Source organism: Bos indicus, chromosome X (assembly GCF_029378745.1).
Source record: "Bos indicus isolate NIAB-ARS_2022 breed Sahiwal x Tharparkar chromosome X, NIAB-ARS_B.indTharparkar_mat_pri_1.0, whole genome shotgun sequence".
NCBI lineage: Eukaryota > Metazoa > Chordata > Mammalia > Artiodactyla > Bovidae > Bos > Bos indicus.
The window spans coordinates 14,543,763-15,115,281 of NC_091789.1; the positions used below are offsets into that span (position 1 = coordinate 14,543,763).

General features: G+C 40.6%; 1 protein-coding gene, 1 long non-coding RNA gene and 3 other non-coding genes across 19 annotated transcripts; 4 read left to right on the top strand and 1 right to left on the bottom strand.

The window, feature by feature from the left end:
• Window positions 1–104,326: 104,326 nt before the first annotated feature.
• ENOX2 (ecto-NOX disulfide-thiol exchanger 2) lies at window positions 104,327–392,301 on the bottom strand. Of its 14 annotated transcripts, XM_070783663.1 has the most exons (16): window positions 390,729–392,031; window positions 390,488–390,547; window positions 278,119–278,262; window positions 188,312–188,446; window positions 175,214–175,369; window positions 162,056–162,262; window positions 155,056–155,289; window positions 152,460–152,672; window positions 150,600–150,706; window positions 143,254–143,368; window positions 117,925–118,106; window positions 115,495–115,602; window positions 111,310–111,418; window positions 108,572–108,657; window positions 107,960–108,028; window positions 105,690–105,825 (listed from the first exon to the last, which is right to left on the bottom strand). In XM_070783663.1, exons 1-15 carry the CDS (start codon window positions 390,868–390,870, stop codon window positions 107,987–107,989), a joined length of 2,040 nt encoding a protein of 679 aa, XP_070639764.1. In that variant the 5' UTR covers window positions 390,871–392,031; the 3' UTR covers window positions 105,690–105,825; window positions 107,960–107,986. The 14 variants fall into 14 exon arrangements, 13 of the variants coding, with proteins under 13 accessions (XP_070639774.1, XP_070639769.1, XP_070639763.1 ...); XM_070783673.1 differs by lacking the exons at window positions 107,960–108,028; window positions 390,729–392,031 and adding an exon at window positions 392,144–392,301 and having other exon boundaries at window positions 104,327–105,825; XM_070783668.1 differs by lacking the exons at window positions 107,960–108,028; window positions 390,729–392,031 and adding an exon at window positions 392,144–392,231 and having other exon boundaries at window positions 104,327–105,825; window positions 390,499–390,547.
• TRNAC-GCA (transfer RNA cysteine (anticodon GCA)) lies at window positions 123,163–123,234 on the top strand. The gene has a single exon. It is a non-coding gene; the product is annotated as a tRNA-Cys (tRNA).
• TRNAS-GGA (transfer RNA serine (anticodon GGA)) lies at window positions 345,823–345,904 on the top strand. The gene has a single exon. It is a non-coding gene; the product is annotated as a tRNA-Ser (tRNA).
• Window positions 392,282–402,743, top strand: LOC139181007 (uncharacterized). Of its 2 annotated transcripts, XR_011565164.1 has the most exons (4): window positions 392,282–392,417; window positions 396,274–396,681; window positions 400,472–400,725; window positions 402,380–402,743. It is a non-coding gene; the product is annotated as an uncharacterized lncRNA (long non-coding RNA). The 2 variants fall into 2 exon arrangements; XR_011565165.1 differs by lacking the exon at window positions 402,380–402,743 and having other exon boundaries at window positions 400,472–401,382.
• Window positions 402,744–438,522: 35,779 nt separating this feature from the next.
• Window positions 438,523–438,604, top strand: TRNAS-GGA (transfer RNA serine (anticodon GGA)). The gene has a single exon. It is a non-coding gene; the product is annotated as a tRNA-Ser (tRNA).
• Window positions 438,605–571,519: the final 132,915 nt, after the last annotated feature.

The following is a 571,519-nucleotide window of genomic DNA, read 5'->3' on the forward strand; positions in this document are numbered from 1 at the left end:
TGGTCTCTGGGTACTGACCCCCACCCTCTGATCTCTGGACAGTGATGTCGTACTCAGAACTCTGAGTAGTGACCCCACCCTCTAATCTCTGTGCGGTGACCCCGCCCTCTCAGACCTGGACAGTGGCCTTACCCTCCGGTGTTTTAACAGTGATCCAGAGAGTGTAACACACTCTCCGGACAAGACAGTGACCCAACCCTCTGATCTCTGGACAGTGACCCCACCCTCTCAGGCCTGGACAGTGACCCCACCATCTCAGGCTTGGACAATAATCCCAGGAGTGACCTCACCCTTTGTCTCTGGTTAGTGACCACTCCTCTCTGGCTTGGAGAGTGGCCACACCCTCTGATCTTTGGGAAGTGACCTCACCCTCTCATATCAAGGCACTGACCTTACCCTGTGGTCTCTGGGCAGTGACTCCACCCTCTGATCTCTGGGCAGCAACCCCACCCTCTCATGGCTGGACGTAACTTGACCCCTGATCTCTGGTCAGTAACCTCAGTCTCTCAAGTCTGGCAATGACCCCACCCTCTGATCTCTAGGCATAGATCCTGCCCTCTGTTCTCTGGATAGTTACCCTACCCTCTAAGCCTGGATAGTGACCCCATCCTCTGATCTTTGGGCAGAGACTGATCTCTGGGTAGTGACCCCTCCCTATAGACCCAGACTGTGACCCCACCCTCTGATCTCTGGACGTGACCCCACCACAGGCCTGTGCAGTGACCACACCCTCTGGTTTCTGGGCAGTAATCCAACCCTCTAGTCTCTGGACAGTGACCCTACCCTCTGATCTGTGAACAGTGACTTCACCTAATCTCTGGAGAGTGACTCTGCCCTCTGATCTCTGGGGAGATCCCACCTCTGATCTCTGGGCATGAACCCATGCTCTGATCTCTGGGTACTGACATCACTCTCTGAACTCTGGGCAGTGACTCCACCCTCTGAACTGTGGGCAATGACCTCAGCCTCTGATCTCTGAGCATTGACCACTCCCTCTGATATAAGGATAGTGACATCACCCTCTGATATCTGGACAGTGACCTCATCCCCTGATCTCTGGGCAGTTACCTCACCCTCTCAAGGCTGGACATGACTTCACCCTGTGATCTCTGGGCACTGACCTCAGTCTCTCAGTCCTGGAAGTGACCCCACCCCCTCAGGCCTGTGTAGTGACCTCACGATCTGATCTATGTGCATAGATGCCACCCTCTGATCTCTGGCAGTGAGCCTACAATCTGAACTCTGGGCAGTGACCCCACTTTCTGATCTCTGTACACTGACCCTACCCTCTGATTTCTGGGCAGATCCCACCTCTGTACTCTGGAGAGTGAACCCATGCTCTGATCTCTGGATACTGACATTACCCTGTGATCTCTGGGCAGTGACCTCACCCTACAATTTCTAGACAGTGACCCCACCCTCTGGTCTCTGGGCACTGACCCCCACTCTCTCATCTCTGGAGGTGACCTCATACTCAGAACTCTGAGTAGTGACCCCACCCTCTGATCTCTGTGCAGTGACCCTGCCCTCTCAGACCTGGACAGTGGCCTTTACCTCCGATGTTTTAACAGTCATCCATACTCTCGGGATAAGACAGTGACCCAACCCTCTGATCCCTGGATAGTGACATCACACTCTGATCTCTGTGCAGTGACCACGCCCTCTCAGACATGGACAGTGACCCCAGCCTCTGATCTCTGAGCATTGACCCCACCCTCTGATCTAAGGGTAGTGACCTCACCCTGTGATCTCTGGATAGTATATCACCCTCTAATCTCTTGATATTGACCCAACCGTCTGATCTCTGGGCAATGACCTCAACCTCTGATCTCTGGGCAATTACCACACCCTCTCAAGGCTGGACATGACTTCACCCTGTGATCTCTGGGCACTGACCTCAGTCTCTCAGTCATGGAATTGACGCCACCCTCTCAGGCCTGTGCAGTGACCTCACCCTCTGATTTCTGAGCAGTAATCCCACACTCTGGTCTCTGGGCAGTGACCCTACCCTCTGATCTCTGGGCACTGACCCTACCCTCTGATTTAAGGATAGTGACTTCACCCTCTAATCTCTGGACAATGACCTCATACTCTGATCTCTGGGAAGTTACCTCACCCTCTCAAGGCTGGCCATGACCTCACCCTGTGATCTCTGGGCACTGACCTCAGTCTCTCAGTCCTGGAAGTGACCCCACTGCCTCAGACCTGTGGGTTGACCTCACCTTCTGATCTGTGTGCAGAGAACCCACCCTCTGATCTCTGGACAGTGACCCTGCCATCCCAGATCTGGACACTGACCCCACCTTCTGATCTCTGGGCAGAGATCCCACCCTCTGATCTCTGGACAATGACCCCAAACTCTCAGACCTGGACAGTGACCTCATACTCTGATATCTGGATAGTGACCCTCCCTCTGATCTCTGGGTAGTAACCCCACCCTCTCAAGTCTGTGCAGTGACCTCACCCTGTGACTTTGGTTAGCAACGCCCCCCACACTGACCACACCCTCTAATATCAAGGCACTGACCTTACCCTCTGATCTCTTTGCAGTGACCCCACTCTCTGATCTCTGGGCAATGACCTCACCCTCTGATCTCTGTGCACTGACTCCTCTCTGATCTCTGGGCAGAGATCCCACCCTCTGATCTCTGGATATTGACATCACCGTCTGATCTCCGGGTAGTGACTCCACCATCTCAGGCCTGGACAATGACCCCACCTACTCAGGCCAGGGCAGTGACCCCATCTCTGATCTCTCATTAGTGACCGCACCCTCTCAGGACTGGAGAGTGACCATACCCTCTGATCACTGGACAGTGACCCCACCTTCTGATCTCTGGGCAGTGACCCTACCCTCTGATTTCTGGTCAGTGATCCTACCCTCTGATCTCTAGACAGTGACCCCACCCTCTCAGGCCTGGATAGTGTCCTCACCCTCTGATGTTTTAGCAGTGATTCCCATAATCTCAGGACTAGACAGTCACCCCACCCTTTGATCTCTGGGCAGAGACTGATCTCTGGGCAGTGACCCCTCCCTCTAGACCTGCAGAGTGACCCCATGCTCTTTTCTCTGGACAGTGACTGCACCCTCTCAGGCCTGTGCAGTGACCACACCCTCTGACTTCTGGGTAGGAATCCCACCCTCTGGTCTCTGGACAGTGACCCTACACTCTGATCTCTGGTCAATGACCCTACTCTGTTATCTCTGGGCAGTGACCCTACCCGCTGATCTCTGAGCACTGATCCTACCCTCTGATCTGTGAACAGTGCCATCACCTTCTGATCTCTGGACAGATCCCACCTCTGATCTTTCGGCAGTGAACCCATGCTCTGATCTCTGGGTTCTGACATCACCCTCTGATCTCTGGGCAGTGACCTCATCCTATGATTTCTGGGCAGTGACCTCACCCTCTGATCTATGATAGTGACATCACCCTCTGATCTCTGGACAGTGACCTCATTGTCAGATCCCTGGGCAGTTACCTCACCCTCTCATGGCTGGATGTGACTTGACCCTCTGATATATGGTCAGTGACCTCAGTCTCTGAGGTCTGGCAATGACCCCACCCTCTGATCTCTGGGCAGTTACCTACCCTCTCAAGGCTGGACATGACTTCATCCTGTGATCTCTGGGCACTGACCTCAGTCTCTCCGTCCTGGAAGTGACCTCCCCCCTCAGGCCTGTGCAGTGACCTCACCCTCTGATCTCTGGGGAAAGATCCCCACCCTCTGATCTCTGGACAGTGACCGCATCCTCTCAGGCCTGGACTATGCTCCCAAACTCTGGTCTTTTGGAAGTCACCCTGAACTCTCAGGCTTCAACCATGACCCCACCCTCTGATATCTGGGCAGGTATCTCACCCTCTGATCTCCAGACAGTGACATCATTCTGTGATCTGGGCTCTGACCTCACCCTCTCAGGCCTGGAGAGTGACCTCACTCTCTGATCTCTGGGCAGTAACCCCACCCTCTGATCTCTGGGAAGTGAACCCACCCTCTCAGGCTTGGGCAGTGACCCCACCCTCTGATCTCTGGGTAGAGATCCCACGCTCTCAGGCCTGGGAAGTAACCCTGTTCTGAATCCCTGGTGCCTGCCCCAGTCTCAGGGACTCTGGAAGTGGCCCCATCCACTAGCCCTGACTAGCAGCCCCATACCCTCCTTCACTAACTTCGAGCCCACCTGCTCATGCCTGGTCAGTGGCACTGCCCACTAAAACCACATCTTTGGCTCTGGTGTCTGCATCCATGGCTCTTTCAGTTATTCTTCCTTCATGTGTTCCTCTCTATTCCTTCGAGGCCAGATTGAGTTGTAAAATTCTCAAAAACTCTGTCAGCCTCCCTGCAATTCACAGAAGTCCATGCCATTGGTAAAGAGGTTTATCCACAGAGCTCAACTGGCTAACTACATCTCTATTCCTAGCTTCTGCTGGTGTGGTTGATTGGATCCTAAAGTCATACTCATAAGCTCTTATTAAAGATTGTCCAGCCACACCTTTGTTGTTCTCTTCAGAGTGACCTTTCTCATTTTTTGCAATGTGGTTAGGCTGAGAATATTTCAAATCTTCAAATTCTGATTCCTTCCTGCTTAACAGTTTGTTCCTTAATTTATCTCTTTCCTCTCTCTTCTTCTTATAAGCATTAAGGAGAAACTACACTACAACCTTCTACACCTTGTGAGGAAATTTTCTTAGCTAACTACATTTCATCACTTACAAATTCTACTTACCAACAGCATAAGATAATTCAGCCAAGTACTTTGCTATGTTTTAATAAGGATCACCTTTCTTGTGGTTCCAATAACTTGTTTCTCGTTTCCATCTGTTAGTCACTTTAGTCGGAGAAGGCAATGGCACCCCATTCCAGTACTCTTGCCTGGAAAATCCCATGGATGGAGGAGCCTGGTAGGCTGCAGTCCATGGGGTCACTAAGAGTCAGACATGACTGAGCGACTTCCCTTTCACTTTTCACTTTCATGCGTTGGAGAAGGAAATGGCAACCCATTCCAGTGTTTTTGCCTGGAGAATCCCAGGGATGGGGGAGCCTGGTGGGCTTCCGTCTATGGAGTCACACAGAGTCGGACATGACTGAAGCGACTTAGCAGCAGCAGCAGCAGTCACTTTAGTCAAGTCTAACTCTTGGTGACACTGTGGACTGTAGCCCACAAGTCTCCTTTGTCCATGGGATTCTCCAGGAAAGAATACTGCAGTGGGTTGCCATCCCCTTCTGCAGGGGATCTTCCTGATCCAGGGATTGAACTTGAGTATCTTATATTGCAGGCAGATTGTTTACCATCTGAGTCACCAGGGAAGAACCTCTCGAAAAGCACCTTTAATATTAATATTTCAAGCAAAATTCTCTTTGAGGCAATCTAGGCTTCTTCTATCACGAACCTCAAAATTTTCTAGCATCTACCCATTTGTGTTTGTGGTCAGTCGCTAAGTCATGTCTAACTCTTTGTGACCCCACGAATTGCAGTCCACCAGGCTCCTCTGTCCGTAGAGTTTTCCAGGCAATAATACTGGATAAGTTTGTGCCATTTCCTCTTCCAGGGGATAAAGGAATGTCAAACCACTTCAGTATTCTTGCCTTGAGAACCCCACGAACAGTATGAAAAGGCAAAAAGATAGGACACTGAAAGATGAACTCCCCAGGTCGGTAGGTGCCTAATATGTTATAGGACATCAGTGGAGAAAGAACTCCAGAAAGAATGAAGAGATGGAGCCAAAGCAAAAACAACAGCCAGCCGTGGATGTGACTGGTGATGGAAGTAAAGTCCGACGCTGTAAAGAGCAATATTGCATAGGAACCTGGAATGTTAGGTCCACGAACCAAGGAAAATTGGAAGTGATCAAATAGGAGATGGCAAGAGTGAACATTGACATTTTCAGTTCAGTTCAGTTCAGTTCAGTCGCTCAGTCGTGTCTGACTCTTCGAGACCCCATGAATCGCAGCACTACAGGCCTCCCTGTTCATCACCAACTCCCTGAGTTCACTCAGACTCACGTCCATCGAGTCAGTGATGCCATCCAGCCATCTCATCCTCTGTCGTCCCCTTCTCCTCTTGCCCCCAATCCCTCCCAGCATCAGAGTCTTTTCCAATGAGTCAACTCTTCGCATGAGGTGGCCAAAGTACTGGAGTTTCAGCTTTAGCATCATTCCTTCCAAAGAAATCCCAGGGCTGATCTCCTTCTGAATGGACTAGTTGGATCTCCTTGCAGTCCAAGGGACTCTCAAGAGTCTTCTCCAACACCACAGTTCAAAAGCATCAATTCTTCGGTGCTCAGCTTTCTTCACAGTCCAACTCTCACATACATACATGACCACTGGAAAAACCATAGCCTTGACTAGATGGACCTTTTTGGGCAAAGTGTCTCTGCTTTTGAATATGCTATCTAGGTTGGTCATAACTTTCCTTCCAGGGAGTAAGCGTCTTTTCATTTCATGGCTGCAGTCACCATCTGCAGTGATTTTTGGAGCCCCCAAAAATAAAGTCTGACACTGTTTCCACTGTTTCCCCATCTATTTCTCATGAACTGATGGGACCAGATGCCATGATCTTCATTTTCTGAATGTTGAGCTTTAAGCCAACTTTTTCGCTCTCCTCTTTCACTTTCATCAAGAGGCTTTTTAGTTCCTCTTCACTTTCTGCAATAAGAGTGGTGTCATCTGCATATCTGAGGTTATTGATATTTCTCCTGGCAATCTTGATTCCAGCTTGTGTTTCTTCCAGTCCAGCGTTTCTCATGATGTACTCTGCATATAAGTTAAATAAGCAGGGTGACAATATTCAGCCTTGATGTACTCCTTTTCCTCTTTGGAACCAGTCTGTTGTTCCATGTCCAGTTCTAACTGATGCTTCCTGACCTGCATATAGGTTTCTCAAGAGCCAGGTCAGGTGGTCTGGTATTCCCGTTTCTTTCAGAATTTTCCACAGTTTATTGTGATCCACACAGTTAAAGGCTTTGGCATAGTCAATAAAGCAGAAATAGATGTTTTTCTGGAACTCTCTTGCTTTTTTGATGATCCAGCGGATGTTGGCAATTTGATCTCTGGTTCCTCTGCCTTTTCTAAAACCAGCTTGACCATCTGGAAGTTCACAGTTCACATATTGCTGAAGGTTGGCTTGGAGAATTTTGAGCATTACTTTACTAGCATGTGAGATGAGTGCAATTGTGCGGTAGTTCGAGCATTCTTTGGCATTGCCTTTCTTAGGGATTGGAATGAAAACTGACCTTTTCCAGTCCTGAGGCCACTGCTGAGTTTTCCAAATTTGCTGGCATATTGAGTGCAGCACTTTCACAGCATCATCTTTCAGGATTTGAAATAGCTCAACTGGAATTCCATCACCTCCACTAGCTTTGTTCGTAGTGATGCTTTCTAAGGCCCACCTGACTTCACATTCCAGGATGTCTGGCTCTAGGTGAGTGATCACACCATCATGATTATCTCGAGCGGGGCCGAGCGGGGCCGACCAGCAAACTAAAATGTACTGGAATGGGTGAATTTAACTCAGATGACTTTTATATCTACTACTGTGGGCAAGAATACCTCAGAAGAAATGGAGTAGCCATCATGGTCAACAAAAGAGTCTGAAATGCAGTACTTGGATGCAATCTCATAAACGACAGAATGATCTCTGTTCATTTCCAAGGCAAACCATTCAGTATCACAGTAATCCAAGTCTATGACCCCACCAGAAATGCTGAAGATGTTGAAGTTGAATGATTCTATGAAGATCTATAAGAACTTCCAGAACTAACACCCAAAAAAGATGTCCATTTAATTATAGGGGACTGGAATGCAAAAGTAGGAAGTCAAGAAATACCTGGATTAACAGGCCAATTTGGCCTTGGAGTACGGAATGAAGCAGGGCAAAGGCTAATAGAGTTTTGTCAAGAGAACGCACTGGTCATAGCAAACACCCTCTTCCAACAACACAAGAGAAGACTCTACACATGGCATCACCAGATGGTCAACACCAAAATCAGACTGATTATTTTCTTTGCGGCCAAAGATGAAGAAGCTCTATACAGTCAGCAAAAACAAGACCGGGAACTGACTGTGGCTCAGATGATGAACTCCTTGTTGCCGAATTCAGACTTAAATTGAAGAAAGTAGGGAAAACCACTAGACCATTCAGGTATGACCTAAATCAAATCCCTTATGATTATACAGTGGAAGTGACAAATAGATTCAAGGGATTAGGTCTGATAGATAGTGCCTGAAGAACTATGGATGGAGGTTCATGACACTGTACAGGAGGCAGTGATCAAGACCATCCCCAAGAAAAAGAAATGCAAAAAGGAAAAATGGTTGTCTGAGGAGGCCTTACAAGTAGCTGTGAAAAGACGAGACGTGAAAGACAAAGGAGAAAAGGAAAGATACACTCATTTGAATGCGGAGTTCTAAAGAATAGCAAGGAGAGATAAGAAAGTCTTCAGTGATCAATGCAAAGAAATAGAGGAAAACAACAGAATGGGAAAGTCTAGAGATCTCTCAAGAAAATTAGAGATACCAAGGGGACATTTCATGAAAAGATGGGCACAATAAAGGACAGATATGGTATGGACCTAATAGAAGCAGAAGATACTAAGAAGACATGGCAAGAATACATGGAAGAAGTATACAAAAAAATCTTATGACCCAGATAACCGTGATGGTATGTGATCAGTCCCCTAGAGCCAGACATCCTGGAATGTGAAGTCAAGTCGGCCTTAGAAAGCTCACTATGAGCAAAGCTAGTGGAGGTGATGGAATTCCAGTTGAGCTATTTCAAATCCTGAAAGATGATGCTGTGAAAGTGCTGCACTCAATATGTCAGCAAATTTGGAAAACTCAGCAGTGCCCACAGGACTGGAAAAGATCAGTTTTCATTCCAATCCCAAAGAAAGGCAATGACAAAGAATTCTCAAACTACCACACAATTGAAACTCATCTCACACGCTAGCAAAGTAATGTTCAAAATTCTCCAAGCCGGGTTTCAGCAGTACATGAACCATGAACTTCCAGATGTTCAAGCCTGATTTTAAAAAGGCAGAGGAACCAGAGATCAAAGTGTCAACATCTGTTGGATCATTGAAAAAGCAAGAGAGTTCCAGAAAAACTTCTACTTCTGCTTTATTGACTATGCCAAAGCTGTTGACTGTGTGGATCACAACAAACTGTGGAAAATTCTGAAAGAGATGGGAATACCAGACCACCTGACCTGCCTCCTGAGAAATCTGTATGCAGGTCAAGAAGCAACAATTAGAACTGAACATGGAACAACAGACTGGTTCCAAATCGGGAAAGGAATATGTCAAGGGTGTATATTGTCACCCTACTTTTTTAACTTAATTGCAGAGTACATCATGAGAAACGTTGGGCTGGATGAAGCACAAGCTAGAATCAAGATTGCCAGGAGACATATCAATAACCTCAGATATGCAGATGACATCACCCTTATTGCAGAAAGTGAAGAAGAACTAAAGAGCCTCTTGATGAAAGTGAAAGAAAAGAGTGAAAAAGTTGGCTTAAAAGTTAACATTCAGAAAACTAAGATCATGGCATCTGGTCCCATCACTTCATGAGAAATAGATGGGGAAACAGTGGAAACAGTGTCAGACTTTATTTTTTGGGGGCTCCAAAATCACTGCAGATGGTGATTGCAGCCATGAAATTAAAAGACGCTTACTCCTTGGAAGGAAAGTTATGACCAACCTAGATAGCATATTAAAAAACAGAGACATTACTTTGCCAGCAAAGGTCCATCTAGTCAAAGCTTTGGTCTTTCCAGTTGTCATGTATGGATGTGAGAGTTGAACTATAAAGAAGGCTGAGCACTGAAGAATTGATGCTTTTGAACTGTGATGTTGGAGAAGACTCTTGAGAGTCACTTGAACAGCAAGGAGATCTAACCAGTCTATGCTAAAGGAAATAAGCCCTGAATATTCATTGAAAAGACTGATGTTGAAGCTGAAACTCCAATATTTTGGCCACCTGATGCAGAGAACTGACTCATTTGAAAAGACTCTGATGCTGAGAATGATTGAAGGTGGGAGAAGAAGGGGTTGACTAAGGATGGGATGGTTGGATGGCATCACTGACTCGATGGACATGAGTTTGAGTAAGCTCTGAGAGTTGGTGATGGACAGGGAAGCCTGGTGTGCTGCAGTCCATGGGGTCACAAAGAGTTGGACATGACTGAGTGACTCAACTGAACTGAACTGAACTTCCATGGGATCTTCCTACCCATGCATTGGCAGGTGGATTCTTTGCCACTGAGCTACCTGGGAAGCCCTCATCCACCCACTGAAAGTGAATGTGAAGTCGTGTCCGACTCTTCACGACACCACGGACTGCAGCCTACCAGGCTTTTCCGCCCATGGGATTTTCCAGGCAAGAGTACTGGAGTGGCTTGCCATTTCCTTCTCCAGGGGATCTTCTCAACTCAGGGATCAAACCCAAGTTTCCCACATTGTAGGTAGACCCTTTACCATCTGAGCCACCAGGGAAGTCCTCAAATCTACCCACTACTCGGTTTCAGTTTTTAAGACATTTAAAATTTAGGGTGAAATTCCACATTTTAAGGTATTTGTTATAGCCATACAGTATCCCACTTGCCGATACCAAAGTTGGTGTTAGTGTTCTAGAACTTCCTTAACAGAGTACTGAAAAGCGGGTGGCTTAAAGCAACAGAAATGTATTGTCTCAGTCCTGGAGACTGGAAGTCTGAAATTAAGGCATCAGTAGGGCCATGCCCCCTCTGGGTCTGCAGCAGGCTCCTTCTCTGCCTTTTCTTGGCTTCTGGGGATTTTCCAGCAGTCTTTGGTATCCCTTGGCTTTCAAGTGCATAACTCTAATCTCTGCCTTCATCACCGCCTGACATTCTCCCTGTACATGTGTCTCTTCACACAAACTATTGTAGTATAGCTGATTTGCAATGTTATGTTAGTTTGAGGTGTACAACACAGTGATTCAACCTTATTGGATGTCTTCTTTTTTTATTTAAAATAATTTATTTATTTTAATTGGAGGCTAATAACTTTACAATATTGTAGTGGTTTTCCCCAAACATCAACATGAACCAGCCACAGGCGCACATGTGTTCCCCATCCAAAACCCACCTCCCACCTCCCTCCCCATCCCATCCCTCAGGGTCATCCCACTGCACCAGACCCGAGCACCCTGTCTTATGCATCGAACCTGGACCGGCGATCTACTTCACATATGATAGTATACACGTTTATATTATATTGAGAAGGTATATTATAATATACCTTCTCAAATCATCCCACCTTCGCCTTCTCCCACAGAGCCCAAAAGACTGTTCTTCTCTTTTGCTGTCTCACATATAGGGTCATCAGCACCATCTTTCTAAATTCCATATATATGCGTTAGTATACTGTATTGGTGTTTTTCTTTCTGACTTACTTCACTCTGTATAATAGGCTCCAGTTTCATCCATCTCATTAGAACTGATTCAAATGCATTATTTTTAATGGCTGAGTAATATTCCATTGTGTATATGTACCACAGCTTTCTTATCCATTCATCTGCTGATGGACATCTAGGTTGCTTCCATGTCCTGGCTATTATAAACAGTGCTACAATGAACATTGGGGTACACGTGTCTCTTTCAATTCTGGTTTCCTCGGTGTGTATGCCCAGCAGTGGGATTGCTGGGTCGTATGGCAGTTCTATTTCCAGTTTTTTAGGGAATCTCCGCACTGTTCTCCATAGTGGCTATACTAGTTTGCATTCCCACCAACAGTGTAAGAGGGTTTCTTTTTCTCCACACCTTCTCCAGCATTTATTGCTTGTAGACTTTTTGATAGCAGCCATTCTGATTGGCATGAGATGGTACCTCATTGTGGTTTTGATTTGCGTTTCTCTGATAATGAGTGATGTTGAGCATCTTTTCATGTGTTTGTTAGCCATCTGTATGTCTTCTTTGGAGAAATGTCTGTTGAGTTCTTTGGCCCATTTTTTGATTGAGTCATTTATTTTTCTGGAATTGAGCTGCAGGAGTTGCTTGTATATTTTTGAGATTAGTTCTTTGTCAGTTGCCTCTTTTGCTATTATTTTCTCCCATTCTGAAGGCTGTCTTTTCACCGTGCTTATAGTTTCCTTTGTTGTGCAAAAGCTTTTAAGTTTCATTAGGTCCCATTTGTTTATTTTTGCTTTTATTTCTATTACTCTGGGAGGTATGTCATAGAGGATCCTGCTCTGATTTATGTCAGAGAGTGTTTTACCTATGTCTTCCTCTAGAAGTTTAATAGTTTCTGGCCTTACATTTAGATCTTTAATCCATTTTGAGTTTATTTTTGTGTACAGTGTTAGAAAGTGTTCTAGTTTCATTGTTTTACATGTGGTTGACCAGTTTTCCCAGAATCACTTGTTAAAGATATTGTCTTTTCTCCATTGTATTGGGTGTCTTCTTCTAAGGGCATCTGTTATGTTGGATTAGAAACCCACCAACCCAGGTAGCACTAGTGGTAAAGAACCCACCAACCAATGCAGGAGACATAAGAGACATGGGTTCAATCCCTGGATTGGGAAGATCCCCTGGAGAAGGAAATGGCAACCCACTCCAGTATTCTTGCCTGGAGAATCCCATGGACAGAGGAGCCTGGCAGACTATAGTCCCTGGGGTCACAAAGAGCTGGACACGACAAAGTGACTAACATTTCCACTACTCCAATATGGCTTCATCTTAGCTAATCACATCTGCAGTGCTCTGAGGAACTACGGGCTAGGACTTAATTGTATCTTTTTTTGGAGGGGGACACAACTTAAGCCATAACAGAGCCTAAACAAGGTGAGGAAGGTCTCCTTGTGTGTGGGTGGCCTGCCACAGAGAGTCAGAGCTGGAGCAAGGTGAGGAAGTGTCCACACATGTAGGTGGCATGGTGTGGGTGTTGGATTTTGAGCAGTGTGAGTGGGGCATCTACGTCATGAAAAGTCTATGAGAGGTGTGTTGGGTTTCTGAGCCTGAACGGGGTAAACAAGGCTGTACTCTAGGTGGGGGTGTGTGGGGAGGAGTCTAATAGGGATTGTCAGAACATGATGGAGTCATCATGCAGGAAAGTCATCCATGCAGGAGGGATGAACTAGCTTGGAGTGCTGGAGCCCAAGCAAGGTGAGGAAGGTGTCGGATATGACTGAGCGACTCAGCACAGCACAGCACATTCTGCTTATGTAGGGAAATATGTTTGCTTATATTAAATAGTAAAGAATTGGGGGCATCAAGTCAGCAACTAAAAAAAATCTCTTTGGGAATTCCCTGTTAGTCCAGTGGTTAGGACTCAGTGGTCTCACTGCCAGGGCCCTAGGTTCAATCCCTGGTCCAGGAACTAAGATTCCACAAGCCATGAGGCCAGAAAAAAAGCTCTTCTAACTATGCTTGTAACTTTTCTGTAAGTTTTAAAATAGAAAATAATTTAAAACTCTGAAGTACATATGGCAGCATGTTATAATTCTAGACATCTCGGTGGTGTATATCATATATGTTATGGTATATTACTATGATATCTCTAGTTTTCTAGCTGATAATAATACTTCAAAGTAAAAATATTCAAAAATGAAAGGTGATACATGCTTAGTACAGAAAACAAGAAAGGAAATCATTCATGAGCTCATTGCCCAAAGACAGTGTTAACACTGTGTATATTTCCTTTATGTTGAAAAAAGACAATCATAAAAGTAACCTGAACTTGGTGATATAAGTGTTTGAAGGTCAGGTGATTTTTTAAGGTTAAAATCAGATCAATTTTTTTTCTCACTTTTAGAGGAAAATTGGAAATTCCTCAACTTAATGTGGGAATGTGTGCTAGTCTCTCAGTCTCGTCTGACTCTTTGCGACCCCATGGTGTCCTCCAGGGCCCTTCTGACCATGGGATCCTCCAGGCAAGAATACTGGAGTGGGTTGCCATTTCCTTCTCGATAATATGGAAGCCTTAGGAATCAGCAAACTAAAATGGACTGGAATGGGTGAATTTAACTCAGATGACCATTATATCTACTACTGCGGGCAGGAATCCCTTAGAAGAAATGGAGTAGCCATCATGGGCAACAAGAGTCTGAAATGCAGTACTTGGTAGCAATCTCAAAAACGACAGAATGATCTCTGTTTGTTTCCAAGGCAAACCATTCAATATCACAGTAATCCAAGTCTATGCTCCAACCAGTAATGCTGAAGAAGCTGAAGTTGAATGGTTCTATGAAGACCTACAAGACCTTTTAGAACTAACACCCAAAAAAGATGCCCTTTTCATTCTAGGGGACTGGAATGCAAAAGTAGGAAGTCAAGAAACACCTGGAGCAACAGGCAAATTTGGCCTTGGAGTACGGAATGAAGCAGGGCAAAGGCTAATAGAGTTTTGCCAAGAGAATGCACTGGTCATAGCAAACACCCTCTTCCAACAACACAAGAGAAGACTCTACACATGGACATCACCACATGGTCAACACTGAAATCAGATTGATTATATTCTTTGCAGCCAAAGATGGAGAAGCTCTATACAGTCAGCAAAAACAAGACCAGGAGCTGACTGTGGCTCAGATCATGAACTCCTTATTGCTGAATTCAGACTTAAATTGAAGAAAGTAGGGAAAACCACTAGACCATTCAGGTATGACCTAAATCAAATCCCTTATGATTATACAGTGGAAGTGAGAAATAGATTCAAGGGACTAGATCTGATAGATAGAGTGCCTGAAGAACTATGGATGGAGGTTCGTGACACTGTACAGGAGACAGTGATCAAGACCATCCCCATGGAAAAGAAATGCAAAAAAGCAAAATGGCTGTCTGAGGAGGCCTTACAAATAGCTGTGAAAAAAAGAGAAGCAAAAAGCAAAGGAGAAAAGGAAAGATATAAGCATCTGAATGCAGAGTTCCAAAGAATAGCAAGGAGAGATAAGAAAGCCTTCCTCAGTGATCAATGCAAAGAAATAGAGGAAAACAACAGAATGGGAAAGACTAGAGATCTCTTCAAGAAAATTAGGGATACCAAGGGAACATTTCATGCAAAGATAGGCACAATAAAGGACAGAAATTGTATGGACCTAACAGAAGCGGAAGATATTAAGAGAGATGGCAAGAATACACAGAAGAACTGTACAAAAAAGATCTTCATGACCAAGATAATCACGATGGTGTGATCACTCACCTAGAGCCAGGCATCCTGGAATGTGAAGTCAAGTGGGCCTTAGAAAGCATCACTACGAACAAAGCTAGTGAAGGTGATGGAATTCCAGTTGAGCTATTTCAAATCCTGAAAGATGATGCTGTGAAAGTGCTGCACTCAATATGCCAGCAAATTTGGAAAACTCAGCAGTGGCCTCAGGACTGGAAAAGGTCAGTTTTCATTCTAATCCCAAAGAAAGGCAATGCCAAAGAATGCTCGAACTACCGCACAATTGCACTCATCTCACATGCTAGTAAAGTAATGCTCAAAATTCTCCAAGACAGGCTTCAGCAATACGTGAACTGTGAACTTCCAGATGGTCAAGCTGGTTTTAGAAAAGGCAGAGGAACCAGAGATCAAATTGCCAACATCTGCTGGATCATCAAAAAAGCAAGAGAGTTCCAGAAAAACATCTATTTCTGCTTTATTGACTATGCCAAAGCCTTTGACTGTGTGGATCACAATAAACTGTGGAAAATTCTGAAAGAGATGGGAATACCAGACCACCTGACCTGCCTCTTGAGAAACCTATATGCAGGTCAGGAAGCAACAGTTAGAACTGGACATGGAACAACAGACTGGTTCCAAATAGGAAAAGGAGTACGTCAAGGCTGTATATTGTCACCCTGCTTATTAACTTATATGCAGAGTACATCATGAGAAACTCTAGGCTGGAAGAAGCACAAGTTGGAATCAAGATTGCTGGGAGAAATATCAATAACCTCAGATACGCAGATGACACCACCCTTATGGCAGAAAGTGAAGAGGAACTAAAAAGCCTCTTGATGAAAGTGAAAGAGGAGAGTGAAAAAGTTGGCTTAAAGCTCAACATTCAGAAAACTAAGATCATGGCATCTGGTCCCAACACTTCATGGGAAATAGATAGGGAAACAGTGGAGACAGTGTCAGACTTTATTTTTTGGGGCTCCAAAATCACTGCAGATGGTGATTGCAGCCTTGAAATTAAAAGACACTTACTCATTGGAAGTAAAGTTACGACCAACCTAGATAGCATATTGAAAAGCAGAGACATTACTTTGCCAACAAAGGTCTGTCTAGTCAAGGCTATGGTTTTTCCTGTGGTCATGTATGTATGTGAGAGTTGGACTGTAAAGAAAGCTGAGTGCTGAAGAATTGATGCTTTTGAACTGTGGTGTTGGAGAAGACTCTTGAGAGTCCCTTGGACTGCAAGGAGATCCAACCAGTCCATTCAGAAGGAGATCAGCCCTGGGATTTCTTTGGAAGGAATGATGCTAAAGCTGAAACTCCAGTACTTTGGCCACCTCATGCGAAGAGTTGACTCATTGGAAAAGACTGATGCTGGGAGGGGATTGGCAGCATCCAATTGGAGAAGGGGACGACAGAGGATGAGATGGTTGGATGGCATCACCGACTCGATGGACGTGAGTCTGAGTGAACTCCGGGAGTTGGTGATGGACAGGGAGGCCTGGCGTGCTGCGATTCATGGGGTCGCAAAGAGTGGGACACAACTGAGCGACTGAACTGAACTGAGGTGAACTAGGTGCCTATTCACTTGCAAGTCATTGCTATAGTCACTAGAGGGCGCACTCCTACCAAAGACCACACAAAGTTCTGAAAACAATATTGTCACATTTTCTGAAATCTTAAAAAAAAGTCAAATATATTTTCATCCATTTTTAAACACAAGCATGATATCCTGGTATCCTTTTCATTTATCTTATGTCTGCTTACTTTACTTTTAGAATTAGAAGATGTCTCTGTCATGACTGTCAAGATAATGGCTTTTCTATTTAAGACTAATTCTGCCTCTTTGCCCTAGGTAGTAGTGTGAACCCTCTGAGGGTCTGTTGTTTCTCACTACAGTTTTCTCACACTTCCACCGAGGTGAGATTGTCACAGCTACCTTGTCAGTGGTCCTGCCATGCTCTCTTTGGAGTTTTGAGACCAGTTTTTGTTTTTATAGATTAAAAATTTTGTGAGTTTGATGGCTTTGAGAGAAAAGCAAAGGATTTTTTTTTTCCTTGTTTGAAGGCCAAATAAATCCTGATATTGGAGTGTTTGGGGAGCAGGAACTGGGTTTATTTGAGGAGGCGTTTGGAGGTGGCAGTACTTGCTAGGGGAACTTTTCTCATGAAGCAAGCCCATTGCCAAACTCAAGACTGTGTCAGTTCACTGTTGCTGTGAGGCATACAACACTGAGACGCAGAGAGTGTCAGTGTGAGAGAGACCTAAACAAACAGCGTCATTTCCTGACTGTATTTGGTGAAATCCTAGGGCTGTAGAAATGTTTGATGTGAAGTTTGTTAAGAAGTTTTAAAGCCCAAATTTGTACTAAAGGAAAGTTTGTCCACTCAAATACCAGGCTACCTTCTTCTGGGTTATACCTCAAAATAATTACTCTTGGAATCTCAGTACTTAAACTTCTTTTACATTTCATTGATTAATAATAATAATGTCTGATATTTACTAAATGCTTGCTATGTAGCAAGCACCTTGCATGCATCATATGATTTAGTAATGTGGTTGATATGGTTATTTTCAGCCTGGGCAGGGGATGAAGAGTGATTTTTTAAAATCAGATTGGTCATTTTTCTTTCTTTACCTTTAAGTGATTCGATCACTTAACTTAGGTCTGTCGAACTCTAATAAGTCTTATTCACTTAACCATAAATTATATGGCCTTCCCATATAGGTAGTATGTGACACTATGCTTCCCTCCCCCTCTTTTTTCTATATAAACAGTTTGTATGCATCTGTTTGTATAAAGTGGTATAAACAAGTAAACCAAAAGGCACATATGAGCCACCCTCAGCGTAAAGCCATGGAAGCTTTTGGGAACTTGCACTGGGTGTGAGCTCTCAATGCAACAGAGAACACTGAGTGAAGAGACCTGATGGAGGCCTGTATGGAAGTTTGAGTGGCAGCAAAGTAGGGCCCATGTGGCTTAAGTGAGTGTATGAGAGGGAGAGTAATGGAAGGGACCAGATTAGTAGAAGGGGGCCAGATTTTAAAGGAACTTGCAGACCTTTTACTTACGGGCTTTTACCCTGAATTAAAAGTGCAGCCATTGCAGAGTTCTGAAAACATGAGAGACATAATCTGACTCCCAGGTTTAGCAAGACTGTTATTGCTGCCAGGTTGAAACTGGACAGCTGCTAGCTTTATGCTAAGTGTGGCCCATATGTGTCTCTGTTTTTTTTTTTTTTTTTGCAGAGATTTTATTTTATTTTATTGGTTTTGCCATATATCAAAATGAATCCACCACAGGTATACATGTGTTCTCCATCCTGAACCCTCCTCCCTCCTCCCTCCTCCCTCCCCATACCATCCCTCTGGATCATCCCAGTGCACCAGCCCCAAGCATCCAGTATTGTGCATCGAACCTGGACTGGTGACTCGTTTCATATATGATATTATACATGTGTGCCTCTGTTTTTAATATAAATTTATTTATTTTAATTGGAGGCTAATTACTTTACAATATTGTAGTGGTTTTGTCATACATTGACATGAATCCACCACGGGCGTCCTTGTGTTCCCCATCGTGAACCCCGCTCCCACCTCTCTCCCCATCCCATCCCTCAGGGTCATCCCAGTACACCAGCCCTGAGCACCTTGTCTCATGCATCAAACCTGGACTGGCGATTCATTTCACATATGATAATATACATGTTTCAATGCCATTCTTTCAAATCATCCCACCCTCACCCTCTCCTACAGAGTCCAAAAGACTGTTCTATACATCTGTGTCTCTTTTGCTGTCTTGCATATAGGGTCATTATTACCATCTTTCTAAATTCCATATATATGTGTTAATATACTTCATTGGTGTTTTTTTTTTTTCCTGGCTTACTTCACTCTGTATAATAGGCTCCAGTCTCATCCACCTCATTAGAACTGATTCAAATGTATTCTTTTTAATGGCTGAGTAATATTCCATTGTGTATATGTACCACAGCTTTCTTATCCATTTGCCTGCTGATGGACATCTAGGTTGCTTCCATGTCCTGGCTATTATAAACAGTGTTGCGATGAACGCTGGGGTACATGTGTCTCTTTCAATTCTGGTTTCCTCAGTGTGTATGCCCAGCAGTGGGATTACTGGGTCATAAGGAAGTTCTATTTCCAGTTTTTCAAGGAATCTCCACACTGTTCTCCATAGTGGCTGTACTAGTTTGCATTCCCACCAACAGTGTAAGAGGGTTCCCTTTTCTCCACACCCTCTCCAGCATTTATTATTTGTAGACTTTTGGATCACAGCCCTTCTGACTGGCATGAAATGGTATCTCATTGTGGTTTTGGTTTGCATTTCTCTGATAATGAGTGATGTTGAGCATCTTTTCATGTGTTTGTTAGCCATCTGTATGTCTTCTTTGGAGAAATGTCTGTTGAGTTCTTTGGCCCATTTTTTGATTGGGTCATTTATTTTTCTGGAATTGAGCTGTAGGAGTTGCTTGTGTATTTTTGAGATTAGTTCTTTGTCAGTTGCCTCTTTTGCTATTATTTTCTCCCATTCTGAAGGCTGTCTTTTCACCTTGCTTATAGTTTCCTTCATTGTGCAAAAGCTTTTATGTTTCATTAGGTCCCATTTGTTTTTTTTTTTTTTGTTGTTGTTGTTGTTGTTGTTTGTTTTAATTTTATTTTATTTTTAAACTTTACATAATTGTATTAGTTTTGCCAAATATCAAAATGAATCCATCACAGGTATACATGTGTTCCCGATCCTGAACCCTCCTCCCTTCTCCCTCCCCATACCATCCCTCTGGGTCGTCCCCGTGCACTAGCCCCAAGCATCCAGTATCGTGCATTGAACCTGGACTGGCATCTCGTTTCATACATGATATTTTACATGTTTCAATGCCATTCTCCCAAATCTTCCCACCCTCTCCCTCTCCCATAGAGTCCATAAGATTGTTCCATACATCAATGTCTCTTTTGCTGTCTCGTACACAGGGTTATTGTTATCATCTTTCTAAATTCCATATATATGCGTTAGTATACTGTATTGGTGTTTTTCCTTCTGGCTTACTTCACTCTGTATAATAGGCTCCAGTTTCATCCACCTCATTAGAACTGATTCAAATGTATTCTTTTTAATGGCTGAGTAATACTCCATTGTGTATATGTACCACTGCTTTCTTATCCATTCATCTGCTGAAGGACATCTAGGTTGCTTCCATGTCCTGGCTATTATAAACAGTGCTGTGATGAACATTGGGGTACACATGTCTCTTTCCCTTCTGGTTTCCTCAGTGTGTATGCCCAGCAGTGGGATTGCTGGATCATAAGGCAGTTCTATTTCCAGTTTTTTAAGGAATCTCCACACTGTTCTCCATAGTGGCTGTACTAGTTTGCATTCCCACCAACAGTGTAAGAGGGTTCCCTTTTCTCCACACCCTCTCCAACATTTATTATTTGTAGACTTTTGGATCGCAGCCATTCTGACTGGCATGAAATGGTACCTCATAGTGGTCTTGATTTGCATTTCTCTGATAATGAGTGATGTTGAGCATCTTTTCATGTGTTTGTTAGCCATCTGTATGTCTTCTTTGGAGAAATGTCTGTTGAGTTCTTTGGCCCATTTTTTGATTGGGTCATTTATTTTTCTGGAATTGAGCTGTAGGAGTTGCTTGTGTATTTTTGAGATTAGTTCTTTGTCAGTTGCCTCTTTTGCTATTATTTTCTCCCATTCTGAAGGCTGTCTTTTCACCTTGCTTATAGTTTCCTTCATTGTGCAAAAGCTTTTAAGTTTCATTAGGTCCCATTTGTTTATTTTTGCTTTTATTTCTATTACTCTGAGAGGTGGGTCATAGAGGATCCTGCTGTGATTTATGTCAGAGAGTGTTTTGCCTATGTTTTCCTCTAGGAGTTTTATAGTTTCTGGTCTTACATTTAGATCTTTAATCTATTTTGAGTTTATTTTTGTGTACAGTGTTAGAAAGTGTTCTAGTTTCATTCGTTTACATGTGGTTGACCAGTTTTCCCAGAACCACTTGTTAAAGAGATTGTCTTTTCTCCATTGTATATTCTTGCTTCCTTTGTCAAAGATAAGGTGTCCATAGGTGCGTGGATTTATCTTTGGGATTTCTATTTTGTTCCATGGATCTATATTTCTGTCTTTGTGCCAGTATCATACTGTCTTGATGACTGTGGCTTTGTAGTAGAGCCTGAAGTCAGGCAGGTTGATTCTTCCAGGTCCATTTTTCTTTCTCAAGATTGTTTTGGCTATTTGAGTTTTTTTGTATTTCCACAGAAATTGTGAAGTTATTTGTTCTAGTTCTGTGAAAAATACTGTTGGTAGCTTGATAGGGATTGCCTTGAATCTATAGGTTGCTTTGGGTAGTATACTCATTTTCACCATATTGATTCTTTTAATCCATGAACATGGTATATTTCTCCATCTATTAGTGTCCTCTTTGATTTCTTTCACCAGTGTTTTACAGTTAAGGCCTTTTGTTTCTTTAGGTAGATATATTCCTAAGTATTTTATTCTTTTCATTGCTATGGTGAATGGAATTGTTTCCTTAACTTCTCTTTCTGTTTTCTCATTGTTAGTGTATAGGAATGCAAGAGATTTCTATGTGTTAATTTTATATCCTGCAACTTTACTATATTCAGTGATTAGCTCTAGTAATTTTCTGTTTTCTCATTGTTAGTGTATAGGAATGCAAGGTATTTCTGTGTGTTAATTTTATATCCAGCAACTTGACTATATTCATTGATTAGCTCTAGTAATTTTCTGGTGGAGTCTTTAGGGTTTTCTATGTAGAGGATCATGTCATCTGCAAACAGTGAGAGTTTTACTTCTTCTTTTCCAATCTGGATTCCTTTTATTTCTTTTTCTGCTCTGACTGCTGTGGCTAAAACTTCCAAAACTATGTTGAATAGTAGTGGTGAGAGTGGGCACCCTTGTCTTGTTCCTAACTTAAGAGGAAATTCTTTCAATTTTTCACCATTCAGGATAATGCTTGCTATGGGTTTGTCATATATGGCTTTTATTACGTTGAGGTATGTTCCTTCTATTCCTGCTTTCTGGAGGATTTTTATAATAAATGGATGTTGAATTTTGCCGAAGGCTTTCTTTGTATCTATTGAGATAATCATATGGTTTTTAATCTTTCAATTTGTTAATGTGGTGTATTACATTGATTGATTTGTGGATATTGAAGAATCCTTGCATCCCTGGGATAAACCCCACTTGGTCATGATGTATGATCTTTTGAATGTGTTGTTGGATTCTGTTTGCTAGAATTTTGTTAAGGATATTTGCATCTATGTTCATCAGTGACATTGGCCTGTAGTTTTCTTTTTTTGTGGCATCTTTTTCAGGTTTTGGTATTAGGGTGATGGTGGCCTCATAGAATGAGTTTGGAAGTTTACCTTCCTCTGCAATTTTCTGGAAGATTTTGAGTAGGATAGGTGTTGGCTCTTCTCTACATTTTTGGTAGAATTCAGCTGTGAAGCTGTCTGGTCCTGGGTTTTTGTTTGCTGGAAGATTTCTGACTACAGTTTCAATTTCTGTGTTTGTGATGGGTCTGTTAAGATTTTCTATTTCTTCCTGGTTCAGTTTTGGAAAGTTGTACTTTTCTAAGAATTTGTCCATTTCTTCCAAGTTGTCCATTTTATTGGCATATAATTGCTGATAGTAGTCTCTTATGATCCTTTGTATTTCTGTGTTGTCTCTTGTGAGCTTTCTATTTTCATTTCTAATTTTGTTGATTTGATTCTTCTCCCTTTGTTTCTTGATGAGTCTGGCTAATGGTTTGTCAATTTTATTTATCTTCTCAAAGAACCAGCTTTTGGCTTTGTTGATTTTTGCTATGGTCTCTTTTGTTTCTTTTGCATTTATTTCTGCCGTCATTTTTAAGATTTCTTTCCTTCTACTAACCCTGGGGTTCTTCAGTTCTTCTTTTTCTAGTTGTTTTAGGTGTAGAGTTAGGTTATTTATTTGACCTTTTTCTTATTTCTTGAGGTATGCCTGTATTGCTATGAACCTTCCCCTTAGCACTGCTTTTACAGTGTCCCACAGGTTTTGGGTTGTTGTGTTTTCATTTTCATTCATTTCTATGCATATTTTGATTTATTTTTTGATTTCTTCTGTGATTTGTTGGTTATTCAGCAGCGTGTTGTTCAGCCTCCATATGTTGGGATTTTTAACACTTTTTCTCCTGTGATTGACATCTAATCTTACTGCATTGTGGTCAGAAAAGATGCATGGAATGATTTCAGTTTTTTGAATTTACCAAGGCTAGATTTATGGCCTCCATTATTCTACTGTTGGTTCCCTCCAGAGTGTTTTTTTATCTCATTTATTGCATTATTCATTATATATTGACTCATTTTTATTTCTTCTAGGTCCTTGTTAAACCTTCTTGCATCTTCTCAATCCTTGTCTCCAGGCTATTTATCTGTAACTCCATTTTGTTTTCAAGATTTTGGATCATTTTCACTATCATTATTCAGAATTCTTTATCAGGTAGATTCCCTATCTCTTCCTCTTTTGTTTGGTTTGGTGGGCATTTATCCTGTTCCTTTACCTGCTGAGTATTTCTCTGCCTTTTGATCTTGTTTATATTGCTGTGTTTGGGGTGGCCTTTCCGTATCCTGGCAGTTTGTGGTTCCTCTTTATTGTGGAGGTTCCTCACTGTGGGTGGGGTTGTATGGGGGGCTTGTCAAGGTTTCCTGGTTAGGGAAGCTTGTGTCCATGTTCTGGTGGGTGGAGCTGGATTTCTTCTCTCTGGAGTGCAATAAAGTGTCCAGTAGTGAGTTTTGAGATGTCAGTGGGTTTGGTATGACTTTGGGCAGTCTGTATGTTGAAGCTCAGGGCTATGTTCCTGTGTTGCTAGAGAATCTGTGTGGTATGTCTTGCTCTGGAACTTGTTGGCCCTTGGGTGGTGCTTGGTTTCAGTGTAAGTATGGAGGCGTTTGATGAGCTCCTATCAATTAATGTTCCCTGGAGTCAGGAGTTCTCTGGTGTTCTCAGGTTTTAGACTTAAGCCTCCTGCCTCTGGTTTTCAGTCTTATTCTTACAGTAGCCTCAAGACTTCTCCATCTATACAGCACCAATGATAAAACATCTAGGTTAATGATGAAAAGTTTCTCCACAGTGAGGGACTCCTGGAGAGGTTCACAGAGTTACATGGTGAAGAGAAGAGGGAGGAGGGAGATAGAGGTGATCAGGAGGAGAAGAGGGGGAATCGAAAGGGGAGAGAGCAAGCTAGCCACCAATCACTTCCCTATGTGCTTTCCACGGTCTGTACCCCTCAGAGATGTTCACAGAGTTACACAGAGAAGAGAAGAGGGAGGAAGGAGACAGAGGTGGCCAGGAGGATAAAAGGGGGAATCAAAAGGAGAGAGACAGATCCAGCCAGCAATCAGTTCCCTAAGTGTACTCCACAGCCCAGAACACACAAAGAGGCTATTTTCCAACACTTCAGGGATAGAAGTTAGAACTAATAAAAATGCAAGAACTTCCCTGATTAAGACTGGTTAAGACTTTGCCTTCTAATGCAGGGGGTGCAGGTTCGATCCCTGGTCAGAGAGTTAAGATCCCACATACTTTGTGTCCCCAAACCCAAAAACATAAAACAGAAGCAATGTTGTAATAAATTCAATTTTTAAAAAACCTCTAAAAAATAATAATAGTGCAAATGTTTCCAGTCTGTAAATATGCAAATGACTTCTGAATGTGGCAAAAATGAATAGATTCTGTTAGATGGGGTATATAAACCTGTAAGTTAAAGCCTCCATTGTAAGAAATGTAGCATCTTACTGGTTCCCTCATTAATTAAGAAGTTAAATAAAATCTCTGCCAAGTGTAAAAAAAAAAAAAATCACAGAGTTGGGTAGAGAAGAGAAGGGGGAGGGAGGAGATAGAGGTGACCTGGTGGGGAAAAAAGAGAGTCAAAAGGGGGAGAGGGCAATCAAGCCAGTTATCTCACTCCCAAGTAAAACTTGGTACTGAAGACTGGGTTCTTTAAGGTACAACATTGATAACAAATACCAAAAAGCAAAGATTAAAAATCTAGAGTAGAGGCTAGATTCTCAAAAACACAATATTAAACAAACAAAACAAAGTCACAAAAATTATAAAATATATGAAGTTTGCTTTAAAAGTATGGTCTTTTTTTGGCAAGGTAATAGTAGGTTATAAAAATGAAAATTAAAGGAGTGATAAATGACTTAAAAATTTTTTTTAAATTTAAAAAATAAAAAAATTATAATAGTAAAAATATATCTAGGGCTTTCTCTGAAGCTGATGCAGACAGTGTGGGGTCAGTTCATTTTCAGGTAATTCCTTGATTAGGCTTATACTTCTCAAGATCTATAGGCCCTTTCCTATGTGGTGGGTGCTAACCACAGGGTTTTAATCTGTTGCACCTGTCACTCCCAAAGTGGTTCCCTCTGTTTAGCTTTTTCTGTTTGCTGGTCTCTTCAGTGTCTAATTTCCACCCTGACACAAGGGGGCGATGGTGGTCACTTTTTTAGGCTCACTTGTTCACTCGTGCTGTGGGGAGGGAGGAACACTGCAAACAAATATCACTGGTGTGTGTGGGGAGTGCTCTCAGTGTTTCAGCCGCACTGAGTTTGCCCCCGCTCACAGTGTGTGTGCTTTCCCTGTCTACACTGCTCAGGCTCTAGGTTGCTCTGCTGGGAACTGTCTGATGTGGGCCCTTGGTTGCGTGCACTTCCCAGGTCTAAGCCACTCAAGTTCAGGTTCTCAGGTACTCCACAAAGGTGCAGACTCGGTTGGGCCTGCGCTTTGTGCCCTTTCCAGGTCCAAGCAGCTCAGGTGACCAGGTACTTGTTGAGCGCAGTCATGCCTAGTTGGAGGCTGCGTCTTATTGCCTCCCCCATCCCAGTCACTCGGTTTTCTGGGTATACAATGGGCGCGCCTTCTCAGGTGTGCCATGTGTCTCTTCTGAGGAACTGATCTCTGGCTGCAACATCTGGCAGATGTCAACTGTCCAGAATCTCAAGAAGTCTTGGTTAGCAATGAAGCTTGCTTGCAGTTTGGTAGAGGATGCCTCTCTGGGGCCATGATTGCCCCCTTCTGGTTTTGGCTGCCCCTGCCTGCCTGTCTCCAGTGGGGGATGTGCTGGTCCGCAGCCAGCTAGCTCTGCTCAGTACTTTGTTCTGTGAGCGGGCCTGGTGGTGTCTTAGGTTAGGGCTTTTCATGGGATAGTTCTCTCTCTCTCTCTCCCTGGCTATCCCACAGTCTGGGTTGCTATCTCAAGTTAGTTCCCTCAGATTGCCCTCAGGGCATTCAGGCCTGGTCCTTACCCTAAGCAATGCAGCCCATGCCTGCCTGTCCAGCCCTTGCTTGCTAGTGGTGAATGCAAGGGTTTGGGCTGCTTCTCCGCTGGGAGTTGCCCTTAGGCAGGTAATCTGTGGGTTTTAATTATTTATTTATTTATTTTTCCTCCCGGTTCTGTTGCCCGCTGAGATCCCAAGACTTGCCACAGACCCGCCGGGGAGAGTGTTTCCTGGTGTTTGGAAATTCTCTCTTTTTTAAGACTCCATTCCCAGAACGGATCTCCATCCCTACCTCTTTTGTCTCTCTTTTTATCTTTTATATTTTTTCCTACCTCCTTTTGAAGACAATGGGCTGTCTTTCTGGGTGTCTGTGTCCTCTGCCAGCATTCAGAAGTTGTTTTGTGGAATTTGCTCAGCATTCAAATGTTCTTTCAATGAATTTGTGGGGGAGAAAGTGGTCTCCCTGTCCTATTCCTCTGCCATCTTAGGAGCGCCCCCCCCCCATATGTGCTTTTTGGCTTACTTGTTTATACCACTTTATACAAACAGATGCATACAGGTTGTTTATATAAAACAAAAGAAGGGGAGGGAAGCATAGTGTTGCATACTACCTATATGGGAAGGCCATGCAATTTATCGTTAAGTGTATAAAACTTATTAGAGTCTGACGGACCTAAGTTAAGTGATCTCTTAACTAAAAGAGGAGAGTGGGCATGGGTGGCTGGCTGACCTGCCAATATAGGAGACATAAGAGATGCAGGTTCAATCCCTGGGTCAGGAAGATCCCCTGGAGAAGGAAATGGCAACCCACTCCATATTCTTGCCTGGGAAATCCCGTGGACAGAGGAGCCTGGTAGGCTACAGTCCATAGCATTACAAAGAGTTGGATATGACTGAAGCAACTTAGCACACGTCGGTGGCTGGGACTGGCAAGAGGACAAGATCTTTGAGCAGAAGTCAAGCAAGTAAGGGGCCAGAGTATTACATGGATTATTTATAATGTAGAAAATATATGCATATAGACTCCACATAGATATTGAAATCTCCAAGAATGATGACATGAGTGGTTGTCAGAAAGACAGTGAATCATGAGCTAAAATCAATAAAAAATAAGGCGACTTGAATGGGAGGAGGGTCAGTTGAGTTCAGTTCTGTTGCTCAGTCGTATCTGACTCTTTGTGACTCCACGGACTGCAGCACACCAGGCTTCCCTGTCCATCACCAACTCCCGGAGCTTACTCATACTCATGTCCATAGAGTTGGTGATGCCATCCACCCATCTCTTCCTCTGTCGTTCCCCTCTCCTCCTGCCTTAAATCTTTCCCAGCATCAGGATCTTTTCAAATGAGTCAGCTTTTCACATCAGGTGTTTCAGCTTCAGCATCAGTCTTTCCAATGAATATTCAGGACTGATCTCATCTTGGATGGACTGGTTGGATCTCCTTGCAATCCAAGGAGAGTCCAAGACTCTCAAGAGTCTTCTCCAACACCACGGTTCAAAAGCATCAGTTTTTCAGCACTCAGCTTTCTTTATAGTCCAACTCTCACATCCATACATGACTATGGGAAAAACCATAGCTTTGACTAGATGGACCTCTGTTGACAAAGTAACGTCTCTTCTTTTTAATATGCTCTCTGGGTTGGTCATAGTTTTTCTTCCAAGGAGCAAGTGTCTTTTAATTTCATGGCTGCAGTCACCATCTGCAGTGATTTTAGAGCCCCCCAAAATAAAGCCTGTCACTGTTTCCATTGCTTCCCCATCTATTTGCCATGAAGTGATGGGACTGGATGCCATGATCTTAGTTTTCTGAATGTGGAGTTTTAAGCCAACTTTTTCACTCTCCTCTTTCATTTTCATCAAGAGGCTCTTTAGCTCTTTTTCATTTTCTGCCATAAGGGTGTTGCCATCTGCATATCTGAGGTTATTGATATTTCCCCCAGCAATCTTGATTCCAGCTTCTGCTTCTTCCAGCCCGGCATTTCACATGATGTACTCTGCATATAAGTTAAATAAGCAGGGTGACAATATACATCCTTGATGTATTCCTTTCCCGATTTGGAACCAGTCTGTTGTTCCATGTCCAGTTCTAACTGCTGCTTCCTGACCTTCATATAGGTTTCTCAGGAGGCAGGTCAGGTGGTCTGGGATTCCCATCTCTTTAAGAATGTTCCACAGTTTGTTGTGATCCACACAGTCAAAGGCTTTGGCATAGTCAATAAAGCAGAAGTAGATGTTTTTCTGGAACTCTCTCACTTTTTCGATGATCCAGCAGATGTTGGCAATTTGATCTCTGGTTCCTCTGCCTTTTCTAAAACCAGCTTAATCATCTGGAAGTTTGCGGGTGAAGCCTGACTTGGAGAATTTTGAGCATTCCTTTGCTAGCATGTGAGATGAATGCAATTGTGCGGTAGTTTGAGTATTCTTTGGCATTGCCTTTCTTTGGGATTGGAGTGAAAACTGACCTTTTCCAGTCCTGAGGCCACTGCTGAGTTTTCCAAATTTTCTGGCAGATAACTGCAATAAGGAGGTGTGGTAGGCGATATAGTCTGATAGCAAAGTGCTTGAAAGGAGCTATGCCAGGGGGTTTAGGGGGGAACCCACAGACAGAAAGTTCCAAGGTAGAGCAAGGATACATACCCCACCTCTGTGTTCAGTAGTCTGTTGGACATGAGAAAAAATGGCCACCACTTGAGAAGCCTTTACAGGAAGCAAGATCCACAGAGGGGAGCCAAGTTTTTGATACAGCAAAAAGTTCAAGTGAGGTTTTGGAGAAGTTGAAGGTTTTGGGGATTTTTCAAAGAGCAGGAGAAAAGGGTTTGGGAATGTGGGGAGGGGTGGTAGATGGAGCCAGATTAGGAAGTGTAGGGATTCATTTCCATGTGAGAAAGAATGTTAGCTATCAGGTATAGTGAACAGACTTGTGGTTGCCAAGGGGGAAGGGGGTGGGGGAGGGATGGATTGGGAGTTGGGATTAGCAGATGCAAAGTATTATATATAGGATGGATAAACCACAAGGTCCTATTGTATAACACAGGGCACTACATTCAATATTGTGTGCTAAGCCATAACAGAGAAGAATATATATATATATATATATACATACACATATACACCCACATTCTTTTTCATATTACATTATATTATATATACACACACTTTGCTGTACAGCAGAAACTATCACAATCTTGTAAATCAACTATACTTCAATAAAGCAAATTTTAAAATATTTTAAAAAGAATCTGAGTAATAATGGATGATCTAGGTGGTTGGAACTTTTTGTGATGATTGGTGTGAATAGGCATTTAGAGCATGATGAGTCCCTCTGAGCTCTTGTCTGGGAACAAATGGGCAGTTATTAAATGTAGCCTCTTCTTGAGAATGGTCTTATGTAGTGCATAGTGGTTGATAATGGAGAGGATAGGGGGAGGTGGAGTGGTGGTCTCACCAGGAGCATGTAGAACACTGGGCCCTTTGATCTTTTCCAGACAGGTGCCAAGTCTGGAGGAGGCTTGTTCTTACCATGAGGGATTGTAACCGTCGGGGTCTCCCTTTTTATCCTGTTGGCTAATTGCAATGCTTCATTTATTTATTTATTTATTTTGTTTTCATAGGCTGCTCATCACTTTAAAATAGCACAGTGATGCTTGTTTTTATATAAACTATACATGATTATTATAAAATGTTCAAGTAATTGAGGAAAGTGAAGCAAAAAATTCTCCATAAGTAACCATCATTAACACTAGGTGTATATCATCTCAGACAACTGTATGAATTATTACATTTGTAATTATTTTACATCTTCTTGGATTTCTTTTAAATAATGTGGGCCCATTGTTATAAACAATTTGAATACTATAAATTGACCCTAATCCTCTTGCTTTACAAATGAGGACTTTGAGTCCTAGAGAGAGGAAAAGACCGGTCCAAAGTCAATTAGATCTAATTGTCAATTAGATCCAGCTCTCTTAACTCCCCAGTTCAATTTTTTTCCCTTTTAAACCATGTTCGTCTTTTCTTCTTTTACCATCTACATGGCATATCCCCTGCTCTTTCACCATATAGATCTCTGAAGGGCTCCCTGTGTCTTTTGATTCAAACATTTATTCATCTAGTCATTCAACAAATATTCATTGAATACCTATTATAGGCCAGGCAAAAGTGATAGCTGTTGGGGATGTGGTGGTGAACAAATCAGACAAGGTCTTTGACCTTGTGATGGTTATATTTTACAAAATGTACAGAAAGTTTATGCTTCCCTTCTCAATTTTCTCCAATCAAACCGAGACCTATAATTATGATTTATTTATATCCCCAGATCCTTCGATGATGATGGGAAAACAAAATGGAAGTTAGTATGATATAAAGAGTGAAAGCTCCTCAATTGTCACCTTTTTTCCAGTCTTAGTGGGTAACCATTAACATATTAATGTACATTTGGTGTGAATAATTTCAGATCTTTTTCTATGCACTTAGAAACAAATGTGTGTATACATATGTGTATGTGCACACAAACACACACATGCAAATAAGAAGGACCCTTTAAGTTTTTTATTTTAAGCCAGCAGTGGTTCTTAAAGTTCACTAGTTGAGAGTGCATTCCTGTGTTTTCATTTTCTACAAGTAGAACAATGCAGCCGTATGCCAGTCCGTCTCTGGATTTAGTACTTGATGCTTGGAATTTGAGCAGATGCTGAAAGCTATTAATGAAGCCCGTGAAGGGAAGCCCATTCGTGTATGTTGTAGACATAGGCCAAAGTTGAATGTAGTAGCCAACTGAGCAGCTGGCAAGGGGGTAGAAAAATGAATAACATGCCAACATTGGTTGCAATTTGATGGGCCATGGGAGCCACATCATCTGGTCAGTGTCCCATAATTCCTATAATTTTGGAAATGGAAGCAGTACTTAGAGTCTCATGGTCTTTTAACCTCGATTGTTAAATGAGTGAGTGTTTTGCAAAACAAACAAAAAATACCCTGATACGGTCTGAATAAGACTAATATGTATCATGCCTAAAATTGAAAAATTCTTTAAGATTTTCAGCTTTTAAACTCCTTAGATGTAAAGAAGAAGCCTCAGTAATGTATGTTTGATTAATACCAGCCAGCTCTCTAAATCATTTACTGTTAACTCACTACTCTTCTTTGCCAAACACCACATGTGCTCTTCTTTCAGTTTAGGCATACTGACCCAGCTGCAGAAGACACAGAGGTGGTCTCTGTCATGCCAACCATCAGATATTTGCCTTCTAATCAGATTTCACAAGAAGCCTCAATGAAGTCATTATAACCAGACATGAACTAATTAACCTTTTCTACTTTAAAAAGCCTAACAGGGAATGGTCTCTGTGACAGGTGTAAAATTCCATTCCTTCCAGAAAATTACTTGTCCAACAGATGTTCCTTCTGACTGAAAAAGAAATTTCATTTTAAGAAAAGTTTCACCATTTATTGTGAATATTCCACAGGCACAATGTATGACGGCAGGTTTTTCATGTAGCAGTTCATGACCTTGGTATTCTGATGACTAATATGCTTTGTTCACATACTGATTAGAAATATCCACTTGTTTCCATGCTCTATCAGTGCTCTTGAATCCTAGTGCTTAGAATCTCTGGAAGGCTTATCATGTATGATAGTTATCACTTTCTCAGAGAGAAGTAAGGTAGGTTAGTGCATCAAAGACTTGAATTGAAAATAGAGATTGTCTGGGAAAAATAATTCTATTTCTGCTGTCACAGAGAAGAGTTAAGAACAAAGAGAAACTGTGTTTACACCATAGTGCAAATATAAGAAACCACTGACCCATCACGTGGGTGTGACCCTGGGCTTTATTTTTTAACACAACCTGAAGTAATTTTCTGAGTTCTTACCTTTCTCCTCCTACACTGACCCATACACACATACAGACAACTTCTTCAAGTCGAGTTCAACATGAATGTTGCATGAATTCAAAAGAGACCTCGGGGGAGTTGAAAGGCCGGCCTCAGGGCCGTGAGATAGCCTTTGAGAGGGAGAGATGCTTTGTGCAGACACCTAATCTCCAGGAGGAGGAGTTGGGGGGATGAGAGCAATGGGAGAAGGGATGGCGTCTATACCACCTTTGAATTGATTGAGATTAAGTTTGAGAGGAAGTTAGTGAAGCAAGTAGCTGATCTTCATATGTCTGGCTTGCTGAGTGCTAACTGGAGATGACGGGAAGGTGGCAAAGCTGGAAAGGGTATAGTGGTAAAGGCTTCTGAAAACAGCAGCTGAGAAATGGTCAGGCAGAGCATGGTGGCTATTCTTTTCATTTGTTTCTCTTTCTTCTCAGTTTCTCTCCTCTCTCTGGCTTGATTTTGTTCTTTCTCCCTCTTCTTCCCAAGGTAAGAGTGCCAAGGATGGGCTTCGGAGAGGCTATGAGCTCAAAGAAATTTTGCTGAAGGAAAGGATGGATAGGGCTCTACAGGGCTCTGCATCTGTAGAACCCTCTTCTTGAAAGTTCCTATTTCCTTGAGTCTACTTTCCCTTAGTTCTTCTATCATTTGTGCTGACACAAAATGCTAGCAAAGTTTTGTTTATTCACTTTTATTTGTTGAACAGAGTTTTACCTTTTATTGTAAAAGCAAGTCAATTGGATTTCTTTTATTTCTTTCCCATAAAACCTCACCTATTTAGTGGGGCTTCCTTGGTGGCTCAGTAGTAAAGAATCCACCTGCAATGCTGAGACATAAGAGATGCCAGTTCTATCCCTGGGTCAGGAAGATCCCATGGAGAAGGGAATGGCAATCCACTCCAATATTCTTGCCTGGAGAATCACCATCAACAGAGGAGCCTCGTGGGCTACAGTCCATGAGGTCACACAGAGTTGGACACGACTGAAGGGACTGAGCATGCATGCATGCATTGGGACAGTTACTCTTAATATAAACAAGATTGCCCATCCCTTCTGTGAGTGCTTTGCATTCTGCAGACCTACTGAGAAGTAATATTCAGAGTAAGAACCAGCAGTTATTGAGCTTACTCTGTGCCAGGGACTTAACATTCATTATCTTATTGAATAATAGTACCCACAGCACAGAGTCATTATAAAGATGAAATAAGCGCATGCATATGAAGTGTTTAGTGCAATGCCTGGTGCATAGCAAGCCATCAATAAAAGTGAGCTATTATTACTGTTATTGTCACTACTACTACTACTACTACTATAGAGTTACTAGGATAAGACACAACCAGTGGCCTTGAAAAAGCAAAGTTCAGGGTCTACTAACCAAAATTCTTGCTAGATTCATCAAAACAGCTGGGAATAGAATAGTTTTCTTGAGAGATATGGCAGAGGAAAAATGGTCTGGAAGCAAAGGATAGGCTGAGAACTGCCCCAATTCCCATCCCTGGGGATGGGTGTGCCAACTTTTGGAGATGGTTTCTAGCAAGGCTGACTGTTGTAGTGAGTAAGATAACATCCTGATTTGAGTTTCAGTCCTAGCTGTGTCATCCATTAGCGGTATGATCTTGGATAAATCAGTTAACCATTCAGAGCCCCACTTTCCTCATCTGCAAATTGGGGGAGCTAGTAGCACTTAGTTGAGAGGGTTGTGTGATAACACGGGTGAGATAATAATGAATGTGAAGTAAGCTTATAGTGCCTGCCTCCTAGTAAATGCTGTTTTATTATCATTTGCCTTCAAAGTGAGTGAAGTGAAGTGAAGTCGCTCAGTCGTGTCTGACTCTTTGTGACTCCGTGGACTGTAGCCCACCAGGCTCCTCTGTCCATAGGATTCTCCAGGCAAGAATACTGGAGTAGGTTGCCATTTCCTTCTCCAGGAGAATCTTCCCGACCCAGGGATTGAACCCAGGTCTCCCACATTGCAGGCAGACGCTTTACCCTCTGAGCCACACCACCCTGCTAATTAGGTATGATGACCCCTGTTTCACAATTGAGAAGACTGAGACTCACAGGACTTAAATAGCTTGTCCAAGGTACAGTTAATAAGCACAAGGCTAGAATTTGAACTGAGATTGATCTGCCCCAAAGCCTGTGAGCTTGCTACCACTCCATGATGTTTCCCAGAAACATTGTTCCCATTCCAGAAATGAGAGGCACAGGGTCAGCTATCACCTTTAAATAATAACAGTAACAAAGCCCAAACATGCTCCTTTGCCCTTGATGTACCCTGGCTACTCATTTCGCTCCCTTTCAACTCTAGGGAAAAGGAGCTGTTTGTTATCTATGTTTTGGTGGAGCAATTTTTTTTTTCTTCTCTAAATCCTGCTTCCCCTTTTCATTAAATTAGTGTTATTTCCATGAAACAAAGGTGTTTCTGATGTTTCAGCCTTCTCATCTCCTGCTAAACAGCCACTTACTGGCAGGTTTTTATTTTTCAGGTAGATTACTGCTGCCCCAAATACAAGGGCCTCAGATCTAAGGATTTTTCTAGATCTTCAGTATATTTGTGAGGATGATGTTAGTGCCGGGCTTCTACATAGGGGATTCTAGGTACATTTTCAGAAGATCTACATGCTTTCCTCATCCCCTAAACCATGTTGCACTTGCACCTTTGCCTTCAGTGTTTGGCATATGGCATTGCTGGCATCTGATCATCTCTGCAGCTTTGGTGTTGGTACTTTTTTTTTTTTTTTTTTAAATAACATGCCCTTTTAAGGTATCACTCACATATGTCCTGTTTAGTATTGCTAGTATATAGCGTTTCTAATGCCTCACTATTCTTACCCCGTAGAGGGGTGAATAGGAGCACATTTGTCTTGCTGAATCTGGGGAGAGCAAGGATTCAGTAGGATTAATGTCTCAGAGAAATTATTGGAATTGTGAGTGGGAATCGTTATTAATTGCATGGTCTGAATTTATGTGACAGAAAATTATTGAAAGTGTATTCTGAAGATGTATTGTGCTGAGATACTGCAGGATTACAAAGACATGGTCTCCATCCTTATAGAGCATATGAGTTAACTGTGGGTTAAAACAATCTTTCAGGTCTTTGTAGAGTGTGAATTTCCACAAGGAAAACACAGAAAAGGAAAACAAAATTCTGTGGGGATTCACTGTCTGTAGGACCAGATAAAACTTCACAAAGGAAGTGATGTCTGATCCAGCTCTGGCACAAAACAGGCGCTCAAGAAACATTTATATGAGAAAAGGGCATTATAAATGGAGAGGATTGTATGAGCAATGTTGTGCAGTCAAAAATAGTCAGTGTCAGGATGACTATTATAGAAAAAAAAAAAAAAAAAAACACCAAAAGGCACAACCAGTGTTGGTGAGAATGTGCAGAAAACGGACCACTCGTACCCTGTTGGTGGGAATGCGAAATGGGACAGCCATTGTGGAAAACAGTATGGAGATTCCTCAGAAAGTTAAAAATAGAACTGCCATATGATCCAGCAAGCTCACCTCTGTGTGTTGATCTAAAAGAATGGAAATCAAGACCTCAAAGAGATATTTGCACCCACATGTTCATTGCAGCATTAGTTACCATAGCCAAGAAACTGAAACAACTTAAATGTCTATCAACAGATGAAGAAAATGTGATACATACATGAATGAAATACTATTCATTCTTTGAAAAGAAAATTTCACAATGTGACAACATGGATGAACCTTAAAGACATTACGCTAAGTGTAATAAGCCAGTCACAGAAGACAAATACTGCATGATGAGGTGTCTAAAGCAGTCAGTCAGAGAATCAAAGAATGGAAGGGTGGTTGTCAGGGCTGGGGGGAAGGGGAATGGAAAGATGATGGTTAAAGGGTACAAACATTTTTATGGAAGATAAATAAGTCCTGGAGATCTGTACAAGATTGCACCTAGAGTCAAAAACGCTATGTACGCTGTGTGCTAAGTCGCTTCAGTCATGAATACAACTATTGTGACCCTACAGAGTGTAGCCTGCCAGGCTCCTCTGTCCATAGGATTCTCCGGGATATTGGAGTGGGTTGCCATGCCCTCCTCCAAAAACACTGTATACACACTTAAAACTTGTTAAGAGGGTAGATCTCATGTTAAGTGTTCTTACCAAAATAAAATAGGATGGTCACAATGTGTCCTGGAAACAGGAAGTGGTTTAGGCTAGAGTAAAAGATATATGCCAGGGAGGAGTGGGGAGTGAGGAATGGGAAAGAAGATTATGGGCTGAAATGCCAGACTAAGGAATTTGCTTTTTATTCAGTAGGCATTATGGAGACACTGAAGATTGAGATGCACCAGAATAATGACATAGATTTATTTCCTTAAATAGCTCTGATGATTAAATTGGTAGCCAATTTTTTTTTGTCTCCTCCACTCTCTTTTTTAAAATTTATTTTTTAATTTAAGGATAACTGCTTTACAATGTTGTGTTAGTTTCTGCTGTTTGACAACATGAATTAGCTATATGTATACATATATTCCCTCCCTCTTGAGCCCTTCTCCCATTCCCCTTTCCACCCCTCTAAGTCATCAGCCCCAAGCTGAGCTCCCTGTGCTATAAAGCTGCTTCCCACTAGCTATCTATTTTACACATGGCAGTGTATATATGTCAGTGGGTGGCCAATTCTTTTAAACAACAATTGGAGAAAGGTCAAGTGAATAAGCATGAAGAAAATGTCCACTATATTGTTGATTTCGATGCATTCAATACCTCCCTACATAATACTTTTGGTAAAATGGTGGGAGCAAAAGGTGGATCTCAAAGATACACAAGGATGAGTGTAGCAATGGAGGGGAGATGAATGAGCCTCGGCAACTAGAGGGCCCAGGGGCCTGAAGGGTGGATTATGGAGGCAGCATCTTTGAAGCCAGAGAGGAAGGGGCCTGTGGAGAGGGAAACTCTGGAAATGTGGGAAAGATTGGCTAACTCATACAAAGAATTCATAGAGGAGGAGGGCTGTGATGGGAATTGGTGGAAGAGTTTTCCTTGGAAAGGAGCATTTTCTTTTTCAGATGTGGGACGAAAGGAAGAGGGCTTGAAAGGAAATATTTTGAGGAAGAGAATGAGCCATGAGAAAAGGAAAGAGTAACAGAAGTTTGTTCAGGCCTGCATACAGAGCCTACTCTCATGGCAGAATCCTCAGAACACATTTCTCAAAGCCTGTCCATCACCCAGGCTTCTTTCAAAAGATTTATGGCCTGACTGATTCTCTTCAGCTTCAGTCAGAGACAACCTGGCAGCAGCGGTCAGCTCAGCCCTTCTTGTGGTGCGTTGATACCATTTCTGGTGGGCTTCAAAGACAATATAAATCACTTTCCCCTGAGAGCAGGCTACACTGGGTGCCTAGGCAGCCTCATCACACAGCCAATTAAACCGCCATCACTTGAAAGGAATGGATGGCAGTTCAAAGTCTGCTTGAGTAGACTTTGCATTTCCACGTTCACACGTTATTGCAATCTTACAGTCGAGGCGCCCCCAACCACTGCAAGGGGAAGATGTAAACATGACCTTAGAAACAGTAGATTCTCTCACTTTCTCTCTAAGGGGAAAGATCTTACTCATTACCTGGTAAGCAAGATCCTTTTAATCTTTCTGAAGAGGAAGGAGTCCAGGCTGTTCTTTTTTAAAAAAAAATTTTTTATTATTATTATTTTTTTTACTTTAGAATATTGTATTGGTTTTGCCATACATCAGCATGCATCCGCCACAGGTGTACACGTGTTCTGCATCCTGAACGCCCCTCCCACCTCCCTCCCCATACCATCCCTCTGGGTCATCCCAGTGCACCAGCCCCAAGCTTTCTGTATCCTGCTTTGAACCTGGACTGGCGATTCATTTCTTATATGATATTATACAAACAATAAATGCTGGAAAGGATGTGGAGAAAAGGGAACCCTCTTACACTGTTGGTAGGAATGCAAACTAGTATAGCCACTATGGAGAACACTGTGGAGATTCCCTAAAAAACTGGAAATAGAACTACCATACGACCCAGCAATCCCACTGCTGGGCATACACACCGAGGAAACCAGAATTGAAAGAGACACGTGTACCCCAATGTTCATTGTAGCACTGTTTATAATAGCCAGGACATGGAAGCAACCTAGATGTCCATCAGCAGATGAATGAATAAGAAAGCTGTGGTACAGATACACAATGGACTATTACTCAGCCATTAAAAAGAATACATTTGAATCAGTTCTAATGAGGTGGATGAAACTGGAGCCTATTTTACAGAGTGAAGTAAGCCAGAAAGAAAAACACCAATACAGTATACTAACGTATATATATGGAATTTAGAAAGATGGTAATGACAACCCTATATGAGAGACAGGCTGTTCTTTACACTGTGGGAAGCTCATGCTGTTTGCTCTGCTGCACCACCTGGTGGACACAGGTGTGTCCGTTCTCAGCCTCTGGCCATCCTGGGGATTCTTAAGTGAGGTCCTTGGGTGTTGAGCTCAGTAAGCCAAAGTCTGGGTTTTCCCCATAGAAAGGCTGCTGCTGCTACTGCTAAGTCGCTTCAGTCATGTCCGTCTCTGTGAGACCCCATAGACGGCAGCCCACCAGGCTTCCCCGTCCCTGGGATTCTCCAGGCAAGAACACTGGAGTGGGTTGCCATTTCCTTCTCCAATGCATGAAAGTGAAAAGTGAAAGTGAAAGTGAAGTTGTGTCTGACTCTAGTGACTGCAGCCTACCAGGCTCCTCCGTCCATGGGATTTTCTAGGCAAAAGGACTGGAGAGGGGGGCCATTGCCTTCTCCGATAGAAAGGCTACCACCCTCTTGAAAATTCATCTTTCAGAAACCAGTTTAGCTGGTTCCATTGAGATGAATGGGGAAACGACCCAATGGAAGGACTGAAGTGGGGGCAGAGGGATGTGTGACAGTTATATTACTGCATCAGGAGCGGCTACACTGGACTTTTTGCTTTTCGAAGGAGAATGTTGACTTACTGAATGCAACACACTTTCCCATCTACTTAACTGTGTTATTTAAATAAATTGCTTTGCTCTTGAGGGACCTTGTACTCTTTGGCTCAGTGATAAGCTGGTAGATTGGAGCCAGAAGGAGCTGTCAATGTGGAATCTAATAGAGTTTCAGTGTGGGAATATTAGGGGTCAGGCACAAGCTCAGATTAGTTATCACATCTTGTCATTAGATGACATGGATATGACTATAAAGAGTAAATCTGTGCGGAGCATGAAGATGAAAGCGATAAATTGGCTAGAAGTAGGAGCTTTCAATATGAAAGCAAGTACTTCTATTCAAGATGTGAACACCAAACCACTCTGCAGACTGCTCAGACTCCCAGCCTTGCTCTGATCTCATATCACTTTTTTACTCTTTGAGATCCTGTTAAGTTTGGAGTATTCATTGGTTCTTTTAAAACAAGGTCAGGTCTTCTTCTGTAGTGGCCCCAGCAGACATGAGTTCAGCACCAGCAGAGTCGTTTTAATGCCGACCTAAACAAACTTAATTAGGGAGGCTGTTCTGCTGCCAAAAACCATTAACTGCCTTCCAAAGCCAAACCTAAAGGGCTTGGAGAGTTTTTGTTGTTTTGCATCATTTGTAATACTGCTTTCCTTCTTTCTTGCAGGGCCAGGCATACAGGAGCTTGTTACTATCGTGGCTCCCCCACTGACTGGCTGTGTGACCTTGGTTGAATTATTCCTCTGAACCCTAAGTGTCTCCTGTGTAAGATGGAGATGATCATGGGACTTCTGAGAACTGTTGAGAGTGTTCAGTGAGGTCATGCATTTGGAGTCGTTGACACAGTGCCTAACACACAGTACGCACTAAGTAGGTTATAGTCTAATAAAAGCAGTAACAGTCATTTAAAGCAAATATGCAATGAATTGGATGTGTGTGTGCTTTGGGGGATGATTCATGTCATTTGATCAGATTAAAGGTGTTTTGAAAAGGACAAAAAATTGTGAAGACAGATGAATAAGTAATATATACTCATGTGTCTGTTTTCTTTGTATCTGAGGTTTTCATAATTAAGATTTTAAACTAAGTTAAGTGAGAAAGTGAAAGTTAATCAGTTGTGTCCGACTCTTTGCGACCCCATAGACTGTAGCCCACCACGCTCTTCTATCCATGGGATTCTCCAGGCAAGAATACTGGAGTGGATTGCCATGCCCCCCTCCAGGGGATCTTCCCCACCCAGGGATTGAAACCAGGTCCCCTGTATTGCAGGCAGACTCTTTACCATCTGAGCCACCAGGGAAGGTGCCAGGGAAGCCACCAGGGAATTTGCCCTTGCTAGAATTTGCAAAACTCAAGAGACGTCTGCAAAACACTTCTGTGTTTTGTCACCCATAACTTATAATATCACTATAACTATTGGTAACAATATATATGTTTTTAAAATATATCAAGTGATGGGACCTAGGGGTCCATATTTTGTATTAGCTGAGCTATGCAACATCTCATTGCTCTTTGACCCATCATTTTTTTAGTGGGCACATGAGAAGAATTGGCACTTGCACATCCTGTCCAAATTCAGTCTCTTGGGCCTCCATCCTTAGAGGTTGAGGCTCAGAAGGATTGGAATGGGGCCCAGGAATCAGAAGCACCACAGGTGGTTGAGATGCCAGGGTCCAGAAGTCAGACTTTGGAAACCATGGGCAAGTGGGTTCTCTTCTTTCCCTACCTCCCATGGCACCCCTGGCCATTCCATGCTGCCATCTGAGATCCTTTTGTATTCTTTAATTGGCATGACTTTAGAATCCCAGTTCACCACTCTGGTCTCCTGTAGAGTAGACTTGAGTCCTTGAGCGAGGTTTGCCCTCTTCTCCTGATATGAGCTCCCTCCTCCACCCCACATCATTACCATAATCGTCTCCCGACTTCTGATTAGGTATAAACATGACACTAGCAATCATGTTTCATCTTCAACTTGTAATTGGATGCAATATGGTGATTATGCATCCTGATCGAAGGTCATTTCCATAGGATAATAAGTGCTCACAATAACAGTCTCCTTGGGATGTTTTTGCTTTTGCCTTATAGCTGCATGTCCTATTTCAACTTCCCTTCCCACAAAGGGAGAGCATGACTTCAGCATCTGCTGCTGATTTTGTCTTGATTTTCCCATCTCACTCTCTCTCTCTCTCTCTCTCTCTCTCATACACACACATACACAATCTCATTTGATGCATCTGTTGTTAATTGGCAGCTTCTCATGGCTAGTTCTCCTTCTTAGGCCCACTCATTCCTCCTATAATCCCTCTAATCCTCGTGGTCACTTAGAATAGGATTGATAAAAATGATCTGTGAATCACTTCAGTAGAAGATGGGTTTGTTTTCCTGCGTTAGTACATAGCATCTCTGTCTCTTCTAGAGAGTACATTGTCTCTTCTAGAGAGAAGAATTAACAGAATCGGGTCTGTGATGTTTCTCTCTCTCTTTCTCTCTCCCTCTCACCCCATCTCTCCTCATCTGTAAATGGGGAACTAGCATGGTACAGTTACAAGGAGCCTAGGCTTAGATGTCACATAGTCCAGTTCTGCCATTTACTGTGTGAAGCTGAGCAAATCATCTCACTTCTCTGAACCTAAAGTTCTTTGTCTATAAGAAGAGAATTGTTGCACTTACAGCATTTTGTACTTTGCAGTACTATTTGCAGGAATAAATAATGCATATGAAAGTATGCTCAGATGAGCTCATGATAAATGCTGGACATTGTTTTAATACTTACCACACAGGGTTTTTAAAAAATGAGATAATGTGTATAAACAGCTTAGAACAGAGAGCCTAGGTAGTTGTAAAACAATTAACTGCTCCCTTGCCAGTTGCTTTTTTGGAAAATAGGATCCAGAATGGAGAGGAAGAAGAAATGTCATTGGATCCCAAACCAAAGATTTAAGGATTCTTCATAGTCAGGGCATGTTGTACTAATGTGATCAAATGGTCAAATGTTTCCACTGTTACCTGACCTAACAAGTGCAATAGACCTCATTTCCCCTTACTTCTTAGAATGCTCTGTGTCTTCCTCACCGTGTGGCATAGGCCTTCTTCTGGAAACCCTTATATTGTATTCTGCATCACCATCTGTGTGGGCAGATACAAAGGTTATCTTTAGAAATCATTTAAAAATGTATTTATTGAGGTATAGTTGATTTGCAATGTTACATTATTTTCAGATGTACAACATAGTGATTAAAAATTTTTATAGATTATACTCCAAAGTTATAAAATATTGGCTCTATTCCCTGTGCCAAACAATATATTCTTGTAGCTTACTTATTTCACACATAGTAGTCTGTGCCTCTTAATCCCCTATTCCTATCTTGCCTCTTCCTGCTTCCCTCTTCTCACTGGCAATCAGCAGTTTGTGCTCTATATCTGTGAGTCCATTTATTTTTAAATTATATTACCTGGTTTTTTATATGTTAAAATTCCACATATAAGTGATAACATACAGTATTTATCTTTCTCTGACATTTCACTAAGCATAATCCTTTTCAAATCCATCAGTGTTGCTGCAAGTGCCAAAATTTCTTTCCTTTTTAATGGCTGAGTAGTATTCCATTGTATGGATATACCACTTCTTTAACCATTCATCTGTTGATGGACTCTTAGGTTGCTTCCATATCTTGGCTGTTATAAATAATTCTAACTTTTAATACTCTTGATGGTGTTTTCCCAAGGCTGTGTTTGTAGTGCTGTGGAGACTTAGATGGTTACTAGTGTTCTGTGAAGACTGTATTGAGGTCAAGGAGAAGAAAGAGGGGTTATCTATACTTGACTAAAATAATCAATGATGAGAATTCCTATAACTGTACAGAGGGCATTAATAATGGAGTACTCTGAGGCAGAATGATAACAGCAAGGACTTTGGCATCACCCAGTCTTGGGTTTGAATTCTGCGTGATTTTGAAAATATGACCTAAATTTACTGAGCCTCAGATTTCAAAAAAGTACGAAAAACTCAAAACATAAAACATTCCAAAGGTAAAAAAGAATAAAATAGCAAATTTAATGCACTCATCACCAAGTTTTAATATATAGAATAATTATATTTACAGATATAATTGTAGACTCATATATATCATTCCCCAAGCACATTTCCCTCCCTGCTCTCCAACCCTGCCACTCTCCAGAGTCCCACCACACACACACACTAAAAGAAATTAATACTAAAAAACTCAAAAAGACTCTGACATATAGAAAGGAAAATTACTTCTGAAATGGCAGAGGTTGGTAGAGATTCTCTTATTGAAGAATTAATTAATATATCAAGCAAAAAATTAGCAAAAGGGTTTTCATAGGGAGGTTATGGATAGCATTTCTACTTTAAAAATGTTAATTGGACTCTGTCAGGGAAATATTAGATTTCTAATAGGCAGCATAGTTTTCTGAACATGAGCAGATTAGTTAGTCCCTATAATGAGTTCTCAAATATATGAGTTACCAAATACACATTGGCTCTATGTGGGTAATGGATAAGTTTCTACATCAGCTTGATTGGGTCACAATGCCAAGATACTTGGTCAAGCATTCTGGATGTTTCTATGAAGGTGTTTTTGGATGAGGTTAGCATTTAAATTGGTGGACTTTGAGTAAAGCAGATTACTCTCCATAATGTGGGTGGGCCTCATCTGATCAGTTGAAGGCCTTATGAAAACAAAGGTTTGGCTCCCCTGAGAAAGAAGAAAGTTTGCCTTCAGCTACCTTTATACTAGAGCTACAACATCAACTCTTTCTGGATCTCCAGCTTTCTAGTTTACCCTGCAGATTTTGGACTTAAACCAAACTTCTGGAATCACTTAAGCCAATTCCTTATAATCGCTCTCTTTCTCTCCCTACACACACACACACACACACACACACACACACACACACACACACTGTTGATTCTGTTTCTCTGGAGAATCCTGAGTAATACAGTTGGTTAGGCAGCCCATCTTTTGTTTCCCAAAGGGTAAAATCGTGGGTGCTTTCTAATCATCCTATTTATTGGTTCCTATGTTTCAAATATATATACACAGCTGTACATGTATTACATATCATGTCACTCCTTAGTGCAAAAACTCTCCATGACTACTACCTCTGTTTACCTGGTTAAGTAAAAAACACCTCAGCTTAGCACCCCAAGATGTCCACAGTTTCCTTGTTCACTATATCTTTATGCTCCTATACTCCAAAGAAACTGTGTCAAATACTTATGTTATGTGACTCTTGATAAACTTGGGTAATATTCATTCTATACTCTGCATATCTTAAACCCAACTTCAAACATATCCTACCATGTTTCAGATTTTCTTTTAGAAGCTGACAATTTGTGGAAATAAGATATATTTGATCCCTTTTCTCATGGAGTTGGAAAGAGGCAGAGAAGGTATCCTGGAAAAAGTGACATTGGGGTTGAGAGGAGTTAGACAAAAAAAATGGGTGTGCACAAGGAGAGAACATTCTAGGCAGAAGGAGTGGTTTGTATGAACATTCAGAGGCCAAAAAGGGGAGATAGGGCAAGAGTTTTTGGGAAATGCAAAGAGCTCATTAAATTGAAAGTTAAATATAAGCGTGGAAAGATAAATGATGAAACTGGAGAATTAAGTCAGGTCAGATCATAAAGGACTTTGTAAGTTCTACTACTAAGGTTGTAGTGATGAGATGGGCTTTATTATCATTATCTTCCTTCCACATGTAAGGAGATTGAGTCTCAGAGGAGGTAAATGATTTGCTCACTAATATTGCTGGTGTTTTTCCTTCTGCACACAGAGGAGAATTATACTATTCTCCTCTCTTGAAGTTAGATGTGGCCATATGAGCTATGTCACTTGTAAGTAGAAGCATTTAATTGTTGGTTCTCAACTCTCCAGTGCTCTATTCCTCTGCACTGTCAAACAGCGAAGCACCCATTGATAACAGAAATGCAATACTGAGCCATCAAGTAGAGGACAGCTACCCTAAAAAGTCACCCAGACCAGCAGTGAACTGTTTAGGAGAGAAGGAAACTCATGCTGTTTTAACCTACTGAGATGTTAAATCGTTTACTATTGCAGCATAACATGACTTACCTTGATTTATATGCCCCAGAAAGTAAAATCAAAGTGTCCCTTAATTTAATACCTAGTAGTGTCTTTGAGGACACAGTGTGAAAAGTGAAGATAAAGTTAATGTGACTGATTTTTAACAACTTGCCAGAATTTACAGTCCTCCAAATTAATGTTCTTGCCTTCAAAGTAGTCACTGTGGGATTATATAATAACTTAAATGATGTTAAAAACAGTTATGAAATTACTTTTACAACTCAGCCTCAAAATTGATTAATTTAGTCATTTACTATGTGCTGGGCACTGGGGAGACAAAGATGAAAAGACACGTTCTTTCCCCTTCAGGAGCTCATAGTGTTGTAGCAGGAAATATGTTCTAAACTGTTGCAATGCATGGTGGGGCCATAGATGAAGAAATGATCAGTTATACCAGAGAAATGCAGGGAAGGCTTCATAAATTAGAGATGAATAGGTTTTCATTAGATGGGTACATTGGGGTGGGGACAAGGCTATTTCAGGAAGAGGGACAATGGGAGAAAAGGCACAAAGGTTTGAAGTAACTCAGCACATTTTGGTAAGTACAAATGCTTCTGTATATCTGGAGTCTAGTGCAAGAAAGGGATGCTGGAAGGCATGAATCTGGAGAACAGATAGGGGGCAGATATGGGGGGCCATCCATTGTGCTAGCAAGGATTGTAGCACAGACAGAGCAGTTCTGGAGCCAGTGGTTCAAAATTCTCTTCTGCAGAAACAAAGAGAATGGCACCAGTGCTGGTTTAGCAGAATATTGATGATGGCTTCCAAATGTATCCAAGTTTCTGAAAAGCATTACCTTGATATTTGTCTCCTTAGGTTTCTGATAAGTAAGTACAAGTCTCACTACTTCCTTAATGGCCTCTGTTCTGCTTTCATGTTTTAGTCCCCCCCTTTTTTTTGCATTATGTTTAATCTTAAAACCCATTTCAAATTCTTCGAAAAGTAGGTATAAATCCCAAATCAGGATATCATAGAAACATAGACGTCTAGAGGTACACGAGGCCTTTGCATTTAACTGAGGGCAAAGTGTATGGACATCAGTAGAGCCCACTTGTACAGATGGGACTTTGTCTTCAGGTTCTCCTGAATATTCTCTCATGCTTAATTTCCCCATGCTTAATGGATGTGAGAAGATGAGGTAAGGGAAGCCTTGGAAGTAGAATGGGTGAGTAAAAATTTTGCAATGTCTGTTGCTGGTACATGCTGTTTATAAATCAATGTCTAAAAGTTCAAGAGTCATGTGGTGGGAAAAAGACAATACCCTATTAAATGCCTCTATGTGGTCCAGTGGTTAAGACTCCACATTCCCAACGCATGGGGCCTGGGTTCAATCCCTGGTCAGGGAACTAGATCTTGCATGCTGCAACTAAGATCCCACAGGCGGCAACAAAGACTTGGCCCAGCTAAATAAATTAAAAAGAAAACCTCATTGCAAAGATGAAATGTTAAAAGTAAATTCTTAAGAATTAGAATTGGATTAACAAATAAACTATAAAACTTTAAATAAGGAATATACTGTTCTCAGTGATGTCAGTGCTGTTCTCAGTGATATTCTTTATAATTAAAAAAAATTGGAATGAAGCTAAATGACACACCATAGGAGATTTAGGTAATGCCTAGTGTAATGATAGAATGAAATATCATATAGCTATGGTTGGGATCTTTGGGAGGTGATTAGGTCATGAATGGAATTAGTGCCCTTATAAAAGGAACTGCAGAGAGCTCTCTCACTCCTGCTATGTGGGAACACAGAAAGAAGACAGTCATCTGAACAGGAGGTGGATCTTCACCAGACACAGAATTTGCCAGCACTTTGATCTTAGACTGCTCAGCCTCCAGACCTGTGAGAAATGGATGTTCATTATTGAGGCCTACAGTATTTTTGTTATAGCAGCCTGAATGGACTAAGACAGAAGTTGATACTGAGAAGTGAGGTGCTGCTATAATAAATACCTAAAAATGTGGAAGCAGTTTTGGAATCAGGTAATAGGTAGAGGCTGAAAGGATTTGAGATGCATGTGAGGGAAAAGCCTAGAATTCTGTGAACAGAATTTTAAAGGCAATTCTGGTGAGAGTTTAGCACTCATATCTGATTTAGGTTGTACTTAGATGAGACCTTGAACTTAGACTTTAGAGTTAACTCTGGATCCAGTTAAGACTTCTGGAGCTGTTGGGATGAAATGAATGTATTTTGCATTAGAGAAGGACATGAAGTTTCAGGGGCCAAAATGTTATTAACGGAATGTTTGTGTCCCCTACCAAATTCATATGTTGAAATCTTAACCCCAATGTGATGTTATGAGGAGATGGGGCCTTTGGAAGGTGATGAGGTCATGAGAGTGGAGCCCTCATGAATGGGATTAGCGTGCTTATAAAAGCGACCCCAGAGAGCTCTCTATCCCCTTCCACTGTGTAAGGAGACAGTGAGAAGAAAAGTGTATGAACCAGGAAGCAGGTTCTCTCCAGACACCAAATCTGCCAGCACCTTGATCTTGGACTTTCCAGCGTCCTGACTGTGAGAAATAAATATTTGTATTCTAAGACACCCAAGATATGGTATTTTTTTTTTACATTAGTCTGATTGGGCTAATATAGTCACTTTATGTGGAGAAGGCAATGGCACCCCACTCCAGTACTCTTGCCTGGAAAATCCCATGGACAGAAGAGCCTGGTAGGCTGCAGTCCATGGGGTCAAGAAGAGTCAGACACAACTGAGCGACTTCACTTTCACTTTTCACTTTCATGCATTGGAGAAGGAAATGGCAACCCACTCCAGTGTTCTTGCCTGGAGAATCCCAGGGACGGGGGAGCCTGGTGGGCTGCCATCTATGGGGTCGCACAGAGTTGGACACAACTGAAGCAACTTAGCGGCAGTGGTCACTTTATGTGATCTAATATGAAGTACACAATACTACCAGTGAAGTTTTCTTGCCCAAAACATTTAAGCTGAATTTACTCAAGCTTCTACCAATGTTGTCCAAAAGAGATATGATGCAAGCCACAAGTGTCATATTAAATTTCTAGTAACCACATTAAAAGTACAAATAGATGATACTAATATTAATAATATATTTCACTTAACCAAATATAGCCAAAGTATTATTTCAGCATGGAATCAATATAAAATTATTAATAAGATAGTTTACATTCTTTTTAAACAATGTCTTCAAATTCTATTGTATATCATATACTTATAGTGCATTTCATTTTAGTCTAACCACGTTGCAAACATATGGCTAGTTACTAACGTATTGGACAGCATAGCTCTATCTCTAACTGTGAGTTTATAAGAAATTTAGGGGATAGAGGGATAAGTTAAAGCCACCAGAAGAAAACAATCAGTTAAATCCAGAATGTGGGACATTCTGTAAGAAAATGGGCCTGGATTCCACCAAACGCAAATGTTATGGAGAAAAAGGTAAAGGATGTGTTCTTGATTAAAAGAAACTAAAGAGGTACAAACTACTATGTATAAAATAAATAATCTACAAGGATATATTGCACAACGCAGGGAATGTAGCCAATATTTTATAATAACTATAAATGGAATACAACTTTTAAAGTTGTGATTGCTATGTTGTTCACCTGAAACTTACCTAATATTGTACCTCAACTATACTCAACAAAAAAGAAAGAGACAAAAGAGACATCAAAACCAAATGTATGGAATTTCCCTGGCACTCCAGTGGTTCAGACTCTGTGCTTCCAATGCAGCGGCATGAGAGCAATCCCTAATCTGAGAACTAAGATCCCACATGCCATGTGGCCAAAAAACAAAATTCATTTCACAGACTTTGATTGTACTCTTTTTATAAAAACTATAGATATTTTGGGGACACGGGGAAATTTTTGTATGAATCAAATTTTAGATGTTACTAGGGAATTATTGTTAACTGTCTTGGGTATGATAATATTGTGGTTCTGCACAATGTCTTTATTCTTAGGGGATGCATGCTAAAAAATTTAGGGGTGAACTCTCATGACCCCTGCAATTTTCAAATGGTTCAGCAAAAAATAAAAGGTGTTCATCTACTATTTATCTACATAAATCAAATAAGGCAAAATACTTTAAAAAATAGATAGAGGGTATATAGCTATACAGTTTACAATTCTGTCAACCTTTTGGTTTGAGTTCTTTTTAACTGTGGAAAAATTGTTCTACAGAAAAACTTCTAGATTAGATGGCTCCACCAGGTTTCTACCACATATTCAAAGAACCTAATTATGTATGCAGAGTAAATCATCTTCCAAGTAACCTTTGAACATAGTATTTTGTAAATATTCAGTGAGACATATTCTGAGAAAAAATAACTTGAGACATCTTAGTTTTCTTCATTAGGTTCATTGTTAATACTACTTGAATTCTGAAACAATTGAATGTGTATCACAAGATAAAGCAAATAAGTATGCTAATGTTATTAGGAGCTGAGATTTTCACTGTGAAGGAGTCAGAAATATGTTACATTGATGGGAGCTACCCAGTGGTTCTTGAGATTCACAGAGATTTCTAGATGAGCTCTTATCACCTGCATTGGTGCTGCAGGCTGAAAACTCTGTCAGCACCTTCCCTGACCTTTGTTCTCCAAGCCTTTCCAACAGATATGTAAGTCTCTGTTTCCTTGTATTAAAAATCTTACACAACTTTGTAAATCAACAGTACTACTGTAGAAATCTTAAAAAAAAAACTCCTCGTACTTGGTACACAGGGTGACTTCTGTTTTCCTGACCGAGTCTTGATTGATATAGGGGAGCTATTTTTATTTACTTATTCATTTTTACTTAGCATCTTTTCCCTCTTTTATTTTTTAAACTTTTTATTTTATATTGCAGTATAGTGGAGTAACAGTGCTGTGATGGTTTTGAGTGAACAGCTAAGAGACACAGCCATACATATACATGTATTCTTCCGAGGGGAGCTGTTTTAGTTGTGGTTTGTCCGTACCCTGACTTAGAGCCCTTTAGAGTATCAGCTTCACGTGTGTCGGCTCTCCTTTAAGACTCCTTATCTTACTTAGGTCTGATAGACAGAGTGCCTAATGAATTACGGACGGAGGTTCGTGACATTGTACAGGAGACAGGTATCAAGACCATCCCCAAGAAAAAGAAATGCAGAAAAGCAAAATGGCTGTCTGGGGAGGCCTTACAAATAGCTGTGAAAAGAAGAGGAGTGAAAAGCAAAGGAGAAAAGGAAAGATGCACCCATATGAAAGCAGAGTTCCAAAGAATAGCGAGGAGAGATAAGAAAGCCTTCCTCAGTGATCAGTGCAAAGAAACAGAAGAAAACAATAGAATGGGAAAGACTAGAGATCTCTTCAAGAAAATCAGAGATACTAAGGGAACATTTCATGCAAAGATGGGCTCAATAAAGGACAAAAATGGTATGGACCTAACAGAAGCAGAAGACATTAAGAAGAGATTGCAAGAATACACAGAAGAACTGTACAAAAATGATCTTCATGACCCAGATAATCACGATGGTGTGATCACTCACCTAGAGCCAGACATCCTGCAATGTGAAGTCAAGTGGGCCTCAGGAAGCATCACTATGAACAAAGCTAGTGGAGGTGATGGAATTCCAGTTGAGCTATTTCAAATCCTGAAAGATGATGCTGTGAAAGTGCTGCACTCAACATGTCAGCAAATTTGGAAAACTCAGCAGTGGCCTCAGGACTGGAAAAGGTCAGTTTTCATTCCAATCCCAAAGAAAGGCAATGCCAAAGAATGTTCAAACTACCACACAATTGCACTCATCTCACATGCTAGTAAAGTAATGCTCAAAATTCTCCAAGCCAGGCTTCAGCAATACGGGAACCGTGAACTTCCAGATGGTCAAGCTGGTTTTAGAAAAGGCAGAGGAACCAGAGATCAAATTGCCAACATCCACTGGATCATGGAAAAAGCAAGAGAGTTCCAGAAAAACATCAATTTCTGCTTTATTGACTATGCCAAAGCCTTTGACTGTGTGGATCACAATAAACTGTGGAAAATTCTGAAAGAGATGGGAATACCAGACCACTTGACCTGGCTCTTGAGAAACCTATATGCAGGTCAGGAAGCAACAGTTAAACTGGACAAGGAACAACAGACTGGTTCCAAATAGGAAAAGGAGTATGTCAAGGCTGTATATTATCACCCTGCTTATTTAACTTATATGCAGAGTACATCATGAGAAACACTGGACTGGAAGAAGCATAAGCTGGAATCAAGATTGCCGGGAGAAATATCAATAACCTCAGATATGCAGATGACACCACCCTATGGCAGAAGTGAATAAGAACTAAAGAGCCTCTTGATGAAAGTGAAAGAGGAGAGTGAAAATGTTGGCTTAAAACTCAACATTCAGAAAACGAAGATCATGGCATCTGGTCCAATCACTTCATGGGAAATAGATGGGGAAACAGTGGAAACAGGGGCTCAGTTTATTTTCTTGGGCTCCAAAATCACTGCAGATGTTGACTGTAGCCATGAAATTAAAAGATGCTTGCTCCCTGGAAGGAAAGTTATGACCAACCTGGACAGCATATTAAAAAGCAGAGATATTACTTTGCCAACAAAGGTCTGTCTAGTCAAGGCTATGGTTTTTCCAGTGGTCATGTATGGATATGAGAGTTGGACTGTGAAGAAAGCTGAATGCCAAGGGATTGGTGCTTTTGAACTGTGGTGTTGGAGAAGACTCTTGAGAGTTCCTTGGAGTGCAAGGAGATCCAACCAGTCCATCCTAAAAGAGATCAGTCCTGGGTGTTCATTGGAAGGACTGATGCTGAAGCTGAAACTCCAATACTTTGGCCACCTGATGTGAAGAGCTGACTCATTTGAAAAGACCCTGATGCTGGGAAAGATTGAAGGTGGGAGAAGAAGGGGATGACAGAGGATGAGATGGTTGGATGGCATCACAGACTCAATGGACATGAGTTTGAGTGAATTCCGGGAGTTGGTGATGGACAGGGAGGTCTGGCATGCTGCAGTCCATGGGGTCACAAAGAGTCAGACATGACTGAGCGACTGAACTGAACTGAACTGAACCTTACTTAGTTCGACCCTGGGCCCTGCCATCTCTGTACTTAGCCCCTTGAGACAGTGGAACCGATGCTCAAAGTGTTTATATCAGCAAATGCTCTCTCAGGGTAAAGTGGTTTTGATGTGTTCTGATACCCAGTTTACTTCTCAGGGATCAGGCTTTCTTCTGAAAACATGACCTGACAGTTCTCACACTATCTTTTAATCATGGAAATATTTTTAAGGGAATGCTTTTGTATATTATACAGCATTTCTCTTGTTCTTGGCAAGAGGAAACTAAAGTCTCTAAAAGCTTTTGAACGTCATCAAAGGAGATCCATACAGGGCTATGTTGATGGAAAGAATTTTGGGCATCCTGGTAAACCAATGGAAAGGATGTATTTAAGGCAAATGGCCATTCAGTCTCACCACTTAAACCATTTATTCAATCCAGGTTGCTGGTCCTCCTCATTAGGCCTTTAAAAATCCAGTAAAGTTTCAGTTTTTTGTACTTAAAAACTGTATCAATGGTAGATGTAAAATCACATCTTTGAGAGAAGTGTCTGCCTTTGGGTCATGGTGTCTTTTGGAAATCTGGGGAAAGCACAAACACACAAAACTGAGCATACAGTTTTAGTGGTTTCATGGAATTCCTGAGGCCCACCAGGAGGTCCTGGGTCAAAAGTCATTACATAGGAAGTATCTAGGCCACTCAACTCTGGAAACCATCCAGCCTATAGAAAGGGGACTGAAAGAAACCAGCTTTGGTGTTTTATAAACCTGTTAGGCCACTAGGGGCATTGAAGCACAGTGCCACTCAAGTTCCTGCAGTGTTGGATTGAAAATAGGGGCCTCTCCCTGCTGCGTCAACACTTGAAGAACACCAAGTAAATTGATGTGCTGCTGCTGCTGCTAAGTTGCTTCAGTCGTGTCTGACTCAGTGCAACCCCATAGACAGCAGCCCACCAGGCTCCTCTGTCCACAGGATTCTCTGGGCAAGAATACTGGAGCCTAAAAGAACTGTTTCCTGTTGAATTTGTTTTCTTGGATATTGAAGATGAGAGGAACAGAGTGTGAAATTGAGCTTGTTCACATGAACAGTTCCTGAAATTCCAAGCGGGTTGGGAGTTAATTCTCCAGGTGGAGAATTCTCTCTTTGTATCCTTCCTATTTCTTTTAACAAGGTGATGAGTACATTATGAGAAACGCTGGGCTGGAAGAAGCACAAGCTGGAATCAAGATTGCCGGGAAAAATATCAATAACCTCAGATATGCAGATGACACCACCCTTATGGCAGAAAGTGAAGAGGAACTAAAAAGCCTCTTGATGAAAGTGAAAGAGGAGAGTGAAAAAGTTGGCTTAAAGCTCAACATTCAGAAAATGAAGATCGTGGCATCTGGTCCCATCACTTCATGAGAAATAGATGGGGAAACAGTGGAAACAGTGTCAGACCTTAGTTTTTTGGGCTCCAAAATCACTGCAATCACTGATTGCAGCCATGAAATTAAAATATGCTTACTCCTTGGAAGGAAAGTTATGACCAACCTAGATAGCATGTTGAAAAGCAGAGATATTACTTTGCCAACAAAGGTCTGTCTAGTCAAGGCTATGGTTTTTCCTGTGGTCATGTATGAATGTGAGAGTTGGACTGTGAAGAAAGCTGAGTGCCGAAGAATTGATGCTTTTGAACTGTGGTGTTGGAGAAGACTCTTGAGAGTCTCTTGGACTGCAAGGAGATCAGCCCTGGGTGTTCATTGGAAAGACTGGTGCTGAAGTTGAAACACCAATACTTTGGCCACCTCATGCGAAGAGTTGACTCATTGGAAAAGACCCTGATGCTGGGAGGGATTGGGGGCAGGAGGAGAAGGGGACGACAGAGGATGAGATGGCTGGATGGCATCACCGACTCTATGGATATGAGTTTCAGTGAACTCTGGGAGTTGGTGATGGACAGAGAAGCCTGACGTGCAAAGGGGTCGCAAAGAGTCAGACACGACTGAGCGGCTGAACTGAGCTGAACTGATCCTTCCTATTTCTGTTAACAAGGGGATGAGTTGAAATTTTATTTCTGAATATGATGAATGAAGGCTCCCCCTTTAAATTTCCTCTCTTCTGCATTTTAGGCTTATAAATTATAATCTTTGAGAAATGGGGGCTTCAAATCCAACCTGGTGTTCCTCTCTCTAAAATTGTATCAGAAAGAGTTTGGGAGAGACAATACAAATATTTTATTGCTGGGAATTCACATGAATCTCTTCAAAAGATGATTTTGGTGAAGATCTGAAAAAAATGGGATGAGATGGTTCTTCTAGGCTGAAGGAATACTATTTTAAAAGTCACTCTCTCATCTATCTAAATTCCACCATTTAGTCTTTTCACACAAAATATGCTCAATGTAGAAAATTTAGAAAATATTAGTAAGTGAAAAGAAAGAGAGGGACACATGTAGTTAATAGCAATTACTATTTATTGTGTCCTTATACACTGTCTCATTTAATCCTCAAAACAACCTGAGATTATATAAGGCAATAATTATGATATTGTACTGCTGGGCTTAAAATATACAGAGATGTAATACATATGACAATAATAGCACAAAGGTGGGAGAAATAAATTGAATTATATTGGAGCAAAGTTTATTTTATTAGAATTTAGTATTAATTTGAAATATATTGTGATAAATTAGTAGATTGTGAAAAATATTGTAATCCCTGGAGTACCCAGTTATAAAACATCAAAAACTGTGGTAACAAAAATTAGTAGAGAGATTAAATGGTACACTGAAAATATTTAACACAAAAGAAGGAAGTAAATGAAATAGCAAAGATAGGAGTCATATAGAAAACAAATTGATAATGGCAAATGAAATTAAACTATAATAAGAATTAAATCTGAATAGTTTAAATACCCTAAACAAACGGTAGAGATCAATCCGACAGGAGTAAAAAAAATATGCTATATATAAAAACACAAATATGTTGAAAATGGCATCCGGTCCCACCACTTCATGGGAAATCGATGGGGAAACAGTGGAAACAGTGTCAGACTTTATTTTTCTGGGCTCCAAAATCACTACAGATGGTGACTGCAGCCATGAAATTAAAAGACGCTTACTCCTTGGAAGGAAAGTTATGACCAACCTAGATTCAAAAGCAGAGACATTACTTTGCCAAAAAGGTCCATCTAGTCAAGGCTATGGTTTTTCCTGTGGTCATGTATGCATGTGAGAGTTGGAATGTGAAGAAGGCTGAGCACCGAAGAATTGATGCTTTTGAACTGTGGTGTTGGAGAAGACTCTTGAGAGTCCCTTGGACTGCAAGGAGATCCAACCAGTCCATTCTGGAGGAGATCAGCCCTGGGATTTCTTTGGAAGGAATGATGCTAAAGCTGAAACTCCAGTACTTTGGCCACCTCATGCGAAGAGTTGATTCATTGGAAAAGACCCTGATGCTGGGAGGGATTGGGGGCAGGAGGAGAAGGGGACGACAGAGGATGAGATGGCTGGATGGCATCATTGACTCGATGGACGTGAGTCTGAGTGAACTCCGGGAGTTGGTGATGGACAGGGAGGCCTGGCGTGCTGCGATTCATGAGGTCGCAAAGAGTTGGATGCGACTGAGCGACTGAACTGAACTGAACTGAATATTATTGTACATGGAGGGTTTTATGAACAACTTTTGTGTCAATGAATTGAAAAACTTATATCAAATGAACAAACTTTTAGGATGAGACAAATTAATGAAACTGATCCAGGAAGAAATAGAAAATCTGAACTGAGCTATAACAAGTAAAGAAAATGAAATAATAAGAATTTTAAAAGTCCATGCTCAGAGTGTTACCTGATTCCAAAGTTAGATCCAAATATCCCAGTGAAAGACAAATACAAACCAATATCCCTCATGAACATAGATGCAAATGCCCTTAAGAAAATATTAGTGTGATAGAATTCAGTCTTGTGAGAAACTGAGCAGATAACTCAGTCATGACACGCTAGACCTCTGACCTACAAGACTGTGAGCTAATAACTGGGTATTCTTTTAAGCTGCTGAGTTTGTGATCATTTGTTATACAATAAAGAAAACTAATAAAATTAGCAAATTGAATTCAGCAACATATAAAAAGGATTATACACCATGACACAAATGAGATTTAGTCTAGTAATGCTAAATTGGTTTAATATCTGAAAATCAATTAATGTAATATATCAATATTATATTAATAGAATAAAGGGAGAAAAAAACATGATCATCTCAAGAGAAACACAAACAGAATGTGACAAAAGCTAGCAGTCATGATGCAACAAACCAGAAATAAAAGAGAATTTCCTCAACCTAATAAACAGTGCTTACCAAAAAAATCCACAATTAACATCATACTTTTGATGAAATCTGTATACTTTCCATAAGTTCAGGAATGGGGCAAGGATTTCTGCTTTCACCACTTCTTTCAGCACTGCACTGAAATATCTAACTAGCGTAATAAGGCAAAAACAAATATAAATAAATGATGAATAAATGAATAAATATAATATGCATCAAGTTTGGAATGAAAGATTTAAAACTGCTATTATTCGCAGATTGCATGATGTAGAAGAATCCACAAAACACTTACTAGAACTAATGAATGACTTTAGTAAGGTTGCATGATACAAGATCAATGTACAAAATTCAATTGTATTGTTTCATACTAGCAATAAACCATCAGATATTGATATTAATAAAACAGTTCCATTCATAATAGCATCAAAAAGAATAAAGTGTTAGGAATACATTTACCAAAATATGTAAAAGATTTGTATAATAACAACTACAAACATTGTTGAGAGAAATTAAAGAAGATCTAAATAAATGGAAAGACATTTCATTTTCATGGATTGGGGTATTCAATATTGTAAAGATGGCCATTTTCACAAAATTGATCTATAAATCACTGCAATCCCTATTAAAATCTTAGCATCTTTTTCTTGGTAGAAACTGATAAATAGATCCTCAATGTATATGGACATGCAAAAACCTAGAAGAACCAAAAATTTTTGAAAAAGACAAAATTTGAGGCAATATGTTACTAAATTTCAAAATTTACTATAAAGCCACAGTTAACAAGCCAGTATAGTGATGGGACAAGGATAGACATATAGATCAATAGAACAGAATTGGGGGTCCAGAAATAAGTCTTCAAGCTTATGATCAACTGATTTTCCACAAAGGTGTCAGAGAAATTCAATTACAAGATAGTCTTTTTAACAAATGATGCCGGGATGATTGGATATCTACTTGCAAAATGAATGAATTTGGGGATATATATATATATATAAATCCACTCAAAATAGGTAATCAAGCTAAATGTAAGAGCTACAACTGTAAAACTGATAGAAGAAAATATCAGAGAAAATCTTCATGACCCTGGGAACTCATGACCTTGAGTTCTTACATACAGCATCAAAAGTACAATCCATGCTGATAAGTGGACTTAAAATTAAAAGCACTTGTATTTCATAGGACATTCTTAAGAAATTGCACTCTTGGTCATTTTCCCCAAAGAAATAAAAATTTATGTTCATACAAAAACCTACACACAAATGTTCATAGCAGCTTTATTTTTAATTGCCATAAAATGTAACAACCCAGATATTCAATAGGTGGGTGGTTAAACAAACGTACATGCATCCACATCATGGAATACTACTCGGGAATGAAAAGTAATGAACTATTATTTTATGCATCTATATGGATGAGTCTGCAAGGAATTACATTGAGTGAAAAAACTCAGTACAAGAAGATTCCAGACCAAGATGGTAACATAAGAGGATCCTGAATTTCCCTCCTTTCATGGACACACTCAATGTACAGCTACACATGGAGCAATTTCCTCTGAGAGAAATCTAGAAACTAGCTGAGTGACTCTTAAACATCAAGTGACTGAGGAAATACTATCATTGGAACAGATAGGAAAGACTGAGACACTAGCCATAAACTCCACCCCTAGCATAGTACCATACAAATAGGAATGAACTTCAAACTCCTAGCTTCTCCCTGAGGAAGAAAAGATTTGGACCACACATCTACTGCCCCAATTTTTAAGACTCTCACCTGAGAGATGGGCCCCCAAAACACCTAGCTCTGAAAGCCAATGGGGCTTGCATTCCCGAGTCCCACAGGACTATGGCAAACAAAGAACCAGCTCAGTAACGGGCATGCAAGCACTTAACTGTGGCTGGCTTCCGGGGCTCAGTGCAGAGGGAACACACAAAAATGCTCATCTCCCAATCTTTCCCATAAAAGAGTTTGACTGCATATTTTACAACTGCTGCCTGAGGGCCAAGGTTTTAATTAGCATGCAGCTGATTACTGCGTTCCTTCCTGGAGCCTCCAAATCTGGTGGGCACTTTCCTCAATTTCCCCCTTTTATTCTCTCCAACAATAAAACCAATTTGCCAGTATTTCCCTTGAAGGAGCTTGTCCACATATCTAGTGCCAATCAGGCTCCCAAATCACCTAGCTCTGGAAGCCAACATAGCTAGCATTCATGAGTTCCATAGGACTAAAGCAAACAATGACACAGTCTTTAAACAAGCACAGGATCACTCTTCATGCAGCGGGAGCAGGCAAAAACCATGCATCTCCCAGTTTCTCCCTGGTAGGAGTTTGACTACTTCCCAGCTGCTGCTAGAGGGTCCAGGTTCTAAACAGCCTGTATTACTCTGATACCAAAGCCAGTCAAGGACAGTGCAAGGAAAGAAAATTACAGGCCAATATCCCTGATGAATACAGACTCAAAAATTCTCAACAAACTGAGTTCAGCAATACATTAAAAGGATCATACACCATGATCAAATGGGATTTATTCCTGGGATACAAGGACTGTTCAGTATATGCAAATCAATCAGTGTGATAGTCCACATTAACAAAATAAAAAATAAAAATCATATATCATTTCAATAGATGCAAAAAAATCATTTTATAAATTTCAACATCCATTCATGATAAAATCTGTCAACAAATTAAGTATAGAAGGAATGTACACCTACATAAAAAAGCCATATATGAGAAGCCCACAGCTAACATCATACTTAATAATGGGGAAAAAAAAAAACTTTTCTTCTAAAATCAGGAAGAAGATAAGAATGCCCATTCTCACTACTTTTATTTGATACTACTCTAAGTTGAGCCAGAGCAATCAGACAAAAAACAGAAATAAAAGGCATCCAAGTTGGAAAGGAAGAAGTAAAATTGTCCATTTTCAGATGACATTGTATTATATTGATATTTAGAAAACTCTAAAAAAATCTACCAAATAACTTTTAGAACTAGTAAATTGAATAAAGTTGCATGCTTCAAAATCAGTTGTGTTTCTATACACCAACAATGAACTATCAGAAAGAGAAAGTTAAAAAAAATGCCATGTACAATAACTTTGAAATAATAAAATACTTAGGAATAAATTTAACCAAGGAGGTAAAAGACCTGTACACTGAAAACTATAAGACATCAATAAAAGAAATTGAAGATGACACAAGCAAACAGAAATATTTGCCACACTCATGGATTGGAAGAATATTGTTAAAATGTCCTTACTATCCAAAGAATTCTGCAGATTTAATGTAATCCCTATCAAACTTTCAAAGGCATTTTCACAGAAATAGAAAAAACAATTCTAAAATTCATATGTAACCATGAAAGACCTTGGATCGGTAAGCAATCTTGAGAAAGAACAACAAAGTTGGAGGCATCACACTTCCTCATCTCAAACTATATTGTAAAACTATATATAGTCATCAAGCTATATGGTATTGACATGAAAACTGACACATATAGCAATGAAACATAATCGACAGCCCAGAAATAAACCCATACATAAAAAGGCCAATTAATTTTTGACAAACTAGCTAAGAATATGCAATGAGGAAAGAATAATTTCTCAAAAAAATAGTCCTGGGAAAACTAGATATCCACATGGAAAAAAGTGAAACTAGACCTCTATCTTACACAAACACAAAATAACCTCAAAATGAAATAAAGACTTGCAATCGAGATCTGCTAAAAACAAAACAAAACATACAGGTTATGCTCCTTGGCATTGGCCTTGGCAATTTTTTTTTTTTTTAATTTACACCAAAACCAAATGCAACAAAACAAAATATAAACAAATGAGACTATTTCAAATTAAAAAGATTATGCACAGTAAAGGAAACCATAAACAAAATGAAGAAGAGACAACATATGGAATGGGAGAAAATATTTGCAAACCACGTATCTGACAAGAGGTTAATATCTAACATACACAAAGAACCACACATCTCCAAAGTAAAAAATGGGCAATTCAAAGATGGACAAAGGACATGAACAGACATCTTGTAAGAAGATACACAAATTGCCAATGGGTACATGAAAAGGTGTTCAACATTGCTAATCATCAGAGAAATGCAAATCAAAACCACAGGGAGATGTCACCTAACACCTGGTAAGATGTCTATTATCAAAAAAAAAAAAAAAAAGAAATAAATGCTGGTGAGGTTGCAGAGAACAGAGAATCCTTGTACACTGTTGGCAAGAATGTAATCTGGTGTAGCCACTATGAAAAACAGTATGAAGATTCCAAAATAATTTGAAAATAGAAATACCATAGTGTGATACAAAATAACTATCTTGAAGAGACAGCTGTTGGAGAAGGAAATGGCAGCCCACTTCAGTACTCTTGCCTGGAAAATCCCATGGATAGAGGAGCCTGGTGGGCTGTGGTCCATGGGGTTGCTAAGAGTCAGACACGACTGAGCGACTTCACTTTCACTTTTCACTTTCATGCATTGGAGAAGGAAATGGCAACCCACTCCAGTGTTTTTGCCTGGAGAACCCCAGGGACGGGGGAGCCTTGTGGGCTGCCATCTATGGGGTGGCATGGAGTTGGACATGACTGAAGCAACTTAGCAGCAGCAGCAGAGATAGCTATACTGCTATATTTTCATGTAGCGTTATTCACAACAGCCAAGGTATGAAAACAACCTAAGTATCCGCTGACAGATGAATGGATAAGAATAATGTGCTATATACACACAAAGGAATATTATTTAGCCTTTAAAAGGAAGGAAATACTGCTATTTTCAACATGTATGAATCTGGAGAGTATTATACTAAATAAAGTAAACCAACAGAGGAAAACAAATACAGCATGGTATCACTTATATGTGGAACTTTAAAAAGAATTAAACTCATAGAAATGGTATTGTACATTGAATACAGAATGGTATTGGCCAGAACTGGGGTGTAGGGAAATAGAGTAATAGGGTACAAACCTTCAGTTATAAGATGAAAAAGACCTGAGGATCTAATGTATAACATGGTGACTATAGTAGATCCCCTGGAGAAGGGAAATGCTACCCACTCCAGTATTCTGGAGTAGAGAATTCCATGACTGTATAGTCCATGGGGTCACAAAGAGATGGACACGACTGAGCGACTTTAACACACACACACACTTGAAAATTTGTATTGGATAATGGACATTTGCCAAGAGAATAGAACTTAAGTGTTCTCACCAAAAAAAAAAAACCCAAAAAACAAAAAACAAAAAAAGAGGTAAATATGCGAGTGATGTGTTAATTAACTTGATGATAGTAATCCTTTCACAATGTATATGTAGAACAAATCATCACATTGTGCCCTTTAAATATATTACAATTTTAATTTGTTAACTACTAATATACCCCCAATAAAGTTGAGAAAAAGAAAACAATCTGCCCCAAGAGACTATACTGTATCACTCAACTTATATAACATTCTTAAAGGGAAGAACTTGAAATGGAGAACAGATTAGCATTTGCCAGAGTTAAGGATGCGGGAGGGGATTGGGAGGGAGTTGGGTGTAGTTACAAAAGGGCAACATGAGGGATCCCTGTGGAGATAGAACTGTTCTGTATCTTGACCATATCAAGGTCAATACCCCAGTTATGATACTGTATAGTTTTGCAAGGTGCTACCAGTGGAAGAAAGTGGTTAAAGGGTACATAGTATCTCTGTATTCTTCCTTACAACGTCATGTGAGTGTACATTTATCTCAAAATTAAAAGTTTAATTTAAAAAGATACCAATAAGTAAGTGAAAAATATAAGCCATAGACTGGGAGATTTTTGCAAATAATATATTTGATAAAGAGTTCATATTAAAAAATTTAAAGAACTCTTACAACTCAATAAGAGACAAGTAACTCAAATTTTTAAAATTGTCAAGTTTCTTAAGACACATTGCTCTAAAGAAGATATATGAATGGATAATAAGCACATAAAAATATACTGAACATCATTAATCATTAGGGAAATGCAAATTAAAACTTCGGTGAGATGCCACTGCAACACCCACTAGATTGGCTATAATAAAAAAGGCAGACACTGCTACATAGAGAAACTGGAGCTGGTGGGAATATAAAATAGTATAGCTACTGAGAATTTCTTAAAAAGTTGAATACAAATACTAAATGACTCAGCAGTCCCATGTCTAGGTATTTACCCAAAAGAAATGCAAACATTTGTTCATATATGTAAACAGGCACTTACATATATGAATGCCCATAACGTTAATCACAATAGTGAAAAACAGAATCCAAATGCATATTAACCAGAAAATGGAGATAAAAAGTTCTTCCATACAATGAAATACCATTAAGCCATTAAAGGGGACAAATTGTAGATACATGTTATGCCATGAATGAATCTCAACATTTTATACTAAATGAAAGGAGACAGACACACAAAAAAACTGTATATTGGGTCCATTTATATGAAATGTCCAGATAAGGCAAGTTTACAGAGACAGAATGAAACAAACCTTTTTTAGCATTGGATGTCTCTAACTCTTTATTACCTCCATAGATATTCTTTACTTTTCATCCAAGCTTCTCCAGAGTACTGCCTACATTCACCATATTCATTTTCTTACTTCCCACTTCCTCTTTAATCCACAATCACCAAGCTTCTTCTTTCCTGACCCTCACTCCTCTGAGTTAAGGTCATGCGTGTGTGCGGGATCTGTCGCTTCAGTCATGTCTGACTCTTTGTGACCCTACGGACTGTAGCCCGCCACAACTCTGTAAATGTTTACAATATTTACCACTATGATTTTAGAACATTTTCATTACCTATTCACAAACGGAAACATCTTAGCCAATACTCCCCAGCCATCACTATTACCACCACTTGATGTTGTTCAGTTGCTCAGTAGTGTCTGACTCTTGTGACTCCATGGACTGCAGCACGCCAGTCTTCCCTGTCCTTCACCATCTCCCGGAGCTTTCTCAAACTCATGTCCATTGAGTCAGTGATGACATCCAACCATCTCATCTTCTGTCGTCCCCTTTGCCTCTTGCCTTCAACGTTTCTCAGCATCAGGGTTTTTTCTAATGAGTCGGCTCTTCACATCAGGTGGCCGAAGTATTGGAGTTTCAGCTTCAACATCAGTCCTTCCAATGAATATTGAGGACTGATTTCCTTTAGGATTAACTTGTTTGATCTCCTTGCAGTCAAAGGGACTCTCAAGAGTCTTCTCCAGCACCACAGGTCGAAGGCATCAATTCTTCGGCAGTCTTTTTTATTGTCCAACTCTCACATCCATACATGACTACTGGAAAAAACGCAGCTTTGACTATATCACCACCATCTAGGCAACCACAAATCTGTCTGGGGATTTGTCTACTCTGGACATCCCATATGAGTGAAATCATATGAATGGGATGTGACTTTTTGTATCTGTCTTCTTTCACCAGCTCCATCCATGTTGTACCATATATCAATACTTTGTTTTTTTATTGTTAAATAATACTCCAATGTATGCATATGACAGATTTATTTACCCATTCATCATTTTATGGACATGTGGGTTGTTTTCACCTTTTATTATTACAAATAATGCTGATATGAATGTTTGTGTGAACATATGCTTTCAACTGTCTTGGGTATACACCTAGGAATGGAATTGCTGAGTCCTATGGTAGCTCTTTTCATACTGTTCATGGGGTTCTCAAGGCAAGAATACTGAAGTGGTTTGCCATTCCCTTCTCCAGTGGACCACATTCTGTCAGACCTCTCCACCATAACCCGTCCGTCTTGGGTGGCCCCACAGGGCATGGATTAGTTTCATTGAGTTAGACAAGGCTGTGGTCTGTGTGATCAGATTGGCTAGTTTTCTGTAATTATGGTTTCAATGTGTCTGCCCTCTGATGCCCTATTGCAATACCTACCCTCTTACTTGGGTTTCTCTTACCTTGGTCGTGGGGTATCTCTTCACGGCTGCTCCAGCAAAGAGCAGTCGCTGCTTCTCAACTTGGAGGAGGGGTATCTCCCCAGGGCCGCCCCTCCTGACCTTGAACATGGAGTAGCTCCTCTCAGCCCTCCTGCACCCGTGAAGCTGCTGCACCTTGGACGTGGGGTTGCTCCTCTCAGCGGCCGCCCCTGATCTCTGGCGTGGGGTAGTTCCTCTCGGCCGCCGCCCCTGACCTCGGGTATGGGGTAGCTCCTCCCGAACACTGACCCTGGCCTCAGATGTGGGGTAGCTCCTCTCCGCTGCTCTTGCACCATCGCAGCCTGGCACTCTCAGTTGCCGCCCCTGACCTTGGGCGAGGGGTAGCTCCTATCCACCATGCTTCTGCATAGTCCATCGCAGCCGGCGTGCTTCTGCGCGATCCGAAGAGGTGGCAAGAATACACAGAACTGTATAAAAAAGATCTTCATGACCCAGATAATCACAATGGTGTGATCACTCACCTAGAGCCAGACATCCTGGAATGTGAAGTCAAGTGGGCCTTAGGAAGCATCACTACGAACAAAACTAGTGGAGGTGATGGAATTCCAGTTGAACTATTCCAAATCCTGAAAGATGATGCTGTGAAAGTGCTGCACTCAATATGCCAGCAAATTTGGAAAACTCAGCAGTGGCCTCAGGACTGGAAAAGGTCAGTTTTCATTCCAATCCCTAAGAAAGGCAATGCCAAAGAATGCTCAAACTACCACACATTTGCACTCATCTCACACGCTAGTAAAGTAATGCTCAAAATTCTCCAAGCCAGGCTTCAGCAATATGGGAACCGTGAACTTCCAGATGTTCAAGCTGGTTTTAGAAAAGGCAGAGGAACCAGAGATCAAATTGCCAACATCCTCTGGATCATGGAAAAAGCAAGAGAGTTCCAGAAAAACATCTATTTCTGCTTTATTGATTATGCCAAAGCCTTTGACTGTGTGGACCACAATAAACTGTGGAAAATTCTGAAAGAGATGGGAATACCAGACCACGTGACCTGCCTCTTGAGAAACCTATATGCAGGTCAGGAAGCAACAGTTAGAACTGGACATGGAACAACAGACTGGTTCCAAATAGGAAAAGGAGTACGTCAAGGCTGTATATTGTCACCCTGCTTATTTAACTTCTATGCAGAGTACATCATGAGAAACGCTGGGCTGAAAGAAGCACAAACTAGAATCAAGATTGCCAGGAGAAATATCAATAACCTCAGATATGCAGGTGATACCACCCTTATGGTAGAAAGTGAAGAGGAACTAAAAAGCCTCTTGATGAAAGTGAAAGAGGAGAGTGAAAAAGTTGGCTTAAAGCTCAACATTCAGAAGACTAAGATCATGGCATCTGGTCCCATCACTTCATGGCAAATAGATGGGGAAACAGTGGAAACAGTGTCAGACTTTATTTTTCTGGGCTCCAAAATCACTACAGATGGTGACTGCAGCCATGAAATTAAAAGACGCTTACTCCTTGGAAGGAAAGTTATGACCAACCTAGATAGCATATTCAAAGGCAGAGACATTACTTTGCCAACAAAGGTTTGTCTAGTCAAGGCTATGGCTTTTCCTGTGGTCATGTATGGATGTGAGAGTTGGACTGTGAAGAAGGCTGAGCACTGAAGAATTGATGCTTTTTAACTGTGGTGTTGGAGAAGACTCTTGAGAGTCCCATGGACTGCAAGGAGATCCAACCAGTCCATTCTAAAGGAGATCAGTCCTGGGATTTCTTTGGAAGGACTGATGCTAAAGCTGAAACTCCAATTCTTTGGCCACCTCATGGGAAGAGTTGACTCATTGGAAAAGACCCTGATGCTGGGAGGGATTGGGGGCAGGAGGAGAATGGGACGACAGAGGATGAGATGGCTGGATGGCATCACCAACTCGATGGACATGAGTTTGGGTAAACTCCGGGAGTTGGTGATGGACAGGGAGGCCTGGCATGCTGCGCTTCATGGGGTCGCAAAGAGTCGGACATGACTGAGCGACTGAACTGATGGTAGCTCTGTTCCACTTTTAAAGAAACTACCAGACTGTTTTCCAAAGTGCCTATACCATGTTATATTCCTATAAGCAGTGTATGAAGGCTCATCAATACTTGTTATTATTTGTCTTTTTGATTCTAGCCATCGTAGTGGATGTGAAGTGGTGTTTCATCAGCATTTTTCTGATGACTAATGATGTTGAGGATTTTTCATGGGTTTATTGGCCATTTGTATATCTTCTTTGGAGAAATCTCTGTTCAAATCCTTTAAAAATTCAGTTATTTGTCTTTTTAGTTATTGAGTAGCAATTTCTTCTTTTTTGGGGAAAAGATTTTTTTATTGGCTGTGGTGGGTCTTCATTGCTGCGTGTGGACTTTCTCTAGTTGTGCCGAGCAGGGGCTACTCTTCGTTGCAGTGTGCAGACTTCTCATTGTGGTGGCTTGTCTTGTTGGGGAGACAGGCTCTTGGTGCTCAGACTTCAGTAGTTGCAGTGCTTGGACTCACTAGTTGCAGTTCCTGGATCTAGAGGACAGGCTCAGCAGCACACAGGCTTAGTTGTTCTGCAGCATGTGGGATATTCACAGACCAGGGATTGAATCTGTGTCCCTTGCATTGGCAGGCAGAGTCTTAACCACAGGACCACCCAGAAATTTCTTATTCTTCACTCATGTGGCAGTTAACATTTACTGTCAAGTGTTAGTAGTAATTTTTGGAGGGGGGAATAATTTATTTGCTTAACTAGACAGGGAACTCTGATGGAAGGGGCTGTGTCTCATACCTACTGTTTCCCCTGCACTATGACTAGAGGTTAAAATGCCACTACTACTTAGATCTACCATTTATTAAATGCTTGATATGTGCTCTGTGCTGTGCCAAGCACTTTACATGTATTATCTGCTCAATACAACAACTTATGGGATTGTTAAGATCTCCATTCTATAGATGAAGAAATTGAGTCAGAGAGAGGCTGAGTCATCTGTTAAAGATCATACAGTCAGTGACTGGCAGAGAGGGAACTCAAAGCTAAGTCTAAGTCCTTAACATGTTCTTTTAACCATTAAAGCTCACAATAAATATTTCTGAGTCATTAGCCTATATATATGGGTAAATCCTGCTTTTTCGAATAAAACATTCCCTGTGGGAATTCTTGAAAAATCCCCAGTGTGTGATATTTTTGTAACCTTTGCTTAAGGGTTGTGCGAATGAGTGAACATGAAGGTGGGAATGCTGACATCCTCACGTCGACAGTCTCATAACGCTATTTCCAAGTACCATATGGAAAGATTTTAATCTTTCTTAAAGAGTACACTTTTCTTGGAACAATAAATTCTGGAGTTGAAGAGTTCTAGAGAAGTTAACCTCAATGTTGACTGTTATGCTACCTTGATGAAAAGAGCTTAAGATTCTTCTACAAGTTATTGGTGGCTTTTCCCCCACTTGTAAAACTTCTATCAACAATATCCCTCTCATCTCCACTTCCCTACCTTTCCCCAAGTGCAGCTCAGCCTACCTGACATCTAACCATGCTCATAGCCTTTCAGTTGCTATGGGGTTCTTTGGAATAAGTCAAGCTGTTGGAAGATTTCTCTGGGCAAGGTGTGTAGCTGACATCTAAAGGAACTAATCCCTGAGGCTGGGCACTCATCCCAACAGAAAAAGAGGAGCTGCCAAGCCTGGATGCTGTGCTCAGCGACATGTTTTCATAGCTTGTTGAATTTCGAATAGAAAATGTGACTATGTGCACAAAAAAAGGTGATTTAGTATTTTGATTACTTCTCCCCCTCCCCTAATGCCATCTGCAACAAAAATGCAGTAGACCTCCCCCTTTCTATTAAAAAGAAGATTACTGTCTCACTCTGGAGCCTCATGTTTGATCCCAGGATGCTGTGTGTTCCCCACCCAAGGCAAGTGCAGGGAAAGAGTAGAAGCAAGGTACAAAATGCTTAGCAAGCACGTTTATATTCAGGAAAATGTGTAGAGACAGAAGAGAGCTGTAAGTGAATCTGCTAGGGGTAGATAAGAGCTGCACATCACCAGCACCACATGTGACCTGCTTGTGATATAAGCCTTGTGCCTTCTGCCATAATTCTTGTTTAACAAGGCAGTAAAGTGGGGGTGGGGTAGGGGTAGACAAAAAAGTCCTTCTCAGTGAGAGTGTATTTTGGTCACGTCTTCTGCCCTTTTGTCTTCATAAATCTGGCACGACTGGTTTAGTTGACTGGAAGTTTTGTGCATTGTTTGACTTATGTATGCACAGGGCCCAGGCTCTGTTCATGCTCATGTTAGCACAAATTACTGCATGTGAAGTTCTGTCTCACAGAGAGGGACAAAGTAAAGAGAATATGTCACAGGGAAGGGAAAATGAAGCTAAGTGTCTACACCTTTTTCCCACCTCATGAAATAGTATAAACCTTGATGAAAAATTGTCTTCCATTAAAACATTTAAAAAAGACTTTTCTTGTGTATAAGCCTCTGGAGTCAGATAATCTTAAATTCATGTTTCAGCTCTGCCACTTACCACCTGTGTGACCTTGGGCAAGTTACTTAACCTCTCTGAGCATTGGTTTCTTCTGTAAAATGTTAGTCTGACTCCTAAACCTACACTAAATATTGACAATATAGTATTGGATTTTGTGGTTAGCATTAAATTTAAAATGTATGAAAAACAGCAAAGTGCTTGGCACATTCTAAGTATTTTTTAAAAAGCTTTGGTTGTTGTTCCTGTGGATACCAATACCTTGAGAGAGTATATGGACTGTGTTAGGGGGTAATTTCGGAGAAGGCAATGGCACCCCACTCCAGTACTTTTGCCTGGAAAATCCCATGGATGGAGGAGCCTGGTAGGCTGCAGTCCATGGGATCGCTAGAGTCGGACACGACTGTGCAACTTCACTTTCACTTTCATGCATTGGAGAAGGAAATGGCAATCCACTCCAGTGTTCTTGCCTGGAGAATCCCAGGGATGGCGGAGCCTGGTGGGCTGCCGTCTGTGGGGTCGCACAGAGTCGGACACGACTGAAACGACTTAGAAGAAGAAGAAGGGGGTAATTTGGTGGATAGGGAAGGGGACTACAGTCGAGAGGTAAATACCATTAGTTTTGATACCTTCATCTCTTACTAGCTGTGTGATTTTGGGTAGTCACAACCTCAGTTTTGAGCCTCTATTTTCTCATCAATAAAATGGAGCTAAAATAATACCAATTTCACAGTGTTGTCATGAGGACTAAATGACATATAAAATTTAAAAACCCACTGCATACAGTGCTTAACATAGAGCAAATCCCTGGTAAATACTAGCTGCTGTTTTTTAGAAATTATTTCTCCTTTTGAAATTTGATGTTCTAAGTAGAAGACAACGACTAGCTGAATGGCAGGGTATTGAGTTGTAGAATATAGTATCTACCTTGTTCTGTTAGGGCTCTGCAGATTTTGATGAGCTTGGAGAGGAAGGGGCCTAACTGAGATTCATCGGCCCCAGCTCATCAGTGCCTACATTCAACATGTTTTGTAGGACATCAAAATAACTTTTGATGACTGTGGGACCTATGATCTATGCATGCCATATTGGATAGCATTTGGCAGGTCTGAGCCTATTTACAACCACTGTTTATTCATAAAATCCAGCCATTTGGAAAGCCTCTCGAATCACAGAAAATCAAACCCAAGGCCTTTGTAAAACAGGCAGAGGCTTAATCATTTTTCTTGATTTACCAGGCCAACCATTTTGCTAAGAGTTCTAAATATGTTGGGCCATGGGCTGATGAAAGCCATGGGCCTTCCTCTCAAAACAATGTGCATGAGCTCTAATCTTCCACACCCACATACACAAATTTAGTATACAATTTTGGGGAGTGCAAAGTCTTTCGGAAACCTGCTATGAACCTTGTAGGGGTTCATATAGAGCCCAGGATAGGAATCCCTGGAACAGGACTTTTTATTTAAAGGCAATATTTATTGTTTCTATCCTTGATTACAGAAGCAATATATTTATTGCAGAAAATTTAGAAAAGCATATAGAAAAATCAGTTATAATCTCTCCATGCAGACAATGATTATTGTTAATACTTTATGTTAATATGAACATAAACAAGACCCTTGGAGGAGGGCACAGCAACCCACTCCACATGGACAGAGGAGTCTGACAGGCTATAGTCCGTAGGGTTGCAAAGAGTTGGACACAGCTGAAGCGACTTAGCACACACAGACTTGATTTAGCTAACAAGATCTTGGTCTTCAAACCTGAACTTGATGTCAAAATGGACTGAGATTTCTGGAGGCCTTGGGAAGCAGTGGATATATTTTGTATGAATGAGAAATTTAAATAATTTATGGTTAGAGGGAGAAATGTGGCAGGTTTCAAATGGCTGCAAATTAACTGTCACCTCTCCCATTCAATCTGAGCAGTCTTTAGGGACTTGCTTGACTGATGGAATACAATGTGACATTCTAAGAGTCTACTAACAAGATCAGAAGAAACCTTGATCTGCCTGAGACTTTTTGAAATTCATCTACCATGCTGTGAGAAAATCTGAGCAGCCACATGGAGAGTAACATGTAGAGAAGAACTGAGGTCCCCAGCCAACAGTGCTGTCTGAGTGCCCACCTGACAACCCAACACCAATTTGCCAAGAATGAGAAGGATCTATTTTGCAAGTGGATGCTCCAGGTTCAGTAGAGCCATTCAGGTGATACTGTGTGGAGTATAGATGAGCCATTCCCACCCAAATTGCAGATTCACAAAGCAAAAGTACACGAGAGTTACTGTTTTAAACCACTAACTTTTAAGGTGATTTGTTATGTAGCATAAATAACCAAACATTCTTCAGCAATTCCACATCTCTGTGTCTACACTGATAAACTCTTGTGTGTGTTAGTCACTCAGTCATGCCCAACTCTTTGAGATCTTGTGGACTGTAGCCCACCAGGCTTCTCTGTCCATGAAATTCTCCAAGCAAGAACAGTGGAGTGAGTTGCCATTTCCTTCTCCAGGTGATCTTCTCCACCCAGGGATTGAACCCAGGTATCTTGCATTGCAGGCAGATTCTTTACTGTCTGAGCCACCAGGGAGGCCCATGTACATAAACTCTTGTACATGTGAGTAAAAAACACATATTAGGATGTTTATTGAGTTACTCTACATAAAAGTGGAAAAGTTGAAATAATGTACCATTTCTCAGTTGGAGAACCACTAAACAAACTATGCCTTTTTTCACACATTGGTTAAAATAAATGAACTAAATCTATCTGTATCCATGTGCATAATCTAAAAAATAATGTTGAAGATGGCAGAGGACAAGGGCGGGGAGACCACTTTCTCCCCCACAAATTTATTAAAAGAACATTTGAATGCTGAGCAAATTCCACAAAACAACTTCTGAATGCTGGCAGAGGACATCAGGCACCCAGAAAGGCAGCCCATTGTCTTTGAAAGGAGGTAGGACAAAATATAAAAGATAGAAAGAGAGAAAACAGGTAGGGATGGAGATCCGTCCAGGGAAGGGAGTCTTAAAAAAGAATTTTCCAAACACCAGGAAACACTCTCACCAGCGGGTCTGTAGTGAGCCTTGGAATCTCAGAGGGCAACATAACCAGGAAGAAAATTAATTAATTAATTAAAACCCACAGATTACCTGCCTAAAGGCAACTCCCAGTGGAGAAGCATCCCAGACCCTCGCATCCGCCACTAGCAAGCAGGGGCTGGACAGGGAGGCACGGGCTGCATTGCTTAGGGTAAGGACCAGGCCTGAATGCCCTGAGGGCAATCTGGGGGAGCTAACTTGAGATAGCAAACCAGACTGTGGGATAGCTATCCCACAAAAAGCCCTAACCTAAGACATCACCAGGCCCGCTCACAGAACAAAGGACAAAGCAGAGCTAGCCGGCTGCGGACCGGCATATCCCCCGCCAGAGACAGGCAGGCGAGGGCAGCCAGAGCCAGAAGGGGGCAATTGTGGCCCCAGAGAAGCACCCTCTACCAAACTGCAAGCAGGGTTCATTGCTAACCAAGACTTTTTGGGATTCTGGATGGTAGACATCTGCCTGGAGGGTTGCAGCCAGAGATCAGTTCCCCAGAAGAGACACAAGGCACCCCTGAGAAGGTGTGTCCCATTGTACACCCAGAAAACCTAGCAGCTGGGACAGGGGAGGTGATAAGATGCAACCTCCAACTGGGGTGACTGTGCTCACCAAGCACCTGGTCACCTGAGGTGCTTGGACCTGGGAAGGGCACAAAACGCAGGCCCAACCAAGTCTGTGCCTTTATGGAGTACCCAAGAACCTGAACCTGAGCGGCTTAGACCTGGGAAGTGCACGCAACCCAGGGTCTGCCTCAGACAGTTCCCAGCAGAGCAACCTAGAGCCTGAACAGTGTAGACTGGGAAATCACACATGCCATGAGTGGGGACAAACCCAATGTGGCTGAGACACTGTGAGCACTCCCCACACATGCCAGTGATATTTGTTTGCAGTGTTCCTCCCTCCCCACAGAACGACTGAACAAGGGAGCCTAAATAAGTGACCACCTTTGCCCCCTTGTGTCAGGGCGGAAATTAAACACTGAAGAGACCAGCAAACAGAAGAAGCTAAAATAAACAGAGGGAACTGCTTTGGAAGTGACAGGTGCAACAGATTAAAACCCTGAAGTTAGCACCGACTACATAGAAAGGGCAGAGAAGGCAATGGCCCCCCACTCCAGTACTCTTGCCTGGAGAATCCAAGGGATGGGGGAAGCCTGGTGGGCTGCCGTCTATGGGGTCGCACAGAGTCGGACACAACTGAAGTGACTTAGCAGCAACAGCAGCACATAGGAAGGGGCCTGTAGATCTTGAGAAGTATAAGCTGGATCAAGGAACTATCTGAAAATGAATTGACCCCACACTGCCCAAAACAGCTTCAGAGAAAGTCCTAGATATATTTTTACTATTATCATTTTTTAAATTAAAATTTTTTAATTTTTAAGTCCTTTATTACTCCTTTAATTTTCATTTTTATAACCTACTATTACCTTGCAAAAAAAAAAGACTGTATTTTTAAAAGCAAACTTTATATATATATATTTTTTATAATGTTTGTGACTTTGTTTTGTTTTTTTAATACTGTGTTTTTGAGAATCTAACCTCTACTCTAGATTTTTAATCTTTGCTTTTTGGTATTTGTTATCAATTTTGTACTGAGCCATGCCCATGGGGCAACCCAAGATGGGCGGGTCATGGTGGAGAGATCTGACAGAATGTGGTCCACTGGAGAAGGGAATGGCAAACCACTTCAGTATGCTTGCCTTGAGAACCCCATGAACAGTATGAAAAGGCAAAATGATAGAATACTGAAAGAGAAACTCTCCAGGTCAGTAGGTGCCCAATATGCTACTGGAGATCAGAGGAGAAATAACTCCAGAAAGAATGAAGGGATGGAGCCAAAGCAAAAACAATACCCAGCTGTGGATGTGACTGGTGATAGAAGCAAGGTCCGATGCTGTAAAGAGCAATATTGCATAGGAACCTGGAATGTCAGGTCCATGAATCAAGGCAAATTGGAAGTGGTCAAACAAAGAGATGGCAAGAGTGAATGTCGACATTCTAGGAATCAGCGAACTGAAATTAACTGGAATGGGTGAATTTAACTCAGATGACCATTATATCTACTACTGTGGGCAGGAATCCCTCAGAAGAAATGCAGTGGCCATCATGGTCAACAAAAGAGTCCAAAATGCAGTACTTGGATGCAATCTCAAAAACGACAGAATGATCTCTGTTCTTTTCCAAGGCAAACCATTCAATATCACAGTAATCCAAGTCTATGCCCCAACCAGTAATGCTGAAGAAGCTGATGTTGAACGGTTCTATGAAGACCTACAAGACCTTTGAGAACTAACACCCAAAAAAGATGTCCTTTTCATTATAGGGGACTGGAATGCAAATGTAGGAAGTCAAGAAACACCTGGAGTAACAGGCAAATTTGGCCTTGGAATATGGAATGAAGCAGGGCAAATACTAATAGAGTTTTGCCAAGAGAATGCACTGGTCATAACAAACACCCTCTTCCAACAACACAAGAGAAGACTCTATACATGGACATCACCAGATGGTCAACACCAAAATCAGATTGATTATATTCTTTGCAGCCAAAGATGGAGAAGCTCTATACAGTCAGCAAAAACAAGACCGGGAGCTGACTGTGGCTGAGATCATGAACTCCTTATTGCCAAATTCAGACTGAAATTGAAGAAAGTAGGGAAAACCACTAGACCATTCAGGTATGACCTAAATCAAATCCCTTATGATTATACAGTGGAAGTGAGAAATAGATTTAAGGGCCTAGATCTGATAGATAGAGTGCCTGATGAACTATGGAATGAGGTTCATGACATTGTACAGGAGACAGGGATCAAGACCATCCCCATGGAAAAGAAATGCAAAAAAGCAAAATGGCTGTCTGAGGAGGCCTTACAATAGCTGTGAAAAGAAGAGGAGTGAAAAGCAAAGGAGAAAAGGAAAGATATAAACATCTGAATGCAGAGTTCCAAAGAATAGCAAGAAGAGATAAGAAAGCCTTCCTCAGCGATCAATGCAAAGAAATAGAGGAAAACAACAGAATGGGAAAGACTAGAGATCTCTTCAAGAAAATTAGAGACACCAAGGGAACATTTCATGCAAAGATGGGCTTGATAAAGGACAGAAATTGTGTGGACCTAACAGAAGCAGAAGATATTAAGAAGAGATGGCAAGAATACACAGAAGAATTGTACAAAAAAGATCTTGACGACCCAGATCATCACGATGGTGTGATCACTGACCTAGAGCCAGACATCCTGGAATGTGAAGTCAAGTGGGCCTTAGAAAGCATCACTACGAACAAAACTAGTGGAGGTGATAGAATTCCAGTTGAGCTATTCCAAATCCTGAAAGATGATGCTGTGAAAGTGCTGCACTCAATATGCCAGCAAATTTGGAAAACTCAGCAGTGGCCTCAGGACTGGAAAAGGTCAGTTTTCATTCCAATCCCAAAGAAAGGCAATGCCAAAGAATGTTCAAACTACCACACATTTGCACTCATCTCACACGCTAGTAAAGTAATGCTCAAAATTCTCCAAGCAGGCTTCAGCAATATGTGAACCGTGAACTTCCTGATGTTCAAGCTGGTTTTAGAAAAGGCAGAGGAACCAGAGATCAAATTGCCAACATCCTCTGGATCATGGAAAAAGCAAGAGAGTTCCAGAAAAACATCTATTTCTGCTTTATTGATTATGCCAAAGCCTTTGACTGTGTGGATCACAATGAAGTGTGGAAAATTCTGAAAGAGATGGGAATACCAGACCACTTGACCTGCCTCTTGAGAAACCTATATGCAGGTCAGGAAGCAACAGTTAGAACTGGACATGGAACAACAGACTGGTTCCAAATAGGAAAAGGAGTACGTCAAGGCTGTATATTGTCACCCTGTTTATTTAACTTATATGCAGAGTACATTATGAGAAATGCTGGACTGGATGAAGCATAAGCTGGAATCAAGATTGCCGGGAGAAATATCAATAACCTCAGATATGCAGATGACACCACCATTGTGGCAGAAAATGAAGAGGACCTAAAAAGCCTCTTGATGAAAGTGAAAGAGGAGAGTGAAAAAGTTGGCTTAAAGCTCAACATTCAGAAAACTAAGTTCATGGCATCTGGTCCCACCACTTCATGGGAAATTGATGGGGAAACAGTGTCAGACTTAATTTTTCTGGGCTCCAAAATCACTACAGAAGGTGGCTGCAGCCATGAAATTAAAAGACGCTTACTCCTTGGAAGTAAAGTTATGACCAACCTAGATAGCATATTCAAAGGCAGAGACATTACTTTGCCAACAAAGGTCCGTCTAGTCAAGGCTATGGTTTTTCCTGTGGTCATGTATGGATGTGAGAGTTAGACTGTGAAGAAGGCTGAGCGCTGAAGAATTGATGCTTTTGAACTGCGGTGTTGGAGAAGACTCTTGAGAGTCCCTTGGACTGCAAGGAGATCCAACCATCAATTTTGAAGGAGATCAGCCCTGGGATTTCTTTGGAAGGAATGATGCTAAAGCTGAAACTCCAGTACTTTGGCCACCTCATGTGAAGAGTTGACTCATTGGAAAAGACTCTGATGCTGGGAGGGATTGGGGGCAAGAGGAGAAGGGAACAACAGAGGATGAGATGGCTGGATGGCATCACTGACTCGATGGACGTGAGTCTCAGTGAACTCCAGGAGTTGGTGATGGACAGGGAGGCCTGGCGTGCTGCGATTCATGGGGTCGCAAAGAGTTGGACACGACTGAGCGACTGATCTGATCTGATCTGAAGAACCCAATCTTCAGTACCCAGTTTTACTCGGGAGTGAGATTACTGGCTTGATTGCTCTCTCCCCCTTTTGACTCTCCCTTTTCTCCACCAGGTCGCCTCTATCCTCCCTCTCCCTTCTCTTCTCTACCCAACTCTGTGAATCTCTCTGTGTGTTCCAGGCTGTGGAGAACACTTTGGGAACAGATTACTGGCTGGATCTGTCTCTCTCCATTTGATTCCCCCTTTTATCCTGCTGGCCACCTCTGTCTCCTTCCTCCCTCTTCTCTTCTCTGTGTAACTCCCTGAACATCTCTGAGGGATCCAGACTGTGGAAAGCACAAAGGGAAGTGATTAATGGCTAGCTTGCTGTCTCCCCTTTTGATTCCCCCTCTTCTCCTGATCACCTCTATCTCCCTCCTCCCTCTTCACTTCTCCATGTAACTCTGTTTACCTCTCCAGGTATCCCTCACTGTGGAGAAACTTTTCATTAACCTAGATGTTTTATCATTGGTGCTGTATAGATGGAGAAGTCTTGAGATTACTGTAAGAATAAGACTGAAAACCAGAGGCAGGAGGCTTAAGTCCAAATTCTGAGAACACCAGAGAACTTCTGACTCCAGGGAACATTAATTGATAGGAGCTCATCAAAAGCCTCCATACCTACACTGAAACCAAGGACCATCCAAGGGCCAACAAGTTCAAAAGCAAGACATACTGCGCTAATTCTCCAGCAACACAGGAACATAGCCCTGAGCTTCAACATACAGGTTGCCCAAAGTCACACCAAACCCATTGACATCTCAAAACTCACTACAGGACATTTCATTGCACTCCAGAGAGAAGAAATCCAGCTCCACCCACCAGAACACTGACACAAGCTTCGCTTACCAGGAAACCTTGACAAGCCACCCGTCCGACCCCACCCACAGTGAGGAACCTCCACAATAAAGAGGAACCACAAACTGCCAGGATACCGAAAGGCCACCCCAAACACAGCAATATAAACAAGATGAAAAGGCAGGGAAATACTCAGCAGATAAAGGAACGGGATAAATGCCCACCAAACCAAACAAAAGAGGAAGAGATAGGGAATCTACCTGATAAAGAATTCCAAATAATGATAGTGAAAATGATCCAAAATCTTGTAAACAAAATGGAGTTACAGATAAATAGCCTGGAGACAAGGCTTGAGAAGATGCAAGAAAGGTTTAACAAGGACCTAGAAGAAATAAAAAGAGTCAATATATAATGAATAATGCAATAAATGAGATAAAAAAACACTCTGGAGGGAACCAACAGTAGAATGATTGAGGCAGAAGATAGGATAAGTGAGGTAGAAGATAGAATGGTAGCAATAAATTAAGCAGAGAGGAAAAAAGAATTAAAAGAAATGAGGACAACCGCAGAGACCTCTGGGACAATGTTAAATGCCCCAACATTCGAATTATAGGAGTCCCAGAAGAAGAAGACAAAAAGGAAGACCATGAGAAAATACTTGAGGAGATAATAGTTGAAAACTTCCCTAAAATGGGGAAGGAAATAGTCTTCCAAGTCTAAGAAACCAAGAAAGCCCCAAACAAGATAAACCTGGGGAAACACCCCAAGACACATATTAATCAAGTTAACAAAGATCAAACACAAAGAACACATATTAAAAGCAGCAAGGGAAAAACAACAAATAATACACAAGGGGATTCCCATAAGGATAATAGCTGATCTCTCAATAGAAACTCTTCAGGCCAGAAGGGAATGGCAGGACATACTTAAAGTGATGAAAGAGAAAAACCTACAGCCCAGATTACTGTACCCAGCAAGGATCTCATTCAAATATGAAGGAGAAATCAAAAGCTTTACAGACAAGCAAAAGCTGAGAGAATTCAGCACCACCAAACCAGCTCTCCAACAAATGCTAAAGGATCTTCTCTAGACAGGAAACACAAAAAGGGTGTATAAAGTTGAACCCAAAACAACAAAGTAAATGGCAACGGAACCATACTTTTCAATAATTACATTAAATGTAAATGGGTTGAATGCCCCAACCAAAAGACAAAGATTGGCTGAATGGATACAAAAACAAGACCCCATATATGTTGTCTACAAGAGACCCACCTCAAAAACAAAGGACACATACAGACTGAAAGTGAAGGGCTGGAAAAAGATATTCCACGCAAATAGAGACCAAAAGAAATCAGGAGTAGCAATACTCATATCAGATAAAATAGACTTTAAAATAAAGGCTGTGTAAAGAGACAAAGAAGGATGCTACCTAATGATCAAAGGATCAATCCAAGAAGAAGATATAATAATTATAAATATATATGCACCCAACAGGAGAAGGCAATGGCACCCCACTCCAGTACTCTTGCCTGGAAAATCCTATGGACGGAGGAGCCTGGTATGCTGCAGTCCATGGGGTCGCTGAGGGTCAGACACGACTGAGTGACTTCACTTTCACTTTTCACTTTCATGCATTGGAGAAGGAAATGGCAACCCACTCCAGTGTTCTTGCCTGGAGAATCCCAGGGACGGGGGAGCCTGGTGGGCTGCCGTCCATGGGGTCTCACAAAGTCAGACATGACTGAGGTGACTTAGCAGCAGCATGCACCCAACATAGGAGCACCACAACATGTAAGACAAATGCTAACAACTATGAAAGGGGAAATTAACAATAACACAACAATAGTGGGAGACTTTAATACCCCACTCACACCTATGGATAGATCAACTAAACAGAAAATTAACAAGGAAACACAAACTTTAAATGACACACTAGACCAGTTAGACCTACTTGATATCTAGAGGACATTTCACCCCAAAACAATGAATTCCACCTTTTTCTCAAGTGCACATGGAACCTTCTCTAGGATAGAGCACATCCTGGGCCATAAATCTAGCCTTGGTAAATTCAAAAAAATTGAAATCATTCCAAGCATCTTTTCTGACCACAATGCAGTAACATTAGATGTCAATTACAGGAGAAAAAGTATTAAAAATCCAAACATATGGAGGCTGAACAACATGCTGCTGAATAACCAACAAATCACAGAAGAAATCAAAAAATAAATCAAAATATGCATAGAAACGAATGAAAATGAAAACACAACGACACAAAACCTATGAGACACTGTAAAAGCAGTGCTAAGGGGAAGGTTCATAGCAATACAGGCATACCTCAAGAAATAAGAAAAAAGTCAAATAAATAACCTAACTCTACACCTAAAGCAACTAGAAAAGGAAGAACTGAAGAACCCCAGGGTTAGTAGAAGGAAAGAAATCTTAAAAATGACAGCAGAAATAAATGCAAAAGAAACAAAAGAGACCATAGCAAAAATCAACAAAGCCAAAAGCTGGTTCTTTGAGAAGATAAATAAAATTGACAAACCATTAGCCAGACTCATCAAGAAACAAAGGGAGAAGAATCAAATCAACAAAATTAGAAATGAAAATGGAGAGATCACAACAGACAACACAGAAATACAAAGGATCATAAGAGACTACTATCAGCAACTATATGCCAATAAAATGGACAACTTGGAAGAAACGGACAAATTCTTAGAAAAGTACAACTTTCCAAAACTGAACCAGGAAGAAATAGAAAATCTTAACAGACCCATCGCAAGCACAGAAATTGAAACTAATCAGAAATCTTCCAGCAAATGAAAACCCAGGACCAGACGGCTTCACAGCTGACTTCTACCAAAAATTTAGAGAAGAGTGAACAGCTGCTGCTGCTGCTAAGTCATTTCAGTCGTGTCTGACTCTGTGCGACCCCATAGACGGCAGCCCACCAGGCTCCCCCATCCCTGGGACTCTCCAGGCAAGAACACTGGAGTGGGGAGCCATTGCTTTCTCTGGTGCTAACATCTATCCTACTCAAACTCTTCCAGAAAATTGCAAAGGAAGGTAAACTTCCAAACTCATTTATGAGGGCACCATCACCCTAATACCAAAACCAGACAAAGATGCCACACACACAAAAAAGAAAACTACAGGCTAATATCACTGATGAACATAGATGCAAATATCCTTAACAGAATTCTAGCAAACAGAATCCAACAACATATTCAAAAGATCATACATCATGACCAAGTGGGCTTTCTTCCAGGGATGCATGGATTCTTCAATATCCACAAATCAATCAATGTAATACACCACATTAACAAATTGAAAGATAAAAACCATATGATTATCTCAATAGATACAGAGAAAGCCTTTGGCAAAATTCAACATCCATTTATGATAAAACCCTCCAGAAAGCAGGAATAGAAGGAACATACCTCAACGGCAACCCACAGCAAACATTATCCTCAATGGTGAAAAATTGAAAGCATTTCCCTTAAAGTCAGGAACAAGACAAGGGTACCCACTCTCACCACTACTATTCAACATAGTTTTGGAGGTTTTGGCCACAGCAATAAGAGCAGAAAAAGAAATAAAGGAATCAAGATTGGAAAGAAGCAGTAAAACTCTCACTGTTTGCAGATGACATGATCCTCTACATAGAAAACCCTAAAGACTCCACCAGAAAATTACTAGAGCCAATCAATGAATATAGTAAAGTTTCAGGATGTAAAATTAACACACATAAATCCCTTGCATTCCTATATACTAACAATGAGAAAACGGAAAGAGAAATTAAGGAAACAATTCCATTCACCACTGCAACAAAAAGAATAAAATACTTAGGAATATATCTACCTAAAGAAACAAAAGACCTATATATAGAAAACTATAAAACATTGGTGAAAGAAATCAAAGAGGACACAAATAGATGGAGAAATATACCATGTTCATGGATCAGAAGAATTAATATAATGAAAATGAATATATTACCCAAAGCAATCTATAGATTCAATGCAATCCCTATCAAGCTACCAACGGTATTTTCCACAGAACTAGAACAAATAACTTCACAGTTTGTATGGAAGTACAAAAAACCTCAAATAGTCAAAGCAATCTTGAGAAAGAAGAATGGACCTGGAAGAATCAACCTGTTTGACTTCAGGCTCTACTACAAAGCCACAGTCACCAAGACAGTATGGTACTGGCACAAAGACAGAAATATAGATCCATGGAACAAAATAGAAAGCCCAAAGATAAATCCATGCACCTATGGACACCTTATCTTTGACAAAGGAAGCAAGAATATACAATAGAGAAAAGACAATCTCTTTAACAAGTGGTGCTGAGAAAACTGGTCAACCACTTGTAAACGAATGAAACTGGAACACTTTCTAACACCATACAGAAAAATAAACTCAAAATGGATTACAGATCTAAAAGTAAGACCAGAAACTATGAAACTCCTAGAGGAAAACATAACCAAAACACTCTCTGACATAAATCACAGCAGGATCCTCTATGACCCACCTCCCAGAGTATTGGAAATAAAAGCAAAAATAAATAGGACCTGATTAAACTTAAAAGCTTCTGCACAGCAAAGGAAACTATAAGCAAGGTGAGAAGTCAGCCTTCCGAATGGGAGAAAATAATAGCAAACGAAGCAACTGACAAAGAATTAATCTCAAAAATATACAAACAACTCCTGCAGCTCAATTCCAGAAAAATAAACGACCCAATCAAAAAATGGGCCAAAGAACTAAACAGACATTTCTCCAAAGAAGACATACAGATGGCTAACAAACACATGAAAAAATGCTCAACATCACTCATTATCAGAGAAATGCAAATCAAAACCACAATGAGATACCATTTCACGCCAGTCAGAACAGCTGCTATCCAAAAGTCTACAAACAATAAATGCTGGAGAGGGTGTGGAGAAAAGGGAACCCTCTTTCACTGTTGGTGGGAATGCAAACTAGTAGTCCAGCCACTATGGAGAACAGTGTGGAAATTCCTTAAAAAACTGGAAATAGAACTGCCATATGACCCAGCAATCCCACTGCTGGGCATACACACTGAGGAAACCAGAATTGAAAGAGACACGTGTACCCCAGTGTTCATCGCAGCACTGTTTATAATAGCCAGGACATGGAAGCAACCTAGATGTGCATCAGCAGATGAATGGATAAGAAAGCTGTGGTACATATACACAATGGAATATTACTCAGCCATTAAAAAGAATACATTTGAATCAGTTCTAATGAGGTGGATGAAACTGGAGCCTATTATACAGAGTGAAGTAAGCCAGAAAGAAAAATACCAATACAGTATACTAACACATATATATGGAATTTAGAAAGATGGTAATGATAACCCTGTATGCGAAACAGCCAAAGAGACACAGATGTATAGAACAGTCTTTTGGACTCTATGGGAGAGGGCGAGGGTGGGATGATTTGGGAGAAAGCATTAAAACATGTATATCATCATATGTGAAATGAATCACCAGTCCAGGTTCATTGCATGATACAGGGTGCTTGGGGCTGGTGCACTGGGATGACCCAGAAGGATGGCAAAGGGAGGGAGGTGGGAGGTGGGTTCACGATGGGGAACACATGTACAGCAGTAGAGGATTCATGTCAATATATGGCAAAACCACTACAATATTGTAAAGTAATTAGCCTCCAATTAAGATAAATAAATTTATATTAAAAATTAATAAAATAAAAAAATAATGTTAAATGATAACAGTTATTTACAAGAAGATACATGGAGTAGATTCCATTTATATATATATATATATATATTCAAAAATATATAAAACAATACTATGCATTATTTATGGACATATATTTGATACTAAATGTGCAAAACCAAGCAGCTGATTAGTAAACATTAACTTTAGGAAAGTGGCTCACTCTGGGGAAGGGTGAGGGAGGGGGAAATGTTGAAAGTGGGTCTTTATCTGTGATAGTTATGTTTGTTCTCTTGTTCTTTCTTTTTTAGAACTCCATAAGACAAACTATTTACATCTTTTTTTTTATCTTAGTGGCAGGCATAAAGGTGTCTGTTACATTATTTTCTGTAATTTGTAGGCTTGAATTTGTTCATATTTTATAATTTTTTAAAAAGAAGGGAGGAAAGCATTAGATATGTGTTCATTATCACTATGCCATACTACATCCACACGGGGGAGCATTATCAACAATACAGATTTAAACGTTTTTACAAAGAATAAAATGCACCCTTTCAAACTGTACAATTTTCACACAAGCATGCACATACACACACCTATGACACCATCACCACAAACAAAATGTAGAACATGTCTGTCAGTTCAAAAGATCTGTCATGTACCTTTGAGGTCAATCCCACCATCTCTGGCCCCAGGCAACTACTGATCTGCTTTATGATCTATGGATTAGTTTTACCTTTTATAGCAATTGATATAAGTGAAATCATATACTAGGTTTGCTTTTGTGGCTTCTTCGGTTTGGCATGAGGATTTTGAGATTCATACATGTATTAACAGTATCAATAGTATGTCCCTTTATATTGCTGACTAGTATTTTATTGTATGAATACACACTGTTGATTTGTTCTTCTGATCAACATTTAAACTGTTTCCTGCTTCTGGCCATTATAAATAAAGCTACTATGAACATTCATGTGTAAATCTCTTTGTGAACATAGGTTTCCATTTATCTTGGGTAAATAGCCGTGAGTGGGACTTCTGAGACATATGGTAAGTGTATGTTTAACTTTACAAGATGCTAACAAACTGTTTTTCAAAGTGCCTGTACCATTTTTTTAAGCTAGAGATGATTTTATTCCCAGCAGCAACGTATGAGAGTTTCAGTTGATTTACATCCTCACGAACACTTGGTATTATGGATCTTTTAAAATTTAGCCATTCAAATGGGTGAGTAGTGGTATCTCATTGAGGTCTAGTTTGCATTTTGCTGATGAGTAAAGTTATTGAGCATCTTTTACATGCCTATCGACCATTCTTACAGATTATTTGTGTGAAATATTTGTTTAAATCCACTGTCCATTTATAAATTATATTTTTTGCTTTCTTATTATTGCATTTCAAGAGTTCTTTATTTCTGTATAGAAGTCCTATGTCGGGTACTTGGGTTGTAGATATCATTTTGAGTTACTTTTTTTGTGTATGGCATGAAGTATGGGTTGAGGTTCACTTTATATCATTGATAGCCAGTTGTTCCAGAACTTGATTGGACTGTGCTTGGAATCTGCTCTACTTCTGGACTTCCTATTATGTGAAGTAATAAATAATCAACATCATTAATTTAAGCCAAAAAAAGTATCTATGTATTAATTCCTTTGACCACCTCCTGTTTTTCCTCTAACATTTACACTCGGAATAGCAGAAGGCATAGGGGAGATTACCTAAGTGTGTAACATACACACACAGAAGAGAGAGAGAGAGAGGCCTTCCTGTTTACCGCAGAACAATGACATACAGCATCATCATAGTTACACAACATCAGTGACAAAATTAGCTCAAATTGAAATTGTTTAGTTCTCCCTTCTTCTTTTGGCTTCCCAGGTGGTGCTAATTATAAGGAAACTGCCTGCCAATGCAGGAGACACACGTGATGTGGGTTTGATCCCTGGGTGGGGAAGATTCTCTGGAGAAGGGAATGGCAACCCACTCCAGTATTCTTGTCTGGAGAATCCCATGGAAAGAGGAGCCTGGTGGGCTACAGTCCATGGGGTCACAAAGAGTCAGACATGACTGAAGCGACTTAGCATGCACAACCTTCTTCTTTTAGCTCTGGCCCATTTGACCCTGCTAACTCCAGATCTCTTTCCAGTTCTGTAACCTAAGTCCTCATTATCTTCTGCTGGGTACTCTATAACCACCTCCTTTCTGGCTGTTTCTCTACTGAGTCCATCCTACCTGACTACCTTTTTTTTTGTAGTGCTGCTTTCCCTAAATGGTTCCTAAAGTCAGACCTTCACAGTGCCCTGTTCTCTTAGCTTCATCAGGCCCAGACTCTTCTGTCTGTCTCTCAAGGCCCAACCTCTTCTGCATAACTTTCTTCCTAATAAACTGGTGTCCTTGCCTTTGCGTGGACAGCCTCTATTAACCCCCTACTTGACTTTTTGTTCCCGCAGTTCTCTTTATCTTTCCTCATGTGCTACCTCTTCTACAAAGACTTCATTGATGTCTCTACCCCAATCACTTCTTTATATTGTGAATTCCTATCATGACACACTCCACTCAGCCTCTGTATTTTCTTATATTGTTTCTATTACTGAATGTGTGTCTTGTCTCCTTGGCTGGAATAGTGGCTGTGTGAGTATGAATACTATCTCCTTCTGCCCTCACCATGCAAAGCACACAGATGATTCCTTCCCTTATTTTACCATTTTTCACTCATTAGAGTGTCAATTTAAAGTTACAAAGATAATTTTTACTTGTAGAATTGCCTTTTTTCTGTTGCATTTGTTCTCCTGGGCAGAGGAAGGACTTCTATGGAAAGACTGCTATGGCAACTCTACCCAAATTTTTGATTCTCTCCAGACTGGAGGCTAATAGGAAGCCAGTATTCTCTAATTCCAGGCCAAAAGTGATCCAAAAAGTAAGAGTCAGGGAAAGGCAAGAAACGAGCCCGCTAATCCTGGGTTATCCTGACAAAGACAAAGACCGCTTTCTTCAAATGATTTTCTCCTGGTTTCAGTGGCTGCTGTTTCCTAACTTTAACAAAGTGAGGAGAGAAACTTACTTGGGAAAACAGTTTTTAAAATTATTATTCTTAAAGTACATGTAGAGAATACATGAGGGAAAAGGTATGCAAGGACGCGCACTACTGCTTCACTTTTTCTATCTCCATCGTCAACGCAAGAGGCTGTCAGTGCTCCCTCAGCTCCCATTGGAGCTATTAGCAATCGCACACTTCAGGGGCCCCACACCTCCCTGTGGAACTGGTGAAAAAGTGGTATTTAGTTCCACACACTTGGCCCCCATACACACGCACGCAGAATCAATATTCTTAGCCCTGTCTTTCCCTGTCCTTGTTCATACAAATTCCTATCTGATGTCATCAGTGATTAATTTGCTTAGTTCATCTCAGAGGACTGACCCTTGGGTTCCAGCCTTGCTGGTGAGGTATTTTAGTTGTTTACTGGCATAACAGGTGTGCTGGAGGGACCACAAATCACCTGTGATTTTCCACACTCATTACACCAAACTTTCAATGCATTAAATACAGTTTTTACATAGGTGGAGTCTCTCCCTGTGAAGAAAAAAAAAAGGCTGTAAATACAATGCTTTCAAGCGAAAGTAGTGATTAGTATTTGACTGTCATCCACTTTGTTTTGCTGCCTGGATTACTTCAGCTAGAATTTCTGGTACTGTAGAAAACCAGTTGAGAAAATAACAATCCTTTATGAGCAATTTTCGGTTTTCTAACCTTTTTGCAATCTTCTGCTTTAATTTGTTTTCCATTAGTATACGCTCAAATGTAGTGAAAAGAAAGAGTACTGAGCTGTGAGTGGGAGACGGAGATTATTCCAGTTCTGGATTCTCTCACATTGAGATCACGGTCAGGCCGTTTTCCCTCTGTGCGCCTCAGTTTCCTCATTTGTCAAAAGAGGGACTTGGACGAGATAGTCTTTAAGGGTCCCTCCCGCTTTGATATGTTGCAATTCCAATCAAATATGGTATTTTCATGGATTTTTTTTTTTTAGACTCAAAACCAAATTTCTAGCAATGGCACTAGCAGGTTTTTTTATCTTTTTTTTTTTTCCTCAATAATAAGCCTCAGAGGTGGGATTTCAAAATTAGAATTTCCCATGGATTGCAGCCATAATGACAGAACCATCACAGGAATAGTATTAGACTTAATATTCTTATCTGTAGATATCTGGAGAAGCAAATAATGTTTGGAGATCTTTTTGCTCTTTCTTTGTGTGTTCTTATCCAGATGTGACTGTATAATGAGTGGATCTTAGTGCTAAGAAAAGTGGCAATGTAATGAGCAAAGGAAAATAAAGCCCCCTCCTTTGATCTTTGCCCCAACCTGTCTTTGTGATTGTGTTTTCAGTGAAATCACTGGTTTTGCTGCTTGGGGAGATCAGGTATGTTCCACACTCATTCACTGCTAATAGGGGCTGCTAATAGTGTTCCCGTCTCCTGTCAGGGCTGTCACGGTTGATTTTTTTTACATTTCTGTGAGTTCCATCAAGTTTAACAGCTGAAAATCAAGCTCATTAAGAAACTCCCTAAGTATTTCAGAGTGAGCTGATTTTCCAAGGCTAGACTTGGGCACAGAATCTGGTGAAAAGGAATCTAGGTATGAATCCAATAAGAACCAGGGACTTTATTCTCAGAACTTTGGGGGGAAAGAGGGAGTTGATGCCCCTCAACGGGATGCTCCAAATGATGGCTTTTGGGTTTAATTTGGCAAAATTGCCCAATGACCTCGAGTATTCCAGTAACGTCCATGTAGCTAGTGAATATATTTGCATGTGCATGAAAGCAGTTCTATCACTTGGTGCATTTGTGTCCTAGGGGCCCTGTCATGAATCAGCACAAACAGTGGCTTACAGCAGCACTAACTTATGGTCACGAGGCTGTAAGCCAGAAGGCTGAAATGGAGGTATCAACAGGGGTGATCCCTTTTGGAGGCTCCAAGGTAGAATCCATTCCTTGCTTCCAGTGACTGTGGATGCTGTGTGGTATCCTTGGCTTGTGGCTTGCAGGACTTGAATACCTGTCTCTGTCTTTTTTTTTTGTTTGTTTTTAAATTATTTATTTTGGGGGTTATTTATGTGTCCATTTTATTGGGCCACAGAGTGCCCAGATATTTGGTTAAACATTAATTCTGGGTGTGTCTGTGAGAGTGTTTCTGAATGAGATTAACATTTGAATTAGCAGACTGAGTAAAGCAGATTACCCTCCCTAACATGAGTGGGGCCCATATAATCAGTTAAAGGTTTGAATAGAAAAAAAGGCTGACTCTCCTGCAAGTAAGAGACAATTCATCCTGCCTGACTGCCTTTGAACTGGGACATTGGATTTTTCCTCCTGTCTTTGGATTCAAATGGAAACATTAGCTCTTTCTGGGTCTCAAGCCTGTTAGTTTTCAGACTGGAACTACACTACTGGCTCCCTTGGCTCTCCAGATTGCTGACCACAGACTGTGGGACTTCTCAGCCTCCATGGTTGCTGCTGCTGCTGCTAAGTCGCTTCAGTTGTGTCTGACTCTGTGCGACCCCATAGACAGACAGCAGCCCACCAGGCTCCCCCGTCCCTGGGATTCTCCAGGCAAGAACACTGGAGTGGATTGCCGTTTCCTTCTCCAATGCATGAAAGTGAAAAGTGAAAGTGAAGTCACTCAGTCGTGTCCGACTCCTAGCGACCCCATGGACTGCAGCCCACTAGGCTCCCCCATCCATGGGATTTTCCAGGCAAGAGTACTGGAGTGGGGTGCCATGAATTCCTAATAATAAATCTCTCTCTCTATATATATATATCTTCTCTTGGTTCTGCTTCTCTGGAGACCCCTGAATAATATTTTGTATGTATTCTTATAATGACTGTGCAATCCCTCATTCTCCCTACCTTTCTCAACATTCTTTCATAACCAATGGGACAAGATATGGAAGAAATTATCAAGTGTGAGAGGCTAGGTATGCAATTCTTGGTAATTTTCAAAGTATATATTTTCATTCTTGTTTACTTGAGACTAATGACACAACAACCAATGTTAAACTTTGTTTAAATCTATATTATCTAGTATTTCTCCTTTCTTTCAGCTCTCATGAACTTTAGATTAGTAATCACCTTCTCATTTTTGAAACATTCTCTTGCACTTTTCTTTTAGTACACTAAGTTATACTGAAAAGCATAACTAAGTTATACTTCTAAGACCAGTTTTTCATTTACTTTTTTTGTGGAATATCTCTCAAATCTTTCTCCTTTTCTCAGTCTTGTTTCTATAACTCTATTCCAAGCCCTGATCTCCTTATGCCTGGCAAACTTTAATAGCCTTCTGCTTGACTCCATGGCTCCCAGCTGGTCTTTCTCTGTGATTCTGTGATGCATTGGCATTGTAATGATCTTGCATCTTGGCAAGACTGTGATTTTAGAATTTTGGGGGCTCAAGCAAGTAACAGAGACTGCCTAAGTTAGGGAGGTCAGGAAAGGAGTGCAGAACACACATCAGCTTCAGTTGGGTGGAAATAGCCATCAGTCCTCAGGTGGATTGTCTGGCTGAAATGCAGTGGCTTAGGGTAGGAGTGGGGGTCCAGTACCCAGGCTGTAACTTATCAAGGATATAACTAGCATGCAGGCCTCCTAGAAACTCCCTATAATGGGAGGTTCATTGCTCCTAACACCCAGGTTGCAGTTTTTATCAGAGAACCCTCTGCTAATTAGCAGAATCTCCATAGGGAATCCTCATATGTTCCCTGTGCTCACCTTTCTTTGATGGTAGCACTACGAAGAAATTTGGGGAGAGAAGGGTATGGCAATTATTGTTCTAACTGACTAGCACTTTCCTTTTCCATATTCTCCAGTTTCTGTCCCTTTACCAGCTCTCCAGCCACCTTCAATTCTCTTTGGCACCAAGCAAGATTCTAATCCATTTTCATGGTTCCCTGAGGAGTGTCCATTTTATTACATGACACTAGTCCCATGGCTGCCTGGTCTGGGCACTTGAATCAAGTTGACCATTGAGTCCTTTCTACAGAGTTTCTGTATTTAAGATCAGAGAGTTAGTTCGGTTATCCCTCTTCTGGGTAGCTGGCTTTGTTAAAATGTGATGCTCTGGAGTCACTGGTGATAGTAGTGAGAGGAAAGAATGAAGTCATGCTGCAGATAGGAGTAGAGACAGGGGGCATGCAGATGAAAGGCTAATCCTATGGCTCAAGTTCAGTTGTTTCTTAGGCCCAGGGGGATTCCTGGCCTTTATTCCCTGAGAGAGTGATGATGATAGCTCACATGTACATCATGCTCCAAGCACTAGAAGTAATTTATTTGAGCCTTATAAAAACCCTATGAGGAAGATGATGTTACCATCCCCATTTTACAGATGAAGAAATTAAGGCATGGGGAGATTGGATAGCTTTTTAAACTTTTTTATTGGAGTATGGTTGCTTTGCAATGCTGTGTTAGTTTCTGCTGTACAGCAGTGAATCAGCTATACGTATAACTATGCATATCGTTTTCAGATTTCCTTCCCATTCACATCACCACAGAGCATTAAGTAGAGTTCCCTGAGCTACATAGTAGTTTTTCACTAGTTATCTATTTTGCATATATTATCAATAATGTATATATGTCCGTCTCAGTCTCCCAATTCATCCCATCCTCCCTTCCCTCCCTTGGTGTCCATACGTTTGTTCTCTATGTCTATTTCTGCTTTGCAAATAAAATCATCTATACCGTTTTTCTAGATTCCACATATACGTGTTAATATATGATATTTGTTTTTAGGAGATTCAATAGCTTGCCCAAGGTCACAAAGTTAGGACTTGTACCCTTGAAGTCAGATTCCATGCTCTTGATATTATAACATAAATCCTTGTAGCATTTCTCTAAATCTCCTTTGCCTAAGCCAGTTCAAGTGCCCTACAGTCACCCCCAAGCAAGATAAAGAGGCTGATGGACATGATTACCTTTTTCTACAACCAACTTTAAAAGTTTAAGTCTCTCTGGCTCTCACTTTTGCTGCCTCCCTTCTCCCTCTCTTTTTATTTCTTCCTTCCTTCTCTCTAGTTCACTTTGTACCTTTTGCAAGCTCATTTGTTGACCATTTCCCCTATTTTCTTGATTATTCTCAGCAGAAGCAGGCAATAATATTGTCATTTTTCTATCTTTAAAAATCCTCTCTTGACTTGATTTTCCCCTTCAGCTTCGGCCCCATCTTTTCATTCTTTCCTAAACCCCCTTCAGTCAGGCTTTTGTACCCATGCCTACTGAAACTGCAAGGTCACCGGTGCCCTTCACATTGCTAGATCCAGTGGTTAGTTCTCATATTACTTGACTCCTCAGCAGTGTTTTGAAGCATTTACTCTTTCTTCTTTCATATGCTTTCTTCACTTGGCTTCTAAGGTGCTACACTCTCTTGGTTTTCAGTGCTCCTTTTCAGTATCACTTGCTCACTTTTTTTTTTTTTTTTTTATATTCCTGAGCTTTTAACCTTAGCGTTCTCTTGGGCTCTGTCATTCCATTGGCGATCTCATTTAATTTCAAGACTTTAAATGCCATCTAAAAGCTAGTGACAATTTCGATTGTATATCCTCATCTTGGACTTCTTCTGACCTTCAGGTTCCTTTGTCCAGCTGCCTTCTTGAGATTTCTACCTTAAGAGAGAAAGGCATCTCAAAGTTAACACATCCGAATCTGATCTTCCTTCTCAAATCTACTTCTCCACAATCTCCCCCATTGCAGTAAATTCCAGTTGCTTACCCCAAGAAACTTAATTCCTTATTCCTCTCTTTCCGTCATGTCCTATACTCATTTATTTTATATCTTCAAAATATACCTGGAGTCTTTCCATTTCACATTACTTCCAGTTCTACTACATGGTTCAAAACTACCTTTGTTTGTTTCTCACCGGGATAACTGCAATAGCCTCCCCCTGGTCTCCCTATTTCCTCCCTTACCACTTACACTCTACTTTCCACTTAGCGTCCAGAGTGAGCCTTTGAAAATGTTAGTTATGTTTCTCCTCTGCTCAAAATCCTGTGATGGTTCCATTTTTCACTCAGAATGAACTCCGAAGTCCTTATAGTAGCCTAGATTGGCCCACAGGATCTGGGCCCTGTTATCTTTCTCAGCTCATCTTTCCTCTCACCTTCACTCCTGGTATACTGTGTGCTCCTTGCTGCTCCTTGACAACTTCAGGTAAGCTCTTGCCTCAGGATCCTTGCACTTGCATAAAAAAGTTATCAGATTATACATAGCACAAGTTCTAAGTCTAAATTGTAGGGTTTCCATCATCAACCTAGTAGCAGTCATCCACATAACTCATTTCCTTATCTTTAAAAAAAGTCTTTGCTTGAATGATGTTTTCTCAAGTGTTCATTCTATTTAAAGTTTAATACCCCCACCATATTCCCTATTCTCTTTCCCTTCTTTACCTTCCCCCCTAGCACTTAGTACCTTATCGTATACTATATAATTTACTGACTTCCTGCTATGGGCTGAATTGTATCCCTGAAAATTTACATGCTGAAGCCCAAACCCCCACGTGATAGTATTTGGCGATGAGGACTTTGGGAAGTAATTAGGTTTAGCTGAGGTCATGAGGGTGGGGTCCTCATGATGGATTAGTCTCTTTACAAGAATAGACACCAAACAGTCTGATTCTCCCCACCTCCTCTCCTGTTCTCCCGTGTGGGGACACAGTCAGATGGTTGATATCTGCAAGCCAGGAAGAAACTCCTCACTGGGGAAATGAATCAATCAGCACCTTGATCTTGCACTTTCCAACCTTCAGAACTGTGAGAAATAAATTTCTATTGATTAAGCCACCCAGTCTATGGTATCTTATCAATAGTATGGCAACCTGACCTGACCAACCTGGGCTTCCCTGATAGCTCAGTTGGTAAAGAATCTGCTTGCAATGCAGGAGACGCCAGTTCAATTCCTGGGTTGGGAAGATCCACTGGAAAAGGGATAGGCTACCCACTCCAGTATTCTTGGGCTTCCCTTGTGGCTCAGCTGGTAAAGAATCCACCTGCACAGCGGGAGACCTGGGTTTGATCCCTGGGTTGGGAAGATCCCCTGGAGAAGGGAAAGGCTACCCACTCCAGTATTCTGGCCTGGAAAATTCCATGGACTGTATAGTCCATGAGGTCGCAAAGAGTCAGACACAACTGAATGACTTTCACTCACGATCTGACTAAGAGAAACCCCCTCACTAAAAAAGCAAACTCAATAAGGTCAAGGAATATTCTCTGATTGTTTGCTGTTGCATCATCCATGCCTGGAATAGTTGTGAGCATGTAGTAGATGCTCCATAAATATTTGCTGAGTGAATGAGTGAATGAATCAGGTGTGGTCTGCATACAGAGGATGACAGGTACATGGTCATACTACAAGGTAGACAGTGCTTAAGTCTTACTTTGGAGCTGAAGATAAAGGGTTATTGGGAGCTCAAAGAAGGGAGAAGTCATTCACCTATGGGAAGGGAGTGAGAGCAATCCAGGAGGGCTTAATGGAGGAAATAGCATTTGAGCCAGGACTTGAAGAATAGGTAGTATTTGGGTTTATGGATGTAGAAGGAAGCACATGGAGTTCAGTTAGGCTTACGTAGGGTGTGTGAAGTGTGGTGGAAGTGAGAAAGATTAGAAATGAGGTCTTTGGCTAAAATATGAAGATCTCTGAATGCCAGGTTAAAGTTTTTGCCTTTTTTTTTTTTTTTTAGGTATGACATGAAATTGAGTGGATATGAAGGTTACAGAACCGGGTGTAAAAATTTGAGTCATAAATCAGTGATTTTCTCTAATTTAACTTTCAGGTCTTTACTCAATTGCTTCTTATTTTAAGTTGTTTATAGGCTTAATGATATGGTTCCTAACCTACCACAGATAAGAAGAAAACAGGAAAAAGAGGGAGGAGACGTTTAATCCGAAAACAGGTACACCCAGGGAGAGAAGGGCTGGTTGCTACAAGGCTGAAGATGGAAACCCTACAATTTAGACTTAGAACCTCTGTTATACTGTACAATCTGATAACTTTTTTTGCTTCCACATTTAAATATTCTTTTAATAGCTTCTTTCTGATTACAGAAGTAATGCATATTCAACATAAGACATTTGGAAAACAGAACACCACAGAAAAATTCCCTCTGTGTCTACCATCTGGAAACAGCCATTGCTAACAGTGTGGCATCAGTCCTTTCTTTGCATGTGTCCACAGATGTATATATATATTAACATATTTTAAACAAAACTACAGCATGCTGTACAGATATGAAGCAGACTACTTTCCTCACTTACTAAACATATCATGAATACTTCCCATATTCATGTAGGTTTTCATTGCTATATGGTATTCTCTTAGCCCTAATTTTGCCCATCTGGATTGTTTCTAATTATTTGTTATTAAATATCCATGTGACATTCATCTCAGCACTTTTCTTTCCTATTTTTCAGGGATAGATTTCTAGAAGTGAAATTGTTAGAGTAACATATGATTGCCTTCTGAAAGGTTTTACTGTTCACACTCACACCAGAAGAGAGGATGTGCCTGTTTCCTTATGCTCAGGATAGCATGAAGATTTTTTTTTTAATGAGACCTTCTTCTATTTAAGTAAGAGGTTCATATCTAAGTCCTCAACTCTTGTATTTCCTACATTGTATTTATAGACATACTGGGTGAAATATAGTTGCATTTAGATTATTTAATTCTAAATATACGTTAAGATATTTTATATAATTATTATCACAACACACAGTAGTAGTGTAGCGTTAGTCATTCAGTCTTGTCTGACTCTTTGCAACCCCACAGACTGTAACCCACCAGGCTCCTCTGCCTTGGGATTCTCCAGGCAAGAATACTGGAGTGGGTTGCCATTCCCTTCTCCAGAGGATCTCCCTGAGCCAGGGATCAAACCCAGATCTCCTGCTTTGCAGGCAGTTTCTTTTACCGTATGAGCTACAGGGAAGACACAACTCTAACCTTAAGGTGGTCAAACATCTCATTTTGCCTGGAAAGTCCAAGTCCAAGCCTTGTGTCTCATCAGAGGTAACAGTGGCAACATTGCCACCCTTCAAACTCTCTTAGTTTTGAGTGCTATATTTTATGGCCTCCATTAAAAATTTTTATTTTCATATAATTTATATAATGGAAAGGTTACTCTCCATTTACAGTTATTGCAAAATAATGGCTATATTCTCCATGTTGTACAATACATCATTGAGCCTTTCTTATATCCAACAGTTTGTACCTCCCACTCCACCACCCCTATACTTCTCCCCTCACTCCCTACTGGTAACCACTATTTTGTTCTCTGTAATTCCACTTCTTTTTGGTTATATTAACTAGTTTGTTGTATTTTCTAGATTCCACATATAAGTGATATCATATAATATTTGTCTTTGTCTGACATTTCATTTAGCGTAATACTGTCTATCTATGTTGCTGTGAATGGCAAATTTTCACTCCTTTTCATGGCTGAGTAGTATTTCATTGTGTGTATATGTATGTGTGTGTGTGTGTCTTTTAGTCATTCATGTGTTGATAGATGCTTAGGTTATCTCCATGTCTTGGCAATTGTAACTAAGGCTGCTACGAACACTGGGGGATACCATAAACTTTTTGTTTTGGCTGCATAGCATGTGGGACCTTAGTTCCCTGACCAGGGATTAAACCTGTGCTCTTTGCAGTGGAAGCATGGAGTCTTAACCACTGCACAGCCAAAGAAGTCTAGTAGCATAAATTTTTGTATTCATTTTCATTTTTGCTTAGCTTTTCCCTTTTAGGGGGAGTTTTAAAGGAACTTTCAGAACCAGGGGACTCAGGCAATCGCATCTGCTCTGAGGTTCCTGGTTGAGACCTTGGCATTATCTTGTCTGCTGAGCAGAGTGGTACCTTGAGGATGACTTTGCTTGACAATAGCAAATGCTGAAGCCCTAGGGACAGTGAGAAGTACAACATGATTGCCCTGTGCCAATATGCCAGGTGATCCCCGAGAACCATGAGCCAGCTGCCTGCATCTAACTAAAATTAGTTGAGTCTCAGCCCTGGGGTGAGCAAGGCACAACCTCTGCAGTGCTGCTTCCTGGCCAGGGAAGGAAGGTTCTTAGGGCTAAGAAGGGCAAGAGCCCACGGGACAGGCTGTTAAAGCTGACATATGTACTAGTCAGTCAGCAACAAACTGGATAGGTAAAAGATGGGAGCAGTACTTAGAAGGCATTTGTATTTCTTGGGATCGGTAGTATGTACATTCAGGGTAACATCTATTAGGAACCAATATGCATGTTGATGCCACATAAGCCGGTCCTGATATTTCACAGAGAAATGAAGAACCAGAGGGGCCACTCCATCCTACTCCAAGTGTCCACTTCTGGACCATAGCCTTTATGTGAGTGAGACATACCTGCTTCCCTGTGAACGTGAGCTGGGATGCTTCCATTCCAGCCCACTGTCGCTACACTGAGTTGCATGAGAATAGCCTGCTTTGGGAGTCGCACAGACTCAACAGGCTTCCTTTACTCCACTGCAGAGGACAGCCTGAGGCATGAGAACCAGCTGAAGCAGCTGCTGCTAGAGCTCTGACTGCCTTGCTGGACGCAGCAGAGTTATGCTCAGGTGACCATAGAAAGTCTGATTCTAGACTGGCCTTGGGGCTTGGTGTCTGCAGTAGGTATGATTTTATTCTGTCCCTGTGCCTTTATGAGTGAAGGAGGAGGGAATCATGGGCTAACTGGAGGCAGAAAGGAGTAAATACAGTCTCCGGAGCGTTCACATGGGAGAGGATGGCAGCGAAATATCTCTACCTGTGCCTCCCGCCACCTTTGTCCCTCAGGACTCTCATGTGCTATGAGCCCTGCGCTGACACTGGCTTGCCAAGTTGAGAACAGTGTAGATTCACTTTCTGAACACTGGCCAGAGCACATGCTCATCAACCTGGGCCTCTACAGGCTGAGGGACTCTGTCATGGCCCTACTCGGTTCTATTAGTTGAGCGAGAAAGAAAAGCTTAGCCAGCAATGCAAGCATCATCTCTCCCATCCTCTCATGGGACCCAGAGACTGAGTGACTTGTCTAAGGGCTTGGGGCCAGGGACAGAACCAAGGAGTCCAATTTGCTTCAGTTAGCTGTCTCATAAACCAAATTGCCATTTCATGGTAGTATTTCTCACTAGCATATTTGGGCAGAGGTTGGTGAATCTGGCTGATTCCTCTGATATACATCCTTCCTCATTAAGTGGCTAAAAGCAGCCTCCAGCAGCACTACCTACCTATGCTAATGCAGGCTCATCATTCTAGAAATGCCGGGGCTAAGAGCTGCCCGTGGGACCACTAGATACAGATTACTCAGAAACTCAACTGTCTGAAGGGCTAAAAGTGCCTGCCCCCCTCTGCAGCATTTCTAGAATATTCTTTTCTCAGCAGTTTTCTCATAACTAACGTTTTTAGTTAATAGTTATTATGATGATTCAATATGGTGCCATCACAGCAAGGTCAGGACAGGTCCAGCATTCTCTAACCGTATGGGAATGGATATAAAACATCCTAGAAATGTTTTCATTTAAAATGATTTTTTAAATAACAATTGACATTGGAAGGATGTTTCATGTTTCAGTTATCCTGTAAACTCAAATACTTCAGTGTCTTCTGTTGCTGAATAAATAAAGCATGATTGTAATACTGGTGGTGCCAAGTGCTGCACACACGTGTGTCTGTATGTGTGTGTGTGAAAGACAGAGGTGGAGGGAGAGGGAGCAGGAGAGGGGAGGGTAAAGGAACTTATGTGAAAAATACTGAATTCAGTATTCCAGGTTTTTCTCTTGGTCTATATGGTTCTGGTCCACACAATAGAACATATTTTGTTATTGAAACCCAGCAGTCTTCATTCTTGGAACTCCTCTTCAAACTCAAGGATAGGTACCCTGTCATATTCATCCTTGCATTCCCTACTGGCTGGCGAAGCGTCTCGGACAAAATGACTTGAGCAACATTTGAACTGAAATGTTGAATTTCATGTCTGGAGGCCCAGCCACATGGAGACACACTGTTGTACTGATGTGGGTATGAAACTTTTTTTAAAAAATGAGAATAAGATGATGTCTTATATTTTGTTCCTATTTTTTAACATGTTTAGAATTTGTTGTCTTTTTATGATTCCAACCACACATTGGACAGATGTCCTCAGGGCCTTCTCTCCAACAGCTCTCAGTTCCCTTTCCTGTGCTGCAGCTGACGGTTTGGAGACTAACATCTTGTGAATAGCATTTGGCTCGCTGTTTCCTAAATGCCTCACTTAGTGTTTGCTCACACTGAAGCTCATCTGTCATTTCTTCACCCAGAAATACAGGCTGGGGGACCCTTCTGCCAGCTTTGCATTGACTTGGAATTTCACCATTTCAAAAAAAATCAGTATTTCTACCATTTATAAAATTTACTGGTGCTATGTGATGGGCACTAATGTATTTAAGGAAATTAATCCTGGTCCCACTTTGGGGGCTCTCAGTTTACATTTCATCAACCTCCTCTATGAGGAGCTTTTTTTTTTAACTTAGAGACTGTGGAAAGAACTTAGGAAGCATGTGAATTTGGATGGAAAAAATATGTTTAGATTTCCACTGACCTCTAACTGAGACTTGGCATTTTCTTCCATTATAAATGCAGGCAAACAAAATGCAGAGGTGTTAGCAGTACCTGTGATTTTTCCACAAGTATGATATTATCATATCACAAGTTATTGCACATTTTTGGAAATATTTATGTTCATGTACTTCAAAATTATAATGGTTATTAGAGCTGTCATTACTCATTGTTATTTAATATGTTACAGGAGCACATATGTTACTATGTCACACATGTGTTTTGATAGTGGTATTATTTCAATACCTTTTTATTCCATGTATTTAAAAGTATTTAATAGAAAAAAGTATTTCATGTATTTAAAAGTATTTAATAGAAAAACATCTATTTCTGATTTATTGACTATGCCAAAGCCTTTGACTGTGTGGATCACAATAAACTCTGGAAAATTCTGAAAGAGATGGGCATACCAGACCACCTGACCTGCCTCTTGAGAAACCTATATGCAGGTCAGGAAGCAACAGTTAGAACTGGACATGGAACAACAGACTGGTTCCAAATAGGAAAAGGAGTACATCAAGGCTGTATATTGTCACCCTGCTTATTTAACTTATATGCAGAGTACATCATGAGAAACGCTGGGCTGGAGGAAGCACAAGCTGGAATCAAGATTGCTGGGAGAAATATTAATAACCTCAGATATGCAGATGACACCACCCTTATGGCAGAAAGTGAAGAGGAACTAAAAAGCCTCTTGATGAAGGTGAAAGTGGAGAGTGAAAAAGTTGGCTTAAAGCTCAATATTCAGAAAACTAAGATCATGGCATCTGGTCCCATCACTTCATGGGAAATAGATGGGGAAACAGTGGAAACAGTATCAGACTTTATTTTTTTGGGGCTCCAAAATCACTGCAGATGGTGACTGCAGCCATGAAACTGCAAGACGCTTACTCCTTGGAAGGAAAGTTATGACCAACCTAGATAGCATATTCAAAAGCAGAGACATTACTTTGCCAACAAAGGTCCATCTAGTCAAGGCTATGGTTTTTCCAGTAGTCATGTATGGATGTGAGAGTTGGACTGTGAAGAAAGCTAAGCGTTGAAGAATTGATGCTTTTGAACTGTGGTATTGGAGAAGACTCTTGAGAGTCCCTTGGACTGCAAGGAGATCCAACCAGTCCATTCTGAAGGTAATCAGTCCTGGGTGTTCTTTGGAAGGAATGATGCTAAAGCTGAAACTCCAGTACTTTGGCCACCTCATGTGAAGAGTTGACTCATTGGAAAAGACTGATGCTGGGAGGGGACTGGCAGCAGGAGGAGAAGGGGACATCAGAGGATGAGATGGCTGGATGGCATCACTGACTCGATGGACGTGAGTTTGAGTGAACTCTGGGAGTTTGTGATGGACAGGGAGGCCTGGCGTGCTGCAATTTAGGGGGTCGCAGAGTGGGACACGACTGAGCGACTGAACTGAACTTAACTGAAAAGTGCTATTTTGATAGAGGGTTCATAGGCTTCACCAGATTTCCCAAGGGATACATGGCACCAAAACTTAAGAACCTCTCCTTTACATTTTCTCAGCCATACTAGGCAGAGGCTGGAGCTGAAGGGAGTGGACATTGGGAGGGCTCAGGAGTCCTGCATTCTCAACCCAGCTCCACCATCCATGTAGCCGTGTGACCTAGGGCATGGCTCTTCTTCCAAGACTTGTTTTCCTTCATGGCAATAATGGGAAGGGAACCATTTGCCCCTGAGAGTGTTGTGAAGATCAGATAACACAGTGTCTACATACAGAAATTGCTTTGAAAACACTTTGAAGCACAGTATTAGGTATTCGTTGGGGAATATTAATCAGTTAAGGTGGCAGAGGTCCAAAGGACTATTAATTTTATGGCAATCTAATATTCAAACAAGACATAGAGTGAACGCAGGTAGAGAGCAGTCTTTCTGATGCCCTACATCCCATTTTCCACCCAAATCTGAGATCATCTCCAGAAGGTCCTACAGCCTTGAGTGCTCATGTATGCATGCGTGCCAAGTTGCTTCAGTCACATCTGACTCTTTGCGAGAATAAACGGAACCAGGCAGATTTGGGTTCAAATCCTGGACTTTGCCACTGACTAGCTATGTATCTTGGGCAAATAATTGAACCTTTCTGAGCCTGTTTTTTGCTGTTACCATACTTCACGCTTCCAGGCATTTGTGAAGCCTTCCTCGATGTCCTTTCTTGTACATAATTGTGTCCTTTAGCATCCCCACCAGAGTGTCCACTTTTGAAGGAAGAGATTGTATTTTGTTCCCATTTGAATTTCCAGGACCAAGGCTTGTACGTGTCACCTTCTCTATAAGGGCATGTGAATGTATGTACAATGTAGGGTTTATCACTACTTCTTACCAATTAGATTGATATGAAGGTTAAATAAGATATTGGGTCAATAGAAAGTTTTGAGTTTTTATTTAGACAGACCAAGATTCAAATCTCATCTCTGCCTTTTAGGAACTTTTCATCTCAGAGTCTTAGTTGAAACAGTGAAGCCCTATCTACATGTCACAGTTTTACCAAGGATGAAGGATTTAAGCTCAGTGTGTTAAAGCCTACCTTTCTAGCTCCCTGAGGGCAAGGGCCATGCAAAAGGGTATTTGCATACCGCAGTGTCTGGCAGAGTGCCCGGGACTGAGTCAATGTTCTGAACGTGTTTAAACAGCTGAGTTTCCTTTCTCAAGGCTCAGTAACGTGATGTAGCCCCACAGTTCTAGGTGTGAACCCAAACACATTTTCCTCAAATGAGAGCAAGGTCATGACTCGCAATTACTTTTGACTGAACCATAATCATAAAGTCATAAGTCTGTTGGGAACACACTCTGGGCTAGGCACTGGCTGAGCATTCACGGACACTATCTTATTGAATCTTTACCACATCTCTCTAGGGAGGTACTGTTTCTCCTTAATTTTAAAAATGGAAGCTTCCATCGTGTCCATGTAACTGGCCTGAAGACACACAGTGACTACGCAGCCTAACAGATGCTCAGTAGGTGGTAGTAGTTGTGGTGAAAAGTGAATCTGGGTCTTTTTGATAGACTGTCCAAGACACCTAAGAATCCCCAGGGCTCACCCAGTCCTACCAGGTGAGTCAAAAGGTCTTGCACATCTATGCTGTCTTTTCAAGTAACACAGTTTATTCTGCATTATATGAAAAGCATACATTTGGGGGAACAATTAAATATGAAACACTGTATAACTTGAATATAGATACGTGTCCAGTTTTCTCTGAAAACTAACTTTTCCATTTGCACGAGAGACATTTAAAAAGCCACTTGGTAATATTAAAAAAAAACAGAACTGGCAATGTCACAGGACTAGGAAGAGAGATGAAACAGCCATTTGCAAAATAAAAGAATGCTTCTATTCATTTTTATCTGGAAAAATCTAACTCCTGTATCTCCTCAATATAACAAAACAGTAAAATTTCAAAATTCAGGAGGAACAACAGAACAATAAATAGCACTGGGCAGTTGTAAGGAAAAAAGTAGCTTCTTTAATAGATTTCTATGATGAATGAAAAAGATTGTGAGACATGGTATGTGCTGCAATTTGATTACATACTATAATACAAACATACTCTATTTTTACACGTTTTAACAACTCTGGACTGCTGCATTGCTGCTGCTGCTAAGTCACTTCAGTCGTGTCTGACTCTGTGCGACCCCATAGACGGCAGCCCACCAGGCTCCACCGTCCCTGGCATTCTCCAGGCAAGAACATTGGAGTGGGTTGCCATTTCCTTCTCCAATGCAGGAAAGTGAAAAGTGAAAGTGAAGGTGCTCAGTCGTTTCCGACCCTCAGCGACCCCATGGACTGCAGCCTTCCAGGCTCCTCCGTCCATGGGATTTTCCAGGCAAGCGTACTGGAGTGGGGTGCCATTGCCTTCTCCGGCACTGCTGCATTAGGATTCTCCAAAAAACGGAACCAATCAGATGTATATATACATATATATGTAAGTGTATACACATACGTTGGAGAAGGAAATGGCAACCCACTCCAGTGTTATTGCCTGGAGAATCCCAGGGACAGCAGAGCCTGGTGGGCTGCCATCTCTGGGGTCGAACAGAGTCGGACATGATTGAAGTGACTTAGCAGCAGCAGCAGTGACAATATACGGAGAAGGCAATGGCACCCCACTCCAGTACTCTTGCCTGTAAAATTACATGGATAGAGGAGCCTGGTGGGCTGCAATCCATGGAGTCGCTAAGAGTCAGACACGACTTCACTTTCACTTTTCACTTTCACGCATTGGAGAAGGAAATGGCAACCCACTCCGTTGTTCTTGCTTGGAGAATCCCAGGGATGGGGGAGCCTGGTGGGCTGCTGTCTATGGGGTCGCACAGAGTTGGACACAACTGAAGCGACTTAGCAGTAGCAGCAGCAGCATACACATATGTATATATGTGTGTGTGTATATATATTTATATATATGTATATATATTAAATAGGAATTGGCTGATGCGATTGTGGGTGTTGGCAAGTTTGATATTTTGTAGGACTGGCTGACAGTCTAGAAATTCTGGCTGCTGTTAATGCTGCAGTTTTGAGTCCAAAGAAATCTGGAGACACAATTCTTTTCTCCTTGGAGGTTTTCAGTCTTTCACAACTCATTGGATGAGGCTCACCCACATTATGGAGGGTAAGATATGTTACTCAAAGTCTACTGGTTTAAATGTTAATCACATCTCAGAAATACCTTAACAGCAACATTTAGACTGGTGTTGGACCGAGCAACTGGGCACTACGGTATAGCAAACTTGAGACACAAAATTCACCATTGCAAGTAGTATATTCAAGCAGGTTGGGAGCAGTACACCTGGACTAAACTGGCAGGAATAATAGGAAAAGAGCATTTACACTACAAGTGGGTCAAGGGAAAGAGAACAAGCGGCCCGGGTGTTGCTTTAAATGCATTTTATTTAACTTATTTAAGTAAGAAATAATTGATAAGTGGCAAATTTCCCCTGATTTCATAGATGTTATTAAAACAAGGCATTCCAGGACCCCTGAGACTGATGAATCAAAGCTTTCTGTAGTGTTGATGACAGAGATGCTTCAGTGAGGAAGCTAGTGTAAAAATAACCTTCGCTTCCTGCTGGTGCCACAGCTGGGTACTTAGGGGGAAGCCAGCTTTCAGCATGAATGGGCTGCTGTGGAATCCTATTTCTAGCTGTCAAAGCAGAAGGTTTAGCATCTTCTTCCAATATTCTGGTAACTCAAAGGAGGAAATCGAGATGATTTACTAAAGGATTACTTAGCAAAAAATTCAAAACAGGACACCAAACTGAGGTATAAAAAGGAATATTTATCTTTTAAAAATACAACTTTGAACACTACTGACATCTGATTTACAAAGTATTTTCCTGAAATACTCTTCATTGGCTTTGCTTACTTAGTACATTCTCTTCTTTTCAATCAAGACTCAAGGGAGGGCATGCTGATGTTATTATAAGCACCACCACCACCACAGAAGAAAAGACCACCTCTGCCTCAGGATGTAAGCCCCCAGTCCTCATCTTTTCCCTTTCTTTCCCATCAAGCAGGACTTCTGACTGGTCCACGCACAACTGGACTTGTCCTCAGCACTCAGCACTCCAGGTGGAGCTGACCTATTTGCACAAAGCTTCACACACCCTAGCTCATTATTTATTCGTTCTCAAGAATTCTCTATTAATACTCCTATCAACCGTTTGCAAACACTCAGCATGAAGTAAACATAGTATTTACAGCAGTACATGGTTTGCAATTCAACACACTGACAGCAAAAGAAAGGGACCACCAGACTTTGTCAGAAGGCCGGAGGAGAAAGCATATTAAACTCCTTCTGCCAATGTGTGTGCGTGTGTGTGTGTGTGTGTGAAAGTGAGCACACAGGTGTATTTTAATACATAGAAAACATGCCCTCCTTTAAAAGCAAACTATTTACAAGGTGATTCTGAATACCACATACACATGCCAGTTATACTGGACACTTGCTTTCCATGAATACATTGTTTTAAATTTTGAAATAAACCTGTTATCTGATACATTAGAGAAAATAACTCTGAAACATTTGTCAACTTTTGGTTCACAGTAATTTTGCAAAAAGCCACAAACCATGCTTTGTCTTTTAAAAGGTGAACCTGGTCAAGCACCTTCTAGAAGACACTGATGCGTTATTCACTCACTGGCCTACTGGGGATTGGAAAGACAATGTCAGTTATGGAGTCGTAGTGCTCCTGTCATTCCTCTCACCAGTAGCAACATTAATGGAAAGAGAAGTTCTGAAACACAAATCACGTACAAATCATCAAAACATTTCAGTTAACAGTGTTTAAAAAATACCAAAGTCTACAACAGTAGTACAGACACTGAAAACACCCTAAATACGCATTAGCCTCAGGCCTTTTTAATACTAATAATAAAAAAAGACAACCAATTGACAGAAAGAGAGGAAGTTACAGCACTTGAGGTTTAAGTCGACTTCTTTATAGGGCCTGTAGCTCGAAGTGCTGTTCCAGGATCCTTATTTTAACTCAAAAGATATTCCAGGAATGAACTGACAAATTTAAAGCAATTTCCACTTGAAAAGCATTGAAAATACAAACCACTTTCTAAAAGCTTGTCCAACACACATGTATTTTCAGGATCCCAGGTTGTAAAGCAAAGGGATTCAGGTCAGTTTCAAGCCCTCAAAGCCACAGAATTTCCATCTCTTCTCCAGACTGGCTCCCACTCCAGTCATTTCCTGCTTGAAGGTGTGCTGGAGTCGGCTCATGAGACATTCCACATCACTGGTACAGATCTGTGGGAGAGAGAGGACATCTCCATTCAAAACCAGCCCCACCTTCCTAACCTGGCTTTCCCCCTAGTACGGCTTTAGAAAGCTGATGTGCACATGTGTGTGCTGGGTGTGGGGTTGACCTTCCCCTCCCTGTGCATGTGTGGTTGGTTGAACGGATTCCAGATGGAAGCCTTCTTCTGCTATGATCACCTGAGTCCGCTGAGCTTTCTTTTTGTTTCTGTATTTCATAACTGCTTTATTTAGGTATAATTTATATACAGTGAATTCACCTACTTTATATGTACACATTGATGAATCTTAGTAAAGTTATACAATTATGCAACTGTCACCACAATTCAGTTTTAGAACATTCCACCAAAGTCCCTCTGTGTCCCTTTGTGTTCCTTTGTGTCCTTACTGCCCGACCCAGACTCAGGTTTTTTCACTGTGGTTTTACATTCTGGGGGGAAATTTCATACATGTGCAATCGTACAATCTATAGTCTTTTGTGACTAGTTTCTTTCACTTAGAAGGATGTTTTTGAGATTGATCGCCACCGAGCTTTCTCTGGGAAAGAGCTGGTGTCAGTCGTGTGGAGAGCCTTGAGTCCGCAGCCAGCTGAATGATGGCTTATCAGTGCTGGTGATGTTATGTTCAGGTCCACTGAAGCTGCAAACCCTTTAGGGAGGGGAGGGAGGCAGAAATGACTGCCACCAAAGCAGAAGTCTTCACACATGTCTTAGTTTTCAAAGAAAAAGTGACAGGAATAAATAGCTCTGTGTTCCCACTTCTCTCTCTCTCACACACACACACACACACGTACCAATACAAAAACAAATCTGTGGACCCTTAGGGCTTGCTTCACGTGGTCATCTTTATGTTAGTAGCAACTTTCCTAACTGTGAACTTGGGCACTAGGACCTGACTGAAGAGCACGAGGGGATCCATAAAGAAACCCCAAGTTGCTGCCACCCTGAACATTTCTAAAGTTGGTAGGAGGGACCCCCAGATTCCATTGGTACCATTGGAGACTCGCTTTGGGAGGCCCTGGCACTACCCTGGCAGGAAGCTGCTCAGGAGGAACTGGCACTAGACTGGGAGTCAGGTCATGCTTTGTCCCCAGTGCTAGTGGTGGGCTGTATCCAGTCAAGTGAAAGAAGCACACTGCAGAGTATCATGTAGAGTTGAATCCTCTCTGCAAAAAACATAAATCTATACTGTTTATAGAAATATACATACAATATAGGTACAGCTGCTGCTGCTGCGTCGCTTCAGTCGTGTCCGACTCTGTGTGACCCCATAGACGGCAGCCCACCAGGCTCCCCCGTCCCCGGGAGTCTCCAGGCAAGAACACTGGAGTGGGTTGCCATTTCCTTCTCCAATGCATGAAAGTGAAAAGTCAAAGTGAAGTTGCTCAGTCGTGTCCGACTCTTAGCGACCCCATGGACTGCAGCCCACCAGGCTCCTCTGTCCATGGGATTCTCCAGGCAAGAGTACTGGAGTGGGGTGCCGTAGGTACAGCAGATGTATACAAAAGAGTTTGAATAAGATATGCCAAACCACCAATGATGGTTATCCTTGAGAGGTGGCATTGCGGGGAACTGTCCATTTGCCTTTACTCTAGTTCTATATTGCTTACCTTTAAAAGATAATATGTTTGCATTATTTTTGCAATTAAAAAAAGATTGTTTTTATTGACACAGAGTTCAATTTCAAATCACTTCAACAGATCCCTTGTTCCTGGTGCTCACATTCCATCCCTCCTTTCACTGTCAAATGGGCGAGCCACTTAATTGCAGAATAGCATCTCTTCCCAGAGATAAATGACCGGGGAGTACTAGCTAGAACTAAAACAAATGCCACGAGGAGGACGAATCACCCACGATTTCCATATGGGCCAGTGCCTCTGTTAAGAGGACATATTCTTAAATGGCTTAACACTTTGGACAGCTGACTATCAGGAATCTGTATTCCAATGGCACTTGTCAAAAGGCCCAGAACCTGTCAAATAGTGAGTACAATCCATGAGCAGCTTTAACTTAATTCTGCTTCTGAAAAAAAATCTATCAGGACTTTATTTATTCTGAGGAGTCACACGCCCCCTCATTCCTATATGAGGCATGGATCCTTGATTTTCTAGGTAACTGGCACTTACCCTTGCTCCCGAGGCTTTGTGAGTTCCCTACAGGTGGCATCCAGGGAAGAAACTGGTCCATGAGATCAGCTGTGAGCAAACATTCAGTCTGTATTACAGACTCATTGTTCCAACTTCTTGTGTCCCTGCCTGGATTGTGTCATTTTAGATAACAGCAGTGGTGATATCAACAGTCCGGGAGGTGGTTGGAGTAAGACTTCCAATTGAAAATTTACATTTGCTAATGTCTAAAGGCCCAGGGCAGAAGTTTGATTGGTGAGAAATAATGCTTAATTAGCATCTGATATGTAAATTAAGAGAAAGAAAGAAAATTCTTCTAAGATGTATCTTGGAAGTAGGGTGGCCAATTCATTCAGATTGGCCCAGGACTTCCCCGGTATCAGCACTGGGAGTCCCAAGTCCCAGGAAACCCCTCAGCCCCAGGCAAACAGCGACAGATGGCTGCCCTACTTGCAAGAGAGAAACTTGATGCTGAATCACAGTGAGAGAATAGGTAAAGGAATTTTCCTTACAGTGATTACTAGTGACTTTTTTGTGCTTGAGAAGAGTGAGGCCACCTGTTCACAAAGAACCCTCCATCGCATTGCATGCCCATCTCAGGACCCCACATACCTTATTATCAAGACGGTGCAAGTAGGAGCAGATATATTCAATGCTTGCTCCAAATGGGTGGACATGAAGGAATGTGGAGATAATTCCTATAAACACAATAGCATGGAGGTTACACTTGAGCATTGTATTTGCTGAGATGCCATATGATAGTGTCTGGCAAGAGTCAGCTCATATGTACACCATATTACATATCAGGTACTCTTCTAAGTTTATATATATATATACACACACAGACATACACTCATCACACACACACACACACACTCATTTAATCTTCACAACAACCCTGTGAGGTAGGTGTTACCATTCCCCTTTCACAGATGAGGAGACATTGAGGCACAGAATGTTTAACGCCCTAAGTCACACAGCTGGTAAGTGGCAGGTATTTGAACCCAAACAGTTGCTCTCAACCACTCTGTGGACTGCCTCTCACTACCCTATACCACCTGGAGAAAAACTGGCATTTGAGGAGTCACTCCCATCATTCCTGATGGCTAAACGCCATTTGAGTTCTACATTTTACAATGAATTTAAAATTTTACAATGAATTTCGATTGTGCTGGGTTTTTTGCAGTTCTTCTGCACTGTCTTACATTGGGTTTTAGCCTCTTATGCATTTAATCATGTCTTGCTGTTATGGCAAAAGTACAAATCATGTACTTTGCCTGATTAAACTTGTGCTTCTCACAAGAGAATCTGTTGATTGTATTTGGGTTTTATTCTGTGAGTAGCTCTGTAAAGAAAAGACAAACATTTCATTCACTCAGGTGATGACTAGCATTCTGTTTGTCCTCAGAGCTCTGAATCTCTTCCAGTATCAGAATTCTTATAGCAATTTACAGCCTCCAGGAATGTGCATGACTGCTACTCAGCATAACTCTGGGGTCATTGGCAGCTACATAGATTGTCTTGATTATTTTGGCCATCAGGTTAATTGTGCCAATACTACTTTCTCTGGCAACAGGTAGAATATAAATTGTTCAAAAGTCTACTATTTTTTTCCTTAAAAAAAATTCATCTCCTTTCATAAAATCTTAGGTATATCACATGGATTCAGAATTAAGCTTACTGAAAACTGGCAAGAAATAAAAGCTAACTTTGGGTTGGTTTATAAAACTACAACTTGTCTATCCCTTTAAGCAATTGACAAAGCATATTACAAGTTTAAATGGTAGGTTGAAGTGCAAATAAGTTCTTTGCAAAAATCCTCCAAATATTAGATGGCAAGTGGGTGGGTTGGAGGATCCAGGAAGAATTGATGGTAGGATTCGAAACTCTACTCAAAATGGATAGTATTGCTTATATCACTACTTTCCTCTTAAATGACTTGGTAAATTGAATTTCCAAACACTGACTCAAGCTGAGAAACTTAAATTCTGAAGAATACAGTCCATGCTCAAAGGAATTCTAGATGCTATGACCAAGAAAGGCTGTCAAACGCCAAGAAATAACTCCAGAGGTTTCAAAACATGAAGTAGTTTTTGTGGGTTCACACCCAAATAACCAATTTTTAAAAAGTAGATCTTCCTTTCGGTCAGCTCAAGACTTCTTTATTTAAAAATACAAAGCAAAACATGAAACACTTATCTTAAGAATCTTTGTTTCTAGAACTATCCATTTTCAGAGGCTTCCTCCTAACCATGGCTCTCCTCTGACAGGTCTCCCTGTTGCCATGCCAATTTGTTAAAGAACTTTGAGTTGGAAAACGGAAATAAGTTGTCACTCTTCTTGAAGACTCACTGGCAGATCCCCTGTGCATCTTTATTATCATATCAAAGTGTTAGATCTGAATATAATATCCATTACCGAAGGAGGCAGATATATCTTCAAAATATGCAGAAGCTAATTAGTGTGGAGAACTTTCGAGATTGGGGTGGGACTACTGTGCGGCTCAGATTCCTAGAAGGCAGCTGGGATTATCTGCTGAGGTCCAATATCAGCCCTTTTAAAATGACTGAATATTTTCAGACCTCCATCTGCCACTGTTTTCCAAACAGAATGTAAAGTCAACAAGCATTTGTGAATAGTGCCATTAAGTGCAAAATGGTTCTCATTCATTGAGGGCTTGCTATGGGCTGGACACTGTGTTAAGTGATTTAGATGAATTGTTGTATTTGATACCTACAGCTGCTTTGAGATAGCTAATATTATTCCCATTTTGAAGATGGAGGAACTGAAGCTCAATGATGGAAATGGAGGGATCAAGACAGGAAGCCAGTTCTGTCTGATTCCTTAACCACTTATGCTATCTTGCCTCTATCAATCAATTTCTATGTAGTGAGAGCAATTCTAGCATTTATCTCATCAGAGCCTATCAGTGTTCAAACACCCTACAGACAGCCTCCTGGGTTGCCTGCCAGGAACCTGGGAAGATTTAAGAGGCTCGTCTGGGGAAGCTGTCTGACAAACAATGTTTGCACTGTCCCTTGAGAGGGAGTGAGAGGGCTCACCTAACTTTTAAAAATCTACCATGTGTTTCTCTAGCAGACCCCCTCTTAGCATAGTGTTTATACTGACACACTTGATGTGGCAGTGGCCACCAGGAGCTTGAAGAGGGCTGGGAGATGCTGTTACCATTTTGACTGAAATCTGTACTTGTCCTTATCCTGTCATCTTCAGGACTCTGGGTTCTTGCACTGGCATGCCTCATGAACGCTTGGCATGTGCTCACTCATCCTAGGTTACTTCTTTCCCCCACTCGACTGCACTTTATACATTGAATGTGTTCACTTCCTTACCCACTAGCAGGGCTTCGCGTTCAGATTTGACAGGACAGCTGTTCAGAGTCTTCTCCAGAGGGTAATCACTATCCTGGCTCGATGCACACAGTCTAGAGGCACAGCTTTCCTGTGGGAATAATATGTCTCCTAGGTCAGTGCACCTTATATGGTAACAGTGCATGCGTGTGTGCTAAGTCGCTTCAGTTGTGTCCAACTCTTTGCAACCCTATGGACTGTAGCCTGCCAGGCTCCTCTGTCCATGGGATTCTCCAGGCAAGAATACTGGAGTGGGTTGCCATCTCCTCCTCCAGGGGATCTTCTCAACCCAGGGATCGAACCCATGTCTCTTGCATCTCCTGCATTGGCAGGCAGATTCTTTACCACTGAGCCACCTGGGAAGCCCTCCAATTATGTTGTTGTTGTGCTCAGTTGCATCCGACTCTGTGAGACCCCATGGACTATAGCCTCACAAGCTCCTCTGTCCCTGGGCTTCTCCAGGCAAAAGAATACTGGAGTGGGTTGCCATTTCCTACTCCAGGGGACCTTCCCAACCCAGGGATTGAACCCAGGTCTCCTGCATTGACAGGTGGATTCTTTACCACTGAGCCACCAGGAAAGTCCCATATGGTAACTTGGTTCCAATTATACAACAGGGAACTTCTTAACAGCACCTCAAAAGCAACACTGTGCAATTTTGATTATTAAATGGAAGAGAAAATAGCGTAAACTATAAAAGCATCACTGATAATCCAAAGCTTGTTTATAAGGCTTCAAAACACACACACATATTTAGACATACATCTTCACTAGTTTTTTTCCCTTCTGCCTTCATCATTCTTGACTTGGGAACCAGACCAAGTCTGGTAATCTTGGGAACCCTACCCAGCATTAATTGTCTGTGAGATGCCAGGAACTGGCAGGTAAGTTTTATCTCCATTCTACAGGTGAGGAAAGTGAGGCTCAGATAAATTAGGTAACTTGCCTAAGATAGCATTGCTAGAAAATGATAGAGCCAGGATTTCATCCCAGGCCACCCAATGTGAAAAGGACCATTCTTTTTTATTTTCGGTTCCACACTCTGCTAAAGGTCAGTCCCATATTTGAATGGATAATCTACAACATAGCTGATCCACTCATGGGTAATCAACTGTTGGCTCTTGAACTGAAAATTAGAGCCTTTATTTATTGACTATCAGCTCTCTTTCTCTCTCTCTTCTCTCTGATAAGGGCATCATCAGTTAGGATATTTATGACTTTAAACCAAGAAATGACTGCTGCCAAAACTATCAGTAACCAGTGGCCTTCCTTGTTGAAAGTTTTCTCTTTCTGAGCACAGTGGATATATTTCACAAGAGGGCTCAGGTGAAATCCATGACCAACAACCAAACTGAAAAACGCCTTCAGACCTCTCTTGGATCTTTCTTTCTCTCTTTGGGTACTGAGAACATCTTTTCTGTATTATGACTGTGAAGGAAGAGTCTTCAGAAGAAGGAATGAAAGAAATCCCTGCTTCAGTATCACTGCTATTGTAAAAGAGAGCGCCGGGGAAATGGCCCGCAAGGGGAGCAAATCATGGTTGACTCAAATGTTTTGTCACTTCTTTCCTTCCACAAGCTCTCAGCAGGGACAGGCTTCCTTCTTTTTTTCTTTTAAAGATGCCTTCAAAGCTTCCAGGATGCTGTCTCTGAATGAAACTAATGATCTTTGCTGCAAGACATGTTGTTTTGTGGATTTACAGGCTTCCAGGCTGTAGTCAGAAGGGAAATCTTTCTTGATGACCTACTCAATCTTTGGCCTTTAGAATCCAATCCAGTCAGTAACCATCATGCCAAGTTTGATTTAAACTGCTGGCTCACTTCTAAGCCACAGGCTGTACATCTGCTTCTAACCCCCTTAAAACATTACATGATCCAGTAAGACATTTCTTAAGTGTGAGAGTTTAACAGATTGGGGTTGATTTAAGATATGAAGACATTCTGAGAAGTTTTAGATATCTTGAATCAAAATACAGCCTGACTGAAACCTGACTTCAATTTTATTACAGCTGGCATTTGAAAAATTAGAAGGTATATTGAAGGGCTGCTTATCACCTTGCATTTTACTAGTAGATTCAAAGAGCTAGTTCTTTCTGCAGGAAGACAGACATAAGTCACATTGTTATATTGCAAAACACTGACGATAACTCACTCTGCGGTTTACTGTCAAGAAACACAAACAAAAAGAAAAAAGATCCCTCCTCACCAAAACTTATTGCTTTCCTTTCAACCTGAAATTATTTTTCCAGTCTAATGTGATGGTACTTTGCTTTCTAACCTAATTGTGTCAGTTTGAAATATGTGGTCACAAATCAGCTTCCCAGAGAAGATCAGTTTATAATGAACTCTCATGACTTTCTCTGAAGGAAGCCTCCCTTAAAATAACAGGACAAAAACATATTCTGACTCACATGTTTCTCATTATCAGTTGCATCTCTCCTGTCCTCTTCAGCTGCCACTCCATGCCACTCCATGGTGGCTCAGAGGTTAAAGCATCTACCTGCAATGTGGGAGACCCAGGTTTGATCCCTGGGTCAGGAAGATCCCCTGGAGAAGGAAATGGCAACCCACTCCAGTATTCTTACCTGGAGAATCCCATGGACAGAGGAACCTGGTGGGCTACAGTCCACAGGGTTGCAAAGAGTCAGACACGACTGAGCAACTTCACTTTCTTTCATGGTATATGCAGTTTCAAAACGGGAAACATTTAGACTTAGTTCTAAAACTGCAAGATTCTTCTGTACCATTTGACCCTTCGCTTCTTTAAATGAAATACTTTACAAAACAGAGGGCTGATTACACTTGATGTCCTCAAGTCAATTAGTGATGTCAATCCTGAAGAGTGATTTTAAGCTTAATGTCATTAGTATAACCCCCTGTTTATCTATAGCCTTCTGGCTACACAACACATTCCATTTTATGCAAGAAGTGAAACAGAGCTAAGTAGAAGCTCTGGGACATTTTAGAAGCTCTGCTTGTATGAGGCAAGTCCTGCTAAATAGAGCAGCTTTGGCACTTTTCAATTAAATGCTTGATAAATGAATTTGTCTGGAATTATGCTGGTCTCTTTAATAGCACCCAGAAAACTGGAAAGTGAGTTGGTTTTATGAAGTGGAAGAATTAAAAGCATATTGCAAATGGCCTCTGGAAAACACTTTCCATCATTTGTTTCAACTACACCAAGGTTGCCAGTTCTTAATGGCACTCTAGGGGAGTCAGTAGGCTCACAAACACACCCAGGGCCTGTATGCATTGCATCTTTCTGAGCTGAGCACAGAAGAGAAAGGGCACAAGCTCTTGTGGAACCGCAGAACTGTGGAAATGATTTCTGGTTCTTGGTCTAAGCTTCTAATCTTCTCTTCCTTCTGAGACATTAAAGTCAGGCAGCTCTGGTCAATGGGCCTTTCTTTTCAGAGAATAACTTCACTTGGTTCAGGCATAAAGGAGGTTAGAGAGGTGTGACATGGAGACACCACCAGTTGACTTTATAAACACCTTAAATAGACTGGACACCCGATGCATGGTTGCGATACATTAATTCATCCAGAAATTTAGTAGGCTTTCTCTGAGGTTCTCGTTGGCGGTTCTTATGGCTGCAGACTCTCATTAGGCAGAATCCCATTTTGTCTTCCCTGTTACTATTATCTAGCTTTAGCATAATGTGTCTCCTTGTTTCTTTCCAAGTCCTCCCCCAACCCCACCCCACTTTTGGTTTTGGCCATTTCAACCTACAGCAGCTCATTATTATACTAGATGGAGTGTCTGCAAAGAAATGTCAATGTTCAATATTCTAGTTGTACTTGAGTTTCTTCATTTAATGAAATGCTTAATTAAAAGTATTTTGTGTCACATAGACTTTGACTGAAGGAAGCAGTGGTGAGGTATATACTCTGATCGTTTCCAAGAAGGAAGACTGAGGAATATTATGGATGGATGGACATTTTATTCATTGAAAAGTACACTTTCCTGAACCTTCAGAATTGCCAAGGACTCATATCTAAATGCTGAGCTCTTGATTCAAGAATTAGCCTGGATAGGAGGCTTTTAATCTCCATTCAACCAAAGATTTCGCATTTGACACCTTTTGGTAGGAACTTGCAGGGCATTTTCATTGTCACTGAAAAGCAGTTAAGGAACAAGGGAAAAGGAACACTTAGGATTCATGTACCTTTTCTTTGAGATTTTCCAGCATTTTTTCCACCTGTAACTTGTCATCTTTGATTTTTTCCAGTTCAGCTTCTTTCCTTTTGTATTCCTCTTGGACTTTCAGTAGATGCTACAAGAAAGACCAAAGATAATCAAGTCCTAAGAAGCCACACTTCACTCAAAAACCCTGGCTGAAGTTAGATATTAGGCAGGCCTGCCTCACTTTCCCCCAGCACACACACTCATTTCTCCATGCAAAGATACTAAAGGGAAAATCAAGACACTTTTCATTTGAAATTATTTTATCTGGCTCTTATAAGTCTTTTGGATTTGTTCATATTTTAGAAACACTCTGAGAAACTAATTGGTCTAATCACTTAATTTTCCTATTCCAGCCAGATGTAAGGGTGTTGTTGTTCAGTTGTTAAGTCATGTCCGACTCTGTGACCCCATGGACTATAGCCCTCCAGGCTCCTCTGTCCATATTTCCCAGGCAAGAATACTGGAGTGGTTTGCCATTTCCTTCTCCTGGGGATTTTCCTGACTGAGGGACTAAACCTGGGTCTCCTGCATTGGCATGGGGATTCTTTATCCCTGAGCTACCAAGGAAGTGATGTAAGTGTAGGGTGCAGTTAATACTATGTGGACAATATCTTGATTTTGGCATAGAACTGAGCTTAATGTTGTAAAGCATTCTTGCAAATAGCCATTTTCCTAGCCAAGCTCAATTTCTGTGAGGAAAGTAGTAAAGAATCCAATTTCACAAATGTTAGTTCCCTTATCAGTAGGCAAGGAACTGGATTCATCATTAATGATTATTACAAATTCTATGTATTTAGTATCTAACATGTGCCAAGTATTATGCAAAGGGTTTCACATGCATGATCTCATTTAAGCCTCACAATAATCCTATGATATATAAGCCTGAAGATTAGAGAGGTTTAGTGGTTTGCCTAAGGCTAATCAGATAGTCAGTGCCAGAGCTGGAATTTCAGTTCAGGGTGAGTCAATCCCACAGCCAGTGTTCCTAACCAACATATTAGACTATACATCTATTGGGGATAAGATGGCAGAAATTTTACCATGGTTTACATGGCTACTTTCCAATAAAAGGTAATCAAAATAAGTAGAATTAATTTTTCAGGAGGTAGAGACTTAATTGTCTCACTGAGGTTTTTGAAGTGATGGGATGAAAACAAAAAAGTTCATTAGTTTTCAACTGAACCACTCCATTCTTAGGTGGACTGGTTTCAAAATCAAGGAAAGAGGGGAAAACCACGACAGGAAAATGTTTTGCTTTTCACAGGCTTGCAAAAGACCACTGAGAAGGATAAAAGACACAGTACAATGTACATTGTCAAAATTCTTTGATGTCTAGCTGAGGAGATGTATTTTTTTGGTGGAAAGATCTCTGATGTAACTTACATGTTCTAATTAAACTCCATGGTGACAATAAAAGGAAGGTACCCATTACTTCACACATTTTGTTAATAGGAAAGGTGAAATATTAATGTGATCTTGCTTGTCACATAGGAAGACAACGATAGCAGAAGTAATAGGAACACGGGGCTCTTAGTGCCAGAAGAGACTCCATGTTCACAATTTGTGACTTCTAACCATCAACAAGCTTCGCCCTAGATAATTCCGAGGCACACAACTAAAAAATTATTGCATAATTTAAGCTGTAAGGAAAATGGCTGGTAGTCTGGCAATACAGAAGAGGATAGTACCCTTACTGAGAAGTAGTACTCCTTTGCTATAATGGGAACAGATGCTGTATCTTTTAAATAGTAGGCTTGTTGGGGTGATAACCACGTAAAACTTCTAGGCATCTATTACACAGTGTTGTTTTTGAATGCAATTACAGTTGGATGCACTTATTTACTTTACTTTTTACACTTGAGATAATGTGCAGGTAAACTCATTCACACAAACGACTGTGAAAACAAAACAAAAGCAAATTGGTATTATGTACCCAAAAGCACTGATACTTAAAAGCCCATAACATCCCTCCTTCCACCCAAATCAAAGGTAGGATTCTGGTCATTTCTTCTAACAGACTGTATTATTTAGCATTGTATCAACTAGATACTTATTCACCAGCACTTTTGCTTATCTAAGTAATTAAGGTTCTTCATAATGACCTTGAGACTCTGTTCAAATCCTAAAGTATATTTGGTAGCATAAAGAAAAGATTAGGTTATGCTCAGTGTAGTTTTATTGCTAAGTATGTTTTACTGAATGCATAATCTTTGGAAACTGGTGATCCATTGTTTTCCCTGTATTAACCAAAGATTTCATGAACTACAATATGTAATCCCTTCCTCAGCCATGCCAGAAAACAGAATATCAAGAAGAGGTTTACTATCCTATTTGCTTCTGGGGGCCCTTTTACAGGTGAGGAGCTGATTACTAGCCTTCCAAAAAGCTCAGAAAACCAAAATGCCTTTACCTGTTGCATTCCTTGCAGGGCTTGCTGCAGGAGTTTCAGCTGCTGTTCTTTGTTTGGGTCATCTTCTCTGTGGGCTTTGCCTTGTTCTTGCTTGAGCAGTTCCACCTCATTCCGGTAGGCATCTAGCTGCCAACGGAGGCTGTCATTTTCTTCTTTCAGAGCTTCTGCCTGTGATACTAAAGCTAAACAATCAATATAAAGTAGTAAAAACCATATATCCAGGTTCTGTTGTGGTTCACCTTAGCCCCATGAAGACTTGGCGTTTTAAACTGACATGTATGAAAAGTCTCTCAATGAGAAACTCTAGGTCTGAGTTGGCTATGGTAGCAAGAGATGGACACAAAAGCACAAAGACTCATTTTTGTAAATGAACACAGAATTCCAACACACAGAAGTCCCCATCATGTTTCAATTCCTCTCTCTAAACATCACTACAATATTTCTAGGTAACATCAGTTACTTTTACTTGAAATGCAGCAAACGGTGAGTCTGTAATAATAAAATAGAAGGCTAATTGTCTTGAACTGATGACTGTCCACTCAATAATTTTGCTTACAGTTGTTTTTTAAAAATGCAGCTTTTTAATGAAGCTTCCTCTGGTCCTATAGAGGAAAATGAAATGAAGTTGCTCAGTCATATCCAACTCTTTGCTACCCCATGGACTGTAGCCTACCAGGCTCCATCCATGGGATTTTCTAGGCAAGAACACTGGAGTGGGTTGCCATTTCCTATAGAGGAAAGGTAAATGTAAAACTTAAGACACAAGACTTCCTGGGGAATTCCCTGGTTGTCCAATGGTTAGGACTCTGTGCTTTCATTGCTGAGGGCCCAGATTTGATCCCTTGTTAAGGAACTGAGATCCTACAAGCCATGTGGCGAGGCATTAAAAAAAAAAAAAAAAGACTTCCAGTTTATGGTCTAGCATGTAAGGAGCTTAGAAGTCACTATTCCATCCTAACAACAAGTAAAAAGCTGAACTAACTGAAAAAAATCAACAACTCTTCTTTGATACAACAGAGAAATGAAGCAACAATGCAAACTCATACACCTCCAATTGGAGAGACAACAGGGGAATACAGAGGATCACAACTTACCAGACCAGAAAGCCATCAGCAGATATCACCACAGGAAACAGTGACAAGGTAGGAAAACCTAAACTATACTTGTCAATTTGCTGGAGGCTCAGTGTAGACAAGTCTGAGAGTTAAAAAGTCCAGGGAGACCCAGTCATAGCTTGGTTCCTATGCTTTTGTGAATCTTATGTACAGAAGCTCCACCTGGTCCTCAGAGTGAACACTGGAGAAAAATTCCTATGTAGTTCCAGCAGGGGAGGGGAGAAAGAAACCCTTTTGAAATATGCCAGAGCTTCATGTTCTTCTGTAAAAGAATTGCCTTCAGGAGAAATTATTTTACCAGACCCTAACCTACTGGAGTAGTACTAGAGCCTAACCAACCCGGGGAACCAACCAGCTCCAGCCCCCTCTAGCCATTCTGTCCCACCTAAGTGGGGAGAAAAAACTGAGGACCACTTATGAAGTTCAGAGGTACAGACTCACTAAAAGACTGAGACCTAATCATAGGACTATAAAATGATTCTCTTCCCACCACATCTTAGCACCATACCAAAAAAGTCCTGTTTAACAGAGCTCCTTTCACCTAGTACATCATGTCCAGATTTCAGCAAAATTTACAAAGCTTACTAAAAAGTAAAAAACATAGTTTGCAGAAACTGAGCAAGGATCAGAACCAGTCAGATATGGAAGAAATGTTGGAGTTATCAGACGAGGGATTTAAAACAACTATTACTTGTAATTTCTTGATGGTCTAGTGATTAGAACTCCATGCTTTCAATGAATTCTCTCAATTGAGTCTGCAAGGGCCCAGCTTCAATCCCTAGTTGGAGAACTAAGATCCTACAAGCCACAAGGTATGGCCAAAAAAGAAAATGAAACAACTATTATTAACATGCTACAGGTTTTAATAGAAGAAGTAGACAACATGGAAGAATAGATGGATATTGTATGCAGAGAGATGGAAATTGAAAGAATCAAATAGAAATACTAGAGATTAAATACATGAACAGAAATGAAAAGTCCCCTTAACGGACTTACTAGTAGATTGAGCATGACTGAGGAAAGAATTTCTGAGTTGGAAGAGCTGACAATAGAAACATCCTAAACTGAAACAAACAAACAAAAAAAAAATCAACCCCCACAAAGAAAAGAAAATGTAAGAATTGTAAGACAACTACAAAAGATGTAATGTATACATAATGAGAATGTCAGGAGAAAAAAGAGAAGCAGAAGCAATATGTAAAAGAATAATGACTGAGCATATGTCTAAATTAATGCTGGATACAAAACCACAGATCCAGGAAGTTCAGAGAGCATCAAGTAGGATAAATGCCAAAACACATAACATTTACATTTCAGAAAATTAAAGAGAAAAAACAATCTTGAAAGAAACCAGAGGGAAAAAACCACCTTACCTATAGAGAAGCAAAGATAAGAATTATATCCTACTATTCCTCAGAAACCACGTTAGGCAAGACTAGAATGAAGAGAATACTCAAAATGCTAAGAGAAAAATAATCTACCAACTTAGAATTCTGTACCTTGTGAAATTATTCTTCAAAGGTAAAGGAGAAATACCTTCTTAGATGAAGAAAAATTGAGGGAATTTGTTGTTATTAGGCCTGCCTTGCAAGAAATGTTAAAAGAAGTTCTTAAGACAGAGGAAAATGACGTAAGTCAGACACTTGGATCTACATTAAGAAAGGAAGAGCATCAAAGAAGTAATAAGTGAAGGTAAAATAAAAACTTTAATTTTTCTTATTCTTACTTGATCTAACAAATAATAGTTTGCTTGAAATAATAGTGACAATGCATTCAATTATGTATGCTTGTATGTGTGTGTGCTTATGTATAAGTGAAATTAATGACAGCAATGATACAAGGAATAGGAGGAAGGAACTGGGATTATATTATGATAACATATTTGCACTAGCCACAAATTGGTATAGGGTTATTTGAAAGTGGACTTATTAGTTGTAAATGTAAATTGCAAACTCTAGGGCAACTACTAAAAAAGTAAAAAAAAAAGAAGTATAACCAGTATGCTAAGAAAGAAGAAAAAAGAAATCATATAAAATGCTCAGTTAAAACCACAAGGAGCTAGAAATGTGTAGAAGGCAAAAAGAACAAAGAACAAGAGCAATAAATAAAAAATAGTAACAAATATGGTGGACGTTAATCCAACTACATCAATAATTATTGTAAACATCAATTGTCTAAATACAACCATTAAAATCCAGATATTGTCAGAGTAATAAAAAAATAAGAAACAACTATAATGGTATACTTAAGAAACATTTAAAATATAGAAATACATATAGATTAAAAATAAAAGAATGTTAAATAATACACATGCTAACACTAGTTAAAAAAAAAAAGTAAGAGTAGCTATACTAATTTCAGGCAGAGTTGACTTCAGACCAAGGAAAATTATCAGGGCTAAAGAAGGGCATTACATAGGAATAAAGGCATTAGTACTACAAGAAGACATAACAAGCAATGTGTGTGAGCCTAATACTAGAGTATCAAAATAAGTGAAACAAAATCTGATAGAACTGCAACAAAAAAATAAATGAATCCACTATTATAGAGACTTTATACCCCTCTATCAAAAATGGAATGATCGAGTAGGCAGAATATGAGTAATGACACAGCTGAACCCACAGCACCATCAATTAACTGGATATAATTGACATGTATAGACTATTTCATTTAACAGCAGATTATACATTTTTCTCAAGCACACATGCAACATTCACCAAGACAGATTACATTCTTCATCATAAAACACATCTAAGACACATTAAAAGAATGTAAGTCACAATGGGTATGCTGTCCAACCACGATGAAATTAAACTAGAAATCAATAACAGAAAGATAGATGGAAAATTCCAAAATACTTGGAGATCAAACAACACACTTCTAAAAAACACATGAGTCAAAGAAGAAATCTCAAAAGAAATTTAAAAATATTTGAACTAAATGGAAATAAAAATCACAACTTCTCAAAATTTGTGAGATGCAGCTAAAGCCATGCTTAGAGGGAAATTTGTAGCATTGAATACATATATTAGAAGGGAAGAAAGATCTAAAATCGATCATCTGAGCTTCCACCTTAGGAAACTAGAAAAAGAAGAGCAAATTAAATCTAAAGTTAGCAGAAGAAAACATATAGTAAAAATAGATCAGAAATCAATTAAATAGAAAACAGGAACTCAATAGAAAAAAATCTGTGAAAACAAAAGCTGGTTCTTTGTAAAGATCAATCAAGTTGAGAAAACTCTAGCCAGGCTAACTGAGAAAAAAATAGAGAAAATACAAATTACTAATGTCCAAAATTAAAGAGAGGATGTCACTATAGATCCTATGGACATTAAAAGGATAATAAAGGAATATTATGGACATGAGTTTGAGCAAGCTTTGGGAGTTCGTGATGGACAGGAAAGCCTGGCGTGCTATAGTCCATGGGGTTGCAAAGAGTTGGACATGACTGAGCAACTGAACTGAACTAGTCCATAGTTCAGTCCATAGTACATAGTCCACGCATTTGATAACCTAGATGAAATGGGCCAACTCCTTGAAATCTGTTGAAATGCACACACAAGAAGTAGACAGTCTGAGTAGGCCTCTATCACTTAAAAAAATTGGATCAATAATTAATAACTCTCTAAAGTAGAAACTACTAGGCCCACATAAATTTACTGTTGAATTATTTAGGGAAGAAAATAATACAAAATTTCTACAATCTCTTCCAGAAGATAGAAACAGAGAACATTTCCTAACTCATTATATGAAGTTGGCATTTTCCTAATACCAAAAACCATATGAAGACATACAAGAAAATAAAGTACAGACTGCTATCTCTCACGAACACAGACGTAAAAATTCTCAACAAAATACTAGTAAACCAAGTGCAAGAATGTATAGGAAGAAATATACCACAATCAAGTGGAATTCATCTTGGGTATGCAAGGCTGGTTCAACATTTGAAAAATCAATTAATGTAATTCATTATGTTAACAAGTTAAAGAGGTTAAAGTTGCATGATAATACAATAGATGCAGAAAAGGTATTTGACAAAATCCAACACCCATCCATGATTTTAAAATCTCAGTAAACTAGGAATAGAGAACTTCCTCAATATGATAATAAACATCTACAGGCTTCCCTGGTGGCTCAGAGGATAAAGCATCTGCCTGCAATGCAGGAGACCCAGGTTCGATCCCTGGGTTGGGAAGATCCCCTGGAGAAGGAAATGGCAACCCACTCCAGTATTCTTGCCTGGAGAATCCCATGGACAGAGGAGTCTGGTGGGCTATAGTCCACGGGGTCGCAAAGAGTCGGACACGACTGAGCGACTTCACACACACACCACCATACATCATAGAGAGAAACTTGAATCACTCCCATTAAGAACGAGGCAAGGATGCCACCACTTATCACTGCTTTTTTCAACTTTGTACTGGAAGTCCTAGATAATTCAATCAGACAAGAAAAGGAGATAATTTTCCAGTATAGATTATTTTTAAAATATGTGTTATTTTTATAGTCTAATGCCCTTGATCATTTTAAAATGAAAATATATAATGGCAACCCACTCCAGTATTCTTCCCTGGAGAATCCCATGGACAGGGGACCCTGGTGGGCTACAATCTGTGGGGTTGCAAAGAATCAGACACGACTGAGCAACTAACACACTATTTACATTTGCACATTAAAAATGAAATATTTAAGTAGAGATGTAACAAAATACATACCAGATCTATACAAAGAACACTACAAAACTCAGGTTGAAAATGAGTGGAAATCATTCAATTCACATTGAATTCAAGTGAAAAAATGAATGAAATAAAAAAAACTAAATAAATGGAGAAATTTTATGTTTATGGATAGGATGGCAATATCATAAAGATATCAGTTGTTTCCAACTTGATCTGTGGATTCAATGCAATCCCAATCAAAATCCAAGCAAGTTATTTTGTGGATAATGACAAACTGAGTCTGAAGTTTATAAAGAGAGGCAAAAGACCCAAAATGTCCAACTCAACATTGAAAGAGTAGAATAGAGTTGGAAGACTGATGCTACCTGGTTTCAAGGCTTAACAGAAAGTTAATAGTAGCTAAGACAGTGTGGTGTTGGTGAAAGAAAAGACAAATAGATCCATTAAATAGATTAGAGAGTCCAGAAAGAGACCCCCATAGAGTCAACTGATTTTTGCCAAAGGAGCAAAGGCAATACAATGGAGCAAAAATAGACTCTTTAACAAACATGCTGGAACAACTGGACATCACAAAGATTAAGTCAAAATGGATTATAGACCTAAATGAGAAATCCTAAACTATAAACCTCCTAGAAGATAACATAAGAGAAAAATGTAGCTGACCTTGAGTATGGTGATGAGTTTTTAAACACAACACCAAATGCATGATCCATGAAGGAAATAACTGATAACCTGGACTTAATTAAAATAGAAACTTCTCTGTTAAAGACAATATCAAGAAGAAAAGCCATAGACTGAGGAGAAAATATTTGCAAAGGACACAGTTGATAAAGGACTGTTATCCAAAATATACAATGAACTCTCCAAACTCAACAATAAGAAAACAAACAACCCATTTGGGCTACAAATCTGAACAGACACCTTGCCAAAGATATACTAATGACGAGTAAGCATATGAAATGATTTCAACATCATATGTCATTAGTGAATTGCAAATTAAAACAGGAGTGTGATATTACTAGAAACATATCAGAATTGCCAAAATCCAAAACAATGACAGCACCAAGGACTGGTGAGGATGTAGTGTAAATAAGAACTCTGCTTCATTGCTGGTGAGAATGCAAAATGGTATAGTCACTTTGGGAGACAGTTTGGCAGTTTCTTACAAACTAAACAGACTTTAATGATATGATCCAGCAATCATGTTCCTTGGTATTTACCCAAATGAGCTAAAAACTATGTCCACACAAAAACCTGCACATACATATTTACAACAGCTTTATTCATAATTGCCAAAACTTGGAAGCAACCACAATGTTCTTTAGTAGTTATCTAACCACTAATACACTATAATACATCTGGAAAATTGAATAATAAATGGCACTAAAAAGAAATGAGATACAAAGCCACGAAAAGACATGCAGGAAATGTAAATGCATATTACTATGTGAAAGTAGTCAATTTGAAAAGACTGCATACTAAATGTTCCCAACTATATGCCAGTCTGGAAAGGGAAAAACTATAGAGTCAGTTACAAAATCAGTGGTTACCAGGTATTTGGGTGGAGGGAAGAATGAATAGGTTTAGCACAGAAGATTTTAAGGTCCCTGAAACTATTCTGTATGATACTACAATTGTGGACACACATACATTTTGTATATTTCTCCAACACCATAAAATGGGTACCAAGAGTGAATTCTAATGCAAACTATGAACTTTGGGTGATGAGGATGTATTCAGCTACTGTAACACATGTACCTCTGGGGTGCAGGATGTAGATAGTGGGAGATTGTATGTATATGGGGACTGGCAGTATTTGGGAACTCTGTACTTCCTGCTCAATTTTGCTATGGACCTAAAACTGATCTAAAAATTAAAGTTTATTAATTGAAAAATAAGACACATGGAGAAACCTAGATTAAACTTATTTATGGCTATGGCATATTTTTCAAGATCAAAAATCATAAAAGCTACTTTGAAATATTTAATAAGATTTTCATTCATTCAACAAACATTTATTGAATTCCTTCCAAGTTCCAGGCTTATGACTATGGTAAAAAATGAGATTCCACTCATCTCTATTGTTTACACTCCAAATTAATGGATATATTTGTAGTTTATTCCCTTTTTGATTCCTAACAGAATATAGAGTTCAGAAAACAGGTATCATCAAAACGGGTCAAAATTACAAATCTGTACATTAAATGTATAAGAATGTTAAAAGATAAGTTGGGACTTCCTTGGTGGTGCAGTGGATAAGAATCCAGCTACTAATTCAGGGGACATGGGTTTGATCCCTGGTCCTGGAAGATTCCAGATGCTGTAGACCAACTAAGCCCATGCATCACAACTACTGAGCTTGCGTGCCACAACTACTGAGCCTGTGTGCTGCAACTACTGATGCCTGCGTGCCCTAGAACCTGTGCTCCACAACAGGGGAAGCCACTGCAACGGGAAGCCCGAGCACTACAACAAACAGTAGCCCTTGCTCGCTGAAACTAGAGAAAGCCTGTGCACAGCAATGAAGATCCAGTGCGGCCAAAAAAGAAATGAAATAAATTAATTAATTAAATGAATACATAAATACATAAAAAATGTTATACAATTTGACAAAGGTGTGAATTTTTTCAGCTACCTATGGGAAGTAACTTTTGGTAGAAGGTAGTAAAAAAAGTAATTGAAATCAAATCTCTGAGATTATTAGCTATAAATGGTGGAAGAATAGTTTTCTAAGGGGTTTGCAGAGACAAGATTCACCCTGTACATAATGAACAAAAAGAAGTTGTGCTTTATAAAGATGAAGTATATAGAATAAAACTATATTTCAAGGGTGAAGACATTTCCTATTCCTGAAAAAAAAGCTGCCTATAGGGTAGTGCTGGGTTTAATTCAATGCCTTGAATCTGAGGGTTATCCTAAAATAATTAGGTACTGATGAAGGCTGATGTGATCAGATGAAGCGGGTAACAGAGCGATGAGATGGCTGGATGGCATCATGTCCAAACTCAATGGACATGAGTTTGGGCAAACTCCAGGAGATAGTGAAGGACAGGGAAGCCTGGCATGCTACAGTCCATGGGGTTGCAGAGAGTGGGACATGACTTAGCTACTGAACAACAACAACAATCCAAAGAAGAGAGTGACAATGTAATAGGTAGGATCTGGTGAGAAATGCCTTCTCACTAGAGTAGTGTTGAGACATGTTCTCAGTGTCCATGTTGGTTTTCTATGAATGGCCATGTAATTATCTTGATATAGCAGTTTCAAACCTCGCATTTTTGCTTAAAAATTTACAAGAGACCTTCAGCACAATATATTCATTTTATGTTTGGTTTTATTACTGATTTTAGTTGTTGCCATAATCACACAGATTTTGTGTCTTTGATGTGAAAGTTGGATTCACAGCACACCAAATAATATCTATCCTTGCCATCTTCCCAGTGGCTGGGATAGTTGGTCTCAGACAGGCAGTATTCTTAACAGTCACAACACCAAAGTGTCAGTCACTCAGTCATGTCCGACTCTTGGCGACCCCATGGACTGTAGCCTGCTAGCCTCCTCTATCCATGGAATTCTCCAGGCAAGAATACTGAACCATTCCCTTAGAAGATGCTAAAGATGAAGATGACTATATATTTGGAACTGGATGGAAAAAGAGACATTGACTATCTGCCAAACAGGGGAAGAAATATTTGACTTGTTTTGCTGGGTCAGTACCAGTGATAGCATCTTGATGGAGTAAGGCTGAACAGCACAGAGGTTACTCTGCAAATCCAGTGGCTGCTTCAGATGGACAGTGAGGTATTTCTGCTTCAGTATGCATGTCTGTCCACTGGCAAGGCACACAGCTCAATACAAAATAGTGATATTTCATCTTTCTCTTTTTGTTTCTTCTTGTACTGCAGGCCAGTAATTACACTCATGTCCTACAAGTCATGTAGAGAAACATGGCAGAGAAAAGGACAGAGGTCTAGGAGAATGGTTAGAGGCATCTTCTCCAGTTGAAATGTGAAAATATTTTCCCTCTGAGAAAATGAGGAGGCAAGACTGCTTTCCCCCCCTGGGAGAAAGGGCGTCCTGATGAGCAGAGATGGACTGTTGTAGCTAAGCAGGAGCAGATAGTAATCTCCTCAGTTTGGACCTGTCACTAAGCAAAAGAAAATGGGGGCCTTACTTACAAAATATATTTCCCACTCTTTAAAGTGAAGGTTTTTGTCATTTTAATGAGGATACCAAGTCTTTACTTTCACAGACTTAATATTAATTGGGCCTATTTCTGAAGTTGGAGTTCTTTGTACATTGCCAGAACATTGAAAAGTTCAATATTCCCTTTTAATAATATGTTTGAGTAGGTGAATTCATCAGTCCTGATACTAAAGAGTATAGTACAGTGAATTTATTCTTTTCCTGCCATCATTAGTTCCCAGCTTCTCCTTTTTGACGATTTCCTATATAGGAAAAAGTTTCTCTTTATGGGGATTGCTCTTCAGATCTGAAGGCTGCCAATTCATCATGGCAGATATGAAAGTATGAAGGCAGCTGTGAATGCCTCCTTTTAAAGGAGCCACTTGGAGCAAAATCTCAGACATGTTTTTCTACAACAAAAGATCTAAAAGGACTTTGTGCTTTTAGGTATGAAAAAAAATATACCTAGGTTTCTTCAATGGTACAAAGAGCACAAACAAACAAAAATTAATGGAAGTAAATTTAGAGAGTCAGCCATTCTTAAAAAGCTGCATTACAAGTGATGACCTGGAAGGGTAAGATGGGGGTGGGGGTTGGAGGGAAGCTTGAAGCTCAAGAGGGAGGGGATATATGTATATGTATAACTGATTCACTTTGTTGTACAGCAGAAACTAACACAACATTGTAAAGCAACTATACTCTAATAAAAAATCATAAAAAAGGAGATGCTAAAAATGTTACCACATTTTAGAAGAAAGATGCTAAAAAGTGTTACCAAATTATAGAAGGAAAAATGAGCAACACTCCTCTCAAGGTTCAAAAAAAGAAGCTAGAGCTGGAGTGATTCACAAAGAGAAAAAACAAAAACAAAGAGTGGGAAGAAAAAGTGAGAGATATGAGCATGACCCATGAAGGCCAGTTCAGACAAAAATCTCAAGTGAGTCCCCTGACTTCAAAAAGCCTTGCTTCTGAGGCAGTCCTAAGATGGCGGAGGAATAGGATGGGGAGACCACTTTCTCCCCCCAAAATTCATCAAAAGAACATTTAAACACTGAGTAAATTCCACAAAACAACTTCTGAATGCTGGCAGAGGACATCAGGCACCCAGAAAAGCAGCCCATTGTCTTCGAAAAGAAGTAGGAAAAAATATAAAAGACAAAAAAAGAGACAAAAGAGGTAGGGATGGAGCCCTGTCCCTGGAAGGGAGTCTTAAAAAGAGAGGTTTCCAAACATCAGGAAACACTCTCACTGCCGAGTCTGTGGTAAGCCTTGGAAGCATAGAGGGCAACATAACCGGGATGAAAAATAAATAAATAATTAAAACCCACAGATTACGAGCCCAATGGTAACTCCCCCAGTGGAGAAGCAGTGCAGACGCCTGCATCCGCCACTAGCAAGCGGGGTCTGGGCAGGGAGATGAGGGCTGCATTGCTTAGAGTCAGGATCGGGCCTGAATGCCCTGAGGGTAATCAGAATGAACTAACTTGAGCTAGCAAACCAGACTGTGGGATAGCTACCGTGCGAAAAGCCCTAAGACACTGCCAGGACCATGCACAGAACAAAGGACTGAACAGAATTAGCCGGCTGCAGACCATCCCCCTCTGGTGATAGGCAGCCAGAGCCGGAAGGGGGCAATCGCAGCCCCAGAGAGACATTATCTACCAAACTGCAAGCAGGCTTCTTTGCTAACTAAAACTTCTTGGGGTTCTGGACAGTCATCATCCACCTGAGAAAGTGTGCTGGTTGTACACCCAGAAAACCAAGCAGCAGGGACAGGAGAGGTGATAAGTTGCAGTGACCACGCTTGCCAAACACCTCATCACCTGAGCTGCTCGGACCTGGGAAGGGCACAAAACACAGGCCCAATGGAGTCTGCGCCTCTGAGGACTACCAGAGTGCCTGAACCTGAGCGGCTTAGACCTGGGAGGTGCATGCAGCCCAGGGCTGGCCTTGGACGGTTCCCGGCAGAGCAACCTACAGCGTGAGCTGTGTGGGCAGGGAGGGCACACGCTCCATGAACAAGGGCAGGCTCAGTGTGGCTGAGACACTGCGAGCACACGCTAGTGTTATTTGTTTGCAGCGTCCCTCCCTCCCCACAGTGCGACTGAACAAGTGAGCCTAAAAAAAGTGTCCACCACCAGCCCTCCTTGTGTCAGGGCGGAAATCAGACACTGAAGAGACCAGCAAACAGAAGAAGCTAAAACAGAGGGATGTGCCTTGGAAGTGACAGGTGCAATAGATTAAAACCCTGTTGTTAGTACCGACTGGATAGGAAGGGGCCTATAGATCTTGAGAAATATAAGCCGGACCAAGGAACTATCCGAAAATGAACTGACCCCACACTGCCCACAACACCACCAGAGAAAGTCCTAGATATATTTTTACCATTTTTATGATCATTATTTTTTTTAACTTTTTAAAAATTTTAAGTCCTCTATTACTCCTTTAATTTTCATTTTTATAACCTACTATTACTTTTCAAAAAAAAGACCCTATTTTTTAAAGCAAACTTCATATATATATATATATATATATTAATAATTTTTGTGACTTTTTTTTTCCTTCTTCTTTTCTTTAATATTGTATTTTTGAAAATCCAACCTCTATTCTAGATTTTTAATCTTTGCTTTTTGGTATTTGTTATCAATTTTGTACCTTTAAAAACCCAATCTTCAGTACCCATTTTTACTTGGGAGTGAGATTACTGGCTTGACTGCTCTCTCCTCCTTTGGACTCTCCTTTTTCTCCACCAGGTCGCCTCTGTATCCTTCCTCCCCCTTCTCTTCTCTACGCAACTCTGTGAATCTCTGTGTGTTCCAGATGGTGGAGAACACATAGGGAACTGATTACTGGCTGGATCTGTCTCTCTCCTTTTCATTCCCCCCCTTTATCCTCCTGGACACCTCTGTCTCCTTCCTCCCTCTTCTCTTCTCTGTATAACTCTGTGAACATCTCTGAGCGGTCCAGAATGTGGAGCACACATAAGGAAGTGATTACTGGTTAGCTTGCTCTCTCCTCTTTTGATTCCACCTCATCTCATTCGGGTCACCTCTAACTCCCTCCTCCCTCTTCTCTTCTCCATGTAACTCTGTGAACCTCTCTGGGTGTCCCTCATTGAGGAGAAACTTTTCATCTTTAACCTAGATGTATTATCAACGGTGCTGTATAGAAGGAGAAGTCTTGAGGCTACTGTAAAAATAAGACTGAAAACCAGAAGCAGGAGGCTTAAGTCCAAATCCTGAGAACATCAGAGAACTCCTGACTCCAGGGAACATTAATCGATAGGAGCTCATCAAATGCCTCCATACCTACACTGAAACCAAGCACCATCCAAGGGCCAGCAAGTTAAAGAGCAAGACATACCATGCAAATTCTCCAGCAACACAGGAACACAGACCTGAGTTTCAATATACAGGCTGCCCAAAGTTACTCCAAAACCATTGACATTTCATAACTCATTACTGGACACTTCATTGCACTCCAGAGAGAAGAAATCCAGCTCCACCCACCAGAACACTGACACAGGCTTCCCTAACCAGGAAACCTTGACAAGCCACCCATACAACCCCACCCAAAGCGAGGAAACTCCACAATAAAGAGAACTCCACAAACTGCGAGAATATAGAAAGGCCACCCCAAATGCAGTAATATAAACAAGATGAAGAGGCAGAGGAATACCCAGCAGGTAAAGGAACAGGATAAATGCCCACCAAACCAAACAAAAGAGGAAGAGATAGGGAATCTACCTGATAAAGATTTTCGAATAATGATAGGGAAAAGGATCCAAAATCTCGAAATAAAAACGGAATCACAGATAAATAGCCTGGAGACAAGGACTGAGAAGATGCAAGATAGGTTTAACAAGGACCTAGAAGAAATAAAAAAGAGTCAATATATAATGAATAATGCAATATATGAGATCAAAAACACTCTGGAGGCAATAAATAGTAGAATAACGGAGGCAGAAGACAGGATTAGCGAAGTAGAAGATAGAATGGTAGAAGTAAATGAATCAGAGAGGAAAAAAGAAATGCGAATTAAAAGAAATGAGGACAATTTCAGAGACCTCCAGGACAATATTAAACGCTCCAACATTCGAATCATAGGAGTCCCAGAAGAAGAAGACAAAAAGAAAGACCATGAGAAAATACTTGAGGAGATAATAGTTGAAAACTTCCCTAAAATGGGGAAGGAAATAATCACCCAAGTCCAAGAAACCCAGAGAGTCCCAAACAGGATAAACCCAAGGCGAAACACCCAAAGACACATATTAATAAAATTAACAAAGATCAAACACAAACAACAAATATTAAAAGCAACAAGGGAAAACAACAAATAATACACAAGGGGATTCCCATAAGGATAACAGCTGATGTCTCAATAGAAACTCTTCAAGCCAGGAGGGAATGGCAAGACATACTTAATGTGATGAAAGAAAATAACCTACAGCCCAGATTACTGTACCCAGCAAGGATCTCATTAAATATGAAGGAGAAATCAAAAGCTTTACAGACAAACAAAAGCTGAGAGAATTCAGCACCAGCAAACCAGCTCTCCAACAAATGCTAAAGGATCTTCTCTAGACAGGAAACACAAAAAGGGTGTATAAACTCGAACCCAAAACAATAAAGTAAATGGCAACAGGATCATATTTATCAATAGTTACCTTAAACGTAAATGGGTTGAATGCCCCAACCAAAAGACAAAGACTGGCTGAATAGATACAAAAACAAGACCCCTATGTATGTTGTTTACAAGAGACCCACCTCAAAACAAGGGACACATACAGACTGAAAGTGAAGGGCTGGAAAAAGATATTCTATGCAAATAGAGACCAAAAGAAATCAGGAGTAGCAATACTCATATCAGATAAAATAGACTTTAAAACAAAGGCTGTGAAAAGAGACAAAGAAGGACACTACATAATGATCAAAGGATCAATCCAAGAAGATATAACAATTATAAATATATATGCACCCAACATAGGAGCACCACAATATGTAAGACAAATGCTAACAGGTATGAAAGGGGAAATTAACAGTAACACAGTAGTAGTGGGAGACTTTAATACCCCACTCACACCTATGGATAGATCAACTAAACAGAAAATTAACAAGGAAACACAAACTTTAAATGACACACTAGACCAGTTAGACCTACTTGATATCTAGAGGACATTTCACCCCAAAACAATGAATTTCACCTTTTCCTCAAGTGCACACGGAAACTTCTCCAGGATAGATCACATCCTGGGCCATAAATCTAGCCTTGGTAAGTTCAAAAAAATTGAAATCATTCCAAGCATCTTTTCTGACCACAATGCAGTAAGATTAGATCTCAATTACAGGAGAAAAACTATTAAAAATTCCAACATATGGAGGCTGAACAACATGCTGCTGAATAACCAATAAATCACAGAAGAAATCAAAATATGCATAGAAACGAATGAAAATGAAAACACAACAACACAAAACCTGTGGGACACTGTAAAAGCAGTACTAAGGGGGAGAGTTCATAGCAATACAGGCATACCTCAAGAAACAAGAAAAAAGTCAAATAAATAACCTAACTCCACACCTAAAGCAACTAGAAAAGGAAGAAATTAAGAACCCCTGGGTTAGTAGAAGGAAAGAAATCTTAAAAATTAGGGCAGAAATAAATGCAAAAGAAACAAAAGAGACCGTAGCAAAAATCAACAAAGACAAAAACTGGTTCTTTGAAAGGATACATAAAATTGACAAACCATTAGCCAGACTCATCAAGAAACAAAGGGAGAAAAATGAAATCAATAAAATTAGAAATGAAAATGGAGAGATCACAACAGACAACACAGAAATACAAAGGCTCATAAGAGACTACTATCAGCAACTATATCTCAATAAAATGGATAGCATGGAAGAACTGGACAAATTCTTAGAAAAGTACAACTTTCCAAAACTGAACCAGGAAGAAATAGAAAATCTTAACAGACCCATCACAAGCACGGAAATTGAAACTGTAATCAGAAATCTTCCAGCAAACAAAAGCCCAGGTCCAGACGGCTTCACAGCTGATTCTACCAAAAATTTAGAGAAGAGCTAACACCTATCCTACTCAAACTCTTCCAGAAAATTGCAGAGGAAGGTAAACTTCCAAACTCATTTATGAGGCCACCATCACCCTAATACCAAAACCTGAAAAAGATGCCACAAAAAAAAAGAAAACTACAGGCCAATATCACTGATGAACATAGATGCAAAAATCCTTAACAAAATTCTAGCAATCAGAATCCAACAACACATTAAAAAGATCATACACCATGACCAAGTGGGCTTTATCCCAGGGATGCAAGGATTCTTCAATATCTGCAAATCAATCAGTGTAATACACCACATTAACAAATTGAAAAATAAAAGCCATATGATTATCTCAATAGATGCAGAGAAAGCTTTTGACAAAATTCAACATCCATTTATGATAAAAACTCTCCAGAAAGCAAGAATAGAAGGAACATACCTCAACATAATAAAAGCTATATATGACAAACCCACAGCAAACATTATCCTCAATGGTGAAAAATTGAAAGCATTTCCCCTAAAGTCAGGAACAAGACAAGGGTGCCCACTTTCACCACTACTATTCAACATAGTTCTGGAAGTTTTGGCCATAGCAATCAGAGCAGAAAAAGAAATAAAAGGAATCCAAACTGGAAAAGAAGAAGTAAAACTCTCACTGTTTCCAGATGATATGATCCTCTACATTGAAAATCCTAAAGACTCCACCAGAAAATTACTAGAGCTAATCAATGACTATAGTAAAGTTGCAGGATATAAAATCAACACACAGAAATCCCTTGCATTCCTATACACTAATAATGAGAAAATAGAGAAATTAAGGAAACAATTCGATTCACCATTGCAACGGAAAGAATAAAATACTTAGGAATATATCTACCTAAAGAAACTAAAGACCTATATATAGAAAACTATAAAACACTGGTGAAGGAAATGAAAGAGGACACTAATAGATGGAGAAATATACCATGTTCATGGATCAGAAGAATCAATATAGTGAAAATGAGTATACTACCCAAAGCAATCTATAGATTCAGTGCAATCCCTATCAAAATACCAACGGTATTTTTCACAGAGCTAGAACAAAAAATTTCACAATTTGTATGGAAATACAAAAAACCACGAATAGCCAAAGCAATCTTGAGAAAGAAGAATGGAACTGGAGGAATCAACCTGCCTGACTTCAGGCTCTACTACAAAGCTACAGTCATCAAGACAGTACGGTAGTGGCACAAAGACAGAAATATAGACCCATGGAACTAAATAGAAAGCCCAGAGATAAGTCCACGCACCTATGGACACCTTATCTTTGACAAAGGAGGCAAGAATATACAATGGAGAAAAGACAATCTCTTTAACAAGTGGTGCTGGGAAAACTGGTCAACCACGTGTAAAAGAGTGAACCTAGAATACTTTTTAACACCATACACAAAAATAAACTCAAAACGGATTAAAGATCTAAATGTAAGACCAGAAACTATAAAACTCTTAGAGGAGAACATAGGCAAAACACTCTCTGACATAAATCACAGCAGGATCCTCTGTGACCCACCTCCCAGAATATTGGAATAAAAGCAAAAATAAACAAATGGGACCTAATTAAACTTAAAAGATTCTGCACAACAAAAGAAACTATAAGCAAGGTGAAAAGACAGCCTTCAGAATGGGAGAAAATAATAGCAAATGAAGCAACTGACAAACAACAAATCTCAGAAATATACAAACAACTCCTGCAGCTCAATTCCAGAAAAATAAATGACTCAATCAAAAAATGGGCCAAAGAACTAAATAGACATTTCTCCAAAGAAGACATACAGACAGCTAACAAACACATGAAAAGATGCTCAACATCAGTCATTATCAGAGAAATGCAAATCAAAACCACTATGAGGTACCATTTCATGCCAGTCAGAATGGCTGTGATCCAAAAGTCTACAAGCAATAAATGCTGGAAAGGGTGTGGAGAAAAGGGAACCCTCTTACACTGTTGGTGGGAATGCAAACTAGTACAGCCACTATGGAGAACAGTGTGGAGATTCCTTAAAAAACTGGAAATAGAACTGCCTTCTGACCCAGCAATCCCACTGTTGGGCATACACACCAAGGAAACCAGAGTTGAAAGAGACATGTGTACCCCAATGTTCATTGCAGCACTGTTTATAATAGGCAGGACATGGAAGCAAACCTAGATGTCCATCAGCAGATGAATGGATAAGAAAGCTGTGGTACATATACACAATGGAATATTACTCAGCCATTAAAAAGAATACATTTGAATCAGTTCTAATGAGGTGGATGAAACTGGAGCCGATTATACAGAGTGAAGTAAGCCAGAAGGAAAAACACCAATGCAGTATACTAACGCATATATATGGAATTTAGAAAGATGGCAACGATAACCCTGTATGTGAGACAGCAAAACAGACACAGATATATATAATAGTCTTTTGGACTCTGTGGGAGAGGGAGAGGGTGGGATGATTTAGGAGAATGGCATTGAAACATGTATAATATCATATAAGAAATGAATCACCAGTCCAGGTTCAATGCAGGATACAGGATGCTTGGAGCTGGTGCACTGGGATGACCCAGAGGGATGGTATGGGGAGGGAGGTGGGAGGGGGGTTCAGGATTGGGAGCATGTGTACACCTGTGGCGGATTCATGCTGATGTATGGCAAAACCAATACAATATTGTAAAGTAATTAGCCTCCAATTAAAAAAAAAAAAAGCCTTGCTTTTCTTTTCTCTGCAGGTCAGTACTTCAATCAGACTTTTGCCAGCATGGACACACTTGGGATTTCATTGTTTCTCCTCTGAGATCTCTACACTCCCCTCTTAAACACAGTGTGTTCATCTATCAGTTATGTCATGGTCCCTCATCACTCTGAGACTCTGATCTTTTTCCTTGCTGGGATCTTTATGTCCTGGAGTGGCCAACTTCACCCAGTCTACTATTTGCTTTCTGGCTAAACAGATTCTGCCGCATACTCCTCAGTAATTCTTATTCCTTCACTTACCTGAAAACCTTTGATCAGGTTTACCATGTCAATTCCTAACTCCTGGTCACTTAACTCAACTTGCTCTGCTAGTTATCCTGTGCTGCAGAGGACTTTTATGGGAAGTTGCAGAGCTGGGCAGTTCTAGTCGATAGAGACTCCTGCTGGCCCTTGCTGATGGATCGCTCACCTCTCACTGATTTCTTCCTTCCATACTGCCCAGAGTACTTATTACAGATCTGCTCCTCTCTCCTCATGGTCTCTGTTCCAAGTCATTTCTCTTATCCATAGATGACCAATCTCTTGCTATATGGGCTGCATATATACTTTTAGCTTCATTTATCTTATCTCAGAGGAAGAGGGTTCTCCCCTCTCTAAAGCAAACTTCATTTGAAATCAGATCACTTCACATTACTCTTCTCTAGGATTTCACTTCCATAATTATCCATAAGTACTCTTTCATTCACAAGCATTTTCAACTTCACACTCTCCATGGCCTCCTTCTCTTCTACTGAATGATAAACAACAACTTAACTTTAACTTTGTCATCACTTATAGTCCCCATTTAAAAAGCCTGTATTTACTTTTGCTCAATACCCAACTTCGTGGGCTTTCCTGGTAACAGTCGGTAAAGAATCTGCCTGCAAAGCAGGAGACCTGGATTCAATCTCTGGGTCAGGAAGATCCCCTGGAGGAGGGCATGGCAACCCACTCCAATATTCTTACCTTCAGAATCTCATGGACAGAGGTGCCTGGTGGGCTATGGTCCACAGGGTTGCAAGAGTCGGACATAACTTAATGACTACACCACCACCATTACCAGCTTTGGGACCTGTGGTCTTTGCCCACTTTCTCTCCTTATTGTCATATGTTCTGGCCCCTACCTCTATCACTCTACTAAAATAGCTCTTGCTCAACAGTGTTACCCTTTCTTCTTCATAATATCTGCTAATGTTATTTATTCCTTACTTCTATAAATTCTTCTTGTGGCTTCTATAATCCAAAGCTTTTCTAGTTTTCTTCCAGCTTCTCAGACTGTTCTCTTTCTAAGTCTTCTGCAAATTCCTCTTCCTTTACTTCTTCCTTACTGTGGGTAGTCCTCAAAGTTCTGTATTCAGTCCTTTGCTCTTCTTTCCACTTGTCTTTCACATTCATTTATTTATATCCTCCAGACTTCAGCCAACACCTTTGTACTATCAATACTATCTTCTATTCCTTCTACTTTTTTCAACCCTGATTTGTATACAAATCATTTATGTTTATTTTCTAACTACCTACTGGGCTTCCCTGGTGGCTCAGACAGTAAAGAATCTGCCTGAAATGCAGGAAACTCGGGTTCAATCCCTGGGTCGGGAAGAACCTCTGGAGAAGGGAATGGCAACCCACTCCTGTCTTCTTGCCTGGAGAATTCCATAGACAGAGGAACCTGGCAGGCTGAAGTCCATGGGGAACTGATGCTGATGCTCTAGTACTTTGGCCACCTGATGGAAAGAACTGACTCACTTGAAAAGACCCTGATGCTGGGAAAGATTGAAGGCGGGAGGAGAAGGGGGTGACAGAGGATGAGATGGTTGGATGGAATCACCAACTCAATGGACATGAGTTTGAGCAAACTCTGGGAGATGGTGAAGGACAGGGAAGCCAGCTGTGCTGCAGTCCATGGGGTTGCAAAGAGTTAGATACTACTTAGTGACTGAACAATGACTATGTACTGGCTCAGCAGTAAAGAATCCACCTGCAATGCAGGAGACATAAGAGACGTGAGTTAGATCCCTGGGTTGGGAAGATCCCCTGGAAATCCACTTCAGTATTCTTGCCTGAAAAATCCCTCAGACAGAGGAGCTTGGTGGACTACAGTCTGTGGGGTCACAAAAGGATTGGACAAGACTTAGCGACTGAGAACAGCATGGCAACAACCTACTATCTGAAGCTGATCTCATTATATTCTGCAAAGAAGTCCCATCCATCAGTCCATTTCTATCGGTTCTGCTGTTATGCATTGAATCTCTTCTCCTAAAAAAGATATGTTGCAGCCCTCAGAATGTGACCTTATTTGGAAACAGGATCTTTACAGAAGTAATCAAGTTAAAATGAGGTCATTAGGTCAGGCTTATAGATTTATATGACTGGTGTCTTTATGGAAAGAGGAAATTCAGGCACAGAGACAGACATACACAGGGGAAATACCATGTGAACAGGAAGAGATTGAGCTGATGCATCTTCAAGCCAAGGAATACTGAAGATGGCCAGCAAACCATCAGAAGCTGGAGAAGTATGAAACAGATTTTTCTCAGAGGTCTCAGAAGAAACCAACCCTGCCAGAGCCTTTATCTCAGATTTATAGGCTCCAGAAATGTGAGACAATAAATTTCTGTTGTTTACGCCACTTGGTTTGTGGTACTTGTTATAGCAGCTCTAGCGAACTAATACAGTCACCAACCTTCTATTCTCCCAGGTTAGAAAACCTAGGCTCATTCTGAGTTCTTTCCTTTCTTCATCATCTACATCCAATCTGGCATCCAAGATTTTAGTTTATTTCCCCCCAAATGACTCTTGGCATCTTCAATCTCATACTCTCTGTTTTTTCCTTCTACCATTTTCTCAGTTCCTGTTACCTTCACTAGTCCCAATCTTTATCATTTTATATCTCAATTCCTATAAAAGTCTCTGGCTTATCTTTCTCAATCCAAAATTATCTCCTAAAATATGTAATTCATGTTGGTTTTATCATACAAATGCCATGATTGAGAGACATGCTTATAGTGACATTGCCTACTATACTAAGCTTGGCATTCATGGTCCCCCATGGTTTAGACCCATCTTGCCCACTCAATCGTTTATACCCTTATTACATATCATCTTTATTTCCCTCTTTAAGCTCTACTCCTTTGCCTTTTCCCTCTCTGCATCAAGATGCGTTTTTACTTTTTTTGCCTTTCATCCAAACTTGTTCACTTTCAAGGCCTTAATCAATTTTCACTGATGGCGACTACTCTGGCCCACACTAATATCTCTTGCCCTTGCTGCATTCTAATCAGTATCTTCCAGGTCAGCACCAAGTGGTATTTCTTACATTTTATGTGTATTTACATATATTACATCTTTATACCTATCAGCTTTTATGACATAATGCTTGTTAATTAAATGATCAACTCCTAAAGTGAGAATAATGGGATGGATGGAGGAGCCTGGTAGGCTGCAGTCCACAGGGTTGCTAAGAGTTGGACAAGACTGAGCGACTTCACTTTCACTTTTCACTTTCATGCATTGGAGAAGGAAATGGCAACCCACTCCAGTGTTCTTGCCTGGAGAATCCCAGGGACAGAGGAGCCTGGTAGGAGGCTGTCTGTGGGGTCGCATAGAGTTGGACATGACTGAAGCAACTTAGCAGCAGCAGCAGCAGGAGGAGGAGAAAAGGAAGGAGATTGGATGCCAACTGAAGAGAAAACTTTGGCTAGAACAATGGAGAATTAGTCTAAGTCAATGTTTTCTGAATGAACTTCCTGGACCATGATCATAGAAATCATTCAGGATGCTTGATAAAATTTAGATTCCCCAAACTCTATTACAGACCTATTGAATCAGACTCTGCAGCCCAGAAGTCTGAATTTTAAAAGGTTGCCCAATGATTTATATATGTATGTGTGGGTGTGTATATATATATATACATATATATACACACCCACACACACACACCCCAAATCTGAAAACCAGCAGTTTAAGTGAAGAAAGCAGAAGATACATTCTGAAAGGGAATAGCTATTATGTTTACTGAGTACATGTACTTTCCATCATGGCTAACAATAGAATGAAATAGTTTCACACTATTATGATTTGCTTTGATGTGATTCTCCCTCTTCAACACATTGCTCTGAGCACAGCAGTCCTTTCTTCCATGGCAAGAATATTTCCAGTTCTGAATCACAAATAGAGGTTAGCTAGCATAGAGAATCTCACAGAATAGAAATTTCATGGCACTTCAAGCAAAGGTAACAGACTGCTAGCTTTGACTCATACTTTCATTGGGAAATAAATATAACTAAAAGCGTGCTATAGGCTCCTGAAATTCAAGTTTGGTAGCATGGAGAGGGAGGAAAAAAGCCTTTGAGATCTAGTTGTTTAAGCTTTTAATTGGAGCCAAGCAATAACTAAAACATGCAGCTGATTGAGATAAAAATGGAGGCCCTGCTCATTGGCTCTTACTGAGCAGGATTTCTGCAGTTGAGTACTATAGACATGTGATAACAAAATTAGATACGATCGAGGGGAAGAAAAATGCACAAAAGTCCTTGAATTAAAATGAATTGAAACCTTCTGGGAGAAAAGCTATTTGGTAAGCTCCATTAAGTCTATTGTAGATAGCTTTATTTGACAAAGCAGCATCCTGGCATGTGGAACAGGAAGGAAAATAGCTATAAGATGATCTGTCAGGGAGTTTCCAGTCTCTAAACGAATAAGATTCTGTGCAGTAGCCAATACAGCTTTTAACTCAAAAGAGATATAGAGCAAAATGCAATTATATAACCCTAGTAAGTACATTCAATCTGAATCTCCCATATACCCCTCTCTTCCCCAAATAACTCCTCAAACTCAGCAATTTATCAATTGGATGCTCAAACTTATGGCTGCATTCATTTCAGGGTAACAGTGGATTAACACTGTATACAATACTACACACATTGAGGTAGAGGCAATCCTACAAGTCAAAGATTAATCAGCTATAAAATATCTCAGTTAAACACTTAGATCATTTGAATAGTTCAATTATTATTACATTTTTCAGTTTATTCTGGCTATAAGTTTATAGTATGTGTTTGCAGTTATTAGTTCCCTGTTCTGAAAATGTTACTTATCCACTGATTGTGAAGGGTTTATTTAATATACATGGACACTCATATGTTTAGGGATCTAACATATGGCAAAAATAAAGGAGATTCAGATGTAACAGCTAATGAATGCTTTAAAAACAGTCTGAATGTTGATTTTTTTTTCCTAACAAGTGAAGATTCTGGGATCGCGCAAGTGGCTAAAGCTGCTCACTTCAATATGCAAACACCAATAAATTCTAATTTGCATTGTAATCTATCTGTTTTCTGTCTCTCACACAGACACACAGACATACACATAGTAGGGGCGGTATACTACCATATCTCCAATGTCTAGCACAGTTCTTGGAATGTAATGGCTAATAAAGGAATGAAGGAATTCACTTAACCATTACAAAATCTATATTAAGATGTTTTTTATAATGTATTTCTTATAAACATGGAAGCTGAGGCTCACTGAGGAAGAAGTCCTTCCTAGGTCAAGATAGGCAGAGCTGGGATTAGAACTCCCTGTGCTCTAACTTTAGTCCAGTGTCCTGTCTACTGTTTCTACAGAGTGCTAAGATTATCTAGAATGGTCTACCTGAAGACACTGGTCTTTTAGCTGAGATTTTAGTTTCTCCCATAGCAATCCCCCCTCCAAGACGGTTTGTTATGAAATTGAAGGGTGCTCTTGCTATACTGTTCACCGGGTTTGCCATTTGAGTTCCTCTGGGGACTTATACCATGGCCATCACCTTGCAGTGAGGGCCTGACTAGATTAGGTAAAAGCAAAAACCTTTACCCAGACAGCTGTTTGTAGACCCTTGTTTGGTTTCTGATAAGCCTCCAAGTAACCACAATGGAAAGCAGTGGATAGGCAGACTCATACATTATAGATATTTCTGTTTAGTTTGCAGATTGTTTCTTTAACTCTGTGAGTTTTAAACAGAAATATTTAATTTTATGCAGATACATTTATCAAAAATATCTTTTATGATTTCTATCTTTGGAGATCTTCAACCCAAATTATATAACCAACTCCTACATTTTCCAAAGTTTCTTTTGCTACATATAGATTTTGTCATTTGAATCTTCAATCCATTTGTTATTAATTTTGGTGTAAAGTATAAGTGATGTAGATATCTAATTATTTTTCCTAAAAGTTCGGCTATTTATATGTAAACCATCTTATGGTTTCTACTGTAGAACATATAAATCCAGGTCAAATATAGAACAAAGATGCCTAAATACCCAGTGCTCCTAGGATAAAAAGTTTACTTTTAATGCTGGAAAATTGGGGTAAATTAAGACTACAAAAAGTCCTGTAGCCACATAGTTGACATTCAGCCAGTGTGTACTTATATGGCCTCACAGATTGTTTTTAGCTGGTTCCAGTCTGATGGGTTTGTGCCCATACCTTACCAGTTGTTTTAAAGCATCATCCCTTTCAGTAGGTGTTAGTTAAATAAAGCAAAGCAGAATTTTCTTTACCTGATTCTTCAGTTTCTTTTGTTTCTGTTGTTTCTTCTATTTCATCATCAGACATCTCCATTTCTTCTTCTCGCCTGATTCCCATTAATTCATCATTATGTATGTTGCGAATTTCCTAAGGTTAAAAGGCATGCTTTTTAGGTGGGAAAGCCTTGAAAATGTTGAGGAAATAAACAGAATTAAGGACAAGGGAAAGTGGGGTCTTTTTAAATGGGTAACAACACTTCAGAGTGGTCTTAAGGCAGAGGCAAAGGGGCATGTTGAGGCTGAGGACAGTCTCAATAGACAAAGCAAACTTTGTGCACTCTGCCCTGCATAGGCTCTCCTTCTATAACCAGAGCTCTAGCAGCAGACGATTCTTGTATCCCTCCCATTTTAGACAGTACTGTTGACCGCAAAACACCTTCCATCTCTTACTCACATGGATTTCTGGACTTTCCCTAAAGGTTCTGCCATGTTCACCTTCCCATGTCAAATCCTTTGATTTCACTGCCTTCCATCCTCTTTCCTCTCCCCTTATACTCTTACTCAACACAACTTTTAATCAAACATTTGCAGGTTTAGTAGTTTAGAGTGACAAATGAGCTGTTAGGACTGAACTCCTACCAGATCAACCCTTCCCTGGATAATAACAACAACAAAAAACCAAACCAATTCCCTAACTACTTGATGGCACTAGAGGATGAACAAAAGCAGGTACATTCTGAAGAAGAGTTGACTCTTGGAAGAAGGATGTGGGTCTTCCAGTTTTAAAGGGACTTGTACTTTGAGAGCAGACTACAGCTAGAACCTCACAGGGTGGCTAACTTTTAAACAGAAAATCCACAGGCTTTATATCCTAAAATAGAGAGAGTTCAGGGCACTACTCGACAGCCACTGCAAAGTAAGGATGGGATCCCAGAAAGTAGTCAGCCAAAGAGAGAGGAATCCGAATTCTGTGTATAAAAACTGTTCAAATTCTTCATGATCCCTGAACCATGAAAGCACACAGCAGATTCCAAACTACACAGCTAAGGCGAAAAACTCAGCTGAGATTTGAGTTGCCATCAAAGACAGACAATTTCTAGTTTATATTCAATGAAGTAAATTGACCACTAAAACAAAAGAAAATAAAATCAACAATCTTTAAAAGAATATAAGAGAATCCAAAGACTTAAAAGCAAAATATTCACAATCAGCAGGTAAAACCCTTAATTAATGGACATACCTGCAAGAACTTTCTTTCAGAAACAGTAAAAGCCAGAAGTTAGGGAAACAAGTCTTAAAAGTGCAAAGTGCAAGAAGAAATAAAAAATATCTATTTATTCAGAATTCTACATTCAGAGAAAGATTTTTTAAAGACTAGAGATGACATTTAATATATTTTCAGACAAATGTAAATGTATTTGTCACTCAAAGACTTGCACTAGAAGAAAAGTTGAAGAAAGTTCTTCAGGCTGAAGGGACGTGCTACCGGATGTAAACAGATCCGGTATGAATAACAATGGATGATTGAGATAATATTGGAAAAGTCACTTTTTCAAAAAATTCATGTGTGAGAACTCTATTTTTGAACAGCTTGCAATCATTTAGAGGCCACTTGATGCCTGTCAGGGGCTCCTCTACACTAAGCTGAGAAATCTTTGCCTAGGTTAGCCCCAGTTGGGCCATAATACAGGAAATGTCCAAAGCTGTCTGGTGAAAATTGCCTCCATTTAGGGAGATTATAAATATTTCAAATGGATTTCTTAATAATTAATGCTACAGTTAATCACTACTTCAACTAATATTCTCCTTTCTCCCTTTTCATTCCTTTTATCAGGAAAACATTTCTATATCAAGGTAAGTTTACACTAAATATAAATAAAAGGACCTATTAAAAAGTGAGCTATTCAGTATTATCACTAATAGCTAAGAAGTAATGGGAAAAAAAAAACAGAAAAAAATAGAAATATTAACACAGGATCTTCCATGTGCTGCAGGGGCATTACTTAAAATAGAAGAAAATAATGACTTGCTTGAGAAAAAATGAACTTTAGAGGATTGTGTCAAGAGAGAGATTTACTATGTCTTATTCAAACTCATTGCACAGAGAACAGTAACGGAATTGCTCATTTCTAAGAATTCATTCTATCTCAGGAGGCTGGATTTCAGTTATCAAAGAGCTGTTACTGGAAAGGTGATCACAATGAGGTTTGACACTGGCAAATTCGAATATTGTACAACTTACTTCATCAGGAAAAGTCATGGCTCTCCTAGGTGCCTAACAAAAATGTAGACTGTCAGAGGGTATAAGCAGAGATTAACTTTCAATTCACAGACAAGTTGTCTAACTCTGGGGAAGTTATTGTGCTTCTCTGAAGACTAAATTGTACTCTTTCTAGGGCAATGTCCCAGGGCTGGAAGACCTAACTGATAGCTAAAACATGCCCTGCAGCTGCTCAGCATCTGCAAAGCATCTTTTCTGCTTACAGCTGGGCAAGAAAGTGTAATCTCTTCTTAGAAGTATAAACTGTTCAATAACTAAGTGATACAGCTTATCTAGAGATCTTTCCCAACTTCAAAAAATCCCTAGAAAAATAATGGACCTAAGGGCAAATTTTACCTCAATGCCTCAAAATACTTCAAAAACAAGAATTACCAGTTCCTTAAGCTGATAATGAAAGGGGAAGAAAAACTAAGGAGAAGCTTGCTCTCAGATAGATATTCAGCCAGACAGGCAAAGTGGTGAAGCGTACCACCCTCTAACCACTAGCCAATCCTTCTTAGCTACACAGAAACTAAGGCCCATATCATTACTTTTCTATAAATATAAATAAGCAAAGAGAACAATAGCAGTTATAGGGCACCAGACGACAGTAAACATAGGGACAGCATTCAGTAAATGACACCACCTGTAAGTAAAGTAAATGAGATTTTAATACTTTGAAAACCTTACCATTAAAGCACTTGATATCTAAGATGCCTATTTTCTATATTCTCTGATAGATCAAAAAAGCTCTACTTTTGGAATCAAGCCCTAACGAATACCTTCAGAGTGAAGAACTGAAGGGTGGCATTTACCTAAGGAAGGCACTCTACCTAGTGTGGACACAGGAGCAGGCAGCAGGAGGACTTTGAGTCACTGAAGTGTAGGCAGCAAGAGAAATAGCTGTCTCTTAGATTTGCCCCTTTTCCCATCCTGACTGTTGGATCACTGAAGCCAAATGAGTGGCCAATCCAAGGAATTTACACTTCTTCTAGTGAGTGAAAGTTGCTCAGTCATGCCCGACTCTTTGAGACACCATGGATTGTAGCCCACCAGGCTCCTCTGTCCATGGAATTCTCCAGGCAAGAATACTGGAGTGGTTCACCATTCCCTTCTCCAGGGGATCTTCCCTACCCAGGGTATCAAATCCAGGTTTCCTGCATTGCAGGCAGATTCTTTACCATCTGAGCCACCAGGGAAGCACAAATGAGTGGCAATGGCATGCAAAAACATTTTCCAGAAATTTTCATTTGTAAATGAAATTTACAAAATTTGTAAATGAAATCGACTGGGTCACATCACTGATAGAGTACATCAAAAAAGGTAAGACAGCCCTCCTAAAGTTTTTACACCACTTTGTTGCCCATAGTACACCTGCGATATTTTTATTTAAACAGTGAACTGTTAGTGACTTTTCAAAATGCATTATGATGCTTTTGAGTCTATTCTGTGCTCAGTCGCTCAACTGTGGCCAACTCTTTGTGACCCCATGGACTGTAGCCCACCAGGCTCCTCTGTCCATGGAATTTTCCAGGTAAGAATCCTGGAGTGGGTTGCCATTTCCTTCTCCATGTGGCAACTTTTTGTGGAGCTTAGATATTCACATACTGCTCCACAACGGAGGACAAAGCATTTTCAACATAGAATAAAACAAAAACCCTAGACAGAGGAAAATGCATGAAAAGAATCATCTTGGTACCAACTGACATTTTTGATTTATCATAAAGTAGGCAAATCATAAATCAGTGAACATTAATTATCTAACTATATAGTTTCTAAGAAATTTATGTGGACTTAAATTCATCTTACTCATGTTTTTTGACAGGAATGTAACTATAAGAAAAGCAAAGTTCCTTATGAATTGCATTACAAAATTGTACTTACCCAGACTTTGAACATTAATAGTAGTGGCAAAAGGGCAGATGAGAGGGAGATAACTCCTATGCATATGTAGAAATTTGATTCTGAGATATCGTTCAAGCCAATCAACCAAAGCACAAACACAGGCTCTTAATCAATGTCTATTGTATGCTACATAATGGAAATACAAATTTGGTTGATCCAAATTTTGTTGGTATGTGGTTTGATAGCTGAAAGCAAAAGCTAGTGTTAGTGCAAATGGGTCCTAAAACGAGGGTATGCAGATGACTTGAACATTTATCTGCAACCAGGTCTTCAGAGTTTGGAATGATTTTAGCAATCACAGTATTTCACTTCACGAGGATGCTATTAATAGTATGTAATCACCATGTCCCTTTTCTCTGGTCCAGTGATATAAAATCTCACATCAGGGAGAATGCAAGGGAGTATCTTCCAGTGCCTACCACTATGGCTCTAGCTTCTTATATATTAATACCACCCAACTTGTAATGTAGGCCAAGATCTCAGTAAGAGAAATACACAGGTTTTCAATGATTTCATAGAAAAAGGGTTCCCACAACACTCAGAACTGTCAGTAAAGTCACTGAAGATGCTAACTTTTATTAAGGGGAGGGACTTCAGCCTTCTCTTATTTTATTACCTTTTCAAATTATATCAGCAGAAGCCTCACACACATAAATCAGGAAAGTAAACCAATGAAAAAGACTCATTATCAAACTAGTCTGCCTGGTAGATGCTGCCAGAGTGAGTGCCTTAGCTCCCTGAAAGTGGGGACTTTTTCTTCTTACTCTGTACCTTCTCTCACTAGAGTGAGACAGTGTTGGCTGCTGGAAGGAGGATGACAATGAGACAAAGAACAGGCACTCTGTGACATGAGGAGGTCACCCGCTGGTTTATTCCCCAAGGCAACTGGTAGAAAAGGTTCAGACTCTTCTACCTTGATGAAACCCCTAGCTTAGGAGTTGTAGCTTTGATGCCTACATCAAGAAAAAGCCAGTTTAGTTGATTAAGTCACTGAGATGCTCTGATTCTCTGTGGGGTTCTAAGAGGCAGCCCTGATTTAAGAGGACAGTTCTGTCACTTTCTACAGGATACTGCCTTCTAGTCCTCAGCATTGCCTGTCATCAAGTGAAAGTACACAGAGGTGAAAACAAATGTAATGCCATGATTTAAAAAGGCACCAATATAAAGCAGAAGAAATCTTTTAGGTTTAGGGAATACAATGCTAGAGCAAGGCCATGAGCTATGTTCCACTGTCAGTAGTTTTACTTATAAAGATTGCAGTATTCAAGGTAGACCTTAATTTAGTCCAATCCAACAGGCAGGAAGCATTTTTCTAGGTTTTTACAAAGTCTACAAGGCACGTCACCAAACATGTAGTAAGTCATGCTGGCCGTGTCCTTATCACTGTGTTAAGCAAGCTCTGCTGCAATACTAGGTGACAGGGTGTGTAACTCTCAGCTCTCCACAGCCCCAGAGAAGTGGCCAGCTCACTAGCATAGCTCAGTTTATTGAAGAGGTAACTAAACTCAAGCATATGGCCACCAGGGGCTTCCCAGGTGGTTCAGTGGTAAAGATTCTGCCTGTCAATGCAGGAAACATAAGAGATGAGGGTTCAATCCCTTAGTCAGGAAGATCCCCTGGAGAAGGAAATGGCAACCCACTCCAATATTCTTATCTGGAAAATTCCATGGACAGAGGAGCCTGGCGGGCTATGGTTCATGGGGTCACAAAGAGTCAGACATGACTGAGAGACTGCACATGCATGCATGCATATAGCCACCAGATATGTGGGCTTGCTATAACTACAGAGAGCCTTGATGAATAGTATTAATGGAGACCATTTTTGCAAATTTGTTTACGAAAGGGTTGTGGGCTAGGTGAGTCAGTGCTCCAACAAGAGGCGCCACTCCTATGAAAAAGGAAATAGTGTATAGGGTAGGGTTTTCTGTAATGGGCGGGGCACTTCAGACAGCCTGTTCCAACCCCTAAAAAGGATACGCAGGTATGTGTTCCGAAGGGAAGGTAGAGACTAGTATGGCTTTTCTGCAACGGGAAGACATACTGAGCATTTTTCTCTCAATTTTTATTTTTATGAATTATTTCAACCAAAGATTTTGGCTACTTGAAATTTAGGTGCTAAACTCCAACCCTCCCCTTGGTCACTTTTTAAAAACTTTTTAGCTCACTGAGGACAAAGACCACCTTATTCTGCATTGCCTGTCATACTACCTGAGACAGAGAATGTGTTCAGTACACATTTGAATTGAAATGTTGAATTTTGTTTGTTGGGCTCCACAACATGAGGTAGCTCTAGCATTCTAAAACCATTTTGTGCTACAGTAAGACAATCACTTCCTTTTTTGACCCTAATTATCATTTTTTATACAATTACAAACTTTCTGGATTTGTATGACTCTAGCCCTGGGTGTTCTTTGGAAGGAATGATGCTAAAGCTGAAACTCCAGTACTTTGGACACCTCACGGGAAGAGTTGACTCATTGGAAAAGACTCTGATGCTGGGAGGGATTGGGGGCAGGAGGAGAAGGGGACGACAGAGGATGAGATGGCTGGATGGCATCACCAACTCGATGGACGTGAGTTTGAGCGAACTCCAGGAGATGGTGATGGACAGGGAGGCCTGCCGTGCTGCGATTCATGGGGTCACAAAGAGTTGGACACGACTGAGCACAAGTCGTGTCATTTGAGCACAAGCAGAGAGGTGTGTGTCCATCTTAATTTGAAATCAGAGTCCTCTGTTACCTTTAAAGCTGCCACCTATAATGATGGCTGAGCAGGTTTGATAAAAGAAGCTCAGAAATTTCAGTGCTCCAATGTACCACCAGGCAGCTTTTAGCTTTAATTGTCAAGATGCTCTAATAAATGTAAGACAGCCCTAATATCACTACCACTAGACACACAGGTCAGTAATTATTGTTGTACCCAAGACTAGCTAGCTTAGAGAAGTAAACTTTTAATTATTGCAGCTACATTTTCACTACTAAGGTTTCCATCCAGAAGAATGCATTCAAGACAACACGTGCACATTTATTACCTTTTGGCAGCAGGCGGTCAGGACACAGCGACAGGCTACAGAACTTGTCTCGGTATTTCATTAGGGGCTTGTTGTGGCCAGGGGAGCTTGGCACTATTTAATTCTAGCTAAACTCCAAATCAATAACTTGTTAAAGAAAGAAACTGTCCCCCTGAGGGGCTACCAGAGTAAAAAGTTACTAACCTCAGCTTGTTTGCACCAAACGCTGATGTTTTTACGCTGGGCTTTTGTGAAGTGGTCCCAAGCCTTTTGTTTGGAGGCGGAATGGTAGACGGCTACTATCTGCTCAACTGCAGCGTCAGATCAACAGTTGAATCAGCCAGAGTATCACCCAGGGATGGCAAAAGCGAGGAGAAAAGAAATAAGAGAAGCATCAGCTTGGTGTGTCTCCTACGACACTACTTGACTAGAGTTGTGCTTAAGAAAAAAAAAAAAAAAGGCTACGTGTGTTGGGGTACCATGAGTTTAAAGAGGACTCAAAGGCAAAGATATCAGTATACATCAGTAGAACTCTAGAAGATTTGGGGTGAAAGGGTGAATAAAGCTTTAATACAGGCAGTGTGTATTCATTCAGGCAGGAGTCATGGTGAATGTGGTTTAGCGCTACTGACCCAGTACAGCATGAGAGCAAGCAGTGAACTATACCAACTCCTTGTGACCATTGGTTTCTTTCATAAACTAGCCCTTCAGAATGAGCCTGAATGCTGCATTTCAATGGACTCTATCCTCTTACTATTCTGAGGTATGTCTAACCAGAAGCAACAAATCAAAACCTAAAGTGGATGGGACCTATTTTAAGTCTACTTAGATAGGCTTGTTGGCTGGAGAAATACAAGTATTATGTAAGAATACTGTGTAAGTGCAGTCCTACAAAATATTTTTCAGGGTCACTTAAAATGTCAAATGAGGAAATGTGTACAAATATTCCAGGGCTTTATTGCAATTGGTTCAAGAGAGGGAAAACAGTCATGACTATTTTTCTGGGAAAAGAGAAGGACAAGATCCTCTGCCTGGCTGGGTGTTCACAGTAAGAAAATTCAGAGGTATTATTTCTTTCTTTGCAGCCCTATTGTTAGCTTGTTTACTAATGATTTAAGGACTTACATTCCCATGAGGCTTGCTACTCTCTTTTCCCATTTATTCTGAAGTCTAAAAAACATATGCTTTCTCCTCCCAGATTCTATGACCATAGGACTTTCAGAATAAAAATGGAAAATGAAACAACTCCTCCTTAATCCTGTTTATGTGTAAGTCAAGTATGGGAAGTCAAATATGAGAAGACTAGGCCATGATTGTTTAAAACCAAAGTCATAAAACCGTACCCTCATTCCTAATGTGAATACAGCTTCTCAGTCAAAAGAGAAGAGTGCATAGTTTTATAATATGGGGAACTAAAACCATTATTTGAGAGTTTTTCTGCCCTGTCTCATTTAAGAGACCTTAGATGGGTTTGGTGTGGTACTAATTTTTGAAAATGGCTATTTCAGTGGCTTCCCAGGATGTCCTGACATCAGTAAAGGAAATGTCAAAGGAAACTAAAGATAAAAGGTAGAAGTAGCAAATTTGGCTTTTATTCAATTACCTCAGAAAGTATAATTACAATTTATCCCTAAAATGGAGTACCTGAAAAGCATATTACACAATAATAATGAGGCAAATCTGAAGCTAAGAAGCTTACAAATCCTGATGCTACATCCTAACTTCAGCAGTGAAATTCTGAGTTTTCCACTGGAGCCTGAGGCTGCTTGTAACTTACTTTGAGAACCAGGGAAAGTAAAAGCACAAGCCTATTGTCTAAGTATCAGTGTTTCTAAGGAGCTGAAGTAGATACTCCAGAGAAAATGAACATGGGAAGTGTACATATGATTCCTGTGAAACTGGAGCTTGGGCATTTGGCAATATAAGGAGAGCACAAGGCAGTGATGAAGAGGGCAGGGCTTCTTGACACAGGATGGCTCTCAAGGCCTGGTTCCTGTCTAGAGAGAGCAGTGCCTAAGAGAAGTGCCCTCTCATCCTTCCAGTAGAACTATGACTTCCACTCACATTGAATGAGAATCCCAGAAAGGGCCTGCTTGAACTTCTCCTTTGCTTCCTCCATGTCTTTCTCATGGGCAGCTTTCTCGTTCACCAGGCGACGGACGTGGCTGTTGGCCGACTGGATCATGGAGTAGAAGTTATTGGCACTGCGACGGTTTACCTCTCCTCGCTCAATCCAGGTGAGCAAGGTCTGCACAGCTTCTGAGAATTTGGAATCATCTGGAAAAAGAGGATTGATTTTTAGAGACATCGAATGTAACCAAATCTCCATCTATTTTCCCAACACACTGGCAAGGAGGCCACCATGGCTTTTTGGTGACAGATGTAAAATGAGTCGCTGAGGGCAAGGAGCCATGCATACACGTGCGTGAACACACAGGCAGCCAGCAGGCGGATATACTGACAGAATGAAAGATTCCAAAACTAGTAAGATTGGTTGTAGTTAGTCTATGAAGAGTTTTCAGAACAAGAGTGTCTCTTCTTTCCTTAAACAAAGATTTCTTCATTGATATAGTTTTCACATATTGCAGTTTTTAATGCCTCTGTATGCATGTGTGTACTGTATAAATTAGTGGTGAGAGAACTTCAGAATTCCAACAATCTTATTTTTTAAGAAGCAATAAGAAAACTTGAGTCTTGAGTTTAACTTGAATTTGATGGTAACTTTATCCTGGATCCATGGAATCCATTGGATGGAGGCTTAAGAAAGAGTTAAATGGCTATTCTTTAGGTATAAACACTTATGTCTGACCTTTTTTAACATCACTCCTGCATCCAATCCTCAGCCCCAGGCCTTCCACTCAGTCCCAGTCACAATCTATTTTGATGTAATTTGTTCTATTTCAACATTTCTCCATATCCTGTTTCTCTTGCCTGAGGATACGTCCAAGTGGATTTCTACAGCTAGTTAAGAGTCACTCTCTGATGTTAAAATAGTAGCACTGCTCTTCCAAAGCCTCTGATTCAGCTTTCTGACATACCACTTACACATTCTGCTGTTAAAGGCTCCCGATAAGGAGAGTCCATTAGCATCCCATTGAAAGCCCACTGTAGGACTCTACATAGCTCCTGTCCAGGAACCCTTACATCCAGAGGAACCATCTCTTACCATAATGTGAACTTCTTGCCACTTGCATTTTTTAGTGCAGATATGTAATGGGAAGTCAGCCTTACCATTAGAGCAGCTTTTCATTTCCTTACTTATGTACTGGTCTTTATGTTGATGCTCAGTTTTTAAAAAATAATTGGCATATACTTGATGCATCAATGCTCACTTTTTGCATGAGGTCCATACAACGAGCAAATTCATTTTGTTAAGAAAAGTTCAAAGTGAGCTGTTTGGTCTTATGGAAGTAGGTAAATCTTGGACCTGGTGTCTGCTTTCAGCCTTTCCAGCTTTTCTAACCAACCCATTACTTCTGTGCCTCTACTTTTGACTCTGTTTTCTGCTTTTCTCTTACAGGAAGACAAATCAATCCAAACAAAGGATTTCTGTAATGTGTGGAGCCCTTAGGCTAAATGGTGCAAACAAATTTTGTGAATGAGACCTATTTGCAAAGTGGAATTAACAGCATCTTGCTAAGCCTAGAGCACAAGAATCAGGGAAAATTTATACTGTTAGAGCAGTGCTGGTGTCATCAGTAAGATCGATGGGACACTAGCGCTCATCCAATAAAATCAACCATATGAAAAAACTGGATTTGAGCTAACACAAGAGACTAGGCAGGGCAATTAAGATTAAATTAGCGAAATGGCTCTGAGAGTCAAGCAAAGGGAACAGGAATCAAAACTAAAGGGAAAGCAGTTTGATTTACCAATGTCTAAAAGTCTCTATAGTTACTGTGTGAAATAAATTGACCATTTTGTGATTCAAGAAATTCTTTTATTTGGTGGTAGCTAAAGTGAAAGTAAAAGTGAAGTCGCTCAGTTGTGTCCGACTCTTTGCGACCCACAAACTGTAGTCTACCAAGCTCCTCCGTCCATGGGATTCTCCAAGCAAGAATACTGGAGTGGGTTGTTATTTCCTTTTCCAGGGGATCTTCCCGACCCAGAGATTGAACCCAGGTCTCCCACATTGCAAGCAGACACTTTAACCTCTGTGCCACCAGGGTAATCTAAGGACATACACTGTCCTTAGATGCATGGCCCTCCAATTTTCATCTATAAAATGGAATTTTACCAGAGTTTCCTGAGGTCACGACAAGTTCTACCATCTTGATTTATTCTGATTTAGAATTCAAAGCTAACTTGCTATCCACAAGGAAAGGGGGTGGGGGTGCTTACAGGTCTCCAGTCATGGATCACAGCTAAAATTCTCTGATGTGGAAAAGTGGGAAAAACCTGTTTCTTCCTAATCACCTGATGTATGGAGAGAAAAAGTAACATCACTTGAAACAGTGAAGGATCAGAGACACAAGTGGGAGGGACAGATTCTTTGGCTCTTGAATTACTGGGTACACCTCTCTATCTGCAAGGCTTCAACACAAGAAATGCCTAGAATCTGTCAGTGGGAAATTCGAGGATAACTGCCAACAATACAAAGACATTTATTAAATTTCTCCAAAGAAGAGAGCTAATCACCAAGCTCAAATGTTTCACTTACCTTTTAGTTTTTCAGCAACAATGCTGCATTCATGGTCAGAATAGTGGACCACTGGAGGTGGGGATGGTGGGCGCAACCTTTCCTCTTCCATCCTTCTGCGGTGGCGTTCCTCTCTTGCTAGCATCCGTTGTTTGCATTCCCACTCATACAGATCATCTCGAGCCTGTGCAAAATCAACGTGAAGCCGGCCTGTGTCTTTTTTGTCAGTGCTAGAGCCCAGGCGAATGCGGTAACCTAAGTGCACAAGAGGGAGAGAGAGGAGCACAAGAGCAGCCCAGTGAGTGAGTGGCTTTCCAAGTTGCGTCCTTCAAATGCAATCGCAGTGGTTTCAGTTGGCCACATAACTCCAAATTCTCTCCCCAGTACTACAAGGGGAACACTACCCGCTTGGATTATACTCTCTGTCTCTGATAAAAGTTTATTATTTCATAGTTGGCGTCTGTGCTCAGTCATGTCTCTTTGCGAGTCTATTGACTGTAACCCGCCAGGTTCCTCTGTCCATGAGATTTCCCAGGCAAGAATACTGGAGTGGGTTGCCATACTCACCTCCAGGCTCTTCCCAACCCAGGGATCGAACCCGGGTCTCCTGCATTGCAGGCAGATTCTTTACCCACTGAGCCACCTGGGAAGCCACATAAAATATAATATAGTCCAAGATTGCTCCATCTGCCACTTTACTTGTGACAGAGGGAGGCTCTGTGGGTAACAGTATCAAGAATAAGCCTTATATGGCACCATGGGCTGGGAAGAATGAAAAAGCTGGCTTCAAACTCTACTGTCTTTGGATAACTTCAACAGTGTCAGTCATACCACCAAAAAAACTTGATAAAATTTCAATGTATCAGGTTGACATTTCAATCCCCCATATTGTTTCCTAGACATAGTTGGTGATTCATAACCATTTGAGGGAGTGGGGTGGGAGGGTGCAGAATAGAAATGATGGAAAGTGGTATATTATCCAGCCGACATATAATTTGGAATCCTTACCCAAAAAAAGAGGTAGTGTGTTTATACTGGGCTTCCCTGGTGGCTCAGCAGTAAAGAATCTGCCTGCAATGCAGGAGACCGGGGTTCGATCCCTGGGTCAGGAAGACCCTCTGGAGGAGAAAATGGCAACCCACTCTAGTATTCTTGCCTGGGAAATCCCATGGACAGACAACCCTGGAGAGCTACAGACCATAGGGTCACAAAGAGTCAGACACGACTGAAGCAACTTAGCACGTGCATGCTTATAGTATACTGGTATGGGACTGGGATTCATAAAACCAGGATTCAAGTCCCCACCTCCATTTTTGGTCGCAGCTTTAGCACCCAAGTTAAATCTCTCAACAAAAAAAACTTTTTTAAATTACTGTTTTTATTAGCCTTTTAAGTTTCAAAAGCTTAGCTAGGTGCTTCCACACACATTTATCTCATTTCATTCTCAGCACAAGCTTGCAGAGTAACTCCTGCCTTAAACCACTAAAAATATGGACAAAATATATGAAACAATGGTTTTTAAGACTCTGGACATTAGGTATTGAAGACAGAGATCACTAAGAGACAAGAACCAAATGAAGTGATTACTGCGATTTCCCCAGCGTATTGCCTGGAGACAGAGGGGAACGCTCCAGCCCCTTTTCTAAGGGATTTTTGTTTGTTTAAATTTCTTTCTTTTACGATGTGGGAGAACAGCCATCCAATTCAGGCATTTTCTAGCACTTTTAAACTTTCAAGGAGCAGGTTCAAATTTAAAGGGAAAAATTAGTTGTTTTCACATCGGTGATTGCAATCTTCTTTCCTTTGGCAGCCATCAGAATGTTTCCAGGTGGCTGTTACCAGAGAGCTGATTTCAGTGTTTAGATGGATGCCTCCTGAGCAGCATGTCGTCTTTTATGTACAACTGTTCAGGGCTTTTCAAGACCTTTAAGTTCTTATTAAAATAGTCTATTGTGGAATGCTCTGTTATCATTGCTAAGTGCTGTTAAATCTCCAGGAGTTGGATTTTACAGCACTTAGCAAATGTAAAAAGAGCATTCTACATCTGCCTCCTCACTTCTCCTGTGTTACCAGCCTACTTTTTCCAACACTCATTACTTTTTCTTTGGCCTATTGCAATAGGTCGGAGAAGGCAATGGCACCCTACTCCAGTACTCTTGCCTGGAAAATCCCATGGACGGAGGAGCCTGGTATGCTGCAGTCCATGGGGTCACACAGAGTTGGACACGACTGAAGCAACTTAGCAGGAGCAGTTAGATACTAACTGGTGCTCAATGATTCTTTGATAAATGAATGTAAGACTTCACGCTAACCTTAGATTCATTAAGGGGAAGAACTAGGTTTTACCTGTTTTCTATCCTGCACAACATTTAGCACAATAGCTTACACAAAGAGACGTCCAACAAGTGCCTGTTACATGAATGAAGATTCTGTAGCACTTGGACCCAATTCTTCCAAACTGTTAACCCTTAGGCAAGGAAGTAGTTAATGGTTCTATGCCCTTTCCAATTACTTCATCTTCTGCCTTCAGTTTTATCTGTCCACTGCCCCATAATGAATAATAATTCAAGTTAAGTAAAAGATTGACCATGAAACTTTATCTTGAAACCACCCTAAAAAGCAAAGGGCTTCATTTTATAATATTTAAGAGTTGTTGTTCAGTTGCTCAGTTATGTCCAACTCTTTGCCACCCCATGGACTACAGCCCACCAGGCTACCCTGTCCTTCACTATCTCCTAGAGTTTGCTCAGATTCATGTCCACTGAGTCGGTGATGCTATCCAGCCATCTTATCCTCTGTCACACCCTTCTCTTCTTGCCTTCAATCTTTGCTAGCATCAGGATCTTTTCCAATGAGTTGGCTCTTCACATCAGGTGACCAAAGTATTGGAGCTTCCAGTTCCAATCACCTCAGTCTCCTCACCAGAAACAAGTGACTTTATGCAGACTAGTTCTTACTATCTCCACTCCAACTACCACAGTATATAAGCCACTATCAGTTCTGGATTAGACTGATACTATAGTTAGCTACCTAACCACCAGTCACCAGCATTCTCCATACCCTTCAGTCCATCCTTTACATCAATCTATCACTTTAGAAGTGATATTTCTAAAATGTATACCGGATCATGTCACTCTATCCTTAAAAATCCCTCAATGGCTTCCTGTTGTACCCAGAATAATAAACTTTACTACAGGCATACCTTGGAGATATTTTAGATTCAGTTCCAGGCTACCACCATGAAGTGAACATCACAATAAAGTGAGTGATACATAATTTTTGATTTCCCAGTGCCTATAGAAGTTATGCTTACACTGCACTATAGTCTAAGAAGTGTGCAATAGTATTATGCCTAAAAATGTAAATAACCTAATTACAATACTTTATTGCTAAAAAATGCCAGCCATCATCTGAGCCTTCTGTGAGTTGTAATTTTTTTGCTGGTGGAGGGTCTCGCCTTGACGTTGATGGCTGCTGACTGACCAAGGTGGTGGTTTCTGAAGGTTGACGTGGCTGTGGCAGTTTCTTAAAATTTAAAACAATAATGACGTTTGCTTCATCCATTCTCAGTAGCATGCAGTGCTGTCTGATAGAATTTTACTCACAGTAGAACTTCTTTCAAAGTTGGAGCCAATCCTCTCAAACCCTGCCGCTGGTTTAAACAACTAAGTTTGTGTAATATTCTAAATCTTCTGTTGTCATTTCAACAGTCTCCATAGCATCTTTACCAGGAGTAGATTCTATGTCATGAAACCACTTTCTGTGCACATCTCTAAGAAGCAACTCCTCACGCATTACAGTTTTATCATTAAGATTAGAGTAATTCAGTCACATCTTCAGGCTCCAGTTCTAATTCTAGTTCTCTTGCTATTTCCACCACATCTGCAGTTACTTCTTCCACCAAGGTCTTGAGCCCCTTAGAGTCATCCTTGAGGGTTAGAATCAACTTCTTCCCAACTCCTGGGAATGTTGGTATTTGACCTCTTCCCATCACAAATGTTCTTAATGGCATCTAGAATGGTGAGTCTTTTCTAGAAGGTTTTCAATTGACTGTTCCCAGATCCATCAGAGGAATCACTATCTATGGTAGCTATAACCTTATTCATTGTATTTCTTAAATAATAACACTGGAAAACTGAAATGACTCTGATCCATGGGCTACAGAGAATGGCTGCTGTGTTAGCAGGCATGAAAACATTAACAGCCATCAGAGCTCTTGCATGACCAGATGCACTGTCAATGAGCAGTAACATTTTGAAAGGAATCTTTTCTTTTTCTCTGACCAGTCAGTCTGAGTAGTGGGCTTAAACTATTCAGTAAACCATGTTGCTAAACAGACGTGCTGTCATCTAGGCTTTGTTGTTCCATTTATAGAGCACAGGAAGAGTAGAATTAGCATAATTCTTAAGGGACCTAGGAGTTTCAGAATGGTAAATGAGAATTTGCTTCACTTGAAAGTTGCCAGCTGCATTAGCCCATAACAAGAGAGCCAGTCTGTCCTCTGAAGCTTTGAACACAGGCATTGAGCTCTCCTCTCTAGCTGTGAAATTCCTACATGTCATCTTCTTCCAATAGATGGCTGTTTCATCTCCATTGAAAATCTGTCGCTTACTGTAGTCACCTTCATTAATGATTTTTGCTCGATCTTCTGGATAACTTGCTGTAGCTTGTACATCAGCCCTTGCTGCTTCTCTGTGCAGTTTTATGTGATGGAGATGGCTCCTTTCTTTAAACCTTATGAATCAACTTCTGCTGGCTTCAAGTTTTTCTTCTACAGCTTCCTCACTTCTCTCAGCCTCCACAGGATTGAAGAGAATTAGGACCTTGCTCTGGGCTAGGCGTTGGCTTAAGGGAATGTCACGGCTGGTCTGATCTATCCAGACAAAACTCTTCATATCAGCAACAAATCTGTTTCACTTTCTTATCACTTGTGTGTTCACTGACGTAGTACTTTCAATTTCCTTTAAGAACTTTACCTTTCATACACAACTTGGCTAACTGTTTGGGATGAGAAGTTTAGCTTTTCACCTATCCGAGTTTTCAACATGCGTTCCTCACTAAGCTTAATCACTTCTAACTTTTGATTTAAAGTGAGAGACTCTTCCTTTCACTTGAACACATAGAGGCCATTGTAGGGTTATTAACTGGTCTAATTTCAATATTGTTGTATCTCAGGAAATAGGGAGGCCCAAGGAGAGGGAGAGAGATTGGCGAACAACCAGTCAGAACACACACATTTATCAGTTAGGATCGCCATCTTACTGGGGTACATCTTATATGTGGCACCCAAAAACAATGACAATAATAATATCAAAGATCACAGATTATCAAAACAAATAATGAAAAAGTTTTAAATTTTCCAAGAATTACAAAAATGTAACACAGAGACACGAAATGACCAAATGCTGTTGGGAAAATGGCTTTGACAGACTTGCTCAATGCAGGGTTACCACAAAACTTCAATTTGTAAAAAACACAGTATCTCCAAAGCACAATAATACAAAGTGTGATAAAATGAGGTATGCTGGTAAAGATTAAAGGCCCAACACAGTTTTCTTGTGTTTACCTCTCAGACTTCATTTCCTGTCGCTGCTTCTCCTTCATTTAATGGGCTCCAATCATGCTTACCTTCTCTCCTCTGCTTATACACACCAAGTCCATTTTCATCTCAGGGTCTTTGACTTGCTCTTCCTTATTTTGGAACGCTCTTCCCACAGGTGTTTGCATGGCAATCTCCTTCATATTGTTCAAATCTCAATTCAAATGTCAGAGAATGCTTGTTTTCCTAGCAACCCCAGGTGTGTTAGCTGTTTTTATCTTCTTCTTAGCATTTATTGGTACCTGATATGTTTTGTTTATATGTATCATATTTTGCCATCTTCAGAGTGTAATATTCTTGATGGCAAGATGTGCCTCGGTCTTTGCCATCTCCTCGGCCATCTAGCATTCTATCAGCCAATTAATATTTGATAACTAGCTGACTTCCATAGTTACTGTTGAACATCTACTTTGGTACCAGGGTTATGTGCTAGATGCTGGGGTTTTAAAGTTATGGAAGACATAGTCTTTCCCCTAAGGAGTTCATGCTTTGTTGCAGGAGACAGAAGTGGAGAGAGAAAGTTCTCATGTGGTATTACAGGTGTCTGTCAGGAGGAAGAACCAGGTGTGGGGGAAGCTCTGAGGAAGGGGTGCCCAAACCAGCCTGGTGCAGAGTGGGGAGAGAGGTCAGGGAAGGCTTTCCAGAAGAGGTTGTGATTGAGCTGGAGCTCTAGACTATGAAGATGTATGTATGGTGGGTGGGGTGGGAAATGTAATTCTAGTCAGAGGAAAAGGCAAAAAACACCATTCTGGGAACTAGAATTAGTTTAGTGTGTGGTTAGGACATAGTATGGAAAGGAAGGATTAGGAGTTAATGGTGACAGGAAAAACAGATAATCAAGGCCTTTAATGTTACAAGTAAGGAGTTTTGGAGTTATCCCATGGCAACTGGGGCTTCTCCAGTGGCTCAGTGATAAAGAATCTACCTGCAATGCAGGAGACACAGGAGATGGGGATTCAATCCCCAGGTTGGGAAGATCCCCTGGAGGATGGCATGGTTACCCACTCCAGTATTCTTGCCTGGAGAAATCCCATGGACAGAGGAGTCTGGTGGGCTATAGTCCATGGGGTCCTAAAAAGTTGGACCTGACTGAAGTGACTGAACATGGCAACTGGCACTACATGGGAACTTTAAAGGAACATACTGGGCTGTAACATACATTTTTCATCTATGAAGGTAGGGGTTGCCATTAAGCCCAATCACCTGGGTTCGATCCCTGAGTTGGGAAGATCCCCTGGAGAAGCAAAAGGCTACCCACTCCAGTATTCTGGCCTGGATAGTCCATGGAGTCGCAAAGAGCTGGGCACGACTGAGCAACTGTCACTTGCACTTTTTCACTTTAGCTGCCACAGATGCAAACACACTGATCCCCAGTCTCTGTGTCATACCTGGTGGGCACAGTCCTCATGACTAAACACCTACCAGAAAGATAAAGGGCTTTATCCACCATGTACTCCTCAGCAAAGCGAATGTGACAGAAATTTTTTTTGCTCTTCCGAATAGCAATGATCTCTCCACACTGCTCAAATACCTCCACGATGATCTGCTCTGTCCCATTTTCAGGCAGGCCGCCCACAAATACTGTTTTGCATCCTGGTGGTCGTTCTCGGGTTGCAGGAGGTGGAAGATCTAAGTGTAAGTGCAAAAGCATTTGAAATTAAAATGTTTGCTTGGGACAGACCTCTTAGAAACTTAACAAGTCCCAGAGATAACCCTACTGTCCCCATCACACTTTTGCTTTCGAGTCCCAGAAGCATGTGGCCTCTAAGATGCTCATCTCGGTTTCATAGCAAATTGGTTGCATGAACCTGAGATTTATGTTATTCAATGATTTGGTGACTATGATATATATATATATATATATATATATATATATATATATATATATATAGGATAAAGACTCAGCCCCATCAGCCCCGTCATATGTTCTTTGATTTTGTTCTTTACTTTTGTTGTGACAACCCAGTCCAATTTTCAGTCATTTTCCTAAAGAAGACAGTTAGTGGAAAGACATCCCACTGGGTTTAAACTCTTATTTTAGGGAATTCTTAGAACCTGGGTCCTTGAGACAAGGATTTGTTTGTAAAGTTTGTGGTCATTGTATTCTGTTCATGTTTACTGAAAGAACTGTTTTGGGGTGAATTTGACAGTAAAGAGGTGAACAGTTACAAAAATATTTCAAGCCATTGGAATAATTGGCTTGACAGAGTCAGCCAGTGTACAGACCATCCTTTTCAGGTTTTTTGTTTTCTGATTCCAGTAAACTCTTCCTCTGATTCTTTGCTGGAGAGGTGAAGTCCAATCATGAAGCATTTAGAGGAAAAGTAAGCTTGTCTGGGAAATCATTAAATAAAATTAGATAAATTTGGCTGTAGAGAGTTATTAAAAATCTACTTAATTAGACGATTCTCCGTCTGCTTTAAAAATGTGCTTTCTACTCACTTATCTTATACATAAAGCCTTTTGTATCCGCCAGCTCCGTGTTGCTATTTATATCTATCAAAGCATTTTCCAAGCAAAACTCTACAGTTTATAGCCCAACAAAACAAAGCATGATGGTCAACGGTTTTCTAGTGTTGGTTTTGTATCTGCAAGGATTTATTTTGTGTTATCCATTCTTCCCATTCAGCTCTTAAAAATAATTCTCCCAGCTCAAGATTTGGAGAGCTCAACAACAAGTGATTACAGTTCACATGCAAAAATAAATGAGTCTCACTTGCAGACTAGGCCAAGGCCCCCACCTGACTCTTATCCAAGTTGGCAAGCAGATGATTTGAGAGCTGCCTCAGTTATTAGCATCTTAAACTTCCTCATTTTGCTACCACTGTCTGTCCTCTTAGTATGGGTCAGAATAATCAAATTCTCATGGTGCCCTTTCCCCTTCTATTTAGTCAATAAAAGGGGTGGAGGTATTCTGGGAAACTGCAAAATTTCTCTTAAAATTTTAAATGTCTGTAATTTCAAGAACCCACTCCTTTTTTTTTGTTCCATAGGAGAAGTATAAAGGGAAAAAGAAGATAATTTAGTGAAAAGGAATCTGAAATGTCTTAGTCATCTACGCTGGAGAGGTTAGTTTTAGTCAAAAAGGAAAATGTCCAGAATCTCTTGAGACTTTAACTTCTGAGTTTTTAGTAATTGGAAAAGATTCTAGACATCACTGTCAGTGATTCTCAACTCTGGCAGCACATTGGAATCAACTTGGGAGTCAAACAAACAATGCCTAGGTTTCACTCAGATGAGTCTGATTTAGTGAATCTGGGGTGCAGCCTGTGCATTATTTTTTTTTTTACACCTCCTCAGGCAACTCTGATGTACAGCTCTAGTTGAAAACCACTGACTTGGCCTAAGCTTCTAATATTACAGGGAAAAAACCTTAGCTGACTGAGGTTGGGTGACTTACTCAAGGTCACCACGTCAGACAGAAAGAGAAGGAACATGAATTTGGAGCAATGAAACCTGGATTTAAACCTAAATTATGATTAAGATTTATCAAACTACTGTATAATCTTGGGAAAATTATATAACCTCTGATAACTTTGTTTTTTCATCTTAAAATAGAGATACTGTCCCCTACCTTACAAGGGATATTGTAGGATAATCAATAATCTACTACCTCTACTACAATGTGGTACAATGCCTAGTACTAGATAGACTCCCAATAAATTGTAGTTATTACAGGGTTATCGTTATTTGCTACTATAGAACCCAGGTTTCCTAATTACCAATCTGTGGCTTTCTAAAGTCCTACCACAAGTCTTGAACGTGGAGTAGCTCCTCTCGGCCCTCCTGGGCCCGCGCAGCCGCAGCTCCTTGGACGTGGGATTGCTCCTCCTGGCCACCGCCCCTGAGCTCAGGCGTCGGGTAGCTCGTCTCGGCTGCTGCCCCTGACCTCGGATGTGGGGCAGCTCCTCTCGGCTGCTCCTGCGCCGTCGAAGCCTGGTGCTCTCGGTTGCTGCCCCTGACCTTGGGCGAGGGGTGGGTCCTCATGGCCAGGCTTCTGCGCAGTGCGTGGCAGCCGGTGTGCTTCTGTGCAGTGTGTCCCAGCCGTTCAAGGTCAGGAGGGGTGGCCCTGAGGAGATACCCCTCGTCCAAGGTAAGGAGCAGTGGCTGCGCTTTGCTGGAGCAGCCGTGAAGAGATACCCCACGACCAAGGTAAGAGAAACCCAAGTAAGAGGGTAGGTATTGCGAGACGGCATCAGAGGGCAGACACACTGAAACCATAATTACAGAAAACTAGCCAATCTGATCACACTGACCACAGCCTTGTCTAACTCAATGAAACTAAGCCATGCCCGTGGGGCAACCCAAGATGGGCGGGTCATGGTGGAGAGATCTGACAGAATGTGGTCCACTGGAGAAGGGAATGGCAAACCACCTCAGTATTCTTGAGAACCCCATGAACAGTATAAAAAGGCAAAATGATAGGATACTGAATGAGGAACTCCCCAGGTCGGTAAGGGCCCAATATGCTACTGGATATCAGTGGAGAAATAACTCCAAAAGAATGAAGGGATGGAGCCAAAGCAAAAACAATACCCAGTTGTGGATGTGACTGGTAATAGAAACAAGGTCCGATGCTGTAAAGAGCAATATTGCATAGGAACCTGGAATGTTAGGTCCATGAACCAAGGCAAATTGGAAGTGTTCAAACAGGAGATGGCAAGAGTGAACGTTGACAGTCTAGGAATCGGAGAACTAAAATGGACTGGAATGGGTGAATTTAACTCAGATGACCATTATATCTACTACTGTGGGCAGGAATCCCTTAGAAGAAATGGAGTAGCCATCATGGTCAACAAAAGAGTCCAAAATGCAGCACTTGGATGCAATCTCAAAAACAACAGAATGATCTCTGTTCATTTCCAAGGCAAACCATTCAATATCACGGTAATCTAAGCCTATGCCCCAACCAGTAACGCTGAAGAAGCTGAAGTTGAACAGTTCTATGAAGACCTACAAGACCTTTTAGAACTCACACCCAAAAAAGATGTCCTTTTCATTCTAGGGGACTGGAATGCAAAAGTAGGAAGTCAAGAAACACCTGGAGTAACAGGCAAATTTGGAGTACGGAATGAAGCAAGGCAAAGACTAATCGAGTTTTGCCAAGAGAATGCATTGGTCATAGCAAACACCCACTTCCAACAACACAAGAGAAGACTCTACACATGGACATCACCAGATGGTCAACACCGAAATCAGATTGATTATATTCTTTGCAGCCAAAGATGGAGAAGCTCTATACAGTCAGCAAAAACAAGACCGGGACTGACTGTGGCTCAGATCATGAACTCCTTATTGCCAAATTCAGACTTAAATTGAAGAAAGTAGGGAAAACCACTGGACCATTCAGGTATGACCTAAATCAAATCCCTTATGATTATACAGTGGAAGTGAGAAATAGATTTAAGGGACTAGATCTGATAAACAGAGAGCCTGATGAATTATGGACGGAGGTTTGTGACATTGTACAGGAGACAGGGATCAAGTCCATCCCCATGGAAAATAAATGAAAAAAGCAAAATGGCTGTCTGGGGAGGCCTTACAAATAGCTGTGAAAAGAAGAGAAGTGAAAAGCAAAGGAGAAAAGGAAAGATATAAGCATCTGAATGCAGAGTTCTAAAGAATAGCAAGGAGAGCTATGAAAGCCTTCCTCAGCGATCAATGCAAAGAAATAGAGGAAAACAATAGAATGGGAAAGACTAGAGATCTCTTCAAGAAAATTAGAGATACCAAGGGAACATTTCATGCAAGGATGGGCTCGATAAAGGACAGAAAATGTATGGACCTAACAGAAGCAGAAGATATTAAGAAGAGATGGCAAGAATACACAGAAGAACTATACAAAAAAGATCTTCATGACCCAGATAATCACGATGGTGTGATTACTCACCTACAGCCAGACATCCTAGAATGTGAAGTCAAGTGGGCCTTAGAAAGCATCACTATGAACAAAGCTAGTGGAGGTGATGGAATTCCAGTTGAGCTATTTCAAACCTTGAAATATGCTGCTGTGAAAGTGCTGCATTAAATATGCCAGCAAATCTGAAAAACTCAGCAGTGGCCATGTGACTGGAAAAGGTCAGTTTTCATTCCAATCCTAAAGAAAGGCAATGCCAAAGAATGCTCAAACTACCACACAATGGCATTCCTCTCACACACTAATAAAGTAATGCTCAAAATTATCCAAGCCAGGCTTCAGCAATACGGGAACTGTGAACTTCCAGATGTTCAAGCTGGTTTTAGAAAAGGCAGAGGAACCAAAGATCAAATTGCCAATATCCACTGGATCACTGAAAAAGCATGAGAGTTCCAGAAAAAACATCCATTTCTGCTTTATTGATTATGCTAAAGGCTTTGACTGTGTGGATCACAATAAACTGTGGAGAATTCTGAAAAGGATGGGAATACCAGACCACCTGACCTGCCTCTTGAGAAACCTGTATGCAGGTCAGGAAGCAACAGTTCGAACTGGACATGGAACAACAGACTGGTTCCAAATAGGAAAAGGAGTACATCAAGGCTGAATATTGTCACCCTGCTTCTTTAACTTCTACACAGAGTACATCATGAGAAACGCTGGGCTGGAAGAAGCACAAGCTGGAATCAAGATTGCTGGGAGAAATATCAATAACCTCAGATATGCAGATGACACCACCCTTATGACAGAAAGTGAAGAGGAACTAAAGGGCATCTTGATGAAAGTGAAAGAGGAGAGTGAAAAAGTTGGCTTAAAGCTCAACATTCAGAAAACTAAGATCATGGCAACTGGTCCCATCACTTCATGGGAAATAGATGGGGACACAGTGGAAACAGTGTCAGACTTTATTTTTTGGGGGCTCCAAAATCACTGCAGATGGTGACTGCAGCCATGAAATTAAAAGATGCTTACTCCTTGGAAGGAAAGTTATGACCAACCTAGACAGCATATTCAAAAGCAGAGACATTACTTTGCCAACAAAGGTCCATCTAGTCAAGGCTATGGTTTTTCCAGTGGTCATGTATGGATGTGAGAGTTGGACTGTGAAGAAAGCTGAGCACTGAAGAATTGATGCTTTTGAACTGTGGTGTTGGAGAAGACTCTTGAGAGTCCCTTGGACTGCAAGGAGATCCAACCAGTCTATTCTAAAGGAGATCAGTCCTGGGTGTTTATTGGAAGGACTGATGCTAAAGCTGTAACTCCAATACTTTTGCCACCTCATACGAAGAGTTGACTCATTGGAAAAGACCCTGATGCTGGGAGGGATTGGTGGCAGGAGGAGAAGGGGACAACAGAGGATGAGATGGCTGGATGGCATCACCACCTCGATGGACATGAGTTTGAGTAAACTCCAGGAGTTGGTGATGGACAGGGAGGCCTGGCATGCTGCGATTCATGGGGTCGCAAAGAGTCGGAGAGGACTGAGCGACTGAACTGAACTGAACCAAACCGAACCAGAAGTCTGGAATGGAGTGAGAACTAAGACCTGGACTTCTAAACTCTCAGTTCCTTGCTTTATTCAGATCTTTAGATAAGGCTGGGTGTGGGAAGGAAGCATTCTTAGTGCTAGAGAAACCATTACTGACCTGAACTTGGGTCTGCTCCTCTACCTCCCACCGGCTCCAGCAGTAAAGCCAATCTACCAGAACCCAGGGTGTGCTGAAGGAAAGTGAATGTGAGAGTGTTAGTCGCTCAGTCGTGTCTGACCCTGCGACCGCATGGAGTCTTGCCTATCAGGCTCTCCTGTCCATGGAATTCTCCAGGCAAGAATACTGGAGTGGGTTGCCATTTCCTTCTCCAGGGTATCTTCCCGACTCAGGGATCGAACCATGGTCTCACCCATTGCAGGCGCATTCTTTACCGTCTGAGCCACCAAGGAAGTACAGCAATTATTGAAGTGACGGAGCAAGGGATGCTCAAAAGAGCTGAACTCCCCAATGGCTTTCATGGAAGGGTTTTTAAAGGCCACATTTGAGGTGAGGGCTGCCGGGAGCATGACTTTCTTCTGACTGGTTGGTGGGGAGGAAACAGAGTGGTGTTTGGGGAGTCTTAATCATCAACCTTCTGGTTCCAACCAGCCTGGGGTCTACATGTGGTGAGCAAGTAGTCACCATCTTCCACCTGGGATGGGGGAGGGTCAGAGAGAAGGGGGTGTCAGCTTTTGCATAACAACTCAAAGATCTGTGTCAGATTGTTATGCAAATCCCTTGAGGAGGAATTAGCACTCTGCTTTATTGCTTAATTGTTATTGTTCAAGCTATCTTTCTTAACTGCTTTTCCTTTCTTTCTGTATGCTATCACTTCTCCAATTATAATTATAACTGCTAGTACCTGCTCTTTGGCATTCACGGAAGGCCTAGGAGACCAAAACCTTTTCCTGCAAACAAGAAATAGGGGACATGGAGGGCCTTTTGTAGCCTGTAGGGCCCCGAAGGGTTCTGCTCAGTCTAGAAAACATCTAGAGTCATGTTTTCAAATCTAAGGATTTCGAATAGAATCCTGTTGTTGAATCCTTATGAAGTTTACTATTAAATGATTTCAATGGTAAATACTATTCTTGTGAAGCAAATAATCACCTTTTTATACAATGTGAGTTAAACCTAGTTAGGTCTACCTTTAAGTCCATTGAGAGACTCTAAAGAGTATAGTTACATGGATTACCAACAATACAAAGGCTCCTTCCCTTGACTACTTCTATGGGATTGAAAAATTCTGTGATGAAATCACCACCCTGTTTAGATGCTGTGATTATTCTGTGGTCATTGTCTGCTGAGTAAAGGAGCATAAAAGCCACTAAGAGTCATGTCAAGAATGCCGGGGATTTATTTATTTTCCTTGGGTAAACGTAGCATTTGCTGAGATTTAGGTGTATTGCCACCAGCAAGGCAATGGGCTGTACTACCTTCCTTAATGGATAGTACTTGTTCTTTAATTAGCAGCTCAAAGCACTTTGCTGTCTGGGCCTGATTTTCCAATCCCACAGAAATTCAGTGATCTGGGCACAGCAATGGTAACTCCATAGGAGAGCAAATTCAAAGTCCACCTATTAATCAGGTAATGTGCTAAGCTCCTGTAACACCCCAATCACCACTCCTGGATGGAGAAGAAGAAACTTCTGCGTTAAAAGATTTAAGATAACTGGGAGTAAAAAGCACTCTAATCTCTGGTAATGGAAAAGGAGGAGCTTTTGGTAATTCTAATTACAACTAAGCAGCCGCTCTGGGGAGCTGTGTTGGGACAATCAGCATTCAGATCAAAGTCACTGCTGATCTTGGAGAAGTGAGGCAGGGAGCAGCACATCAAATAAACCACTTCCACCAATAAACCACTTGCACCCTGTTTTTCAAAGGGGCATCACAGACCACTCAACTGGTTTGCCAGAATTTGCATACTGCAAAATTGTTGAGTTGATTTCATCAGACAGCCCAAGATTGAAGGTCCCCTAGACAATCAGCAGGGGTCGGGTATATTTTAATGTAATCCCAACTGATTGGAAGTAATCAGAAGGCCAGTGAATCTATTAATTTATCCACTTTCTCTAATTTTCTTTATAGAGCCCAGCCCTAAGAGCCAAAATAAGTTCAGTGGGTTTTGAGATGGTAAAATGAAATGATTGCTCTTTTTCTGGCTCCTGGGTGCTTCCCCACATGCCTGCACACAAATATCAGATGATATTCCACCAGTTACTTCACGGTCACTGTTATTTCACAGTAGATGAAAAATGTAACCTCTCCACACAGAAGGTCTATTAGCCGAAGTGAAAAATCTTCACAGAATTGACTTCTCTGGAGAGAGGGTGTTGTTTCTCTTCTTATACCAACTGAGGACTGTTAATTGGGAATGCAGTAAATCTCTGATAGCCACCTTGTGAAAAAAAAGTACCTGTGTTCCAGAGAGCTTTCTTTTGCCATATCTCTGACTCCTAGGCTTCCCTGGTGGCTCAGATGGTAAAGAAACCGCCTGCAATGCAGGAGACACAGGTTCGATCCCTGGGTCAAGAAGATTCTCCAGAAGGAGGGTATGGCAACCTACTCCAGTATTCTTGCCTGGAAAATTCCATGGACAGAGGAGCCTGGTGGGCTACAGTTCATGGGGTCACAAAGAGTCAGTCATGACTGAGCGACTAACACTTTCACTGACTCCTAGGAGTGCACAGTCAGCGCCAGTCTAGTTTCATCCATTGGATTTTTAGACCAGAATTGATTTTGCTGGGTCTAGATCAGAGAGGTTAAGCTATTTACCCCGGATTTCATGGCTATTTAGAGATCTGGGATATGACACCAGTCCTATGTTGCTTTGGGGTTCTTAATTATTATACCCATACTGCCTGTTTCATTAAAGGCACAAAACTCTACTCATTTGCTTTTGCTTTGCCTAATATACATTTTGAGGGACTTTTGCCTAGGTGAACAATTATTCTGGTAGCTCCATTTTTAATGTCAAGAATCATGTTTTTAGAAATGGATGAAACCTTGTAAGTATCTAGGCTAACCTAACCCGATAGCCTCACTTACAGACAAGGAAACAGACCCAGGGAGGTCATGTGACTAGCCCAAGATTCCCTCAGGTGATAGAGCTGGGGTAAAACACAGTTCCCTCGATTTTAATCTGGTAGTTTGCTCACTATTAATACTTCAATACTGTTGTTGCACATTTGATGTAGATCCACCTAGAAAAGTCTAGTGGTCAGTAGGCTATATGTGTCTGAAGCTCAGAAGAGAGCCATGGAGTGAAAAAATAGATTAGGAAGTGATCAGCATGTGGTGTAATTACCTCATGTTCTCTTGACTTCTAGACCTCTGACTTCTCCTTCCGTATTCATCCATCCATCCCTCTACCATTCATAAATATTTATTGAACATGTACTATATGTCAGATACTTTTCTCAGTGCTGGGGATATATTAGTGAACCAAACTGACAAAAATTCCTCCTTTTGTGGAGTTTGTGTGCACGCATGCATGTGTGTTCAGTCGTGTCCGATTCTTTGAGACTCCACGGACTGTAGCCCACCAGGCTCCTCTGTCCATGGGATTCTCCAGGCAAGAATACTGGAGTGAGTTGCTGTTTCCTACTCCAGGGGATCTTCCTGACCCAGGGATCAGACCTGGGTCTCTTAGGTCTCCTGCACTGGCAGGCAGGTTTTTTACCACCAGCACCACCTGGGAAGCCCCTTTGTGGTGTTTACATTCTATAAATTGCTTGTTAAAAGGTAGTAAGTATTAAGTGAAAAATAGAGAGGTAAATAGAACTGTGAATGTGGCAGGGAGGACTGAACTTTTAAATAGGTTGTCAGGGTTACTGAGGAAGAGACATTTGAGCAAAGACTTGAAGGAGGCAGGTGAGTTAGCCAGGCAAATATTTAGGGGAAGAGTATTTCAGGCAGAGGAAAGAACCAATACAAAGGCCTGTGATGGAAGAGTGCCTAGAATGTTCATGGAACTGCATGGAGGCCCATATAACTGGAACAATGGGTGTTGCAAAGGAGAGTTGTAAGAGACAAAGTCAAAGAGACAGTATGAGAAAGGGAGGCCCTTCTGTGCCTTTAAACAGACTTTGGCCTTTATTTTGAGTAAAACAGGGAGTCATTAATGGCTTTTAAGTAGAGGAGGGACATGATCTGACTTAGGTTTTAAAAAGGATCACTCCTGTCTGCTCTCTTAAGAACTTATAGGGGGTAAGGGTGAAAGAGGAAGCACAATTAGAAGAATATTGCAATAGTTCAGAAAATGTATTATTGTGGGTATAAACTGGGCCACGGCAGTAATTATCATGAAAATGGTAGAATTCTAGTTATATATTTTAAGGTAGACTTGACACAGTTTTGTAACAGATTAAATATGGTGTGTGAGGGAAAGAGAGTAGATTAAGGATTACCCTTAAGTTTTGGCTGATTAGTTGAAAGGATGCAGTTGCCATTATCTGAGATGGAGAAGGATATTAGTGGAGCAGGTTTGGGGGCAAATATTACGGGTTTTGTTTTGAACATATTAAATATGAGATGTCTATTCAATATCTAAGTAGAGATATCAAATAAGCAGTAGGATATGAGTTCAGGGTTCAGAGACAGGCTCTGAGCTAAAAATGTAATTTAGAGTATCAATGGCATGGGGCTTCCCAGGTGGCTCAGTGGTAAAGAATCCACCTGCCAATTCAGGAGATGTCGGTCCGATCCCTGGGTTGGTGAGATCCCCTGGAGAAGGAAATGGCAACTCACTCCAGTATTCTTGCCTGGAAAGTCCCATGGACACAGGAGCCTGGCAGGTTATAGTTCATGAGGTTACAAAAGAGTCAGACACAACTTAGTGAGTGACTAAAACAACAGCAAACAACAATCATTGGCATACTTTTTTTCAGTATAAGTACAGACAGAGAAGAGGTCCAAGGACTGAGTCACATGACTCTCCAATAATAAGTCAGTGAGAACAGAAGGTTATCAGCAAAGCAGATTGACAAGGAACAACCAGTGTGGGGAGCAAAACCAATAAATAGTGTAGTGTCCTGGAAGTCAAGTGAAGAAAGTATATCAATGAGTAAGGAATAGTCAACTGTGTCATTCAGAGCTATTAGGTCAATCAGGAAAAGACTTGAGGCTTGACCATTGGATTTAGTATTGTGAAATCATTAGTGTCCTTTTTTTTAAAGGTATGAAAAAAGTTTATAGCAACTAGTGCCATAAAATCAATACATATTATAATGTAGTGTCATTGTTATCTATTAATTTATCAAATATTTTAAAAGTATATTATATAAATGCCACTGTCATGGTCCTTATAAATGACTGGTTTCCAGGCATGAATGAGAATGCTTGTCTAACTTTATGAGTGCTGAATACATTAGTGTTATTAATCAAGGGACATTGTGATAGAGGGGTGGGGCAAAAGCCCAAATGAAGAAGATTTAGGAGAGAAGAAGAGGAAGACTGGAAATGGTAAAGATGAAGTCTTTTGAGGACTTTTGCTGCTAAGGAGTGTACAGAAACTTTTCTGTCTTAACTCTTGAAACATTAGAATTCCTTAGGGTGTCCTGCTTGGTTATCCTCCTCTTGATCTATACAAATCTCTCTGGTGGTCATTCTAGCAGCTTCAAATGACCTAATGTTTCAAGAAGGATGAAGGTTTCAAGAAGCAAATATAGTAGAGAAATAAAGTAATATAAGGGCTAAAAAGTATCCATTGGATTTAGCCCCCAATATTTTAGTGAAAATGTATTAGAATGATAAATGATTAACTACTGTTTTAATTTTAGTACCTTTCTCATGGAAGTGTTTGGGAGATGGTAGGCTTAGAGGTAGGTTGGAGAAGGGAGTGAGATTAAATAAGAGTTGAATTTGACTGAATTGTGGGCAAGCAGAAATGATATGTTGAAGATGGTCACATGATGCTGTGGAGACAGGAAAATTAGGGTCACTAAGACAAAGTGTGTTGATCACCACCCAGTTCTACAGGGGTTAAGTCACAACCCACTGCATTTGCTGACCAACAATGTATCCTGAGAGGAATTCAGGATGAAAAGCAGGATGAGGCATTCTGTGATTTGGACAGGCAGGCCCTAAGGCTAGTTCAGTGTATATTTCAAGAAGAATTTTAATGACCCTGCATTCTTGAAGCCTCCCATCCATAGCAAAGCACTAAAGTCATTCACTTGAGATATCTGTTCTTGGTGATTAGCAGTAATCATTTATGAAGACATATGCTTGACTGTATAGATTTCCTAGCCAAAAATCATAGATAAGCTGAGCTCTCTCCTACCTGTTTGGAGTAGTTTTACTCAGAGCAAACTGAGTTGCTGTCTGCTGGGCTGTAGTCTTCACCAAGACCCTGAATAAAATTTAAACTCACAACTCTTATGTTGCGGGTCTTTCTTTAAGTTGGCAAAGCAGACCAGTGAAAGGCTTTTGAAGTCCAGAATTTGGACTTTGAATCTTTGGGCAATGGGAACCCCGGGACTTTTAGGGTTCTATATATGTGACAAGGACCTGGATGAAATGTTAGATGAGAGAGAGGGGAAGGAATCAACGGTAGAGATACTCTCTAATGAAGAAATAAGAGAGAAGCAGATCAGACTGGTGCATCAGGAGACTGTGAGAGTCCCTAAATCACCTGACCTTATTGCTGAGAGGGTGTAAGAGACAGGCAGGAATAACTACTGGGGTTATCAGACTTAATCAGATCAAGGCTTATCAGACATGGTTGGTGGGCTCTGGAGAAGATAAGTCACTCATACCAGATTCCTACTCTTCCCATTGCACCTGCTCTTTCCATTCACCTTTAAAAATCTTGGGGCTGTTAACAAAAACGGTACTTTTGCCATACTCTCAGCAGAGAACTAAGGGAGGCTTCTCTATTCGTGTTTTCTCCACTCAAATAACCTGAGCCCCCTTTCAACAACATTCAATCCTAAAAAGGAACTAGAATGCCAGTTCACTTTAAGCTGTGTTAAGAGTGTTAAATTTTGAATTCAATTCCAAAGCTAGGTTCCCCCCCAGAAGCTACCACTTTATAGGCACTAATTGCCTTGTCAGGACTCTTAATACCAAAACGAATAATAAAGGATTGATACACCAAAACATTTTGACTTGTGTGGAGAAAAAGCAGAGTATTACTTGGATTTGGAGGGAAGAGTGTGCAGCTTTTACAGTGAATGATCTCTTTTACTACTGGCATATCTGGTGGAATTGGAGGAGGTACTATTCCTAGGCCAGGCATCATCGGAGTTATTGGTGGAATTCCAGTCATCATTCCAAGAGCAGGATCAAAATCTAAAAAAAGGAGAGGAAATAGAGAATAATCAATTATACCAGGCAAGATCAAGTAGAGGTAGACTGTTACCTTATAAGCTTCAAACCAAAGGTCTTTCTGAGACAGAGGCAAAATATTTAGGAAAACACATTATTAGCATTACCGGACCTTAAATATTATAATTGTGCATTTTTCTTTAGGGCTGTTTCTGTTTGGCCAGTGATTATTTGTGTCTATATCTCATTTTGACATCCAAGGCCTTTTGTATTGAATAATATGACTGTGTCTTGTGCATTGATCTTGCCTTCCACTAGTTCCCAACACACACTCTCTGCTCCATTCAGACCAGGCTTCACATTGTCCCTTGTAACACTTCCTGTCTTTTTTTATTTTTAAATTTACAATATTGTATTGGTTTTGCCATATATCAACATGAATCCGCCACAGGTATACACGTGTTCTCCATCCTGAACCCTCCTCCCTCCTCTCTCCCCGTACCATCCCTCTGGGCCGTCCCAGTGCACCAGCTCCAAGCATCCAGTATTTTTGCACTATAGCATGGTGTTAAAAGCATACAGTTTTCGGGTTTAGGCAGACCTGGGTCCTAGTTCTACTATTTGATTAGGAGATGAATCTTTTGTACCTCCATTCCATCATTGCAAAATGGGGTTAATTCCACCTACTTTTATAGGAATTTGTGAGGAATAAACAAGATGATGAATGCATAGCACAAACATGCTCAGTAAATAACTACTCTCTGTGCCTTTGTTCCTGTTGTTCTCCCTGCCTGCCTGGAATCATTCAAGCCTCCCCAGATTCTCCCCCATGGTTCAAGGCCTAGCTCAAAGTCCCACACTCCCTGAAAAACACTTTCCAGATAATTCTAGTTGATTTTTATTTCTGTGTCAAAAACTGTTCTATACCTGTTGCCACTGAATTTTATTTTGCATCATCTTTTATTAATATTTCTTTCAGGTTTGCTTCTAGGGTGTGTGGGAGCCCCCAGACAAATATGTTTATGGGGTTTGTCTAGATATATAATTTGACTCACCCCAAATCAGCACCAACGCTATTCTGGTAGCCCATGTGATACCATGAAAGAAATACCATACCAGCCAGCTGGAGTGATTTACTTGCCAGGATACTCTCCTGGAACCAAGACCCTGGGAGGACTCTACAGGCATGAGTTCAGAAGCTTCTTGGGGCATCCAGTTGAATCCACATGTGGCATAAAGGACTGCAGAGTGCAAAGGGGAAAAATGGGGACTGGGGTCCGCACAGGTTCAATTTGAGATTGGGGCCCCTTGCTTAGATGATACTGCAAGCCTTGGTCAATGCCAGACACTGGAGAAAAACCTAGAAAATTTTGAGAAAGGTGCTTCTTGGCATCAAGACCCACATAGGACCTGCTCTGGACTGGGGCACCTATCCTGATGGTACCACCTACCGGCCAGTCCTTGGCTCTGGAAAGGGACTTACAAAATACTGAGACAGTCATTCCAAAGCACGAGGTCCCCTGACGTGAGGGCCCGTGGCAGGGGCCCCACTTGCCTGGGTCTAAAGGCAGTACTGATTTCATTGTTTAAAATTTGTCTCTATAACAAGATGCACGTTTTTGAGAGAAGGGAGTGCATTGTACTTCATTTCCTCACCTCTCATTCTTGTCCTCTGTTAAGGCAGGCACAGTGTACTGCAAACGAAGGAAGTGTTGCATAAGGAGTACTGATCATTGTGGTAGGCCCTAGCCCCCAAAACTTTACCCTGCTTACCACTCAGGCCCAAGGGACAGTGCCTTAGTGTCTCCTTAAGGTGGCTCTGAGCCTCCCTGGTTGGCTCTCTAAGATGTTGAAGGAAGTGTATCTAAGCAGTGGGAAGAATTTGTGGTTCACACAGAAGCAAAACTCCGGGTACAGTTAAGCCCAGAAGGAGGGAGTCTTGTGACTGGGCAGATAAGCAGGTGGGTGGCACACAAGCAATACCCACTGCAAGCCAGCCTAAGAGAGCTAGGACATTCCCCATCCTCTCATGTGCCTGTCATGCAGAGATGCCAAGACCCTGAACATGTTTGGGAAGAAAATATTTTCTTCTAAGAGGAAATTTTATTTTTCTGAAAACAAATTTACTTTTAACCCTCATATGTTATCTCACCCAACACACAAGTATCCACTTGTACCTGAATGTGTGTGCTCACACACATGCACTCACATACATGCATACTCCTTTCTTTCCTCCCTGCGATTCTCATCTCTACTCTCCTCCATATGCTAGTTGTATGACCATGGGGGATATTTCTTAATATCTGTGTGCCTCCATCTCCTTTTTGGTAAAAGTAGGGATAAACAATGACATTTAGCTCAAGGAATGAAAGGACAGAACAGATATAAAAGGCTCTGGCCTGATCGATGGTGGTCCTGATAGGTGAATTTCCTTTCTTCCATTCCAGACATGTGTCCACACACTAGTAAATTCATTTGTTCAGGCACTCACTTCCACATCCCACGAACATTTGTGATAGCCTCCTATCTGTCAGGCTCTAGACAGCGGGGCAGGGAGTCCAGGACTTTTTTCCCATCTTGGAGATCTTAGGGCTCCTGACACTCTGTGTTCCTATGCTGTAGAATAAGAACGCTGTGGCTAAAAATGCTATTATGTCTTTGGAACATTTGATCTCTTGTGTATAAGATTTTGGAAAAATTGTTAACATTATTTCCCCCACTTACAAACTGTTAATTTTCAGTAGGAGAAGATCAGAATAGATTGTGTGCCAACTAAACAATCCCATCTATTTCTCCCTCCTACTGAAATGTTTGTCTTCCTTTTATTGTTCTGCCTGCCTCCTCATTGTTATTCATATAGTTCTATCACTCACAACTCCACCTTACCACAGATTACAGAAACATCAGTTCATTAAACAAGTTTTGCCACTTCAGCTGAGAAAGAAATGCCTGTCTCCATGTACTGTCTACTAATAAATGGAGACAAACAAAAAACAAATACACAGGATAAATATAACTCTTGACTGATGTACTCACCCCTGCGCTTTTCAGTATGATTACATTAATATTTTATGAAATTCATTTAAAAGCAAGTATATTCATGACATATGGCTAAAGCCAGAGTAGATAAACTCCCTTTCTTCTTTGCATTCAATATGCCAAGAGTTCCATAGGCTACACTGCCTAGCAGGGCTTGCTGGAGGGCAGGTTGTACATTGCACATGACATTTCAAGGGCTCCTATCACATTGATTATTTCTTTTGTTTATCTTCAACCATGAAGACCAAAGTAGACTTGAATTTCTAATACCAACATAGAAAAATAACTGTTTGAAATCATGGGTCTTACAGAAGTATTGCGGAACCTGAAAAAAATCAAAGAAGTCCAATAATTTAAAATACATTGGGAACAGAATACCAGAAAAGTTCTCTTCCTTTTCCAGATCCTATTCTGACTGGAGGAATACAGCCAATATGTAGATAGTATTAGCACTTTACGTTAGGAATTTGAAATTATTTTATAAAAGGGTTGTGGAATAGGCCAAGGTATCCCCCCAAAGTACTTTCACAATAAATGTTCTGTTTTGCTTTTACCATATCTTCTTCTAAAACCTTTTCCCTACTGCCTTCTTGATTCTTGACATAGCCGTTGGTGGAATTGTCATAAGATGTTGGTTTGTATTCCCTCTTCTGATTTATGTATTTTCCAAACTTTAGTTTAATGGAAATGCTGCAAATGTTGTTTTGTAGTTGGGCCAGCTTGTTCCTCTGAGTTGCAGCTCTATTACATCTCCATTACATGATTTTTAAGTAATGTTTCAGTGTAGCCTTAAGTTTTCCTGATGCCTAGCAACTTGCACTTAACTCAACCTAGAGTAGTTATCAAGCAATATTACTGTCCCCTGCTCTCTGTGTCTATCCGAGCCAGGGAGCTGCAACGGAGGCAAATGTCATTTCTCTGCTGCCGTCCAATCTTCCCCATGTCTATCTACTTGTATGTCCTTAAATATTTCGATGCCAGCCCCTCTGCAGGTGTTGAGGTTGAAGGAATGAGTAGGACAAAATCATCAACCTCATAGTTTAGTTTGGGAAAAGCCATGCAAAGAGTTACAATGCTTTATCATCAATTATTATTATCATCACTATAATTGCTTATTGGGTGCTTCCATTGTGCTAGGGACTGTGCTAATATAATCTCATTCCAAATGACCTGTGGGCTAGGTACTATTATTATCTTTCCTTTTATAGATAAAGAAACTGGGGCTCAGAGGGTTTAGTCACTTGCCCAATGTTACACAGCCAGTAACTGAGACAAGACCTAGGATTCAAATCCAGATCGGTTTAACTCTAATGCTCTTAACCGCTGCACCACCTCTCAGTGTAGTATGGCAACTGTTTTCATGAATTAGTTTAATTACAGGTATAAGGTGAAACAGGTATGCTGAAAAACATGGTAGATGAATAACAAAATGTTTCTGTATAATTCTTTTTTCCAAGTGTGGTGGATTGAAGGTAGATACAAAATTCTTTGATTCCCCTTCTGTAAAGAGGTGAGGTCTATGTCCCATCCTCTTGAGGATCTGGATGGGTTCTAGAACTGCTTTGACCAACAGAATATGGCAGAAGGGATGTGGTGCACGTTTTCAGGGCCAGGCCTCAAGAGACAGAAAATGTTTACTTGTCTCTGGGAATACTTGCTTATGCGAGCTTCAGTCACAATGTAACAAGTCTGACTACCATGCTGGAGAGACCATGTGGAGAGGGTCCTAGTATAAATGGGAAGGAAGGATCCACCCGAGTCTAGTGTTTTATCTGTCCCCGCCAAGGTGCCATGCTTCTCAGGTGGCTCAGCAGTAAAGAATCCACTGGCTAATGTAGGACACGCTAGAGAAGTGACCTTGATCTCTGGGTTGGGAAGATCCCCTGGAGGAGGAAATGGCAACCCACAGTATTCTCATCTGGAAAATTCCATGGACAGAGGAGCCTGGCAGGTTACCATCCATGGGGTCACAAAGAGTTGGACAAACATTAGTCTACTCTGCTTTTCACAAAGTCCATGGGTCCGCAGGAAGAAAACAATACTTTTTGTGAGAATAAACTCTGTTTTCTACCTATCCAACCTGCAGAGTCCTTCAAATGTTCCTGTCCAAAAGGCTTTCTTAAAGTTGCTTATCTCCACAGCCAAAATTTCCTGTTGACATATTCAATATATGTATTGTCACAGTGTGAGATGATTTAGAGGCCTTTGTTCTACATCCAAAGTCTCAACTGACTTTCACTGAGGTAATGATTTGGGGAAAGAAAGTAGCATTTTTGAGAGTTGTATTTCAAACACAATGCTGGATGGTTTCTGAAACAGAATTATCTCATTTAATCCCCACAATTTAGAGGGATAAACGGGAGGTCAGAGAGAGGTGACTGGCCCAAGGTGGCATCCTTAGAGGGCTCAAGGGAAGGGTTCAGCCCTGGGTCTGGCCCATTCTTTCTCCAAGCACCATCCTGTATGCTCTATAACCAGAGAGATTCGAGATGGACTGGAGGGGGCTATCTTACAGCAACAAAGCTAATTAAGGCCAGACAACACAACTTTGTGGTTACAGAAGTTGGGATTATCTTAAGAGAAGAATACTGAAGGAACCAATAAAAATAAATAAATAAATCCAAAGTCTCAACTTTGACTTACAGGTGAAGTTGGAATTGTAGCAATGTATGAACTAGAGATAGGCAGATATAGGAGCTGGGGTTTTTACTACCCTGCTTGCTTTTTCAGAACTGGACCCTGGTTCTGGCTGGCTGGAGGCCCCGCTCTGCCCTCAGAAAGATGACTTCTCCCCAACCAAGTCCCCCTGGATCCATTAAAGGCATTTCTAATCTTTTAGGTATTCCAGAGACCCTTGATCACAAGGAGGTAATCTGTATGCACAATAAAACCACTGAAATGCAACTACGGATTAGTCTAAAATAAGTGTTCCAAATAGGATCTAATTATATATGCATAATTAAGCTATTTTATAGAAAATTATGATTCCAATTCAGGTATACATTTATGGTACATTATTGCTATCTCTTTAGACTTCCTACAAAATTCATTAGAAAATGAATTACACCTGGATACTGAGAAATTTTAACTCACTACAGTCCTGACTGCCTCCTCTCTACACAGATCCTTGAAAAAACTTTACAGGCAGACAACCTGAAGAGGGAACACAGATTTCTAAGGACAGCTTGGCTAAGTTGTGAGAAGATCTTGACCTTACAACGAGCCATCTTGGAAATTTCTAAGTTTTTGCACAGGGACTCTCAAATTCTACCAAAAATCTGTCCTGCTTCTCCAGAAGATCATCAAAACCCCTGCTTCAGGCTAGTTGGAAAGCTGAGACAGGGCCTGGTTCATGTTGTACATGAACAATGTACAATGACAAACGAGGCAGTAAGCTGGGCTTGGGTGGGTTTTGTGGTATAATTTCATCTCATAAAGACTCTCCTTAATAAATATCAACTTTGATCCCAAATTTCAACCAATGAAGCTTTATTTCTTTAGTATAAGTTTTTGCAATTATCTATCTTTATAGCCCACCTTCCCCCTATTCCTTCCTATTTTGTTCTTTGTGTTCTTGTTAGAACATTTGGCAGATTCAGGGACGCTGTGAACACCTTTGGGAAGGCATTAGGGAGGACATTTCACACCTCATCTTTGGTTCCTAGATTTCTGGATTTTAGAGATGAATAAGATAAAAGCATATACATCTATATATTTAAGGTTGCCAACCTCTTAATTTGCCAAGAAAAGACATGGAAAAAAATAACAAAAACTAACCATGTACCATTTTGCAATTCATAAAAGACAGAACATTTAAAAACCAAAAATATAGGAAATCTATAATCTCTGAATAAAAAATAGTCCTTTCAATTGAGCAAATACAGCTTCATGAAAAATACACTATATTCTTAGCTTCTACACTCTGCATCAGACTAAGGAATGCAGAATCAACTGGTCCTGGATTACATCCCAGTGTGTGGGCTTTGGAGCCACATGGCTAGTGACCCCATGGACTGCAGCCCACCAGGCTCCTCCGTCCGTGGGACTTTCCAGGCAAAAGTACTGGAGTGAGATGCCATTGCCTTTGTTTTGGCTACCTGGTCACAAGTGCAGCTCCCCTTTAGAAACTGAGTGGGATTCTATGACCTATACATCTGAATTCTAATTAACCTCCCTACATGGCCTTCACCTTCTATTCTCATTTATATTTTCCCAGATGATGGTTTATTTTACTTGTAATTTTTCTCTTTAATTGTAATCTTTTTAAAAACTGCCTCAAATGTTTCATGGAATGGGGTGATGGAAATCACTTCAGGATTTAACAATTGTTCCCATACTGTATAATCTTGCATACCTTCCAGTCATTGGTGTCCCATTTCCTCTGCCTGGACTGTTGTTAGTTCCTTGTCTTTTTCACCTGACATTTAACTATATATCCCTGAACACTGAGCTCAAATGTTGTCCCTTCTATGAAACTTCCCTGATCACCACTACCCACCTAACACTTCCTCCATTCCACCCTGGATGAAACAAAACTTTTCCATATGTATCTACTATGACACTTGCTTCATTGTAGTGCAGTGATACAGACTTTGCTGCCTCTGCCACTGGATTCTGAGCTCAAAGGCAATGACTGAAGAATTGATGCTTTTGAACTGTGGTGTTGGAGAAGACTCTTGAGAGTCCCTTGGACTGTAAGGAGATCCAACAAGTCCATCCTAAAGGAAATCAGTCCTGAATATTCATTGGAAGGACTGATGCTGAAGCTGAAACTCCGATACTTTGGCCACCTGATACAAAGAACTGACTCATTTGAAAAGACCCTGATGCTGGGAAAGATTGAAGGCAAGAGTAGAAGGGGACAACAGAGAATGAGGTGGTTGGATGGTATCACTGACTCAATGGACATGAGTTTGAGTAAACTCTGGGAGTTGGTGATGGACAAAGAGGCCTGGCGTGCTGCAGTTCATGGGGTCACAAAGAGTTGGACACGACTGAGCGACTGAACTGAACTGAACTGAACTGAGGGCTTCTCACATACAGCAGGCCTCAATAAATATTTCTTGTATAAATGAATACATAAACCACCACACTTTACTGGATTCTTCATAATAGTTTCCTTGGGAAATCTTGAGAGTGCCATCACTTGGTAGGATTCAAGCTTGTTTCTGAGAGACATTGGTTCTATTTGGTACATTGGTTTATATATCGTTGGCTCTTGGTGAAGTGTCCACCATGATGATGAATAGTGCTCTCCTTTCTCGGAATCTCAACCTTATCTGCCACTGAAGGCACATTCTAATTTGTGGAAAATATTAAAATAATAGAAACCCAAGTCCGGGCCTCCTTGAGGAGCTTGAAGCACAGTGATCTATCATGTGTCACACATCTTCATTCTTTCTTTCTGTTCTCATCAGAGTTTGTCTGCTATGTCCAGTGAGAACCTCTTTCTTACAATGACAGTTTTCATAGATGGGCTGGGTCTTGCTCTGGGAATAAGGTCCATAGTCCACATTTTCCAACATCTCTCATTATGGAGGAGGCATAGTCAATACAGTGGAGACACCATAATGAGGGACACTTCTTCTTTGGGACTTCACAGGCTCCATTTGGTTGCTAAGGATATTTTAATTTAGGCAAAAATAAAGGAAGCAACACACAGTATTCAGCGAGTACCCTTTAAATGGTCCATTCTTGGATTCATCCGGGATGACAGGCAGAACAATGTTCCTTAAGGAGGCAGCTCGACTCTTTTTGGTGCCTCCCTTCATGTGAAAACTAACATTAATCTTATTTGACCAGCTTGGAAAAGCAAATGCTCTTGCAGGAAAGATAGGCACTGGCCAGAGGGGACCTTCTAATCTGGCATCATTGTGGATTAATTTTATCGAACAGCAGTTGTCCAAAAAAACACCATGTTAGATGAAAGGGAGCTCCACACCAAACCCCAGAGATGGCCTGTCTCTGTTCCCCATCCAATGAATGTAATAAGCTAGACATTGCCCTGATGACAGATATGTGTCCAAGAGACTCAGCATCCATGACAATGTGGATTTGGACTCTCTGGGGGACGTCAAGAAAGCTTATGTATCATTTGTTTTTCATCATTGACAAAGCCTTTTCTATTGTCAGAGATAGGCCAGATGAGACAGTTCTGTATGGCTCATTTGCTGCCTTTTCCATTGTAAGGAATTTGGGGCAGTAGGAAGACGAGTAGGGGGATGTTTTATCCCATTCAGTTAAAATATGATATAAAACTATGGCAGCCCCCCTATTTCCCAGACTCTAGCAAGAAGATGGGTAGGCAGCATTGGAGTGTAGTGCCCACTTTCTACTTCTCTGGACACCCCTACCAGATGTATAGGGAGCAGTCATCACCACTGTCAGACACATACTGTTCTCTTTACCTGTCACTGTCCAGTGCTTCTCCAGGGACAAATGTGCCCCTGCATTCATTATACTTCGTTGTTGTTAAGAACAAAAATAAGTCATAATTCAACTTTTTTGTGTGAGTCATCTATCAGATGTGAACTTGAAATAATAAATAATTTTTATTTATTTATTATGAAATCAAGCTGACTTCATTGAGGAATTACTGTGAGTCAGGCATCATTCTAAGACTTTACATTACATGTATTAACTCAGTAATCCTCATGACAATGCTGAGTCATAGATGCTATTATTATTCTGTTTGACAAATGGAGAAACTGACTCAGAGAGAGGTTAGGTAAATTGTCGAAGGTTACACAGTTACTTAATGGCAGAGCAGGGATTTATCTGAACCTAGGCAGTCTATATCCAGGGCCCACATTCTAATCTCAATGATTAAACCGCTTTCCTAGAATAATACAGAAAGGAGAAAAAAATCACTTTACATACAATTGAAGTGATTTTACACATAGTTTTACAAAGTATGTCTCAGTTTAGCACTATTGCCCCATATACATTTAAGAGAGGGGCACTGCTGCTGCTGCTGCTGCTGCTGCTAAGTCACTTCAGTTGTGTCCGACTCTGTGCAACCCCATAGACAGCAGCCCACCAGGCTCCCCTGTCCCTGGGATTCTCCAGGCAAGAACACTGGAGTGGGTTGCCATTTCCTTCTCCAATGCATGAAAGTGAAAAGTGAAAGTGAAGTCGCTCAGTCGTTTCCAACTCTTAGCGACCCCATGGACTGCAGCCTACCAGGCTCCTCCATCCATGGGATTTTCCAGGCAAGAGTACTGGAGTGGGGTGCCATTGCCTTCTCCAAAAATAATACAGAAAGGAGAAAAAAATCACTTCAAATATAATTGAAGTGATTTTACACATAGCTTTACCAAGTGTATCTCAGTTTAGCACTATTGCCGCATATACATTTAAGAGAGGGGCACTGCTGAACTAAATATCAGTATTTCTAAGACAGTTTTCCAAAACTTTCCTTGGAGCATAGCGAAATGATCACTGAATCACAAGGTTAAAGGGGACCCTAAGAGGCCATTTCTTCATAGTCCTTAAGAAAACAAGAGGAGGGCAAAGGAGCTTGAAGTAGAAATTAAAATCACTCTTGAGGTTACAAATGTCTAGTTGGGGTGGATGTGAGGAACACTCAGTAGAGCCAACATTGGCTCCCTAGCAGCCAAGTACTTTTCAATGAAAGTGGCAGCTTAGTAGCCATTTGAAGGAAGTATATTAGTATTTCCTTTATCTTAAATAACATGTAAAATGACTAATAGCAATAATAATGACACTAGTTAAACCTTACCAAGCATTGCGCTAAGTATATTATTTAGCCTTCACAGCAATCCTATGAGGTACATACTATAACCATCTCCATTTTACAGATGAGAAAGCTGAGATACAAATAGGTCAAATACTTTGCTCAAGGTCATGTAGCTAGAAAGTGGCAAAGCCAGGATTTAACACAAGCTGTTGGTCCTTGCAACCTGTGTTATTAAATACTAAGAAGGTACTGTTTCTGCAGAAATAGCCATCTGAGCTACTGTTAGGAAAACAATCCCAATTTTCTAGGCTTAACATTGACCCAAGCACAAGCATTGGGCCTGTAACAATGGTTTGGATGACCTTTTTACTCTCAAAGCTAGGCCTTTTTTGTTGTTCCACATTGTAGATGGCTGGCTAAGCACTGAAGATTACTTTGTGAGCACAGATTTATGTTTAGATGTGGTAATTTACAAATAATCTGATATAAGCTAATGTTTAGTTACCTTGATATCAGAGCAGATCTGGCCTCAAGATATTTTTGACGATATATACCCATACATCTCAGACTTCCATGAACTGGTAATATTTAAGCCAAATCAGATAATCTAGTTGCTCTAGACTATGAGATTGTGATTCAGGACCACTGTATATAAAGCTATAATACATGAAATTTTAGTTTAAATTCTATTATAATGAAATAAGAAAGAAAAATGAAACAAAAAACCCACTACTCCTTTAGGAAATGTTTATGAGAAGTATATTAATTTTGATTTTTAAATGGCCAACATTTTGGAGCACTTAGTGTGTGTCAGGCATTGTCGAAGTATGATTTAATTCTCACAACAACCCTACGTGCATCATTCTAGATTTGTTTCTCAACTTTAATGAGCTTATGAATCACGTGGGGATCATGGGAAAATTCAGGTTTGATTCAGTAGGTTTAGGCTGTGGCCTAAGATTCTGAAATTCTTAACAGCTTCCAGGTTATGTGGACCACACTTTGAGTAGCAAGTAGTGTAGTGCGAGGAGCGAGCTCCGCCCCTGGCAAAAAAGTGCGGGTCTTGTTCACCGAAACTTGGTCTCACCATGTCGTTCTTTCTCTTACCTTCTGGCTGAATTATTCAGTCTCTTTTCTCCACTGAATTTCCTCACTGAGCTATCCTTATTTCAGCCTCTTTTCTCCACTGAATTTCCTCACTGAGCTATCCTCATTCTATTACTCTTTATATCCTTAATTAACATTTAATTAAGCAATTGTTTCCTGATCCTCGCCGACGCCGTCCCCGCTTCGAATTCCCTGGATCCACCGGGGCTGGACCCCGGCAGTGTAGATTGGCCTTAAGTGAATTTGGAAGATTAATGTTTAGGATGTTTTAAAAGTAGTCCAGGATTCGTGATATGGTGATTCTCTAATGTCTTCACAAACCCATTTTAAAAATCAAATTTATATTTCATATATCATTTATAATCATTCAAGAATTTACATTTGCATATTTGCCTACTTGCTAACATTTCTTTGTGACCCTCCAAATCAATACTCGCAGTACTTTCATGGTCATTTAAGGTCATATGCAGAGGCAATACAAGATTTGAGTTGCCCAAGGCACATTAACAAACCCATTTTAATAGTTAATTGCTCTGACATTCCAGGAAGTTTTTTGTGTCTAAACGAAACCCTTCAGATGATATGGCATTTTTATTCTGATTTTTATCTTTAGTGGAAATGGAGTTAGTACACAGTGCTCATTCTCTTACAGGTTACTTTGTTTTAAATATTCGAACAGTTATTCAATGTTAACAATAGTCTTTGGGTTATTTCTCAGCATCTCCTGTCTTTTCCTTTAGGAACCTAAGATTGTGGGGATGTCTAAGTTCTCATTCTAGCTCCACGTTTATTTGTTTCACTTAAGAAATGTATAAAATTAGACAAACTATAATTCCTTGCTGAATTCTCTTGTACTTTTATTTCAATGAACTACTTAAATGTTCAGTGACCATATCCTGCATCTGATATAGCCCTAGCTTGACCATAGTGCAATAGGGAGTATACTAGTAACTACAGGCCACCCTGTAATTCATGAGCTATCAAGCTCATATTACAAAAATGCACACTCTAGGCAGAATCTAGTAAATGTCAACTTCAAAATAAGTTGTGTCATACTGTTATATTTATGTTCACATGGTCAATAAAAAGAAACACTTGTGAGGTGATTAAAAATAGCATACCAGGTAAAATTGGTTGTCCAGCAATTCCCAGTGGTGCCATTCCAAGATTATTCATTGCTGTGGCCCATGCAGTTGGATCAGACATAGGTAGAGTCATTGCAGTTGAATCCACATTCAGAGTTCTACTATTATCAGCTAGAAAGAAATGACAAGCAAAATAATTTGTTGTTTTTAGGTTTCAGTATCTGGTTCACTTATCATTGTGAATCTGGCAAACTCTTTACAGAAATGGACTGATGGACAAGTGCTGGATACAGCCTTAATTTCAGCTCTTTACAAGGGTTAAAACAATACAGCTTGAACTGGCAGGAAGTCATAGAATTTGAACACACAATTTATCAGACAGCATTTTAGTGTTTCTTTCTCTCTTTCTCTCTCTCCCTTTACTCTCCCCTCCTTCCTTCCCTCACTCCTTCCTACCTGTTTTAAAGTAAAAGAAAACTTTTTTTTTTTACAGCAATGTTAGGTTCACAGTGAAAGTGAGGGAAAAGTACAGAGATTACACATATACCTCCACCCCCACACATGCACTGCCTCTCCCATTATCAATATCCCTCACGAGAGTGGTTCATTTGTTACAACTGGTGAATGTATATTGATACATCATAATCACTCAACAGCCATAGTTTACATTAGGCTTCAGTTTGGTGTTTTACATTCTACAGGTTTTGAAAAATTTATAACATATAGCCATATCACACAGGGTAATTTCACTGCCCTAAAATTCCTTTGTGCTCTGCTATTCATCCTTGTCCCCTCCCCCAACCCCAGCAATCACTGATCTTTTACCATCTCAACAGTTTTGCTTTTTCTAGAATGTCATATACTTGGAATCATACAGTATGTAGCCTTTTCAAATTGGCTTTTTTCACTTAGTCTTATGTATTTAAGTTTACTCCAAGTCTTTTCATGGCTCCATAGCTCATTTATCTTTAGTGCTGAATAATATTTCTTTGTCTGGATATACCAGCGTTTATCTTTTTACCTACTGAAGGACATTGTGGTTACTTCAAAGTTTTGGCAATTATGAATAAAACGGCTATAAATATTTGTGTACACATTTTGTGTGAACATAAGTTTTCAACTCCTTTGGGTAAACACCAAAGGAATGCAATCACTGGACCCTATGGTAAGAACATACGTGGTTTTATAAGAAGTCGTCAGTGCACGTGTACCCCAGTGTTCATCACAGCACTGTTTACAATAGCTAGGACATGGAAGCAACCTAGATGTCCATTGGCAGATGAATGGATAAGAAAGCTGTGGTACATATACACAATGGAGTATTACTCAGCTATTAAAAAGAACACGTTTGAGTCAGTTCTAATGAGGTGGATGAGACTGGAGCCTAATATACAGAATGAAGTAAGTCAGAAAGAAAAACACCAATACCGTATATTAATGCATATATATGGAATTTAGAAAGATGGTAACGACAACCTTATACGTGAGACAGCAAAAGAGACACAGATATAAAGAACAGACTTTTGGACTCTGTGGGAGAAGGCAAGGGTGGGATTATCTGAGAGAATAGCATTGAAACATGTATATTACCATATGTGAAAGAGATGACCAGTCCAAGTTCAATGCATGAAACAGGGCACTCAAAGCCGGTGCACTGGGACAACCCAGAGGGATGGGATGGGGAGGGAGGTGGGAGCGGGGTTTGGGATGGGGGGACACATATACACCTGTGGCTGATTCATGTCAATATATGGCAAAACCCACCAAAATATTGTAATTACCTTCCGATTAAAATTAATTAATTTTTAAAAAACGAAGTCATCAATGCTTCTTCCAAAGTACTTGTACCATTTTGCATCCCCACCTCCAGTAAATGAAAGTTCCTATTGATCCACATCATCATCAGTATTCAGTGTTATCAGTATTCTGGATTTTGGCCATTCTAACAGGTTTGTAGTGGTATTTTGTTGTTGTTTTAATTTGCATTGCCCTGATGACATATGATAGAAAGCAGTTTTTCAATATCCTTATTTACCATCCATACATTTATTTTCTTTGATGAGGTGGGGGTGGAGCTTCCCTTGTAGCTCAGTTGGTAAAGAATCTACCTGCAGTGCAGGTGACCTGGGTTCAATCCCTGGGTTGGGAAGATCCCCTGGAGAAGGAAATGGCAACCCATTCCAGTATCCTTGCCTGGAAAAATCTCATGGACAGAGGAACCTGGTGGGCTGCAGTCCATGGGGTCGCAAAGAGTCGGGCACGACTGAGCGACTAACACACTTACTATATGAGTCACTGGTCTATTTTTCAATCAGGTTGTTTGTTTTACTATTGTTGAATTTTAAGAGTTCCTTGTATATTTTAGACAATAGTCCTTTATCAGGTATGTATTTTGTAAATACTTTCTTCAAGTCTATGGCTTGTTTTCTCAATCTCTTGACATTGTCTTTCACAAAGTTTTTAATTTTAATGAAGTTTAGGTGACCAAAAATTTCTTTCATGGATCATAATTTTGGTGTTATAGTTAAACAGTTATACCCATATCCAAGGTGTCATCTAGGTTTTCTCTTATGTTGTCTTCTAGGAGTTTTATAGTTTTGCCTGTTACATTTTGGTCTATGATCCATTTTGAGTTAGTTTTGTGATGGGTATAAAATTTGTATGTAGATTCATTTTTTTGCATGTGGATGTCCAGTTGTTTCAGCACATTTGTTGAAGAGACTACCTTTGCTCCATTCACCAAAGATCTGTTGATTCTATTCATGTGGGTCTATTTCTGGGCTCTCTATTCTGTTTCATTGATCTATTTGTCTATTCTTTCACCAATGCCACACTGTCTTGATTACTGTAGCTTTATAGTAAGTCTTAAAGTTGTGTAGCATCAGTTTTCCAACTTTGTTCTTCTTCAATACTGTGTTGGCTATTCTGATCAGGTCTTTTACCTCTCCATAAACTTTAGAATAATTTTTTTTTCATATCTACAAAATAACTTGCTTGGGTTTTGATTGAAATTGCATTGAATCAAGTTGGGAAAAATCGATATCTTGACAGTATTGAGTCTTCCTATCTATGTCGTGCTGGAGAAGATTCTTGAGAGCCCCTTGGACTGCAAGGAAATCAAACCAGTCAATTTTAAAGGAATTCAACCCTGAATATTCATTGGAATGACTGATGCACCAATACTTTGGCCACCTGATGCACAGAGCCAACTCACTGGAAAAGACCTTGATGCTGGGAAAGATTGAAGGTGAGAGGAGAAGGGGATGACGGAGGATGCGATGGTTGGATGGCATCACCAACTCGATGCACATGAGTTTGAGCAAGCTCTGGGAGTTGGTGATGGATAGGGAAGCCTGGTGTGCTGCAGTCCATGGGGTCACAAAGAGTCAGACATGACTGACTGAACTGAACTGAACAAGACACTTAGTATCATTTTAAATAATATTATACTATACTAATTATTACTATTATCATTATTAAGGGAAGATATGAGAGAGGATTGCACTGCTTATATTAATATTAGAATTCTGCATGTCTTCTTCCAGCATGGAATGAATGGTCTATAGGGAAAGATACTGGATAGCTTCTTTCCCTCTAAAGCTTCAGAGCATTGCTTTCCATTATTTTAATGAACTCAAATAGCAGACACACTCACATTCAAAGGTTAGTACTTAGCGACTGAACAACAACAAAATCCATGAACATGAAATATCTATTTCTTCTTTGATTTTTGAACCAGCATTTTTTAGTTTTCTGAGTTTTTCTTTTCAAGTGTACACAGCACAGGAGCTTGGAATAATTAAGACATTTCCCATTCTTCTCATAGTCTAGTTGCAAATGATTACTTCATCAGCATCCATCCGAACTACTCATGCTTGCAAACCAAGAAAAACCACCCAAGGGCTTCTATAGTACCATGGAAAAGAAAAAATACATTCCTAACGGAATTTCACATCTTTGAGGCAGTACTATTGAGTTGGACACACCATTAACAAACATAAACTTAGCCAATTGAGTATTTCAGGTGTTAGGATAGCAGAGAACAAGTAGATAGGAGACAGTCCCTGCCCTTAAAGGTTATACAATCTAATTGAAGAGACTGATGATGATGGTGTTGATTACTACTATTATCACTATTATTACTATTATCACCACCTCTATCCATTACTGGACTTCCCTGGTGGCTCAGATGGTAAAGCATCTGTCTACAATGTGGGAGACCCGGGTTCGAGCCCTGGGTTGGGAAGATCCCCTGGAGAAGGAAATGGCAATCCATTCCAGTACTATTGCCTGGAAAATCCCATGGACAGAGGAGCCTGGTAGGGTACAGTCTATGGGGTCGCAAATAGTCGGACACGACTGAGCGACTTCACTTCACTACACTTTATCCATTACTGCCACCATCAAACACTTGCCATATGTTAGGTAAAGCTCTTGGCATGCAGTGTTTTCATTTAACTTTCAAAACAACCCGATGAGATAAGGGCTCTTTATAACTCCATTTAATAGATGAGAGGCTTTGAAGACTTACATATGTAGTTCAAGGTCACACAGGATGTATACTTTTAGGCACCATGCTTTGGTATCTCCAAGTAAACAATTAGGAAACAGTGAAAGACTCAAATGGTATAGACTAGGAATGTTATTGAAGTTTAAGGAACGCTTTTAGGAGAAGACAGGATTTGAAACAATGGGCAAGATTTCTATAAAATATGTCTTGAGTTATGGTTAGTTATTAAATAGGTAAAGAAGAGGGGGTAAGACATTCCAGACCAGGGACGAGAAGTAAGCAGAGATGTTGAAGTGGATGATACATGCATATGCATGTATACATTGCACAGTTGGGAGAGACATAGTTGTAAGTCACCTGAGCACAAAACGTCTTTTATTTTGGTGAACTTCCCTCTGACTACTGATATGCATTAAAAAAGAAACCTTTCCATTGCTTTCCTCCTACCTCCCAGTATGCACTCCTGCCAATTACACCCCGGAAGGCAACTCTTTCCTAATAGTAGCTTGCTAACATTCGTCCATCACATCCTTCCAACCTGGCAATATGAGGGATGAACCATGACTGGGTTATTTACACAAGTGCTATTTTGGACAATGATTGGTCATTAGAAGTAAATGCATGTGGCCAAAAACATAATTTCTGAAATGCTAGTTTTTATTATTCTTCTAGACAGACTGCCTTTGCTTCCCCTCCATAAACCACTCCCTGCCCCCAAGAGTGATTGATGGCCCTAAGCATTTGTTACTGCAGTCAGAAGTTAAATTTCAGAACTGGTGGTTTCTCCGTCTGTAGGAGCTCTAGTCCTCACCCCCAGTTTTCAGTGTTCACCTTGAAGGCATACAAGGCTGGAAATAGCCTCCTTGTAAATAAGATCAAGAAAACATGGGCATCAAATATCCTTTGGGCCAAGAGTTTATATAATGATTATTAGGTTCATCTTGACTCCCAATTGCCAACTAGAGGGGCAAGTTTTTAGAGAATGTCATAGCTGGAAGGGACCTTTAGACATTACTGAGTCTACACTTTGATTTTCTCTGCTGGCTGCAGAACAACTTAGAGGAAACAGCTAGGTTTAAAAGGACTGAACCCTAATGTGAAAAATATTTTCTTGTGCAGCAGTTTGGGAAATGTATAAGAGAATTAGGAATTATTCTCAATATAGAATTTTGAGATTAAAGAAGAAGAGTTTACAATGTACCTAGCCAAGCCCTGGACTAATTTGGTGGGGGTGGAGGGAGAATGAACTAAATTATCAGTTTTTTTTAAAGGACAATACTATATCACTCTTTTCAAAATATATATTAATTCACAGTGCTTGTAAAAACATTAGCAAGTAGAGTTCCTGTTAGGCTTGTTTACAGTGAACAGATAAGGACGATGCATAATTAACAGCATTATTTTGCTACAGTGAGCTCAGTTCTTAAATCCTCAAGGAGTTCTGCTTTAAATGCCCGTCTCATCTCCCTCCCTTCCCCCAACACCCATCTCCACCTGTTAAATCCAACTCATTTCTCAAGGATCTTCTCAAATGCCTCCTGTCTGTGAAGCCACTTCACTAAAATTAATCACTTCTTCCTATATTTTCTCATAATATTTTATCTAGAATTTGATTTTCATATATTTGCTTATTCTCTCACTTCTCCCCAAACCAAACCAAGCTTTTATTGAGCCTTAGTATATGCCATGTTCTGTGCTAGTGACTAGGCATACAGAAATGAACAAGTCATTTATTATTCTGGAAGAACTCACCATACCATGAGAGGCATGACATATAAACAACCAAATACAAATCATTATAATCAGTGCTGTAACAAACTATGAGTAAAGTGCTATAGGAACAAAGATGGAGTAATGAAATCTGCTGGAATGGGTTTGGACATATGTGTTCGGGGTTGAGAGGTGGAGGAGAGCAGGACTAGTCAGGGAAGCCTTCACTGGCAAAGAATCATTTGAAAAGAGTCTTTAAAAGGGATAGGATTTTCTCCTAGGTGGTGAATGGAGGATTAGGCTTGAAGAGCATTCCAGGAAGCAAGAACAATGAACATTTACCTCTGCCTTGAATTACAGTTATTGGATATACATTTGTCTTCTGCTAGCCTGCATACTCCTTTAGGTCAAGGGCTGGGTTTGGGGTATCTTTGTTTTCCCATTTCTTATGTTAATGTTTAGTATGGGGTAGGTATTCAAGAAATACTTGAATGAATGAATAAAGAAAATCCAACTTATATTGATTTGGGGCACAATAAGCAGTCTATGCAATGACACTCATTTATTATTTGTATACCTTTCCAGAATGATAAATTGCCTTAAAATGGATGGCATAATTGCTAAACTGATTCTCTGTCCAGGACAACTGAATTTATATGTAGGAATTTACTTAAGAGTTATAACCAGGGATAGATACACTCAACTAATACACCCAGTTTGATCTTATTGGCTATAATCTTTTCCCCATATAGGCACAGCCATATATATAAGCTGGAGAAGGCAATGGCACCCCACTCCAGTACTCTTGCCTGGAAAATCCCATGGACAGAGGAGCCTGGTAGGCTGCAGTCCATGGGGTCGCTAGGAGTCAGACACGACTGAGCGACTTCACTGTCACTTTTCACTTTCATTCATTGGAGAAGGAAATGGCAACCCACTCCAGTGTTCTTGCCTGGAGAATCCCAGGGATGGGGGAGCCTGATGGGCTGCTGTCTATGGGGTCGCACAGAGTCGGACATGACTGAAGCGACTTAGCAACATATATATAAGCAAGATTGCAAGTTTCTACTTTCAAAGAGAAATCCAGATGATCATTTCTGGCAGCAATCTGGATTTAAGGTGTGCATTAACAAAACATGCTGTGCTAAACATCTGTTACAAATCATTACTTAATGGTTGAAAAGTTAAGTCTTGATTAACTTTTCAGACTACAAATGGACATCTAACAATTTTTTTAGGTGTTTTATAAAAGTAGTTCCATGTCACTAAAGGAAGATATTGCTCATTTTCCCATGAGTCCCACACTCATGGGCAGGAGGCAAATATATTCAGAAGGTTAAGTGCTAGTGGTTGTCAAATGGTCTTCAAAATGTCTCACCCAAGTCTGTAGATCATGTCCTGCTATGCTGGTTCTCTTGTTCTGCTTGTGTGGCAACTCCTCAGGACATCACAAGTTGTAGAGTGGCTATAAATGTGTGTCCTAGGTAAGCTGATTGAAGATTAGCACTTTGGAACAAGAGTTCATTAGCACCAAAAAAATTTAAAAGACTGGGAAGTGAACACCTACTCTAAGCTGGTATCACCACATAACTATCAAATCACTACTGCCATCTGTTTATTTTTGCATTGTTTATGCTTCACTGATTAAGTACTCAGGTACTGTCAAAGTTATTTGATCTTGAAGACAATGCACACACACACACATTCTGTGATAACCTCATCCTTTAGTAGAGTTATTTCCAATATTTCCTTTGAAACAAGTTCAGTATATTGTTGCCATTTTGCCAAATATATTTTATTAAGACATAAGCTCTTTTCTGATGATTTACTCTCCTACAGTTTTCTTTCTTTTGTTCAGGTTTACATCCATTGTTTTTTATGCTTGCTATAACTTGATTACACGGAGAAGGCAATGACACCCCACTCCAGTACTCTTGCCTGGAAAACCCCATGGACGGAGAAGCCTGGTGGGCTGCAGTCCATGAGGTCGCTAAGAGTCGGACATGACTGAGCGACTTTACTTTCCCTTTTCACTTTCATGCATTGGAGAAGGAAATGGCAACCCACTCCAGTGTTCTTGCCTGGAGAATCCCAGGGACGGGGGAGCCTGGTGGGCTGCCATCTATGGGGTCGCACAGAGTCAGATACGACTGAACTGACTTAGCAGCAGCAGCAGCAGTACAAAGTTGAGGAAAGAACTTTGTCAACAAACATCTATTGAAAGTCTCTCAAGAGTAGGAAGTAATCTTGCCTAGGGATCAAGAGCACGGATATGGGAGTCAGATGGGTCTGGACCAGTTAGCTCTGCTACTTAGTAACTGTAATGTGATCATTAATTCTCTTTTCTTTTCTTCTCTTTTTGCCAGCCTGCCTTCCAATCTTCCTTTCATATTTAGCGTATGTTCACTGAATATCTTCTATGTGTTGGCATTATTCTAGATATTGAGGATATTATGGTGAGCCAAGCAGGCCTCATCCTTGGTTTTATGAAGCTAACACTACAGTGAAGGAGGGGGATATAAAAATATGAATGAATATAAAATAATTACACATTATGATAAATGCTCTGAATAAAGAACTGCGTCTGATGAGAAAAATGTCAAGCGACAAAATTAGGAAAATGATAGTATCTACCTTAAAAGTGTATTGAAGATTAAATTAGATAATGTGGGTGAAGAATTTAGCATGGCTTCTGGGTCATATTGAGCACTTGCTAAGTGGTAATCATAACATGGTAATAAATAAGATGATGATGTAGAAGTAGTCCTAGCCTTCAAGGGTTCAAAGTCTACTGAGAGACAGCATATATATGAGTTATTGCACTACACTATACAGATAACAAAACTGAGGCGTGGAGAGTTTAGGTCATCAGCTCAATATCACACAGCTAATAAGTGGTAGAACAGGAATACAAGCCCAGACAGCTCTATTGCCAATGACCACAGTCTTATCCATCATACTAAACTCCCCCCCAAAAGAGCCCCTTTATTGACTGTGTTCCCCTAGATCATTAAAAACATTACTATCACAGCTCTTACTACATTATATTTTCATCACCTTTTTCTGTGGTTGTCTCTCCTGCTAGGCTCTGGAATCCCTTATTCCTCCTTGTTATTCCTAATGCCTAGATACTGTATCTGACATACAGAACATGTTCAGTAAACAATTTTAAACAAATTAATAAGGAAATCTATGAGTATATATAAGGGAGGCCTGCACAGACATTGTTCTTTCCAGAAGCAGATGCCAAACTATTTAAAACGGGATACTATTTTGTTGTTGTATTAAGATGAAGTCTATTTTAGTGGGTTTCTTATGAATATTTTAAATGGAGAGAGAGGAGATAAAACGGTATTATAGTCCAAACATGCTGATAATGTAAGAGAATCACAATTACAGAAATACTAACTTTAACAATGATAGTTCTGGAGATAGGGAGATAATTTTCATCACAGAGAAATTCTTTATGGGTAAGAAAGAACTGACTGGAATTTCTTGAGAATTTAAAGTTATTAAACTTACTAAAATAAATGTGTGTGTAGCAGCCATATTTGTTAATACCTTGAGGGTAGGGAATATAAACCTCATTTACTTTTGTATAGTCTACAGTGACTAGCTCAAAGTAGGTGCCAATAAATAGGCTTTTAAATAAATTAACTCTGCAAGGACTCAGTAATTGTCCAAGTGGGACTTACCTGCAATGCCTATTTCATAGAGCCATAGCCATATAAGATGGCACTGTGTGATCCAGAACAGAACTTAGCTGCTAGTCATTTTTGCAGAAGGAAAATGGTGGTTCAAAGCTGGGTAAGACATCAAACCTCTGGAACATATCAGGATTTAGATAAATGGTGAATGATAGTAATTATAAGACCAATAATAGTTAATACTTTTTAAATTCTTATGTGCCAAGCATTATTCTAGGCACTTTATATACATTAATTTGAAACTCAAAGCCCTATAAAGTAGGACCTCTCATCATCCCCATTTTACTAATGAGGGTAATGGAAACAGAAAAGTTAAGTGACCTGTACAAGCTAACCTCATACATTAGCTTGCAGTGGAGCTGGGATTCAAACCCAGGCAGTCTGGCTCCACTGATCCACAGTTCATGCTCTTAACTGCTGTTCCATATATAAACCCAGTGGTTCAGTGGTAAAGAATCCACCTGCCAATGCAGGAGATGTAAGAGTCATGGGTTTGGTCCCTGGGTCGGGAAGATCCCCTGAGTAGGAAATGGCAACCTGCTCCAACATTTTTGCCTGGAGAAATCCAGGGACAGAGGAGCCTGGTGGGCTACCATCCAGCAGGTCAAACAGTTGGACATGACTGAGTTAGCATGCATGCACCTGGAAATAACACTAGGAATACCAAGACAAAGGAAAAGAGAGGAAGTTAAGAAAATGCTTGCATGGAACATGGCAGAAAACCCCATCTCTAGCATATTATACAGGACCTTGCATGCAGCAGGTATACAAGGTCTATGTTGTGGAAGATTATGGCACAAGGGCAGGGTGGGGTGTCTTAGAACTCAATAATATTGTATTTTCTGTTCTGCAGCTAAGGGAAAGGAAGCAGCAGGATAAATCATGTTTGGGGTCTACATTAAGCCTAGGGCTCAAGAGTTTATCTTCTGTTTGGTATTTGTTGCTCAGGAAGCAATATTGTGCATTGTACATGTTATTTTAAATCCTTCTTCATTTTCTTTGAAAATTAACAATCCATCATTGTGAACAATGCACTGACACCCCAGGCACACCCCCATTCTCTGTCTGATCACAGATGTCACCAGTGACGCCACATCTTGCATCATGGCTATGCAGGGTCAGAGAATTGATGGGGGCTTTAAGACAAGGCTCCCCAGAGGCTTGAGAGAGATGATGCTACTAGGCAATACTCTTTATGAGTATTACCAAGGATGGATCAAGGAACCACTCAAAGGGATCAGGATATCACAACATACTCTTTCTTGGGGAAGGGAGAGAGAAGGAAGGGGAGGGAAAAGAAAAAAATAAAGGGAAAGGTTTTTATGCTGGCTTATATAGTAAGTAATTATTCTCACATGAGCTGTGAGTGTGGTGGGGCAGAGCTAGATCCTCAGGGTCTGCGGATGAGAACCTCAGGATAGAGGGTGTTTCACAAAGTAACCTTCATGCTATAAGCCTCATTGTTCTAGTCTATAAGCTGAAGAGTCCTGGAGAGAGCCACCTCCATACTGGAGCAGTAATAGGAATGTTCAAGGTTTTAAACTAGATATATAAGAAGCTAGGGTGCCAAGCCAGCCCTCCAGATGGCAGTTGCAGTGGGGTTGGGGTGTAATGAGGAAGAAGGTCAAACATTTTGGCATATGCCTCTCCAAGGAACTCACAGCATTTACCCTACATTTATGAAGGGATCAGGGTACAGTGGGAGGAGTACAGACCTGGGGCCCAGATCTCAGATCAAGTCTTGGCTCTGTTATTTACCAGCTGTGTGACTTTAGGCAAGTTTCGAAAACTCTTTAGCCTGTTTATTCACATGCAGTTAGAGATAATGGTATCTATCTTTCACGTACTAAGCTAATGATAATAATGTTGATTCCTAATATTGATTAAATGCTTGCTTGTGTGAATGCATGCTTAGTCGCTTCAGTCGTGTCTGACTGTTTGCGACCCCATGGACTGCAGCCCGCTAGGCTCCTCTGTCCACGGGATTCTCTAGGCAAGAATATTACAGTGGGGTGCCATGCTCTCCTCCAGAGGATCTTCCCAACCCAGGGATGGAACCCAAGTCTCCTGTGTCTCCTACATTGCAGGCAGATTCTTTGCTGCTGAGCCACCAGAGAAGCTGATTAAATGCTTATTATATGCCAAACACTATTTTAAGACTTTATATGAGTTATTTCATCTAATCTGCATAACAATCCTATGAGATAGGTAAGATTTATCATTAGATCCATTTTACAGATAAGCAAAATGGAACACAAAGAAGTTAGGAAGTTACCGAGGGTCCCAGATGGAGTTAATGCTGGAGGTGAAATTCAGATTCAGGCAGTGTGGCTCCAGATCCCACACTTTTGGCCGCTGAGGTATATCCTATCACCACACTATAAAGAACGCAGAACCTGAGATCTGACACAGACCAAGTACTCAGTCGTGATTTAACCCCACTTCCCTTATCATTACCTTTCTTTTTTTCTGTATAAGAAAGAAACTATTTGGCTGCTGTGTGGGGGTCCCTTCTCCCACTTCCCTAAGTTGGAGCAGGGGCCTCCTTAGTTACTTCAGGGTGATTTGGCATGAGTGAGTTGAAGAATCTCAGAGATAGTCCTTGTCAATTCAATGTGATGAGCTGAATGTGAGCCAGGAAAACAGGTTGAAGTCGGAGGCAAGGGTGGTGGAGTCCCAGCAGGCTCTACGATGGGAACCTTGGAGGGCTTCCTCTGTCAGTAAAAGCAGAGGCGAGCTGTCCTAGAGAGGCTGTCTTGGGCTTTGCTGAGGTCCATAATTCCCCACTCTTGGCTTCTTGGGCTTCTGAGATACCAGTGAACTCATATTACACTGGTCAAGGGTGAATGGTTGACCGTGGTTCTCTAGTCCCTAGGATTGCATCATCACATTCCACGTATTCCCTCACCTAACATTTACATAAAGAACACCAGAAGCATAACTGGGCCACAAAAAATGCTACTAGACACCAGCTCCTTTAACATCTCTACTAATTGCCTGATAAGCCACACGTTTCTTTTCCTGGTTTTGAGACAGACACATGACTATTACTGTCTGATCCCAGATAGTGTAGTTACCGGCTTTCAACTGGAAATCTTACTATTTAATTAACTAATTGCATTTCAGATACTGAGCCTGCTCTTTAGGTTAATGGCATGGTTGGTGGTGGAGGTGGGTGTGTAGAGAAAGAACAAAATAGAAGCATAAAACTGAAAGTTCCCAAAGCTCTGTGGTCAATGCTTTTCTGAGGTAAGTTGCGTAAGAGATGACTTGGCAACCCCGCAGCTAGGCTGTTGGAAGTCTGGCAAGATCTCTTGGAGGAAAAACAAATAAACAGCCCAGAGGTTAATCCACAAGCCGTTTTGCTTTAGCCCTTGTTGCTGAAAATCTTTCCAACATGTTTCAGTCCACTTCCTTGCCATAGGAGATAGAGTAAAACAAAGATAAATATAGCCTGGGCTAGATCTGGAATTAGGAGGGCTGAGTTTGAGCTCCGGCTCCACTATTTACTTGTGCTGCCGTAATCGCTTACACCCGTGTTTGTCCAAGTGCGTTCCAATCATGTGCATCAGAATCACCTGGAGTGCTGGCTAAACAGCCAAGTTCCAGGGTCCATGGCTGAGGCTTTCATCTGAGTGGTGCCAAGAATCTGCCTGTTGAACAAGCAGCCTAGATAACTCTTATGCCCACTACACGTTTGCAAAACACAGAGTTTCAGTTTTCTCATCTGTAAATAAGAATGGTGAAAACAACACATGTGGTCAACCCGAATCTTTGAGTGAGGTTATGGCAGAGCTTCAGGATACATTCTGAATATTAATTTAACAAACATGTTAAATCCATGTAGCATTTGATGGTACCAAGGTGAAAAATCCATGTTTCTCTGCTCTTTGAGGGGCTCATAGAGTAATGGGAGAGACAAACGTGAAAACAAAATTATTGTTTGATAATGGCTAAATGGGTGTGAAGAAAGGGGAGGCAGTTACTCTGCTAGTATGAGAGGTGGTGGTGGAGGTGGGAGGGGAGCATAGAGGAAGTGATGCTAAGCTGGAGAAGATTATTTTAAAGTGGGTTTTGAGAGAGAAGTCAATTATGGTACTGTGGGTATCTTAAAAGTGTAGCAGATAAGGCTGTATTTGTGCTAAGTCTAAAACCTATAATAGAGTTCTTGTTTGGGGGGATGGGTATGAGTGGAGAGTATTTTCTGTATCTGTTTACTTATTACTCCTGGCTCCTAGAAGTAGAGTGTTAAACTGGAGTCATTTTGTGTTCTCCAGTGTGTGGGACTCTGAGAGGATGGGTATTCAAGTATGTTGTTGACTTGCACTGCAAGTCACTAACTGCAAGGCCATGGTCTAAGTTAGGGGGTGGGACACTGGCTATGAGCACTATAAACAAGTCAAGTGTTAAATCCTACTGATAATGGGAACTCTGGCTTGAGAACTAGCTGCCTCAGCAGAGAGATCCTCGAATATTAAGGGCAATGCTATATATACACATACAGCCACAGCAGGCAGTGACTAATGGCTCTGCTTTGGGCCAGCAACTCTGGCCCCGTTCTGGCTTCTTTACCTCTACAGGCCAGCCCAACTTGAGTTTTCAAACTCCACCTCAATTTGAAAATAATCAGGAAACAAAAGCCTTTACTATACAGAACGTCACACTGTCCCCACTTCCCTTCACGTTTCAAAATGACTGAGGTTTTCTGGAAACCTGTAACACACTTTCAACAACTCCTTTCATGCCTTTGCCCAGACCAAGGATAATAAACTCTCAACCCTTAATGCTGTATGACCTCAAGCAAAGAAAAAATGGAGTTGTAACAATGATTAAGATCGTGGTTTTGGATTACATCTGAGTTCTAATCTTGGCCTGCAGCTTATTAGCTGCATGATTCTAATGAAGTGACTCTGTTCATTTTCCACATTTGAAAAATGAGGAGAACAACAAGTACCTATCTCATAGGGTTGTGGTAAGGATTAAAAGAGAAGATATGTTGGAAAAAAAGCCCCACTGCAATGCCTAGCTTAATAAGTAGTAGCAGAATACTAGTAATCATTATTAATACATTAACCATACTGGGCATTACCTCTGATACCTTTTGGAAAACAGGGGCTATTATGGGTGAGGAGAGAGGGGAGTGTTTTGATTACTTCAGGGGAAAAGAACAGGAAAGTACCAGTATAGGAACCAGCCATTAATAATAGTGGGGAATGTATTTAAACGAAGAAGAAGAAGATGGCTTCTCTTTAACCAATTCTTTACCAACAGCACTGCCAGAAAGAACAGCAGGACTAACGTATATGCCTCTTATTTGATTGATGCATTTTCTAAAAGCGGTACTGCTAATAAAATCCTCAAAAGATTTTCCAGTGTTACCTTCCTCCAAACCCATCAGACCTGCTGCCAAAACCCACTTGCTTTTTTTTCTCCAAAAGCATGAATGGCATTTGTATCCAGGCTCTTCTCTCATGATCACCTCACCTACGGTGGAGGAAAAGCACAATAAGTTAGTGTCACGTCTCAATTATCCGTGACCAGGATTGGGGGCAGTGGGGTAGGCAGGAGAAGAGGTTACTCTTCATGGCCAGCTTTCCAGGAAGACAAAGGAAGGTTAGAAAGGGAGGTCACAGCATGGACCTGTGTGACAGCTGGGCAGAGGACACCCACTCTATGTATCAGCCTATTCTAGGAATAATTCGTATGCAAGTGATTTGGTCAGCAGTTTGTGATTCTGGAACACTATTCATAAAAGTGCCTTTCCTGGAATCTATCTTATATATGACGTATTTTTCCCCATTTAATTCAATAGTTCTCCTGAATATTTTAATACAGCAATAGTAGTCCAAATAGCAAACACATGTGAGTTATTGACTTTCTTTCCTTTTATCCATTTCTGCTGTAACTGAAATTTTCTTCCTGAGTGAATCTCCAGGCCACTAGTGACATTACCTTTAATCCATTCGTGTTTCTTTTTCTTTCTTTCTTTCTTTTTTAAGTTGGTATTAACATGGAAGAGACATAAGCAGTTAAAAAATAAAAGATGTCTAGGTTGGTGACAATCTCCAGAGCAAAGCTTACAGGGACTGGTAGAGCAAATTTGATTTGAAAATGATTACACAAGGTGAATTCTGTGTAAATAATGAATTGGAAAGAAAATCAGGCTGGAGTATTTGCTTATCCACTTATTTCCACATGGAAGAAAAGCCATAATTCCTGTCAGCCTGTGCTTACAGCATGCCTAGATTGGCCAGAGAGAAACCAACCAGTGACGAAAATAAATACACAAGCCCACTTGTTCACTGCATTCTCTGTCAGGTGCAACACCAAGGAAAGCCATAAAGATATGTCTTTGGGTAACAACCCATAAATCCATGGTTACAGTTCAAGCACTTAGCTTCAAATTCCCAAATGACCATGCCACTATTCTTTCCTCTTCCAGAAGCTAGAAGTTCATTGTCAAAAAGGAGGGGAGGGGAGGCGAGGGGCAAGGCAGCTGAAACGCTCAGCGACCCTAGCAAAATTCTGGGAAGGCTTGCCCTCCTCACAAATCACATCTTGAGAAACTAACTGGTATGTCGTTGGAAGACACTGTCATAGCTAGCTAAGGATTTTATCAAAGTGCACCTAAAACAAAACAAAACAAAAAATGAAGTGTGCCTAGCTTTCAAGAGCAGTGTTCCTTATAATGTACAGCTGATTTCTGTATATCAAGTCTTATTTTTCCACTGACTCACACTTTTTTCTATTTTTTAAAATTATATATTGAGTAGTTACAAAGAGGAATTTATAAGAGACAAATGTGAAGTATAAAAAACAATGATTCATGGCTCAAGAGGGAGGGGATATTATATACTTAGGGCTGGTTCATGTTTTTGTATGGCAGAAACCACCACAACATTGGAAAGCAAATATCCTCCAATTTAAAAAAAGAGAACACAAAGCCAAAAAAAATGGTGCACTTAAAATTGTATATACAACAGGCAGTTGAAGAAAAAGAATATAACTATTACTTTTAAGGGTTTCCCAGGTGGTGCAGTGGTAAAGAATCTGCCTGCCAATGAAGGAGATGCAAGAAACGTGGGTTCCATCCTTGGCTCAGGAAGATCCCCTGGAGAAGGAAATGGCAACCCACTCCAGTATTCTTGCCTGGAGAATCCCATGGACAGAGGAGTCTGGTGGTCTACCGTCCAGAGGGTCATAAAGAGTCAGACATGACTGAGTGAGCGCGCATGCATTCATTAACTTTAAAGGCCACCATGTGCCCCTCCCCTAATTCTTTCCATCTCCCCTCAGAGATAACCACTATTCTGAATTTTGTCTTAATTATTCCTTACTTATCTTTATAGTACTACTATGCATAATGACTGTCTCTTCAGAATGCTTTATCTGATTTTTAGAAGGATTCTTCAGTCTCCAGGAGCTTTAACTTGTGCTGTTCTTCACATTCCAATGAGCTCCCTGGCTTGCCCCCATCCACCTCCAGGTTGCCCGGTAACTGGTAATCTATGAACAAAGGTAACATTTAGTAGTGAATTCACATAGGAAGTCAGGCTTCCCAGGTGGTGCTAGTGGTAAAAACCTGCCTGCCCGTGCAGGAGATGGAAGAGACCTGGGTGCGATCCCGGGGTCAGGAAGATCCTCTGGAGGAGGGCATGGCAACCCACTCCAGTATTCTTGCCTGGAAAATTCCATGGACAGAAGAGCCAGGCGGGCTATAGTCCAAGGGGAAGAACCGGACAGAACTGAAGCGACTTAGCATGCACACATATGGAAAGTCATTAATTCTTTTGTAAGAAGGCTACTTTTGTTTTTCAAGTGAATTTCTGCATGGGTCTTAATTTGTTTACCCAGAGTTTTGGGGACATGGTGGTGGCAGTGGGCTAGCAAGCAGGGTGATAGGGCTGTGTGTATTGCCTGTACATCAGGGTTTGGAGTTAGAAGACTTTTATTAATTTGCTGGCTATGTGACTTTGGGCCAGTCATTTAATATGACTTGGTTCCCTCATCTCAAAAACACAGACAACAATAATATTGATTTTACAGGGTTGGTGGGATGGTTAAACAAGAGATATTAATTGTACGAATATTTTGAAAGGTAGAGGATACTCTATCAAGGTTACTCGTTAATGTTGCTGTGGCTCTGCTGCTGTTGTTGATGCTATAACATCAGTCCTGTTAAAATCAAGGTAAAAGACTAGATGGTTATGAATTTTTGAGAGTCTTGAGCTAATCCACAGATTTATCCTTGCCACCTGTCTGGCAAATCTGGCACAGCACAGACAAAATTAAAATTTCCTTTCCAACTCCATACTACTGGTCTATGTGGAATCTTTCCACCTTTGAACATTTCCCTCAAATCCCACTGAACCAGCCCAAGCTGCATGTGTGGGAGTCATGTTTGCTCTGGCCTAGTGCAGAAGCCTAGGGCAGAAAGTAGTCACACATTAGAGGTATCCAACATTTTCTCTTTCGAACTATTTCTTATAGGATGGTGCCGGCTGGTGACTCAAACAACAATCTGTACACGATGTGTTCATCACCTGGTCAATTTGTGCCTGAGGAACCTCCTGAAGGTCTTGACTTTTGCCTGTGTGATATTAACATAACCATGTGCATGTCCTTACCATTTTGTTTTTAAAAGGGTCTTCTCTTCTTGAAGATCTATGAGAATGAGAATAAGCAGTGGAAAGCCACGTTTCCATTCTGCAAATGATATAATCAAATCTGTAAATGGGCAAAAATACACACAAGAGACGCTCCATAAAACTGTTGGCAATTATTTCAGTGAACAGACACAAGTTGTGTATAGTCCCCACAGCTGCCGCAGGTGTGGAAAGAAGAGATTCACACAACAAAGGGGAAATATCGATCATCTTCTGAATATGGTGCTGGGCTACCTGCTTGGGCGCCCAGGAGGGGATGAGGGGGGAAAAGCGCTGTAATATTCCCACGCGTTTCCCAGCCTTGAGGCAGGACAGCCACATACCCTTCTGCTGCTAAGGAAAAAAAAAAAAAGACAGGGCGTAGACACATGGGACGGGCTGTTTGACCTCTGAGGTCATGAAGCTCTTGCCCTTCGCCTAACAGCTGACGCCTGGAATAAGCAGGCCAGCCCAGCATGGCCTCTGCAGGGGCTAGCAAGAGGGCTCCAGCTGAGGGGTGGCTGCAGCTATGGCAACAGATGCCCAGGAATGAGTTAACACCAGCCAAAGGGGTAAATGGGAGAGGCAAGGGCTTTTATATCAATGCACTAGGGAAAGAAACGCAATACAGCGGGAAGGAGGTCCATTAATAAAGCTGAGTGATAAAATCCACCACCATTCTTAAATTGGACTTGGCTACTTAAACTGCTTTTCCAAATCTGTTCCTGGTATTCTAGCTGTTCATCGAGGCACTAGCTTATTTAAAGAATAAAAACAATATTATATTATAAAGTGTAAAAGGAGAAAATAGGATAGGCAGAAGGGTATAAAATTAGACTTGCAAACAGAGGAAGAAAGGAAAACAAGAGATGTCTACACCTATGTTATGTTCTGAATATGTCCAAACAGCTTGTAATTACCAACAATCACCACCTGACAATAAATTACCCCCCTATATGTGGATTACAAGCTGCATTATCATGATGCATTAGAATCAATCTGAGTACTAATGATAATGGGTGGTTGGGTGGCTAAACATGGCCCCCAAGTACTGCTGACTGCCCTCTCTTTCTGTGGCCACAAAACAACTGTCATCAATAATCTCTCATACAGAATGTTTTCTTATCAGCAGTATGTCCTCAAAATATCCCTGGAAGGCAGGTCGATATGGATGGGCTTTTTTGAAGAAAACAGGGAGGCATGGAGAGGTTAAGTGAAAATTAGCGGAGGCAGCATGACCATTTCATGACAGAATTTGGTTTAGAAAGAGAGGCGAGGAACAGAGGCAAAGTGCCTTGGGCAGCTCCTTCGAAGCTGGCAGGACCTATTGAATGTAGTGGGTCAGAGTTTTCAGCTACTCTCTCAGCTACTGTGAGGAGTGTAGATGCCTCAAGCCACTATGAATGGGATATATGGTTGTAGCTCAAAGCACAGAACCACAGAGTACATTTTTACTTCTGGCAGAGTACAATACAACATCAGAGTAAAATTTCACTTCTGAGAAGAAGAAAAAAAAAAAAAAAAAAAACAAAGTACCCTGGAATCCAGAAACCAGCAGAGTTCATCTGAATAGTTTCATGAATGAACGAGTGGTACTTAGTGTTTTTCTTAGTCTGAGAGGGTCACAAGAGAAACAAAAGACAGTTACTTCCCTCAGAGAGTTTATAATCTACTTGGGGGTAGGGGTGGGCAAATTCACGCATGAAATGAAGACCAACAAGACTCTTCTATAAAAGCCCTAAGAATAAAGTGACGCTCTTCTTTGTCCTACTGGCTAGAGAAAAAGAATGAGAAAATCTGAACGGTGAGATGTTGGTAAGTTCCTCCATAAATGTCACCAGGAGAACTTATGCTGACAAGTGTATTAGCTATTTCCAACAGAAATAAATATACTCACAAAGGGTTCACAAAGGAGGTGAACAGGAGAGAGCATGGGGTACACAAGAAAGACAGATGAGGTTCCAGGGAACCAGGACAGATGTGTCTGCCATTATTTGAATATGATCATCTCATTTCTGAACCAAACTGCATTGATGATAGGGTCTGCTTCCCTGGAGACAGCACTTCTTGGGCCAGCACATCTGCTTGGTCTGTCCCAATATACAGCTACAGTGCAGATAATTCAAGATGGAGTGCTCTGGTGAGCACATGGAAGGCAGATCGTCTGTTGTGGGCTGAAGAGAGATCCACATGTTTTAGTTATTAGACATAAAAACGGGCCAAGCTGTCATTCTGTTTCAGAAATTAAGGTGTTTGACTTGTGCGCCTGTCCAGATGGAATGTGAGGCCCCTCATAGGCTATCTGCAAAGAGGGACTGAATTTTCCTGAGGGGGGAAAAAAAGCATTATGGATCTGTTTTAGTGACTTAGTTGGTCTTCATTATTATTCCAGATGATGCCTTCCTGAGCCACTTCAATTCCCGCTTTCTCTGCTCCACAGCCTCAGGCTATACATCTCACCTTTCTTACAAACAACACTGGCTCTAGGAGACATGTGCAGGGGATGAGGATTACTAAAAAAAAAAAAAACAATAAAAACCCAACCACTGAACACACATGTCCTGCACACAGTGGGTCAGCAGTATGACTGTCACAGGTGAAACTTGAACATTGTAAAGAACAGGCTATAGAGCTTCCCTAGGTCTACTTGCAAATTTCTCATTGAGAAGAATTAAATTCAGAATTGCAATCTGACTATAACCCCCTCTGCGGCTCCCCAGGTAGCTCAGTAATAAAGAATCCACCTGCCAATGTAGGAGAAGCAGGTTTGATCCCTGGGTCGGGAAGATCCCTTGGAGTAGGAGATGGCAACCTGCTCCAATATTTTTGCCTGGGAAATCCCATGGACAGAGGAACCAGGAGGGTTACAGTCCATGGGGTTGCAAAGAGTCAGACATGACTAAATGATGGAGCATTCACGCACATAACTCTCTCTATTGGACCTATTTTCTGGAATAGAAAATTGACAGTTGCTGTCTCTTTTAAGGAAATTTGAAAGAGACCACAATTATGCCCAAAGGAATTGTCATACTCTAAGAAGTTGGTGACCCCATTCCCTATAGCCTCAAGGTATTGTAGCTTTGACAATAGCCTGGATGTGACCTGATAGCCTCAGAGACCATCTTTGGATTTTTCCAGGAATATAAATGGCAAGTTATTATTACATGAATGTTACTTGTAGAACTTGAACTGATGAGTATATTAGACACATGCATCAGGAGTGCATGAACTCACAACAGGGTTGGCCAAGAGAGGTGAGCTGGAAAGAGAGAGCCATCAGGTACTAACTGAGCTATAAGGGAAGCCCCTGGAAAGAGAGAACAATTAGGAAATTACAACGAGAGATGAAGGTTAAATGGAACCAAGATGGAGGTATCTGCCATTATCTGAATACGATTATGTGGTTTTTTGTTTGTTTTTTTTTTTTTTTTTTTTTTGAGCCAAACTCCACTGATAAGCCTGGCTTCCTTAGGGGCAGCATTTCTCAGGCAAACAAGTTTAGAAGTCATTTGGGAAGAAATATTTCTTTCCTCTGACATGAGCGGCTAGGTGGAAAAGATGAGTAGACATTTGCTTTGGGAGCAAGAAGTGCTGAGCTTAATGCCTATCATCTCTTAGAGATGATGATGTATTATATATATCCATAAAATCACTGTAGCTGCTTGCTTTTTCCAGGGGGTCAGAGTACACACTCTTTATCTTCAAATGTCTGTTTTTTAGTCTGGCTATATCTTGAAATCTGTTTTGAATACAGCTCAGATAGGAAGGCTTTTGTTAAGCACGTAGTGACTCACCTTCAAGCACAACAGAACACCAGGACAGCAGCCTGACCTTTGTAGTAAAATTAATTTGATGCTTATAATCTAACCTAGAGTCCATAGCTTTTATTTATATGACAGAGTCACAAGACAAATTAGCAGGGATTATTAAATTCCACTTAAGCTCATTAGAGGGGAGAATTGAGGTTGATGAATTTCAGGATACTGGTGAGTTGGCCAAAAACATGTGGGAAAGGAATATAGACTTCTAGGAATAAAGTGAAAGAGGCTACCCTTAGTGCACAGTGGGCACTCAGTGAGAAGTGATACAGTGAATGAGGCAAGGGTAAGACAAATGTGATGTCTGACACCCAGGAAGCCCCTTTCCTACCTCCCACTGATGCATCTTCAATCCCTATGAGCTTCTCACACAGGGAAGCCATTTGGCAAGTGCCAGAGACCCCAGCATGAAGCTGGAAGGTGAGTGGGTTAATGATGGTATCAGGCATGTCAGCCTGTATTCCCCTTCCCATTTGAGCTGGTGGTAGGATGTCTGGAGCAGAAGACTGCTAATGAGAAATGAAGAGAGTCAAATGGATACCAACAAACTAAGAAGATGGCTAAGAGATGGCTGAGAACTTCAAAGAGGAGAATTTCTATTGGGTTTCCAGAAAGTTTCTCCAACAGCAGTCCCAACTCCAGCAGGACCCAGGAGGAGTAAGTGTTTCTGTCAACTGCACTTTAAACAAGTGTGTTATACACAAACCTTTGACTGTTTGCTGTGGGAAATTCTAGTTGGTTTTATTTAGGCAATATAATAATGTAACTTTCTGAACAGATGCTCTTTATCTGAACATTCATGATAATGATTCATCTCTGTTCTTCTTTCTTTACCAATGATACTTGTATTCTATTAGCAAATATAATTTTGTAGAGGATGATAAGGGAATCAAAATTATCCAATTTGTTTCCATCATAGGAGCAGAAGGAATCCTTCAATGGTCTGTTTTGCATCATCAGACTGATTTCAATAAGTTTTTCTTTAGTAGTCAGAATTTGTAGCATTAAATATTACTCATCATTGTAGAGTCAGTACTAATTTAATACTACAGAGATAGCCTGGCTTTATCTAAGTGAACCCCCTTTTATTTTTTCTCACAGGAACTGAACATTTTCCAGTCTGGAGGTTCTCTGGAGGTTCTCCTGTACAACAGGAAGTATGATGACATTGTACCTTTCCAAGACATACTTAACGCTAGTATGATTCTCTAAATGGTTATCAGTACTTATATGAATAATTAACTGGGTACCTGCGATATATCCTCTGCTGGGTTGTAAGAACTTTGAGGGCAGGGTGGTACCTTATATACTGTTAACTATGCTCTGGAATATGGCCTAGTGAATGGACAAGCAGTGGAGTTTTATTTCCTTCAATTTGCTGACAGCACTGTAATGCCTGACAATAATTGTGGCGCACACTATTTACTGGTTATTTTTTTAAAGTAAAAATGCTTTCCCCAACTTTTATACAGATTTTCAAGTTCATCTTGCTAATATTTTCTAAATTAATTTCTTCTTTCACTAACTGATCTTAGCCTACATAAGAGCATTAAACTCTAATCGGGGTTCTCTGGTTAGCCGGTTGGTTCTGTCTATAAAAACGATCTCAAGTCACAGGAATAAGATCATGGGAATTAGGGATGATACGCAAAGTATTCAAACACCAGTATGGCATGAGTAACCAAATAGAACCTCACCACTGGAATCAGATCAGATCAGATCAGATCAGTCGCTCAGTCGTGTCCGACTCTTTGCGTCCCCAGGGCCCAGGAAATCCCTTGTTGTGCCAGAGGTCAACTTATTATTGCTAGACTGTGGGAAGCCTGGAGGATACCAGAAGGGTCAGGCAGTCATTTAGGAGGTATCTGAACAGTGATTATCTATTAGCAGGAATGGCTGGTGATCACTTACGGGGCACCTGACAATACCTATTTACCAACTGGAACAGAAGCTTTTGAATATTTTAAAACTAGTATGCCCAGCTAGTGCACACTGGCTGAATATCAGTCAGGAGGTTGTGGACTACCTTCACTGGGGCATGCAGCATAATAAGCAGATAGTCCTACCCACAGCTGCAGTCTTCTTAAGTAATCTGTTTTAATGTTCCAGGAAACCATTGTGATAAAAGTTATTCCTTATGTTAAGCCACAATACAAAAAAAAAAAAAAAAAAAACCACACAAAAAACCCTTTCTATAGAAATATTCATTTATGTCCTCTTATTCTGTTTTATGAACTTCTAATCACTTTTTATGTGTTAAACATGCTTTTTTCTTCTAAAGAAATTATTATTTAAAAATGCCTCTCAGTGATGTGCTGAGCAAGAGAAAAGACCCCATCGTGCATAGTTTTTCCACCCCATGCAATGGAAGGTAAGCCAGGGAGGGGTAACTGAGAAGCAGAGACATAGAGTAGGAGACTGAGTAGCTGGGCTGGCTGTCTCCTGCTTGAGTACAGAAAGCAAAAGAAAAATATTTTTAAGTGGCAGCAGCTGGACAACAGGGAGTTCTTTGTTCAAAACATTAGAAGCAATGGAAATAAAAGTGCCATGTTTTTGTGCCCTTTAAAACCCTTTGTTGTGCTAATCCAATATCCAGGTCTCTGGCTGGCAGATCTACTCCACTTCAACATGCGGTAGCTGCTTAGGCACCTCATTGTCATCTATCCCTACCTGCACATTTCCACTCACTGTGTCACAATGAATAGCAATTGCTTCTCTGTGGGGATTGGCTGGATTCCAAGGCCTCAGTTTGGATAGACTTGTCTTTGCCATTTAGCATTAATTTTACTTCGTAGGCATGCTAATGAAATTGCTCAGAAAGTTGGATAGGATGTGTGGGAAATTGGCAAGGTGACTGATTCCTATTTCTCTTGAGGTGATGGCTGCAGCTCTACTAGATATTGTGAGTAGAAGCCAGTGGCAAATTTCCTTAGGTATAGGCTGGGTAAATGGATGAGTTAGAGTCACAGTTTCTGCCTGGAAGGAACATGTTCAGCATAGCCTAATTGCAGGGGTATCAAAATTCTTGCTTAGTCATAAAATCAAATGAGTAGGAATACATAAAAAATACAAACCAACAAAGTAGGAATTCTCACAAATGTATGTTTAAAACAAAAGCCCAAAGGACTTCCCTGGAGGTCCAATGGCTAAGACTTCATGCTCCTAGTGCACAGCACCCAGGTTTGATCCCTGGTCAGGGAACTAGATCCCACATGCCACATCGAAGATTGAAGATCCTGCGTGCTACAACTAAGACCCGGCACAGCCAAATAAAAAAGCAAATAAATATTTTTTTTTTAAAAGAAAAGAAAAGCTCAGGAATATCACGTACATTTTACTTTCTGGGACACCTCTCAGATTGCAAGTTAGACATACAAAGGAACTTGGAGTGCACACTAATGAACAGTTTCAAATGGCATGTTGCATAGTAGCCTGGAGGCAGAGGACTTGCTACAAGTGTTTTTAAGTTCCTAGGAAATATCTCAGAAATAACCCTTTCACTCCTTATCAACTGTACTATAAAGAGATCTCCAACAAAACAAAGCCCTTACCCTTATGTATGGGATTTCTTTGTGAATCAGTGGCTCCTTTGGGTTGGATTGATGGCTATAGAATATACATTGAAAATAATGGCTTGAGGTCCATAGATTTGAAAAGCTCTAACAAGCATGCCCTGGAGAAGGCAATGGCACCCCACTCCAGTACTCTTGCCTGGAAAATCCCATGGACGGAGGAGCCTGGTGGGCTACAGTCCATGTGGTCTCGAAGAGTTGGACATAACTGAGCGACTTCACTTTCACTTTTCACTTTCATGCATTGGAGAAGGAACTGGCAACCCACTCCAGTGTTCTTGCCTGGAGAATCCCAGGGACAGGGGAGCCTGGTGGGCTGGCGTCTATGGGGTCGCACAGAGTCGGACATGACTGAAGTGACTTAGCATAGCATAACAAGCATGCCCAGTGGGAGAGACTGATTAGACAGTTACAGACTTCTCCAATTTTTACATGTATCCCTGCCTGCTCTTAACTTGCATGAGCTTCCAACTTACCCAGGGATTTCACTTATGTAATAAACCAAATATTCATACATGAGTATCAATGGCTCCTTATGAAATACCTGACATTTTTTCAATAAAGAAGGAGTTTTGTATGTGTCACTTGGTCTGTGCTCTGCTGCGGGCATATTGCTCCGACAGTAGAAAAACATGCTCTTTCCAACAAGATTTAGTCTCATTTCCTTTTTCTTCCCAGTCTCTCTCTAATGACTGGAAGTAGAATGAGACTTCGATTTTAGGATGATTTAGAGGTCTGTGAGTTGGCTCTTTCTTCCCTTGGTGTGTAACCAACTTCAAAGAAGCAATTGTGTAACTACTAAGGAAATTAGTTCTTTTGCCAAGGGATGGAGACCTTTTGTCATAAGCCAGAATGAATAACTAAGCCCTTCTGTATCCATCTCAAGAGGGCCTCGGGCTGAAGAGGAGTGTCTGGCTCGTGGTCTAGGTTTGCTCACAAGAGTAGCAGGCAGTCAGCTGGTCAAGAATATTGTTTCTGTGCTTTCCGTAGGCAGAAGCACTGAAGTAGGGAAGTGAGGGTGAGTGTGGGGAAGACAAAGGGGAAATAAGACAGTAATGAAAGAATGTAAAGTAAATATATAGCACAATGCCTGATAGGTGCATCTCTATGTAGAGCTACCACTTATTGCTCAATTATCTTCCTGTGTAACTTGCTGCATTAAGCATTTTATATGTATTTTATACTTACAACTGCCTTATGAGGCAGGTATTATTATGATTCTCATTTTATGAAAATGCTGGGAAAGATTGAAGGCAGGAGGAGAAGGGGACGACAGAGGATGAGATGGTTGGATGGCATCACCGACTCAACGGACATGAGTTTGAGCAAGTTCTGGGAGATGGTGAAGAACAGGGAAACCTGGCATGCTGCAGTCCATGGGGTCACAAAGAGTCAGACATGACTGAGCGACTGAACCACAACAATAGGTGTCAGGCATTATATTTGGCATTTTGGCCCATCCAATATTTGGTACATTACTTATGCCTAATCCTCACAACACTCTTGAGTTGCAGGTATGATTATCTCCATTTACAGTTGAAGAGATGGTGGTTCAAAAAAGTTAAGCAACTTGCCCAAGATCACACAGGGAGTAAATGGCAGAGTGAGGATTCTAATCCACACTTGACTCCCAAGCCCATGCTTTTTTTTTTTTTTTTAATAAGTAAATTCCTTAGTGATGCTGAGGCTGCTGTTACATGGAACTCATTTTATTTTATTTATTTATTTTGTGGCTGTGCCGGGTCTTTGTTGTTACATGTGGGCTTTCTCTAGTTGAGGCGAGTAGGCACTACTCTTCATTGTGGTGTATGGGTTCAGCAGTTGCGGCTCCTGGGCTCTAGAGCAAGGGCTCAGTAGTTGCAGGGAATGGGCCTAATTGTTCTGCAGCATGTGGGATCTTCCCAGAGCAGGGATTGCATCTGCATTGGCAGGTGGATTCCTATCTACTGCGCCACCAGGGAAGTCTGAAAGCCCATACTTTTAAGCACTGAACTCTGCCACCTCTACTGCAATCGGCTATGTGTTAGACATTAAGTAAATGTTTGTCCCCATCCCAGCTGGGACAGTGAAGGTAGGTGGAGAGTTGAAGGTAACCTGAATTTAGCAATCAGAGAAGGAGAGGTTGATCAGTGGAGACAGAGCTATAGCTGCTATTTTCCCGTGGGCTGGTGTTACACAAGATGTGGGGAGAGGTGATAAAGGGGAGACAAAAGGTAACTGATTTCTTTTTTTTTAATCCAATTTTATTTTATTTTTTGCCATTTTAAAAATTTATTTTAATTGGAGGCTAATTACTTTACAGTATTGTGGTGGTTTTGCCATACATTCACATGAATCAGCCATGGGTGTACATGTGTGCCCCATTCGGACCCTCCCTCCCACTTCCTTCCCCATCCCATCCCTCAGGGTCATCCCAGTGCACCAGCCCTGAGCACCCTGTCTCATGCATTGAACCTGGACTGGTGATCTATTTCACATATAATAATATACATGTTTCAATGCTGTTCTCTCAAATCATCCCACCCTCGCCTTCTCCCACAGAGTCCAAAAGTCTGTTCTTTACATCTGTGTCTCTTTTGTTGTCTCGCATATAGGGTCATTGTTACCATCTTTCTAAATTCCACATGTATGTGTTAATATATCCAGTGTTCTTGCCTGGAGAATACCAGGGATGGGGGAGCCTGGTGGGCTGCCATTTAGGGAGTCGCACAGAGTCGGACACGACTGAAGTGACTTAGCAGCAGAAGCAGCAGCATACTGTATTGGTGTTTTTCTTTCTGGCTTACTTCACTCTGTATAAGAGGCTCCAGTTTCATCCACCTCATTAGAACTGATTCCATTGTGTATATGTACCACAGCTTTCTTATCCATTCGTCTGCTGATGGACATCTAGGTTGCTTCCACGTCCTAGCTATTGTAAACAGTGCTGCAATGAACATTGGGGTACACATGTCTCTTTCAATTCTGGTTTCCTCGGTGTGTATGCCCAGCCGTGGGATTGCTGGGTTGAATGGCAGTTCTATTTCCAGTTTTTTAAGGAATCTCCACACTGTTCTCCATAATGGCTGTACTAGTTTGCATTCCCACCAACAGTGTACGAGGGTTCCTTTTTCTCCACACCCTCTCCAGCATTGTTTGTAGACTTTTTGATAGCAGCCATTCTGACTGGCGTGAGAAGGTAACTGATTTCTATCTCCTCATCCCAAAATGTAAGAAGAAGAAAGACCACTCAGCATAGGAACTGGGGCTAGGAACTAACAATGTAAGAGAGTTACTACTATCTGAGCTAGGTTGGTTTGCCAGTTATTGATTCATTGCCTCATAGTTTCAAATTCGCCCTTTATGGCTTGCTTCATGTAAAGAGTTCTGGGTCCTTTATATATTTTACCTTTGCCAGCTGGCACAGTGTTAAGCTTTGTCAGAAGGGGGCACAGGAGAGACATTTTGGCAGGAAAGAACCTTCTGTCCTGGCTGCAGGGTGCTGGTGTGCTCACTTGGCAGGCTCCTGCATTGTAGCAACCCAGCATCCCCAGTGCCTGTCTCTAGCAGCTCACGCAGCTTTCCTAGCACTACATTTCCCGGCATGTAGTTTCTGTAGTACATGCTAATCAGCAGCACCCAGCAACTTGGCACAGTACCCCTCCCTCAGGAAGTTTTGTAGTGAAGTGCCTATTCGGAGATACCTTTCTGTGAACAGCACTCCCTGGCACTGTAGAGGGTAGATTTCCCAAAAGTTCCACTGGGAAGATTTCTAGAAAGTTCCAGGAGTCAGAATTCCACCAAGTTCTGCCACCATAGCCCCACAGCCATTCTCTGCTATCCACTGAACCACAACTGTGCCTTCTCCTACAAGGTCTGGATCTATCCCTTTGGAAAGGGTTCTCCCTTGGGTGCTCTAATTCAGTCATAGGGTGTAGTGGCTGCTCCTAATATTTGCTACTCCTACATTCTTTACAGTTCTCTTTACTTCTTACTAGCCAATCCCCGATTATTGTTAATACTTACAGTAAACCTCCTCTGTTTAAATTACTGTGTGGTTTCTCTCTCCTAATTTTTCCCAGACTGATACAGTTCACTCCGTCTCCCCAGATATAAAAGTAAGATGATTCCTTGGGCAAGGGATGCTTCTAGGAGGGAAGTGAAGATAGGGAGGATGACTTTTTTCCCTCAGAGACAAACTTCTAAAGAGAAAAGTATATCTTATTTTTTCAGGAGGCAGGAGATGACTTCTCGGTCTTGCTTTCCAGTATAAGAAAATGAATTAGAGTGCCTGTGGCCTCTCAACTGCTAGAATTCTCTCAAAGAGGAGGAAAGAATCTGCCAGAAAGGAAAGGCAATTGGAATCTTGAAGACTGCTTAGGCAATGAGACTCAAAGGGCTTAGGATCATTCCTAGTTCAAACTGTAGTTGAAGGTCTATAGCTCAAGTGCTCCAAGGGATAAGGGGGTATTTGTAATGATAGCCTCAGATTGACCACCTTCTTTAAGAAAACAATGAATATTAAACTCAAAATCTCTATCATTGCCCACAGAACCCTTCTTCAAAGCTCAAGATTGTCTTCTGGAGATAAAATATTTTCCTTTTTTGCCCCCTGGGTCTCCATGGATACATTTATAGCCATTATAGCCAGACAGCTTAAAATGTCATGAATTTTGGAAAAACTTCTGAAACCAGGATAGAAGTTAGGTGTTTGGGGTTGGTGTGTCAGGATATTTTCCAAGAGCCATGAGAAGGAATGGTCTTCACCAGTGACAGAACACCATCATAATTTTTATATTACTCATGGATTTGTGCAGCTGAGTTCTTTCTGAATTTTAATAAAGCATTTTCCAAAACATGTGTTGTTAATTAACAACTACCTTTCTCTACTGTTGTTCTCTTTATGCCTTTGTGCTTCCCCACTCCTCCAAATAGCTCAAACTACAGTATTGCTTCCCCAAAGCTCAATGAATGCAAAATGGAAAGCAACTAGGAGAGAATAAGGAAATGTGAATTTCAAGGTCTGATCATCAACAAAAATGTTCCCTTTACATGATACAAGGTCATCTTTGGAGAATTTAGAAAGCGCTGGCCAAGATCAAATTTAGAGACACTAAAAGCATCCGAGCTAATCAGCCAGCCTGCTCAATTGCTAGGAAGTTTTCCATACACTTCCCATGTGTCTGAGGCCTCATAACAATTACAACTGCATTTGGAGCCATAGCAGCTTTCAATAAAGATTGTTTAGCCAGAGTGGTCATTGAGGGGGTTCCAGCTGGTCTTCTTGATCATCCAGGGCACCAATAGGTTCATGTTTGGATGAAGATCCCAAGCAACGTGGGTGAAAGAGGAAAGTTTGAGTAATTTTACATAGTACGATTCTCCTGCTAGTAAACTAACAAATTGAAGTTTCAGAAAATCAGTCCAACTCTAGTCTCTACTTCCCTTCTTCTGTTTGCTCTTTCTAATCTTGACCCTGGCCCAAGTCCCTGCAAATCTTCACTAGCCTTTCCTCTTTTCCCCCACATGTAAACACACACATACAGACAGAGGGATCACACAGCCAAGATGGAACAGAGAAAGGAGCATTGTCTCAGAGGAGTTTGATGGTTTATATTGTAGCAGCTGGTAAGGACAGGTGGAATTGGTGAGATGTAGGGGTTGTTGCCCCATTCTTCCTCAAGAATGAGAAGGTCATTTATATAAACCAGGGGTTACTATAAACCAGTACAAACTTATCATCACTTTCCAAACAGTAATAAGATCTTTTCTGTTCTCATTATAATGATTATAGATTAGAGTATTGGTTCTTACCCAAGGTGGTTGGATAGTCTGTCACATGAAGAATTGGTATCCAGATGGCCTAGTTGTTTAAGACAGGCTTTAGAATCAAAACCTGGTTTGACTCTCAGATTCACCACTAACCATGAGTAAGGTACTTAACTTCTCTGAAATTTTTCTCTGAAGAACTTCTCTGAAGTTCTCTGAGTTTTCTCATCAGAAAAATGGTAATAATAGTATGTGCATTATAGGATGTTGTGAGGAATAAATAAAATAAGGTATGTAAAGATTCTGGCACATAGGGAACACTCCATGTATATTAGCTACTATTATTTTTATAGTATTATTTACTAAAAAGCACATTTGCTTAACATTCTTGGCTGGCTTGTTCTCTTTAATCACTTTTGCAGATGAGGACAGAGGTAACATTGTCACAGGTAAAAAAAGATGTGTCCCACACAAATATTCATAATTTATTTTTGAAAAAAGTACAAAACCAATTCAACGATTTTCAACAAATGCTGTTCATGCAATTGGGCATCTGAAGGCAAAAAGAAAGGAAGAGAGAAAGAAAGAAAGGAAAGAAGGAAGGAAGAAACTTGATCCAAGTCATACATCTTATACAAAAATTAACTCAAGATGAAACATAGACTTAAACATTAAATGTAAAACTTTAGGAGAAAAACAGGGAAATCTTTGGGATCTAGTGATAGACAAAGAGCTCTTAACCTTGTCACCAAAAACATGACCCATAAAGAGAAAAATTGATAAACTAGATTTCACCGAAACTAAAACTTTATCTGTGAAAGACCCTGTTAAGAAGATGAAAGGCATGTTGAGGGGTGGTAGAAAATATCTGCAAACCACAGATTTAACAAAGGACAAGTATCCAGAGTATATAAAAAGCTGTTAAAACTCAATAGAAAAACAAAGAAAAACAAAATGATACAATCAGAAACTAGGCAAATTGTATGAAGAGATATTTCACCAAAGATGATACATAAGTAGCAAATATCCACAGGAAAAGATGTTCAAGGTCATTAACCAGTAGTGGTGGTGGTTGGTTTAGTCACTCAGTCGTGTCCAACTCTCTGCAACCCCATGGACTGCAGCCCACCAGGCTCCTCTGTCCATGAGATTCTCCAGGCAAGAATACTGGAGTGGGGTGCCATTTCCTTCTCCAGGGGATCTTCATGACCCAGGGATTGAACCTGCGTCTCCTGCATTGCAGGAGGATTATTTACCCACTGAGCCACCAGGGAAGCAAATTAACCATTAACCACTAGGGAAATGCAAATTGAAATCACAATGCGAGACTACTACACACCTTCAGAATGGCGAAAAGAATAAAAAATTGGCTACGTCAAATGCTGGTGAGGACGTAAAGAGAGCAAATCACTCATATGTTGCTGGTGGTAATGTTAAAATGGTATAATCATTTTGGAAAAGTTTGTCATTTTCTTTAAAAAATTAAATATTCACCTAGCAAATGACTCAGCGATTGTACTCTAGACATTCATCCCTGAGAAATGAAGACTTACGTTCACACAAAACCATGTAATAAATGTGTATAGTAGCTTCATTCATAATAACAAAAACAACTAGAAAAATAAGATGTTGTCAACCGGTCAATGTTAAGCTATGGCACATCCATACAGTGGAATACTACACAATCAACTACTGATACATACCATTATTTGAATGATTTTGAAGGGAATTACGCTGAGTGAAAAAAAAGCCAATTCAGAAAGATTACACCCTGTGTACTTCCAGTTATACAATATTCTTGAAATGCCAAAAATTATAGAAATGGATAACATATTAGTGGTGGTTGTGGCAGGAGGGAGGTAGGGTAACACGAAGGATCATGTGGTGATGGAACTGTTCTGCATTTTTATGGAACCAATGTCAATATCCTGATTGTGCTACAGTGTTACAAGATGTTACTGGGTGAAGGTTGTATAGGATCTCTGCATTATTTCTTACAAATAGCATGTGAATGTTCAGTCATCACAAAATAAAAAAGTTTAAATTTAAAAAAAAAAAAAGGAAGGAAAAAAAGATGTGGATAGAAGAAGCAGAGTAGATAGACCATGTTGTTTCTAATGCTGTTCAGATATGTATCCCGGATTACAGAAGGGTTTCCAGCTTGGCAGGCTTATCCAAGGTACTGCCGACATCCCCTCAGTGTAGGAAAGCAAGGCAGGCTTTTCAGGCGTACACAGTACTTCTCCTCTCACTGGGATATTAGTTATTGCTCTCACAATTAATGAAGGTTAGAAAGCTCTGGGTTAGAATCAGTAAAGTTCCTGAAAGCCCTCCAAACAGCTCTGTTGCTGGTACCCAGACTGCTACTGAAGAAGCCTCCTTTGAGATCATTTAAGCAGAGGGGATCTCAGAGGAAACAGTATACTTTTGGCTGGCCTCTGAAGAAGAAAGAAGGCAGTCATAGGACGGCTCTCTTCTTGAAGACAATGTACAGAAAAGACTGAGGATCACAGGCCTGACAAGGAAAAAAGCAGAAATTTCTCTGCCTCCCTGTGTCTGGGTAATTGGACATTTCTTTACCTATCATGGATGGCACATAGTACTTCAGGCAACCTGGAAGAAAAGTGTTGGGCAAAGGCCAGCTGAGGGTTGACATCTCATTTGTAAAGGCTAACTGTTCACACTTGAGTGATTGTGCAGAATATTAAAGCCCAGTCTTCTTTTCCGTCTGGATGATGGACCACTACAGGCAGAATGCATTTCTACCACTGACTGAGTATTTTCAAATAGACACAATAGTCTTTCTTACTGCTTTCTTCTTTTCTGTGATGTCATTAAACTGTTCAATTTGATTAACACTGACTTTTATGCTTCCCTACACACTGGTTCCCTGTTTACCAAATCCCTTGAAAAATGCCCAGCCCAGGTGGTCTATGTATAATCAGCAGAGTTCCTCAGACATGTCTCCAAGAAGTCTGAATTAAGGCATTTGAAGGTGAATGAAGAACCCCATTCACGTGAATGCCTGCTGCGGCAATTGGGATGTGCTTGTCTCATAGGAGCTGGCCAGGGATAGTGCCACCTCTGTGCCCATTTCTTGTCTCCCTTAATCATGCCCTAGGGGCACAGAGGAGCTTCTCGGGCCTCTGAGCGTATTGTGTGTTCAGCCCATTTCCTCAGGGCATAGTGCCTTCCTGCCTTTCTCACCTTCTCTTCTTACTGCCAGCTCTATTATCTCCATCAGAAATTTGATCCTGCTACAAGTGCTGTGGGGCTTTTTTTGGTCTACTTTATTTATTTTTTTTTTTAAATAGAGCCTTCCAGTTTCCTTTGGGCCATTATGTTCTCCTGAAGCAATGCTTTGCCCTCAGTCATTAATATTTAATGTGACTAGAAGCTTTCACAAAAACCTATTGAGATGCACATGTTTTAAGTGGCAAAGCTGTTATTTAATGATCTCAGGTGGGTACACTAATTCAACCTACCCGTGAGGGAAGGTGACCTCTTAGTCCCTCTGGCTCTGTGTCTACATTAATATAATTGAAATCTCTTGCCATTTATGGAAACATCCATTTACCCTAGAAGGGGCTGCAGGATTTTTTCAGACATCATAAAGGTAACTTATGATGTCTGAAAAATTGGAAAAGAATATAAAAAAATACAAGTGTGAAAAGATGTACATATGATGAATGTCTGTTACAGCATTGCTATAAGAAGAAAATAAATTAGGAACAACCCAACTGTCCAATAGCAGAGGAGTGGTTAAATAAATTAAATGATATCTTTATAAATGGAATACTCTGTAGCCAGTAGGAATAATGATGTAGATCTATGCTTACTGACATGAAAAGATACCAAGATATGTTAATAGGTGAAAAAAAATCAGGCTACAAAACAGTATATACAATGTTTCAATTGTTTTTATTAAGAAAACTGACACACTGGCCATAAAGCCAGAAAAGGTATATGCCAAAATGTTAATAGGTGTTCTCTCTGGGTGTTGTGATTTTCAATTCTTTACTGTCTGAACTTTTCACAAGCATACACAGCAAAATTATTTTATTTAAAAAGCATTATGGGATTGTAGCTATACAACTTACAAATTGTTTTCACTTGACATTGTAATCCAAGCAACTTTTATATTTCCATTCAAGCCCCAGTTTTTAATCTAGAGCAGAGGCTGGCAAGCTTCTCTAAAGGGCCAGATCATACGTATTTTAGGTTTTGTGGCCCATGTAGCCTCTGCCATACTACTCCCCTCTGCACCTGTAGTGCTAAGGCAGTCAGAGACAATATATAAACAATTGGCATGGCTATGTTCCCATAAAATTTTATTTAAGAAACATGCAGTTGGCTGGATTTCACCTACAGACTAGAGTTTACTGAACTCTGCTCTGGAGTGTAGAATACAGGAGGCTCAAGTCCCATGTGCCTTGAGAATTAATCTTATTTCCTCTGTTCTCCTGGGTCAATGCAGGTTATACTACTAGTTGCTGCTCTCCAAAGTTGAGACTAAGGTGGCTTGGAGACATCACTGGAACTTCCTATTTTTTGCTTCTTTGTCTGAGAATTTTCCCACTCCATACTTGGGACATGCTTTATATTGAGCCAGCCAGCTCGCCAAAATGAACCTTAGACCTGCCACAGATAAAGCCATGGCTACAGAAGTCCCTTAAGTGATTCAAAAGGGTTGACGAATTCACAATTGCCAAGTGAGTGACTTTAGCTAGACCCAGAAAGCCCTAGAGAATCAATGCTTCCTATAGCTTGCCAGTATTAACACACTCCATAAAGTAGTTTTCTGAAGAGATGGGTTATCATAGTCTGTCAACAGGAAACCTTTTAAAGAGTCTTCAAATGTTCAACAACACCCTAATTTAGGAGTCTAAAAGACTTACATAGCTGAGGCAAAATACACATGGGAAAAAAGGGAAGTTTTAGCTAAAGATAGGCAGCCACTCCTAGTTAACAGACAGCATCCTGATTTTCAGAAGAACAGTGGACCAAGGCTAACTATGTGGATTTGGTTCACATATTTGCCTTAAGTTACAATCAGTGTTGTAGATTCCTATAGCAGTTTCCTTGACATATCAAATCTATAAAGAATATCTTCTACTTCTTTTCTCTTCCAAGTAAGAGGGATTAAATTATTGCTTGTATACACACACACACACACACACACCCCATGAAATGCCTTCAAATTACATAGCCTTCAGATCACCCCAATCCTGTTACCTAAAGTATTATTCAATTACACTTACTGGTCTGACCACTCAAAAGAGGTCACCCAGGAATAGAAAGTATTAGGTACAGGATCCAGGGAACCAGAGCCAGATACTCAGGATTCGGGGTTATAGCAGACCTAGACATCTTGAATTCATCATCTGGGAAAATCTGACACATAGCACCAAATATTAAAGATAGAATCTCTGTACGCAGCCCACAGCACTTGTAAAGCAGCCCCCTACAACAGTTAGAAGAGTGGCCAGTTGGCTAAGGTGGGCAATGGGAAAAGGAAGCTGGAAAATGTCTCCAAGACAACCAAGAAAATTTGATGGAGAGCATTTCAAAGGTTTAGAAGGAAGTAGGGGATGGAATCAAGGTGTGTGATCTAAGGGCAAAGGGCAGACCAGAGAGGGAGCATGCTGCTAGTACTGTGGTTTCCATTTGACAGAAGCAGGTTAAGTGACTTGTTCAAGGTCCCCAACAATTATCTTGAAATTAAATTCACTCTTTCAGTTTCTCTTCTGATTTCTATCCCACCATATCACGCAGATGCTCATGAAGCTGGGGCCTATTTATTTGTCTGAAGATTTAAACAACTTAGAAATAATGTGTAGTATGTAGATGGGAAATAGTTGCTTGACTCCTCTGGGGAGATGACAGAAATTTTAAGGCATGGAAAATGATTTACCTAAAAATGTTAAGTGCCTGATTTGGAACAAATTGGGATGGGGCATTCCAGCTATTCCTGGCTAATAGACTAGAAGCAGCTTTTCCAATTGAGAGAATGACACTAAAATTGCTATCATGGCTTAAAAAGTTGCTCAAGTTTAATTTAAATAAATGGATGTAACAGAAAGTACGGTGAACAAGAAGTATGACTTGGAAAAACTTGGCTTCTAGTGTCATCTGTCACTAAGTTTACTGTGTGATCTTGAATAAGTTACTTCCTCTCTCTGGATGTTAGTTTCCTTACCTGTGAAATGAGGCAGTTGGACTCCACAATCCCTAAAGGGTCTTCCACCTCTCACATTTTATGATCCTGTAATTCCTGGTGGATTTTCTCTCCTGACATTTATTTGCAAGGGCCATTCTGCCACCCACACAATTTAAGTTTTTGGTAAATCACAGATGGTCTTAAATAAAATCTCCCCCTTGAAGAGGGGAAAAGAACAGGATGTTTGTGCTGAAATGGCTCATGTCAGGTATGACCTTTTTAATTCAGAGCAGCTCTCTAGTGGTTCATTAACTCACGCCATGGGCAGCACAGCAAGCAAATACGTTACAAAAGGCCCCAGTGGTGCAGCCAGAGAAAGCTGCCCCATTACCTAGTGAAAACAAAGTGGTTTCTTCTCTATGCCCACACTGGTCAATTTTTAGATCAAGAACATATGATTTTATCACTGAAGGGATCCTGGCCAACTCACAGAAACCCTGTGCCAACTCTGATACTTGCTTTGAGGACTAAGCTGGAGTCCTTTCCACAGGAAGTAATGGAATTACTTCTAAATAATTGATAACTGTGGCTCTCTTTCCCAGATAATTAAAAATGCATAGAAAATATAATATTCTAACAGCCCTGTTCTCATTTACTTTTTCTTAACAACCCACTAAGGTGGGGGAAAATATTAGTAAGCATTATTAACCCCATTTACTAGATAAGGAACCTAGGGCTCAGAGAAGTTAAGGACATGCCCCTGGTCACATAGTGTCAGACCTGACAGTAAAACCTACATGTTAACTGGTTCAGTTAACTCACCAATACACTTTTTCAACTGTCCTGTTATACTAATTGTAAGGTGTTGTCAGAAGTACAAGTTAAAGATAAAAGATTTTAGTACTGTGTCTAGAAACTGCAAAGTACTTTTACCCTCATTTGAAGACTTGTGGCATAGGTTTCATTTCTCATAATGGGAAGAGGGCTAGGAGAACTCTTGAGAAAATACATATTACACAATGAATTCAATTGATCATATATATCTACTAGAGCCAAAGCAAACATTTTTTGGACATCTATAAAACCGACCCTTGTGCAAGGTGATATGGAGATACATAAACATATAAAATGTGATTCCTGACCTCAAAGAGAGTCATAAACACTTAATACTGTATAATAAAACACTAAATGTTGGAGTTGCAATGAGGGCTGTAGGGGTATGGGGAGGGGAGAATTTGGTGAGGAAAAGCTTCATGGAAGAAATGGAATTTAAACAATGGGTACAATTTTATTGGCAGAAATGAGGAAGAAGTAAAAAGGCAAGTGAAGTGTGTGGGAAGGGAACAGCATGAGCTACATCAAAGGGGTAGGCAACTATGAGATTGGAGATCTGTGAGGATACTGATGTGAGTGGAGAGCAGTGGGGCAGTCTCTGGCAAATCTACAACTCATCCTAAGTGTTTGGGCAGAGGGTTGTTCCCTTTCACAGCATTCAATTTACTCATGAACAAAATGGTACTGAAGCCAGTGGCAGATATAATGACAGAACGGCAGGTAGACACAGTGATGGTTAAGAGCATTGTTTCTGAAGTCAGACAAACCTGGGTTTGAGTCCCAGAATTAGCACTAACTTCCCTGTATTACTTTGGGTTAGTTAATTAACCTCTTGGAGCTTAGTTTCCTTCTCTGTCGAATGGGGCTGCAATGAAGAGCCTATGACATAACACCCATCAAGCACTCAGCTAAGTGCTGGCGCATGGTAAGCACTGTTAAATGGGAACTATAATAAAGGTGGTGTATTGGACGGGACTTCATTTTCATACCTTTGTTAAGTTTTTTCATATGGTTAAATTAAAAATTACAAAGTGTTTTTGGCCCAAACACTTGTTTAGTTTTTTATTCAAATTTTGATTTAAAAACCATGATGACCATGGTAGTGGGAACAGAGTGGGAAATGGTGATTAATAGGAAAGTCAAGATCAGATCCTCTAGGAACTCCATGGTTGGTTTGAGAAGATTGCCCTGTGAGGAATACGTATGCCTTCTAAGGAGAAGGAACCAGAGGAATCAGTGCAAGGTCACTTAGCCAACTGCTGGCAAGAGTGTTCCAAGCTTGCCAACTGCTCATCCTTATCTCCATTCAATACTCAGTGGAGTCCAACTCTTTGCAATCTCAGGGGCAGTAACCCGCCAGGCTCCTCTGTCCATGGGATTCTCCAGGCAAGAATACTGGAGTGGGTTGCCATTTCCTACTCCAGGAAGTCTTCCTGACTCAGGGATCAAACCCACATCTCCTTCTTGGCAGGTCGGTACTTTACCACTGAGCTACCTGTGAAGCCTTGAGAGACTCTAGGGAAGTAAATTCCTGGCTTGAGTCAAGCAGGAGGAAATAACAGGTGCCAACAATGATAAGCAATAGAATTCCAGAAAAGAGCAACTGTTACCTGAGCCTGGAAGGTCATGAATGAGGAGCACATTTTCAAAATAGGTGCCCAGGGACATTGTTGTAATTACCAACCAATGAGCCTCCCCTTAGTACCAGGAAAACAGATGGATACTAATTAAAGGGGAATAGAGAGGGAGAGACAGAGAAGAATATAATATTTAAATATGAGGAACTCAAGAGAGTCAAGCTGGTTCTGTTTCTGATAAAGAAAATCAGCCTTTTAACTCCAGGTAGCTTTAACCATGGCCCCCTATCCTGCAGAAACCTAAGCTAAGTGTTTTCAAATAATCTTCATATATAATTTTCCTTGGTCCAGGGTGTACTGCAGTGTTGGTTTTGAAGTAAAAGAAAGCTTGGGAAGCCACCCTTATGACCTCACGTAGCATCTTTCTTATGCTTTTCTCCCTTTTCTTTCTCAAAGGGAGGAGAAGCATAACATTTTTTCAAATGACAGCTTGCTGAGCTTGTTGGCTATCATCATTAAAGAATGGTTTATTAAACAGATGATGTACAAGAACTTAGGAAAGTAATGGTGACCAGAGAATCCAGTGTGAGAACATGTCTGGTTAAGTAAAGATGCGTTTTTTCTTTGAATAGGATACTAGAATGACAGCTTTACAGCAAATCCTTATAAAAAAAGATGAATACATATGGATCAGATGATAATTTAGTTATAAGTCTATTCCTAGCTGGTTGAAGAGCTGTACTCAAAAAAAAAAAAAAAAAAAAAGTAGTGATGAATGGATTGCCAACAATTTGGAGGGAGATCTCTAATAGTTGCTAAAGGGCTCTCTACTTGCCCATGTCCTATTCAATATTTTAACATAGGACTTTTTGATGAAGTTGTAACAGGCTTGCTTGTTACAACTGCAAATAAGACAAAGCCGGAGAGTAAACCTACTTGATGATAGAACTGCATTTCAAAAACAATTGTCACCACTATTTATTGAGTATCTTCTATGGTAACCCACTCCAGTATTCTTGCCTGGAAAATTCCATGGACAGAGGAGGCTGATGGGCTACATTGCATGGGGTTGCAGAGTCGGACACAGTGGAAGTGACTTAGCATGTACGCAGGCACTACTGTATACAAGCTCTCTTGAAATCTTAAAGCCACAGAAAACTAAGGTTAGAGATGTTTTAAGTAGCTTGTCTAAAGCTACACAGTTAGTAAGTGGCATTGCTAGGATTTAAACCCTAATTGTCTGCTATTAAAGCTCATGCTCTTTCTCATACACTATACTGCCAGCCACTACCCTGCATTGTCTTGACAAGTTAGAGGAGAATATGATATTTCCCGAAGATAGGACAGTACTGAGCAGAGGCTGGAAGCACTGGTAAACAAGAAAGAATCAGACCACATGATTCACTGTGGCTTTCATGAAGGATCAGAGTGGTGCTAAGGTGGTGGTGAAAACCAGCACTTGAGCTAATAAATTTCTGAGAAATATTCTGAGCTAGAAGACAGTGAATATCACCACTTCCTGGCTTTGTTATATCTTTCTTTATGTGAGGAAAAGTGGCTGGAATGACAAACCCAAAATTATGAAAGTTGAATGTAATACAGGAAAAAATGGAGGGTAGTCATAGAAGAACAGAACAGAGGAAATATGACTTCATTGTAATTCATGTTACAAAGATCTAGGGGATTAGTTTTCAACTTGAATATGAGATAACAATATGATGTAGCTTCCAGAAAAGCAGATATAACTCAGCCTGTATTAATAGAAGCCTAATTAAGTGGACTCTAGAGTCTGAGAAATAACAGGCACACTGCCTTCTGCTGTGGTCACTGTGTTCTGTTGTGATGAGCAGGTAATAAGAGCAATATTGGAAACATCACTGAAGGGAAGTGACTGGAAACTGTTTATTATGAGGTGCATTTTGAAGTAACTAGAATATTTAACTTAGTGAGAAGAAAACTTGAGAGCATTGAGCTGTATTCAAATACTTAGAGGACCATGATGTGGAAAAAGGATTACATGTGGTCTCATGTTGTATAGTGCAAAGATAGGACCCAAGAGTCAGCTTAAGGTTCGCTATAAGAAATACATTTCTAGTCATAAGTGATTAGATGTGTAGTGATTACCACTACAAAGTGATAATAATAGGTAACATTTAAGTACCCAGCACTGTGGTCTACCGCTGACATATCACATATCCCATGAGGCATCCCCATAAGAATGCGTGAGGTCCATGGAGAAGGGGCTGGCTACATTGTAAAGCAGTGATCTTAATATTATTTGGAATATTTAAACACAAACTAGATGAATGTGTGTCAGGAATGTGTCATATGTAGTTCTGGATTGAGGTACTAGGGTAGGGAATAAGAGCTGAATTAGATGACTGTGTGAGGCTTTGTCTAATCGAAGACAGTAAATTTTCCACTTAACCTGTTTTCAACTTTATAACATTAAGCATTGTAATCTAGCAGTCCAAATATAGCACTTTGAATTCTTCATAAGATTGTTGCCATGTGTCTGTGTCTATATGAACACACACACATGCACTTGTATGCATTTTTTAAAAAATCACATATACACCAGGGTTTAGGGAGAAAGATAGGCATACCATCTGAATATGTGAAGGCTTCAGATAATTTGGAATATTAACAGGACTCAGTCTATTAATTAAGCCCATGCAATAATGTGAGAAAACAGAATATGCTGCATTTATGATGGGCAGGAATTGAAATATACATCACACTTTCAAAAACAGACACTGAGAAAAATTAAGAAAGTGTAGATTTCAAAAGGATTTCATCTCAATCACTGCATCACAGGATGATTCTCTTACTTGTCTTTGTGGAGCATAGACATAATAATAATTTACAGACCCCTAATGTCTATTTTGGGAGAAGGCAATGGCATCCCACTCCAGTACTCTTGCCTGGAAAATCCCATGGACAGAGGAGCCTGGTAGCCTACAGTCCATGGGGTCGCTAAGACTCTGACACGACTGAGCGACTTCACTTTCACTTTTCACTTTCATGCATTGGAGAAGGAAATGGCACCCCACTCCAGTTTTCTTGCCTGGAGAATCCCATGGACGGGGGAGCCTGGTGGGCTGCCGTCTATGGGGTCGCACAGAGTCGGACACGACTGAAGTGACTTAGCAGCAGCAGCAGCAGCAGCAGCAGCAACTTCGATTTTGTGTCCATCACTGTGCTAGAGGATTTCAGTGTATTACCTTATTTAATCTTTAGAACAACCTTACAAGATTGGAATGGAGATATTTCTCTTTTAAAGCAGAGGAAATGAGAATCTCAAAGAGAAGCAAATAATCCAAGATCACACAGTTAGGACATACTAGTGCCAGGATTTGAACCCAAGTATTTTTCACTTCATATTGTTTACTATGCTAAATTAGTACTTCCTTCTCTTTTCTTTCCTCTGTTAATTTGGAGCTCTTAAAATACATAAAGTATAGCACAAATGGTAACAACTATCATGGATAAACAACTATTACATCCAATGTCTAAATTCAGATGATTCCTGTCTTGAAAAAAATTACATTAAGACAGAAACTTTGGTACTTTAGCACAGATGGGGAGCAATTTGGGGACTCCTGGCTTGTTCTATAAGCTTGATATAAAGATCAGAAGAATGTACTTGAACTATTAGAGAAAGATGACATAGTAAAATGTGCTCCTCTATTTTCTGTGATCTAGATTCTAAATTGCTGAGAGATGAGAAACACGGGAGACCAAACAGTCCATGTGATATCACTTATTGTTTATTCACTATATGCAGAATGCTGCACTGGTTACTGTATGAAGATTGAGAGGAAAAAGAAGGACCAAGTTTCCTCCACGGGTGAGCTCCCAGTTGAAAGGTGCCATTAATGAAGCTTTAAAGCAATGCAGTGAATTTCCTGACCAGCCTAAGATCTACTGTTGCCAAAGTAGTCATCTTTTCAACGGAGCTTCATGCTCACCCTCCTTCCTGAATTAGTATAAATGAATTCAGTTTCGAGAAAGTCCTGAGTTCAACTGGATCTTAAGTAAGGATTTAAAGACTAGAGAAAAAAAGATGACAATGAAGTACTGAAGAATGCCAGGAAAGATTTGGTTGGCCTGCTCCAACTTTAAGCCACTTTCCAGAATCTGTCATTTGTTCTCCACAGCTTGTGATGAATTATAACCCCTGAATCAAACAGATCATAAGTTCTCACTTCCGAGAAGGCATCAGTGGCGTGAAGAGAAATTGCTACTGTGACAATTCAAGCAATTGGTGAAAATCCAGTGCATTTCCCAGCTTACATATTCCTCTTAAGCTTCCCGTTAATGAGACTCAATGGGCTTGCCATCAGACGCTGTTTGTACTCACCATTTTTCCCATCCAGACAGGACACTGCAGGAACAATCACAAAATCATGAACTTAAGCCATATCCATAGTCTGACATAGCTTTATTTCTCTAGTGGACTAAAGTGTAACTGCTTCGCTGCCAACACAAGAGTTCTCATAAACGCACAGCCTCATTTATTTTTATATTGGGAGCTTGCTTTTGTTTACTTTTTTTAAACTTTTAATTTTATATTCGCATATAGCCGATTAACAATGTTGTGATAGTTTTAGGTGGACAGCAACAGGACTCAGCCATACATATACATGTATCCATTCTCTCCCAAACTTTCCTCCCATCCAGGCTTCCATATAATGTTGAGCAGAGTTTTGGGATCTTGCTTTTTGTTTTATGTTTTGTTAAGATGCCCTCCGTGTTTTAGGTACTGAGGACAGTAATGTAACAACTGCAAACCAGTTCTTCGTGTCTACCAGAGGCCAGATTTATTCCTGCCTTGATTAGCACTGCTTGTAATAGCTCCACCATCATTTCCAACTTGATATGAATCTGAGATCCCCATTTCCCTTCAAGAAGGATTTCCCATTGCCAAAACTGCCTACCACAAGGGAGAGAAGAATTAAGCTGGTCTCCAAGCACAAAGAAAGCTCATTTCCAACTAGCTGATGAGGAGTTTGAAAGCAAGACTAGGGTCTATTCAAGGGAGAATGGGGAAGATGATTACATTCTGTCCCTTATCCTCAGGGTGGATATGGACACAAGGGGCAGGCACTGGCAGCCAGAATGAGGGTTCCTATGAGGGTCTTCTCTATTCATCACAATGGGGCAGCTGTGTGCAAGCCAGAGATGGCTAAACACTGGAGGCTAGGAGGCCAGTTAAAATGCTATTCAAATGTGACATAGGCTGGTGACAGAAAATATGTAGCAAGAATGCTACACATATTTATCTTCCACTCTTAAATATTAACTGCAATATGAAGGAGACTGGTGCCATGGGGTCAATCAAAGTTATTGATGATGGCAGCAAGTACCATCAGACGAGATGGAGCACATTCAGGATAGTATGGCTGTAAATAACTAGTACCATCAAACTCAAGCTTTTGGGTTTGGGTGGAAGGGTGATTTGAGGCATTTTACTTGGCTAGGGAGGCAACAAAGTCAAGTTATCAAAAATACCCATGAATCACAACTTAAACAAGTATTCTAAATGAAGGCCTTGTAAGTTACATGTGGCCTTAGATTGTACTCTCCTAGCAGACAGGAGACAAGTCTATAAAGTTTCTATTTTCTTCCAATACACCTAAGACAGCAATTAGCACTTAGCAGAAAGTTTGAACTCCCCTAAACCTATTTATATAGGCAATGGCCTTTCAAATGAAAAAGGCTGAACCATAAAAGAAACTGGAATCAATTCTCGGCTTAATACCAAGAGATTCAACTTATTTTCAGAATTTAATTCCTCTGTTCAACTTTGTAATAGTCCATACAGATAAAAAGAGCCCAAGTGCCCCCTGGTTTCAGCAGAATATTGATCACTATCTCCATGAATTTACTTTGGAGTTTCACCCCTCAGGTGGCTCCAGATACTGTGCAGAGATGACCTGTTTTGAGACACAAAGCAGCTCTGAGCTGTGGGCCTAGTGCCCCTGAAGCAGGGCTTTTCAAAGAGCTTCTCTGCTGAGCAAGCTCTTTGCACATTGCAATTAGGCTCAACCAGCAGACGAATGGTTCCCCATCCTACGTGTCTTCCAATAATAGAGATCTGCAGCAGTGTATACCAAACTACCAAGTCCCCAATCTGGGGATGTGGTTCTGACTGAGTTTTGGATCTTCAGTGTCTTTGGACAGATGTATTTATTCAACATGTGGAGGCTTGTGGACAATTCAGATTCTAACTCAGGCTGTAGCCTCTGTTTAAGAAGGCCTATAGACAATAACCAAAGATTAGAGGCAAATGTGAAGTGATGTAGTTAGAGAAAAATGCTCATTAGGCTCTTGTTTCCCCCAAAGTTGTGAAAATTCAGAATAACACCAACAAAGGGCATAGTTGGTGCTGCAAAGGCAGACTGCATATTAAGTACATTGCTACACATCTGGTGGGCACTCTGTACATTTCAGTTTTCAAAGGAAACTGGACCAGGAATCAAGAGGCCAGAATTCTATTGAGTTACTTCCTTCTGAGTTAATAATAGGAACTAACATATTAAGCATCTGTTATGTGCCAGATGCTTTCCTGGTAGCTCAGATGATAATCTGCCTGAAATGTAGGACACCCAGGTTCGATCCCTGGGTCAGGAAGATACCCTGGAGAAGGGAATGACAACCCACTCCAGTATTCTTGTCTAGGAAATCCCATGGGCAGAGGAGCCTTGTGGGCTACAGTCCATGGGGTAGCAAAAGAGTTGGACACAACCAAGCGACTAAGCACACACACAGGCACGTGCGAGATAGTGTGAGAAGCACATTACTTCTTACATTATGTCATTTATTTCTTCATAACCACCCTATATATAAGTCTATCATCTTTGCCACTTTTCATGAAACACAGAGACGTCAAACATTTGCTGTATATAACAGGATACACAAAGTCCAGGTTAGCCTGATGTCTAACCTCTTTGTTGACTGCCTATCTTTGATCCTAAACTCCCTACTTACTAGACTTCCCTGGTGGCTCAGACAGTAAAGCGTCTGCGTACAATGTGGGAGACCCGGGTTCAGTCCCTGGGTCGGGAAGATCTCCTAGAGAAGGAAATGGCAACCCACTCCAGTCACCACTCTTCCTTCATTTCCTTGATTATAAGTGGGACTTATGGACTGCATGATCTTGTGTGCATGTGCACTAAATAACTTCAGTCATGTTTGACTCTTTGTGACCCCATGGACTGTAGCCCGCCAGGCTCCTCTGTCCATGGGATTCTCCAGGCAAGAATACTGGACTGGGTTGCCATTTCCTCCTCCAGGGAATCTTCCCAACCCAGGGATTGAACCTGTGTCTCTTGCATCTCCTGCATTGGCCAGTGGATTCTTTACCACTGCACCACCTGGGAGCCCCTGCATGATCTTAGAGTCTGCTTAATTCTAAAAATCCAGTAATTACATAAAGAATGAGAGGAAAAAACCTATCTTTTCCCCAGGTAAGTGTGGATACAGTTACACTAGACAACATTCTGACTTGGATCTTAATCACACGCTGTGTGATATTTTTCTCCTGCAAACAAATGCCCGATGCCCGGGAGGATGGACTTTCCTGTTCATGTCTCTATAGGGTGAGTTGCTGGGGAACTTTCCAGTGGACTAGACCATTTCTGTCCCCTGTACTCCATCTTAGCAAAGCACAAACCATGCAGACACCCTCCCACTCTCACTCTCTAGTTTCCTCAGGCCAACTGACAAATGTCCAGGGACTTTAGGAGGAAGTCTAAGCTGGTTCTTAGCATTTTGCTCACTTTCCATAGCTTTCAGCTTCTGGGAAGGCACTGGGCTGACTAAAATCACCTGAGATTTAGGAGCAACAAAAAGCCCACTTATGGAATCCACCTTATTTATCTGCACATTGTTTATACAGTTGGGGGCAGCAAATATCAGATGCCAGTCACAATTAAGAAAAAGCCAGAAGTCCTTTGAAGACACTTAAGGTGAAATGCTTATAGGAAGAAGAGAAGCTTCCCCTAGATTCTCCATTAAAAAAAAAAAAAAAGAAAAGAATGTTAAACTCCTTGGTGCTGCAGCTGAATATTAAATAGAAACATCTTAAAGAAACTTGCCTGAGAGCTATATGAATTCTAAACTATGAAAACAAGACACTCAATAGAAAACTGTAAAGAGAAAAGTGATAAGTTTGCTTTATCAAAGAAACAAAGCATTTTCCTCCAGGGAAGACGGAAGCATGATGGGAAATCTGCAAACAATGGACTTCTGAGAGATTTCATGTATCTGCTTAAAAACAAAAATAACAACAACCCAAACCCTACAGTGTTGACAAAGAACAAATGCTCATGGTATTGACATGGGGCAAGTATTCTCCTACCTAATAGCACGTGGGCCCTGGGATATTTCCAAAGGCAAAGAAGTTCAGACTCCATCTCCTTCCCAGTATGCTTTGAACCTTCCCACAAATCTCTGCCATGTTCCAGGCACCTTGTGAAAATTCCTCCCTGTTGTCCGTTATCTAAGGCTAAACAATGAAAGGTGTCTAGTGGTGATGGTGGGGAGTGTTGGGGTGAGGTGTGAAAGGGTGCCTCTGTTTATTCTGCAATTTGCTTCTTATGCCTGTATTTTTGTCTCTTGTCTGTTTCTCTGTTTTTTTGGTTGTTGTTCTGTCTCTGCCTCCCTGGCTGTTTCTCTGTTAGTCTCCCAGGCTTTCCTTGTCTCTTTTTCCCTTCCTGTCTATCCCTGTGTCTTGATGCTCTGTCTACCTTCTTGCTTCCTCTCTGTACGTCTCTCCCTCAGGTTCTGTCTGTCTGTTGATATGTCTTCAGACTGTATGTCTTTAGATATGTCTTTAGACAGACTGTAGTTCTAACTGTCGGTCTCCATCCTGCATTCTTTCTCTCAGTCTCTCTTCTCTTGCTCTCTCTCCATCCTTTCCTTTCTGTGCCTGTCTGCATCTCACTTTGTCCCTCGATTGGTCTATTTCTGGGTTTCTCAGCCTGCCTTCTATTCTACCTCTGTCTCTTACCAATGGCCCCTGACCCTCTCTTTCTTTTGCGCTTTTTGTTTGAATATCTTTCTTTGTTTAATTGCTCATTTCTGGTCCTCAGTCTGTCCCTCTGTCCTTTCGTGTGACTACGGTGCTGTATGGCTTCCTGTTTCTTAGTTTTTCAGCCACTCGGTGCCTCTTTCTTTCTGTTCATTTGCTTCTTTGTCTCTGTCAAGTCTTCATCATTCTATCTCTGTCTATGTCTATTTCTCTCTTGTCAGTTTCTTTCTATACCTGTCTGTCTCTCTGTGCTCTGGCTATCTACCCAGTCTATCAGCCTGTCTCTCCATTAGCTTGCTTCTGCCTGCTTGTTTCTTTGTCTACATGTATTCATATTAGTTTCAACTTCTGTTTGTCAAACTGACTGTCTTTCTCTCTTTTTCTCTCATTCTCTCTTCCTCCCTCTGTATCTGACTCTCCGCCCCTTTTTGCTGCTGTTTCTCTCTCAGTTCCTTCATTTCTTGTCTTTTGATCTATGATACACTGTCTCCGCCAATCTCTGTCTGTCTGTCTCTCTGTCAGTCTGTTCTCTGTCTCTTCTTGTCTGTCACTGTCTCTCCCTTCTTAATAGTCTTTCTGCCTCCTAATCTGTCTCTTGGTTTATTCTTTCCCTCTGTCTCCATTCGTTTTCTTTTCTCTCCCGCTTTCTCTCAGTGCCCGTGTCCCTCTGACTGCATCCTGTGCTTTGTGTCGCTTCACATTAGTCCCCTCTCTGCATCCTCTTCCCCCGTGTATACCTGTACTGTCTTTTTATCTCTCAGTCTTTAGACTATTTATGCCTCTCTGTTTCTGTTATTATCTCACTCCATCTGTCCATCTCCTCTCTGCCTGCCTTCCTGTCTGTGTATCTGTCTATCTGTTATCTGACTATCTGCCTGTGTCTACCTTTCCCTCTAGCAGTCTGTCTGTCTGCCTGGTTCTCTCTCATGCTATCTTCCATCTCTCTGTCACCTTGTCTATCATTGTCTGTCTTTCTCTCTGTGTCTCCTCTTTCTAAGTCCCATTTTTTTCTTCTCTCTCTGTCTCTTTCTCTCTATCTCTTTCCTGAGGTGAGATTCATATAACATAAAAATTAACCATTTTTTAAGCAAACAGTTCAGTAGCATTTAATACATTCATAATGTTGTACAACCACCACCTCTATCTAGTCTCCAAATATCTGCATTATCCCTAAAGGAGAGCCAGGACTCATTAAGCAGTTGCTCCCCATTTCTCCCTCCCTAGCCCCTGGCAACCACCCATCTACTTTCTGTCTCTTTAGATTTCTTATTCTGGATATGACATATAAATGGAATCATATAATCTGTGAAATTGTGTCTGGCTTTTTATATGCAGCATAATGTTTTTGAGGTTCATCATTTTGTAGCATGTATCAGTATTACATTTATTTTTCCCCTTCTTTTTCCCTTTTTATTTTTTAAAAATTAATTCATTTATTTTAATTGGAGGCTAATTACTTTACAATATTGTAGTGGTTTTTGCCATACATTGACATGAATCAGCCATGGGTGTACATGTGTTCCCCATCCTGAACCTCCCTCCCATCTCCCTTCCCATCCCAGTCCTCAGGGTCATCCCAGTGCACCAGCCCTGAGCACCCTGTATCATGCATCAAACCTGGACTGGCAATTTATTTCACATTAAAATTGAAAATTTTTTTAGATAAGTTTAAGGTTCACAGCAAAAGTGACAGGAAGATAGAGAGACTTCCATATAGTCCTTATCTTCATACATGTATAGCCTCCCCTATTATCAACATCTCCTATCAAAATTGTATAATCAGAGTGGTTTGATTTGTTACAATTGATGACCCTACATTGACACATTACAATCATCCAAAGTCTGCAGTATATGTTAGGGTTCACTCTGGGTGTTGTACATTCTATTGGTTTGGAGAAATGTAGAATGACATGTTTCCGTCATTATAATGTCAACAAAGAATTGTCTTTGCCCTAAAAATCTCTGTGCTCTGCCTATTTATCTCTCCTTCCCAGCTCCAGGGAACCACTCTTTTTACCATCATAGTTTTGCCTTTTTCTGGAATGTCTATAGTTGGCATCATACAGTATGTCGCTTTTTCTGATTTGCTTCTTTCACTTAGTAACATGTGTGTAAGGTTCCTCTATGGCTTTTCATGGTTTGATAACCCATTTCTTTTTGGTGCTGAATAATATTCCACTGTCTGGATGTACCACAGTTTATTTATCCATTCATCTCACAAAGGACATTGTGGTTGCTTCCAAGTTTTGGCAACTATGAATAAAACTGATATAAACATCTAATTTGTTATTAGGACTGAGTATTGAATTCCAAGCTCCTTAGATGCAGAACTGGACACTCAAGTCCTATACCATTTCTTTTTTATGGCTGAATAATATTTCACTGTAGAGATATATCACAATTTATCCACTTATCTACTAATGGACATTTGGGCTGTTTCTGTCAATTATTGTGAACATCACTGTTTTGAACATGCATGCACAGATATTTTCTTGAGTGCCTGCTTTCAATTCTCTTGAGTATATATATTTGAAGTACTTAGGATATATACTTGGGTATACTCTTATGATTAAAAGTATTATTAGGTCATATGGTAACTATGTTTAGATTTTTGAGGAACCACCAGTCTTTTCTATAGCAGCTGAACCATTTTACATCCTCATAAGCAACTGGGAATAGGAGGGTCTTTAATTCCCACATCCTCAAAAACAGTTGATATTTTCTGTTTCTTAGATTCTAGACATCCTTCCAGAAGAGAAGTAGTGTCTTGTGGTTTGGATTTGCATTTCCCTAATGACCAATGATGTTGAATTTTCTTTCACGTGCTTAGTGGCCATTTGTACATCTTTGAAGAAATGCCTATTCAACTCCTTAACCCATTTTTTTTTTTTTGAGTTGTCTTTTTGTTGCTGAGTTGTAAGAATTCTTTACATGTTTCGTATACCTACTCCCTCACCAAATATCTGGTTTGCAAATTTTGCAAACCTTTTCTCCCAGTCTGTTTCTCTGTTTCTTTCTCGCTCTCTTTTGATTTTTATAGTTTTACAATTGGGAAATAATTAACATATAACACTAAATTTGTTTTGGGTGTAAGATAGAATTGTATATATTGTGAAACAATCACTGCAATAAGTCTAGTTAACATCCATCTCTTTTTTCTCTCTTTTTTATTTCTCTCTGACGCCTTCTGACAGATTGAGTCTTTTTGTCCAATTGCTCATTTCTGACAACTTTTCTGTTGGTCTTCTCTTACCAGTCTGCCTTTGTCATGTCTCTATTCGTTTGTTATTTCTCCCCTTCCCTCACCCTCCCTTTCTGCTTCCTCTCCCTTTCTCCCCCTTCTCTCTCTTTTTCAGTTTCTCTCTGTATCTGTCTTCCTATCAGTCTCTATATCTGTCACTAACTCCCTCTTTCTCACTTTCTTCTTTGCTCCTCAGCCATCTCTCAGTCTAACTGTCTCTCTGCCTGTGCATTTAGTTGGCTCTCTTTTCTCTCTCTCTCTCCACTTTTCATCTGACTCCATGTCTTTCTGATCTCTGTTCATTTGTCTCGGTCAGTTGGTTGATCACTTTCTCTTTCCCTGTCTCTTCTGGTGTGTCTCTCTCCCTCTGCTTCTCTCTCTGTGTTGGACTTTTTGCCACTGTCTCCCTGAATGTGTGTGTTCCAGTATGTGTCTCAGTCAGTTTCTCTCTGCCTCTGTTTCAGGCACATTGTTTCTAGCTCTCCGGATTCTTTTTTTCTTTCTGAATCTGCCTCTCCATCTCTCTCTAACAGTATCTTTTGGTCTTTTTCTGTTTCTCTCTCCTTGCCTGCTTCTCTTCACCTTTTGATCTCTCTGCCTGTCAGCCTCTGAGTCTGTCTCTCAGTCTCTCCATCTAACTCCCCATCTCTTGTTCACTATCTCTCTCCCCCGCTTCTCCAACATATTTCTGTCTGGCTGACCCTTTCACTGTCTCTCTGTTTCTCTCTCTCATTACCTTTCTGTCTGCTTTTTGTCTTCCTGTCTCTTGTAGTGTCTTTTTCTCTCTATGTTGATCTCTCTCTGGCTCTGTGTGCACCTCCCTCTTTTCTTTCTCTGCCCCTTGCTCCTTCACTCACTCTGTATGTTCTCTTTGCTTCTCTCTATGTCTTCCTGTCTTTAGCTCATGTATCTCTGAGTACTAAGCATATGGGGTCATATTAGTATTAGGCTGCATGATATAATTTTCACACTCAGAACTTTGTCACATCTGTAAGTTACAAAGGAAAGAAGAAAGCCATGAGGATAAACTGTTGATTTTGAATCATTTCTAAATCCAAACCGATAGCTGCAAACCTCTGCTCTCTAATTGACTTATTTACCTCTCATAGGCTCACAATAGAAAACACAAATTCAGGAACAACGTTCATTCTCAATCTTTCTCCAGTGCTGCCTATATCAGACATTTGAGGGTAGTTGCCATTCCCATAAAGAGAAGAGGACTTGGATTCCTTATTAGCTAGAGTGCCATACTTTCCATTAGAGATGTGTACTTTGCTTCAAATTGCTATCTGTGGATGCTGTACTTTTCCTGCGAATGGTGTTCATGGATGTTGTACTTTTCCTTGGAATAATGTCCGTGGATAGTGTACTTGACTTTGGATGCAATTTGTAGCTAAGTCACCTCCTAGGATGAGGAACTCTCGAACATCGTTCAACCTTCAGTTCCTCTTTGAAGCTCTTTGTCCTGTTCAGCTTCTGAAGAAGAACTGAATTAGTGTATAAAGTGTTTTACATTTCTGGTATTTTGAGTTTGTAACTTTATTGGCAAGCTCATTAATACTTTCTTCAGACTGACTGGATCTCATGCTTAACTGTGTTCAATAAATATAATTTGGCCTACTATTCCCATTTTCTGGATGGAGAGCTGGGGGTGGGGGCCTATGGGGGAAGTGAGGAACATCAATCAGCAAATTGACTTCAGACCTGAGAAAACAGCCCACGGCACACAATTTCTAACTTATTAGCTAGGCAAAGTAATTGGCTATGGTTACCCTCTGAAAAAGATGAAAACTGTGGAAGCACAAAGCATATTTATTCAGGCAAAAGCCATTACTTCCAAATATCTTGGCATAATGTACCCTGCCCTGTGGTAAATGAATCTTTACCTTTAGAATCACAATGCTACATAGCTTTTCAGAATATTTCTTACAACTGAAGCATAACATTTCCATACATCCTATAAGAATTCTCAAACCTTATTTACCCACTCTTCTATTTTCTTCATCTTCAAGATTTGTCTTGGAATGAAAATGTCAAATTCCCTGTAGGTATGTAGCAACATTCATCTATCCTTAACACCTGTCTTGTCCCTGCTCCCTTAATCATGCCAGCTTTAGCATACCTAGGCTCATTCATACACATGCTTGCTCCCTTACAAACTCACGCTCCTCACCTCTACAGTCATACAGAATTCATTTTGTCCAAGCTGTACAGGTGAAAGAACAAGGTCATGTACTAAGGAATATTGACTTTGGGGAGCAGATCCATATAATTATACACAGAATATTTCCAGGAACCATCATGTTTAGTTCCTATACCTTCACTTTCTCTGCAACAAGGTTAGACAGGCAGTAAAAAATAACTTGTCATAGATGAATTATTTGTAGATGCTTTAAGATGGCCAAAGAGGAAAGGGTGAATAGGTCACCAATGCAAAAACAGTCTGTTTCAATTTTTTTTTACCACAGCTTTTCAGAATGAGAATTCACCTGTACTTAAGCATCCTGAACCTTGGTTGGCCATTCATTTGCCTTATTTTTTCCTTTTCAATTAAACTTTTAATTAGAGATAACTGTAGTTTCACTTGCAGATAGAAGAAACAAGAGGCATCCTTTACCCAGTTGCTCTCAATGGTAGTATCTTGCAAAACTACAGTACAAGAAAACAACCAGGGTATTGACATTGATATGGCCAAGATACAGAATATTTCCATCACAAGGATCCCTCATGTTTCCCTTTTATAGTCATACCCTCTTCTCTTTCTTACTACCTCCTTTGTTGACACCTAGCAACCACCAATCTGTTCTCCATTTTGATAATTTTGTAGTTTCAAGAATGCTATATAAATGGAGTCATATAGTTTGTAATCTTTCAGAATTGGCTTTTGTTTAGTTCAGTCTCTCAGTCATGTCCAACTCTTTGTGACCCCATGGGCTACAGCATGCCAGGCTTCCCTCTCCATCACCAACTCCTGGAGTGTACTCAAACTCATGTCCACAGAGTCAGTGATGCCATCCAACCATCTCATCCTCTGTTGTCCCCTTCTCCTCCTGCCCTCAATCTTTCCCAGCATCAAGGTCTATTCCAATGAGTCACTTCTTCACATCAGGTGGCCAAAGTATTGGAGTTTCAGCTTCAGCATCAGTCCTTCCAATGAATATTCAGGATTGACTTCCTTTAGGATGGACTGGTTGGATCTCCTTGCAGTCCAAGGGACTCTCAAGAGTCTTCTCCAACACCACAGTTCAAAAGGATCAATTCTTTGGTGCTCAGTTTTCTGTATAGTCCAACTCTCACATCCATACATGACCACTGGAAAAACCATAGCCTTGACTAGACGGACCTTTGTTGGCAAAGTAATGTCTCTGCTTTTTAATATGCTGTCTAGGTTAGTCATAGCTTTTCTTCCAAGGAGCAAGAGTCTTTTAATTTCATGGCTGCAGTCACCATCTGCAATGATTTTGGAGCCCCAAAAAATAAAGTCTGCCACTGTTTTCATTGCCTCTCCATCTATTTGCCATGAAGTGATGGGACTGGATGCCCTGATCTTAGTTTTCTGAATGTGGAGTTTTAAGCCAGCTTTTCACTCTCCTCTTTCACTTTCATCAAGAGGCTCTTTAGTTTTTCTTAGCTTTCTGCCATAAGAGTGGTTTCATCTGCATATCTGAGGTTATTGATATTTCTCCTGGCAATCTTGATTCCAGTTTGTGCTTCACCCAGCCTGGCGTCTCTCATAATGTACTCTGCATATAAGTTAAATAAGCAGGGTGACAATATACAGCCTTGACGTACTCCTTTCCCTGTTTGGAACCAGTCTGTAGTCCCATGTCTGGTTATAACTGTTGCTTCTTGACCTGCATACAGGAGGCAGGTCAGGTGGTCTGGTATTCCCATCTCTTTCAGAATTTTCCAGTTTGTTGTGATCCACACAGTCAAAGGCTTTGGCATAGTCAATAAAGCAGAAGTAGATGATTTTCTGGAACTCTCTTGCTTTTTCAATGGTCCAATGGATGTTGGCAATTTGATCTCTGATTTCTTTGCCTTTTTCTAAATCCAGCTTGAACATCTGGAAGTTCACGGTTCACATACTGCTGAAGCCTGGCTTGGAGAATTTTGAGCATTACTTTGCTAGCATGTGAGATGAGTGCAATTGTGTGGTTGTTTGAACATTCTTTGGCATTGTCCTTCTTTGGGATTGGAATGAAGACATACAGACCTTTCCAGTCCTGTGGCCACAGCTGAGTTTTCCAAATTTGCTGGCATATTGAGTGTAGCACTTTCACAGCACCATCTTTTAGGATTTGAAATAGCTCACTGGAATTTCATCACCTCCACTAGCTTTGCTCATAGTGATGCTTCCTAAGGCCAACTTGACTTTGCATTCCAGGATGTGTGGCTCTAGGTGAGTGATCACACCACTGTGGTTATCTGGGTCATGAAGATCTTTTTTGTATAGTTCTTCTGTGTATTCTTGCCACCTCTTGTTAATGTCTTCTGCTTCTGTTAGGTCCATACCATTTCTGTCATTTATTGTGCTCATCTTTGCCTGAAATGTTCCCTTGGTATCTCTGATTTTCTTGAAGAGATCTGTAGTCTTTCCCATTCTATTGTTTTCCTCTATTTCTTTGCATTGATCACTGAGGAAAGCTTTCTTATCTCTCTTTCCTATTCTTTGGAACTCTGCATTCAAATGGGTATATCTTTCTTTTTCTCCTTTGCCTTTTGCGTCTTTTCTTTTCTCAGCTACTTGTAAGGCCTCCTCAGATAACCATTTTGTCTTTTTGGGTGGCCCTACATGGCATGGCTCATAGTTTCATTGGGTTAGACAAGGCTATGTTCCATGTGATCAGATTGGCTAGTTTCCTGTGATTGCCATTTTCATTCTGGCTTTTTTTTCCACTCAGCAAAACTCTGGAGATTTATCCATGTTGTTGAATGTATTAACACTTTGATTCTATTGCTGATTAGTATTCCATGGTATGGCTACACCAGTTTGTTTAACTGTTCACCCACTGCAGAACATTTGGGGGTTTTTTAGTTTTTGGTTATTACAAATAAAGTTGCTACAAACATTCATGTATGGGTTTTTGTATCTCAGGGGTCAATTCCCAAGAGTGCAATTGCTGGGTTGTGTGGTAGTTGCATGTTTAGTTTTTTAAAGAAAAAAAAACACACTTTCTCACAGTGGCTATACCATGTTATATTCCTACCAGCAATGTATAAGTGATTCAGTTTCTCCACATCCTGGCTAGAATTTGGTGATGTCATTATTTTCAATTGTAGCCTATTCTGATATGTGTTATCTTGTTGTGATTTTAATTTGCATTTCCTTAATGGTTACTGATATTGAGCAGCTTTTCAAGTACTTGCCATCTGTATATACTTGTCAATGAAACATCCATGCATGGCTTTTGCACATTTTATAATTAGATTATTTCACTTTTTAATTTCTGAATTTGGGAGTTCATTATATATCTTTAGGTAGTAATCCTTTGTTGGATTTATGGTTTGCAAATGTTTTCTCCTAGTCTGTAGCTTGTGTTTTCATCCTATCAATAAGGTCTTTCACAGAATTAAACTGTATTTTAATGAGGTAGAATTTGTCAATTTATACTTTTATGGATTGTGCTTTTTGATGTTATCTAAGTAAACTGGTATTGTCTAGGTAAACTCTTTGCCTAGCCCCAGGTCCCAAAGATTTTCTCTTATTTTTTTTCCCTAAAAGTTTTATAATTTTACATTTTAAAATTAAGTCCATCATTCATTTTGAGTTAATTTTTTTGTATAAGGACTGAGATTTAGATCTAGGTTTTTTTCCCTCCCACATAGATGTCTATTGCTCTAGCACCCCAAGGATGTCTAATTGCTCCTGCACCCTCCTTTCACTGAATTCTTTTGCACCTTTTAAAAATTAGTTTGATACATTTGTGTGGGTCTATTTCTCTGTTTTCTATTTTGTTTCATTGGTCTATGTATCTATCACTCCACCAATACCACACAGTCTTGATTACTGTGGGAATACAGCAAGACAATATTGGGTAGATTGATTCTTATGAATATATTCTTTTTTCAAGATTGAATTAGCTCTCGGTCCTGTGCCTTTCCATATAAATGTTAAAATAAATTTGTCTATGTCTCCAAAAATACCTTGATGAAATTTTTAGAGAAATTGCATTGACCTTAAAGATCAATTTGGATGGTACTGACATGGTTACTTTTGCCTCCTGATACATGAACATAGTGTGTTTATCCATTTATTTAGGTTTTATTTGATTTCATTAGTGTTTTATAAATTTCAGCATATAGATCCTGTACATATTTTGGTTAATTTATACCTAAGTATTTCATTCTATTTGGAAAGTTTTAAATGGTTATAATTTTAATTTTAGTGTCTGAGAATTCATTGCTAATATACAGAAATAGAGTTGAGTTTTGTACATTTATCTTGTATCCTGCAACTTTCCTGTACTCGTATATTAGTGTCAGGAGGTTTTTTGTTGTTGTTATATTCTTTGGGATTTTCCATGTAGATGACCATATCATCTGTAATCGTTCTGATCTGCATGTCTTTTACTTCCTTTCCCTCACTTATTTCAATGGCTAAAATTACTGACACTATGTTGAATAAAGGTGCTAAGAGTGGACATCCTTGCTTTTTTGCTAGTCTTATGGGGAAAGCAAATTAACTCTTTCATCAGAAAGCACAATGTTAGCTATTGGTTCTTACTGTATGTTCTTTATCAAATTGAGGAAATTACTCTTATTTCCTATTTTTTCTGAAAGTTTTTATGATGAATGTTGTTTAGTTTTTAAATTCTTTGTGTGCACTGATTGATATGATTTTGTGATTTTTCATCTTTAGCTTTTTAATGTAATGATTACATTGCCTTCTTTTCAGGTATTAAACCACCCTTGCAGCCCTTGGTCACTGTGTATAATTCCTTTTATATATTACTGAATTTGGTTTGCTAATATTTTGTTGAGGATTTTACAACTATATTCATGAGCAATATTGGAATATAGTTTTCTGTTTTGTATTGTCATTGTTTTATGTTGATAGTAGGGGAATAATTGCTTCATAAAATCAATTGGATATTACTCTGTTGTATTCTATTTCTTGGAAGAGACTGTGTAGAGTTGGTGTGAATTCTTCTTTAGAAGTTTTTGATGGAATTGTCTGGGGAAACCATTTGGCAACAGAAATTTGATTCAGGGAGATTTTAAATTATGAATTGAATTTCCTTAATATGTATATGACTGTTCAAATTACCCATTTCACTCAGTTTGCATTTTTTGGGGAAGTGGTCTATTCCATATATGTTGTCAACTGGTATATACTGGGTATATTACTGGTATATTACTGCATATACCAAGATGGCAGTGTAGGAGACCCCAACCTCTATCCCTCCACAAAGATCAACAACTATATAGCTATCCAAGATGAAAAACAGTTCCAGGAGTGCTCTGGAGTCCACTTAAGAAACTTCAGCAACACAGTGAAACAAACAAACAAAAAACTGAGAAAAACTTCACAAAAAGGGAGGGAAGAATAGCTTCATTTTGCCTGCATCATCCCATCTCCCAAGCCAGCACCGCTTGGTGCTAAGAGGAAATGCTCCAGCTAGAAAGAGTTCCCAATGCTGAGAAAGGAAAAGTGAGATGAGCAACCAGATTCCCCAGTCTTTTGGGTCACTTCAAGAAGAACTTGCTTTGGCTTTACACCATCCAGAGACGGGCAAAACTGAGATAGACAGAGATCACTAGGAATAAAGAGAAAAAGCAGGGACTGCCAATATTAGTCACAGGACAAGAAAGACTGTGGTTTCCAGTGACCTGCTCTGCAGATGACCCAACAGCTTCTGCCACTGAAGAAACCAATGACCAGCACAGCTGCCACGGATTCCTGGAGATTATACCACTTTTCATCCCATGGATATTCACATTTGCCTTTGCCAGCTGCCTGAGTGTCTTTCTGTCTCCCTGGCCAGAGGCTGGGAACTGCACCAAATGCCGGCCTAGGCCTCTGTAGCTGCATAAGAGCAAGACTCTAGCTTGGACCCTCCACAGGTGAGTTAAGGCGCCTGCAACTGCTTATGGGTCAGGATTCAGCCCTAGATCTGGTCACTGGCCTGTAACAGTAGTCTTATCTGCAATTAGCCCCCTTACCTGCATGCCTTCCATCTGAATTTCATCACTACCTCTATGGCTTTGTGCATGTCTGTCAGGAGACTGTACAGCCACAGCAGTGGACACTGAAGCTGCTTGTGAGCCCAGTTCTGGTCCTGTCTCTTGTCACTGACCTGTGCCACTGGGCTTACCTGCAACTATGCATCTCCACAACTCCTGGCTTCCAATACCAGCTTTCACTGCTGTGTGCCTGTGGTGAGACCCAGCAGCATACTAGTAGTAGTACACACCAACAGCCAGGGCCCAGTATGCCCCAAATTGTTCCCAGCCAGCTCCTTTTCCTGGTTCCCACCATTGCATGTGTCTGTAACTGGTCCCTACCTCAACAGAGTCATGAGTAGCTGCTCCCTACAGCTGAATGTGTGCACACCACTGACTCTGGCCATCACTGCCGCCTGCCATGGTCTCTAACTGATGGACCTGGGAAGCCACTGATGAGCTCAACAGTCCTTGTAGCTCCTATGGACTAATTCAGCACTTGCCAAAGCCAACACAGTGTTGTGGACTCCAGCAAACTAAGCTGATGAGTTACTATTATTCACTGGACCTTGGGCTACCACATGCCCCCTGCACATGATTCCCTGCACTATTAGACTTGGGGTGACAGTATACTCCAGCATGCTACCATACGCAGGTGAAGGTCTTTCCTTATTGAAGGCAGTCCAGTAAATGTGTCTTCAATAAGAGTCCAGTAAATGTGTGGCATATTTTCATATTCACAACAGCCAAAACATGGAAACAACATAAATGTGCATTTACAGATAAATGGATAAAGAAGATGTGGTACATATATACAATGTAATACTACTCAGCCATAAAAAGAATGAAATAATGTCATTTGCAGCAACACGGATGCAACCAGAGATTATCATATTAAGTGAAGTAAGTCAGAAAGAGAAAAATAAATACAATATGATATCACTTATATGTGGAATCTAAAACATGACACAAATGAATCTATCTGCAAAATAGAAACAGAATCACAGACATAGAGAACAAACTTGTGGTTGCTAAGGGAGGAGGAAGACTGGGAGTTTGGGGTTAAGTTCAGTTCAGTTCGGTTCAGTCGCTCAGTCATGTCCGACTCTTTGCGACCCCATGAATTGCAGCATACCAGGCCTCCCTGTCCATCACCAACTCCTGGAGTTTACCCAAACTCATGTCCATTGAGTCGGTGATGCCATCCAGCCATCTCATCCTCTGTTGTCCTCTTCTCCTCCTGCCCCCAATCCCTCCCAGCATCAGGGTCTTTTCCAATGAGTCAATTCTTCGCATGAGGTGGCCAAAGTACTGGAGTTTCAGCTTCAGCATCAGTCCTTCCAATGAATATTCAGGACTGATTTCCTTTAGGATTGGACCACAGCCTTGTCTTACTCAATGAAACTATGAGCCATGCCGTGTACGGACACCCAAGACAGATGGGTCATGGTGGAGAGTTCTGACAAAACGTGGTCTACTGGAGAAGGGAATGGCAAACCACTTCAGTATTCTTGCCTTGAGAACCCCATGAACAGTAGTAAAATAAAAAATTAACAAGATGCAATAGTAAGTCCTTACCTACCAACAATCACTTTAAATGTAAATGCAATAAATTATCTAATAAAAAGGCATAAACTGGCTGAATGGATTAAAAACCAAGACCCAGCTATATGCTACCTACCAGAGATTTGCTTCAGCTTCTAGGAATCATATAGGTTCAGAGTGAAGGGATGAAAAAAGATATTCCACATAATTGAAAACTAAAGAGAACAGAGGTAGCTATACTTATATCAGGTAAAATAGACTTTATGTCAGAAACTGTGACAAGTGACAAAAAAGGTCATTATATAATGATAAAGGATTCAATTCATCAAGATAATATAAAAATTGTAAATATATATATGCACTCAACATTGAAGCACTGAAGTACATTAAGCAAATACTAGTAGATTTGATGGGAGTAATAGACAGCCATACAATACTAATAAGGGACTTCTCTGCCACACTCTCAACAATGGATAGATCATCCAGACAGAAAATCAACAAGGAAACATTGGATTTGAACTATACTTTAGGCCAAATGCCCCTAACAGATGTATATAGAACATTCCATCCAACAGCACCCAAATACAATCCTTTTCAAATGCACATGAAACATTCTCCAGGAGAGAACGCATGTCAGGTCACAAAACAAGTGTCCAGTCAAGAATACTAGAGTGGGTAGCCATTCCCTTCTCCAGGGGATCTTCTTAACCCAAGGATCAAATCTGGGACTCCTGCAGTGCAGGCAGATTCTTTACTATCTGAGCCATCAGGGAAGCCCCAGATTTTAAAAGACTAAAAGCATACCAAGTATCTTTTCCAACCACAATGCTATGAAAGTAGAAATCAATAACAGAAGAAAAACAAAAACAATTCACAAATATATCAAAACTAAACAACACATTTCCAAACAACCAATGGGTCAAAAATGAAATCAAAAGGGAAATGCAAAAATATCCTGAAATGAAGAAATATGGAAACACAACATACCAAAACTTGTGAGATGGAGTGAAAACAGTACTTAGAGGAAAGTTTTATAGGGATGCATGTCTACATTAAGAAAACAGGCCTCAAATAAACATCCTAAGTTTACACTTCAAGAACTAGAAAAACAAGAACCAACTAAGATCAAAGTCAGCAGAAAGTAAGTAGATAGCAAGATCAGAGCAGAAATAAATATAGAATAGAAAAACAATAGGGAAGATCAATGAAACTAAGAGTAGGGTTTTTGAGAAGATAAACCAAATTGACAAACCTTCAGCTACAGTAAGTAAAAGAGGACTCAAATAAATAAAGATAATGAAAGAGGAGGCATTACAAGTGATACCACAGAAATATAAAGGATCATAAGAGACTATTATGAACAGTTAAATGCCAGCAAATTGGACAACTTATAAGAAATGAATAAATTCCTGGAAATCTACAACCTACTAAGACTGAATCATGAAATAATAGAAAATCAGAACAGACCAGTAACAAATATGGGGATTGAATCAGTAATCAAAAACTCTCCACAAAGAAAAGTCCAAGATTATATGGCTTCACAGGTGAATTCTACCGAACACTTATATAAGAATTAATGCTAATTATTCTCAACTTCTTCCAAAAAGTAGGATAAGAGGGAACACTCCCAGATTCATTTTAAAAGGTTAGCATTACCCTGATGTGTGTGTGTTAGTCACTCAGTCATGTCTGACTCTGCGACCCCATGGATTGTAGTCCACCAGGTTCCTTTATAGCTTGATAAAGATACTACAAGAAAAGAAAACTACAAGCAAATATTCCTGGTGAATGTAGATGCAAAAATTCTCAACAAAATACTAGCAAACTGAATTCAACAGCACATTAAAGGAATCATGCACCACGACCATGGGATATTTATCTATAGGATGCAACGATGATTCAGTATATACTAATCAAAAAATGTGACACACCGCATTAATAGAATGAAAGACAAAAACCACACGATCATCTCAACAAATACAGAAACTGCATTTAACAAAATTCAACATCTTTCATTATAAAAACTCTCAAAAATTGGGTATAAAAGGAACATCAGTTCAGTTCAGTTCAGTCACTCAGTTGTGTCTGACTCTTTGCGACCCCATGAATCACAGCACGCCAGGCCTCCCTGTCCATCACCAAGTCCTGGAGTTCACTCAGACTCATGTCCATCGAGTCAGTGATGCCATCCAGCCATCTCATCCTCTGTTGCCTCCTTCTCCTCCTGCCGCCAACCCCTCCCAGCATCAGAGTCTTTTCCAATGAGTCAACTCTTCGCATGAGGTGGCCAAAGTACTGGAGTTTCAGCTTTAGCATCATTCCATCCAAAGAAATCCCAGGGCTGATCTCCTTCAGAATGGACTGGTTGGATCTCCTTGCAGTCCAAGGGACTCTCAAGAGTCTTCTCCAACACCACAGTTCAAAAGCATCAATTCTTCAGCACTCAGCTTTCTTCACAGTCCAACTCTCACATCCATACATGACCACTGGAAAAACCATAGCCTTGACTAGATGGACCTTTGTTGGCAAAGTAATGTCTCTGCTTTTCAATATGCTATCTAGGTTGGTCATAACTTTCCTTCCAAGGAGTAAGCGTCTTTTAATTTCATGGCTGCAGTCACCATCTGTAGTGATTTTGGACCCAAAAAAATAAAGTCTGACACTGTCTCCACTGTTTCCCCATCTATTTCCCATGAAGTGATGGGACCGGATGCCAAGATCTTAGTTTTCTGAATGTTGAGCTTTAAGCCAAATTTTTCACTCTCCTCTTTCACCTTTATCAAGAGGCTTTTTAGTTCCTCTTCACTTTCTGCCATAAGAGTGGTGTCATCTGCATATCTGAGGTTATTGATATTTCTCCCAGCAATCTTGATTCCAGCTTGTGCTTCTTCCAGTCCAGCATTTCTCATGATGTACTCTGCATATAAGTTAAATAAGCAGTGTGACAATATACAGCCTTGACGTACTCCTTTTCCTATTTGGAACCAGTCTGTTGTTCCATGTCCAATACTAACTGTTGCTTCCTGACCTGCATACAGATTTCTCAAGAGGCAGGTCAGGTGGTCTGGTATTCCCATCTATTTCAGAATTTTCCACAGTTTATTGTGATCCACACAGTCAAAGGCTTTGGCATAGTCAATACAGCAGAAATAGATATTTTTCTGGAACTCTTTTGCTTTTTCAATGATCCAGCAGATGTTGGCAATTTGGTCTCTGGTTCCTTTGCCTTTTCTAAAACCAGCTTGAACATCTGGAAGTTCACAGTTCACATATTGCTGAAGCCTGTCTTGGAGAATTTTGAGCATTACTTTACTAGCATGTGAGATGAGTGCAATTGTGTGGTAGTTTGAGCATTCTTTGGCATTGCCCTTTCTTTAGGATTGGAATGAAAACTGACCTTTTCCAGTCCTGTGGCCACTGCTGAGTTTTCCAAATGTGCTGGCATATTGAGTGCAGCACTTTCACAGCATCATCTTTCAGGATTTGAAAGAGCTCAACTGGAATTCCATCACCTCCACTAGCTTTGTTCGTAGTGATGCTTTCTAAGGCCCACTTGACTTCACATTCCAGGATGTCCGGCTTTAGGTCAGTGATCACACCATCATGATTATCTGAGTTGTGAAGATCTTTTTTGTACAGTTCTTCTGTGTATTCTTGCCACCTCTTCTTAATATCTTCTGCTTCTGTTAGATCCATACCATTTCTGTCCTTTATTGAGCCCATCTTTGCATGAAATGCTCCCTTGGTATTTCTAATTTTCTTGAAGAGATCTCTAGTCTTTCCCATTCTATTGTCTTCCTCTATTTCTTTGCATTGATCGCTGAGGAAGGCTTTCTTATCTCTTCTTGCTATTCTTTGGAACTCTGCATTCAGATGCTTATATCTTTCCTTTTCTCCTTTGCCTTTCACTTCTCTTCTTTTCTCAGCTATTTGTAAGGCCTCCCCAGACAGCCATTTTGCTTTTTTGCATTCCTTTTCCATGGGGATGGTCTTGATCCCTGTCTCCTGTACAATGTCACGAACCTCAGTCCATAGTTCATCAGGCACTCTATCTATCAGATCTAGTCCCTTAAATCTATTTCTCACTTCCAGTGTATAATCATAAGGGATTTGATTTAGGACATACCTGAATGGTCTAGTGGTTTTCCCTACTTTCTTCAATAAAAGGAACATACTTCAACATAATAGAAGTCATATATGACAAGCCCACAGCTAATAACATAGTCAACAGTGAAAGGCTGAAAGCTTTCCCTCTAAGACCAGGAACAGGACAATGATGTCTACTCTCACCACTCCTATTGAATATACCACTAGAAGTCCTAGGCAGGGCAAATAGGAAAAAAAGGCATCCAAATCAGAAAGGAAGAAAGAAAACTGTCTCTATTTGTTTATGACATGAACTTATATATAGAAAATACTAAAAATTCCGCCAAAACACTGTTAGAACTAATATATGAATTCAGTAAAGTTGCAGGATACAAAATTGACAGACAAAAATCAGTTGTATTTCTATAAAATAATGATAAAATACCTGAAAAAAGAAATAAAGAAAACCATCCTATTTATAATAGTATCAAAAGTAAGAAAATACTTAGGAATAAACTGAACCAATGAAATGAAAGATCTAGCTACCAAAAAAACTGTAAGACTTTGGGAAAGAAATTGAAGAAAACACAAATGGAAAGCTACTCTCTGTTCATGGATCATAAGAGTTAATATTTTTTTAAATGTCCAGCCTTCCTAAAGCCATCTATAGATTCAATGCAATCCGTATCAAAATTTCAGTAGCATTTTTTATAGAAATAGAAAAAACAACCATAAAATTCATATGGAAGCACCATAGAACTAGAATAACCAAAGCAATCCTGAGAAAGAAGAACAAAGCTGGAGGCATTACACTTTCTGATTTTGAACTATATTACACAGCTATAGTAATCAGAACAGCATGGTGTTGGCATAAAAGCAGACACATAGACTAATGGAACAGAATCTAGAGCTCAGAACTATATCCCTGCATCTATGGTCAACTAAGGTTTGACAAAGTAGCCAATAATATTCAATGAGGAGGGAACAGGCTCTTCAATAAGTGGTGTTGGGAAAACTGGACATGCAAAAAATGAAACTGGATCCCTATCTTACATCTTTCACAAAATTAACTTAAAATGGATTAAAAACTGAAATCCATGACCTGAAACTATTAAAGTACTAGGAAAAATATAGGCAAAGCAAGGATGATTCAACACCAGAAAATCAATCAATGTAACTTACCGCATCAATAGACTGAAGGAGAAAAGCTATACAATTATTATAACAGAACCAGAAAAAGCACTGGTAAAATGTAATAACTACGTGTGATTGAAAATAAGAATTCTTAGAAAATAAAAAAAAAATAAAATATAGGGAAATAACTCCTTAACGTTGGTCTTGGTTACAAATTTTTGGTTATGACACCAAAAGCATAAACAACAAAGGCAAAAATAAATGAGATTACATCAAACTAGAAATCTTCTGCACAGAAAAAAGAAACAATCGGCAAAATGAAACAGACAACCTACAGAATGTGAGAAACTACTTGGAAACCATCTGACAAACATGTTAATAGTTTCTCATTGAAAGATTTTTATCACACCTGCTTTGAAATCTTTATCAGATAATTCTAACATCTCTGTTGTCTCAGTGTTTGCATTTATTGATAGTGGTTTTTCATTCAGTTTGAAATCTGCATGGTTCTTGGTATGAGTGACTTTTAATTAAAACCTATAAATTTTGCATATTATGTTATGAGACTTTGGATCTTATTTAAATTTTCTGTTTTAGTTGGCATTGTTTAACATCATTCTAGCAGGGGTAAGAAGGTATTGTCTCATTATGGCCAGGAAGTAGAAGACCAGGTTCCCCATTTAGCCTTCATTGACATCTGAGGGAGGTGGTCTCCTCATTATTGATGGGCAGGGGTCTTAGTTCCAGCTTCCCATGTAGTCTCCACTGACACCTGCTGGGGGTGACCTTGTTACTCCTGGGTGATGGTGACAGTCATGAATCTCCATCACCTCCTCTGATGCCACAACAGTGAGGAGGAGCATTCTTTTCACTTTCAATTGTCAGAAAGGAGTAGAAGTCCAAGCTCCCCAGATGGTCTACTGTAAAAATGTTGAGGTGGGGAGTAGTTTACTGCTGGCCAGTGGTAATGAAAATTCCAGCTAGGTACCTTGTCTTTGCTGACACTATCCTGGCAGGAGTCCCTGGCAAAGGCATTGGAGTGCCTCATTAGAGCCTTGTGGCAGATGGAAATCTAGGTTCCCCTCTTGGCTGGGAGTGGGTGGGAATAGGGCCACAGTTTTTTTCTGTGTTGTTTGGCTGGAGTAGAGCACTTAGCTATATTATCTATAAGTTTTCCATCTTACTAGACTGCTCTTTCCTGGTCCTTTGGCTAGAGAGAGCAGGGGTTTTTTTTGGACTTTTCTGGGTCTATACCCATTGGTGTTCATGGATTGCCAGGTTCTTCAGCCCCAAGGGTGAGATAATGAGGTAAAAAGAAAACCCATGAAACTCACCACCAGTCACTCTTCAGGTCTCAAGGTCCCTAGACAGTCTGCCTTCTCCTCTGTGCTTTTCAGTCTTATTATTAATTTTTAATATATAATATCTAGAGTTTTTAGTTGTACTTAGAGGGAGGAATAGGGAAACTGTGTCTAGTCCATCTTCCTGGAAGTAAAATCGCCCTATTTGGCTTTAATTTTAAGATGCTCATGCTTGAAGGGACAAAAATAGCTTAATATCTTCACTTTGTCCCAGGAAATGAAGACAGAGAAGATAAGTAACTTGCTAAGGTCAAATAATGATATGAAGGAAAAAGCTTAGATTAAATTCGAGGTCTTTTGGCTTCTATTTCTGTATCCCGCCCCACCCCCCAGCCACTACCCTGTTTTTCTTACCCTTACCATTTTCTTTCATACAATTTCACCTTCTGCTAGTCCTTCCATTTTCCTTTTCCTGCACTAAACTTTCCACCTAAAAAAACACACTGAGATCAGACAGCCACCTCCAAGTCATTTTTATTCCCAATGCTACATTAAAAACTTGTTGGACTCTGTGGGAGAGGGAGAGGGTGGGATGATTTGGGAGAATGGCATTGAAACATGTATAATATCATATAAGAAACGAATCGCCAGTCCAGGTTCGATGCAGGATACAGGATGCTTGGGGCTGGTGCACTGGGATGACCCAGAGGGATGGTACAGGGAGGGAGGTGGGAGAGGGGTTCAGGATGGGGAACACGTGTACACCCATGGTGGATTCATGTTGATGTATGGCAAAACCAATACAATATTGTAAAGTAATTAGCCTCCAATTAAAATAAATAAATTTAAATTAAACAGCAAAAAAAAAAAAAACTTGTTCTCCTAAGAAGTTATAGTTCAGCTCTTTTGATAGTGGGAAAAGAGGAATGTTTGTGGCAGGGAATAAAGAGAAGGTACTATATAAAGTCTAATAAATAAATAATCATAGTTAACAGACTTACAGATTCAGGCTAACAGCACAATTTTTTTTCCCTAACTTCCCATTCATCACATACTATAATCTTCTAGCAGAGTGCCCTAATTCAGTACCATCTGCTGCTATTATATTAAATGACTATTATGATTTTGAGTACCAAAGTCATAATATGCAAAGGTTAAAGCTTTTGGTATTGGTAACACCCTAGAAGTACATGTGTAGAGTACTTTGATAATTAGAAAAAAAATAATTCAATAAAAGAGGTCTAATGGATTTATAAAAGGTTGAAAACACAGGAACTATTAAATTTTGAACCTCGTTCTCTCAGTCATTTGGAGAGACCTCATGTAAAGTAATATTTCTAATTATTAATCCTCAGGCACAACATGAAAATTATGACTGCTTGACAGGAGATAAAATGAAGAGGGTTGGAAGAAGAAGAAATGCTAGCAATGACAACTGCCATTTACCTTGTGTTATTTTGTACCAAAAGCACAGGGCTAAGTACTTTATTTTATGTGTATTTATTAGAGACTCTCAGGTGCATACAGTTGGATTAATCATGATACTTAGTCCAGGATATACTTTCAGCACTGCTCCCTAAGTTACTTAGTTATTTTTAATAATGTAACAAGTACTAGCAAACCCACAGACCCCAAATAAAAACTAAGACCTTGACAATAATTTCCATCTAACTATAAGGATTCCTTTATCCCCAGCTTACATGCTCCCTCACCCTACCTCTAAGCCAGTTCATTTCAGTTCAGTCTCTCAGTCGCGTCCGACTCTTTGTGACCCCATGAATTGCAGCACACCAGGCCTCCCTGTCCATCACCAACTCCTGGAGTTTACCTAAACTCCTGTCCATTGAGTCGGTGATGCCATCCAACCATCTCATCCTCTGTCATCCCCTTCTCCTGTCCTCAATCTTTCCTAGCATCAGGGTCTTTTCAAATGAGTCAGTTCTTCACATCAGGTGGCCAAAGTATTGGAGTTTCAGCTTCAGGTAGCCATTATTGTGAATCCTGCATTCATTATCTCTTTGCCTTCTAAAATTAGTTTTATTATATGTACATGTAATATAAAACTTAATTTTTAATAATTTATAACATACAGTATGGTATATATAATATTTTAGGGTTTACTTTTTTTATCCATTATCATATTGCTAAGATTAGTCCATATTTTTTGCATGGCCATAGTTCATTTGTTCTGAATATTGCATAATATTCTACTGTATGAATATACCATAGTTCATTAGTCTATTATTAATAGTGATGAAATTTAGGTTGTTTCTGGATTTTTGTATTGTGAACTATGTTGTTATAACCATAGCTGTGTCTCCTGTTAGACATAAGTAAGGTTCTCTTAGATATGTATCTAAGGAGTAGAATTTTGGGGTCACAGGGTAGATGAATGTTCAACTTCAGGAGATAATGTCAACATGCAACCCAAAGTGCTTGCAGCAAATTATATATGTACATATATAGACACATATATATGTATATATATTCCTACTTGTAATATATAAAAAATGCGACTCTGCATCTTCTCTAATACTTGTCTTTCTCAGGGTTCCTCATCTAAATCACAGAATAAGAAAACAATCTCAATTTTCTCAAGGACAGTACATAAATCATACCCCTCTAGATACAAAGGAGAGGAGTTAATTCTTTACATGCAATGGTTAGTTTAGGGCATTAGTCCTTTATTCTCTTCAGGAACCATAGATGAGAAAGGTTCCTTGGTATTATCACCTTTTACTTTTTTGCCAACCAACTGGATACAAAACAGTATCTTTTTGTGAGTTGATTTTCCTTTTCCTACTTAATATGATGTAGAATCTCCTCATAAGTTAATTGGCCTTCTGTACTGCAGTTTTTTGTGAAAAAAAGAGCATGTCTTTGTCCATTTTTCTATGGGACTACTAGCGCTTTCTTAATGTTTATAGCTCCTTTATATATTGTTGATAGTATTTCTTTGTTAGTTGTGTTTTGCGAATATTTTCTCCCAGTTTGTAACTTGTCTTATTTCACACTTTAAGGCATATTATTTCTGAGCCTTTCTCTATTCCAAAGTTTTGAAGATATTCACTGGCATTTTCTACTAGGAGTTTAAAATTTTGTTTTTGAAATTTATACTCAATTAATCCTGTAAATGGTATAAGATTTATTTTCATCTTTTTCCATATGAATAACTATTTTCCAGCTTCATTTATTAAACAGTCTCTACATTTCCCACTGAATTGTCATGCTTCTTCTTTTATATATCAGAACTCCATACATACATGGGCTTATTTCTGAGCTCTCTATTTGTAAAAATTTTAGATTCCTTATTCCATGCAGTCACCACAATAAGCAATTTAATATCAATGATTTCATGTAATCCACAAAGTCATCCTATGAGGTAGGTAATGTTTTCTCTGTTTTACAGATTAAGGGAACTATGGCTTAGAGAACTTAGTTACTTGTTCAAAATCATAGACTAGTTTATGGCAGCTCTAAGCCCAAGAATCCAGAGCCCAGGGTTTTAAGCAGTAATCGATACTGGCTCTTGCCCTCCAATCTCATAAGGATGTTATCAAAGTCAGTAAATATCACAGACAGTGAATTATATATTTAGCTCTGTACTAGCTACTTAGTGGTTTGAGGTAGGGTTTGGGGTAGTGTTGTAAAGGAAAGACTAGATCTAGATGATCTATATAATGATCTCTTTCACCTCTCCCATTCATTCTTCCCAGTACCTCACTGCGTGCTCTGATTCTTTTCTTATTCCCAACTAAGCTTTCAGTATAACAGTGGATACCCCCTGCAGAAGTTGTTTGGCCCTTCTGCAGATGCCCAGGGTCACATATTCTTGTCTTGGAAGAAAACTTACCCAGAGTGGTCAAAGAAATTTGAAAGACTTGAGCACCTGTTCCATAGGAAAGGAGATAGAATTACTGGGCTGCTGCTAACTTGCAAAAATAACTCCTGAGCTCTCCTGGAAGCAAAGGCACCCTGATCCTTTCAAAGAACAGTTGTGAGAAATGGTGTGAGTATGAAGGTTGTGGGTAGGGCAGGGTGCAGAGAGATGAAATTCAAAATCACAGAGCTGTCCTCAAAGTTCTGATGCTTTAGAACTTCCCCACTGGGTTGAAAGTTCAAGGTTTAGATGGAGGGGAGAGGATAGGTTAGAGAAGGCAAAAAAGGATCAGTCTGATATCCATAGTCAGTTTTTAAGCAACCTATGGTCTTAAGAAACTTTTAAATTGCACACACAAATGAAAATGTACCCTCAGCATGAAGCTCCATGCAGTCTAATTATCAGAGCAAATGTTTACTGAATTAATTTTAAAAGTACAATACCAAACACTATTTCATAATCGAGGGGAAGCATTTTCTTCTCAAGCCATGTTCAGTGTACAATGGGAAGCCAATTATCACCCCTGAACACTTACCAGTGAAAAATGTGTCATTCCTTAAGACATTTAGGGCTTAAGAAGGCTTGAGGCCCCCATCTCATTGTTTTCGCTTATTGCTACCATCTAAATACCTATCAATCTAAACCAAGATTATTTTTACCATTTCATAGCCTAAAGGTGTCAATGACACTTGGAAAAAGCAAATTTTTGGCAAGAGAGAAGGCCTATTTTTTGCTTACTTGAATGCTCATACCAGCTTTCTCTGAAAAGAGAGTATAATAATGGGGCTTCTGAGAGGAAAACACAGGAAACAGGCACTGTTACTGAGTAAATGAGGGTGAATTCAATTTTATCGCTTTTAAGCAAGCTCAGTAACTCTAACTAAAAACTAACCAACATGGTCCCTTTAGAATTCCTAGAGATGTGTTTTTCATCAATGCAAGAGAATACATTCTATTTACCAGACTGTAGGCACCTTGTGGGTGAGAGCCTTATTCACCTTTCATCTTATTCATCTTTCTGTTTCTGTTGGAAATCAGCATTTTCATCTACCCTTCCATCCAGTATCACCTGACACACAGTAGGCATCCATTAAATATTTGCTGAATAAATATACTAGCATATTATTTGCTTGTAATTGTTTATTGCTGAGAATGTGTTTAAACTGGCTATATAAATAGGCTAAATTCTATCCCAACATTTCAAAAACTTTGATTATCAAAACTTTCTATTTCTTAGATACAACAAATTTTTATAGACCTAACGAATATGGACAGGAGTTTAAGAGATCTTTTCATGCGCCAGAAGAAGTTCCATTTCCCTTTATAGACACCAGACAGAATTTTTCCAGACCTCCTGCTGTGTAACCAAACACTTTTAAGTAGCAACCAAACATTCCAAAGTGCCTAAGCTGTCTGAGTGCCATAGCAGAAGACAGCTGGGACATGAGGCTGAGAATGACCAGTGTTTACACCATATTCACATTCCCTTTAGTGCATACCAGATTCCACAGCTTAAAGACAGGTGTGTCCTGCTACCCTATTTTTTCCCTCAAAGAGCACCTGGATCTTGTCTGGAAAACAGATCAAGAACTTCATTGCCAACAACTATAGGTGGGATGACTGATTTTTCTGCCTCTGTAATTGAGAAAGCATGATTTGAAATATGCTTTTATAGTTTTGAGGACAATGGGATTAAAACATGTAACAGTGGGGCTGCTCTAAAAAATCCAAAGTGTGTGGTTTTTCCATACTTGCAGGAATGACAAGAGAATCCACAAGAGGGATATAACTAAAAAATAGATTTGATGTGAATGAACACAGCATAAACAGTGTTAAAATAGATGGGGAAACATCCAGAACATATTTAACAGAAAAAGATGAATTTCCATGACATAAAAAGAACCTTACATGTCCAAAAAGATAAATAACCATAGAAAAATGAGCAGAGGATATCACAAGTGATATACACAAGAAACATAAAGGATTAGAAAACATTGAAAAAAGAATCTCAAACCCACTATTTGTTAGAGAAATGCAAGTTAAAGCAATAAAGAGCTACAATTCATTGCTTGTCTAATGGGCAAAAAGTCAAATGTTTAAAGATACTGTGTGGCAGTAAGAAGACAAAGAATGACCCTCTCAACACTGGATGCAGCACTGATGTGTTGACTTGGTGAGGCCTTTATAGAAGCTATTAAAATGTACAAAGCCCATAACACTTCAATTCTGCAATCCGGTTTCTTAGACTCTAGAGTAACACTTGCTCATATGTAGAAACTTGGAGAAGGCAATGGCACCCCACTCCAGTACTCTTGCCTGGAAAATCCCATGGACAGAGGGGCCTGGTGGGCTGCAGTCCATGAGGTCGCTAAGAGTTGGACATGACTGAGCGACTTCACTTTCATGCATTGGAGAAGGAAATGGCAACCCACTCCAGTGTTCTTGCCTGGAGAATCCCAGGGACGGGGGAGCCTAGTGGACTTCTGTCTATGGGGTCACACAAAGTCGGACACGACTGAAGCGACTTAGCAGCAGCACCAGCATATGTAGAAACTAGCATGCTCATGGATGTCTTTGCAGCCTTTCTGTGGCAGCCAAAAGATAGGAATAATCTAAATATCTATGAACAAGAGGATCCCAGTAGTAAATTTCCCAATCTAACACAGCCCACCAGGCGGTTATTATAAAGAGAGAGCACAAGTCAGGGCAGAAACCATCCTTGGTGGGGAAGTAAGTGATTTCAAAAGGGCACCAGGGCCTTCTAGGGTGTCAGAAATGGTCTGTGCTTTGTCTTAGGTGCTGGTTACATAGGTGTGCTTTTGTGGAAGTTCACTGGTATACACGAATGATTTTGTATTTTTATGCATGTCAATAAAATGTTTTTTAAAAAATTAACAAACTAAAAAACAGATTTGACAGACCCTGTGCTTTAGTGGGAAGAATACTATACTAGGAAGAAGGAGTTCTGAGCTCCAGTTCCTTTCTGCCCAAACTAATTTAGGACTTTGGGCAAGTCACTTAGGCTAAATGGCAGAGCTTCCCAGGTGGCACAGTGGTAAAGAATTCACCTGCCAATGCAGGAGACCTGGATTCAATCCCTGAGTTGGGAAGATCCCTTGGAGAAGGGAATGGCAACCAAGTCCAGTATTTTTGCCTTTGGAATCCCAAGGACGGAGGAGCCTGGTGAGCTATAGGCCATAGGGTTGCAAAGAGTCAGACAAAGCTGAGCACACACACAAGCATCTGTCAAGGTGGGGTTAATTATATTTTGCAGAAAGATAAAGAACTGGGCCCAATGATTTTCATCTCTTTTTCATTTCTAGGTTTTATGGCTTTTTGAGCCATAACAGTTCAGGATGATTTACCTCCATTAAGTTTCTTTTATCTATCCCCTCTTCTCTATTCCTACTCCCATAACATGGATTCAGGCCCATAGTTCACTTCCCTGGGATGATTCAAAAGTCTTCAAACTTGCCTTTCTGGTTCTGCCCCCTTTAAAATCTATAATAAAAACACTTTGGTCAGAGTATCTTTTGAAAGAACAGCTCAAATCACGTCACTGCCTTCTTCAGAAACCTTAGAAACCAGTGGGGCATGGTGCAAAGTGCACAGGACTCATCGGAAAATCTGGGTTTGAATAGCTTGCTGGCTGTCTCATCTTGGGCAAGCCACTGAGCCTCTGAATCTCCATTACCTCATCTGTAAATGAGACTAGTTCTGGGACCTGCTTCTATTACTATATGTTCCATGCACAAAGAACAGACTTTTACTGAAGTGTCGAGTCCCAAGTCACGCTTAACATTGTCTGCTAGGGGCCCAGAGTAAAGGCAGAGAATCAAGTTTCTTAGCTACCTTTAGAAAACACGTCTCAGCAGTCAGAGCTTCAACACAGAACTCTACAAATGACTGGCTGTTTGACAGGAGAACAAAAAATATAAAGCACCTCCCTCCCTGTAGGCTATGCCACAGAGTGGCACCACAAAAGCAAAGGACAACAGTCTTAATTGTTGGAAAGCCCAGCCTGGAAGATCTATAGACCTCTCTGTACACACCTAACGTTGGTTTAAAAACTGTTTAACAGAGACCTGGCACAAAATCAAAAGAAGCTAAAATCTTGTGGTTACCCTGCTGAGATAATTTAGGATGCATTAGTCAATGTTTCTCAGGCTGTTCATCCTAGATCAGGGTAATTATGGAGAGGAATGAAAAAAAAAGGCCAGATTAGAAAACAGCTTGCCAGCAGAACCACTATATTTGTATGGAATGATATTTAAATCAGCATCTGACAACAGTACGTAGTTATGACTCGTTGCCTGCTCAGACTTCATGCCAAGTTCTGAAGCAAATTCAGCACTTGGCATTCATTTCAGAGGGAAAGCCTTGTTCCTTGTTACACAAGCCTCTTAAAATCCCTATCTTGACAGATACAAAGGCTACTCATGCTGGGGATGCCCCTCACATTAGATGATTTGCATGATCTCCAGAAACTCATTTTGGGGAAAGAAGACACATTCTTAATTTGATCTCTCTTCTTCCCAGGGAACTCAACCAAGCATCTTCCAAAATTTTGCCTCCATCCCTCCAAAGTTTCCTTGATTGGCCAGAGGAATGAAGTTAACCTTCATTAACCTTACCCTGCTCTGAAATAAAATTCCATGAAAATGCCTTTACTCTTCATCCAATTATGCACTTGTACTCAATTTCTTCCTGGCTTAGTGCCCAACATATAATAGCCACTTAGTAAATGTTTGCTCTTATTTACCGAGTATTCACTATAAGCAGTCACTCTTTGATAGCACTCAGCATAATTACAAGTAATTATTTGTGTAATTATTTGCTTAATGAGTGTCTTCCTTACTAGATGGTGAACATCACAAGGCCAGGGTTGGAATTTGTCTTATTTACAGCTGTACTTTTAATACCTACCATGATGGTTCACACTTAAGACTCAATAAATATTCATTGAACAAAAGAACACCATGTACTAAGCACTGTTTCATCACCTTGTCATTTAATCCCCAAACAACCTGTGCACTTGGTATTAAGACTTCTATTTTATAGGTGAAGAAACTGAGGCCCAAAGAGCTTCAATAATTTGCCTAATGTCAGAGCCAGGATTCTGAGCATGTACTCTTAACCACGATTATATCCTGCCTCCCTCTTTTTATGTACTGTTGTACATATGCAGATGACACCACCCTTATGGCAGAAAGTGAAGAAGAACTAAAGAACCTCTTGATGAAAGTGAAAGAGGAGAGTGAAAAAGTTGGCTTAAGCTCAATGTTCAGAAAACTAAGATCATGGCATCCAGTCCCATCACTTCATGGCAAATAGATGGGGAAACAGTGGAAACAGTGGCTGACTTTTATTTTTCTGGGCTCCAAAATCACTGCAGATGATGACTGCAGCCATGAAATTAAAAGACGCTTACTCCTTGGAAGGAAAGTTATGACCAACCTAGACAGCATATTACAAAGCAGAGACATTACTTTGTCAACAAAGGTCCATCTAGTCAAGGCTATGGTTTTTCCAGTGGTCATGTATGGATGTGAGAGTTGGACTATAAAGAAAGCTGAGAGCCAAAGAATTGATGCTTTTGAACTATGGTGTTGGAGAAGACTCTTGAGGGTCCCTTGGACTGCAAGGAGATCCAACCAGTCCATCCTAAAGGAGATCAGTCCTGGGTCTTCATTGGAAGGACTGATGTTGAAGCTGAAACTCCAATACTTTGGCCACCTGATGCAAAAAGCTGACTCATTGGAAAACACCCTGATGCTGGGAAAGATTGAGGGCAGGAGGAGAAGGGGATGACAGAGGATAAGATGGTTGGATGGCATCACCGACTCAATGGACATGGGTTTGGGTAGACTCCGGGAGTTGGTGATGGACAGGGAGGCCTGGCATGCTGCCGTTCATGGGGTCGCAAACAGTCGGACGCAACTGAGTGACTGAACTGAACTACTATATACTAACTGTAGCCTGAAAAAGTTTCATAAGTTTTCTAAGCCTCAGTTTTCTTATCTATAAACAAAGGAGAAAATGGTATCTATTTTACAGATTTGTTATGAAGTTTGCTTGAATTTATATATGTAAAACACTTGGTTATAGAGGTTGGCATACAATCAATATTTCATAAAACCTGCTGCTCCTGTATTGTTATTGAATCAAATATGCAGAAGAAAGGGACTGGAGCTAGGGAATGCCACTTGCTGAAACCTCTCTCCCCTGAAAAATAGCACATTCCATTTGAGCAGTTGGACATCTAATGGTTTTCTGTGTCACTCTTATCAACCCTCACTTACCACATCCCATAAAACAGCTTACACATGAAAGCTGCTTTTGCTTAAAATTCAAATGTAGGAGAAGCAAAATATTTTAAAGTTAATTCTATTACACAAGCAATTGCTCAATGGAAATACCACAGCCTGCATGGTTTAAACTAAATAGCTCCTATTATCAAGGAAATTGAGATAGGAAAACAAAATCAAGACTGTCTCCCAATCCTTTTGAGGAAATTTCATCATCATGGACTTTTATTTCAATAGGTAGTAAAATGGATATCAGGAAATGGAGCAGAGAAAAAGAAAACTACAAATTAGGTGGTTACTTCTTTCTGTGTTGAAATACCTAGAATGGTCAACATATACACAATTACTTTGTCACCTTCTGGTATACTGCTTCACTGTTACTTCAGTTCTTGACATAAGATGTTAGACATTCTTTATCACAGAATACAGTATCCATGGTTTTGCTCTCTGCAGTTTCAGTTACCCAGGGTCAAATTTGGTCCAAAAATATTCAATGGAACATTCTAGAAATAAACAATCCATAAGTTTTAAGTGGCATGCTGTTCTGAGTAGCATGATCAAATCCCCCACTGTCCTGCCACACGAATCATCCTTTTGTCCAGTGTATCCCTCTTGTAAGTCACTTAGTAGCCACCTAGGTTATTGAGTCAACTGCTGTGGTATCAGTAGTATTTGTGTTCAGGTAACCCTTACTTTCGGAGAAGACAATGGCACCCCACTCCAGTACTCTTGCCTGGAAAATTCCATGGATGGAGGAGCCTGGAAGGCTGCAGTCCATGGGGTCGCTGAGGGTCGGACACGACTAAGCGACTTCACTTTGACTTTTCACTTTCATGCATTGGAGAAGGAAATGGCAACCCACTCCAGTGTTCTTGCCTGGAGAATCCCAGGGACAGGGGAGCCTGGTGGGCTGCCGTCTATGGGGTCGCACAGAGTCGGACACGACTGAAGTGACTTAGAGGGCAGCAGCAACCCCTACTTTACTTAATAGTGGCTGCAAAGTACAAGAGTAGTTATCCTGGCAATTTGGATATTCTCCTACTGTGCCTAATTTATAAATTAAACTTTATCATAGGATGCATGTATAGGGAAAAAATACAGTATATGTAGGGATCGCTACTATCCCCAGTTTCAGGCATCCACTGGGGGATCTTGGAACATATCTCCGTGGAAAAGTAAGGACTGCTGCACTACAAACGGCCAGCATTCTGAACCATAGTGGCCTAAGTACATCTAGTTGCTCAGATGCAGTATGGGTAGCTGAACGGGTCCTTAAGCCTGGCTGCATAATGAAATCATTTGCAATGCCTTTAAAAAACATTGATGCCTGGCTCTTCCTCAATTTCCATTCTGACTCAATTGATTTTTGACAATAACTTTAGAGCTATCCTGTCTGGGTTGGGGCCATATCTCCTCTACTTCTTTACTATTTGCACAAATTACTTAACTTCTCTGTATTTGTTTCTTTGTCAGTAAAATGGGGATAATCATAGAGTTGCCATGAAAGTAAAATTATTTAACACATTTGAAACACTTAGAACAGCGTCTGGCACACTGGTAGTAGTAGTAATAAAGTATTTAAGTATTACACTCTGGTGTCATGGAAGGGAAAGGAAGGCATGTAGAATCTGCAATCACATGTGAAATGACAATGCTAAAATGGCAGCAAAGGTGTCTGTGTTTGAAAGTCATGAAAACGAAATCTCCTCCCTGTAAGGTACTACTCTGAGGCGAAATCAGATGATAGAAAGTTGAATTCCATCTGGAATTTGTCTTGACTTTATACATGGAGAAGTAAAAATCTAAATATAACACATGGTGCTAGAACAACCATGTTTTTTGTACCTTGAAATGGTCTGTCATTGCTAGTTTCCCTTTGTTAAAAAGAATTCTGAAAATAGAAAAATCCAAAGTCATATTTATCTGCAAATAAACAGCAATGTTGGGATGGTGGAGGTTCTCATCACACTTGGCATCATTCCATGGGGAGGAGAGAACATCCATTCTACTTGTGAGAGAGGACAGACAGTACTATAGAAACTTCTCTGGGTTTTCTCTCCACCCTTGCTTGCTCTTTGGCACAGGAGGAACATCCACTTATCTGATTAGTAAGATTAGAATAAAAATAAGTGCTCATTTCTGGTTTAACCTCTTCATTCTGGCTCTTGGGTCAAAATGTCCTCAAGTTGAACATGACCCTTTCTCTCTTCTAAAGTGAGCAGCACTTAGTTAGGGCACAGGCACTGTTTTCCAGTTGGCAGGCCCAGAGGCCCATCTTGCTCTTAATTTCTAGCTTCCACTGAATTGTGACCTAGGGCATCACGCTCAATGACAATGATAAGGTAAATGGCCTGTTCTGCTGACTCAATCTTCCCTATCGGTGAGTATCAATGTAGAGATTTGGAGCAGGAGACGGCAGGAAGCTTCATTAGGCCTTAGGCCAAGTCATGTTCTTATAGTTTTACTTATAATAAAGTTGATACTGTATTTTGTTTCTCAAGTGGCTTTTTGTATTTGCTCTCAGTTTGACTCAGAATTGAAAGGAGAAGAGCACTCACACTCGCAGACTCGACAAGCAGCAGTAGTAGTAACTATACAAGTAGTATCTGATAGTTTTCAAAACACTTTTCCCATTTAGCAGAAGTAGCAACTGGAAAAGGCTTCTGTGATTTGCCCTGGGTCCAAAGAGTTGCAAGTGGCAAATCGAGTACCAAACTCACAGTCTGCAGTATTCTTCATATAACATGTCTGCTGCTACTGCTGCTGCTAAGTCGCTTCAGTCGTGTCTGACTCTGTGTGACCCCATAGACAGCAGCCTACCAGGCTCCCCTGTCCTTGGGATTCTCCAGGCAAGAACACTGGAGTGGGTTGCCATTTCCTTCTCCAATGCATGAAAGTGAAAAGTGAAAGTGAAGTCGCTCAGTCGTGTCCAACTCTAGCAACCCCATGGACTGCAGCCCACTAGGCTCCTCCGTCCATGGGATTTTCCAGGCAAAAGTACTGGAGTGGGGTGCCATTGCCTTCTCCTATAACATGTCTCAGTATGCTTATTTCTCTCTGAGGCCAGTGAGGCCACAGAGGCCCAAATAAACCTCAAAGTCAAGAACAACACTTGCTTTGATGACTTTACTAAGCTAACAGGAGAGAAACAACCTTTCCAAATCCAAGAATCCTTTTACTGTGAAATTGGATTTTACTGACCTAAAACCGATTTTTATCAGACAAGTCTTTACCCTCAAAATCGAGAAATTGAAAGAGATCCTCTAGACAAAATTATGCGACAAAGCTTAAATAACAGACAAAACACCATTATGAAATTTTTTCCTATTTGGATGTAGTGGCTGTAGGGTAGGCTGGGATGGGGGAAACAAACTGTTCCCTGCCAAGTAAGCAGGTATCACAAAGAGCTGCTTCTGTGATTTGCTGAGCTGCTGGACTTGTAGCTCTACAAAAGCAATTTCCTCATAGGTGTTTCCCAGATTCAAACTATTTTTCTAGTTTGAGATCAAAGGGCCCTTCCCTGTGTGGCAGACAGAACAGATATGGGACCTATATACCACTGCGTTAGCTTGCTACAAATCATGCAATATTGATACTACTAGCATGGAGGAAGGCAGCTCCTCTAGGTCACAGATAAACTTGCTTCAATACAAATGAATCAATCACATGCCATAGTCCTAGCCAACTTGAAATGATTATAAAGGTCTGGTAATAAGCAGTTCTGGTTCTGCTACTATTCATAATTAATCACATGACTTTAGGAAAGTCCCTTCTCTGGCTGGCTTTCAGTTTCTTCATTTGTGAAAATGATGGAGTGAGACAAGATTGCCTTCAACTCTGAAATACTATGACTCAACACCTATATCATTAGCGTCTATATTACCAACACATGAGGCTGACTCATACTTCAGGTCTGTTAGAGAACTTAGGAGGTACAAAGAAGTCACAAAATCATTCCAAAGCTATTCAGATGGTTGGAGCAAGTTAAGAGAGGTGTGTTTGCATTTTTCTATCTTGCGTCTTCTGTGCCATGCTCAATCTCCCCTCCTCCTGACAGTCCTTGAAGATGAAAAATTTCAGACTGAGTTTCTATCAAAACTAAAAAAAAAGACAGCTTACTTTTTGATCCTCTAGTTATCAAGATAGGGCTTTATTTTTTGAAACTGTAACCAGATAAAAACATCCAAAGGACTAAAGAGATTGAGTAGGGCTATTAGTCTACTCTTTTTCTTATTTTAATTCCATCTCAAGGAACAATAAGCTCTTCTTGCCTTTGGCAATATAATAATTCAGCTGACATGCTAGAAATACCACACACCAAGATATAAAATGGTGGCATTTTCTCTCTTTAAAAACAATCAATGCTTTCACTTGTGGACTTCAAAGTACATATGAAATAAAAGTCTTAGCCTTGTGAGGCTGAGGTAAATCAAAGGGCTGAAAGTGTCATTAAAAAGTTCCCTGGTTCATTGCCCCTCTTCTAGGTAAGAAAGGAACAAAAGTACTCTCAGGCAGATGAGTGTTGATCCCATTTTTATATTTCTTTTCCAAGCAGGCTTAAACAACTTCCTCTGATAACTCATTCCAACATAGTTCTTCTTTACGTCTGACTGAACCTCTCCTCCTTGTTAATTTAGTCTTGGCAGTGCTGGAACTGCTCACTGTCTTTTATATTGTCAAGTCTCATTCTGACTTCTAGGAATTCTAAAGGAAACCGTGAAAACTGAGTTAGGAGTCTATGATCCAGTTGAGAAACTGTCTGGAGGTCCTTAGAATATCCTAACATTCCTGGTGATGCCACTCCATCTCAGTCAAAGTTATGTCTCCTCTCTGGTTATTGGCACCTCATCTGGAAAGTGAAATGAATATGAAAATATATTAAGAGAAAGAATCACAATATCGATGCAAATTATCATTGAACTCAAGGGTCTTCCTGGAAAACTTGTACTCTTAGGGTTCAATCATTATTGCAAATGGAAAATGGTTGAAGGCTCTTCTTTTCATACTGAGCTATTCATTATTCACATGAACTTTGGCAAAATTGCTTATTTTTGCCAGTATTAGGCATCACATAATTAAACGCAAACTTATCTTTCAATACAGAACTATGAGGGAAGGCAATAGAGGCAGGACTATGTCCACATCTGGATGATCATTCTGGTATCATAATTATCCCCGAATTAGTTGCCCACTCTTTCAATGAGCTGGCATTTTATTAGAATGCCAGTGTATTGTGATGTTGGTGCTTAAAACAGTGCATTTTATTTTAGTCATCATCTGGTTGGCCTTGCTGACTCATAGATTCTTCCACTTCAGTGGAAGCATTTGCAAAAAGGGTTGGTATTTCTGCTTCTACAAATCCAGGTGGATCTCAAACCACGAGACAGCTGGTATCTCCTGGATAGGAACTTGGCACTACGATTTGACAAGGGTTTAAAATGTTTCTAACTCTTTGGCCATAGAGAACCATGTGAATAAGCGGACTCACCACAATCTTAGAAAATCTGTGCAGCTGCAGAATCACCAGGAAACATTTCCATGGGGAAAAGGTAAAATTTGAGAGCAAACACACTGAAGAGTTCTGAACTCACCTTAAGAGTGCAAAGCAGCCAGATCCACATAGAAAGAGTTTATGGCCAAATACACACTAATATATAATTCAGGTTATGGATCTACTTCACAGAGGAGTTGGGACAGGACACCCAATTCCAGCTGTCAGTTTCCCTTGGGCACACGTGAAATTTCATCCAGTTAAGAGGAAAAGATTCCATTAGGGTCGGTATCTGTTTCACAAGCACACAGATTCAATGTGTGGTTGCTCTAGGGATGTAATCTCATGAATGTCTGGAGTCTGACCTTTAGGGATGAGTGAGGCAGTTAGTTAATCAACATTAGATACTGAGTGCCTAGCTTGTGCACAGGTCTACCATGTGAGTGACAAGAGAATAACAGAATATTAAGGCAAAGGGAAAGTAATTCTTCTGCCAGATATGTGATCAGTCAACAAACATTTCTTTAACATCTATTGTATGCAAGACTGCTGCTGCTTCTGCTAAGTCGCGTCAGTCATGTCTGACTCTGTGCGACCCCATAGCCAGCAGCCCACCAGGCTACCCCGTCCCTGGGATTCTCCAGGCAAGAATACTGGAGTGGGGTGCCATCGCCTTCTCCAATGCATGAAAGTGAAAAGGGAAAGTGAAGTCACTCAGTCGTGTCCAACTCTTGGCGACCCCATGGACTGCAGCCTACCAAGCTCCTCTGTCCATGAGATTCTCCAGGCAAGAACACTGGAGTGGGGTGCCATCGCCTTCTCCAATGCAAGACTGTATCTCTGCCAAAAAACATATGGCACAGGGGCCCTTCCAATCAGGGGCTGATGACTGAGTTGAAAAGTTAAGATACATTAGTGTGAACAGATAGCCAATAGTTCAAGGTGGTCTATAATCAGTGGCAAGTGATTCATGTGCATATAATGACCAAGGAGTTTCAGAGGTATGAGTGAATAATTCTAACTAGGATGCTCCAGAAGGCTTCCTGGAGAAGGTGTGACTTGTAATAGGTGCTGTCCCTTGGACACGCTTTTGACATGTGAAAGAAGACGACAAGCATGCCAGGCAAAGTAAATGGCGTGAGCAAGGTCCCAAAGTAGGCAGGCCCATTGCCTATTTGGAGAAAGGTAGCAGACAACCTTGGTGGAAATAGAAAACTTGTTGGGGGAGTAGCTGAAAAGAAGGGACAATGGGATCTCCACCTTTGAAGGGATCCTAGAGATATCAAAGCCAGGTGCTGCTCACCTTACTCTCAAACACAGCTTTCCCTAGTGTGCCACCAATGCTTACTATGCATTTTAATAACAGACCCAGACTCCTAATATCTACAGACACAGTACTTCTGGGAAAGTAGTTAGAGAAAAGCTTTGGAGTTGCAGGTCTAGTCAAACCACTTGCTAAATGCTCATTCTTAGGAAAGTTTATTCATCCTTTATTTCTTTACCTATAAATGTGTATAATAGTGCGTGCATACTTAGTTGCTCAGTCGTGTCTGACTCTTTGCAACCCCATGGACTGTAGCCCGCCAGGCTCCTCTGTTCATGGGATTCTCCAAGCAAGAATACTGGACTGGTATCTTCTCCACCCCGGGATCAAACCTGGGTCTCCTGCATTGCAGGTGGATTCTTTACCATCTGAGCCATGAGGGAAGCCCGTGGATAATAGTATACTCACTTAAAGCAGAGGCAGGAAGAAAAGGAGAAAGAATGCTTGAAAGAGTCGGAAAAGGAAGAGGAATCTGCAAAGTGTATTGCGAAGGAAAGCAGAAGTAGAAAGAATTCAAGCAAGGTGAAGTTTTAACAGCATGAAATGAAGCAAACAGGTCAAGGTGGCTGAGACCTGTCAAAGGGCCACTGACTGTGACAACCTGGAGGTTGCTGGGGACCTTTAAGAGATCAATTCTAGTATAAAAAGGGAGAGGCAGTTTGTAGAAAAGGGTGAGGTATGAGGGGTGGGAAAGGAAGAATAGAATGTACAGTGAGGAACCAGAGCTGCAGGCGTGGAACTCTCCATCATGTGTTGTGATAGAGAGGGAGAGAGAGAGTTTTGATTCAAAGAGGTCACAGGGTTGAGCAATGTAATGGCTGCATGAGTATCTCAGCTTAGAACTGAAATGGCTGGTAGCCCCTGGCTTTCCTTCTTGCTAGGATGCAGGCAATGGTGATAAAAGAAGCAGGAAGTTCCTACTCACAAAATATATTCCCTCTTCCTTTTGTCTAGAACTGTGCGGGGAGCTGCCCATGAGAACGGGGTCCTTTATCTAAAGGACACAGCCCTGGGAGCTGCCTCAGTCCTTGAGGGTTTGCTTGCAAGCATAGCTCTCTGTCCCGCCACCCCAGAGATTAGGCGACTATTAACTGCAGACACCTGGAGTTCTGGACAAACTTCTCACTCACAAGGAAATGTTATCTGGTGTAAGAAATAATAACAGGGTGCCATTCCCATGCTCTCAAGATTTCTTGTGACTTTTCGTAAGATGTAGAGATGAGCCAAGAAAAATGTTAACTGTCTTGTTTTTCTCTTGCTCTCCTGTATAAATATAAGATGCTGAATAAAGTCATGGTCAGACCGCTTCCCTTTGTGGAGACGTGTCTGATCCTCTCGACCCCATCTTAGCTGTAGTATTCTTTCTCAGCCGCGTCGTGCACATTCTCGGGACCTGATCGACTTTGCCGGCTGGCTCCGGCAGAACTGCATAGGAAGAAAATACCCTTATAAAACAATCTGCTCATTTATAATACCATAAGATTGCCAGCTGAACAATTATGAGACTCCTTGTATAGTAAAATCTCATTAATTTGGACTACACTAATTTAGAATTTGTGGTAATTTAACCTGGGCTGGACTTACCACTGTACTATTATACTTACAAAGAAAGGGTTCACTAAGGAAATAGTGTGAAAAAGATTACAAGGGAGATAATAGAGCCTGCCAGGGGCCTAGTTCACCTATTTTTAAGAACATACTGTTTTTTAAGAGCTTACGCATATTCATTATTTGAATGCAAATTGATTCTGCTAATTATAGATTAACAATCTACTGCTAAAATCCTATATCTGCAACAGTTACTTTGCTCTCACTGAGTATGCTCATTAAGAATAAAACTGCAATTCTTTAAAAGTCAGTTCACACAATTCAGATTAATACATGCCCCTTTTCTCCACCCTCATGAGCTAACCAATGTTCTGGAGGTATTATTCTAAACTAGTACATCACTCACCACGAACACAGTGGAAAAACTAGGTGATGAAAAAAGGCGTCAGAACAGCCAAAATAGATGTTTTAAAGTTGATGCCCTAAATCATGCATCTCTCTCCATAGCAGGTTCTCTCACAGCTGATTTAACTCTTACTTAACATATTCATTTAAAACACTGACCTGGAGATCTTGCTTGTTTTTTTTTTTTTTTTTTTTTTTAAGTTTGTAACTGATTAAAAGGAGAAAAGGGGCTGTTACAGAAGGGACAGTTAGAGAAACTAGAGATGAGTGCAGGCTGCAGAAAGGAGACAGGACGTGGATAAAATGGGGCTGATGTGGTTGTAATAACTAAAAAGCCACTACAGTCTAGGACAGCTTAAAGTTAAAAGGTCTATATTCCTTAGTAAACCCAGAGAAGTATAATAGAGTATTGCCGCAGAGTTCAGTTCAGTCACTCAGTCGTGTCTGACTCTTTGCAACCCCGTGGACTGTAGCATGCCAGGCTTCCCTGTCCATCACCAACTCCCAGAGCTTACTCAAACTCATATCCATCACAGTACAATGACTAATGACTGGAATTTTGCATTTAAATGGTCAAGCAAAGTCTAGATTATGTTGAATATATGACTTAAAAAGACAGATGTTACACATACACAATTTGTATTCACAATGTTTAACCTAAAAATGTGAAATGCATTGATGTTTAAAACAATGAAGTTGTAATATTATCATATAATAACAAAATAGCAACATTTATGAAGGGATTTATTAAGGGAAGAAGTGTGTGCAGATATCAAGCTAAACAATTTACCTAATTTCATTTAACTCTATTAATAATCTTAAGAGGTTTTAGTGGCATTTTTACCATTACAGTTGAAGAAAGTGAAAGTCAGAGAGGTTAAGAAATCCACCTGCAGCCACAGACAGAGAGAGCTAGGATTACAACTCAAGCCATTTCCTTAGCTGTATACTACACCTTTCCAAAAAAAACGAAAAACAAAAAAAAATCACACTTTTCTTGAGGGCTCTAGATAGCTAATGATTTACTGTATTTTTGTTTTCCAAACTTGTATTGAACAAATATCTTGATTTATAAGCAGAAAGACCTATGATCTAAGAGTCAGGCATGATGTTGTATGTTTGTAAACATGCTCCATTTTATAAGGCAGATGTCAAAGTAATAGTAAAAAACAGAATGAAACAAAACCCCAAACCCCATGCACATGTCTATTAGGCCTATATTAAAATCTCAGATCAGTCTCTATGGATTACAGATACTATTTTCAAATGACTAGCCAAGTAACAAAGAGATGAAATTTTAAAAATATTTTCTCTTACTTTAATATTTATATTAATATTTCAATATTTAATCACTTAATATTTGAAGTGATCAGTGAAGATCTGGTTCTCCCATTTCCCCCCCACTTGTTTTGGAGAAATATAACATGCGACTAGGCCAACAGAGCATGAACAATGGGGGTAATTGCAGGGGAGGCTAAAAATTCAGTTAGCTGTTATACAGGATTTAGAACAATCTGTTCATCAGCTGTTCTAAGAGAGCTATGAGGGCATGGAACACATGCGGGCATGGTGTGTACTGGGGGAAACAGGGGTGGGGTGGGGAGATGCAAATATAGGCAGTTATCCACATGAGAAGTACAAGTGACGGTTCCTACTACTTGTACATACAAAGAAAGATGTCCAGTGACATCATTCATTCATGTAATTCTTTCTGCATAAATCGAATGTTTTTTATTCATCTCTTCTTGTCTTAAGCTTATGCATTCAAGGGCCAGCTACAGATGCCACGTCTGCTTTAGAGTGTTCCATGATGCCCAAAGCTGACTGAAACTCATCCCCTGTTTGTGCTCCCATAGGTTTGCTTCCCTTTTACACATTCACCGCAGTGCTGACAATACTCTCTTTTATGATTAGAGTTATTTAAGTATGTGCTTTTTCCTCCCTCTATTCCACCATGAATTCCTTGAGGGCAGGGGCCTCTTTCTCATTTCTATAGCTCCTACAAATCCTAGACCAGTGCCCACCACATACAAGGCTCTGGGACATTGTTGACTCAGTGGCACTGGCCTAAGAGCATGGATTATTGCCTAGCTTACCTGAAGGAGCATTTGTTCTCTTTCTTTTCTTGCTTGACTCCCCTCCATTCTCAATGAGGCCTTCTGTGACCAGAGGGCCACTGGCACTACCAAACTGCAGGGGCTCGTTGTTGTTGGCAGGGTCAAAGGGCAGCTGGTTCAACCCTAAAGAAGAAAAAGAAAGCCAAATCCAGACTCCATTAAGGACTGGGATGTCTCTAGGTTTTATTGTATGAGCCACTAGAGGAAAAGTGTCTATCTTAAAAGTTTGGCAGTAACAGGTGGATTCCTTAAAGCCAATTAGTTGCCCTCTGCCATTTTTACAGATCTTGTTGATAAGTACAGAATTAAAATACAGGGTTTTATAAGACTCTGTCTTTTGTAAGAGCTGCAGCTCTGTCATTTGTAAGATCCTTCCTGTTTCTTGGAAATTAACGTTTATGACCATAAATAACATTATGGCTATCACCTCCCTGAAAGAGATAGTGCTACGTGCTAAGTTGCTTCAGTCATGTCCAACTCTTTGTGACCCTATGGACTGTAGCCCCTCCAGGCTCCTCTGTCCATGGGATTCTCCAGGCAAGAATACTGGAGTGGATTGCCATTTCCATCTCAGGGGATCTTCCTGACCCAGGGATTGAACCTGCGTCTCTTACATCTCCTGCAGTAGGAGGCAGGGTCTTTACCACTAGCACCACCTGGGAAGCCTAAAGAGCTAGGACCCTCTTTAAATACAGCTATGGATGGACCTACTCTTTCTTTGAAAAGTTTGGTCACATATTTTTTAGATTATCTCTTGACATTTTTTCCCTTTCTTTCATTGCAAGGATTGTTGAATTGATGCAGATGTAACATTAGACTATGTGTGTGTGTGTGCTTAGTTACTCAGTTGTGTCTGACTCTATGCGACCCCCTGGATTGTAGCCCACCTATCCTGGTGTTAAAGTCACTGCCAACAATAATATAAGGATTTCCAAAAAGGAAAACTATAAGCAAACCAGAAAAGGAAACAAAGATATAAAACTTGCAAGGGAGTTATTTAGTAGTTGGAATGATGGGAAATTACAATCCAGGTTTGGGTAGTATTAATCCCATCCTCTTCAAATGATCTCAGAGCATGGTCACTTTACCAGTCGCTACCACACAATATAAAATGGCAAAAGGCATTTTTTATTCCCAAGTCTTATATGTTTCAGTCAGGGGTGAACAGAGATAGTTTCTTACTCCTCTGGCAGCAGCACCTGGAATTTAAAGTGTTTCAATTAAAGCTTCATGAAATGTGGAATCAAGAGCTTTGTTAAAAATCCAAAGTTAGGTGATTTTTCCTAAGTCTTTTATCTACTGGTCCTCTAATCCTATCAAAAGAGGAATCAAGTTGGCTTGCTATGGCTCACTCTTAACTCTCAATTTTTCTGTAGCCCATAGCTGTACAATTCTTAAGGAAATGTTGTAAAATGTCAATAAAAATTTGGAATTCAGTCAGTTAAAGGTCAACCAAATTTCAGTAAAATGAATGTTAAGGTGCTAACAAAATGGCTTCACATTCTTGTTTTTAATGAAAAGTATCTCTATGCTGTTTTCAGCCCATGGAACAAATACCATTTGTAGATTCCACTTGGAACACCTCCATTAAAATGTCTTCTGGGACTTGTCAAACATTTTCCTTTACATCATCTGAGTAACTAAGTGAAAAAATAAAAACTTGCTTCTGTGTCTTAACTCAACCATTCGCTGCATCCTACCCATGTCCTATTAAATCCCTACCATGACCAGAACTAAAGAAACAAAGACCAATTGCTATCTGGCTCAGACTGTAAAGAATCCAGCTACAATGCGGGAGACCCCGATTCAATTCCTGGGTTGGGAAGATCACCAGGACAAGGAAGTGGCAACACACTCCAGTAGTGTTGCCTGGAGAATGCCATGGGCAGAGAAGCCTGGCGGGCTACAGTCTACGGGGTCACAAAGAGTCGGACACAACTGAGCACCTAACACTAACACTAGAAAACATTCAGATCATAACCAAGACTATTTTCAAAGAAGATTAGCTTTTATATAATTTACAAATGAATGTATTTCTTGCACTTGAATAGTCACAGAGTCCAATATGATTAGTGTACTATTCTAAGACTTTTCTTGTTATTTCTTTCTGCGATATCAGGCTGATCAAAACAAGTTCCATGGAAGATAGAATATTATAGTGGAAACAATATATGCTTTGAAGCCTGAGAGATTGGGGTTCAAATCCTGGCCCTATCATTTACTATCTTAGTCACTCAGTCATGTCCGACTCTCGGCAACCACATGGACTGTAGCCCATCAGGCTCATCTGTCCATGGGGATTCTCCAGAATACTGGACTGCATTGCCATGCTCTCCCCCAGGGGATCTTCCCAATTCAGGGATCGAACCCAGGTCTCCCACATTGCAGGCGGATTCTTTACCGTCTTAGCCTCCAAGGAAGCCCATAAATACTGGAGTGGGTAGGATGTCCCTTCTCCAGGGGATCTTCCTGACCCAGGAATCGAACCGGGGTCTCCTACATTGCAGGCAGATTCTTTACCAGCTGAGCTACCAGGGAAGTCCTATTTGGGTAACTTCTGGCAATTTATGCAATTGTCCTTACCTTCATAATGTGTAAAAGGGGAATGATAACACTTCACAGTGCTGTTGCAAAGATAAGCAAACATATATATACATATTCGAAGTGAATTAAAACAAACTTTTCCCCTGGAAGTTTGAAGTTTGTAAGTAGCTCTTCTAAGGAGGATCTGTCTCTCTTTCTCTCCTATAGCCATATCTCTAGCATCTTGGTGCCTAGCATCATGCCTGGCACATAGTGAGTGTTGAATGAATGAATTCTCAATAGGGTGGGGTAGCTGACTCATTCTATGAACTCATGTAGTTAGAATAAAGAATTAATGACACAGTTTAAAAGTTCTGATGCTGATTATATCAATATTACTTAAAATAATTAAATTTCAAATGCATCTCCATCATTTGAATACTATATTACAGGATGGTAAAATCTTGATTGAAAGGAATGCATGGGATTAGGAGGTTCTCATTAATAATGGTTAATCAGAAGAATTTTTTCTTTCACATTTGATAATTTCATAGAATAATATATTAGTCCATTTTTCTGCCTTATTAAGTAGATGACTGAGGATCTTACAGAGCTTCAGAGCTATGAGCTGTAAAAGGAGGCTAATAACACTAACTCGTGGGACTGTTAAAAATAAGATTACATGACATCATGTATGTGGAACATTCTGCATCACATCTGGCATATAGCAGATGCTCAATAAATATTAACTGCTAATTTCCATTTATAACATCTTGAATTTTTGACATAGAATGTGAGGAGATTGGTCTGAATTTGCCCTCCAAGGATATACCTTACTTTCATCATTGAGTCTTTTATTGCTGTTTGTACTGTTTTCTAAAAACTGAAGGAGTCCAAGAACAAAATCTGATGAATTAAATGTATTTAGTCGTAGACATTTGACTATAATCGTTCTTCTCTTTTATTTACTCCCAGATGATAACTTTAGAGACTTAAGTATTTAAGTCCCTAAAGACATGCAATGATGTCTGCAATACAGATGCAAATGATTTCTGGGCTTTGTGGAAAGCACTGAAGAATTTCCATGATTCTCCTCAAAGAAGATCAATGATCTCTTTGTGCCCAGCTGCTGTAATAGTCACTGCCACAATTTACTTTACAGAGCTTTCTACTATCAGGTCAAATTAGGACTAACCTGTACTAATATACAGATTTTTGTTTGGCACTGAATAAGACTGAGATTTCTACTACTTTCTGTGTATCCACCTCATAAATGATTCAAATATATGAAAATTCTGATAATGTAGCACACTATCTCAGCCTTGTTACTTATAGAAAAAGATCTCATATCAAGGAGAGACATCCCACCCAGAAGGCTCATCCATTGAATACAAATCCACATTTTACATTATCCAAAATCCAATACAGTCTCCAAAGATTGTAGTTCAAGAACAAGATCTATAGACATAGCAAATTCCTATGACACTAGCGCTTCTTAGCTACTTTTATTGTACTGTTTCATTCCTCCTTTAAGTGGCATTAAACCAACCTATAAATCAGTAAATCAATAGGTACTTTTAGGATCTTTTCTGTGTCATGTATATGTGATCTACTTTGAGTGTGTGTGTTAGTCACTCAGTTGTGTCCGACCCTTTGCAACTCCATGGACTGTAGCCTGCCAGGCTCCTCCATCCATGGGATTCTCTAGGCAAGAATACTGGAGTGGGTTGCCATGCCCTCCTCCAGGGGATCTTCCCGACCCAGGAATCGAATCCGCATCTCTTATGTCTCCTGCATTGCAGGCAGGTTCTTTACCACTAGCGATACATTTCGTTCAATTGTTAACTTGCTTAATGCCCCTAAAATGAGCAGATGAGATGTCTAACTTCTTATGGACTCTACTGATAATCACTGAAAGAAAAACAAATGAGGGAGTCACCAACAATTAACAGAACAAAAAATGTTCTAAAGTCTTATAAATTTCTCATAGCATTTGACCTTTTATTCCTGAGGATAACGTTAGTAAAACTTTGATCCTTGCTCATTCATTTCTCCTCCCGTCTTATCTCCTCATCACCTAACTCTACAAAATATACAGTTTGTCTAAAAGGAAGCATGGATTGATAAAGGAAAATAGATAATAAACACCAGTGTTATAGATTTCTGCTATTTCTGTATCTTAAGTTCACAATGAAACAAGTCCATGCGGTAATGTAATCTCATCTAAAACCAGGTTGTCAGGTTTAGACAGTTGACCAGCTGTTACTTCATGTCATGTCAAAATATAGATTGTCTGACTTCATAACACATACGAGGCCACTTTAGAAAATACGCATATTGTGGAAGGGTGGGGAGGGGGTCCTTGTAGAACGACATTTATTATCCAATGGAACCAGGGGATGAAACATCTTGGAATGAAGTGTGGTTCCCAGTGAATTGTCCAGTCTGCAGGTCAAGGAGTTCACATGCAATGATGTCTGCAATACAGATGCAAATGATTTCTGGGCTTTGTGGAAAGCACTGAAGAATTTCCATGATTCTCCTCAAAGAAGATCAATGATCTCTTTGTGCCCAGCTGCTGTAATAGTCACTGCCACAATTTACTTTACAGAGCTTTCTACTATCAGGTCAAATTAGGACTAACCTTCTTGAAGCAATCTAAGACTTTTAATGATTGCCCCAGGTTACAGCACCAAAATGTGACCCTGTGGGTCCCTGCCACTTCCCATTTGCAGCTGCAGCCCACAGACTTAAGGTGGTTCAACCTTAGCAAAAAGAAATACAATTCTACTCTGGACTAGTTCTCTTTAAAAGAAAATGGTCATGTCTTGAGAAATCTAGCAAATTCAATTCAAGGCGGCAATCTCCAGACAGACATCAATGTTGAAAAAACAGAATATCAGTTTTTGGCAAAAGGAGCATTATAGCTAATTTGTGCATAAAACAGATTTATGTAACCTGAGTCCTATTTTCCAATTGACTTCAGTTTAAAATCAGATATGGGACTCCATGGTAGAGGGGGAAAGAGGGTCTCCAAATTACTTTTTAATTTAAAATTCTTGAAGTAAGGGGGTAGAATAATAGCCAGACTTTGAGGTGCTGGCAGGTGCTTTTGTAGGATTTATCCATCCCTAGGAGCCCCTCCTCCTCCCTCAGTTGTGGCCTAAAAACTTCAGATTCCACATTTTTAACTCTTGCTACCCAGCAATTCCACCTGCTACTTCTGAGGGAATATTTACAATTTCTAAAAAGATTTGGACTGCAATATCACTCTCCAGCCACAGGGGTTAGCAGCCAAAACAAATGAACATTTCTCAGCTCCAGGTCTTAGCTGATGTCAAACAAATGAAACCTACTTTGTCAAGTTTGAGAGTTCAATACTCTGTATAACTGGTTTAGCTGAAGCAAGGGTAGATGTAAAAGATGATTGGGAAAGTGAAGGGAATGGGGAAGCAAGGAGAAAGAAAATGGCCAAAGTCCTCTTCTGCTAAGAAGCCTGCATGCATGGTGGTGAGCATAAGCACTTTCAGAGCCAAAATGATGCTTAAGTCACGTTTTTCAAGCTGTGATGCAGATGACAGGTGGATTTTTAAGGATGGTGATCCTCCAAGCATGTTTTAATGCTCCCCAAACTCCTTGGTCAAGTCCTTCCTAATAAGGCCCTGCCACTCTGAGACTTGTCTCCTATGATGCCCCAGCTTGTTCTCTACTGTCTAATGGTCACACATGTTCCCCAGGGATCTTGTTAGAATGCAGATTTTGATTCAATAAGTCTGGGTTGTGTTCTGCTCGTCTAACAAGTTCCCAGGTGATGCTGATCCTGCTAGTGTGGGGTATCACAGTTTAGGTAGAAAAGGCTGACACTCTAGCAAAATGGGACTACCTAGCATTCACTGAATCATTCCAGTTCTTTCCTACTTCCACAGTTTTGGCTCACAGTGCTCCTCCACCTACCTCCTGATTCCTAACCTTCAAAAGACTATCCTTCCTCTCAGGTTTATCTCAGATGCTATTTCCTTCATGATGCCTTCTCCCATACACTTCCACCCAACCCAATACATACACAGCAATGGAGCAGGGCCACCAGGGAAACCACCATTCATTGACTGTGAAGAATGTGCAACAGCTAGGACAGGGAAGCAACCTAGATGTCCATCAGCAGACAAATGGATAAGGAAGTTGTGGAGCATATACACAATGCAATATTACTCAGCTATTTAAAAAGAACACAGTTGAAGCAGTTCTAATGAGGTGGATGAAACTTGAGCCTATTATACAGAGTGAAGTGAGTCAGAAAGAGAAACATCAATACAGTATATTAATGCATATATATGAAATTTAGAAAGATGGTAATGACAACCCTATATGCAAGACAGCAAAAGAGACACAGGTATAAAGAACAGACTTTTGGACTCTGTGGGAGAAGGCGAGGGTGGGATGATTTGAGAGAATAGCACTGAAACGTGTATATTACCATATGTGAAACAGATGATCAGTGCAAGTTCGATGCATGAAGCAGGGCACTCAAAGCTGGTGCTCTGGGACAACCCAGAGGGATGGGGTGGGAGGAAGGTGGGAGGGGGGTTCAGGATGGGGGGACACATGTACACCTGTGGCTGATTTTTGTCAATATGTGGCAAAAACCACCACGATATTATAAAGTAATTAGCCTCCAATTAAAATAAATTGAAATTAAAAAAAGAATGTGTCCTGCCTTATATTCTTTAGCCCACTCTTCTATTTTCCAGTTATTATTCCCATTTACAACAAAGAAAGGTAAACTTACAGAACTTTAATTTCCCAAGGTCACACAGCTAATAAGCAGTATTACTAATAAACACCATTCTGACCTTCCTCAAGTCTTAATCTGCACTCTTCCTATGCATGACTTGTGTTATAGTTCTCTGAGTATTTGTCTTATTCTCCCTTCCCTCCTGCCTTAGCACATGACCACTAAGTTGTAAACTCTGTGAGGACAGGCTTTATGCCCCAGTCATATTTTAAAATCTCTCCTTATTCAAAATGCCTGGCATGGTGCCTTGTACAATATTGTACAGACTCTAGAAATGTATACAGAACTGAACTCAGCTACAGTTTTGGGTACAATAGTTGTGTTGCCTACCCTAGATGCCAAGCAACTGGCTGCTACAGCTGTTATGAAAGGAGAAAGAAATATGGTTTGGGGAGTTAATTCAGCATTCCTCATATCCCCTCTACCCACTCCAGTACTCTTGCCTGGAAAATCCCATGGACAGAGGAGCCTGGTAGGCTGCAGTTCATGGAGTCGCCAAGAGTCGGACACGACTGAGCGACTTCACATTCACTTTTCACTTTCATGCATTCGAGAAGGAAATGGGAACCCACTCCAGTGTTCTTGCCTGGAGAATCCCAGGGACGGAGGAGCCTGGTGGGCTGCCATCTATGGGGTCGCACAGAGTCGGACACAACTGAAGCGACTTAGCAGCAGCAGCAGCATATCCCTTCTATCCTAGGATCCCTGATGACTCTTGGGGGAGTGGTGATAGACTATCTATCATACACTGTACTCCTGAATACGACTCTGCATAACTTCACTTTCCCTTTCCAAGAAACAAAACAGTCCTTCTACCGACTAAGACCTCTTTATAAGAAAACACTATAATAGAAACCCTATATATGGATCTTCTCTTAGTATTTCTATGGACACCAGGTTACAGATTCCTGCTTTACAAACTGCAGTCAAGGCAATCCCTAGAGATGTACCATCCAACACAAGAACCATTAAACAGATTCAACCATTGAAATAGAAGTTTAAGTGAATTAAAATAAAAAGCTCAGTTCCTCAGTTGCACTAGCCACATTTAAAGTGCTCAATAGCCACATGTGGCTAGTGGCTTCTGTATTGCACAGTACAGTACAAAGTATCTCCATCATCACTGAAAATCTTACATGCTGCTCTAGAGTCAGACCTGGCTTCAAATCCATATTTTCTACATACTAGATGTGCCACTTAAAGGGGTATAAAACAAGTCACTTGATTTCTCTGAGATCATTTCTATACTGGACAATGGGGATGATAATGACTCCTCTTAGAGGGAAGTGAGGAAAATTAAAGGAAAGGATGTATGTCTAAGGTCTATCACATATCAGACACTAAATAAGTGTGAGCTCCCTTCTTCTAACTCAACTGGGGATTTATAGGCATTTGTCCCCAAATTTGAATAGTGTGGCTACTTAGGCCATCACACTATATCCTATTTATGGCTTAGAAGATATTAGCTTTGCATTCATGTTATAACCCTCTTTTTCAGATAATATACAGCCATCAAGGTAAAAACATTAATACATAATGCTGGGAGTAGTAGCTCAGCTGGTAAAGAATCTGCCTGCAATGCAGGAGACCCAGGTTTGATTCCTGGATAGGGAAGATCCCCTGGAAAAGGGATAGGCTACCCACTCCAGCATTCTTGGGCTTCCCTGGTGGCTCAGTTGGTAAAGAATCCGCCTGCAATGTGGGAAACCTGGGTTGGGTCCCTGGATTGGGAAGATCCTCTGGAGGAGGGCATGGCAACCCACTCCAGTATTGTTGCCTGGAGAATCCCCATGGACAGAGGAACCCAGTGGGCTGCTAGGGTTGAAAAGAGTCAGACATGACTGAGTGACCAAGTGCAACACACAGTACAGTCAGTGATTGCTCTTTGCTTATACTATTTTTAGGAAAGGAGACCATATTTGTTATCACCTTGAACTTTCCATCATGAAAGAACCATATTTTCCCCCCTTACAACTGAAATGCCTCCTCCCAAAGCTTTAATCAGTGCTCACTTTCAAGTGGTGGGTGTATTATTAGAACACTGCTAGCAGTGACACTAGAGCTGGAATAGGGAAGGTCCATTTCTCTCTAAATCCATATTTTCCAATGCTTTGTGCTTTTCCTGTGAGGCTGACATCTCCCAGGCCTGGTAAAGGTGAATTATTTGTGAAAAGTCTGAACTAAATCTGTTAAGATGTTTGAGTTCTGTGAGCAGGAAAGCAAAATACATATTTCTAACTTCAAGAAGAAGAACGCTTCAGGACTCTTTTTCCCCTGTTCAATTTAAGGCTTGGGAAACACAGCAAAATCACATTCCTCAATGAAAACAAAGTTCAAAAAATGTTGATTTGATAGAACAGTTCAAAGTGACAGATGGTAGACAGGCGATCTATCATTTTCCTTAGGATAAAGTCTGGCAGTCTTCAGAGAAACCGAGAAGAGAAAGTCTTATTTTTCTCTAGTTTAGCCCTGGGAACTTGCAACTACCCTTCTCTCTCCATCTTTGGGAGTGGAGGATTAGGAAGGTGGTGATTCATCAGTGTCTGCTTTCAGCTGGCTCTAGGCCATGCTGCAATTCCTGTTGACCAATTTTCTTCTTGAGTGACGGGAAAAGGGCAGGTTGCTAACATACTGACCATTAGGTTATCTGTTTAATACTTGCCTGAGAACGTGCCCAGAGGTGCTATATTATGGGTGTCTCTTTCTAAATAAAATAAATAATTGTGGATTTCAGGCCTGAGGGCAGAGAGTTGTTCTGGTATTGAAATTGGAGTCTATCTTGTCAGATCTGTAATGAGGTCTTCCCTTCAGGCTGATTGATTTTATAAAGCTGCGGTAATTATCAAAAGCAAACACAGTTCTCTCTGCAGAAACCACTCCGCTGGTTTTGAAAACTAGCTAGTCAGCTGGATCTGGTCAGGAGCCTAGGCTGAGCCAGCTTGTTCTGTAGGAATGGTTAGCACATGCGCCAATTTACTCTAATAGATTCTTAAGACACCAGCAAATAAGTTGTAAACAAAGTTTCGCAAAACAATTTCACATGCTTTAAATGAGTGAAAATTGAAGTAGCAGTCAGATAAATCTGCATTTCTGTGCAGGATACTTTGAAGGGGAGAATGAGAGCGAAAGCTCCTTTAGTCTTTGGAGAATTAATTTTATCAATTAATACTAGAAGGATATTGGTTATCTGTTAAGACTGATGCACTGTATGAATAACATTTGTATCTTTGCTTTTCCCCAAATGTTCACACTAATTTCACCAGATTTCCTTTATTCATTCACCTAGCCTTCATTAACTATTTATCCAATCACTGTGCTACAATTTTAATTACCTTCTAATTAACCAATGATGAGTTTGTGATTTAGCTTCTCTAAATATAGAACTACATAAATACAGTAAACCTTCATTTACACATTCAAAAAATATTAACGTCTCTCCTTTCCCTTACACCATTAATTTTGCTATACTGTATCATTAATGTTCTGGAGCTGTGCTTTCTGTATTCCTAATATTTGATCCTCATTTGAAGCAGTTTTTCAAGAATGTATGATAAACAACCCTGTTGTTGGCTGCGAAATTAAACATATGGGAGGAAACAGAGCTTCCTGTAAATTGTTAATGCATCTTTATAGATCCACACCTCCTCTATAACAACTTCACCTCAGGAGCATCAGTATAGGGTGTTGACAAGTGATTAACTGCTTTAGAGAGGTCCCTGGGCTGAAATCAGACCTACTACTGAGGAGAAAAGGGTTTCCCAGATGGCTCCGTGGTAAAGAATCAGCCTGCAATACAGGAGATGCAGGTTCAATCCCTGGGTCGGGAAGATCCCCTGGAGAAGGAAATGGCAATTCACTCTAGTATTCTTGGAGAATTCCATGGACAGAGGAGCCTGGCAGGCTAAAGTCCATGGGGTTGCAAAAGAGTCAGACATGACTTAGTGACTAAACAACAACAACTGAGGAGAAAGGTAGAATCTCCCTGAGAAAACAACATGACTGTAAAGGAAAAGCTTGCAAAAAAGAACTAATCTGTGTTTGAAACAAAGTCTTAGTGTTGTTGTGTAAAAGAATAAGATCTTAATTTTGCTCCAGTCTACAGTCTAACAGATGTATTCAATACATGTTGGAATGAATGAATCAATCTAACAATGTTGACAGACAGCTTCTCTCCTTATTCATCCAATGCATTCAAAGAATTTTGTGTGCTTAGCAGTATCCTAGGCCCTAGGGTTTCAGGACTTGATAAGACACAGTTTTGTTCCTCGAAAAAAAAGAAAATTGCAACCAGAAAGGAGGGCAAATAAATACACAGAAAATTTGGGCCAAATTACTGCATCAGCTTCATCTCTTGCCACTTACCCCCAAGTATGCTTTAATTCATTCATACAAAACTTCTCAGATTCCTCAAACATGCTATTCCTGTTTCTGCCTCAGTACTGCTTTAAAAAAAAAAACACTTTATTTTATTGTGGTAGTAACACTTAACACGAGCTCTACCTTCTTAACAAAATTTTAAGTGTACAATACGGTATTGTTAATTATAGGCACGATCTCTAGAATTTATTCATCTTCCATAGTTCAAACTTTTTGACTGTTGATTAGTAATTTTCCATTTCCGCCGCCACTCAGCTATGGCAGCTATCATTATAGTCTCTGGTTCTATGAGTTTGACTATTTTAGATACCTCATACAGGAGGAATCATGCAATATGTGACCTTCTGTGGCTACTTTATTTCATTTAGCATAACATCTTCAAGCTTTATCCATATTCTTGCATACTGCAGGATTTTCTTCTTTTTTTAAGTTGAATAATAATATTCTATTATATGTATATACCATGCTTTCTTTCTTCATTCATTTGTTGGATGTTTAGGTTGTTTCCATATCTTGGCTATTGCAAATAATGCTTCACAGTGTTGGAGTGCTAATATCTTTTCAACATACTGATTTCAATTTATTCAGATAAATACTCAGGAGTGGGATTGCTGGATCATATGGTAGTTCTATTTCTAATTTTTTGAGGAAGCACCATACATTTTCCATAGCAGCTGCAACAGAGTACAAGGGTTCCGATCATTCTACATCCTTGCTAACACTCCTCTTTGTTTTTTATAATATCCATCCTCATAGGTATAAAATAATATCTCATAGTTTTCACTTGCATTACCCTAATGATTAGTGATGCTGAGCACCTTTTCATATACTTGTTGGCCATTTGTATACCTTCTTTGGAGAAATGTCTATTTAAGTCTTTGGTGGTGGTGATGTTCAAAACCCTGCTCAAGTGTGACTTCTTCAGTGAAATGTTTCCTAATCCCCAAAAGCTCTCTCCACAGGAGTAGACAGAGCCTTTAAAAAAAAATATCAGATCATTTATTTTAAGATCTCAGGTTCCATTCTTGATGTTTATAGGTTTGTAGGTGTTCTGGGTGAGAGGTTGTCAATATCTGATACTTGCCTTTAGAAAGTTCATGCTTATGGCAGAATGAAGGACACACTGGAGGTGAGAAGGCACTCAAGACAAAGAGACCAATTACAATACCAAAGTGATACAGTGGAGAGAAGACAGTAGTATAACCTCAGATAGTAGCAATGAATAGAAAGAAATGGATATCAGAGATATTCATGAAATGAAATTATCTGGATTTGGTGTTTGAATCTGGAAGTTGAGGGGAAGAGAGGAGTCCAAGGATGATCCATTTTAAAGTTCTTAAGTTTCAGTCCTAAAAATCCTGCAAGGTTTGGGAGTTCAGCATGAGAAAACGCACAATCCACTGGAAGCATACCCACAAAGCTACAGTGAAAAAGAAAACTGCTTCCAATCTCTATTTGCCATGGCATAAAGGCTTCCAGAAAACACCATCAAAAGGCTTACACTTGACCTTTACTATGTATTCTTAGCAAAGCCTGTCAAAAGGTATCAATTCATCCCGGAAAAAAAATAAAAAAGCACAATAGTCTAAGAGGCAGGATAACATAGTATTGGGCTATGGAGGGAGAATAACATTTTATTAATAGGTCTCAGACTTGGTTTATTTTGTCTGCAGCATTTACTGATGAAAGTGTCTTTGAAGGTCAGAAATACTTAATAGATTCCTTCCCCTTCCCCTGTATACTTCTCCTTATTCTCCTCTCCCCAACAACTCTTCAAAATGGTCTTATTAGAAAACCTTGATTTTAATAGCAGTTGTCTTTTGGTTATTATCATATGTTGGATTAAGCTGACAATTCTCCTTTTAACAATACTCAAATAAGCTTGAAAAAATTAATGCTACATTGTTTTTCTCCCTGCCAAAGAATATAGTATTGTAATTGTCTTCTGGAGAAGAAGCACTCTAATCATCTTTAACTTTAAAGTAAATTCATTTCAGGAAGATGCTTTGAGACAAACAATTGACAGAGCAAATCAGGGCTTCTAGGAGATTGTGAAGTGATGGACTGAAGAGAATGCCAGAGCCAAATTCAGTTCCGTGAACATTTTCAACTTAAGAGTTTCTCTGCAACAAAATAGCACTGTTAAGTCATGGTCTGTTGTGGAAGATAGGCCTTAAACATTGAGCAGATTCTTAATACCTAATGGTTCTAGGCACCACAGAGGCAACACACATACAATGCAATTATTCAGATTAAACAATAGAAGAAGCTGTTATACGGGGTGAAGTCAGAGCGTGAAAGCACTGTAACTTGGTTAAAAAGAATCCAGGACTGGAAAAGACTTAAGAAGCCTCTTATTCCAACTGATGTTATTGGAATCTCGGACTGGTCTCAAAAGTCAAAGGTCATTCCAACTTTCACTCCCTCCCTAACCGAATCCATCTCCATCTTCCATTGTTGTCGTTTTGTTATTTTTGGAGCCCCTCCTGTTCAAGGCTTGGGGAAATACATCATCTGGAGACAGATTTGGATTGGTACATTTATAGCCTTGGTAAATTAACAAGGTCAGAATTTCCTGGAAATTTGGCACGTTTCTAAGTTGACGGTGGAAAGAAAAAATGGACTAGCAATGACCTAAGGCCCCAAATACTTGACCAAGGAGCCTAGATTCCTGGGCAGATGCAAAGCGTGAGCATAAAGCCATAGTGCAGTAAACCAGTTCTATTTAAGGATCCTCCCTTTGGGCTTCTAAAAGGCAACTGTCTTTTTTGATATACATGTGACCCACATCTGGTTTTCTATAAAGTGAATGGTGCCAAAAGCAGTTCCTGTATTCTCTTGTTTTTCACCAGTTACTTCCTGTCTCAACTCAGTCACAAACCTTACAGACTTGTTAGGAGTATCTCCAGAAGAGAGTGAGACTTTAAGACAATGTCTCATTGCTGGACACATATTAAAATTACCTGGGGAACTTTTTAAACTTACCAATGCCTGTGCCCGACCCCCAGAGTTCTCATTTAATTGTTTAGGGTAGGGACACCAGGTGATTCTAATGGGTGCAGCCTGGACTGAAAACAACTGCTCTAAAGGAAGCAAATGAGTATACACTACCCAAAGTGTTGTGTTTTTTTTAAAGTTAAAACCAAATAACAGAGAATAAGTTCATTTATTCATTACCTACAATATGAAGGACACTGTATTGGTTGTGTAGTATAAATAGGTTAGACATAAACTTGTCTGGTTTATGATGCTTCTATGGAAAAGATGGAAAAATAAGATTAGAAGGGTTTCTAGCAACCAAAAGAAACTTGTACCAAAACCTGAAGTCTTGGAAAAAATTCAGGTAAAATATTATCACAGGATTATGTTCTTTTCCTTGGTATAGGAGATAGCAACTAAAATGCTTCATAAATATTGTGTCTGTTTTTTTATTTCCAGAAAAAGATTCCACACTGCTTTGGGGGTTGTTCCCCAATCTCACAACCCTTGGGACCCCAGGCCAGTCATCCATGCCCTCAAGTAGATCATTCATTTACTCCACTACATGTACAATGCCATCAAGGATGTTGGGAAGCACTGTGTCTAAACTACAACTATATTTAATAAAATCAGGCTGCAGTGTGGTTTGCTTATATCAATGTCACCTCAGTGATTCCTCAGTGAATGTTAGGAAGGGTCTGGTAAACTGTAAAAAATGCAAAGGAAGCAGTTAAGTATAGTGGAAGAACAGGGAACAAAGACAAATGCTCTGGTCTCTGCTTTTCCATTAACTTAGTTGGAGAACCTTGGGCAAGTCATTCCTGGTCAAAGTTTTCTCATGTGAAAGATGAGTGTTGTACCATATGATCTCTGAGCTCTGCATTTAAGATACAACAACAATAACAGACGTGTATATGGAAAACATTAATAGACACCTGATATAAAACTGAGTAATGGGGTAGAAAACAAGAGAGGATGGAGACCTCGATGAATGCCTTCCCGGTACCACCTACTCACAACTTATTTTGCATGTAAGTAAATGATTTAATAGCAGTACAGTTAAGGTACCCTGAAAAAAAACAAGCATTTCGATCACTGCTCCAAAAAAAAAAAAGTCTCCTTAAGAATTTTGCTAATTATAGACAAGAACTTGTAAGTATAGACAAGTTTTTTTTTTAATAAGATGTTTAAATATCAATACATTTTCCAAGTAACTGGCTATCAAATAATGTCATTTAGAGCACAAGTATTGTGAAACTCAGAATACAAGTTTAATGCTGAAATAAAGCATGTCTAACATGTTAGGAATAAATTACTCTAATTGACTTTGCTCACATATGAGACATTTCAAAATGTAACGATGTGCTGACAAAACTACTTGTATCCCTCTGCCAAAGTTATAGGACTGCTATTAAATCCAAAGTATGGTATTTGTATATACATAAGAGCAGGCAACAATTACAATCTAGAGATATTTTAAATTTAATCTTTTTTATTTGTTAGTATTGTTATACAGCAATGAGCATTGAGAAAAAAATGAATCAGTGTGCATTATGCAACAATCAGGCAAAATACTCTAATCCTCTGTCATTCTCTTTCCTTGGCCCCTGGGTACTCATTAAAGGTTAATTTATTTAAATCTCTCAAACATTCATTTCAATCTACTTTAATAAACTAATGAATCTTTGGAACTTTGCCTAATCAGCTTATGTTTCCTATTTTAATACATCTATAAAATGTCTTTTTTTAGAGCTCATTCTTAATAGTTATCTTCCCTCTTGGATATAGAATTGTACTTCAGTAACAACCTGATTTGAGCATTTGGTAACACATAACCTCATCCAACACACAGAGAATGCCTGTGGCTTGCCTATTGCTCTTAAACACAGTTACATTTTAGAGGATAGTGAATTGATTTATGTTTAGTAGGGATAATAATCCTCCAAATTGAAATGGTCATTTTGCAGTTTAGTGGGAGTGACAATTATATTGAAGAAAAGCTTCTAACAACTTTGGTGCTTGTCAAATGTCGTGAGGGCCTGTCAGTGAAACAACTCCATTTTGGTCATTGCAAATCAGAGCAGTGCATGGTACATGCCATGTGGATTGGCAAACGTAAGAGAAGTCTTCAAAAGAGTAGTACCATCTAAATGGGGTCAAAATTTGTACCTTATAATCTGTTCAACTGCCATGTTAAATACATTTTATTTAATGGTAACTTTAGGGAGTCTTTCATGTAATGACCATTAAGTTGAATGTTCTCAAGGTGGTGGCTGACATTTGGGAACTGCACTCCACCCTGTATACCACAATGCCAGAAACCAAAATCTTGGAGCACTTAGGACATTATTTCTAACACTTTTCTCTAACAATTGACATTATAGAATTTTACAGCTTATCAAGTGCTTATACAACATCCTTATGATGGAAGAGGAGAAAACTGTAGCTCAGGGAAGTTTCAGTGATTTACCCAAAGTTATAACATGACTGTATGGAGGAGTGGGAACCCAGACCTTCTGGCTACAGATCATTCCCCTGTACTGTGTTGCCTTAACTGTAGGATCTCTGTTGGGGTTAATGTTTTTACTGTTGCATGGTTCACCACTGATGAAAGAAAAATTGTTAAAGTTACCTCCAAGATGTTTTGGCAGTAAATAAATCAAATTGACTAAAAATAATTATGATAAATGATACAACATAACTGAACTTCATAATATAGTAATTCACTGAAGTGTAACTTCATGTGTAAGAGCTGGAATTCTTAATTTTAAGTTTTGCTTTCATTTTACATACAGATTAGTAAAAATAATGAATGTATTCCCCACCCTTGGTCTAGATTTCAAATGTTTAAATTTCTGGTGAAAGTAGATGCTTGGCTCGAAGTTAAATTGCTAAAGGTTTTCAAGTTGTCACCTTTGCTTTTTCAAACAGTAACTCCAAGGAATTACCTTTCAAAGTCCATTGTTCATTCATTTCTCGTCTGTCCACCCATTCATTTATCCAATCATCCAGATGACATTTACGGAATGCCTACTTGGAGCCAAGCAACAGGACTGGCATGGACCCTACTTGAAGCTCCGAATGCTGCCTTACTTCCTCAGACTAAGAACTCCCTGAAGACAGGAATTCTGTCATTCTGCACAGAATATAGCCAGTTCTATTTGCAGAAAATCACTTAAACACTCTTTTGACAGTGAGATTTCTGACTCCCTGGCCACCCACATGCCCCTCCAGACATATGGGAGTTAGGGGAAGAAATAGCAGAGTCTGCTTATCAAGTCTGATCTTTGGATAATGACTCCAGGTCTCCCATCCGAGCTTGCTGCCTCTCTGCCTTGTGGTCAACAAAGTGATTCAGCTCAAAACAGCAATATATCTGTTGCTGCTTCCAAGATATCTTCTAGCAAGCTACACTTTTTTAAATGGTTACTTCTGCCCTTCAGCACAGTGGTGAACTGCATCAGCAAATGTACTGTCTCATCTGACTCCGTGAGAAGTAGATGCTTATACACAATAATGTAGATACATTTGAAAAAGCTGCCAAATCAGGAACATGACTGCTGTCACTAAACAGATACTTGATTTTCTTATATTAACATAAGAACTCACATTCAGAGACTGCTATTACCTTTTCAACTCTCCGTCATACCCACCTCAAAGTTACCTTGTGAGGTGACCGGAGAAGGCATGATTGATTATACAGTTAACGTTTGAAAATCTAAACCTAAGAGAGGCTAGGTGATTTATTTCAAGTTTCACAGCAAGCCAGTGGCAGAGTTGGGTCTCCCAACTACCACTCCAGGGATCAGGCTGTTTGTGCTCCTTGTCATCAGGAGAGTTGTAATTTTAAGAATTTCTAGGAGTCATGAAAAACCAACCAATTATCTCAGTTTGTACCATTGCCTTCTTAATTATTTAGAAATGATTTCCTAGGAATAAGAAGTGAGGGAAACCAGCATGGTAAACAGGCAATTCTGAACAGGAAACTTCCTTCAAGCAGACTGAGCCTTAATTGCAATGCTTCCAAACTGAACAGTAATTAAGCCCAAAAAGGTAGAGTTTAAATAAACAAAAACAATGGTACACATATTTTCTCTGTATTAGAAATCTTTTTAGTTCTGCAAGGATGGAGTAAGTCATGCCATGATACATCTTTTGCTCACAGAAATGAAGATTGTGAGTAGCTGATACCACTCACAAGGCATATCTGTGTTTTCTAGGCTTCCTCTAAAATATATGAATATTGGCTTCACATATATTTGACATAAAACATTTTCTGTTGGACCATATATAATATTTTAAAGGTCAAGAGTTTATATTTTTTTAAAAAAATGAAGGTCTTCCTACTTCTATTATCATTTGTTATTTAATTCTTCAAAATAGATTTCCCCAACACATTGTTTTTAAAATATTTTATTAAGCAATATATATATATATATATATATATATACACACACACACACACACACACACATATATATATAACAATATATATTTTCTCCAAAGAATAGCAAGGAGAGATAAGAAAGCCTTCCTCAGTGATCAATGCAAAGAAATAGAGGAAAACAACAGAATGGGAAAGACTAGAGATCTCTTCAAGAAAATCAGAGATACCAAGGGAATATTTCATGCAAAGATGGGCACAATAAAGGATAGAAATGGTACGGACCTAACAGAAGCAGAAGATATTAAGAAGAGGTGGCAAGAATACACAGAAGAACTATACAAAAAAAGACCTTCATGACCCAGATAATCACGATGGTGTGATCACTCAGCTAGAGCCAGACATCCTGAAATGAGAAGTCAGGTGGGCCTTAGGAAGCAACACTACAAACAAAGCTGGTGGAGGTGATGGAATCCCAGTTGAGCTATTTCAAATCCTAAAAGATGATGCTGTGAAAGTGCTGCACTCAATACACCAACCAATTCAGAAAAGTCAGCAGTGGCCACAGGACTGGAAAAGGTCAGTTGTCATTCCAATCCCAAACAAAGGCAGTGCAACAATTAAAATAAATAAATTTATATTAAAAAATAAAATAAAATTAATTAATTAAAAAAAAAAAAAGAAAGGCAATGCCAAAGAATGTTCAAACTACCACACAGTTGCAGTCATCTCACATGCTGGCAAAGTAATGTCAAAATTCTCCACATGAGGCTTCAATAGTACGTGAACTGTGAACTTGCAGATGTTCAAGCTGGATTTAGAAAAGGTAGAGGAACCAGAGATCAAATTGCCAACATCTGCTGGAACATCGAGAAAGCAAGAGAGCTCCAGAAAAATATCTATTTCTGCTTTATTGACTACACCAAAGCCTTTGACTGTGTGGATCACAACGAACTGGAAAATTCTTCAAGAGATGGGAATACCAGACCACCGTACCTGCCTCCTGAGAAATCTGTATGCAGGTCAAGAAGCAACAGTTGGAATTGGACATGGAACAACAGACTGGTTCCAAATCGGGAAATGAGTACGTCAAGGCTGTATATTGTCACTCTGCTTATTTAACTTATATGCAGAGTACATCATGCGAAATGCCAGGCAGGATGAAGCACAAGCTGGAATCAAGATTTCTGGGAGAAATATCAATAACCTCAGAAATGCAGATGATACCACCGTTATGTCAGAAAGCAAAGATCTAATGAGCCTCTTGATGAAAGTGAAAGAGGAGAGTGAAAAAGCTGGCTTAAAGCTCAACATTCAGAAAATGAAGATCATGGCATCTGGTCCCATCACTTCATGGCAAATAGATGGGAAAACAATGGAAAGAGTGAGAGACTTTATGTTCTTGGGCTCCAAAATCACTGCAGATGGTGACTGCAGCCATGAAATTAAAAGACACTTGCTCCTTGAAAAGCTATGACCAACCTAGACAGCATATTAAAAAGCAGAGACATTACTTTGCCAATAATGGTCCATCTAGTCAAAGCTATGGTTTTTTCCAGTAGTCAGGTATGGATGTGAGAGTTGGACTATAAAGAAAGTTGAGCACCAAAGAATCGATGCTTTTGAACTGTGGTGTTGGACTCTCAACTGAGAGTCCCTTGGACTGCAAGGAGATCCAACCAGTCAATCCTAAAGGAAATCAGTCCTGAATATTCATTGGAAGGACTGATGCTGAAGCGGAAACTCCAATACTTTGGCCACCTGATGCGAAGAACTGACTCATTAGAAAAGACCCTGATGCTGGGAAAGATTAAAGTCAGGATGGGGAACATGTGTATACCTGTGGTGGATTCATGTTGATATATGGCAAAACCAATACAATATTGTAAAGTTAAAAAATAAAAGAAAAGAAAAGAAAAGAAAAAAAAATAAAGTCAGGAGGAGAAGGGGATGACAGAGGATGAGATGGTTGGATGGCATCACCGATTTGATGAACATGAGTTTGAGCAAGCTCTGGGAGTTGGTGATGGACAGGGAAGCCTGGCATGCTGCAGTCCTTGGAGTTGCAAAGTGTCAGACACAACTGAGCGACTGAACTGAACTGAACTGATCAAGCAAAATTACATTTTTTCATCTTCCTAATCCTTTTCTTTTTTTCACGATTACATAAGACTTCATAACTGTTTTTTTCTAAGTCTCTGACTTCTTTCTCCCTCACTGTAAGTAAACCACAAGCTATATTACACACACACATTTAATAAATGTCACTTTAAAGGCTTTCTGGACCACCACAATGGATAGCCAATTTACCCATGATGAAAACCCTTTGCATTTCAAAAATATGTATTACAATAACATGATTAAATTTCTAATTCATAAATAAGCCAGAAAATGACACATGTGGCTTTATTACCAACCCCAAATTATTAGTCTGGGGTCAAGGAAATGAATTAAATGGAACACAGACCAGACATCCTAGGAAAGGGGATTACAGATAGGAGCTGGGAGGTCAAACAGCTATGTTAGTGTTAATGAATACCAAACTTGTAGAGGTGATTTGGAACAATGAAAAATGCTGACTACTATCACCACCAAAAAAAAAAGCCACGACATATTATTGTAAATGTCACATTAAATTGTTTAACCTACCCCTTCCCAGGGACCAACAGACATTTTGCTTGGTATAGTATATTTTTCTAGCCTAATACAGCGATAAAGGGGTCTGAAAAACAGAACTTTCTGAACTTTAAGTGTTGATTTCTTCCCTTATTTTGCCCTCCCCTCCACCAAAGCTATACAATTAGTTCACCTTTTTGCAGGGGCAAGAGGTTGTGAAGAAAAATGAAATTCATATAGACATCAAATGTCTCATTTTGGCCCATGGTTTCTGTCTCCTTCCCCATCAGAATCTTTACCAGAGTATTAACAGCTAGCAAAATTGTCTGATGAAAGTACAATTTTTCCAATTTTCCAATTTTTAAAAAATTTTTCCAATTTTCTTCCCTGCTCACCCTCTAGTCAAAACCAGAACTAAAGAGCAGAATGGAAAATAAAGATGAGCAAGGGTACGGATAACCCACAAACCAGATAATGAGCTCCTGAATAATCAAGATTTGACTTAAACCTCCATTATTTCTTACTTAAACTTATCAGACGATACTTTTCTTTAGCACCTTAACCACAGAATTGCAGTATATCTCTAAATCCTTGTTTGGAGGAATAGGAGTGGGGCATGATGGTCAAAATTTGTTAACAGCCTCTCTTGACACTCCCTCTATTATTTTCCTTTTCTCTGGCAGCCAAAGGTGATGCTAACTTTGGTAGGAGTCTTGAACACTATAAAAGATGGTTGGCAACTGGAGTAGTACTTCTCATGCCTGTAAGCAAGGATGAGTTGATTCATTAGAAATCAACATTCCAGGAACCTCTGTATGTTGATATATTGGCTAATTGCTTTTTAGGAATTAAGAATGAGATTTCCCTTTCAATGTGTACACCAAACTTCAGCTGTGGGGGATATGTTTCTTTGCATTTACCTACAATGCTTCTCTTTGACTCTGCTTTATAGTTTTTTTTCCCCTTCTTTAACTTCATATTCCTTAATGTGGTGGGGCCTCTGCATGAAAATACTACTCATGCCCTGCCACTAAGTAGTTGATTTCATCTTGGAATTCATATCAATCTATGACAGGCTTCCTGTTAGAGCTACTCTACACAGATCCAGATTCATTTTTCAGCTCCATGTTCTCAAACCTGCTATCTCCCCTGCTATATAAACCATTATTATCTCAATTCCCAGATATCTCACACTTTCTAGTAAAACTGCCTGTTCCATTACAATGATGGTTTCAAGGCACCTTTGGACTTCAAAACTGCTTTTCCATATTCTCAAAAACATGATTTCTACAAATAATATCATCAATAAAGGGAAAATAGTAACCATGTCTTGAAGACATTTAAGCTGAATGTGGTGGAAGGGCAAGAGAAAATAGTCCAGAATTTCTTAAGTTATAAAAAGATAGCTTCCTAGGGAAGATGGTTGAGATGGCATCAGTAACTAAATATTCCTTCTGATCATGCCAACACTATTAGCACCTTTTTCCTACCATGGATGTCTATTCCATGCTCTACTTGCACTCCTTTTGTTTTATAATGGTTTCCAGGTCATGTTGTATAAGCACAGTTTCTTTCTCCTAAGCAGATGGCATCTTATCTGCTCACCATGCCCCTATCCCCTGCACCGGTGTGCACACACACACTCACACACTGTAGTATATCATACCACACTGTGTACTCCATAAACACTCAGTACATGCCTGGTGACATATTTTATAACAGTTCTCTGGATATCTTTCCCTAATAACAACTCATTCTCTTTCTACCACTCCTTGTTCTTACTTCCTTAGAGAAATGGAACTGAGGTAGCCATACTGAATGGAGTTACTTCACTTAGGGAGCAATGCCAATGTCAAAACCCAAAGCAGAGTTCTATTTTGTGATGATAGTTATTGTTCCTGCTTGTAGTTGGAGGGGGAGAGAGGAAAACAAAATTGGAAATATTTATTCTCAAAGCTTTACTGTAAATAAATAAGCAGTTTTATCAGAAACAAGCGATCCATAATTGCCATGCCTAAACTGCAATGATATGCTTAACTGGTAGAGTTCACACAGACATACTGGCATCTGTTTGTGCAATTCCTCTTATTAGAATGAGCAAGGTGGAGTCTTGGGGTGTATCACCATTTACATAAAGGGTGCTATGGGGTACAGCAGATAGAATCAGCAATATTCTTGCTCTAGTATACAAGGTTTGGCTCACATTTAACCTCTGCTCAGGGAAGAGGAAAAATCTATAACCTGTCATGCCAGCAGCCTAGTATCACACTTTTTTCTTCATTCCAACCTTCCTACTGTTGTGGAACACCACCACCATTAACACTGCCATTGTGTGAATGAGTAGGGAATTGCTAGCTCTGATTTACCAAAAAAAATATCTTCCACTTAACAGATTCAAATAAATTTAACACCATGTACAAGCTAAACAAAAGTAATTAACAACACATGAATAAGGAATATATAATTGCATAAATATTTCTATAAATTCCTGTGGCAATGAAGAGCAATGAGTGGTCTACAGAATGTTAAAACATTAACAATGCATCATAAGAATTTTTTAAGTTTTCCCAAATCAGCAAGGGGTACCACAATGTAACTTTATCATTAGTAGAGCTTGAGTTCTGCTTCTAGAATTACCAGTGACTCACTAAGAGACTGAAAAACTCATTGAACTAGAACTCCTGTTCACGATTTTTATTCTGAAATATCCCAATAGGGTTCAAGGACTGAAAGAACTTGATTAATTAAAATCCTACACCCGGAGTCCAAGAGAAAAATTACCAGCAGTAAGTAGTGCTTTACAGTTTACAAAGGTGAAAAAAGTGAAAAGTGAAAGTGAAGTCGCTCAGTCATGTCCAACTCTTTGCAACCCCATGGACTGTAGCCTACCAGGCTTCTCCATCCATGGGCTTTCCCAGGCAAGAGTCCTGGAGTGGGTTGCCATTCCCTTATTTCACATCATTCCATATTGAACTTTTATGATTCTAGGGGTTGGAGTAGGTATGTTGTTGTTTAGTCACCTAGTCATGTCTGACACTTAGCAACTCCATGGACTATAGCCCACCAGTCTCCTCTGTCCATGGGATTTCCTAGATAAGAATACTGGAGTGGGTTGCCATTTACTTCTCCAGGAGAACTTTCTAACCAGGGATTGAACCCCGTCTCCTGCATTGGCAGGCAGATTCTTCACCACTGAACCTCTAAAGAAGCCCTGGAGTAGGTATAGCAGATATTATTATTACTTTAAAAAATGAGAAAACTGGGGTATAAGGAGATTAATTTGCCCAATGAAGCTTATAAGGGGTTAAACTGGTCTGAAGCCTGCAAATTAAGTATTCTAGCACCTAACACAGTGCCTGACATATGAGTATTAATTAATATTAATTAATATTTGTTAATTGACTGAATGAATGAATATATCACATTACCTCCCCTAACTACATTTACTCATTTGCAAATAGTACAATAGTAACATTCCAGAGTAGTTGATGAAGCCTTTTATTTTCAAGTAGGAAGCAAAAAGCCACTGTGACAGTAACAAAGAGCAGTGCAGCCAATAAATAAATAAATATTTTTTAAAGCCACTGTGAAGATTAATGCAACCATGTATTTTGATAGCATAAGGTTTGTGAGCTGAAAGAATAAGATAATCTGTGTCCAGCTACTGTGCAGTTTGGAATAGAGCTGGTGAAAACTTTGTGGAATCTTTAAAAAATGATGAACTGATTATCATTGTTGTTTTGTGAGGTAGGGACTGAGTGGGAAAAGTAAATTTTGGAAAGGCACTGGAGGTCCCAATATGAAAGTAAACAATGCCTCTTACTTGTTAGACCTTCCATTCTTTCACAGTCAGAGAAAAGAAGTCTTAAAGTTGGCAGGGACTTTGGCAGTCACCTGATCTAACACCATTCCCATCTTCCATTTTGCTGAGAACTCTAGGATAGCTGGAAGCATACTTCATGGCTCTTTAAGGGGAAATCCAGGACTAGACTCCAGTTTCCTTACTGACATAACTCCTCATAGGAGCATTTGGGATTCATATTCTCTTTATGCTGCTGCTGCTGCTAAGTCGCTTCAGTCGTGTCCGACTCTGTGTGACCCCATAGATGGCAGCCCACCAGGCTCCCCTGTCCCTGGGATTCTCCAGGCAAGAACACTGGAGTGGGTTGCCATTTCCTTCTCCAATGCATGAAAGTGAAAAGTGAAAGGGAAGTCGCTCAGTCGTGTCTGACTCTTAGTGACTCCATGGACTGGAGCCTACCAGGCCCCTCCATCCACGGGATTTTCCAGGCAAGAGTACTGGAGTGGGGTGCCATTGCCTTCTCCGTATTCTCTCTATAGTGACAGTGACAGTGAAGTCGCTCAGTATAGGTGCCATCTAAAGAGATTTTCTATCATCTAAAGCCCTTCCCTAACGGAAGTGATCATTGTATTATCTCTACTTGGGAATGTATGGTTCCCTTAGAGTACAGCTTAGGTGTCAACAGATTGTATTACAGATGAATGTTTCCCTGACCATCCCAGAAGATCAGAGTGGTGTGGCAGAAGAACAAAGGCCCTTGAGTCAAACTATCTAGCATAATAAACCTGCCTTGCCACTTATTGACAATGTAACTTTGGGTAAGATAATTAAAACGTCAGGTAATTAAAATGACTCCCTGAACGTCAGTTTCTTTATCTGTAAATGAAGGTATTGTCTACTTCAGAGAACTTTTGAGATAGTCAAGTAAAGCGTAGTCAACAGAAGATCTGATATACGTCAAAACACTCAAGAAAAATGAGTTACCTTTTACTCACTCTTCCTTACTTGCAGTTATCCAAAGGATCTGAGTTAACACTGGCCTCAGTGAGACTTGGATAACTTTCCTTTCACTCAATTAACAGACATTTATTGAGCAATTATTACACACTAGGCTCTGAAAATACAACAGGAAAGAAAACATAAAAATCCAGCCTTCATGAAGCTCACATTCTAGTAGTGGATACAGAAAATAAAATCAATAAGTAAAACACTGTATATAAAAGTGATAAATGCCTCATTCAAATACAGGAAGTAAATTACATTAGGTCTATTAGCAAAAGCTTCGACCTACTCATTTTCTAGGAAACACTTGGTGTTTTGTCTTCTCCACTTTTTTTTAAGAACTAGGACACACACAAAAGCTAAGACTTCTTTACATAGCCCCTTCTAATCTTGAGATGTGAAGATAAGTGAGATAGAAGATGGGTGAGTGAGTTGTTTATGTGAACAGGTTAGAAAATACTTCTGGTTTATTGAATTAGTAGGAGAGCAGGTTCCAATATTTAGCCATAAAGATGGAATAAATAAGCAAACAAAAATACACACAAAGCACCACCATTTGATTTAAAAAAGGGCATATGCAGTTTAGGGAAGAAATTTCAAAAGTTATAACACCTGCAAAGCTCTCAGATATCTGTTACTCATTGTAACAAGAAAGCAGACCCCAAACTTTGGCAAAAAATTATTTTGTTTGGATAGAAAATAGCCTAACAAGACTTTAAAAAGCCTTCTGGGAATAACCCTATAACATAAGGACCTCTCCTTAATTTGTATTATCCAAGTGCAGTTTCTATTGCATTACTGAGCTGTGGAATGTAGAACTAGAGACTAAACTAGCAATTTCATATCTCTCTTAGCATACCATAGAATGTACATTTATAATAGGCTCCTAATTACCTTAGTGTGTGATACAAAGATCATTGGGTTTTTAGTTGTTTTTAATTATCTAAGGTATATCAACATTTTCTTCAAAATCCTCTGGCTTGGAAGTGAGTTCCTATTAAGTTCCAACTGACCAACAAGAAATGGTGATAAAGGTGACAAAAGGAGCAAGTGATAATATTCATGAGTTTTCTTAAGTGTATTAATAGAGACATATTGCTTTAGCTATCTAAAGATATCAGAAAATTACAATTTGTTTCATCTTTGTTGAGAGCTGCACTATCTATTCCATTACAGAGGAGGAGCTGATTTATGTGTAGCTGTTGAAAACACAATGAACCAGTCACCACAATTTTAACAAGTGTTGATGCTGGAATACCCACTTCAGATAGCATCTATAACGCTGTCATGAGGAAAGTTTACAGTACACTGCCTAAAGTAATGATGCTAGTTCCACATTTGCCAAGATTGGTGTCACTTCCATAGTACAAGGTTCCACTGGGGTGGCAATGAAAATTCGCTCTTTCATGGGCTTTTAAACAAGGCCAAGTCGTATGTCCTAGAATGCTGTTTTTTGTTCTCTTCTTATTATCTAAGCTCTATAGCAGTTAGACTGGGCTAATGTGAAGTTTGTTTTGGTTGTCCACAAATAAGTCACTCTTTGCATGTATCTTCCTCTTCTCATTCTTTATATATTAAAATTGTGGGTAGAACAATTTACAAGGAAGATAACAGTTACCATTAGGAAAGGGGTATGTCTTTATGACAAATGAATATAAAGTTTCCACCCACAAGGTTACAGAATGCAGGTAGTGTGGTGTGTCTTTGTTTGGGGAACCTGCAGAACAGTTGTAAACAAGTAGCCATAAAGCCATGTGCTGAGTATAAACAAAGCACTCAAAAACACAGTGACTGATTCTTCAGTGACCTGTTTAATAAGTCAAATTTGAGCTGATTCTTAAAGAATACATAAAGCAGATGTGGGGGAGGAAAAATAGAGCAGAGTATTTTAGGCAAAAGGGATTCCTGGAGCAAGGACACAGAGACTGTGAAAGTAAATTCAAGGAGAAGTTAGTGGGCTGTGAGGCTTGAATATCATGTAAAGGGTGCTGAGGAGCAGAGCAGCCATGCCTATCCTTTCATTTTGCTATGAGACTTGAATGGCATCTGATCTCCTGCATAGAAGGCCTATAGAAGAATAGCACCCACACTAAGATTTTCAAATGAAACTGGGCTACTGGAAGATAGATGAAGAGGCAGGAAAAAGGCAAACAGAGAGATAATCAGGAAATATAAATCGAACGATGAAAAGTAGAGAAATGATTTAAGGATGCTCACCTCAAACACTCCGGAGACAGTACTGGAGTGTGGCAGTACGTCTTAGGGATAGAATAGTTATTTCTGAGCCAGGATTTGGGCCTACAATATTAAAAGCAGAATCATAGTTTGAAAAAGTCATCTAGTTGTGGCTTTGACTGCAAATCAGTGGGTAGTTTTCACATGGAACTGGAGTGCCAAAGGCAGTCATTTGCCAACATAGATCAGTAGCTGTGATAAGAGTCATGTTTAAATACCAAGGGCAGTGCTTTGTAAGTCAGATTCTGCTGATGGATTCATTTGATCAAGATCCACGTTTGACCACTTCACCTCTACATGTAGACCCTCTGTTCTTTATTAAAGCAAAAACATTTTTTCTGACTTTCAGAACACAGGACACTGATGACTCTGGTGTTACAGAGTAGTACTGAGGGTTTCCCTCCAAATGCATCTCACTATCTTCACTCCTTCTTCCCTTCTGATCTAATACAATTTATCTTCTTTCTTAATTCTTGTTTCTTCTCTTAGCTTAGGTCTTCCAAGAACATCTACAAGAGTTGTTTTAGCACAACTGATGAGCTCCTTCTCCCCACAAAGGTTCAAAAGGGAGTACAGAGACATACTAGAAGACCTCCAAGAAATACAAGTGGAGTTCTTGAAAATCTGCATCATCTGAAATTGGGAAAATTCTTAATAAACATTCAAAATCATTAGAACACATGCAAACCATTCCTTATTTCCATGTCCCATAGAATTTTAGAGCTGGAATGGGCTGGAGAGACCACATAATTCAATTTAGAGGTGAAATGACTTGTCCAAGGAATACAGTTATTGATAAATGAAGGAACTAACACTTAGATTTCCTGGAAAATTACTGTTTTTTAAGGCCAAAAGGACATGTGCTGAATTATTTACTTTTTAATTATGGCCAAAAAAAAAAAAAAACCCATGTAACATGAGATTGACCCTCAACAAATGTTCAAGTACACACTGCAGTATTGTTATTTACTGTACAATATGCAAATTCTTATACACTAGGTCTCTAGAACTTTTTCATCTTGCATAACCTTAGTTCCTTTAATGGTCTGTTGAAGTTACATTTTTGATGGAAATGCCAGAGCTTCCTAGGTAACCTCTTAAGCTTATTTTGTATGGAGTCATATCAATATAATCTGGTGTCTTACTTCAAATTACTTCATTTTAATTTAGTGAGAAGGACTCCAGGTTGCATGGGAATGATACTGTCTTACACACAGTTTTATAAAGAATGGGACCTTGATACATTTTATTAAATTAAAATTTAAAAGTTCTGTTCAACGAGGCAGCATAAGCAAAGTCCCAAGACAAGCCTCAGACTGAGAGATGATATTTACAAAGCACAAGGGATTCATATGCAGAATAGATAATCTTCTTCAAATTAGTAAGAAAAAGACTAACAACCAAATAGAATAACGGGCAGATGATATGAATAGGCAATTCATAGAAGAGGGAACCCACGTGGCCAATAAACACACGGAAGGATATTAAACCTCAACTAGTAAGTGACAGAATGCTCAATAAAACAGTGAGACATCATTTCATACGCACAAGATCAGCAAAATGCTTTAAGTCAGACAATACTGCATGCTGGAAAATGTGGAGGAATAGGAACCCTCTTATACTACTTGGGGAAGTATAAATACTTGTTATAGGTTGAACGTTTGTGTTTTTCCAAAATTCGTGTATTGAAGTCCTTACCCCCAATGTGTTGATATTAGGAGGTGGAGCCTTTGGGAGATAATAAAGTTATGAAGGTGGAACCCTCATGAATGGGATTAGTGCCCTTATAAAGAGACCCCAAAGAGTTCTCTAGCTCTCTTTTCTGCCATGTGAGGATACAAAAGCTGACTGTAACCTGGAAGAGGGCCCTTACCAGAACGTGACCATGCTGGCACCCTGGTAGCAGACTTCCAGTCTCTGCAACTGTGAGAAATAGATGTCTACTATTTATAAGCCACCCAGTCTGTGATACTTTGCTATAGCAGCCCGAGCTGTAAGATAGTGGTATGACAACTTTGGAGAACAACTTGGCAATGTCTAGTAGATATGAAGATACACCTGCTCTGGAACCCAGAAATGCCACTTCAAGGTGAAAAAACATAGACACAACAGACACATACAGTGATGTGCTTTGGAGTACTTTTTGTAATAGTGAAAAATGAGGGGAAAAAAGCTAGAAAGTCCATTGAAAAGGAAATGGATAAATACGTTGAGAAATAGTTGTTCATAAAATGAAACAGTCTATAGCTGCTAAACTGAATATGTATGTATATCAATATAGATAAGCCAGAAATATTGAGTGAAAAACAAGTTGCTTAATGATATATGCAGTATGATATAAATATTATAAATATTGTTAACACAAAGCCTATGCCAACTGTGTTTCTAGATGCATACATGTTCACACCAACTTCAGGATAACAGTTCCTCTGAGGAGGAAAGAAGGAAAATGTGAACACAGAGAGGTACAAAGTAAACTTCAACTGTATTCTTAAAGGACTGTTAACAATCTGTATCTGTATTCTTAAAGGATTGTTAACAAATATGGAAAAAATTTGGTAAGTCTGTATGGTGGGTATAACTATATACCAAGTTTTTCTCTATATTTGAAGCTTTTCATAATATAATACTTTCTGAAAGAATGGAGAAGTACATTTCCTTTACAACTATTGATACTTGTGAAAACTAAAGTTAGCCATATGGTGTACATTATGTCAGTTCTGAACCCTGTTTTGTTACCCATCAGCTAATGCAGTTCAAATGCAGTTCAAATCGAGAGAGAGCTGGGCTTAGGGTCCCTTTTTATTTCAAATATAGTCTCACAAAGAGATAAGCATATGCAATTACACATCATAAACTTTCACAATATATATTGTCAAGTGCACACCTGGATCAAATTTTAAATCATCATTTAACAATCATCCATATAACTTTAAACTTTAGCTGGCACCTTCCTTCCTAGACTTAAGCTCATGAGCCAAGAATCAGCCCTATGTTGATGAGTATAGTTTCCCCAGCAAAGCACAGTACCTGACACACAGTAGGAACTTGACAAATATCTGCTGAATATATTAATGAATGAATGGATGCATGCATAGCCACATATAAGTATGTTAATGAGTTGATCAAATTCAACACAGTACAAAGTAACCATTTTTAAAAAGTACATTAGATAACGGGCTTCCCAAGTTGTGCTAGTGGTAAAGAACCCGCCTCCCAGTGCAGGAGACGTAAGAGATACAGGTACGATTCCTGGATGGGAAGATCCCCTGGAGGAGGGCATGGCAACCCACTCCAGCATTCTTGCCTGGAGAATCTCAAGGACAGAGGAGCCTGGTGGGTTACCATCCATAGGGCTGCAAAGAGTCAGACATGACTGAAGCGACTGAGCATGCACACACACACATTAGATAATAATGTAAAGGTTTGTGTGTATGTTTCTTTAAATGTGATGGTGATGGAGTGTATCATGTATATGTTTATGAAGAGGGAAGGACTTTCTAAAGTGCAAACACCTAAATATCTAAATAAAACGCACATATGTAAATCTAAAAGATCATAATTTTTAGATTTATGTATTTATGCTCAAACTGTTTCCATCCAGGTTTCATTTATTCTTACAACCTCTAATAAAAATACATAAGGACAGATATTATCACTGTTATTTTTCTGAAGGGGAAATGGATTGAGAAGTGAAGTGAACTTGCCCAACTGCAAATGGTATCCCAATATCCGAGTTGATGCTCCAGCCACTAGAGCAGTGTATACTGGCAAAATTACAGTTATTATCACAGTCATCTTAGAGTGGGAGAAACAGATACAAGCAAGCATCTGAGATAGATAGAAAGGCCATAATTCATGCTCACTAATCTGCTTTGCAGGCTCTAGCAAAGGTAATTTAACTTCTGAATTCAAGTTACGTACTTAACCAGCACACACATACAAAGAGATATTAGGACTGGGAAAGAAGTTCACTTTGAGTTTTAAGTTGATAAAATTTTGCATTAACATTAGTCATTCCATTTAGTAGAAGAAATCAACAGACTGATTAGATGAAACACATTTAATGAAAATGTCCAAGATTTCAGAAAGAATTAAGTCTCAAATTATTATGAAATACAATTGATAAGAAAAAAGTTGAGTCTGATTAATCTTTTTAATTAATACCATGTGGAAAATCACATTGAGGTTAAAATATATTAATTTCACTCCTTTTCAAGTTTTATATGATCTAGTTAAATTACCATCACACAAAACCACTGAAATGAGCTACTACTCTCCATGTTGCTTTCCCTTAAGAAAATCAGTAAGAATCAGTTGGGTGTTTTCAAACCCAGGAAGCAAAGTAGGTATTGCTCCCAAAGCAGTTCTGAGGGTCAACTATGAATGAAATTTGATTACATTTTCAGCTTCACCTGATGCCTTTCCATCAAAGGGCTCAAGGACTTCATAGGAATGGCCACTTCCATGGAGTTTGATCAGTGGTGATCCATGGAAGGCACCTTTGTCCAGAAGTGAAAGGCAAAGGTGACCTTCTTAGACTGAGAGCAGAGGAAATGAGGCACACTCTGGTCCTGGGCTCTATTAACCCATTTTCAGTGGCAGATAATATTCAAACTCCAAAGGAAAAATTCAATGTTAAATGTATTCTATGTGCTTACAACACTTATTGTAACAAATATCAATGTACACTTCTTTATTCTAGCCCTTCTAATTTCACCCCATCTCTAATGTACTTGCTTTCCTTTTAAGTCTTCCTCTCTTAAAGGGGCTACTTCTTTTTCTGTGCTCTAGGAAAATAATAAGGACAAAAGTTACTTAAACCTCAAGAGCTGATGTAAGAAGGTAAATATTAGGGCAGGGTGCCATAATTATAATAATTCTTTTTATTAAATGCCCACTACATGCCACAGTGCCACCCTGTAGCAAAATGATGTACTTTAAATGTGGTGACAGGTGGTCTGCATGCCTGCAAACAGAAGAAATCCCAAGCTCTCATATCTTTTATGGTCAAAGGGATGATGTAGAACTTGTTGGGATAATAATAATGGCTAACATTTATTAGGAGCACGGTATAGGCATCATTCTAGGAGCTTCAAATGCATTGACTCATCTGATCCTTACAATAACCCTACTAAGTAAGGTATGTGGTATTTTAATGCCCATTACAAGATGAAGAAACTGGAACTGAAAGGTGAAATCATTCACTCAAGATCACACAACTGGGAAGTGGTGAAGCTAGAGTTCAAATCCAAGCAGTGGCTCCAGAATCTACATGCTTAACCACAACACTACATTAATGACAAATTGGTTGAGATTAGGAACTGTCCCAAGAGTGAAAAAAAATCACACAATTTTAGGGCTGGAATGAACCCTAAAGATTATTCAGTCCAACCTTCTTATCTTACCAATGAGAAAAGGGAGGCAAGGAAAGGTTAACCTACTGGACTCCGGTCACACAGTTTGTAAGCAGCTTGAACTTGGATTACAGGGCAGGTCGTCTAAACCCTAGTCAAGTTTTCATTCAATTATATCATATTATGCTCTCCCAAATACACTCAGATGGCAAAATACAAGCAGAATTCAGTCATACTGTCTTTTCTGGGCCTGCCCCTGAGCTATTGAACAAGGCTAGAGAACATCCCCAGAACTGAGCTGATAGGCTTCGCTTTCATTTAAAGGAACCATGATCACAAGCCTCAGCTGAGTGCTCTCTGTTGTGCACCAATGCTCAGTTCAGTTCAGTTCAGTTGCTCAGTCGTGTCCGACTCTTTGCGACCCCATGAATCGCAGCACGCCAGGCCTCCCTGCCCATCACCAACTCCTGGAGTTCACTCAGACTCATGTCCATCGAGTCAGTGATGCCATCCAGCCATCTCATCCTCTGTCGTCCCCTTCTCCTCCTGACCCCAATCCCTCCCAGCATCAGAGTCTTTTCCAATGAGTCAACTCTTAGCATGAGGTGGCCAAAGTACTGGAGTTTCAGCTTTAGCATCATTCCTTCCAAAGAAATCCCAGGGCTGATCTCCTTCAGAATGGACTGGTTGGATCTCCTTGCAGTCCAAGGGACTCTCAAGAGTCTTCTCCAACACCGCAGTTCAAAAGCATCAATTCTTTGGTGCTCAGCTTTCTTCACAGTCCAACTCTCACATCCATACATGACCACGGGAAAACCATAGCCTTGACTAGACAGACCTTTGTTGGCAAAGTAATGTCTCTGCTTTTCAATATGCTATCTAGGTTGGTCATAACTTTCCTTCCAAGGAGTAAGCATCTTTTAATTTCATGGCTACAGTCACCATCTGCAGTGATTTTGGAGCCCCAAAAAATAAAGTCTGACACAGTGTCCACTGTTTCTCCATCTATTTCCCATGAAGTGATGGGACCGGATGCCATTATGTTCGTTTTCTGAATGTTGAGCTTTAAGCCAACTTTTCACTCTCCACTTTCACTTTCATCAAGAGGCTTTTTAGTTCCTCTTCACTATCTGCCATAAGGGTGGTGTCATCTGCATATATGAGGTTCTTGAAATCTTGATTCCAGCTTGTGCTTTTTCCAGCCCAGTGTTTCTCATGATGTACTCTGCACAGAAGTTAAATAAGCAGGGTGACAATATACAACCTTGACGTATTCTTTTTCCTATTTGGAACCAGTCTGTTGTTTCATGTCCAGTTCTAACTGTTGCTTCCTGACCTGCATACAGATTTCTCAAGAGGCAGGTCAGGTGGTCTGGTATTCCCATCTATTTCAGAATTTTCCACAGTTTATTGTGATCCACACAGTCAAAGGCTTTGGCATAGTCAATAAAGCAGAAGTAGATGTTTTTCTGGAACTCTCTTGCTTTTTCCATGATCCAGTGGATGTTGGCAATTTGATGTCTGGTTCCTCTGCCTTTTTAAAACAGCTTGAACATCTGGAAGTTCACGGTTCACATATTGCTGAACCCTGGCTTGGAGAATTTTGAGCATTACTTTACTAGCATGTGAGATGAGTGCAATTGTGCAGTAGTTTGAGCATTCTTTGGCATTGCCTTTCTTAGGGATTGGAATGAAAACTGACCTTTTCCAGTCCTGTGGCCACGGCTGAGTTTTCCAAATTTGCTGACATATTGAGTGCAGCACTTTCATAGCATCATCTTTCAGGATTTGAAATAGCTCAACTGGAATTCCATCACCTCCACTAGCTTTGTTCATAGTGATGCTTTCTAAGGCCCACTTGACTTCACATTCCAGGATGTCTGGCTCTAGGTCAGTGATCACACCATTGTGATTATCTGGGTCGTGAAGATCTTTTTTGTATAGTCCTTCTGTGTATTCTTGCCACCTCTGCTTAATATCTTCTGCTTCTGTTAGGTCCATACCATGTCTGTCCTTTATCGAGCCCATCTTTGCATGAAATGCTCCCTTGGTATCTCTAATTTTCTTGAAGAGATCTCTAGTCTTTCCCATTCTGTTGTTTTCCTCTATTTCTTTGCATTGATCACTGAGGAAGGCTTTCTTATCTCTTCTTGCTATTCTTTGGAACTCTGCATTCAGATGCTTATATCTTTCCTTTTCTCCTTTGCTTTTCGCTTCTCTTTTTTTCACAGCTATTTGCAAGGCCTCCCCAGACAGCCATTTTGCTTTTTTTGCATTTCTTTTCCATGGGGATAGTCTTGATCCCTGTCTCCTGTACAATGTCACGAACCTCATTCCATTGTTCATCAGGCACTCTATCAGATCTAGGCCCTTAAATCTATTTCTCACTTCCACTGTATAATCATAAGGGATTTGATTTAGGTCATTCCTGAATGGTCTAATGGTTTTCCCTACTTCCTTCAATTTAAGTCTGAATTTGGTAATAAGGAGTTCATGATCTGAGCCTCAGTCAGCTCCCAGTCTTGTTTTTGTTGACTGTACAGAGCTTCTCCATCTTTGGCTGCAAAGAACATAATCAATCTGATTTCGGTGTTGACCATGTGGTGATGTCCATGTGTAGAGTCTTCTCTTGTGTTGTTGGAAGAGGGTGTTTGCTATGACCAGTGCATTTTCTTGGCAAAACTCTATTAGTCTTTGCCCTGCTTCATTCCGTATTCCAAGGCCAAATTTGCCTGTTACTCCAGGTGTTTCTTGACTTCCTACATTTGCATTCCAGTCCCCTATAATGAAAAGGACATCTTTTTTGGGGTGTTAGTTCTAAAAGATCTTGTAGGTCTTCATAGAACCATTCAACTTCAGCTTCTTCAGTGTTACTGGTTGGGGCATAGACTTGGATTACTGTGATATTGAATGGTTTGCCTTGGAAACGAACAGAGATCATTCTGTTGTTTTTGAGATTGCATCCAAGTACTGCATTACGGACTGTTTTGTTGACCATGATGGCTACTCCATTTCTTCTGAGGGATTCTTGTCCACAGTAGTAGATATAATGGTCATCTGAGTTAAATTCACCCATTCCAGTCCATTTGAGTTCGCTGATTCCTAGAGTATCGACATTCACTCTTGCCATGCTACCAATGCTACTTCTGCATTAAACTTGCTTTCCCACTCTTCAAAGTGACTATGATACATCTTCACCTCTCTCCTCACTCCTCCCCCATCTTCCCCACTCCTCTTCTGCCCTTAGCTGGTGATCTTGCCTCATATTATGGAGAAAACAAAAGTCATCAGGAAAAGCTGTCTTATCTTCCCACCACCAAATCTACAAACTGACCTACATCTTTATTTACAATCTGTCTCTGCTGTCCTTTTAAAGTAGTGTCCCTGAAGCCCATACTCTCTTGTCAGCTTATGGACTTTGCTCCTGCAGATATTCCTCTTCTTCTGCATTATCAGTTTTCCATTTTTACTGGAGGTCAGCTTTGATTTCTACTCTTTCAATGTCCTATATTTCTCAACCACCGGTAAATCCTGCCTTTTGATTCTAACTTCAAAATACTTCTTGAATGTCTCCATTTCTCCTCATCTTTCTTAACATCATGTTTATCCAAGTTACCATTTCCTCTTACCTAGACTCCTGCAATTAAAAAAATGGCCTTCTAATAGGCTGTCCTGCTTCCATTCTTGCCCGTCTTTAACTCATTCACTGAACAGCCAAATTAGTCTTTATAAAATGTATTTTAAAATTCATGCTACTCCCACATGTAAAACCTTTCTATGGATTCCTACTGCTTTTAGCATAAAATTCAATTTTTTTGAGGTCTATAAACCCTGTATGATGTGGCCCCTATTTACCTCTCCCAACTTCGTCTCTTGGCATGTTTCCTTTCACTCAACCATGCCAGCCCTCCCTCTGTTCCTACAACACACCCAGTTCTTTCTTGCCTCAAAAGACTTGTGTTTACTGTCCCTGAGGTTCTTTATGTGGCAGTTACCTCCTCATTTACCAGATCTCAGCCTGATATGTGTCTTTTCAGAGAAACTTTCCTTCCGTGATATCTATGTTGTTGTTTTTTGCTGTTTAGTCACTCAGTCATGTCCTACTCTTTTGCAACCTCACAGACTGTATCCCACCAGGAGTGGGTTGCCATTCCCTTCTCGAGGGGATCTTCCCAACCCAGGAATCGAACCTGCATTGCAGGCAGATTCTTTACCATCTGAGCCACCAGGGAAGCCCTGATATCTATGTAAGTCCTGCCAATTTTTTCATTAGTAGCTGTGCTAGCACTTATCACCACCAGTAAGAATTTTACACATGTGATTCTTTGTTCACTTGTCTGGTTCAAAGCTCAGTGAGGGCAGGGACCTTTGTCTATCTTTTTTTCATGTTGTATTTCTAATACCTAACAGAGTATCTGGCACCAAGCAAGTGCTCAATAAATTTCTGCTGAATTATGAGATGAATGAATGAATTACTGGATCCCATTGAAAACTATCTGGGACAATGGTTGAATAGGGAGAGACACATTACTTAGAATAAACCAAACAAAAAGAGGAAGAAGTGAATTCATGCTATCCAAAATATGGATGCTCTTCTTCAGGTCTTCTATAATCACTTATCAACACATTGCTGTCAAAGGTACTCTAACCAGGGGGAAATAACTCTGGTGTCTTTAGGGAAAGAATCTGGCTGGTTACATGATCCTAAACCTTTTGCCAAACTGTAATCAGCAGATAACCCATTCTGATCTCCTTTTGTGGTGATCTTTTACTGAACAGGAAAAAAAAAAAAAAAAGAGTATCTGCAAGGTTAGCTCATATACAGGTCAGGACCTTGAGGATGATAATCATCTGTCAAATATGCTCCTTCCCACTACACACACTTGAACAGAAAGTGAGAGTTACGTTTTACTTGGTTATTTTTACCTCGAGTCATTTATTCCTCTGCTAAGTAGTTTATCGATTCTTCAACATCAATTTGGAGCTGGAGTTTACAGCACTCCTGTCAGAAATCTTATAGTGCTCAAAATAAATGTCTTGCCCAAACAATACCATGTCAGTTGTCAAAGATGTAACTCAGGAAAACAAATGCACCTAAAGCTAGAAACTAAATATAGTTATCCCCTCATCCACACACACTTGGGATGTGACCTTTCTAAGAAAAGAAAATAAAAAAACTATAACATATGAAGAATTCGGTAGTATAAGGAGTCTAATAAGGAAAGTGTTAGAATTCACTATAGCCTACTACCTCCCACTGATGTTCCACAACAGATATTTTAGACAGGAAGCACAAGGTTGCCAAATATTCTTGTTCTACATTTCCTGTACTAGTTTCACATCCTACACATCTAGCCCTAGTATTAAAAATATTGTCCATGATAATTTACTCCCTGGCTTCTAGAGCGGGAGCCTCCAAGTCCTGCCTATAAACATTTTGGCATTCAAATTCTGACTTTCACCCTGTAGAAAGTACATCTTATCTGCCTACACACACCACCCTCTTCTAGCAAAAGGTTGGTTATGCTCAAATGCTTTGGGATTAGGAGTAAGGAAGTCTTGAGTTACATATCTAAGTATAACCCACCAACTAATGGACCAGAGAAACAGAAGAAAGATAGAAATGTTTTAACAGTGTCACCCAAGGTGTACATATTCATGTATAATGATACATACATACAGGACTAAATTTTCTTTTGACCTTAGAAGGAAAGCAGGTGCTAAACATTCTTGAGTCTTAGCATTGCACATTTAAAACAACTGCTTTACATGTTGATTTGGAGTTGCAGTTCATCTGAGACACTTAGGGGATTCCCCAAAGTGCACCAGAATTTGGGCATATACGAAATTGTAATTACTTCCATTCCTTTTCTCCAATTTCCTCATAATTGCTTCTCCTGATATGGCCCTATGTTCTTTAGGGGATTGTGGAAAGGGTTCCAACACACCAGTTGGTCTTATAAAGCTGCATGACCAGGCAGGGCCATTCTTTTAACAAATATCTATTGAGTACCTGCTAGGTGCCAAGCACTGTTCTAGAAACTGGCATAAGAAGCCCACAGAGGGGATGCACAGGTTCAAATGAGCTTAAGAGAGTAACAAGGAGAGCAGGATATCTGATTTCTATGGCTATTTCTTTTCTGTTTTTAATCAGGCAATGGAGCAGCTACTGCCATAGGCTGTCAGTTGCAGGTGAGATGTCAAACAAGGGGCCTCTTCCTCAGGGCCCCCTGGCTTTGTCTTCCCTCCTTTCTAATTCCAGTATAGCACACCTCAGGATCCAGGGAAAAGAGATCTGAAGGATGAAGGCAATTTTGTGCTGAGTAACTGAGACAATCAGAATGCTCTCTAAAGTTAGCTCCCCAAACCATCCCTGCCCTGAGCCCAGTTCTCCACTGCCACTTGCTTTATATCTTGGTTTTCAGTTCAGTTCAGGCGCTCAGTCGTGTCTGACTCTTTGTGACCCCATGAATCGCAGCACGCCAGGCCTCCCTGTCCATCACCAACACCCGGAGTTCACTCAGACTCCTGTCCATCGAGTCAGTGATGCCATCCAGCCATCTCATCCTCTGTCGTCCCCTTCTCCTCCTGCCCCCAATCCCTCCCAGCATCAGAGCTTTTTCCAATGAGTCAACTCTTCGCATGAGGTGGCCAAAGTACTGGAGTTTCAGCTTTAGCATCATTCCTTCCAAAGAAATCCCAGGGCTGATCTTCAGAATGGACTGCTTGGATCTCCTTGCAGTCCAAGGGACTCTCAAGAGTCTTCTCCAACACCACAGTTCAAAAGCATCAATTCTTCGGTGCTTATATCTTGGTTTTAAGTTCCCATTTTTTCTCCCCCTCATTTTACTGCAGCACATAGAGGTAGTTTCAAGTACACCATTATCTTTACTCTGGTGAGAGAAAATCTTAAATTTCTATGCAGATCATTCATTCATTCAACAAATATTTAATGAGTACCTACTATGTGTCAGGGACTGGAACCTGTGCCAGGGACTTGGGGCTGGGACCATATCAGTGAACAGACAGATATTAAGCCCTACTCTCATGGAACTTACAATTTAAATGGGTGCTGTTGAGGTAAATTACACAGAAAACTAATCAAACTGATCATATGGACCGCAGCCTTGTCTAACTCAATGAAACTATGTATGAGCCATGCTGTGTGGGGCCACCCAAGACGGACGGGTCATGGTGGAGAGGTCTGACAAAACATGGTCCACTGGAGAAGGGAATGGCAAACCACTTCAGTATTCTTGCCTTGAGAACCCTGTGAACAGTATGAAAAGGCAAAAAGATAGGACACTGAAAGATCCTATCTTTCAGCTTGGTAGGTACCCAATATGCTACTGGAGATCAGTTGAGAAATAACTCCAGAAAGAATGAAGAGATGGAACCAAAGCAAAAACAACACTCAGATAGTGGATGTGACTGGTGATGGAAGTAAAGTCTGACGCTGTAAAGAGCAATATTGCATAGGAACCTGGAATGTTAGGTTCATGAATCAAGGCAAATTGGAAGTGGTCAAACAGGAGATGGCAAGAGGGAATATCAACATTTTAGGAATCAGCGAACTAAAATGGACTAGAATAGGTGAATTTAACTGAGATGACTTTTATATCTGTTATTGTGAGCAAGAATTCCTTTAGAAGAAATGGAGTAGCCCTCATAGTCAAAAGAGTCTGAAATGCAGTACTTAGATGCAATCTTAAAAATGACAGAATGATTCTGTTTCCAAGGCAAACCATTCAGTATCACAGTAATCCAAGTCTATGCCACAACCAGTAATGTGGAAAAAGCTGAAGGTGAATGGTTCTATGAAGACCTACAAGACCTTCTAGAACTAACACCCAAAAAGATATCTTTTTCATTATAGGGGACTGGAATGCAAATATAGGAAGTCAAGAGATACCTAGAGTAACAGGCAAATTTGGCCTGGAGTACAAAATGAAGCAAGGCAAAGACTAACAGAGTTTTGCCAAGAGAATGCAATGGACATAGCAAACACCCTCTTCCAACAACACAAGAGAAGACTCTACACATGGACATCATGAAATGGTTGATACCCAAATCAGACTGATTATATTCTTTGCAGCCAAAGATGGAGAAGCTCTATACAGTCAGCAAAAACAAGACCAGGAGCTGACTGTGGCACACATCATGAACTCCTTATTGCCAAATTCAGACTTAAATTGAAGAAATTAGGGAAAACCACTAGACCATTCATGTATGACCTAAATCAAATCCCTTATGATTATATGCTGGAAGTGACAAACAGATTCAAGGGATTAGATCTGATAGACAGAGTTCCTGAAGAACTTTGGACAGAGGTTTGTAATATTGTACAGGAGGCAGTATTCAACACCATCTCCAAGAAAAAGAAATGCAAAAAGGCAAAATGGTTGTCCTTTGTGATTAATGCAGAGAAATAGAGGTAAACAATAGAATGGGAAAGACTAGAGATCTCTTCATGAAAATTAGGGAAACCAGTGGAACATTTCAATGCAAAGGTGGGCACAATAAGGGATAAAAAATGGTGTGGATCTAACAGAAGCAGAAGATATTAAGAAGAGGAGGCAAGAATACACAGAAGATATATACAAAAAAGATCTTCATGACCCAGATAACTATGATGGTATGATCACTCACCTAGAGCCAGCCATCCTTAAATGTGAAGTCAAGTGGGCCTTAGGAAGCATCACTGCAAACAAAGCTAGTGGAGGTGATGGAATCCCAGATGAGCTATTTCAAATCCTAAAAGATGATGATGTTAAAGTGCTGCACTCAATATGCCAACAAATTTGGAAAACTCAGCAGTGGCCACAGGACTGGAAAAGGTCAGTTGTCATTCCAATCCCAAACAAAGGCAATGCCAAAGAATGTTCAAACTAGCACACAATTGCATTCATCTCACATGCTAGTAAAGTAATGTCAAAATTCTCCAAGCCAGGCTTCAACAGTACATGAACCATGAACTTCCAGATGTTTAAGCTGGATTTAGAAAAGGCAGAGGAACCAGAGATCGAATTGCCAACATTTGTTGGATCATTGAGAAAGCAAGAGAGTTCCAGAAAAACATCTACTTCTGCTTTATTGACTATGCCAAAGCCTTTGACTGTGTGGATCACAGTGAACTGGAAAATTCTTCAAGAGATGGAAATACTAGACCACCTTACCTGCCTCCTGAGAAATCTGTATGCAGGTCAAGAAGCAACAGTAAGAACTGGACATGGAACAACAGACTGGTTCCAAATCAGGAAATGAATACGTCAAGGCTGTATATTGTCACCCTGCTTATTTAACTTATATGCAGATACATCATGCGAAATGCCAGGCTAGATGAAACACAAGCTGGAATCAAGACTGCCGGGAGAAATATCAGTAACCTCAGAAACGCAGATGACACCACCCTTATGTGAAGAACTAAAGAGCCTCTTGATGAAAGTGAAAGAGGAGAGTGAAAAAGTTGGCTTAAAACTCAGCAGTCAGAAAACAAAGATCATGGCATCTGGTCCCATTACTTCATGGCAAATAGATGGGGAAACAATGGAAACAGTGAGAGACTTTATTTGGGGGGGGCTCCAAAATCACTGCAGATGGTGACTGCAGCCATGAAATTGAAAGACGTTTGCTCCTTGGAAGAAAAGCTATGACCAATCTAGACAGCATATTAAAAAGCAGAGACATTACTTTGCCAACAAAGGGCCATCTAGTCAAAGAGATGGTATGGATGTATGGATGTGGGAGTTGGACCAAAAAGAATGCTGAATTCCGAAGAATTGATGCTTCTGAACTGTGGTGTTGGAGAAGACTCTTGAGAGTCTCTTGGACTGCAAGGAGATCCAACCAGTCCATCCTAAAGGAGATCAGTCCTGAATATTCATTGGAAGGACTGATGCTGAAGCTGAAACTCCAATTCTTTGTCCACCTGATGGGAAGAACTGACTCACTGGAAAAGACCCTGATGCTGAGAAAGATTGAAGGTGGAAGGATGACATAGGATGAGGTGGTTGGATGGCATCACTGACTCTATGGACATGAGTTTGAGTACACTCTGGGAGTTGGTGATGGACAGGGAAGCCTGGTGTGCTGCAATCCATGGGGTCACAAAGAGTTGGACACAATTGAGCAACTGAACTGAACTGAACTGATGCATTCATCAGATGATGGACACTGTTCGGTTGTTTCTGTATCTTGGCTATTACAAACAGGGCTTGTGGGGTGAACACTGGGGTTCATGTATCTTATTGGATTAGTATTTTCATTTTTTTTCAGATATATACCCAGTAGTGGAATTACTGCCGCATATGGTTGCTCTATTTTTAGTTTCTTTATTACATTTTTTTGGGGGATGCACTGCTCAGCATGCAGGATCTCAGTTCCCCAACCAGGGATTGAACTCATGCCCTCTGCAGTGGAAGTATGAAGTCTTAACCAGTGGACTGCCAGGGAAGTCTCTATTTTTAGTTTTTTGAGGAACCTCCATATTGTTTTCCACAATGACTGCATCAATTTACATTCCCACCAACAGTGTGCAAGGGTTCCCTTTGCTCCACATCCTTGCCAACATTTGTTATTTGTGGTTTTTGTAATAAAATGGCAATAAGTATATTCCCATCAATAATAACTTCAGGTTCTTGGTGCTTTTGATGTTTCTGTACTCTACTTCCACTCCTAGATCTAGCCTTGATGCTCTAGGCTGCCTCTACTCCTCTTTCAGGTCTGTGGGCACATCCCCTTTATTGTGATTATCCCTAAGAAATAGAGCTCTCCTTACAATGATACCCCATCTTTCTTAAGTCCTGGTGAAAGCAATTTGACCAAAAGTACCTGGGCACTAGGCTCTGGCTTCTGGTCTTGGGAATCTCTGACTAGCCTCTTAGCTAAGCGTTCAACTCCATTTACAAATCCTTACTTTCCTAAACTCTTCTCTAATCTTTTCATTTTGTTTACTTTGTACTTCTAATTTTTTTCCTGACAGCCATTTCTCAACCAAGTTGAGAAAAGAAGATAGCTGGGAATATGAAAGAGCTGGATTCAATTTAAATAAATCTATGTTAAAAAAAATCTGGATTGTCAAGGATGATTTGAAAAAGAAAGCTTTGGAGGTCAGGTACCAAGTCTTCAAAAGACTCTGATCTCATATATATATATATATATATATAGTTGCTTCCTGTAAAATTTCTGCAAGCTGTTCTTTAAAATAATTGTGCTGTGTGTTTCTGGGTTGTTATGGGGTTTTAACATCTTGAAACCACAGGGGCAAACAGGAAGATATTAAAATGTGATTACTCAGTAGCCAAATAAAATGTTATAAGAAATTGCCCACTTTTCCCACCCGTCAATTTTTTATACCCAATCTGAAATAGAAAACAAGTTGAAAATATTTCAGTCCAAAGGGTAATTTTATGAAAAAGATAAGCACCTAGGAACACAGGCTTATAATGAAAGTGTCTCCTCTACCATAGAACAACACTAATGTAATTCAATAAAGTTTATAAAACTATCCCTGCCAATCAAAATCTAGAAAAGACAATTTCCTGTTTGTGGAAATAGATGTGATACTGAACAGAACCAAATCAGGCTGCAATTAACTTAGGAAAAACATGACATACTAGATTCAGGTGAGCTAGAAGAATGTTGCTACATTTTAATACATTTGCATACTATAATTTTAATAACATTAAGATTTCCAAGAGAATTCTTATTCTAGGGCATGGGAGGGGGAGTGGAATGAGTTATATAGAAAAAAAATCTACATAGGAAAAACAGCTACCATTCACTGAGAGTTTAGCAAGTGCAAGGCACTTTTCAAAGTGCTTTATATATTTTCTCATTTAATTGTCATCATAATTTTAAAAGGTAGATGTTATTATGATCTCAGTTTTACAGATGAGGCAACTGAAGCTCACATTAAGTTAGATGTGTACATTCATGCATGTAATACGGGATAAAATTGTGAATAAGGGGTAAAATTAACACTCAGGTCTGCTCTTAACTGCTAGGCTGTATTACCATTTATAGAATATATAAAAATATATCTATATAATATATACTTACATATATTAATTCTCTCTATATTAGCTAGTCATGAAGCAGCATGACAGAGTAGAAAGAGCACTTGATTAGGAGTCCTGAGACCTGGGTTCTACTCTAAGCTCTGATGCTAATTAATTGTCCTTGCTTCTGATGAGTCATTTAACACCTCTGAACCTCAGTTTCCCCATCTATAAAACAAGAATATCAAACTAAAGGTTCTGTAACATCCCAGTTACCTCTGCCATTCTAATACTCTACTGAAATAAGTTATGTCACATGTATTACCATGAATGTTTTGCCTTTGGGGATAATATACACTAGAAGTAACTGGAGGAATAAATTCTGCTAAAAAGTGTACCTTTGACACAAGTAGATCAGCTAGAAAGAGGGAGATGATTTCGAAAGGAGAAACTTTTTGTGATAGCAATGGAGCTGCCAGCATAGTCTTTGAACTCTCCTTCACCATCAGCCAAGGAGAGGCTTCAGTTAATCTTCACTAAAAATGACAGTCTGCAAGTATTTTGGACCTCTGGGTCGAGGCTAAGTTGGCAAGAACTAAATGAAGAGAAAACCATTTTACAGGGTCACTGCTAAGCCCAGAATCATGGGATCTCTGAAGAAAGTGTTTTTGGGTGACTAAATCAAAGGCCTTGGTTAGGTCAATAAAAATAGTTCTAATAATATATGGCTCATACATTGTTTCTGAAATATGATTGGTGCTTTTAAGTTGAATTGAGAGAAAGGCTAGCTGTGAAACATAACTAGACCACATTTAGAGAATTCCCTTCTCTAGGGGGTTCCACACCTAGGAATTTTATAAAAACTTCATGTAATGTTGGCAAGACACATGGATCAGTGTACACAGACTCTGATTTTTGATCATTTGTACAATGCACAATGCCAAATTATCAGTGTCTCCAGAAAGAATGAACACATTCAAAGACTCAACTGACCTTCAGTGGGGATTCCAGTCAATTTGAGAAGAACTGATTGAAAAATCTTATGCTTTTATGTCTGTATTTCTCCAGAGAAGTTCTTGACTAGCTTTTCTCTGCCCCATCGTCTTCCCAGGTCATCTTCGGCTGTCATCTTTGCCATAAGAAATAGTGATAAGTCATGCTCCTAGGTGCCTTTCCAATTCCCTCAAGACAAAGGAGGTCAATGACAGTGTCACCTCACTTCTACCACTGACAGTGATGGAGTTCCTAGAGGCCATTTTCCCCTGAAATACTTTATTTTAGAAAGGTAGCCAAAGAAAGGCTGAGGGAGAAGAAGAAATGGTTAGCTATTTAGCTATATCTGTGCGTTATATTCCTCATGGTATGGTACATTTGTATTTCTCAATTAAATAAAACCCTTTGTGCTCTGGGTGAGAATGCTATATGAAACACAGATGGCTTTTGTAATTGGCCAATATTAGAAATACAAAGGTGTCTGAATGAATACATAAGTGACATTATCACAAGATTGGAAAGGGAAGAACCATATGGCAGATTAATGCAAGAAATTATTAAGATGAAAGAGCACGAATTTGAAAATGGGTGCTAATTTCATTTGGATTATAAACTGTCGCAGTTAGAAAAGAGAACTCTGGAGGCTAATCAGTTTTCATTAATGGATTTCTTTTGACCTTGTCCAATGATTTATAAATTTATTCTTGCAACAGATCCTTGGAATGGCTTCTCTCCATTTGATGGACCAGGGCATCAACTTATATTGATACTTTTCCAGAGCCAATAGCTCATCTACATAGTAACACAAGTGAAGTTGTCTACCTATGAGCTCTGAGTACCCACCTAAGTCCAGAAAAGGCCTAGAAAGGACATGGCAGCTCACTAACCAGTAGATGTGTCAACTTGAGTGAGATATATTTAGAGCTGAAATGGGCCTTTGAGTTTACCTTACTCTTAACCTTGCTTTCAGTGAAGAAACCTCATGCACAGCATGCCTGAAAGCAGCACCTTCTGTTGTTCAGTCACTCAGTCATGTCCGACTCTTTGTGACCCCATGGACTGTAGCCCACCAGGCTCCTCTGTCTGTGGAATTCTCCAGGCAAGAATACTGGAGTGGGTTGCCATTCCCTTTTCCAGGGGATCTTCCCAACTCAGGGATCAAACCCGGGTCTCCTACATTGCAGGCAGATTCCTTACCATCTGAACCACCAGGGAAGCCCACCCAGACCCTGCTTAAATACTTTCAAGGCTGAGAAATTTCCTGCTTCACCAGAACACCCATCCCTCTGCCAGACAGTTTGAGTAGAAAGGTGTCCCTCTTATGCTAGGCTAAAATCTGCTTCCTAGGACAATCCGAGTTCATACTCAGGTTCCCTCACTTATGTGATGCTGAGTACGTTACTTAATCTGTACCTCAGTTCCCTTATGTGTAAAATGGAAGTAATAACAGTACCTACATTTTAGGATTATTGTAGGGATTAAATATGTTAATATAAATCAAGTGCTTAGCACAGTTCCTGGCACAACATAAGTGTTCAGTAAATGCCAGCTATTGTTTTTATTTCTAATACTACTGCTACTTTTATAACAACTATTACTATCATGACAATGTCAATCCTAATCTTCTTTCTATCAGCTCTTCAAATATTTGAAAACTCTCATCTAAAGCATGAGCATTAGCTCTATTCATCCTATCTCTACTCCTTACTAACTCTGTAACAGGTAAGTTATCTGATACCTTCAAACCACATATCTCCAAGAAAGAGAATACCTTCTGCATAGGGTGGTATGAGGATGAAAGGAAATAATATATGCAAAGTGTCTGGCACACAGTAGCTACTTAAATATATGTCAGTTCCTTTCCCCCTCTCCATGTCTAAGTTTCACTTTCCCAAGCACTAAAAGCACCAATTTCTAACCTTTCTTTATGACTGGGCTTTCCAGTCCCTGACCATCTCTGTTGTATTCTAGCTTGTCACGTGTCTGCCTCAAGATATAGTGCTTGGAACAGAAAGCATTATTACAGATCTGTGATCCAAGTATGCCATGCAGAATAGAGTGAAACTTCAGTCTTAAGATTCTTTAATCTTGGGAACATACAGTTCAGCTAAAGGCGTATGTGGGCAAGGCAGGGGATAGGTGTACTCTCCTTTCACCATGATTCCTTTTGCTCATTGATTTCCTTTTTCCTGGCCCACAGGCTAATGAGTGATCGATTCCATCAAAACTTCAAGTTACTTATTGAATCAGAGCAGTTGTACTGGCCAGTTCCAGTAGCTCTTTCCTAGGAGTCTGCTTTCTTAGCAGGTTGCAATGCATACATAATGCAGCGAATCTAATTCCTGCCACATGTATTGAGGGGGCATTACTGCTAAATTCTCTCTTCCAATCCATTTTATGTGGTTGCTTTCCAAAGAAACTTATTGAATTAAAAAGATAACAATTTTAATCATGTTGGTTAGTACTGATTAAGCACCTCCAGGCATGTAGAGAGATAGAGTGCATGCTTTGAAACTGTAAGGCCAAAAAAAAAATTTTTTTTAAAGTATGTATAAGGCCAGAGTTCAGTTTCCGCCTCTCAAATTTTCTAGAGGCAATATAGAATACTGAGATGATCACCAAGAATCATGGAACTTGGAACCCTAGCTATGCCACTAAACCTGTATGATCCTGGACAAGTCATTTACCCTATTAATACTTGGAGCATAGCTCCATCATCTTAACAATGAGGGGGTGGATCAGATAAATTTTAATATGTCTTTCAGATCCAATTGTTCTATTGTTCTATTTTGTGGGCCTAATGACTAATTAAAGAATTATGCTTTTCCACACCATCTTTATTTTTTCAATCAGTTATTCCTGAGGAATAGTCCAAACTAAATGGGATTTTGAAACAATTTTTGTAATTTTAATAGAGAACTGAAACAGTTGAACATTTCTTCTCCCAATCTCTTGTTTACATAATTTTAAATCAGTTAATTAAATGGTGCTTTACAAGATTATCATTATATATTGAAGCTGAAAGGGAGAGTTCAACTTCTACAGTTGAGATACAACAGAGAGAGAGAGCTACATAGAAGAAGACCATTTATAATGTATTAACCATAGGAAATGCCTTGGAACTTGACTTTGAGTAAACATTATATTCCTCACAGCTCAGCTCAGTAATATGCTCTGAGAACATCTGAGAACATACATCATCCATAACCTTGAGTCAGCAATTACACAGTAAGCATATGTTTTAAGTTTTTGGTATTAATTTAAATCTTACGGTAGTAGTTATAAGTACTGTAAAGCAATGCCTTTTTGCCCTTAGTGCTTATAAAAGTATTAGTTTATAAGAGATTTCCAATATACAGGCTTATCTTTTGGATAGGCTATACTCTTTTTTATAGTCCTGTAATAAGCCAGTTATTAAAACTCTTACTCGTATGAAATCTATAGTCTTAAGAATCAACATTGCTGATGATGTTTATTAATATTAATTTTTTAAATGTACCATACATAACACACTGACAAAACTTGTGTCTTTGTGGCTTTTCACTCAAAAAACACCAGACTGAGTCACGGGTTATGAATTCTGGTATTTGGACCCCGACAGTAGCATCACAGGACTGTTACAGAGAAAAACATGGTCTTCTCCCTCTGTGAGCATGCTCCTGAACATTAAGAATGTTTAGTAAATAAAACACACACACACACACACACACACACACACACACTGGTTCTACTATAGGAGTTCCTATAGTATTTTGTGGCATATATTCTATTTGTTATCATCTATTTCTTTATCAGGCTAAAAAGGCAGTGCATCTGAAAACAAGAAAACTATGAAGAACCTCTCTTTTCTACATTTTGACTCTTCAGTTAGATTCACGCAGTGGCTGAAAGATGAACCCAAAATAGTGGGGGAGGGGAAGGCTTGGCTCACCACAGCATCATTTATGCTGATATTTCAAAAGGTCAGAAGAATTTAGGTCGGGGCTAACTTCCCATCGTTAATTCACTCCAAAATGACAGTTGCTTCTATGATGACGAGGTTTCCCAATAATCTTCTCTGTGGCCAGAGGGGAAGAAAGAGCAGAGTTTCCAAAGGCCCATGTCATTACTCTGCTTTCCCCAGGTGGGATCCTTGCTGTTATCCCTGAACTGTGACTGAAAGGCCACTACACAGCAGATGGTAAGAAAAGAAGACCAAAGTTTAAATTAACAACCATCACCACCAACATTAAGCCTCCCTTTGAAACAACAGGAACTGTGAAATCTGAGTCTACGTTTCTGTTTAAGGTCAACAAAGCAAGGCCTTCTTAGGGGAGAGAGGGTTTACTGCCTTTCTTAGCATAAATACACCAAGCAAGAATACATCAAGCAGAAGATAATAATGCATCCCTAATTCAGTAATTGTCATAGGACTCTTTCCTTCTCCTCAATTAAACAGTTAACAGGGAGCTGGGATTCACACAAAGAAATTCACTCCTCCTCCCCTCTTTCCCAGTTTGATTTATGCATAGCCCCTGGAGACGCAAATTAATGTCTTCATAGACCAAAAGCCCCAGCTGTTTTGGAAAACCTATGACAAAGCTTAACTAAGGTTCACACATGCAAACATAAAGCCTTCATAATTACTAAGCTGGGTATTACAAAGCTGGCTCTTCAATCAAGGGTCTAAAGCCAGCCTTATTGCCTCTCTCATTCCCAGCCTGTCTGGCCTGAATGCACCTATAGTGCTAATTTAGTACTGCCTGAGGCATTGTGGATTCTGGGTAGATAGACACCTTAAGCAAAGCTGAGGAAAGATATAGAACTGCAGGGATTTAAAACCACAATTCATCATTTATTAATATCGAAAGAAGCACTGGAAACCTGTGAAACTCTACTCTTACCAGATGTGAATTCCTTGGTTTATTTGTTCTTTTTTTTAATGGTAAGAAATCAGAAAATGACACAAAAATTCTAAAAGATACTCAATACCCTCAATTTGGTTATAAATGAACAAAAGACAAGCCTCCCTCTAGCCCCAAATCTGCCCCTTTGGAAACATGTGGCCTGCACTTGCTGTTCCCACTTGCTCTTCTCTCATGCACTCCTTAATCACTGCATTCTGGATTCTGTCCACAGCATTTTACTGAAGCAGCCCTTGCAAAGGTCACTGACACTCATTGTTGCTAAAGCCAGTGATCACTTTTCAGTCCTTATCTTACTCTCTCCCTGCAGCACTTAACTCTGCTGACCACTTTGGCTTCATGAAACTCTTTCCTTGCCTTCTATGACACCCATTAACTCTCTGGTTTCTTTTTCCCAGTTTCCTCCATGAACTTCTCTTTCACTACTCATTTCTTAAATGCCAGTGAAGTGAAGTGAAGTTGCTCAGTCGTGTCCGACTCTTTGCAACCTCATGGACAGTAGCCTGCCAGGTTCCTCCATCCATGGAATTTTCCAGGCAAGGATACTGGAGTGGGTTGCCATTTCCTTCTCCAGGGGATCTTCCTGACCCAGGGATCGAACCTGGGTCTCCTGCACTTCAGGCAGACTCTACCATATGGGCCACTTGGGAAGGCCGAAATGCCAGTGTTTCATCCTTACACCTCTTTTCTTCTTATTCCACCGCCAGAGGTTCTTCATCCAGACATCATAACAGTTTGCAGATATGCATCAAGATGTCAATGAACCTCTTAAAATTGCAGGCAGAATTGTATATGGGGAAAGGGCCCATAACTGTTGGATACATAAAGGAGTCTAAGACCAAATAAGGTCTAAGGGCAACTGATCCTCAGACTGGCTCTGGGTGATCCCATGACTTCAAATCATATTTCTATTTATGCTGATAGCTCTGATATATTTATCTTAAGCCCAGATTGTTCTCAGTATGGGCATCCGATGGATAACTCAAACTTAACACATTATCTTTACTCAACAATCCTGCCCTTTCCACCTTGTCCTCCATGTCAGGAAATGGCACACAACCCACCTAGCTATTCAGTCCAGAACCCTGGGAGTTATCCATATTCGTCCCTTTCCCTTGTTTTCTATACCTGGTAACCAAGTCCGATGGACTCTATGTCCTAGCTAAAATATGAACCTTTCTCTTCATCCCAATCATTACTACCTCAGTCCAAGTGGATTACTGCAATGGCCTCCTCACATGGCTTTCTATCTCCAGTTAACTCTCCAGTTGTCAATAGAGAGATCCTTCTAACAGGCAAATACGATCACATCACTGACTTTAAAACTTTTTAGTGACTTCTACATTGTTCTTAAACTGCAGAACTTCAAATTCTCTGACATGGCAAATGAGGTCCTTTATGACCTGGCTCCTTCTTATCTCCACAGTCTTATTCATACTGTACAGTTACCTTAATTAACCCCCTTAACAATCCCTCCCCAACCCTTAACTACACTGTATTCTCTAATCATACTGAACTATTTCCAGTTCTTGCCTCAGGGACTGCATATGCTTTAACATCACCCTGGAACACTCTGTCTCACCTTGGCCTGGGAAATATCTGCCAGGAAGCTATTGCTTGTCACCTAAAGCAGGGTTAGGGGGCACCTCTTATATGCTCTGTTAGCATCCTCTGGGTACTATGGAAACATTCTGTACTGTGATTGCCTATTTCTTCACTTTTCTATTTGTCACTAGAGTTTGGTGAATAAACTTATAAGCTCCTTGAGGTCAGGGACCATATGGGGTCCTTAACACCTAGCACAATGTCGGGCATATCATCAGTTCAGTTCAGTTTAGTTGCTCAGTCATGTCCGACTCTTTGCGACCCCATGAATCGCAGCACGCCAGGCCTCCCTGTCCATCACCAACTCCCGTAGCCCACTCAGACTCATGTCCATTGAGTCAGTGATGCCATCCAGCCATCTCATCCTCTGTCGTCCGCTTCTCCTCCTGACCCCAATCCCTCCCAGCATCAGAGTCTTTTCCAATGAGTCAACTCTTCGCATGAGGTGGCCAAAGTACTGGAGTTTCAGCTTTAGCATCATTCCTTCCAAAGAAATCCCAGGGCTGATCTCCTTCAGAATGCACTGGTTGGATCTCCTTGCAGTCCAAGGGACTCTCAAGAGTCTTCTCCAACACCACAGTTCAAAAGCATCAATTCTTCGGCACTCAGCCCCCTTCACAGTCCAACTCTCACATCCATACATGACCACAGGAAAAACCATAGCCTTGACTAGACGAACCTTTGTTGGCATATCATAGTTGGTCAATAAATATATGTTGATTAACTGAATGAATTAATGGACAGATGGCAAATCCAGGACTTTGATGTTTACCCTTAATCCCCACAATTTTTGCCTTCAGCTTGGTATAGGAAACAAAACAATGGACTTCGGAGAAGTCAACTGATTTAGTCATTAACTCCCTGGGTCTTACTCTCCTCACGTACATAACTAAGGAAACATTCTCTATGGTCCCTTACGACCTGGAAACTGTCTATTTCGTTGCTTCCTTAACACGCTTGATTTTTAAGCCACAAACCCCACTTCAGGCTCTCCATCTCCTTCCTTACATGCCCCACCTCCATCCAAATCACACTGGGATGATTTGGTTTGACATAAGTCCAATGTGTTTGTGTGTGCACATGCATGTGTGTGTGAGAGGGAAAAGAGGAAGAGAGAAACTGAGGGAGTGAGGGGGAGGAGGAGAGGGAAAGGAGAGGTATTGAGGCAATTCCTGGACATCCTTCCCTTCCCATTTCTATCCTTTTTAAGGAATGTTAGTTGGTCTCGGAGGTGTAATTTTAAGATGTTCACAATGTTAAATTTCTATATGGTAATTAAGTTTCTAAAATTGTTTAAGAATACTCAGAACAGAGGGGGAAAAGGTAAGGAAAAAGTTAGGGCCAAGTAGATATACGTTATCTTAAAAAGGCTAAATCTCAGTACCTTAACCCAGCTTGGTGGAATAAGGCTTAACAAAGTTGAAAAGGGGGACATCTACTTTGAAACGAGATACAACCTGAACTTCCTTGGTCAAGAGAAATAGAGGAACTATAGTTACAAAAGCATTTGAAGTTACTGCAAAGCTATGGAAATATGTAACAAAAATAATCAGCACTGAGAATACAATAATGCGAGGACCAACCTTCTACTGGTCCCTGGGGCAGGAACCAGATGGCCTAAAAGACCAATTCCCATCTCTTAATTCCTCTGATGGATAAGGAAGGATATGCTTCCATTTAGTTCTCACAAACAATGACCCCTTTTCTCTTCTGCGGACAAACTTGATGTACTACCACTTTTGCTTCCAGATATTAAGCTCATATTTAATGATATGTGTGCTTGGTAATGTATGCATCCAAAAACTTTCACTGACAAAAACGGTCCTGCACTCATCTATTTGTCTTTCAGCTGCTGCACACAAATGCAGCAGAGAAGTGGGGAATTTAAATGCATGGCAGGCGGCTGATGTATTTTTCCATAAACTAGTCTACATATCATGGCAAGGGGAGAAGCAAAGAAAACCTCAGATGCATTCTTCCCCATAAAGAGGCAAATGAAGCCAAGGGGCAGAGTAGTAAGGAGGAAAATGAAAGGGTAAAATGAGATTACTAGTGCATATCCTTTTAAAAGCAAATCAAGAGAACCATTCTCCTTGCCAATATCGGAGATGGGTTAAAGTCTTTCAGTGCAAAGAACAAAGAAGAGTGTCCACTTTCTCTTCTGAACAAAAGCAACCACAATTTCAATGCTGTTAAATAGATGCCATTTCACTTCAGAAGTGGTTACACCACAGTAGTGGATAGAGTTAGTATGGCATGTAAATGATTAAGAGACAAAATAAAAATATTTAGAATAAATAGCAGAAATACCATACAGAAAAAAAAAGAGAAAACCCTAGCAATGCACAATGTGCCTGCTGATTTTGGATGCCATGGAATGTGGATAAATACATAAATACACATGTTTTTACAGTTCCTATGTATATTCTCACTGTATCACATATATAAACAAATATATATTTTATATATTAATATATGATAGCCAAGTAGAGATCAGGGGGCAGGAAGGTACACCTGAGCCACTGGGCTAATTAAGAAGAAAGAAACCACAGGAAATCAGGTTGAGAAATCAGGGTCTAGCTAAGGGGTCATTCCTTGAAAAATTCTTTGTGGGGATCCAGAGTACAGGTGTGGCCTATTTGAAGAAAATCTATATCCAATCTATAAATCGGAGAAATTAAGAATGTTTATTTGCATTACAGAAATATTCCATATAGCACTACTTTATTATTTATTTTTATTGGAGTATAATTGCTTTACAATGTTGTGTTGGTTTCTGCTGTACAACAACATGAATCAGCTACATATATACATATATCCCCTCCCTCATGAGACTCCCTCCCACTCCCCTGTCTCACCCCTCTAGGTCATCACAGCACCAAGCTGAGTTCCCTGTGATATAGCAATATTTTAAAATGCCAAGCTAACACTGAACATTTTTTTTTTACAAATATGGAATTAATATATTCAGTTTCTTACAAACACATTAAAAAAAAATAAAGTGATGTATTCCTGTACCAAGCTTCAAGTGGACTTGCTTTTGATTTTTCTTTTGTAAAGTTGACTATTGTCATACTGATTCTCCTTAAAGCTTAGAGTGCCTGTACCATGGGGGACAAGCAGAGGAAGGAAATCCAGATTTCAAAACCCGGGGCCTGAGACTATGTCCAGCTAGTCAGTGTCCCCATTGAGGAAGTAGAGTTTCACGAAAAAGTGAGAAGACATTCCTGAAACATTTTAAAGGCCTGAGGCCAAATTCAGGAGAATGTAATAAATGGGAGGAAAGGTGGTCCCTAAAAATCTCCTAAAAAGGGTGAATTGATTGTGTTTTCACATAAGTTAAAGATGAATCTGTGTGGAGCATTCACAGTGAGGTAAGCACTGAGGTCTAGTTTAATGGAAGATAAAGTGTTTTTTACACTATATCTAATTATTGGTCTGACATACTTAAGATCTATGAATAAATACACATAAACAGGATTCTTTTGAGGAACCCCCAAGTCTTTTATTCATTGTCTATGGATATTAAAATACAAGCATAATTTCTGGTTGTGTGTGCAGCTGGTGGCTTCTTCCAGAATACAGTGTTTTTAGAACTGTCTCAAGTTTAAAGATATATTCTTCTATTGCATAGAGTGCTTACTCATTCCATTTATGATAAACGTCTTACTGAGTCCAATTATAAAAATAGCCAAGTTGATACATTAGCAGAGTGGTATCTATTAGGTGACATCTAAGACAAAAAGGCCAGAAGACAGAGCATCTATGGAAAAATCATGACTAAAACCCAGACAGCTGCATATTCTTTTCTCTAATCCAGGCACACATCTTAAAGAATAATTGATTTACATAGTATAAAAACATGAATTAGTAGTAGAACACATTTAAATTAACTATTATAAAACTACAACCTTAACTCCTAAAGATGAAGGGTCACAGATAATAAATGTTTGCTGACTAACTATGATAAATGCAAACTATAGTCTTACATTGTATAATGTTCAGGATTTTATTGTGTTGAAGATAAAAGTCACTCTAAGTAAACTTCAGGTGCACAATGATTCTAGGGTAGAAAATCAGTTTTCAGTCTGATAAACTACCCAAGTTTCTAACTAAGTCATACGCTCATGCATTCAAATCATCTAATAACCTCGGTTACAAATATTTTCTAAAAATAACTTGGCTATTCTCTATCTGGAAATGATGAAACTGATCTAGATTTCTCCGAACCTCTAGGCTATAAAACTGATAACTTCACAGTAATGATAATTAAGTATAGATAGAATATCTTATGAATATAAAAGTCATAGTTCTATTTATCAATGTCTTCAACTAAAAATGAAAACCTGAAAATATTGAATTATAAACTCTCAATACATAAGATAAACATCTACACCACTAGAGATGGACTGCTCTATGAAAATCCATCCACTTAAAAACGATCAGCAAGGATAGGATATACTTGTCACTCACTACAACAAAGTCATTCATAAGGCAAAAAAAGTGGGAGGCAAAAGAAAACTGTGAGAATAGCCTTAGATTAAATATTTCAAACCTAGCATGAACTTTTAAAGTTGGGGGTCCTATTTTTTTTTTTTTTTTTTACCAAATGGAGACTGAAGTTTTAACCTTGAATTCTAAACTCTTCTTATAATGCTTTTTTCTCTATTGCTAGGGTGCTAATAAGAAAGAGGTAACAGCATCCAAAAGCAAGAATAAACCGGAAAAACAAACACCACCCAATTCTGTCTAGACACAAAGCCAATCCACTCCGTCCCACTGCACTGGCAATAGCAGCAGAGGCTGGTGGCAGGAGACCCTCCACAAAGCTCTCTTAAAATCGGTCAGAGAGGAAACATTCTCATCAAACTGAACCTAAAGGATCTGTCAGCAAGATGTGAAAAACGGCAATCCTAAGTCCTCTCCCCTTGAGGAGAGCTCAAAATCCTTGTCAGTAATATTTCTGATTTGGAGGAGAAGACATCCAGCTGAAAAAGAGAGCGAGCAGGCAAAAGGGGAAGCAAAGGTGGGGGAAGCAATGAAACCCATGAAACTAGGGAAGCTGGCCCAGCAAGTACTAGCACAGAGCGTGCAGGTGTACAGATCCAGTGAGAAGGCAAATGATGGGGCAACAGTACTTATAATCTGAAACAAACAAAAGCCCTAACTAAACTCTCAAAAGCATTTTTAGTACAAGTCATGTTTTGTGGTCATTTTTTCTTATTTTTCCAAGAAAAGACCCCAATGCTGGGAAAGACTGAAGGCAAAAGGAGACAAGAGCAGCAGAGGATTAGATGGTTAGATAGCATCGCTGACTCAACGGACATGAATTTGAGCAAACTCCAGGAGACAGTGAAGGACAGGGGAGCCTGGCGTGCTGCAGTGCATGGGGTCACAAAGAGTCGGACACGACTTAGCGACTAAACAACAATTTTACTTTCTGAAACTTGACAACAGACAACTGTTAAGTGTTTCATAATTAAACATGTATGCATTTAAGAGGTAGCTATGGTTAGAACTTCCTATGTATGTCCCAATTCCCATATCCAGTTCATCCCAAGGACTGCAGACAGAGAATATGAGCAACAAAGCTGTTTGAAGGGATGGGAGAGGGAAGACTATGAGAACAGGTGAAAAGGATTAGAGTGCATTAATCTGGAAAGATGAAACAATCAATCATGAAGAACTACCACCAGTACAACGATCACCATTAAGCACTTACTGTATGACAGTCACCTTGCTAAGGGCACAGATATGTCCAAGGAGAGATGAAGGGCTATCAAAGCAGATGTGAACATTCCTTCTTTCAGTTATGATGTCTATGTGTCAAGCAGTGTGTTGGTCAAGCAACAGTTGTGAACTAGTACAAACACATGAAAAGATGCTCAACATCACTCATTATCAGAGAAATGCAAATCAAAATCACTATGAGGTACCATTTCACACCAGTCAGAATGGCTGCGATCCAAAAGTCTACAAGCAATAAATGCTGGAGAGGATGTGGAGAAAAGGGAACCCTCTTACACTGTTGGTGGGAATGCAAACTAGTACAGCCACTATGGAGAACAGTGTCGAGATTCCTTAAAAAACTGGAAATAGAACTGCCTTCTGACCCAGCAATCCCACTGCTGGGCATACACACTGAGGAAACCAGAAGGGAAAGAGACACGTGTACCCCAATGTTCATCGCAGCACTGTTTATAATAGCCAGGACATGGAAGCAACCTAGATGTCCGTCAGCAGATGAATGGATAAGGAAGCTGTGGTACATATACACAATGGAGTATTACTCAGCCATTAAAAAGAATACATTTGAATCAGTTCTAATGAGGTGGATAAAACTGAAGTCTATTATACAGAGGGAAGTAAGCCAGAAAGAAAAACACCAATATATACTTAGTTACCAATAGTATACTAACGCATATATATGGAATTTAGAAAGATGGTAACAATAACCCTGTGTACGAGACAGCAAAAGAGACACTGATGTATAGAACAGTCTTATGGACTCTGTGGGAGAGGTAGAGGGTGGGAAGATTTGGGAGAATGGCATTGAAACATGTATAATATCATGTATGAAACGAGTCGCCAGTCCAGGTTCGATGCACGGTACTGGATGCTTGGGGCTGGTGCACTAGGATGACCCAGAGGGATGGTATGGGGAGGGAGGAGGGAGGAGGGTTCAGGATGGGGAACACATGTATACCTGTGGCGGATTCATTTCGATATTTGACAAAACTAATACACTATTTTAAAGTTTAAAAAAAAATTAAAAAAAAAAGAATGTCACAGAGAGAATCTCAGATTTTAAATCCAAATATTCAGGTTTAAGCTCTAAGAGTATTAATAATTATATATATGACCGTGAGAAAATTACCTAAGCTTCATATGTGTGTGTGTGTGTGCACGCACACTTGGTTGTTCAGTCCTGTCTGACGTTTTGTGACCCCATGAACTTTAGCCCACCAGGCTCCTCTGTCCATGGAATTCTCCAGGCAAGAATACTGGAGCAGGATGCCATTTCCTTCTACAGGGGTTCTTCCAAACCCAGGGAGTGAACCCAGGTCTCCTGCACTGCAGGCAAACTCTTTACCATCTGAGCACCCGGGAAGCCCACCTAACCTTCTTCAGTCAGTTCACTTCAGTGGCTCAGTCGTGTCCAACTCTTTGCGACTGCATGAACCGCAGCACACCAGGCCTCCCTGTCCATCACCAACTCCTGCAGTTTACCCAGACTCATGTCCATTGACTCAGTGATGCCATCCAACCATCTCATCCTCTGTCATCCCCTTCTCCTCCTGCCTTCAATCTTTCCCATTTCAGGGTATTTTCAAATGAGTCAGTATTTGCATCAGGTAGCCAAAATATTGCAGTTTCACCTTCAACCTCAGTCCTTCCAATGAACACCCAGGAATGATCTCCTTTACGATGGACTGGTTGCATCTCCTTACAGGCCAGGGATGCTCAAGAGTCTTCTCAAACACCACAGTTCAAAAGCATCAATTCTTCCGAGCTCAGCTTTCTTTATACTCCAACTCTCACATCCATACATGACTACTGGAAAAACCAAAGCCTTGACTAGATGGACCTTTGTTGACAAAGTAATGTCTCTGCTTTTCAATACACTGTCTAGGTTGGTCGTAACTTTCCTTCCAAGGAGTAAGTGTCTTTTAATTTCATGGCTTCAATCACTATCTGCAGTGATTTTGGAGCCCCCCAAAATAGTCTGACACTGTTTCCACTGTTTCCCCATCTATTTCCCATGAAGTGATGCCAAAACTAAGACCAGATGCCATGATCTTAGTTTTCTGAATGTTGAGCTTTAAGCCAACTTTTTCACTCTCCTCTTTCACTTTCATCAAGAGGCTCTTTAGTTTTTCTTCGCTTTCTGCCATAAGGGTGGAGTCATCTGCATATCTGAGGTTATTGGTATTTCTCCCAGCAATCTTGATTCCAGCTTGTGCTTCATCCAGCCCAACATTTCTCATGATGCGCTTTGCATATAAGTTAAATACGCAGGGTGATAATATACAGCCTTGACGTACTCCTTTTCCAATTTGGAACCAGTCTGTTGTTCCATGTCATGTTCTAACTGTTGCTTCCTGACCTACATACAGGTTTCTCAAGAGGCAGGTCAGGTGGTCTGGTATTCCCATCTCTTTCAGAAATTCCCACAGTTTATTGTGATCCACACAGTCAAAGGCTTTGGCATAGCCAATAAGGCAGAAATAGATATATTTCTGGAAAACCCTTGCTTTTTGGATGATCCAGTAGATGTTGGCAATTTGATCTCTGGTTCCTCTGCCTTTTTTGTAACCAGAATGACCATCTGGATATTCACGGTTCATGTATTGCTGAAGCCTGGCTTGGAGAATTTTGAGCATAACTTTACTAGTGTGTGAGATGAGTGCAATCGTGTGGTAGTTTGAGCATTCTTTGCCATTGCCTTTCTTAGGGATTGGAATGAAATGGCCACTGCTGTGTTTTCCATATTTGTTGGCATACTGAGTGCAGCCCTTTCACAGCATCATCTTTCAGGATATGAAATAGCTCAACTGGAATTCCATAACTTCCACTAGTTTTCTTCGTATGATGCTTTCTAAGGCCCACTTGACTTCACATTCCAGGATGTCTGGCTCTAGGTCAGTGATCACACTATCGTGATTATCTGGGTCTTGAAGATCTTTTTTGTATAGTCCTTCTGTGTATTCTTGCCACCTCTTCTTAATATCTTCTGCTTCTGTTACGTCCATACTGTTTCTCTCCTTTATTGAGCCCATCTTTGCATGAAATGATCCCTTGGTATTTCTAATTTTCTTGAAGAGATCTCTAGTCTTTCCTATTCTATTGTTTTCCTCTATTTCTTTGCATTGATCACTGAGGAAGGCTTTCTTATCTCTCCTTGCTATTCTTTGGAACTCTGCATTCAAATGGGTGTATCTTTCCTTTTCTCCTTTGCTTTTGGCTTCTCTTCTTTTCCCAGCTATTTGTAAGGCCTCCTCAAACAACCATTTTGCTTTTTTGCATTTCTTTTTCTCAGGGATGGTCTTGATCCTTGTCTCCTGTACAATGTCATGAACCTCCGTCCATCGTTCTTCAGGCACTCTGTCTATCAGATCTAGTCCCTTACATCTATTTCTCACTTTCACTGTATAATTGTAAAGGATTTGATTTAGGTCATACCTGAATGGTCTACTGGTTTTCCCCAGTTTCTTCAATTTAAGTCGGAATTTGGCAATAAGGAGTTCATGATCTGAGCCACAGTCGGGTCCCAGTCTTGTTTTTGCTGACTGTATAGAGCTTCTCCATCTTTGGCTGCAAAGAATATAATCAATCTGATTTCGGTGTTGACCATGTGGTGATGTCCATGTGTAGAGTCTTCTCTTGTGTTGTTGCAAGACAGTGTTTGCTATGACCACTATGTTCTCTTGGCAAAACTCTATTAGCCTTTGCCCTGCTTCATTCCGTAATCCAAGGCCAAATTTGCCTCTTACTCCAGATATTTCTTGACTTCCTACTTTTGCATTCTAGTCCCCTATAATGAAAATGACATCTTTTGGGTGTTAGTTCTAAAAGGTCTCGTATGTCTTCATAAACCGTTCAACTTCAGCTTCTTCAGTGTTACTGGTCGGGGCATAGCCGTGGATTACCGTGATATTGAATGGTTTGCCTTGGAAATGAACAGAGATCATTCTGTCATTTTTGAGATTGTATCCAAGAACTGCATTTTGGACTCTTTTGTTGACTATGATGGCTACTCCATTTCTTCTAAGGGATTCCTGCCCACAGTAGTAGATATAATGATCATCTGAGTTAAATTCACCCATTCCAGTCCAGGCCTATCTAAAAGATCTGTAAGAGGTGTTGGACCAATTAGTAGTTTTGAGTTTTGTTTTTAATCAGCCATATCTTTGTTCATATAAAAGCTTACAGAAATGTTTTCCATGTAAAAGGGTTGAAAGTGCAAATCTTATGTTTGATGTACACTGAAGGTCATAACAGTACCACCATCCCTCTGCTGGGCCGTCCCCATTCCCTGGAAGCAACCCTAAAGGTATCTATACAACTACCCTCTGGAGATCTATGGATAGATTATCTTTACGGCCCCTTCTAAATCTAACATCCTATGACTAGCTCTGAAATGTTCGTCACCTACATCTTCAAAAACTTTTGTTAAATCTAGTCTATCAAGTATTTGTCGAATGTCTAGCATCATAGAAAACACAAGATAGAATTTCCGCCTTGGAGGAGCTCACCAACTTTTTGGGAAACAGAATAAATACAGTGGGGATGCACTTCAGAGGAAAGAGGGTTTCAAGGAGTAGGCCACCATCAAGGGCCCACGGAGTAGAAGATTCACTTCTCTATCTTTTTCGTGGCTGTATCATCAATGCCTGGTAGAGTAGGTGTTCCATAAATATTGAACAAATGAACTGAACAGATGGGTGGACAGATGCATAAGGCTATTATCTTACTCATGTTGACTGAAATTCACCAAAAAAATCTGCAGTTAAAATTATTTTTCGTATGTGAGAGATTTTTTTCTCATAAGCACAGTTGTACAAGGAAAACAAATTTCTTCATTATTCTTTCCACTATCCACTACCTACAATTAAAGGGTGATATTTTATTAGAATAAAAACAAAGGAAAACAGTACCCCCCGTTATGTTAGCTCCCCAATTTGAGTCAGTAGACAAAATAAAGGCAAAATTCAGTCCAAGCATGTGAAATGCAATTTTGTGGGAGTAAATCATTAGACCAAATTTTTAATTGCCAGGACATCGTTCTTTCAATGAACTTATTTTTATGGAGGTCATTCACATGCTGCAAGTAAGCAAGTCACCAAAGCAGGTTTATCAAGATAGAAACGAGGGCCATCTTGGCTCTCATCTCCTCATCACCACTAGTAGTGAGAAAATGGCAGGGAGGTCAAAAAGAAGGCAGCTGCTTTTCTTTTTCCTCCCAAGCTTGAATTCTGTCCCATAAGATACACTTTGTCTTTCTGGACTCAAAGTCAGCCAGCAAGCACTTAAGTAAAATTAAGGTAACTGCACCAATGGCAAAGAATTTGATGGAAAGCTTGCTGGAGACAGCTCATTTGAGTAAAAGCTTTGCCTGTTCAAGGAAAAGTATAATTTCTGGAGGAAATATTTCTGGGAAGGGCCAGGTGGCTTTGCAATTTTATAGCTGAGGTGATATCAGTTATCCAGGACAAGTGTTATATATGACTAACGTTCTCAAACCTGAATTGTGTTTCCTTAGAATGCGACTATATTTGAAAGCACATTAAGGTGTTAATTTTACACTTTTTTTGTTTTAGCACAGCTGTAATATTTTATTATAGTATAATATATACTACTATTCTGAATATAGATTAGGAATGGACATATTTTTATAAACATTCTGGGAGGGTGTAAAACAGGTTTTTTTCCATCCATGGCACCTGACACCTGAGCGGCTTAGAGAGACATCAAACTAAGAGATGAAATAAAAAATATCACACTGCTTTGTAATCTTCTTCCAAGGTGGAGTGATATCTTAGAGAAGAAGCTGTATCCGTTCCTTTGCTGTGACAAGCAAAGAGATCCCAGCCGATGTGGGGCTCCATAGGCTGCTGCAACAAAAGTCATAGGGTGAGTAGAGATATGATGAGGTCCTGACTGCTCCGGATGGATGACCTCACTGCTTTCTTCTATGCATTTTAACTACTCACCTGTAAAAACTGGATTCAACTCAAGGTCTTGTGCTTCACTGAAAGACCTGCATTTGGAATGAATACAGTTCTTCCACGGACCACATGAGTTCTGATGCACTGCAGCTGGCCGAACTGTCACTTGCTTCCATCTTCTAAGCAAAATGTGGAAATTTCTGGTCAGGAGTCTTCAACCTTGCCATCAGAGGGTTATAACTGCCATATTTAAAAAGGTTTTGCTCCTATGCTAAAGTATTTTCATAGAACAAGAAATGTGGTTTACATGAGAGAGAGAAAAGAACCAAAAAGACAAAAAGAAAATTTCTGCCCCTCACACATTTTTATCTAAGTTTGGTCCATGTATGTCTAATCTGGAGGCTACTGTCCTATATAAGTTAGAATTTTTTGGATCAGGTGCCCTGAACTCTCCATTCTCTTCTTCCTCTTTCACCAAATCCCTTGTGACATATTTATTCATTCAATCAGTAAAATATTTACTTAGAGACTGCTATGTGCCAGGGACTTTTCTGAGCATTGGGAATACAACAGTGAATAAAACACAGGCCTTGTCCTAAGAGTCTTTATATTAGAGGGATGGGGACAATGAACAAACACATGATTATAAAAGGTCAAATAGTGATAAGTGATATGAAGAAAAGAAAGCAGAGTAACTGTACAGAGAATGGTCATGAAAAGCCACTCTGAAGAGGTGACATTTGAGCATGGTTTTCAATGAAGTGAGGATTCATCTTAACTGTTCACTAAAGACAAAAATCTGGGCAGTTGCTAAAATGACTAAGTTCAGAGTTGGAAGTAAGAACAGGTATCAGAGTTGAGAAATATGGGAAATACCATCAGGATATTCAAAGAAGTCACCATGGACTTGAAGATTATCTACTGAAAGTCAACTAAATGATCCAAGGGATGAAAGAAGGCTGAGAGGTACCATGGTTAAAATATATAATTTCAATGATGGTTATGAACATGATGAGTGGGGTGGGTCTGTCGGCTGATACATCGAATTCTAGAAAAACACCTTTAAATGGTAAATTAGAATAATAAAAAGTATATCTGAGCTTCTGGTTCTAGCACAAGATAAAGAGATGCACTTCTCCTAGTTTTCCCAATAAGTACAGCTAAAAACCTATTTTATATAAAACTAACACAAGCACTCTGAAAGGTGGAGAAAAAAAAGGCAGACTGGCTAAGGACTTTGGGATCCAAGGAATAACAAAGTGATGAATTTCCTGGGTGTTCTTCATTTATCTTGGACTAGGTATTGAGGAAGCCAGCAACCCAGAGAAACCAAAGAGCACAGACAAAACTAGTTTCAAGAAAGCCTGCTCTCTCTAGTCAAAAGACCAAGAAAGGGGCAAACAGCAATTCAGAAAAATTTTAGATAATAAACACTTTATTCCAGCCAAACAATATAGGAAAAACATGGGCCTTACTCTCATTCCAATGAGCAAAGACTAAGTAGGGAACCTAGTGGGTAGGAGAAGGCCAAATGGATCTTCTCTCAGCCACTGTTAGTGGAGGCCACATGGTGAGCAAAAGTCAGGTGCCCCTCCCTCTCTATCAGCCAGGGTGGTATCAGCAAAGCCCTAGAAGGGAGCGTCAACTTCTAGGGCCTTACCCTCATTCCCATGAGCAAAGACTAAGTGGGAACCTAGTGGGTAGAAGAAGGCCGTATGGATCTTTTATCCCCAGTCAATGTTAGTGGAGGCCACAGGGTGAGCAGAAATCACGTGCCCCTCCCTCTGTCAGTATCAGCAAAGCCCTAGAAGACAGCTTCAATTTCTAAGTCAACAAGCAGTAACAGGGTTCCCCTCTACTTCCCCAGAGTATCACTGGAGGCTTAGTGGAGAACCTGCACTTCTATTTCCACACAGTAGTAATGAAGTGGTGACCACTTCCCCCACCAGCATGATGCCAGAGTAGACCTACCTGAAGAAAAGATGTAAATAAGATCCAGAATCTCATAATAAAATATTTACAATGTAAGAATTTAATTTAAAAAAGTCACTGATACCAAGAAACCAGAAAACCTCAAACTAAAGAACAGATACCAATACCAAGATAATACAAATGACGGAATTATCTGGAAGTTCATGGTTCACGTACTGCTGAAGCCTGGCTTGGAGAATTGTGAGCATTACTTTGAATGTGGAGTAGTTCCTCTCGGCCCGCAGGCTTTTACGAAGTCTTTATTTCTTGAAAATCCTGAAGGCTGATCTGGTTGGTATAAAGTCCCCGGGAGCTTCCTTCTTTTGTTGTAATATGTGGATGATTTGCTTCTTTGCTCCCCTTCTTAAGCCTCCTTACAGGAAAATGGCATCCACTTGAGAAAACTTTTGACCTGTTACTAGACACTTGTGTGTCAGCTCTACATAGGTCTCACTGCCATAACCAATCACCAGCAGTAGTCGTGGCCGAGCGGTTAAGGCGGTGGACTGGAAATCCACTGGGGTCTCCCCGCGCAGGTTCGAATCCTGCCGACTACGGCAAGTCAACATTTTGATACACGTTTATTTCTTCAACGTTTTGACACACGTTTATTTCTTCAACGTTTTGACACACGTGTTTATTTCTCTTTTGCAGGCGTCTCTGCAGACCATTTAAAGAATTTATGAATGGCGGGGATACGACTGGGACCCCAAGGGGGATAGACGAGGAGGACATGACACACCTAGGGAGTCGGGCGATTGTGGTTACAACCTGAGTCCGGGAGGAGTGGGAGTCGCGACAAAACCCTTCAGACAATGGCCAACAGGAAGGCCAGTAGGGCAATGGACAACGCTGACTTGACAGGTCATCTAATCCAAACTCTTCCTGTATCATTTCTTCTTCTTTATAAATTTATTTACTCTGGGCTGTGTCAGCTCTTAGCTGTGACATGCAGGATCTTTCATTGCAGCACGCAGAATTCTCTCCAGTGGTAGCACAGGGGCTCCAGAGTGCGTGGGCTCTCTTACTTTCCCTGTGGGATGCGAGATCTTAGTTTCCTGACCAGGGATCAGACCCTCATCCCCTGCATTGGGAGGCAGACCCTTAACCACTGGACCACCAGAGAAGACCCTATTATTTTTCTTTTTGAGAGCAAAGATATCTGTCATTCTAAAAAAGAAATAGCTACTTCATTTAATGTATTCCTTTTGAAATATATATACACAGACCTGCATTATACATATTTTCTCCTTTCTCAGTTTCAAATAGGAATCTGATTTTGTTAGAATTAATAAAGTACTTTTCTCTTTCCTTTCTCTGTCTCTGTAGACAAAAATAGGTTTATATCTTTTATTTGGAGTTCATGGGATACGGTTTATGAATCTACATGAATACCTATACTGTCTAGCTTTAGATAGAACAACACACCTCATGAAATTAATTTAGTGAAAAATTGAATTTAAAGATCCACTGCAAGACACCATTGTTCTGCTTCCTGCTAAATTACCATTTTATCATTAAAATGAATATTTTTATAATTTTTGTTATTAAACTAAAAAAGAGCAATAAAACTAAAGCAAAGGTAAGAGGAAGAGAGAGAGAATTCTGACATATGAACTATGAGGAAAACTATAATCTCTGCTTTAGAATTCAATTTCTCACTGATTTAGTCTATTTCTCTGCCTTCAAATATGCACTAAAAGCAATATATTGGGGCTACATTTAACTGTTTGTATCATATTTCATATTAATTTACATTAACTGAATAATAGCATTGAAATTAAAATGGAGTTACTATGAATGTCACACATTTTCTGCTATATTTCTGGCTGGTTTTGTAATTAAAGAAATCATTTGAAGGTAAATTTTATCTCTTCATGTTTTTTTTTTTACTTGGCTTTTCAGTTTCTACTCATACTCTTTCAGTAAATACAACATGTTTTAAAAAACCGTCAGACATATATATGTTTGTGTGTAAAAAATCATATATGAGTTCGTATATATGTTTAAGCTTTTAGACATTAAAAAAATTCTTTATATTTTATACAGAAACATAAATTTTCATACTTCAAGATACAGGATGTGTTCGTAGTTTTATCACTAAAAAGTTGACTTTAGCTATGTATCTTCTCTCTTTCTACAACTTCAGTTGTATTATTTAAAGGAAAACATTTGTCAACAAATCCATGATAGGAAGCTTCTGAGAAGGTCTCCAATGATCCCTGCCTCCCTGAGTACAATTCTAGGCATTTAGGCAACATTGTTGAATGAAAAATACAATACAAAGACTCTTGTTTTCACTGAACTCAATTTATATATGAAATCTTCTATTTTCTGTAGAATTTGATGTGGCTGATTTCCAGCCTCTTGAAAATCTGTCCCCTCTTGGTTTCTGTAGGCTGGTTATTATTCTGTTCTCCTATTCGTCTTCAATTGTTTCTTCATTCTCCTTCACTGGCTCCACCTATCATTAAGTCTTAGTTCCTGGGCTCCTGATTTATAAAATGTATTCCTCAGCAAACCCATTCATTTCCTTAAACACAATACTTATCTCTTTAAATGTAGCCTCTCAATTTTATATTTCTCATCCCATTTCCTATTTAGTGACTCTCTATTCATATCTATTTCTATTTGGATAATCCCACACCTTGAAGTAATGACCTAATTATCATCAACTACTTAAAATGGGTCTCCTTATGTTCTTATATTCCATCAATGACAGCACTATTCTCTCACTCATCCAGTCTCACCATTAATCTTCTCTTTCTAATCAATCAAGTCCTGCTCATTTTGTCTTTACAGTATCTCTTGCATCCATTCTTGACTTTACATTACCATGACTAGGTCCTCACCACTTGATGAATGGACTGACTACAATACTATCCTAACTAATTTCTAGTCTTTCTATTCTAATCTCTCCTTTACGTGACTTCTAGGCTAATTTTTATGAAATATTGCCTTCATCACGTCATCATTCCGAGTCAGGAAACTTTAATAGCTTTCCATTGTCCATAAAACCTAAACTCCTCATCTTGACATTTTTAAGCTCTCCAAATTTGCCTCTAGCCTATTTATTCAAACTAATTTCTTGTTATTAACCAATGCAAACTATTTACTCCAGTCAGGATGGTCTCCTTAAAGTTCCTAGAGCATATTAAGTTTATCTGGGCCTCTAGGATTTTGCTCATGATAGTCATTAGCTTAGAAAGAATATTCCCCACTCTTCTGTTGTACAAAATCCTACCTATGCTTAAGTCTCTCTTGGCAACAAGTCCCTTACCACTTATACCCCTACTCTTCTTTTCTTAGTTAGTGCCTACTGTATATGTTACTTGCTCTGCCTCTGAATCATATTTTTCATAGTATAGTTTTTCATTGTGTCAGTTTCCCTTGTAGGAGTCTAGTCTACTTAACAGTAAGACAAGGGTCATCATTTGTTCCCTCCACCACTTTTATTTAGCAATCCACAACAGCAGATCCTATTCGAAGTTTTAAAAAATACTTAGAATCTCAAAGAGTCTTTGATTTCTGTAGGTTATATTTAATACCAACCATACAAAAAATTGGGTGTCCCAGGTGGTGCTAATGGTAAAGAACCCAACTGCCAATCAGGAGACATCAGAGACACAGGTTCAATCCCTGGGTCAGGAAGATACCCTGGAGAAACACATCACAACCCACTCCAGTATTCTTGCTGGGGAATCCCATGGCCAGGCGGAGCCTGGCAGGCTACAGTCCACAAGGTTGCAAACAGTCAGATATGACAGAAGCAACTTAGCACATACTAGGAGTTATAACTGTGACATTTTAAAAGTTTTGATTTATTTACTCTTTTACATATAACAACAAGAAGGCAAATGTATGTTTACATTAAGTAACATGTTCATGAAAAATATTTATTTTCCAAAACAAAATAAGAAGTAAGAAGGTTTGACTAATTTGCAAATCTTTTTAATATAAGAGAGTTCATTAGAAGACAGTTGAATTCCTGTGTCTCCTTCTGCATTCAATATGTTGTGATATGTTTTTTGTGATAGGTTCTTTTAAAGTATATGAAGAAAATCTGGCCTAATGTAAATAAGTAACTGAAAAGTGGAAGAGTAGGTGAATAATTGTTTCAGATCATTGTGGATATTCTTCTTTAACTAAACTAAAATTTGACACTGGTAGACAAATGCAGTGGGGAATCTGAATCCATATTAATGAGTTTTTTACACATTGTTATATTAAAATCCACTGGTCAGCCTTGTACCTTATTATTTTAAAAAAAAATTACTTTGGCTGCCCCGGATCTCTGTTGCAGCATGTGGACTCTTCGTTGTGGCAGGTGAGCTCTGTAGCTGTGGCTCACTGGCTTAGTCGCCCGAGGGCATGTGGGATCTTAGTTCCCTGACCAGGGATCAAACCTGTGTCTCCTGCATTGGAAAGTATATTCTTAACCCCTGGACCACCAGGGAAGTTTCCCAGCCTTATGCTTTAAATCAATCTTTACCCAAGTATGATTTTACATCATGCATCGATCATGTGAAAAATAGTTTCACTGAGCTGTGTAGATCTTCCAAATGGTGACTTATTTCATACATAATATTTTACAAACCACATGAGTTAACATCACTGCTGATCTTGAGAGTAACAGGCAGGAAGGCTAGGATCCCCAAGCGAGGGAATAGACTGCAAGTGTCAGACGTTTTTTTCCTCTCTCTTAAGAGGCAGGAGAAAACAAACTACAAGCGTCAGATGGTTTCTTGCCCTTCTCTATACAAAATTGAAAGGAGGTTTCTTTTAAAATTCTGTGTTGCCAGGATCACACCTGGTTCCACCTAAACTTAACTTTTTCAAACCTTGAGCTAACCAATGAGTTTTTCTTGTGGAAATGTTTTTCTTAAGCTATGTTAATGAACTACGGATTTACCTTAGAATCTGCCTTTCTTCAAATCAGTTCTGCTTAAGGGTCAGAACCGATAATGGCTCAACAAACCAGTATGTTTTACCCATTTCTCTTAAGCTGTGTTAGTGAAACTATGTATTTGCTTGGAAATCGCCTTTCTTCAAGATTCGTGTCAATTGTTTTATGGCCCGGGATAACTCACCTTGTGCCAATGCTATCTCAAAATGCATGTTGTGGGTGAGGAGCCTGGTGCAACTCCCTGACTTTTGAGACATTTCCTTTCTCTAATTAGCAGCTTGCTAACAGGTATGTGACTTCTTGCTATAAACTTCAAGGGGGTACTCTTTCTGCCCCCTTCTAATGTCTGTGTCTGAAGCTTTCTCTATCTCTTTTAGACTTTAATAAAACTTTATTACACAAAAGCTCTGAGTAATCAATCAAGCCTCTTCACTGGCCTCGGATCAAATTCCTCTCCTCCAGAGGCCAAGAATCCTGGCGTCATTCAAGGCTCATAGCGGCAACCTTTCAATCTCATTAGAAAAGATGGTTAGTATTGGGAAGCTCTCAAGTTTCTGCTAGTAGATTCAAGTGTTCCAAAATTCTAATTTTCACTTAAAAGCTCAAATTTTATTGTTGACAACAAATACTGTCAGTTATTTTCCTTAAAGTGACAGGCTTAGTTTATTTCTGAGAAAATGGCTGCCAAATACCCAGGTCTGAATAATCATTGCTTGTTAGTTGTTAGTTAGTTCTTGTTAGATGTTCTTTCAAGTAAAATTAAAATTCTGTGTAAAAACCTTGCAGTTCAGTTTACAACTCAATCATGTAAAGCACTTGCTTTACCTCCAGACACTGTCACACTCCAGAATGTATGAGAAGTGTTTTATCCATATTTCCCATTTTGATACATAGATTATTAAAAAGATATGTAATCAAATTGCGAACATTCAACATGTGCAGTTCTTTTTATGTCAATTATACCTCAAAAAAGCTGTTTCAAAGGATATGTGCATCAATATCAATATTTAATTAAATTAATAATATTTACTGGTTTATCAAGGACATTATTAAGTAAAAATAAATTTCTTTAACTGTGAGTGTGTGGTGGTAAAGAATACAATTACTAACAAGTACCATTTGGTACCATTCCCTTGATTTGTGCTAAGGCACCAGCAGTTTATTCACCATTGCTCTGCATCAATAGTGAAAATGTCAACACAGGGAAAAAGACAAATAATATTACAATTATTGTGAAAACAGTTTTGACCTCTCACACTCTCTGAAAGAGTCTTGGGGAGCCCAGAGTTTCATGATCCATACATTGTGAACCAGTCAAAGTCTTTGTACACTACGAGTCTACACTTGAATCTACATTATGTCTACTCTTTGAGGTCTACCCTATGCTGGGAACTCTTCCCTTCTTTAGCATTACTTCTGGTCACTTCCTTGGTTTCTTGTTGAGCTCGGTCTTCTTTTAACATTCTAAATATACTCTAGTATACCTAATTTACTTATATGGTTTCAGCTATGACCTATAAACTAATGATTTCTCCAATCTATATCTCTAATGCATACTTGTCTTCAGACCCTCAGATCTATGTTTCTGATTAATATCCTGTAGATACTTCCAACTAGATATAACCAAAGCAATACTTTCTCTTTTCTCTCAAATTCTTTCATATTCCTGAATTCCTGATCTAGGCTGTTAGTACTTTTGTTCATCCAGTCACTCAATCTAGAAATCTAGAGACCATCCTTAACTGCTTCTCTCCTTTATCCATAAATGGCCAGCAGGCAACATCAATTTATGATATTGTGATAACATCAATATTGTCATACAATAGGGAGTGGTGAAGCTCAAGTCAAACTAGAGAATGCATGCTCCATCTATAGGCATTCAAATTCAAACACTGCATGGGCCAAACAGAACAGATTTGTTATTGCCAGTCTATGATACTTAGTAACTCTGAAATATATCTTGAATTTGCACCTGTCTTTCCATTTCCACTGCCAATCTTCTACTTTAGAGTCTCCATCATCTCTTACTTAGACTATTGCAATACTCTTACTTAGACTACTGCAATAATCTTATAACTGATCCTCTGGCTCCACAATTTCCACAAATACTCTGCCTTTCCTGCCCCACTGAAGTTCATCTCTCAGAAAGCAAACAGATACCTAACATGCAAATTTGGTTACTTATTTGAAACCTCAGCTTAAAATACCATAATTCTATATGCTATTCTCTCTGACCAATCCTGTAAAACGAAAATATACACATCTCTTAACACAGTGAGGGCATGACAACCCACTCCAGTATTATTGTCTGGAGAATCCCACAGACAGAGGAGCCTGGTGAGCGACAGTCCACAGGGTAGCAAAGAGTTGGGCGCAACTGAAGCAAGTTGGCACAATCTATAACCTGTCCCTCTCACTTAGTACTTTACTTTCACTTTTCTCCAATTTCCTACCCAAATGCCAAACTTCAGCTATTAATGTCATGATAAGAGCTAAGACTTTTAAATTACTTATTACATGCCAGGAACTCCTCCACATTACACATATTAACTCATTAGTCCTCACAACTATATAAAATAGGTTATCATTATTAAGCCCATTTTACAGATGAGCAAGCTGAAGCACAAAGCCAAATTGAATCAGAAGGAATCCATTCAAAGTTGCTTATATTGTTTTAGGATTCTGTGTCTTTGTATATGCTATTCTCTCTAACCAAAATGCTTTTGTTTTCTTTTCTACCAAGTTTACCACCTTTCAAGATTCAGATCAAATATTATTGCTTTCAGCTATCTTCTGCAGCTATCTCCTTCCCCAGGTAAAGCTGATATTCCTTCCCATCTTGGGAACATAAACTACATATTAAACTCACCAAAAATTAACACCTGCCTAGCACTTAACATGGCAGCACAGCAGCATACCAGTAGCAGGGAGTCACTGTGGTTAGCAGTACACTAGGTCAAGAACTATAGTTTCTAGGTTTTATGGAAGAGTGAGAAGAACAAAGTGAGGATGGTTCTGTTCCTATGCCCCCTTCCTAACCTTACTCCCTCACAATCACTAGCACTTCCTCATGGCAGATAGTCCTTTAGAGATGATCCAAGCACAAGCCTTCAACAGGCTGGATAACCCATATCTGGGGCCTTATAATCCAGGAGGCTTAAACCCACTCCATAATCCCTCAATAAGGTGATGTCTGTTTAGATAATTGGAACTGTCAAAATCAATAAGAAAAGTTTAAAAACAGTCATGACAAGCCACTCCAAAATGAAGAAGGAACTATAAGTCACTGATTACTATGATTTTTTACAGAGAAAGCTATATAGTCTTTCCTAAATTGAGCATTAAGGTATAAAAGCTCCTTATTCTCTAACACATTTAGAGTTTGAACACATGTAATCTAGCATCTTCTACTAGGCAGGGATTTAATGAACATTTTGTGAGAACATCTGTTTGTTATTTATCTTTGTCTCATTTTACACATCAGCAAATCCCTTTTTACCACCAGGACAGAATAAAAATCACCATTTCATTATACAGCGTTCATAATTTTAAACTTCAACTGGGGGAAAGAGAAGCAATCGTCAGCACTGCATTCTACCTGATGTTACAGGGAAGAAGTACAAGGGTGAGGAAGTGCAGAGGGGAAATGATTAAATATATAAATCCCTTTAACACACGCTCTGCCAATGGCTACTGTATTTTACTGTTCAGGCAACTGCTAAGGAGAATTAAAAGCTGCTCTATCTTTCTAGAAGGGTATTCTTTGTTTGCCCTCTTGAGTCTATGCCAAAGAAAAGGGATGGTTTTGCTAAACAAACTTATCCCCTCTATGTTCTCCAGAGAGAACTTTAACACAGAAACAACTATTAATATTATCAGGTCTAGATGTTTTCCCCAAATTATTGAGATATAATTGACATAAAATATTTTGTAAGTTTAAGGTGTATACTGTGATTATATATATATATATACACATATACACACACACACATACATACACATATTGTGATTACCACAATAAGGTTAGTTAACACATTGATAATCTGGAAAATTATAGACAGAGCTACTGTACTTTCTTTTCTTCAATGCTCCTATCCTATTTCACGAAGCTACCTAATGGCATTTCCGAGTGCTCCCACTATTCATTACGAGAAAGAGCCATTATCCAAGGCCTTAGTCATCAGGAATGGCCAGTGCCATGAGCTAAGGCTAGTACAAAGCAGGGAAAGAATGCTGCCAGCTTAGGCAGAGTAACTGAAGCCATTTCTGGAAGCATATCTATCATAGCATCCACCTCCAAATGTATGTGTTATGGTAGATAACAATATAACATAAAACAGAATTTACAGTTGATTTTTCCCTAGATCCAAATATACTATCCTATTTGCCATGGAAAATAATAAAGGAAGGAATAAGAAAGGCACAATTCTTGCCTTCAAGAGCTTACAGTCACTTCCTTCCAACAGTCATTTACAATAAATTTACATCACTGCTGCTGCTGCTGCTGCTAAGTCGCTTCAGTCATGTCTGACTCTGTGTGACCCCATAGACGGCAGCCCACCAGGCTCCTCTGTCCCTGGGATTCTCCAGGCAAGAATACTGGTCTTATATAAAAAGAACACATTTGCCATATATAAACTCACTAAAGAATAGGAGGAGACATATATACCTAATTGAACATTGGATTGGGTGGTAGAGATAGTAAATACTGTTGCAATTCGGAGAAGGAGAAAAATCAGTGTAAGCTGGCAGGAGATGGGGAGGCTTTCCATGATGTGTAGAATTTCAGTTTGTTAAGTTGGAAAAGATTTAGAAAGGTGAAGAAGGAGGACAAACTAAGAATCAAATTAATCTAATCATGTCCCTTCATCCTGTTCCAACACTTGAGTTCTTCATCATAGAAGTGTTTTGAAAGTCCCTCCCCATAATACCATCAAACAGGTAAAGGAGGCAATAAAGAGATGCACATACCTCCCTTACACTTTCCTTTCTAAGCCACTGGGGAATAGAAACCTCAGCTAGGAATTGATCAGAGTATCTGATTAAAGTAATTGATGTTAAAATATGATTGAGGTTTAATCTTTCCCTGAGACATTTGTGTCTTAAAAGAGGAGATAATCAACCAATACACACTCTCTAATTAGTACAATTATGTAGAAAAAGCATTTTGAAGCCGGGAGAGCCCCCCACCCCCGCAATCCGGAGCATTTTTCTTCTTTTTGTCCATTTCAGACAGTGATGCTTCCTTGCTCCACATAATCTGCTAGAACTTAAGATATACAGGGTAACTACAGTATTATCTGCCTTTTCCATTATTTATAAGAACTTCTTTGCCTCATTGGGCCCCTGGATATAGCATACTGCAAATATTGGAAAGCATCTGTGAAGTTGGTTGTTGTAAGTTTCTATTTTCTTCAGCATTTTTTTTTTCTGTTTTATTGTGTAAGGCAAAAACATTGATAAAGATACAGAAAGTCATTTGGGGTTGATAAAAATAAAACATTTATGAATGATACAGCAGTCATTTTTATTTATCTCGGTGATTCTTTACCAGGGTGGTATAATACTTACTGAAGTTCATATCAGTATCTCCAAGATATCTTTTTCAAGCTATGTCTCCCCAACCTCTGATATTCTGCTATTCCCCCAAGGAAGTATATTCCCTCTCTACTTGATTTCACCATCAGCCTAGACTTACTACTTACCAACTACCTTCATTCTCAATCTACCTCTGCATGTCAGATCTCAATGCTAATGAGAACAATGAAGAAAGGAAAGAATGCAAAAGAAAGAAGGACAGAAGAGAGTACGGTGTTTTTTTTTCCTTAAAGCTAGAGGAAATACACAACACTAGCTTTCTAGCTGTAAGCTTTAAAATCCTGATTGCATCCTCTTCATTCTTAAGAACTAGGTTCTATTCTCCATACTCTGAAAAGTATTTGCCATGCCCTAGAATGGCAAACACTCTGTTACATCTGTAACTGGGAAACATTTTTGGCACCACCTGAGATATGAGGTGTGAGGGAAGTAGAAAGGCTATGCAAAAAAAAAAAAAAGACAAGAAAAAGAAAGGCTCTGTATAACAACTGACCTCTTCATAGTAAAAGGTGGGAATAAAGGACAAAGGCCAATAAACCAGCATTGCAAGACCGGCAGCCCAGGTGATCACAGCAGTGCAGGGAGGTAGGTCAAACTATGAAAATCATATGGAGCTGTAGCTTAACAACCAAGAAGCAAATGGAGAAACTAGTTTCAAGCTACAGAATAAAGTAGAGGAAGGAAAGCAGAGAAATAAAAGACAGATTATAAACACCCTTTTCAGATGGGACCTCCAAATTCAAGTGTAACTCTGAAATCTGAATAAGCTCAGCTAAAAGGATGAAATGCCAAAACCTTATTTAAAACACTCTATTCCATTATCAAAAGGTATTGCTGCTAGGGTTCAAAAATAAAAGCAAAACAGAAAAACCGCAAGTACATACCGATATGTACATACTTGTGCACAAAGATTAAAACAGAAACATGCATAGAGTTCACATACACAGCCACTCACCACCACATGGACACTGACAGACGTACACACAAGTACACACACACACACACATACACGCGTGCACTCCAGGATGGGGCTGAATGAAATGAAATCATCTCTGAGTTAGGTAATTCTCTCCTTCAACTCTATTTCCTGGTTTCTTCACTTAGATAGGACTTGCGGTTGTTGTTGTTCAGTTGTTAAGTCAAGGCTGACTCTTTGCGACCTCATGGAGTGCAGCACACCAGGCTCCCATTTGTAACTATTTCTTGGAGTTTGCTCAAGCTCATGTCCACTGAGTCAGTGATGCTAACCAACCATCTCATCCTCTGTCACCGACTTCTCCTCCTGCACTTAATCTTTCCCAGCATCAGGATCTTTTCAAATGAGTTGGTTCTTCACAGCAGGTGGCCAAAGTATTGGAGCTTCAGCTTTAGCATCAATCCTTCCAATGAATACTCAGGGTTAATTTCCTTTAGGATTGACTGTTTTGATATCCTTATAGTCCAAGGGACTCTCAAGAGTCTGCTCCAGCACCAAAAATCGAAAGCATCAATTCTTCAGTGCTCAGCCTTAGATGGGACTAACCTCAGTCAAAAGTAAGAGATATGTTTGTCACTGAACAGGGCATTCATTTGGTTGTCTTGTATTACATATTTACACCATGTGGATTCTGGCTGCTTGAGAAACCAAAAGTTAGTTGTATCAATAAAAGGTATAAGCTTTATTTCTGTAGCGGTCTCACTTTGTGTATAGAGCCACTCCTTATGGGGTCTCATTTTAAGTGAGGTTTGTGCCTTTAGAAAATCATTCACACTATGGATTCAATGCAGTCCTTTTCAAAGCCCAAGTTGGCTTTTTTTTTTTTTTTAAGGAAATTGACACACAAATTCTAAAATTCATATAAAAATGTAAGAGATGCAGAATAACCAAAACAATCTTAAAAAAAAAAAAAGAACAAAGTTGGAAGACTCTCATTTCCCAATTTCAAAAACTACTACAAAGCTACAGTAATCAAGACAGTCTGGCGTATGTACAGGCATATAGAACAATGGAACAGAACTGATTGTCCAAAACTAAACCCTTATGCTTACCACCCATTGATTTTTCACAAGTGTGCTAAGATCATGCAATGGAAAAAGAATAGTCTTTTCAACAAACGGCACTGGGGCAACTGGATATCCACATGCAAAAGAATAAGGTGATCCCTGACCTCACATCACACACAGCAATTAACTAAAAATGGATCACAGACCTATATGTAAGGGCTGAAAATGTAAAACTCTTAGAAGGAAACAGGAATAAATCTTTTTGACCTTGAGTTAGGCAATGGTTTCTTATATGTGACAGCAAAACAGAAGTTATAAAAGAAAAAAAATGGATAAATTTGCTTCATTGGAATTGGAAATGCTATCATCATGAAAGTGAAAAGAGTCTACAGAGTGGTAGAAAATATTTGCAAAGCCACAAGATACCACTTCTCACCTATTAGAATAGTTGCTTATTATTAGCAGACAATAAAAAACACTGACAAGATTGTAGAGAAACTGGAATCCTTATTCATTGTTGGTGGGATTTAAAAAATAGTGTGGCTACTTTGGAAAGTGATTTTGAGAGCTCTTCAAAAAGTCAGATGGAGAGTTACCATACGACTTCTGGGTACATACTTAAAGAAATGAACACATATGTCCACACACAAAAAAAATACATGAATGGTTATAACAGCGTTATTCACAAAAGCTAAAGAGTTGAAGTGATGTAAATGTCCATCAACTCATGAAAAAACAAAATGTGTTATAGCAATACAATGGAATAGTATGTTGTTATAAAAAGGAAGTCATGATACATGCTATAAAATGGATGAACTTTGAAAATATTATGCTAAGTGAAAGAAACCAAATGTAAAAGGACACACGTTTCATGATTCCATTCATATATAATATCCAGAATAGGCAAATTCATAGTGACACAGTAGATTAGTGGTTGTCTCGCACTGAGGGGAATGACGGGAAAGGGAGATAGTGGTTAACCCTCAGACTTTATTTATTTGGGGGATAATAAAAATGTTATAAAATTAAATTTTATAAAATTGGATTTTAATGATGGTTGTATAACTTTGAATATACTAAAGATCATTAAATAAAAACAGGTGAATTACATGCTATATAAATTATACCCCAATAAAGCTGTTAACAAAAAATTAGTCACTTGGGAAACACATGATTATTTTCCAACTTTTGAATGGTTACCATATGGAAGCAGGGTAAGGTGGTTTGCTGCATGCTTCAAAGGGTAAGAAGAATCAGGGCCACCATGGAATACAACTCCAGAGGGCTCAATTCATGTTGTAGTTTGTACACGAGGCCTAACAGTAGGAGCAATGGGTGGAGGCTGCAGGGAGAGATTTGGTATTATTTATGCAAATATTCAATAACTGAAGCTATTCAAAGATCAGTATGCTGCCTCATACTGTGCCAAATTTTAGGAAATATCCAAGCATAAGCTGGATGATCACTTGAGAATGGAGTAGATGGTTCACACAACAGACTGCATATGTATGTACTGGAGAGGGGAGATGTGACTGGATGGCCTTTAAGGTTTCTTATAAGCCCAAGGTTCTATTAAAATGCATACATTTTGAATATTCATCTGTAAATGTTTCTTCTCATGGTTAATCACTTCCTCATTAGCCAGGAATAAATAAGTACTAAATATTCCCACTAGACTCATAAATCCCAATAGTGATTTCCTATGAAATCATAAAACTTGATATTGTGGGTTAGGCTATTTCTTATAGTTAGAATCATTTAGCAATAGGCCTGTTTATTAGATTATTCTTTTTGTAGTCTACAGCTTTAAGGGTAGCACTCTATAAATATCAGTAAGAACTGGATCCTCCATTGTACTTAATACTAATAATAATTAATACAAATTATCTGGGACTCTGTCTTTTCTCTTTTCCCAGCCTCCTCTGTTTTTTCCACCAGATATGGAATGTGCAGTCTGCTGATTTTTAGAACTTGCTTGCAAGGCTTCAGAATGAACCCTTTGGCTGAAGTTTTCAAATATTTTGGCCTAAGTCCACAAGTGCCATAAGACACTGGCACTCCATTCTGCAATGCTTTTCTCTCTGTCAATACCTTTAACTTGGGATCATAAAGTGGAATCATTTGTCAGGTGGTCCATTATGATCTAGATTTAAAACCACATTTTAGAGCTACTGGGAATGATTTGATATTAAAAAAGAGAAGTTCAGATACAAACAGAAAATCTGCTTATGCATCATCTGTTTCACAACAGCAAGGGGCAGTTTAATATCCCAGAAGGCGCAGCTTACCAATAGTAACGTAGGATCAGAAACAGCTGAACAGGTTCAAGTTAAGTACTTCTTGCACTGGATTGGTCAAGTATCGGTAACGCACAGAGTAGGTGCTAGCTAAGCAGTGAATTATCTTGGCTCACTGACATCCTAGGCATACACAAAAACTCTATATCAAAAATCTCAAATGGAAAACATCTGTAATGAATTTGTACTTAGTGCCCAGCTAGTACACCAGAGCCTTACGATAAATCCCAACCTCAGGGTTCACGTCTTGGAACTGTGTTCTAATGTTCTAACATAGCCCTTCTGTTACTTCCAGTCAGAAATCCCGATGGAGAAGTTCCAAAAAGGGTATTGCCTTGGATCATATTCCATGTTAGAGTGAGGTTCTTCTTTACAGCTTGTACTTCATCTGAGCTTGATGTCAGGCCAGCAAAGGAAATGTTCTGGAAAGTTTCTTGTAAAGTGGGGGTTCTTTTCATTTTAAATAGCTGTAAATATGTGACAAAATAATCATGGTCTTGTCACTTTAATTCCTCCAGAACACTTCTCCCCAGACCATTTCTTTCCTTTCTCATTAAAAGCCTCATGAGGCCCATGGGTAGGGCACTCAGGAACACTATTTGGGAGGGGGAAAGATATTACTAGAATCCCAGGTTCATTTCTCCAATGGTCATATTTCTGCCTGGGCTTATCCCTTTTCTGCCAGATTGAGCTCTTTATTGCTCACACCACTCAAAATAGCCATGAGCACCAATATTCACCAACTACTCAAGCTGTCTTTATTGTATTTACTTTGTATCCCACCCACATAAACCACTCTCCCTAGATCCCTTAAGCATTTCAATTGCTCTTTTCCATTTCAAGCATCTCAATTCCAGAGAATGGAAACTTGGGCACAGTCTTATTACCAATTAAAAAGGGATTCTCACTACTTTGCTCTAAGAAGTTATTTGCCCATATCTATGTCAGTTACTCAAAACCATATTGGCTTTTTAAATGCCATATCAATTGCACACTCTTAATTTAGTTTACTATCTCCTATCACCTGTAGACTTTAAAGAGCATGAATCAAACTTACTTTTAATGACGATCTATGTGTGTGTTATTTATAACCAGGACAAAAATGTAATATGCTGCCGAAAAATTTTCCCAGAATAGTCTGAATTTTTATTAAATATAGATTGTTACAATTATTTTATAATATTTACACTCCTCAAAAACTTTAGGTAAACACAGATTGTACAACTTCCATGGAAGAAGCTGGGCAAGTTTCCCTGACTCAGGAAAGCATACTAGAGCTGTAGTTACTTGTAGTTCCTACCCCACCTCCAAACCAAAAAGCAGTGTTTAGGAAAATGCCAACCATATTTAGTCTAGAATAGGGGATGGGAATGGAAATGAGCAAAGTCTATAAAGAATCTAAAAATGGTTTTCTTTACAACCTCTTCATCAGAGCTTTAACTGGGTACACCCCAATTTCTGTTTGGTAGACAGTTAACACAGGGAGCGTTTTCTTTACCTTCTCCTACTAAAATCTTCTATACTAAAACCTTCTCTGTGTGTATATGTGTTTCTGTGTATATGTCTCTCTGTCTCTCTTGCTCTGTCCTTCTCTCTCTTTCTCTCTTCGCTCACACATACACATACACAAAGAGAGATGGAAAAGACAACCATATTCCTAAGTATATATCTAAGTAAAAAGCAACAGACTTCACAGTCTGGACACACAGCTGTAGAAAAGTTAGTGGTATATATAGCCTTGGGTGGGGCTTCCCTGGTGGCTCAGTGGTAAGGAATCTGCCTGCTGATGCAGGAGACATGAGTTTGATCCCAGGATCGGGAAGATCCCCCAGAGGAGGAAATGGAAACCCACTCCAGGATTCTTGCCTGGGAAATCCCATGGACAGAGAAGGCTGCTGAGCTACAGTCCATGGAGTCGCAAGAGTCAGACACAACTGAGTACAATAGCCTTGGGTAAGGAGGACAACCAACATTGCCTTGGGTAAGGAGGACAACCAACATTTACCGAGAGGGCTAATGAAGATTAAATGAAATAACTTATTAAAAGATACTAGCAGAGTCCTATAACATACCTTTAAAATGTATTTTCCTTCTTCTCTACTCTGGTTTAAATTATGAAGCATTCTGATTAGAGTGAACTTTGTCATTGAAAATTGAAATGTCTAGCTTCCTAGACCAATGTAAAAATGTCACTGAAAATTGGAGATGTAGTTTTGGGGAAGTGAGAGGCAAGGGGTTAAAATTTTCCTTTAGTTTCAAATGGGGTTTGTCTTTATGCATTTCTCTCCAAACGGTAGCTGTGGCACTATCTCTTTAGTCCTCAAAACAAAGGAACCTATTTGCAGAGTGCTCCAGGGTGGCCCTGAGTGGCACTTTAAAACACCCGTTTTGAACTGCTCTAGGCAGTTCAGCGAGGCTGGATACAACAATAGATGCTGAGAATGAGTTTGAATGGTACAAAAAAAAGGGGGGGGGGTCTCCTGTCCATTGCAAACAGAATGCACAGCTAAAGAAAGTGAAAAATGTGAAAGGAGAAAAGGGAATTTCAGGATGTGCTAAAATTTTAGCAACTGAAAAGAGTACAAAGAACTGGGATCTAGGCAACAGAGGGCAGGTCAAGCAGGCCTAATTATTTATCATATAGTTTCCACAGACAGCGATAGTCAAGTACATTATTTTACCTATGTGTTTTTTTTTTTTTTTCTCAGTACTATAGATTTTGACACAGGGTTCTTTTTAGAAAGCCACCAAGTATAACTAATACACATGATGAACTTCACCCAATAACAAAACAGAGTGCCTAGATTTCTGTCTCTTTATGTAGAGGCTGCAATCCATTTCTGATTCACTTCTTCCAAAGTATCAGTGCTGTTTAACTAATGAAATCATCCTGAAAGGGGTACATTACTGGTTCAAAGAAGATTTGTCAGAGAAAGAAATGGAAGCTGAAAAGTAATGGGTAATGAGTGGCTAAGGGGTGATCAACCCAAAAGAGGATATTTAAAGGGTCTAGGAGAGCTAAAATGTATAAAGAGTGTCTATGACCTAAACACTGGAGTCAGGAGCTCTTTCTTCTGATTAACTCTACTTTTTTATCCCTAGACATCAAGGCTTAACAGTTAACTCTCAATAGTAAGCCAATATGAATAGAAAAATAGCACTGATAGAGGTGTAGAATAGAATGTAGATCTCATTTGTTTAATTGAGATCATAATTTGTTAAATCACTTCTGAGGATAATCCACTTTAGGACATTAAAAATATGTAAGCAATTCATAAAAAAAGAAATGCGATGTCCCATGTGTCAAAGGAAACAATGTTCCTACTTGATTTCTGATCTATACAGTGATCACTGTAGCCTTTGAGACCCTTAAGAGGATTATTCCATCTAGATAGCCAAGCGTTCTCAAGTTGCACTTCCAACACTGCATCCAATAGCCACATGTAAGTATTTAAAATTTCAGTTTAATTACAGTTACGTAAAATTTAAAAATTCAGCTCCTTAGTTTCAGTAGCCACACTTCAGTGCTCAATAGACACATGTGTTGGACGGTAAAGACAGAGGTTATTTCACCATCACAGAAAGCTCTATTGGACAGCACTGGGCTAGACACAACAAGGTCAAGACTTTGAGTTTAGACCAAATAATTCAAACCATTTTCAATGATAGCTTTCCCACAACTAATTAATGCTTGTATCTACAGAGAATATTGATTAGGATGGAACATTTTACTTTTGACTTTGGACAATGGTCTTCAAAATTCAGTTGTACAGAAGCATCATCTGTGGAGTTTGCTAAATGCAGATAATTCATAGAGTGATTCAATAGGTCTGGAACAAGCATCTAGGAATTTGCATATTAGACACGTGTCCTAGGCAATGCTGACATGGGCAGTCCTCAAACCACATTTTGAGAAACATTGTGATTATGCATCAAAAATTCCAATGATTGGTTTACACACTCTGCTTCATTTACTTGGATGGGAAGGTATTAATATGCGTACACAGGCAAGCTCTTGTCTCTACAAAAGTGCAAACTGTTCCACAAAGGCAAAAGAAGGAGATTTCAAAGTGTAGTAGATCCAAGCAAGGATAAATACAGAGAGAAAAATCAAGAAGACACACACTAGAAACAAATTTTTTGAACAGAATATTCCAGAATATCTATGCACGACAGAAACTATATAGCCATTCAGTTTCTGGAACTCTCAGGCCCTGGGGAAAGCTTGGTGGTGTAATTTCTGAAGATCTAAATACTGTATGTAAATGCTAAGTATGTACAAGGTACTAGACTATATGCTAAGAGATTAGTAAAATAAGGTTTTTAACTTAAAGGAATTCAGTTAGGGGAGGAAGAGAGACCAAAAATAAATATAGTAGCAGGTGTCATTTCAGCTGAACCTTAAATGTTGAGTAGCTCTGGAGTTACAGGCAAGGTAGAACAATGGCAGTTAAACATGAAGAGAAGTAGAGAACAACATGAAAAAAAGCACAGGAGCTTGAAAATCTGGAGCATACCTGGTGACCTACAAGTGATCTAGAGTGGCTAGTGAGTAGGATTTAGAGAAGGCTGTGTCGTGGGATGGAGAAAGCAATGGCACCCCACTCCAGTACTCTTGCCTGGAAAATCCCATGGACGGAGGAGCCTGGTGGGCTGCAGTCCATGGGGTCGCTGAGGGTCGGACACGACTGAGTGACTTCACTTTCACTTTTCACTTTCATGCATTGAAGAAGGAAATGGCAACCCACTCCAGTGTTCTTGCCTGGAGAATCCCAGGGACGGGGGAGCCTGGTGGGCTGCCATCTATGGGGTCACACAGAGTCGGACACGACTGAAGTGACTTAGCAGCAGCAGCAGCAGTGTAGTGGGAGGTGGGGTATAGACGCATTCTGGGTAATGGGGACAAGACCATGGATGGCACTGAATGCCTGTCTGGGAAAAAAAAAAAATCCTTCAGAATGTATTTGAGGAGAGTAGTGATATGATAAGATCTGCATTTAGGAAGAACACTAACAGCTCAGCATAAAATGGAGTGGGGAGAGAGTGGATGCTGGGAAGATGTGCTATGATTTGGTCATTTGGCTCCATAGAAAAACTGTACTCTGGTTGACTGTTTGTTCTTGAAAAAATCTGGGAATCAAGAGAGAAGTAACAGAATATGAAAGAGACTTCTTAAAGCTGAAATTCTGAAGAAAGAGCATGAGTAGAGGCAATGTGTAGATGCTGTTGGGAATACAATGATCCATCATGACTTTGGCAGTAGAAAGTAACAGCAATTAGGGTCAGAAAGAAAGTATAATTCTTGCAGTCTGGTGAGCAGACAGTTCTACACAGTCTAAGAATTCTGAAGGTTTGGACAATGGGGTACCTTCTATGGGTGGCACACAAGTGAGCTTCTTTAATGAAGCGTCCTTTAAGATATACAACATATTGCATTGTAATTAAGGGTATAAGCTCTGGAGTCAGACTTCCTGTAATTGAATCTTGATTCTGCTGCTTAGTAAGTAATTGTGCAATCTGTAGGCAAGTTACTTAAATTCTGTGTCCCATTTTTTCTACCCTTAAAATGGAAATAATATCACCTACTTCATAGGAATGCTGTGAAGGTTGATGAGTTCATACATATAAGGTATTTATAACATGGCCTGGCACATAGTAAGCACTCAATAAATGTTAGCTAGAATTATCCTGTGTGTGTATCAGTGAAAGACACACACTTACTTGTGCTGTATTCAATGTTCAATAACCCTTGAAGGCATCAGTGTTATATCTAAGGGGTGGTGATCAGTATAGTTTAGCAGTCCAGGGGACATCTGCAGTACACTATCCTGCTTAGGCAGCAGACCTTAATATTGCTTAAAATGAGTATCTTAAGTCCTTGTTGGAAAAAGACAGATATGAGTAAGTTTTTCAACTTGTAAATATTCTTAGTGCTTCCCCTTAAGTAAGCTAGTGCAAGTCAACACCAGCATAATACTGGCTGGTGTAGACTAACCTTATACGCCAATTCATAAGACCTGCCTTACACATCCCTAAATCACACTCAAAGGTATACTGAAGGGAAAGATCCACCAGATAACCAGCCTAAACAGCCAGAACCTAGAAACCTATTCCCGCTCTAATTTTTCTTGGCCTCAAACAGCAGGGGGGGAAATGATTATTTTGCAGATGAAAGGCTTTCTTTCACCAATGAAAAAAAATATCAGTTTCTTTAAAAATCCTAATAAGGTCTTTTTCGTTTATGTTTAAAGTGCACATTTCCAGAAAGTGGAATGGATTGAGGGGTGCTAGTCAGAGCTTCTGACTGCACAGGAAATTCACCACCTGAAACCAAGTTTAACATGGTGCTTCCAGTCACATGCCTAGTTTTCCCTCTAACCTTCACCCATTCCCTGAAGTTCCCTCCTGTATTTTCTTTAAGAGTCAGATTCCATTTAAGTAATGATAAAGGAGCTTTATATTATCCTCCTTTCCTTTTTGCTAGAAGGAAATTATATAGCTTTAAGATATGTTAAAGTAGAAAGATATCTTAGATAAGGATAAATTCTAATTACATGGTAGCTGAGACAATATTTCTATTACCATCTTTCTGAAAGTCTCATAAACAGGTCATAACAATCCGTGCCCTATCTCTGACTCATTTTCTTTTCTTTTTTTTCTGACTCATTTTCTTGACAACATTCTCAAATATTCATTGTCAAATGCTGAGGAAGAGTTATCTATGATGTGAGCATCCAGCCATTTCCCCAGTACATGGCACAGTCTCTAACAAATTCAGGTCAAAGAATGAGTGCTTCAAGAATGTTTCCTGAAGAGGTTTTAAAGAATGTTTCACCAGAGCACTAGTATGACTACCCAAGTATCTGGGTTTTTCTGCTGAAGTGATAACACAGTTTTAAACAGTATTCCTTTCAGTGGGATAGAACCTGTGTTTTTTTCCCCTTTAAATGAATGAATTTAAAATTGAGAAACCATTTGGGAATTTTAAAAGATGAGAAAATTCATCCATTTTACATCCATACATAGATGGATGGATAGATGATAAAAATAGAAAGAAAAGTGTGAAACTGAGCCAGCTGTATATCCTTTCTATTGACCTGGATAAAATACTCAAATTTTAAAACATAAGCCCTTCATACTCGGCCAGTATATTTTAAAGTCTACACATACTTTTACCAAAACAATTGTATATGTTTGTAGAGCAGAAATATTAAAAACAAATGAGCTTGTTTTAGAAGGAAAATATCCCACACTAACCTTTTCAATTGGACAACATTTTACTTCTCAATAACTTTACAAGGTTCTGGCAATGGGATCATACTTATCAGTAATTACCTTAACTGTAAATGGGTAGAATGCCCCAACCAAAAGCAAAGACTGGCTGAATGGATAAAAAAACAAGACCCCTACATAGGTTGTCTACAAGAGACCCACCTCAAAACAGGGGACACATACAGACTGAAAGTGAAGGGCTGGAAAAAGATTTTCCATGCAAATAGGGACCAAAAGAAAGCAGGAGTAGCAATAGTCATATCAGATAAAATAGACTTTAAAACAAAGGCTGTGAAAAGAGACAAAGATGGTCACTACATAATGATCAAAGGATCAATCCAAGAAGAAGATATAACAATTATAAATATATATGCACCCAACATGGGAGCACCACAGTAAGTAAGACAAATGCTAACAAGTATGAAAGGAGAAATTAACAATAACACAATAATAGTAGGAGACTTTAATACCCCACTCACACCTATGGATAGATCACCTAACAGAAAATTAACAAGGAAACACAAACTTTAAACGATACAATAGACCAGTTAGACCTAATTGATATCTATAGGACATTTCATCCCAAAACAATGAATTTCACCTTTCTCTCAAGCGCACATGGAACCTTCTCCAGGATAGATCACATCCTGGGCCATAAATCTAGCCTTGGTAAATTCAAAAAAATAGAAATCATTCCAAGCATCTTTTCTGACCACAATGCAGTAAGATTAGATCTCAATTACAGGAGAAAAACTATTAAAAATTCCAACATATGGAGGCTGAACAACATGCTGCTGAATAACCAACAAATCACAGAAGAAATCAAAAAAGAAGTCAAAATTTGCATAGAAACGAATGAAAATGAAAACACAACAACCCAAAACCTGTGGGACACTGTAAAAGCAGTCCTAAGGGGAAAGTTCATAGCAATACAGGCATACCTCAAGAAACAAGAAAAAAGTCAAACAAATAACCTAACTCTACACCTAAAGCAACTAGAAAAGAAAGAAATGAAGAACCCCAGGGTTAGTAGAAGGAAAGAAATCTTAAAAATTAGAGCAGAAATAAATGCAAAAGAGACAAAAGAGACCATAGCAAAAATCAACAATGCCAAAAGCTGGGTCTTTGAAAGGATAAATAAAACTGACAAACCATTAGCCAGACTCATCAAGAAACAAAGGGAGGAAAATCAAATCAATAAAATTAGAAATGAAAATGGAGAGATCACAACAGACAACACAGAAATACAAAGGATCATAAGAGACTATTATCAACAATTATATACCAATAAAATGGACAACGTGAAGAAATGGACAAATTCTTAGAAAAGTACAACTTTCCAAAACTGGACCAGGAAGAAATAGAAAATCTTAACAGACCCATCACAAGCACGGAAATTGAAACTGTAATCAAAAATCTTCCAGCAAACAAAAGCCCAGGTCCAGACGGCTTCACAGCTGAATTCTACCAAAAATTTAGAGAAGAGCTAACACCTATCCTGCTCAAACTCTTCCAGAAAATTGCAGAGGAAGGTAAACTTCCAAACTCATTCTATGAGGCCACCATCACCCTAATACCAAAACCTGACAAAGATCCCACAAAAAAAGAAAACTACAGGCCAATATCACTGATGAACATAGATGCAAAAATCCTTAACAAAATTCTAGCAATCAGAATCCAACAACACATTAAAAAGATCATACACTATGACCAAGTGGGCTTTATCCCAAGGATGCAAGGATTCTTCAATATCCGCAAATCAATCAATGTAATACACCAAATTAACAAATTGAAAAATAAAAACCATATGATTATCTCAATAGATGCAGAAAAGGCCTTTGACAAAATTCAACATCCATTTATGATAAAAACTCTCCAGAAAGCAGGAATAGAAGGAACATACCTCAACATAATAAAAGCTATATATGACAAACCCACAGCAAACATTATCCTCAATGGTGAAAAATTGAAAGCATTCCTTCTAAAGTCAGGAACAAGACAAGGGTGCCCACTTTCACCATTACTATTCAACATAGTTTTGGAAGTTTTGGCCACAGCAATCAGAGCAGAAAAAGAAATAAAAGGAATCCAAATTGGAAAAGAAGAAGTAAAACTCTCATTATTTGCAGATGACATGATCCTCTACATAGAAAACCCTAAAGACTCCACCAGAAAATTAATAGAACTAATCAATGACTATAGTAAAGTTGCAGGATACAAAATCAACACACAGAAATCCCTTGCATTCCTATACACTAATAATGAGAAAACAGAAAGAGAAATTAAGGAAACAATTCCATTCACCATTGCAATGGAAAGAATAAAATACTTAGGAATATATCTACCTAAAGAAACTAAAGACCTATACATAGAAAACTATAAGACACTGGTGAAAGAAATCAAAGAGGACACTAATAGATGGAGAAATATACCATGCTCATGGATTGGAAGAATCAATATAGTGAAAATGAGTATACTACCCAAAGCAATCTATAGATTCAATGCAATCCCTATCAAGCTACCAACAGTATTCTTCACAGAGCTAGAACAAATAATTTCACAATTTGTATGGAAATACAAAAAACCTCGAATAGCCAAAGCTATCTTGAGAAAGAAGAATGGAACTGGAGGAATCAACCTACCTGACTTCAGGCTCTACTACAAAGCCACAGTTATCAAGACAGTATGGTACTGGCACAAAGACAGAAATATAGATCAATGGAACAAAATAGAAAGCCCAGAGATAAATCCACGCACATATGGACACCTTATCTTTGACAAAGGAGGCAAGAATATACAATGGATTAAAGACAATCTCTTTAACAAGTGGTGCTGGGAAATCTGGTCAACCACTTGTAAAAGAATGAAACTAGAACACTTTCTAATACCATACACAAAAATAAACTCAAAATGGATTAAAGATCTAAATGTAAGACCAGAAACTATAAAACTCCTAGAGGAGAACATAGGCAAAACACTCTCTGACATAAATCACAGCAGGATCTTCTGTGACCCACCTCCTAGAATATTGGAAATAAAAGCAAAAATAAACAAATGGGACCTAATTAAACTTAAAAGCTTCTGCACATTAAAGGAAACTATTAGCAAGGTGAAAAGGCAGCCTTCAGAATGGGAGAAAATAATAGCAAATGAAGCAACTGACAAACAACTAATCTCAAAAATATACAAGCAACTCCTACAGCTCAACTCCAGAAAAATAAATGACCCAATCAAAAAATGGGCCAAAGAACTAAATAGACATTTCTCCAAAGAAGACATACAGATGGCTAACAAACACATGAAAAAATGCTCAACATCACTCATTATCAGAGAAATGTAAATCAAAACCACTATGAGGTACCATTTCACACCAGTCAGAATGGCTGCGATCCAAAAGTCTACAAGCAATAAATGCTGGAGAGGGTGTGGAGAAAAGGGAACCCTCTTACACTGTTGGTGGGAATGCAAACTAGTACAGCCACTATGGAGAACAGTGTCGAGATTCCTTAAAAAACTGGAAATAGAACTGCCTTATGATCCAGCAATCCCAGCTCTGGGCATACACACCGAGGAAACCAGAAGGGAAAGAGACACATGTACCCCAATGTTCATCACAGCACTGTTTATAATAGCCAGGACATGGAAGCAACCTAGATGCCCATCAGCAAATGAATGGATAAGAAAGCTGTGGTACATATACACAATGGAGTATTACTCAGCCATTAAAAAGAATACATTTGAATCAGTTCTAATGAGGTGGATGAAACTGGAGCCTATTATACAGAGTGAAGTAACCCAGAAAGAAAAACACCAATTCAGTATACTAACGCATATATATGGAATTTAGAAAGATGGTAACAATAACCCTTTATATGAGACAGCAAAAGAGACACTGATGTATTGAACAGTCTTATGGACTCTGTTGCAGAGGGAGAGGGTGGGAAGATTTGGGAGAATGGCATTGAAACATGTATAATATCATGTATGAAACGAGTTGCCAGTCCAGGTTCGATGCATGATACTGGATGCTTGGGGCTGGTGCACTGGGATGACCCAGAGGGATGGTATGGGGAGGGAGGAGGGAGGAGGGTTCAGGATGGGGAACACATGTATACCTGTGGCGGATTCATTTTGATATTTGGCAAAACTAATACAATTTGTAAAGTTTAAAAATAAAATAAAATTAAAAAAAAACTTTACAGGGTTCTACCTTCATTCATATTGATGTATAAATTAATCAAAACACTAATGTTTTTCCACATAATCTATAAAATTAATCTGGAAAGCACTTACATATTAAAATAAATGTTGGGCTAAAAATAGCTCAGACAAAATCTCAAGAGTTCTATCAGAGAACATTTTTTTAAGTAAATGACTGAATTTAGTCTTCTTGACTAGTAGCTTAAGTCAAATTTACCCTGGATCCATCAACTGAGAGGCAGCCTAGTATAAGGGTGAGAAAAAGCACAGGTTCTTGAATCACATCAATTAACCACTGAGTCTGGGCTCTGCCACTTGTTAGATGTGAGACGTCAGGCCAGTTCCTTATCCTCTGAGTCTCAGTTTTCTTACCTCTAAAATGGAGATCATTATGCCACTTGACTTCACACAGGGTGGTTATAAGAAAAGATCAATCAAGTATATGTAAAATAATTGTGTAAATGTTTTACATTATATCCCCTATGAATCAATAACCACCAACTATATAGTAATTATAAGTTGTTTTTTTAATAGAGTAAAAAATCCATGATGAAATGAAGCAAGTATTCACTATTAGTATACAATTACAATTCAGTCATAAAAGCCACCTAGTTAGCTTTGATATTATTCATTAGGTCACCCTGGAATTCAGAGATGGCAAAGAGATAATGTCACTATTTTTTTAACATAAACATTTTTATTAGCATAGAGAAGTTCTTTCCAGATATAGAAATTCCAGTAACATAACATTTTCCAGCATTTTTCACTGCCTGAAATTTAAACCAGTAACACAGGTCCATGAGAAATCTCTATTTATTGAATAAAGCAGTATTTTCCATGAAAATATATCTATTTAGTTTTGCAGTGGAGAAAACGAGATAGTCTCTGGTTTTCATCCAAAGAGAAAAACCTCAACAACTTCACACATTAAAAAGGTACAGAGACGGCTCTTCTGGAGTCAAGCATGCATTAGAGTGTGGAGAAAACATCCAACAAGCACAACTCTCCAACACTTAGTGAAACAAACCAACCGCTACTCAAAGAAGAAACTGAAGCTATAAATTCAAATAAACGGGCTGCAGGGAGACTACACAAACCTGCTGTTGCTTTAATTGCAGACAATTCAATTCAGCAGCTGTTGGTCCAGGCACTAAGGTTCACTGTATGCTCTTCAGCGTAACCTTGAAATATTGTCACTCACTCACTTCTCCACATCATCTGCATGCTGTCCAATTAATGAGGAGCGAAATCAACTGTCAAACCACGTATCAAAACAGAACATGATCTTTTAGCTCTTAAGCACAGGAGCACAATATTTTAAGGACAATAAAGCAAGAATGGAGGTGTAAGCCCTTGACAATAAATGATATTCAAACTTATCAAAACATGTGGCTGTAGAAAATAAGCTTCTGTTCTGCTCGGCAAGAAAGTGAAACTTTCTCAAGGTTTTTTTTTATTTGGGAGGATCCTTTCTGATTAAGTGCTATATAAGAAGCCTTTCAAACAACATTCACCAATACCTGATCAGTCTCTAAGTTCTTCATTATTATGGACCAATATGTTTCTGAAAGCTTAAGAGAATACTTAAAGAACACTTCTGGTCCAATGATATTTTACAGTACAGATGGTTTGGAGCTGGCATGTTTAGCCTTGCTCTTTCCAGCACTTTTTTTCTACCAGGAGAACAAACAACAATAATATATAATGTTTATCAATCTGAGTTAATAAAATAAAAATAAATTTACCAAACAAATGTGTTCTGGAATGCTTCCTGTTTGAAATTTACTTACTCTTAACTATATCTCAAATCTAGACAACCAATTAACAAATAGAGGAGTTAATAAACTCAAGAGAAACACAACATACTAAGTGTTTTAAAAATTGCTTTTTGCTTCCAAAGCACTGTCTTCTGTGCAAACACTCTAGGCTAGATCACAGACTACCAGTTGCAGACATAAGACTTGAGAAATTCAATACAAGAATACAGCAGAGAAGCATGCACAATTAAGGGATCGGGACTACCAATTTAACAGAGAACCCAGATCTTACATAGCAATCTGCTACAAACATTATAGCTAGGGGCAGGCATATTTTATGCAGCTATTTTGTTTAGCTCATTAGAACCTTATTTGTCCTTCAGTACAGTTGAACTGGAGGCAAAATAAGAAAGGAATGCACTTTGAAACAAAAGAAAATTTTCAGATGAAATAAAACATACTATACCTGAATATTGGACTAGGAACATCGTGACACTCTTCAGGGAACTGTTTCACGTTGTATATGCTACCGTGAGTTATTCTCGCCTTAACCTCTTCTCTTCACAAAAAGAAAAGCCAAAGCACCCCAAACCCCCACTACACACTACCCCTAACCCACCTCCCCATTGAGGAAAAAAAAAAAAAAAACAGCTACAATTCAGCTCAGATCCGATGCTTCTGTTTAGCTCAGCTTCAGCCGAGCAACTGAGCTCTAGCAACGGAGCATAGGGAGGTGGATTCCGATGCCAGTAGCACTTCCATCTACTTCACTTACACAAAAGCAGGCAGTGGAAAATCCAGGAGCCTTGAAGACAAGGGCTGGAACTGGCTTTTATGAATTGCTATTACTGCATGTGTCACCATCCATCTCCAATGACGGACACTTATAGGCTGAATTGGGAGTGGAGGGGGTGGGGTGGCGGAGGTTGGAGAGCAGGTGGAGAAGCAATTAGCAGTATGTTCATCGGAGAATTCGTTCGGGATTTCATACATCAGTGCCTAAAGAAACAGCATGCAGTTGACAAATCAGAACTTTACGATTTGCATGCCTTAGAAGGAATCTTAGCTCACAGCCCCAAACAAAATAATGCCTGCCCACTCTTATAGAGCATGGAAAGTCACCCCTCTGCTTTCTTTTTCCTCCAGCCACCCCTGTGCCTGAGAAATCAACATTCAGAATGAATATTTGCTAATTTTCCCTAAAGAATTGTATTTAAAAGTCTGGAAGCAAAGGAAGTATAAAGAAATTAAATTATACTGAACATGACATCTCTTAACAAAAAGGCAAGAAGCTAATTATTTTAAGCCAACCATCCTTAGTCCCATTCCCCAGGTGCAGCTTTCATACCTATAATCAATGGATTACACAACTTTTGTGCATATATTTAACACCGAAAAACAATATCTATACCTAAAAATAGTTCAGTTATATTCCAGGTGAGAAGCTAGGAGCTAGGTGCAGGAATCTCTCCGCAGGTGATCTTGAAGAAGGCACTTTATAAGTGCTTTAGTTTACTCATCTGCTAAACTGAAGCACCTTTTTTTTAGACTTATTGCAAAAAGAATCATGAGTAGGAAGAAAAAGGAGACAGTCTCAGGAAGAAAACATGACACAACTGGAGGAGTACTGAGGTTGAGTATCAGGAAATCTGAGTTCAGGTTCCAGTTCTACAACGTTCTAGCTGTGTTACCCTGGGCAAGTCATTTAACTTCTTGCAGCATAAGTTCCCTTATTTTATCAATTGTACATAGTTGTACCCATTCTGCACAAAGGATTGCTATGAAGAGTTAATGAAATAATAGTTACGAGAATGCTTTTGTAAACTGTAAAGGACTATAAAATTGTATGGGATTATTATTATTATACCCTGAGACAAACCTTGCCTAAATGACTGAAATGAGACACCTCTATCATATAAGGAAAATAAAAAGAAAGGACCAATATACTTTCATGAAACATTATCCAACTCTTCTAATTTTAAAAGTAGAAGGAACTAGTGTTTGCTCTTAAAATTCCACAGGAGAAAATTTTTTGAAAAGAAAAACTTTAATATCTGATATATAATACATCAAAAGTTTATTAAAGAGACGGAAGCCTTCTAATCCCTTCTTTCCTTTCTAAAAAGTCAGTCAAGTTTTTGGTAAGGTCTAGTATTATGTCCCATCTGGAATGAAAGTTACTAGACAATGAGCATCTCCTTTTGTTAAATCTTCCTATTAACCTGGTACATCCTTACTACCCAGTGTGTGGAAAAGGATTCAGGTTGATTATCTAAATCTACAAGGTAAAACTCCAAAGTCATGCTTTATGAGCCTCCAAGCTGCTTTGATACTATATATACAGGGACCAGCTGGCTTCATTTGGGACACAGTTTTAGTACATGAAGTCCTGGGATGGCCAACGATCCAGGCAACGTCTAGGGGCCTATGGTTCAGCCAACTCCCACATGTCCTGATTTTCATCTGTATGATGGTTTCCAAAGTGTGTGTCTGTCCACATGGGCCAAATCTGAAGCAGCCCAATGAAAGGTGGGAGTATAGCAGAAATATCAGGTGGCAGCTCCCCTGAGCCCCCTCCAATGCCATCGGTGAACTCAAACAAGTACCTAGCCTACTTCCTGTGAGAAGAAAGACAACTTTGTTTTTTCTAATTGCCCCCTTGAATGTCATTGCCAATACTGAAAATTTAAGTAAAATATGTATCCAAATTCTATATTAAATTAATGGGGAAAATGGATAAGTAGAGAAGAGAGGGGAGGGAAGGAGAGTAAAAGAATCTGAAGTGAGAGCTTTTTTTCCCCCTATGCAGAAAAACACTTGCTAGAATCATCCAAAACCTCACCTCCTAGAAAGTGCTTGCCTTCTGAGGTACTAGAAATGGCCCTTTTACTACCATAGCTGTAATCTTAGCCTTCCAACTGCTTAGGTAAACAGTCAAGAGCTTGAAAAAGCACTGGTAGACCTGGCACCAGAACTTTCCTTTGGCATTTGGAAAGCCAGGCGGGTAGAACACAGTTCTCTAAGGGGCCTCATCATTGCAACCCTCCACCAGTGATTCTTGTCTGGAGAATTCCAAGGACAGAGGAGCCTGGTGGGCTATGGTCCATGGGGTTGCAAAGACTTGGACACAACTCAGTGACTAGCACATCTGTGGCATGGCTGGTCACTAATAAAGTTGTCAGCCCAACTTCAGTTACAGCAAAGGAAGCTGGCCTGAGACTAAAATACACACTGTTAAGAAAGGAACAAAGTAGTATTTCAGAACCAAGCTGATCTGCCATTGGGCATTGCAACTGAATTGTTGCACACATGTAAGCTTGAAATTCATATTTCCCAAGTTCCTCAGAAGGCCCATTCAAAGTAAAGGGGAAAGGCCAAGAAAGATGATCTTTTGTCAAAAGGTGAGGATCATGTCTAGAACATGACTGATAGTATGTCCCCAAAGGCAATAAACTAGGGTAGAAGGCAGCAGTTTCAACCCATATTAGCAAGAATGGAAATTAAAGCATCAGAGAATCCTGATAAAAACAAATAGACAAACATATACATCAAAGCCCATTGCAATGTTTCCATTATCCTAATTTCAATCTCCAGAACATAAACACTAGTGGTTCCCTAATCCACTTGAGCTCCTTCTCAGCAACCGTCACCATGCCCGACTGATCTTTTCAAATGAATTCCTGTTGTTAACCACCTTGGATACCGAGTACTTTTATCAAAAACAAAAATTCCAGTGCAAGATTTCAAATAACAATGAAACTTGAACCAAACCATGAACCTAAACAAGAAGAAACAACACTCGTTTTCTAAATCCCAACAAAATGGAACTGTTAATAGCTTGAAAGCAGTAACAACTAGTGAATCGATCTGAACTAGACGAATGCTTCATGTTTTCTGAATCAATCAAACTTGTACCAAACCCTGAGAGTCCAATCAGTTCAAGCTCCTGCAAAGAGCACACATTGAGCCTTGCTTTCACCTGCCTGAGAGCCCACAATGAACCATGGTACAGCACTAAGTAGGAGTTGGGAAAACTGCATTCTCCAATTTGTTTTCACTGTTTGACCTTGGTCAAGTCACTTATCCTCTTTTTCACTCAGCCTGCTTTCTTTGAAATGATTGGGGTAGGATTACCAATATCCCAGGTCTAATACTCTATGCGAATTGTGAAATTTAGTCTAGCAACAAAATAGATGATGTCACAATTTGGCCCTAATCTTCAGGAAGCTGAGAGATGGACCACCCCAACTCTCGTAAGAATTCATGTTTCTAGCTTTTTTTGAAACATGCTTCACATTAGAACCGGGCAACTGTCTTTACTCACTGGGCAAATGTGCCTTGGGAATAGTCAGCCCAATATTCCTTTTCAGAACGTTTCTTTGCAAAACATGTTTCAGGAGCAGGTTGTTTTCCTCAAATGAAAGCTACAGGTAAGTGGTCTGGTCCCTAAAAGGAAGAAGGAAGGAAGGAAGTGATCTAAATTATGCAAAGTACCTACTGCATGCCAAACATGGCATGATACTTTATTTTTTCAATCACTCCTCACAACACAACTATATGGTATGTATTATCATCCTAAGTTTATAGGCAAGGAAACTGAGGCTTACTGATGTTAAGTAACTTGCTTGCAGTCACCCAACTGCTAAGCGATAGATCTAGGATTTGAACTCAAGCAATCTGAATCCATTCCTATACCAACAGTCTAATGATTAAAGTCTGAATGACTGAATTCCTTCTTAATTCAGTGATTCAATTGGACTTTCTGGTTCAATACAGTAAATGTAAATCCCCTTACATTTATACTGGATAGACAATTAAAACAAAAATTTTATCCAACAATGTGGTTAACACTACTGGGCTCTGCAGTCTGACAAACCTGAGTTTCTTGAATTCTGGCTTATGGACAAGGTACTTAACCATGCTGAGTCTCAAGTTTTCTTATCTGGCAAATGGGGAAAGAAGTAGTGCTTACTCACTGGGTTGTTGGAAAGTGTTAATGGTGTGGTAGCAACTAGCACAGTGCTTGGCACAACGTAATTATTCAATAAATGCATATTAGAGCTGTACTTGTGTTCATAAGCAACAGAGCAAGAAAGGAAAGGTTACAAAGAGAAAGGAAACTAGGGTTCATTGAACTCAAGTACTCTTTGGCCTGTAGCACAGATTTAGTTTGAAAGAGGTTTTCAGTGGCCCATCCATACTCTCTAAAACTAAGCTGAGTCTTGCTGTAGATTAGCATATTCATGAAGTGACATGATTATACTAATTGGTGGTGCCTAAGTAGTAGCAAGGAAACTTGTCATGTACTCTGCTGAGCAGCAATTGTCCCTAGTTTCCTGGAATCTCTCCTTCTAAAGAGAGGGTTGGAACGCAGCAGATAAAAGTACTGCTGAAAGTACCAGGTGGTCTAAGGCCCCCATCTCCCCCCAATTCTTCAAGCCCCAGCTTCTGTTTCATTCACTCATGGCCCTCTGTGCAGAGACACCTCTCCTCCCTTAGTTAATTCTAGTTTCATTGTGACTCTTCCCCTAGCTCTAGCTCTGTCTCTGCTCATCAGTGTCAAGTGGTGTTTATGGAATGCGTGTCTGGCACTGTACTAGGTGAACTGGAGGGACATCATCCAAAACTGCGTCAGAGACCTGTGTCCCATGGCCAAACAGATCTAAGATCCACAGGTAGATCAGAAGTTTTGCAACACAGTAAACACAGATATAATTGGAAGAACAGCTTGACTTCAGAGCATAAAATAGTTTGTTCATCTAGTTAATGATACACAAACTGAAGAACTTAGAATAATATAGCTGTCAGCAACCCAATTTGAAATGCATAAAAATATGGATAGATGGAGGAAAAGGTGATAAAGCAAATAAAGTGCTAATTCTAGAATTTGAATGGTGGCTATATGGGTGTTCACTGTGTAATTCTTTCAACTTTTCTATATATTTAATTTTTTCATCATAAAAGGTTGAGGGAAAAAGGAGAAGGGTAGGTAAAGGGTACAGCTTTTTCAACTTCAAATGTTTCAGAACAAAATGACCATATTTATATGTCGAAGCATAAATCAAATACAGTAAAACGTTAAAAATTGGTGAATCTGAGTGAATGATACGTGACAGTCCTTATACGACTTTTTAAAAAATTTTCTTCTTCTCCTTTTCTTTTGCTGTATATCAATAATGACTTAGTCTTTAAGACAGTAACCAGGGTGTCCCTTTTCTGGGAAGCCTCCTTCAGTGCCCTCACCTGTTCTCTAAATTTTATGATTCTTTTATAAATATTTTTTCTATATTTAAAATTATTTCAAAATAAAAATTTTATAGTTAGTTTATTGAAAACTGACCCCTTACATTTAGTGTCTCAGTTGCCATTTTTAGTAGAGAGGATATTAAGTTCATAGTAGTAAGGTCCATCTAGTCAAAGCTATGATTTTGCCAGTAGTCATATATGGATGTGAGAGTTGGACCATAAAGAAGGCTGAGTGCTGAAGAACTGATACTTTTGAACTGTACTGTTGGAGAAGACTCTTGAGAGACCCTTGGACAGCAAAGAGATCAAGCCAGTCCATCCTAAAGGAAATCAGTCCTGCATATTCATTAGAAGGACTGGTGCTGAAGCTGAAGCTCCAATACTTTGACCTGATGTAAAGGGCCAACTCATTAGAAAAGACCCTGATGCTGGGAAAGATTGAAGGCAGGAGGAAAAGGGGATGACAGAGGATGAGATGGCTGGATGGCATCACTGACTCAACGGACATGAGTTTGAGCAAGCTCCGGGAGATGGTGAAGGACAGGGAAGCCTGGCGTGCTGTAGTTGCAGTAGAGGGTCACAAAGAGTCGGACACAACTGAGTGAACAACAAGTAGAGAAATTGAAAAGAATGGCGGGGGTGAGGAACAATACTCAACCCATAGATATATTTGTGTGTGTGCGTGTGTGTGTGTGTGTGTTAAGTCGCTCAGTCATGTCCTACTCTTTGTGACCCTATGGACTGTAGCCCACCAGGCTCCCCTGTCCATGGGATTCTCCAGGCAAGAATACTAGTGGGTCGCCATGCCCTCCTCCAGGGGATCTTCCGGATCCAGGGATCAAACCTGCATCTCTTAAGTCTTCTGCGTCAGCAGGCAGGTTTTTAACACTAGCGCCACCTGGTTGGGTGCCTACTACATGCAATACACTGTGCTAGGCACTGTGGCAGATTCAGTTAGAAACATAATCACCACCCTGAGAGGGCTCACAGTGTAGATGAGGGAAAGCCAAAGCAGTGTCTGAGAGGGTAACTGGCTGGCCAGATAAGTTCTGTTAGGAACGAAGTATGAAGACGGGAAAGGCAGGTTGTAGCCAAACCGCAGAAAGTATTGAATGCCAGGCTAAAGAGTTTGGACCTCATCCTATGGATGATGGGAAGCCATTTATAGTATCTGAGTCAGAGAAATAATATGCTCCAAAACTGATTGGCTAGATAGGACCCTTTGGGCACAGTTCTCTTCATTGTGCATTTATTTTATACTCATGTACTTCTGGCCCTTATATCTTCTACTTCCCTTATTTCAATGTGGCCTTTAGGGATTTCCAAGGGTGCTGCCCATTTTTTGTCTGTGTGTAACTAGAGGTTCTCAAATTATTTTTCAACTCAAGTAAAGACAACTAGGCCACTGCAGTCATTTCTTCACGTGTTACTTGCTGTCCGTTTCTTAAACAGGCACCTCTTCACCCTCTGTCCTTTTCTCTCCCTCAGACCCACTGACTCAGTAAGCAATAAATAAGCCTCAGATGGTTTTTTAAACTAGCAGCTATGCTTTGAAACTCTGATTTCCTTCATGAGTATCAAGCCCAAGTTACTACTGGGACCACTGGTTTGAGTTGGAAAGAATGAATATTCAGCTAAGCAACACGTGAAGGTGTGCAGGAAGCTCTGACCTGCGTGTAGAAGGAAATGATTATTCACAGTGATCCTTGTACAGTGAACAACCTAGTGGAGATGGCATTCCTGAATAGGGGCAAGTGATTAGAGCAGGTCTCTCAGACTGCCTTCCCTAATCACTTCCCAAGTCAAAAGGTGGACTTTCTGTCTCCAGTTTTTTCCCCATAAAGCCCATCCCCCAATCGAATCATGTTATGCCTCCATTTAAAACCCTGTGCTGGCTCATCCCCGCTTATAGGATAAAGGTCAAGCTCCTTAACAACAAACTTCCTTCACCAACTGGCCACAAGAAACCTTCCCAGATCCTTATCCTGTGCCCTCTTCTACACTCTCAGTGACTCATACACAATATCTCACCTTTTTCTGAACAATTCATTTTTACACATGTGACTGTTTTGCATGTGCTGTGTTCCCTCTTTCTGGAATTCTTTCCCACCACCCCTTTGTCCACCAAGATTCTAGGCAATGCCCACTCATCTTGTGATTCAGCACAGTTAGACTCTGGTCTGTAAGGAGCCCACCCCTAGCTGTAATTTCCTCCATCATGTTCCCAGGATACCTTATAACATAGCTCTTTCTCTGAGCACCTTTGTTATTGTAATAAAATGATTGGTTTGCCTGTCTGTCTTCCCAACTTGACTGTGAGCTCCTTAAGGGCAGGCAGGGACAACTTCTAATTCATCACTGTATTCCTAGCACTTGGCAAAAGGCCTGGTCCTGTATATGTGCTTAAATGTCTATTGAGTAAATAAGCTTGAATATCAAGTGCTCCTTAAATTCGAACTAAGCATCTCTTGAAAGGTGAAAATTAGAATATTATGTGACCAAAGTAATCCTAGTGAAGTGTGTTCGAGGACTTGATTGAAGAAGAAATGGTAGAAGGGCATATCATGGGGCCTAACTGTGGGACAGTTTCGACCCCAGGAAGCTCTTAGTGGCAGTTGTTGCTGGCTAAGAAGAGCAGCTGGAGTGGATGAGAAGGGCCCTGACTAGGGATTTCCCCAAAGTTGTCTTCACAGTTCACTACTGAAGCCATGTTGTTTATGTAATATTCTCTACACAGTGTTTCAACTGTTCTGAATTACAGCCAGACTTGTATTTGTGCTCTCCCTGCCTGATATATTTGGACCAGCCTTATTAATGGAGTCATGGAAAGTTCTCCAGTTCCTAGTCTCACCTATCACTATCATGCTTAATGGACCATTGAAAAACTGAGAACCAAAAAGGGGGACAGGGAGGAGCTAACAAAAACCATCTTTTATTTTTCTCCTAGATTGCCAATATCTGTCCCCAGACCTCCCAGCCTACAGCCCCTTCTACTATGTATCAGTAAAGGCAAAAAAAGGACAATGAGGATTATAGCAAAACTTGAGACTTTGCAGGCAAGAAAAAGAGGATGCAACACTGGGTCCTGGCATATAAATCTTTAGACATATGATCAGTTGCCACTTCTAGAAAGTAAACATTTCAGCTGTTTGAAACAAATAGCAAAATCAATTAGCCCTTTCTGTAGACTAAACTGAGGTGTGTGCTGAACTTTTTTAAAAACAGAGTCTGTTTTGATCTTCAAAAATGTCAAACTGGTAAACACTTCACTTTTTTTTTTGTACATATAAATCTAAAAGCCAAGTCTATCTTGAGCAAGATTTAAGAGACATAAAATTTGTCTGAGGTGTCTGCCAAATCTCCGCAGTAGAGACAGAAACCCTGGAAAAGCTGACACAGTCATAACTCTCACAACATCCCCAGCAGGTTTGTGCAGGGCTGGACGTATAGAAAGTCTCTGTTTCTTCCCTCAAACAGTTTGTAAATAGAGAAGTAGATCATTTGCTTATCAGCTATCTGGGAGCTCATTTTTTGCCTATATATCCCACAGAGGAAAAAGAGGAAAAAAAAAAAAAGAATAAATCCCCACTGGCAGGTATCCCAATTTTCAGTGTAGTAAATTTTCATTTATATGATGGGTCTGCTTGTTGAAAGCTTCTCTTTCTTTCCTTTGCTCTTTCACACTCATTCTTATATGTACACTAGATCTCTCTGTCTGTCTGGAAGGCATGAAAAGGGGATATTTATAAGTATCTAGGGCAGTGCCTAGCAGAGTGCTTTGGACATAGTAAGCTCACAATAAATCATCAAATGAAACTCTACTTGCAATTTCAATGTATTTGATCATGGAGCAGAACTATGCATTCTTTTTACTGGAGTATACAACGGTGAGAACTCCTTACAAGGCGGTATCATTTTATTCTGACAATTCATGCTTAGGACCTCTATCCTTTAAATTGCATCCATTTTTGCACAATGGGTATTATTTGTAAGAAAAATGAAGGAAAGACCACATGGCAGGATCCTGAGTGACAATATGAACACTGATATATTTTTGTAGAGAAAATCAGATATCACATATTCACCTGATTGTGCATCATTATGGTAATCCACTACATATGTCTAAGATCACTTAACAATGCAAGAATATAGTGCATGCATGAGCTGCATTCTGTAAATAGGATTAACAGTTGAATTCAACCAAGGTCTTCCCTGGGGACAGATTGCTGGAAAATACATCTACATGACATTTAGAAAAAATAAATTAACCAATGACACTGGCTCCCATGAGACACGTTGTTTCTTGTACATTCAATTCTATCACAGTTTTCTGTAGCTCTTTGCTGACATCCCCATCCCAAAAGACATAGAATTTCAAAACAGAAAGAAAAACAGAGCAATTGGAGCTCTTCTGTCTCTCCTGCATGAAGTGTTGTATACACAAAGGAAGGATTTCTGTACATTAACACAATGTGAATAGTGATGTAGTGAGATCATGTCAGTCTGGACTGTTCTTGTTATGCTGTGGTCACATATAACTTGCCCAAGGGAATGAACCAAGTCTGGATGCATACTGACAAAGACTGGCAGGAGCCGCAGAAAAACGAAAGCTGTATTATGACAAAGGAGTTTGATTTTTTTCTGAAAAAAAAATGTTCTTTATTCTGATTATTTTCTTACCACTTTTATTTAATTAGTTTTACTCATCTGTAAATAGGGATAACTATTGTGTGTATTTAACGTTTTTACTCTGAGGATGAAATGAAACACTGCTAACTTGCCTGGTACATAATAGTTAACCCATACAATGAACACCAATATTTGGGTAGCATTAGCTAAACACCTATTAGGCATCAGGCACTGGCCTAAGTCTCCAAGAAAAGTAAGCTGTGGCAGGAAAAAGTGATGCTGGAAACAAAAGCAGGGAACTGATTTTCAAAGGCTTTATAAACAGTCTAAGAAATTTAGATTTTTATCTAGAGGACAATGGGCAGCCTTTGAACTATTTTATACAGGCTGGATAGCTTTAGACTTGTGATTTAGAAACATCATTCATTCTGTCAGCATTGGTGGAGAAAGGATTAGAAGGGAGGAAGGCTGGAGGCAGTAGTAACTCTGGGTAGAAGTCATGTGTGTTACAGGGTAGGAGGGGGCAGTATGCCCCATACTAAGGCAATGGTAATAGCGGTGGACATGGAGAAAGCATTTTTAAATAACTTTTTTAAAATGTACAAATATATTATTATAGAGGATTAGCAAAAATATGGAAAAGGCTAAAAATAGAACTCATGTAAACTTTCTATTTAAAGGAAAACTCCATTAATAATTTGTTATGTATTTCACATTCTGGGATTTTCCTATGTACACTGATTTGGGGGGTGAGCATACATGTGTGACGTGTGTGTGTGTGTGTGTGTGCGCGCAAACAGATCAGCTTTATAATTTAAATTTTCTCTTAATATATCATAAACAACTTTCTATATCATTAAATATTCTTTGGGAACATCAATTTATATGGTTATTTAGTAATCCATAGATGTATCATCATAGATTTAATTCAAACCTCTAGTATTAGACATCTAAAATGTATTTTTTTTTCTTTTTTTCCCGTCTTTCTTTTTTCTTTGTCTATTATAAACAATTCTGGGCTAGACATCCTGGGAGCTAAATTTTTAGAAACTTCACATTGATTTCCTCAGCATAGAGCCCTAGAAGTTGAAAGCTATGTTCCATTTGCAGATTTTTTATTGATATTGACACATTCTTTCCACAAAGGCTTGATCAAATTACAGCCCCACTAGTAGTGTCTATGAGTAGGAGGAGACCCCTTTCAGAGTGATTTCAAGGATGAGATCAACTGGATTTTGTGGGTAGAATGGAGGGGTGGATCCTTGGTAGAGTATCGGGGCAGGAGCAATGTGAACTCTGTTAAGAGGAGCAAAGCAATGGCCCGGCCTAAGGAACAGCAGGCTGGGTGGATAAATGTGAGAAAAAAAAAAAAAAAAGATAAGGGAAACCACAGGAAAAGTGGGAGAAAATGAAAAGAAAAAAGAAACCTCTAGTGAAGTTAATAAGGAGAAAAGGAAAGATATTCCCATTTGAATGCAGAGTTCCAAAGAATAGCAAGGAGAGATAAGAAAGCCTTCCTCAGTGATAATGCAAAGAAATAGAGGAAAACAACAGAATGGGAAAGATTAGAGATCTCTGCAAGAAAATTAGAGATACCAAGGCAACATTTCATGCAAAGATGGGCTCGATAAAGGACAGAAATGGTATGGATATAACAGAAGCAGAAGATATTAACAAGAGATGGCAAGAATACACAGGAGAACTGTACAAAAAAGATCTTCATGACCCAGATAATCTTGATGGTGTGAGCACTCACCTAGAGCCAAACATCCTGGAATGTGAAGTCAAGTGGGCCTTAGAAAGCATCACTATGAACAAAGATAGTGGAGGTGATGGAATTCCAGTTGAGCTCTTTCAAATCCTAAAAGATGATGCTGTGAAAGTGGTATGGTCAATATGCCAGCAAATTTGGAAAACTCAGCAGTGACCACAGGACTGGAAAAGGTCAGTTTTCATTCCAATCCCTAAGAAAGGCAATGCCAAAGAATGCTCAAACTACCTACCGCACAATTGCACTCATCTCACATGCTAGGAAAGTAATGCTCAAAATTCTCCAAGCCAGGCTTCAGCAATACATAAACCTTGAACTTCCAGATGTTCAAGCTGGTTTAAGAAAAGGCAGAGGAGCCAGAGATAAATTTGCCAACATCCGCTGGATCATGGAAAAAGCAAGAGAGTTCCAGAAAAACATCTACTTCTGCTTTACTGACTATGCCAGAGCCTTTGACTGTGTGGATCACAATAAACTGTGGAAAATTCTTCAAGAGATGGGAATACCGGACCACCTGACCTGCCTCTTGAGAAACCTGTATGCAGGTCAGGAAGCAACAGTTAGAACTGGATCTGGAACAACAGACTGGTTCCAAATTGGAAAAGGAGTACGTCAAGGCTGTATATTGTCACCCTGCTTATTTAACTTCTATGTAGAGTACATCATGAGAAACGCTGGGCTGGAAGAAGCACAAGCTGGAATCAAGATTGCCAGGAAAAATACCAGCAACCTCAGATATGCAGATGACACCACCCTTATGGCAGAAAGTGAAGAGGAACTAAAAAGCCTCTTGATGAAAGTGAAAGAGGAGAGTGAAAAAGTTGGCTTAAAGCTCAACATTCAGAAAACGAAGATCATGGCATCTGGTCCCGTTACTTCATGGGAAATAGATGGGGAAACAGTGGAAATAGTGTCAGACTTTATTTTCTGGGGACTCCAAAATCAGTGCAGATGGTGACTACAACCACAAAATTAAAAGACGCTTACTCCTTGGAAGGAAAGTTATGACCAACCTAGATAGCATATTAAAAAGCAGAGATACTACTTTGCCAACAAAGATCCATCTAGTCAAGGCTATGGTTTTTCCAGTGGTCATGTATGGATGTAAGAGTTGGACTGTGAAGAAAGCTGAGTGTCGAAGAATTGATGCTTTTGAACTGTGGTGCTGGAGAAGACTTGCGAGTCCCTTGGACTGCAAGGAGATCCAACCAGTCCATCCTAAAGGAGAGCAGTCCTGGGTATTCACTGGAAGGACTGATGCTGAGGCTGAAACTCCAATACTCTGGCCACCTCATGTGAGGAGTTGACTCATTGGAAAAGACCCTGATGCTGGGAGGGATTGGGGGCAGGAGGAGAAGGAGACGACAGAGGATGAAATGGCTGGATGGCATCACCAACTCGATGCACATGAGTTTGGGTGAATTCCAGGAGTTGGTGATGGACAGGGAGGCCTGGCGTGCTGCGATTCATGGGGTCGCAGAGTTGGACACGACTGAGCGACTGAACTGAACTGAACTGAGTGAAGTTGTATACCCAAGTGACTCTAACTTACTACTTCATTCTGCAAAAGCAGCAAAGGCAGCAAACAGCTAATCTTTTTATGGTATTTGGCACTCTGTGGGACCAAGGTCCAGAGTTATATTCATGTAAATATGTTGATCCATTCTTCTCACCCAATCACCATTTATAAGGTGTCTCCTATGCACCAAGTGGGCTTCCCTGGTGGCTCAAACAGTAAAGCATCTGCCTGCAATGTGGGAGACCTGGGTTCGATCCCTGGGTTGGGAAGATTCCCTGGAGAAGGCAATGGCAATCCACTCCAGCCCTCTTGCCTGGAAAATCCCATGGATGGAGGAGCCTGATAGGCTACAGTCCATGGAGTCACAAAGAGTCAGATACGACCGATCGACTTCACTTCATGCACCGAGTAGTATTCTGGATGCTTTGGGTGTGGAGATACATAAGAGCTGGTCCCTGGTCCCTGCCCTCAAGGAGCTCACAGTCTAGGGAAGAGACAGACACATCCACAGACCAGCACACTATGGTGTAGTACAGGACAGAGGAGAGAGGTAAGTGCAGGGTCCTGTGAAAGCCACGTGCCTACTACTGCTTCCTGTGTGCATGCGTGTGTGTGCATGCCTGCGTGTATGTGTGCACACATGCATGTGTGTGTGCATGCATATGTGTGTGCATGTGTGTGTGGTGGAGGGAGGGGGAGTTACAGAAAATGCTTCACAGGGGTGCTGATATTTGAGCTGAGTCTTGAAGGAGTTTCCCAGATGGCTAAGGATCACAGATCACACTCATACCCTTGTATAACTCCTTGTATCTTGTAGCTTTCAAGGATACTCAGTAAGACAGTGAGGATGCTTATGTATAATCTAAACCCACTCATGACAACAGCCTCCGCTGCTACCTCCATGGATATATATGAACATAGCCTGATCTAAGCAATATATGCTCATTTTAGCATAAAAAGGATAACAGGCACATGGCCTACAGGCTTTTAAAATAGTTCAGATGACACTGATAAATGCGTGTGTGTGTGCTTAGTCGCTTCAGTCATGTCTGACTCTTTATGACCCCGTGGACTATAGCCCACCAGGCTCCTCTGTCCATGGGATTCTTCAGGCAACATTACTGGAGTGTGTTGCCATTTCCTCCTCCAGAGGATCTTCCTGACCCAGAGATCGAACCCACGACTCTTATGTCTCCTGCACTGGCAGGTGGGTTCTTGAGCAGTAGCACCACCTTGGAAACTGATAAAAGAATAATATTCAAACCTACAAGGTCCTACAGATTCCGCCTCTTAAGTGTCTCTCAACTCTGCTCCCTCCTCCCGTGTGTTGCTCCCTGGGTCCTCACCGGCTCTCTTTGGAATAGACTGCCAGCCTCCTAACTGATCACGTCCCCTTTCAGCACATCCTAAAGCAAAAACCTGATCATGACATTCCTCATCTAAAACATTTTCATGTTTTTATTGCCAACAAGCACTCTTTTCCAAGTTTCAGTCATTGGAATATTACCTGCTCATTTTCCCATATTCACACACCATGTGTACTTACTTCTTTTTAAATCAACATAAAACTGGTTACTTTCTATGTTCACTAAGCTGTATCTTAAGTAACCTTAGATTTAATGATGTAATTTGGTTTTATTTTTTTATAAGCCACATCAGAATATATAAAATTTTTAAATATTTGTGGGAGTACAACATAACTACCAGTGGTAGACGCCCTACATTTTGAGAAACATAGGCCTATGTGAGCACACCCAAACTTCTCATCATTGAGTTCAGAGTTCTTCACAAATCAGCCCTGACCTATCTTTCCAGACACTTCTACCATTATACCTTCCTTTCCCGAAACAATCTGCACCCCAGCCAAGGTGAATCCCTTATTACTGGACACACCTTTGCTCTTGTAAAAATCCCATATCTTTCACAGACTGCTCCCTCTATCTGCAAGGCCTCCCCTGTACTCTTCCCTACCTGGTAAATTCCTTACCCTTCAAGACCTATCTGACAAGTCACCTCCTCACAGAAGCCTTCTTCCTGACTCTCCCTGACAGTCACATCTTCCTTCATCCTCTGGTAGCACTTTGCACCTGTCTCTGTTATACTACATACTATATCATCTCAGAATGACGGGTCTCTATCTCCCCAACTAAACCTAGAAAGCTCACATGTCATACTCTGTTGCATCTCCAATGCTTCATGTGGGGCAAAGGTCATGGAGGAGACCCAGTGCCCCAGAAGGTCACTTAAAGCCTAAAATATAATAAAAGGCAAAATTCTGTCCAGGCCCAAATAGCCTAGAGGTATGACAAGTTTTATAAAGAGAAGCATCTAAATCAGAGATAGTAATACTGACTACAGTTTTGGCAGACACAATTAGCCATGCTGCAGTAGCGGTTAAGCTAACTTGGTTTTGGCAGCTACTTTATGGCAGATACATACTGACAGAGAAGCTAAAAGCGAATCACTTGTGTTTTTGCCAAGATGATCGAATGTATCTCACAATAACCTCTCCTTACCACAAATGGAAAGTCAAGAACAAAAGTGAACATTGGGACCAGCAAACAATCATGGACAGACTATGGGCTCTGGAGTCAGAAATCTGACTTCCAAACCCCAACTCCTTATAAACGATGTGACTTTAGGCGGTTGCTTAAGTTCTTGACATATTAGTTTCTTCTAGAAAAATTGTACCTACATCATAAGACTCTTAATATTATGCAACAAAGTGCTTATGATAGTGCCTGGAACATTCATGGGCTCAATAAATAGCAATCACTATTGTCTGCCCAATGAATTGACTACAATTCAGGTAATATGATGCACAAGGACAGCAAATGCATTTAAGAAAATAAATTTACATCACCAGGCTTCAAAATGACAACTATAGAGTGTAGCTAAGAATAGCCACAAACAAAACAGGCTATAAGACAAAATTCTTCTTGGTTTTAAATTAAACTCACACCTGGAACATACCACCACACTTCTTTGTGTTCTCCAAGAATTGATCTCAAATCAGGTTCCCCTAGGATGAAAAAACAAAAATCACCCAATCTTAATTTTTTGCTCTCAGTTTTATTTGATACAGAATAATATCCAAACTACAAGGATTTTTTAAAGTAGCCTATGATCCCAAGCTTTTCAACACTATTTCTTTCCCAATCTATCCCTGCTGACACATTTTACTTGAGTTCAGGGAACCTCACCTGTTATATCTGGAGAAGGCAATGGCACCCCACTCCAGTATTCTTGCCTGGCAAATCCCATGGACGGAGGAGCCTGGAAGGCTGCAGTCCATGGGGTCGCTGAGGGTGGGATATGACTGAGCGACTTCACTTTCACTTTCATACATTGGAGAAGGAAACGGCAACCCACTCCAGTGTTCTTGCCTGGAGAATCCCAGGGACGGGAGAGCCTGGTGGGCTGCCGTCTCTGGGGTTGCACAGAGTTGGATACGACAGAAGCAACTTAGCAGCAGCAGCATCTCTTATATCTACCTCTTCTATCCTTCCCCAATTCCAACCCCAGTATCAGGAAGCAGTTTCTCTCTCCTCTTAGCCCATTTCAAGTCCCCTTTACTCTTTTGGAGCCCAAATTAAAATTCATCTCCTTCCTAAAGCCGACAAGGATTGGTCTGGAAGCAGATGAATTTCAAGCCTTCAGCTCTTCCACCCTTAGGCTAGACTTCCCATGGATCAACCTTCCCACCTCATCAGTATCCCCTTCCACTACCTCCTCAGCACTTTTTGCACGCATTTTTAATAATAAAATAATACAGTGTCGTTTTGCACAGTCTACTTTATTCCGTAGTTGATGCGCCCCCTAAATATGTGTTAACATCAACGCTTGCTGGAAAGCCCTAAAGTGCTCTTTTTTAAAATAAATAAATAAATAAATCTAACTTGTCTTTTATTCTCATTAGAACACTGCACTGAACCTTAAACACCTATTTCTCAAAAGCGAGATTCCTTCCCTCATCTGCTGCCCATCCCTTCCGAAAATTGAGGGGAAACCCTTTCCGCGACAAAGACCCGGTCAGGCAAGGGGCATGCGGTTGGAGGGCCAATAAAGAGATGGCGACGATCATGATCTCACCATCAGAAGTAGAAACTGAAAAGTTGACAAAAAGTCACTCCCAGGGCATGGCAAGGAACTCCCATTCCCCAAAGGGAAAGGGGTGTGCGTGCGTGAGAGAGGTGTGTGCCCAAACCCTAAGTGCGAATGCAAAGAAGAGAGGAAAAAGAGATCGCCCAACTCCTGCAAGCAGTAAGCAGAGTCCAGACGCCGCCTAGAAAAGACCCTGGTGGAGAACCCTAACTTCAGACGTCTGAGGAGGCACAAGGCCGGGGTGGGGGACACGGGATGGCGTTGTAGAGGAAAAAGATAGAGGGCAGAGTTAAGGAAAAAGAGAAAAGAGGGTACGCTCCTGAGGCTCCAGAGGAACGCGCGCGGAGACCTCAGAAGCCCACCGCGACTCCCTGCCCAAAGACCCCTCCCGCTCGGAGGCGGAACTGGGTGGAGTCAGGGCTGAAGCCCGCGGACCCGGAAGCACCATCCTCCCTAGGCCCCCTCAGTCCCACAGTCCCCAGCCTCAGCGGCTCAGGCTTTCTGCCTCTCTGACCTCCAGCTCCCCGGCTACCGAAGCGCGACTCCTTATAGAGCCGCGGAAAATCGGGAGGTGCCGCAGCTTCCGAGCAGGCAGTGCCCTTGCGGCGCACGGCGCCGGGCGACAGTCTTCTGAACTCCCCGCCTGGCGCTGCCGGCTTAGGCCCGGCTCCCAGGCCCAGGTTGGACTCTCACCCACTCTGCAGCCGCTGAGGTGTCTCCTATTGGCTACTGGTCACCGGGGGAGCCGCAGGCCCGAGCCCTTGTCCTCCTGGGAAATGTAGTTTGAGGTCGTTGGAGGCTGTTCTTCCTGGTGGAGGGGGTGGAATCCAATACTGACATTGGCGGACAGACTCTAGTGAAGACAGGATTGTGGGAGATGAAGTCGAGACCTTTCTTTTTATGTACCCAGAGTTCCTCCCCTCCGCCGGCTCCCTCGCCTGGTTCCTATTGTCCCCAGAGTTTCGGGTTGAGGACAGTGTTCTGGATGTTGTAGTTTGAAATGTGCTGTCTTACAGAATCGCCCTTCTTGGGGTATGGGGTTGTGCTTGTGGGTCAGCTAAAGGTTCTAGATTGATTTTACTGTTCGTTGAGCTCCTGGCATGCGGGGGGGGGGGGGGGGGGGCGGTGCAAACATGTCATCGCAGTTTGAAATTCTCATTAAGTTTTTTTTTTTAATTTTATTTTATTTAACTTTACAATATTGTATTGGTTTTGCCATATATCAAAATGATTCAGTGGGTTTTTGCAAAATGTTATTTATACTCTGATAAGCTAAGGATTTTGACTCATCCTTTAAAATTGTCAAAATGTGTTCTGTGTGAACCATCATTAGTATCACTTTAAAGTTTCTGGAAATGTATATTTGTTTCTAATTGGGAGCCATATTTTTTCCCTTGGAAATGGTGTCACAACAGGCATAGAAATGTGACTTGTGTTATCGAGTCCAAGCTTTCTCTACTACCTGCAGGACGGGCTGATGAATCAGAGATGAGGTGTTGAAGCAAGGAATAAGACTGTATTTGGAGAGTTGGCTGACCAAGGAGATGGCAGAGTAATGTCTCAAATAACCATATTATCTGGGTCTGGATGCCAGGTTCTGTTATAGAACAGAGCTGGGGGAAGTGAGAAGACAAAGTAAAAAGGCTTTGAATTTTGCAAATATCTCCTAGAATGGCAAGCCTCAGGCAGGGAATTGGTTAATTTCTTCCTTCCTGCCATCTACAGGTGGACAGGGTTCTGAACAAAGGCACTTTAGTAGCAGTTAGGCAGAGGGGCAGGATTCTCTGAGATAGGCCATTATGTATGATTATGATAACAAAAGCAACCAAAATCAAGTCAAAGAAACACTTCCAACATGCAGTCAGAATTGGCTTTTTCCTGCAATAATTAAAGCTAAGCAAGAGTGCTGGTTCAGTTCAGTTCAGTCGCTCAGTCCTGTCCGACTCTTTGCGACCCCATGAATTGCAGCACGCCAGGCCTCCCTGTCCATCACCAACTCCCGGAGTTCACCCAGACTCACGTCCATTGAGTTAGTGATGCCATCCAGCCATCTCATCCTCTGTCGTCCCCTTCTCCTCCTGCCCCCAATACCTCCCAGCATCAGAGTCTTTTCCAATGAGTCAACTCTTCGCGTGAGGTGGCCAAAGTACTGGAGTTTCAGCTTTAGCATCATTCCTTCCAAAGAAATCCCAGGGTTGATCTCCTTCAGAATGGACTGGTTGGATCTCCTTGCAGTCCAAGGGACTCAAGAGTCTCCAACACCACAGTTCAAAAGCATCAATTCTTCAGCGCTCAGCCTTCTTCACAGTCCAACTCTCACATCCATACATGACCACAGGAAAAACCATAGCCTTGACTAGACAAACCTTTGTTGGCAAAGTAATGTCTCTGCTTTTGAATATGCTGTCTAGGTTGGTCATAACTTTTCTTCCAAGGAGTAAGCATCTTTTAATTTCATGGCTGCAGTCACCATCTGCAGTGATTTTGGAGCCCAGAAAAATAAAGTCTGACACTATTTCCACTGTTTCCCCATCTATTTCCCATGAAGTGATGGGACCAGATGCCATGATATTCGTTTTCTGCATGTTGAGGTTTAAGCCAACTTTTTCACTCGCCACTTTCACTTTCATCAAGAGGCTTTTTAGTTCCTCTTCACTTTCTGCCATAAGGGTGGTGTCATCTGCATATCTGAGGTTATTGATATTTCTCCCGGCAATCTTGATTCCAGCTTGTGCATCTTCCAGTCCAGCATTTCTCATGATATACTCCGCATAGAAGTTAAATAAGCAGGGTGACAATATACAGCCTTGACGTACTCCTTTTCCTATTTGGAACCAGTCTGTTGTTCCATGTCCAGTTCTAACTGTTGCTTCCTGACCTGCATACAGATTTCTCAAGAGGCAGATCAGGTGGTCTGGTATTCCCATCTCTTTCAGAAATTTCCACAGTTTATTGTGATCCACACAAAGGCTTTGGCATAGTCAATAAAGTAGAAATAGATGTTTTTCTGGAACTCTCTTGCTTTTTCTATGATCCAGTGGATGTTGGATATTTGATCTCTGGTTCCTCTGCCTTTTCTAAAGCCAGCTTGAACATCAGGAAGTTCACGGTTCACATATTGCTGAAGCCTGGCTTGGAGAACTTTGAGCATTACTTTAGTAGCGTGTGAGATGAGTGCAATTGTGTGGTAGTTTGTGCATTCTTTGGCATTGCCTTTCTTTGGGATTGGAGTGAAAACTGACCTTTTCCAGTCCTGTGGCCACTGCTGAGTTTTCCAAATTTGCTGGCATATTGAGTGCAACACTTTCACAGGATCATCTTTCAGGATTTGAAATAGCTCAACTGGAATCCCATTACCTCCTCTAGCTTTGTTCGTAGTGATGCTTTCTAAGGCCCACTTGACTTCGATTGTCATTTCCTTCTCCAGGGGATCTTCCTGACCCAGGAGTCGAACCCTGGTCTCCCGCATTGCAGGCAGACGCTTTACCATCTGAGCCATTAATGACCTCAAAGCCAGCCATAAGACACCTGTTTAACCTATAATGAAGTCACGCTGTGAAGAACAGAGGCCACATCCATCGGTGTAATGCAACAGTTTAGAGAAAATATACAACTTGAATAATAAAAAATAACTGTATATTTCTTTATGAAATTATCTTTTTACTAAAAAAAAATAGGCTAAAGGAGGTAGATAAAGGAATACAAGGGGAAACCTAAACACTTTCAAGTGATTAAAAGGTTGGAGAAAATGGTTTCAGTCAGTCAGTTCAGTTCAGTCACTCAGTCGTGTCTGACTCTTTGCGACCCCATGGACTGCAGCATGCCAGGCCTCCCTGTCCATCACCAACTCCCTGAGTTTAGTCAAACTCATGTCCGTTGAGTCGATGATGCCATCCAACCATCTCATCCTCTGTTGTCCCCTTCTCCTCCTGCTTTTGATCTTTTCCAGCATCATGGTCTTTTCCAATGAGTCAGTTCTTCATATCAGGTGGCCAAAGTATCAACAACATTCCTTCCAATAAATATTCAGGACTGGTTTCCTTTAGGATGGACTGGTTGGATCTCCTTGCAGTCCAAGGGACGCTCAAGAGTCTTCTCCAATACCACAGTTCAAAAGCATCAATTCTCCGGCACTCAGCTTTCTTTATAGTCCAACTCTCACATCCATTCATGACTACTGGAAAAACCATAGCTTAGGCTAGATGGACCTTTGTTGGCAAAGTAATGTCTCTGCTTTTTAATATGCTGTCTAGGTTGGTCATAGCTTTTCTTCCAAGGAGTAAGCATCTTTTAATTTCATGGCTGCAGTCACCATATGCAGTGATTTTGGAGCCCCCTCCCCCCCCCCCAAAAATAAATTCTTCTAGAAAATAAAGAATTTTCTAGAAGAATTTGTGGAAAATTCTTTAAGAGAGGGGAATACCAGACCACCTGACCTGCCTCTTGAAAAATCTGTATGCAGGTCAGGAAGCAACAGTTAGAACTGGACATGGAACAGACTGGTTCCAAATAGGAAAAGGAGTGTGTCAAGGCTGTATATTGTCACCCTGCTTATTTAACTTATATGCATAGTACATCAGAATAAAATGGCTTATTAGGACTAATTTCACTCCTCACTTTTGACTTCTGCTTTCTTTGTTATAGATGAATCCTTGTAGCTGAATGGATCATTAGGATTAGGTTACTACAGTTTCACTGATGACAACTTTTTGACTCACAAATGGAACGAAAACAAAGAAAGAGGAATTGCATTTTGCTCAGATACTTGCCTAAAATTTTTTAAAGTGACATGAAGGAAGAAGATGATTTAATAGACTCAAAAATGTATTCAGCAAACTGCTTTGTGTAAGGCCCTGGACTGGCCCAATTGCTACAGAATTGGAAAATAGTCCTTCCTCTGAAGTACCTCACGATCTAAGAAGAGAGATAGACTATACAATGTACAAAGTGCTCTAAAAGGTTCTAGATAGGGTTCTGTAGGACCATAGAAGAGGAAGAACTCATTCCATTTCTGGAGAAAGCAATGCTTGAATGATGAGCCTTGGAGAACCGGTAAGATATTTGTCAGCTTTGGGGCAAGGAGGCTAATCATACACAGGGATAAGGATGTGAGAGAGTGCAAAAAACAACAAAAAATTTCGATACTGCAGGAACTAGATGGGGCAGGAATAGAGGGCCATTCTAATGAGTTCACAATATACCCTGAAAGCACTAAAGAACCATCAAAGGATTTTAAGCAAGGAAAATGATATGATCAGTTGGATTTGGTGATAATTTGAATATGAAATTTCAAGAATTTGAGAAGGAAATGGCAATCCACTCCAGTATTCTTGCCTGGAGAATCCTGTGGACAGAGGAGCTTGGTGGGCTGCTGTCCATAGGGTCGCATAGAGTCGGACACGACTGAAGTTACTTAGCATGCATGCATGAATATGAAAAGGGAGGAAAAGGAAGGCATCCATTATGACTCTCAGGTTCTGATGTGAAAGAGTGAACCTACCATTCATTGAGATAGGGACCCCAGAAAGAGTTGCAAGTTTTGTGGGGTATAGGACATTTAAAAATTTGAGGAATCTCTGGAATATTTGTGTAGAGATGCCTCAAAGGCTGTAAGGAAATGTAGATCTGAAGTGCAGGAGAGAGGTCTGAGTTAGAACTAGACATTTGGGATACATCAGTAATAGATGGTAATTAAATACATAAATATGAATTGAATTTTATGGAATGCTTAGAATGGTAATTTTAAAAGGACAAAGATTAAGTATGACTGCTACTCCTAAGTCACTCCAGTTGTGTCCGACTCTGTGCGACCCCATAGACGGCAGCCCACCAGGCTCCCCCGTCCCTGGGATTCTCCAGGCAAGAACACTGGAGTGGGTTGCCATTTCCTTCTCCAATGCATGAAAGTGAAAAGTGAAAGTGAAGTCGCTCAGTCGTGTCTGACCCTCAGCAACCCCATGGACTGCAGCCTTCCAGGCTCCTCCGTCCATGAGATTTTCCAGTGAGAGTACTGGAGTGGGTTGCCATTGCCTTCTCCAAGATTAAGTATGGAACCCTAGATAATAACCATATTCAAGTAGTAGGTAGAGGAAGATGTGCCTTCAAAAGAAGCTGAGAAGGAATGGCCTGATATTTGAACCAACAGAAAACAAAGTAGAAGCACTGGAATATTGTACAGAGAGGTTAAATAAAAGGACAGAAGAGTAACAAGGAACTATTCATTCATCCATTCAACAAATATTTATTGAGTACCTACAACATTCCAGGTACAGTTCTAGATGTTGGGAATAGAGGAATGGGGGTGGGGGCAAAACCCAGACCATATCCCTTCCCTTTGGAACTTACATTCTAATAGGGGGAAACTATCAATAAATAAGATTAATAATTAAAATAAATAGCAGTGAAATTCCCTGGCGGTCCAATAGTTAAGGTACATATACACAATGGAGTATTACTCAGCCATTAAAAAGAATACATTTGAATCAGTTCTAATGAGGTGGATGAAACTGGAGCCTATTATACAGAGTGAAGTAAGCCAGAAAGAAAAACACCAATACAGTATACTAACACATATATATGGAATTTAGAAAGATGGTAACAATAACCCTGTATACGAGACAGCAAAAGAGACACTGATGTATAGAACAGTCTTCTGGACTCTGTGGGAGAGGGAGAGGGTGGGAAGATTTGGGAGAATGGCATTGAAACATGTATAATATCATGTATGAAACGAGTCACCAGTCCAGGTTTGACGCACGATACTGGAAGCTTGGGGCTGGTGCACTGGGACGACCCAGAGGGATGGTATAGGGAGGGAGGAGGGACGAGGGTTCAGGATGGGGAACACAGGTATACCTGTGGCGGATTCATTTCAATATTTGGCAAAACCAATACAATATTGTAAAGTTTAAAAATAAAATTAAAAAAAATTATTCCCTAAAAAAATAAATAAATAAAATTAAATTAAAAAAAAACAAAAACAACACTCTGCACTTCTGAACTCTCATTGCTGGGGCCCCAGGTACAATCCCTGGTCAGGGAACTAAGATCCTACAAGCTAAAGGGTGCAGCCAAAAAAAAAAAAAAGTAGTGACAGTTAATATTTCTACAATGCTAATTGTAATGTGTGTATATGTGTGTTTACACATACAAAGGTGGGACTCTTCTTGACCTATTGTTCATAGAATGTATGCTTGAAAATGTACCCAGGAAAGAATGCTTGGGTATAGAAAGTGAAAGTGAAGTCACTCAGTCGTGTCCGACTCTTTGTGACCCCATGGACTATAGCCTACCAGGCTCCTTGGTCCATGGAATTTTCCAGGCAAGAGTACTGGAGTGGGTTTCCATTTCCTTCTCCAGGGGATCTTCCCAACCCAGGAATTGAACCCAGGGCTCGGGCATTGCAGACAGACGCTTTACCATCTGAGCCACCAGGGAAGATGGTAAAGGATCTGCCTGCAATGCAGGAGACCCAGCTTTGATCCTTGGGTGGGAGATCCCCTGAAGAAGGGAATGGCAATCCACTCCACTATTCTTGCCTGAATTCCATGGACAGAGGAGCCTGGTGGGTTACAGTGCATAGGATCGCAAAGAGTTGGACACAACTGAGTGACTAACATACACACACACAGAAGAAGATGAATTTGTGAAATAGTGACCCTTTGTAAATCAGTCTGGCTGGATTTATAGATCAATTGGTAGGCCAAGGTTAAGGCTTAAGAGCCAGTGTACAGTTAAAGTCATGGCCAGGGTTCAGGTTTATAATGTGGAATGTGTTTGGCTTCAATCTTCGGCTTAGGTGAAGGCTTACTTGATCTGTTGCTGTCTTAATGAGTCAGTGTGGATCCATGGTTAGAGGACCATGGAAGCAAGTTTAGGACTCAGCCTGTTATCAGTGTTAGGCTCCAGTGTTAAAGCCATGGTTCTATCTGTGATAAAGATCAGAACGTATTTCTGACTGGCATGAAAGCTCACTGTGAGGCTCTTTAGTCCAGTGTGGCCTGGATTATACTCATTGTGAAGACAAGGTACACTATTTGGGTCCAAATTTTAGCCAGTATTAGGGTGTAGTTTATATAAGAGAGGCCTTATTCTAAGATTAGTATTAGGGCTCAGTCTGTAGCTTAACCTTAGACAGATCACATCCACGGTTAGGGCTCAGCTCAAGGTTTCACTTTAGTTTTTAGTCAGTATTGGAATCACTGTTATTTCTAGGTTTGGAAATCAGTAAAGGCCATATCATAGCTCTGTCAGGGGTTACAGTTCCTGTCAATTGTATTGCCTGGGGAAGAGCTAATTAGAATTTGAACAGGATTTATGTTCAGTCTTTCATCAGGTAAAGCTCCAATTAGAGTTTAGTTTTGGCCCGGCTTTAGGCCTCAGTCTGTGGCCGTTGTTAATACACAGGCAGTGTCTTAGTTTTATACTGTCTGTTGCCATGTTAGGATATTAACTTTGATGAGCCCTAGTTTTGTTTCAGACCAAAGTGAGCATTTCGTCTATGGACAGTGTTAGAGTATAGTTTGTGGCCAGATGTCAACTATGTGAGCAGGATTGGGGATGCATATTTGGCCAAAGTAGTTCAAGGTGCAGTTTCTGACTTTAGCCAGTGTCAAGGTTCTGTCTTTGCTCATGTTGGAATGGTCTGTGGCGCTAAGTCACAGTGGTCAGTGTTGTACCTCATTCTGCAGCCTGAGCCTGGTTCAGTAGGTGACTTGCGTTAGCATTTCAATTTGGCCTGTGTCAGAGTTCATCTTTCAGTGTCATATCCTTTTGCCTTTTCGTGCTCTTCATGGGGTTCTCAAGGCAAGACTACTAAGTGGTTTACCATTCCCTTCTCCAGCCATCTGATACGAAGAGCTGACTCACTGGAAAAGACCCTGCTGCTGGGAAAGATTGAAGGCAGAAGGAGAAGGGGTCGACAGAGGATGAGATGGTTGGATGGCATCACGGACTCAATGGACATGAGTTTGAGCAAGCTCCGGGAGTTGGTGATGGACAGGGAAGTCTGGCGTGCTGTGGTCCACGGGGTCACAAAGAGTCGGACACGACTGAGTGACTGAACTGAACTGAACTGTGTCAGAGTTGATTCTGCTGGTAATCGTCCCATTTTGACTTTGTGTAGAGTTTCTGTTCACTGAGTGCTGAGTGTTAATGTTATCTATTAACATTCTCATTTATATAATTCCAGTGTTGTTCCATACATGATAACTTATTTTTGCTTATTTAAACACTTGAAGGAAGCTTATAATTATTAGTAGCTGGATTGAATGTTGAGACAGTAATTTGTCAAAGATTTTTGGATAACAGAGAGCTCCTGCTGTGGCACATATTAATAATTGGTTAACCGCAAACCTTGAAAGCACACCTTTCCTTTATCATTATCATAAGATAGACTAGACGCTAACAGTACTTTTCTCAAGTGCTTTTTCATCAGTGAGACATAAAAAGGAATATGCTTTGACTTATGGAAAAATGTATTTTCCTGATTATAGGGACAAAAATCGTGGGCAATGTCCCTTCTGTTTCTTTTGAAAAAGCTTTATTTATGCATAACTGATATACAAAAATTCCATGCATTTAGTGTATACATTTTGATGAGTTTCGACACATGCATATAGCCATGACACCATCACCATAATCAAGGCACTGAATGTATATATCACCTCCAAAAATCTCCTTCTCTTCTCTTGTGGATTTTCTTTTTTTTGGAGTGGTAAGAACATTTAACATGAAATCTATCCTCTTAACATATCTTAAAGTGTACAGTACTGTATTTGTAACGACAGTCACTATGTTGTAAACAAGTCTAGAACTTACTCATCTTGTAAAATGAAAACCTTATACTCACTAAGCACCAGCTCCCCATTTCCTCCTCTCCCCAGCCCCTGGCAGCCACCATTCTTTTCTCTGCTTGTATGACTTTGGCTACTTTAGTTATCTCATAAAAGTGGAGTTATGAATATTTGTCCACCTATATTTGCCCTTTTCCACTTTGTATAATGTCTTCTGTGTTTATCTATGTTGTCACAAATGGTAAGATTTCCTTCTTTTTAAGGCTGAATAATATTTTACATATGTAAATATATCACATCACACACACACACAATGCCAGTGACATGTCTATTTTTAATTTTTGGCAGAACCTCCATACTTCTTTCCATGTTGACTGCACCATTCTCTATTTCTACCAACAGTGTATGAAAATTCCAATTTCTCCACATCCTCACTAATACTTTTTTATTTTATGTATTTATTTTTTTAATTTAAATTTATTTATTTAATTGGAGGCTAATTACTTTACAATATTGTATTGGTTTTGCCATACATCAACATGAATCCTCCACGGGTGTACACGTGTTCCCCATCCTGAACCCCCCTCCCTGATACTTTTTTAAACTGATTTTTTTCCTTCCAGTTTTATTGAGATATAATTGACACACAGCTCTGTATAAGTTTGAGGTGTATAGAATCATGATGCTATGCATCATGAAACGATAACCACAATAAGTTTAGTGAACATCCATCATCTCATACAGATACAAAATTAAAGAAATAGAAAACAATTTTTTTTCCTTGTGATAAGAACTCTTAGGAAGTACTCTCTCTGTTTCTCTCCCTCTCTCTCTCTTTTGCTTAAAACAAACAAGTTGATTATTTTCTTTCTTTCTTGAACTATGTCTGATTTACAATGTTGCGTTACTTTCAAGTGTTCAACAAAGTGATTTAGTTTTGTTTTTTTTTTTTTCAGATTATACTGCATTATCCTGGAGCAACCCACTCCAGGATTCTTGCCTGGAGAATCCCATGAACAGAGGAGCCTGGTGGGCTACAGTCCATGGGGTTGCAAAGAGTTGGACACAGCTGAAGTGACAGCATGCACTTATGCACACTACATTATAGATTATTACAAGTCATAGATTATAATTCCTGTGCTATACAGTATATCCTTACTGTTTATCTTTTATATATAGTAGTTCCTATCAGTTAATCCCATACACCCAATTTGGTCTTCCCTCCCACCCTCTCAATTTGACATCATTGTATGTGGAATCTAAAAATGACACAAATGAATCTATACACAAAAACAGACTTGCAGATGGGTAGAAAACAAATTTATTTATTTTTTTTTTTTATGTATTTATATTCTGCACTAAGGTGCTCTTTATTTTATATTTTTGCCATATTATACAGAGATTTTTTTTTTAAATTTTATTTTATTTTTAAACTTTACATAATTGTATTAGTTTTGACAAATATCAAAATGAATCCACCACAGGTATACATGTGTTCCCCATCCTGAACCCTCCTCCCTCCTCCCTCCCCATACCATCCCTCTGGATCGTCCCAGTGCACTAGCCCCAAGCATCCAGTATCGTGGATCGAACCTGGACTGGCAACTCGTTTCTTACATGATATTTTACATGTTACAATGTCATTCTCCCAAATCTTCCCACCCTCTCCCTCTCCCACAGAGTCCATAAGACTGTTCTATACATTCCATCAGCAGATGAATGGATAAGAAAGCTGTGGTACATATACACAATGGAGTATTACTCAGCCATTAAAAAGAATACATTTGAATCAGTTCTAATGAGGTGGATGAAACTGGAGCCTATTATACAGAGTGAAGTAAGCCAGAAGGAAAAACATAAATACAGTATTCTAACGCATATATATGGAATTTAGAAAGATGGTAACAATAACCCTGTGTACGAGACAGCAAAAGAAAACAAATTTATTGTTACCAAAGAGGAGAGGATTTAGTCTCTTAACAACTTTCATACCTAACATAGAGCAGTATTAATTATATTGATCATAGTATGCATTACATCCCTAGTAGCAATACTTATTTATCTTATAACTAATAGTTTGTACCTTTTAACCACCTTTATCCAATTCCTTCTGCCCTCCCTCCCCTGCTTCTGGTAACCACAAATCTGATCTAATTTTCTATGGGTTTGTTTTTGAAGTGTAATTGATCTACAGTGCTATGTTAGTTTCTGGTACACAGATAGCACAAATTCTGTATCTCTATACATTTCTAAATGATCACTACAATATGTCGCATTGCCATCTGTCACCATACAAAGACACAGTATTGACTATATTCCCCACATTGTACACTTCGTATCCTTGAATCATTTATTTTGTAACTGGAAGTTTGTACCTCTTAATCTCCCTCATCTGTTTCTCTCCTTCTCCTCTCTTTCCCCTCTGACAACCACCTATTTGTTGTCTGTATCTATACCTCTGTTTCTGTTTTATTGTGTTCCTTCATTTGTTTTTTTTTTTTTTTTTTTTTTAGATTTCACATATATGTTAAATCATATAATATTTGTCTTTCTCTGTCTGATTTATTTCACTTAGCATCGTGCCTTCTGGTCCATCCATGTTGTCACAGATAGCAACATTTTGTTCTATTTTATGGCTGAGAAGTATTCCATTGTATAAATATATACCACATATTCTTTATTCATTCATCTATTGATCTATTGGTGGACACTTACCTTGGTTATTGTGAACTGTGCTGCAGTGAGCATAGGGGCTCATACATAGTTTTGAATTAATGTTTTCATTTTCTTTGGATAAACACCCAGGAGTGGAATTGCTGGATAGTATGATAATTCCATTTTTAATGTTTTGAAAAACCTCCATACCATTTTCTGTTGCGGCTGCACTAATTTACATTCCCACCAACAGTGCACAAAGGTTCCCTTTTCTCTTCATCCTTGCTGGCACTTGTTATTTGTTGTCTTCTTGATAATAGTGATTCTGACAATTGTGAGGTGATATCTCATTGTGGGTTTGATTTGCATTTTCCTGATGAGTAGTGATATTGAGCATCTTTCCATGTGTCTGTTGGTCATCTGTATGTTTTCTTTGGAGAAATGTCTATTTATGTCCTCTGCCCATTTTTTAAATCAGATTATTTGTTTTTTTTCCTTATGTCGAGTTACATGATTTCTTTGTATATTTTGGATATTAAGCCCTTATTGGATATATTTTTGCAAATACCTTGTCCCATTCAGTAGGCATCTGTTTCCATTCAGTAGGCAACTGTCCCATTCAGTAGGCAGACTTTTCATTTTGTTAATAGTTTCCTTCACTGCACAAAAACTAGTTTGATATAGTCGCACTTGTTATCTCTTGCCTTTTTGGTAATAGCCATCCTAACAGGTGTGGGGTGATAGCTTACTTGCATTTCCCTAGTGATTAATGACCTTGAGCATCTTTTCATATACCTGTTGGCCATTTTTATGTCTGATTTGGAAAACTATTTGGTTCCATATTAATTTTATGGTTGTTTTTTCTTTTTCTGTTTAAAATGCCATTGGTGTTTTGATAGGTATTGGGTTGGATCTATGGACCACTTTGGGTAGTATGGACATTTTGACAATATTAAGTCTTCAATCTACGAACAAGGGATGTCTTTCCATTAACTTGCATCTGCTTTCATTTCTGTCATTAGTATTTTATAGTTTCCATTGTACAAGTCTTTCACCGCCTTGTGCGTGCATGCTTAGTGGCTTCAGTCACGTCTGACTCTTTGCAACCCTGTGAACTGTAGCCCACCAGGCTCCTCTGCCCATGGGATTCTGCAGGCAAGACTACTGGAGTGGGTTGTCATTTCCTTCTCCATTCACTTCCTTAGTTAAGTTTATTCCTATATATTTTGTTATTTTGATGCTATCATAAATGATATGTTTTCTTAAGTTTCAGATAGTTTGTTGTTAATATGTAGAAATGCAACTGATTTTTGCATCCGATTAAGTTTTTACCAGGCTTCCCTGGTGGCTCAGCAGTAAAGAATCCACCTGCCAGTGCAGGAGACATGCATTTGCAGGTTTGCCCAGTGTTCAAGAAGATCCCGTGGAGAAGGAAATGGCAACCTACTCCAGTATTCTTGCCTGGGAAATCCCACGGACAAAGGAGCCTGGCAGGCTACAGTCCATGGCGTCGCAAAAAGACTCAGTGATTAACAATGACAACAAGCTTTAATTTAATACCAGAGTTTGGGGATTGCCGATGGCTAGGTTAAGACTTACTATGAAGAAGGTTTTAGGGCTAAGATAAGAGTGTAAACATGTTTCTCAGGTTGGCTGCCCACGTTACACATCAGTCTACAAATCAAAGTTAGTGTGAGAATGGACAACATATAGGATCCAGCTTGTGTTTAAAGTTAGATTCTCAGGCTGCAATCACGGTTTGGTGCTCAGGCCATTGCCAGGGTTTGAGTTCAGAGTATTCATGTCCTGTTGTCAATTTGGTACTTAGACTCTGGCTAGTATGGCAGGCAATCTGGTGTCAGTCGTAGAGTTCAGTCTGTGCTAATTTTTAGTGCCCCTACCCTGCCCAGTGTCATGTGCACATCTTTCCCCAATTTAGGGCTCAGATTGTGGCCAGACTGATTGCTCAATCTCAAGCTAGTGTTAGGACTCAGTTTGTGGCCACTAAAATAGTGCACTTTGTTTATGCAATTAAGAATCATTCTGTGACAAAGGTTAGTACTCAGTCTTAGCCTGTTGTTAGTTCTAATAATATGAGGAGGGTTTTGATATAACCTTGTAGTGTTAGGAATCATTCTTTAGCCAGGCTTAGGGTTTAGTCTTTGGGTCTCAGATTATGGGCAGGATTTACAGTCTTTGTCCCAGGGTGGTGCTCAGAATGTACCCAGGAATAGAGCTCCCATGGTGCACCCTTGGACATGGTGAGTTGCATCTGTTCTCAGGGTACAAATTAATCTCTTGTTAGATTTTAGGCAAAGACTATGAAAAGTATTTGTTTTGTTCTTAATTCACATTCAGAGTTTGGGTTCAGTCTTTGCCTACTTTTGGTGAACAATTCAGTTTCTGGTCTTGGCAATGTCTGTGGCTAGAATTAAGGTTAAAGCTGTGGTCAGAGTTGAGATTCAATCTGGGGCTAGCATTTAGCCAGAGATAGGGTTCAGATCAGATCAGATCAGATCGGTCGCTCAGTCATGTCTGACTCTTTGCGACCCCATGAATCGCAAGTTTGCCTCAAATATTCAAGATCAGTCATTAGCCATCTTGAAAGTGTAAGTTTTATTTTCAGGGTGAAAACTCAGGCTGAAGGTTAGTCTTAAGGGCTCAGTCTGTGATGAGAGTTAAGAATTCAGTCTGTGACTAAAAACTGAGTTTGTAAGCAGTTAGATGCTATAAGCTTTAGGGGCAAAATCAGTGGCCAGTGATGGAGCCCAGGTTCAGTGAATTATTCCATGGTCAGATTTATGAACTCAGTATCTGGCCAGATTTAGAACTTGAGCTTTGAACAGAGTTAAGTCTCAGGCTGTGGCTGTATTCAGGGTCCTATCTGTGAACAGGATTAGGGCATATGATGTGGTCAGAATATATCCTCCAGTTTTGAAGAAGATTTGGTTTCACTTCTTGGCCAGGATTAAGGCACAGTCTTTGGCCAAGTTCAGAGTTCAGTCTCTGTACATGTTTTTGTTTCTGTATGAAGCCAAGTTTAGCAGTCATTCTGTTGCCAGTGTTGGGGTCATTTTCTGGTTAGTGCTAAGTCGGTGGAAATTGTAGCTGGGTAGGTTTCCAAGATCAGATCTCATGCTGTGACAGAGTTAGAGCCTCCATTTGTGGTCGGGGTGAGAGTTTAGTCAGTGTGTATGCTGAGCATTCATTTTGTGGTCCGTGGAGGATATTAAGTATATTCCACAGTTAGGTCACAGTCTGTAGCTTGAGCTTGATACTCAGCCTGGGACAGGTGTAGAGGCTAGGTCTGATCATATGTTGGATCTCTGTATCACAAATTAAGGGTTTATCAGTGGCCATAGTTAGGGTTCAATCGGAGACCAAGGTTAGTGTCTCAGTCTGGAACTGGCCATAACTACTTAGTCTTGGACCAGACATAGGCAGTGAATATTTGACTAGATTTAGAGACTCAGTTTAATCAGAGTTAAGGTATTGAAGTATGGCCAGAAAGAGGCTCAGTCGATGGATAGAACTGAGGTTCCCATCTTAGGGACCAGCGTTAAGGGCTAAGTCTGAAATTCGGGTTAAGTCCAGAGTTGGGTACTCAGGCTACATCTTAGGTTAGATATTTGGCTGGAGCCCAGGGTTAAACAGAAGAATTGTGTTCAGTGTTAACAGCTTGGTCTCTGGCCAGACTTCAGAGACCTGCTCCTTAGCTTGTGGTCAGTGATAGTGGTTTGTTAATTATATCTGAATAAAGTTGTCATGAAAAGGTTTTAAAAAAGAAGAGGATTCCCACAAACAAACTAGCAGGCATGATGCAAGAAAGGAACCATGGAAAGAGGCTGACTACTGAATCAGGACCAGAAGTGTCCTTGCTGTCTCAGGGTTTTATGCTTTGGAGGGGCAGGGCAAGCACAAGAGTCTGAGGGGAAAGGAAAGAACTGGTCAAGGGGGAGGGGTACCCCAGGGAGGTGGATACATGCTTCTCAAAGGAGAGAACCTTTTACAAGATGTCTGGACGGAAGTAGTGCAAGTTTTAAAAATTTGCAAAGAATGGAAACTCCTGTTTGCCAAGTTCTTCCATCACCTTCTTCGTGTCAGTAATAGGCTTTCCTGAGCACTTGTTCTAAAGTATTCCCCCACCTTTCCCCATACTGCACTGTGTGGGGAAATCATACCATACTCTCATATGCCCCAAAAGTATGTATGAAATGCATGCACACATGCTTGTTTTCACTTACTTTCTCCCATTGAATCTTCACGACCATTATTTATGATCAGTGTTCTTGTCACCATTATACCGATGAGGAAACCAGTTAAGCTAATTAAGAGACTAGCAAGGTCATACAGCTGGTAAATGCAGAGCCCAGTTTCGAATCCAGTTTTATCTTACTCCATGCTGTGCTCTTTGCACGCCACCACTTGGCCTGTTCGTTTGTAAGTTGTAAGATTTACATCTCACCTTCAACCCTTGACTTCGTAAACTTCGTTTCATTTAATTCTCACAACAACTCTGTAGAGTGGTTCGTATTCTTATTATCCCTTTTTACAGTTGAGGACATGTGTTCAGAGAGGGTAAGTGATTTTTCTCAAAGTCACGCAGCTAATAACTGGCAGAGGTGCTATTAGAACCTAAACATGTCCAACCGTCAGCTGAAGTTTTTCCTGGTTTATCAGGCTGCCTCAGAATACCTCAGCCTCCAGAAATGACATCTTATGGACATTGTGGACTTTGCTGCAGGCTGCTGGTGGGAAGGATTTAGTGATAGGAATATAGTAGGCTTCTACTATGCCATTCATTCCAGTGATTTGAACCTGTGAGAGATTGAGAGTGAACAGAAGGAGGCACAGCATAAGGTCCCGTGGGCGCAGATGTGCTGTAGGCACCCCCTTCATGAGAATCTCTAAGTGTAAATGAGAGTTAATGATGGTGTATTATGCATATGACGAGTGTAGGAGTGGAGAAAGGTAGATGGTCACTGAAGTAGGCTATGCCTAAGGACCAGCCCTGCCAACTGTTTTCCTATGAAACTCAGCCAACTTGCCATCATTTCCACAGTCTGCTCGTGACTTGGCTTATCTCCACTAGATCAGGCATCCACATAATCCACATATTCCCCTAGGAAGTTTATATGCTGAGGTTAAGAGGAATTGATTATATTTCTGCCTTCAGAATGGCTGAGCAAGCTCCTACTGGAACTATGGGACACCATCAAGACCAACATATCACAACAGGAGTCCTAGAAGAGAAAAGAGAGGAAGGGGTAGAAAGAATATTAGGGGCAAAAATGGCCAAAACATCCCTAATGTGATGAAATACACAAATATATATATCTCTAAACTCCAAATAGAATAAAATTAAACCACCTTTTTTCCAGTTTTATTGAGGTATGACTGACAGATAAAATTATTAAGATAGTTAAGGTGTTCAACATGGTGGTTAGATATGTGAGTTAACACATCAGTCACCTCACATATTTACCCATCCTTTTCCCCTCCTTCCTTTCCTCCCTCCCTTACCCCCTCTCTCTTTTTCTTTCTTAAATGCAGTGAGAACATTTAAGTTCTACTCTCAGCAAATTTCAATGAAACAATCCAATGTACTTTTCCATGCTATGGTCGACAGATATTCTTTGGCAATAGTTTAGTACCCTTTCTCCAGGTAAAATCTTGTGCATGAATTTAATACATTAAAAGAGCTGCTCTGTGCTAGTCCTTCCTGATGCCACCCCTGGTCAGCACTTGGCCACGGTGTATGCAGTGCTTCTATCCTAGGGTCATATTCTCTGCATGTATAGTGGGCATAACTTTGCCCTAAGGGATCCACAACCCTACACTCAAAGTACTGTGCACTGTGGGGGCTTCAGACTAGAGGCCGAGTGCTGTCTCTGGCTGGAAAAAGTGAAGAATGGGCCTCTAACCCATAACTGAGGAGCTTCAGCATGGCCTCTTTTGTGGGTCTTACTGTTTCTCTTGTTCTCCTCGACTGACATGACCATGGACCAAGATCCATTAGCTATAATTCCAAAATTCAGTAATCTCCAAAAACCAAAAGTTTTCATAAATTTGGCACCAAAACTCATTAGGCAGCAAAACTTGACCCCAATTGATACAAGGCTTTGTATAGTCTTTATGTTAGTTGCTCAACTGTGTCCGACTCTTTACAACCCTATGGACTGTAGCCCGCCAGGCTCCTCTGTCCATGGGATTCTCCAGGCAAGAATACTAGAGTGTGTAACCAGTCCCTTCTCCAGGGCATCTTCCTGAACCAGGGATCAATCCCAGGTCTCCTGCATAGAAGGCTGATTCTTTACCATCTGAGCCACCAGGGGAGATTGTGAAGGACAGGGAAGGCTGGCGTACTGTAGTCTGTGGGGTCATAAAGAATTGGACACGACTTAGTGACTGAACAGCAACATAGTCTTTATGTATAAACTGTTTATGTGACTATCCATTTCACTATGAAATACTAATGTGTTTATAACACCTACCAGGAGTATTATATAATATACCATATATTCACATATTACCTGTCCAAAATACCCCAAATTCTGAATTTCAGGAATCATCGAACCCTAAAGGTTTTCTATGAAGAATTTTGGACATGTATATTCTTTCCTCCTTGCTGACTTGTTCTGATGTTACCTTCCTCACTTTATCCAACATCTGGTAATATCTGCCAGGGCCAGGGAATGAAAACACTGATTTTTCCCTTTACTTTCACTCTATATGGGTCTATATGGGTCTTTGTATTTAAAAGTAGGTTTCTTGTAGAAGACATAATTGTGTCTGGCTTTCTTATTCCATGTGAAAAATCTGTGTCTTTTAAGTGGTGTATTTAGACAACTTGCATTTACTGTATTTCCTGATATAGTTTGCTTGAAATGTACCGTCAATGCTTGCTGTTTTCTATTTATTCCATTTTTTCCTTGACTTTTCAATGTTTACAGTTTTTAAAAATTGAGCATTTTTATTCCATTTTACCTTGACTACTGGCTTTTAATTTGTACCTCTTTTTGAAAATTGAGTGGTTCCCTAGAGTTTACAATGTGCGTCTGTAGTTAATTGGGATCTGTAACAGAAATAAAATGAAATTTTTCCTAGAAATAAATTTAGTAGAAAATGTGAAACATTTTTACAAAGTAGTTGCCTAGACCAGAAAAACTGAATGCAATAACTGGGAACAGTGTCCATACCTAGACCTAATGCGGCGTGTGCCACTCTCATAATTTACAAGTACGTAAACTTGACAATGATGTAGACCTTACCCGAATGAGGGTCCCTTATTCCTTTCCTGACTACTCTACATATCACCTTGGCTTGTATAAATGAGACTTGACTTGAAAGTGAGAAGTTCAGCTGTCAGGACACTGAATACTTTTTGTAGTAAAGCTGCATATCATTAAATAAATAATAATAAATTACCATGACAGGAGAGGAAGCGCTAAGCAAAATAATATCTTTATTTTTTCTTCCATCCCAGTTTCATATCTAAAAACATATTCTTCCACGTCACACTGACAAACTCTCCAGGGTCCTCCACATAAAGACCCACTTGTAATCCAGCTGGAAACAGGTTCTGGATGCTAAGCTCAAAACCTAAGAATACTACTACTATACTAACATCAAGTGTAACTTGTCAAGCCCTTGTTGTAAGACAGACTCCAAGCTCTTTAAACATACTGGGTCATTTAACCTTCATAACAGCTTTATGAAATGGCTACTGTTGTTATCATCTCAATCTTACAGACAAAAAAAAAATGAAGCAAGAGAAATTAAGCAACTTATTCAGGTTCATAGTGAAGAATTACCGAAGCAAAGATTTTGATATACCTTGTGTCTCTTTTGCACCTTCACTTTCTTTTGAAATTGGCTTATGGCATAACCTAATAAACAGATGCATAGACATAGACATTGTGTGGGAGGAGTGGGTAGGGTGGGCTGTGAGTCTGGGAATCCACCCATCCACCCTCCACTGCCAAGATCCAGCAAGGCCAAGATATTTTTATACCCGTTTTTCCTATAGAGCCAGGAATGTGAAATTCACTATGCAGATTTGTTAATATGATTATTTGGCTGGAAAAGCAGACTCTATAGATACTTTCCCTCACTGATCCCTAAGGACCACTCTGATACAAAATATTATGTGTTGATGGGTATGTTTTTCTTTACATGCATGCACGGGTATGTATTTATATGCGTGATTCTGTGGCAGTTAACACACATGTGTTTAGTATATTGATTCTCAAACTTTAGTCTAATATCAATTACCTGGGTAAAATCTCAGGTATCTCTGGAGCCTATCCTTGGTGATTCTGATTCAGCTCAGCTGGCATGGGGTGCAACGCTTTGTGGTATGCACCTGAAGTGATTTGAATGCAGGTTGTTTGTGCAGACCACATTTTGAGAAGCAATAAAATAATGGTTTAGTGTGAACTCTGGAGCCAGGCTGTTAGTGAGTGGTTTTAGGTTTAAGCAGGTCAGCTTGCCTCTCTTAACCTGTTTTCTTGTCTGTGAAAATGAATAATAGTACCTGCCTCACAAGGTTGCTGTGAGGATTGAATGGCATATATAATTTCAAGCATGTCTCATTTGATGTGCTGACCCATCATAAGTTCTCAATAAACAGTAGCTCTTATTATTTCTGTAAAGCTATTTATATTAATCACTACACTAGGAGGGATCTAAGACGTAGTCTCTACCCTATAATACTTACCATTAAGAAGACTTGGGACTTCCCTGGAGGTCCAGTGGTTAGGAATCTGCCTGCCAACGCAGAGGACATGGGTTTGATCCCTGGTCCAGGAAGATCCCACATGCGCGGGGCAACTAAACTTGTGTGCCCAACTACTGAGCCCACGTGCTACAACTACCAAAGCCTGCACACTCTGGGGCCACAACCTGAAACCTGTGCACTGCAACTGGGGAGTAGCCCTGGTCACCACAACTAGAGAAAACCCAAGTACATCAAAGACCCAGCACAGCTATAAATAAATAGATAAATGAACAGGATAGAAAGAAGACGAGCAGGTGAAGACGCTAGAGGACGTGTAAACATGTTACACTGTGAGCTGCTGACTTTAAGGGTGGGTAGTAAATAGGAATCTCGAGACTGAAGTGAGTGCTGAGAAAGGTTTAGCACCTTATCTGGAGGGCTTCCCTGTGACCAAGAACTGCAACGCAAAGATAAGTGTAGTAGTACAATTGCAGGCATACGTAGATTTATTGCGTTTCACTTCACTGTGCTTCACAGAGACTGCACTGAGCAAGTCTGTTGGTACCAGTTTTCCAACAGTTTCATATCTCCATGTCACATTTTGGTAATTCTTGCAATATTTCAAACATTTTCATTATTATAACATTTGTTATGTTGATCTGTGTTCTTTCACGTTACTATTGTAATTACTTTGGAATTTTTAACAATAAAATATTTTAAAATTAAGATATGTAGATTTTTCAGACAAATACTATGCATATTGCACACTCAGAAGTTATAGTATAAATGTAACTTTTATATGTACTGGGAAACAAAAAACAAACAAAAAACATCACGTGCCTTCCTTTATTGCAATACTTGCTTTATTGTGGTGGTCTGGACCTTAACCTGCAATATCTCCAAGCTTTGCTGTATATAAATTTGCATAGCACTTTTCACATGTCAGGTGTTCAAAGAAGGAAGATGGCAACTTGAACTAGAGAAATTAGAAAAATCTTCATGGAGAAGTTAGAAGTCAAGCAGGTCCTCAGTGGATGGGGAGGGTTTGAGAGGGTGGAGAGGAGAGGACTAGCACATTCAAAGCAAAGGAATTAGCCTGTGTTGGGCATGGAGATGGGAACAGAGGCAGCAGCAGCAGGTACCAGTCACGTTGTATTCCTGGCGTTGTGCACCAGAGGGCGCTAGTCAACTAGACCACAAGGATAACGCCAACCATCCTGGTTCCTCACCGCCTCTCAGCCCAGAATTGTGCAGTGCTATTGCCCTTCAGCACGGAGAAGGAAATGGCAACCCATTCCAGTAGTCTTGCCTAGAGAGTCCCGTGGACAGAGGAGCATGGTGGGCTGCTGTCCATGGGGTCGCACAGAGTCAGACACAACTGAATCGCCTTAGCATGCATACATGCATTGGAGAAGGAAATGGCAACCCACTCCAGTATTCTTGCCTGGAGAATCCCAGGAACAGAGGAGTCTGGAGGGCTGCCGTCTATGGGGTCGCACAGAGTCAGACACGACAGAAGCGATTTAGCAGCAGCAGCAGCAGTTGCCCTTCAGTGCATGCTAGTAAACAGTGAACAAGTGGGGAGGGGCCAATTACTGGGGGGCAACCATGACCAGGAATTTTGGTCGTAGCTGATAACCTCACTCCCTGAGAAGGATTTAAAGAACCTGGAAAGCTGGAAAGGTGGGGGGTTGCAGACAATGTGAGTGGAAATCAAGGTAGGTTTGGGACAATAGTTTCTGTGTCTCAGGAAAACTAGGGGTGGGAGCTGCTCTTGTACCCCTTTCCCAAGATAGGAGAGGGAGATTCAGTTATCTAAGACTGGCAACCTTATCTACTGCACTCTGCTGGTGGCCCTATGACAGGAGAAGCTTTCCTTTAAGCATGTATTTGGTATTTTCTTTATGCCTAGCTCAGACCTATTAAGTGTCTCAGTTTGGCTGACACTTCATAAATTAGAAACAACTTCTGTGCCCAATCACTCAACTTTGTCCTGACCACACTCTGTAAAGAAGTTCTTTTTCAGTCACTAAGTCGTGTCTGACTCTTTGTGACCCCATGGATGGCAGCACACCAGTCTTCCCTGTCATTCACTCTTTCCCAGAGTATGTTCAAATTCATGTCCATTGAGTTGCTGATTCTATGTAACCACCTCATCCTCTGTTGTCCCCTTCTCCTCCTGCCCTCAATTGTTCCCAGCATCAGGTCTTTTCCAATGAGTCAGCTCTTCACATCAGGTGGCCAAAGTATTGGCGCTTCAGCTTCAGCATCTGTCCTTCCAATGAGTATTCAGGGTAGATTTCCTTTAGGATTGACTGGTTTGATCTTCTTGCAGTCCAAGGGCTTCCCTGGTAGCTCAGACAGTAAAGAATCTGCCTGCAATGCAGGAGACCTGGGTTCAATCCCTGGGTCAGGAAGATCCCCTGGAGAAGGGAAAGGCTACCCACTCCAGTATTCTTATCTGGAGAATTCCATGGACAGAGGAGCCTGGTGGGCTACAGTCGATGGAGTCGCAAAGAGTCGGACACGACTGAGCGACTGTGAAGAACAGAGATAATTATTAATAACACCATTTCACAGAGGTAGAAACAAAGTCTAAGGAGTGTGTCAACTCAACTTAGATCATGTAGTTAGTAAGTGATGTTTTCTCAAAACCCAAGTCTTCTTACTCTAAGATGATTTGTAATTTATAATATCATTAGCTTTCTACCATATTAGATGCTATGTAGAGAGAAATACTAATTAAGTAGAAACCATGGTCCCTACCCTCAAGAAGCCTAAATTTTGGGAAGAAATAAACATGCTAGCATTGTAACTTTAAGCAAGTCCACTCCTATTTCTGGGTTGAGGCTTGGTCTATAAAATAATGGTTTGCACTATACGATCTCAAACATTTTATGTTTCACATCCTCCTAGAAATAAACAACCATTGAATCACACACACAAAAAAGGTGCATGATCACATAATGTGGTTGGGTGAGGAAATAATCACTCAGGCCAACTTGGGAAGCAGCTACAGAGTGCAATGGCTAAAGTTACCATGAGGAAAGAAGGGAGAAATGAAACTAGGGAGAAATGAAACTAGGGAAAAAGCCCTAGCTCTCTTGTTGGTGCTAAAAATGGCTTACTCTGATTGATATCCACCAGTATGCTGGTCCCACAAATAGGCTGTAGGTTGGCTCTTTGAAACACCTCTATACTCATTCATCACCAGCCTCCTTGCTGCTCACTGATTTTAGGTAAAAGTAGGGGTTAATTAACACAGTCATCCTAGAGAAGAATGTCACAGATCCTGTGATGTGTCAGAAAGAATTCAAGATAGTAGGAATCAGGAGTCACTGAAGTGACTGAGAACCAGAAAAGGGTTAGCCTCCTAAGGCACCCATCTGGAAGGCTTTAGTGTGATGAAGGACTGGTAATAATAAGATAATTGTAGTACTACAATTATATATATTAAAGATAGCACTTTCGACCTGCTAGGTACTTTCACAAGTGTTTTACAAGAAATAACTCTCATTCTTTATGATAACCTTCAGTTCAGTTCAGTTCAGTCGCTCAGTCGTGTCCGACTCTTTGCGACCCCATGAATCGCAGCACGCCAGGCCTCCCTGTCCATCACCAACTCCCGGAGTTCACTCAGACTCACGTCCATTTATGTGATAGCAACTGTCATTTCCCCCATTTTACAATTGTGGAAACTGATGTATATTATGCAGCCTCTACCCACCTGTCTTCCTCAGAGCCCTTTCTTAAATTCTCTCCCTCCACCTTGAACCTCGCTATTTATCTGCCTTATCTTTGAATAACATTTTATTCCAATACTGTACTATTGTATAAAATAAAATGCTCAAGCTCTAGAATTTTAAGGATTCCAGAGTCAAGGCGCCTTGTAAATCTTGCCAGCTATCACTAACTAATACTTCCTCTGCCCTCCCAACCTCATAGGAATGTCTTCAATGGGACATCTTCCAGGAAGTACCAGCTAGTGACTGGGGAAATGGGGAGAGGTTAGAAATCAGGCGGAGAAGCTGTCTCCCAGCCAGAGGGATTAAGAAGATTTAAAGAATCTTTGAAAATGTGTCCGGGGGACACCTTGTCTTAAAAGAAAGTCCTCCTGGCCCAAATGTTTGACAGGAAGGGTGAGGGGAGGTAGAAATACATGAATGAATTGTATAAGTCTGTATAAGGCTGTAACCTGACTTATGGGCTAAGATGGTCCATGCAGTGTGCTTTGGGGAAGGCTTTAAACAAACAAAAAACAAAATCTCTCCTCCCTTGAGAAACTTGTTTATTTCTTCAAGAAACCCCCTCAGAATTCAGAAGCCTTTATACAGTTTTGCTTAGAGCGTATGGGCTCCTCACGTTCTCTGCTGCCACCTGGTGGACAACAAGAGGTAATGAATAACCAGTCAATCCTAAAGGAAAACAACACTGAATATTCATTGGAAGGACTGATGCTGAAGCTGAAACTCCAATACTTCGGCCACCTGATGCGAAGAACTGACTCATTTGAAAAGGCCCTGATGCCGGGAAAGATTGAAGACGCGAAGAGAAGGGGACGACAGAGGATGAGATGGTTGGATGGCATCACCGACTCAATGGACGTGAGTTTGAGTAGTCTCTGGAAGTTGGTGATGGACAGGGAGGCCTGGTGTGCCCCTGTCCATGGGGACGCAAAGGGTCGGACACGACTGAGAGACTGAACTGATAGGAAATTGGGCGGTTGAGTTTGGAGGGGGAGAGGAGAAATGAGGCTGGAGGTGGGTAATGCTGTGGTGGGCAGGCACTGTGGGAGTCCAGGGCGCCCTAAGGATAATCAGGTGCTTTCTGAGGCTAGTGAAACATGGAAAGGGGCCCGAGGAGCATAGAATGTTAGAGATAATATGTGTAATGCTTCTGGCCTACAGATGCAACTGCACCAAAAGTTACTACAGAGTTCTCACTACATGTGAGGACAGAGCTAAGAATTTAAATGTAGTTTTAATTTTAGTCCTGACAGCCACCTTTTTCAGCACCTTCATTTTTCAGACAAGTAAAGTGAGACTCAGAAAGGTTAAGTAACTCACAGAGCTAGTTAGTAGCAGAGACAGTGTTTAAATTTTTGACCATGATGTCATAAATTGTGACAACTTCCAATGGTAAACAGTTGACCCTTGAACTGGGTTGGGGCTCTGACCCTTCATATAGTCGAAAATCCATCTATAACTTTACAGATACCTCTGTATCTGTGATTGCACAGCCGTGGATTCAGCCATCCATGGATCGTGTAGTACATTAAATCCGTGTGTAAATGGACCCATGCGGTTCAAATTTGTGTTGTTCAAGGGTCGACTGTATATGATGTGAAATCTGACTAAGAAGGAGTCTTAAGTACTTCTAATTTGGGTCAAGTAGGCTCTGGGGGAAGGGAAGGTGTAGTATACATACCACTGCTTCTAACAAGCCCCGTTTCAAGTATGAGGAAACCAAACAGGCTAATCCAGAGCTCACCCCACTCCCACTCCCTCAGTCAGTAAGAACACTGTAAGCACCTACTCTTTCCAGGGCTTTGTGGTCTATGAGGGCATTTTTCCTGGGAGCACTGGTATGCCAATGTTACTCATTTCTCCTTCTGCCATCTTCCTCCCCCACACACACACCCACACATACACTCCAGGTCTTCTAAAACTCTCAGGTTAAGGAATGTGTCAATGTGTTTCTTCAAAAATGCTGTCCCATGGGGAACAGAAGACCAAAAGCAGATGTCATCTATGTTGATCAGGAAATTAGTCAATTATTTGGTTAAAAAAAAAAAAGGAGATGCTAAAAGAATCAGCAAGCCCTGACCACCTGCTATATGCTGAGTGCTTGACTGAAGAATCGTATCTAATCCTCCCAGCTTCTGTGAGGCACATTCTATAAGCATCTCCATTTAAAAATGAGGACAACTGAGGTCCGAGAGGCTAGGCAACTTTTCTGTTGCTTTTCTAGACGTTTGTTTTGTATATACTTCCTCCTAATCTGTGCTTTGCCATTTAAGTTTCTTTTTGGTGTCTTTCAAAGAGAAAATACTTTACTTTTGATATAGTTCAACTTATTGTACTATGACCAGTTATATGTTTATTATTCCTAGTACACATCTGTACATTTTTCATTGGGATTGTAATTTTCAATCCTAAAATCAGTTCATCCTGATAGAAACTTTTTTTTTAAATTTTTCAAAAAAGAAAATGAGGTTTAAAAGTGTTAAGTGACTTGCCTGAGGCTGCCCTACTAATAGGTGCCAGAGTTGGAATTCAAATGCCATCCAACTGGCCCCAGAGCCAGAGTTTCTTGAATTACTCTGCACTGCCCCCTGTCATCTCCATCCTTTGGCCATCAGCTCTATGACAGCTGAAACCAGAAAGCAGAGCTTTGTGTTGCTCAGCCTCAGCTGGGAGCATGTACTTTGGGCAACTCAAATTTTTCACCCCAGTACATATGTTAGATAAACTAGACTTTAAAGCAAAAAAAAATTTCCCAGAGAGGGATATTATATAACGATAAAATGATCAATCCACCAAGAAGAGAAATCAACACGAAATGTGCATGCACTGGACAATGCAGCTGCAAATTACATGAAGCAAAAAATAATAGAACAATAAATAAAAGCAATAAATAAAAATAATAATAATAAAGAAGCAGACAAGCCCACAATTCTATTTAAAGAATTAAACACTGCTCTTTCAATAATTATAGAACAATTAGAATATCTACAAGGATATAGAAGAATTCAAGAACACCATCAACCCACAGAATCTAATCCACATTTATAGAACACTGCATCCAATGGTAAAAATACACATTATATCAAGTGTCCACAAAACATATGCTAAGATAGAAAATATTTTATACCATAGAACTTAACCTCAACAAATTTTATGAGTTGAAATCATACAGATATTGTCTTCCAATTACAATGGGAAAAAACTTTGAAATCATTAAGAAAAATAACAGGAAAAATCTCGAAACACTTGGAGAGTAATCAACACTCTTATAAATAAGCCATGAATCAAAGAGAAAGTTGCAAGCAAAATGTTAACTAAAAATACGAAATACACAAAAATACACTAAACTGAATAAAAATGAAAATAAAACATGAAAAATTGTGGAACACAAAACAAGACTGAGAGTGAAATTTATAGTGCTAAAAGTTTACATTAGAAAAGAAGTATTTTAAATCAACAATCTAAATGCCCACCTCAAGAAAGTAGAAAAAGGGATGTAGCCAAAATGGTGAGTAGGAAGACACAGAGCCAACCTTCTTCCATAGACACATCAAAATTACGCCTATTTACAGAGCAATCATCTGTGAGAATTACCTGAGTAGTAGCAGAAAATATTTTCGGCAACTGAAGGTATAAAGAAAGAATCACGAGACAGATGGGAGGGGCAGAGACATGATACAGTCAAGGGCCATATCCCTGGGTAGGCAATGCACAATCAAGAGGATATTACAATTGTAGACATTCTCCCCAAGGACTGAGGGGTCTGAACTCACACTGGGCTCCAAAGCCTCTGTGTCCTGCACCAGAAAGATGAGCCACCAGAACATCTGGCTTTGAGGCCACCAGGGCTTGAATTGGAGAAGGCAATGGCACCCCACTCCGGTACTCTTGCCTGGAAAATCCCATGGACGGAGGAGCCTGGTAGGCTGCAGTCCATGGGTCTCGAAGAGTCAGACACAACTGAGCGACTTCACTTTCACTTTCGTGCACTGGAGAAGGAAATGGCAACCCACTCCAGTGTTCTTGCCTGGAGAATCCCAGGGATGGGGGACCCTGGTGGACTGCCGTCTCTGGGGTCGCACAAAGTTGGACATGACTGACGCGACTTAGCAGCAGCAGTAGCAGCAGCAGGGCTTGAATATGGGAGAGCCAGAGGGCTTTAGGAAATAAAAATTTCACACTCTCTGAGACAGAGGCAGTAATTTGAAAGGATCCTGAGTCTGACCCACTTGCTTATCTTGAAGAACCTCAAAGACAGGCAGGAGAGAACTGGGACATCCTCTGGGGATACAGTCAGTGGCAGCACCCATCTTTGGGAACTTATTCTATCATGAGGACACAGGTCCTGGCAAGAGCCTTTCTGGAATCCTTTCTTTATCCTATATGCTCTGGGAGCTTACCCACCCACCAACGGGCCAATACTAGTCCCAGAGACACTGGCTGTACAGCCAGGTGCCCTAGGACTCAGCCCTGCCCATCAGAGCAACCACATCAGTTGAATCTGGCACAACAGAAGGGCCCATGCAGCCTGCATATGGGGCACACCTAAAGCATTTAGCTCTGCTGAACAGAGGGGAATATACTGCTGGGTCACATAGGACTTCTAAATAAAGTGACATCTTCAAGATTAGAAAACATAACCAGCCTACCTAATACATAGAAATAAACACAGAGAATTAAGCAAAATGACAGAGGAATATGTTCCAATTGAAGTAACGTGAATAAAAATTAAGAATAAAGCAAAATGGAGATACGCAATTTATCTGATAAAAAGTTCAAAGTAATGATTATAAAGATGTTCAGTGAACTCAGGAGAAGAATGGATGAACACAGTGAGAAGATTAACAAAGAGTTAGGAGATATAAAGAAGAACTAAACAGAGATGACTACAATAACTAAATGAAGAATACATTAGAATTTTTCACAAGATTTCACAAAATACACAAGAATTAATAGTAGATTTAATAGTACAGAGGAATGGACCAGCATATTGGAAAACCAAGTAGTGGAAATCACCCAAGCTGAACAGAAAACAGAAAAAAAAATTATTAATTTAGGATAGTTTACAGGACCTCCAAAACAACATCAAGCACCCTAACATTTACATTATAGGGGTCCCAAAAGGAGAAGAGAGAAAGAAGATGAAAATTTATTTGAAGAAATGATAGCTGAAAACTTCCATAACCTGGGAGGGGAAATAGACATCCAGGTCCCAAAAGCACAGAGTCCCAAATAAGATGAACCCAAGACACATAATTCAAATGGCAAGGTATAAAGATGAAGAGAGAATCTTGAAAGCAGCAAGAGACAACCAATTAGTTGTGTATAAGGGAACTCCCATAAGTATCAGCTGACTTTTCAGTAAAAGCTTTACAGGCAAGAGGGGAGTGGCAGGATATATTCAACAGAGATAAAAATAAAAAACCCTGCAACCAAGAATAGTCTACCCAGTAAGGCTATCATTCAGATTTGAAGGATTGATAAAGAAAAAAACTAAAAGAGTTCAACACCATGAGGCTGCTTTAAAATAAACTTTAAAGGAAGTTCTCTAAGCAAAAAGAAAAGACCACAACTGAAAATCTGACAATTATGAAAAAAATCTGATTGATAAATGCAAACATACAGTAAAGAGTAGACAAACCATTTACAAGCCTAGTAAGAAGGTTAAAAGACAAAGTATTAATAGTAAAATCACCTATATCCACAATAAGTAGTTAAGAGATACACGAAAAAAGATATAGAATATGATGAATGCATTAAAAATTGAGGGGAGAGGTAAAAATGTAGAATTGTTAGAATGCATTCAAACATAAGAAATCAACTTAAAATAATCATATATATATAGTTATATATGAACCTCATGGCAAACACAAAACAAAAATCTGTAATAGATATACACACACATGCACACACACGCACACACACACACACACACACACACGACAGGGTGTGGGGAGAAAGGAATCAAAATCTAACACTAAAGATAGTCATCAAATCACAAGGGAAGAGAACAAAAGAAGAAGAAAGGGGGAAAATGAACTACAAAAAAACAAACAGGAAGCAACAATTTGGCAGTAAGTACATGCATTATCAATAATTACTTTAAATGTAGATGAACTAAAGATTCCAATCAAAAGACATAGGGTACCTGAATAGATAAAAACACAAGATTCATAGATGTGCTGCCTGTGAGAGATTCACTTAAGATCTAAAGACACACACAGGCCAGTTCAATACTTGAAAAGTAATCGATATAATCCACCATCAGGTTGGAGAAGAAAAATTATAGATCATATTAATCAATGTAGAAAAATGATTTGGCAAATTTTAACACTCATTAATAGTAAAAACTCTCAGAAAAATAGAAATAGACGATAATTTCCTCAACTTGATAAAGAACATCTACAAAAAACCTACCGTTAAACATTATACATGAAAAATATATTCAACATCATTAGTCATTAAAACTACAAAGAGGTATCTCTATGAATAGAACAGCTAAACTAAAAAATAATAACAATACCAAATGCTGTCAGGAATGTGGGAAAACAATCTCATACATTGCCAGTGTGGAATAGGCTGTCAATCTGGGAAAAAGCTTGATGTTTTCTTTAAAACTACCCATATAGTTACTATATAACCCGCAATCGTACTCCTGAACATTTATTCCAAAGAAATAAAAACTTACCTTGTAAAGCAACTATACTCCAAAAATTTTTTTTTAAAGTTTATGCCCACACAAAAATGTGTACACCAATATTTATAACAACTTTATTTGAGATAGCTCAAGATTGGAAACAACCCAGTTCATTCAACTTCATTCATTCAACTTCAATGAATGAACATTTAAACTGCTGTATGTGCATGCAATAAAAAGGAACAAACTACCTGATGCAATAACCTGCATGAATGTTCAGGGAATTATGCTGAGAAAAAGAAAAAAAAATCCCCAAAAGTTACATGTTATGTGACTCTTTATGTAACATTCAAACAGATTAATGGTTGCCAAGGGTTAAGAAGGGAATGGGGAGGGTGGTAGAAAGAAAGTGGATGTGACTAAGGACAGCATAAGTGATCATTTTGGTGATGGAAATATTTTATATCTTGACAACATCTATATCAATATCCCGGGTGTGCTTTTTCAAGATGTTACCATTGAGGGTACACAGGATCTCTCTATCATTTCTTACAAATTCAACTGAGTCTACAATTATCTCAAAATAAAAATTTAATTTAAAAATGTTCCTGGATCACAGGAGGAAGTCTCAGTAAGTAACATCTTCTGGGGAAAAGAGGTAAATTGGAAAGGAAGCATCCCATGGAGGCTTGATAATGAAGGGAAGAAGGAAAGGGATCATTTTAAAAAAGAATGACAATGAAAAAACACTCCACAGTCATAACCACCATCACCACCACCAAAAACAAAACAAAACAAAAAAACCCCACTCTTTTATATCTGAGAAAAGGGACTCTTGAATCAAAATGCCTAATTAATTTCTACATTCTAATGCAATCGTTATTGCTATTGAAGGAAATATATTGTTTTAAAATGAACAGAAACAGAAAGTTAATATGAACAAAATCGTAAAATTAAACATATTTCAGTGATGAAAATTTCTCCCCAAATCAAGCATGAGGAAAAGAAAATTTTAATATATCACCAAATAGTAAAAATAATACTTTAAATTAGAAATTCATTTAAAATTTTTATACAGTTTTTCATTTTATTTATTTAAAAATAGTTTTAGTTTTACACGAATTATCAGAAATGCAAATCAAAACTACATTGAGGTATCACCTCACAGACTGGTCAGAATGGCCATCATCAGAAAGTCTAGGGAAATAAATTCTGGAGAGCGTGGAGAAAAGGGAACCCTCCTACACTGTTGGTACAACTATTGTGGAGAACACTATGGAGATTCCTTAAAAAACTAAATGTTGAACTACCATATGATCCAGCAATTGCACTCCTGGGCGTATATCCAGAGACCTCTAATTCTAAAAGATACATGCAACTCAATGCTCATAGCAGCACTATTTACAATAGGCAAGACATGGAAGAAACCTAAATGTTCATCAGCAGATGAATAAATAAAGATGTGGTATATATATGCAATCAAATGTTATTCAGCCATAAAAAGAATCAAATAATGCCATTTGCAGCAATATGGATGGAACTAGAGGTTATCATACTAAGTGAAGTAAGTCAGCCAGAGAAAGACAAATATCATATGATATCGCTTATATGTGGAATCTAAAAATGATACATATGAACTTATTTGCAAAACAGAAATAGAGTCACAGATGTAGAAAACAAACTTACGGTTACTGGAGGGTAAGTGGGGGATAAATTGGGAGATTGGGATTGACATATACACACTACTATATATGAGAAACGCTGGGCTGGAAGAAGCACAAGCTGGAATCAAGATTGCCAGGAGAAATATCAATCACCTCAGATACGCAGATGATACCACCCTTATGGCAGAAAGTGAAGAGGAACTAAAAAGCCTCTTGATGAAAGTGAAAGAGGAGACTGAAAAGGTTGGCTTAAAGCTCAACATTCAGAAAACGAAGATCATGGCATCTGGTCCCATCACTTCATGGGAAATAGATGGGGAAACAGTGGAAACAGTGTCAGACTTTATTTTTTTGGGCTCCAAAATCACTGCAGATGGTGACTGCAGCCATGAAATTAAAAGATGCTTACTCCTGGGAAGGAAAGTTATGACCAACCTAGATAGCATATTGAAAAGCAGAGACATTACTTTGCCAACAAAGGTCTAGTCAAGGCTATGGTTTTTCCAGTGGTCATGTATGAATGTGAGAGTTGGACTGTGGAGAAAGCTGAGCACCGAAGGATTGATGCTTTTGAACTGTGGTGTTGGAGAAGACTCTTGAGAGTCCCTTGGACTGCAAGGAGATCCAACCAGTCCATTCTAAAGGAGATCAGCCCTGGGTGTTCTTTGGAAGGAATGATGCTAAAGCTGAAACTCCAGTACTTTGGCCACCTTATGCGAAGAGTTGACTCATTGGGAAAGACTCTGATGCTGGGAGGGATTGGGGGCAGGAGGAGAAGGAGATGACAGAGGATGAGATGGCTGGATGGCATCACCTACTCGATGGACATGAGTCTGAGTGAACTCCAGGAGTTGGTGATGGACAGGGAGGCCTGGCGTGCTGCAATTCATGGGGTCTCAAAGAGTCGGACACGACTGAGCGACTGAACTGAACTGATATATAAAATAGATAACTAAAATAGATAACTAGTAAGGACCTACTGTATAGCCCAGGGAACTCTGCTCAATACTCTGTAATGACCTATATGGAAAGGGAATCTCAAAAAGAGGGGATATTATGTATATATATAACTGATTCACTTTGCTCTACAGCAGAAACTAACACAACATTGTAAATCAACTATACTCCAATAAAATTTTTTAACTATTTTATTTTTAAAGTATATTTATTTAAAATATTTTAACAGCTTTATCGAGGTGTAATTGATATGCAAAAAATCAATATGTATCAAGTGGACATAAAAACAGAGAGATGTAAAATAAGTTGACTAAATTCAGGAAAGTAATTGAAGATATCATCATGGAAATGATGATTGAATTATAGTTTAAAATTCCCATAGAAATGCTGATTAAATTGTAACTGGTAATTGAAGGACAGCTTGTGCATGTGCTCAGTCATGTCTGACTCTTTACAACCCTATGGACTGTAGCCCACCAGGCTTCTCTGTCCATGGAATTTTCCAGGCAAGAATACTGGAGTGAGGTGCCATTTTCCTCCTCCAGAAGGACAGGTTGGCCAGATGTAAAATCCTTGGTTCATATTGTATTTCTTTGCATTTCTTGAAAATGCTGCTGTGTTTTGGTCTTGCTTTCCACATGGCTTTAGAGAAGTTTGATGCTAAGCTGACTTTTATTCATCTTAAGTTACTTCACTTTTTGCCAAGAGGCTCTGAGGATTATTTCTTTACCTTTAATGTATAATAGCTACAGTGGGATTTTTCTTGTTGTTAACTGGGTCAGTTTTCCCAGGTACATGATGAGCCATATCAATGTGAAGATCCAGGTCTCCTTTTATTTATGGATTTTTCTCTTTAAATTATCCCTTTAAAGATTAGATCTGTTTTATTGTTACATACGGAATATGTAGATATAGAAGGATATCAAATAAAGGTTAAATCAGATAACCAAGGCAGTAGAGGGAGAATAGTTATTATAAAAAGTAATAGTCTAAAGGTAACCACTGGAACACACCTACAAATTTACCTAAATACAAAGAAAAAAAGGGAGACCACATAGAAAAACAGTTCATGTGATAACATACAGCGTGATTGCAATATGTCCACTCAGCTGGATTACAGCCCCTGATTATTTAAAAACTAATTTATGTGCTGCTGTTAAAAAAAAATATTGCAGATGTAATTAAAGGCCCTAAACCATTGACTTTAAGGGAGATTATCCAGATAATCTGAATGGACCTGACTGATTCAATTGAGAGGTCCTCAAAGCAAGGCTGAGTTTTCTCCAAAAGACTAAGACATTTTGCCTGTGGACAACAGCCTTGGCCTGTGTCTGTGGAGTCTGAGCCTGCAGGTGATCTGGTGATCTTCCCTTTATCACTGCCTGCCCTATGGATTTCAGGCTTGGTTAGCCACTCCCACAACTGAGTAAACCAATTCCTATAAGAAATCTCCCTACACACACACACACTTAAACACACACGCATGCATGGATGAGCACACGCATGCACACACACACACACACATCCTAAACTTCAGGTGCACCATGATTCTAGGGTAGAAAATCAGTTTTCAGTCTGATAAACTGCCCAAGTTTTTAACTAAGTCTCATGCATTCAAATCATCTAATAACCTCAGTTACAAATATTTTCTAAAAATATCTTGGCTATTCTCTATCTGGAAATGATGAAACTGATCTAGATTTCTCTGAACCACTGGGCTATAAAACTGATAACTTCACAGCAATGATAATTAAGTATAGATAGAAGATCTTATGAATATAAAAGTCATAGTTCTATTTATCAATGTCTTCAACTAAAAATGAAAACCTGAAAATATTGAATTATAAACTCTCAATACATAAGATAAACATCTATACCACTAGAGACGCACTGCTCTATGAAAATCCATCGTCTTAAAAATGATCAGCAAGGATAGGATATACTTGTCACTCACTATAACAAAGTCATTCATAAGGCAAAAAAAGTGGGAGGCAAAAGAAAACTGTGAGAATAGCCTTAAATTAAATATTTCAAACCTAGCATGAACTTTTAAAGTTGGGGGGTCCTTTTTTTTTTTTTTTTTTTAACCAAATGGAGACTGAAGTACTAACCTTGAATTCTAAGATCTTGTTATAATGCTTTTTTCTCTATCACTTGGAGACGGCAATGGCACCCCACTCCAGTACTCTTGCCTGGAAAATCCCACGGACGGAGGAGCCTGGTGGGCTGCAGTCCATGGGGTCACTAAGAGTTCGACAGGACTGATCAACTTCACTTTCACTTTTCACTTTCATGCATTGAAGAAGGAAATGGCAACCCACCTTAGTGTTCTTGCCTGGAAAAATCACAGGGACGGGGGAGCCTGGTGGGCTGCCATCTATGTGGTCACACAGAGTCGGACACGACTAAAGTGACTTAGCAGCAGCAGCAGGGTGCTAATAAGAAAGAGGTAACAGCATCCAAAAGCAAGAATAAACCAGAAAAACAAACAACACCCAACTCTGTCTAGACACAAAGCCAATCCACTCCGTCCCACTGCACTGGCAATAGCAGCAGAGGCTGGTGGCAGGAAACCCTCCACAAAGCTCTCTTAAAATCGGTCAGAGAGGGAACATTCTGATCAAACTGAACCTAAAGGATCTGTCAGCAAGATGTGAAAAATGGCAATCCTAAGTCCTCTCCCTTTGAGGAGAGCTCAAAATCTTTGTCAGTAATATTTCTGATTTGGGAAAGAAGACATCCAGCTGAAAAAGAGAGCAAGCAGGCAAAAGGGGAAGCAAAGGTGGGGGAAGCAATGAAACCCACGAAACTAGGGAAGCTGGCCCAGCAAGTACTAGCACAGAATGTGCAGGTGTACAGATCCAGCGAGAAGGCAAAAGATGGGGCAACAGTACTTATAATCTGAAACAAACAAAAGCCCTAACTAAACTCTCAAAAGCATTTTTAGTACAAGTCATGTTTTGTGGTCATTTTTTTTTTTTCCAAGAAAAGACCCCAATGCTGGGAAAGACTGAAGGCAAAAGGAGACAAGAGCAGCAGAGGATTAGATGGTTAGATAGCATCGCTGACTCAACGGACATGAATTTGAGCAAACTCCAGGAGATAGTGAAGGACAGGGGAGCCTGGCGTGCTGCAGTGCATGGGGTCACAAAGAGTCGGACACGACTTAGCGACTAAACAACAATTTTGTTTTCTGAAACTTGACAACAGACAACTGTTAAGTGTTTCATAATTAAACATGTATGCATTTAAGAGGTAGCTATGGTTAGAACTTCCTATGTATGTCCCAATTCCCATATCCAGTTCATCCCAAGGACTGCAGACAGAGAATATGAGCAACAAAGCTGTTTGAAGGGATGGGAGAGGGAAGACTATGAGAACAGGTGAAAAGGATTAGAGTGCATTAATCTGGAAAGATGAAACAATCAACCATGAAGAACTACCACCAGTACAACGACCACCATTAAGCACTTACTGTATGACAGTCACCTTGCTAAGGGCACAGATATGTCCAAGGAGAGATGAAGGGCTATCAAAGCAGATGTGAACATTCCTTCTTTCAGTTATGATGTCTATGTGTCAAGCAGTGTGTTGGTCAAGCAACAGTTGTGAACTAGTACAAACACATGAAAAGATGCTCAACATCACTCATTATCAGAGAAATGCAAATCAAAATCACTATGAGGTACCATTTCACACCAGTCAGAATGGCTGCGATCCAAAAGTCTACAAGCAATAAATGCTGGAGAGGGTGTGGAGAAAAGGGAACCCTCTTACACTGTTGGTGGGAATGCAAACTAGTACAGCCACTATGGAGAACAGTGTCGAGATTCCTTAAAAAACTGGAAATAGAACTGCCTTCTGACCCAGCAATCCCACTGCTGGGCATACACACTGAGGAAACCAGAAGGGAAAGAGACACGTGTACCCCAATGTTCATCGCAGCACTGTTTATAATAGCCAGGACATGGAAGCAACCTAGATGTCTGTCAGCAGATCAATGGATAAGAAAGCGGTGGTACATATACACAATGGAGTATTACTCAGCCATTAAAAAGAATACATTTGAATCAGTTCTAATGAGGTGGATAAAACTGAAGTCTATTATACAGAGTGAAGTAAGCCAGAAAGAAAAACACCAATACAGTATACTAACGCATATATATGGAATTTAGAAAGATGGTAACAATAACCCTGTGTACGAGACAGCAAAAGAGACACTGATGTATAGAACAGTCTTATGGACTCTGTGGGAGAGGGAGAGGGTGGGAAGATTTGGGAGAATGGCATTGAAACATGTATAATATCATGTATGAAACGAGTCGCCAGTCCAGGTTCGATGCACGGTACTGGATGCTTGGGGCTGGTGCACTAGGATGACCCAGAGGGATGGTATGGGGAGGGAGGAGGGAGGAGGGTTCAGGATGGGGAACACATGTATACCTGTGGCAGATTCATTTCGATATTTGACAAAACTAATACAGTATTTTAAAGTTTAAAAAAAATTAAAAAAAAAAGAATGTCACAGAGAGAATCTCAGATTTTAAATCCAAATATTCAGGTTTAAGCTCTAAGAGTATTAATAATTATATATATGACCGTGAGAAAATTACCTAAGCTTCATGTGTGTGTGTGTGTGTGTGTGCACACACACTTGGTTGTTCAGTCCTGTCTGACGTTTTGTGACCCCATGAACTTTAGCCCACCAGGCTCCTCTGTCCATGGAATTCTCCAGGCAAGAATACTGGAGCAGGATGCCATTTCCTTCTACAGGGGTTCTTCCAAACCCAGGGAGCGAACCCAGGTCTCCTGCACTGCAGGCAAACTCTTTACCATCTGAGCACCCGGGAAGCCCACCTAACCTTCTTCAGTCAGTTCACTTTAGTGGCTCAGTCGTGTCCAACTCTTTGCGACCGCATGAACCACAGCACGCCAGGCCTCCCTGTCCATCACCAACTCCCGCAGTTTATCCAGACTCATGTCCATTGACTCAGTGATGCCATCCAACCATCTCATCCTCTGTCGTCCCCTTCTCCTCCTGCCTTCAATCTTTCCCAACATCAGGGTCTTTTCAAATGAGTCAGTATTTGCATCAGGTAGCCAAAATATTGCAGTTTCACCTTCAACCTCAGTCATTCCAATGAACACCCAGGAATGATCTCCTTTACGATGGACTGGTTGCATCTCCTTACAGGCCAGGGATGCTCAAGAGTCTTCTCAAACACCACAGTTGAAAAGCATCAATTCTTCCGAGCTCAGCTTTCTTTATACTCCAACTCTCACATCCATACATGACTACTAGAAAAACCAAAGCCTTGACTAGATGGACCTTTGTTGACAAAGTAATGTCTCTGCTTTTCAATACACTGTCTAGGTTGGTCGTAACTTTCCTTCCAAGGAGTAAGTGTCTTTTAATTTCATGGCTTCAATCACTATCTGCAGTGATTTTGGAGCCCCCCAAAATAGTCTGACACTGTTTCCACTGTTTCCCCATCTATTTCCCATGAAGTGATGCCAAAACTAAGACCAGATGCCATGATCTTAGTTTTCTGAATGTTGAGCTTTAAGCCAACTTTTTCACTCTCCTCTTTCACTTTCATCAAGAGGCTCTTTAGTTTTTCTTCACTTTCTGCCATAAGGGTGGAGTCATCTGCATATCTGAGGTTATTGGTATTTCTCCCAGCAATCTTGATTCCAGCTTGTGCTTCATCCAGCCCAGCATTTCTCATGATGCGCTTTGCATATAAGTTAAATACGCAGGGTGATAATATACAGCCTTGACGTACTCCTTTTCCTATTTGGAACCAATCTGTTGTTCCATGTCATGTTCTAACTGTTGCTTCCTGACCTACATACAGGTTTCTCAAGAGGCAGGTCAGGTGGTCTGGTATTCCCATCTCTTTCAGAAATTCCCACAGTTTATTGTGATCCACACAGTCAAAGGCTTTGGCATAGCCAATAAGGCAGAAATAGATATATTTCTGGAAAACCCTTGCTTTTTGGATGATCCAGTAGATGTTGGCAATTTGATCTCTGGTTCCTCTGCCTTTTTTGTAACCAGATTGACCATCTGGATATTCACGGTTCATGTATTGCTGAAGCCTGGCTTGGAGAATTTTGAGCATAACTTTACTAGTGTGTGAGATGAGTGCAATTGTGTGGTAGTTTGAGCATTCTTTGCCATTGCCTTTCTTAGGGATTGGAATGAAATGGCCACTGCTGAGTTTTCCATATTTGTTGGCATATTGAGTGCAGCCCTTTCACAGCATCATCTTTCAGGATTTGAAATAGCTCAACTGGAATTCCATCACCTCCACTAGCTTTGTTTGTAGTGATGCTTTCTAAGGCCCACTTGACTTCACATTCCAGGATGTCTGGCTCTAGGTCAGTGATCACACTATCGTGATTATCTGGGTCTTGAAGATCTTTTTTGTATAGTCCTTCTGTGTATTCTTGCCACCTCTTCTTAATATCTTCTGCTTCTGCTATGTCCATACTGTTTCTGTCCTTTATTGAGCCCATCTTTGCATGAAATGATCCCTTGGTATTTCTAATTTTCTTGAAGAGATCTCTAGTCTTTCCTATTCTATTGTTTTCCTCTATTTCTTTGCACTGATCACTGAGGAAGGCTTTCTTATCTCTCCTTGCTATTCTTTGGAACTCTGCATTCAAATGGGTGTATCTTTCCTTTTCTCCTTTGCTTTTGGCTTCTCTTCTTTTCCCAGCTATTTGTAAGGCCTCCTCAAACAACCATTTTGCTTTTTTGCATTTCTTTTTCTCAGGGATGGTCTTGATCCTTGTCTCCTGTACAATGTCATGAACCTCCGTCCATCATTCTTCAGGCACTCCGTCTATCAGATCTAGTCCCTTACATCTATTTCTCACTTTCACTGTATAATTGTAAAGGATTTGATTTAGGTCATACCTGAATGGTCTACTGGTTTTCCCCACTTTCTTCAATTTAAGTAGGAATTTGGCAATAAGGAGTTCATGATCTGAGCCACAGTCAGGTCTCAGTCTTGTTTTTGCTGACTGTATAGAGCTTCTCCATCTTTGGCTGCAAAGAATATAATCAATCTGATTTCGGTGTTGACCATCTGGTGATGTCCATGTGTAGAGTCTTCTCTTGTGTTGTTGCAAGAGGGTGTTTGCTATGACCACTGTGTTCTCTTGGCAAAACTCTATTAGCCTTTGCCCTGCTTCATTCCATAATCCAAGGCCAAATTTGCCTCTTACTCCAGATATTTCTTCACTTCCTACTTTTGCATTCCAGTCCCCTACAATGAAAATGACATCTTTTGGGTGTTAGTTCTAAAAGGTCTCGTACGTCTTCATGAACTGTTCACCTTCAGCTTCTTCAGTGTTACTGGTCGGGGCATAGCCGTGGATTACCGTGATATTGAATGGTTTGCCTTGGAAATGAAGAGAGATCATTCTGTTGTTTTTGAGATTGTATCCAAGAACTGCATTTCAGACTCTTTTGTTGACTATGATGGCTACTCCATTTCTTCTAAGGGGTTCCTGCCCACAGTAGTAGATATAATGATCATCTGAGTTAAATTCACCCATTCCAGTCCAGGCCTATCTAAAAGATCTGTAAGAGGTGTTGGACCAATTAGTAGTCTTGAATTTTTTTTAAGCAGCCATATCTTTGTTCATATAAAATCTTACAGAAATGTTTTCCATGTAAAAGGGTTGAAAGTGCAAATCTTATGCTTGATGTACATTGAAGGTCATAACAGTACCACCATCCCTCTGCTGGGCCGTCCCCATTCCCTGGAAGCAACCCTAAAGGTATCTATACAACTACCCTCTGGAGATCTATGGATAGATTATCTTTACGGCCCCTTCTAAATCTAACATCCTATGACTAGCTCTGAAATGTTCATCACCTACATCTTCAAAAACTTTTGTTGAATCTAGTCCATCAAGTATTTGTCGAATGTCTAGCATCATAGAAAACACAAGATAGAATTTCCGCCTTGGAGGAGCTCACCAACTTTTTGGGAAACAAAATAAATACAGTGGGGATGCACTTCAGAGGAAAGAGGGTTTCAAGGAGTAGGCCACCATCAAGGGCCCACGGAGTAAAAGATTCACTTCTCTATCTTTTTCGTGGCTGTATCATCAATGCCTGGTAGAGTAGGTGTTCAATAAATATTGAACAAATGAACTGAACAGATGGGTGGATGGATGCATAAGGCTATTATCTTACTCATGTTGACTGAAATTCAGCCAAAAAATCTGCACAGTTAAAATTATTTTTCGTATGTGAGAGATTTTTTTCTCATAAGCACAGTTGTAAAAGGAAAACAAATTTCTTCATTATTCATTCCACTATCCACTACCTACAATTAAAGGGTGATATTTTATTAGAATAAAAACAAAGCAAAACATTACCCCCCATTATGTTAGCTCCCCAATTTGAGTCAGTAGACAAAATAAAGGCAAAATTCGGTCCAACTATGTGAAATGTAATTTTGCGGGAGTAAATCATTAGACCAAATTTTGAATTGCCAGGAGATTGTTCTTTCAATGAACTTATTTTTATGGAGGTCATTCACATGCTGCAAGTAAGCAAGTCACCAAAGCAGGTTTATCAAGATAGAAACGAGGGCCATCTTGGCTCTCATCTCCTCATCACCACTAGTAGTGAGAAAATGGCAGGGAGGTCAAAAAGAAGGCAGCTGCTTTTCTTTTTCCTCCCAAGCTTGAATTCTGTCCCATAAGATACACTTTGTCTTTCTGGACTCAAATCAGCCAGCAAGCGCTTAAGTAAAATTAAGGCAACTGCACCAATGGCAAAGAATTTGATGGAAAGCTTGCTGGAGACAGCTCATTTGAGTAAAAGCTTTGCCTGTTCAAGGAAAAGTATAATTTCTGGAGGAAATATTTCTGGGAAGGGCTGGGTGGCTCTGAAGTTTTATAGCTCAGGTGATATCAATTATCCAGGACAAGTGTTGTATATGACTAACATTCTCAAACCTGAATTGTGTTTCCCTAGAAGGCTACTATATTTGAAAGGACATTAAGATGTTAATTTTCCACTTTTTTTGTTTTAGCATAGCCCTAATATTTTATTTTATGAGAAATATTGGGCTGGAAGAAGCACAAGCTGAAATCAAGATTGCCGGGAGAAATATCAATAACCTCAGATATGCAGATGACAGCACCCTTATGGCAGAAAGTGAAGAGGAACTAAAAAGCCTCATGATGAAAGTGAAAGAGGAGAGGGAAAAAGTTTCCTTAAAGCTCAACATTCAAAAAACTAAGATCATGGCATCTGGTCCCATCACTTCATGGGAAATAGATGGGGAAACAGTGGAAACAGTGTCAGACTTTATTTTTTGGGGCTCCAAAATCACTGCAGATGGTGATTGCAGCCATGAAATTAAAAGAGGCTTACTCCCTGGAAGGAAAGTTATGACCAACCTAGATAGCATATTGAAAAGCAGAGACATTACTTTGCCAACAAAGGTCTGTCTAGTCAAGGCTATGGTTTTTCCAGTGGTCATGTATGGATGTGGGAGTTGGACTGTGAAGAAAGCTGAGCGCCGAAGAATTGATGCTTTTGAACTGTGGTGTTGGAGAAGACTCTTGAGAGTTCCTTGGCCTGCAAGGAGATCCAACCAGTCCATTCTGAAGGAGATCAGCCCTGGGTGTTCTTTGGAAGGAATGATGCTAAAGCTGAAACTCCATTACTTTGGCCACCTCATGAGAAGTGTTGACTCATTGGAAAAGACTCTGATGCTGGGAGGGATTGGGGGCAGGAGGAGAAGGGGACGACAGAGGCTGAGATGGCAGGATGGCATCACCGACTCGATGGACGTGAGTTTGAGTGAATTCCGGGAGTTGGTGATGGACAGGGAGGCCTGGCGTGCTGCAATTCATGGGGTCACAAAGAGTTGGACACAACTGAACGACTGAACTGAACTGAATATTTTATTATAGTATAATATATACTACTATTCTGAATATAGATTAGGAATGGACATATTTTTATAAACATTCTGGGAGGGTGTAAAACAGGTTTTTTTCCATCCATGGCACCTGACACCTGAGCGGCTTAGAGAGACATCAAACTAAGAGATGAAATAAAAAATATCACACTGCTTTGTAATCTTCTTCCAAGGTGGAGTGATATCTTAGAGAAGACGCTGTATCCCTTCCTTTGCTGTGACAAGCAAAGAGATCCCAGCCGATGTGGGGCTCCATAGGCTGCTGCAACAAAAGTCATAGGGTGAGTAGAAATACGATGAGGTCCTGACTGCTCCGGATGGATGACCTCACTGCTTTCTTCTATGCATTTTAACTACTCACCTGTAAAAACTGGATTCAACTCAAGGTCTTGCGCTTCACTGAAAGACCTGCATTTGGAATGAATACAGTTCTTCCACGGACCACATGAGTTCTGATGCACTGCAGCTGGCCGAACTGTCACTTGCTTCCGTCTTCTAAGCAAAATGTGGAAATTTCTGGTCAGGAGTCTTCAACCTTGCCATCAGAGGGTTATAACTGCCATATTTAAAAAGGTTTTGCTCCTATGCTAAAGTATTTTCATAGAACAAGAAATGTGGTTTACATGAGAGAGAGAAAAGAACCCAAAAGAGAAAAAGAAATTTTCTGCCCCTCACACATTTTTATCTAAGTTTGGTCCATGTATGTCTAATCTGGAGGCTACTGTCCTATATAAGTTAGAATTTTTTCGATCAGGTGCCCTGAACTCTCCATTCTCTTCTTCCTCTTTCACCAAATCCCTTGTGACATATTTATTCATTCAATCAGTAAAATATTTACTTAGAGACTGCTATGTGCCAGGGACTTTTCTGAGCATTGGGAATACAACAGTGAATAAAACACAGGCCTTGTCCTAAGAGTCTTTATATTAGAGGGATGGGGACAATGAACAAACACATGATTATAAAAGGTCAAATAGTGATAAGTGATATGAAGAAAAGAAAGCAGAGTAACTGTACAGAGAATGGTCATGAAAAGCCACTCTGAAGAGGTGACATTTGAGCATGGTTTTCAATGAAGTGAGGATTCATCTTAACTGTTCACTAAAGACAAAAATCTGGGCAGTTGCTAAAATGACTAAGTTCAGAGTTGGAAGTAAGAACAGGTATCAGAGTTGAGAAATATGGGAAATACCATCAGGATATTCAAAGAAGTCACCATGGACTTGAAGATTATCTACTGAAAGTCAACTAAATGATCCAAGGGATGAAAGAAGGCTGAGAGGTACCATGGTTAAAATATATAATTTCACTGATGGTTATGAACATGATGAGTGGGGTGGGTCTGTCGGCTGACACATCGAATTCTAAAAAAACATCTTTAAACGGTAAATTAGAATAATAAAAAGTATATCTGAGCTTCTGGTTCTAGCACAAGATAAAGAGATGCACTTCTCCTAGTTTTCCCAATAAGTACAGCTAAAAACCTATTTTATATAAAACTAACACAAGCACTCTGAAAGGTGGAGAAAAAAAAGGCAGACTGGCTAAGGACTTTGGGATCCAAGGAATACCAAAGTGATGAATTTCCTGGGTGTTCTTCATTTATCTTGGACTAGGTATTGAGGAAGCCAGCCACCCAGAGAAACCAAAGAGCACAGACAAAACTAGTTTCAAGAAAGCCTGCTCTCTCTAGTCAAAAGACCAAGAAAGGGGCAAACAGCAATTCAGAAAAATTTTAGATAATAAACACTTTATTCCAGCCAAACAATATAGGAAAAACATGGGCCTTACTCTCATTCCAATGAGCAAAGACTAAGTAGGGAACCTAGTGGGTAGGAGAAGGCCAAATGGATCTTCTCTCAGCCACTGTTAGTGGAGGCCACATGGTGAGCAAAAGTCAGGTGCCCCTCCCTCTCTATCAGCCAGGGTGGTATCAGCAAAGCCCTAGAAGGGAGCTTCAACTTCTAGGGCCTTACCCTCATTCCCATGAGCAAAGACTAAGTGGGAACCTAGTGGGTAGAAGAAGGCCGTATGGATCTTTTATCCCCAGTCAATGTTAGTGGAGGCCACAGGGTGAGCAGAAATCACGTGCCCCTCCCTCTGTCAGTATCAGCAAAGCCCTAGAAGGCAGCTTCAATTTCTAAGTCAACAAGCAGTAACAGGGTTCCCCTCTACTTCCCCAGAGTATCACTGGAGGCTTAGTGGAGAACCTACACTTCTATTTCCACACAGTAGTAATGAAGTGGTGACCACTTCCCCCACCAGCATGATGCCAGAGTAGACCTACCAGAAGAAAAGATGTAAATAAGATCCAGAATCTCATAATAAAATATTTACAATGTAAGAATTTAATTTAAAAAAGTCACTGATACCAAGAAACCAGAAAACCTCAAACTAAAGAACAGATACCAATACCAAGATAATACAAATGTCGGAATTATCTGGAAGTTCACGGTTCACGTATTGCTGAAGCCTGGCTTGGAGAATTGTGAGCATTACTTTGAACGTGGAGTAGCTCTTCTCGGCCCGCAGGCTTTTACGAAGTCTTTATTTCTTGCAAATCCTGAAGGCTGATCTGGTTGATATAAAGTCCCCGGGAGCTTCCTTCTTTTGTTGTAATATGTGGATGATTTGCTTCTTTGCTCCCCTTCTTAAGCCTCCTTACAGGAAAATGGCATCCACTTGAGAAAACTTTTGACCTGTTACTAGACACTTGTGTGCCAGCTCTACATAGGTCTCACTGCCATAACCAATCACCAGCAGTAGTCGTGGCCGAGCGGTTAAGGCGGTGGACTGGAAATCCACTGGGGTCTCCCCGCGCAGGTTCGAATCCTGCCGACTACGGCAAGTTAACGTTTTGACACACGTACTTTATTTCTTTTTTTGCAGGCGTCTCCGCAGACCATTTAAAGAATTTTATGAACGGAATACGACTGGGACCCCAAGGGGGATAGACGAGGAGGACACGACAGAGCTAAGGAGTCGGGCAATTGTGGTTACAACCTGAGTCCAGGAGGAGCGGAAGACGCGACAAAACCCTTCAGACAATGGCCAACAGGAAGGCCGGTAGCGCAGAAACGGACAACGCCGACTTGACAGGTCATCTAATCCAAACTCTTCCTGTATCATTTCTTCTTCTTTATAAATTTATTTACTCTGGGCTGTGTCAGCTCTTAGCTGTGACATGCAGGATCTTTCATTGCAGCACGCAGAATTCTCTCCAGTGGTAGCACAGGGGCTCCAGAGTGCGTGGGCTCTCTTACTTTCCCTGTGGGATGCGAGATCTTAGTTTCCTGACCAGGGATCAGACCCTCATCCCCTGCATTGGGAGGCAGACCCTTAACCACTGGACCACCAGAGAAGACCCTATTATTTTTCTTTTTGACAGCAAAGATATCTGTCATTCTAAAAAAGAAATAGCTACTTCATTTAATGTATTCCTTTTGAAATATATATACACAGACCTGCATTATACATATTTTCTCCTTTCTCAGTTTCAAATAGGAATCTGATTTTGTTAGAATTAATAAAGTACTTTTCTCTTTCCTTTCTCTGTCTCTGTAGACAAAAATAGGTTTATATCTTTTATTTGGAGTTCATGGGATACGGTTTATGAATCTACATGAATACCTATACTGTCTAGCTTTAGATAGAACAGCACACCTCATGAAATTAATTTAGTGAAAAATTGAATTTAAAGATCCACTGCAAGACACCATTGTTCTGCTTCCTGCTAAATTACCATTTTATCATTAAAATGCATATTTTTATAATTTTTGTTATTAAACTAAAAAAAGAGCAATAGAACTAAAGCAAAGGTAAGAGGAAGAGAGAGAATTCTGACATATGAACTATGAGGAAAACTATAATCTCTGCTTTAGAATTCAATTTCTCACTGATTTAGTCTACTTTTCTGCCTTCAAATATGCACTAAAAGCAATATATGGGGGCTACATTTCACTGTTTGTATCATATCGTATTAATTTACATTAACTGAATAATAGCATTGAAATTAAAATGGAGTTACTATGAATGTCACACATTTTCTGCTATATTTCTGGCTGGTTTTGTAATTGAAGAAATCATTTGAAGATAAATTTTATCTCTTCATGTTATTTTTTTTTCCACTTGGCTTTTCAGTTTCTGCTCATACTCTTTCAGTAAATACAACATGTTTTAAAAAACCATCATATATATATATATATGTTTGTGTGTAAAAAATTATATATGAGTTTGTATATATCTGTTTAAGCTTTTAGACATTAAAAAATTCCTTATATTGTATACAGAAAGATAAATTTTCATACTTCAAGACACAGGATGCGTTCCTAGTTTTATCACTAAAAAGTTGACTTTAGCTCTGTATCGTCTCTCTTTCTACAACTTCAGTTAATACAAGGAAAACATTTGTCAACAAATCCATGATAGGAAGCTTCTGAGAAGGTCTCCAATGATCCCTGCCTCCCTGAGTACAATTCTAGGCATTTAGGCAACATTGTTGAATGAAAAATACAATACAAAGACTCTTGTTTTCACTGAACTCAACTTATATATGAAATCTTCTATTTTCTGTAGAATTTGATGTGGCTGATTTCCATCCTCTTGAAAATCTGTCCCCTCTTGGTTTCTGTAGGCTGGTATTATTCTGTTCTCCTATTCGTCTTCAATTGTTTCTTCATCCTCCTTCACTGGCTCCGCCTATCATTAAGTCTTAGTTCCTGGGCTCCTGATTTATAGAATTCATTCCTCTGCAAACCCATTCATTTCCTCAAACACAATACTTATCTCTTTAAATGTAGCCTCTCAATTTTATATTTCTCATCCCATTTCCTATTTAGTGACTCCCTATTCATATATATTTCTATTTGGATAATCCCACACCTTCAAGTAATGACCTAATTATCACCAACTACTTAAAATGGGTCTCCTTATGTTCTTATATCGGAGAAGGCAAAGGCACCCCACTCCAGTACTCTTGCCTGGAAAATCCCATGGACGGAGGAGCCTGGTGGACTGCAGACCATGGGATTGCTAAGAGTCGGACATGACTGAGCGACTTCACTTTCAGTTTTCACTTTCCTGCACTGGAGAAGGAAATGGCAACCCACTCCAGTGTTCTTATTCCATCAATGACAGCACTAGTCTCTCACTCATCCAGTCTCACCATTAATCTTCTCTTTCTAATCAATCAAGTCCTGCTCATTTTGTCTTTACAGTATCTCTTGCATCCATTCTTGACTTTACATTACCATGACTAGGTCCTCAGCACTTGATGAATGGATTGACTATAATACTATCCTAACTAATTTCTAGTCTTTCTACTCCAATCTCTCCTTTGCACTACTTCTAGGCTAATTTTTATGAAATATTGCCTTCATCACATCATCATCCCGAGTCAGGAAACTTTAATAGCTTTCCATTGTCCATAAAACCTAAAATCCTCATCCTGACATTTTAAGCTCTCCAAATTTGCCTCTAGCCTATTTATTCAAACCAATTTCCTGCTATTAACCAATGCAAACTATTTACTCCAGTTAGGATGGTCTCCTTAAAGTTCCTAGAGCATATTAAGTTTATCTGGGCCTCTAGGATTTTGCTCATGATAGTCATTAAGCTTAGAAAGAATATTCCCCACTCTTCTGTTGTACAAAATCCTACCTATGCTTAAGTCTCTCTTGGCAACAAGTCCCTTACCACTTATACCCCTACTCTTCTTTTCTTAGTTAGTGTCTACTGCATATGTTCGGAGAAGGCAATGGCACCCCACTCCAGTACTCTTGCCTGGAAAATCCCGTGGACAGAGGAGCCTGGTAGGCTGCAGTCCATAGGGTTGCTAAGAGTCGGGCATGACTAAGTGACTTCCCTTTCACTTTTCACTTTCATGCATTGGAGAAGGAAATGGCAACCCACTCCATTGTTCTTGCCTGGAGAATCCCAGGGACAGAGGAGCCTAGTGGGCTGCTGTCTATGGGGTCACACAGAGTCGGACACGACTGAAGTGACTTAGCAGCAGCAGCATATGTTACTTGCTCTGCCTCTGAATCATATTTTTCATGGTATAGTTTTTCATTGTGTCAGTTTCCCTTGTAGGAGTTTAGTCTACTTAACAGTAAGACAAGGGTCATCATTTGTTCCCTCCACCACTTTTTTTCAGCAATCCACAACAGCAGATCCGATTCGAAGTTTTAAAAAATACTTAGAATCTCAAAGAGTCTTTGATTTCTGTAGGTTATATTTAATACCAACCATACAAAAAATTGGGTGTCCCAGGTGGTGCTAATGGTAAAGAACCCAACTGCCGATCAGGATACATCAGAGACACAGGTTCAATCCCTGGGTCAGGAAGATCCCCTGGAGAAAGACATCACAACCCACTCCAGTATTCTTGCTGGAGAATCCCATGGACAGGCGGAGCCTGGCAGGCTACAGTCCACAAGGTTGCAAACAGTCAGATATGACAGAAGCAACTTAGCACATACTAGGAGTTATAACTGTGACATTTTAAAAGTTTTGATTTATTTACTCTTTTACATATAACAACAAGAAGTCAAATGTATGTTTACATTAAGTAACATGTTCATGAAAAATATTTATTTTCCAAAACAAAATAAGAAGTAAGAAGGTTTGACTAATTTGCAAATCTTTTTAATATAAGAGAGTTCATTAGAAGACAGTTGAATTCCTGTGTCTCCTTCTGCATTCAATATGTTGTGATATGTTTTTTGTGATATGTTCTTTTAAAGTATATGAAGAAAATCTGGCCTAATGTAAGTATCTAACTGAAAAGTGGAAGAGTAGGTGAATAATTGTTTCAGATCATTGTGGATATTCTTCTTTAACTAAACCAAAATTTGACACTGGTAGTTTCTTTAAGACAAATGCAGTGGGGAATCTGAATCCATATTAATGAGTTTTTCACACATTGTTATATTAAAATCCACTGATTAGCCTTGTACTTTATTATTTTTTTAAAAAATTACTTTGGCTGCCCCGGATCTCTGTTGCAGCATGTGGACTCTTCGTTGTGGCAGGTGAGCTCTCTAGTTGTGGCTCACTGGCTCAGTCGCCCCAGGGCATGTGGGATCTTAGTTCCCTGACCAGGGATCAAACCTGTGTCTCCTGCATTGCAAAGTATATTCTTAACCCCTGGACCACCAGGGAAGTTTCCCAGCCTTATGCTTTAAATCAATCTTTACCCAAGTATGATTTTACAACATCATGCATCGATCATGTGAAAAATGGTATTTCACTGAGCTGTGTAGATCTTCCAAATGGTGACTTATTTCATTACATAATATTTTACAAACCACATGAGTTAACATCACTGCTGATCTTGAGAGTAACAGGCAGGAAGGCTAGGATCCCCAAGCGAGGGAATAGACTGCAAGTGTCAGACGTTTTTTTCCTCTCTCTTAAGAGGCAGGAGAAAACAAACTGCAAGCGTCAGATGGTTTCTTGCCCTTCTCTATACAAAATTGAAAGGAGGTTTCTTTTAAAATTCTGTGTTGCCAGGATCACACCTGGTTCCACCTGAACTTAACTTTTTCAAACCTTGAGCCAACCAATGAGTTTTTCTTGTGGAAATGTTTTTCTTAAGCTATGTTAATGAACTACGGATTTACCTTAGAATCTGCCTTTCTTCAAATCAGTTCTGCTTAAGGGTCAGAACCGATAATGGCTCAACAAACCAGTATGTTTTACCCATTTCTCTTAAGCTGTGTTAGTGAAACTATGTATTTGCTTGGAAATCGCCTTTCTTCAAGGTTCATGTCAATTGTTTTACGGCCCGGGATAACTCACCTTGTGCCAATGCTATCTCAAAATGCATGTTGTGGGTGAGGAGCCTGGTGCAACTCCCTGACTTTTGAGACATTTCCTTTCTCTAATTAGCAGCTTGCTAATAGGTATGTAACTTCTTGCTATAAACTAGCAAGGGGGTACTCTTTCTGCCCCCTTCTAATGTCTGTGTCTGAAGCTTTCTCTCTTTTATACTTTAATAAAACTTTACCCACCTCCCAGAATATTGGAAATAAAAGCAAAAATAAACAAATGGGACCTAATTAAACTTAAAAGCTTCTGCACATCAAAGGAAACTATTAGCAAGGTGAAAAGACAGCCTTCAGAATGGGAGAAAATAATAGCAAATGAAGCAACCGACAAACAACTAATCTCAAAAATATACGAGCAACTCCTCCAGCTCAACTCCAGAAAAATATATGACCCAATCAAAAAATGGGCCAAAGATCTAAATAGACATTTCTCCAAAGAAGACATACAGATGGCTAACAAACACATGAAAAGATGCTCAACATCACTCATTATCAGAGAAATGCAAATCAAAACCACTATGAGATACCATTTCACACCAGTCAGAATGGCTGCGATCCAAAAGTCTACAAATAATAAATGCTGGAGAGGGTGTGGAGAAAAGGGAACCCTCTTACACTGTTGGTGGGAATGCAAACTAGTACAGCCACTATGGAGAACAGTGTGGAGATTCCTTAAAAAACTGGAAATAGAACTGCCTTATGATCCAGCAATCCCACTGCTGGGCATACACACTGAGGAAACCAGAAGGGAAAGAGACACGTGTACCCCAATGTTCATCGCAGCACTGTTTATAATAGCCAGGACATGGAAGCAACCTAGATGTCCATCAGCAGATGAATGGATAAGAAAGCAGTGGTACATATACACAATGGAGTATTACTCAGCCATTAAAAAGAATACATTTGAATCAGTTCTAATGAGGTGGATGAAACTGGAGTCTATTATACAGAGTGAAGTAAGCCAGAAGGACAAACACCAATACAGTATACTAACGCATATATATGGAATTTAGAAAGATGGTAACGATAACCCTGTATACGAGACAGCAAAAGAGACACTGATGTATAGAACAGGCTTATGGACTCTGTGGGAGAGGGAGAGGGTGGCAAGATTTGGGAGAATGGCATTGAAACATGTGAAATGTCATGTATGAAACGAGATGCCAGTCCAGGTTCAATGCACGATGCTGGATGCTTGGGACTGGTGCACTGGGACGACCCAGAGGGATGGTATGGGGAGGGAGGAGGGAGAAGGGTTAAAAAAAAAAAAAAGAAAACATCCCCAGGCTTTTTGACTCCAGTTTAAAAAAATAAAACTATAAATATAAAAAAAAAAATAAAACTTTATTACACAAAAGCTCTGAGTGATCAAGCCTCTTCACTGGCCTCGGATCAAATTCCTCTCCAATGGTCAAAGATGGAAACATGTGAACAACAAAGTAAAAATAATACAGTACTGAATTATAACACCAAATGTAAGATAAATATTTATGTGTCCTTAATGGTATGAATAAATAACTGAATAAATAAATTAATGGAGGAATAGAGAAAAATAAACCTTACAAAGGAATTACACATAATTTATGTAGATTCTCTCCTCCAGGAGTTGGAACTTAATTATTTTATCAACAACCTCTTCCCTATCGCTCTGCCTTCCCTCTACCACTGTGGGCAGGACTTGCTGACTTATTTCTGCTGCTGCTGCTGCTAAGTCACTTCAGTCGTGTCCGACTCTGTGTGACCCCATAGACGGCAGCCCACCAGGCTCCCCTGTCCCTGGGATTCTCCAGGCAAGAACACTGGAGTGGGTTGCCATTTCCTTCTCCAATGCAGGAAAGTGAAAAGTGAGAGTGAAGTTGCTCAGTCCTGTCCGACTCTTAGCGACCCCATGGACTGCAGCCCACCAGGCTCCTCCGTCCATGGGATTTTCCAGGCAAGAGTACTGGAGTGGGGTGCCATTGCCTTCTCCATGACTCATTTCTACCTGGAAAAAAAATTAACTTCTTACATGTCCTCTTACTACCTCAGAGCTGGCAGCAGGCACTCTCATTTTGAATCCCTCATACATGTCAAGTCTCTTTGACTTCTTTTCTCTTATTAGCTGGAGAAAACTCTGTGTACTTACGCGTACTTATGTGATCTGACTAGGCTCACCTGAATAAAGGTCAACTGTACCATCTAATATAACAATCACACGAGTAGTATCTCTTCATATATATACAGGTTCCCGGGATTAGGGCATGACATTTTTAGGGGACATTTTCAGAGTTCTCAACACACTGTTGTATAAATTTACACTGAAAATCAAATTCACACTTACAGAAAAATGATTTGTATGAAGAGTTAGATCTTTATAGAAAAATTGTTCTGTGAGAATCATCAGCTCTAGGTGTAACATAATTTATATTTCAAAATTATTTATCAGAAATGTATTCCAATATTATCATGGCCTATAAATATATGTTGCTTTCATTATGACAATTGAAAATGAGATTGCTGAAAGTGTAAATTTTGAGTATCCAGTCAATGATTTTGCAGGGTGAGCCAGAAAAACCTTATGACCAATAAAGTTATCACATTAACAAAATATTATTTATTGTATTATATAAAATTGACACCATTTTTTGCAATTCAGAAGTTTGTGTTGTTATTCATGTGTCATTGTTACTGCTATTCTATTTTATATATAATAAAAAACTAAAGGGAAAACATTTGTATTTTTGTATCTTTTACAGAATTTCCTGCATTTTCATTTTGTACTAGGTCCCACAAATTATGTACCCAGCCTTGATTTGACAAGAACATTACAAGAAAAGCAAATTACAAACCAATATCCTTCATGAACATAGACACAAAAATCTTTAATAAATATTAACAACTTGAATTCAGCAATATATAAAACAGATAATACATCATAAACAATTAATGATTACCCCAGGAATCAAAGTTTTATTTAATATTCAAAAATCTATAAAGTTAATTTGTAATCTTAACAGAATAATGATTAAAAAAACCATGTGATAATCACAAACAAAGGCAGAAAAAATTGACATCAATTCCGAATTAAAAGGAAAATCTCAGCAGACTAAGAATTCTCTTCAGCCTGATAAAAGGTATCTAGAAAAACCAACAGTTAACATAATTGTTAACAATAAAATATTAAATGCTTTCCCATTAAAATTAGGAAAATGGTAAAAACATATGCTCTTACCATTTCTATTCAGCATGATATTAGAGGCTGTAATAAGTGCAATACAGAAATAAAAAGCACAAAGATTGAGAAGAAGGAAAGTTAAACTGTTTTTTTTCATAGTCGACATGATCATTTCCATACCAACGCTAGTGTTAGTTGCTCAGTCATTTTCGACTCATATCGACCCCATGAACTGTAGCCTGCCAAGCTCCTGTGTCCATGGAATTCTCCAGGCAAGAATACCCGAGTGGGTTGCCATTCCCTTCTCCAGGGGATCTTCTGGACCCAGGGATCAAACCCGGGTCTCCTGCATTGCAGGCAGATTCTTTACCATCTGAGTCACCAGGGAAGCCCCAAGAAACCTGCAAAAAATAGAAAAGTTACAAGATATATGGGAAATACATTAAAATTGATCATATTCTTGCAACAAATAACTGGAATATGAAAAGTAATAAAATACTTACAAAAGCATCAAAAATGTAAGATGAATAGGCATACATTTAATGGAAAATGTGTAGTTTTCCCACATTGAATATTCAAAACATTGAAGACCTAAAAAAATTGAAGGATATAGCATGTTCACTATATGTTCACTTGGAAAACTCCATATTTTTAAGATTTTAATTCTCTACAAATTGATCTCTACTTTCAATGGAATTCTGATTGAAATTTCAGCTGACTTTTTTTTGGTAGATATTGATAGGGTATTTCTAAAATTTATATAGAAATGCATCTTGGCTAGGATTGCCAAAATAATCTTGAAAGAAGATTAAAGTAGAAGAACTTACACTATCTGATTTTAATGTCTAAAATAATGCTGCAATAATTAAGACAGTGTAGTAGATACATAAGAATAGATCAGTGGAACAAAATGGAGTCAAGAAATAGACTAACTCACAAATCAGCAAATGATTTTTGACAAAGATGCTGAAACAACTATTAAAACAAGCTTTGATTCACCTCTTACACCATATACAAAAATAATTCCAAATGAATCATAAACTTAAATATAAAAAGTAAAATTAAAAAATTAAACTTAATTAAAAAATTAAAACTCTAAGAAGAAACTATAACAGATCATCTTTGTGAACTGGAAGGTAAGCAACAATTTCTTGACTCCAATACATAAAGCACTAACAATAAAAGAAAAAAATGCTATCTATATTTTGTAAAATTAAAAAATGTCAAGACATCAAAAGACATCATTAAGAAAGACAAGAAAAAACAAACCACTATACTGGAAAATATATGTGCAAAATATATGACTGACAAATGGCTCACATCCAGACATTTAAAGAGCTCTTACAAGCCAATAATAAAAATAACCTGATAAAAGAGGCACTTAATACTTAGACATTTCACAGAAGGGTATCCACCAATGGCTAATAATGATGCTCAACAACATTAGTCATTAGATTAAAATTGTAATGATATACTACTACACACACTGAAATAAATAAAATTAAAAAGTGTTTAGTGACCACAGTTTGAATGCTGTGGTGTTTAGTTGTTTAATGTGTTCATATTTTCTAGGCTTTTTCTATGATCAGAACTATGAATGAAATATTTGTTAAGAAAAACTGCATTATGAATTCATACTAGTATCTCTAATGTAAATATAAGATTAAATTGTTCTATTTTTTATTTAAATTTATTTATTTTTAATTAGAGGATAATTGCTTTACATTATTGTGTTGGTTTCTGCCATATATCAAAATGAATCAACCATAGGTATACATATGTCCCCTTCCTCTTGTACCTTCCTCCCACCTCCCACCCCATCCCACCCCTCCAGGTTGTCACAGAGCACTGCATTTGATTCTTGTTCTATATTATATCCCTTTTCTCAAATGTTGAAGACGTTTATTGGGGCAGTTATTATTTGGGCTGCTATTATTTGATCAGTTGTTTGCTCAAAGAAGAAATTGCTCAGTAGGTAATGGAACTATTTCAATACTGAGCTGTTTGCTGGAAAGAAGGAACTGCATAATCAAACTAAGAGTGAAGGGAATTAATATTATTAATTAAATAATGGGGGAAAATTCCAATCCTTGAAAGAGAATGATGTCTTGGTTCATTAGGGGGAAATCTTTGCTTTGACAGAAAGATTGCTACTTAAGGAACTGCCATATTGGAGGCTGAATGAAACACAGTGGTATAATATAACTACCTAAGAGTTTTTAATTCCATATATCATTGTATAAATTAATAACCATTGTTTTTAAAATTCAGAAGATGTTTTCCCCCAGCTATGAACAACAACAACAGCAACTGTTAGAGGGGATTTGATATTGTCCTGACACTGCTTATTCTTTTATTGGATTTCCCATCAATTATTTCATTTCATCTTTGTAACTACCCTTACAGGTATGTATGGCAGGTATTATTTTCCCCATGTGAGAGATGAGAATGTTCAGGGGTGTGAAATAACATATCCAAGATCACTTACATATCTAGTAAAAAATACTCTCCATTTGTAGCCCAGTGCTCTTTCCATGACACCAGAAACAGTATAGTAACAATAAAACAAGGGCTATTCAAGCCCTCCGGTGAAATGTTGAAGTACACTCACCACAAGAAACGCTTGTGTTCATTCTAAACTCAGCAATTCATGACAAGGTCTGGGGATAGAGTAGAGAAGAGAGGACTGATAACAATCAGGTAGACCAGCAAGATACTGTAGTATCTACAGTAGTTAACAATTTATTCTAAAACTTAATGACTTAAAACAACAAGCATTATTTCATATGGTTTCTGAGAGTCAGGAATCCAGGAAAGACTTAAAAGGATAGTTCTTGTTCAGAATCTTTTATGAGATTGCAATCAAGTTGTCAACCAGGGACTGAGACCCACTCCGGTATTCTTGCCTGGAGAATTCCATGGACAGAGAAGCCTGACAGGTTACAGTCCATGGGGTCTGCAAAGAGTCAGACACAGCTGAGCAACCAACACTTTCACTTTCATTAATACTTAGGGGCATAGTGCCAAATTGCCTGGGTTTGGATTCTGGTTCTACCACTTTTTAGCTGTGTGACTTTGGGCAAGTTATTTAATCACTTGGAGCTTCAGTTTCTTCATCTGTAAAATAGGAAGATTAATAGAATCTATCTTACAGGTGTTGTTGTGAGGACTAGATGAGTTAATACAGGTAAAATGTTCAGCCAGTACCTAGCATTTGGTAAGACTGTCTCTCAGTGTTAACTACTTTGGTAGCCAGCCCCCAAAGTGGCTCTCCAATGATCCTCTGTTTTGAGGATTGAGACTCTGTTCGTGTGTTTGTAGTAAGGCCTCAGTTCCTCTTCAGCTGCTGACCAGAGGCCACCACGGTTTGTCATACCATGTGGACTTCTCCATGGGGCTATTTGACTTGGCAGATTGTTTTCTTCTCTCTGAGTGATCTGAGAGAGAGAGCAGAAGTGAGTGACAATGTCCAAGATGAAAGATGAGATCTTTTATAACCTAATCTCAGAAGTGACATACCATTACTTCAGCCTTATCACATAGACCAACCCTTCTCTGAATACCAGGAGGTGAGGATCATTGGAGAGCCACTTTGGGGGCTGGCTACCAAAGTAGTTAACACTGAGAGACAGTCTTACCAAATGCTAGGTACTGGCTGAACATTTTACCTGTATTAACTCATCTAGTCCTCACAACAACACCTGTAAGATAGATTCTATTATTCTTCCTATTTTACAGATGAAGAAACTGAAGCTCCAAGTGATTAAATAACTTGCCCAAAGTCACACAGCTAAAAAGTGGTAGAACCAGAATCCAAACCCAGGCAATTTGGCACTATGCCCCTAAGTATTAATGAAAGTGAAAGTGTTGGTCCCTCAGCTGTGTCTGACCCTTTGCAGACCCCATGGACTGTAACCTGTCAGGCTTCTCTGTCCATGGAATTCTCCAGGCAAGAATACCCGAGTGGGTTGCCATTCCCTTCTCCAGGGGATCTTCTTGACCCAGGGATCAAACCTGGGTCTCCTGCATTGCAGGAAGATTCTTCACCATCTGAGCCACCAGGAAAGCCCTCTAAGTATTAATATATTGCTGCTACGTCCAGGTATTTGTAAGCATTGTGAAGGAAACAAAATAATGGGATAGAGTCACTAGAGTGGGAAGCAGGCAGGGACTTTTTGGTTTTGTTTTTAGATTTCATTGTCAGGGTAGGCCAGTCTGCACAGGTGATGTTTAAGCTGTGATCTAAATGATGAGAGGAGAGCTGACCTCCTGAACACTTGGTAAAAATCCACTTCAGACTGAGAGAATATACTGTGCAGAGACCCCAAAACTGACATAGACTTGGTATTTTTAAGGAACACAAAGAAATTAGTGTGGTTTGAATGTATCAAGCAGAAAGGACTGTTAGCTCTGAGATAGGTTTAGAAATCAAGCAGGGGATAGGTTATTCAATTATCTTAGGAACCTTGTGAAACAAGTATCAGTGTCTTTAAAAGACGAGAACAGATGAGGAAATTGGAGGGTTCAGTGTCTTGCTCAAGGCCACAAAGTTGGTAAAAGCCCAAACCAGGATTTGGCCTCATTTTTTGCCTTACTGAGTCACCTCCTTCACCTCTTTCATGCAAAGCTTGCTTTTTTAAAAACATTTGTTTATGTGTATCTTGTCTGTTCCATTAGACTAGGGGAAAGTCTAAGGGCTTTTTCCTCGTCCCAGTGCTGACTTGTACCGTGTCAGAATGTACACTTGCTGGCTCTAGCAAGGGTGGGAGACTGAATCCCAAGGAAGCATCACGCTTGCAGGTGCTATGCAAGTTTGGTGGGTTATGTGTCCGTTGTTGGCTGTATAAACATAACCACTTGTGGCATCCTATGAAGATAAAATGAGACTAAACTCAGTTCAAGAGTGTCTATAGCATAAATATTTTGCATGTGTCATAATGATGGTGGTTTTATTTTCTCAGCCACCTACTTGCCCAGCCTTGGTTCTGGTTGTCAATCATCTGCAGCTATGGCCTTGATCTCAAAAAGTTCATACATACCCCTTTCTGGTGTGAGGGGTTCACGGAATCCTCTCCTCCAGAGAAGCATCTATTAAACTGGTCAAAATTATTAAAGAAAACCATTTAAAATCTCTGGAGATGGACCAACAGGCTTACACAAAATTGAGAGATTTACTCAACAAATTTGATGGAAATGTGCAAGAACAGTAGCAACCCATGACAGTTGAAGAGCACCCATCCCTCCCCTGGCTCCATCTGTAGAAAAACTACTCCAGGCCCACTGGACAGACTGGGCTGACTCAGAATCAGTCTAGTAAACAACTTGTATATTCCCCAGTTTCATGGTCTGGAATGTCCGCACTGGAAAGCTGGTGGAACCGGGTGAATATCCCATTTCTCCATCTCTGTGCTGCAGAAATCTATGCTGGGCGGGTGACAGCAACCAGTTGGTGGTGCCTGTTTCCTCAACTCACAGCACCTGCTCTACAGGGCGGATCCGGGTGGATTAGTTAGTGAAGAACAGTGTCCCCCAACTCCTTGTATGCCATAGCACCGAGGTTCTCCCTGGGAGGACTTGTGAGGCAAATTGCAGACTCAGATCTGGCCCAGCCAGAGACAATAGACTTATGGATTCGAGTGGAGGAATTCGTACCCCCAGGGTGTTGTTTAACACTGTAACCCCTCACAGTGGCTAGCCATCAGAGCAGGATAACAGATTGGTAACATGAACAGAGGGAGACCAGACACAGAAAGTATATCAGGGAAAGAGATGGTCTGGGGGTCCTGCTAAAATCACACTGACCAGCTGGGCCCAAAGAAATCTGAGCAAAGACTTCTTTGCTCAAGGCTGCATTTTCTCAGGGATGACTAGAGAAAGCACTTCCAAAATACAAGTCCCTGACTGATTGGTTTCCCCCTGAACTGTGAAAGCAGTCTGCAAGCCACAGATCCAATGGAAAAGGATGAAGACCTCACTGGATCTAGGGATTTAGGCACAGCTTCTGACTATTTGATGGCTTAACCACAAAGCTATGCTGACTCAACAGCAAACTCAAGGAAGCTAGACTTAAAAATAAAAAAGGGGAAAAAAACCCCAAAACAAACCTCTGCAGAAACTTTTGACACTACCCACTACAGGGGAAATAGAATTCCCAGAATTAGTCCAGCTAAGCCATTAAACAAACAACAACAAGCCCCAGAGGGAAGTTAGTTTACTGTTGCTATAATATTATCTAAAATGCCCAGTTTTCAACAAAAGATTATTATATATACAAAGAAACAGAAAAGTATGACCCATATTCAGGACAGTAGAAAAGTAGAAAGTAGAAAAGTAGAAAGCAGAAACTGTCTGAGGGGGCATCTTAGCAGACAAAGACTTTCAAATAACTTTTATACATATGTTCCAGGAAGTAAAGGAAACTACATTTAAATAATTAAAGGAAGGTATGGTGATAATTTCTCATTAGAGAATATTAATGAAGAGATAGACATTATAAAAATAAGGCAGTGGAAATTTTGCATCTGAAAATTATAATCACTTAATGAAAGTTTAGTAGAAGGGCTCAGAAGCAGATTTGACCTGACAAAACAAAGAATTAGTAAACTTGAAAATAGATCAATCAAGATTATACAGTCTGAGGAACAGAAAGAAAAAAGAATGATAAAAGTGAAAAAAGCCTCAGAGACTTGTGGGACACCAGAAAGTATGTCACAATATGCATAATGGGAATCCCAGAAGGAAAAGAGAGAAAGAAAAGGGAAGAAAGTATACTCAGTTAATATAACTGAACATTTCCCAAAATGGACAGAAAATATTAATCTACACATCCAGGAAGTTCAGCAGACGCTTTTCTGGTTCTCTTCGCCAACGTCTGGGTGTACCTCAGTGAATAGATTCCTCCTTTCTCACCTCCATGAGGTGAGGCAACTTCTGGGGCTAAAGACCAGAGGAAGTATTGGGCAGAGTGGCCACAAAGTATGCTGTGCAGATTTGAGCAGATCAGACTGCCAAGGGAGTTCAAGGAGGTTGCATCCAGCCCACTCTCCACTTTCAGAGCTATGCGACTGATGCAGATGCATCCACCCAGAGAGACAAGTGCCATTCTTTTGTGATTTGTTTGAGGTCTCAAACTGCTCCCCAAGCCCTGTGCCCATTGAGCAACATATAAAGGAAGGGCCACTTTTTTCTAATTTTCACAAAGGCACTTTGTAGAGTAGTGTGTGTCCTGGTGTGGAGACAGTAAAGTGGTGGGACTCAGGGCAGCCAGAAAAGCCACTTCACAGAGGTATACAATCACCCGTACAATTGCGCAAGGAGGACTTGAAGGTTAATAAAACTCAAGACATCCGCAAAGACTTGGTTCGATCCCTGGGTTGGGAAGATCCCCTGGAGGAGGGCATGGCAACCCACTCCAGTATTCTTGCCTGGAGAATTCTATGGACAGAGGAGCCTGGCAGGTTACAGTCCATGGGGTTGCAAAGAGTTGGACATGACTGAGCAACTAAGCACAGCACACTGTCTCTCTCAGTTATTATAAGGAAAAAAAGGAATGTAAAGTGCTTAGCAAAGAGTTTGGCACATACTAGACTCTCAATACTTGTAAATATGTGAGCTGTTATTAATGCTTAAAGTGTAGTCACCAAAGGCAGCAGTGCTGTGTGACTCCTGATACAGTGCTCCTGCAATTGTACCTTCCTTTACCAGGAGAGCTAGAGCCTCTTGAAAGTCTTTTCTTTGGAGGCACGTGTCTCCTTTTCCTTAACTCTGCAAAGCAACTTCTTCCTTGGCCCACTTCTCTCTAGGCTATGTTGACTGGCACTGGGGCTAGAGACTAGAGTCCTGGCTTCTTGGAGTTGGAAAGAGTCTTAAAGGACCACTGACTCAGGGATTTTCAAAGCCTACAATGTGGATAGGCTTCAAATCAGCATCATGTAGGGGAGCTTATTAAAATACAGATAGCCCAGAGCCCTCCTACAGAGGATCTTTTTCAGGAGGCCTGGAGTGGGACTTGAGAATCTAGGCCTTTGACCAGTGGCCCACATGATTCTGGTCCTCTGCACCTCCTCCCTCATGTCTGCAATCATGAAATTCCCTAGAAGGCACCAATCACAGGGATGGAGAGGCAGGTTGATAGGCAAGTATCCTCTGCTTATGGAAAGTTTTGTTCCTGACTAAGCCCATTTCCTCTGCCTCCCGTACTCTGCTGACATTACTAGATCTGAGCTTTGAAGCCACAGTGCAGAAAACCAGATTTCTCCCTTATTCCCGTGTCACCAGTAGTGACAGCCATGTTTCTTAAAACTGAAAATAGCTCCTGTCTCCTCCCTAACTCTTTCCATGCTTCGCTTCTCCAGACTGAGCAACCTTACCACCCTCTATGTAACTAATTGGCTTAGAGATATTGCGGCCTCACTGGGGGACAAGCAAATTGAGCATTTGCCTTCAGCTTTCATTGCTTTTCTAGGCATGGCAGAGCAGCAGTAGGTGGCAGCTGTGTCCCAAAGTGTCCCCATTCTCTTTCCCTTCCTCCCTTATTTCTACTCCCCCTCTAGTTCTATCCAGGAGTGACAGGCGTTATGGGAACACTGTCTGTTACTTCAAGTCCCCTCAAAAGAACATGTTGAACTCTGCTGTATATACTTCTTACAGAGGGCATATTAGTTTTGCTTGGTAAGCACGCCCTAATTGGGTTCCCAGAGGGAAATTCTAATACCAGTACAGAGAATTAAGAATGCCAACAGATGGGGTGAGAAGCATGATGGGGAGGGTGGCAACCAGGATTGCATGTCTTCTGGAGTCTGTATCAACCATAAGACTGACAGGCTAAATCTGAGGGAAACATCCCAGCTCCCAGTGGAAAGATAAGATCAGGTGGCAGAATGAAATATAATAGTTCTTTACAATATTTACACAGTGAGTCTCTGCCCACTCAGGGATTTCTTTGCAGAATTTGAAATCAGCCACTGTGAACCTGCTGTTTTTTGTTTTGTGTCTTTTGAGGGTTTTTTTTTTGGAGGAGTGGGTATGCAGGGGGAGGGTACTTTACTCCTAGGTTTTTTTGTGGGGCACATAAACTCAAGTCATAAGGCCCATGCTCAATAATCTCCAGCTTGTGGGCTGCAGACTCCTTATTGCAACTAGTCTGGGAATCCACACACTTGGTGGATTCATACTTTCACAGTTGGATAATCTAAACTTTTTGAGATACATTTTTGAGTCCCTTCTTTTAGAACCTTCTTGGAGGTCTCAGTTTTTAGTTTTTCCTTTTCTCTATCTACAATTATTTGCTTGATGGACTAAAAGCTATGACAAAGCTAGACAGCATATTAAAAAGCAGAGACATTACTTTGGCAACAAAGGTCCATCTAGTCAAAGTTATGCTTTTTCTAGTAGTCATATATGGATGTGAGAGTTGGACCATAAAGAAAGCTGAACACTGAAGAACTGATGCTTTTGAACTGTGGTGTTGGAGAAGACTCTTGAGGGTCCCTTGGACTGCAAGCAGATCAAACCAATCTATCCTAAAGAAAATCAGTCCTGAATATTCATTGGAAGGACTGATGCTGAAGCTGAAACTCGGATACTTTGGCCATCTGATGCGAAGAACTGACTCATTGGAAAAAGACCCTGATGCTGGGAAAGATTGAAGGCAGGAGGAAAAGGGGATGGCAGAGGATGAGATGGTTGGATGGCATCACCAACTTAATGGACATGAGTTTGAATAAACTCTGGGAGTTGGTGATGGACAGGGAAGCCTGGCATGCTTCAGTCCATGGGGTTGCAAAGAGCTGGACACAACTGAGTGATTGAACTGAACTGATGTCATCCCCTAGCTTTACTATCTTAATCCCTTCCCCCGACTCTACTCCCAAACCCTCTGCATCTATAGCCTTCTCCATCTTAAAACCTTAAAGTCATCCTTGACATGCCTCTTCCTCTCACATCCTACATACATCTGTTGGTAAATTCTCGTAGTTCTACTTTCAAAACACCATATAGCCGGAATTCAATTAAACTTCTCTCTACTGCTATACTCCAAGTTGAAGCCAATATCGATTTCTCTCCTGGATTTCTGCAAAAGATTCCTAACGGTTCTCCCTTTTGTCACTCTTCCCATTTAAAGTTTGTTCTTAACGTTCCTGGTGGCTCAGATGGTAAAGCATCTGCCTACAATGCAGGAGACCCAGATTCAATCCCTGGGTAGGGAAGATCTCCTGGAGAAGGAAATGGCAACCTACTCCAATATTCTTGCCCAGAAAATCCCTTGGATGGAGGAATCTGGTAGGCTACAGTCCATGGGGTCGCAAAGAGTTGGACACGACTGAGCGACTTCACTTTCCTTTTCTTTTTTCCTTTCCTTAACAACCAGGTGATGTTTTCTTTTCATTGAAAATTTTTATTGAGATAATCATAGATTCAGATGCAGTTATAAGAAATAATTCAGACAGACCCACTGACACTTTGTTCAATTCCCCAAATGGTAACATTTTGCAAATCTACAGTGTAACATCACAGCCAGGATATTGGCATGTAATTCATGGATTTTATTCTGTTTATCCTAGTTTTTTTTGTATTTATTTGTATGTGTGTATTAAGTCCTATGCACTGTTATTACTTATTCAGGTTCATGTACCCACCACCATAGTCAAGACACAGAACATCTTATTCAGGTTCATGTACCCACCACCATAGTCAAGACACAGAACACATCCACAAAGATTCTTTGTGTTGCACTTTTACAGCCATACCCACGTCCCTTCCTTGCAACTCCCCTCCTTGAACCCTGACAACCATTAACTAGCCCTTAATTTCTAAAATGTTCTTTCAAAAATGATATACAAAGAGAATTACACAGCATGTAGACTTTTGGGGTTGGATTTTGTTGTTGTTTTTTGTACTTAACAAAATCTCTAAGTTGTTGTGTTTATCAATAGTTCATTCCTTTTATTGCTGAGTATATTCCATGGAGTATTAATTTGCTAGGTCTTCAGCAAAGTATCACAAACTGTGTGGCTTAAAACGAAAAGAATTTATTGTCTCACAGTTCTGGAGGCAAGATGTTCAAAATCAAGGTTTTGGCAGGGCCGTGGTCCTTATGAGAGTCTGCCTTGGTAGAACTTATCATTGTCTCCTCCTAGCTCCTGGTGGTGGCCATTAATCTTTGGCTTGTAGCTGCATCAGTCCCATACACCTACATCATCACCTGGCCATATTTACATCACCTTGCCTCTGTGAACATCTGTTTCTGGGTCCAAATTTACCCCTTTTATTTTATGAAGTGGTGGATGGCAAGGGGAGATGAAGATTAGAGCTAGAGCTTTCACATCTCGATGATGTTGCTCGGCAGTATGGTGGGGATTCTCTGGGTCAGAGGACTCTTAAGAACACTCTTAAGTGGCTTGGGGGCTTCTATCTAATCTATGGCTAATAGACGTTCGGTATAGCTTTGAGAGCTATGCAAGGCTGGCAGACTCTAAATGGCTAAAAATCTGGTTGTATAAAAATTAGAGCTTGGTGCTGATGAGCTTTTGATTGAATGAGTGCTGACCTGCTTTGCAGAAATAAACAACAAAGGACCACTATACTAAGGCCATCTTTGACACATTTATATAACACAGGGTCATTTGGGAACTCTGTATTTAACATGTTGAGGAACTACTAAACAGTTTTCCTGAGTATACCGTTTTACATCTCCATGAGTTGTGTGTCACCCAATTTCCCTGTATCCTTGCCAGGATTTGGTGTTGTCACTATTTTTAATTTTAGTCATTCTGATAGGTGTGTAGTGTTATTTCACTGTAGTTTATTTTGCATTTCCCTAATGGCTGATGACATTGACTGTCTCTTCATGTACTTATTTACCACCTATGAATCCTCCTCAGTGAAACATGTTCATGTATTTTGCCTGTTTTCTAATTAGATTTTTTTAAATGTTGAATTTTGAGAGTTATAGACTCACAATATTTGTCCTTTGATGGATATACAGTTTGCAAATATTTTCTCCCACTTTGCAGCTTGTTGATTCATCCTCTAAACAGAGTCTTGTGCAGAGCAATGGTTATCTATTTTGATGAAGTCTAGTCTATCAGTTTTTCCTTTTATAGATCACATTTTTGGTGTCAAGTGTAATAAATCTTTGCTTAGCCCTGGACCCTGAAGATTCTATCTTATTTTTATAGAAAGTTTTGTAGTTTTATGCTTTACATTTAAGTCCATTGTTGGGAAAACAGTCACTGCATGATCTGTCTCCCCTCCCCAGGCTTGCCCACTCAGAGCCTTGAACCTGGAACACTTTCTAATCAAAAGATAAGAAACTCTCACAGCCTGTGCCATTCTTGTAGCCTTGTGTGGGAAAATCTTTCCCTGTTTCAACTCAGTGTTACTCCTTTTTCCTTCTTAAGTCTATGTATCATATGGCACCTGGCCAACCCCATTGCTGTAACTGTCCTTTGAGGGGGCATGTCGACTCACACCTCTGCTTGAGACTCCTGGACACTCACAGGCAAGTCTGTCTCAGTCTTTTGTGGGGACACTGCTCCTTTCTCCTGGGTCCTGATGCAGATAAGGTTTTGTTTGTGCCCTCCAAGAGTCTATTTCCCCAATCCTGTGGAAGTTCTGTTGTCAAATCCCACTGGCCTCCAAAGTCAAATTCCCTGGGGGTTCTCAGGCCCTTGCTTGATCCCCAGGTTGGGACGTCTGTTGCAGGTCCTAGAACTTTCTTAACAGTGTGAGAATTTCTTTGGTATAATTGTTCTGCAGTTTGTGGGTCATCTGCTCAGTGACTCTATCGTGGGGCTAAAGGCAACCTCTTTCAAGAAGATTTATGCCACATGCCGCGTGTCCCAGGTCTGCCGCAGCCAGAGCCCCTGACCCCACGGCACGCCACTGCTGACCCATGCCTCCACAGGAGACACTCACTCACAAAGGTAGATCTGGCTCAGTCTCTGTGGGGTCTCTGGGTCCTGGTGCACACAAGGTTTTGTTTGAGCCATCTGAGCATCTCTGATGGGTGTGGGGTTTGATTCTAAACCCCATTTCACCCCTCTTACCATCTCATTGGGGCTTCTCCTTTGCCATTGGAGGTGAGATCCAATGTTCTCCTGTCTATGGTTGTTCAGCAGTGAGTTGCAGTTTTGGAGTTTTCGCAAGAGAAGATGAGCACATGTCCTTCTATTCTGCCATCTTAAACATTACCACATAGACAACACCAATATCAGATTGATTATTTTCTTTGCAGCCGAAGATGGAGAAGCTCTATACAGTCAGCAAAAACAAGACTGGGAACTGACTGTGGCTCAGATCATGAACTCCTCATTGCAAAATTCAGACTTAAATTGAAGAAAGTAGGGAAAACCACTAGACCATTCAAGTATGAGCTAAATCGAATCCCTTACAATTATACAGTGGAAGTGACAAATAGATTAAAGGGATTAGATCTGATAGACAGAGTGCCTGAAGAACTATGGATGGAAGTTTGTGACATTGTACAGGAGGCAGTTATCAAGACCATCCCCAAGAAAAAGAAATGCAAAAAAGCAAAACAGCTGTATGAGGAAGCCTTACAAATAGCTGAGATAAAAGAGAGACTAAAGGCAAAGCAGAAAAGGAAAGATATACCCATTTGAATCCAGAGTTCCAAAGAATAGCAAGGAGAGATAAGAAAGCCTTCCTTAGTGGTCTGTGCAAAGAAACAGAGGAAAACAATAGAATGGGAAAGACTAGAGATCTCTTCAAGAAAATTAGAGATACCAAGGGAAACAATAAAGGACAGAATAAATACCAATAAAGGCCAGAAATGATATGGACCTAACAGAAGCAGAGGATATTAAGAAAGGGTGGCAAAAATACACAGAAGAACTATACAAAAAAGATCTTAACGACCCAGATAACCACGATGGTGTGATCACTCACCTAGAGCCAGTCATCCTGGAATGTGAAGTCAAGTAAGACTTAGGAAGCATCACTACGAACAAAGCTAGTGGAGGTAATGGAATTCCAGTTGAGCTATTTCAAATCCTAAAAGATGATGCTGTGAAAGTGCTGCACTCAATATGCCAGCAAATTTGGAAAACTCAGCAGTGGCCACAGGACTGGAAAAGGTCAGTTTTCATTCCAATCCCAAAGAAAGGTAATGCCAAAGAATGCTCAAACTACCGCACAATTGCACTCATCTCACACGCTAGCAAAGTAATGCTCAAAATTCTCCAAGCCAGGCTTCAACAGTACATGAACCGAGAACTTTCAGATGTTCAAGCTGGTTTTAGAAAAGGCAGAGGAACCAGTGATCAAATCGCCAACATCTGCTGGATCATCAAAAGAGCAAGAGAGTTCCAGAAAAACATTGATTTCTGCTTTACTGACTATACCAAAGCTTTTGACTGTGTGGATCACAACAAACTGTAAAATTCTTAAAGAGATGGGAATACTACATCACCTTATCTACATGCTGAGAAATCTGTATGTGGGTCAAGAAGTAACAGTTAGAAATGGACATGGAAAAATGGACTGGTTCCAAATTGGAAAAGGAGTACGTCAAGGCTGTATATTGTCACCCTGCTTATTTAACTTATATGCAGAGTACATCATGAGAAATGCCAGGCTGGATGAAGCACAAACTGGAATCAAGATTACCAGGAGAAATTTCAATAACTTCATATATGCAGATGATGCCACCCTTATGGCAGAAAGCGAAGAGAAACTAAAGAGCCTCTTGATAAAAGTGAAAGAGGAGAGTGAAAAAGCTGGCTTAAAACTCAACATTCAAAAAACAAAGATCAGAGCATCTGTTAGGGAAATTAAATAAATAGTCTTGTTTAGGCTTCAGAGACAAAGCAGAGCAGGCCTCTGACGTTGCTTCTAACCTGCCTGGACACTGCCCTGACTGGGAGTGACTGTGAGTGACTACCAGCTGTGAGTGCAAAACTTGAAGCACCATAGATATGGTGGGGGAGGAATCTTGAGATTGTTGTGCCCCTGAAGGGGGCCTGGCCAACCAAGCCCCAGGCTTAGCAACATTCCAAGTTTTATAAGACAAAACAAACAGCATTAACATGAAACCAGGCTTGCAATTTGGTCACAGATTGATGATGATATCAGTTTGTGTCCATCCTGGGATTTTAAATGGAACTGGAATTGCAATTTTTGAAGTCTCACCCTCTAGTGGGTGCACTGCCTGGGACTTTTTCCCAATTGAGACTCCAGATGTGCTATGACATACGACTTCCTAATTAAGTCTGGATGTTGGTCAAAACCCAATTTGGTGATGTACTCTCTGCTCTTTCTATTTCTCTCTCTCTCTTTTTTTAATGTTAGTATATTGAAAGTGAGCTAGATAATCCTTTAAAATATCTGTATTATTTATTTGTATATAATCAGTAGCTTATTTTGTTAACAAATCCTTTGAACCTGAGATAAAAGTGAATACTTTCAGCAAAACAGCATCCGGTCCCATCACTTCATAGCAAATAGGTAGTGAAACAAAGGAAACAATGAAAGATTTTATTTTCTTGGGTTCCAAAATCATTGCAGATGGTGACTGCAGCCATGAAATTAGGACGCTTGCTCCTTGGAAGAAATGCTATGACAAACCTAGACAGCATATTAAAAAGCAGAGACATCACTTTGCCAACAAAAATCCATCTAGTCAAAGCTATGGTTTTTCCAGTAGTCATGTATCTATGTGAGAGTTGGACCATAAAGAAAGCTGAGCACCGAAGAATTGATTCTTTTGAACTGTGGTGTTGGAGAAGACTCTTGATAGTCCCTTGGACAGCAAGGAGATCCAATCAGTCCATTCTAAAGGAGATCAGTCCTGAATATTCATTGGAAGGACTGATGCTGAAGTTGAAGCTCCAATACTTTGGCCACCTGATGAGAAGAACTGACTGATTGGAAAAGATCCAGATGCTGGGAAAGACTGAAGGCGGGAGAAGAAGGGGATGACAGAGGATGAAGTGGTTGGATGGCATCACTGACTTGACGGACATGAGTGTGAGCAAGCTCCAGGAGTTGGTGATGGACAGGGAAGCTGCAGTCCATGGATTTGAACTGAACTGAACTGAAGGGGCATGAGGGGTGTGTGTAGGACAATTTTCCTGCTGTGGTTGCTGGGAGAGACTAATACCCACTATTGGAGCTGGTCTTGCTCCTACTTCTCTAGGTATGTAAATTGTTCCATTCAGTTCTCAAGTATATTGTGTTTTCCTTGAAGTCTCCAATACCAAGAGCCTGGTGGTTGATGTAGTTACAATCTTTGCTTTTTGTGGTAAGGTGTGAGGTTTATTGAAGGTTGTTTGTTTGGGCCTATGAATGCCCAGTGGCTCCAGCATCATTCATTGAAAAGTTTATCCTTTCTCCATTGAAACATTTTGGAAATTTTGTCAAAAATCAGTTGGACATGTATAGAACAGTCTTGTGGACTCCGTGGGAGAGGGAGAGGGTGGGATAATTTGGGAGAATGGCATTGAAACATGAATAATATCATATATGAAACAAGTCGCCAGTCCAGGTTTGATGAATGATACTGGATGCTTGGGGCTGGTGCACTGGGACGACTCAGAGGGATGGTACGGGGAGGGAGAAGGGAGGAGGGTTCAGGATGGGGAACACGTGTATACCTGTGGTGGATTCATGTTGATATATGGCAAAACCAATACAATATTGTAAAGTAAAAAATAAAATAAAAAAATAAGTATTTTAAAGATAGCATGTTGGTAAAGGAAAAAAAAAATCAGTTGGACATATTTGGGTGGATCTGTTTCTGAGTTTTCTATTCTGTTCCCTTGATCTATGTGTCTATCCCTCTGCCAGTGCCACACAGTCTTAATTGCTATAGCTGTAATGTTGAGTAGAGTGATTCTTCCCACTTTGTTTTTCTTTGTCAAGATTGTTTTAGCTATTCTAGAGCTTACACCTTTCCATAAAATTTTATAATAAGTTTAAGTCTATATAAAACCTTCTGTGGATTTTTATAAGAATTCCTTGAACCTATAAGTCATTTTGGGTAGAACTGACATTTTTACTGTAGTGAGTCTTTAATCCATGAGTACAGTATATCCCTCCATTTATTTAAGTCTTTTAAGAATTAGGTTCACTAGCATTTTGTTATTTTCAACATACAGATGCTGTACAAGTTAAGTGCCAACAAAAATATTTCATTTCCATGGAGTGCCTGCCAGTGATATCGTGTTTCTAATTTCAGTTTCTGCATGTTCATTGTTACTATATAAAAGTACAATTGATTTTTGTGTGTTGATCTTGTATCCCACGACTTTGCTGAACTACCTATCAGTTCCAGGAGTTTTAAAAATAGATTCCCTTGGATTTCTACTTAGACCGTCATGTCATCTGCAAATAAGGACAATTTTATTTCTTCCTTCCTAATCTGTAGGCCTTTTATTCCTTTTCCTTGCCTTAATGGCAGTGGCTACAACTTTCAGTATTATGTTGGATAAGAGTGTGAGAGTACATATCCTTGTCCTGTTCTTGACCTTAGAGGGAAGCCTTCAGTCTTTCATTACTAAGTTTAGTTAGCTGTAGGTTTTTTGAAAATGCTCTTTAGCATATGCTCATATCACAAAGAGATATACTGTGTTCATGGATTCAGTTCAGTTCAGTCTCTTAGTCGTGTCCGACTCTTTGTGACTCGATGGACTGCAGCACATCAGGCTTCCCTGTCCATCACCAACTCTTGGAGCTTACTCAAAATCATGTCCCTCGAGTTGGTGATGCCATCCAACCATCTCATCCTCTGTCATCTCCTTCTCCTCCCGCCTTCAGTCTTTCCCAGCATCAGGGTCTTTTGCAGTCAGTTCTTCGCATCAGGTGGCCAAAGTATTGGAATTTCAGCATCAGTCCTTCCAATGAATATTCAGGACTGATTTCCTTTAGGATGGACTGGTTGGGTCTCCTTGCTGTCCAACGGACTCTCAAGAGTCTTCTCCAACACCACAGTTCAAAAGCATCAATTCTTTGGCACTCAGCTTTCTTTATAGTCCAACTCTCACATCCATACATGACCACTGGAAAAACCATAGCTTTGACTAGATGGACCTTTGTTGGTGAAGTAATATCTCTGCTTTTAAATATGCTGTCTAGGTTGTTCATGGATTAGAAGACCACAATTAGAAGAGTAAATATAGTAAATACATCATATGTGCCCCAAATGATCTATAGGTTAATTGCTCTCTATATATTTCTATTTTTCTAAGAGTCTTTTTAAACAATTAATGGGTATAAGATTTTGTCAAGTGCCTTTTAGGCATTAACATATATAATCATATGCTTTTTCTTCTTTAGCCTATTGACATGGTGAGTTATATTATTTGATTTTCAAATATTGAACTAGCCTCAAATGCCTGGAATAAACTTCACTTGCTATTGGTGTATAAACATTTTATTCATTTCTAGATTCAGTTTGCTAATACTATGTTCAGGATTTTTATATCAAGGTTCATCAGAGATATTTTTCTTTTGTTTGTTTTTTTGTTTTTTGATACTGTCTTTGCCTGGTTTTGGTATCAGGGTAATGCTGGCTTTGTAAAATGAATTGGAAGAATTCCTATTTTTTGGAAGAGATTGTGTAAAGTCAATATTAATTCTTCTTTAAATGTTTAGAAAGAGAGTTTTTTTTTTTTTTTTTTGCTGGGGAAGAGATTTTAAATTATGGATTCAGTTTGATAATTATAGGTATATTCAAATTGCATATTTCAACTTCGTTTGATAGTTTATGTTTTTTGAGGAGTTGATCCATTTCATCTAAGTTGTTCTCTGTTTTATTCTGGATATTGGTAATTTGAACATTTTCTTTTTTCTTTTTTAGTTTTGTTAATGGTTGTCAATTTTATTGGTCTTTTCAAAGAAACAGCTTTTTGTTTCATTGATTTTCTGCATTGTTTTCTTATTTTTAATTTCATTTATTTCTCTTCTTGTGCTTATTATTTAATTTCTTCTTATTGCTTTGTATTCATTTTATATTTTTAGTTTCTTGAGGTAGGAACTTAGACTATTGAGTTAAGATATTTCCTTATTACTTGGCCACCTGGTGTAAAGAACTGACTCATTGGAAAAGACCCTGATGTTGGGAAAGATTGAAGGCAGGAGGAGAAGGGGATGACAGAGGATGAGATGGTTGGATGGCATCATCAACTTGATGGATATGAGTTTGAGCAAGCTCCAGGAGTTGGTGATGGGCAGGGAGGCCTGGCATGCTGCAGTCCATGGGGTCACAAAGAATCAGACATGACTGAGTGACTGAACTGAGCTGAACTGACTTATTTCTAATGTAAGCAGTTAGTGTTAGGCATTTCTTTCTCAGCACTTCTTTAACTGCTTATCACAATCACAATTTTTATATGAAGTATTTTCATTTACAGTCACCTGAAAGCTCAACTGGGCTGAACAGCCAAGATGGCTCACTAGCACAGCTGGCAGATAATTCTGGATTTCAGCTGGGAGCTTAGCAGGGGCTGTTGACTAAAGCATTTACATGTGGCCATTCCCTTTAGGTTGGATTTCTCACAGTATGGCAGATAGGTTACCAGAAGGATCATTCCAAGCACAGAAAGTAGATACTGCCAATTCTCTTAAAGGTTAAACTTGTCATAAGTGACACTTCCACCTTAGTCAGTTGGTCAAAGCAGTTGTCAAGCCAGCCCAGATTTAAGTGGACTTGAGAAATAAACTCTACTTCCATATAAGGGAAGAGCAACAGTAAACATGGAAGGACAAAATTAATGCTGATTGTGCTGAAGACAAACTACCACCATAGGGAGGCAGTATGAAGTGCTTGGAGAGCAGGGCATAGAAGATTTTCTCTGGAAAGTAATTTCAGGGTGACTGCGACCAACTCTGCTCTCACTGGTGCTTATTTTATAGATAACTATACTGAAGCTCAGAGCGTTAGGAGGAGCCACTGAACATTGGTGTCTTCCTCACAGTGTTTACAAGGGCCCTAGCTGGCTTGCTGGAAGTATGTTACTAACCCCAAGGAGACAGTGGTCTGGTGCCGAGAGGCTGGTGTGAGGGAGCTGAAGGAGCTTGAGTTTCTGAGTAAGGCTCCCTCCTTTCCTTAAGTCTTTCTTTAATCCCTTAGGGCTCATTCAGGTGCCTCCAGCTACTATGTAGATATCTAGGCCTTACAGACACACCAAACCCCTGCCACTATGCTTCATAGGGAGAAGGCAATGGCACCCCACTCCAGTACTCTTGCCTGGAAAATCCCATGGGCGGATGAGCCTGGTAGGCTGCAGTCCATGGAGTCTCGAAGAGTCGGACACGACTGAGCAATTTCACTTTCCCTTTTCACTTTCATGCATTGGAGAAGGAGATGGCAACCCCTTCAGTATTCTTGCCTGGAGAATCCTAGGGATGGGGGAGCCTGGTGTGCTGCCTTCTGTGGGGTCACACAGAGTCAGACATGACTGAGGCGACTTAGCAGCAGCAGCATGCTTCATAGACTTTTGAAGTTTGTTCACATCTAGGCTCTGCACTCAAAATGAACAACTCTGAACGACTTGAGGACAGGGATAGCATGTTCAATTTCCTTCACTTCTGACCCTGAGATACCTCATACTGATGCTATATACACAGTAGAAAACAGAAATTGTAGAGCCATTCGAATCCCAGCTCATTTCCCAGCATAGCCTGCACAGGTAGAATTCTGAGGTCTCATTCCTGTACACTATACCAGCTGCATTTCTGACCTTCAGTCATACTCAGTGGCATTATACCAGTCATATTTCCCCTGCCACCCTCTCTGTCTCTGCCTCCTGGCTAAATACACATGCTATTCTCAGTTTTTGGAATATTCTTCTTTCCCACTCATTTTTGCTCACTGCTCTATCTCTTTGGTATTCTTCAGAGCTCAACTTGGGTGTTACTTCTTCAAGAACATCCTCCCTAATCTCCTAGGTATCCCTCCTCTGTCTTTCCTCAGCACCCTGCATTCCCCCCTTAGTAGTTATGTCTCCACTGTCTTCTAACGTAAATATTTTTTTGTTTGTCTCCTTGACTTGACTACAGTGCTTGAGGGTCCAGGCTGTGTCTGTCTTCAACTTCATCTCACCACAAACTTGCAAGAAGTCTGACACAACAAATGGATCCACCCTCCAGCGATCTTCACTTTCTTCCTGCTTTCCCATGTAAGCCTGCTTTAACAAGACGTGTGACAGTGGATGAGGAACATGTGTCCAAAATGTTGTGTGAGCCACTCGCAGTCCCTCTGAGAAATTTTTTCCAGCTCTAGCTGTTCTTGTCCAAGAACCCTGTTCGCAAAAACCAAATGGCTCCTTTTAAGGCTCCATGTATATGCTGCTCCATTTTCCAGCCTCCCACCACCAAGTCAATGAGTACTGTATGTCGAGCACCTCCTTTCTTCGGCTCCCCCAAACACACCAGAAGCAGGAGACAGCACTGGGGAAGCTTTGTTAACTCCTGAGCTTGGGAAGTTTGATCTAGGCTTTTTGACAAGAAAGGAGGTGCTTTGGTAGCTCAGGGGTGCTACTCAATTGTAAGAGGACAACTAACTGGGTCCCTAAGACCATTTGTCAAATAGGATGATTATTATTAAATATAACTTGCCAGACTATAAGTGGCCTTCAGACAGCAGAAAGGATCCAGTAGAACATTGCAAGTCGTGAAGCAGCCCCAGGGTAGTAGTGAATGTCAACAGTCCTGCTCAATGAATCCTTGGAAACACACACAGTCAGAATTAATGGGGAACTTGTTGAAAGTTGATCGACACCTTTTGAAAGGTGAAACCCTTTTCTATTCCCATCAAGTGTTGTTAAGGCCATTAGCATAAATTGGAATACAGAAATATGACATTTCATGTGGTAGATTCAGAGGCTGAGAAGATGGACAAGATGGAAGTGTACTGAGCAGCTTATAATAAGCGCCTGGGTGGGAGTGATAACTAAAGATTGAAAATTGACAAATGGGTCAAATTGCCAGAAACCAAGACAGAGAGGGATGGCGTGCGGTTTGCATGCAGAGGAATAAACATCAATAATCCAACAGGGTTGCTCACACTGAGGGCCACATATGAATTACTCAGAAGGTGGTAGAATTTTCTCAGTGGAAACATGGGCAGATTTTATTACAAGATGAAGAGATAACTTTCCAGCTGTTAAGAGGAGTAAACTACTGAGTCTTCCCTCAGGAGTTAGGGTACCAAAGAGAAATTTTTCAGAATAGAATTCAGGAGGTCTGTGATATCTCTGTATTCAGTTTCAAAGTGATTGAATAACTCCAACCTTCCTCATCCTGTGGTTGGTTGTATCTTTCCAAGTGACAAATGTGAAATTTCTTTGAAAGCGATCAAGCTATATAAATGTCAGTAATTAGCTTCATGATCATCCAACTGAATCAAGTGCCAAAGAATATTGCTTTCAGAAACCATGTGAGATTTTAATTATTTCCTCTGATGGAGGTGAACGTGTTTGCAGATTATCTTGAATAGGAACAGTGTCCAGATGATTTATCATGGGCTTTAGAGACACATGGGCTTCCCAGGTTTCACTGGTGGTAAATAACCCTTCTGCCTTGATAGGAAACGTAAGAGACATGGGTTTGATCCTTGGGTTGGGAAGATCCCCTGAAGAAAGGCATGGCAACCCACTCCAGTATTCTTGCCTGGAGAATCTGATGGACAGAGGAGCCTGGCGGACTACAGTGCATAGAGTCACAAAGAGTCAGACACAACTGAAGTGACAGCATGCATGCATTAGAGACACGTACACAATGATACTTTGATTGAGGAAGGTTCACGGATGTGAGTGTCCATCAGAGTGGAGAAGGTGACTTTCAACTTCCTCTGCTATTTTGGCTTGTTTCAAATCATCATGCCAATGTCAAAAAGTGGACAACCATGGAGAAGTGATCAAATGTCCAGGGGCACTGTCTGCAGCAGAAACAGACATCCCATGATGTCCAAGCCAGGAATGGCATTTGAGAGTTGGCAGTTTTCCACCCACTGACCTATACTGCCATAATTAGATGAGGGCTTTCTCATAAGATTGGCCAGACGCTAAGGCTTTGGATTATTGTTATTATTTGAATGTTAACTCTGTGTCAGGTACTGTGCTAATCATTTTATCTGTACTATCTCTTTTATCAAGATTGCCAGGAGAAATATCAATAACCTCAGATATGCAGATGATACCACCCTTATGGCAGAAAGGAAAGATGAACTAAAAAACTTTTGAGGAAAGTTAAAGAGGAGACTGAAAATGTTGGCTTAAAGCTCAACATTCAGAAAACTAAGATCATGGCATCTGGTCCCATCACTTCATGGGAAATAGATGGGGAAACAGTGGAAATAGTGGCAGACTTTATTTTTGGGGGCTCCAGAATCAATGCAGATGGTGACTGCAGCCATGAAATTAAAAGATGCTTACTCCTTGGAAGGAAAGTTATGACCAACCCAGATTGTATATTCAAAAGCAGAGGCATTACTTTGCCAACAATGGTCCGTCTAGTCAAGGCTATGGTTTTTCCTGCGGTCATGTATGGATGTGAGAGTTGGACTGTGAAGAAGGCTAAGCACCAAAGAATTGATGCTTTTGAACTGTGGTGTTGGAGAAGACTCTTGCGAGTCCCTTGGACTGCAAGGAGATCCAACCAGTCCATCCTAAAGGAAATCAGTCCTGAATATTCATTGGAAGGACTGATGCTGAAGCTGAAACTCCAATACTTTGGCCACCTCATGCGAAGAGTTGACTCACTGGAAAAGACCCTGATGCTGAGAGGGATTGGGGACAGGAGGAGAAGGGGATGACAGAGGATGAGATGGTTGGATGACATCACCGACTCAATGAACATGAGTTTGGGTAGACTCGGGGAGTTGGTGTTGGACAGGGAGGCCTAGTGTGCTTCAGTTCATGGGGTCACAAAGAGTCGGACACGAGTGAGCGACTGAACTGAACTGAACTGATCTCATTTAATTCTCACAACTACCCTGTGGTGTTAGATGCTATTATTATCTTCATTTTACAGATAAGGAAATGTAAGCTAAAGGGGATTAGTAATTTGTCCAAGATCACATCATGAGGAAAGACAAAGCCTAGTATTAAACCCAGGTATCTGCTCCAGAGTCTGCTCATGAACCAGTATACAATATTGCCACATACATATATGAATGAACCTGAGGCTCTGGGAAGGAAAGAAATGCAATCTGCCTAAGGCCACCTAACTATTTAGTGGGCCTACGTAACATTATTTTTGGAGTGAATCCAGTATGTTCACAGCAAGTAGAGACTATAATAAAGCCTCATTTCACTGATGAAGCTCACGTCTTCTAGTAATGGTGATGATAATGACAGTAATGATAATAGCAGCAGCAGTTAATAATTACTGAGCACCTATTATGGGCTAGGCACCTTAAGAGCTGCCTTATGTGTTCACTCATTTATTCATTCATTGAACAAATGTTTACTAAGAATCTACTATACACAAGACAGCAGTGTTACAGGGACTAGGGGTATAGAAATGAACAAGCCAAATTGGATTCTTGCTTTTCTATGGAGTCTTAGATGGAGGATGCCAACTGTAAACATGAAAACAAATAAGATGTCAGGTAATGATTCTGTAATAAAGTAAATAAAACAGGAGACTATAATACAGAGGGAATTGAGTAGCAGGTACATTGCATAGAGTGGTCACGGAAGGCCCCTTATTATCTCATTAAAAGTTCTCAACAACTCTGTGAAGTGATGGGGAGACACTGGTCAGCACAGCTACCTAATCAGTTAAGAAACCCAGAAAGAGGGCTTCCCTGGTGCCTCAGTGGTAAAGAATCCACCTGCCACTGCAGGAGACACAGGTTTGATCCCCGATCCAGGAAGATCCCAGATGCTGTGGAGCAACTAAGCCTGTGCACCACAACTTTTAAGCCTGTGCTCTAGAGCCCGGGAGCCACAACTGCTGAGCCCACACACCACAACTACTGAAACCTGCCTGCCCTAGAGCCCATGATCCACAACAAGAGAAGCCACCGCAATGAGAGGCCTGCGTACCTCAACTGGAGAGTAGCCCCTGCTCGCTGCAACCAGGAAAGCCCGCACAGCAACAAAGACCCAGCACAGCCAAAGATTAATACACTAATTAATTTCATTAAAAAAAAAGAAAACCAGAAAGAGAAGGGGAGGGGGAGGGATAGATTCAGGGTTTGGGATTGACCTGTATACACTACTATATTTAAAACAGATAACCAACAGTTACCTACTTCATAGCACAGGGAACTCTGCTCAATATTCTGTAATAACCTAAATTGGGAAAGAATCTGAAAACAAATAGTTACTTTTATATGTGTATCTGAATCGCTTTGTTATACACCTGGAACTAGTAAAATGTTGTTAATCAGTAATACTCCAATATAAAATGAAAATTTAAAAAAAATAAAGAAAGGAAACTATAAAATACTGAATAGAATATTGTAATCATGAGAAGACAATTGGGTAGGATATGGGAATAAAAGAGATGAACCTAGAAGATGGGCCTTCTGAAGATGAACCTCTGAAGATGAACATTCAGAAGAATGCTCTTTATGACCTTAAATCTTCCTGACCTTGGATTAGGCAATGTTTGTAGATATGACACCTAAATCACAAGTAACAAAGGAAAAAAACAGACAAATTGGACTTTGTCAAAGTTAAAAACTTTTGTGTTTCAAATGAAACACATCAAAAAAGTGAAAAGACAATCCATAAAGTAGGATAAAATATAGAAAATCCTATATCTGATAAGGAAAATCCTATATCTGATAAAGGACTTGCATCCACAATGTATAAGCAATACTTGCAACTCAATAAAAAATTAAAATAGCCCAACTAAAAGTTGGGCAAATGGTCTGAATATATGTAACTTAAAAGAGGATATACAGATGTCCAAGAAGTTCATGAAAAAATACTCAGCATCATTAGCCATCAGGGGAATGCAAATCAAAGCCCCAGTGATATACTACCTCACACCTATTAGGATGGCTGTAATAAAAAAAAGACAGAGGATCACAAGTGTTGTCAAGGGTATGGAGAAGTTTAAACCCTCATGCACTGCTGACTGGAATGCAAAATGGTGACAACTAAGGGCTGTCGGAATGTTAACTTGGAGAAGGCAATGGCACCCCACTCCAGTACTCTTGCCTGGAAAATCTCATGGACGGAGGAGCCTGGTGGGCTGCAGTCCATGGGGTCGCTAAGAGTCGGAGACGACTGAGTGATTTCACTTTCACTTTCCACTTTCATGCATTAGAGAAGGAAATGGCAACCCACTCCAGTGTTCTTGCCTGGAGAATCCCAGGGACTGGGGAGCCTGGTGGGCTGCTGTCTATGGGGTCACACAGAGTTGGACACGGCTGAAGCAACATAGCAGGAATGTTAAGTGATGATGCGTCTTTGGAAAAGTTTGGAAATTCCTCTAAATGTTAAACATAGTCTTACAATGTATGTGTGTGTGCAGTCGTGTCTGACTTTTTGCGACCCATAGACTGTTGATCACAATATTCTATTAGATATTTTGTTTTCTTTTTAATTTTTAAAAAATTTTCATTTTATATTGGAGTATAACTGATTAACAATGTTGTGTTAGTTTCAGGTGTACAACAAAGTGATTCAGTTCATGGACTTTTTGACCCAGGCTCCTCTCTCTGTCCATGGGATTCTCCAGGCAAGAGTACTGGAGTGGGTTGCCATTTCCTTCTCCATGGGATCTTCCCGACCCAGGGATCAAACGTACGTCTCCTGTATCAGCAGGTGGTTTCTTTACCACTGCGCCACCTGGGAAGGCCCTACAGTCTTACTATATAACCCAGGAATTCCATGGGTTGTAGAGAGAACTGAAAACACATGTTGACACAAAAACTTGTGCTCAAATGTTCACAGCAGCTTTTTATAATAACCAAACAGTGGAAACAGCTCAAATGTCCATTAACTGATGAATGGAGAAACAAAACATGATACATCCACAGTGAAATATTCAGCTATGAAAAGGAATGAAGCACTGATAAATGCTAAACATGGGTGAACATTGGAGACATTATGCTAAGTGAAGTCACTCAGTCGTGTCCGACTCTTCAAGACCCCATGGACTGCAGCCTACCATGCTCCTCCATCCATGGGATTTTCCAGGCAAGAGTACTGGAGTGGGTTGCCATTGCCTTCTCCAGAAGTCAGACACAAAAGACCATGTTTTATATGATTTCAATTACACGAAATGTCCAGAAGAGGCAAATAGATTAGTTTAGTGGTTGCCAAGACCTAGAGGGAGGGGACAGTGGGAATAATTGCTAATGGGTTATCAAGATTGCTGGGAGAAATATCAATAACCTCAGATATGCAGATGACACCACCCTTATGGCAGAAAGTGAAGAGGAACTAAAAAGCCTCTTGATGAAAGTGAAAGTGGAGAGTGAAAAAGTTGGCTTAAAGCTCAACATTCAGAAAACGAAGATCATGGCATCCGGTCCCACCACTTCATGGGAAATAGGTGGGGAAACAGTGGAAGCAGCGTCAGACTTTATTTTTCTGGGCTCCAAAATCACTGCAGATGGTGACTGCAGCCATGAAATTAAAAGACGCTTATTCCTTAGAAGGAAAGTTATGACCAACCTAGATAGTATATTCAAAAGCAGAGACATTACTTTGCCAACAAAGGTTCGTCTAGTCAAGGCTATGGTTTTTCCAGTGGTCATGTATGGATGTCAGAGTTGGACTGTGAAGAAGGCTGAGAGCCGAAGACTTGATGCTTTTGAACTGTGGTGTTGGAGAAGACTCTTGAGAGTCCCTTGGACTGCAAGGAGATCCAACCAGCCCATTCTGAAGGAGATCAGCCCTGGGATTTCTTTGGAAGGAATGATGCTAAAGCTGAAACTCCAGTACTTAGGCCACCTCATGCGAAGGGTTGACTCATTGGAAAAGACTGTGATGCTGGGAGGGATTGGGGGCAGGAGGAGAAGGGGACGACAGAGGATGAGATGGCTGGATGGCATCACTGACTCAATGGACGTGAGTCTCAGTGAACTCCGGGAGTTGGTGATGGACAGGGAGGCCTGGCGTGCTGCGATTCATGGGGTCGCAAAGAGTCGGATACGACTGAGTGACTGATCTGATCTGATGGAGCTTCTTTTGGGGGTAATGAAATGTTCTAAAATTGATTGTTGGTGATTAGTCACACAATTCTGTGAATATACTTAAAAGCTATCAAATTTTGCATTTTAATATGTGAATTGCATAGTATATAAATTATGCCTCAATAAAGGTTTTAGAAAAGGTTTTAGAAAAAAGGTTTTAGAAAAAAACCAGCCCAAATGTCTTCACTTTTGTGAAGCATTTCCTGGTCTACCAGACAGGGCAGCTTCTTTGTCTGACTTCTCCTAATACCTTGTACACACCTCTGCCATAGCACTTATATCCCCATATGGAATTGTCTGCTTGTCCTACTCTAGGATCTCCCCCAAGATCTGGGAGCTTTTTAAATTTATTTCCTACCTCTTACAATGTCTGCGCTCCTTCCCTTAATTCCTCTCTCTTTTCTTTCCTCTCTTCCTTTCCTTCCTTCCTCATCTCAAAATTTTATTGAACACTCACTGTGTACACAGACACTATGCTATTTGGGAATGCAATGTTGACTAAGGCATGGTCCCTGCCCTAGTTTGTTTACAGCCTACTAGAGAAAACAGACATTAAACATTCATGATAAATGTTAGGAAGTAAAAGCATCTAACTGGGAGGTCACACCTAATCTGAAGGTGTAGGTAAGAAATCACTGATGATGTATTACTTTATCCTAAACTTGAATAACTAGTAAAATTTAGTTGTGGGGGTGGAAAAACAGCCTGGTGAATGTCTTGAGGTGGGAAAAAACTTGACATCTTGGACGAAGTAAAGGAAGGGCAGTCTGGCTGAAACATTAGGAGTGAAAAATGCCAGAAAAGTGGGACAGATTGTAGTTGAGATGAAACTTGAAAGAGAAGGATTTTGTTGGCCAGGTTAAGGAATTTGCACTTTGTTCCATAGAAGTTTTTAAGTGTATGTGTGTATATGGGGCGTGGTGACATTTTATTTTTTAAAGTTCATTGTAACTAATCACTGGAGAATGTATTAGAGGGAGTGGGAACAAGAGTGTTACTGCTAGAGTCATCCAAGCACATAATGATGCTTTGGCTTAAACTGGTAGAGGCTTCCCTAGTGGCTCAGTGGTAAAGTATCTGCCTGCAATGCAGGAGACCTGGGTTCGACCCCTGGGTTGGGAAGATCCCCTGGAGAAGGAAATGGCAACCCCTCCAGTATTCTTGCCTAGAAAATTCCATGGACAGGGAAGCCTGGTGGGCTACAGTCCATGAGATCGCAAAGAGTCAGACAGGACTGGGCGACTAAAACAACAACAACAACAACAACAACAACACCCAAGCAAGTAATGATGGTTTGGCTTCAAGTAATTGTATCGGGGTCTTGAGATATATGGATGTATTTGAGGGGCATCTAGTAGGCAGAATCAATTGCTTTGGTATTGATGAGGAGATGTTGGGAATGAACAAGACTTTAAGGATGACTTTTAGGCATCTAGCTTGTTTGACTGGGTGAATAATGGTGCCATTAACTTCAGTAAAGTACACAGGAGAATAGACAGGTTTGGGAGGTGTGTGGAAGTGAATTTTCTCTTTGACATAGTGACATGCAGGTATATGTTGGCATTTTGATTGGAGAGGTTTGACAAGAATCAGTTGAAATCTTGCTGGACAGTTACGTAGGTGAAAACTTGCTTATAAATTATCAGAGACTAGAATCAAAAACTGTTTTACATGACATAAAGTGATTTGGTAGACACTGAATTTCTCAGGAACCCAACTACAGTGTAAATTGAGAAGGAATTGTACTTCTTTTCTTAGGGACTATATAAGTTTTTCTCCATTTTAAAAAATGTTAGCAACATCAATAACATTCAGAGTATTACTAATACAGCATTTCTGTATCAGTCTGCATTTGTAATTGTTCTCGTGGTGATTTCATACTGACCACTTTATCTTATGTCTTCTATTGTCAGTGCCTGAGATTTACATATTTATTTACATGTTACATAAATATGTGAAAAATTATAAATTTTTTTTCCTTTCGTTTTTTCACATGATAGAGCATTATACTGATATTTTTGAAGTCATGTGTGCAGGTGTGTTTCATTATCTGTGAATTTCATTTCAGGATAGTAATGGAGATGTCACAAAGTGTATTAAAAAAAGAGAACAGTCTTCATGAGATTGAGAACTGCTTACCTAGAATAAGAATTACAGTCTAAAGGAAATGCAGTTCGTAGGAGAGGTAATAATGGCTCCCATTTATTAAGTACCTACTGTGTGCCAGCTATAAGCTAAAGAGATTTTCCATGAGCTCATTAATTTCTCACAAGCCATGCCCCATTTTTTAAACTATAAGGCATAAAATAAGGAGAACCAGAAGAGGCATACAAACCAGTTGATCAAACATGTGCAATTCTAGGCTGGAGATGTTCAGTCCAGCTTTAGGTCTACCACCCCTTCACTGCTGTCTGGAGTGACTGCACTTTGATCTGTTACTGAGCCCACAAAGGTCCCTCACTCCCAAAGGACAGGCTGTCCTTGGACCCTCTGTGCATCCATGGAGATGGGATTCACTGAGCTGGGGAAATCTCTGTGACATAATAAGGACTGCTGCTGCTGCTAAGTCGCTTCAGTCATGTCCGACTCTGTGCGACCCCAAAGACGGCAGCCCACCAGACTCCCCCGTCCCTGGGATTCTCCAGGCAAGAACACTGGAGTGGGTTGCCATTTCCTTCTCCTAATAAGGACTGACTACTGCTTATATCATTTTTTCTTCTAGACTATGACTCTGATGGTATATGAAAATGTTTTCCAAGAACCAGTCATTCCTTCACCATTCCTCTTGGGCATGCTTATCAGAAATTTAGCCTCTGCAACTCGTATTTGGGGAGGGGGGATGACAAACGCTGGAGTCCTACACCTCCTAGTGAGATACTGAGTCCTTTGATGGGGAGCTGAAAGAAGGAGCCCTGTCAGGCTCAGCTGGGCAAGAGATAAGGAGGGAGTGGGTTACGGCTCAAGTGCCACAGACTGTCGTTACCAAGCTTTAGTAGATTTTCTTAAATAAATATTTTTTCACTTGGTATCTTGCCTTAGGACAATTTTGAGAAAATTTTAAGTGGCTGCTTAAAAAAAATAACTACTCGTTAAGTTTGTTTTGCTGGGAAGTGAATGCGCTTATTATGATATACTTTTTTGATGCCTGCTTTCCTCTATAATGTGAGGGAATTCTGAATTCTAAGAAAACGCCTTTCACAGTTGTTATTGCTACATGTTGTCTATATGATGTCATCCCTGGACCACCAGTCCAAGTAGATACTAAGATCTTAGAGAAGAGGGACTGGATTTTATACATCCATGACACCATGCACAATATATGAATGCAAAGAAATCATTTCAAGAATGAATGCACACATAAATAGCTCTATATTCCATCTGAAAGTGGCCTACAAAGTGGGGCATAACTCTCACTCCTCAAGTCTGGGCTCTGTGCAGTGATTTCCTGCGGGGAGCCAGTGGGAGGCACTCCGCCCGTGGCAAAGGTCATGAGGAAGGAGGCTGGACATACGCAAAGGCAGGATCGAGCCTCAGGAGTCCCCCTGGAAATTCTCGAGCATCTACCCCCCAAAACCAGAGTCTGCCTACTTTACTACTTTGTGCTCTCACCTACACCTCTGACTTTACGAGGGGCTGTCCCCCACCACCTCTTTCGGAGAAGGAGTTAACTTAGAGGTCCAGTTAATAAAAACTCCTGGGCGTGACAGGAGTGTTTCAACCTATAAACTCCTCTGAAGGTTCTCTAGCCTGCCAGACAGGCTTGTCCAGCCACATGTGATTGCTCACAGCCTCCCAACCACGAGAGGCACGAGATGCTTTAAACCTTCTAAAAACAGGTTCTTTAGAGAAGTTAGAAAACTATTAGTATAGTATAGTAGGCTGATTAGAAATTGTATTGGTGAAGGGTTTTTCATTTGTTGAGCCAATGTTTACTGCTAAGTCTCCACATCCTCTGAATATATAGAAGAAATAAGTATTAACCTTTGATATAAATCACATTAGACCTTAGGCTAAGTAAATTCTTTCCTTAACTAAAACCCACTACACCCTCACCCTATAGGAATGTAACTTTATTTGGGTGGCGTCTGTTTCAAAAATAATCACCCCTGGAGAAATAAGTGTTGACTGACCGCTGTCACAAGGAGAGGGTCATAAATTGTCAGCAGGCCCTCCTGACCAGAAGATGATGTAACACCCCTAAGACCTCTGTATACATTTGTATGAAGCACCTGACTTTAATAAAATTCAGGACTGCTGACCCCGCGTGACTTTTGTATAACATCTCAGTGTATAAAAACAGACTCTGGAAAATAAAGAATTGGGATCAGTTTCTCGAAATACTGGTCTCCCCATGTCGCTTTCTCTCTCACTCTGGCTGGGTCTCCATCTGGAGCGTGGAGCCCGCCATGCTTACTAATTATGCCTGGGCTTCTAAGATCCGACCGGGAAGGCCTCAGTGTCTCCTCTCCTTTGGGAGAAAGGAAGGACGCCTGTGGCCTACGTAAGTGGTGCAAGCTTCTTGTCTTGAAGTTTTATTGGTTTCCTGCGTAAACCAAGCTACTCAGCCTCTTTTCTCCACTGAATTTTCCTGCTGAGCTATCCTCATTCTATTACTCTTTATATCTCTAATTAATATCTAATTGAAGCTATTGTATCCTGATCCTCACCGATGCCGTCCCCGCTTCTAACTCCCTGGATCAGTCGGGGCTGGACCTCGGCAATTTCCTTCCAAAGAGTACAGTATTGGAAGAGGGGAAAAGAGTAACTTTACAGTGGAGAAATTTGACATACCTTATCTGAAGCTCGTTGATCAAGGTTAACATCAATAGTGATAAGTTATATTAACAATGTCTACTCCTCTTTATATGATGAGATAAGAATGGCACTTGACCTCTGACTTCTGATTTCGCCTCTGACACATTAACACAGTCTAATGATGAGAAAAACATCAGACAAATCCCAGTTGAGAAACCTTCTACAAAATACCTAACTTTCAAGGTCACCAAAAACAAGGAAGATCTAATAAATGTAGTATGGTATATTGGCTGGGATCCTGGCATAGAAAAAGGACATTGGTATAAACTAAGCAACTGAACAGCAACAACAAAGGAAATACTAATAAAGCATGGACTTTAGTTCATTTTAAGTATTGGTATTGGTTCACTAACTCTAATAAACGTGCCATACTAATATAAGATGTTGATAATAGGGGAAAGTGGATGTTTGGTATATGGGAACTTTCTGCCCTGTCTTCCCAGTATTTACCTAAAGCCTAAAATCTTTCTAAAACCAAAATATTGTTAAAAGAAAAGCAGACAAACCTCTGCTACAAAGAGGCAGAACTTGCGATCAGTAGAAAGAATCTCCGTCAGACTAAGACTCTTTTCCTTGGGATATCTTGTAAAATAGGATCTGATCCAACAAAAAAAGAAGAAAAAAAAAAAAACTAGACAGGGAAGAATGAGAACTTTTATTTTTGGCCCAGTAGTTTCTGTCCGATGAATCTCTTTTAGAGAGAAGGCAGGATGAGTACATACACCTCTCTTTGCAAGTTCAGTTCAGTTCAGTTGCTCAGTCGTGTCAGACTCTTTAGGACCCCATGGACTACAGCACGCTAGGCTCCCTGTCCATCACCAGTTCCCAGAGTCTACCCAAACTCGTGTCCATTGAGGTGGTGATGCCATCCAACCATCTCATCCTCTGTCGTCCCCTTCTCTTCCCACCTTCAATCTTTCCCAGCATCAGGGTCTTTTCGAAAGAGTCAATTCTGCACATCAGGTGGCCAAAGTATCGGAGTTTCAACTTCAGCATCAGTCCTTCCAATGAATATTCAGGACTGATTTCCTTTAGGATGGACTGGTTGGATCTCCTTGCAATACAAGGGACTCCCAAGAGTCTTCTCCAAAACCACAGTTCAAAAGCATCAGTTCTTTGGTGCTCAGCTTTCTTTATAGTTCAACTCTCACATTCATACATGACTACTGGAAAAACCGTAGCCTTGACTAGACAGACCTTTATTGGCAAAGTAATGTCTTTGCTTTTTAATAAGCTGTCTAGGTTGGTCGTAACTTTCCTTCCAAGGAGTAAGTGTCTTTTAATTTCATGGCTGCAATCACCATCTGCAGTGATTTTGGAGCCCCCAAAAATAAAGTCTGCCACTGTTTCCACTATTTCTCCATATATTTCCCATGAAGTGATGGGACCAGATGCCATGATCTCAGTTTTTTTGAATGTTGAGCTTTAAGCCAACTTTTTCTCTCTCCTCTTTCACTTTCATCAAGAGGCTTTTTAGTTCCTCTTCACTTTCTGCCATAAGGGTGGTGTCATCTGCATATCTCAGGTTGTTGATATTTCTCCCAGCAATCTTGATTCCAGCTTGTGTTCATCCAGCCCAGCATTTCTCATGATGTACTCTGCATATAAGTTAAATTAGCAGGGTGACAATATACAGCCTTGATGTACTCCTTTTCCTATTAGGAACCAATCTGTTGTTCCATGTCCAGTTCTAACTATTGCTTCCTGACCTGCATACAGGTTTCTCAAGAGGCAGGTCAGGTGGTCTGGTATTCCCATCTCTTGAAGAATTTTCCACTGTTTATTGTGATCTACACAGTCAAAGGCTTTGGCATAGTCAATAAAACAGAAATAGATGTTTTTCTGGAACTCTCTTCTTTTTACCATGATCGAGCAGATGTTGGCAATTTGATCTCTGGTTCCTCTGCCTTTTCTAAAACCAGCTTGAACATCTGGAAGTTCACGGTTCGTGTATTGTTGAAGCCTGGCTTGGAGAATTTGGAGCATTACTTTACTAGCGTGTGAGATGAGTGCAATTGTGTGGTAGTTTGAGGATTCTTTGGCATTGCCTTTCTTTGGGATTGGAATGAAAACTGACCTTTTCCAGTCCTGTGGCCACTGCTGGGTTTTCCAAATTTGCCAGCATATTGAGTGCAGCACTTTCACAGCATCATCTTTCAGGATTTGAAATAGCTCAACTGGAATTCCATCACCTCCACTAGCTTTGTTCATAGTGATGCTTCTTAAGCTGCACTTGACTTCACATTCCAGGATGTCTGGCTCAAGGTGTGTGGTCACATCATCGTGATTATGTGGGTTGTGAAGATCTCTTTGCTTCCCTGGTAACTCAGATGGTAAAGCATCTGCCTGCAATGCGGGAGACCTAAGTTCAATCCCTGGGTTGGGAAGATCCCCTGGAGAAGGAAATGGCAACCAACTCCAGTACTCTCGCCTGGAAAGTTCCATGGACAGAGGAGCCTGGTAGGCTACAGTCCATGGAATCGCAAACAGTGGGACAAGGGATCGCAGAGTCTATGCAAGTAGGGTTATGAAAATGATTTAAGAGTAGAACACTGCAACATACTAAATGTCCACACTGGGGCAGTATCTCACTATTCTATAGAGCATGGGTCCAATGAGAAACTCCATGTAAAAAGGGATCCATGAACAAACAGGAAATGCTCCATATCATATTCCCTTGGGGAGTCCAATTCATATTGATGTAATAAAGGTCTGAGATCAGTCTTGCTGAAAAGAAACTTATTTTCTGTTTGAACTGGGGTTTGAAAAGTCATTTGACCATGGATCACTTTCTAAAATAATACTATTTTATTTTTTTAAGCAAATGCTACAATATCTTTACACTTTGGAAACTGCTACACTATACTGTTTCCCAGGTGGTGCTAGTGGTAAAGAACTCGCCTGCTAATACAAGAGATGTATGAGATGTGGGTTTGATCCTTGAGTCCGGAAGATACCTTGGAGGAGGACATGGCAACCAACTACAGTATTCTTGCCTGAAGAATCCCATGGACAGAGGAGCCTGGTGGGCTATAGCCCATAGAGTTGTGCACAGAGTCAAACACGACTGAAATGACTTAGCACACACATCCACTATACAGCAGCATGGAGTTTTATTGGAATATTATACAGAAAGTAGTGAAATCATGTTTCTTTGAGACTATCTAGTGAGTTGGTCGGAGAAGGCAATGGCACCCCACTCCAGTACTCTTGCCTGGAAAATCCCATGGACGGAGGAGCCTGGTGGGCTGCAATCCATGGGGTCGCTAAGAGTCGGACACGACTGAGCGACTTCACTTTCACTTTTCACTTTCATGCGTTGAAGAAGGAAATGGCAACCCACTCCAGTGTTCTTGCCTGGAGAATCCCAGGGACGGGGGAGCCTGGTGGGCTGCCGTCTTTGGGGTCGCACAGAGTCGGACACAACTGAAGCAACTTAGCAGCAAAAGCAGCAGTGAGTTGGTACAATATTCACAATTTTAGAGTGAAAAAAAGATGTATATTTGTATATGCAATATAGTCTTAATTGTTTACCTTTTTCTATGCATGGGAAAAGACAGTAAAAAAACTACAAAGTTAATAGTTGATTGTGAGGGTTACAAGTGATTTTCAACTTCTTGTTCACAATCTTGCAATTTCTCTTAATGATTTACAAAGTAAATATATTATTTAACTAACCCCAAAAGAATACATGTCATAAACCAATATTTTGTAAGCCAAATTGTTGGTCCCTCTCATGCATTCTGAACTTATTCATCTTTTGTAATAAATATTTTTAGAAATTTTTGAAAATACCAGATTAGTTACTCTCTGGGAAGGGAATGACAGGATATCCCATCTAGGCTTGGTTGAATTAGTGGAGCATTATAAAAGTAGAGTCTGAACAAACCAGCACCAGGGTGAAGTTTTCTCTTTGGCTAACGCTAGACTCTTCAATGTGAGATAGCATTTCCTTACAAATAAGTGCTTTTCCTTTAGTTGCCTTGAGAAGGTAATCACCATATAGTTCATTCCCTATATCAATACCCTCAGATATGCAGATGACACCACCCTTATAGCAGAAAGCGAAGAAGAATTAAAGAGCCTCTTGATGAAAGTGAAAGAGGAGAGTGAAAATGTTGGCTTAAAACTCAACATTCAGAAAACTAGGATCATGGCATCTGGTCCCATCACTTCATGGCAAATAGATGGGGAAACAATGGAAACAGTGAGAGACTTAACTTTTTTGGGCTCCAAACTCACTGCAGATGGTGACTGCAGGCATGAAATTGAAAGACACTTGTGCCTTGGAAGAAATTGTATGAGCAACTTAGACAGCATATTAAAAAGCAGAGACATTATTTTGCCAACAAAGGTCTGTCTAGTCAACGGTATAGTTTTTCCAGTAGTCATGTATGGATGTGAGAGTTGGAGTATAAAGAAAGCTGAGCGCCTAAGAATTGATGCTTTTGAACTGTGGTGTTGGAGAAGACTCTTGAGAGTCCCTTGGAATGCAAGGAGATCCAACCAGTCCATCCTAAAGGAAATCAGTCCTGAATATTCATTGGAAGGACTGATGCTGAAACTGAAACTCCAATACTTTGGCCACCTGATGCGAAGAACTGACTCACTGGAAAAGACCCTGATGCTAGGAAAGATTGAAAGCAGGAGGAGAAGGAAACAACAGAGGATGAGATCGTTGGATGGCATGAGTGACTCTATGGACATGAGTTTGAGCAAGCTCCAGGAGTTGGAGATAGACAGGGAAGCCTGGCGTGCTGCAGTCCATGGGGTCACAAAGAGTCGGACACAACTGAGCGAGTGAACTGATGTCAAGTTGATATCATCTGCCTGCTTGTATGCAAAACCAGGTTCCAATTTCCTCCTGCCAGACTCACACATCCTACCTACTAATGCAAAAATTCTTTGTTCTATCCAGGAGACCTGAAAAAGAGGGGCTGGGCTGGCAGATTTCAGTGCCTCTCTGTGTAAAAACTCTATGGTGCTTACCCATCATCAGTATCCAGCATGGGGCTGAACTCTATTATGTGCTCAGTAGGACTTGCTGAGTAAATGACCTGAAACCCATCCTCAGGTCATCAATTTCATTCATGGAAACTGTATTCAATGAATCTGCAATGTTATGCTATAATATAATTTGCACAGAATATGATGTGGCCAGGAATTGAATGCAAGATGTTGGGAAATATGGGAAGATATGGGCTTGATCTCAGGTTTGTTGCTAATTCTTTGTGTAATCTTGGACAATTACTGGGTCCAATGTAAAACAAGCAGTAGACTATGAAATTAGCTCCCTATTGCATTTATTGAGCTCATGCTCAATCTCTCAGTCGTGTCCGACTCTTTGTGACCCCATGGACTGTAGCCTGCCAGGCTCCTCTGTCCATGGAATTTTCTAGGCAAGAATACTGGAGTGGGTTGCCATTTCCCCCTTTAGGGTATCTTCCTGACCCAGGGAACAAACACATATCTCTTCTGTCTCCAGTATTGGCAGGCAGATTCTTTACCAATGTGCCACCTGGGAAGCCCTTACAGCATTTATAATAAAACTTAAACTCCTTTACCTGGCCTCCAGGGTCCTATATGATCATGTCTCTGTCTCCTTCTTTGTCGTCATCTCCTACTACTTTTTCTTTCCCTTATTCTATTCCAACCATAGGCTTCCCTGGTGGCTCAGTGGTAAAGAATCCACCTGTCAATGCAACAGACATGGGTTTGATATCTGGGTCAAGAAGATCCCCATACCTCAGGACCTTTGTGGTATCTCTTCCTTCTGCCTGGAAACCTGTCTCCCAAGATCCTGCTCTCTGCTCTTATACTCAGATCCCTGCTTATATATCACCTTCTCATAAAAGCCTTGTCTGAGCACCTTATCAAACAGTGGCCGCCCCATGTTCTTCCCATCACTCTCTTTCCTATGACATTGTTTCATTTCTCCTTCGGAATTACTTTATTTTGTTTATTTTGTTAGCTTATTTATCATTTGTCTTGCTTTCCTGGACTCTGAGCTCCACAAAAGTAACAAACTTTGCTGATTTTGTTCATTTCTGCATCTGCAGGGACAAGAACAATACCTTGCATATAATAGATAGTTGGTAGATATTTGTGGAATTAATGAAGAAGAATCTGACATTAACTCATTTAACAAACACCTATATAGCACTTCTGTAACAATCTCTGCTCTAAGTGCTTTCCAAATTTTAACTCATTTAATTTTCATGATATCCTTATGAGATAGGTACTACTATTCATTCTATTTTAAAGACAAGGAAATTGAGGCAGAGAGAAGCTAAGTAACTTGCTCAAGATTATGCTGGATTAGGGTTTCCCTAGTGGCTGAGATCGGAGAAGGCGATGGCACCCCACTGCAGTACTCTTGCCTGGAAAATCACGTGGATGGAGGAGCCTGGTAGGCTGCAGTCCATGGGGTTGCTAAGAGTCGGACACGACTGAGCAACTTCACTTTCACTGTTCACTTTCATGCACTGGAGAAGGAAATGGCAACCCACTCCAGTGTTCTTGCCTGGAGAATCCCAGGGACGGGGGAGCCTGGTGGGCTGCCGTCTATGGGCTCGCACAGAGTTGGACACAACTGAAGGACTTAGCAGCTGCAGCAGCAGTGGCTAAGATGGTAAAGAATCCACCTGTAATGCAGGAGACCCAGGTTCAGTCCCTGGGTCAGGAACATCTGCTGGAGAAGGGAACAGCAACCCACTCCAGTGTTCTTGCCTGGAGAATTCCATGGACAGAGAAGCCTGGCAGGCTACAGACTGTAGTCCAGGCTACAGGGGTCACAAAGAGTCGGACATGACCAAGCAACTCACACACACACACACACACACACACACACACACACACACACACACACACACAGGATTGTGCCCAAGGTTAGTTTATATGAATTCTCTTTTAATCCCATCAACAACTCGACAAAATGGGTGCTATTATTACCCCCATTTTAGACAGGGAAATAAAGTCTTAGAGAAGTGAAGCAACTTGCTCAGGGTCATACAGCTGGGTAAATGGCAAAAAGAAGACCTTGAGTTCAGAGTATCTGACAGTAGAACCCTGCTCCATTGTGACTGGATGGCTGTGGCTGTCACAGAAGGTCAGAGGGGGCAAGTCTTGGGTCCACAGAGGTTGTTTAGTAGGCAAGGCTCTACTGGGAAGAAGCTGTGGTTGAGGGAGGGGGAGCCTTTTTTGCCTAAGACACCTGGAGTACATGCTGGAGTGGGTCAGGTCTCCCTCTGCAGCTGGCTTATGTATATCTCTGCCTCTCAGGGGAGATAGTTCCTTTGAGGGGCCTGGCTAATGGGACATTGGTCAGGCCAAAGGACCCTGAGTCCCAGAAGGAATTGTTGAACCATCCCCAATCTTCCTCTGTTCCAAACTTAACCATAGCTACTCTCAGGCTGTATGTCCAGCTGGAGAAACATCAGACAGGCCTAGGAAGCGTTCAGGAGATATCCAAAGGTATGGCCAATGGTTGAGATTGTCAGACAGAAAGAACACTCTGCACACACAGATTAACTAGAAACACTGACCATTCTGGAGGGACTGATAACTGCAGGCATACCAGAAGAACACTCTACCCACCAAGCAAGGTCATGGACTGGCCTGGATGGTTAGGCTAGACTCTGGCCAGCCCTGAGAAGCCATATGGTCTAGACAGTGTACTATTTACCTGTTTACCTAGGGTATCTTCCCCTTTCTTCTGTTGTTCTGCATAAATGCAAAGGGAGTCATTCATCCTATGGTGTTGTAAAGATTTCCCCTGGAGTTGTCACTAATGTCTCTGATGGCTGTGGTACTGCCCTTTCACTTATATGCCTTGCTATGGGATCATTTAACCCAAGAGTTCCCAAGACTTGAGGGTCCATGTCATCCTCAAAGCCTATAGGCCCAGCTGTGATCTCTGGAAGCCTCCAGAGTGTTATGTGCTGTCTTCTTATATCCAGATCAAACAGTCAGGGTTGGGGGGTCTCTACTGTTCAGCTAAGTGAGATTTTCACAGATCTCTTCAGCTGAGCATCCAGTGACCATGAGAGGATCAAGCCTGTTAAGCTATAGATGTTGACAAGGACACATTTCACGGATGAGACTATAGGCCTTTTGGACCATTTATTGTGTGTGTGTGTTAAAAAAATTGTTTTTTAATTTATTTGTTTATTTTAATTGGAGGCTAATTACTTTACAATATTGTGGTGGTTTTTGCCATGCATTGACATGAATCAGCCAAGGGTGTACATGTGTCCCCCATCCCAAAACCCCTCCCACCTCCCTCCCCATCCCATCTGTCTGGGTTGTCCCAGTGCACTGGCTTTGAGTGCCCTGTCTCATGCATTGAAGTTGGACTGGTCATCTATTTCACATATGGTAATATACATGTTTCAATGCTATTCTCTCAAATCATCCCACCCTCACGTTCTCCCACAGAGTCCAAAAGTCTGTTCTTCATATCTGTGTCTCTTTTGTTGTCTTGTCTCACATATAGGGTCATCATTACCATTTTCCTAAGTTCCATACATATGCGTTAATATACTGTATTGGTGTTTTTCTTTCTGACTTACTTCACTCTGTATAATAGGCTCCGTTTCATCCATGTCATTAGAACTGATTCAAATGCGTTCTTTTTAATAGCTGAGTAATATTCCATTGTGTATATGTACCACAACTCAGTTTCCCTATCACGTGTAAGAGTTCATGTATTTCATCTATTTGACAGAAAGTGCTTACACCTTTCCAATGCATTCTTTGTCTCAGTTAAACTGCTCTCTCAGGAGTTTGATCACTCAGAAATTTGATCGTTGGGTTTCTTAAGGATTGTATCTTGATAGAATAATAAGACTGTTAATTATATTTACCACAAAATGTATGAATGAATAAATAAACGGAATCCTTTAACATTTTATTGGTAACTATTAAGATCTGTTAGAACAGAATATGTTATGCTGGATGTGGCTGGTCATTAATAATAGCCTTGCATGCACCAGAACTGTGTTATAGTAATAGGTAGATATCCTCTCTGAATTTTCCCAATGCCCCTGAACGATTATCTCCATTTACAGATGAGGAACTCAAGAATCACAGAAAGGAAGTTACTCCCCTAAGGTCCCACAGTTGGTAAGTGGTAGAGTTGGGAGCTAAATATTTCAGGTACATGTCTATTTCATAACCTTAAAGATTGCACAAAACCAGACTAGAATAGATGCTCAATCCAAATTAACTTAATCCAAATTCCTATGATTTGTGGGTGGCCTTTATAAACTTTCTTAGTTTCCTCCCCTAGAGATGCTGGGACAGAAAAAGGGTCCAAGAGAGTGGTCATTAGCATTTTGAGACACTAAGGCATCAAGAACTTGCTGCAAAGAGGAGGCAGAGTGCAAGGGATGGCATGGGGCTAGGGTACCGGGCCACTGTGGCAGACCCTTGGGAAGTGACAGCTTGTCCTAACATTATTGCCAGCTGTTAACCAGCAGACTGGGAGGGAGTCTGAGGGCATCAGAGCCCAGAGGCCTGTGGCCTGCTGCTTTCTTGAGCAGAACTGACCTGAGATTTGACTTCTGTTCTTCCTTACGATTTCCTTCCTAGGCTCCTCACGCTTTCATCATGCAGCATATGGCACAGTAGAAAGAAGGTGAACTCTAGAAAGTCAGAAGTGGGTCCAAGTCCTAACTCTCTCCCTTTAGCTGTGTGATCTCAAGCAAGTCACTTAACCACTCGGGTCTTTGGTTCCTGAGCTAGCTTGGTGTGAGGATTAAGGACTAAACTAGCATCTAGCGCAGAAAGCTCTCAATAATGAATATATTTCTATTCCTACTCTACTGCATTTTAAGCCCAGACTCTCCAACACTTTGCTCGCCTCTCATATTTTATTTGAAACCTGGAGTCCACCAGGTGGTGCTAACTCCCCATCCTTACCACCTTCAGGCTTCAGGCAACCTCTGTATGGATCCATATGTCGCTCCATTGTACCAGCTCTACGCCTTTTTCTTTTCCTTGATCCCCACCCTCCACAACCCCCCCCCACGCCACACACACACTTATACTTTGTCCACATCAATGTGGCATGGACATAGAAAAGGGTTAAGACCCCATCTTGGCCAAATTAGAATCCTGATCAAGATTTACACTGATGCAATCCCTAACCAGGAAAGGGAAAGAGTTCAAGTCCAGTCCCCAAGCAAAAACATACCAAACATACAAAAACATACCAACATACATCTGCCCTACCTTACACCTGTACCATGGCCCACCCTGTTGATATGGCAGCCTCATTACTGTTAAAACTATGGTTAAGAGCACCAACTTGAGAACTGGACAAATCTTAGTTCACATCATGGCATGGCTGCTTACTGTGTGACTCTAGGCAAGTTGCTTAACTTCTCTGAGTCTCAAATAGCTTACCTATACCTCATTCATTCATTCAACAGTATCTATTTAGCACCTAACTGGCATTGTGCTAGGCACTGGGAATACAGTGATGAGAAAGGAGATGGGCATGAATGATCACAGCCATTTATGTAAAACTGCAACTTTTTAAAGCAGTGCTGGAGGTCCCTGGTATTATGGGACAGTGTCTGAGCAAGACTGGGAGGTAAAATGGACAGGATTTGGTTGGTGATGGATTGCAGGTGGAAGAGAAGGTAGAAGAATGAGTCAGGAATGATTCATTGCTTTCTGGTTGGCAGCAGGTGGCATTCACTCAGGCTGGCAGCAGGTTTGGGGAATAGCTGTGGCTAGTGGGGGCTACACACCCATGCACATGTGCACACACACACACAAGTATTGATTGAAAGCCCCTACTAGGTGTTGGAAGCATGCATTTTGTCTCAATTAAATCGTGATGGCAGCTTTATTAGGAGACTTACTAGCCCCATTTTCCAGGAGTGGAAACAGACCCAGAGGATTGAAGCAACTTGCCCTGGATCTCACAGCTAGTTAGTGGTAGATCCGGGATTAACTTTCATTCTGTAGCCCCAACACGTGCTTTTTCCACTACTTCACCCAGTGGGGCCCAGCACAGGCTGCAGGGGAAGGGAAGGCAGGCTGGCTAAGGGCAAAGACTCCAGGAAAGCAGAAAGGGTGGTGGGAGTGGAAGGGGGACAAAGGGAGCAGAGAGAGAAAGAATTGTGGTGAAAGCAGAAGCAACTCTCTCCAGTGATTTGATTAAGATTTATTTTCTGGAGACAAGTTAAGCAGGCCAAACTGAAGTTCATATTTCGTAGCTCCCTCCTTCTTCTACCAAACTCTGGCCCTGAACCCTGAGGCAGTGGTGGGGAGGGGAACAAATGAGGAGGCAGTTTATGAAGTGGCCCAAGGCCCAGGGCTAAATTTGAAATTAGCATGGGGATTTCAGTCACAGGAGTCAAGTTTCCGGGGCCATGGCTAAGTCCAGCAGCTGGGGCCCCATGGAGGGATAGAAAGCTGACCCTTCCTGGCTAGTGTTTTGGCCCCAACCTTCCTGTCACCTGCTTTACGCCCCTGGCGTTCTAGGAAGCAATGACAGTCACTCTCTTGGCTTGTGGCTTCTCATTCTATCAAAAGCTGTCTTCTGTGCAGCTACGTGGGGCAAACGCAAAGGGAGCTGGGTCTGAGAAAGGCTGCGGAATAGGTTTTGGTAGGATGGCACTGCTGTTGACCCTCTTTCCCAAGCTGATGCCCTCTTCTCCTAAGCTTCCCACTGAGCCCTCTGCTGGCCTGAGCATAAGCTCAAGGTCAAGTGATCCTTAAAAGAAGTTCAAAGGCCTGTACCTCATCACCTGAGTCTTGGGGTCCTAGATCCTTTCTGGGTCATAACTACTAAGCCAAAGTTTCTCCCAGGCTCTGGCGATCTGTCGAGGTACGGAATATTCTTAGGAGTTAGGGTGTTTTCTGTGATAATTTTTAAAATTGTGTTTTTATTACAATAAAAATCTAAAATGTATGCTAGAAGCCTATTCGGAATCATCCATCTAGATGGCTACTTTATAAAATTAAGGGCAGCCATAAAATTTCTGGACCCTCATTTATATCTGCCTTGGTTTATTAGGATCAGGTTAGGCTGCGTGCAACAAGTCATCTAAAATGAGACTAGTTTAAATAAGATAGAAGGTTAGTTCTCTATCTTGTCAAAGAAGTCCAGAGATCAGATGTGTAGGTTTGATATGGTAACTCCATGAAGTTGTTAGGGACTGTAATTCCTAGCTCTCTGCTGGGTCGTCCTTAGAGTCTGGCATTCATCCTCATGATCCAACTTGCTTGCTATAGCTCAGCTAACACTTGCTCATTTCAAGAAGTAATAGGAAGGACAAAGCAAAGGAAAGACAGTCCCCACTCCTTTTAGGAGCACTTCCACTTGTATCTCATTGGCCAGAGCTTTGTGGTATGGTAATGCCTACCCACAAGGCAGGCCAGGGAAAGTAGTGTTTGAGTTGGGCACACTATGGGAGGAAGAGGGTGGTTTGTGGGGCAGATAACTAGCCATTTCTGCCACAGTTTGTATAAAAGATCTCATTAGCATCACATTGTCCTACTTGCATTGTCAAGGACTAATGAGAAGAGAACATAGGAAGACTTAATACATAAATGATGGTTTAGTCCCAGTGAAGGCCAGATGATGTCTCTGAGGGCTGTAGGAATGACAGTTTAGCAGTAGATCTAATAGGAAAGAAAAAGTGATATGAAAGCTGAGTCATCGCCTGGCACTCAGTAACACAGTACAAGGAACTCAAAAGAACCTGTAACCCAGTCGGTACTGCAGTCACGGTCTAAATAGCCATTTAATTTTAGAAAAACAACATCATCCACCTTGTTAAAATCATTGTTGCTCATTTGATTTTTATTGGTTTTGGAGCTTTGTTTTACACTTCATTTGGAACTTCGTTTCAGCTTTATAATCGGGTATCAGCCATAAACATCAGGAGTCTGCAGCCCATTTTCTTTTTGTACACAGTTCATAGTTTAACACTGTAATGAAAATGAGTCAATAATTGGGATACACACTCACATACACACGCACACACATTCCTTCTGAAAGGGTTGTTCACCTGGGAGATCCTTCCTAAAACCACTGGGGGCCACTGTAGCAATGGAGGAAGGCTGTGGGAGTTGGAACCCTAAACTAAGGCTTCTGGCTTCAATTTCAGGGTTCTTTTCACACCAGCACCCCAGGGCTGATGAGGGGGAGGCAGAACTGTGCTGCAAAACAGGTGTTGAACCTAAACATAGCATATGATCAGAGGAGTCCAACATTGGAGGAGTTCATAAAGGTCATAGGCATGCCTCCTGCCTGAAGCTTGAGCTTCTCTGTAAGCCAAGTGCCTGGGTCAGGGCGTGAGGATGAGATTGGCAGTTTAGGGTGACATAAAGAAGCATCCGAGCCAAGGCTTGATTCAAATATTATGTCCCTGACATCAGGAGTCCTTGGGATATTTTCTAAGTATGTTCCTGTGAACACTGGATGAGTGGAAGAAGTCCTGGGGCCATATGTATGGAAAGGTATCTTATCCCTTGTTCCTAGTGACACACACTACACCATCTGCCACAGGCCCCCTTGGCTTGTGATGAAATCCACCTCCCAGGCTCCTTTTGCAACCTGGAGGACACACGGTTTCTCATGGGGCAGAGGGGCTGTGATAGATGGCAGGGCATCTTCTGAAGTTGGTAGTTGAGGGGGCAGAGGCTGAATCCAAAGGACTCGTTTCAGGCCATTTAGAGATGGAGAGAAGACAAGCTCTTTCTCTGGCTGCAGTAAATCTTTCTCAGCCCCAACCACTGCCACCTCCTTCGAGCACTTTCTCACATTCTCCATCTGCTGTGAAGGAATTCCACAGGGTTTAAGAAATCCTGAGAAACACTCAGGGTGTAAGAGTAAGAATCAGTGAGAAGAGAGAGAGGGAGAGAAAGAGGGAGGAAGAGAGAGGGAGAGAGAGACAGACAGACAGAGACATGCAGAGAGAAGAGAGACACATATACACAAAGCAGAGAGATAGATAGAAATAGATACTGAGATATTTATTTAAAGAGGGAAAGAGAGGTAGATAAACAGAAAAAGACAGAACTGAAGAGAAAGAAGAGGGAGAAGTGGAGGAGGAGAAAAGAGGAGAGAGTAGAAAGGGAAACAGGAAAATTTAAGACACATTTCAATAAGTGGAAAAGATGCTGCTGCTGCTGGTGCTAAGTCGCTTCAGTCCTGTCCGACTCTATGTGACCGCATAGACGGCAGCCCACCAGGCTCCGCCCTCCTTGGGATTCTCCAGGCAAGAACACTGGAGTGGGTTGCCATGGGAAAGATGAGGACAAGCCAAAGAGGGACTTATGAGCCTCCATGTTGCCCCCAAGTGGCAGAAAAGAGGATGGCAGGAGGCAATGCCAGCAAGGCATCTCTGTGCTTCTGCTGCCTCCAGGGAGAGAACTAACTACACCAGCCTGATCCTGTCTTCAGGAAGCTTCCAGTCCAAACAGACCTGCTGATTGTTCACTGCATTCATAGACATTAGGATAGTGGGAGAGGAAAATCCATGACAAACCATAGCATACGAGGTGTCTGGAAAAGCTCTGGATGGGGGCTGGAGTAACCTTTCACTTTAATTCAGTCACTCAGTTGTGTCTGACTCTTTTCAACCCCATGGACTGCAGAACACCAGGCTTCCCTGTCCATCACCAACTCCATAGAGTTGGAAACAAACAAGTGTCAGATTTACTTTCCCTTCTCTACAAATTTAAAAGGAGGTTTCTTTTAAAATTCTGTGTTGCCAGAAGGAAACCTGGTTCCACCTGAACTTAACTTTTCTGAAACCTTGAGCTAACCAGTGTGTTTTTCTTATGGAAGTGTTTTTCTTAAGCTATGTTAATGAACTATGCATTTACCTTAGAATCTGTCTTTCTTCAAGTCTGTTCTGCCTAAAACTCAGAACCAATAATCACTCAACAAACCAGTATGTTTTACCCATGGAAATGTTCTCTTAAGCTATTTTAATGAAACTATGTGTTTGCTCGGAAACCTGTCTTTCTTCAAGATTCATGTCAATTGTTTTATGACTCACCTTGTGCCAATGCTATCTCAAAATGCATGTTGTGGGTGAGGGGCCTGGTGCCACTCTCTGAGTTCTGAGACATTTCCTTTCCCTAATTAGCATCTTGCTAATAGGTATGTAACTTCTTGCTAAAAACTAGCAAGGGGGCACTCTTTCTGCCCCCTTCTGATGTCTGTCAGAAGCTTTCCCTATCTCTTTTATACTTTAATAAAACTTTATTACACAAAAGCTCTGAGCGATCAAGCCTCATCACTGGCCCTGGATCGAATTCCTCTCCTCCTGAGGCCAAGAATTCACAGCTCATACTGACAATCTTTTGCTCCTCTGTCCATGGGATTTCCTAGGCAAGAATACTAGAGTGGGTTGCCATGTCCTTCTCCAGGGGATCTTGGGGTCCAGGCGATCTGCATTGCAGTTGGAGTCTTTACAGTCTGACCCACTCTGGTACTGTGGGACAATTGGAAGGGCCCCTGTACTAGGTGAAGGTCCAGGCGCTCACTTGCGAGACTCATCCCTTATAAATTATGGGATGGAGTGATAATGTGCAATATTTCCCTCTACATGTGCAGGGTTTTCTTAATCAACTTGTCTTTGCATCATTAATTTTTACTGCTTGATCTCTCCATACCCCCAGTAGCTCTGCCAATGGGCACAGCAGCCTGGCATTTCCAGTCTTGTTCCTACAAAGATTATTTCCCCCAAAATGCATTGTATAGTCCACTCACTCCCAACTCTGTTAGGTCCCAAAGGAGCAGAATTCTATTCAACTAGTAGTTTTTAGATGTTTTGGGGATCTTTTCTGGTACAGGGGAAGGCAAATGAGCTGACTAGCTGGGAATTTCTAAGTTTGAACCTCAGCGTTGCAGTGTGATCTTGTCTGAGTTGCCTAACCTTTCTGAATCTGTTTCTTCATCTTTAGAGGAGGTATCAGGAAACCCATTGCAGATGATCGCTATGAGAATGAAACAGTATGGCATGTGTGAATACGCCCCTGTCAGAGACTATCCCTTCTAGGTCCTGGAATCATTTAGCATGTAATGGAGGATGAAGAATGGATAGGGGCCAGCGAGCCGAGCCTGAAGAGGAAAGGGGAATAATAAAGGGAGATGCAGGTGTGAATAGAGGGGTGAGGGGGACTGTAGCACATGATAGTTTCCGTGTTCTCTGTGAGACAAGAGAAACGACTGAGTGCAAGAGAGTGGGAGTGGGCAGAAGGCTGGAAGAACCTTGGAATCAGTCATTAGTGCTACCTTCCACATGTAGATTATGCGTAGCTATTGTCCCCTCACTCCAGTGGCCTCACTGCCCACAGCTCTAGAAATTTCCTTCTGCTTCAGAAAATCTGCTTGGATTAGGCACAGCATGGATTCTCCATGACAAACACTGCACATGTAGCTGCTACTCTTTCCAGTTGCCTTGTCCCAAAAGATATTCGCTCCTTGGAAGAAAAGTTATGACCAACCTAGACAGCATATCAAAAAGCAGAGACATTACTTTGCCAACAAAGGTCCATCTAGTCAAAGCTGTGGCTTTTCCAGTAGTCATGTCTGGATGTGAGAGTTGGACTATAAAGAAAGCTGAGCGCAGAAGAATTGATGCTTTTAAACTGTGTGTTGGAGAAGGCTCTTGAGAGTCCCTTGGACTGGAAGGAGATCCAACCAGTCCATTCTAAAGGAAATCAGTCCTGAATATTCATTGGAAGGACTGATGTTGAAGCTGAAACTCCAATACTTTGGCCACCTGATGCAAAGAACTGGCTCATTGGAAAAGATGCTGATTCCTGATGCTGAGAAAGATTGAAGGTGGGTGGAGAAGGTGACAACAGAGGATGAGATGGTTGGATGGCATCACCGACTCGACGGACATGAGTTTGAGTAAACTCTGGGATTTGGTGATGGACAGGGAGGCCTGGCGTGCTGCAGTCCATGGGGTCGCAAAGAGTCGGACACGACTGAGCAACTGAACTGAACTGATGTCATTTTATCCTCAGTGCCATCCTGTGAGGTACGTTATTATTACTGTTTGGTAACTGAGGCTCAGAAAACCTAAGTCACAGAGTAAGTAAGTGGCACAGCTGGAATTTGAACCCAGGGAATCTGGCTCCAGAGACCCTATTTGGAGCAATTACCCTACATCACCTGCTTACAGACAAACAAAACAATAGCCACAAGAAAACTGAGTGAAAAAAAAAAATACTATTTCTGTCCCACCACCAAAGAAGTCTGAAAATCCTGGTTATATGCCCCATGAGACCCCAAACCAGGGCCACTTCCCCCCTAATGACAGCATATCTGAGCTGCAAACTACTGTGGAAGAAATATGTCACCTCTAGAAACTCTTCCTGGAATATAAGTGAAGTGAAGTCGCTCAGTCGTGTCTGACCCTTTGCAACCCCATGGACAGTAGCCTACCAGGCTCTGCCGTCCATGGGATTTCCCAGGCAAGAATACTGGAGTGGGCTGCCATTTCCTTCTCCAGGGGATCTTCCCAACCCAGGGATGGAACCCGGGTCTCCTGCATTGCAGACAGACGCTTTACCATCTGAGCCACCAGGGAAGCCTTCCTGGAATACAAAGTGGGGTTCAAAGCCAGGACTTTGTGACCTCTAATTTCATTATCTTCAGCCCCTATGTTAGCTCCACTTTTCATATTGGGAGCCTTGTTATGACCGAGCACCCACCCCCACCCCCGCCTTGCCCCGGGAATTGTGTCATAAACCTGGGCTATGATCAGACAATATTTTCTTTTGTGAACATTCTTCCTGGTTTTCAATATACGAACGTTCCTGTGGCCTTTTCCATTCCTTCTCAGAATAGTTCTGTACACTTGGAGGTAAGAATAATGGCCAATAGGAATGGAGCTCTTACTCTTTGCACTGTTTTCACTGCTGTATACGGATGAGCTCTTTGAGTCCTCCACAGTTCTGTGAGGTAGGTACTATTATTAACTCTAGTGTACAAACGAAGCAACAGAGGCTTAGAGTGGCTGAGTGACTACCTCCAAGGTACACGGCGACTAAGTGGCAAAGCTGGGATTTGCCCCTTGGCTTGTGTGACTCAAGATCTGGGACTGTGATGGAGCAGGGGTGCTGGAGCAGATAAGTGAGGTTTTTAATAGAGAGATTAGTCCAGCAAATGTCCAATTGCAGAGATGAGGGAATTGGTGCTGAGCAATCTTTAGTGACTCACTTAGGTCATGGCCTTTTGGGGGCGGGAGGGAGTGGTGCTATGCCTTAAAGCCTCCACAGTTCTTGCTCAGTCTTCAAATCCTGGGAGGTCTTTGAAGGCTAGCCTGGGTCTGATTCATTTATCCCCTCAGTGGCTATCACATAGTAGGTTTTTCAGTGAATAAAATTTTACTCTGAATTCATGTTTCAAATCATTTTACTCTGGGCCAGCTTCTGTCTCCTTTAAGTAACAGGTTTTACCAGGTACCAGGTCAGGACCAACCCCCCTCTAACAAATATGGAATACAGAGGAGGGTCTGTTTGATTTAAGGTCATTGGTGGATTTACCATACGGATTTCAGCACTAGCATTTCACACATTCATTTCCTGCGGTTCTACAGAGTAAGAAAACACATAGGGGTGTGATCACAATTTACCAAAAGAAATTAATTTTAAAAAAGCACCTAGCAGTTATTGCGTGCTTTCTATATCCTAGGCACTGTTCTGAGACATTTATAAGTACCGATTCATTTAATCCTCACAACAATCCAATGAATGACATATCCTTATTGGCCCCTATTGTGCTGATGAAGAAACTGAGACTCAGAGAAAGCTGACTATGCAGCTAATAAGTGGGAGAACTAGGATTTTTGACCACATTTGCTTTCAAAGTCTCTGGGTTTTGTTTTAAGAAATTTTGAAATTTCTTTAAAATTTTTTAATTGGAGGAAATTTTCTTTACAACGTTGTATAGGTTTCTGCCGTACAACATGCAATCAGCCATAGGTATACATATAACCCCTCCCTCCTGAACCCTCTTCCCACCCTCTTCATCCCACCCCTCTAGATCGTCACAGGGCACTGAGCTGAGCTCTCTGTGTTATATAGCAGCTTCCCACTAGCTATCTATTTTACATACGGTAATATATATACGTCAGTGCTGCTCTCTCAATTCATCCCACCCTCTCCTTCCCCTGCTTTGCCCACAAGTTCGTTCAAAGTCTTTGTTCTTAACCATGATATTAACTCTTCACACTCCTTACACAAGACTTGCTGACTGATTAACGATGGGGACTGAATGAGAGGAAAGGGCAAAAACTACGAGGGTGCAGTGCTGTGCTCAGTCACTCAGTCGTGTCCAACTCTGTGTGACCCCATGGGCTGGAGCCCACCAGGCTTCTCTTTCCATGTGGATTTTCCAGGCAAGAATACTGGAGCGGGTGGCCATGTCCTCCTCTAAGGGATCTTCCCAACCCAGGGAAAGGACCCAGGGAAAGGACCCAATACAATCCTGCATTGTAGGCAGATTCTTTACTGTCTAAGCCATCAGGGAAGTCCAACTACTAGGAAAGGACTTGTGTAAGTGTGTGGTTGATGGTGTTATTCATGAATGCAACAGCCCTAGAAGAGGACTACTTTGGGAGATGTGGAGGGGTTATGAACTTGGCTTTCAGATATTTCAAGTTTGAAGAGTTTTTGAGATATCCAATTGAAGATGCCCAGAAGACAGATGGATATGTGGTTTGAAACTCAGAGGAGAGATTTGGGACTTTTTACCATATAGATAAAAACAACTACCATTTATTAGGTACTCACTAGTACCTAACAAAATCAAATCAAATCCCTTATGATTATACAGTGGAAGTGAAAAATAGATTTAAGGGACTAGATCTGATAGGCAGAGTGCCTGATGAACTATGGACGGAGGTTCGTGACATTGTACAGGAGACAGGGATCAAGACCATCCCCATGGAAAAGAAATGCAAAAAAGCAAAATGGCTGTCTGGGGAAGCTTTACAAATAGCTGTGAAAAGAAGAGAAGCGAAAAGCAAAGAAAAAAAGGAAAGATATAAGCATCTGAATGCAGACTTGCAAAGAATAGCAAGGAGAGATAAGAAAGCCTTCTCCTCAGTGATCAATACAAAGAAATAGAGGAAAACAACAGAATGGGAAAGACTAGAGATCTCTTCAAGAAAATTAGAGATACCAAGGGAACATTTCATGCAAAGATGGGCTCGATAAAGGACAGAAACGGTATGGACCTAACAGAAGCAGAAGATATTAAGAAGAGGTGGCAAGAATACACAGAAGAACTGTACAAAAAAGATCTTCACAACCCAGGTAATCACGATGATGTGATCACCCACCTAGAGCCAGACATCCTGGAATGTGAAGTCAAGTGGGCCTTAGAAAGCATCACTACGAACAAAGCTAGTGGAGGTGATGGAATTCCAGTTGAGCTATTTCAAATCCTGAAAGATGATGCTGTGAAAGTGCTGCACTCAATATGCCAGTAAATTTGGAAAACTCAGCAGTGGCCAGAGGACTGGAAAAGGTCAGTTTTCATTCCAATCTCAAGAAAGGCAATGCCAAAGAATGCTCAAACTACCGCACAATTGCACTCATCTCACACGCCAGTAAAGCAATGCTCAAAATTCTCCAAGCCAGGTTTCAGCAATACGGGAACCATGAACTTCCAGATGTTCAAGCTGGTTTTAGAAAAGGCAGAGGAACCAGAGATCAAATTGCCAACATCCGCTGGATCATCGAAAAAGCAAGACAGTTCCATAAAAAACATCTATTTCTGCTTTATTGACTATGCCAAAGCCTTTGACTGTGTGGATCACAATAAACTGTGGAAAATTCTGAAAGAGAGGGGAATACCAGACCACCTGACCTGCCTCTTGAGAAACCTGTATGCAGGTCAGGAAGCAACAGTTAGAACTGGACATGGAACAGACTGGTTCCTAATAGGAAAAGGAGTACATCAAGGCTGTATATTGTCACCCTGCTTATTTAACTTATATGCAGAGTACATCATGAGAAATGCTGGACTGGATGAAGCACAAGCTGGAATCAAGATTGCTGGGAGAAATATCAATAACCTGAGATATGCAGATGGCACCACCCTTATGGCAGAAAGTGAAGAGGAACTAAAAAGCCTCTTGATGAAAGTGAAAGAGGAGAGTGGAAAAGTTGGCTTAAAGCTCAACATTCAGAAAACGAAGATCATGGCATCTGGTCCCATCACTTTATGGGAAATAGATGGGGAAACGGTGGAAAGTGTCAGACTTTATTTTTCTGGGCTCCAAAATCACTGCAGATGGTGATTGCAGCCATGAAATTAAAAGACACTTACTCCTTGGAAGGAAAGTTATGACCAACCTAGATAGCATATTCAAAAGCAGAGACATTACTTTGCCAACAAAGGTCCGTCTAGTCAAGGCTATGGTTTTTCTAGTGGTCATGTATGGATGTGAGAGTTGGACTGTGAAGAAAGCTGAGCACTGAAGAATTGATTCTTTTGAACTGTGGTGTTGGAGAAGACTCTTGAGAGTCCCTTGGACTGCAAGGAGATCCAACCAGTCCATTCTAAAGGAGATCAGTCCTGGGTATTCATTGGAAGGACTGATGCTAAAGCTGAAACTCCAATATTTTGGCCACCTGATGTGAAGAGCTGACTCATTGGAAAAGACTCTGATGCTGGGAAGGATTGGGGGCAGGAGGAGAAGGGGACGACAGAGGATGAGATGGCTGGATGGCATCACCGACTTGATGGACGTGAGTTTGAATGAACTCCGGGAGTTGGTAATGGACAGGGAGGCCTGGCATGCTGCGATTCATGGGGTGGCAAAGAGTTGGACCCGACTGAACGACTGAACTGACTGAACTGAGGTACCAGGGCTGTTCTAAGAGAGTTATGTGGATTAACAACTGTAATTTAATTCTTATGGTAACCCTGTGAATTTGGTGCTTTATTAGCCTCATTTGAAAGATGAGGAAATTAAGGTCCAAAGAAGTTAAATGTGTTACCCGGGATCATACAGCTGGTAAATTGCAGAGACAAGATTTAAGCAGAGGCAGTCCGAATCCAGGACCAGGCTCTGCTCTGCTCTGAACATGATAACTGTGTGGGAATCACTGGTGTGTGTGTGTGTGTGTGTGTGTGTGTGTGTGTGTGTGTGTGTGTGAGAGAGAGAGAGAGAGAGAGAGAGAGTTGTGAAAGGAAGAGAGGAAAGGAAGAGAAACAAAGAGGGAATGAGTAGAAGAGGCAGAGAAAATGATTGTTCAGGAATTTCAGTATGTAATGGCTGGCTAGGTAGAAGAGAAAAAGGCAGCAAAGTTGTGGATTTATTTATTTTCTATCTCTCCTACCACTTAGTAAGCCTCAAGAGGGCATACTTTTTGTTTATTTTGATCACTGTTGTATTCCTCGTGGCTTTAATTAACAAATACACACCTAGTATATTCTAAGAGCTTTAAGAATATTAGCTCATTTAATTCTCATCAACAACTGAATGTGATTAGCACTCTTATTTTCTTCATTTTGATAGATGAGGAAATGAAATTACAGACAGGTTAAGTACGTGGCTCAGAGTCCTGCTGCTGGCCAGTGGTAGAGTGGAGACTCAAGGTCAGGCAGTCTGCCTTCAGAGTCTGTTAACAGCTAGGTGATGCTCAAGAAATATTTCTTGAATGAAAAATGCGGGAGTCAACTGGGCTCCTAAGAAGTCCAATAATTGGGTGATTGAAATATCTTCTGGCTATGGTGACTTGTAGGTGGTCTTCAAAAAAAAAAGTCTGTCTGGTTCAGTTTTGACCTAACAGAGAGATCAGGAGAAGAACCAGACACCAGGAGAAGAACCTGCAGGCTGGAATTCAGCCTGTCCACATTTGTTGAGCACCTGCCATTTTCCAGACACCATCCTATGGGCTGAGTGTAGAGCAAATGAACCAAATTCCCTATCTTCAAGAAGCTCACATTCTGGTGGAAGAGGCAGACAATGAAGAAAAATAAAAGAAATCATAATATCAGCAAGTGATATGTGCTGTGAAGACAAGCTGTGAAGACAAGTGAAGTCAGGTAAGAAAATACAGAGGGAAGCAGTAGGAGAGGGCGCTATTTGAGATATGTCATATCTGGTCAGTTGAGTCCTCAAGTTGACTCTGAGAACATCTATAGAACAAAATGTGCCTTTGGGACCTTTGGGGGCGCTGCTTCGTCTCTGGAGAGGCAGTATATTAAAGTGCTAAGAACACAATCCCTCAAGTCAGACAGACATGAATTAGAAGCCAGTTGCTAGCTGTGTGACCTTTGGCAAGTTACATACCCTCTCTGTGCTTCAGGTTCCTAATCTATAGAAAGAGTATAATTATAGTATGTGCCTCCTAGGGTTGTTGTGAGAATTAAATAAGTCTAAAGCAGTGCCAGGCACTCGGAAGACATGTAATAACTACCATATGAAGCTTAAAAGGTGATAGAATCAGCAGATACTAATGACAAGTTGGCTTCCCTGGTAGCTCAGCTGGTAAAGAATCTGCCTGCAATGCAGGAGACCCTGGTTCGATTCCTAGGTCATAAAGTTCTTCTGGAGAAGGGACTAGGCTACCCACGCCAGTATTCTTGGGCTTCTCTGGTGGTTCAGTGGTGAAGAATCCGTCTGCAATACGGAAGACCTGGGTTTGATCCCTGGGTTGGAAAGATCCCCTGGAGGAGGAAATAGCAACCCACTCCAGTATTCTTGCCTGGAGAATCCCCATGGACAGAGGAGCCTGGTGAGCTACAGTCCATAGGGTCACAAAGAGTCAGACACGACTGAGTGACTGAGCACAGCACAATGACAATTTAAGGGGAAATATTGTACAATAGAAAAAACCTGGGCTCTGAAGCCAGATAGATCGGGGTTTAGATCCAGGTTCTGTTATTTCCTAGTGTGGCTTGCTCAAATCACTTATCCTTTGAGGTTCAGCTTCCTCACTTGTACAATGGAAAGAATCATTTTTACTGTGCAGGATTTTAATAAGGACTGTAATATTAAAAAAAAAAACATCACTAGAAGGAATTCATAAATGTGAATTACTACCATTAGTAGCACGTACTATTATTAAACACTTACTGATTGATAATAACATAGGCTTATTATCATAACAGGTGAGACCTAGGGGGTTTTCTGACCAGGTTTTCTTTCACTTCTGTTTTCTCAGTTTTTCTGAGAAACCGACCCTGATCTCTTGGTTTCTTCTCTCAATTCCCTCTTGGCATCCTTACTTTTAAGCATCTAATATGCTTAGACCTCAGACCCAAGTCTTCAGTTCAGCCTTTCTCTCAGCACTTTCGTGACTACTATGTTCTTTTCATCAGTCAGTCCTCCTGGGACTGCAAGCCACCTAGGCCAGACCACGCATTCAGAAAAGGAAAAATCCATAAAGAAAAAATTCTTCTAAAATGTAATACCTTATTTATCACTCTACCCACAAGGGGGCGCTACCCCACATATAATTCTTACCTTTTTGCTGCAACGATTAATCAAAAACGGAGACGCGGGCAGACTAATCACGAATAAGTAAACCCCCCCGCCCCGCAAATTTGTCTGAAGACCAAACCCCTCGCATTGGCCACAGCCTCCGCCTTGTACCCGGGCCTCAGGATGGGCCTTAGGATGGGCCTTATTCTGAGGACAATACAGCTTATTGGTGAAGATCACTGGGTTTGGAGTCAAGCTGCTTCGGTCCCGGCGCTAACACTTCCTAGCTTTGTGCCCTCTAAGCCTCAGCTTTTTTACCAAAAACGTGGGATACCATTGGCAACTATCTCAGGAAGAGTCTGAGGAGCAAATGGTCAGTGTTTGTAAAGAGTTTATCACTATGTGGCCTGGCACCTATTACATACTCAATAAATGTTAGCTATTTCTGAACCCTCCCCCTGGCCACGAACTGAATTTCCAATCAGGTCATACACTGAGCTCCAAATCCTAGCTACTGACTGTCTCTCAGCTGGCCATCTCACCTGGCATCTGCTCCCAGCAGTGACGGTGGGGGATGGATCTGTGGCCCTGCATTCCTACTAAGGGTGACCCAGTTCCAGGTTCCCTGATGTCTCTCCCCTATGCCCACCCTGGCCCATCGCCTGTCATGTGTACCCTTATATATTCAAGCTAAGGCTTCAGGAGACCATGCTAATTTGGGATCTCAATTTCCCTGCTAGTCTTGGACTTGGAAACTGGCTTAGATTACACATTTCTGCCATGGAGAGCAACCTTCCACCCTATCCCCCCCCCCCCAACAAATAGGTACATCAACACCTCACATACACACATACATACACACATACAGAGGCTTCTTCCACTCAAACTCCAGGAACAAATTCCTGCCCATGGGGGAGGGAGTGAAAGGTAGCTGAGTCGTGTGGGACAGCTGGGCCACTGGCTCAGCCCCTGCCAGGCACTTTTCCTAGTAAGGGCATCCTTTGGGAGACAATATCCAATTGAAGACACAGCCCTTAGGGAGCTCCATGACTGTTTCTCTTAGCCCTGCTAGCAATGTCCCCAGAACCCTTTTGGGGAATTGTATTTAGAGACCTGCTGGTACTCACTGACCCGGTCATTCAGCAGCTGGTGCCTGCCCACCTGCCTCCCCTCTGTCTCTCCTCCCATCCCATGGCTCTGGCTGTACCCACAGAGATAAGTGATTCACACATCCCTAATCTGTGGTCTCCCCTAGTACTGTGGATGGCCCCGGGGTGCCCATCATCAGTGTTTGTATGCCTGCACCCACAGCAACTCCCGTGCCATTTCAGTTGTTTCCCCGAGGGACTGGATGATTTCTAGCTTCTCCAGCTGGAGAAGTGTGTGGGCAAATCCTCCAGGGTTCCAACAGCTTGTGGAGATGGGCTTCCCTTGGATGTGATTTGAAAACACTCTTGTATTCACTTCACAAATATTTGATGAGGCCCTATTATATGCCAAACACTGTTCTTAGTCTAGGAGATACAAAGATTACAACAAAAAAAAAGAAGAAGAAGGAGGAGGAAGAGGGAGAGGAGGAGAAGGAGAGAAAGGAAAAAAAAGACTAGAATTTTCCAAGAAACTTAGGAGTCAATGGGACTGGAATGCCAGTATTGTGCTTACTAGGTGCCAGGCAATGTTCTGAGTGCCGTATCATCTATTAACTTAGTTAATCTTCTAAACCTCAAATAAGGAATATAAGGAGTGTTATTATTACCATTTTACATGAGCAGAACCTGAGGCTCAGAGAGGTTTCATGGTTGTAGTGAGTGAAATAGTGTCCCCCTAAATTCACGTCCAACTGGAACTTTAAAATGTGACAAACATTATTTGCAGAGGTAACTAGTTAAAGATCTTAAGATGAAATCATACTGGATTTAGGGTGGGGCCTAAGTTCAATGACTGATGTCCTTATAGAAGAGGGGAAGACACACAGAAATACAGAGAAGCCTAGGTGAAAATGGAGGCAGATATTGGAGTTACATGTCCATAAACCGAGGAATATCATGGATAATAGGCAGAAGCTGGGAGAGAGGCATGGGACAGTTTCTCCCTCACAGCCTCCAAAAGGAACCCACCCTGCCAACATCAAGATTTCAGACTTCTTGCCTCCTGCAGTGGGAAAGAATACATTTCTGCTGTTTTAAGCCATTCAGATTGTGGTAATTTGTTACATCAGCCCCAGGAAACTAATGCGATGAATTACAGAGCTCAGATTTTGGACCTAAACAGCAGGCTCCTAAATCTGTTCTCTTAATCCCAGAGCAGAGATTTGCTCTTACGGTTTGGATGGAAGATGCCCGTGTGTGTGTGTGTGTGTGTGTGTGTGTGTGTGTGTGTGTTCTGTTGTCAACAGCCAACAGCTGTCTTATACCTCTCACACTGGTGACCCCAGTGAAAAATAGCCTGGTCCCCTGTGAGCCCCAGTGTTCTCATGTGAACAATTAGGAATTTGCGATAGCTGGTCTTTAAGGCCTCTTCCAGTTGTGACATTTTACGAGGCTATGATTCATAGTTTGGGAGGGGGGCGGTGGCAAAGTGACAGTACTGAGAGCAGGTCGTGGATGAGGGGATAAAGGATATGCATTATATGTAATTGACTGATTTTCACAAGGCCTGCGGATAAAAACCCTGTTATGGAAAATTTTTCATTATCTTTCCCTGTTGTTCTCTTTCTGTCTGTCTCTTTAGAGTCCACCTCCCCCCACCTCTCCCTTGCTAGCACATGCATATGCATCTCTACACCCACACACATGCCCGGAGACTCCTCTCCAACTCTGGAGAGTAAGTTCATATTTATGAATTTCAAATTGGTACAGAAGGAAGGGGCCAAGGTATGAATGGCTGGCACTTCCTGGCAAGGAGAAAAGCATTGGGGGAGGGGGCGGGGGGAGGACCCCAGAGACTTGGGGCTGGAAACAGTGTTATTAAGTATGTTCATTAATGAGCCCAAGAAGGAAATGACTAATAAATTGATGGAAGGAGCCTGATGGCACTAAACCACTTGGTTAATTAAAACCACAGAGGTCGTGGAGTGACTCCGAAAAGCCCCTGAGGATGGAAGTGGTCAATAGGAGGCAAATAAAGAATGAAGGCAAGAAAGACCATTTGGGGGTAATTGTTGAAGGGCTGTTTCTTGCAAGGAGAGGTGTCTAAGACCGGGAAAAAAGCAAATGGGCAAAGCACCTCAATTCCAAACAGTCTTCCCTGATCGACCTCCCCTAGGTACTAACACTCCCCAACACTTGGACGCTTCTTCATAAATGGTGTCACGCCTCTCTGTGTGTTTCAGTGACTATAGTCGTTTTCTCAGCTGCCACTGGGAATGGGTCTGGGGCCTAGGTCCAGAGCAAATGGGAGGAGCTTTGGCACCCCATGGAAGCCTCTAGTATTGGTCAGGTGGAAGGGGATCTGAGGATCTTTTCTGTGGTCAACAGTCACGTGGTGTACAGCCTCACAGGCTGGAATGTACCTTTCTCCAGATTAGCCCCTAGAAGTGGTTTAAAATGGGATGATAGGAAATGATGTTGGAAATTGGCACAGCGCCAGTTTAAGTTCTGGGTGGCCATTTGCAGAACAGTGATAGGTACCTCACGGTTTGCATGCTGGGACCTGCCCTAAAGGCTTTGTCTGTCTGTCTTGGCAGAGTGGTCAAGCACAAATACTAGATGTCTCAAGTCAGACTAGACTCGGCAAGTCACTCAGCCTTCTGAACCTCAGTTTCTTCATCATAAGGCTGTTTCTAATGTACAGCACAGTGAGTCCAGTTACCAGTGTTATATACTCAAAAATTGTTAAAAGAATAGATCTTAAATCTTAGTATCTCAAAAAATGGTGATGGAAGGGAAGCCTGGTGTGCTGCAGTCCATGGGATCACAAAGAGTTGGACACAGAGTGTTCGGAGTGACTGAACTGAACTGACCTCAAAAAATAAGATAATTTTATGAGATGATGGAGGAGTTAACTAGTTGTATTGTGATAATTATTTAGCAATATATATGAATACTAAACTTACATATATCATGTATCAATAATATCTCAAGAAAAGAACCATGCTGGGCAAATAAATAGCATCCTTTGTCATTTTCACCAGATATCTTTTGTATACCTTAAACTCAATGTAACTCTACTCCCCACCTTATGTTACTCTATCAGTTAATGACATCACTGTTAACTACATTTCTTCAACTATAAACAGGGCCTCCTAACTGGCTCCCATGCATCTGTCTCTCCTTCCTACAGCCCATTCTCCACAGTGTAGCCAGATAAGCTTTCCAAAATATGAATCCAATCATGTCACTGTGCCCCAGCTAAAAACTTCATACTCCCCATTTCTTTAAAGATCAAATCCATGCTCTTTGTTTCGTCCTCTAAGGAAATTCATAATCCTTTTCACATCCAGCCTTCTGTCCACTCCTCACAAAGTCTTCACATGAGCCTCATGGGATCCCTCACCCAAATACACCATGCTATTTCACTTCTCTCTGCCTTTGGATACACTGTTTATTTTCCCTAGTCTTACTTGTTGAACTCCTAGTCATCCTTCAAAGCCAGGCTCAAGACTGCCCTTCTTCGGGAAGTCCTTCCTGTCCCTCCCAAGCACACATTTCTGTGCCCTTCTCGTGCTCTCAAAGCAGTTATTCAGGCCCCTGTTCATCACATCGTTGCTGTCTAAAGGTGGTCTATTTATTCCACTTGCCAGAGTGCTCCCCATCGCTCGGCAGGAGTCAGCCTAAGCTGTCATAGTCCAAGGAATAGAATCAAGGCCTCTGGCTGTGGCCAGTCTGTGTCCTGGACTCTGCTCTCCCTGTTTCTCCAAAACAAACTCTGTCACAGTCCCCCAGGGAACTTGAGAAACACAGAAAACTGAGGTGACAGGAACTGATGTTAAACAAGCTGGTGCTGCTGGATAAAATCTTCTCATAACAAGTCCCAATCAGCTTCCTGTCTCCAAGACAAATGACCCGGCACTGATGGCTCTACAATTACCAGCTCTTCTAATTGAATGTCGAGAACCTTGCTTTTGGGAAAGCAGTGGCTTAGAACCTACCTGCCCAAACCTTGCCTAGGTATATGTCCTCTCTGGTTCTCTATTCAGTGGACAGGTGTTGAGTACTTGCCATGTGCCAGGTATCTTACAAGGCATTTCTAGAAACACGACCTCATTTAATCATCATAACAATCCTATCTGGTAGATACTATCGTCTCCATCTGAAATATTATATGGAACCTGATGGTCCTGATGAACTATGGACGGAGATTAGTGACATTGTACAGGAGACAGGGATCAAGACCATTCCCAAGAAAAAGAAATGCAATAAAGCAAAATGGCTCTCTGAGGAGGCCTTACAAATAGCTGTGAAAAGAAGAGAAGTGAAAAGCAAAGGAGAAAAGGAAAGATACACCCAGTTGAATGCAGACTTCCAAAGAATAGCAAGGAGAGATAAGAAAGCCTTCCTCAGTGATCAGTGCAAAGAAATAGAGGAAAACAATAGAATGGGAAAGACTAGAGATCTCTTCAAGAAAATTAGAGATACCAAGGGAACATTTCATGCAAAGATGGGCTTGACAAAGGACAGAAATGGTATGGACCTAACAGAAGCAGAAGATATTAAGAAGAGGTGGCAAGAATATACAGAAGAACTGTACAAAAAAGATCTTCATGACCCAGATAATCACGATGATGTGATGACTAACCTAGAGTCAGACATCCTGGAATGTGAAGTCAAGTGGGCCTTAGGAAGCATCACTATGAACAAAGCTAATGGAGGTGATGGAATTCCAGTGGAGCTATTTCAAATCCTAAAAGATGATGCTGTGAAAGTGCTGCACTCAATATGCCAGCAAATCTGGAAAGCTCAGCAGTGGCCACAGGACTGGAAAAGGTCAGTTTTCATTCCAAGCCCTAAGAAAGGCAATGCCAAAAAATGCTCAAACTACCACACAATTGCACTCATCTCACATGCTAGGAAAGTAATGCTCAAAATTCTCCAAGCCAGGCTTCAGCAATATGTGAACCGTGAACTTCCAGATGTTCAAGCTGGTTTTAGAAAAGGCCGAAGAACCAGAGATCAAATTGCCAACATCTGCTGGATCATCGAAAAAGCAAGAGAGTTCCAGAGAAACATCTACTTCTGCTTTATTGACTATGCCAAAGCTTTTGACTGTGTGGATCACAATAAACTGTGGAAAATTCTGAAAGAGATGGGAATACCAGACCACCTGACCTGCCTCTTGAGAAATCAGGAATGCAGTCAGGAAGCAACAGTTAGAACTGGACATGGAACAACAGACTGGTTCCAAATAGGAAAATGAGTACATCAAGGCTGTATATTGTCACCCTGCTTATTTAAGTTATATGCAGAGTACATCATGAGAAATGCTGGGCTGGAGGAAGCACAAGTTGGAATCAAGATCACCGGGAGAAATATCAATAACCTCAGATATGCAGATGACACCACCCTTATGGCAGAAAGTGAAGGAGAACCAAAGAGCCTCTTGATGAAAGTGAAAGAGGAGAGTGAAAAAGTTGGCTTAAAGCCCAACATTCAAAAAACTAAGATCATGGCATCTGGTCCCATCACTTCATGGCAAATAGATGGGGAAACAGTGGAAACAGCGAGAGACTTTATATTTTTGGGCTCCAAAATCACTGCAGATGGTGACTGCAGCCATGAAATTAAAAGACACTTACTCCTTGGAAGGAAAGTTATGACCAACCTAGATAGCATATTCAAAAGCAGAGACACTTTGCCAACAAAGGTCCATCTAGTCGAAGCTATTGTTTTTCCAGTAGTCATGTATGGATATGACAGTTGAATTATAAAGAAGGCTGAGCACTGAAGAATTGATTCTTTTGAACTGTGGTGTTGGAGAACACTCTTGAGAGTCCCTTGGACAGCAAGGAGATCCAACCAGTCCATCCTAAAGGAGATCAGTCCTGGGTATTCATTGGAAGGACGGATGTTGAAGCTGAAACTCCAATATTTTGGCCACTTGATGTGAAGAGCTGACTCATTTGAAAAGACCCTCATGCTAGGAAAGATTGAAGGCGGGAGGAGAAGGGGCGACAGAGCATGAGATGGTTGGATGGCATCACTGACTCAATGGACATGAGTTTGGGTAAACTCTGGGAGTTGGTGATGAACAGGGAGGCCTGGCATGCTGCAGTCCATGGTGTCGCAAAGAGTCGGACACGACTGAGTGACTGAACTGAACTGAACTGATGGCTCCAGAGGTGGAGGGACTTGCTCAAGATTACCCAGTTAATAAAAATAACATATCACTCCCAAGTTCTTACTGGTTGCCTGACACTGTATTTCACACAGTTATGGACACCGTTTTATCTATATTAACAACTCTGGAAAGTAGATAATATAATCTCCATCTTAGAGGTGGGGAATTTAGGACTGAGGGAGATGATATGATTTAACCAATATTCCATGATTAATCAGTCACATGGCTGGAACTGTGAATCCTTGTTTCTCTGTCTTTAGATCCGATCATCCTTCTACTACACCAGAACAATCTCTTCTTCCCTCATCAGATCAGAGTTCTCCAAGCAGAGAACTCTGTATTTCCCACAACAAGAAGAGCCATGGTTCACAGTGCTGTTCAATATGAGGAGGAGATGAACTAAGTAAGGAATGAGCATCAGGCTACTCCAACCCAAACTTTAGGACCCAGGACTGGTATGAATATGGTCCTTGGGAGAGTCGGGTCATTTTGTAGCATGTTGCCCTGCGTCTTCTGGTCCCTGAGGTAACCATCTTTGACTCTTAGGGTTCTGAAGGGAAGCTTCTTCTCTGGGAATAAAGCAAGTTTTCAATAAGGAAACATACTCCAATCACACACCCATTGCTCTGAAGGGAACCTTTGCTAAGAAAAAGGCAAGCTTTGCAGAAATAGAAGCTGAAACTGCAGTCACTTTTCCAAATGGTTGTCTTTTGGGAGACACATGGATGATGGACCTGGAATACTTACTAAGCATCCTTCCTGGAAGTCACTAGCTTGCTTTATGTTCCTAGACCTCAGTTTCCCATGAACTCAATGAGAGGATAGACCAGAAACCCTCTAAGGTCCTTAAGAGTTCGAATCATTGATAGTTCTAGGTCCCCAACATTGACCACCTCCTAACCTGTTGAGGGCTGTGAATTTCTTGGGCCAGCTTCTAGGTCAGTGTCAGCATGGACATGCACCCCAGTTAGGTTCTTACTTCATCTTCTTCCTGATACTCTTTTAAAGTAAGTGGACTGATAAAACAGACAGTCAAATAATGGCTCTGGGGAACTCTGAGGGATCTCTTAACTCCTCCCACTGCCACCACTCAGAGCCACAGCCAAATGAAATGGCTCTTGGAACAGAACTGGCTCATCCCATTAAGGAGATGACAGTTCTATGAATTGGGAAGACACTTTCAAAGGCAGAGAGGTCAGAAACCAGGGCCCATAGCTAAATACTACTCTCTGGGTAGAACAAATGGGGGGCTTCTGTAGGCTTGATGGTGGGGCCTGGAGAACAAGGAGGCAACTGAGCTCAAAGGGAGAACACCAGCTTAGCAAATGGAATTAGCACTAATTGGAGTTACTGTCTTCCACTTCTCACCCCGGCTGCTTTTATCTCCCTCAGCAGCTCCATTTCCTGTTTTCACACCCCACCTCCCTCCCAGTCCTTTCTGAATTTGTCCCCATTGTGTTGGATGCTATGGAATATTTCAAACACCATAGATGGGCTCTCTCAGGTCCCTTCCCAGTCAATACTCCCCTAGGAAGTAACCTCGAGTCTACCTGGAGGACTTGTTAAAGCACAAATGATGGGACCTTGCATTCAGAGATTCTGATTCAGTAGATATGGGTGGGCCCATAAATTAGCACTTATAACAAGTTCTCAGGTGCTCTGAGAACCACTGTACTAGTCTGACCTCTATCAGCATCAATCAGTTTTGCTTATTCTTCAGTGTCCTCTTGTATGTCTGCCTTCTTTCACTCATCCTTCTGTCTGTAAAGTTCACCCATGTAGTCAACTATATCAGTAGTAGTTCTTTCTTCTTTTCTTTCTTTGTAGTAGTTAGTAGCATCTCATTGCATGAATATAGCACATCTTACTTATTCATTCTACTGTTGACAGATATCTGAGTCATTTATAGTTAGGTGCTATTATAAATAATGTTGCTATGAATATTCTTGTACATGTTTTTGGTGGACATATGCACTCACTTCTCTGTATCTCAATGTATAGAATAGCGGCATCGTATGGTGTTTATTTTTTCACTTTCTTAGGTACTGTCAAACAATTTTCCAAAGTGATTATGTGAATTTGTACTCCCACTGGCAGAGTATGAAAATTTCAGTTGCTCCTTATTCTTGCCAATATTTGGTATTGATGCTCTCATTTTGAACTTCAGCCAATTCAATGTGTGTGCATGTGTGTAGTGTCTCTGGTTTTAATTTGCATTCTGTGTGGCCATTTTAACTAGACTGCATAGTGTAAAACTGTTAGTGGAGATAGGAACGCCCAGCAAGGGGCCTTCAAACCAGTGACAGATGGTATGGTAAACACTGTAGAAATCAGCTCAAATGAGATGATGGAGCACTGGATGGAGACAGATGGGGAAAAGTTCAAGGGAAAATCCAAGCTTCTTCACTGTTTTTATTCTCTCTTTGAAATGGATCAGGGACCTCAAGGTTGGTGTTTAGCTTGGGAACACTGACACAGTTAATGCCAGTCCCTGAGATGAGAATGGATTTGGTGTATATGAGGTACAGAAAGAAAGCCAATTTGGTTGAAGTGTTAGGAAAAAAAGGGGAGGATATAGATGGTGTTAGAGAGATCAACAGGAACCGTCTTTTAAAGGGTCTTGTAGGCCACAGAAAAGAGCCTGAAGTTTATTCCAAGTGCAGTGTCAATCCAATAAGGTTTTCAGCAGGGGAGTTTCAGGGTACGATTTATGTTTTTGAAACTATCACTCTGGATAATGTATAGAGCAGTGGTTCTTGTCCTTGGCTACATAATGGACTCATATGGGGAATTTTAAAAAATACTGATTTCTGAATCTTACTTCCCAAGATTATGATTCATTTGGCCTACAGTATAGCTGGGACCTTGGGAATGAAGGCAGAAAGAAGTGGGCAGAGCTGAGACAGATTCTGAATGTGGAATAGATTGGGTTTGGAGCTTGACCATGAACTACAGGGAGAGGAATCAGTGAAAGACATGGCCAAGTGTCTTTTTCTAAATTTATTTTCAATCAAAGGATAATTACTTTACAATATTGTGTTGGTATCTGCCACGTGTCTTATATGGGACTTACAGTAGATGGTGGTGCCATTGGAACACTAAGGAAGGAGCAGCAGATTGAGTGTGGAACTGTGAGTTCAGTTTTGGATACAATGAGTTTAGGATAAATGAGCTATTCAAAGAGATAGATAGAACTCCATAATGGATTAGATACAGTGAGGTGAGAGGAAGCAGGAAAACCAGAGGAGTTCCTCCTTTACTGTCTTATTTCAGCCTTTCCATGACTCTTGTCTTACTTATTTCCATTCTCTGGTCTAGATCCATCACTGTGCTTTGGGTACGAAAAGACTAATCAGATAAACTTGTGTAAATGTGTTAGCTCACTCCATTCCATCCTCCTCTGTGATAAAATTTATCTTTGTGTGCTAAGTAACTTTAGTTGTGTCTGACTCTTTGCAACCCCATGGACTGTAGCCTGACAGACTCCTCTGTCCATGGGATTCTCCAGGAAAGAATACTGGAGTGGGTTGCCATGCCCTCCTCTAGGGGATCTTCTTGACCCAGGGATGGAACTCATGTCTCTTATGTCTCCTGCATTGGCAGGTGGGTTCTTTTACCACTAGCACCACCTGGGAAGCCCCACTTAAGTTTATATTTAGCTTTCAGTCAGTTCTGTTTCGGAGAAGGCACTGGCACCCCACTCCAGTACTCTTGCCTGGAAAATCCCATGGACAGAGAAGTCTAGTAGGCTGCCATCCGTGGGATCGCTAAGAGTCGGACACGACTGAGCGACTTCACTTTCACTTTTCACTTTAATGCATTGGAGAAGGAAATGGCAACCCACTCCAGTGTTCTTGCCTGGAGAATCCCAGGGATGGGGGAGCCTTGTGGGCTGCCATCTATGGGGTCGCACAGAGTCGGACACGACTGAAGTGACTTAGCAGCAGCAGCAACAGCTGCAAGTGCAGCACGCCAGGCTTCCCTGTCTATCACCAACTTCCAAAGCTTGCTCAAACTCATGTCCATCGAGTCGGTGATGCCATACAACCATCTCATCCTCTGTCGTCCCCTCCTCCTCCTGCCTTCAATCTTTCCCAGGATCAGGGTCTTTTCTAATGAGTCAGCTTTTCGTATCAGGTGGTCAAAGTAATATACATATACATGTTCCAGAAGTCCTCAAACAATGAACATTCTGGTGGGTATTTCAAGCCTCTAGGGCTGACTAGTGGGGAAAGGTTGAGAGAAATGGTCCTAAAATTTTGCCCCTTCAATTTTAATGAGAAGAAGATGGCTTGATCAAGATAAAGGGGGGCAGGCAGAATTCTGACTTGCTTTGGGGAAAGTGCAGATTCTGAACTATGAGTTTTATATACATTGTCTCATAGAATATTCTAAATCACTCTGGTTGTTCTTACTGCTATTTTACAGTTATAAAAATTAAGACCCAGAAAGATGAAGCAACTCATCCAGAATCACAAAACTAGTCATATGCAGACCCTGGAGGCGTATTTCTTCCATGAATGCTTGGAGAAGTGATTGATTTGTTTGTTTGTTTCCTCCAAACACTGTTCTGGTACATGCTCAGCTTCCCCAAACCAGTCACTACTTTCCATAGTAAATCCTGGCCACCAGCTTTTTGAATTCACCTCCCATACACTCTCATCAGGTACGTCTCAAGTGTCCTGAGGCTCTATTTTATAAAATTTTTATTTTATACTAGACTATAGTTCATTAACAATGTTGTGTTAGTTTCAGATTACAGCAAAGTGATTTAGTATACATATACATGTGTCTATTCTTTTTCGAGGCTCTATTACCTACATCCTGGAGTTCAGAGGGTCTTTCCAGCAGCCGTTCAGTCCCAAAATCTATCCTCACATTCTGATGAGATATGGGGAGGGGGCCAAAAAAGAGGATATATTATTGGTAGGTGTTTCCCAAGAGCGTGTATCTCTGGGAGGAGGCTTTCTGAAGGAAGGAGTAAGGTGGGGTGAGGGAAGGAGGAGACAGAATCCTTGCAGCTGTAGCAGAGAACTCTCCAGATCCTCTAGTCACGTCCCGCCCTGCCAGCCAGCCCCTCAGCCCTCAGCTTGGGGCTGGAAAAAGACATAGGACAGGGCTCCTTAATGAGAACATTTGGGAACCCGGGAAAGGTTAATGATCTGCAGCCTCCACCATCCGTCAGCTGCCCAGCCAGAGACAGTAAACACCGTTACTCATCTAATTAGGCAGGAAAGGCTGGGCAGGGGCTGAGGAAAGGGCCTTGGGGATTACAGTCCCCCAAGAGTCCACCCACTTAGGGCTGTTGAAAGAGGCTACCAGAAGACACAAGCTCCCATTCCCAGAGGGAGGTGGGAGGGGGCACACTCCCAGTTTACCCCCCACCAGCCCCCTGGCCCAGCATGGCAGCTCAGGTTGCAGGCTGTGGCAAAGACGTGGAAGGCCATGGACATTTACTGAGGGTCTCCTCTCTGCTAGGCCCTGTGCTGGCCAGTCCTCTTCCTGTCTTCTTATTTTGTTCTCCCAACACTGCAGGGTCCTTATATTTATTAAGCACCTGTTGTACGCCTGTCACTTTACCTACATTATTGGCTTTCACTTTTCTAAGAGTCCCAGGAAGCAAGGGTTGGTACTTCACCCATTGTACAAGGGAGGAGATGGAGCTTTCCAGAGCATAATTGGTTCATTTGTTGATTTATTCAGCAAGGGTGTATTGCATGTGCACCCTGTGCCAGGGACTGTGCTCAGTGCTAAGGATATGATGATAAGAAGATAGACGCTAGATAAGAGATAAAAATTTTATATATAAACAGATAACGCTAAAATGAATTGGTGTATGTGCCCATTTGACAAGCATAAATCAAGAAAAATTATAATTTAGAAAATGATTTTCCTAAACTTTTCTGGAAATTAAAAATATTTATAATACTTCCAAAAAAAAAAAAAAAAGGAAGACAGACACAGGCTTTGATATCACGAAACCCACGGTCTAATGGGGGAGGCAGCAGTCCACATAAGCGCACACGACTAGACTGAGACTGGGGTCTGAGAGGAAGGAAAAGCTGTCAGCAGGATAGTGAGCGGACTGAAGTGACAGGTATTGTGGGCATCAGACCAGAATGCCCTTGCTCCTAACAGGCTACTCTGGATCCAGGAGGCCAGGCCCTGAGGCCAATGATGTACCCCTGCTGGGGGCAGGAGAGAGTTGAAGACCTCTCAAAGCATATATGCCCATTGCACTCTGGGAGGCTCTTCTCCTTTCCAGCTGCCACGAGTTATTTCAGCTACAAAGAGGAGGTACTGGGGTGAAGAATAGCTTTGCCATTGCTGAACAGTCAGTGGGGGTGGGCCAAGGCAGGGGAATGGGTATTCTCTGAGCACCTGGTATGTTCGCAACCCCATGCCAAGTTCTGGGAGGGGATGCCCAGCAGCAAAGATCCAGCTTTTTTTTTTTTTTCCCTCGCAAGACCTTTAATCTAGGTTGCAAATATGATTTATTTTTATGGAAAGATTAAGGAAGCTAGCCAGTTAAGAGCTGAACAGGGCAGTTCTGGCTGGTCAGCTTAGAAGCCTGAGATTCTTGGAGGGCTTTTTGGAAGAGAGAGAGGAAGGGGAGGGGAGGGAGGGGGGAAGTGCACGTGTAAGAGAAAAAAATCCATCATTGAGAGAGAAAAAAAAAGACACAGAGCCATGGAGAGATACAGACAAGAGATGGCAATCAGAGAAAGACAGAGGTAGAGAGGAAAGAGGAGGGAGCAAGAGATAGAGAAACAGGGACAAATTGTGGCAGAGACCAGAGCAATGGAGTGTGACAGACACAATGAAAGGGAGTAGGAGGGAGAGAGGGAGAGGCTGGGGCCTGCAGTTAGACAGGAAGAGGCTTGAATGACGAAGTCGCCTCTCACTCACTTTGAAGCCCTCCAGACCACTGAGGAATCAGACTTCAGAGTCCTCATATCCTAAAAAGAGCCTTATATACTAGCGATGGGCCCAATTTTCTGGGTGGCTGAAGACTGGGGAAGTGTGTGTGTGTGTGTGTGTGTGTGAAATTGACAGAAGTCACGACATAGGCATGTGTATACCTCTTTCTCACACTCTCACACTTATTTATATGAGTCTAGCTTCTTGAAAAGCTGAATGCAACCCGACTTGTAAAGTGAATCCTCTTTGTCCACTAAATGACATTCCCCAGTTTAGGAGAGCTCTCCACCGGGAAGTGAGTTCCTGTCCTTTGTACCGTAAGAAAATGCTGTCTCCGAACTATGAACCTCAGAGGACCGAGGCTCATGTTTAGGCAGAATCAGGATTTAGCCCGTTATTGGCTATGGGACATCGAATTGTTTTGTCAACTTCTCTGGGTCTCAGTTTTTTTCCCCAATGATGAAGTGGTTGTATTTAGTCCTTGGCCATTTTCCCACTTGAGCACGTGCAAGAAACAGGTGTAGCCTGGGCCCCCAAAGAATTCTATCCTGGTGACCTTTAATTTGAAAGGGTGAGGGGAGGGGAGGGGATCAACAGATCAGATCAGAAGGCAGTGTGGAATGAGGCAGGGGTATAAATAAAGTAATGCCTAAACAAGTCATCTGAAACGGAACAAGCCCCTGGAAACTCGGCCCCTGGTCAGGCTCTCTTGTCCCAGTTGACTGGCTCAAGGGAGGGGCCTTCCCCCTCTCACACCCCTCTTGGCTCCTGTCTGCTTCTTGCCTGCCTTCCACCTCCCTTCCACATCCCTGCTCAGTAGGGCTAATATAGCCCGCCTTGCAGTAGGAAAACACCTTGACACACCATTTTTATTTCCAGTAGAAGATTTCAGTCCTATGCAACAGAGTATGACAGTGTTGATGACCTCATGAAAATGTCAGAAAGGATTAATGGGGGCACACCCAATCTGGAATGGCTCAGACAGTAAAGAATTTGCGTGCAATGCAGGAGACCCGGGTTTGATCCCTGGGTCAGGAAGATCCCCTGGAGAAGAGAATGGCAACCCACTTCAGTATTCTTGCCTGGGAAATCCCATGGATAGAGGAGCCTGGTGGGCTACAGTCCATGGGGTCGCAAAGAGTCAGACATGCTGGAGTGACTAACATTTCCTGATTGAGAAACCAGCATGTGCAATGGTGGGAGAGGAGACCAAATAAAAGGCCCAATGCTGCTGCTGCTGCTGCTAAGTCACTTCAGTCGTGTCCGACTCTGTGCGACCCCACAGACGGCAGCCCACCAGGCTCCCCCGTCCCTGGGATTCTCCAGGCAAGAACACTGGAGTGGGTTGCCATTTCCTTCTCCAATGCATGAAAGTGAAAAGTGAAAGTGAAGTCGTTCAGTCGCGTCTGACTCCTAGTGACCGCATGGACTGCAGCCCACCAGGCTGCTCCATCCATGGGACTTTCCAGGCAAGAGTACTGGAGTGGGGTGCCATTGCCTTCTCCAAAAGGCCCAATAATGTGGGGTTTTTCAGGCTACGTTAGGAGTCTCTTGGGGAAAATGGCTACATCTTCCTTGACTGGTCACAGGCGAGGTTGTGACTTCCCTCTCGCTCAAACCAGCTCTTCTTTCCTTGTGACTGGATAACTGCAATAGCCTCGTACCAGGACGCTTTGCCTCCAGCTTCTTGCCTCCTTCCTATTCACCACCCTTCACCTTTATCTTTCTATATCCCAACATTGAGCATGCGTCTCCTCTACTAGACTGTGAGTTATGTAATTCCCTTTGACAAGCAGAGGAGGTATTCAACAAATGTGGGACAGATGAATAAATGAAAGAATGAATAACATGGGCCAGTCATTGTAGTAATCGTTGTAGCAAGGGCCTCCTGTGTGCTCCCACAGTCCACAGTGTTCATCCCTATCAAAGAATTTATTCCATGGTTTGTAATTGCATGTTTTCTAGACTGGAAATTCTGTGAGGACAGAGACACCATTTATCAGGTTCACTTTCTCTGGCATACCTTATTCCCAGCAGCTTACACTGTTTTGAATGAATGAATTTCCCACTGGGAATGTATATTGCTCTCCATCTCTGACTTCACACTCAGCAGTTATGCACTGGGCACCTACTTATGTGCAAGGCAGTGTTTTGGGCGTTGGAAATTTAACAGTGAGCGAAAGAGATAGAAACTCCTGCTTGGATGGAGCTTATATTCTAGTGGGGAAGACATTTGATAAATCAAGGAACATACATTTATTAAGCAAATGACAAGTAGCAATAAGTGCTATGAAGAAAAATGAAACAGGACACAGGGGTAGAGAATGGTGGAGGGGATTCCTGTTTTACCTGGGGACTTCAGAGAGGACCTCTCTGAGGAGGTAACATGAATAGACAGCTGAATGAGGTGAAGGATGAGGCATTCCAAACAAAGGGAACTAGGAGTACAAAGGCTTGCAGAAAAATGCTTAACAAGTTTCAGGAACTGTAAAGAGGCCAATGTGACTAAAGCATACTGAGCCAGGAGATAAGGAGGAGACAAGGTCAGACAGCTAGGCAGCGGCCTGATCATGTAGGGTTATGGACACCATAGTAAAGAGCTGAGATATTGTAAATAAAATCATAAGTCGATAAATGATTTCTAAATAGGCAAAAGACAACTGATTGATGCTTTTAATAGATCTATGAACACTGGTGAAGAAAATCCTGGAGGCAAAAGTAGGAGGAGAGAACCTAGTTAGAAGGCTAGTATGACAGGCTAGGTGACAAATGATTACAGCTTGGTCCAGAGTGTTAGTAGTGAAAACGAGGGGAGAGTGGTTGGACAAGACATATTTTGAATGCAGAAGCAAGAGACCTGGGAGGGTCTGAATGAAGGGTATGAGGGAAAGAGAAATCAGGGATGAAGCTTGAACTTTACCCAGTTCAAGTCCCATTCTTCATGGCTCAGTTCAAAGTCACCTCCTTGTGATGCTATTAAATTTATGTTTTTTGTAAATTTAGGAAGCTAATAATTGCAGTGGAGTTAGCTGGATCATAGGGAGTGCTAGAAGGAAGTGGTGGGGAGAAAGATTAGTTGGGGAATTTTCTTTAAATCATTTAGTTAACATACAAATAATATTAAGTATTGATTTGGCTTTTACAAACCCTAATAAACAGTGAGATCACAGAGATGTCACAAAAAGAAAAACAATATTTTTATAATCCATATAAAATGTTATGCATATAGCACAGGGAACTCTACTCAATACTCTGTAATGGCCTATGTGGGGAAAGAATCTAAAAAACAATGGATATATGAATAATTGATTTACTTTGCTATACACCTGAAACTAACACAACATTGTGAATTGACTACACTCCAATAAAAACTTTAAAAAAACGTAATGGAAACAAACAAACAAAAATGTCACCTCCTCTTAGAAGCCTTCCATGACACACCCTACATTACCACCATTAAAATCAACTCCCCTCTTCAATTCCCATAGTATTTTGCAGCCGTATAATACTAACAAGAGCATTCTACCTCCTAGCAGTGCAGAACTACCTGTGTACATCTATTACCTCTGCCACTTGACTTAAAGCTCATCAGGAACTTTGTCATTGTCATCTGTTTAGTCTTCACTGGATCCACAATAGCTTGTACAGAATCTTTTGACCAATAAATACTGTTAAGATTGAATAGATTAACTAAACTGAAACTGTTTATTAGGGCTTCCAGTATATGGTTGCAAAACTCTCCAATCATTGAAGGTAAGCAGGAGAATTATTTCAACATCAACAGTTTTTAATTGCCAAAGTCCACTTGATGGATGCCTCTGCTTGAATTATCGGCATCATGAGGATTAAAATGTGCTCCTTTAATTAAAAGGAAGCTCATATGTTGAGTAAGGGGCATGGAGGGCGCTGGACGGTGAGATATTGAGTGGATCCTGTTCTCACAGCCCATGTTCAGCTAGTGAAGCTGTGAGAAGTGAAAACTATCTAGAAGAAGACCCAGCTGATACTTGTAAAAATGGCAGAAGTGAGAGGAGGCAGGGATTTCGGAAGCATGAAAGTCAAAGTATATGGAACTGGGTTCAAATTTCAGCTCTGGCACTTATTAATCATGATACTCGAAGCAAGTCATTTTTATATTATTTGCTTTTAATTAAAGTAAAACTTATATATGAAAATGTACATCAATCTTATGTGTGCCACCTGAGTCAGACACAACTGAGTGACTGAACTGAACTGATACACCCATGTAGGCTTCCCTGATAGCTCAGTTAGTAAAGAATCCGCCTGCAATGCAGGAGACGAGGGTTAGATCCCTGGGTCAGGAAGATCCCCTGGAGAAGGAAATGGCAACCCACTCAGTATTCTTGCCTGGGAAATGCCATGGACAGAGGAGCCTGGTGGGCTACAGTCCATAGCATCACAAAGAGTGAGACACGGCTGAGGTGACTTAGCATGCATGCACACCTATGTAAGCATCTCCCAGATCAAAATATAGAATATTTCCAGCATCTCAGGAGACTCCCTCATGTCCCTTCACAGTCAGTACTCCCTGGAAAGGTAGTTACTATTATAACATCTATCACCATATAGTGACTTGGCCTGGTTTAATCTTCAAATAAATGTAATTATATAGAATGTACTCTTTAGTGTCTGACTTCTTTCTGAACAAGTAATTTAAACTCTTTAAGCCTCAGTTTCTGCATCTATACAACAGGAATACTTACAGCACTTAAATCACAGGGGTGTGAAGATTTAATGAGAAAAAGCATATAAAATGCTCAGGATAGTGCTTGGGTCATACTGTGTACTGAATAAATATTAGTCCTTTCCTTCCATACTTCCCTTCTAAGTTCTTAGAGCTGTATTAGGTACTCTTGGTATACAAGAATAAAAGGCAGTTCACACACGTAAGGAGTTTATAATCTACTTAAGGAGAAAAGGATATAAAGTTCTCGGTAAGCACTTAATGCAGAGAAGGCAATGGCACCCCACTCCAGTACTCTTGCCTGGAAAATCCCATGGGCAGAGGAGCCTGGTAGGCTGCAGTCCATGGGGTCGCTAAGAGTCGGACACAACTGAGCGACTTCACTTTCACTTTTCACTTTCATGCATTGGAGAAGGAAATGGCAACCCACTCCAGTGTTCTTGCCTGGAGAATCCCAGGGACGGGGGAGCCTGGTGGGCTGACGTCTATGGGGTCGCACAGAGTCAGACAGGACTGAAGTGACTTAGCAGCAGCAGCAGCAGCAGCAAGCAGTTAATGACAATATTAATAAAAGATACTATTAATATAATGAATATAATAAGCTCAATCACTAATCCCACGACTGACTGGAGAATCTTGGGGGTTCTGTTACCTGTTCAGCTGGAGTAGGTGAGGTTTTGCAAGCCACTTGCCAAATAGATGGGGAAACAATGGTAACAGTTCGAGACTTTATTTTGGGGGGCTCCAAAATCACTGCAGATGGTGACTATAGCCATGAAATTAAAAGATGCTTGCTCCTTGGAAGAAATGCTATGACAAACCTTGACAACATATTAAATTAAAAAGCAGAGACATTACTTTGCCAACAAAGGTCCATCTAGTCAAAGCTATGTGAAATGGTTAAAAGTATAGGTTTTAGAGTTTGGGGGATTCAGTTCAAGCCCTAGTTTCCCTACTTACCAATTGTGTGACCTTGGGGGTGTCCCATAGGTCTCTAAGCCTTAGTTTCTTCACCTATAGAATGAAGTTAATACTATCATATACTTCATGGGATTGCTGAGAACACTGAATACAACTTATGGCCAGTGCCTGTCACAGAGCCTGGAATATTTAAACAGAGGCATTTTCTGAGGGTTTTTCCCCCCTGCTTTGGAATGCTAGGATTCATAATGATTCAGAAGTACGAGCCAACGAGGGCTGGTTAGTTCAATTCAGTTCAGTCACTCAGTTGTGTCAGACTCTTTGCAAAGCCTTGGACCACAGCACGCCAGGCTTCCCTGTCTGTCACCAATTCCCAGAGCTTGCTCAAACTCATGTCCATCCAGTCGGTAATGCCATCCACCCATCTCATCCTCTCGTCCCCTTCTCCTCCTGCCTTTAATCTTTCCCAGCATCAGGGTCTTTTCCAATGAGTCAGTTCTTCACATTAGGTGGCCAAAGTATTGGAGTTTCAGCTTCAACATCAGTCCTTCCAATGAATATTCAGGGTTGATCTCCTTTAGGATGGACTGGTTGGATCTCCTTGCAGTCCAAGAGACTCTCAAGAGTCTTCTCCAACACCACAGTTCAAAGCATCAGTTCTTCAGTGCTCAGCTTTCTTTATAGTCCAACTCTCACATGGACCATACATGACTACTGGAAAAACTATAGCTTTGACTAAATGAACCTTTATTGGCAAAGTAATGTCTCCGCTTTTTAATTTAATATGTTGTCAAGGTTTGTCATAGCATTTCTTCCAAGGAGCAAGCATCTTTTAATTTCATGGCTATAGTCACCATCTGCAGTGATTTTGGAGCCCCCCAAAATAAAGTCTCGAACTGTTTCCATTGTTTCCCCATCTATTTGGCAAGTGGCTTGCAAAACCTCACCTACTCCAGCTGAACAGGTAACAGAACCTCCAAGATGACTGTTGAAGATCAAGGGGCCACATTTTTGTTGACCCCTCTACCTGGGTCAGGAAGATCCCCTGGAGGAGGGCACAGCAACCCACTCCAGTATTCTTGCCTGGAGAATCCCATGGATAGAGGAGTCTGGCAGGCTACAGTCCATAAGGTCACACAGAGTCAGATATGACTGATGTGACTTAGCATGCACCTCTCTCTAGTAGACACTCAAGATACTACCAGGGACCACTGGTCTATGGACGGTGCCTCTGAGCCTCCCACGAGTGCTTTTTTATAAGCTTAAGCCTTAACTCCTAATGATCCAGTTCCCCAAATGGGACTCTCCCTTGAAAGGTTGACTCTGTGCAGCCTTCCACCAGGAGCCATGGCAAACTGGCCCCAGTCCAGCAGCGGAAGACTCATTTGTCACTGAGGAGTGCAATTTTTATGGCCATTTGAAGTCTACATTTGCAAATCAACATTCTTTAAACACTGTTTAGCATCACAGTGTTTTGAGAAAATATTTTCAAAACATTTTTATGCATTCTACATCCCACTATTCAAAACAAATTTAAGAAAAACTTAAAAATCAACATGTCTCGATAATATTTCTTATACCAAAACAAATGTTTCAAAAGCTTTTTGCAGATATGATGATTAGTGAGATGATTCAGCCCCAAAGAATATTTTCTCTTGTGTTGTTCTGATGATTGTATTTTTCAGGCTTGATTTAGTCAGATTATTGTCTCAAAACCATATTTATTTTCTATCTTCAGACACAGCCAAGAGACCAAGGGAATTTAAAACCTTAAAGCATGAACATAAAACATGTGCTGAATAAACAAATCATTTCTTCTTTTTGTCTTGGCTGCAAGAAGACTCAGAGTTACGCTAGGTAGAGGTTTTTTACCCTTGGCTAGGTAGGAGTACCTATTTAACCCTTGGTTCTTCCTTTCTCTACATTATTTTTAAAACGAAGTTTTACAGAGGTATAATTGATATAGAAAAACAGTACATATTTAACATATATATTTCAATGTTCGGGCACCCAAGTATACCTGTGAACCCATCACCACAATCAAGGTAATAACATATCCATCACTTCCAAAAGTTTCCTGGTGTCTCTTTGCATTTTTTATTTGTTTGTTTTTTTTTTTTTTTCTGGCAAGAACACCTAATATGAACTCTACCCTCTTAATAAATACTTCAGTGCCTATCTGTGAAACTCCTAGAAGAAAACACAGGGGGAAAACTCCTTGACCTTGGTCTCGGCCATGATGATTCCTTGGCTATGACACCAAAAGCACAAGCAACTGACTACATCAAACTAGAAAGCTTCTGCTTTTTACCTGTACAGCAAAGGAAACAATCAACTGAATGGAAAGATAACTCATCGAATGGGAGAAACTACTTGCCAATCATCTGTCTGACAAGGGGTTAGTATCCAAAATATATAAGGAACTCTTACAACTCAATCGCAAAAAAAGAAACCCAATTAAAAAAAAAAAAAAAACAAGAACTAGGATAGACATTTCTACACGGCTTTTCTATCACTCTTGTGATCTTTATTTATCTGCCCTATTTCTCTGAATTTTTCTGTTAATCTTCCTCCAATCCATTCTGGAAGTAGATGAAGTTATTAATGACATATAAAAAATAAACTGTTCAAAATGTACAAATAAGAAAATATGTGCTCAATAGAGAAGGAGCAAAACATTTGAATTGGTGTTTCACAGAACAAGAAATCTGCAATTATGGGGAAATGCCCAAAAACAGTTGTACTCAGAAAAAATGTACAGTTGAAAAACCATGAGATATCTCTAAATGCATATTTAAATAGCAAAATTAGAAAGTCAGATAGTATTATAAGCTGCTGCTGATATACGGAATCCTATATTTTCAAGTATCGATGGCAGAAATGTGAACTGGCAAAGTTACTCTGAGAGTAATCTGGAGGTGCTTAATGAAATTAAACACACATAAACCCTATGACCATGTTTACAGTTCTGGCACAGATCCACTAAAGAACATGCGCAAGTTTGTTTGTGGAATCATTTTTTGTGTGATAGCACTGAAGGGAACCTAGATATCTATAACAAGTGGACTCACGAATAAAGTGTGATATATGCACACGATGAGAACACCATGGACGATCAAAACTAATGGTCTAGATACGTGTCTTGATCCACTCAGGTGGCCATACATAATGAAATGCCATAGACTGGGTGGCTTAAACAACAGGCATTTATTTACTCACAGTTCTGGGGTCTGGAAGTCCAATTAAGGTGCCAGCACGGTCAGTTTCTGGGGGTAAGGGCTCTTTACTGACTTGCGGATGGTGTCTTCTCTCTGCATCCTCAGAGACAGAGAGAAGGCAAGCCCTCTGGTGTCCTTTCTTATAAGAGCACTAATCCCATCATGAGGTTCCCACCCTCATGACCTCATCTAACTCTAATTACTTCCAAAAGGCCCCAATCTCCACCTACCATCACACTGGAGTTTAGGGCTTCAACATAAGAATTGGCGCTGTGAAGGGTACAAACACTGAGTTCGTGAACAACAAACCTAAAGCAACATCATTAAACAAAAATTACGCTGGGTGAAAAAGTAATAAAGTGAATTTCATAGTGCAGTACAATTTATGCAAAAAGACCACAAAATTCAAAGATTACACATGCATCTAAATTAATATACAGATGATGGAGTGAAAGGGTGTTTATTAAGCATATTAGGGTGGATGTCTATGGGGGCAGAAGGGAAATGAAATTGGAGATGGGAAAAGAGGAAAAAAATAAAATTAATTAAAACAAAACGGAGAGACCTTGTAATGAAAACTGTCATTAACCAAGGAATATGAAAGACTCAAGTCTACGAATCTTGAAGTCAAAATAACCAGAAAAATATTTATAAACTTAAGGGATATATGGCTGTGTTTCAATACTAGTTCCTATACATGGACCGGAAAACTTTCCTGGCCTTTAAGATGTGGAATTTTTAATTCTACAGATGAAGACCTCTGTGCCTACCTCAGGATCATATGAATGTGCAAGTAGTCAAGATGATTTCTATGGAAATGAGGGGTTAGATTCTAAAATCAAGACTTACAGTATTGTCTGAATGAGAATGAAGTCTGAAGCTGGGGCATAGTTTTTTTTCCAAAGACACTGAAATGGTGGAAGTTTGTGTGTAGGCAGGCAGGAGAGTGATCTCTGACGAAGAGCATTTCAAAATTAAACTCAAGAGCATTCAGCCCCCCAAAAGATGGATAAATGGCGTGCACTGTGTATGCTACTATCTGGCTTGTGGAGTGGGAGTGGAGGTGGGGGGAAGGGGACATGGTTGAAAATAGGTAATTTGGGGCAGGAAGTAAGTTCTTCCAAAAGGGGAGAAGGATGGGGGGCGGAAATAGTCACAGAAAGAAAGAGTGAGAGTAGAGGTTGTGCTGATCAGAGAGACTTGGAGATTAGAGATTGTGTTAGATTCGGGGGGTGTGGTTAGGAGAAAAGAGAGACTTTTCTAAATGAGAATCAAGAGTCCAACATTTAAATCTCAGTCTCTTATGCCTAGATGCCAATCAACATGAGAGGGACCATCCTGCTGACACCAACCCCACCACCACTCCCTGGCACGTGACAACGGGATGTGGTTTGAAAGCTGATGGGGACAGGGCATGCAGTCACTGTCTAAGTTGGCTTGGCTTGCCTAGCTCACTGGTTTCCATTTTGGTGGGGAAGACATAATGAGAAACTGTAACAAAATACACTGGATTGCCATGAAAGTTCCAGAATCATAATTGTGAGAGGATATGCCAGTTAATCGACTTTAAGTATAAAACACGTTTTGCCCATTATATTTTATTAATAAAATAAGAGACATATTTGTCCTGAGGGCACAACATAAAGCGGGGATTTATTTCATTTTATGGAACACTATTGAGTATCCTCTGTAAGCCTAGAACTGAATTTAGAAGATTTTTAAAAATCCCATTATCCTCAATTCTCATAGTCAACCAGTTTTCTCAGTTCAATTCAGTTCAGTCACTCAGTCATGCCTGACTCCTTGCGACCCCACGGACTGCATCACACCTGGCTTCCCTGTCCATCACCAACTCCCAGAACTTGCTCAAACTCATGCCCATCCAGTCGGTAATATCATCCACCCATCTCTTCCTCTGTCGGCCCCTTCTCCTCCTGCCTTCAGTCTTTCCCAGGATCAGGGTCTTTTCCAGTTTCCAATAGAAAACTAATTTTCTAGATTCTCAAAATTAACCTAGCATTGCCATTTTGAAGTCAATCAACATATAGCTATACTTGAGCCATCCTTTTAGGGACGGGGGCCATGAACTACTGCCAGTGCAGTGTGGAAGGGCAAGAAGATACACTGAGAGCTTACTATGTGTCAGGCTCCACGACTGAGCCGGTTATGTATTCTTTCAATGGGATTCTAAAAAGGAGGTCCTCTGTCAAACAGAGGAAATTGGGGGTATTTTTCCTAGAGATGAGGGATGTCTTGGCTGTCTCTAGATGTCTGAGGATTTTTTATTTGCAGAGATATAACTGTATTGTAGGTCCAGAGGGAAAACATTATAGTGCCCATAGAAATAGCTTTTCAAAGGGATAACATTACTTAACGAGTCAAATAAATCAAAAGTATAAAAATATTAATAGTCACAGCTCCAATTTACTGATCACTTACTAAGTACCAGGCTGTGTGCTGAGCATTTTAAATCCATTATCTTAATTTGTTCTCTAAGAAATACAATGAGCTAAGTGTTCACACCAACTCTTCCCCAAACTGGAAAAACAAAGTTGGCTGCATTGAAAAACTTTGCTCCTACAATTTAATCAAACCAAGATGCATCTTTTCAGTACTAGTATTACTTTTTCATTAGATATGAGGGCACAATACTCTATTTGTTGAACTCTTGTCACGCTTCCCATTTTTTGAGGGCTGAATCTCTGGCTTCCTTGACACTCCAGGTCTTGCCATCATCCTAGATGGCCTCACAATATCTATGTGAAAGACACATTCCACACAACTCACCCCATACCTCTCTGATCTTTAACCTCTTATTATCTCAACTATCAATGGACATGGCTTCACCCCCTAGGAGACTCAACTCAACATTCTATTGTGACTCAAATCTCATAGCAATGGCTGAGTTCCATGTCACCTCCTCTTTGACCTTAAGAGACCTCCAGTCTCTTAAATGAAATCCTTCCTTTTCTGTTCATTTCCTTCCTTATCTAGCCAGGATCTTAGGGCACATTTATTCGGCACTGATTCTGTCTTCATCTCCTTGCCTTCCAAATACCATGTCTGCACTATGTAGCCTCAGCTTTGCGTCCCTCCAAATATTTGACTTCTCTAATCCCATCATGCCCAGTGTGAGAGAAAGGAGAAGTACTCCCAAAATTAGTGCCTATAATAGTTTTCAACCTCAGTGTTTGATTTTCCAGCACTAACCTGCATTTGCTATCCTTTGATAATTCTATTTGGCCATAATGTAATATCTTTCAAATATATTACTAGGTGTGATTTACTCAAATTTGTTAAGAGTTTTATGTATATGTTCATGAGGGATATTGATCTATACTTTTGTTGTGATGGCTTTGACCAGTTTTGGCACACAGATGAAGTCATAAAGTATTCACTTTAATTTTTCTGGAAATGTTTGTGTAGAACTGGTGTTATTTCTTGCTTCAATATCTGGTAGAATATACCAGAAAATCCATTGAGGGCTAGAATTTTATGGGAAGGTTTTTATTTTTTATTATTTTTTAATATAAATGTATTTATTTTAATTGGAGGTTAATTACTTTACAATATTGTATTGGTTCTGCCATACATCAACATGAATCTGCCACGGGTGTACACGTGTTCCCCATCCTGAACCCCCCTCCCACCTCCCTCCCCGTACCATCCCTCTGGGTCATCCCAGTGCACCAGCCCCGAGCATCCTGTATCATGCATCGAACCTGGACTGGCGATTCATTTCACATATATTATACATGTTTCAATGCCATTCTCCCAAATCATCCCACCCTCGCCCTCTCCCACAGAGTCCAAAAGACTGTTCCATACATCTTTTTAAACTAATAACTGTTTAATATATTTAATATATTTGGACACTTAAAGTTATCTTCTTCTATTTGAGGGGCTTTGGTAGCTTCTGTCTTTTAAAGATTTCATTTCTTCTACACTGTTGAAATTATTGGCTCAAAATTAGTTATAATATGCTTTTTAATCCATTATTACTTGTAGAGTCTGTAGTGGTGTCACCTCATTTCTGATATTAGCAAATTGTGTCTTTTTTTCCTGGTCAGTCCGGCTAGAGGTTAGTAATTTTTATGAATCTTCTCAAAGAACTAGCTTTGGTCACATTGATTTTCCCTGATGTGTTTCTGTTTTATATTTCATTGATTTCTGATTACTTGATATAAGACTTCTCTTCTTTTCTAATATAACCTTTCATAATATAAATTTCTCTCCAACCACTGCTTTAGCTGAAACCCACAAATTCTGATGTCTTGCATTATCATGTTCATTCTGTTCAAAATATTTAAAAATTTTCTTGTAATGTCTTATTTGACCCATGGGTTATTTAAAAGTATACTGTTGAATTTTAAAATATTTGGAGATTCTTCATATATAGGTATGTTATTGATTTCTAATTTCAATTCTAATTTTGTCAGATAAAAAAGTTGTATAATTTTAATCTTTAAAAATATATTTAGGCTTGTTTTATGGGTTGGAATATGGTCATGGTAAAAGTGTATTTACTTGGAAATTAATTCTGATACTTTTTGGTGGTGTATTCTATAAACGTCTCGTAGGTCAATTTTATTGACTGTATTATTCCAGTTTTCTTTAACCTTACTGACTTTCTGTTTACTTGTTCTTTCAACTACTGAGAAAGGGGTACTGAAATCTCCAACTTTAATTGTAAATATGTCTATTTTTCCTTTCAGCTCTATCAGTGTTTACATCATATATTTTTGAATCTCTGTTATTAGGTGCATAATATCTAAGATCATAATGTATTTTTGATGAATTGACTCATTTGACATTATGAAATGATTTTCTTTGGTCTGAAATCTATGTTTCAGGTATTGATATGGCCAATCTAGCTTTCTTTTGTCTATTGTTAGCATGCTTAACCTTTATTTTTTCTAAAGTTTTTAAAAGCTATTTTCTTCTGATGTCTTCTAACTTGCATTGTTTCCAATAAGAAGCCTACTCTCTTCCTTATATCTATTCCTCTGTATATAACATGTGCTTTCCCCCAATTGGCTTCTTTTAAGATTTCTCTTTATCACCAATTTTAATTAATTAGAATATGATGTGCCTCAGTGTAGTTTTTCATGCTTTTGTGCTTGGGATATTGAGATTCTTGAATTTGTAGGTTTATATCATAATTTGGAAAATGTTCAGCCATTATTTCTTTCAATTTTTTTTTCTGTCCCCCCTCCTTTTCTTTCCTTTTAATGAACATCACATGTTCAGGCTGATTAAAACTGTCCCACTACTCACTGTGTTAACTTCTAGGTTTTTTTTTTTTACCTCTCTTTGCTTAATTTTTGATAGTGTCTAATGCTATGTTTTCAAATCTTATAAGCCTCACTCTGCAGGTTCCTCTTCCTGTATTTGTTGGCTTCCCTGATAGCTCAGTTGGCAAAGAATCTGCCTGCAACGCAGGAGACCCTGGTTCGATTCCTTGGTTGAGAAGATCCCCTGGAGAAGGGATAGGCTACCCACTCCAGTATTCTTGGGCTTCCCTTGTGGCTCAGCTGGTAAAGAATCTACCTGCCATGCAGGAGACCTGGGTTTGATTCCTAGGTTGGGAAGATCCCCTGGAGAAGTGAAAGGCTACCCACTCCAGTATTCTGGCCTGGAGAATCCATGGACTGTATAGTCCATGGAGTCACAAATAGTCGGACATGACTGAGTGACTTTCACTTTCACCTTCTTCCTCTATTTATCCTTTACACACTGATGCTCCTCTAGGAGTCTTTCCTGTGCTACTTTTTCTTCTCACTCTGCACACTGATCCACTTTCATGGCTTCAGTTACCATTTCTATTTTGATCACTGCTAAAATTTCATCTTTAGTCCAGACCATTCAGTATTTCAGTGTTTCTGACCGCCTATTTGACATTTTCCTTAGCTTGACTCAGAGGTACCTCAACTCACACAGAAATTCTTGTCTCCTTCCTGTATGCTTTATTAGCAACACAAAACAACTGGTTACCAACACCAGAAATATGGGTCATATCAAAGACCCCCCTATTGTCCAACCCCAATATCTATTTGATGATAACATTTTGTCAGCTTCATTCTTTTACTTGACTCAGGTTGTTCTGTTTTTCTCTATTAAAACTATATTGGCTGAAGTTCCAGGTCGTCCTCATCTATGTAATTGCTGCTGCTGCTGCTGCTGCTAAGTCACTTCAGTCGTGTCTGACTCTGTGCGACCCCATAGACGGCAGCCTACGAGGCTCCCCCATCTCTGGGATTCTCCAGGCAAGAACACTGGAGTGGGTTGCCATTTCCTTCTCCAATGCATGGAAGTGAAAAGTGAAAGTGAAGTCGCTCAGTCGTGTCCGACCCTCAGCGACCCCTTCCAGGCTCCTCCATCCATGGGATTTTCCAGGCAAGAGTACTGGAGTGGGGTGCCATTGCCTTCTCTGTATGTAATTGCAAATCTCTTTATAAGGCTCTTCCAATCTTTCTTGCACTATGCCTATTAATAGAATGGCTTTCTATTATGCAAATCATTATCTAAGTTCCTATGGACAACAAAACAATGTTTGAATTTCTTTATATAGGATACAAAAACTCCCATGATCACTTGCCTCCTTCACTAACATAATTTTTAATAGGTCTTCTGTGTAAGTAATCCATGATGACTATTTGCAGTTCCTTGAAGAAGCTATGTTGTTTCATACCTTTATGTCTTTGCTTAGGTTGTTTCCTCCTCCTAAAGTATCCTTTTTACATTTCTGTATGGCAAGCTCTTATTTATCTTTTCAGATACAGCTCAAGAGTTCATTTTTCTGTGAAACATGTGCTGAACCACCCAGGCTAATAACTTCTATTTTGAGTCACTAAATTACTTGGTATCTTTATTATATAATTTCTTACATTCTGTTGCAAATATTTGTTCATGTCAGTATTCTTTACTATACCTTGAGCTTCTTTAAGGCTTAAATCTTATTGCATTTCTGTATCTGTAGGTTTTTAGCACAATGCTTAACATATGAAAAGAGCTCATGAATGTTCAATTGTATAGAGTTATTTTTTCTTGGATACAAAATTGGTGAGAGGTGTGGCAGGATTCGAATCCAGACTTCTGTGAATTCAAATCCTTGTTGTATCCACTATTTGATCTTCCAGTTAAATATCCCAATTCATTGAATTTTACTTCCTGAAGTTTCCTCTATATGGATACTGGTCTTATTTGAATATTTTGATCTCTTTATTTCTCTCTTTCATTGCCCACTTTTTCTACGTGCATTTTAAAATATAAGACTGTTAAGTCTGGAAATCTATAGAAGGTATAAAAGTTTGTATTTGCCAAAAAATAGCGCAATAATATATCATACTCCACATGCTGTTGTGCAACATCACTCTCCCATCAAGAAATACAGTCCACTTCTCCATGTCTTCGAGTCTTCAGGGAATCTGTGACTGTTTTGGCCAGCAAAGCAAAATGAGATGCTGTTGTGACCATTCTTGAAATATCTCTTAACCGGTTGGGCAGTTTCCACATCCTACCTCTTGAAAGCCTGCCAACATGTGACAATCTTGAGGCTACCAATGTTATGAGAAGTTCAGGTCATGTGGCGAGGCGGAGGATGAGGTGTCATGTTGAGAGAGGCCAAGGTGTCAGACCTTGAGGTGCCAGACATTTAGGTGCAGAAGTTATACTGAACGTGAAGTATCCAGCCCTAGCTTTTCAGCAGACTCCATATGAATCAGAGACAAATCACCGGCCAAGACCGTCCCAAATTCCTGATGCATGAAATTGTGAATAAGATAAAAGTGTTGCTTTAGGTCACTGCATTTGAAGTGATTTGTTACACAGCAATAGAAAACCAAAACGGAGGCAAGGGGAATATATATCATCATGGAAAGCTCAAAGTAAGACCTTTTTCCCTAAGCCCCAAAATACCAAGAGGAGGCAGTCAAACTTGAGGCTAGAAAGAAAGATAAGAACAAATAGGAGGTCTTCTTAATACCTTTAGCAGGAAACATAAATAGTATTTAGAGCTTGGTACCCCTTGAAGTGGTAGAGGCAAACTATAAACAACTTCCAAACAGGCAGGAAATAAAGGAATAATTTTCAATAGTCTAGATGGCAAGGATCAAGGAAAGGTACTGCTCAGTTGGTAAAGAATTCACCTGCAGTGCAGGAGATCTGGGTTCTATCCCTGAGTCAGGAAGATCCCCTGGAGGAGGAAATGGCAACCCACTCCAGTATTCTTGCCTGGTAAATTCCATGGGCAGAGGATCCTGGTGGGCTACAGTCCACAGGGTTGCAAGAATTGGACACGACTTAAGGACTAAACCACCACCACCCCTTGAAGTGGTGGAGGCAAACTATAAACAACTTCCAAATAGGCAGGAATTATAGGATTCATTTTCAAAAGTACAGATGTCAAGGATCAAGGAAAGGTAGCAGCTATTTTAGACTGCGGAAAGAGTATTCCCCAGTCATGATAGGTTGAAAATAATGAGTTAAATATAAAAATATTTATTAAGCATTAATTAATTGATGCAATCAAGTCCAACCTGCATATGTATAAAAATAAATAATTAGCACAACTTGTAAGATACTACTTTAGGTGCCATTAACTGCTCAGAGAGGTAATAACTTCTTAAACCACATTATTAAAAGTGGAAATTTCCAAATGAAGGTGTCTGACTGCTTCTTTTTCTCCTTTCTTTTTTTTTTTAACTCAGAAAACACCATTGTCCTTAGTTCTGTAACCAATCAGGATTATGAGAGGACTCAAAGCCATATAACCTAAAGAAACTGTTTACCTTTTAGGTCCCTGTCAAGGTGGCGCAAGTGGTGAAGAACCCCCCCTGCCAATGCAGAGATGTAAGAGATGCGGGTTCGATCCCTGGGTCGGGAAGATCCCCTGGAGAAGCAAATGGCAACCTACTCCAGTATTCTTGCCTGGAGAATCCCATGGACAGAGGAGCCTGGTTGGCTACAGTCCATAGGGTTGCAAACAGTCGGACGTGACTGAAGCAACTTAGCACACACACAATCTGGAGAGTCTCTGAATCTAGATTTAGATGCATTCTTGAAATTCTAAAGGTCTCAAACAATTCCGCAATACCCTCGTCCAGCCTGGATCCATTGTAGTGGTGTTCTTTAAATCCTACTGCATGATACTGTAACAAGATCTAGAAAGGCAGGAGTCCAGAGGGAAAATTGCTTCTGGGCTTTCTCATGGTAAGACCTGATAAGGCAGGGTTTCCCATAAAACCTCCAAGGTAGTCTGGGCTAGGTCTTGTTCGGATGACCCTGCTAGCTCACAAACGGAAAGGATTTCCAATTTCCCACTTAGAAAAAGCCAGCCGGCCTGAGGTCAAGGTCAGTTGGACATGACTTCACCAGAGTTTCGCCCCTGTGTGCTTTGCTTTGTGATGCATGATTCATCATAATTAAATTTTGAGCTAGATTAACTATAATTCCTGCACTTATTAGGTAATCAGGGTTGAAAGCCCTTGTAAAAGAGGATGAGCTGCTCATTCTGATAATACAATTAACTACCCAACAGACCTAATATTTTATTTTAGGGAAGAGTAATTTTTGATTAAGGATGCATTTTATTTCCCAAATCCCTGCAGCAGTGGGCCACATCATCAGTGAGAAAATGTGTAAAATTAGAAAATGCAGAGTGCTTGCAGGTAGATTGGTATGACCTCTCCAGAGCTGCTTTGGAGCCCCTTCCCAGACTCTGTTCCCTTGGGCACATATGTACCTCAGGATTCTCCACAGCAATATATTCTTAGCAAGATCTATGTGAAGAAAGGACTGTTTGGGAAGGATCAGGAAATGCTTCCTCTTGAAAGAGGTGGTATTTAGGAAAAGCATTAACTCAAGGCTTGCATAAGAATTGTGGCACATACTTTGAGGTCACGGAAATCAGTAAAAAGTTTATTTTATTAATCCAGATGAGAGAGCAGCAGTTGGAATGGAGATAAGATATAGTCAGCCAGCATTAAAGAAGCAGAAACTTCAGGGATTGTTGATTGATTGGATGTTTCGGGGACAGGGAGTGGGGAGGGTCAAGAAAAATTTCCAGGTGCTTAGTTTGGGTGATACAACATATGGCGGTAGATTAGATAGTAAAGTGTGTTCTGGGCGGGAGGATTATTTCCTCTGAAATGGTCAAAGAAATTGTGAGCTGGAGTTAACTGTGGCACATCAAGGTAGAGATGTCTCACAGGCAGCAGAATGTGTGGATCTAAGATTCAGGATAAAGAAGTAGATTTAGAAGTCATTGACATAGCAGTTGAATCCATGGATGTGGACTGCAAATGTTGTAGTTGTTGCTCAGTTGCTAAGTCGTGTTTGACTCTTTGTGAGGGCTCCTCTGTCCATGGGATTTCCCAGGTGAGAACACTGGAGTGGGTTGCCATTTGCTTCTCCAGGGGATCTTCCTGACCCAGGGATCGAACCCACGTCTCCTGCATTGTCAGGTGGATTCTTTACCACTGAGCCACCAGGGAATCCAGACCAGGTATAGGGTGTTTAAATTACACTATGAGAGGACGACCAAGGATTTAACTCTAGTGAAGATTAATTCTATAAAGGGATGAGCCAGGGAGGAACCAGGAAGAAGACTGAGCAGAAACAGATATCAGTGGCTTTAACTATGGAGAACTTAGGACCACTGAGGCAAAGGGCAGGGAGACACCTTGAAAAATGCATCAGTTTCTCAACAAGCAGAACTTGTGGGAGAGGGGCTGAGGAAAATGCTACAAGTTTAGAGTTTAGCACAAGTAAAGGCACAGAAGATAAACTGGGGAAGGTGCCGAGACAAGCATTTCCCTTTTTCCCTGAAAGCAGTTTGCCATCATTACCCACCCTGCCAAGGAGCCTCAGTGTGACGTCTCCCCTTCTGGAATCCAGGCAGGCATTATTATTCTTTTTTTTTTTCTTGTCGTCTGGCTCCCAGGGAGCAACATCTATCTTTTGCTGTCTTTCCCAAATCCTTCACTGCTGCTGGTCTCTGAGAAGGACAGAAGCTGAGATATTCAAAGTCTACCAAATCTGGCCCAAACAGACTTTCCCACTATATCTTTCTTTTGTCCAATTCCAGCTCCAATGAAATACGGTTATCCACTGATTTTCATGTTATCCATCTGGCTTCTGAGTTAAATTCACCCATTCCAGTCCATTTTAGTTTGCTGATTCCTAAAATGTCAACGTTCACTCTTGCCATCTCCTGTTTGACTACTTCCAATTTGCCTTGATTCATGGACCTAACATTCCAGGTTCCTATGCAATATTGCTCTTTACAGCATCAGACCTTGCTTCCATCAACAGTCAAATCCACAACTGGGTGTTGTTTTTGCTTTGGTGCTGTCTCTTCATTCTTTCTGAAGTTATTTCTCCACTGATCTCCAGTAGCATATCCGGCACCTACCGACTTGGGGAGTTCATCTTTCAGTGTCCTATCTTTTTGCCTTATCATATTGTTCATGGGGTTCTCAAGGCAAGAATACTAAAATGGTTTGCCATTCCTTTCTCCAGCGGACCAAATTTTGTCAGAATTCTCCACCATGACCTGTTCGTCTTGGGTGGCCCTACACAGCATGGCTCATAGTTTCACTGAGTTAGATAAGGCTGTGGTCCATGTGATCAGATTGGTTAGTTTTCTGTGACTGGTTTTCAGTCTGTCTGCCCTCTGATGGAGAAGGATAAGAGGCTTGTGGAAGCTTCCTGATGGGAGAAACTGACTGAGGGGGATACTGGGTCTTGTTCTGATGGGCGGGGCCATGCTCAGTAAATCTTTAATTCAATTTTCTGTTGATGGGTAGAGCTGTGTTCCCTCCCTGCTATATACCTGGAGCCAAACTATGGTGGAGGTAATGAAGATAATGGTGACCTCCCTCAAAAGATCCCATGCATGTACTGCTATGCTCAGTGCCCCCAACCCTGCAGCAGGCCACCATGACCCACGCCTCCACTGGAGACTCCTGGACACACACAGGCAAGTCTGGGTCAGTCTCCTGTGGGGTCACTGCTCCTTTCTCCTGGGTCCTGGTGCACAAGGTTCTGTTTGTGCCCTCCAAGAGTCTATTTCCCAGTCCCGGGTAAGTTCTGGCGGCTCTATGGTGGGGTTAATGGCGACCTCCTCCAAGAGGGCCAATGCCATACCCAGGTCTGCTGCACCCAGAGCCCCTGTCCCTGAGGCAGACCACCGCCGACCCGTACCTACACAGGAGACACTCCAACACAGTTCTGTCTCAGTCTCTGTGGGGTCCCTGGGTCCTGGTGCACTCAAGGTTTGCTTGAGCCCTGGAATGGGTGAATTTAACTAAGATGACCAGTATATCTACTACCGTGGGCTAGAATCCCTTAGAAGAAATGAAGTAGCCATCATAGTCAACAAAAGAGTCCAAAATGCAGTACTTGGAGGCAATCTCAAAAACGACAGAATGAACTCTGTTTGTTTCCAAGACAAACCACTCAATATCATAGCAATCCAAGTCTATGCCCTGACCAGTAATGCTGAAGAAGCTGAAGTTGAACAGTTCCATGAAGACCTACAACACCTTCGAGAACTAACACCCAAAAAAGATGTCCTTTATCATTATAGGGGACTGGAATGCAAAAGTAGGAAGTCACGAAAAACCTGGAGTAACAAGCAAATTTGGCCTTAGAGTACAGAATGAAGCAGGACAAAGGCTAATGGAGTTTTGCCAAGAGAACGCACTGGTCATAGCAAACACCCTCTTCCAACAACACAAGAGAAGACTCTACACATGGACATCACCAGATGGTCAACACCAAAATCATATTGATTATATTCTTTGTAGCCAAAGATGGAGAAGCTTTATACAGTCAACAAAAACAAGACCAGGAGCTGACTGTGGCTCAGATCATGAACTCCTCATTGCAAAATTCAGACTTAAATTGAAGAAGGTAGAGAAAACCATTAGACCATTCAGGTATGACCTAAATCAAATCCCTTACGATTATACAGTGGAAGTGAGAAATAGATTTAAGGGACTAGATCTGATAGACAGAGTGCCTGATGAACTATGGAGGGAAGTTTGTGACATTGTACAGGAGACAGGGATCAAGACCATCCCCATGGAAAAGAAATGCAAAAAAGCAAAATGGCTGTCTGGGGAGGCCTTACAAATAGCTGTGAAAAGAAGAGAAGTGAAAAGCAAAGGAGCAAAGGAAAGATATAAGCATCTGAATGCAGACTTGCAAAGAATAGCAAGGAGAGATAAGAAAGCCTTCCTCAGTGATCAGTGCAAAGAAATAGAGGAAAACAATAGAATGGGAAAGACTAGAGATCTCTTCAAGAAAATTAGACATAATGAGGGAATATTTCATGTGAAGATGGGCTCAATAAAGGACAGAAATGGTATGGACATAACAGAAGCAGAAGATATTAAGAAGAGGTGGCAAGAATACACAGAAGAACTGTACAAAAAAGATCTTCACGACCCAGATAATCATGATGATGTGATCACCCACCTAGAGCCAGACATCCTGGAATGTGAAGTCAAGTGGGCCTTAGGAAGCATCACTATGAACAAAACTAGTGGAGGTGATGGAATACCAGTTGAGCTATTACAAATACTAAAAGATGATGCTGTGAAAGTGCTGCACTCAATATGTCAGCAAATTTGGAAAACTCAGCAGTGGCCACAGGACTGGAAAAGGTCAGTTTTCATTCCAATCTCAAGAAAGGCAATGCCAAATAATGCTCAAACTACCGCACAATTGCACTCATCTCACACGCTAGTAAAGTAATGCTCAAAATTCTCCAAGCCAGGCTTCAATGATACATGAACTGTGAACTTTTAGATGTTCAAGCTGGTTTTAGAAAAGGCAGAGGAACCAGAGATCAAATTGCCAACATCTGCTGGATCATTGAAAGAGCAAGAGAGCTCCAGGAAAACATCTATTTCTGCTTTATTGACTATGCCAAAGTCTTTGACTGTGTGGATCACAATAAACTCTGGAAAATTCTGAAAGAGATGGGAATACCAGAACACCTGACCTGCCTCTTGAGAAACCTGTATGCAGGTCAGGAAGCAACAGTTAGAACTGCACATGGAACAACAGACTGGTTCCAAATAGGAAAAGGAGTACATCAAGGCTGTGTATTGTCACCCTGCTTATTTAACTTACATTCAGAGTACGTCATGAGAAACACTGGGCTGGAGGAAGCAGAAGCTGGAATCAAGATTGCTGGGAGAAATATCAATAACCTCAGATATGCAGATGACACCACCCTTATGGCAGAAAGTGAAGAACTAAAGAGCCTCTTGATGAAAGTGAAAGAGGAAAGTGAAAAAGTTGGCTTAAAGCTCGACATTCAGAAAACTAAGATGAGACTCCAGTCCCATCACTTCATGGCAAATAGATGGGAAAATAGTGGCAGACTTTATATTTGGGCTCCAAAATCACTGCAGATGGTGACTGCAGCCATAAAATTAAAAGATACTTGCTTCTTGGAAGAAAAGTTATGACCAACCTAGACAGCATATTAAAAAGCAGAGACATTACTTTGTCAACAAAGGTCTGTCTGGTCAAGACTATGGTTTTTCCAGTAGTCATGTACTGATGTGAGAGTTGAACAGTAGTCATGTATGGATGTGAAAGTTGAACAAGAAAGCTGAGTGCCTACGAATTGATGCTTTTGAACTGTGGTGTTGGAGAAGACTGTTGAGAGTCCCTTGGACAGCAAGGAGATCCGACCAGTCCTTCCTAACGGAAATCAATCCTGAATATTCACAGGAAGGACTGATGTTGAATATGACACTCCAATTCTTTGGCTATGTGTCGTGAAGAACTGACTCATTGGAAAAGACCCTGATGCTGCAAAAGATTGAGGGCTGGAGGAGATGGGGATGGCAGAGGATGAGATGGTTGGATGGCATTACCGGCCTGATGGACATGAGTTTGAGTAAACTCCAGGAGGTGGTGATGGACAGGGAAGCCTGGCATGCTGCAGTCCATGGGGTCACAAAGAGTCAGACATGACTGAGCAACTGAACTGAACTGAACGTCTGATTTCTTACTTCTGTGCCATTCTCTTTCCCCAGCAGCCCCTTATTCCCACCCATCTACTATTTCTTCAAATTCTACTCAACCTTTGTAAGTGAAGCTTATACCCCATGAAGTCATTCCTGACCCCCCAAAGAGAATCTGAGTGCTCTCTCTAGACTAGCAGAGATTTTTGTTCCCTTATGGCATGAATCCTACTTTGCTATGCGTTTAGAGTTATCCTTGTCTGTTTCCACTTTCTCTCTGTAGACTATGGTGCATTCCTTGAGTGCATCGACCATGTCCTGTTCTTCTTTGTGTTTTATCCACTAGCACCAAGTACAGTGGCTGGTATGTACAAGGCTTTCAATATATTTCATAGGATGAGTGAGTGAATAAATGACTTGTGGGAGAGCTCAGTGCTGATCTCAGAGAATTTTCTCATTTCTGGCCCCCAGATTATAAATGAGGTCATATTACAAGTCATGGGTCTTGTTTTGCTGTATATTGTGCCAAATTTCTCATTGGTCAGGTGTCTACAAACATACTTTCTGTGTGTTTCTTTTCCCCCATCCAACTGTGAACTAATTTCATGATGTAGGGGGAAGAGTCTGGCCTGGATACGGCTTGGGTTTGAATTCTGATATTGCCTGTTACCAATTCACTTGCCCTCTCTGCTTTGTAAATGGGAGTGTCCATCTCCAGTGCTGCTGGGAGGCCCCAGAAAGATATGGAGTATACAGTTTATGCAGTATTTTTTTTTTTTTTTTGCAAAAATAGACTCTAGAGTCAGGTGAGGCACTGTCATTAATGAGGCAATTAATCTGGTTTGAAATAAGGAGATCTGGATCCTGTCCTGGTTGGACCAGGCTGCTTTTTAATCACTATGCTGGCTGCTACAAAGCTTTGGGGCATGACTTTGAGTTATGTAGATGACACTTTTCAATGGCAGAACAATCTATAGGGGGATGAGCTCAAATATGGTGGCGAGTCCAAGGTAACTAGATTGGCTAGTAACAAGTCTGCCTGGAGTTGGTAATGAGATCATCAGGGCAATACTGCAGGGAAATGGAAGAGAAAATTGAGTCAAAGTGTTTATTTTCAGGCAGTTGGGGAAGGTGTGTTGCATGTGCTTACGTGTGTATGTGTCTGAGGGGTGATCAGGGGTCACTAATAGCAATGACTTTTTTTTTTAAAGCAATGGCTGCTTTGTTTAATTATTTGAAATAAAAATAATAGCAAACACCATTTGTCATTGAATGTTCATAAATATTTCAGAGATGGGTTCATATTGATTATGATTTAACCGTATGAGTATAATTGATTTGTAATATGGTACTAGTTTCAGATGTACAGGATAGTCATCCAATATTTTTATAGATTATACTCCATTTAAATATTCCATTTAAAGTTTTTAAAATACTCCATTTAGTTACCATAAAATAATGGCTATACATTGACATGTATACACTATCATGTGTAAAATAGATAGATGGTGGGAAGTTGCTACATAACCCAGGGAACCCAGTCTGGCACTCTGTGATGCCCTGGAGGGGTCGGATGAGGGAAGGGGAGGGAGGCTCCAGAGGGAGGGGATATGTGTATAATTATGGCTGATTCACATTGTTGTATGGAAGAAACCAACACAACTTTGTAAAGCAATTATCTACCAATTATGTGTCAATTAAAAATAAATTTTTAAAGAGTTAAAAAAATGGCTATATGTTCCTGTGCTGTACAATATATCCATGTCGATTATCTATCTTATACATAGTAGTTCATATTTCCTAATCCCATACCCCTACCTTGCCCCTCCCCCCTTAAATAAACTCTCGTCACTTGCATTGTAGCCTTTGACAACTTGCAAAGCCTTCTCTTCAGAGGTGGTAACCTCTGAAGTTGGAGAAGAGTACTTCTGCTTCTCAAGAGAACTTCAACTAAAGCAGCACCTCAGTCTTAACTTTTCCTCTCCTCTCTTAGCCTTTTCTCTCAACTGATAGTCTTCACCCAACTTTCGAGCCTTGAGGAAAGTTGTAGAAACCCGAGAGAGTGAAAAAACTTGTACAAGGGTCAGAGCTGAAACTTGAACTTTAGTGTGATGCCCTATTTTTATATAATATTTACCTTTTCTCCTATGCATGAAGATAGTGGTTCATTGTAGAACATTTGAGGAGAAAGACTCTAACAAGTGTAAAGAAAACATAAATCCCTTATAATCCAAACTCTCAGAGATTACTGTGAATATTGGATCCATACATCCTTACAGCCTTTTAATGCAATTTGACATGCCTAAGATTCTGCTAAATGTAAAATTGTGTATATCAGTATACGTTCTACTACACTGTGATCTGTGTAGTTCTGTTGTTTACTATTAACTCTTCCAAACCTGTAAAATATCCCATCAGTGCCTTACAGCTGAAGTAGGGAACCCTCAGTTCAGTTCCGTTCAGTTCAGTCGCTCAGTCGTGTCCGACTCTTCGCGACCCCATGAATCGCAGCACGCCAGGCCTCCCTGTCCATCACCAACTCCCGGAGTTCACTCAGACTCACACCCATCGAGTCGGTGATGCCATCCAGCCATCTCATCCTCTGTCGTCCCCTTCTCCTCCTGCCCCCAATCCCTCCCAGCATCAGAGTCTTTTCCAATGAGTCAACTCTTCGCATCAGGTGGCCGAAGTACTAGAGTTTCAGCTTTAGCATCATTCCTTCCAAAGAACACCCAGGACTGATCTCCTTCAGAATGGACTGGTTGGATCTCCTTGCAGTCCAAGGGACTCTCAAGAATCTTCTCCAACACCACAGTTCAAAAGCATCAATTCTTCGGCGCTCAGCTTTCTTCACAGTCCAACTCTCACATCCATACATGACCACTGGAAAAACCATAGCCTTGACTAGACGGACCTTTGTAGGCAATGTAATGTCTCAGCTTTTCAATATGCTATCTAGGTTGGTCTAGAGATTCTAAAGACAAGGGTATTTTGAAAATCTCAGCATGTGTGATATGTGGAGAGGGTATCAAGTACAGGGCTTGGGGTTAAACCAATAATAAGCTACTCTGGATCCTTCTCTAGTAAGCCCCCTGTCCACTCACTGGACATGAATCTTCCTAGGAACATCCCTGCTAAACACTCCCCCTCCCATGCCTTCCCCTTAAGTCCTCTCCCTCAACTCCTCCCCCTTCTATCTCCAGTCCAAGCTCAGGTGATCCTTAAGCAATAATCTGCTTAAGGGTGAATGGGATTTGATAATATTGAATATAACTTGAGAGTATGATAGGTCATCTTGTACTTTTCCAAGGCCACAGTTTTAAAAAATGAAACTTTCATTATTCTTTCATATTTGCTTTTTCTATATTGGGTTAATTCTTGGTCTGCAGATGTTTGTTCTTAATGTTTCTGTATATGACATAAACTTGAAGGGAGAGGTCCCAGTACTGAGTTCAAATCCATAGGAATGTAGGACTGAAGGATTCAAATGTAGGAATGAAGTCCCTACAAATATTTACCTATTGTTGGCTTCTGCTTTCAGCGATGGCACAGTTCTTCATTGTGGGGGCGGGGGGGAATGAAATGATGTGTGGGCAGTTGTGGCTTTAGTTCCTGGGGAACATAGATCACTAAGAATCTTAGATTAATGCTTCACTGAGCTGTGGTTTTCTGGCATTGGAGTGGATAAAGTTTAGATGACTAGATAGCCTGATGGAAAGGGGAAAGAGTTCTTCTCTCCTCCATCTACTCATACACTAGGTCTATCTAAAACTGCAGTTACGTAGCCATTCATATTTATGTTCCACACCAAAGATTAATCCTACAACACACAGCAGCATTGCTCAATGTGTGGTCCGTGAACTACATATATAATAAGCACTTTAGTTGAAGCCTGGGAATCTACATTTGCAGAGCATCCAAGGCAATGCAGACGCACTTGGATGCACCAAAATTTGGTCCCCAAACCCCAGTCCTTGCAATGCTTTGTGAAAAAAATGAATGACATGATTAAGGAAGTTTGGGACACAGTGCCCACTGTGTTCCCCTCTTGGGAAGGTCATAGTGCACATTAGCATATTAAAAGCTCTAAGAAGTCCTTCATTAAGGAAACAATCTTTTGTCCACTAAAATAAGATTAAGTATACAATGCTACAGATACAATAAACTCTTATGCTGGTTTTTTTTTTTTTTTTTTTTTTTTTTATGAGGTAGCCCTCAAAGTACTGGGCTTCCCTGGTGACTCAGACTGCAAAAAATTTGCCTGCAATGCAGGAGACCCAGGTTCAGTCCCTGGGTTGGGAAGATCCCCCGGAGAAGGAAATGGTAACCCACTCCAGTAATCTTGTCTGGTGAATTCCATGGATGGAGAAGCTTGGCGGGTTACAGTCCATAGGGTCACAAAGAGCTGGACACGACTGAGCGACTTTCACTTCACTTCAGCTCAAAGTACCGAGAGGCAGCATGGTGTAGATGTTAAGAGCACTAGCTCTGGAATTACAGAGGCCTGAATTCAAATGCAACCTATGTCATTTAATTATTATGTAATCTTGAGAAAGTGCTCTAAATTTATTTCTTTTCTCTAAAGTGGGGATGGTAAAAATAGTACCCATCTTACGGGGTTCCTGTGAGTTTTAAATAAAGTAAAACATGAAATGTTTGCAGAAGTTACTTGGCACATGGAAAATGCCCCAAAATCAGCTGTTATGATCACTCACATGGCAAGGTGCCCATGACATATTGTGAAATAAAAAGCAAGGTCAGGAACAATATGTATAATATGTTTTTACTCATGTATATAATTTACATAATAAATAATGTCACATAATCATTTAAAAATTAAAAATTTTATAGGCAAATAAGTGTGGAAGGATACTTACTATTCTGTTAACAGCTTACCTTTGGGATTAAAGGTTGGAAAGGAGTCAGACTGAACCCCAGTGTGGCCTGGACAATGAGGAATATTCCAGTGAGAGCAGGGCTCTCTCCTGTTTCTGGAGACACAACTCTGGCTCCATTAGCTTTTTCTCTTTTTTTTTTTTCCAGCATCACCATCATTCTGACTCATTGAGCTGTCTGCTGACCCCCTCTGCCTTTTGCACCCTGATGGCTGCTCTGTATATAAACCTGTCTTTGTATATGTGAATTTTGGACTTTTAGTGCGGGACCTTGCATTTCATGGGGGTCAGCCAATGTTCCAGGATACTGATACTGTTTTGTGTCCTGCTTCTCACATCCAGTCTGTTGGCTGGACCCTTGAGCCTCCCAGCATCCTCACTCTCAGAGGGTATGCAGTCTTAATCTCTGTGTGAGCCATGGATAACAATGGTGACTTGACTGGGAGTAATGCAGAAACCTGTGACTTGTCACTGAAGATAGTGACCTACATATCAACAGTCTCCTGCTAGTTGTGGAGTCTCACCTGCTGCCTGTGTTTCTTCACTTGATCTCCAAAGGGTTTATGAGAGCCTAAGTCAAAAGTCTTGTTAAAATCCAGATGCATCCTGTCTACAGCATTCTCCTGATCCACAAGCCTTCTAACCTTATCAGAAGAGTAAATTAAGTTAGTTCTGCCATGACTTGTTTTCCTAAAGGCCCTACTTAGTGTTATTACTAAAACAGATTTGATTTGATTCCAATTGTGGTTTCAATTTAGACATATTTACTGTATTCCCCTACCTGCTCACTGTCCCTCCCTGTCCCCCCAAGGCCTGCCTAGTGGCTGGAGGTAATTGGATATATAAATTCATGCAAAAGTACTAATGGAAAACAAGGGCTTATATGTACTGTTTGCAACATAGCAGCAAGAAAGACTTATTCCAAAAGTAGAAATGTTGGTATGTACATGTGAATTTTGGGTTCCTAGTGATTGCATTGTGATAGATGGAGGGCATATTTTGGGTAGAGGAGGATTTTGGTGCTCTTAATACTATAGCAGGAAGATGTCTTATCATTCTACCTGTGACCCGAGCTTAGTAATGGAAGATAGTATTAGTTTCCTATGACTGCTATAACAAATGACCACAATCTTTGTAACTCAACATAACAGAAATTTATTAGCTCACTATCTAGAGACCAGACATCTGATGTTAGTTTCACTGGGCCAAGATCAAAATGTTGGCAGGGCCACACTCCCACCATAAGCTCTAGGAGACAGCTTTGCCCTTTCCAGTTTATGGTAGTTACCAGCATTCACTGGGCTGTAGCCACATCACTCTAATCTGTGCATCCCTGATCATGTTGCCTCGCCTCTTCCTCCATCTATAATATCCCTCTGAGTCACTTTAATGAAGACACTTGCAATTAAATTCAGGGGCCAGTCAGATAATCCAAGATGATTTCTCTATCTCAAGATCCTTAAGTGCACCTGCAGAGTCCTGTTTAAGGTAATATTCAAAGATTCTGGGAATTAGAACATAGGTATTCGGGGTGGGGGGTGGGCATCATTCAACCAGCCACAAAGACTAATACCAAATAACTAATGCTCTTCTCTGTCATACTTTTCTCAGCTCCTTGGTTTATCTAAGTGTGAAGCAGATAATCGGTTGGAACAGAGAAAAGCAAAATATTGCAGAAGATGTCACTAGCCTTCTTTCCCTCTTTTGGCCCCTGGTGGTATGTCCAGTTGTGAATCTATTCATGTACCTGCTCAGGTTCCAAGCATACCCTGATGGGAAGTAGGGCAGTATAATCCACTCCTGAAATTCATCTTTGCCACTTTTCACTCATTTGGTTGGCTTTCGATCTCCACGGCATAATTGCTGACGCAGGTTGAAATTTTAACGGGGGAAAGATTCATTGGCTCGCCAATAACATTTGTCTCTTGTGCTGGCAGTGAGCACAGAGGAGCCATTTATGCAATCTAATTATTACGTCAATTGGGGGATGGAGTAATGTTTCCCAGATGCCATTTGGCACCTGGAGAGCTGCAAATCAGCACTACCGTATAAGAAACATTAATATAGACCATTGATTGCATTCATTGATCCCACCCCCTCTCCCTCCTCCCTTTGGCTTCTTATTTTGGTTAGAAGTGAAATGCAAAAGCTTTGCTTTGCCTCTTCTAGCTGCCATGTTCGGACATGGGGCTGCATCGATTATTTGTCTTTTATCATTAAATGTACTTAAGGAGTGATGTGCATTTCTGAATCGCTGTCCCTTTTCCTGACCTTGTGTCATTTAAAATATTCGTGGTCAGTGGGAGTGAGATCTGAACTCCAGAGGAACCTGAAACAGAAATTTCAGAGAAACTGAAATTCCTGCTGCCTATTTCCACTTTGATCTAGTGGTCAAAGATCTCTTGTGATCCCTGAATCCTGAGCCTGTGGGATATGTACTCAGAGCTTTTCTCCAAGCCCTTTGTGCTCATGGTTACAAGAGCTCCTTGGTGTTAAAGCACTGTAAACCCCAAAGAGGGTTTTATTTTTTAATGATTCTTTTTTTAAATCAGTAACTATGATTTGGGATTAGCCTCAACAGAATGCCCTAAGCCTAAGGCAAGAAGATGTTAGAATACTGGGAAAGTGTATCTTCTTTCCTTCTCATTGCCCTTCCTCAAATACTTCTTCCTCTTGTAGGTGGATCCCTGAAATTTATTCACCCACTGACAAAGCCTTTCATTCCACAGTGGGGGAGGAGCTTTAAAATTAGCTTAAAATGTAGCTAAGGCCAGGAAAAAGAAGCATAGACACTTAAATTTATACTAAGGAGTAAATGACTGCTGCTGCAGACTCCTGGATGATTTTTCAGATTTGAAAAGTCCCTATCCCAAATTTCTTATTTTAAGGAAGGACTGTAGAACTGACTTTCCCAAGGTCTTACAGCAATTTGGTAGCAAATTCTCTTCTGAAAGAAAAAGTTTTACTAGGGGATTATCTTAAAGGCATTGAAGATAAACATTTCTGATTGGTTTTATTTAATACTAAGGGCCAGTTCTGGAGCATTTCAAAGCCAACTACAATATCAGACCAATCACTAAAGAACATAAAGCAATCTATCACCAATGCTCAAAATACACTTCCCTTGGCCCTGCCCTGGTGGTCTTCACCAAAAGCTCATGTGTCTTATTTCTCTTTGTCCCCTTAATATCTAGTAGAGTGCTTGCCACATAAAAATGCACTCAACAAGTATCTGATGAATGACTGAATATCTCCAGAAATAGAGAAGGCTTTGCACTGAACCCCTTATACACTCTATGCCTCCTTTCTACTCATTGTTTAAGTGGCTTCTCAGCTTTGGGGTTTGGCTTTGGGTGGCACTAATAATAATGTCAGTGGTCAGGGAGCGAAACAGAAGTTAGCCAGTCTACTGAGGGTTGAAGTTACAATCTTAGCCTTCCTTGCAGAACATAAGGAATTGGTCCGACTGCAGTCTGAGATGTAAGAAGCAAAGACCATGGGATCCATGGGTCCTTGGAATCCAAAGCCACTAAGTCTATCTCTGGGCTTTGTGAGATTCCAAAGGCAGGAAATACAGGTTCTTATTGGGAGCCAGCGCTCTTTGTCCAACAAACTTCTCTTGTTCTCTTGGGAGGACCTCTTCTCCAACTGTGGTTTGAGCTACAGGCAAAGAATAGAGAAGGCACCATAGGGTTTTGGATGAACCACTTGGATAATCATGGCTTGTGGGAAGGAAGGAATAAGAGTTTCACCTGTCAGGATTTGCCCTTCATTTCAGTCCTACGGTGCCCACTCCCACCAGTTCTACCTGCTTGTCCTTTCCCTTTGCCGGCTCACTTGCACTCACCTGCAGGGGATGTGGGCCTGGGCATGGCTCCTGGCCCCCAGCATGCCTTGATTAGGTCCCTCTGCTCAAGCCTTCTGTGCTTCAGGGCAAAAGTTCTCAATCGGGAATGACAATGGGGATAGAGGGCAGCCCCTGAGGGAGGGCTACCCATCAGCCTCAGAGGAAAACAGGAACCAGCAGCCGAACACACTCCTGTTGGCTGACGGCTCAGTATTGGCTGAGAGTCCAGGGAGCCTTCAGTTGGCCTGAACCAATGAAAAGGAGCCAAAGATGCAGTCTCTCTGGCCATTAAAGAGATACTTCCACCTATGATTGGCCCCAAGGTACTTCACCTCAGGGCTCTCCCATTGGCTTGGAACAGCATGCTGGCAGCCAGGGCATCCTGTGGTGAGCAGGCACCTACGTAGGCATGCAGTCCAGCACAGCCTGCTGCTGGGCACTGAAGGAAGAGGCAGCTAGAGGAGGAGGTAACAAGATCCTCCCCTCTGCTTAACTGGTGACATCTTGGGGGCCCACCCGTTTCTCTTTTCTGTGCCTCTCCCATTGGGCTGGGCCTGCTTGCTCTCCTGGTCCCATTCCCCAAAGGACTTCGATTCCCAGGTGTGGTGGTGACCGGCAACACAAGGGTAAGAAGTAGCCTTTTCTCAGGGTTATCTGCACTGTCATAGGGGATTCCTGAACTATGAAAGGCTGTGATAATCTAAAGAAATCATAGGTTCATAGAATTTTTGTGCCCAAAAGGGAAGCTTGGAATATTTCCCATTTTACAGAAGAAGAAGAAAACTGAAGTAAACTCTGACAGGTAATGGAATTTGGTCAAAGTTACACAGCGAACTAGAGGCAAGTCTCCTAACCAGAGGCAAGGGCACTTTCTGATGTAACACAGATGAATCTAGAACTGTGGTGTTTCATGTAACCATGCCTTTCTATTGTTCTTCAAAGCACAGGTTTGGTGCCACTGAGAAACTACTAGTCCCACTGGGGAGCTCTTTAGACCACAGATGTGGCTTAATTAACTGTCTCAATGAGTTTTTATCTGTGTTTCAGTGGATGGAGAAGGAGGCTTGTGCCATAAGCATTCTCTCATTTTTCTCTTCTTGTGGTTATCAGCCCACAGCAGTGAATTGGCTCTTACCAGGGCTCTGGAATCACATAATCAGCTATGTACAGAGGAAGCTGTTCAACTGGGGACTCTAGCCACTACTACCATGATGCCTGAAACATGACTGTTTGAGACAGCAAAGAAGCAAGTCATTACTAAACTGAAAAAGGTCTGAGCCTAAGCCACTGCCACATTAATATGAGTGCTTCATTTTTCATACGTTTATTCTCCAAGTTCCCTTTAAGTTGGAGACATGGGTTTATTTGTTCATATGTAAGATGAGCCCCTGGACAGTCCTGAAATCCTGGCCATGGGTAGCTCTGCATCATCACCATCAACAACAAAGCATAAAGGGATTTTGAGTGTCCGTCCAGCTTCCCCTGATTGCTTCTGTTTCATTGATGCCTCTGCTTTCTTCATTCTCCTTTACTTATCCCTTACAGGGAAACTGAAGGCTTGCCTTCTCTCTGAGCCTTCCCACACTAGTGTTGCCCACATCCATCTCTCCTTTTGGGTCCTTACTATCCTTCTGGCCTGTCCCATGAAATGACACTTAATGATATTCCTTTTTTAATTTTTCACTATTGGTATCATGTACACTAGTCTCAACTTCTCAACCAGATTATAAGGTCCATAAGGGCAAGGTACACGTGTTGAACTTTTTAGTGTGCTCTACAATGTCTGGTAGACATTCAAATTAGACTAGAATCATAGCTTTCTAATGATATGAAAATACTCACGATATACTTGTGTATAACTCAAAGTACAAAACTCTATGATCACAATTTTATAGAGAGATGGAAAATAAAACAAGCAAGCAAAAAGCACATATGTTCAAGTGGGCAAGATGTAGAAAGATAGATGAGTGTAAACTCCCATATATTTATCTCATTTTCCAAAATTTCAATAAGGAGTGTGCATTATTTTTATGAGAAACAATAAACATTTAATAAGGAAAACCATAGATGCATGGGTGCTAAAAACTAGAGCAGGAAGATAGCTTAGCCATCATGTAAGTCCTATTTCCTTGTTTTAAGGTTGAAAAGCCTGGGGCATGGCTGTGAGAGACAGCAAGGGAGTAACTCCTAGTCTCCACTTTCTAGGAGCACACAACCTAATGCCCTGGAGCTCCGAGACTGAGCCTTCTAACTTCTACCTGATTTCCCTTCCCTCGGGTTTCCCCTCTAGGCATTGGGCCTGGAAGAATTTGCGTAGTTTTAACCTGCTGAATTCTCCCATGATTCCTTGGAGTCTTCTGGTTGGTGGAGCCTGAAGATTTAGCTTTGACTCATGCTCGAGCCCCTTGCTAACTCTCTGCATTGCCTCTGGAGCATCTCAGTTCAATAGGACATAGCATCTCTGCCCCAGGTGACTGGAACTAAAAACATCTAGCTCTACACTTAACTAGCAATATAAACTCACTGTATTCCAAGTACTTCCTGGGGAGGACAATTTCAAACTCACTGCCTCCATACCTTTGCAAAACATGACTGAGAGCAACACTATTTAAGGAGGATAACCTGAAGATGAATGCAGCCCATCCATTCCTTTCACATTGGACTCAACAGAACAGCCCCAGGTACTTGCCTTGCCCATCTTTTCCTTCTAGTTAGGCCTACCGCACCCAAAGTACCATTGTTAGGGAAAAGGCTGGTTGATTTATTAACAGGAGTGGCCACTCATTGGCCTGGGTTGGTCACCTGACCCCCGGCAGGCCCTCCATGATGCGGTAGCAGACCTTTGTGGTAGATTTTTCTAATAGTGCACCTCTTGCTAGCAACAGATTCAAAATATGCACACAACTGGCTACTCTTGTCTAAAGAAAGCTGTGAAGATTCTCGTTAAATGCATATTTGTCACTTATTTGGGAAGCTAAACATATGTAAACATATTGTATCCATCCATCCACCAAAACAGCACTGGGTTCCTACTGGTGGTTTAGTTGCTAAGTCGTGCCTGACTCTTATGACCCCATGGGCTGTAGCCCACCAGGCTTCTCTGTCCATGGCATTCTCCAGGCAAGGATACGGGAGTGGGTTGCCATTTCCTTCTCCAGGGGATCTTCCTGACCCAGGAATCAAACCCGGGTCTCCTGCATTGCAGGCAGATTCTTTACCGACTGAGCTATGAGGGAAGCCTTAAAAATTACTCCATGGATGGTGGTGGTTCAGTCACTAAGTCATTCCTACTACAGACCATCAATCCTCATTTGCACTTCCAAATCCACAAAGTTCTGAAAATTAAAAAAAATCCTCACAAGTTTGACGCTAAAACTGATTTTAAGTCTTGTTAAGATATTGATAGTCTTTATTTGTCTCAGTATGAATATTCATGTAGTTCATGACAGAAATATTAATGTATTTGATTATGGGGAGCTATGTCACAACCTGCTAGAGGTATTATGTAATATAGGCAAATGCAGAGGATTACCTTGGTAATCATGACTCAATGGACATGAGAACTCTGGGAGTTGGTGATGGACAGGGAGGCCTGGCGTGTTGCAATTCATGGGATCACAAAGAGTCGGACACAACTGAGTGACTGAACTGAACTGAACTGACCTTGGTAAAAGTCTTCCAAACTCTGAATTCTGAAACATCTGGCCTTGAAGGTTTTCAGTGAAGCACTTTAGCCCCGTAAGATCTGGGGGCAAGTTGGGGGTGGATAACCTACCTAAGCTGGGTGGGAACAAAGGAGGCTTTGGAGAGGGAAGGCTTGCTGAGGTTGAAGCTAAGGAAACCCAGTTGGGTCACTCAGTCATAGGTCCAAAGGCATGAACAAGGCTGAAATTGAAGACAAAATAAAGACTCGGGAGAAAAACTGAAATGGAAGTAGAACAGTTTGAGAAGGGGAGGGATGAAACGGGCCCTAGACAGTAGCCGGGGTAATATCTTTGACTATTGGTTTTGGCTGACAAATTTGACTATTTGACTTTGTCAATTATCAGAAAGCTGTTTAGGTACAAGGGTGGGTCAGTCTGGCCTTAAAGATGGAGAATTGTGGCACACGCACACAGAGAGGAATGGGGCACAGTCTTGGCTTTCTCTTCGTCTAAAGTCTAGAATCCCATTAGCCAGAAGCAGCATCCTGAGAGGATGGATAGAACTTGTGGTGATGTTAGTGCGAGAAAAAGATTTGTCTTTGGATTTTTCCTATATCTGTATTTTTAAAGCTTTTTCTTGTGTGTGTGAAATATGCCACACATAAAGAAAAAGGCATAGGTCATATATGCAGAGTTTAGTCAACTAAACACCTGTGTTAACTCTCGCTCCATCAAAAAATAGAATATTATCAGCACCCCTGTGCCCCTTTGCCTAATCACAACTTCTTTCCCACCTCCTAAAAGTTACTCTTCTGACACTTACGTAAATGACTTCTGTGCTTTCATTTATACTTGTCTCCTCAGCATGCACCCCTAAACTCTATGGTTCTATCAGTTATTGATGTTTACACAATCATTCAGTATGTACTCTTTTGTGTATAGCTTCTTTCATTCAGCATGTTCGTGAAGCTTATTTTTTTCCTTGTCATTGCTCTCTACTATTCCACTTGTGACTATGCCACAATGTATCCGTTCTCCTGTAATGGGAATATGGACCATTCGCTGTTTGCAGCTATTAGGTCTACTATTTCTGTGAATATTTTTGTTTGACTTTTGGTGCACGTGTGCATGCATTTCTGTTAACTTGTGGAATCACTGAGTCATAGGGACTGCACATGTTCCACTTTGGTAGATGTTGCTCAACAGTTTTCCAAAGTGTTATGCCAATTTACACTCATCCATTGCTCCAAATTATTATCAACACTTAGTATTCTCAGCTTTTTAAATTGTAATCATTCTGGTGGGCGTGCAGTGGTATCTCACTGAGGTTTATTTTGCATTTCTCTGGTGACTAATAAGATTGAGCACTTGTCCATATGTTTATTGGTCTTTCAGATGTACTTTTTTGTACAGTTCCTTTTCAAGTATTCTCTCCATTTTTTTCCTGCCTGATTGTCCTTTTTTATTCATTTGTAGGGATTTTTTAATGCATTTTAGATGCAAGCACTTCATCTTTTATATGTGGCAAATAAATTCTCCAGTACCGTGGATTCCCACTTAATACTTTTTGAGTCTCACTCTTTCCCTCTAATTTCTATCAGCCCCCTGGGGCCCAAATGACCCCCATTTTGCTAAGGTCTTAACAAGCTCACCCAAGACTCTTTCCTTCACCTTCACTTCCCTTTTATCCGTCACCCTCTTTCCCACTGATCTCCCCTGTCTCTTTCTTCCCTCCTTCTGACATTGCTCATTCTTGGGGGGCTGCTTATCATTCACAGGATGGATAGAAACCACCTTATTTCACCCATGATGCCAACCAAGGCCGTCAGATTTGCCATGTCAAATTTGTCACATGTCAGATTTGTCATAGGTCAGAAAATCTTCACTTTCGAAAGCCCTTAGTGATCATGTGATTCTCTCTTTAATGATGAGGAACTGAATGCCCAGAGAAATTGAGTTCCCACGGTGAGCAATTATGGGACTTGTCCAAGGTCACACAGCATTTCTGTGGCCAAGCTAGAACTAGAACCCAGGCCTTTTGCATACCTTTTCCACTTCACTATGCTAAGAAACACCAGGACCCACAGCTGTATGTTGACAAGAGTGGGATCTTTTTTTCTCTTGAAAATAAGTGTTGTCTGTGTCTGTGTAACAACGTAATCAGTAGAGACTTTGGCTCATGTCTGTCTGGACCCAGGTTGAGAGATCACATCACCTCTGCTACTTTCCCATCTCCTGAAAGACAACAAATGGCTTGAGTAATGAGATGAGTTAAGATAGTGTCTCCCACGCTGAATTATGTGCCAGTTCCAGGACTACAGGATTCTGCCACAATCCATTTACACAAGAAATTAAATTGAAGATCTCAATGTAATATTCATATATTAAATCCTGGCGGACAATCAAAGTAATTAAGGCCAAATGTTCTGAATCATCCTGTGGCATCACAAATATTCTTATTGCTGGATTTTTAGAAGGACTTATTTCTACAGCCAATTATCTTGGAAATCATTAAAGCTCTTTTGGAATGTGAACAATTTGAAAGCCACCACGGTACCCATGGTTTGAGTATGGCTCAAACACATTCCCTCCCTACTTCATGAGAGAAGAATTCTGCTAGAAAGGGGTACAGAGTGGGCCAGGAAAGTCTGATTTCAAGAAGCTGGAGTTAGGGGATAGAACCTGTTTCTGATCAACTCCTTCACTGTGTGTGTGTGTATGTGTGTGTGTGTGTGTGTGTTAAGGGGTGGCTATATTTCATCTTAAATTGAAATAGCTAAACTGATGCAGGTTACCAAGTTAACCCCAGCCACAGACTGATCTGCTTGATGTGTAGCTTTCTTGCTCATACAAACACATACTGATTAAAAAAACAACTTCGAGAATGGAGATGGCTGCATGTAGTCATGATGAATAGGGCTGACCTTCAGACCTACCCCCACCAGTGGGTCACCTTGTATCACAAAATTCTCCAGCCACCCTCATCTCTTAGTCCTTATTCTTTACAGCTTCCCTTTGTGCACACCTCTGCTACAGCATTCCTGATAAAGTCCTCAAGTTATGTGTTAGTTCCCCTCTTGGAGTGTATGTCCCTCAAGAGCAAGTACGTGTTCAGTCACTCAGTTGTGTCCGACGTTTGCAATTCCATGGATTGTACTCCGCCAGGCTTCTCTGTCCATGGAGAGGGCAAGAATAACAGAGTGGATTGCCATTTCCTCCTTCTGGGGATCTATCTTGTCGACCCAGGGATTGAACCTGAGTCTCCTGCATTGGCAGATGGATTCTTTACCGCTGAGCCACCAGGGAAGCCCTCAAAGGCAAGGGCAATGTCTAAATCTTTCCAGTATCCCTACACCTGACCCAGTACATGCTTCAGACACGATCTTGGTGTACAGTTGATGAATGAATGAAATACTAAATAAACAAAATGAACGAATGACTGGGAAAATAAACTTACACAAAGCTATCTCTAGAAGTGACAGGGTTAATGTCATGGCAGCATCAAAGAGAGGAATGAATCGTCCTTTCTCTGCCAGTAAATGCCTTAATTCTCAAAAAAAAAACACAAAAAACCACAATGATCTCAAACTATCACCAACAAAACAAACAAACAAACAAAAAAAACTAAAAGATAAGTAAAAAGTACTAAGTTAACTTGTACTTTTTAGAGTCGTACTTAGAAAACAATCAGGTTATTCTACCTGAACTAATTACAAGAGTTCTATGCATCTTGAATACGGCATTAAAAAAGGGTCTCATTCACCAGTTTTGCCATTGGGAATAATTAAAAGCATGCATATAGTGTAATAGTGCTACCAAATTATTTCTTCTCATAAATATTTATCCATAGCCAAAGTTTGTTGATGCTGAGAAGCATCAATATTGCTTGGGTTTAGTGCATATACTGGCCCCTTCTGATTGTACCATAATTAATTCTGGTTCATAAATAAGATATTTGAGAGAGAGTTGATTGTATCTTGTTCACATCTACATCCTTAGAGCTCAGCACAGAGAAAGCAGTAATCGTAGAATGAATGAACAATTGAAGGGTGAGACAGGTGCCAAGGGATATTTTCCATCATCGAGGCAGAGCAGCAGAAAGAAGCCCCATTCACTTAGGTTCTTTCTGTGATCAGTTGGCTACACTATCTCAGAGCTTCTAAACCAACTTAATCTACCAACTCAAGCATTATGCCCCATTCAAAGGCAGTTGTCACAGCCCTCCACATGCCCAGGACTGTCCAGAGGAGGTGGTGCAGTCTGTGTGTCAGCGTGAGTCAGATGAACACACCAACAACCATCCATGGTTTTCCCGGGAGGGCATCTTGAGCCTGCACATTTCATATCATTACAGGTCTACAAGTCAGTGTCAGAAACTGCACCAAGATACTGATACTGCACACAATCAATAAAGTGGGGCCATGGCTAAGTATTTATTGGGGCAGACAGTGACGCCATATTTGCTCAGAAAATTCAATCAAGTTGTGTTTACTGTGGGTTTAGATTTGAACAAATTAGCTCTTAGTCATAGAATCCTAGAATGTCAGAGCTGGAGGGACCCTTAGAACTCATCTGGCCCTGTTTAATCCTGAGATTTTCAAACTTTTCTTTTGTGGGAAACACTTTTTATCCCATGAAATTTTACAGTGTTCCTCTCATTCAAGTGGAAGTGCGGGTATTAGTTCTTGTTGCTTGATCTCCCTCTCTCATTTGCTTCAAACTGCAGAGGAGAAAAGGAAAATCCAATGAAGTTAAAAAGGATCAGGGAATACTGGTGTGGGGGTGGGGGGGGGCGAGTCCTAGTTTTGAAGTAAGATTCAAGACAGACTCAAATTTGTCTTAGCCACAGGTCCTGATATTCTACTATTTAAACTCATGCCTGAAGGGGCCTTTTAAAAAATATATAAATTTATTTATTTATTTATTTATTTTACTTTTTTTTAATTTAATTTTATTTTTAAACTTTACATAATTGTATTAGTTTTGCCAAATATCAAAATGAATCCGCCATAGGTATACATGTGTTCGCCATCCTGAACCCTCCTCCCTCCTCCCTCCCCACACCATCCCTCTGGGTCGTCCCAGTGCTCTAGGCCCAAGCATCCAGTATCGTGCATCGAAACTGGACTGGCATCTCGTTTCATATATGATATTTTACATGTTTCAATGCCATTCTCCCAAATCTTCCCACCCTCTCCCTCTCCCACAGAGTCCATAAGACTGTTCTATACATCAGTGTCTGTTTTGCTGTCTCGTACACAGGGTTATTGTTACCATCTTTCTAAATTCCATCTGACATACATCACAGCAGGATCCTCTATGATCCACCTCCCAGAATATTGGAAATAAAAGCAAAAATAAACAAATGGGACCTAATTAACCTTAAAAGCTTCTGCACATCAGAGGAAACTATTAGCAAGGTGAAAAGACAGCCTTCAGAATGGGAGAAAATAATAGCAAATGAAGCAACTGACAAACAACTAATCTCAAAAATATACAAGCAACTCCTACAGCTCAACTCCAGAAAAATAAATGACCCAATCAAAAAAATGGGCCAAAGAACTAAATAGACATTTCTCCAAAGAAGACATACAGATGGCTAACAAACACATGAAAAGATGCTCAACATCACTCATTATCAGAGAAATGCAAATCAAAACCACTATGAGGTACCATTTCACACCAGTCAGAATGGCTGCGATCCAAAAGTCTACAAATAATAAATGCTGGAGAGGGTGTGGAGAAAAGGGAACCCTCTTACACTGTTGGTGGGAATGCAAACTAGTACAGCCACTATGGAGAACAGTGTGGAGATTCCTTAAAAAACTGGAAATTTATTTATTTTAATTGGAGGCTAATTACTTTACAATATTGTATTGGTTTTGCCATACATCAACATGAATCCGCCACAGGTGTATATGTGTTCCCCATCCTGAACCCCCCTCCCACTTCCCTCCCCGTTAATATAATATATGAAGGGGCCTTTTAGATATAGTTAGGGACATCTGCTCCTTGGGAAGGATGGCACAGTAACTAACAGAACAGATTCATTAGCAGGAGTGAGTTTATTTAAATAAAACACACTGCTACCCATAGTCACAATGCCCAAAGGAAAATCCTGAGGTGGGGGCAGATACAGGGAGTAAATGCCTTTTATTAGGACATTTCACAAAGGCAAAGAGAGGAGAGGAAGATCAGAGCTAAAGCGGCCCTTCCTCCTCCCACCCTGCCTGGTGTCTGCTTCTGCACCTGTCTGGTTGTATGTCCATCTTTTTCTGTGCCTCTGTGTCACCTTTCACAGGAGTGTATCTAGGTCCTTGTCGGTTTCTGCTGGTGCCCATCCTTGTGTTCAGGTTGACTCTGCTGACACCTGTCTGCTTGGGTCTGTCCCTGCCTACGTCTCAAGTCTTTCAGCACCTGTGCAGCTGCTTGCCTCAGAATGTGTCAATGTGTTTGTCCGATTTTGCAGACGTGTGTGTGTTTGTATATGCACGTGCTCTTCTGTGTGTTCAGCACTCCGTATCTGTGACTTTTATTTTGGTAAATTAATTGTCCCTACCTTTCTGGTTCTGTTTTCAATGCGTTACCCCACAAGAATGACTAATGGTAGAAGTGGAAGAGAGCTTTTGGAGCTAGGACGGAAACCTGGTGACTCTGATGTTCTGAGTCATCACATTAAAAATCGCCTGTGCAAAAGCGAAAAGATGCAAATAGGAAATACAAAACCAAAAAATATTTTCTGTGCATTTTAAGACCTCAATCTCTTCTTCTATGTTTCTCTCCTTCCTTCATCTGTTTTTCCCCTCCCCCCTCCTTCTCCCATCTCCTTTTCTTTCACTCTCTTCTTGTTCTACTTTTCTATTTCTTTATATCCTTTTTTCATTTTTTCTATTTTATTTCTCCTTTATCCTGTTCCTGTTTCTTACTAGATTTAGCTTTCTCCATATATTTTCCTTAGAAAACACTTTCATTTCATTTTCTGTTTATCTTTTTTCTCTTTTGGAGAGCTGCTTTCTTACTGTTTTTCTTTCTTTCTCCCTTTCCTCTTAGCTCCTCTTTCTGAATTTCTCATTTTACTCTATTCCTCTTATTTCCTGTGTCTTTTTTTTTGTTTGTTTTTAAATCTGTTTTCATTTTCTCTTCCTCTCCCTCTCTCTCTTTTTATCCCCATATTTTCTTTTTTTTTTTTTTTGTCATTTGAACTTTTTTTAGTTTTTTAAGGATTTATTTATTTATTTGGAGGATAATTACTTTACAATACTGTGATGGTTTCTGCCATACATCAATATGAACCAGCCATAGGTATACACATGTCCCCCCATCCTGAACCTCCCTCCCTGCTGCCCATTCTTCTATCAATAGGTTCTTATGTATGAATCTGTCAGTCTCTTTTGGGCTCTGTCTTCTCCAAACATGCTTTAAGCATCAGGAGAGAGAATAAGTTATCTTTTTCTGTTCTGAGCAGGGCCGTGGGTAGGTGGGGTTCATTATCCGTCTTCTTACTCACGGTGGGTGGAGTTGTTGCTGTTCCTTGGAACCTAAGCCCGTTCCCTATCCTGGGACCCATCTGCAGAGTCACACTGCAACTCCAGCTGCTGCTGGCATTCCCTGCACATCCCATGCAGAGCGATGAGCCCCCAGGTGCAATGGGAAAATTCATCAGCCGCCCGACAGGGCTAACGATTTACTCCTGAGAAATAATCCATATCCAGATAATGGATCACCCTCGACTCCCTGAGACCATTTGTCTTGGCACTTAAATGGCACCAGAATCCAGGGGCAGAGCCAGGACTCTATCCCAAGTTCATTGGTACATGAGTAGGCTGGAATAATAATGTTAAGGATTATCATATGGAATGCTTGGATTTGCATGGTGCTTTTAAACTTTAAAGATTTGGAGGCGATTAACCTTCCCTAGCTTATCACTTTGGAATCTGACACACTGTGGACCCTGCTTACGAATTTAGAAGCAGGGGCTTTTAAGTGACTCACCCAGAGTCATCTAGCTCGTTACTGGCAGAAATGGAAAGGAAACTATTTTTCTGACTTTCTGAGATTCTTTCCTCTGAATGTAAGATGACCTCCTGATCTCTGGATCTCATTTATCTGGGAAATGGAAGCCTACACTGAGAGACAGAATACTGTCAGACAGGCCTGGGTGTGAATCCTGGCTCTGCACTGACTAGCTGTGTGACCTAGGGGCTGACCTCTTACTTACTTGGAACTTCAGTTTTCTCTTCTATAAAAGTGGGGATCCTAATAAACCTTCCGCATAGTACCGTTATGAAGATGAAGAGAGATTATGCATGTAAAATGCTTAATATAGTGCCTGGCTCATAGTAAAAGCTCCTGGAGTGTTAGCTATGATTGCTACTACTGCCTGTCTCTTTGCAGGGCACCAAGTGAACTCACACAAAGGCACGAGAAAACTGGTCTGGGGGAGGGGAAGAGATAATTGATGAGCCAGCTTCTGCAGAGGTGTCCCTGAGGCCACTGATGGGGGAAGGGACCTAGAAGGATGAATTCTGATGGTGGGAGGAGCTGAGGATTCTGCTTGGGCTGGAAGGACTGGCTGGCTCGGGAAACAGGCGAAGAAGAGGAAGGAGGCTGGGGATCACCACTAAACATGTCTCAGTAGTGTGTTGCTCCCCAGGATCAATTCCAACTGGCTAATGTTCCCCTTCTTGGGGTCTCAGCTGTCAACTTCCCTGGGGAGGTCCCGTCCTCCAAAGCAGGATGGAGGACTTGTTTCTTTGAGGAATACTGAAGTCATAAAGGCTTTGTGGAAGGCCACTACACACTTAAAACTAATGAGATCTTGTGCAGGACCCTTCTGTATAAATGGAATTTCACTGAACAAATGTAGGAAAGATTATTAATACTCTCAATAATAACAGTAACAATCAATCTTTAGGGTTTGTTCTGTGGAGTGTGGCTGCTAGAGGTTGACACGTCATCTCAAATGGTGAGAAACGGCCCTCATTCTTCTCCTTGTCTCGGACCTCCTCCTCCCAGAGTCACACACGTAATTCAGCCTTCATTGAAATGATTGTGACGCTACTGAGGCTCCCTGGAGAACGGATGCCATGCGGAGGCGGAGAGTGTGGGCTCTGGACTTCAAGCTGAGGGAAGGGCAGGAATCGATACATCTCCTGAGCGCCAAGGGCTCAACTCCTTTGGTGATGAGAAGGGCTTTGTCAAAGCCTGATGGTTTATTAATAATTCTCTCAACTGAGGCGAGCTCCCCGCTTCTCAATTGACAAGTATTTCATGAGAACCCTCTGTGGGGGCACCTAGAGAAGTTTTGGCGGAACTGACAATGTGGCTGAGGAGACAGACCACAGATGTATAAAGATTACTGACAATACAAAGCAGTCCCTTCAACAAAGGGACGCAAGCAGCTGGAAAAATATAAGATAGGAGACTTGACATCACTTAGTCTCTCTGAGCCTTGGTTTCCCTATCCTCTCGGAAAGACAGCCTAGCGGTACTGAGAGAATACTAACTTTGGAGTCAGAGCAACCTGACTTAAAATTTCAGTTATCTCAAAAATGAACTAGGGGTCCCTGAACAAGTTACTTAACTCCTATGGGGTGCAATTACTTCATGTATAAATTGGGGTGTAACAGTAGCCCAGACCACACAGGGTGATGGTGAGGATCAAATGAAAGCACACAAGTAAAGCACTGAGCATAATGCCAGGCACACGGGAAGCACTCAATAATCAATTCCTATTATTATAACACGCAGTGGGAAAGGCAAGGGGTGTTTGGAAATACAAGGCTTTTATTTTCCTCTTCAGTTCTTTTCATGCTTGACATTACATTTCATAGGAATGCAAACTCAAAAAGAAAACTTCTATGTAAACAATAATTATAATATCATTCTGTGATACCTTTTCTATGCCTCCCCAGTATTGCTCACTAAATTTGGTATGATTAAATGCACAGAACAATGAAAGAGCAGAGGAGGTAAATTATATACTCTTTGCGATCTTGGGTACCTCTCTGAACTTCAGTTTTCCCATCTGTAAAATGTGGCTTAAGAACATCTACATCACAGGGCTGTTGTGAAGATTAAATTCAAATGTTTATAAAGCACTTGGCACAAAATAGACAGCAGACAAATATTGGCTCCATTCCCCTTCTTTCTTTTATAAAAATGCGAATAATAAAGAATTAACCTCACTAGGTTATTATAAGGGTGAAGTCAAGTAAGTATACAGGAAATGTTTGTAAACTGTAAGACCCCAATAACATGCTTTATGGAACATTTGTTACGTACCAGACCTATGTAATCAACAAATGTTAGTCAATTAGGTAGACATTAATTAAGTGTCTTCTATACACTGGACACTGTTTCAGGTCCTGTAAGTGATACAGAGATAACAGAGCAAACAAAGTAGGTGAGCCCCTCCACACAAGAACAGAGCATTAAGGACAGGACCTTGAGAGATGCTCCCATTTGGGGTACCAGGGGAGAAGGCAGAGCCAGGAGAAGTCATGGATAAGGACACTACTACTATAGCACAGCATCCTCAGAGCCAAGGGAAGACAGGGTTTCAGTAAGTACGGAGGGATTCACAATTTATGCTACATAAATGTGAACATGTTTATGTTCACAGTAACATGTGAATGCTATATGGGCATTCCACAGAGAAGCCAAATAAAATTAGGACACATATGTGTCCCATTCCATGGATAGAGGAGCCTGGTGGGCTCCAGTCCATGGGGTCACAAAGAGTCGGACACAACTGAGTGACTACACTTATGTGTCCCTTTGGATTAGGCCTCCCAAAAGTCCTTGGTGACTCAGCTTCGGTGAGAGGAGTCTCAGTAGAGTGTGTGTGTGTGTGTGTGTGTGTGGAGACAGAGCAGTTACTGTCTTGCTGTGGACTGAGGAATAGGTATGGTGAGACGTAAGGAGAGAAAGTCCATAGACCTCTGTGAAGGTGCTAAGGAATAAGGCTGAGAAAATGAAGACTGGATGATAGCTGGAAGAAGGCTTGCTGTCCTATAGGAGAGTTTAAATATCTTTGTGGGCTATGGGAAGAAGCCCATAAGGAAAGAGAAGGTCAATAAGAAGGTTATTATGAGACGGCTACCAAGCAGGCAAAATTCCGAGACGTGGGAGATACAGCTAAGGTAAGAGGGACTTTCTTTTTTAAAAGTATAGTTGATTTACAGCATTGTGTTAGTTTCAAGTGTACAGCAAAGTGATTCATATATCTATACACATACACACACATATGTATATATTTTTTCATTTCATTTCTATTATGGTTTATTATAAGATATAGTTCCCTATGCTATCCAGTAAGTCCTTGTTGTTTATTTTATATATGGTAGTTTGCATCTGTTAATCCCATACTCCCAACTTATCCCTCCCCATTTTCCCTTTGATAACCATAGGTACCCTGTGCACATAGCTGAAAAAGACGAAAGCTCTAATTCAAAAAGATACATGCACCCCAATGTTCATAGCAGCACTATTCACAAAGCCAAGACATGGAAGCAATCTAATTGTCCACTGATGGCTCAGTCGGTGGTAAAGAATCTACCTGCAGTGTGGGAGACCCGGATTCGATCCTTGCATCAGGAAGATCTCCTGGAGAAGGGAACAGCAACCCACTCCAGTATTCTTGCCTGAAGAATCCCATGGACAGAGGAGCCTGGCGGGCTACAGTCCATGGAGTAGCAAAGAATTGGACATGACTGAGCAGCTAACATGTTCACTTTCACACTTTAGCATCTTTAGTTCTGAGGCCAGGTCTGGTGTTCACATACCAGCCCCCACAGTGCCTGGGGTGTAGGAATGCAGAGGAGAAGGACAGACAACTCACTAGCTAAGGAAGACTGGCCTTTGGATTTAGCCTTGAGTCCCTGTTTAAGACTTGAGTTGCCCCAAGATTAAGTTATAGCAGAGAAAGACTTACTTGTGTTGACAAATGGCAATTAACAAAGGTGATTAAAAGGGAGAGAAGCTACAGCCTCAAAAATGTCAGCGGTTGGTGTGCAAGAGAGCTCCTTCATCGAATTTTCCTCTGCCCTTCTCATTCCACCTTTTCTTCCCTCCCCTTTTACTGTTTTCCCTTCTCCCTTCTCTAGTGCCCTCTTTCTGCTTCCTCCATCCACCTCCACCAGCAGCTACTGATGTGATTTCTCATGATTTACAGTCAAATGCCATTAATCCCGACAGGCTCACGAGGGTCTAACTAAGCTGTCTGATGAACCAATCCCATGAGCTGACAGAGCAGAGGAAGTGGCAGGCCAACCCCCGCCCCCGCCCCCTCAGGGGCAATGAAAGCTAAACCAGTCAACTAGAGTGGCTGCCCCCAAAATAATAAATCACTTGGGGGCTGCGAGAGGTGGAAGACTCCCCAGAAAACAGTTCTCAGGACAGATCCATGACCTCCTCTGCCGTGAATGTCCATGGCACATCAGCCACACAGGCCTGGCCCACCTGCTCTCAAGGTGCCACTCCCAGATTCCACCAGGCCCATTTCACTTTCAGAGGGAGGTCATTCATTCCAATGGGATGTGACAGGTGCCATCTTCAGGCGCCTGGCTCTGCTTCCAGTGGCAGGGACTGTCACTGACTGCAAATCCCCAAGTGCCATGCTGGTCTGAAGAGGGCAAGCCCTGGGATGGGCAGATGACCTATCAAGAGCCCACGAATCCAAAGGGAGATGACAGTGCGATGTCATGGACCGAGCTGGGATCAAGGAAGCTGGACACATGGCTTCTAGCTCCATTTCAGCCACTAATTTGCTGGGCGATGTTGGGTAAGTCACTCTCCCTCCCTGGATCTCAGTGTCCTCCCTGGCATGTGAAGAGGTTGGACTAGATTATCTCTAATAACACTTCCAGCTCTGATAAACAAACCCTGAAATTTAAAAAGCAAGCAAACTCTTTTCTGGAAAAAAATCAAGCTCCGATTCTCTAGGACTTCCACTTAGCTACACTGCCACAAAAGCCCTCATACCAAACACCCACTCAGTACATGCAGTCACTTTCCCACCACCCAAGCGCCATCTAAGACATCAAAACCAGCCATGGGTCCAGTTTGTCCCTCCTGCTGAGCTAGGTCTGGACTTGGGGCTGGGCCATTCCGAAGGATTCCCTGTGAAAGGGGATATGCCATTGACCTCCTAGATTTTAGCATAGGCAGGTAGGGGGACTACCTGGTTTGGATAGATTTCCTCCAAGTTTATATTTTCAAATTCTTTACCATACTGTATCATTGAAAGAATGACACAAATATTTGTACATACCCTCATTAATAATTTGCCATTTGCATACTCTCCCTTCTCTCTCTCTCCTTCCCCACCCCCGTCTCCTATATTATAGACATTATGACACTTCACTTGCAGATACTTCAGCCCATAACTCCTAAGAACAAGAGTGTCCTTTACTGGAAAGCTTTTTAAGGGCCCTACAATGCTCAGTTAGGGGAACATCTTCAGTCTCTATATAAAGTCCAAAGGGAGTCAAGAAGTATATGAGGTCTAGACTCAGGGAAGTCAAACTGGGGCTCTGTAATAACCTTAGAGGGGTGGGAATGGGCAGCGGGTGGGAGGGAGATTCAAGAGGGAGGGTACATATGTACCCCTATGATTAATTCATGTTGATGTACGACAGAAATCAAGCCAATATTGTAAAGCAATCAATTAAAAATAAATATTTTTAAAAAAGAAAATATAGGTCTAAAGACCAGATTGAAGTCTGCATACAGGTGGTGTGAGAAGGAGCTAAATACAAGAGAAAGAGGCACAGTGGTCCCAAAGGCAGAATGCCTTTGAGCAAGTCACTTCCTTTTTCTGGCATTCACTTTCTTCATCTATAAAATGGGGATTGTGCTAATCTCTGTCCTGCCAATCTCCCAAGCTATATGAGGCTCAGATGTGGAAACAGATTCAGGACCCATGGGGAGCTGCCACACTTAAACATTTAAGGGCGAATGATTTACAGAAAGGAGAAGGCGATGGCACCCCACTCCAGTACTCATGCCTGGAAAATCCCATGGACAGAGGAGCCTGGTGGGCTGCCGTCTATGGGGTCGCACAGAGTCAGACATGACAGCAGCGACTTAGCAGAAGCAGATTTACAGAAATGACCTTCAGAGCTAGTAAAGACCAAGAGATTAATTTCCCTGGTGACACACGAAGTTGACAGTCCCCCTGCTCAGCCCCCAAACTCTTATTACTGAAAGCCACAAAATTTTCATTTATAATGGAAATCTCAGTGGCTCACATCTTTTGCAGTTTTTCAAAGGCATAAAAACACACACACCCAGTTCTTTCTAGTTCTTTTTTCAGATAGCTCCATTTTCTCTTATTGATTATGGCACAAACTAAATAATCATCTCTACTTTTTCTTCTGACATTTTTTTTCTGTGTTCCCCCTTAATTCCTACTATTCTGCCCTACCCTGTCGAGACTTCTAGACTTAAAAATTCTATCATCCTGCCTACCTTTAGCTCAAAGAGCAAAATGCTTTACAAAATTAAGTGAGCATTTGGGATTTTTAACTTGATTTTATCTTTTCATTCTACCAGAGGGGTATGTGTGTGGGAGATGCACTTGTCAACTAAAAGCAATTTCTCTGCCTCCTTGGGGACTGAAGCGTAATCGTAGCTCTGTCTTCCTGGTGTCAGGATGAAACTTGCATTTTCTTGAGTGGTGTCAGCACACTGACAGACAGCTCCTGGGATCTGTGGAGGGGTACTAGAAAAGAATGGGTGGGGAGTAAGAGATCTCGGGGATAGTCTCAGCTCATCTTTCCCCTGCCGGGTGACTGTGGGCTAGTTACTTACTTGTCTTTTGCCTCAGCTTTTCTAACTTAAAAAATGGGAATGATTTTCTCCCATTTCTGCCTCACAAAGATGGTGCCAGGACCTTGTCAGGCTTTGGTGATATGAAATGCTTGGAAGTAATAGAGCTATAGGAAAAAATAAAGTGCTGTAGAAGCAGTGTATCCTAGGAATGCTAAGTAGCTGCAAAGGAACTTCAAGTTTTCCTTGTAAAACTCCACTTAAAAAAATGAGGACACCCATGCCTTTCTGAGACTCAGAGGGGTCTCAAATGGTCCGCCATGATTTTACTATGTGTTCACCATAAGTTCAGGTAAACCCTTCCCAAATAGAAAAGCAGGGAGGCAAAATCTTGAGGTCCTAAGGTTTCTAGCCCCATTTAGAGGACACATATGACCCTATACAAACCATGTGGACCTTCTGATAGGACTCCTCAAAAGGGGTTGTGGGGAGGCAGGCTTGCTAATTTCCCACTTCCTTCCATGGATCTGGGAGTAGTTACTTTTGTTATCTCACTTCTGAAATTGCAGAGACCTTCATACTGACCAGCTGGGAAAGTGGGCGGGGGGACGGGGACCCCATTTCATAGAGGAGGAGCCTGGGGCTCAGGTTGCAAAGCAGACATACTTGAAGCATCCATTCAGCCAGTCAGTCAAAATGCCCAACCTCACTCCTGATATTTTAGCTTTAAATGCCATACTCTTTCCACAGTGCCTCCACTGCCTCTTGCCTCACATAAGGACCCCAAGCAGGGAGTCCAAATGAGATAACCTGACTGAAAAAATGCTACATCGACATACACAGGATTCTTAGACAATCCAAGTGAAGGCTCATTTTGAGTACCACTAGATCCTATCAGGAGTCAAGTTTTGAGGTTTGTTCAATTTCTCATGCTACATATTTACCCATATACCCAAAGAAAGCGGAGTGAGGTTAAAGTGATCAAGTTCTCCATAGGGCTGTCCCAGGGTTCCTTGTAGTTGGAGTGCAATGGGAAGAGACAGTGGTGGAAGGTTTTCAGGGAAACTGTTCTTTCCTCTGTATTAGAGTTTCTCTAACTGTATTGGGTACAGGAGCCCCCAAGGTGAGCTCAAATGCTGTTTCCTGGTCCCCATGCCCAGAGATTCTCTGGGTATTTATCCAGAGTAAATAAGAAAATCTGGAGTGGGAGCAGGGGATCTTCATTTATAGCACAGCAAGTGATTCTGATGCAGCTGGTCCAATGGACCATACTTCAAAAAACATGAATCTTGTTTAAATAGCAAACTGTTTGCCTGGGTGCCAAAAGATAGGAAACCTTTCTTTTCATAGTCAGTGAGCCTCCAGTTTGATTTCATCATTGTGCCTTCTTAGCTAGTGTATTTTTTTTCCTACACAGCAAACAATGACCTAAGTTAGGAGCAGGGTGCTTGGTTTTTAATTGGAATTGAAATGAGACAACCTTATGAGGCAGCAAGTTGTTAAGCTTTAAGCCTTAAACTATCAGGGTGAGGGCAATTATACCCAATACACCTTGAACACCCTGGGGTGAGGGGTTGCAGGTCCAAGCTAGCAGGTTCTTGGCTGCTCAATTGGGGTCTTATGAACCTCTGCATTCTTGGAAAGGAGATACCATACGGGTTCTGTGGTCCTGCACAGGAGGGGAGTTCTGTATTTTACTCACAGACCAAGTTTCAGATTTTTCTGAGTCACCACAGCCAGGTCCAGAGCCCTGTACTAAGAGCACAATCCCAGCGTAAAGGCCCCAGTCTTTCCCTTACCCAACCTCTTTCTTTACTCAGCAGACAAAGTTATAGTTTTTTTTTCCTATAAGTGGTATTTGCTAACTCCAGAAAATGATATACATTTATTACAGAAAATTTAGAAAATACTAAAATATGGAAATAATAAAACAGTTCAAAATTGCCCATAATTGCATTGCTTAAATAAGAGTCACTACTAAGATTCTGGTGTGTTTCCTGTTAACATTTTTTTATGTATAAGTTTATTATTAATTTGTACTGTTTATATAATAGTGTGCATACATTTTGCATTTTGATTATTTTTCACTTAAAATAATCATAAATGATTTTTTTCAAGTTATCATATAGGCTTCCAAACTATACACTTAAAAATAATTGCATGATAATTCATTGAGTTAATCAACATTATATCCACAGTTCAATATCTTGCACACAAAGGACATT

Coding starts and splice junctions, on each gene's coding strand:
- ENOX2 (XM_070783661.1), bottom strand. CDS start 390,870: ATGAAAGTGAAAGTGAAGTCGCTCAGTCATATCCCACCCTCAGCGACC. Junction 162,263..175,213: donor ACTCTTCCCTCCAAATCCAA/GTAATACTCTGC, acceptor ACTTACACTTAG/ATCTTCCACCTCCTGCAACC. Junction 118,107..143,253: donor AAAAGAAACTGAAGAATCAG/GTAAAGAAAATT, acceptor TTGATTGTTTAG/CTTTAGTATCACAGGCAGAA.